The following is a 492971-nucleotide window of genomic DNA, read 5'->3' as shown; positions in this document are numbered from 1 at the left end:
TGACCCAGTTTGCGGTCCCCGTGGTTCCGGTGGACCCTCCGATGCGGGTAGAGACAATTGATGGACGAGAACTGGTGTCTGGCCCCATTAAATTTGCCACCCAGCCTTTGCGCCTGGCTATTGGGGACCATGAGGAGGCGATCCAGTTTTATGTCACGGCGGACCTTCATTTTCCCTTGGTCCTTGGGTTGGCCTGGCTTCGGACCCACGATCCTCAGGTGGCCTGGTCCCAGAACGCCATCTCTTTCCCGAGTCTGCAGTGCGTCGACCACATCCGCCACACCTGTGCCGGCCAGAACGTCCCCACTGCTGCCATCACCTTGCCTCCTGAGCTGATGGACTTCGCCGACGTGTTCAGCGAGAAGGAGGTGGACCGACTACCCCCGCATCGGCCCTACGATTGCCCATTGGACCTTTTGCCCAACACACCACTGCCTGTGGGACGCCTGTATTCCATGTCGGAGCCCGAGTTGGCCGCCCTCAGGGACTTCCTGGACAAAAATCTGGCCCGAGGGTTCATCCGGCCTTCAAAGTCCCCTCTCTCGGCCCCGGTCCTCTTCGTGAAGAAGAAGACAGGGGACTTGTGCCTATGCTGTGATTACTGCCGGCTAAACGCCATTACGGTGTGGAATCGCTACCCCCTGCCGCTCATCCCGGAGCTACTGGAGAGGTTGCGGGAGGCCACGATCTTCACCAAGCTCGATCTCCGGGGGGCCTACAACCTGGTGCGGATGCGAGAAGGAGACGAATGGAAGACGGCATTCGGCACCCGATACGGACACTACGAATACACTGTCATGCCATTTGGGTTGACCAACGCTCCCGCCATTTTCCAGCACTTCATGAACGACGTGTTCCGAGACATGTTGGATCGGTTCGTGGTTATCTACCTGAATGACATCCTGATTTACTCCCGGTCCAGGGAAAGCCACCTTCGACACGTTGGTCTGGTTCTGCAACGCTTGCGGGAGCAACAACTCAATGCGAAGCTGGAGAAATGCGTCTTCTTCCGGACTTCCATAGAATTCCTCGGGCATATCATCTCGCCCGAGGGCATAGCCATGGACCCATGTAAAGTAGAAGCTTTGTGTAGCTGGGAAGCCCCTCGTCGGGTGAAGGATGTTCAGCGCCTGCTGGGCTTCGCCAACTACTACCGGACCTTCATCCCGGGCTTCGCCACACTGACGGCTCCACTTACCCAGCTCCTCAGGAAGAAGGTTGCGTTCGGTGGGGTCCCCGCGGCAAGAAGCATGCACAGCCCTCAAGAAAGCCTTCGTCACGGAACCCGTCCTGAGGCATCCCGACCCGCTCCGGCCTTTTGTGGTGGAAACGGACGCGTCCAATGTGGCTCTGGGGCGGTGCTGCTACAGGCTCCGGCGAATGGCGGCACACTTTTCCCGCGCTTACTACTCCGGAAACTCAATCCTTCCGGCGCAACTACACTATCTGGGAAAAGAGTTGCTGGCTATCAAGGCTGCATTCGAGGCTTGGCGACACCATCTGGAGGGCCCGACATCAGGTGGAGGTCGAGCGGACCATCGGAATCTCGAGCACCTCACCACAGCTCGGAAGTTGAACCAGCGGCAGATCCGGTGGTCGTTGTTTTGCCGGTTCAACTTCCGCGTGACCTACATTCCCAGCGGTCACAACCGGGCGGATGCCCTGTCCCGCAAGCCAGAGTACCTCTGCGCCAAGGACCCCCTTCCTCCGCGGACAGTGCTGCCGGCAGAAGCCTTGGCCGCAGCACGGGAGCCAGTGGACTTGCGGGTCCAGGTGCGAGAGGTGCAGCGCCAGGACGCCTGGTCGCAGCAAAGGAGAACGGAGGTGGGCCCCGCATCTCCTTGGACCTTGGAGGAGGACTTACTCAAGTTTCGGGGGCGATTATATGTGCCCACAGGACCACTCTGAGCCCTCGTCATGACCCAGTGCCACGACAACCCTGCAGCAGGACATTTTGGGTTCTTCAAGACCCTCCACCTGGTGACACGGACCTTTTGGTGGCCCCCGAGTGCGGCATGATATACATGCCTACGTGACATCCTGCGTACCGTGCCGGCAAGCCAAGGCCGCCACGGGGGCCCCTCCCGGGCTCCTCCAGCCCTTGCCGATACCCGACAGACCCTGGGGGGCAATCTCTATGGACTTCCTGACGGACCTGCTGCCGTCCTCTGGGTTCACCACGGTGCTGGTGGTGGTGGACATGCTCACCAAGATGGCACACTTCATCCCATGCCGCGGACTGCCCACAGCCGCAAAAACGGTCCGTCTCTTTCTGCAGCACATCTTCCGCCTCCATGGTCTACCGGACAGGGTGGTTTCGGACCGCGGAGTTCAGTTCACAGCCGGTTAATGTTGCAGCTGTGGTCTGGCTTCTGGTCCTTGGTCGTGCTTCATGATCAGTGTGGGTTTGGGTCTGCTTTCTGGGTGGATCTGTGGTGGTGGACCTCATGAGTGTGGGTCTGGTGTCATTCCTCGTGTTAGGGACTAATTTGTCAATAAGGGCGGGTTTCCAAATGGCTGGTAGGCGGGAGGTATCATCTCATTTGTTCATGCTGTGTGGGCGTTTTTCTATCTGGATGGCTTCTCTGATTATTCTATTGTTAAAGTGTTCAGTTTTGGCGATAGTTCTGGTCTTTTTAAAGTCAATATCGTGTCCTGTGGCTTTAAGGTGTTGGACCAGGGAAGAAGTTGGTTCCTCTTTTTTGACTGAGTTCTTGTGTTCTTCAATGCGTGCACTTATTCTTCTGTTGGTTTGTCCAATGTATGTGGTGGGGCAGGCGGTGCATGGGATTTCATATACTCCTTGATTTTCTAACTCAATTTTGTCTTTGGGGTTTCTTAGGATGGTGGATATTTCTCGGTTTGTGCAGAATGCTGTCTTGATGTTGTGTTTGTGGAGGATCTTGCTGATTCTGTCTGTGGTGCCTTTTATATATGGGAGGAGGGCTGTGCCGTTTTCTTGTTCTCTGTCTTGGATTTTAGTGGGGGGTTCTTTTTGGATTAGTTTGGTAATCTTATTTCTCTGGAATCCATTGGATGTTAGTACGTTAGTGAGAGTGTGTAGTTCGGTTTTTAGGTGTTGTTCGTCAGCTAAGCATTTTGTTCTGGAGATGAGTGTCTTGGCTACGGAGTTGATCTGTGCTGGGTGGTGGTATGAGAGTGCGTGCAGATAGCGGTTTGTGTGTGTTTTCTTCTGGTAGATGGTGTGTCCTAGGGAGCCATTGGGTTTCCTGTAGACTAAGACATCCAGGAAGGGAAGTTGGTTGTTAACTTCTGTTTCCATGGTGAACTGTATTTTGGGGTGTAGGCTATTGAGGTGTGTGAGGAAGTTGTCAAGTTTTTCTTTCCCATGTGGCCAGATTATGAAGGTGTCATCTACGTATCTGAGCCAGAGTTTGGGTTTGTGATCAGATTTTTCTAGAGCTTGGGTTTCAAAGTGTTCCATGTAGCGGTTGGCAGTGACAGGTGAGAGGGGTGATCCCATGGGTGCTCCTTCTATTTGTTTGTATTTTTGTCCGTTATAGAAGAAGTATGTGTTAGATAGGCAGTGGTTGGTCAGATCTAGGATGTGCTTGGGGGGGTTATATTTGTTTTGGATAGCTGTCAAGGCTTCTTTGATTGGCACTTGGGTGAAAAGGGATATGACATCAAAGCTCACGAGTAGGTCGCTGGGCTGTAAGTTTTGTTTCTTTATGATCTCTATGCACTGGAATGAGTTTTTTATGTGTGAGGCGATGAATTCTGCATAGGACTGTAGTTGTTTGACCAGAAATTTGGCTAGGTTTTGTAGAGGTGAGCTTATGGAGCTGACTATGGGTCTGAGTGGGGTTCCTTCTTTGTGTATCTTGGGGAGACCATAGAGCTTAGGGCATCTGGATGATTTCTCTCTGGGAATGATTCTTTGTTGGATTTCTTCACTGATGGGGGAGGCTTTTATTTTGGATCTAGTGGTTTTTTCTAGGTAGGTGGTGGGGTCTGTTTTTAGGGGCTTGTATGCAGGGTCTTGGAGTATGTTGGTTAATTTGGTTTGGTAGTCAGATGTGTTCATAACCACCATGGTGTTGCCCTTGTCTGCTGGTAGGATTATTATGCTGGTGTCTTTTTTCAGGTTAAGTAGTGCTGTCTGTTCCTCTTTGGGTAAGTTGCTTTTGGGTGGCTTGCTGCTGCAGAGGATGTTGGTGATTTCGAGTCTGATTTTGTTAGCATCATTGGGGTTGATTTTGGTCAGGCTGGTTTCAACTCCGCATATAATGGTTTCAGTGGGGATGTATTTGGGAGTGACTGCAAAGTTGAATCCTTTGGAAAGGACATCGGTTTCAGCTTTGGTGAGGATCCTATCTGAGATGTTATGCACTGTTTGTTTCATGTGTGGCTGTGAGGGGGGAAGGGTTTGTTTCTGGCGTTCTTGTAGTCTTCGGAGTTTGTTGGTATGTGTGTCTGTCTTGAGGGTGGTCTGTATTTCGGCTCTTCAGATGGCGAGTTGTTTGGATTTGTCCCAAAGTGCAGGGTGGATCTTGTTGCTGAGTTTGAGGTGAAGTGTGAGGAGATCTTTGTTGATTTGATCTAGGAGGAATCTTTTTGTGTGAAGTTCATTTCTGATTAGGGCCAATTCTGTTCTTTTTAGGATGTGTTTGGCGGCTGCAGAGTTGGAGTGGAATTTCAATTGGAAGCATGTGGGGATTAAATTTTGATCTCGGCAGTTTCGTAGGAATGCAAGGTCACATAAAATGGAAGCTCTTTGGACTTCTAGTTTTTCATAGGTCCTGGTCAGATGGTGGATTTCCTCCCCGTAGAGGTGCAATATTTGTTTTCTGAGGTTTTCGCGGGTGTTTGTATGTAGGTCTTTGGTTATTCGGGTTTTCTCCCACATAAAATTAGAAGTGTCTTGGCGATGTTTCGACGAAGTCTCATTCGTCATCTTCAGGCTTCAGCTTCGTGCTCCTGGGAGCAATGTGTGATTGGTCCACACAGGATGTCCACACAGGATGTCACCACCACACGACGTCCACACAGGATGTCACCACCACACATCCACCCAGAAAACAGACCCAAACCCACACTGATCATGAAGCACGACCAAGGACCAGAAGCCAGACCGCAGCTGCAACATTAGCCATTTCAAACCCCTCCAATTCATACATCCAGCAGACTGACACCCACTATGAAGATGTAGCACGACCACGACCACGAAGCCAAACAACAGCAATGCAGCTCACCAGTTCAAATCCCCCTGCAACTCAGACTAATCTGAGCACAACCAAGCCCCCACCCAAACAGACACATCCTCAGCCAATCAGAGCACAAAAAAACCCCCATCCAATCAGAGCACAGCGAAGCTCCCACCCAATCAGTTCAACCCCCCACTAGCAGTTAAAAAGGAAGAAACAGCTGCAATCACACATTGCTCCCAGGCTGAAGCCTGAAGATGACGAATGAGACTTTGTCAAAACATCGCCAAGACACTTCCAATTTTACGTGGGAGAAAACCCGAATAACCAAAGACCTACATACACACCCGCGAAAACCTCAGAACATACATACATATCTATAGATAGATAGATAGATAGATAGATAGATAGATAGATAGATAGTAGATAATGTATCCTTTTGTGTGCCTATACACACGCTATACTATGTAATATGTATGTACACATATGGCATATATAGACACATATGGCATATATTGTATCTCATTGAGACCTTTGAGGCGAGGAGAGGCCAGGCACCCTAACCTTTGACGTGAGTGACATCAAGTTGTCCACACCCACCCAGTCACATGACCACCAAGCCACACACACCAAACAAGCCACACCCACCGAACAAGCCACGCCCACAGAACTGGTAGTAAAAAAATTTAGAACTCACCCCTGTACCAGATCGCATGATTCGGTCTGAACTGGAAGCATTTCACCCCTGATTATAAACCAACATGCAGTCCCTGCTGACAGCCTTTTTTTATAGGAAACTGTCAGCTGTTAACCGATAACTTTAAAATACATCTCACACTAGCACAGAAGAAAGAAAAGCCTCTGCTCACACCTGCGTGGACATAACAATCCTACCCTTGTCATCTTTATAAATTTATTTAGCTAAAATCTTCTCCTTGATATAAAACACTACCCCTCTTTTTTTATATTGCGAAAGCGATGCGAACATCTTTCCCAATTTGGGGTTTACCAGTAATTGTTCATTTTGTTTCTTTATATGGGCTTCTTCTTATCTAAGTTCATTTCATTAAGTTTGTTAATTTTGGAGGGGAGTTCAAACCATTAATATTCAAGGATAGGATCTTTATCTCTTCCTGCCTTTCTCTACTGTATCTGGATTTTGTCGCCCTTGTTGATCTAGTTTCTCTTGGTTCATTAAGTCTTCCCTCATAGTTTTCTATTTTTCCTCCTTTCCCTCTATCTCTCTCTTTAATCTACAGTTCTTTCTTTTCTATGGCCGTTGGTCTTAGCTCTCCTTCTTCTCTTATTTCTCTCTCTTCCAGTTCTTCCTTGCTACTAAAATTCCTATTGTAGATTTCCTCCGTTTTATCTATGGTGTCTATTCTAAATCTTTTTTCCTGCCATGAGATCATTATCCCCTCTGGCATCAGCCATCTAAAATTAATGTTATTTTTATTTATTTATTTATTTATTTTGTCAATCATATATAAGATAACAGGTAAAAGTATAAATATAATTTGGATACATGAAAAGAATAAGTAAAAAGGAATATTAGGACAGGGACGGTAGGCACGCAGGTGCACTTATGCACGCCCCTTACAGACCTCTTAGGAATGGGGTGAGGTCAACAGTAGACAGTTTAAGCTTAAAGTTTTGGGAGTTTGGGGAAGAAACTACAGAGTCAGGTAGTGCATTCCAGGCATTGACCACTCTGTTACTGAAGTCATGTTTTCTGCAATTGAGTTTGGAGAGGTTTACCTTGAGTTTGTATCTATTATTTGCTCATATATTATTGTGGTTGAAGCTGAAGTAGTCATTGACAGGTAGGACATTGTGGTAGATAATTTTATGTACTAGGCTTAGGTCAGACTGAAGTCAGTGTAGTTCTAAGTTTTCTAAGCCCAAAATCTGGAGTCTGGTGGCATAAGGTATTTTATTGCGGGTAGAGGAGTAGAGGACTCTTCTTGCAAAATATATGTGGACTCTCTCGATTGTATTTATGTCTGATATGCAGTACGAGTTCCAGACAGAGGAGCTGTATTCAAGAATTGGTCTAGCAAATGTTTTATATGCTCTAGTTAGTAGTACAATATTACCAGAGGAGAAGCTACACAAGATTGGTTAACAACTCTTAGTGCCTTTTTGGCAATGTTGTTACAGTGGGCTCTGGCACTTAGATCTTTAGAAATGAGTACTCTAAGTCCTTGATAGAGTGAGGATCATCTATAAGGTCATGTCCATCTAACTTATATTTTATGTTTTGATTTTTTTTTTGCCAGTGTGCAAGACAGAGCATTTGTTGGTTGAGATTTGAAGTTGCCACTTGTTAGACCAATCTGACACATAGTCAAGGTCTTTTTGAAGGGTAGTTGCATTGTCTGTAGTGTTGAATAGTTTAACATTGCGAAGAGAACACAGTTGTTTTTAATATGATCACAAAGGTCGTTTATGTAAAGTACGAAGAGTGTTGGATCTAAAACACTGCCTTGGGGAACACCACTATTAACATGTACAGGATTTGATAAAGTGCTTCCTATTTTGACTCTTGATTTGCTGGCAGAAACACTATTTCTATTCAAAATGTCAGCTTCCATTGCTTAATCAGCTCTTTTTGACTTCCAAAATTGTAACAGTCTACTTTTATGCCTTTTCCTTCTGGAATCCCACCCTGATTTCTCTTTGCTTTGCTTATACAGTCACATTCTCTGTTTGTGCAGCTCTCTCTTGTTCACCCACACTTCTCGCTGTTTTGTTTCCCAAAGGGAGAAAAACTTTCCACCCTCCTTCTGCCTGGGGCCCCTTCTCTCCTTTATTCACCATCAATGATCTTCTCAGCAGGGTTCTCCTCCCAAAATCTCTTACTTACAGTCATTGGAACTAATTGCCACCAAGATTTATTTCGCTAGTACACCACCAGTCTCATCTAGCTGTCCCACTAGTACACCACCAGTCTCATCTAGCTATCAGCTCTTCATGGCCACCATTGCAGGCTGTCTTCTTCCCCATCTAATCTCTCCGGGGCTTCTCCTGTCTCCCTGACTCAGACCACCATCCAAGATTTGACTGCCAGGACACCCCACTCTTCCGGTTCCCCTCCTAGGGATCTATGGCTCCGAGGAGCCTACCAGACAACTGGAAATGGCTGTGCTTCCATGGAGAGCTGTTTCCACACCCCCATTCAGCTCATTAATTGCCTCCCCCCCCCAGACATGTGTTTTATTATGGCCACCAGAATGGAGAGATATTTGGTGCTGGAAATAGCATGGCTATGGAAGTGGAAATTCTTTGTGAAATGGAAGAGGGGCTGCAAAAAATCTGGTGGTCTGAAGCTCAAATGAAAATGGGAAGGAACTTAGGGATCCCAAAGCTGAGGCAGGAGGCAGGGGCTGCAATGCAAGAGTGGAGCACGGCTGATCCCCGAATTCCACCAGAATACTGAGACTTGCGGGATGTGTTTTTAGCAAGAAGGAACTTTTTAGCAAGATGAACTCCCACCCCACCAGCCCATGGACTGCTCCATAGAGATCTTTATTTATTTATTTTTTATTTTGTCACAACATTATATACAAGCACATATAGTGAAAGAAAAACAATAAGACAGGAACGGTAGGCACTTTTGTGCACTTATGCACGCCCCTTATAGTCCTCTTAGGAATGGGGTGAGGTCAATGGTAGACAGTTTTTGGTTAAAAATTTTGGGAGTTTGAGAAAAGACCACAGAGTCAGGTAGTGTATTCCAAGCGTTGACAACTCTGTTACAAAAGTCATATTTTCTGCAATCAAGATTGAAGCGGTTAACATTAAGTTTGAATCTATTGTTTGCTCTTGTGTTATTGCGATTGAAGCTGAAGTACTCTTTAACAGGAAGGACTTTGCAATAGATGATTTTGTGTGTTAAACACAGGTCATGTCGGAGTCGGCGGAGTTCTAAGTTTTCTAATCCCAAGATTTCAAGTCTGGTGGTATATTTTGTTTATTTATTTATTTATTTATTTATTAATCGTATTTATATACCGCCCTATCTCCCGAAGGACTCAGGGCGGTTCACAGGCATTTAAAAACATATAAATATAAATACAGAATAAAAACAATTAAGAAACTTATTTGAAAGCCCGTTAATTAAAATATACAAATAAAACCCAATTAAAACCCATGAATTTAAAACCTAGCTCAGTCCTGCACAATTAAATAAATATGTTTTAAGCCCGCGGCGGAAGGTCCGAAGGTCCGGAAGCTGGCGGAGTCCGGGGGGAAGTTCGTTCCAAAGGGTGGGAGCCCCCACAGAGAAGGCCCTTGCCCTGGGCGACGCCAGACGACATTGCCTTGCTGACGGCACCCTGAGGAGACCCTCTCTGTGAGAGCGCACGGGTCGGTGAGAGGTATTTGGTAGCAGTAGGCGGTCCCGTAAGTAACCCGGCCAATGCCATGGAGCGCTTTAAAGGTGGTCACCAAGACCTTGAAGCGCACCGGAAGGCCACAGGTAGCCAGTGCAGTCTGCGCAGGATGGGTGTTATCACGGAGCCACGAGGGCTCCATCTATCACCAGCGCAGCGCGTTCTGGACTAACTGCAGCCTCCGGATGCCCTTCAAGGGAGCCCCATGTAGAGAGCATTGCAGTAATCCAGGCGAGGCGTCACGAGTGCGTGAGTGACCGTGCATAGGCATCCCGGTCCAGAAAGGCGCAACTGGCGCACCAGGCGAACCTGGTAGAACGCTCTCCTGGAGACGGCCGTCAAATGGTCTTCTAGAGACAGCCGTTCATCCAGGAGGGCGCCTAAGTTGCGGACCCTTTCCATCGGGGCCAATGGCTCGCCACCGATGGTCAGCCGCGGATTAAGCTGACTGTGCGGGATGCGGCATCCACAACCACTCTGTCTTGGCGGGATTGAGCTTGAGCCTGTTTCTCCCCATCCAGACCCGTCGGCCTCCAGACACGGGACAGCACTTGATAACCGTTGGGGTGGTCCGGTGTAGAAAAGTACAGCTGGGTGTCATCCGCATACAGCTGATACTTCACACCGAAACCACTGATGATCTCACCCAGCGGCTTCATGTAGATGTTAAACAGGAGGGGCGAGAGAATCGACCCCTGCGGCACCCCACAAGTGAGGCGCCTCGGAGTCGACCTCTGCCCCCCTGTCAACACCGACTGCGGCCGGTCGGAGAGATAGGAGGAGAACCACCGATAAACGGTGCCTCCCACTCCCAATCCCTCCAACCGGCGCAGCAGGATACCATGGTCGATGGTATCGAAAGCCGCTGAGAGGTCTAATAGGACCAGGGCAGAGGAGCAACCCCTATCCCTGGCCCTCCAGAGATCATCCACCAACGTTGTTTATAGAGGAGTGGAGTACTCTTCTTGTAAAGTATTTCTGGACTTGTTCAATTATATTAATGTCAGAGATGTGGTATGGGTTCCAGACAGGTGAGCTGTATTCAAGAATGGGTCTTGCAAATGTTTTGTATGCTTTGGTTAGTAGTGTAGTGTTTTTGGAAAAGAAGCTACGCAAAATTAGGTTTACAACTCTTAATGCCTTTTTTGCTATGTAGTTGCAATGGGCTTTGGCACTTAGATCATTTGCTATGAAAACTCCAAGGTCTTTTACAGAGGGGGGGTCATCAGTAAGGTAATGTCCATCAAGATTGTACTTAGTGTTTGGGTTCTTTTTTCCAATATGTAAGACTGAGCATTTGCTGGTTGAGATTTGAAGTTGCCAAGTTTTAGACCAATCAGATACAAAGTCAAGGTCTTTTTGAAGGATAGTAGTATTGTTGGTGGTGTTAAATAGTTTGACATCGTCAGCAAAGAGAACACAATAACTTGAGATATGGTCTCAGAGATCATTTATGTATGGTATGAAGAGTGTTGGTCCAAGAATACTGCCTTGAGGAACGCCACTATTGACAGGAACAGGATTTGATAGAGCATTGCCAATTTTGACCATTTATTGTCTGTTTGATAGGAAAGCAGTTATCCAATTGTGAAGAGGTTCTGAAATGCCTGAAATGAAATCTTGCAGCAGGCTAAACTACCCAATCCCAAATTGTAGTCAATGACCCTAGGGACCTGGAGGAATTACACTCTTTTATAGTCAAAAACCTAAAGCGGAGCTTCATCCAGCCTGCCTGACTGCCCTGATATTGTTCCAGGGGAAAAAGGATGTATAGACTATAGAGGGTTAAATGCTGTGTGTGTAAAAAACATCTATCCACTGGCCTTAATGAAAGACATGTTAGCCCAGGGATGTCAAACTTGATTTCACTGAGGGCCACATCAGTGTTGTGGTTGACCTTGGGGGGGAGGACCGGTGGTCATGGATGGGAGGTTGCAGCTGATTGGGTGTGGGGAGGGCTGGGGGATCCATTGTCTCCAGCAGAGGAAGGGTGTGCGCCAAACCCTTGTCCACTAGAGGACCCTCACCATCCCTTTCAGGCCACGCGGAAGACCCCTGGACAGTGGTGCAGGATGCCTGGAACCCTGGGTAGCAAAGGGCAAGTGTCCAGTCTCACCGGAACCCCACAGCCCAGCCCAGCCCAGCCCTCCTTCCCCGAAGGTATCCCAGCTATGCTTACCTCCTCCTTGAGGCTGCTGCTGCTGCTTCTGTGCTTGCTTTCCTTGGCCAGGTTGCCCATGGTGTGTGCAGGAGGGCAAAGTGTGTGGGTCAGAGGAAGGCCAACTCCCTCTCCTTGTGAGACATGGCTTTGTAACCAAAGCTTCCTCAGCTATAGGATGGGAGACCACCAGGAGAGGAGGGGACAAGGGGATAGCGAAAGGGCAGCAATGCTGCTGGTGGCCAAATTCTAAGGGACACCAGATTGCCAGGCCGGAGTCCAGGCACAGAGGCAATGACGGGAGCAGGGGTCAAAATAGGAAGCTTCTGCCCACTGCTGCCTGCCTGTTGCCAGCTCTGCTCGGAGTTTCTGACAGCTTAAAAAAAACCTGTGGAGCAGTGGCTTCCCCTCCATTGCCTCTGCGCCTGGACTGACTACACCTTATGCCAAAAGGGTAGTTCTGCTTCTATGCCTCCTCAACACCAGAAGCCATGCTCTCCCACTCGCCCCCACAATGCCAGAAGCCATGTGCCACCACCATTTGCCTACTGGGTCCCCCGTACAGCCCCAAAGCCCCTGCGATCTCCTATTGCATGCTGGCTAGCAGAAGCACTATGGCTTCTTCCTGATACCCTATTGGCCAAAATGACCCATTCTGTTCCCATGTGGGGGCAGGGATGATCCTGGAGAAGAAGTCTTGTGGGCTGGAAAGCCAAGCCGGTGAGTGCCTGGTGTGGGCACGGTGCTGATCTACAACTTGGTGCAGCCATCCGGGCCGGAATGCAGTCAGCCTTAGATCTGAATTGCATGGCTGCCCTGGACCCAGCATGCGCACAGTAGGCAGTGAGTGCTGTAAAAGGGAAACGCTCAGAATGAAGTCAGCCTGTGGAGCAAGATGGTTCCCAGGGACGCCAGGCTCTGCACTCACCGCCTCCTGTGAGCACACCCAGGGGACGGGGTGGCTCCTCGCTGGCTCCAGGGTGGCCCCACAGATCTAAGGCTGATCACGTTCCAGCCCAGATGACCCCAATCAGATTATAGATCAGTGCCCATCTGCCCTGGGCCGGGCTGAGGTGTAGCAGGCCAGTCCTTCACTATTTCCAGGGCAGTTCCACAGGCCAGATCTAACCACATCACGGGCCAGATTTGGCCTGTAGGCCTTGTGTTTGACATGTCTATGTTAGCCCATTTGGCCAAAGGGAAGATTTTTACTAAGTTGGACTTGTGCGAAGTTATCCCTGCTACTTGTGCAGCAAGTTATCCCTGCAGCCAATTTCTGGTGTTGAGATGTCCTGCAAATAAATGATGGCAATAAATTGGCAGAGGGGATTTGGCGGTGACAAGGACGTCCCCAGTTGGCTGCTTTGAGCTAGCAATGTCAAGTCATCCCATTCCACATGCAACCATAAACCTTAACTACACATGTTTGGAAATTGTCACATTTTGCTAAATAAGTTTCTTGGAGCTGGTGGCTAATAAATAATATTTCTGTCCATTTGTAAAATGTAGTGAGGAAATTAGGAATGAGTTCAATCCTACTCAGCACACTAACCCTAACCTTGAACTGTTCAGACTTGTAGCATAACCTTCATCCCATTCCTATGGTCTGTGATGGCAAACTTGTGGCATGCAGAGCCCTCTTTGCAAGCATGCCAGTCATTGCCCTAGCCCAGTTCCACCACACATACGCGCACATCTCCCATCAGCCAGCTGGTCTTTGGGTCTCTGTCGCGCATGTGCGTGGGGCAGGGCACATGCAGGGGAAGCGCGCATCATGCGTGGGGAGGTGGAGCGCATGCACTGGGGTGCAGGTTGGTGCAGGCGGCTTTCGAGGTCGCACCCTGTTTTGGGCCTGGAAAGCCTCCTGCACCAGCCTGGAAGTCAAAACAGGGTGCAGGGTGGCGCACTGCATTTTGTGGTTGAGGCATGTGTGCGTGCAGTCATTGCCCTCAGCACTAAAAAGGTTAACCATCATTGCTATAGGTGAGGCAGGCAGAAAACATCCTTAGCTGCAGCAGTATTATGGCAGACTTTTCTTTCTTATTTTAGCAGGGCAAGACATCATCATGGCATGTGAAGATCATTTAAGTCCCTCCCCACTCGGTTATTCTGTAGTTTGCAATGCAATGCTAGTAAATATCTTGAAAGCCCAAAAGCTTTCAGTTTTGCACCTTATATGGCACTGGATTCCACTCAGTTTAAAAATTAACAGATACAACTCCTGCTATTTTATAGATGAATTTATCTGTATGATATACAAAATAGAAAATTCAAATTCAGTTCTATCCAGTGTCCTTATCTGAAATGTTCAAAAACGTTTTAACAAAAAAAATATGTTAAATTTATCTGGAGAAATCCTTACATGTATGATAGTCAAAATGTAGAAAGGGCTGCAAACAAGGAAAAGGCCATTCTTTAATACCTGGCTAAGGCCATAAGTACTCTAGCTTTATCAGATTTTTTTCTCTATATTTCAAAAGATCTTTTCATATTCATAAATGGGGTGTGTGTTTGCCTGTTGCAAAGAAACTGCCACCTTCAGCTCCCTCCTCCTTTTCAAGGAGATTCTGTAATGGCTACCATTTTTCAGCTATTTTGTGAAGGCACACTCCAAATTCCAACCGTCCCAGGAGCTCAGAGGTTGTGAATCCCTATTCTGCCTTAATTCTATATATTTCTGTGCTTCAGGAGCTGCTGGAAAACGCTTAATTGTCCTATCTGAAGAATTTGCAGAGGCTCTCTTCTTGGACTGATGTCCTTTGGTGACTTCCTTCACTTCCAGGAATCTAATGACTTGACTCCTTTATCTGCTCAGTCGGGCCTAGACCTAGGTTAGGAGCAGCAAAAGTGCTGCTTCTTCTATTAAGTGGGGGAGGTTGTTTGAATTGATGTTGTTTCAAGGGAAGAAGACAGGAGCCCCTGTGGTTTCAGCCTCCTCACTGGGGTGTGTGGTGTATGAGACCAACAGCATCTCACCAAGTCGTAGTTTAATTAGGGCTTCACACTCAGCCCTAGCCCTGCTTTACGCGCCAGAGTAGCATCCTGCTTTGCCACATCTCCGCCTCCGCCCGCACCTTGGGAACCTCCCCGCTCGCTGAGCTCCCCTAAGCCGCAACCCAGTAGTTCAGCAGCCGCGGGGCAGAGCCTGGGTTGGCCCTCGTGCCCACTCCATGGGGCAGAGCCCCTGCCTCTTCGGCCGCACTGCCCCAGCGCCCCGGGACCGGCTGGAGCTGCCCGACCGGCTCCTCCCGGTTTCTGCGCAAGCGACGGTGGCATTGGCGTCTGAATCTCGCAGCGGCGCCCCCAGCTGAGCCCGATACCCCAACCTAGCCCGCACTGGGTTGGTAGGTGTAGTTTCGCCCGGCCCTACCCAACCCCGCTTTTCCCAGGCGCGTTCACCGCGGGGCAGGCGTGCACTAAGGAGTCGGCCGCGGACGAGCGGAGTGCGCGCGGCTGAGCTGCAGCTCAGTTGTTGCTGTGCGCGGAGAGGAGTCGTAGGAGCCAAGCGGTGCCGGGGTCATCGGTGGGTGAGTGTCAAGGTCGGCTTCGGCCCCGCTCCCGGAGTAGGAGCGCCGAAGCTCTGCGGCAGAAAGGGTCCGTCGGTGGGCGTGCTTGGAGCTGCGGCTGCTCGGGGGAGGGCTCCGCTGGGTTACCCGCGAGAAAGCGTTCGCTTTCTAGGAAACGTTCAAGGGATCCCGCGGGCGCTGGATTGAAGAGTCGCTCACCAGGGGAGAGCGCGGATTCTAGGCGAGCGTTTAATTCGGCGGGGCGTTTCTCCAGTGCAGCTGGAACGGGGAAAGCCGCGCGAGGAGATACAACTCCGACACCCTCCCGTCCCACCCTGGGGAAAGGCTGTTGGGGTTGTCCGGTCCAGTCGGAATGCGTGAGGCTTGGCTTTGAGAGAAGGACTTTTTAAACAAAAGATTTTTTAAACAAGAAGGTAGAAAGGACACGAGTTATGCGCACCTGCACCCCAACGATTTATGCACTATAAAATTATGTAGATTCAGGTGTGCATGAATTCCATGATTAGAAATACCTCATTTGCTTCTTTGTTCACCTTTCAAGCGCGAGTTGTATTTAACTTAGTTATACAATTAACCCTCTTTTGGGTCTGTGCATCGTATTGAGCCATAGAATTAGCAAAGGGGCTGGGTTTGCAAAAGCTACTCTCCCACATGAAAACTAGAGTTAGCACTAATTAGCTTACTGTGACTATGCAAGTGGGCCCCCAGTTTTGTCACTTGGATAGGCACAATGTATGAATGTAACAGATATTGAGATGTAAATGCTCCTGTTTTCACAACTGCAGACAAATTTGAGCTGTGGGTGGTTAGATGTGAAACTAGAAATGCCCCTCTTTCTCAATCCAGCTTACTTAACAGGGTTGTCAAAAAAACAAGTCTAGTGGTAGGGTCTGGAATGAATTTGATGCAGCAACTTTTTTATTTATTTATTTTTATTTATTTATTTGTCATAACAGCATACATAAGCATAAGCAAGAAGCAACTATATAACATATAAGCATATATATGAGTATAAGCATGTAATAACTATATAAATTGGATATAACGATGGGAAACAGTAGGACAGGAATGGTAGGCACGTTTGTGCTCTTATGCACGCCCCTTATAGACCTCTTAGAAATGGGGTGAGGTCAATAGTAGACAGTTTTTGATTAAAGATTTGGGGATTTTGAGTAGAGACCACAGAATCAGGTAGTGTGTTCCAAGTATTAATAACTCTGTTACTGAAGTCATATTTTCTGCAATCAAGATTGAAGATTAAACATTAAGTTTAAATCTATTGTTTGCTCTTGTATTGTTGTGATTGAAGCTGAAGTAATCTTCAACAGGAAGGACATTGCAATAGATGATTCTATGAGTTAAACATAGGTCCTGTCGAAAGCGGCGGAGTTCTAAGTTTTCTAAACCCAAGATTTCAAGTCTGGTGGCATAAGGTATTTTGTTGTATTCAGAGGAGTGGAGAACTCTTCTTGTAAAATATTTCTGGACACGTTCAATTGTATTGATGTCTGAAATGTGGTATGGGTTCCAGACAGGTGAGCTGTATTCAAGAATTGGTCTAGCAAATGTTTTGTAAGCTCTGGTTAGTAGTGTAGTGTTTCTGGAGAAGAAGCTACATAAGATTAGGTTTACAACTCTTAATGCCTTTTTTGCGATATAGTTGCAGTGGGTTTTGGCACTTAGGTCAATGGATATGAAGACTCCAAGGTCTTTGACAGGGTGGAGGTCATCTATAAGATAATGTCCGTCAAGTTTGTATTTAGTGTTTAGATTCTTTTCCAATGTGTAAGACAGAGCATTTGCTGGTTAAGATTTGGAGTTGCCAGGTTTAAGACCATTCTGACACAAAGTCAAGGTCTTTTTGAAGGGTAGCTGTATTGTTGGTAGTGTTAAATAGTTTCACATCGTCAGCTTGTGAAACTTGTGAAGAAGTGGACAGGGTTCTCTGTGCCCTTAGTTTGGCCACTGGTTTGTTGCACCTAGGATTGTTCTTGGATTGTTAGGTGGCCAGGGAGGAGATCCATAGTTGGGTCCATGCAGTGGATTGGACAATGTAATTGGCCGATGAATAATTCTCTTGATAATAATAATTTTATTAAATTTTTACTTTTATCTTCTTTTAGTTTGGAAGCTGGGGTTGGGAGGATAACAGTTGTCTAGCTTTGTCTTGACCAGTCCAAGAAGGCAAAGTTTTTCTGATTGGAAAAGAGCCCCCTCTTCATGGTTTCTTTGCTATACTACAAGTAAGAATGCCAAAGCTCAAATCAGAACCTTCAAGATCTAACAACCTTGAGTGTTTCAAAGTTATCTAATCTTTTAATCATACCAAACAACAACATCATACTATAATCTAAACCTAGACCTCTTCTTTCTTTATCATCCTGTAAAAGCTTATATTTAATTCTTGGTTTTTTGTTTTGCCAAATAAATTTAGTTATATCTTTCTGCCACTGTTTAAAAAAAGAATCTTTAATCAATATCGGTATAGTTTGAAATAAAAATAAATAAAAATAGTTATGTTAAAATATGGAAGGAGATAAAGTTGGATTTAAATAGATAGGAAAAACTAGATTTGTCATTGATGGGAAGAATTTCAGTAATTAAAATGAATGTAACAAAAGGCAAATAGCACTTGGAAAAACTGCAACGTCTGGCATAAATAATATCTGGAAGGGTAAAGACATCAGTGTCACAAACAAATGCAGATTAGTTAACTCAATATTGTTTCCAATTGCTACTTATGGCTGCGAAATGTGGACTCTGAAAAAGGTAGATAGGAGAAGGATAGATGAACTGTGGTACTAGAGTAACTATTATGCATCCCATGGATTGCAAAAATAACAAACTAAGAATCTCACCAAAAATATTACTTGAAGCCAAGAACACCAAACAGAGGCTATCATATTTTGGTTATGTCTTGAGAGCTGACTCACTCAAAAAGTCAATCCTAACCCTGATGATAATAACTATCTAAAATGTTATTTTTAAAGTTTCCTTCTTTGCAATTCACTGGCTGTGTTTCCATCATGCACTCAACCTCCAAATTACACAACCACACTTTGGCTTCAAAATGTCTGCAAACCATTCCACCAGGTGTTAACTTACAATGTACATTGCCATGGTTTATGGTGCTGTATTTGTATAACTAATTGAGTTAGTTGAATAAACCAACTAACTAATGGTGAAGTTGGTGACATGGTAGTAAGGGTGATTTACTCCAGGTGGTTAACTTCAGAAGGAGCTAAGCAATTCTGCTTTACTGTGTCCTTGGATGCTAATGCCAATTTCTTGAACACAAAGCAGAAAATTTAGCTAGCCCTGGCATTTATTATTTTTATCCTTTCCTAAAATATACTTCCTGATTCCAGAACAAGGTGATGCCACATCACTACAGCAACTGCCTCCAGAAACCCTTGATTGGAGTTGGTTGCCATGAAAATTACATAATCTTGAAGTTACACCTATCCTGCGTGGCCTGCACTGGCTGCCGGTAGCCTTCCGGGTGCAATTCAAGGTGTTAGTGACCACCTTCAAAGCGCTCCATGGCTTAGGACCGGGTTATCTATGAGACCGCCTTCTGCCACCAATAGCCTCCCAACGACCTGTGTGCTCCCACAGAGTGGGCCTGCTCAGGGTGCTGTCGTCCAAACAATGTCGGTTGGTGGCCCCCAGGGGGAAAGCCTTCTCTGTGGCAGCACCGGCCCTTTGGAATGAGTTGCCTCCGGGGTTACGCCAACTCCCCGACCTCCGAACCTTCAAGCGGGAATTGAAGACTTTACTATTTAATCGTGTGGGACTAGCCTAAGTGCTTTTTAATTAAAATTTTAAATTTTAAAGGGTTTTATGTCGGTCTATGACCGTTTTAGTAATTTTGGCCTATTAAATATTTCATTTTAAATTCGTTTTAAATTTGTTATTTATATTTTGTATATTCTCTGTTTTTAATATGGCTGTAAACCGCCCTGACTCCTTCGGGAGAAGGGCGGTATAGAAATTAAATTATAAATAAATAAATAAATAAATACCAAATTTGATTTGAAAGAGACTTTACCAGTTTGGAAATTCTGCTGAGAAATCCACAATCTATTGCACTGATTTTTCAGCTGCATTGTAGTTCACCATGGAGTCATAGGGGGAAAAATATACTTCTTGACTGCAGAGTTTCTATTGAGATATCTGTTTAATGGTGTTTAGGGATGACATGATAGCAGTGTTCCAGTATTTGAGGGGCTGCCACAAAGAAGAGGGGGTCAAATTTTTCTCCAAAGCACCAGAGGACAGAACAAGAAATAATCGTTGGAAACTAATCAAAGAGAGAAGCAACCTGGAATTAAAGAGAAGCTTCCTAACAGTGAGGACAATTAACCAGTGGAACAGTTTGCCTCCAGAAATTGTGGATGCTCCATCACTGGAGGTTTTTAAGAAGAGACTGGATAGAAACTTGCCTGAGATGGTATAGATTCTCCTGCTTGAGCTGGGAGCTGGACAAGGTCCCTTCCAGCTGTGTTCTATTCTAATGCTTTAAAATATATATGATTGAGTAATTGGCCGATGAATAATTCTCTTGATAATTCTGTCAATCTCTTTTTGTGTGTTTGTTTTTCTGAGTAGTCAGGCTTTCTCAGGGCATAAAATCATATTTTATTCTACAATTTAAATATTAAATTCAGGAGCTTAGTTCATCGCTGCTCCATTTCTTATTATACACCAGTGTTTCTCAACCTTTGAGGCTTGAAGTGTGTGACCTCAACTCTGAGAACTCACAGCTGTCAGAACTGGCTGGAGAATTCTTGAAGTCTACGCATCTTCAGGTTGCAAAGGTTGAGAAGCACTGTCTCCTATTGTTGGTTTGGGTGAGAATAGGACATTCTGGGTGGTTAAGAACTATTGAAATCCTTGGAGTTGAGCAGACAAGACTGAAAAGGCAGAGATGCAGTTATGGAATGTATGACCTTGGTGTTAATACCACATCTAGTTGTTACTCTGGACAGGACTTACCATATTTTATGGAGTATAAGAGACACTCCCCCCCCCAACAGACACTGAAAATTTGGGTGCGTCTTATACTCCTAATGTAGTTTTTTCCAAGCTCTTTTTTCAGCCCTAACGAGGTGCTAACAAGGGAAACAATCTTCCTAGCTTAGCCTACTTTTCTCATTGCTTCTCTCTCCGAAGATCAAGCTGTTTTTTATCCCCAACACTCAAAACCAGCAAACTAATGTGCTGAAGCTGACCAGACTAAGGACTCTAGTCAGATGAATACCTGATAGGCAAATTTCCCTCTCCCCTATTTTCTTCCCCAAAAACTAAGGTGCGTCTTATACGCTGAAAAATATGGGTAACTGAAGTAGGAAGATAGGATTTCCAAACCAAATGGCAAATGAAGAAATAGTTTATTTTATTTTTAAAGTTTGTGTGCCTCTCTAGTGTCTTAGAAACTGTGGATCATCCTTTGACATTTTCAGAGGATGCCTTAATGTCACTTAATAATTTTTTGTTTCTTCTTGCACAATGTTCAAGGGAAGCTTTTATGAATAATAACTGATTTTATTCCTGTAGGGAGTTAGCACCCACACCGCTCCTAGAAGAATGAAATATTTTAGGAAATATTAAAAAGGCAGCATATATTTCCCTGGATGAGAAATGGAGAAACATGTTTTAAAGACAAAGCAGCTCCCACCTTCCTGCCTCCCGCCCCACCTTTGTCAATGGGCCAGAGGCAGAAACCCAATCCCCCCCCCACCTTTATCAATGGACCATCATCTGCAACACAATAGGACTCATCTAGCAACAGACACTCACCGCATGGCATCTGGGAAGATTGCATCAGCCAGCAAGGCTAGCTAAGATCCCCATGCCCTGGGAATCTGATAGCCAATTGGGATATTCTTCCTGTGCCCCAGGAAGTTTAAAGCTCAGAGAGGGCATAAAACCAAGGTGTGCTCAGCATCTTGGCCCTTTTCTGCTCAGGAACTCAAACCATGTGATCTTGTCCACCATTAAACCATCTTTCCAAGCAGTCTCCCTGTTTCCAGTGTCTTTCTCCCCACTTGGAACTGAACCCAGATGGACATTTCTTCCAACATTCCTATTAGTAAAATTATAATCCTGATGTGTTGGTAACTGACTACAATGCAAACTAGTTTTCAATGCAAACTCTTCTGATTTAAGGGTCATCATTCCTCCCTTGTCTGTAAAGGTAGTCCTTGACCACAATTGAGACTAGAATTTTCATTGCTAAGCAAGACAGTTAGTTGTTAAGTGAGTAGCCCAGATTTTGCTCTTTTTTGCCATGATTATTATGTGAATAACTGCAGTTGTTAAGTGGATTATGTAGTTATTAAGTGAATCCAGCTTCCACCATTGATTTTGCATGTTTTATTCAAGCCAGCTGAGAAGATCTCAAATGGCAATTACATGATCCCAGGATGCTGCAAGCATCATAAATACATGCTAATTGTCAAGTGCCTGAATTTTGATCATGTGACTAGGGATGCTGTGATGTTTGTAAGTCATTTTTTTCAGTGCTGTTGTAATTTTAAATAGTTACTAAACAAATGAATGTAAGTTGAGGATTACTTTTAATTGGCTAATTTAAAAATCATCAGTTTTCAGTTTTATGACAATTATTTTTTGATGTCCTTATATGCATTCTTCTTAAGAGGGTTTTCAACAAAAAACTGATTGTTTAACTGGAAAACAGCGAAGTGATACAGCAAACCATTTAAAAACTATGTAAAATCAGTTTCATTAAAACAAATTAAAATAGTTTTAAAACGCTCTGGTATTAAAACTTCTACTTAAAACTGTTCAAACTCATAAATTAACAATTCTGTACTTCCACAATATGCTATGTTAAAATATGTAGTCTTATCACAATCATCTTCAATTAGGAATGTGCGAAATGTAGCAGGAGAAAACAACCAGTTTGGGACAAAATGGAAGCAACAGACTATAATGTTTTTGGTGACCTTCAGTTTTACTTGTTTTTCTTCTAAATACAGATAAAATGTTAGACCGTAATACAATGAAGTCAGTATCCATTTGTGTGCTGAAAAGCAGAAAGCACTTACAAACCTTTTGCTTCTTTTGGCAAGATCAAGTATATCTATGCTCTCCTTTCTTTGACAGGTTTAATTTGGATTAATCAGTCTGGAGCAAAAGGACATGACTTTTCAGAGGAAATGTTAGCAACTGGGCTGTTAGCAACTCCAAAAGTGAGGTCAGTAGATACTATTTGCTTACATTTTGAATTTGACAAACCATTGTTGAAATAATCTGGGAGCATTTTTCAGCATGTTCCATTTTAAGGTGTAGCCCAGTAACCATAGTGTGATGCAATAAAGTATGTGTTTGTGTATAAGATTCACCACTTTCTACCAGTGGTGAAATCTGAACCGGTTTACTACCGGTTCGGTGGCTGCGCATGTGCTCTGCGTGCCAAACGTGCCACTGCGCATGTGCATGCACAGTGCACACCATGCACCAAATGCGAGGGATGCATGCACACGCAGTGCACACCAAAAGGAGGGATGGGAAGGAAGATAAGTAGAACCGCGTGGGGGGGATGATCAGCTGTGGTGCGCGATCATTGGAGCCTTTTTAAAAAACTTTTTTAAAGCATTTTTTTACTCCCTATTTGAGCGAATAAGCAGTAAAAATGCTTTTAAAAGTAAAAAAAGGCTTTGACGATCACGTGGCTCAGCTGTGATTGTCAGAGCCTTTTTTTTTAACCTTTTAAAAGCATTTTTTACAACCTATTCCTACCATTCGGGTGGGAAAAGTGAGCGAGCCAGAAAGAAGCAGCAAGCGGGCAAGCAGGCAATTGGGTGGGCATGGTCGGGGGGGGGGGCAGGGATTTTTGCTACCAGTTCTCCAAACCACCTGCTCCCATCGCTACTGGATCAGTTGATCCAGTCCGAACTGGGAGCATTTCACCCCTGCTTTTTATGTATCAGCAGATGACAGTAGCCTGAAGCCCTTCTTTGGATGTGGTAGTTAGGCTCAACCTTGGCTAGTATTTGAATGGGAGACTGACAGAAAGTTGAAAAGCTATTCCAGAAGAAGGTGATGCCATATCACTGCACCAACTGCCTCCAGAAACCCTTGATTGGGGTTGGTTGCCATGAAAACTACATCATCTTGAAGTTACCAAGTTTGATTTGAAAGAGACTTTATCACAGTTTGGAAATTCTGCTGAGAAATCCACAATCCATTGCACTAATTTTTCAGCTGCATTGTAGTTTACCATGGAGACTTGGGTGGGGGGGGAGGCACAGATTTTTATTAATTTATTAAATTTTTATCCCACTTTTATTACTTTAATTGCCGTTTTCATGTTAAAATGGTAAGTGTTGCATCTGTAAATGTAGATCCAAGGTTGATGATTGGTTAATCCCAGATCCCATTTTTAATGATGAAAAAATGTTAACAGTGGAACAGTGGAACACTTATTCTAAATTTTAGTTTGGTACAAGAACCTAGTCGTGGTTCCTTCTTTCCCTTGTAATAAAATGACTTAAGTAATGGGCACAAATCTTTTCCAATATGCTTCCTGCAAAGATACCAAAATATTTAAAATTTCATAGGATATTATATCCATTATGGGATGGGGAGCTCCTGATTTCCAGGAATGAGATGTCACTTGTTAAACAGCTCTTTTCTCTTTTTATTAATCAGATTCATATGAAGAGCTCAGAGAAAAGCGTTTTGAAGTATATGCCCAGCAAAGCTCATCTCATCTCAAGGGTGTTATTCACCTCCCTTCTGCCTCTGTCTATGAGTTTGGTCAGCCATGGCTAGAGAAGTTTATTTATTGCTTCTTTTATTGTTCTGTGGGGGAACAATTTCTGAACGGCAGCCTTTGCCTCAAATGCCTTCCGAAACTCTAGATTTTGGGTATGTTCCCCACAAGATATACAACACCAACGCTTACTACGAGCCCGGAACAATAGGGATTTTGTTCCGCATGGTCCACGCTTTCCTCTGCATAGTTCAGCCCAATTACTTCCCTCAAGGTAGGTTTATATTAAATATTAATTTGGCTTTGAAAAATTCAAGGAGATCCTATCAGATGGCAGTTTTGTAAAGCAGTGTAGTTTGAGCTTATGTTTTGAGAGAAACTCACTGTGCCAAACCAACAGAAGAGTGGAATGATTTTCTTGTGAATAGTTTTGTGTGTGTGTGTGTGTGTGTGTGTGTGTGTGTGTGTGTGTGTTTTGCTAAATCACCAGAAAGAAGAGTAGTGGAAAAGGTTTTGGAAGAAGCAGCCATCTGGCACTTTCCCCCAGAACAAAAATTGTGTTTTGAGGCAAGATGGTTGTGCATCAAAAGTTAACTTGTTCCTCTTTGAGGGATCTGATTTCTGAATACTCTCTGATTATTTATTTGTTAAATTTATTTGCCACCTGTCTCACTGTGGGGCTACTTTAGGCAGTTCTCTTATTTTTGTCTTACCAGGTAGAATAATAATGAAGAATTTGGAAATGTCACGTAGAGGAAATGGGGGATGTAATTTCTCTCCATAGATATTTATAGAGGATATAGAAAATGGCCTTGAAGGATAGGAGAAAGAGCCATTACCAAGTTAGTGATCAGATAAGTGGGGCTTCTATAGCTGTCAATTTCTTAAAGTGGACATTCAATACTAAATATGCCATATTGTGTATTTATGAGTGTTCTCATCTGGTGATAAAAAAATTCCTGGCTATTGATTGATGCTAAAGTATATCTGTGAGTTGCTTAAGAACTGTACTAACAATATTATTAGTTACTTTTTAAAAGCAGTAGATGTACCGTTATACAGTTTTCAATAGGACACAACTTTTATTAAAAGAATTAATAAAAGAATCGGCTGGCAATGAGAAGCTAACAAGAGTATCTAGAAAGAGGTTGAGAGATGAAATATGCATTAGAACACAAACTGCACCTTTACATAATTTTAAGAGACATCAGGACATTGGTAACATCATATAAAGGTGGAATTTGTCCCATGGATCCCCCCGAAATCTATGAAAAAAATCAAGATGGTGGCCGTGAATGCATGATTAAAGATCCATCCCTCTTTTTGCAAGTATCACCATTCTGACCCACTGTTGATTGGTTGCAGGTGAGTGCACCAAAGTATGTATTGATTTTACACCAACTAAAAACATAGACAGTTGGAATTGTGGTTATCCAGGGGAAGATGTAAAGAAGGTTTTAATAGCCAATGCTACGAAGAATCCCTTCCTTTCCCATTCCCTCCCCAAAAAGCTTTCCTTTTTGATATCCATTTTGATATTTTTCAAAAGCCTTATAATAAATAAATAAAAAGCCATGGCATAGGTTTGTTTCTTTATATGAAGAGATGAAGTTCTTTCTGCATAAATCATAAATCTCTTATTACAATAATTCAGAGAATTTTTAGTTTACAACTTGGCTTATCAACTTGGTTTTTATTTTACTTTTGTTTATCTATCTATTTAAGTATAAAACAATACAAATAAAGTTTTAAATATTTTTCTTGAGCAGCAGATTTCTAAACCTTCCTATATCTCGCGCAACTTGTAGTGTTAGAAATAAGGACAGGAAATTAGAAATAGTATCAGGAGTTGTTGAACCATAAAACTGATTTACCTCAAAATAAACCTAGATATCTACTTGGTGCTAAAAGATCAGAACAGAAACCAGGCAGACTTTCTTGGAAAGACATTTTAAAGTCTGGTGCGGGGTCTCCAGAGCAGGTGGGTTTAGAATAGGGCAGATAGATGGTCTTAATGTCCATTAGGGCCTGGAGGTTTACTTATTGGAGATCTGGGAACTTTGAGTCAATGTTATTTTGGAAGAATTGAGATTTTTATAGGGGTCTTGTTTCATTGGATAGGTGGGCAGCCATACAACTTTGAGAAATAAATAAATGAATAAACTATTGTATCGGGAGTTTTAAAATTTAGATACCAGGATCTCAGAAAAAAATAAGGTCAACAAGATATTTTCTCACATGTAATCCCCCTAAATCATCTGTGTCTCATAGCTGCTAAATTGCTTCTCCCCATCTGCTTGTCTGCTTGATACATTTTGGGGGTCTCAAAGAAAACATCATTTGCACCCAAGCCTCACTTTCTCAATGCAGGATTAACTTGTCATCTTTAGTCCCATGAGTTGCTAAAGTACAATAAACGGATAGATATGAGTTTTTTTCAACTTTGGCTGTTGTCAGTCATCAAATTCATCCTTTGATTGCTGTCAATATGAAAATAACCTAAAAAATTCAGATCTGAGTCTGAAGCATGAAAGAACTCTTTCTTGGGCATTGAGCTGTTGTTAGATCAGGGAATTCAGTATGTATTGTGTGAAAAAGGTGATGAGTGAGTCTTGGAATTAATAAATATTCTGCAATGAATTTTCTTGGAATACATTTCCTTCCTTTTAGGCAGAGTAGGTTTCTATTTTCTACTCCTCAAACAAATAGATTATGGGGATTGGGTAATTTTTGATGAAGGAAACAGTACTAATTTTATCTGTTTACTACTACCATTTCCTTTTACCTGGTGGACAAAAGTGTATGCATAAGGAAGTTTGGCCACAGGCATGCATAGATTAAGTAATGTGCACAAAAGTACATATGATCATTTTTATAAAGACTTTTAAAATAATGATAAAAGGGATGGAATGAACATAAAATGAAAAGGTGTTAGAATCACTGTATAAATAGACTCATTGACTATTAACTTTGTTATATGTAGTAATTTAATTATGCATTCTTATTTTGTAAATTTTCTTGGTAGGAAATTACAGGGATATATAGTACTACTATAGTATGTAATGTCTCTTAAAATGATTTGGCTTTATCCAACTAAGACTAGCATTTTTAAACCTTTAATTGAACCATACAAAAAAAGAAGAAATAGGATATATGGAGAGGGGAAAAAGGAAAGGGCAAACAAATTAATAATACACTTTCTATATTGATAAATGTTTGATAAACTCAATTTTAAAAATCAATTTATTTATTATTATGTGGGAATAACCAACATCTTATAGGAGGTAACCTGAGCAGATGGTACCAGACAGTTTTGGGCTCTAAAGATAGTAATGACCTCTTCCAATGAGCAACTTGTATTGTTGCCTTAAAAATAGCATCAGGTCAGGTAGCTGTCCTTTTTATAGCAATCCTTAGTTGTTTACTGAGTCACTGTGTTGTATAAGATCAGCTTTGATGTGATCACACCTTAATAGACCTCACAAGGAAAGAAAAATATATTCTTAAACTCTATGGTGTTAACATTTTATCATTATGACATATACATATATCACACACATATTATAAGGCCAAAATTCAACAGTGATTGCCAAATTTCAGATCTGAGTGCAAAACATCTTATCTAGCTATGGGAATACAGTAGAAAATAAACAGACTGTCAACTAAGGTGGATGAAATGCTAGGAAGAAAAGAAAAGTGAAGACTGTTTTAATGTGTCTCCTATTGCAAAAAAAAAAAAATACAGCTGTGTTTTACAATGTTCTCTAAATTTACAGACAGTTAATTAGATTTTTCAGTAATTGCAATTGCCCTAGAGTAGGCAACCAAACTTGGTTGATCACCTCAATCAGATGAAGGATCTAGAGTTTCTGTTTTTTGGGCTCCTATAAAAAGGACAGATGACTGATCATGCTGAGGAAACAAACTCTAAGATATTAGAAAGTGGGTCAGGTCAGCCATGATAACACCTCGTTTGAACTCTTCTTAATCTGTTACAAATCCTCACCAGATGGTGATCTGGAAGACAAGCTCAAGTGAGCCATAATAAGGCAGGTTAATGAGGATGCAAACATCTAAGTAGAGTTAGTCATGTTTTGTGGAAAATGCAGAGAATTTTTCAGGAGTTTTATATTTGTTCCATCTGTTCTTTAAAATTAAGGGGAAGCTTTTATCTTGCTTATTTAGGTGCCTTTAGCAAAAAATGAGGAAATGCTAACGATAGTTTGGCTTCCCAGGAAAGTCAAATATTTATTTGAAGGCAGGGTTTTCCCTCTATCTAATCCTTATATCTGAAAGCCATCACTAGAAAATTAAGATATTTCAAGGACATTAATGGCCAGGGCAATCCCAATCAGCTTGGAGTAGCTATTATCTATTTGCTTGATGCAACAGACATATCTGCATTCTCCCACAAATGAAAATTGTTGAAAATCTTCAGGATGCAGAAAAACTATTTAAGTTTTCTCTTTATATATCAGTTTTCCATATTTGGGATATTCTTTGAATAAAACGTGGAAGAATCATGTGAATTACATGTGAGTTTCATGTGCTACCTGTCTCCATTCAAATATCTTTTAACAGCTTTTTTGGATCCAAGAATAGTCAAAGTGTGTATGTATATGCACACATGTTCATGTATGGTGCATTTGTAAATCAGGAAGGGGGAACTTTGTGGGCTAGTGAATTCTATTGGAAATTTTAAAACTGTTGTGTGCTTTATCCTTGTTTATTCATAAAATGGATGCCACAGTGGGCTGTGTAAGTCCCAAGACATACATTGAGTAAAAGGAAAATTGTGGGTTCTTGACGCTCTCTGTGCTTGGTTGTTTTCATTACCAGATTACCAGATACGGCTCAAAATCCCAAAAGCTTTAACCAAAAACTGTCTACTATTGACCTCACCCCATTCCTAAGAGGACTATAAGGGGCGTGCATAAGAGCACAAAAGTGCCTTTATTTATTTTTATTTTTATTTTTATTTTATTTTATTTTACTAAGCTGAAAAAGGCTCTGTGCATGCGCGAGGATGGCGGTTTGCTAGAGGAGCTCGAATCGGCGGTGGAGGCTTTTCCCGAAATGGTGGACTCTGGATGACTTACCAGGCTGCTCCTGTCCCTCGGCGCGCTGTGTCATCTGCTTGGCGGCCGCAGGAGAGGTCTTTTGATCCTCTCGGATATGCGGCAACCGAGAACGGGCCGAGGGAAGAGCGGCGGATCGGATGGAGGCGGCCATCTTTGGGACGCGAGGGAGGCGAGGGAGGCCTGCTGCTGCTTGCTGCAGGATCCGGCCTCGATTTCAGCCCGGCTCCAGCGGCGATTTCGGCCCGGCTCCAGCGGCGACGTGAATTTGGCCCGATTCCAGCTGTGGCATGAATTCCGGCCCGTTCGCCTATTTTTGGGCCCGCCTGTTCCATCGGCGCTTTGTTACGCCTGGCGAGGTCTTGTGGGCCGCGAGGCGCCTGTCCAGCGGCGTCCTGTGTTCTGCGGCTCCATCAGCAGTGGGCGTGGTGAGGCCGCGGTGGGAGATGAGGCCGGAGGCGAGGCTGTGGTTTGTCCCCCTCTTTTGGCACTTTACATCGTGTTTTGTTCATCTGCCCTTTGTGGTATGGCCTGCCTTCCTCCCCCCCCCCCCACCGGACTTTTGACCATCGAAGCTGGGTGGTCTTGCATTTGTATCCATGGGTTTCTGGACTGGACTGGACTATGGACTATGACAGACTGATAGCCATTTCTACCTTATTAAGAGCTGTTTGTAGAAATGTTTTCCATAGGTTTACCATGGAGGCTGTCGGGCTGTCTGTTCAGGCTTTATCATCTCTATCTGGTTCCAGCTTCATTTGTCCTCTTTGACAACTGGACATCCGTTGGAGGATCCACCGTTTGTTAACGTTTTACCATCTGGGATTTTACCATCTTAGCATCCTTCACCGATTCGTACTTTTCTATGCGTTACGCTACACATGAACTCTTGCGCCTGCGAGGTGCCCCCACCTCGCAGGAATGGCCCGCTTCGTTACCAAGGGCCGGCCTCAATGACGGGTCTTGGGACCCACAGAGGTGGCATGCGAAGAGAAAGAGCCTTTGGGGTTTTTTAGATAGGGCATTTTTAAGGGGTGGGACGGCTAGGGCGGGTGATGGGGGTAGCCCGTCGGGAGGGAAACCAGCTCCTGCGCGTGCTCGTGGCGACTATTTAATGGGTTCGGAGGTTATGGGGGGGGAATGTGTTCCTTTTTGTGAGGGTGGCTCCATTTGCACGGTAAGTGGGAGGGGCAGATATGGCGAAAGGGGGGGATCGTATCGGTTTAGGGGGTCACGCGTTCGATGTTTGCAGGCGATCGCGTGCCCCGATCCCTCTGACTTTTCCCGTTCCCCGGATGGTCAAGACCCTCAGAGCCTGGGCCTTCGTCTTATGTTATGCAACGCACGGTCCGTGGCCAATAAGGCCCCCCTAATACATGATCTTATCCAGGGGGGCGCCGCGGATCTTACAGGTGTTACGGAGACCTGGTTGGGCACTGAAGGGGGCGTGCCCCTGGTCGAAATGTGCCCACCGGGTTTCCGTGCATTCCATCAGCCGAGGGCCCAGGGTAGGGGTGGGGGGGTGGCGGTTGTTATTAAAGAGAGTCTAGAGCCGAGGGAGACCACTGTACCTCAGATTGCCGGGTGTGAATCCCTCTTTGTGAGATGGGGTCATAGGTGTCAGATGGGCTTGCTGGTCACATACCTGGCTCCTTGCTGCGTGACAGCTGCCCTGCCCGAGCTCCTGGAGGTGCTTGCCGGGGTGGCAGTGGAGACCCCCAGACTTTTAGTCATGGGGGACTTTAACTTGCCATCTGCCGGCTCGTCATCGACAGTGGCTCGGGAGTTCATGGCTTCCATGACGGCCTTGGACCTGACTCAAGTAGTGGATGGCCCCACTCACATCGGGGGAGGCACACTGGACCTTATTTTTATCTCTGGTCAGTGGTTGAAGGATCTGGATTTGAGAGATGTAGTCACAGAACCTTTGTCATGGTCAGATCACTCTCTCCTTCGCCTGGACTTTCTGACCGCTACTCAACACCGCAGGGAGACGGAACCACTACGTTGGTTCCGTCCCAGGCGCCTGATGGACCCGGAGAGGTTCCAGACGGAGCTTGGGCCACTTCCTGAGGGTCTGGCTCACGGCACGGCAGAGGAACTAACCGCAGCCTGGGAACGGGCTGCGGCTGGGGCTTTAGACCGTGTCGTGCCTCTGCGGCCTCTGACCCGGCGCAGATCCCAACCGGCTCCTTGGTTCTCCGAGGAGCTGAGGGGGATGAAACGCCGGAGAAGACGCCTAGAGAGCTCCTGGAGGTCTAGCCGTTCAGAGGCTGATCGGACACTAGTTAGGTCCTATACTAGGACCTACCTAGTGGCACTGAGGGAAGCGAGGCATTGCTACGCCTCCTCCCTCATTGCATCGGCAGATAACCGCCCAGCCGCCCTGTTTCGGGTGACCCGTTCCCTCCTTCACCAGGGGGAGCGGGATGACCCGTTGCAGGGACGTGCTGAGGAGTTTAACGGTTATCTATACGATAAAATCGTTCAGCTTCGGGACGGTCTGGACCAAAATTGCGGCGATTCAGATGGGGCGTCTGAGAGTGGTCTTGGTGATATTGTCTGGGATGAGTTTGACCCTGTGGCTCCCGAGGACATGGACAGGTTGTTGGGTAGGTTGAATGCCACCACGTGTTTACTGGACCCGTGCCCCTCCTGGTTGGTGCTGGCCACTCAGGAGGTGACACGAGGCTGGCTCCAGGCGATTACGAGTGCTTCCTTGTTGGAGGGAGTCTTCCCGGCCGCCTTGAAAGAGGCGGTGGTGAGGCCCCTCCTCAAGAAGCCCTCCCTGGACCCGGCTGTTTTAGGTAATTATCGTCCGGTCTCCAACCCGCCCGCGCGAAGGTTGTAGAGGGTATGGTGGCATATCAGTTTCCTGCACCTGGATGAAACTGTCTATCTAGACCTGCTCCAGTCCGGTTTCCGCCCGGTTACAGCACTGAGACGGCTTTGGTCGCATTGGTGGATGATCTCTGGGGGGCCAGGGATAGGGGTTGTTCCTCTGCCCTGGTCCTATTAGACCTCTCAGCGGCTTTTGATACCATCGACCCTGGTATCCTGCTGCGCCGGTTGGAGGATTGGGAGTGGAGGCACCGTTTATCGGTGGTTCTCCTCCTATCTCTCAGACCGGTCGCAGACGGTGTTGACGGGGGCAGAGGTCGGCCCCGCGGCGCCTCACTTGTGGGGTGCCGCAGGGGTCGATTCTCTCGCCCCTTCTGTTCAACATCTATATGAAGCCGCTGGGTGAGATCATCAGTGGCTTCGGTGTGAGGTACCAGCTGTACGCTGATGACACCCAGCTGTACTTTTCCACACCGGGCCACCCCAATGAAGCTATCGAAGTGCTGTCCCGGTGTTTGGAAGCCGTACGGGTCTGGATGGGGAGAAACAGGCTCAAGCTCAATCCCTCCAAGACAGAGTGGCTATGGATGCCGGCATCCCAGTACAGTCAGCTGAGTCCACGGCTGACTGTTGGGGGCGAGTCATTGGCCCCGATGGAGAGGGTGCGGAACTTGGGCGTCCTCCTGGATGCACGGCTGTCTTTTGAAGACCATATGACGGCCGTCTCCAGGAGAGCTTTCCACCAGGTTCGCCTGGTGCGCCAGTTGCGCCCCTTTCTAGACCGGGATGCCTTATGCACGGTCACTCACGCCCTTGTGACGTCTCGTCTGGATTACTGCAATGCTCTCTACATGGGGCTCCCCTTGAGGGGCATCCAGAGGCTTCAGTTAGTCCAGAACGCGGCTGCGCGGGTGATAGAGGGAGCCCCTCGTGGCTCCCGCGTGACACCTATCCTGCGCAGACTGCACTGGCTACCTGTGGCCTTCCGGGTGCGCTTCAAGGTTTTGGTGACAATCTTTAAAGCGCTCCATGGCATAGGGCCGGGCTATTTACGGGACCGCCTACTGCTACCGATTACCTCTCACCGACCCGTGCGCTCTGACAGAGAGGGACTCCTCAGGGTGCCGTCAGCTAGGCAGTGCCGTCTGGCGACACCCAGGGGAAGGGCCTTCTCTGTGGGGGCTCCCACCCTCTGGAACGAACTCCCCCCAGGACTTCGTCAACTTCCAGACCTCCGAACCTTCCGTCGCGAGCTTAAAACACACTTATCTGCGCGGGACTGGATTAGATTTTAAATTTACTGGTTTTAAATGGGTTTTTATTATTTATACTGTTTTTAACAATTCGGCTATGGAATAAGTTTTTTAACGTGTCATTTTAGTTTGTATTTATATGTATTTTTAATTGCCTGTGAACCGCCCTGAGTCCCTAGGGAGATAGGGCGGTATATAAATGTGAAAAATAAATAAAAATAAATAAATAAATAAATAAATTTGCATTTATATCCCGCCCTTCTCCGAAGACTCAGGGCGGCTTACACTATGTCAAGCAATAGTCTTCATCCATTTGTATATTATATACAAAGTCAACTTATTGCCCCCAACAATCTGGGTCCTCATTTTACCTACCTTATAAAGGATGGAAGGCCGAGTCAACCTTGGGCCTGGTGGGACTTGAACCTGCAGTAATTGCAAGCAGCTGCTGTTAATAACAGACTGCATTAGTCTGTTGAGCCACCAAAGGCCCTACCTACCGTTCCTTTCCTATTGTTTCCTTTCATTATATCAAATTAACATAGTTATTGCATACTTTTGCTCATATATATGCTTATATAATATGTAGTTACTTTATGTTGATGCTTGTGTATACTGTTGTGACAAAATAAATAAATACATTTTAAAAAAAGATTAGGCAGTATCATTATTGGTAATTAAACATCTGGAGTAAAACAAATTCAAAGAATACCAGTAGTTCAATCCTTTTTTTTTGGAATTTTTTTTATTTTTTAAACAAACAAACAAACAAACATAAAAACATCTTCAATACAAATACAGTGTGTCGATTGGTTGATTACAAATCTTTTGTGCAATTTCAGCAAATGTATAACATATTATTTATCTAGTTTTACATTTTATCAATCTGATATGTTCCAAACATATTGGTTTAATCATTGCTTAATTATAAGTATTTTTTGCCTCATTTCATGTAAAGTATTCTCAGTTTTATGTTAATGGTATTACATCATTCATTTCATCATCTTAAATCAATATGTATTTCAACCATTTTTCCATTGTAAAAACCTCTCTCAGACTTCATTAACATGTTTTCCTTTCTAACCAATGATAAAATAAGTCTCATATCTTATAATATTGTTCATCTTCCAGCTCTCTAATTTCAAATGTCAATTTACTCATTTCTGTACATTCCATTATTTTCTTGATAATTTCATCTTGTGTTAGTATTTTTTCATTTTTCCAATTTTTAGCAAACACAATCCTAGCCGCTGTTACAACATTCACAATCAAATATCTCAATTCTCTATTATAGATTTCGGGTATGATCCCCAATAAAAAAACTTCAGGTTTAAAATCTATGTGTTTTTTAATCATTTTTTTCCAACCATGTGTGGATTCTAATCCAATATCTTTTAGCTTCTACACATGTCCACCACATATGGTAATATGAACCAGGTATCTGATGACATTTTCAGCATTTTTCGGATTTATTCTTGAACATTCTGGCTATTCTTGTCGGGGGTAGGTGCCACCTGTAAAACATCTTATACAAATTTTCTTTATACGCAGTTGACATTGTCATTTTATAATTTTGTGACCACAATTTTTGCCATACCTCTAAGTCAATCCCATGTCCAAAGTTTTCCCCCCATGCAATCATTGTTTCTTTAACTTGTTCTTCTTCCAATTTAACCTCTAATAAATATCCATATAATTTCCTAATTAAATTTTCATCAGTACCTGTTAACATTTTATCTAAATTAGTCAGATTGTTATAAAAACCTTCTGTCTTGAAATCTTTATCATATCTAGAGTGTATTTGCAAGTAAGAAAACCAATTCATTTTTATACCTTGTGTTTCTAATTCTTGCATATTTTTAAGTTCTCCCTTTTCATTCAACAATTCACTATATCTAACAATTTGTTCCTTTCTAAATGTTATTTTGTATGAGAATGCCTCAATGGTTGATAACCAGACTGGAATTTTTAAATAATGATTTCTCTTAATCTTTTCCCAATTTAATAACAAGGCCTCTCTTATAAAATGTCTTCTGAAGTACCGTATATACTCGAGTATAAGCCGAGTTTTTCAGCACGTTTTTTGTGCTGAAAAACGTCCCCTCGGCTTATACTCGGGTCTATACGGCTTATACTCGAGTTTTTTTTTTTTTTAAAAGCCCCTCGGCTTATACTCGAGTATATACGGCTTATACTCGAGTTGTTTTTTTTTCTTTTTTTCACATTTTACCGGACGGAAGCCCTGCCGGTGCAGTGAGAGGCGGGCGGGGGCCGCCAGCCTTCTCAGCTGAGGGAGGGAGGGTTTCCCCAACCGGTAGGTGCCTCATTTCCCACCCTCGGCTTATACTCGAGTCCCCAGTTTACCCCAGTTTTTGGGGTAAAATTGGGGACCTCGGCTTATACTCGGATCGGCTTATATTCGAGTATATACGGTACCCCTGCGTTTTTGCTTCCTTATACCATAAAAAGGCATGCCATCCCAATAACAAATCGTGTCCCTCTAGAATCAATATTCTAGTATTTCTTAATCTTATCCATTCCTTGATCTACATCAAATTTGTTGCTTGATAGTATAATTCCCAATTAGGCAATCCAAACCCTCCTGGTATTCTAGCGTCTTGTAACAATTTTAATTTTATCCTCGCTTTTTTACCCTGCCAAATATATTTCAACACTATTTTATTCAATTCTTCAAAGTATCCTTTCCCTAGTCTAATTGGGATTGTCTGGAACAAATATAAGATTTTAGGCAATATCTTGATCGTTGATATTCTCCCTATCAATGATAATTGCAAATTCTCCCATTTTGCCAAGTCTCATGATCTGCCAAGTCTGTCATGATCTGTTGTTTGAGTTTACTACATCTTGCTGTCAGATTTATTCCCAAATATATAATCTTGTTTGTGACCTGCATCTCTGATCGTTCCACCAATTCTGTTTTTTTTGTTTTATTAACATGTTTTTTGTCAAAATCTTCATTTTATCTTTATTTATTTTCAGTCCTGCAGCTTTTCAGTATTCTCCTATCTTATCTATCAATATAGTTATTGATTCTAATGGATCTTCAAGTATAAAAACCAGGTCATCTGCAAATGCTTGTAATTTGTATTCTTCCTTTTGAATTTTCATGCCTTTTATTCCTTCTTCTCTAATATTTCTATTTAACACTTCGAGTGTTAATACAAACAACAGAGGTGACAGTGGGCAACCTTGTCTTGTTCCTTTTTTTATTTGAATTGGTTCTGTCAATTCTCCATTTATCATTACTTTTGCTGTTTGTAATATATAGCTTCTATAGCCTGGATAAACTTTCTACCAAAGCCCATCTGTTCCAATTGAAGTAAGATAAATCGCCAATTCATGTTATCAAAAGCTTTCTGTGCATCAAGAAATATCAAAGCCATTTGCATTTCGGGATGTGCCTCAGAGTATTCCAGGATATCCAGAATTATTTTCATATTATCTCTAATCTGTTTTTTTTTTGGCAGAAATCCATTTTGATCAGAATGTATAAAATTATTTAAGTATCTTTTGAGTCTTTCTGCCAATATTATAGCAAAGATTTTATAGTCTGAATTTAACAAAGATATGGGTCTATAGTTCTTAATTTGCTGTGAGTCAGTATCCTCGTTTTGGAATTAGTGTAATGTAAGCCTCTGACCATGACTAGGGTAGTTTCTTCTTTAACATAACATCATTCATAACTTCTAGTAGTGGGAGACTCAATGACTCCTGGAATGTCTTATAGTACTCCGCTGGTAAGCCATCAGGGCCTGGTGTCTGCCCATTTTTTTGTTTTTTCAGTGCTTCAGTTAATTCCATCATTGTTATACAACGTCTAGCATCATTTCAGTGTCTTTGGGAATCTGAGGTAAATTTGTTTTCTGTAAATAGCACTTAACACTTTCCTCCTCTAGATTCTCTTGATCATATAATTTTCTATAGTAGTCTTGTATATTTTTTTTCTTCTCTTCATTCACATATCTGGTCTGTCCTTGGTCATCCATTAACTGCGTTATTTTTCGTGATTCTTTTTCTTTTTTCAATTTATATGCTAACCATCTATCTGATTTATTGGCATTTTCAAAATAATTGTCAGCGTTCCAGAAAACCCCCTCCTGCAGATAAGACTCTGAGGCAAACATCTTTCAAAGTTCTTTTACTAGCATAGGCAAGCTAGCACAGCTGGATGAACTCCGAATCTGGAGATCCAGGTTTTTCCTCAGTAGTATAAAACCCCAGATCACCACCCCTTGACTCCTCTGCCGATCATGTGCTCCAATCACCAACCATCCCATCTCGAGAAAAAAGCCAGTTCCTTCTCCATTGTCTGTGCAAATTCTTTATCTTTTAATACTGTGGTATTTAAAGTCCATCTAGTTCTTCTCCTTTGTCCTTTCCATTTAACAGTCATAGAATTGTGATCTGCCCAGGTTTCTATATCAATTTCTTCTATATTAGAAGTCAATTCCATTGTCATCCATATCATATCTATTTTAGACCATGATAAATGTATATTTGAATGAAAAGTGTATTGTCTATTTTCAATGTTTGTTTCTCTCCATGCATCTTTTAAATTTATTTCCTCTTTCATTTTAAAAAAGGATTTTGGAAGAGTCTTTCTCCTTTGCTTCATTGCCTTTTGTGATCTGTAATCTAATTTCATCTGTATGATGATACAGATATTTTCATAATCCAAATCAATTATTTTCATATAAAAATCTTCTTGATTGTCGTTTGGAGCATATATTGCTATTAAAAGTGTTTTCATATTATTATCTATTTTTTCCACCATCAAAATTCTGTCATTTTCATCTGTATATATCTGCTTCGCCACAATTGTATCTCATATATATAAAACTATTCCTCTTTTTTTACATTGTGGCAATGAAGTAAATATTTTCCCCAGCTTTGGCTGTACCAGTAATTGTTCATGTTGCTTTTTAATATGTACTTCTTGTAGACAGATTATATCGAATTTTAATTTCTCTAATTTATGAAATATTTTCTTTCTTTTGGTAGCTGAATTAAGTCCATTTATGTTTTTTGTTATCAGTTTTTTATCTTCCATATTCATACTTTATAATTGGAATTTATAGCTCTGATCGATCTTGGCTCACGTAGTACTTTACCTTCCACCTTGCCACCCACAGTGCCTTTTTCTTTTTCAATCATCGCTAACAGTTTTGCCTCTTGTAGTTCAACCAGTGTGACTTCTCTGCTTGTCTCTATTTCTTTCTCTTTAAAGTATTCTTCAGAGAATCCTCTGGCTTTATCTATTGAGTCTATCCTATATTTTTGTTGTTGCCAGGTAAACATCAGGCCTTCTGGTGTAATTCACGCTTTTCTGCAGTAATATTTTAGTCAAAAAATGGTATTCTCTTCTCATCACTCTAACTCTTCTCGGGACTTGCTTCACAACCACAATTTCCTTGTCCTTGTATTTCAATGTTTTGTCTCTTGCAGCCTGTAAAATTTGCACTTTGATCGATTTTTTGGTAAATCGTATATGAACTTCTCTTGGAAGGTTATTCCTCATTGCAAGACTTGTGTAGACTCTAAATATCTCATCCATACTGTCCATCATCTTTTCTTTACTAATTTCTAAAATTTCTGCTAGAATTTCCACCATTTTCTCTGCCAAGTTTTCTCCCTTCTCTTCTTCTATGTTTTGAAATCTAAGATAAAATTCTGCTCTGACCATCTCCCATCCCAATATTCCATTCTTGTCTCTTTCAACCTCGTCTAATCTGCTATCAATATCTGATTTTTTTTCTCTCTTTGTTCTTCTTTTCCTCAATTTTTTGAAGTCTATCCTCATACTTTTTCATCATTTGGTGTATATTTTCCACCTTTTCATCTGTTTTTTCTGTTCTTTGCTTAATTTTTTCTGATCTCTGTTCAATATCTTCCACTTCTGTTTGTAATTTTTGAATTCCTTGCCAAATCATTTGTAGGGTAACTAACTTCTCTTTCCTGTCCTTCTCCTGTTGTAACATCATCTGTATTGATCGTTGACTTCCAGATGGTGATGAAGAAGGGGTTGATGTGGCCAAACCAAATGTTGTTGCTTTTTTGCTCATTTTGACATAATCTTCAGGTTTTTCTATACCTTAATCCACTTATATGATGGGGAAAAAAGAAAGAAAAAAAAAGATGAAAAAGAAAAAAGACTTCGCCCAGGTAGCCAGAAAAAAAAGAAAAGAAAAGGTTAAGCCAAAAGGAGCATCATCCAAAATAAAAATAATTAGAAAAAGGAATAAAAGAACAATTCTTCAGACTCTTGTACATCTTAATCCAATTACTCCAGTTACTCCAATCAAAAAGGGCTGGGGAAAAAGAAGAAAAAAGAAAGGAGGAAAAAAGGAGAAGAGGAAAAAAAGGGAGGGAAAGGAGAAAGTTCCTTCTCCAGCAGGGCGGGACCAGCAGCCAGGCATGGGAGTGACTCGGTCTGTATCCAATGGGATCGAGTCTGCTAGTTGAAAAGCACCTCCTCCTCCTGGTGCCTTCCAGCTTTCAGACTCGATCTGATTGGGAACAGACGCACTTCGGAGCTGCTTCCCTTTGAGTTCATCGGAAAGTAAGCATTTCTTTAGTAATTAGGAGGGCGATTCAGCCCTATTTATTCCTTCCCAGCTGCTGGTATCGGGGTTGAGGCTCCCATTGTAGGTGAGCTCTCCCCCTCCCCAGCGAGAAGGGCGATTCAGCCCGATACCGCTGGGGACAGCATAAGAAGCTGCTGGAAGAACGGGGAGGCTGATAGGACTCAATTATGCCTCCCCGTGGCTGGCAAATTCGGCGGCTGCCGAATTTAAAACACAGCCGCGTGGCGGCTTTAATCAAAGTTAAGTTTGGGCGCTCCCGGGTGCTTCCCGATCGCCCTGGCCTACCCATAAAAGGGTCTAGGCCAGCCAGCCTGCCCCTGCCTGAGCTCTGGGGCGTCTTTAATCAGGCCATTGATGGGCCTATTTTCCAGTCACCGGATCTTCGTGGGCGCTCCCGGGCTTCATTCCCGATCGCTCGGTGACTCAGCAGAACCTCTGTATCGATCTTCGACTGGCTCTCCGGCTGCCCACTGAGGCCTTCAGTCTGTGAGTATTACCTTCTTAGCCACCTCCGGCTTTACTAGCCACGTGGCAAAATACTCTATCACCTAGTAGGCCCTAGAGAATGGAAAATTTTCCCCACTGTATTGTTATTTAAATGGTAATTTAATTTATAATTTGTCCTAGGTCATTTTTGTAATAGGCCTTGGCTTGGGCCTCTAGAGGCTCATAGGCTTCACATCCAGGCCTTGTCCACGTGGGGTTTGAGGCCTAGCTATCGGTTAGGCCTTTCAAGATGGCCGCCGTTCCTCCAGTCCGGCCTAGTAAAAGGAAGCAACATCAGACCAGTCCAATCCCAGGGCCTAGTGCTTCGAGCTCTCATGCACCCACAAGGTCAGAGACACTTCAATCCTCCATTTCCAAGCCCCAAAAGGCTATTTCTAAGACTTCTGAAAAGAAGGCCCTACAACGCCAGAAGGCTATGGATCGGGCCATTACTAGGGCAGTGAGGGAATCTGCTGATACTATACAGGAACAGCAATCCACCTCCTTACCAGTTCAGCCTCCTGTGCAGTCTCCTGGGGCTCCATTAACTTTATCTCCTGATATATCTGTAGACTCATCCCAACCTCTGCCCACTTCTGATTTATTCTGTCCTATTTCTGTATCTGAAATGGAGGTTTTACCTGCAGCCCCGCCAGTACTTGAGTCAACAGAGGTTTCTTCTAGAGCCACTATTCCTATGGGGCCTGTGAGTCACCAGGCAGCTGCCCCAGCGGCTAATGACCCTGCAGTTATGGCAGAAATGATTGCAGGTATTACTGCTTCCAGGCAGGCAAGAACCCATTCATGGGTTTCAGAATATGTAGCATCCCAAACTAGTCACGATTTGGTGCAGGACTACTCCACACCTCAAGCTGAAGATTTCCAGGCTCATTCTCCATCTCGGGCCTCACTGGTGGATGAAGGGGACCTTAGGGATGAGAACCTCTCTGAGGATGAGGATTTGGTCCCAGACCAACCCTCCTTTGTGGGTCTCTTCAACCCACAACTATTTCGGTCTTTGTTACACAAGGCCAAGGTCACTACCCGGCTGGGAGTGGCCCGACCGGCCCCAATTCCCACCTTGGAGACCACTGATCCACCCATGGACTTGTTTTCAGTTCCGGTGGTCGAGTCAGAAGAGGTGCCTGCCCCCAAACTCTTTGTGGAAGTAGTCGATAGGCAATGGAACACTCCTATAACTGGTCCTAATCCTAATGCCTTGGACCGTCGCTTGTATAATTTGGAACCTAACTTCCTTAAATTACTGCAAATCCCCACAGTTGATGCCCCAATAGTTGCATTAGCAGGACCATCTGTGGTCACAGGACCTCCAGAGGAAACCCTTCGCCCGGAAGATAAACGTGCCGAACAAACCCTGATTAAAAGTCATCAGGCGGCAGCCTGGGCCGTTAGGGCCTCTTCCTCGGCCTCTTTCTTTAATCGGGCTGCCCTTTTATGGTTAAAACAGTTGCGTGACCGTTTACCAGTCACTGACTCCCGGTCACATCAGGACCTAAACAAGATTATAGCTGCCATCGAATACTCAGCCGATGCCACCCTAAATGCTTCTCGATTTGCTGCCAAATCGATTGGTTCCACAGTATCCTCACGCCGCCTTCTCTGGCTTAGGCGTTGGCAAGCCGACGCCAAAAACAAATGGAGGTTGGCCTCAGCCCTTTATTCGGGACCTCACTCTTGGAGCAGCCTTGGATCCTTTACTTATAGAGACCAAGGACAAGCGCAAGATCCTTCCAAGCATGTCCCGCCGTTCAGACTCCAGGCCAACCCCATATTTTCGTCCCTTCAGGGCGGCTGATTCTAACTTTGGAAACTCCAGACCCCAAAGACCCTTCTCCCCCAGACAGGGTAGACAGGATAGGCAGGATAGACAGGGAGGTCAAGGTCAGAGGGGTTCCTTCAAGCGGCCCTTTCGGGGGGGCAGAGGCCGTCCATTCAGACGCTCACGTTGACTGCTTGCCCGTCCCTCCCATTGGGGGCAGACTGGCGCTCTTCGCCAGCCAATGGGAGGAGTCCACCACGGACTCCTGGGTCAGGGAGACAATCAGGTTCGGTCTCTCCTGAATTCCTCTCCACCCTCCGGTCATTTCGTCAGGTGCCCGTTATCTTGCGACCCGACGAACGGCTGCTCGTGGCATCGGCCATAAAACATCTTCTCTCAATTCAGGCCATCCAAACGGTGCCACGAGACAACACGGTCAGGGTTTTACTCCCGACTGTTCATAGTTCCAAAGCCCTCGGGGATGGAGAGCAATCCTCGACCTGAAGGCTCTGAACCGCCACATAGTCTACAGGCGGTTCAAGATGCAGTCACTCCAGTCCATCTTGGAGAGCATCAGGAGGGGACTTCTCACGCCAGTAGACCTGACGGAGGCATACTTACACGTCCCCATCCTTCCGGCTCACAGACGATTCCTCCGCTTCTGCCACGGGGGTCTCCATTACCAATATTGTGCCCTTCCATTCGGGCTCTCCTCGGCCCCCAGGGTCTTCTCAAAGCTAATGGCCGCCCTCACAGCGCATCTCCGGGCTATTCCAATCAGAATCCAAGCTTATCTGGACGATCTCCTTATCCAATCTCGAACAGAGACCCTGGCGGCAGTGGATTTGTCCACAACCATTCAGGTTCTAGAAGCCCACGGCTTCTCGATCAACAAGGCCAAATGTCACTTACATCCTACGAATCGAATCCAACACTTAGGGGCCATCATAGACATGATCGAGGGCCGGGTCTATCTGTCACAGGAGCGTCTCACCAATTTACAGAACCTAGTCAGGGGGGTAACCAAGAGACGTCTTATTCCTTTAAAGACCCTTTCCCAACTCTTGGGGAAACTGGTCTCCTGCATCGGCATTGTACCTTGGGCTCGTCTCCACTGCAGGACACTGCAGTGGTTTCTACTCCCCTATCAAAAGGCACACACAGCTACGTCACCAATTCTTGTCCAACTTCCACAACAAGTCAGGCACTCCCTTCTATGGTGGATCTCCCCAGCCCTGTCAAAGGGCAGAGAGTTCAGGGAACCCCAACGCCTAATCTTGACAACAGATGCCAGTCTTCATGGCTGGGGCGCCCATCTGGGATCAAACATGGCTCAGTGTCAGTGGTCCCCAGGGGACCTGACCCACAACATAAACTGGTTAGAACTCAGGGCCATTCATCTGGCCTTACTATCGTTCCAGGACATTGTTCTCAATCAAAACATTCTAATTTTAACGGACAATGTGGCCGCAAAGGCTCATGTGAACCGCCTGGGGGGAACCCACTCTCAGCCTCTCTTGCAAGAGGCAGTGCAACTGGGTCTCTGGGCGGAGGCTCACCTGAGGTCCATACGGGCCTCTCATATATCAGGGGTGGCAAACACACAGGCCGACTGGCTCAGCCGAGTCTCAGTCGACCAGGGGGAGTGGCGGCTGAATCCGGATATGTTCCTCGAGATCACACTCCGCTTTGGGAACCCGCTGGTAGACCTCTTTGCCACTCGAGACAATCGTCAACTGGATTGGTTCTTCTCAAGGTACCCGGTCCAGGGGGCGGAGGGCATAGACGCCCTGCGCAGCCCTTGGCCCCCCGGCCTCCTTTATGCCTTCCCTCCCATTCCAACAATACCCAAGGTTATCAGGAAGATGCTGAGGGAACAGGCGGAACTCATCTTGCTGGCTCCACACTGGCCTCGGCGCCCGTGGTTTGCGGACCTGGTGGCTCTCTCAGTGGTTCCCCCGTGGAAACTTCCTCAGACCAAGATCTCGCTCAGCCAAGGGCAGCTGACTCATCCGGACCCTCAGTGGTTCAAGCTGACCGCCTGGCGCTTGAGCGGAGTCTCCTGAGGAAGAGACATGTACCTGCCAACGTCGCCAACACCATCCAGGCGTCTCGTCGTAGTTCCACCATTCGCATCTACGGCTCAACGTGGCGCACCTTCTACACCTGGTGTTCAAGCAAGAACATAGACCCTACCACCGCTTCTACGGTCATTATCCTGATCTTCCTTCAACACGGATTGGAACAAGGTCTGGCAGCGAACACGCTTCGACGACAGGTAGCTGCTCTCTCTTCTATTTTAACTTGCGGTGCTAAACGCTCCCTAGCCCACCGGCCCCTCATCCGTCCATTTCTGAGGGGAGCAACCAACCTTTGTCCTCCAGTAGTCCACAGGTACCCATCTTGGGACCTCACGAAGGTTCTAACATCCCTCACCAAGGGCCCCTTCGAACCTTTGAGGGAGTGTGGCCTGCAATATTTGACATATAAGGTGGCCTTTCTAGTAGCCATCACTTCAGCTCGCAGAATTTCTGAACTTGCTGCCCTTTCCACCAGGGCGGATCTCTGCGTGTTTCACTCAGATAGGGTGGTCCTCCGGCTAGATCCTATCTTCCTGCCTAAAGTTAACTCACTGTTCCATAGATCACAAGAGCTCATTCTTCCCGACTTTTCTCCAGATCCGGTACACCGGCTGGAAAGGTCCTGGCATACCCTAGATGTCCGGAGAGCCCTCCGTATTTATATCAAGCGTACCGCCTCTCTCAGGAGGACGGAGGCTCTCTTTGTGTCCTTTCAACCAACCACCATCGGCCTTGAGGTATCTTCCTCTACCATCGGTAGATGGCTTAAGGCATGCATTGCCAGAGCATATCAGATTCAGGGAATTCCTATTCCAAGTCGCATCACTGCGCATTCAACTAGAAGCGCGGCTACTTCAGCTGCATGGGCCACTCAGGCTCCATTAGAAGAAATCTGCAAAGCAGCCACATGGTCTTCTCCGAATCCATTCATACGCCATTACAAGATTGATTCCTATGCATCTGCTGATGCGGCGTTCGGCCGCAGGGTTCTCCAAAGGGTCCTAGAAGGGAGTTCTAACCCGGACCGGGCGGATCCCTCCTGATAGGACTTGCTTTGGTATGTCCCATGCCTGGCTGCTGGTCCCGCCCTGCTGGAGAATGGACATTGGTCCTACCTGAATGTCCTTTCTCTGTTGGCGGGACCAGCAGCCAGCCCCTCCCTAATGCCCGGTTCCTGTATTCTATGGAGGTCATACGGGCTCTCATGGTCATATGCCGGGGAGGAGGGCATAATAACATATTCTTGCAGTTCCTGTTTTACAGCTCAGTGCGTCGGTCTGCCGCATCATCCTCGTCCGAAAGCTGGAAGGCACCAGGAGGAGGAGGTGCTTTTCAACTAGCAGACTCGATCCCATTGGATACAGACCGAGTCACTCCCATGCCTGGCTGCTGGTCCCGCCAACAGAGAAAGGACATTCAGGTAGGACCAATGTCCATTTTATAAATTTTCCAGTATTATTTGCAGCTCTCTTTCTAGAGTCGCTGTAGTCTTCTCAAATAGTATTTTTCCATTTCAGACTCCTATTACTGATAGTTCCCAGAACAGCACCTGAATAAACAAACTTGCAAAAGTATCTTTGATGCTCTCCCCCACTATCTTATCTGGAATTAACATAGAGTCCTTGAAACACTCTTCCTTCACCAAATATATATATAAAGTTACACTCTTCCTTCACCAAATATATATATATATATATATTTCCAAGCCACTAGAGGTACAAAGTTACACTCTTCCTTCACAATATATATATATATAAATATATATATATATATATGTAGGTCTTTGGTTATTCGGGTTTTCTCCCGCGTAAAATTGGAAGTGTCTTGGCGACGTTTCGACGAAGTCTCATTCGTCATCTTCAGGCTTCAGCTTCGTGCTTCTGGGAGCAATATATATATCTCCAAGCCACTAGATGGCAGTGTTGCTTACATTTCCTCTCCTCTCCCTCCTCAATCTCCGATCCGCCATATCTAGATGTGTAGAAATAATTAAAAAAAGAGAAATTAATTTAATATAGAAACAAGCAAAAGAAAGAAGAAAGAAAAAAAATATTTTAAGGAAGCACTGGGAGTTTTGGAAATCGAAAAGAGTAAACCAAAGGTTTTCAATTCAGTCCAGTCCAGCTTTACAAATAAAATCAGCCATAGACATCCACAAAAGGGAAAAAAAATTAAAAGGCAAGGAAAACAGTCACTTTTAAAACAGTCTTAATTCCGCCGTTCAACCTCTTCTATCCTCAATTTTAGCCTTCTAAATTGTCTCAGGGTGATTCTCTCTAATAGTTTTTTTTTAAAAGAAAAATATCTCACCACACCGGCACACTTTCTTTCAATCCTTCCATTTTGGAGCTGTCCCACCTTCAGCAGCTTCAATGGCCGGATCTTCTTCACTGGAAAAAATGGTTTCTCCTGGACCAACCAGGGACTTTGCGGTGTCCCTGGGATCATCAGGCTGTGCCCTTCTCAATCACTGTCTCTATGGGACAGTGAGGTCCTCCAGGGACCATCCAGAGAAGAAAATATAAAGAGATCCTGGAGCTATCAGATCTCTGTAGTACCGTCACAACGTCAGCTCCACTTCCTCCGCCCGCTCCAGTAGTTCAATCTGAGCTACATATATTTTTTAGTGGAAAGAAAACTGACCTAACTGCTGTTTATCTCTATTATTTTCAAGTTGTTCTTTGCTACCCTTTGCCATTGGTTGTAAAGTTGTATGTCTTCTGTTTTACATTAGTGTATCATAGGTTGATGGAGACACACCCAAACAAAGAATGCGTTCTTTATAAACATGCTTGCCATCTTTATTATCCAAGAATGTTTTTGGTGACTGCCAAGGACCACAGTCATTCATTGAATTGGGGAAATGCTACAGTTTTGCTTTGCAACAAGCTTGTTCCCTCCTTGCCAAATAAATGACTAGGTTATAATAAATTCTATACTGTGCTATACATACATATATATAGCACAATATATTTTATACACACACATACACTTGTGTGTGTGTATGTCTGTGACTGTATTTTTACCAAGACGAGCTGACAGTGTAAAAAAGACATTTTGCCTTCAGGCTGAATGATTGTTGCATTGGTTAATTTTTAGTTTTTAAATTTAATTTTTAAATATATTGTGCGGCTTTGTTTAACTTAGGATACTTGCCGCAAACATCTGGAGCTTAGTGTGCTTTATTTTGGTGTGAATGTTTTGGTCTGATCTGCTTCTAAGCAGGGTGAATTTGATTTAAATCGACTTGATTAAGTTAAACAAAGCCGCACAATATCATGTGCGGCTTTGAATCAAGATTTCAATCACTAGTAAAAAGGCTTGATTTAAATCAGCTTGATTTAAATCATAATTTTTAAAGAGCAGCTATCATCTCTGTCCCACAGCAGCTCCTCCTCTGACCCACTGTTGACTCACTGACATCCCATTCACTTTAATGGGATGGCTGGTAATGCAGCAGTGACACAAAGTGAGGGATGTGGCAGGCAGTAGGTGAGTAGATGCCCACTAAAAGGCGCTGCCATGTTGAATCTGAAATGACAGGTGCTCTTTAAATGTAAGGACTCATTCTTGCTGGTAGTTAGAATCTTTAACATTTTTTAAAATAGTTTTTATTGAACATTTTCCAAGTTTAAAAACCACAAGTAAAAAAGGAAAAAGAAAAAATACAAATACAAACAAAAAATACAAGCAACACAACAGTGTAATATAATTTTTTAGAATCTTTAGTATTATTATTTGCAAACAAAATGGAAGTTTTCTATTTAGAATAATAAACTGTCAGGTTAGTAAACCAGCACTATCAGAACTGATTTAGATTAACAGGTTAATCACACATAGTTGGAGAACTACTCAAATTCTTTTATTTAATTAAAACAATAACATATTACATATTCTTGTATTTGCTTAAACATCAGTGTTTAATAACTGAAGTACATAAACAAAGTATGTTTGAAAAAACAAAAGAATTGAATATATTAGATGGCTCCACATTAAAAAAAAATTCAAACATGGTCTTCTGCAGCTCATTCATTTTCATCATCATTCTCTTGTTTGTTCATGATCTGGAAAAGAAAAACAAGCTTTCCTTTTATCAGGCCCCAGATGATTTCTCAATTTAGAGTGAACAAGTCCAAAGGAAGAGATTATTCTTTCAACACCAGCAGAAGAGACCACTGAGGTAAAAATTGAAATCATTACTTCAACATTTTCTAAATTCAAGTGCTTAAGTGACTTCCACCAGTTCACTGATGAAACTTTCTTTAAAACCTCATCAGCAAACATGTATTTCTTGAATGGTTCTCCCTTAGCTCATTATAGTTGGCATTAGAAATCGATGATTGCTGGATACCTATGTCATGGCTAACTCCTTCACCACTTAAAGTTTGACCCTGGTACCAGATATTGACAATGTTTGTGAGAAAATGAGCTAAAGATAGTGCTTGTCCCATTTGCTTTTATAAATCTTGTAATTTCTGCTTGTCACTGTGTAATTCTGTTTTTAAGTGAATTTTTAAGAAGAGAAGAAAAATATTTCATTATTTGAAACAATTTAGAAATGATGTAATTTGCTTACAAGAAACGCATATTAAACTATCAGATCAAAAGTACTTAATAAACTCAAAGTTAGGTAAACATTTTATTGCCTCTGCTTTGGACAAAAAACATGGCATAGTGGTTTATTTGAGAAAAGATATACCAGCCAAGTTAATAGAGGCAGATATTCACGGAAGATATATTGCTATTGAACTTACAATAGAAACAAAAAAGACCCTTTTGTTTGCTATATATGCACCCAATCAGCAACAAGAAAATTTTTATAGAATGTTGTATGATAAATTGATTCTATGGGATTATAAATCGTGTATTATATTGGGAGATTGGAATGGAGTAATAGATACACGAAAGGACAAGAGAACTTTTTCTAAGAAGATACCTGCACATGCAAAGCTGCCTAAATCCTTTTTTGACATGATAGAAGATTTTGAGTTGAGAGATGTATGGAGACTGCGGAATTTGGAGGAAAGAGACTATACTTTTTTCTCTGATAGGCATCAATCCTTCTCACGTATTGATTTTATTTTAATTTCTAATGATTTGCTTTTTAGGTGAAGAAAACTAAGATATTTCCAAGATGTTTGTCTGATCATAGTCCTGTTTGGATGGAATTGCAATATGGAAAAGAAGGTAGAAGAACTTGGAGATTAAATGAAAATTTGTTTAGATATCAGGATAATGTAAATCAATGTAAAAAGCAGATGAAAGAATTTTTTGATTATAATTTGAATAATGAAACATCGATAGAAATGGTTTGGGACGCCAGTAAAGCTTTTATGAGAGGTGTATTAATATATATTAATAATAGACAGAGAAATAAGCAACAAAGACAGCGTAGGTATCTAGAAGAGGAAATTTATAAGAAACAACAATTATTAATACATAACCTACATGATCAAAAACTTAAAGATGCAATAAAGTTATTACAGAATCAATTTAATATGATAATGGCTGATCAGGTGGCAACAAATATACAATATGCCAAACATAATACTTTTGTAATGCAAATAGACCTGGTAGGTGGTTAGCATATACCTTAAGGAAAAGACAAAAACAACGTACTATAGAAAAAATAGAATATAAAGGTAAAGAGAGATACCAACAGGATAAAATTAAAAAAGCTTTTTTAGAATATTATACAAATTTATATCTTAAAGATAATATATTGAACAGGGATATTGATAATTATTTGAAGGAATATAAGGTTAAAAATTTAACTTTAGAACAAACGGATGAACTGAATCGGCCTATAACTTCTGAAGAAATTATTTTGGTAATTAAACAATTAAAAATAGGGAAAACTCCTGGTACGGAGGGGCTTACAGTTAGTTATTATAGGAACTTACAGGATGAGATGTTAGGTCCACTTAAGGAATTATTTAAACAGATACAATTAGGAGGGGGAATTCCCCCCTCATGGAGAACCTCTTTTATTTCATTGATATCAAAAGAGGAACAGGGTTGTTCCAAACCTGGGAACTATAGGCCAATCTCGCTTTTAAATAATGATTATAAGATTTTTGTTAAAATAATAGCTAATAGATTAATGTTGATTTTGCAGCGAAGAATTCATAATGATCAATCTGGATTTATAAAAGGGAGACAGATGAGGAATAATGTTAGGCAGATTGTCAATTTACTGGAGTATTTAGAAAAGAAAAATTTTATTCCAGCAGCATTTATTTTTCTCGATGCAGAGAAAGCTTTTGATCGATTGCATTGGGATTTTTTATTTAAATTAATAGAAAAGATGCAATTTGGAGATGGTTTTACAAGAATAATTAGGGCAATTTATGGAGAGCAAACAGCACAGATTATAATTAATGGTAGTTTAACAGAACCTTTTAAGATTGCGAAAGGAACAAGACAGGGATGTCCTTTATCACCATTATTGTTTATTTTAACTCTAGAACCATTATTGGATAAAATACTAGAAGTAAAGGAGATAGAGGGAATTAGAGTTAGACAACATGAATATAAGCTGAGAGCTTTTGCAGATGACCTGGTGATTACCTTAACAAACCCTATAAACTCTAGTAAATCTTTGTTGGAAATAATTGATCAATATGGGAAGGTTTCAGGGTTTAAGGTAAATCAGAAAAAGACAAAAGTGATAATAAAAAATATGGCCAGACAACAGAAAGAAAAACTAGAGGAAATAACAGGATTTGAAATTGTAAAGAAGGTTAAATACTTAGGGGTCTATATTACATCTTCAAATGTGAAACTGTATAAGAATAACTATGAGGTTTTATGGCAAAAAGTTCAGAAGGAGTTGATTGTTTGGAAAAAATTGCAATTATCCTTGTTGGGGAGAATAGCTGCTATTAAAATGAATGTTTTACCTAGATTTTTATTCCTCTTTCAGATGATACCAATAATTAAGAAAGATAAGAATCTTGAGGAATGGCAGAAGGGAATTAATAAATTTATATGGGAAGGTAAAAAAGCTAGGGTTAAAATGAAAATAATTCAAGATTCCCGGGAAAGGGGAGGTTTAAAAATGCCCAATTTTAAATTATACTATGAAGCAGCTGCTCTCTCTGCAATAAGTGATTGGTTTAATTTAACAGAGGAAAGAATTTTGAATATAGAAGGTTATGACTTGCTATATGGATGACATGCATATTTAATTTATGACAAAAAAGTGGATAAGGCCTTTAAAAATCATGTGTTAAGAATTGCTCTTCTGCGTGTTGGCAAGTCCTAGACATTCAATAGAGAATATAAATATAGAACAGAATCAGGAAATGATTACGTATAAAGATCTTTTGTATACTGAAAGAGGTAATTTGCAATTAAAATCTCTGCACGTACTAAAAGAAGAAGGGAAAAATTATACTTGGTTTCAATATTAGCAACTACGTGCTAGATGGAAGGAAGATCAGAAAATTGGTATAGAGCAGAACGAGGGAAATTTGGTAAAGCAAATTAGAAATCAGTCTCAGGAGCATATAAAGAGATTGTATAATGTGTTACTTGAAATAGATTCTGAAAGGGACTTGTTGAAGGACTGTATGATAAAGTGGGCACAAAATTTTCAGGAGCCAATATTATTGGAAACTTGGGAAAAAATTTGGGTTAGAAATGTTAAATTCACGCAGGCACAGAATCTGAGGGAAAATTTTTATAAAATGTTTTATAGATGGCACTTAGATCCTAAGAAATTATCGTGTATGTACCCAGATATGCAAGCAAAATGTTGGAGATGTAATTGTGATGATGCTACATATTTTCATATTTGGTGGACTTGTAAGGATATAAAGGCCTTTTGGATAAAAATTTGGTGGATTTTACAAAATGCTTTGAAAAAGAAGATAAAGTTCCTGCCGCAATTTTTTTTGTTGGGAATTATTACAGACTGTACAGTAATCGAGACTAAATTGATTTTAAATTTAATAACAGTAGCAAGATTACTAATAGGACAATACTGGAAGAAAAAAGAAGTACCTACAATAGAAGAATGGATATTGAAAGTTGCCAATTTGGCTGAGATGGCGAAGATATCAGCCTTTTTGAAAGAAAATACGCAAGAAAGATACTTAAAGGAATGGAAAAAATGGATTGACTATATTCAAAGTAGATATCAGACTAAGAGTTATCAGACTGTTTTTGAATGATTATGATGTATTATTTTTTATTGTTTTCGGGGGAAGTTAGGAATTGATGATTGTTGGGGTATAATTAAGTTGGGACGAAATTTTTTTTTAGCATATGTTTGTTTCATTTTTAACTATACCTTGTGCTCGTTCCGGGAAGTCGGGGGAGGGGTTGTTAAGGAGGGGAAGGTGGGAAAAGGGGGGGAAAATTTTCTGTAAAACTTTTTGAATAAAAAAAAAATAGAAATCGATGATTGCTGGATACCTATGTCATGGCTAACTCCTTCACCGCTTAAAGTTTGACCCTGGTACCAGATATTGACAATGTTTGTGAGAAAATGAGCTAAAGATAGTGCTTGTCCCATTTGCTTTTATAAATCTTGTAATTTCTGCTTGTCACTGTGTAATTCTGTTTTTAAGTGCTCACTCAGTTCCTTCGACATTTCAACAGCATCAGCAATAAAACAATTATTTTTCTGGATTTTGTTTAAAGCTTCAAAAACGGGTTTCAGAATGTTCAGCATATGTTCATTGGAAGGGATACCCATTATCTGAAGCCACGTGGGTGAAGAGTTGGGATGTTCAGGCAGACACCTTAGTTAGGCAATTTCATGATAAATTCCCTGATAAGCCTAAGGGTCCTCCAGGGGGGAGGTGGTCAACATTTCTCTTAAGCCCAATGTTGAGAATTTTTGCTCGATTTTGCTCACAAACGGTCATCAGAATAGGCCAGTTTTTTATATATTGGTCAAAACTGTCCACTACAGTGTTCCATCTAACATCTTATGGGACCATTAGCTTGGTTCCACCCATTATTTTCAGAGCTGATGCTGCAAAATGAAAGTATTTAGCAATTTAAACATCATTACTCTGTCAGGGTTCCAAGGAACACCCCCAACGAAATAAAGCTCTGAGGCTTGAGGTTCCTCAAAGTTCCAGTTTATTAGAGATGTCATGTTGGCACAGCTGGGAAACCCTGAATCAGAAAGCTTCCAGGTTATTCACACCCAGCAGACAGTTCACAGCCCTGCCCCACACCCCCAAGTTCATCACATTGTCCAATCAACTCTTTACACTCAACTGGATACAATCTTCAGGCAGTCTCCATCGGATGCAAGCAAAAGTCCTTGAATACGGAATGTTGTTATGACTAACTTTCTACCGCTCCAACAACAACCCCTTCCCAATTTCCCCAGCTAAAATATGTGGCAGTTAAGAAGCAAAAAAGAAAACTGTCTTCCAAAACTGTCAGGCTTCCCCCGCTCAGGAAAGGAACGCATCCTGGAACAAGACTGAAGTCAGGGGTTAACACAATTATCATATTAACCACCTCCCCCCTGGAGGACCCTTAGGCTTATCAGGGAATTTATCATGAAATTGCCTAACTAAGGTGTCTGCCTGAACATCCCAACTCTTCACCCATGTGGCTTCAGATAATGGGTATCCCTTCCAATGAACCAAATATTGCAAACATCCCCTCTGCCATCTGGAGTCCAAAATCTTATTCACCTCATAACGAGTCTCACCCTGCACCACAATCGGCCTTGGGGGAGCAGCAGGTTAATGTCTCAGTTTAGATCCCACGGCAGGCTTTAACAGGCTGCAATTGAAAACAGGATGAATTTTTCCCAGTATGCAGGGAAGATTTAACTATACAGTCACTGGATTAATCACTTTCACTATGGGGAAGTTGGGACCGAAATATTTCGGTCCCAACTTCTTGCTCTTCAAACTCAAACGTATGTATTTGGTGGAAAGATACACGCGATCTCCTACCCAAAAGGGGGGTTAGAGAGGTCGGTGTTTGCTTGCTTTTTGTATGCTTCGGCCACTTCATTCAGGGCTTTTTTAGTATTCTCCCAGCCTTTCTTTAATGACTCCATCCATTCATTCAGAGTCATGGAAATCATGCTCTTCTCTTGGCAGTTCTGGCCTAGGGACAAATTCCATGCTGCTCGTAATCTGAAAAGGCATCAGTCCCGTACTACTATGCATTATTGTACGCCACTTCTGTGAAAGGAAGTAAGTCAGCCCAATTATCTTGCTGATAATCCACATAACATCTTATGTATTGTTCCACCATGGCATTAGCACATTCTATGGCTGCATTCGTACTTGGATGGAAAGCTGAGCTAAGCCCCTGAGATGACCCAATGGACCTCAGGAACTCCCTCCAAAACGTAGCGGTGAACTGAACTCCTCGATTGGAGATCACCCGTCGTGGAACTCCATGCAGCCAGTAGATCTGTTTGCCAAACATTTTAGCTAATCTCTTAGCCGAGGGAAGTCCAGAACAAGGAATAAAATGGGCCTGTTTGGAGAACAGGTCTATCACAGTCCATATTACCATATTTCCGCTACTTTCTGGGAGCTCTACGATAAAGTCCATAGCTATTTCTTCCCATGGGCAGCTGGGCTCAGCTACCCATTGAAGCAAACCAGGAGGCTTCCCCAGTCTTGTCTTATTGCTGGCACATGTGGCACAACTTTTTACATAGTCCTCCACATCAGCTTTCATCTTTGACTACCAAAACTGCCGCCTAATCAGATGAAGGGTCTTTAGAAATCCAAAGTGACCAGCCAATTGAGAATCACGGCTACGCTGCAGCACCAGGAGTCTCATGCTGTTGGAGACGTAAATTTTCGAACCTTTCCAAGCTAGTCCATCACGAGTTGTCAACATGTCTCGATTGTCGGCTAGCCATGGATCAGTAGATAGTGCTGCCTTCAAGTTGGCAGTTAGCTTCCCATTGATGGGGTCAGTCCGCCTGCTGGCCTGACTCCAGGTAGTGACTTGCGCTGCACGCTGCGTGTCTGGGATGATGGCATGGACAGCATACTCCCTCTGGCTGTCATACTGGGGTTTCCTTGACAGGGCGTCTGCAAGCAGGTTCTTCTCCCCTGGGATGTATTTCAGCTTGAAAGCAAGCCACTTGAAGTACTGCGCCCAGTGGACCTGTTTGGGGGAGAGCCTTTGTGGGATCTTTAAGGCTCCGAGGTTTCTATGGTCTGGATCCCTCTAGGAAGTGCCGCCATGATAGAAGAGCCCAACAAACAGCAAAGGCTTCCTTCCATGAAAATCCATGCAGAGTCTCATCCCCCCATCTTTCTTTTCCTTAAACAGCACCGGGGCGGCTACTCTGGATTTTGCAGGTTGGATGAACCCTCGGGCTAGGTTAGTATCGATGTACTTCCTCAGTTCAGCCATCTCTTTTGGGGTCATTGAGTACATCTTTGGTTTAGGGAGTTTGCCTCTGGGCTCGATCTTGATTGCACAGTCATTGTGGCGATGAGGGGGAAGGATGTTGCATTCCTTCTCACTGAATGCTTCAGCCAGTTCCCTGTATTCCTTGGGGACCTGGGGAGTCCCAGGAAGGGCTTCGATGGCCGCCGTGGGCACTTCTTGTTGGTGGGGCCCCTGTGGGCTCGTCTCTGTGGGTTTGACTTCAGAAGGGATGGGTGGCAAGGGGCCCACCTCTATCCTTACTTTTTGGTAGCCATCCTCCCATTTGATTGTAGGGGCCTATTTGTCTAGCCAAGTGAATCCCAGGATGATTGACTCTGCCATTTTTGGGGCTACTATGAATTCAACGAGTTCTGCGTGGATCCCCAGTTCCAATCTGACAAGTTCAGTGACCCGTGTAGCAGGGGTGCCACTTATTAAAGTCCTGTCTACTTGCTGAAAGTGTATGAGGTGGCTTAAGAGGTGTGTCTTTATGCCTAGCTGCTCAACAGTGGGGATGCTAATCAAGCAACGGGTGCAGCCAGTGTCTAATATTGCTGCTACCTCTCCTGCACCCCTGTCTCTGGCACTGTCAGCTTGACTTTGACCGCAAAGGGGTGGATGGTCCCACTTACCCTTGGGTCGTCTTCGCTGCTGCTATTGCTGGCTGGCGCAGGCGGCAGGTCTTTGGTCAAGGTCTCTTCACTCTCTCTAGGGGGAGGGGAAGTCTCAACTGCCTGCCGGGTAATTCTCCTGGCATCCGAGGGCTTTCATGGGTCCCTTCTGCCTCGGGCTGATGTGGCGGGGTGTGGTTGTGGAACCGTCGCAGATGCCAGCCACTCTGCAGCTTGATGACTCACTTGTCTACAACATGACCCACTTGTCTACATTTGATCACCCCTGTAGATTGAGTGGGAGGGGTTTCAGAAGGGATTGTTGGAGGATGTCTAGTGAAAGTTCTCTCTGGGGACCTCAGCTGAGGGGTTGTGGTGTGGGTGAACTTTTCTATCAAGAGGTATTGACATAGTATACCAGTTTTGCAGTCGCTCTGGCACCCCCTGGATTCCACAGGCAGTTCTGACTTCTTGATCAAAGGCTTCTTTAAAATAATGCAGAAGTATTCTGTCCAGCCAATGTCCAAGGTTCCCTGCGACCTGTCTAAAGTCCCATACAAAGTTCTTTATGGGTTGATTTCCTTGACTCATCACCTTTATCTTGGCTTCACTCTCATTGATTCAGTCTTGATCTTCGAATCTGGCCCATAGCAGCTCAACAAAACCTTTAGCATCATTTAATTCAGCAACCCCTTCATTATGCAGCTGGACTTCACAGTCAGCAGCATCTCCCTCATTCATCCCTTCTGAGATCGCAGATACTAAGTCGCAATCTGTTTCATATTGCTTTTCATACTGATCTATTTGAGCCCATACTTGGCTGAGGACATAGGCCAGTTTGGTAGGCTTACCGTCAAACGTCGCTCTAAACCGTGGTGGCGGGGCCCTTGCTGGCAGAATCACCATGGCGACTAGAGGTGAGGCAGGGACCTGTTCGGGTGCTGCAGTGGACGGCCGGGTGAATGCCGGCGGCTGAACTGGAACCTGTGACGGTGGTGGCATTGCTGGCAGCTGAATCAGACCCCACAGCAGTGCTGGGATCGTTGGGGCAAAATGGGCCCATGGCGATCCTGTAAATGGAGCAGATGGTGCTGGCGTCCACTGGCACTGGACCCACCCCTGGCCAGAATAGAATCCCCAGCCTGGGGGGGTGAAATTCCGCGGGAGGTAGCATGAAGGCAGGTTGACGAGGGCTGCATAAGGATGACATCCAGGCGATCACTCTTTCGGTCCCATCTCTGGAATTGGATCATGCTGGCAACTTTTCCTGGAATCCATTTCTCTGGACAGAGCGCCTAGGCTTTGCATCGTCTCTGCAGCTTCAAGGCTTCGTACCATGCCTTCAGAAGGAGAATACCGGGTCTTGATAAACCTTCCGGTATGTGCTCTCATAGCTCCCTCTGCAATCTCCTCTCTTCCCCCAACGATATAAAGCTCTGAGGCTTGAGGTTCCTCAAAGTTCCAATTTATTAGAGATGTCATGTTGCCACAGCTGGGAAAACCCAAATCTGAAATCTTCCAGGTTTTCCACACCCAGTTGACAGTTCACAGCCCTGCCCCACACCCACAAGTTCATCACATTGTTGAATCAACTCTTCACACTCAATTGGATGCAGTCTTTAGGCAGTCTCCATCAGACGCAGGGTGTCCTTGAATACAGAATGTTGTTATGACTAACTTTCTACTTCTCCAACAACAACCGCTTCCCAATTTCCCCAGCTAAGATATGTGGCAGTTAAGAAGCAAAAAAAAAAAAAAAAAAAAGCCTTCCAAAACTGACATATTCTTTATTTCTGTGACACAGAAATCTTTGGCTAGGAGGTGCATCAAATATGTGCTACAACCATGTTATTAGCTTAGTAGTTTCTTGATGTTGTTCTAAATTTCTTCTCATTTTGGACACATTTATAGCATTGTCTGTGACCAAACTCTGTACTTGACATTTGAAATTTTTTTTTGCATGTTTTTTGCATGTTTTGCTGCTACTTCTTCTAAATATGCTGCTGTGTGTTCATTTCCTGAAGTATCAATTTTTTCTGCAAGGAATACATTCTCTTCTTCTGTTGTTATACAAGCATATACAATAGAATCTTTATGGACATTACTCCACCTATCAAGATTTAGGTTACCAATTTTATCTTTTAGATTTGTTGCACATTGTATAATTTCTTCATCGTATACTTTATCCAGCAGTTTCCCTGCAACATCTAATCTATTTGGTGGACTGTATCCTAGTCTCAGTGACTGAATCATATTAACAAAGGTTTTCAAGCAGACGGAAAGAAGAATTTGTTATATAAACAAACTGAACATTTTTTTCATCAATTAACCCTTTTTCTAATCTGCTGGTTTTTATCACAAACTTATCTATGGTGGTGGTTCCAGATTTTTTCTTTCTTTTAGGTGATATATTGCAGATATGCGTAAATGATGTGACTGATGCACTATCCCAGAGAGATAACTTTGAAGCTGTAGAACAAGAGGATGGTGATTTAGAAAGTGGATAATTTCCACAATCTTTTATGTCAGTGATCACCAACCAGTGGTCTGTGGACCACTGGTAATCCGTGAGAAAATTTTGGTGGTCTGTGGAGAAATCTTTGTATTTTTGCTGGTGCACCCTGGTGGAAGAGTTGCTCTGGGATGACCAATGGGCCAGTCCTGTGAGTGAGATTACTACAGCTCTGGAATATGGGACTTGTCATGGCGGGGCTGGAAATCTCTGCCCTGGGGTGGCACGTGCAATACGCAAAAAGGAGCACAGCCCTCTCTGTCTGGAATGAAATAATGGTGCTGTTGCCATGGCGGGGGAGGGGGCGGCACAAGCAGGCCAAAGCAGCAATTGCGATGGCTGAAAGCTGTGGGAGCAAAGCACTAATTGCACTTGCACAGCATCAGCATTCCGCCTCAGTATATTTGCCCGGCTGGTGGCGCAAAGCAGTCCTCATCTCCTGCCACTTGGGATTCACAGCGGTAAATGGCGACTGATCCAGGGAGCAGCTGGATTTTGCTCTCCACTGCAGACATGAGATCAGCCCCCTGCAAGCTCTCGTCTCTTGAGGAACGCTCGCTGAAGCGGTGCAGGAAACTTTGGCCAGGCTGCTTGAGAGACGAAAGCTTGCAGGGGGCTGATCTGGCATCCGCAATGGAGAGCAAAATCCGGCTGCTCCCCAGACCAGATGCCATTTATCGCTCCGAGTCCCAAGCGGCAGGAGATGAGGGCTGCTTTGTGCCACCAGCTGGGAAAATATACCGAGGTGGAATGCTGATCCTTCACAAAATGAAATAGAGAAAAAGAGACAGAATGAAAGAGAAAGAAATGGAATGAGAGAGAGAGAGAGAGAGAGAGAAACAGAGAATGAAAGAGAGAGAATGAGAGAGAAAGAGAGAGAAAGAGTGGGAGAGAGAGAAGAGAAAGAGATGAGAGAATGAGTGGGAGAGGGGAGAGAGAGAGAGAATGAGAGGGAGAGAAAGCGAATGAGTGGGAGAGGGGGGAGAGAGAGAATGAGAGAGAGAAAGGAGAGAGGAGAGGGGAGAGAAAGAGAAAGGGAGACAGGAAGAATGAGAGAGAAAGTGGGAGTGAAAGAGAGGAGTGGTTGAGGGGAGAGAGAGGAGAAAGAAGGGAGAGAGAAAGAGAATGAGTGGGAGAGAGGGGAGAGAAAGAATGAGAGAGAAAGTGGGAGAAAAGATAAAATGAGTGGGAGAGAGAATGAGAAGAAAGTGGGAGAGAGGAGAGAGAGAAAGGGGAGAAAGAGAGAAAGAGTGGGAGAGAAAGAATGAGGGAGTGGGAAAGAGAAAGAGAGAAAGGGGGAGAGAGAGAGAAAGGGGGAAAGAGAGAATGAGGGAGAGAGAGAATGAGGGAGAGAGAGAGAAAGAGGGGGAGAGAATGAAAGAGTGAAAGAGAGGAAAGAGAGAGGGAGAGAGGAGAGAGGGAAAGAGAGAGAGATGAGAGAATGAGAGGGAGAAAGAGAGTGGGGGGGAGAGAGAGAATGTGAGAAAGTGGGAGAGGGGAGAGAGAGAGAAAGAGAAAGTGAGAGAAAGAGAGAGGAGGGAGAGTGCCTGAAGGACCCTGTTCTGTCCCCCTCCTCAGTCCGGGAGACATGAGCGATGACTTAATTAGCTGGCAACTATCAGCTCTGGCAGCAAACTAGTGAGCGTCTGCCAAGTGTCTCTGTTATCTCTCTTGATGCCGATGAGTCAACCACGAAACCAGGAACAAATAGGATTTCAGCTCTAGTTCTCTCCCTCTAAGCAGTTGATTTGCTCGCCACGAAGTGGTATAGCAGCCCTTGCTGCTTTTATATCCTGTGGGGTGTGGCTCCATGACTCAGCACTTCCTAGGCCTGCCCCACCCCTGCTTCTGTTGTTCCTGCCTCTCCTGCCTACGAAACTTAGGGTCCAGCCAGGCTTGATTGCCATCAGCTGGGTCTGGAGGCGTGGCCTGGGGGGGGAAGAGTCAGGGGATGGAGGCCTCATTATCTCCTCCACCTGGCCTGCCTCTGGCTCCTGGAGCTGAGCCAGGGAAGCTGGTGCTCCAGAGGTAAGTCCTGATGGCCCTTTCCCCTCACTTTCCGAGTCACTTTCTGGCAGGGGGCCCGGCTCGGGGGGCGCAGACACAACAGACCCCATCCCGTCACTAGGAATCCAGGCGCTTCAGCAAGCAGCACACTGGATTCGTATTAGTGGTCTGTGGGATTTAAAATTATGACCTTGGTGGTCCCTGAGGTCCAAAAGGTTGGGGACCACTGTTTTATTGTGATGGGATTTCATCTAAACAAAAAAGTTGATGCTGTTAAAATATTATTTAAACCATGTATCCTTATTGTGAATTTCTCATTGTATTAAGAGTCTCTTTCTGATTTTTCCCCTCTTTTTAAGGTTAGATTTTGAGTAAAAAAGGAATCTTCTCACCCAGTTCCATTCATTGTTCATTTACACCACTCTTGCACTTTCTGTGTTGCCTTGGCTGTCCCAGTTTCATGGCAGCCATTTTTGGCTGCCTCTTCTCCCCGTTGTGAAGGAGAGGGAAAAAGAATCCTGGATCAAGCAGGAGAGATTGCAATTCTCCGTGACCTGCAGTGTGCCCCTTTTTTCTTCACCACCCCGCCAGGGTGGCTTTAGCTCCTTTTGGAGCCCTCTAACATGGAGAACTCTGTCCGGGAGTGCAGAGACCCGCTGCTCGTATCCACTATCACTGCGACGTTAGCCAGAAGTCCGAACTGCGCAAAATTTTAACAATTGGTTCATCTGATGAAACAATTGAATCCCACCTCTGACAACCATTCTATGAAGTAGATTTGGAAGTGCTGATGGAAAGGGAGTGATTAGCTCAGTGGTGAATAACTATGACAACTTTATGACCTGTGGAGTTTACTGAGCTATGCTGGGCTCAGGAATTCTGGGAATTGAAGTCAACTGGTTGTAAAGTTGCCATAGTTGCCCAACTCTAGATTAGCCTAAAGCAGTATTTCTCAATCTTGGCAACTTGAAGATGCATGGACAACTTCCAGAATCTCCAAGCGTCACATTAGCTATCACATTTTACTTAATACAAAGTATAGTTAGTTGAGAAGTAAGAGTCCCTCTGTAAGGGAAATGAGTGGTTTAAAAATACTTAAACAAATATCTTGGAAAGACGTGGTCAGCTTCGCGATGAGACGACGTGAACCCTGGGAACTCCAGGAAGAGCATCAAAATTCTGGTCGTTTTTGGGGTCCTCAATGGACCATAGCTGTCCTGGAGGGCCAGCAAAGAAAGAAGGCACCAGCCAGCGTGAACAGGGAAGTTGTGAATTCCCTGAAGCACTGGCACCTAGCCTTCGACCCAACGACAAGGAAAGGCAGCTATTAGGAGCTGCCGAAGTTGGGATGGCCACACAATAAGATTGAGCAGGAGTGGAGATCAAAACAGAGTATTGTTCCTGGGTGAGCAATTGGCCAACTCGCAGGTAAGAAGAAAAAAAAAACTTTTAAAGCTCAAAAGATTTTCCGGCTTGAAGTTAGTGGCTAATTGGCACGCGGAAACTTAAAGTGAGATGAAACAAACAGCAAAGAGGATCTATAGACAAAAGCCCTAAAAGAAATAACATTCCATCTGGATTTAAAATTGGTTTTGGAAGAAAATATAAATATTAAAAGGAGAAGAAAACTGAGAGAAAGCATCTTTTGCTAACAAAAGGATTTAATAGAGGAAGACAAAGGAATTGTTTTTGTGGATTAACAAGTGACATTTTGTTGCTGGGAGTTGTGGTTGGAGAGAAACATCACTGAAGTGGGAAAAAATAACGTTGCATTGTTTAGGCTACCAAGAGAAAGAGAAACACCGAAGAAGTACTTGTTTAAACAGTTGTGGCATAGCTTCAAAAGAGACTTCAAGCCGGAAAATCTTTTGAGCTTTAAAAATATTGTTGGCCAACAATATTTTGGACTTGAATTTGGACTATATATAAGTTAAAATAAATAAATTTAAAAAGCCTTTTTCCTTATATTGAAAATATGGAAAGTTGGGAGGATGAATATGAGGAACTATGGGAGATGCTTCAAATAGGGCAAGAATCCTTTAAGAGAAATAAACAAGCAGAGCTGTGGCTTAAAAATAAAAAAAGCAATTATGAAGAAATTATGAGGAAACAAGAGGAACAAAAATATAATGTTGAAAAAGAAATGAGTGAGGATAAAAATACAGATGATCATATTGGGATTGATAGTGAAAGAATAGAAATGGAGAGGGGAAGGATAGAAAGGAAGGAAGGAAGAAAGGAAAGAAATTAAAATATTGGTAGAAGTTTTTAGGAATGATGGAAATTAGAAGAAATATATAGATTATTGTAAAAGGGTAGTAAAAAAGGTTGAAATGAAATGAATGAAAGGAGTAAAAAAGAAGGAATAGATTGTTTAATGTAAAATGGAGAAGTAAATGAAATGTGGAAGATATAATGGGATATATGTTTTCTTTTTTTCTTTTTGTCTGAGAATGCATGGAATGAGAGAGAATTATAGTTGATGGTAAGGAAATAAAATTTAAATATATAAAAGACTGGAAAAATTAATTGAAGTTAAGATATAAAATTGAAAAGAAGGTAAAAAAAGAAGTACATTGTTCTTTAAAAAATAATAACCAAACCGCCCACCTGCATTCTGTGTCCGCCAACTTTTTAGAAACGTAAGCGCAGGGCATTAGGTTGTTTTGGGCATTCCTTTGCATTAAGACAGCTGCTACCGCCACATCACTTGCATCTGCTTGGACCACAAATGTTTTACTTGGGTCTGGGTGCTGCAGAATTGGTTCCATTATGAATAGGCGTTTTAGCTGCTCAAAGGATTTCTGACAGTTCATTGTCCAAGCTAGGGGCTGGCTAGGTTTCGGCTTGCCAGGAGACAGACCAGTCTTTAGCAATTCCGTCAACGGGAGAGCAACCTCTGCGAAGGAAGGGATGAATTGTCGGTAAAAGTTTGCAAATCCCAGGAGACTTTGAAGCTGTTTACGCGTGCATGGGGGTTGCCAGTCCAATACTGCCTTTATTTTTCCTGGGTCCATTTCAATCCCCTGGTTCAACACCCGGTAGCCCAGGTAATCCAAGTATTCCTTATGGAATTCGCATTTTGACAGCTTCACGTATAGTTTGGTGGCTAGGAGTTTTTTCAGGACTTGTCTAACTAACTTGATATGGTTTTCCATATTCTCGCTGTATATAAGAATGTCGTTCAAGTAGACAAGAACCCCATTATATAAGTGGCTATGCAGGGTTTCATTGATCAGCTGCATGAAGACTGCTGGGCCCCCCGGAGCCCAAAAGGCATGACCCAGAACTGGAAACTGCCCAGGGGGCAGTTGAAAGCAGTTTTCCATTCATCCCCTTCACGAATGTGGACCGGGTAATCCTCTCTTAAATCCAATTTGGTGAAAACCTTGCCTTTTGCTAAGTGGTTTAATAAGTCCTTCATTAGTGGTAATGGGTAGGTGTTTTGTATGCAAAGGCAGTTAATGTTTCTAAAGTCAATGCATAATTTTAGAGATCTATCTATCTTCTCTTTAAACAGCATGGGTGTGGCCACTGGTGATTTTGCCGGCTCGATGAATCCTCTGGCTAGGTTGGTGTCGATGTACCTCCTTAATTCAGTAATTTCAGTGGGTGTCATTGAGTACATTCTGGGTTTTGGTAGTTTCGCCGCAGGTTGTAACTCAATGGCACAGTCAGTGAGCCGATGGGTGGGGGGAGGTTACATTCTGCCAAATCTACATATGCTTTAGGGATGCATGGTTCACCTGGAGGTGAATCTGATTCAGTGGCTGCTGGCTCCCCCTGGTGGTTTTCATGGATCGGTTGTTTCTCGGGAGGGGGGATAGGGGCTAAGGGTCCGACATTCAGTATGATTTTTCTGAACCCATCTTCCCACTTGATTGTGGGGGCCCATTTGTCCTGCCAGGCTAGGCCTAATATAATGGTTTCTGACATTTTTGGAATTATTATGAATCTTATAAGTTCATGATGTTTTCCAATTTCTAGGCCAATCAACTCTGTAATTTGGGTGGCTGGGACTCCACCAATTAATGTTCCATCGACTTGGTGGAATTTTATTGGGTGTTTTAAGGCTAGTGTTTTGATACCTAGTTGGTTCACAACTGACATCCCCATTAGACATCTGTTACAACTGGTATCTATAATGGCTTGCACCTCTTTCCTTTCCCCCCTTAGTGGAATTATTAAGTTCACTTTGGTAGCGAAGGGAATGGGTGCACTCACCATCGGGTTAACTTCTCCGGCAGGGTTGTCGGGAGGTTTTTCAGGTGACGGAGGTGCCTCGGTTTCTTCAGTGGGGAGGGAACGTCCACGGCTTGTCTTGCAAATCAACTGGTGTCTGGGTTTCTTCTTGGAGGTTTACTTCCTCGGGCAACAGTTGCTGGACGCTGTTGTGGGATGGGTGCTGGAACCAGGCAGGCTGAAGCACAGTGTCCTAATTTGTCACAGCGGTAGCATTTTATGACTGTCGGTGATTGATGGGTTGAGAGTGTTGCAGTTTTTGAGAGGGGAGGTCTGGCCAATGGTCTTCGGGGAGGTTTTTCGGCTGGGGGGGAGGTTTGATTTCTCTGTCCAGAGCTATGAACATGTTGTACCAATCCTGTAAGTGTTCAGGCACGCCCCGTATGCTACAGGCTTTTCTAACTTCTTGATTGATTGCCTCTTTGAAATAGTGGAAGAGAATGCGGTTTGGCCAATGGCCGAAGTTTCCTGCTACTCGTCTAAAGTCCCATACAAAGTCTTTTAAGGGTCTGTTGCCTTGTTTCATTGTTTTTATGGTGGTTTCACTGTCTGCGATACAATCCTTGTCTTCAAATCTGGTTCTGAGCAGTGCAACAAACCCTGCAATGTCATTCAATTCTGTAACATGTTCATTGTGGAGCTGGGCAATCCATTCAGAGGCCTCTCCTTCATTTATCCCATCAGAGATGGCTGTTATTAAGTCCCTTTCTGATTGGTATTGATCTCCAAATTGATCTACGTGAGCCCAGATTCTGCTGAGGAAGTAAGCTAGTTTGTGTGGTGTGCCATCAAAAGTTGCTCTGAAGCGAGGTGGGGTTGGTCATGGAGGTGGAGTGGGGGATGGCTGGGCTGCCGGCAGTTGGGGAGGAATTTGAGGGACAGCCACTGCAGATTGCTGGAAAGGCCCCTGTTGAGGGGGAAGGGCTGTTGATACAGGAGTTGGTTGCTGAGTTTATTTATTTAATTTATTTATTAATTAAACTTCTATACCGCACCATCTCCCGCAGGACTCAGGGCGGTTCACAGCCATATTAAAATACAACAATATAATAAATAACAATAATAAAAACAATTAAAACCAAATATTTGATGGCCAAATCACTAAAACGTTAAAAACCGATTTAAAACCATTTAAAATTTCACTAACATATTTCTTAGGCTAGTCCAGCTAGCTGGAATAATAAGGTCTTCAGTTCACGTTTGAAGGCCCGGAGGTCGGGGAGTTGTCGTAACTCCGGAGGAAGCTCATTCCACAGGGCCGGTGCTGCCATAGAGAAGGCCCTCCCCCTGGGGGTCGCCAACCTACATTGTTTGGTCGACGGCACCCTGAGGAGGCCCGCTCTGTGGGAGCGCACAGGTCGTTGGGAGGCAATCGGCAGCAGAAGGCGGTCTTGTAGATATCCCGGTCCTAAGCCATGGAGCGCTTTAAAGGTGGTAACCAAAACCTTGAATTGCACCCGGAAGGCCTCCGGCAGCCAGTGTAGGCCGCGCAGGATAGGTGCTATGTGGGAGGAACGCGGTGCTCCCTCTATCACCTGCGCGGCCGCATTCTGGATTAGCTGGAGCCTCCTAGTGCTCTTCAAGGGGAGCCCCATGTAGAGAGCATTGCAATAGTCCAGGCGGGAAGTGACGAGGGCGTGAGTGACCGTGCGTAAGGAGTCCCGGTCAAGGAAGGGGCGCAACTGGCGGATCAGGTGAACCTGATAAAATGCTCCCCTGGCGATGGCTGTCAAATGTTTCTCTAAGGACAGCCGATAGTCCAGGAGAACGCCTAAGTTGCGCACTCCTCCCCTGGGGGTCAGTACTTCCCCCCCAACAGTCAGCGATGGTGTCAGCTGACTGTACTGGGACGCCGGAACCCAAAGCCACTCTGTCTTGGAAGGGTTGAGCCGGAGCCTGTTCCTCCCCATCCAGACCCGCACGGCCTCAAGACACCGGCCCATCACCTCAACGGCTTCGTTGGGGTGGTTTGGAGTGGAAATGTACAGCTGAGTATCATCAGCGTACAGATGATAATCCACCCCGAAACCACGGATAACCTCAACCAGCGGCTTCATATAGATGTTGAACAGGAGAGGCGAGAGAACAGACCCCTGAGGCACCCCACAAGTGAGGCGCCTTGGGGTCAATCTCTGCCCTCCTGCCAACACCGTCTGCGAATGGTCAGAGAGATAGGAGGAGAACCACCGATAAACGGTGCCTCCCACTGCCAATCCCTCCAACCTCCGCAGCAGGATACCATGGTCGATGGTATCAAAAGCCGCCGAGAGATCTAACAGAACCAGGACAGAGGAACATCCCCTGTCCCGGGCCCTCCAGAGGTCATCCACCAACGCAACCAAAGCCATCTCAGTGCTGTATCCGGGTCTGAAACGGGACTGGAACGGGTCCAGATAGACAGTTTCCTCCAGGTATTGAGGAAGCTGATATGCCACCACACTCTCAACAACCTTCACCAAAAAGGGAAGGTTGGAGACTGGACGATAGTTCGCTAATACAGCTGGGTCCAAGGAGGGCTTCTTGAGGAGGGGCCTCACCACCGCCTCTTTCAAGGCGGCGGGGAAAATGCCCCCCAACAAAGAAGCGTTGGTAACTCCCGGGAGCCAGCCTCGTGTAACCTCCCGTGTGGCCAGTACCATCCAGGAGGGACACGGGTCCAATAAACATGTGGTGGGATTCAACCTACCCAACAATCTGTCGTCATCGGGAGTCACAGGATCAAACTCAGCCCAGATAACACTCTCAAGACTCGTCCCCGCCATCCCACCTGGATCTATCCAATCAGTGTCCAGTCTGTCCCGAATCTGAGCGATTTTATCAGACAGATACTGTACAAAATCCTCAGCACGCCCCTGTAAGAGGTCCTCCCGAGCCTCCTGCGTAAGCAGGGAGTGGGTCACCCTAAACAGGGTGGCTGGGTGATTATCTGCCGATGTGATGAGTGCGGAGAAATAATTATGTTTCGCTGCCCTGATCGCCACTAGGTAGGTCTGAATATATGACCTCACTAGTGTTTGGTCAGGTTCGGAGCGGTTGGACCTCCAAGTGCTCTCTAGGCGTCTTTTCCGGCGCTTCATCTCTCTCAGCTCCTCGTTATACCAAGGAGCTGGTCAAATTCGTTACCGGGTCAGAGGCCGCAAAGGCACGACGTGGTCTAAGGCACCAGCCGCCGCCACCTCCTCCCAGGCGACTACCAGTTCCTCGGCCGAGCCGTGGGCTAAGTCCCTCGGAAATGGCCCAAGCTCCGTCAGAAACCTCTCTGTGTCCATCCGGCACCTGGGACGGAACCATCGAACCGGTTCCGTCTCCCTGCGGTGAGGTGTAGCAGTTCGAAAGTCTAGCTTTAGGAGTAAATGATCTGACCATGACAGGGGTTGGGATATTAACTCCCCTAATTCCAGATCATTTAGCCACTCTCCCGAGACAAAAATCAAGTCCAGTGTGTTACCCCCGGTGTGGTTGGGACCATTAACTACCTGGGTCAGGTCCAAGGCCGTCATGGAAGCCATGAACTCCCGAGCTGCTGTTGATGATTTGCCTGCCGACGGCAAGTTGAAATCCCCCATAACCATAAGTCTGGGGGTCTCAACCGCTATCCTGGCTATCATCTCCAGCAGCTCGGGCAGGGCTGCCGTTACGTAGCAAGGAGCCAGGTACGCAATCAGCAAGCCCACCTGCACCCCATGGCCCCATCCCACCTCACTAGGAGTTGCAGAGGGGGGTGGAATTCCGCCCGGCTGCTGGATCAAAGCCCCTTGTGCTGTTTTGGCTGACGGGCCGTATGAGGGCCAGGGAGATCCATGGAAGATAGGAGCAGAAGAAGCTGGTTGCCACTGGCATTGGATCCATCCTTGTCCGGGGTAGAAGGCCCAGCCTGGGGGGATGGAAACAGGGGGGAGCGCAGGACCTGCAGGCGGAAGGTGTCCGTAAGGGTTGCACCCCCCCAAGCCATTTGCGTTGGGTGCATTCCAGTCATGTAAATTCCCTGCTGCACGTGGGAGGTGATAGGATGCCCTCTGGACTCATAAGAATGTGCTTGAGCCTCCCTAATTTTCCCTTCTTTGCGAGGGGGAAAGGTGAACCTAGGCTGGGCCAAGTTCCATTTTTCTTGAGGGAGGTGGGCTTACGTGGCTCCCAACTTCCAAGCATTCAAACCTTTCCGGGAGACCTGTAAGCGACTGGCATTTTATGTGGGTGGCCAGACTCCATTCCCTCCAGACTCTCCAGGTTTTCCAGGAGTCTCCAGACTCTCCAGGTTTTCCAGTTCTCCATTGTGACTGGAAAGTAGGGAGGCGGGGACTTCGCTCGCCCGGGAATGCCACGCTCCTCCGGAGATCTCACCTCTGGGCCCCTTTCAGGAGTCGGGTCAGACTGGCAACTTCTCCAGGAAACAGATCCCTTGGGCCGTGCTCCTAGCTCTCGAGCAGTTTCTGCAGCCTTGAGGCTCCGCACCACCTCTTCTGATGGGGAGAATCTGGTATTGATAAGTTCCTGAGCCTCTGGCCCCACTGCCCCCTCCAGGACTTCTTCTTTTCTTTCCATTTTCGCTGGGTCTTCGCACCACCTTGGGGTTTTGGCGGATGCTGGGGCCCAGCACCCCTAATGGCCCCCTGGGGGGCATGCCACAATGCTCAAAAGGAGTTTCAGTTTAATGTCAAGGTTCTAGAAAACCCCTCTTGCAGAAAAGACTCCGAAGCCAACATCTTTCAAAGCCCCTTTACTACCATAGGTAAATTGGCACAGTTGGATAAAAACAGAAACTGGGGATTCCAGTTCCTCCTTCAGTAATACAAACTCCAAGATCTCCACCCTCATGACCCCTCTGCCGGTCACATGCTCCAATCCTCAACTGTCCCATGTCGAAGCATCATTCCAACCACTCCTTCTCCAGATGCGAACCCAGCCTGACCTTGACCGGCAGGAAAAATGTTGTTATGTCTAATCATCCCTTGCACTACGACCCTCCTCCTCTCCTTTCCCACAGAGGAGAATGTGGCAGCATGTGGAAGCCTTTGGCCTAGTAAGGCTTCCAAAACTGACAGTATGGTTTATAAGTGAAAATGATTGAAATTAAGATGTAAAAGGAAATAAAATTGAAATGTTAGTAAATGATGTACACTATTGGAAGAGAATAATAATTATTGAATTGTGATCAAAAACTCTAAGAAAATAAGAGGTGGTTTATTAATTGATTGTAAGATACAAATGGAATAAGATGAAGACAATGTTAATAACTAAAATATATGAGGGGAGGTTTGAGAAATATACTCAATAAATGACAAAATCGGGGTTGCCTGGACACCAGAAATATTGAAATGAAAATAAATACAGCAATGGAGAGAGATAAGAAGATGGAGAGAGATGGAAAGGGAGAAGGAGGGAGAGAGAAAGAAGAAAGGGAAGAGGAGAGGAGGAAAGATAGGGGAAATAAGAGTAGGAGAGAAGGTTAGATAGGGAGGAAGGAGGGAGGAGGGGAGAAAGGAAGAGGAAGTAGAGAAGGAGTAGGAGAGGAGAGAAGAAAGTAGGTAGGATGAAAAAAGGGAGGAAGAGGAGTGAGAAGGAGAAGAAAGGATTGCTGTAAAGGAAAAGATGAAATGGAAGAAAGGCAACTCTGAATATATTTGAAATATATTAGGATAAAAATTGAAACAGTTAAAAAAAAAGAATGAAATAGAATGAATACTAATAAAAATGGAGAAACTAGAACTTGAGGGCGAAAGAAGATGTGACTTAGTGAAATGAGCAAGGAAATATTAGGATATGAATAAAAATTATGAAAAAATATTCTGGCAAAAATTGTAACTAAATAAAATATATTTGAATATATTGAATTGTATAAGATATGATATGGCCAATACTCTGTTCATAAACCATGTATGTGTGTAGGGGGGGGGAAATTAAAAAAAATCAATTAAAACTTGTTTTAAAAAAAGAAGTATCTTGGAATGAAGACTCTTGGAGCAGGAAGTTCAGATAAATGACCTCAAAGTCATTTGGGGGGCGTCTTGGTCTGAAGAAGCTTCTTTAGTGATATGTCTTCAGAAAAGTCTTATAGATAGCTTATCTACTTTACTTGCATCTATTTGCATAAAACTTTCCTGGGGAATGAATCCTGTCCCAATGTCATGCTGGTGTCATGCTGATACAAGAGGCTATGGCAAAAAACCATAATGAGATGAAAAATGAGACGGGAGAGAGGAAGGAAAAAATACAAAATATGGATGAAAAAATAGGGAACTTTCAGCAAATGATAGTAAAAAATGAACAAGGGATTAAGACAAGAGAAGAGAAACCAGAACAAGCAGAGAAAAAAGTGAATGAGATGAACCAAAGATTGCCACAGGCAAACAAATTAGAGGGAACTGTGGTAATGAACATCTCATTATGATTTTTTGCCATAGCCTCTTGTATCAATTGAAACATCGTCTGCATTTCTTTTTGAAATGTAGTCATTTTTTCTTGTTGCAACAATGGAAAAGGCTGATTATTTCCTGAGATTCCAGAACATTGAAGAAGAAAAAGAGAAAGATCTTACTGATATGATGGCAGAGTGTTGGCAGCTGCTTTACAGATAAACAAGCAAGAGATGCAGGCAGAGATGGATGAAGTATTTAGAATACATACGAGCTATGCAAAAAGATATAAACTTCCAAGAGAAGTACATGTGAGTTTTATTAAAAAGACAGTAAGAGTTGAAATACTTAAAAAAGCAAGACATGAACCTTTGAAATACAAAGGGGAAGAAATTGTGGTCCTGAAACAGGTACCTAGAAGAGTAAGAGACCTATGGAAACAATATCAATTTCTGACAGGACAGTTGATTAAATACAATGTAAACTTCAGATGGCTGACATCCGAGGGAATATTAGTCCCTCTTGGAACGATAAAAGATATAGATTGGATTCCCTAGATAAAGCATACGAATTTTATGATCACCACTTCAGTACAAATGATGAACAAGAAAGAAGAGAGAAAGTAGAAGATAAAAGATAAGAAGGAATTAAAAGAGAAAAATACACAAGAAGAAAGTGAAGTTGAGAAAAATAGAATGACCAGACCGAGAAGAAGCAAGAGCAAGAGAGAAATAAGATTAACTAGGACAAGAATATATAAAAGTCAATATAAAAGGGGTGAAAATTGATATTGCCATAGGTCTACTATAGGCCACCCAACCAAACAGAGGAAGTAGATGAACTTTTTGCTAGTCAGCTAACTAAGGTATGTAGGAAGCACATCACAGTAGTAATGGGGGATTTTAACTACCCTGACATCAACTGGGAAACAAACTCTGCACCAAGTGGAAGAACCAACAGGTTCCTAACAAACCTAGCAGACAACTTTGTTTCCCAAAAAATAGAGAAGGCAACAAGGGGATCAGCCATACTGGACTTAATTCTCACTAACAGAGATGAAATGATAGAAGGTGTTGAAGCTACAGGAACCTTGGGGGCAAGTGACCACGCAATATTGGAATTCGACATTAAGCAAATACAAGTAGTAGAACAAAGTCAAACTAGAGTCTTGGACTTTAAGAGAGCTAATTTCAATAAACTTAGAGAGAGCTTGAGAAGGATTCAATGGATGAGAATCCTCAGGGGGAAAACAACTCAAGAAGCTTGGGAAATTTTGAAAAGTGAGATTATAAAAGCGCAGTCTAGCACAATACCAATGAAGAAGAAAAATAATAGATCTCAAAAGAAACCAGCATGGCTGCATAAAGAACTATCTGACAAATTGAAAGACAAAAAGGACAAATATAAAAAGTGGAAAGAGGGGCAAATAACTAAGGCAGAATATCAGCAAATAGCCCGAGCCTGTAAAGATGAAGTGAGGAAAGCTAAGGCTCACAATGAACAAAGGCTAGCGACAAAAGTAAAAAATAACAAAAAAAGCTTCTTCCAACATGAAAAAACAAGAAAAAAGTCAAGGAAACAATTGGCCCATTGCTGGGAGAAAGTGGCAAGAAGATGACAAGCAACAGGGAGAAAGCAGATCTACTTAACTCATTTTTTGCATCTCTCTTTACACAAAAGGAAAAAACAATCCAAACTATCAAAAACAGCACTACAAAAAACAGATTAGAAACACAAGTTAAAATAGGGAAGAAAATGGTAAGTGAACACCTGTCTACCCTACACGAGTTCAAATCACCAGGACCGGATGGATTACACCCCAAGGTTCTGAAGGAACTGGCAGACGTGATCTCAGAACCACTGAACTATATCTTTCAAAGATCCTGGAGCACAGGGGAGCTGCCAGAGGACTGGAAAAGAGCTGATGTAGTTCCCATCTTCAAAAAAGGAAAAAAAAACAGATCCAGGAAACTACAGACCTATCAGCCTGACCTCAATACCGGGGAAGATTCTGGAAAAGATAATCAAGCAATGAATCACCGAACACCTAGAAGCAAACAAAATAATAACCAAAAGTCAACATGGGTTTGTCAAAAAACGATCATGCCAGACTAATCTTATTGCATTCTTTGACAAAATGACAAAATTAGTAGACCAGAGGAATGCTGTCAATAGAATTTACTTGGACTTCAGTAAAGCATTTGATAAAGTAGACCATAACCTACTACTAGATAAAGTAGAAAAATGTGGGTTAGACAGCACCACCACCAGATGGATTCGTAACTGGCTGACCAACCGCACTCAACGTGTAGTCCTCAACGGAACTACATCCACATGGAGGGAAGTATGCAGTGGAGTACCCCAAGGCTCTGTTTTAGGCCCAGTACTCTTCAACATCTTCATCAATTACTTGGACGAGGGGATAGATGGGGAACTCATCAAATTTGCAGATGACACCAAGCTGGCAGGAATAGCCAACACTCCAGAAGATAGGCTCAAGTTACAGAAAGATCTTGACAGACTTGAACATTGGGCGCTAACTACCAAAATGAAATTCAACAGCGAAAAAAGTAAGGTTCTACATTTAGGCCAAAAAACCAAAATGCACAGGTAACGTATATGTGGTACCTTGCTCAATAGTAGTACCTGTGAGAGGGATCTTGGAGTCCTAGTGGATAACCATTTAGATATGAGCTAGCAGTGTGCAGCAGCTGCTAAAAAAGCCAACACAGTTCTGGGCTGCATAAATAGAGGGATAGAATCAAGATCACGTGAAGTGTTAGTGCCACTTTATAATGCCTTGGTAAGGCCACACTTGGAATATTGTATCCAGTTTTGGTCGCCACGATGTAAAAAAGATGTTGAGACTCTAGAAAGTGCAGAGAAGAGCAACAAAGATGATTAGGGGACTGGAAGCTAAAACATATGAAGAACGGTTGCAGGAACTGGGTATGTCTAGTTTAATAAAAAGAAGGACTAGGGGAGACATGATAGCAGTGTTCCAATATCTCAGGGGTTGCCACAAAGAAGAGGGAGTCGGGCTGTTCTCCAAAGCACTTGAGGGTAGAACAAGAAGCAATGGGTGGAAACTGATCAAGGAAAGAAGCAACTTAGAACTAAGGAGAAATTTCCTGACAGTTAGAACAATTAATAAGTGGAACGACTTGCCTGCAGAAGTTGTGAATGCTCCAACACTGGAAATTTTTAAGAAAATGTTGGATAGCCATCTCACTGAGATGGTGTAGGGTTTCCTGCCTGGGCAGGGGGTTGGACTAGAAGGCCTCCAAGGTCCCTTCCAACTCTGTTGTTATATTATATTAAGTTATATTATATTAAGAAGACCCAGGTATAAGTAAAATGATGGAAGAAGTACTAAACTTATCAATTAACATAAACAGACTGAATTCTCCTATGAAAAGGAAAAAAACTTTTACAAATCTACAAAAATTAAAATTAGATTTACCGGAATCTGTCTACAACAGGGACACGCTTAGTGGATAAGACAATGAGCTTGTCGATCGAAAGGTCGGCAGTTCAGTGGTTCGAATCCCTAGTGCTGCGTAACAGAGTGAGCTTCCGTTACTTGTCCAAGCTTCTGCCAACCTAGCAGTTCGAAAGCACGTAAAAAATGCAAGTAGAAAAATAGGGACCACCTTTGGTGGGAAGGTAACAGCGTTCCATGCGCCTTTGGTATTGAGTCATGCCGGCCACATGACATGGAGACGTCCTCTGACAGCACTGGCTCTTTGGCTTTGAAATGGAGATGAGCACCGCCCCCTAGAACCAGGAACTACTAGTACGTATGTGCGAAGGGAACCTTTACCTTTTTAATCTGTCTACAAAAAGTTCGGATTAAAAAACAACATAGTAAATTACTGGAATACCCGAAAATTGGGAAATTATATTCTTCAAAAGGAAAGGAAAGGAAAGGAAAGGAAGGGAAAGGAAAGGAAGGGAAGGGAAGGGAAGGGAAGGGAAGGGAAGGGAAGGGAAGGGAAGGATGGTTCTATATATTAAAGAAACAATAAATGCCAGGCAAATTTACATAGATGAAGAAGTGAGAATATTGATGGTAGAGGTAACAGTAAATCATAAAACAGGTACTCTTGATAGCAATATATGCACCAAATAATAATAAGAATTTTACAAAAAACTTCATAAGAAAATTATTGAAATGGATTATGAAAATATCTGTGTGGTAGGAGATTTTAATGGAATTGTAGATGCAAAACTTGATTATAGAAGTAGTAAAGAAGGCAAAAAGGCAAGAAAAACTCTCCCAAGGATGTTTTTTAAAATGGCAGAAATGTCAAATGAGTGGTCTGGGGGTCCCAGCTCGATCGTCACGGATTTCGATGAAATTTTGTGTGAACATGCACACATGTCCCCAATGAACATTGGTAAAGTGTTACATGTGCCGATGCAATGCTTGCGGAGATACAGGCATTTGTGTGACCCCATACCACAGCCTTCTACAGTATGACTCTGAGGTACCAGCAACTTTGAGACATAATATCTCTGGCAATATTTTGTTGAGAGAAACAAAACCTGGCCATCTTCTACAACTTTTTGTGCTCTGTTAAACAAAATAATAAAAACATTCTCATGAGCGATTTCCATCTAGATAATTTGGAGCAAAGTTGGCTGAAAATAGTGTGGCTCGAAAAAAGGTTAAAATTTGGCTTTTTATATCTCTGGAGGGAAAGATATGATAAATTTGAAACTGTAATAGCTTAGCAACACAAGGTTTTTGAATATAAGGTGTCATTCTCCTATGCTTTCCAATAGTTTGCAAATTGAGTGTAAAGTTGACATTTTTTGTAAAAACACCATAAATAGGGTATTTTCAGCCCGCTTTAAAAAAAAACACCTCTGGAAACTGTTAAACCATTTTCATTAGAAAGAGGATGTTTCAACCCCCCCCCCTAAAAAAGTAGGGTTGGTTTTTCATTGCTGACGTATAAAGCCCTAACAATAGGGACAAAGATGAGGACGTTGTTATGGCAATGTCACATGCATTCTATTAGTTTTTTGTCTTGTTTGTTTTATATAGACATCATTACTACTATTATATTGCGTTGGTCCATGATGACATTTGAACCAGGCATTTGAACCAGCAACCCCATCGCCATAGGGGGCACACCCGATAGCCATGCAATACCAGCCACGGGTGGGTTTCTTGGTTCAGGATCCCAAGCTTGTAGTTTGGTTTCTTCCTCAAGGTTCCAAAGCCTTGTGTAGGTATCTGTCCGGTACCCAACCCAACAATTGGGCAGCTTATCCTAGGTTCCCAAGCCTAAAGTGGGTATCTTACAGGGTTCCCAAGCAAAAGTCTACTGTTTGTATCAACTGCCAAATTCCAACGATCACTTATTAATTATTGAATTTACGTACCATGTTCTTTAGCATCATTTCTGGGAATTGATACTGTCGACCTGAACGATGTAATTGAAGATGCTGGAATACGTATAATAACATAATTATATAAATATGATCTACATAACAAATAGCAATAGCATTTAGACTTATATACCACTTCATAGTGCTTTACAGCCCTCTCTAAGCAGTTTTACAGAGTCAGGATATTGCCCCCAACAATCTGTGTCCTCATTTTACCAACCTTGGAAGAATAGAAGGCTGAGTTTACCTTGAGTTCGGTGAGATTTGATCTGCCAAACTGCTGGCAGCCAGTGATCAGCAGAAGTAGCCTGCAGTACTGCACTCTAACCACTGCACCACCGTGGTTAATAAATAATATTAATACTATCATTACTACTTGTATTTAAATGAATAATACCCAGATGTCTTCCTGTTCGTGTGTGTATGTGTATGTGTGTGTGTCTGTGCGCGTGTGTATATTTTTCTATCTGTGTGTGTGTGTGTGTGTGTGTGTGCACAAGACAAGGATGTCCATTGTCCCCTTTACTATTTATATTGACACTGGAAGTGTTAAGTAGAAACATTAGACAAGATATAGAAATAAAAGGTATGGAAATAAAGAAAAATACAAATTTCAGGCCTTTACAGATGACCTAGTATTTATTTTAGAAAAACCACAAGAAACTGGACCCAAATTAATAAAAAAAATAGAAGAATATAGTGAAGTTGCAGGATTGAAAATTAAGAAAAAACTAAAATACTAGTTAAAAATCTTACAGATAAACAGAAAAAAGAATTGATGAAGAAAACAGATATTCAGATAGTTAAGAAAGTAAAATATCTAGGAATTAAACTAACAGCAAGATGTGCAGCCATCAAAGAAGATAATTATATTAAGCTGATGCAACAAATCAAATTAGATCTGGAGAAGTGGGAAAATTTGCAACTATCGCTGATAGTAAGAATAGCTACTGTAAAAATGAATATCTTGCTGAGATGATGATTCTTGTTCCAAACAATTTCGATAAATCTGGAAAAAAAACACTTTGAGAAGTTAGATAAAATAATGGCAAAATATATCTGGCATGGGGGAAAAGAAAGAATAAGTTTGAAAATATTACAAGATTCTAAAAACAAAGGGGGGTTTGGTTGCCAGACTGGGAGCTGTATTACCAGGCCTCTGCACTTACATGGGTGAAAGAATGGATAAATTTGAGGCATAGACCATTGATTTTGCAGGGACATGATCTTCAACTGGGGTGGCACGCTTTCTTGTGGTATGGGAAAAACAAAATACATAGATATTTTCAAAGACATTATGCTAGAAATGCTTTACTGTTAGTATTGGCAGAAATCAAAGAAAATACCAGTCTGGCTCTCCATGATGGAGGCACTGATACATCCGAAAGTGGTTACTATGAAAAAATTACAAGATACAAAGACATTTTTAATGAAAAAGGGGAACTTAAAACTAAGCAAAAATTGAAAAGTCAAGGGATTGATTTAGCAAGGTGGCCGCACATGCAAATACAATCAAGGTATGAGAAAGACGTTAAAATGTATGGTTTCTACAAAGAACCAACAGAACTAGATCAGATATTAATAGGGACAGGTGAAAAACTAATTTTAAAAATCTATAGCTGTCAGCCTCCACTCCAATCTTCGTATCTCTTTGTACTCCTTATATTTAGTTGTTAGATAGCATAGGATTGTATTTGTAATGTACATAGCTATTGGATTCAAGTTAAATAGAGAGAGACCATTAAGAGTGTCAGTCTGACATAATTAAGGTGGGAGGGGAGATTGCTAGTTTGAATTCAACAGGAATGTTTGGCGCGAACTCTAACGGACATTGCATTCCTGATAGATTGACAACCAGAGACCTGCGGAAGAAGATTACCACGGGACCCCGGGAAGGAGCTGGCATTGGACCAGACCTGATGACCTATTGGGAAAGGGGAGGGAGGAATAGGGTGATACAGATTGTTAGCCATATTTTGTCTCAGATTCAACTTTGCACCGCTAAGCGCAGCTGCTATCCAGATGTAACTAGTAAAAGTACTTTTCTTTATTTGCAAATGAAGTCAAGGTGTATTCTTTCCTAGATATGATCAGAGGCAGCCTGACATTAAGTTGAATCTTCCAACATGTCAACCAACCAGGATTTTAACCAAAATACTGAGGGGGTTGACAGAAAAAATTGGATGGAAAGCCAGCCAACTGCTGAACTGGGGGGGGGGGGGCGTCCGGAGGATTTTCTGCTGACACTTTTAACCCTGAGCTGGAAGATTGCAGAGCTCGGTGGATAGAGCAATTAAAGCTGGAAGAGAAAGGGTGGAAACCAAACACTGAAGAGCTTCCGTCTGGAGTGACTAAAAGGAGAAAAAAGGGGAAGGAAAGACTTTCGGATTGGAAAGAAGAGCAAGAGATAAGGAACAAGCTCCAGTTGGAGGAGGCGTTGCGTCTTTTTCGTGAAGTGAAAGTAAGGCAAGCTGCTCGCCAAAGGTATGAATCCCCTATTCAGTCCTCCCGGTGGGAGGGAGAAGAGGAGGAAATAAATACAAAGGGGCCAGCTGGAGGAGATTCCCAGGGCGGAGAGATTTCGGAAGACCCAGAGCTAGAAACCCCCTTCCCAGAGGCAGCTGAATTGGATGGAGAACGCATGCCACCTGCTGACCAAGCGAGGCTGCGCAGGGGAAGGAAAAAGCCAAAAATTCCCTCCATATCAGAGAAATTTGATGGAAATGCCAAGGAGCTGGAACTGTTCCTGGCGATAGTGAATGACCACATGATAGACTGGGGGGAAGATTATTGGTCACAGGCAGCACAAGTTAGAGCTGTGACCCACAACTTGACAGGAAGAACAGCTGCATGGTTTGTGTCGCTATATACCAACCACTCCCCCTTACTGCAAAACTAGGAGCATTTTATTACTGCACTGAGGAGGAGGTTCGAGGATCCCCTGGCAGAGCAGAAAGCCAAAGGCCGAATGAAAACCATCAGGCAAGGGAGGAGACCGGTGGCTGATTACAGCCAGGAGTTCAGTGATTTAGTTCCCTTGATGAGAGGGTGGTCAGAGGTGACCCTTGTGGACATTTACAAAGATGGTCTGAATGGAGATCTCTATGAACTGTGTCGGGCACGAGCCTCTCCAACCACGTTGTACGGCTGGTACACCCTGGCAGCGGAGATGGAAATCGAACTGGTGAAAGACCGTGGCAGAAGACAGCGCACTGGAGGACCGTACCCTGCCCATTCTCCTGGAGGCGCTTATAGGGACGTCCCTAGATCGGAGGGTGGGAGACAACGATCGACTGCGTGCTACAGATGTGGAAAAGAAGGTCACCGAGCGGCCGACTGTTGGGTGAAGCTGGTGCCGAGGACGACCTCTGGTGGTGAAAAGGAACCAGTGAAACCTGCGGCTAAGGCGCGAAAGCCGGCAAAAGTGGGAGAAGGCGTCGCTAAGAAGGCCACACCCCTCAGGGAGGAGTGCGAAGCATCGACCGAAACTGATGACAGCAAAACCATGTCAGAGTCCGACGAAGATCTTCTGGTGAGTTGGACACGGGGTCCTTTGGACATTCCAGTCAAACTGCATGTACCCTCTTCGGATAATAAGGGGGAAATGTTAGCATTACTAGACTCGGGATGCACTAGGTGCATGATCAGTCCCGAACTAGTAGAGAAAATGGAACTAAAACTGAGAACCCTAAGTAGGCCCATAGCCTTTGCCCAATTGGATGGCTCTGTGGCAGGGGGAGGACCCGCCCACTTTGTAACAGAACTCATAGAAATGATAATGGGAGACCATTGAGAGATCCTAAACTTTATAGTAGCTCCAGGGATGGACCAGCCCTTGTTGCTAGGGTTGTCATGGCTATGGAAGTGGAACCCCCATATCAACTGGAGGACAAGAGTTTTACGTTTCCGCTCTAGGACACTAAGAGGGGAGAAATGGGAAGCCAAGGAGGGATCTACCGTGGCCATGTTCCAAGATACGATGGGGGCAATGATCGAACGGATAGAAGGGGAGGAAAGGATACCTAAGGAATATTGGGATTTGCGAGAAGTCTTTAGTGAGAAAGCATCAGATGTTCTACCTCCCCATAGGTCTATTGACTGTGCAATCGACATCCTTCCAGGGGTAAAGCTTCCAAAACCAAAGGCTTACCCCATGACCCAAAAGGAATTGGGGGAGCTACGTAAATTCATAGACAAAAACTTAGAGCGGGGGTTTATCCAACCGGCTAGGCCTCGTGTGGCTGCACCAGTGATGTTCCGAGAAAAGAAAGATGGCTCTTATCACCTTATAGTTGACTATAGGAATCTTAACGCAGTGTGCACCGAAAACGTATACCCCATGCCGCTCAAGAAAGATATAACATCTAGCAAAAGGAAAATTTTTCACCAAATTAGACCTATGAGAGGCTTACTACAGAGTTCGTATAAAGGAGGGGGATGAATGGAAAACTGCTTTCAATTGCCCATTAGGGTGTTTTCAGTTTCGAGTTTTACCATTTGGACTGCAGGGAGCGCCTGCAGTTTTCATGCAACTGATAAATGAAATACTCCATCAACATTTGTTTAAAGGAGTTCTAGTCTACCTTGACGATATACTTATCTATACTGAAACAATGGAAGAACATATTAAACTAGTAAGAGCAGTTCTTAAAAAATTATTATCTGCAGAACTTTATTGCAAACTATCCAAATGTGATTTCCATCAAACTAAAATAGACTACTTAGGGTATCGCATATCGGCGGATGGACTAGAAATGGACCCAGAGAAAGTGAAAGCTGTCTTAGAATGGCCCCCCCCACGCACACGCAAACAGTTGCAAAGTTTCTTGGGATTTGCAAACTTTTATCGTCAATTCATCCCTTCCTTTGCTCAATTGCTTTGCCTATCACCAGCCTCTTAAAAACTAAAGGAGATACAAAACCCAAACCATCATTACCTCTTGAATGGACAATGGAATGTCAAGCAGCGTTTGAGAAATTAAAAAGATTGTTTGCCGCTGAACCTATCTTAAAACACCCAGACATGGATGTTCCTTTTGTGATACAAGCTGATGCAAGTGATGTAGCAGTCGGCGCCGGTTTACTCCAAAACAATTCCGATGGTAAACTACAACCCTGTGCTTTCACTTCTCGAAAATTAACTGAAACGGAAAGACGATGGGCTATTTGGGAAAAAGAAGCATTCGCTGTCCACTGGGCTCTTCGCACATGGAGACAATTCTTAGAAGGTTCTAATCATCCTTTTGAAGTTTGGACTGATCACAAAAATTTAGAAGCTCTAAAAACTCCTAGAAGACTTTCTCCCAAACAAGCCCGGTGGGCTCAATATTTTAATCAATTTAACTTCTCCTTACATTACATTCCTGGAGGGAAAAACTTTTTGGCAGATGCTCTTTCACGTTTGCCCCAATACAATGGTACTCGCTCCGAGGTGGTTCGGTCAATACTTCCCATTCAACAATTAGCAGCTCCAGCTATAACCTGAAGCCATACCAAGACCGAGTCATCCCTACCAGATGAACTAACTAAGTTGTTTAAGGAAGCTTTGAAAACTGATGACTGGTTCTTAACACATTCGCATGAATGCACACTCCGTGATGGACTAGCTTGGATAGGACCGAAACTGTATGTTCCTTTATCACTTAGAGAAACCATCCTACAACGATGCCATGACGCCAAAATGGCAGGACATTTTGGATTTGTAAAACCTTGCATCTTCTTAAAAGACAATTTTGGTGGCCAAGTCTGAAAAAGACATTCAATCATATATCTCAAGTTGTCCTACTTGCATCATCTAAAAGGCCTCCAGGAAAACCTCCTGGACTCCTTCAAAAAGTAGCCGACCAGGAGCTCCATGGAAAGAAATATCCATGGATTTCATAGTAGAACTACCGAAAGTGCTGGCAATACTGTGATTTGGGTAGTGACAGACCTTTTCTCCAAACAAGCCCGTGGGCTCAATATTTTAATCAATTTAACTTCTCCTTACATTACATTCCTGGAGGGAAAAACTTTTTGGCAGATGCTCTTTCACGTTTGCCCCAATACAATGGTACTCGCTCCGAGGTGGTTCGGTCAATACTTCCCATTCAACAATTAGCAGCTCCAGCTATAACCTGAAGCCATACCAAGACCGAGTCATCCCTACCAGATGAACTAACTAAGTTGTTTAAGGAAGCTTTGAAAACTGATGACTGGTTCTTAACACATTCGCATGAATGCACACTCCGTGATGGACTAGCTTGGATAGGACCGAAACTGTATGTTCCTTTATCACTTAGAGAAACCATCCTACAACGATGCCATGACGCCAAAATGGCAGGACATTTTGGATTTGTAAAACCTTGCATCTTCTTAAAAGACAATTTTGGTGGCCAAGTCTGAAAAAGACATTCAATCATATATCTCAAGTTGTCCTACTTGCATCATCTAAAAGGCCTCCAGGAAAACCTCCTGGACTCCTTCAAAAAGTAGCCGACCAGGAGCTCCATGGAAAGAAATATCCATGGATTTCATAGTAGAACTACCGAAAGTGCTGGCAATACTGTGATTTGGGTAGTGACAGACCTTTTCTCCAAACAAGCCCGGTGGGCTCAATATTTTAATCAATTTAACTTCTCCTTACATTACATTCCTGGAGGGAAAAACTTTTTGGCAGATGCTCTTTCACGTTTGCCCCAATACAATGGTACTCGCTCCGAGGTGGTTCGGTCAATACTTCCCATTCAACAATTAGCAGCTCCAGCTATAACCTGAAGCCATACCAAGACCGAGTCATCCCTACCAGATGAACTAACTAAGTTGTTTAAGGAAGCTTTGAAAACTGATGACTGGTTCTTAACACATTCGCATGAATGCACACTCCGTGATGGACTAGCTTGGATAGGACCGAAACTGTATGTTCCTTTATCACTTAGAGAAACCATCCTACAACGATGCCATGACGCCAAAATGGCAGGACATTTTGGATTTGTAAAAACCCTACATCTTCTTAAAAGACAATTTTGGTGGCCAAGTCTGAAAAAAGACATTCAATCATATATCTCAAGTTGTCCTACTTGCGCATCATCTAAAAGGCCTCCAGGAAAACCTCCTGGACTCCTTCAAAAAGTAGCCCGACCAGGAGCTCCATGGAAAGAAATATCCATGGATTTCATAGTAGAACTACCCGAAAGTGCTGGCAATACTGTGATTTGGGTAGTGACAGACCTTTTCTCCAAACAAGTTCATTTTATTCCATGTTCAAAGATACCCTCCTCAAAGACTCTGGTGAAATTGTTTGTGCAACACATTTATAGACTACACGGCGTCCCTGATCGCATCATCTCAGATCGCGGAGTTCAATTCACTTCTCAATTTTGGAAAGAATTTTTACGATTAATTGGCTCCACCCAAGGATTAAGCTCCTCCCATCATCCTCAGACTAATGGAAGTTGTGAACGCTCGAACTCGGTACTGGAACAATATTTACATTGTTACATTAACTACCAACAAGACAATTGGGCAGACCTACTACCTTTTGCTGAAGTCGCCTACAATAACTCAATTCATAGTAGCACAGGATTTACTCCTTTTAAAGTAGCTACAGGCCAAGATTTTGTCCCCATTTCAGAACTTCCCAAGGAGAAAACCACGGTTTCCTCCTTATCAGAATGGATAGATCAAATACAAAGCACATGGGAAATGACTCGCAAGGCGATCGATGACGCTCACCATGCACATAAAAAACAAGCAGATAAAAAAAGATCCCCTAAGAACAAATACCAAGTTGGTGATAAGGTTTATCTCCACCAAATATTTACAAACTACTCAAAAATCTAAAAAACTAGGACCTAAGTATGTGGGACCTTTCCCCATCGTGAAAATCATCTACCCCGTGACTGTACAACTAGAATTACCAAAAACTCTTAGAAGAATTCATCCTGTTTTCCATGTCAGTTTGTTGAAACCAGAACACACATCCACTTTCCGTGCTGATCATGTACCCCCTCCTATACCAATTCTCATTGAGGGCGAACAACATTTTGAAGTAAAAGAAATCTTGGATTCCAGAAAACATAGAAATAAGATTCAACATCTTATTGCTTGGAAGCACTTCCCTTTATCCCAGGCCGAATGGGTGAACAAGGAAGATGTTCGTGCTTCAGAAAAAATAGCTCAATTCTATAAAAAATATCCTGACAAACCCTAACTTTTCCTTTTTCTTTCTAGGACTGACATCCTTGTTGCAGGAGGGCCGAATGTCAGCCTCCACTCCAATCTTCGTATCTCTTTGTACTCCTTATATTTAGTTGTTAGATAGCATAGGATTGTATTTGTAATGTACATAGCTATTGGATTCAAGTTAAATAGAGAGGGACCTTTAAGAGTGTCAGTCTGACATAATTAAGGTGGGAGGGGAGATTGCTAGTTTGAATTCAACAGGAATGTTTGGCGCGAACTCTAACGGACATTGCATTCCTGATATGATTGACAACCAGAGACCTGCGGAAGAAGATTACCACGGGACCCCGGGAAGGAGCTGGCATTGGACCAGACCTGATGACCTATTGGGAAAGGGGAGGGAGGAATAGGGTGATACAGATTGTTAGCCATATTTTGTCTCAGATTCAACTTTGCACCGCTAAGCGCAGCTGCTATCCAGATGTAACTAGTAAAAGTACTTTTCTTTATTTGCAAATGAAGTCAAGGTGTATTCTTTCCTAGATATGATCAGAGGCAGCCTGACAATATCTATCTACTGAGCATTAAAATGGAAGAACAAGTAAAGGAAATAGTGATAATATGGGCCTCTGGTGGCTCAACAGACTAATGCAGTCTGTTATTAACACAGCTGCTTGCAATTACTGCAAGTTCCAGTCCCACCAGGCCCAAGGTTGACTCAGCCTTCCATCCTTTATAAGGTAGGTAAAATGAGGACCCAGATTGTTGGGGGGAATAAAAGTTGACTTTGTATATAATATACAAATGGATGAAGACTATTGCTTAACACAATGTAAGCCGCCCTGAGTCTTCGGAGAAGGGCGGGATATAAATTCAAATAAAAATAATAAAAAAATAAAAAATAAAAACTTTGGTTATACTATAGAGTTAGATAAATGTCAGAAACTGTGGGACAGGAACTATAAACTAACAATGTCAACTGCATATAAGGAAAATTTATATAAAATGTTTTATGGGTGGCACCTTCCACCAGTAAAACTGGCAAAGATGTTTAAGAGCATGTCTTAAATGTTGGAAATGTAATCAGATACCAGGTTCATATTATCACATGTGGTGGACATGCCCAAAGGCAAAAAAATACTGGACAAAAATACATAGAAAAAAATGGTAAAGCAACATATAGATTTAAAACCAGAATATTTTTATTGGGTATCTTATCAGAAAAGTAAAATAAAGGGAATACATATTTAATTTTGTATGTGTTAACAGCGGCTAGAATTGTGTTTGCACAATAATGGAAAAATAAAGAGATCCCTACAGATGAAAGTGTAATAAAAATATTAGAATGTGCAGAAATGGTTAGATTAACACTTAAAATGAAGGAGAAGGAAGAAACAGAATATTTTTTTAACATGGAATTCGGTTTACCAATGGCTAACTAACAGAAAAAAAGTTAGAAATTTAAAAGCTTAAGAGAATGATTAATTATATAAGGAAGGTTTACTAAAATGGATAAGCAAATACTATTATTATTATGATCATTATTGTTATGAATATTATTGTTATTATCACCATTACTATTTCTCAAAATTAACTGTACCCAGACAACACACTGTTTATATAGACATTGAATTTTTATGTTTATTTTAAAAAATCTATTTTAAAAAAAGGAATTCAGGCAAGAGGTTTGTGGCCTGCTAAAAGTTTTATTTTCTTATTCAGTCAACATAAAATAATAAAAAGGGGGAATAAAACGTAACAAATACAATCAGGATCGACAGAGAGAAATAAGTCTTAATTGTATATTAGCAACTATAAAATAAATCAAATAGGTTATACTCTGAACACCTCTATTAAAATAATAGCATGTTTACTTTCCCAACACTAATTTATATATACATATAAAAATATAATTTATATATACACACGCATACACACACACACACACACACACACACACACACACACACACACCATTGGTCACACTACCACCCATCACACTCATGAGTTCATCGAAGCCTGGCACTTCACAAGCAATTCCATCAACAGACAATTGACCTACAACCAGCCTATAAACTCCTCAGAATCCAAATCAACTGCCCAGAGACAGCACCAACTCTCAACCAACCCACGCAACTCCCCACCACCAACAGTTCACCACCCAATGACCCTGACCTGATGTAACTTCCCTGCCACAAGACACATCACAAGACTCTCACTTGACACATCCATACCTGAAGCCCTTATAAACAGAAGAACACTGACACCACCTAAACTCTGCTGAAGATGTTATCTAGCCTGGTAACAAAACATTCAGAAATCAACCCACAAGCTTGGAGAATGAACCTTTACCCTCATCCTATACCTGAGCTACAGATATTTGCCACTATTGCAAAGATCAATGTGGCAGACACCTGATATAGCCCTGTGAGAGGCAGGTATACAAAAACAGATGGCAATGGTATCATTAAAATAAGAGAGACTGAAAAGAACATTAATGCATTTAGGCCTGTAAATCAGCTTTGGAAGATAATCTTTTACCTCTGTGATAAGCATATGCTGGGTCAAAGTCTTGGATAAGTATTAGTCATGGCAAACAGCTTTTGCATCTTCGCCAGCAATAGAATACAAGAAATTTAGTTCCTGGCCACTTTATAATATATCTGATCACTCAAGGCAACATGATCCCCTTTTGATTTTGCTTACACAAATAGATTGTAAATGGATTTCTGAGAGATATCCTTTAACACAGCTTGTGTAATCATAACTATTCTAGAAATAGCTTAGGAGAAAAGAGGTTCAAACACCACTATGCATTTTTTTCTCCAGAAAACTTAAAAAAACAAACACTTGCACAAGCCATGTCACATTTCTGTTTTTACTACTACCTTCTGCTCCATGTGTCTTCCCCAACTGCCCATGGTTAAGGGAGGTGATCAAGTGCTTCGCTGAGTGCAGGCTATATCTTCTGCTTCCTTGAAGTGGGCAGTCACACTAATTCCATTGAAAAAGCCTTCCCCTGACTCAGCAGAATTTACTGATTACAGTGAATCATCAATCCCAATAGTCCATTCTGGGTAGTATGATTGAGAAGCTTCAGAGTTACCTGGCTGAAACTGAATACGTGGCTCCATTTCAGTCAGGGTTTTCTCCAAGAAATGGCACTTAGGCTACTATGGCTACTATGGATGTCTTGGTAGATGATCTAGCCAGAAACTAGAATGGAAGATACCAACTCTACTTTTACATCTCTAGGCATTTTTTGATACCATTAGCAACAGCATTGTTCTTGGCCATTTGGAAGAGTTGGGCACTGGGACTGTTTTGCAGAGGTCCTGGTCCTCTCTGTTATGATGTGCCAAGAAGGTACATCGTTTTAACAAACTGCATCATTGTTTGGTTTGGTGGCTGCAGTGCCTCAGAGAGGAAATCCATTCAGAGAGGTAAGGACAGCCCAGAAGATTATAGGAAGCTTGCTTCCTGTTATTCAGGATACTGCTTATAAGTGCTATGTGCTTAGAGCTCAAAGCATTGTTAGAGATCCCACACACCCATATCATAGTCTGTTTCTGTTGCTCCCCTCTGGGAAGAGGATTTGAAGTATTTCTAGCAGGACTACCAGATTCTGTAACAGCTTTGTTCCCTATGCCATCTGGGAAGATGGGGAGAAACAGGCTCAAGCTTAATCCCTCCAAGACGGAGTGGCTGTGGATGCCGGCATCCCGATTCAGTCAGCTGCAGCTGCGGCTGACTGTTGGAGGCGAGTTATTGGCCCCAAAGGATAGGGTGCGCAACTTAGGTGTCCTCCTGGATGAACGGCTGTCGTTTGAAGATCATTTGACGGCCGTCTCCAGGAGGGCCTTCCACCAGGTTCGCCTGGGTCGGCAGTTGCGCCCCTTCCTTGATCGGGATGCCTTGTGCACGGTCACTCATGTGCTCGTTACCTCTCGCTTGGATTATTGTAATGCTCTCTACATGGGGCTCCCCCTGAGGTGCACTCGGAGGCTTCAGTTAGTCCAGAATGCAGCTGCGCGGGTGATAGAGGGAGCTTCGCGTAGCTCCCGTGTAACACCGCTCCTGCGCAGACTGTACTGGCTACCTGTGGCCTTTCGGGTGCACTTTAAGGTTTTGGTTACGACCTTTAAAGCGCTCCATGGCTTAGGGCCTGGGTACTTACGGGACCGCCTGCTGTTACCACATGCCTCCCACCGACCCGTACGCTCTCACAGAGAGGGACTTCTCAGGGTGCCGTCCGCCAAGCAATGTCGGCTGGCGGCCCCAGGAAGGTCCTTCTGTGGGGCTCCACACTCTGGAACGAAGCTTCCCGGCTTACGCCAAATACCTGACCTTCGGACCTTTCGCGAACTGAAGACATATCTTTTCATTCGCTGGCTGGCTTAAATTTTATTGATTTTAAATTTTCTACCACTAATTTTTAAAATGGGGTTTTAGTTTTTATATATTTTTAAAGTTTCAGGCCAATTATAATAAGTTTTTTAAATTTGCATTTTAAACTGTATATTGTATTGTTTGTTTTTACTTTGCCAGTACACCGCCCTGAGTCCTTCGGGAGAAGGGCGGTATAAAAATCAAATAAATAAATAAAATAAATAAATAAATCTATCTGGTAAACTCGCAAGATTCATTTTTCTCGCCTTGTGCATGTATACATCTGAACTAGACTGTGTTGTTTCTCCATGTCATACAATATATGTGGGTATATGCATAATTTTGTATTTTATCTATTTGTTTATTTTGTCACATTTATGTAGTGTATATTGGAGGTGAAGATCCTTTGTGAGCTGTATGCAATGAAATGTGATTTTAATGTATGCTGATTAGTGTACATTCATAGTGAGAATAAAGTTATTCTAAGTCTAAGGTAGAACTGTGGGAGCCAAAGTTCCACAGCATTTTGACTTTTCAAAAGTCTTTTTTAATTATTTTTATCGTATAAAATACAAAAAAAGAAAAGAAAATAGGAAATTAAGGGAAGGAAAGGGAACAGGAAAAGGGGGTGTGAAATACAAGAGGGAAGAGAAAAAGAAAGAAAAGTGGGCATTGCCTTCCAACTCTTCCTAGCACAGTACAAGAGAAATACACTCCAACCTCAACTTTTTGCTTTTACATATTCTATCTATCTGTATTTAGAAAGATAGTAGAGAGACATCTTTATCCAGCTTTTTAACTGTTAATTATGTCAATAACAGATTTTATTTTTGTTTACATTTTAATTATATTCTGATATTTTTGTACCCTGTACCTTTTTTTGTCACTTAAGGGCTGGAATGAACAAAAAGTTGAGATATGACATTCAATAATAAGTAAATAAGTTGCAGTTTAATTATAGGGAATATAATTATTTTACTGCTTTCCTCTTAATTACTTGTAAAGGAAAGGTAGATGCATGATTGAATACACTCTAGTTAAATTCTAGGGATGTTTTCCTTCTGGGAGCTAAGTTATAGGACTGATACGAAACATTAATCATTATCAAAAACCATTTCCTTTACCAGAAGCATAGGAAACGTTTGAAATCAACTGTATTTATAGTCTATGATAGCACCATGTCACAAATGTTATAAATTGTGAATTTGGAAATGTAGCTTGAAGCTACTTTGGAGATCTCAAAGGCCTGGCCTTCTTTTGGTCTACATCAGCTTTTTAATTGGCAAATGTTTCATTCCTTGATAAATTAGTGGACCAGTGAAATGCAGTGGGATATAATACACTTGGATTTCAGAAAGGCATTTAACAAAGTAGACCATAACCTACTTCTTGGTAAGCTAAAAATATGTAGGATAGACAGCATCACTGTTGCTCCATCACTGGAGGCTTTTGAGAAAAAACTGGACAGCCACTTCTCTGGAATGCTATAGGGCAGGGATGTCAAACTCAATTTCATTGAGGGCCGGATCAACTTTGTGATTGTCCTCCAGGGGTCTGTGGGGGGGGGAAGGAGGGATGTGGCCGGGGTGGTTGCAGTCGATTGGGCATGACCCAAGGGCATGGCCATCTTGATGTCGCTTACGTGGGTGGTGCCTGTGGTGCCCAGGTGGCATTAGAGAGGGAATCCAGGGGTCATTGGTGAGTGGGGTGGTGGGTGGGAGGCTTGGTCCCACAGGATGAGGTGAGGCGAGGCAGAGGGTGGGACAGGTACAGCTGGAAATCGTCGGTTACCATGTGCTTATTGCCCTTTGTGTCTGGGGGGATGATTTTCCAGCTGTAGCCACAGTCTGACAGCCCCTCAGCTGGTGCACACTGCAGCTCTGGAGCCTGCTGCCACCACTGAGCTTGCCGTCCAACCAGGAGGTGGGGGGAGGAATGTGATGCAGACCTCTGGATGTGCTTACTATGTCCCACTGTCTGATTTAGCTTGCGGTTGGAGAGCAGGTCACCGTTGGTCATCTTCTCAGCCCCCTTGCAACTCTTGCCTTTCGCCTGCACATGCAGCGTGTTCTTCTTGCACACCCGATGCAACTCAGCCCTGCTGCGGGCTGCTGCAGTGGTCCACAGTGATGCCTTGGTGTGTCGGGTACAGCAGCCTTAGCAAGAAGCAGGAGAGGGCGTGGCACTTCCCCGCCCGCCATCAGACCAAACACATGGGGCCTGGCTGGGCTTCCTCGAAGTGTGGCAAGTAGTAGGGTGGGAAATGGCACCCATCCCAAGGCTGGAGGAAGAAGGCCTTTCTGCAGAAACTGGGCCTTTGAACCCTGCTGACTCAACTGCTACTCCTGAACTGCCTGCTGCTTACCAGGTGCCTCCATGGAGCCAAAGTGTCCTCTGTCAACTTGCAAAGCATTCCTGGCCTGCCTTAGGCCAGGGGGGATGGGAAACACAGCAGCCCAAGACAGATGCACATTCCATGCTTATCTCTCTCAAGGCTGTACCCTAGGGCTACATACAGCAGTGAGGGGAGTGATCTCTGCAACCCGCAAAATTGCTCCATTGGTGAATGTGATTAATGACACACCCTGGGGGGGGAGGGGGGAAGCAGGGTCATATTGGAGTGTAAATTATGTAGGGTCAGAGCTGGTTTCACTTGGGAACATGCCAACACGTAGCTCCTATTAAATAACTGGATTTCTTTTGAAGCTTGGCTCGAAACTCAGGATTTAATTAGGGCATCCATCAGAACCCTGAGACCAAGCCAGCTCTCTCAAAACTAATCAATATTACTGGGATTCCTGGGTCCCAGGCTCTCCAGTCGTTCCCTGACACCTGGGGTGCTTGGAGAGGACAGACTATCTGAAGTTTGTCCTTTCCAAGGCATGGCAGAGGACAGACTATCTGAAGAGAGCCTGCCCCAGATGACCCAGAGGGAGGCAGAGCTTGCCTCCAACCAGGGACTTCCAGGACCCAGCAGCCTAATTGCAACATAGGTCCAGCCCTCCCTGGACATCAAAGCTGAGACGCTCGCCCCAGTGACTGAACCCTTTGTAATGAGGAGCCATCATGCCACCCAAAAGAGAGGGAAGTTGCAGAAGAGCCCTTTGAAGTGAGGAGACGCAGATGAAAATGCAGCCCCCCTTCTCCACCCACCAGAAGGAGAAGGAGCCCAAAGTTGCAGCCAATGCCTTTTCCATGCAGCAGGCAAGCTGCCCAGGGTAGATAGCCCCTTCCCTCTCTGAACTGGAGCCAAGGAAGACGGCCAGCCACATCAAGCACAGACTTACAGGGGCTGATAGGGGAGGGAGGAGCAGTCTGAAAGAACCATCCTGCTTCAGGGGGAAATTTGATGGGGACTCAGACCAGCTAGCTCTATTCCTTGACTTGGCTGAGATCCACTTAGAGCATTATGGACATCTCTACCCATCCCCCAGAGCCATGGTGAATACCATTGCTGAGGGGCTAGAGGGAGAAGCAAGGGAATGGCTAGCAGCCCTCCAACAAGAGGAGAGCACCCCAACTGCAAGACATAGATAACTACTAGAGGCCAGATTTGAGGAGGAGGACCCATACGAGGAAGATGAGCTCAGAAATCTAAAGCAGAGGGGGCGACCCATCAAGAAACACATCCGTGAATTCAGGAGAGTCATTGGGAAGCTACCCCCTTTGCCAGAGTGGCTGTTAGTTCATTTTTTCAGAACAAGCCTGGACAAGCAAATTGCCCGGCTAACCGCCTATCAGGACATCCTGAACTGACTCTCTGAGTGGTTCCAAGTAGCCATAAAAGTCAATGGCGGATTGCATGCCAATGACACGAGAAAGCAACTGAACACTAAAGAGAGAGGTCAACCAGACCAGAGACCACCCAGCTGATGGGGAACCACAGCACCACAGCCGGCCCCAAAACCAACCCTCCCACGAAGTCCGCTGAAATGCTTCAGACATGGGGGGATAGGCCACATGGCATCAGCATGAGCAACCCCAACCCCGAAAACAAGGCCAGAGCCACCACCCGAGGCACGATCGGAATGAGGCCCTAGGCATGCCACTGACACATCCCAGAAGGCCCTCCAGGCTGCAGATGTCCCTCCCCACCTGGCCGAAGGGAGAGGGAACCCCAGGCAATGACGACCAGTCACCAGATTCCTACGACAGCGAGGACGAGGGCGAAAAAGACCCAATGTTGAGTGAACCGGTCCACCCTTTCGCTTTCCCAATATGCCTCACAGCCCCCAAAACAGGAATTCAGGGGACTTTTCAAGCCCTAATAGACTCAGGCTGCACTAGATGCTTGATCAACCTAACCACGGTCCTGGGGATCAGAGCAAAAAGACTGGCCCATCCAATCTGGTTCGAACAGGATGATGGGTCCCTATTATGGGGGAGCCTATGCTACCCACCTGACCGAAATTGCTCCATTGTTGAATGTGATTAATGACATACCCTGGGGGGAGGGAGGAAACAGGGTCATATTGGAGTGTAAATTACGTAGGGTCAGAGCTGGTTTCACTTGGGAACGTGCCAACATGTAGCTCCTAATAAATAACTGGATTTCATTTAAAACATGGCTCGAGACTCATGATTTAATTAGGGCATCTGTCAGAACCCTGACATCCCTGTCTGCACTTGGGCGTCTGTTGTGTCTGCGCCCCCTGAGCCGGGCCACCTGCCAGAAAGTGACTCAGAAAGTGAGGGGGAAGGGCCATCGGGACTTAACCTCTGGAGCACTGGCTTCCCTGGCTCAGCTCCAGGAGCCAGAGGCAGGCCAGGTGGAGGAGATAACGAGGCCTCCGTCCCCTGACTCTTCCCCCCTCCAGGCCACACCTCCAGACCCGGCTGATGGCAATCAGGCCTGGCTGGATCCTAGGTTTCGTAGGCAGGAGAGGCAGGAACAACAGAAGCAGGGGTGGGGCAGGCCTAGGAAGTGCTGAGTCATGGAGCCACACCCCACAGGATATAAAAGCAGCAAGGGCTGCTATACCACTTTGTGGCGAGCAAATCAATTGCTTAGAGGGAGAATTAGAGCTGAAGTCCTGTTTGTTCCTGGTTTCCTGGCTGACTCATCGGCATCAAGAGAGATAACAGAGACACTTGGCAGACGCTCGCTAGTTTGCTGCCAGAGCTGATAGTTGCCGGCTAATTAAGTCATTGCTCGTGTCTCCCGGACTGCGGAGAGGGACAGATCAGTGTCTGTTTATAGAGCAGTAAAGGCTCACCAGGTGGTGTCGCGTCCCACTCCTCCGCTGACAGCTGGGTCAGGGAAATCCGAATCAGGCTTGCCTCTGCAGCTCTGCCCAAAGTCCTAGCAAAGTCCTCAGAGCAGGCAGGAGACCAGTAAGTGACTTCAGCAAGATAAGTTCGACTTTTGCCTGACTCAGAGACTGCCAGAAAGTAGATCCTTTATATAGGCCATGGGGTGTGGCTCCATGACTTAGCACTCATTAAGGCCTGCCCCTCCCTTCCCTCTGTTGCCTCCGCCTCTCCAATCTTCTGATGCGAGGGTCACTCCAATCAGCTGTTCTTGGGAGTAAACCCTCCTCAGGCTCACCTGCTGTGGAGGAGGGGGAGGGGTCTAGCTGCTCCGTTTGCCTGGGCATGGAGTCAGGGCTGGGGCAGGGAGATGCTCCTTCTTCTGCAGTTTGTGGGGGCATGGAGCCAGGACTGGGACCGGGAGGCATACATTCCTCAGTGTTCGGGAGCAGGTAAGAAGGCCCCGGCTGCTCTGAGGGCGGGCAAGACACAACAGGTGGACTCTCTGCTGCTGCCCCCTGCGCCGCCTTCTCTGGGATTGTTGGGGAAGGTCTCCACGGAAGAGATGCAGCGGGATCTGTCGCTAGGGGTTGTCCTGCTTCATGGCGTTGTTGGGAGTGCTGGAGGGTGGGATTTATGCAGCTGCAGAGGGCAAGGGATGCAGGATCCCAGGCCTCCAGCAATGACGCTTGAAACAGCTGAGCTGCACCTTTTGGGAATGCCGGCCGAGCGGGGAATTTGCTTACAACCCTCAACTAGGAATGGAGATGTGGCGGGGGGCTGCAAGACAGAAGGCTGCCTTCAGCAGGGCCGTTTTGGTCCAGGGAAGGGTCCACAGTCTCAGGACCTCTATCTGAAGGAGCTGCATCAGCCAGGCAGTGCCCTGAAAGTGCTCTGGAGCTGCTGCCTCGCAGGGCAGGGCAGGGCAGGGCAGGGCTCGGTGCTCCCAGCCCTAGTCAAGGGTGCGCATCCATCAGGGTTCTCTACCCCCGACAGCTCCTGAGTGGCAGTTCTGTCATTGCTTTGCAGACCTGCCCAGCCTGAAGGAGGCAAAGTGGGCAGCTAGAAAGGCCGAGTAGTGGTGGTAGAGTGCCCCCAGGTCCAGCAGGCAAAAGACTGCCACCGTGAGTGGGGAAAGCCAAATCCCCATCAGTGCCATGGCCACCCAAGCCCAGCAGAGATGGTGGGGAGGCACGCAATCCTGGCTGGACTTGGGCGGCTTGCTGCTGATGGGGATCTGGCTTTTCCACTCGCAGTGGCCACTTTTTGCCTGGTGGGCCTCGGTGTACTTTACCATCTACTTGGCCTTTCTAGCTGGCTGCTTCGCCTCCTTCGGACTGGATGGGCCTGGCAAGGGCAGCAGCCTAATGGACCTGTATGAGCTGCTAACAGCCTCGTTAGTGGCAGTGGCCCACAGCGGTGCCAAGTTATGTTGGGTGCACAAGGAGAAAACACTCCATATGCGGGTCAAGTGCAGGACCTGCAAGGGGGCCAAGGAGAAGTCCAGCAGTGACCTGCTCTCCAACTACAAGCAGAAACAGACGGGATGGAGTAGGCAGGCAGATTGTGTGTGGCAGCCGCCGCCCCATACCCTGCCTAACCTTGTCTTGGCTCACGGCAGCAGTAGCTGGCGGCAAAGGTGCGGGGGAGAGGCACACAGCCTGGTCTGCTGGATGTGCTGGGCAGCCACCTGCCTGTTCCAGCCATGTGGGATGGAGCATGCATGTGGTCCACATCACGTGCTTCTCCCCTGACTGCCTGCTGCTGCCACACCTGTTTCTTTGAAGCCCAGGTGCGGAGTCCCTAATACCTCCAGGGATACGTCGACTCCCTGACCTCCGGACCTTTCGACGCGAGCTCAAGACATTTCTGTTTCATCGCGCAGGGCTGGCCTAATAGTTTTAATGGGGGCATTTATTAGAGTTTTATTAGTGTTTTAAACATTTCTAGCCAAATTGAATCAGTTTTTTTAATAATGTTTTAATTTTTGTATTTTTGTTTTTATTCGGCTGTAAACTGCCCTGAGTCCTTTGGGAGAAGGGCAGTATATAAATCAAAATAATAAAAATAAATAATAAATACTGGACACCACCCTCCCTGCATGTGCACACACACAACTGAAAGGTCAGAGATGCTTATTTTCAACCTGGTGGTATCCACGCTGGGATGGGGTGGGCTGGGCCCAAAAAATGCTGGCCCACCATCTCCTGTGCGCATTCATGCATACCGGCATGTGCACCTGCCTCCTGTGTGCACGGGCTCACGCTGAGATGGTGGCCAGGCCAAAACAATGTGGGCTGGACTCTTCCAGTTCCTAGGGCAGCCACTCGGGCCAGATCTGGCCACATCGGACGGCCCGTGAGCTTTGAGTTTGACAACCCTGGTATAGGGTCTCCTCTTGAACAGGGTTTTGGACTAGAAGACTTCCAAGGTCCCTTCCAACTCTGTTATTCTGTTAAATTTTGGATATAGATGAAAAGTGAGTTCTTTGCAGTATTTTGAAGGTGCTAAAAATCATTCCTTTTACCTTGTTCAACTCTTTGGTTTTAAGCAATATGTCTTTTCTGTTGTACACTTTTCTTCTTTGATTCAGGACCTGATACTAGTCTTGGGACCAATAACTTTGGGAAATTTTATAATAGAATGACTACGTGGAACTTCTAAAAACTAATTTTTTTAATCCTAAAAATCCTAAAGGATTTTTCAGCTTATGGGATAGCTGAAGCAATAAAGAGTGGCCTATCGTTTCTCCATTGAATACTGGTACCCTATGATTAATGGGTATAAATGGTGTTCAAAATATTTTTTTAAAATTCTTTTTATTATCCCTAAGAGCTGGAAATTTTCTTGCTTTTTTGCAGATCTTATCAAAAAGTTAGCACTGCAGACATTTGGAAATAAGCCTGGTGATTATCAAAAGGTAAATTTATTGTTTTATTGTGTTCAAATGTAATACATTTGAGATTTTCTTTGCAAGCTAAATATTGTTATGTTAACTCTGCCACATTTCCTGATTACTTTTCCAGATTCTAAAGGTAAAGATCTGCCTGCTGTTTCCTTTTGCTTCCATATAATTCAATATTTTCCTAAAAGATTTATGAAATTTTTGAAATCTATAAAAATGAAAACATATTATATCTTATTGCATAGATCAGTTTTGCTGATACGATATTGTTACAAAATGATTTTAAGATAAATTGAGTTTCTCATCACTTGGGCTTCTGAATGCAGTTTCTTTATACAGGCAATCCCTGAGTTACGAGTGTTCCCTTGGAAAACGTTCAAAGTTACACAATAAGCGCTCCCTCGTGTTTACGATTGAGTCCTGAAACGTAGAATGTTGCAGCACCATGGCAATTGTTCGTCCTTCTGAATGATCACAGAGGCGCTGCAACATTAGCCCTGCCTATTCCCCGCACCCGCACGCCAGGTCTTCAAAAGCACTAGGCCTGTGTGTACTGTACTCTAGATATCCTTCGCTTTCTTGATCTGTTTTGGCACTTCAGACCTTCGGTGAGTACACAGAGAACGGAGGCCTAAAGTACTGCAAAATCACACAAGATCAATAGCGTGGGATCTCATGCTATTGATCTCTTCTGTTCTCACAGTATTTTAGGCCTCTGTTCTCTACAAATGGAGGCCTGGACGAGATCTGCAGCAAAAGACTTTATAAATGGGGAGAAGGCCTGAAACATCAAAGCTTTCCCTTCATTTCCAAAGCCTTTTGCTATCTTTGCAAAAAGCCTTTGAAATCCAAAATTGAGCTCCACAGCTCTGTTTTGGTGTGCACAGGCGTCATCCAGCACTTCGCAGCCTGAAACAGAGCTCCAAAGGGGCAGACCGACCCAATAAAATACCTCATGTGTCAGCCTCCACTCCAATCCTCACATCCTTTTGTACACTTTATATTCAGTAGTCAGATTGCAGTGGGGTTTTATGTGTAATGTACATAGGTCATGGATTCAGGTTAAGTAGAGAGGGCCCTTTAAGAGTGTCGTCTGACATGAGATCAAGGGGAGGGGAGATTGATGGTTTGAATTCAGCAGGAATGTTGAAAATGCTTTCAACGGACATTGCATTTCCGAGATGATTTACAGCCAGAGACCTGCGGAAGAAGATTACCATGGGGGGCCGAGAAGGAGCTGGCATTGGACCAGACCTGGCTGACCTCTTGTGGGAGGAGGGACTAACGATGGGATATGGAATGTTAGCCATATTTTGTCTCAGATCCAACTTTATACTGCTGCAGTCCAGATATATTTAGTAAAAGTACTTTTCTTTATTTGCAAACGAAGTCAAGGTGTATTCTTTCTTAAATATAATCAGAGGCAGCCTGACATCATGTTTCCCACAATTGCTTTCTCCCCTACCCAATCTGCTGCGCCGGGTCACTTAACCATTGAAAGATCTAGCAAGCTATCACCTCTCTAGCCTCTCAGCTGTGTGTGCCACTCTGGATCTCCATTTTGGTGTGCACAGGCCTTGTCTGGCACTTTGCAGTCCATAACGGAGCTCAGGAGGGGTGTGCAGGGTTAAGAAGCTAGAGAGGAGACAGCTTGCTAGATCTTCACATGGTAAGTGATCTAGTACAGCAGATTGGGTAGTGGGGGAAGCAGTTGTGGGGAACATGAAATATTTCAGTGGGACAGGTGGTGGTCTTAAGCAGGTGGCCTGTTCCATCACTAGGCCCATCCTGAAATACCTCATGTACATTTAACAAACCGTGCATTCGATTAACGAATGCATGGGTGAAACGGAGAGATCTCATTCAAGATATGAAATTCACTCCCACGAATTCTCAGTTTACAAATGGAATGGGCAGTCTCCATTACATTCGTAACTTAAGGACTACCTGTACTTCTTTCTCTGTTGTATAATCAGCTTTGGGAGAATCTGTTTACTGGCAATACTTTCCATTTGAATGAAATTAACCCTTTGTGGCACAGTATGTAGAATCATGCTGTGTGTTCATGGATGTGCTAATGTTACAGAGATGAGCTCCACAGTACTGATAACAATCTCTTTTTGTTTAGAATGGTTTTTGCTGAGACCATTAGAGATGGCACTCTAATCACAGAAAGGAAAACTTGGAGGAAAAGTAGAATCCATTTAATCCAACTCGCTGCTCTGCTTGTTTATCATTTTCCATTGTGAAACACTGGTCACAGAGATGTTTTAGTAATGGACTAGGCTTCAGAGAAAGCTTATTGTTTTCAATATCTGCACAATGATTTCATTCCTGGTTCCATGTGGTAGTTGCAGACATCAGATTATGAAAGTTTTCTGAATGCTGTGGTGCTGCATTACTAAGTTCTCTTAAGTGTTGCCAGTATAGGTAAAGGATAGAGGAGAGGAGAGAATCTATCACATGTTTTGATGCCCATTTCTGATTTGGCCAAACTGACTAGAAACTTTAAGAATGGCTGGCCAGTTGAGGAGTGTAGAGCACTGATTCTCTGTTCCTGTGTTGCAGCAAAGCATCATGGTCCATTAATGGAATATTAATAGTCCTTGGAATATTCTCTTTTGCCTCTAGAATGAGCGAATCAAGAGAAGAAGTAGGACTATCAGATTGGGGCTACAAAAATCTAGAGAATCACAAGATGGTAGCAGAAAACTATTTTCAAAATTATTGCCAACATCAAGTAATTATCCAGGTTTTTGCAGTCCTAAACCGGTAGCTCCAAAATCTTTTTAGAATTCCAGTTAAAATCAATGTATGTTATCTATTGGTAAAGGTAGTCCTTGACTTCAGATCACATTCGGGACTACAATATCCATTGCTCAGCAAGCTGGTTCTTAAATGAATCATGCCCAGTTTTACAACCTTTTTTTGCCATCGTTTTTAAACAGATCCCTGCAGTTGTTAAGTGAATCACATAGCTCCAACTGGAAACTCTAGTTTCCCCCATTAGCTTTGCTTGTTGAATGCCGGCTAGAAGGGTAGCAAATGGCAATTACATGACCCAAGACACTGCAGCTGTTGAAAATACATGCCATTGCCAAGCACCCAAATTTGGATCACATGTCTATGTGCTATGTCAGAAATAAAATTTGAGGACTGGTTAAAAGTCACTTTTTTCAGTGGTATTTTAACTTAGAAATGTTACTAAACAAATGGTTGTAATAGTTGAGTGTAAGATGGTAGTTTTCAAGTATTTTCCAGAAAATAAATTCCTGTAAATCCAGTTTGATAGAAGAGGGGAGGCTAGTGGGCTTCTGGGAAGCTATTTGGAGTACTTTTCCCTATTCATGAATCCAGATAATTATCATCAATCTGTCTGTCTCAACAGTAAACAGGCTTCCTACTGAAAGGTTGATTGAATTCATTTAATACTCAGGTTAATTGCAGTGATCTCCCACCTCCTTTTTCTGGTTTGTAGTGGTCACTATTATCTCACACATTTTGCTCTTTTGAACAGATGGGGAATTTCTCATTCCAAAAATTATGGTAACTCCAGAGCCCTAAAAATTGCAGTCAACTACAATTATGAGGTTTCTGAGCCATGTAAATAAATGCACCATCTTGGACAATTACAAAAATAAGTTTTATTTGTCAAAATCCCAGTGATTTTCAGGCTTTTCATTTTTGACCTCTTTAAGATAACCATATGATCAGCATGAAACTGGAATATATGGGAAATTGATTTTTTTTCTCCCAATGTCTCTTGATAGGCTCTTAGCTTAAAATATATACCAATCACTTAAACATTTCTTTTATCTATTCTATGTTATTCTTACATTATTAAAACAGTGTGTGGCTTTAGTTTGTATAAAGTGTTTATTATTTTGTGCCAAATTCAGGCACGTATTTCTCTGTATTTAAAAGATCTATTTTGTGGGAGGAGAGGATGAAACAAAAGGGGGAGAGCTGCTTCTCAGTTGTCATTGCATCATGGGTAAGAATGAATCATGGGAACTGGGTGGGTCTTCCTGAATCTTCTGGATGTGGGAATTGAAAACTTTTTTTTCTCCTGCAACTTCCTGCTTCTTGATGAAGGTTTGTGAACTGGGAGGGAGTCTGATGGAGCTTGTGTGTGACCCTTTTTCTAAATTATTAGTTGTTTTCCCTGCAATAATGGAGATAACACAATTGCTTTAGAGGATTTTGAAGATGACTAAAAGACACTGCCCTTTGAATGCCATAAAAAGGACTTAGAGTTTATCAATCTACGGCACAAAGCCATAGTTTCATAGTGAGATGAAACTTCTGATGTTCAACATAAATGATAACCTTGTATCTCATGATTATACCTCATACACTTAAAAGGCGAGTCTAAATCCATTTATATGTTGAATTGTTTTATGACTGCAATTTTTATTTCTTCTTTCCCTATTTTTATGTTTTTACGTATTTTTGAACAATTTTTGAAAGTCAGGCAACTGATTAGGAAGGTCAACGTTTGAGACATCAGTAAGGGTCTCCTTAGTTTTCCATAATATCAGAGATGCTTCTTTGTAAAAGCTGGCATTGGTGAGGTGGACAACTGACTTATAAATAGGGATTTATTCTGATGAGTTCTTCTCCAGGCCAATTCTGTATACACCCAGGGATATAATTGAGTGGTGGATTGGTAAGAAGTTTCTTTGAAATTGGAACCCTTCAAAACATTCAGTGCCAAAATAGTAAAAACATTTTGACCTTCTTGGTAGTGTTTTGAGTTCAGAACAGCCTGATCTTTCAAAAGAATCCCTCTTTTGATCTTAAAAACTGCTGTTTTGTGCTTGAAACACTTACAGAATAGTTAAAATCACTGTTTCTAAGTCAAAACTTTGCACTCTCCAGTTGATCATTCTGCCTCCAATGTTGGTTTAGGCCCTCCTTGAAAAGTGTTCAGATATTTCCAACTTTGTTCTCTGAGGAAACCAGAGTGTATTACTTTGTCCAAATCAATATCAAATATTTGTGAAGGACTTTTAATCTTGGCCCCAACATACCAGGAAAAAGAATAAAGTGCATTATATGTCAGTAAAAAAGGAACGTTTTAAATAAAGGAAATTTGGAATGCCTGAATTAATACTTTGTATTGTATCTGAATAGAAAAATATTTACAGATCCCTCACATCTTGGACATAAACTGTTTCACCTCTTACCCTCAAAATGACACTATAGAGCACTGCATACCCGAACAACTAAACACAAGAACAGTTTTTTTCCGAATGCCATCACTCTGCTAAACCATTCCCTCAACACTGTCAAACTATTTACTAAGTCTGCACTACTATTAATCTTCTCATCGTTCCCATCACCCATCTCCTTCCACTTATGACTGTATGATTGTAATTTTGTTGCTTGTATCTTTACGATTTATATTGATATTGATTGTTTCCTGATTGCTTATTTGTACCCTATGATTATCATTAAGTGTTGTACCTTATGATTCTTGATGAACGTATCTTTTCTTTTATATACACTGAGAGCATATGCATCAAGACAAATTCTTTGTGTATCCAATCACACTTGGCCAATAAAAAAATCTATTCTATTCTATTCTATTGTATCTATTTAACTGATTATCTAAATAATGACAACTAACCGCTTTTTCTAGATTATTTTTGTTAAATAATTAGAAACTTTTTCAGGTAACCAATTTATAATTAATGGCAGAAAAGAGAAAAAGAGAAGAGAAACTAAAGGAGAAATTTTAGTCTCTGGAGTAAAGTTTAATCTATATCTGAACCTGCATAAATAACTTTTTCAAAGACATAAAAGCAGAGACTGAATTCATTACTTTTGACACAACTACTGTGCTGATATACCCCTGGGAATTTAACTCCCTGTAATAGTGTTTCTCACTATTGGCAACACTAAGATGTATGGACTCCAACTATCAGAATTCCCCAGCCAGCATACCATTGAAATTCATACATTTTAAAGGCTGGAGTTGAGAAAAGCTGCCCTACAGAAACTACATTTAGAAAAAACATTTAAACCAAGTAGTGTTTTTCTATCTATTTCTATAGGATGATAAAAAAGGAATGAAATGTGATGTACTTCTGCCCCCAAAGTTAAAAAAAACATATAATAGTTTATATGCTAATGATAATTTGTTCTGTCGAAGGATTCAATTTGTAATAAAATATTACTTTTTTAAAAAATGCAGCCTGTACCAAAAGGCAGCTAGTTCTCTTAGTGGGGCTAGGACAAATTAAATGTCAGTTAAGTTCACTTTGTCATTTACATTCACATTTGCTTTATAAATGCTTTATTCAATACTTGACACTGTTTTCACTTGAAATGGTGGCTGCATAAATTCTGTGAATGCTTGATTTATTGCTCAACTGCTTTCTTTTTATTCCTGCTGCTCTGTACATCATTTTCCTCTGATTTCTACAGCCCGAAAATGTTGTATTGACTCTTCAGGTAAATTTTTTTGTTATTATCTCATGCACCCTTTGCTTCTAACATACCATGAATTGATTCTTAACCTCATCCAACAGTGTTCTTTTCAACATCCTGTAAAGAAAGAAAAGATATTTTAGCAAATATAATGGTGTTTACATTGTTGATTTCATTTATAAATAAATATACAAGTAAATATACTTGTCTCATTTTAAGAAAATTGTATTTAAAATATTTTTATTTATATCTTACAAAATTCCAAATCATACCCAAAACTAAAATCAGGGTACTGATATTAACACTGCATATTGAACTTGTTTATGCTGGAAGTTGTTTTCATTGAAGAATTGGAATCTTTCATATGGGTTCAGTGGAGTGTAATGACATGAAAGTGGCTTGGAAGTTTGTGACGCTCGTTTCATGCTTTGGTTAGTCTAGGACAGGGGCCTCCAAACATGGCAGTTTTAAGACTTGTGGACTTTAACTCCAAGAAATGGTGTGTATAAATGTGTGTGTGTGTGTGTGCACGCCTCTATTCTCTTGTATTTTTTCCACTTGAATATGTGCTAAGTGAATGGCAGGTTTAGTCTTATTGCAGGCCACCATTGCATCTTGTATTGTGTGCATCTTGTTTCCAACCATGATCAGTCAAAAACTTCAGAGAATTCTTTCAATGTGTTTATTCCCCTGCTGCAGCTAAAAGCTGCCAACAAGTGCCATTCTCCGTGGTTTATCAATTCCCCTTTCGAAAGCTAGCAGTTGACCACACTTAGTATTGACATATTTTAAAAAAAATGCTAAGTGAGGTCAGATTTGCTTAATCCTTCAATTGGTGATGACAGTTCCAATTCATCCCAGACTAGTTCTGTGGGCTAGAGTGGGAATTAGGAAAAAAAGCATGGTAATAGAAGGTGAGATCAAGAAAGCCATTTATTCATTCATAGATTTCTGTAGCTACCCACTCACAAAAATGTGGCTCCAAACAGTGTATGCAATAAACACAAAAACACAATAGATCACAGAAGAATGAACCATAAATTACAAGATGACCGGTGGTTTGGAATATACCAATGTATATTACCCCTTATGGGACAAGCTCATCTCACACAGGCCCATGAATGATGTTGCTACAGGGAATCCAGTCTCCTATCTACAGAGCTGCTTCTCTGTTGAAGCTTGCAGGGCTTGAATTTAGTATTCTGAGAGCTTATGGAAGCACTTTTTGCTTTGCTTGAAATCTTTTTTCATGGTTCTGAACTGTACTATGTACACGATTTATTTTATGATGGTTTTCTTGAAGTCTCAAGAAGGTTCAAATATTTCATTCCCTTATCTTTTTGGAAAACAAGATCCAGAGTGACTTGATCAGGTCAGAGGTAGCATAAGAGTGATCTATTTGACTGGAATCCTTTCACCTATGTATTGATGCTGCTGAAGTTACCCTTTAGGAAAATGGTGAAATTATTAGGGATTTTAGCTGCCCCAATTTCAAATATGCTTTTGAGTTGAGCAGATGGTTGCTCTCCTGCCCTGATGTATCTGTGTGCTCTGTTGCAGAATTGCCAGAGGAGAGAGGGGCTAGTAGCACCTTCTGCCTCTCCTGTCTGGAGCGCAAGAGAGGGTTGCATTCAACAGATGGTAGTTCCTATCAAGCCCTTCCATGGGACAATCTTGTTGAGAATGCTCAACAGCTATTGCATTCTGAATCAGCATTACCAGCCTCACTTTCAAGTTGTAACACATGCTGCTTTTCTCTAAACTGCAGGCAGTTTACTATGAAATTGGCTTCATAATCTCAGCTGCCCTGGGAATCCTATTTGTCCTGTTGCTTCCACTGATTGGCCTCTGTTTCTGCCTGTGCCGATGTTGCGACAATTGTGGTGGGGAAATGCACCAGAGACAGAAAAAAAACACCAACTGTCGAAGGGGCTGCTTCACTGGCCTCCTCTTGGTAGCTACATTGCTAAGCAGGTAAGCTAAACACAGTAAATTTGGGGTGACTGGCAAAGAACTAAATCTGTTTATTATTTTTGGAGAATTGATTGAATCAGAAATTATACCCATGCATTTATAGACTTCTAATTTTTTTTCATGATATCAGAAACTTTGTCTTCATGATAGAGATGAAGCATTCCAAATTTTATTATTAAGTTGGATTTAGTCACCTCTGGAAAGGTGGAAATCTAAAATTGTAAGCTTTGACTTTTTGAGCTCTTCTGAAATTTATTTTGTGGTAAATGACATATATATTTATCTTCTATCCCAAGGCAATACAGAAAAGCCCCCTAAGACATCCTCAAAGAAATATCTTGATAACTTTGCTGGAGAAGACAGGCCTGCAGCAGTCTGAGCAAATGAAACTATGTACTGATTTCTTGTTAAGAACATAGAACAATACAATTGGAAGGGACCTTGGAAGTCTTCTATTCCAACCCCCCGCTTCCCCCAAGCAGGAGATCCTATACCATTGCAGACAAATAGTTGTACAGTCGCTTCTTTAAAACCTTCAGTGATAGAGAACCCACAACTTCTGGAGACAAATACTCACTAGTTAATTGTTCTCACTGTCAGGAAATATATCCTTAGTTCCAGGTTGCTTTTCTCCTTAATTAGTTTCCATCTGTTGCTTCTTGTCCTGCATTCAGGTGCTTTGGAAAATAGAAACAGAAAAACAGAGTTGGAAGGAACCTTGGAAGTCTTCTAGTCCAACCCACTGCTCAAACAGGAGACTGTATACCAGTGATGGTTAATCTTTTTGCCATCGCGTGCCAAACTTGGGGGGAGTGCGGGGATCACGCATGTTTGTGCCCACACCCATAATTCTACGTGCCCCACCCCCTGTGCATATGCACGTGACCCCCGTGCTCCCCCTGCTTTTGGCATGTGATGGCACAGTGAGCCCAGTAGGCCCGCTTTTTGCTCTTCCCCAGGCTCCAGAGCCTCTATAGGAGCCTGGGGAGGGTGAAAACGGCCTCCCCCCACAAGGCCCTCCAGAGGCCAGAAATGGCCCATTTGCTGACTTCTGGAAGTCGGCAAATGGGCCATATCTGGCCTCTGGAGGGCCTCTGGCGGGGAGAAGGCCTGTTTTTTGCTCTCCCCAGGCTCGAGCCTCTATAGGAGCCTGAGGAGGGTGAAAACGGCCTCCCCCCACAAGGCCCTCCAGAGGCCGGAAACGGCCCATTTGCCAACTTCCAGAAGTCAGCAAAAGGGGCATTTCTGGCCTCTGAGGGCCTTGTGGGGTGGGAAGGTTTTGCCTCCCAGGCTCCTATAGAGGCTCGAGCCTGGGAGAGCAAAACAGGCCTTCCTCGCCAGAGGCCTCCAGAGGCGGAACGCCCATTGCCAACTTCCAGAAGTCAGCAAATGGGCCATTTCTGGCCTCTAGAGGTCCTTGTGGGGGGAGGCCGTTTTCACCCTCCCCAGGCTCCTAGAGAGGCTCTGGAGCCTTGGGAGGGCAAAAAATGGGCCTTTCCTACCCCCCGGGCCCTTTGGAGGCAGGAAACAACCTGTTTCCCTACCTCTGGGTGGTCCAGAAGGCCTGAAAATCAGCTGGCCGGTGTGCCAGATCTGCGCTTGCGTGCCCACTGATATGGCTCCATATGCCACCTGTGGCACGCATGCTGTAGATTCTAGACTAAATTTGTTCCTTTGTATTTGAATCAAAAGACTAAAGAACTAATGGTTGGGATAGGACATGGCTCTCCTCAATTTAGATATGAGTGTTTTGTAATTCTTTCATTTTTGCAAGCTGGTAAAAGCAATTATACTAAAATCATAGAATCATAGGGCTACAAGAGACCTTGGAGGTCTTCTAGTCTAATCCCCTACCCAGAATTTACTGTATCCTGGACAAAGGACTGTCCAGTCTTTTATGAAGACCACCTCTGATGGAGCTCCCACAATTCCAGGACATAAGTTGTTCTATTGATAAATTGTTTTTACTGTCAAAAAATTTTTCTGTCGTTCCGCATTGGATTTCTCTTGACTGAGCTTCCATCCATTGTTTCTTGTCCTGTCCTCGGATGTTTTGGGGAATACATCGACCCCCTCTTCCCTAAAGTACAAATAAAGGAGAATGTTTGTAGCTCAGGATTGAAATGAGAGGTCCTTGGTCTCTGAGCTTGCTTGCTTTCTTGCAGACGTTTCATTACCCAAACTAGGTCACATCGTCAGTGCTAGTAAAGAGTGCGGTTTACTGTCAATTTATATTCTATTGGCTTTCCTGTCAGTGTTGGTGGGGTGGTCTTAGGGATTCTTTGGTTGGTCTGTTAGCTGTTGGGTTCATTGGCAGTTTCTTACCTGGAGTATTGTTTACTTGATTGCTGATCTGATGTTATCCGTGGAGTTAATCTATGCTGATCTGGGGGCTGATTGCTGGTGGAGATTTGCTTGGGTGTTTTTGTTCCTTTTTGGGCTGGATGCTAGTTCAGGGGTCTCAAACTTTTTAAAAAGAGGGCCAGTCCCTCAGACTGTTGGGGAGGGTGCGGACTATAGTTTGAAAAAACATGAACAAATTCCTATGCACACTGCACATATCTTATTTATAGTGCAAAAAAACATTTAAAATGAAGAACAATTTTAACCAACATAAACTTACTAGTATTTTAATGGGAAGTGTGGGCCTGCTTTTGGTTGATGAGATAGTCAATGTCTGGTTCCATAAAGGGGGGTGAGGGACTGGAGACGGGGGAGAAGGGAGGATTGCAACAATAATCAATCCTTCAAACAGCTGTCAGCAACCTCTCCCCAGGAGATTCCCCCAGCTGCCTTTACGCCCAGTGGTGGGCTGCAAATTTTTTAACAAAGAGTTCTCTCCTCTAATGACTGGCTGGGTGGGTGTGGCTGGGTGGGCATGGCTGGGTGGGCATGCCCAACTGGATGTCACACTTACGTCAAAGGGTGCTTGGCCTCACCCACCTTCTCATGACTGTGGGAATGCTACAACGGTCATAAGTGTGAAAAACGCTCATAAGTCACTTTTTTCAGTGCCCTTGTAACTTTGAATGATCACTAAGTGAACTGTTGTAAGTCAAGGATTACCTGTACAAAAATAAAAAAAGCTTCTTTGCTTGCAAAAAGCTGCCCTAAATACCAATCATTAGAAATGGGGGAATACAGACTGAAGATCAGTGAGTCACAGCTGTCATGGAAACCTAAACCATTCTGTCTGAATACCTTCCTTTTCCTCAGCAATACTTGCAACCTGGAGTTACAAATCAGGCAGGTTGCTGGAGCACATTGAGGAATTAAAATACTTACATATAAGGACAACTATCAGCAGCCAAGTTACTCTTGCTCATAAAGTGAAAGCCTTTAGCAGAGAGGTCATTTAAGCTCTCCAGAAAGTGGGTGGGCATATTTGGGCTACAGCTAAAGAGACAAATTAACAAATTAAGTGAGGGCTAATCCCATTCTACCTTTGTTTAGACCTTGCTGATGGGAATTTTTGCCTATGACTATAGCTATCTCTTTATCTCTTAAGTGCTGACATCTTCTGTGGGCTATTAAGGAAGGTGGGGGCTGCTTTCTCCCTCTAAGAAAACATGTTTCTCCATTTCTCATTCAAGGAAATATATTCTTCCTTTTTAATATTTCTCAAAATATTTCATTCTTCTATGAGAGGGGTGGGTGCTAACTTTCTACAATTGGTGCCAGGTTACTATGCCATATTATCATGAGAGAAAACTAAAACAAATTGGAAGGAGGATTCACTTATCAGTGAGCAATCATGTGCCTTGCCCACTCCAAAGCAATGCAAGAGGCTCCTATCTCAAAGGTGCTTTTTCAAGAGGCAACTGTACTTTGTGGAAACCAAGAAAGTCCAGTTGCCTCTTGAAAAAAGCACTTTTGGGACAACCATGACATGGAGGCCTGAAAAATCCCCATAAACAAGAGACTCCTGTGCTCAGTGAACTGACAAAGCATAGTTTCCCACCCAGGAGAAGCAATAATTAGATTTATTTGCACCACTTAAAGATGCCAGCTGGTCTCACTCATCTCACAAGATATCCTTAGGTAATCATCCAGATTTAAGGAAAGATCACATACCCCCAGAAAGGCAGTAAAAAAAATCAGTCAGAATGCCAAGCTTGCATCCTGCCTCTCAGCCATTTTTTCTATGGCTATGCCAACCATTCTGTAAATAGCTGTTCCAGCCGTGTTGGAAGTATACTCCAAAAAGCTTAAAACAGTCCTTTAACAATCTTTAATAACGTCAAGCCCCAGGAATAAAAGTACTACAAAAAACTGGGGGGAGGGGGGAATGGGACTCCAGAGAAGCTCAGTCTACAGACAGAAAGTCTGGGCGTAAGACTTACAGTCTAACAAGGTTAACCCAGAGGCAGTTTCTGAAGCTTGTTACACTTAAAGCAGCAGGGCAATTAAGATAAGGATTAGGCTAGAAATATAGGCATATAAGAATGTTTCCTTCCTGCCTCCCTTGCAGGATTAGCCCTGTAAAGTGGGAAAAGATTTCTTCCAACAACCGGTTCTCTGAACTGCCCAGAAAATTAATATTCAGTTCAGGAGAACTGGTGCGAACCAGTAGCAGCCCACCTCTGTTTACGCCCCTCCATTCTTTCTAGGATCTTTCGCAGTCTCACTGGCCAAAAAAAAGCATCTACAGTAGGAAACCTGGAGCAGTCCTGTCGGCTCAGCTTCTTGAGGTGCTTGAATTCCTTCTCCAGCATTTGGGACGGACTATGGACTTGGGGGAGGGAGAGACTTCCTTTGCTTTGCTTGAAAATTTCTTAGGGTCCTCACCCAGTATGGAGGGAGGGGGGAGTGAAGAAACATTGCGGACAAAGTGGGGTGGGGGGACACTCCACGGTCTTCATCAAGAAAGTGAGTCTCGGGGCTGTCAGCAGGCAGGGGTGGGTAGGGTGGGGCGAGAAGATGCGAGGCAATTGCTTTAATTGTTCCCATTGATTCCGAGCTGGTGTGTTAGTTTCTTCCCTTCGCTCAGCATGCCCTCTGGCTGGCTGAGCACATGGAGGGGGTGGAGAGCAGAGGGGGGGAATGAGCCTCTGAGTGGGAAGTGGCTGGGTGTGGGTGCTTGTGTGCACGCGGGGGGGGGGGCAGAAATCTGCGTGGAGTCGAGAGAAAGTTACCCAGAGGGAGGGAGGGAAGGTGAGCACCTGTGCGTGGCTGCGCAAAGTGGAAAAATAACTTCCCTTTCACTTCGCCACTGCTGCAGTTTGATCACAAGGGAGGAGAAAAGTGTGTGAGCCAGGGAGGAAAGGGGGAAGGAGCGAAGGTAGGGCTGTCTTAATGCATGGACCTGATGGTATAGGGGCCCCATGCTAATCTCTGTATGTTAACTCTTCAATGCACTTTATATCATGTAAATACAGCAACATATTTATTACATTTTACTGCATTTTTAAATTAATACTAACATGCAAATAAGGGACATGGTGGCTCAATGGCTAAGATTCTGAGCTTGTCAATCAAAATGTCAGCAGTTCGAATCCCTAGTGCTGTGTAAAGGGGTGAGGTCCCATTAGTTGTCCCAGCTTCTGCCAACCTAGCAGTTTGAAAGCATGTAAAAAATGCAAGTAGAAAAATGGGACCACCTTTGGTGGAAAGGTAACAGTGTTCCGTGCGCCTTTGGCTTTTAGTCATGCCGGCCATATGACCATGGAGATGTCTTCGAACACTGTTGGCTCTTTGGCTTTGAAACAGAGATGAGCACCGCCCCCTAGAGTTAGGAACTAGCACATATGTGCAAGGAGAACCTTTACCTTTTTAACATGAAAATATATATTTCATTTTATCGACCATTTACATTTTTATTGCTGTGAGTGTTTGTTGTAGGGGCCGCAGTACACTGCTTTGCCCAGAGCCCATAATGCTGTTAAGACGCCCCTGGGGGAAGGAGGAGGAGAAGGGGGAAAAAAAGTTTCTTGGGTGCCTCCTCCGTATGCTGCACTCAATTTCTGAGCTATCTGAAGAGCTCTAGGGACAGGATTCCCTGTCCCTTCCTCTCCTCTCCCCTCTTCTCTCACCGGTCAAGGGGTGTCTTTTCCCCACAAGCTGCCTCTTTAACCAGAAGTTGCTGAGGGATGGAAAGGAGCAGGCTGGAATGGGGAGAGGATGAGTGGGTGCAATGGCAGGGGGTGACAGGGAGTGGGTGAGCCCCAGAAGAGGTATCTCTTTTCCCTCCTCACCTTGTTGCCTGTTCAGAAGCCAGGCAGAGGCTCCTCTTTCAGTCAGTTTTTAAAGTGACAGTCGTGTCCTCTTGTGAGAGAGGTCACTGGCAGCCAATCGGGAGATCTGGCTCAGCTGGGAGGTTTTTTTTTTGTTAAGGTGGGGGAGAGCCCTCCTTTACCTTTTTTTACCCCGGAGAGAATGCTGAAAGGTGGCGGGGAGGGAGACATCCTATTGCCCCCTCATTCTGCTCCAATGATGTCTAGAAAGTGGAGCACTCTGCCTCACTCCAACTATGTTGATTTAAGGCAAGTTTTACACACGCTGACTGCGCTTTAATTAAGTTTTGAATGAGCAGCCTCAGTTAAGCGAGAAAGCAAGGAGGCTCTGAATGATGTGCGGGCCAGATAAAATTGTTAGGTGGGCCCTAGTTTGAGAACCCTTGGCATAGTCTATAGATGTTGTTAATGCAGGGGTGAAATGCTACCGGTTCAGAGCGGTTTGCCCGAACCAGTAGTTAAAATGCTACTGGTTCGCCTGAACTGGTAGTGAAAAAAATGCTTTAAAAAGTTAAAAAAAGAGTTGATCGTCTGAACTTTTCTTTTACTTTTTTTTAGCAATTTTTTATTACCAGTTTGGGCCAATAGGTAGTAAAAAAAATGCTTAAAAAGTAAAAAAAGAGGTTTTGACGATCAGCTGTGACAATCAGCTGTGCTGCATGATTGTCAGAACTTTTTTTTTTTACTTTTTAAAGCATTTTTGACTACCTATTGCCCAAACTGGTATTTTTGTGTAAAGTGTGTAAGTTTGTTTTTCAGCTCTCTGTGACTCTGTAGGGTTCCTGCTTGTTGCAGGGGGTATTTTGTGTGAAGTCCAAGTGCGTTTGCATTGTGTGTGAGTCATTTGTGTAGCTTTTGTGTTATTTTTGTGTAAAGTGTGATAGTTGGTTTTCCTGGTCACATGACCATGAAGTGTTGAGCCCATTGTCTCGCTCGACACTGCAGGGAAGGGAAGGAGAAATGGAGGTTGCTAAAATGGCTGGATGCAGAGTGGAGTGTCGTTTCAGGGGGTGCGGTGATGGTGGCACTGGGTGTAGGCGGTTGGGAAGCCGGAAGAAAGGAACGGAGCATATCGGAGAAAGGAATGGAGGGAATTGATGCCATCACAGGGCCAATGCAGAGGAATGGCGGTTCGTTTGAAAATGCTTCACAGCTGAGGAAAGCCCATCTGATCAGCGGAGCATGACGGGAGGGGCGTGCAGCTCTATAAAATGCACTGAGAGGCAGATGCTCTCAGCGGTGACTTTGAACTGTGTGAACTCCACGTTTCCTAGGATCTAATTTATAGCAGCAATAAAGCATTATTCCACCCTGGCTATCATTCGTCCCAGCGTGGTTTGTGTTTGCTGACAAGGTTTGTCCAGGAAGGCTAAGAGAAAGCACTCATCATCTCTACTTCAGTTTCGTTTAGTGTTTCAGAAGGCATGGCAGAAAGAATAGACTCAGAAGCCCTGGTACTGGCTGTAATGGAGGAGGAGCAGGAGCTCATAGACCCAATGGTCCAGGGTGACATCCCACAGCCAGTGGTGAGACCAAAGGAATGGAACCCACAGCAAGGAGGGGATGCAGCTGAAACCCCAGAGGCAACAAGTACTGGCCTGATACAATCTTCCTCAGGGAATTGGTGGCACAGCTCTGCTTTGGCAGGACCTGGGGGGGGGGCGTTGTGAAGGCACCAAAGCCACCCCCCTTCAGGAGATCATTTCCAGGGGTGGAGAGAGAGGAGGTGGGCTGAAGATGATGAGGGTGGAGAGAGGAGTTACTCAATGGGCCCAGGACCTACTACAATGGATGTCTTGAAGGAGAGGTTTGGGGAGCCAATTTGAGGGATGCGCCCTCGTAGCAACCATAGGTATCAGCATTAGACCCATCTGCTATCTGGCAGGGTACCTCTGGAATATCTGGGACGGATACCCGATTTTGTTTGTCCAGCACCAAATTATGGCTCGAGCAAACTTTTGGCAGGCCCAGGAAGTCGGAGCAACTACCCACAGGAGCCCAGATGATAAAGCCCCTGACCATAGTATATGCAGGGCTCATGCTAGGCTTTGCGGGATGGTGGGCAACCCATTCCAGGGCAGCAGTTTGATACCCAGGGAACCTGTGGTGGCCATGCAGCACCCCATGGCCCTGCAGGGCATGGGGCCTGGGATTGTGGGGGCCTCAAGTGATGGGGTCTGCCACTATTACAGGCGGTGTTTGATGCGATCCCGGACTAGGTGGCTCTCTTTTTGAGCCAGGTTATTAGTCACATGGACTTATACAGACAGTTCTACCCTTACCAATGAGCGATGGTGGTTGCTATCATGACTGTACTAATGGGGGAGGCTGCGGACTGGATGGCCGACCTCCATCACGACCATGCCCAAGAGTTAACGAATGTTGGCATGTTTTTGGAGGCTCTCAGGGCCCGATTTGAGGATGAGTCCAGAACACAACTGGCTGAGGGAGAGCGGGTGGCCCTGTGGCAGAGAGGCTGACCTGCTAAAGACTATGTTAAAGAGTTTCGAAAAATTGCAGGGAAACTCAACGTTTGCTGGTGCACCAATTCCATCTGGGTTTGGACCATGATTTGAGGCAAATGTGCATTTACAGAGGTCTGCCGCCACGTTTAACTGATTGGTTTCGAGCGGCCATAGACTTAAGATGTTGGATTGAGGGAATTTTGCTTAAGAGGAGTAACAGGATCAGCTCAACCTAGACGAGCCTCAAAAAGACTTCAGCCTAATTGGGCAACGGCATGGGCAGACCTACCACCTGGGACTTTTGAGTCGACCCGCAGACCACCATTCCAGTGTTTCTGATGTAATCAAATTTGATATAGAGCGTTGGATTGTCCCCTCCCTCCACCACAAGCCTTGGTGGCACAGACACCGGTGTCTGGCGGGAAAGCCCGAGACCGAGCACCTGCAACCCCGGAGTGGTCCAGGATAGTGTCGCAGACCCTTCCATCTGATGTTGGGACACCTTCCAAAGAGATCGGAAGTACATTGGCACCCAGAGACCTACCAGTAGTAGTGGGAGACAGTGATGAGATCGACCTGAATGACTTGATGGTAAGTGCTCCCATACGCCCATTTGTAATCCAGGTTATTCTTAAGAAGCCAAACCATGCCAAAGTGATCCAGCAGAGGGCATTGATTGATTCTGGGTGCACCCGTTGCCTGATAAGAAAATTCATAGCAGTCGAATTAGGGTTACATATGAGCTGACTAAAGAACCCCATTAAGTTTGAGCAGATGGATGGGTCAACGCTGAGAGGGAGGCTGGCTATGCACGTTACCGAACCAATCAGGTTAGAAATAGGCGAACTGGGGGCACCTTTGCTTTGTGGTGGTGGATGTAATGATCAAACCCATTATCTTAGGCTTGGCCTGGTTAGACAAATGGAAACCCACAATGTGGTTGGAGGGGGGATATAGAAAGCTCTGACTCGAGCTAGGTCCCGAACTGGCAATCAGTGAACCTACTGAATGAGCAGATGGCCGAAGGCACCTTTAAAGGATAGCAGGTGTCCAATGCCAGGGTCTGGGATATATACTCGAATTTGGTAGAAGTGTAAAGCGAAATAGAATGTGAAACCTTACCACCACATCGGTCAATGAATTGTGCCATAGAACTGGTACCTGGGGCTAAACTACCAAAGCCCCGTATGTATTCTATAACTCTGAAGGAACTGGAAGAATTATGTAGGTATATAGTTAAGAATCTGGCCAGAGGGTTTATTCAACCTAGTAGGGCTCATATGGCCGCTCCAGTCCTCTTTAGGGAAAAGAATGATGGGGGTCTCCGTCTCTGTGTTGTGGCTTAAACGCGGTAAGTGTAGTGCCTTTATACCCGCTACTGCTGCTAAAGGAATTATTGGCCACATTATCTACAGGCAAAATCTTTACAAAACTGGATTTAAGGGAGGCTTATTATCGAGTACATATTAAGCCAGGCGATGAATGGAAAACCACGCTTAATTGTCTGCTAGGTAGTTATAAATTACAGGTTATGCTGTTCGGTTTACAGGCGATGAATGGAAAACCATGTTTAATTGTCTGCTAGGTAGTTATAAATTCCAGGTTATTCTGTTTGGTTTACAGGGTGCCCCTGCAGTATTCATGCGGTTGATAAATGAAGTTCTGCATGAATGTTTGTACTGGGTGTGTTGGTGTATCTTTTTTTTTTTTTTTAAATTATTTCCATTTTCCAACATCATATTTATGTACAAACTATTATCCATCATTAATCATTAATTTTTATTTATTACTGATTCGGGCCTGCCCGACTGCCACTTCCTTTCTTTACAACCTCCCTCTACCCTCTACTACTTTCCCATCCTTCATCTCCTTCACTTTACTACTTCCTCTCCTCCTTCTCCACTCCTCCCTTCTTCCACCCTATCTAATCTTCTTATTCCCCTCCTCCTTCTCAACTCTTTCCTACCTACTTTCTTCCCTACTTCTACTCCTCTCTCCCTTTCTTTCTGAAATGGCAGTCGGGCAGCCCCAATATCATTTTAAATTTTAATTTCATATCTTCAAACATTACTGTACATTAATAACCAATCCATGTATCATTTCCCCCCCTTCCCCCCCCTCCCCCTTCCCCCCCAGGACTTCCCAGAGCAAATACCAGGTATTATGACCAACAATCACTAGCTAAAGTATACAAAATATACATAAACTCCCACCCTCAAAACTTTAAAACTTTAAATCCCCTCACAATAAAAATAAAGAGGTAAGAAAGAATAAGACAAAAGACAAAAGAAAAGAAACAGTACCAACTTCACATATTGCTTCTTCTTACAATCCATTTTTTAAATTAATTAATCTTCTCAAATTCAAATTTTTTCACTTGTATATTCCTTCAAATTTCATAAGTCCATTTCTTAAATTACAGTCTATCTTCTCGAGCTCAAATTTTCATCACTTATATATTTCTTCAATTGTCATAACATTTAATGTCCGTTCTTCTTACAGTCCATTTTAAAAATTAGTCCATCTTCTCAAATTCAAATTTTTTCCCCACTTGTATATTCCTTCAAATTTCATAAGTCCATTTCTTAAATTACAATCCAGCTTCTCGAACTCAATTTCTCATCACTTATATATTTCTTCAATTGTCATAACGTTTAATGTCCGATCTTCCAATACTACTCCATCAATAAAATATCATTACGAATAGTCTCTCAAATACAATATTTCCAACTTAACTTCATAACTTTTACTGTTTATAAACGTGTCAATTAAAACAAATAATCATGTAAGTTACATCCACAATATAACAGTAAACAGTTAAAATCATTACATCCACAACATTATCTAAATTCATAAATTTTACTTTCCATCCTTCACAATTAAATAATATATCCCGTAGGTTTATACCATACAAATAGCAAATAACAAAAATCCTATAATTTATATGCTAAACAAATCAATTCCAAAAATTAACCATAATCATCATATTCACATCTTAAACATTCCTCCCCTCTCTTATTCTATTTTCCATCATTTCCAAACCAGTTAACTTAGCATCTAACAAAGGATTTCCACTCTTTAAAACATTAATATAGAAGTGTCTTGCTTTCATAACTGAATTAAGAAAATACTTTCTGCCTCTAAAATTCACTGACAAATCCATTGGAACTTCCCATCTAAAATATATCTGATGTTTCTTAAACTCATCCACTAAAAAAGCAAATTCTCTTCTCTTTCTTAACATTTTAGGTTATTTCCTTCATCATTTTTTTTTATAAATAATTTTTATTTCCATTTTCCAACATCATATTTATGTATAAACTATTATCCATCATTAATCATTAATTTTTATTTATTACTGATTCAGGCCTGCCCGACTGCCACTTCCTTTCTTCACAACCTCCCTCTCTACCCCCTACTACTTTCCCATCCATCCTCATCTCCTTTACTTTACTACTTCCTCTCCTCCTTCTCCACTCCTCCCTTCTTCCACCCTATCTAACCTTCTTATTCCCCTCCTCCTTCTCTACTCATTCCTACCTACTTTCTTCTCTCCTTCTACTCCTCTCTCCTTTTCTTCCTGAAATGGCAGTCGAGCATCCCCAATATCATTTAAAATTTTTAATTTCATATCTTCAAAAATTACTGTATATTAATAATCAATCCACGTATCATTTCCCCCCCCTCCCCCCCTCCTCCCCCCCCCAGACTTCCCAGAGCAAATACCGGGTATTATGACCAACAATCACAAACTAACGTATACAAAATATACATAACCTCCCACCTTTAAAAATTTAAAACTTTAGATCCCCTCACAATAAAAATAAAAAGATAGAAAAGAATAATAAAAAAAAAAGAAAAGAAGAGAAGCAATACCAACTTCACATATTACTTCTTCTTACAGTCCATTTTTAAAATTAATCCATCTTCTCAAATTCAATTTTTTTTCCATTTGTATATTCCTTCAAATTTCATAAGTCCATTTCTCAAATTACTGTCCATCTTCTCAAACTCAAATTTTTATCACTTATATATTTCTTCAATTGCCATAAGATTTAATATCCAATCTTCCAATACTACTCCATCAATCAAATATCATTTCGAATAAAATCTCTCAAATATAGTATTTCCAGCTTAACTTCGTAACTTTTACTATCTATAAACGTATCATTTAAAACAAATAATCATTTAAACTACATCCACAATATAACAGTAAGCAGTTAAAATCATTACATCCACATTATCTAAATTCATACATTTCACTTTCCATCGTTCACAATTGAATAATATCATCCCATAAATTTATACTATACGAATAGCAAATAACAAAAATCCTATAATTTATATCCTAAACAAATCAATTCCAAAAATTAACCATAATCATCATATTCACATCTTAAACATTCCTCCCCTCTCCCATTCTATTTTCCATCATTTCCAAACCAATTAACTTAGCATCTAACAACAAAGGATTCCCACTCTTTAAAACATTAATATAAAAATGTCTCGCTTTCATAACTGAATTAAGAAAATACTTTCTGCCTCTAAAATTCACTGACAAACCCATTGGGACTTCCCATCTAAAATATATCTGATGTTTCTTAAACTCATCCACTAAAAAAGCAAATTCTCTTCTCTTTCTTAACATTTTAGGAGGAATTTCCTTCATCATTTTTATATCTTGCCCCAATATTTGGAATTTATTTGTATAAAAGGCTTGCAAAATTTCATACCTAACCTTTTTAGTTGTAAAATAAATAACCACATCCCTCAGTACTCTATTTTGTCTTGCCCACCAAGAATTAACACGATAAATTCTTTCAATATTAGTCTCAAAATCTTCCGGCTCCACACCCTTTATCTGAGCAAAGGCTTGCGTAAAAATCTCCTTTAAATTTTCCTTCCTATTTTGTTTCAACCCCCTCACCCTTATAGCATATTCCATTAATCTATATTGTAATATTACTCTTTCTTCATCTGCCCTATCTACCTTTGCCTGTATATCTTCCATCTTATTATCTAAGTTCCAATTGTTTTGATTTTTTTGAGTTTCTTCTATTTTCCTTTGCAACTCTAAATTAGCTTTATTAATTTCTGCAAGATCATCCTCCATCTGAATACAAGAGCTCAATATTTGCGCAATTGCATCCTTTACCATTTTCATTTCCCTCTTCTGCTCTTCCACCACTTCCTTAAAATCCAACATCTCTTTCTTTATTTCATCAAATTTTTGATCTATTTCTAAAAAATGACTCTCCAAAAACTCCTGTAAAGAATTTCTTAATTCCTTTTTAATTTCTTCTTTTAATTTTTGAATCTGAGCTGAAGAAATTTCAAAGTTTTTAATGACTTTTGGCACTATTTGCTTAAAAGCCAATTTTTTTTTAAAATATAGCTTGATAATGGACCAAGAAGAAGAAAAAAAAAATTAAAAAAGAAAAATTCAAAAAACTTTTCTTCTAAATCACTATAATCCCAAAGAAGAAGAAAAAATATAAATCATAAGATTCTCGTTTCTTCCATTTAATCATTCCTATATATCTTCTATTTCGACACTAGCTGTTAACTTTAACTTTTGTTTTCAATACACACATTCCACAAAACCGCCATTTGCTTTCTTCTCCCTATCTTCGCAGCAAATATATCCTCAGGGGCTTGCAGTCTTCTTACAAACAAGTGTTAAAACTCCAGTTTCTGCTCCGTCCACGTTACAGTCCATCATAAATCAACTCCAGCCGTGGAAATTGGACGCTTTGTTTGTCCGCCATAAAGGCAGAAGCCTCGCCCAGCCAGGAGCTTATCAGGCTATGGAAGGAGAACTCCCCGTAAGCCTTAGAAGCTTATTAGGGTATCTCAACTTCAAACCTGAATGCTCATCTTTCCTTCTTTGCCCGAAGGAGAGAATTCCAAGCTGTTGGACACAGATTTACGATGTCCTGACAGCTCTACTGACTAGGGATTTAGCAGCTAAATCATAGCTGCTCTCCATGAAGCAGAGCCATACCGGAAGTTTTCCTTCATCATTTTTATATCTTGTCCCAATATTTGAAATTTATTTTTATAAAAGGCTTGCAAGATTTCATACCTAATCTTTTTAGTTGTAAAATAAATAACCACATCCCTTGGTAATCTATTTTGTCTTGCCCATCAAGAATTAACACGATAAATTCTTTCAATATTAATCTCAAAGTCTTCTGGCTCCACACCCTTTATCTGAGCAAAGGCTTGCGAAAATATATCTTTTAAATTTTCCTTCCTACTTTCCCTCAACCCCCTCACCTTTATAGCATATTTTTTTTTTAAATTTACATTTATATCCCGCCCTTCTCCGAAGATTCAGGGCAGTTTACAGTGTATAAGGCAATAGTCTCATTCCATTAATCTATATTGTAATATTACTCTTTCTTCATCTGCACTATCTACCTTTGCCTGTATATCTTCCATCTTATTATCTAAGTTCCAATTGTTTTGATTCTTTTGAATTTCCTCTATTTTCCTTTGCAACTCTAAATTAGATTTATTAATTTCTTCAAGATTATCTTCCATCTGAATGCAAGAGCTTAATATTTGCGAAATTGTATCCTTTACCATTTTCATTTCCCTCTTCTGCTCTTCCACCACTTCCTTAAAATCCAACATCTCTTTCTCTATTTCATCAAATTTTTGATCTATTTCTGAAAAACGAATCTCCAAAAACTCCTGTAAAGAATTTCTTAATTCCTCTTTAACTTCTTCTTTTAATTTTCGAATCTGAACTGAAGAAATTTCAAAGTTTTTAGTGACTTTTGGTACTATTTGCTTAAAAGCCATTTTAAGCCAAAATATAACCTAATAACGGACAAAAAGAGGTTAAAAAAGAAAAATTCAAAAAACTTTTCTTCTAAATCACTATAATCCCAAAGAAGAAGAAAAAATATAAATCATAAAATTCTCATTTCTTCCATTTAGTCAGTGTCTTCTTGTATATCTTCTAGTTCCACACTAGCTGTTAATAAGCATTTCCTTAACTTTCGTTTCCAATACACACATTCCACAAAACACCATTTGCTTTCTTCTCTCCTATCTTCGCAACAAATATATCCTCAGGGGCTTGCAGTCTTCTTACAAACAAATGCTAGAACTCCAGTTTCTGCTCTGTCCGCGTTACAATCCATTATAAATCAATTTCTGCCGCGGAGACTGGACGCTAAATTTTTTCTGCCAGAAGGCAGATGCCCCTCTGAGTCTGAAGCTTTTCAGGCTATGGAAGGAGCACTCCCCTCAAGCCTCCAGAAACTTTTTCTGTGGCTTTTTTGGGTGTCTCAACTTCAGCCTGAATGCTCATCTCTCCCTCTTTGCCCGAGGGAGATTTACAAGCTGTTGGACAATTGATTTACGATGTCCTGACAGCTCTACAGACTAAGGAGTTAGCAGTCTAAACAAGACTGCTTTTCAACGCAGCGGAGTCAGACCGGAAGACCGGGTGTGTTGGTGTATCTTGATGATATACCTATCTATACTGACACTATAGAGGAGCATACAAAGTTAGTATGCCATGTATTGAAGAAACTGCTGGAGGCCAAGTTGTTTGTTAAGGTGTCGAAATATGAATTCCACCAGACCAAACTAGATTACTTAGGGTATAGAATATCGCAAGAGGGGTTGGGGATGGATCCTAAAAAGGTTACAGCAGTATTGGAGTGGCAAGCCCTGGGAACTAGGAAGCAGTTGCAGAGTTTCCTCGGTTTTGCTAACTTTTATAGGCAATTTATCCCATCATTTGCTCAAATAGCCTTACCTCTTTCTGATCTTCTACGCACAAGAGGAGTCACCATGAAAACAAACCCGGGCCAGCGAATAGTATGGACTCCCAAGTGTCAGAAGGCCTTTGAAGACTTGAAGGCACAGTTCGCATGCGAGCCCATACTGCAACACCCTAACCAGCAGAGGCCATTCATAGTTCAGGCAGACACCAGTGATGTGGCTGTCAGGCCGTGCTGTTGCAGACCAGTGAACACGGCCACTTACAGCCATGTGCATATACATCTAAGAAGTTTATGGCCACAGAGAGAGGGTGGATGATCTGAAAGAAGGAGGTATTCACTGTCCGCTGGGCGCTCCTTATCTGGCGGAATTTACTGGAAGGGGTGAAAAATCAGTTTGAAGTCTGGACGGATCATAGGAATTTAATGGAATTACAAACCCCTAGGAAACTATTGCTCAAACAAGTACAATGGGCAAAATATTTTCAAAGATTTAATTTTGTTTTGAAATACATACCTGCAGGCAGGAACTTCCTGGCAGATGTGTTATTTTGCATGCCACAGTTTAATAGTAAACGAGACGATATAGTACAGGCATTGATACCCAACGAGCAACCAGCTAGGAAAGCAGCCGCTACCAATACACCTCATGATTGGGAGGAGGAGATTCGGAATGCCTTAAGTGCAGATACCTGGTTAAGAGACAATAGAAACCTATTAATCCATAGGGATGGGTTAGCCTGGAAGGGTGACAGATTGTACATCCCAAAAGAACTGTGCGGCTGTATCCTACAAAGGTACCATGATGTCAAGTCTGCCAGTCACTTGGGTTTCGACGTGCCGCAAATGCGCGTCGACATAGAAAACTATGTGAAAGGTTGTCATATCTGTGCCAAGACCAAACCGAGACCAGGAAAACCTCTTGGACTGTAGCAATTCGTAGCCAATCCTAGTAGACTGTGGGATGAAATTGCCATGGACTTCATCGTGGATCTTCTGGAAAGCAACAGCAACATGGTAATATGGACTGTCATAGACCTGTTCTCAAAACAGGCACACTTTATACCATGTAGTGGGCTACCGTTAGCCAGACGGTTAGCAAAACTATTCATCCAACATATATACCACTTACACGGAGTACCCTGTCAGATTATCTCAGATAGATGGGTACAATTTACGGCCAGGTTCTGTAGGAATTTCATACAGTCGACACAAGGACTCAATTCAGCCTTCCACCCTAGCAGCAACGGTTCAGTTGAGAGAGCCAACACTATGGTGGAATGCTACTTGAGATGTTATATCTCATATCAACAATCAGACTGGTCGTCCTTGTTGCCATTTGCTGAGGTAGCTTATAATAACGTGGTACACCTCAGTACTGGGTTTACCCCTTTTCAAATAGTTATGGGTCGGGAATTCCTGGCTATACCGGAGCTGGAGATGCCCATCCGATACAGGAACCCTGCCTAGTGAATGGGCTGATCGGATACGAACACTGTGACTGCAAGTCAAGACAGCATTAAATAAAGCAGCAAAAGAATACAAGTGTCAAGCAGATAGGAAGAGAGCAGAAACCATTCCAGATAGGGGATCATGTATATCTTTCTACTAAATACATAAAATTAAGAATACCAAACCAAAAACTGGGATTGAAATATTTGGGTCCATTCACCGTAACCAAAGTCATTAACCCTGTGACCGTCACCCTAAACTTCCACCACTATTGGGTAAAATCCACCCTGTGTTCCATAGCAGTCTCTTAAAACCTGTGACAGCAATAAGGGACACTCCAGAACACCCTGGACCCATAATGGGTGAATATTATGAAATAGACAAGATCTTAAACTCCAAAATTTACTGGGGCAAAATCATATATCTCATATGGTGGAAGGGTTACCCTTATGAAGAGGCATCCTGGGTGGCAGTAGAGGATATTAATGCCAATCGGCTAGTAAGACAATTCCATAGGGAGAACCCACAGAAACCAAGAGCTGCTGTTAATATGCCCGCTTTATCTCTTACAGGGGGACTCCTGGTAAAGGGGAGCCGCCTAGCGAGCCCATCGTCTCGCTTGACACTGCAGGGAAGGGAAGGAGAAATGGAGGCTGCTGAAATGGCTGGATGCAGAGTGGGTGTCGTTTCATGGGGTACGGTGAAGGTGGCACTAGGTGTAGCTGGTTGGGAAGCCGGAAGAAAGGAACGGAGCGTATCAGAGAAAGGAATGGAGGGGATTGATGCCGTCACAGGGCCAATGCAGAGGAACGGTGGTTCGTTTGAAAATGCTTCACAGCTGAGGAAAGCCCATCTGATCGTCGGGGCGTGATGGGAGGGGTGGTGCGGCTCTATAAAACGCACTGAGAGGCGGATGTTCTCAGCACTGACTTTGAACTGTGTGAACTCCACGTTTCCTAGGATCTAATTTACAGCAGCAATAAAGCATTATTCCACCCTGGCTATCATTCGTCTCAGCGTTTGTGTTTGCTGACAAGGTTTGTCCACAAGCCATGAGATCAAGCCATGCCCACCCAGTCACATGACAACCAAGCCATGTCCACAGAACTGGCAGGGAAAATTTTTGAATTTCACCACTGTGTTAATGTCTATGTGTCTATTGAGAGCTGATTTGTCAAGAGCTGGGAAGTGGCTCACCAGGCCACTGATTTGTCAAGGGCTGGGAAGTGGCTCACCAGGCTAATGGAGCCTGTTATTAACACACAGCTGCCTGCAATTACAATTACTGCAGGCTCGAGTCCCATCAGGCCCAAGGTTGACTCATCCTTCCATCCTTTATAAGGTAGGTAAAATGAGGACCCAGATTGTTGGGGGAGCAATAAGTTGACTTTGTATATAAATATACAAAGATATACAGAGATTATTGCCTTACACAATGTAAGCCGCCTGAGTCTTCGGAGAAGGGCGGGATATAAATTCCCAAAAAAAAAAAAAGAGTGACAGTCTTCTAGAAATTCCCTGGCAGTTTTGGACTTGGCTTGGTCTAGAATGGTTACATTTTCCCAATTAAAACAATGGTTAAATCTATCTATATGTTGTGAAATTAAAGAATTTTCATCGTGTCTTCTGACTGCTAATTGATGTTCATGGATGCGTTCTGCCAGTCTTCTGCCTGTTTGTCCTTTTTGCGGAACAGCAAAAAAAAGAACAAAATGGAAATCCACGCAACTTTATCAAAAAGTCCCTGACCACTCAATCCAATACAGCACAATCACATGGAATCAGCATAGCACACAAGGCAACTAAAGCTCTTCAAAACATCTTAAGCAGGCCAAAAGACCCAACAACCTCAGAATCAAAAAACAGGAGTTAGCTATAACATACAACAACCACTATGTAGGACAAATAGGCAGAAGACTGGCAGAATGCATCCACAAACATCAATTAGCAGTCAGAAGCAAGCTCAGAGAGCACCAAGGACCCGTCAGTCCCTCAACTACCAGAAGACAGCTACCAATTCTTTGTTACTTCTTGTGATTTTGATGCTGTCCCTCTCTTATACATAAATTAATTAAAATGCAGTCCTGAAAATCAGAATCAGAAATAATGCTATTTTTCTAGCTATATCAAGTGCTGGAATACTATTTAGAAGCATTTCATGTAAGTGTCCCCACTGTCACATATCAAGGTATAATCATCCCATCATCTTATTTTACATAATTGTATGACAGGGAAACAAAACATTATGCTGCAGTTATGACTCGGCTCGGCCGAGGAGCTTGTTGCGGCCTGGGAACAGGCTGCGGTGGGCGCCTTGGACCGTGTCGTGCCTTTGCGGCGTCTGACCCGGCGTAGATCTCAACCAGCTCCTTGGTTTTCCGAGGAGCTGAGGGAGATGAAACGCCGGAGAAGACGCCTAGAGAGCGCGTGGAGGTCCGGCCGTTCTGAAGCTGACCGAACACTAGTTAGGTCTTTTACTCAGACCTATCTAGTGGCATTGAGGGAGGCCAAGCGGGCCTATGTCTCTACCCTCATTGCGTCAGCAGAGAACCGCCCAGCCGCCCTGTTTAGGGTGACTCGCTCCCTCCTTAACCAGGAGGGTTGCGATGACCCCTTACAGGGTTGTGCTGAGGATTTCAGCAGGTATCTGTTTGACAAAATCGCTCAGCTTCGGGACGGTCTGGACCAAAACTGGGTAGTTTCGGGCGAGGTGACGGAGGCTAGTCTTGTTGAGACCATCTGGGAGGAGTTTGACCCTGTGGCTCCCGAGGACATGGACAGGTTGCTGGGGCGGCTGAATGCCACCACATGTTTATTAGACCCGTGTCCCTCCTGGTTGGTGCTGGCCACCCGGGAGGTTACTCGAGGCTGGCTCCAGGGGATTGTTAACGCTTCTCTGAGGGAGGGTGTTGTTCCCACCGCCTTGAAAGAGGCGGTGGTGAGACCCCTCCTCAAGAAGCCTTCCCTGGACCCAGCTGTTTTGAGTAACTATCGTCCAGTCTCCAACCTTCGCTTTGTGGCGAAGGTTGTTGAGAGTGTGGTGGCACACCAGTTACCCCAGTACCTGGATGAATCTGTCTATCTAGACCCGTTCCAGTCCGGTTTCCGACCCAGGTACAGCACGGAGACAGCTTTGGTCGCATTGGTGGATGACCTCTGGAGGGCCCAGGATAGAGGTTATTCCTCTGCCCTGGTTCTCCTTGATCTCTCAGCGGCTTTTGATACCATCGACTATGGTATCCTGCTGCGACGGTTGGAGGGATTGGGTGTGGGAGGCACCGTATTTCGGTGGTTCTCATCCTATCTCTCCGACCGATCGCAGACGGTGTTGGCAGGGGGGCAGAGGTCGACCTCGAGGCGCCTCCTTTGTGGGGTGCCACAGGGGTCGATTCTCTCGCCTCTCCTGTTCAACATCTACATGAAGCCGCTGGGCGAGGTCATCAGTAGTTTTGGGGTGAGTTATCAACTGTACGCGGATGACACCCAGCTGTACATTTCCACCCCTGACCACCCCAATGAAGCTGTTGAAGTGTTGTCTCGGTGTGTGGAGGCCGTACGGGTCTGGATGGGGAGAAACAGGCTCAAGCTCAACCCCTCCAAGACTGAGTGGCTGTGGATGCTGGCATCCCGGTACAGTCAGCTGCAACCGCGGCTGACTGTTGGGGGCGAATCATTGGCCCCAATGGAGAGGGTGCGCAATTTGGGGGTTCTCCTGGATGGACGGTTGTCCTTTGAAGATCATTTGGCGACCGTCTCCAGGAGAGCTTTTTACCAGGTTCGCCTGGTCCGCCAGTTGCGCCCCTTTCTAGACCGGGATGCCTTATGCACGGTCACTCATGCCCTCGTCACTTCTCGCCTGGACTACTGTAATGCTCTCTACATGGGGCTCCCTTTGGGGTGCACCCGGAGACTTCAGTTAGTTCAGAATGCAGCCAGCGGGTGATAGAGGAGCCACTCGTGGCTCCCATATAACACCGATCCTGCGAGGCTGCACTGGCTACCTGTGGTTTTCGAGTGCACTTCAAGGTGTTGTTTACCACCTTTAAAGCGCTCCATGGCATAGGACCGGGATATCTTGGGACCGCCTTCTGTTACCACATGTCTCCCACCGACTGCACGCTCTCATAGAGGGCCTCCTCAGGGTGCCGTCAGCCAGACAGTGCAGGCTGGCGACCCCAGGGGAGAGCCTTCTCTGTGGGGCACCTACCCTCTGGAATGAGCTTCCCCCAGGACTTCGACAACTTCCAGACCTCCGGACCTTTCGCCGCGAGCTTAAAACATATCTATTCTTTCGAGCAGGACTGGCTTAATAGGGTTTTAAATATGGATTTTATTGGGGTTTATTTTATATTTCGTATTGTATTTTAAATTTAGGCTATTGGAATAAGTTTTTTAAATATTGTTTTTATTGAAATGTATTGTTTTTATTTTATCTGCCTGTTCACCGCCCTGAGTCCTCCGGGAGAAGGGCGGTATACAAATTAAATAATAATAATAATAATAATAATAATAATAATAATAATAATAATAATAATAATAATAATAATAATAATAATTATTATTATTATTATTATTATTACTTGTACCTTCCCTTTCAGTAAGTCATATTTAAAGTTATCAGGCTTCTGAACATGGAGACTCCATGTATCTGGTATGACAAGTCTAAGTCATCTAGGCTAAAGAGGAAATCTGGGAAAAGATGAGAATCCTTCCTAAGCAACACATTTTAGTTCCCAATGAGCTGCCTAGTTGATTAGGAATCATACAATCACAACTTTTCAAACTCCAAGAATCCTACCTGGTGATATTTCTTATGGTTGCCCAGAGTCTTTTGAAGTAGGTGGTCATAATAAATTTAATAAAATGGGTAAATTAAATAAAAAAAATTAGGCAACTAAACTATACTGGATCCCAGTGAAGATGTCCCTCTCTTATCCTTCCCCTGGGTGTTATTGCCTCTTGAGCAAAGGGCAAAATACAGTGGTGACACAATGGCTTAGAGGCCTTTTGATGGATCTTCTCCATTCTTCCTCATCCTGAGCAGTTTTAAAGACATTCTTCAATTCAGGCAGCTCCATCTGCATCTTTGAAGATCTTCAATCTGGGTGTTTCCTTATTAAGATGATTCCTTTACAATCTGTTCTTTTTATGTTTACCATTTGCATTCTGCTTTTATGTCCCTAAAATATCTATTTGCTAGGAACATCATAGGTATTATCTACCAATTTTCATTTTAAATCGCAACTGTAAAACTTGTGAAGTCTTTTCCTCCAGGAATACCTAAAAGGAGATTGTGGATGCTGATTTAACAATACGAAACAACTCAGATGTATTGAATATTGTTATTTTTTGTTGACTGAGTGGCTCAGGGGCTAGGACGTTGAGCTTGTCGATCGAAATGTCGGCAGCTTAGCGGTTCGAATCCCTAGTGCTGCTGTGTAATGGGGTGAGCTCCCGTTACTTGTTTCAGCTTCTTTATTTATTTTATTATTTAGATTTTTATACCGCCCTTCTCCCGAAGGACTCAGGGCGGTGTACAGCCAGATTTAAAACAATACAATATATAAATTAAAACAACAGTTAAAATAACATATTCTATAAGTGGCCGAAAATTTAAAACCGTCAAATTTGACCCATAAATAAAATACCCCAATTAAAATTATTAAAATTCAGAAAATTTAAAAAATTAAGCCAGTCCCGCTTGGATAAACAAGTGCGTTTTCAATTCACGGCAAAAGGTCTGAAGGTCAGGTAATTGATGCAAACCAGGGGGAAGTCTGTTCCAGAGGGTAGGTGCTCCAACAGAGAAGGCCCTTCCCCTGGGGGCCGCCAGCCGACATTGCTTGGTGGACGGCACCCTGAGAAGACCCTCTCTGTGTGAGCGTACGGGTCGGTGGGAGGCATAAGGTAACAGCAGGCGGTCCCGTAAGTACCCGGGCCCTAAGCCATGGAGCGCTTTAAAGGTGGTAACCAACACCTTGAAGTGCACCCGAAAGACCACAGGTAGCCAGTGCAGACTGCGCAGGAGCGGTGTTACATGGGAGCAATGTGTGGCTCCCTCAATCACCTGCGCAGCTGCATTCTGGACTAACTGAAGCCTCCAAGTGCACTTCAGGGGTAGCCCCATGTAGAGAGCATTGCAATAATCCAGATGGGAAGTGACAAGAGCGTGAGTGACCGTGCATAAGGCATCCCGGTCAAGAAAGGGGCACAACTGGTGAACCAGGCGGACCTGGTAAAAAGCTGTCCTGGAGACGGCCGCTAAATGGTCTTCAAACGACAGCCGTCCATCCAGGAGAACGCCCAAGTTGCGCATCCTTTCTGTTGGGGCCAATGACTCGCCCCCAACAGTCAGCTGCGGTTGCAGCTGACTGTACCGGGGTGCCGGCATCCATAGCCACTCCGTCTTGGATGGATTGAGCTTGAGTCTGTTTCTCCCCATCCAGACCCGTATGGCTTCCAGGCACCGGGACAGCACTTCGACAGCTTCGTTGGGGTGGCCCGGGGTGGAAAAGTACAGCTGAGTATCATCAGCGTACAGCTGGTAACTCACCCCAAAGCCACTGATGACCTCACCCAACGGCTTCATATACATGTTGAACAGGAGAGGCGAGAGAATCGACCCCTGAGGCACCCAACAAGTAATCGGCCTCGCGGTCGATCTCTGCTCCCCTGTCAACACCGTCTGCGACCGGTCAGAGAGATAGGAGGAGAACCACCGATAAACGGTGCCTCCCACTCCCAAACTCTCCAACCGGTGCAGCAGGATACCATGGTCGATGGTATCAAAAGCCGCTGAGAGATCTAACAGGACCAGGGCAGAGGAACAACCCCTATCCCTGGCCCTCCAGAGGTCATCCACCAACGCGACCAAAGCTGTCTCCATGCTATATCCGGACCGGAAGCCGGACTGGAATGGGTCTAGATAGACGGCTTCATCCAGGTACCGGGGAAGCTGCCATGCCACCACACACTCTACAACCTTCGCCACAAAGCGAAGGTTGGAGACTGGACGATAATTACCCAAAATAGCTGGGTCCAGGGAAGGCTTCTTGAGGAGGGGTCTCACCACCGCCTCTTTCAAGGCGGCTTCTGCCAACCTAGCAGTTTCGAAAGCACGTAAAAATGCAAGTAGAAAAAATAGGGACCACCTGTCGTATCCCACCCCCCACTCCGACGAACGAGTCAAGGAATTCTGTAACAAACTTGGCAACAAAGCCTCTGCAGCTTGCCAAGTTCCTTCGAGGTTTATCAGGGCAGGCAGGAGTCCAAGTGACTTCAGCAATAGGGTCCGGTATCAGCAAACTCAATAAGACTTTGCTTGACTCAAGTTTGGAATGCCAAAAGCAGGTTCTTTATATAGGCTGTGGGGTGTGGCTCCATGACTCAGCATTTATCCAGGCCTGCCCCTCCCTTCCTTCTGCTGGTGTCGCCTCACAGATCTCCAGAAGCGAGGATCCTCCCCACTTTGAATTGTCTTCAGCTGGATCTGCTGTCTGGGAAAGGGAGAGGTCAGAAGGAGTAGGCCCGAGCAATTCCAATACCTGGCTGGCTTCCTGCTCTGACAGCTGAGCCAAAGGAACACACGCTGTATGAGTGAGATTTATTGGCCTACTCCTTTCACTCCTGGAATGTCTCCGGGCATGGGGCCAGGGCCGGGGGCTGGAGGCATGACAGGCCGTTCATCTTCATTATCAGACTCGGAGTCTGATAACAGGCCCGGTTGGAGACAGGAGGGGCCCGGCTGAGGAGAGGAGGGAGGATGAGTCACAACATCACCTTTGGTGGGAAGGTAACAGCGTTCCGTGCGCCTTTGGCATTGAGTCATGCTGGCCACATGATCACGGAGACGTCTTTGGACAGCGCTGGCTCTTTGGCTTTGAAACGGAGATGAGCACCGCTTCCTAGAGTCGGTAATGACTAGCACATATGTGCGAGGGGAACCTTTACCTTTACCTTTTAAGTCTACCAACAGTAGCTTTCAGAATCTCCTAAAATTCTCACTTCCCTTATTCAGCTCAACAGATTAGTTGGACCCTGCCCAAAGACATGAACTTAAAACCATTCTTTAGTGTTATCATAAGATTAAATCATTACAAGTAGTTCTCAATTTACAACCATTCATTTTGTGACCATTTGAAGTTACAGCAGCACTGAAAAAGTATGACTGTTACTAAGTCATGACCTACAGTCGTTGCAGCATCCTCATGGTCATGTGATCAAAATTTGGATAATTAGAAACTAGTTCCTATTTATGACAGTTACGGTGTCCCAGGGTCATGTGATCACCTTTTGCGATTTTCTGACAAACAAAGTTAATGGGAAAGCCAGATTCACTTAACAACCCTGTTAGTAACTTAACAAGTGCAGCTATTCACTTAACTGGCAAAAAAGATTGCAAAATTCACTTAACAACTGTGTTAAGCAGCAGAAGTTTTGGGCTCAGTTGTAAACATGTTGAGGATTATCTAAAGAAAGTTGGTTCTCTAAAACAAATATTAATGGACAACATCATATATGGCCACTTCAATATCAGAAAATAGTTCCTTGATAATTTTACTGTGCTCTGGAGTCAGATATCTAACAATATTATTTAATTCTACAAAAGTAAGAATAATTCTTCTGTATTCTCTCTTGCTACCTAGTATTGGAGTGTTTTTTGCCTATGCGGCTAACCAGCATCTCACAAGCCAAGTCCGAGGATCCAGGGGACTCATGAACAATAATTTCAGAGACCTTCGGATGTTCCTGAATGGAACTCCTGGGGTAATGTACCATTTTCCTTTGGGTGGCTTCATGTGGTGTTAGGAAAGTAGGCATACAATGATTCCGTGACTGGATTCAATTTTAAATTTGCATTGTAGTACGAGATATTAAAAATATTATTAAAAGCATGCCACTTAAAACTGAACTCACACTTAATAATTGATTGTGTTGATTGTAGTGTGCACCATTAGTTGCAATATTGCACAGCATTTTTGTTTTTAACACTCTTCCAGTAAGTATGGGAATCTTGCCATAATAAAAATGGATATCTAAACTTTTGAGGGGCATATGGCTCGCAGTAGAAGATCTGTCTGATCATATATTTCCCTCAGATGCCCCTAGAAAACACAAGAGTGTAATCACAAACTTCCACTCAAGTTCACCAGCAGTTAATATTAAGAGTTTAGATAGTCATCATGATTAGGAGAAAATTTCCCAATTAGGCTGTGAAGTAGACTGGGCATTGAAGTGTCATCTACCTCATAAAGCTAAAATTCAAGAGCTTTTGTGATGTTGCAAGGTGACTTCCAGAAATGACAACAGTGTTTAAAGTTATGTGAATATTACTGCCTTGGTATATGTGGGTATGTTGTTAATTCTATGTTTATTGCTTTCTTTTTAGCAAATCGACTATTTGGTGAATCAGTATAACACTACCAAGAAGAAAGCACTTTCTGATCTTAATAGTAAGTATATATTTAGGAGACTTGCATCAGATGGAGTTTGTTCTCATAGTTTTTGCTCTTCACTTTGCTAAGGATTCCAACACTCTCATTATGTATGAAGTATGTTATCTAAATGCTTCCATGTTTCCCTGAAAATATGACACGGTCTTATTTTCTTTTGGGCCCCAAAATCAGCACTCGGGCTTATTTTCGGGGATGTCTTATTTTTTTTTATCACAAGGTCCAGCTTGGCCAGGCGCCCCACCTCTCCATGCATGCACAGGAGGCAGCGACCGCATGGAGGCTGACTGCAGCAGGAGGTAGAGAGAGGCATGGGGTAGCTCCACACAACCACTCATTTTGTCCTCCACCCCCCCACTGCCTCGCAACCATTGAAACCACACTGCCCACACTCCAACACCTGTCACACTGCTGGCTGACTTCTTCTGCAGCCACTTGCAGCCGGATGCCACAAGGCTCATCACGCCGGTGCTGCTGCTCACAACAGAAGACTGCATGGTGCGTTGTGCCATTGCGCCTATAAGCGGCGGCACCAGCACAACAAGCCATGTGGCATTCTGCCACAAACGGCGACACCAATGTGATGCACCGTGTGGTATCTAACTGCGAGTGGCCACAAGCGGCTGCAGTTTCATTGTATACATGATGTACAATGACAATAAAAGCTATACTGTAAGAAGTCAGGCAGCAGCGCAACAGGTGTCAGGGTGTGGGAGGCCTAGCTGTGGCTGTCCTTAGGTAAGTTGGTGCGGGGTGTGTGGGGAAGCCACGCCTCCACCCCCACCCCCACCCTAGCTTAATTTTTACACCTGCGCCTCACCCCACCTTGTGCAACCAGACAGTGGGCGGGGCATAACTAGGGTTCATTTTTTTGGGTAGGGCTTATTTTAGGCACAGGCGTGAAAATCGGGCTAGGGCTTGTTTTTGGGATAGGTTGTATTTTTGGGGAAACATTGTAAGTCTAAAATGCTAAATAACAGAAAACCAATGTGATAAATAACACATCTAAGTGTAACATCTAGAGTTAAGATCTAAAGGAACTTTTGTAGGACAATTGGAATATTATGAGGCTATGAATAATGCTAGTTAGTAAAGGAAATTATTTTCAAAGTAGTTTCTCTAAAGGATTTTTTTTGTGCCCAAGAAGAAGCATCACTCTGCTCTCACAAAGAATGACCATCCAGGAATGTTTTCTCCTGTTAAATGTATTTATTTAGCATGTGGTGCACCATACATGGACTAGCAATATACATATACATACATACATACACACACACACACACACACACACACACACACACACACACACACACACACACATATATATATATAAACATTCTCCTAGATTAGTAAACACAATAAAACAGCAGTCTCCAACCTTTCCATCTTGGCGGCCTGTGGGGGAGAGGAAAGGGTTCTCTGTGACAAGTAGGGGTGTGTGTGAGCACAGCTTCATTTGCACAAGTGGCAAGTGTGCACCACTCGCACAAATGGAGTTTGGAGTGCAAGTGCCAATGCCCGCCCCATGTGGAAGTGGATCTATGCACATGCAAGAGAACCCACCACTTGTGCAAGTGGAGCTGTACGTGTGTGCATGCTTGCCAGCCACTCATGCGGCCCGGTTCCTAACAGCTGCGGCCTGAGGGTTGCTTATATTAAAAAATATCAGATACTGGATCAGTGTATGCACTCCCTACAGCCAGTAATGATGTGATCTACAGTTTGATGTGAAACCTCATAGTCACACTGAGGGAATAGAATATAATTCTTTATTGGCCAAGTGTGATTGGACACACAAGGAATTTGTCTCGGTGCATACACTTTTGGTGTACATAAAAGAAAAGATCGGATAGGGGAGGATACTATGCCCCATTTATACAGAGAGTCCCACCAGACACAGTTTGCGAATCCTATTCATATTGTCCATTGCTGACATGGTAATTTAAAGGCTGGCACCTTTTTGGTGGGGTCATTATGACAAGATGCATCTACTATTGACCTTACCCCATTCCTAAGAGGACTGTAAGGGGCGTGCATAAGAGCACAAAAGTGCCTACCGTTCCTGTCCTATTGTTTCTTTTCATTATATCCAATAAATATAGTTATTACATACTTATACCCATATATATGCTTATATATTATATACTGTAGCAATTTCATTTCATGTTAATGCCTATATATACCGATATGACAAAAAATTAAAAAAAGATGGCACAGAAAAAGATGTCACTTTTTCTGTGTACATACTAGCACACGTTAAAAATGAAATTCAGATGCTTGCTCTCAAAAGAAAATATTCACCACTGCCGAATGGAGGCAACGGTGGTGGTAGGTGGCGGCAGTGAACGGCGGCAGTGATCCCCGCCACCCAGAACAGCTGATTAGTGGTATTCTGAGAGGCCAATATAACCACCAATCAGCTGCTCAGCAGCGAAGGCTCCAGGGTTCCCCGGAGGCGGCAGGAGCTCAGCTCAGTTGACAGTGGTGGACACAATGGAGCGGAGCCCTTATGAGCCACATGCTGGGGTTGCGATAACATGCTGAAGCTGACCAGGCTGTTGCTGGATGAATATCGGATGGATACTGGGAGGCAGAGACAGATATTTTTTTCTTGTTTTCCTCCTCTAAGGCTAATGTGCGTCTTTTGGTCCAGAGCATCTTATAGATTGAAAAATACAGTAAATAGTTTGTAAGTCACTGATGGTATGATAGAGTACATTTAGGGCCTCATCTCTGTTTGCACAAGGAATATACACAGCTGTAATAATAAAAGTAAATTTCCTATACAAATAAAAGGGTCAAAAGCTGTATATCAGAGAAGCACTGACTTGTTATCACCTTAGCGTTATTACACCATTTGCCATTGGAATCCCGTCGTTGGGATTTGCCACTAAGAGAAGAACTCCAGTCCTGCCAAAATGTTGAAAATCCAACCAAGCTAACTATCTGGAACAGAGTGCTTTAACCAAGTTTCTCTCACCTCCCAGTATGTTATTAAATATAACTTCATATAAGGTTCTGAAGAGTGAACATTAGCAAACAAAATAAATAGTAGTGACACTTAAATGGTTTAGCCTTTAACCAAGTTCTCAGTGCCTCATTTCCTCTTTTGGTCACACTGCCTCCTCTCCTGAAGAAGATGGTTAGTGCTGGTAGGAGACTTCCCTGCTGCAAAAGTGCCTTTGCAGCAAAGAAGTCTCTCATGAGTGCTGACCATCTTCAGAAGTGTTCCTAGATGGCGGCAACGGAGGAAGCATAGTTACATTGCAAGGATTTAATAGCAGGAAGAAAAGTTGGGATGGGGAGAAACAGGCTCAAAATCAATCCCTCCAAGACAGAGTGGCTGTAGATGCTGGCACCCCGGTACAATCAGCTGCAACTACGGCTGACTGTTGGGGGCAAGTCATTGGCCCCGATGGAGAGGGTGCGCAACTTAGGCGTTCTCCTGGATGGGCAGTTGTCTTTTGAAGATCACTTGACGACTGTCTCCAGGAGAGCTTTTTATCAGGTTCGCCTGATTCGCCAGTTGCGCCCCTTCCTTGACCAGGATGCCCTATGTACAGTCACTCATGCTTTTGTTACCTCTTGCTTGGATTACTGCAATGCTCTCTACATGGGGCTCCCCTTGAAGGGCATCCGGAGGCTCCAGTTGGTTCAGAATGCAGCTGCGCGGGTGACAGAGGGAGCCGCCCGTGGCTCCCATGTAACACCACTCCTGCACAAGCTGCACTGGCTACCTGTGGTCTTTCGAGTGCACTTCAAGGTGCTGGTTATAACCTTTAAAGCGCTCCATGGCTTAGGGCCGGGTTACTTACGTGACCGCCTACTGCTACCGACTGCCTCCCACCGACCCGTGCGCTCTCACAGAGAGGGACTCCTCAGGGTGCCGTCCGCCAAGCAATGTCGGCTGGCGGCCCCCAGGGGAAGGGCCTTCTCTGTGGGGGGTCCCACCCTCTGGAATGAACTTCCCGCAGGACTCTGTCAACTTCCTGACTTTTGGACCTTTCGCCGCGAGTTGAAGACATACTTATTTATTCGCGCAGGACTGGCATAGAATTTTTAATAGTTTTTATTATTAGGATTCTAATTTTATTTAATGGGTTTTATTGTTTTAAACGGATTTTAATTTGGCCCTATATTTAATAAGTTTTTAATTACTGTTTTATTGTGCACTTTTTATTGTTTTATTTGGCTGTGAACCACCCTGAGTCCTTCGGGAGAAGGGCGGTATAAAAATTTAATAAATAAATAAATAAATAAACTAAGATAAATGACAGGAGGAGAGGTGGAGAGGGAAAGATAAATCATAGAATAAATCATAGAGAAAGGAAAAAAAGTGGAGAAAGAAAAAGGAGAGGAAAGATTGGAGAAATAGGAGGAAAACGCCACCAAGGGCAGCGATCCATAGCAAACTTGGCCTGCTGAGAGAAGCCCAGCTGCACCCAAGAGGCCTACCCCAGAACCTGGAGGCCCAGTGAAGTGAGGTGAGCGAAGAGGCAGAATGAACTGGTGGAGAACAAGGAGGCGAGCCGGTGAGCGAGTGGAGCCAGCTGTGGAGAAGGGAGGAAACTCATCTGTGGGGCCAGAGAGGTGAGCTGACTAAAGGCAAAGCCATGACTGGCAGAGAACAAAATGGTGAGCTGGTGACAGAGAGGAGCAGGGAGGAGGAGGAAAACCAGCTGTAGAGAGAAGACGAGATGAGTTTACTATAGGCCATACAGGTGGTCCTGTTTGCTGGGAGAAACAGCGCAAATGGGAACCATGTCGTTAAGGAGCCAAGAGCAGCAGCAGCACAACAGAAAGTGCCAGCAGCAAGGAGCAGCACAGTGAAGCAGATCCTGAGAGCAATGCAGAGAGCAGCATGGAAAGTGACGATAGAGCATTGGTGGAACTGGAGGCTGTCAGTAGTGGTGGAGCATTGCAGTACAGCAGACCACTGAACTATTACTGCAGGTGGCAACAGAGTAGCCATTGTTACTGCAAATGGCAACAGAGTAGCATGGCAGACCAACAGACAAGGGGTGGAGAATGCCATGAACTGAGAAAAGCAGAGAGAGATGAATACCCAGCAGTGGCAGGAGAAAAGCAAGTAGGAAGAGAGACTAAAAAGACAATACAGGACGCAAGGCCAAAAAAAATCAAAGGTGAGTAGACAATAGCAAGTATGGAATATATAAAGGCAGAGAAGAAAGAAATAGCTCAAGCCCACAAGAAGGCAGGGAGGGAAAGGATCATAAGAAGGATGGGAGTAAAGGGATAATTATAGAACATTCCAGTACAGGCTAAAAACGAACCTCACAATGTTAAGCCCACTCAACATAATTTTTTTTAAAATAGGACAATTTAAATGATCTGCTAGAACTTTAAATTTTTAAACAAGACAATTTTGAACTATAGAACTTTAAATCCTTAAATAAGACATTTTAACAGTTAGAACTTTATATTTTTAACTAGACTTCCCCCCCCCCCCAAATTTTAAATTTTAAATAATCTGTTAGAATATCAAAATTCTAAACTGGACATTTTTCCCTTTTAAAAATCTATGGTAAAAGCTTCTACACTTTCATTTTGTTTTTTTAAATCCGCTCATGGAAAAAGAAACTGATACTATTGTGATCTGCAGAACATGTTCCATGTATACACTTATGCCTATAGAATACCCAAACAATATATGTATCAAATGTAAATTACTAGAAGAAAAAGTAAAGGGTCAAGAGGAAACACTAACCACTCTGAAACTCAACCTACAAAATGAGAAACCCCAAACCTTGCAAAAAGAATATGCCCAAATTGAACATAATGATCAAACAACTTCTAAAAGAATTGACCCTTAGGAAGAAGACATATGGAAACATGTCACTCATAGAAAAAATACAAACCTAGTTTAAAACCCTTGTCCAAACCAACCCACTCTGATGCAGCCCCACTGGTGCTAAGCAATCAATTTCATGGACTCTCCCTAGAAGAAAATATGCAGACACATAGAAAAGAAGCATCATCAAATGTCCCTTAAAAAGGAGCACCATCAAATGCTTCTGTGATAGAAAAGTACCCTCAACCTCCCTAGGAGAAAAAGGCAAGTGTTGCTGATGGGAGATAGGAGATTTAATTCTTAAGGGAACAGAACCAGCTGTCTGTACACCAGACAGTCAATCCAGAGGGGTATGTTGTCTCCCTGGAGTAAAAATCAAGCTGAGAACCTAACCAAAATAATAAAACCCACAGATTATTACCCTTTTCTACTACTACATGTAGGGGCGAATGACACAAAAAAGGATTTGAAAACAAGAATGAATGATTATGAGCAGCTAGGCAAGAAACTAAAGGAATTAGGTGCATAAGTAGTTTTTTCATCTGTACTTCCAACGAAAGGTCAACATCCGGTAAGAGAACAAAGAATTCTAAAAGTAAACCATTGGCTAAAGGGTTGGTGTCGCTAAAAAAACTTTGGATTCCTGGACCATGGTCTGTACTATCTCCATGATGGGCTTTTGGCAAGGGATGGGCTGCACCTCACAAGGATTGGGAAGAATGTTTTCAGAAAACAATTGGCTCAATTTATCAGGAGTGCTTTAAGCTAAAATTGAGGGGGGAGGGTGATCAATCTTTAGGATCTCCAGGACCTATTTCCAAGCAAAAACCCCTAGAAAACAAGTCAAATAATGAAGTAAGGAAGGATAGGAAGGAAGACAAACTCGAACACCAAATAGGAGACACAGGAAGCATATGCAGAGTCAGACAAAGTTCTCAAGTGCCTATATACAAATGCACAAAGTGCATTCACAGGGTGAACTTGAACTATTAATGCATGAAGGTAGATATGATACAGTTGAAATAACAGAAAGTTGGTGGGTTAAAACCCATGACTGGATAGAAGGATACAAACTGTTCAAAAAACAAACAAACCAGACCCCATAGAAGAGGAGGTGGAGTTGCATTGTATGTAAAGGACCACTATATTGCTACAGAAGTGCATGAAACCAAAGACGAAAACCACCTTTAATGCATATGGGTCAATAAAAGAAAAAAAGAATGACATGGCCATAGGTATATACTATAGGCCACCCAATCAAGCAGAAAAAATAGATGTCCCTTTTGCTAACCAACTAAGAAATATGTGTGGGAAACACACTACAATAGTAATAGGGGAGTTCATCTATTGACATCTGACATCTATCGGAAGACTAACTCTGCACCAAGTGAGAAATCAAGTAGGTCCTAACCAACGTAGCTGACAACTTTCTTTTTTTTTTTTTTTTATTGAAAGAGTTTTAAAAAAACAAAAACATTTTTCCCCCTTTTTTCCCCCTCCCTCCCAAAAAAAACCAAAACACCCCCCTCCCTCCCCCACCCCCCGGCTTCCCGGGTCAATCACAAGGTAAAGTTATACATAAACCAAACATAGAATAAAATTTTCCCTTCCAATCCAAATAACCACATCCAAAGCTTTTCGTCTCCCAACCCCTCCCATTACATAAAATAACTTTCTAATTATTCAAAGGCAATCTGATATTTCTTAATCTGATATCTGTTTTGTAGATAATCAATCCATTTTTCCATTCAATTAAATATCTTTCCTGCGTATTGTCTTTTAAAACGCTGAGATTTTAGCCATCTCAGCCAAATTAATAACTTTCAATATCCATTCTTCTATTGTAGGTATCTCTTCTTCTTCCAGTATTGTCCAATCAACAGTCTTGCTGCTGTTATTAAGTTCAAAATCAATTTAGTCTCAATCCCTGTACAATCCATTATAATTCCCAAAAGGAAAAATTGTGGCAGGAACTTTATCTTCTTCTTCAGTACATTTTGAATAATCCACCAAATTCTTATCCAAAAGACCTTAATTTTCTTGCAAGTCCACCAAATATGAAAATATGTAGCATCATCACAATCACACCTCCAACATTTCGCTTGGATATTAGGATACATACATGATAATTTTTTGGGATCTAAATGCCATCTATAAAACATCTTATAAAAATTTTCCTTAAATTCTGTGCTTGTGTAAACTTAACATTTCTAACCCAGATTTTCTCCCATGTTTCCAACATTATTGGTTCCTGAATATTCTGTGCCCATTTTATCATACAATCCTTTACCAAATCCTTTTCCGAATCTATTTCAAGCAACACATTATACAATCTCTTTATATGCTCCTGGGTCTGATTTCTAATTTGCTTTATTAAATTTTCCTCCTTTGCATTATACCAATTTTTGATCTTCTTTCCATCTAGCACTTATTTGCCCATATTGAAACCAAGTATAATTCCTCCCTTCTTCATTTAATACCTGTAATGATTTTAATTGCAATCTACCTCCTTCAGCATACAAAAGTTCTTTATATGTAATCATTTCCTGTTTCTGTTCTATATTTATATTCTCTATTGCATGTCTAGGGCTCGCCCATATAGGAATCTTGTAATCTAATTTATAGGAATATTTATTCCAGACCATAAAGAGCACTTCTCAACACATGATTCTTAAAAGCCCTATCCACTTTTTTCCATAAAATAAGTACGCATGCCATCCATATAACAAGTCATAACCTTCTATATTCAAAATTCTTTCCTCTGTTAAGTTAAACCAGTCACTTATTACTGAAAGGGTTACTGCTTCATAATATAGTTTAAAGTTAGGCATTCTTAAACCACCTCTTTCCCGTGAATCCTGTATTATTTTCATTTTAACCTCGCCTTTTACCCTGCCATATAAATTTATTAATCCCACTCTGCCAATCTTCCAAATTTTTATCCTTTTTAATTATAGGTATCATCTGGAACAGAAACAAAAATCTAGGTAACACATTCATTTTAATAGCCGCAATCCTTCCCAATAGGGATAACTGCAATTTCTTCCAGCCACTCATATCATTCTGAACTTTTTGCCATAGCAAGTCATAATTATTCTTATAAAGTTTCTTGTTCGATGAGCTAATATAGACCCCTAAATATTTAACCTTTTTTACTACCTCAAATCCTGTCATTTCCTCTAGTTTTTGTTTCTGTTGTATAGACATATTTTTAATTATCACTTTTGTTTTATTCTGATTTATTTTAAATCCTGATACCTTTCCATATTTATCAATTACTTCCAACAAAAATCTACTTGAATTTATAGGATTCGTTAACGTAACCACTACATCATCTGCAAAAGCTCTAACTTTGTACTCATATTGTCTAATCTTAATTCCTCTATTTTCATTAATTCTCGTATTTTATCTAATAATGGTTCCAGAGTCAAAACAAACAATAATGGTGATAAGGGACATCCCTGTCTTGTTCCTTTCGCAATCTTAATAACTTCTGTCAAACTACCATTTACTATAATCTGTGCTGTTTGCTCTCCATAAATCGCTTTAATTATTCTAATAAAACAGTCTCCAAATTGCATTTTCTCTATTAATTTAAATAAAAAATCCCAATGCAATCGATCAAAGGCTTTCTCTGCATCCAAAAAAATAAGTGCCGCTGAAGTATTCTTCTTTCCAAATATTCCAATATATTAATAATCTGTCTAACATTATTCCTCATCTGCCTCCCTTTTATAAAACCAGATTGATCAGTATGAATTCTTTGTTGTAAAACTAACATTAATCTATTTGCTATTATTTTTACAAAATCTTATAATCATTATTTAAAAGTGAAATCGGCCTATAGTTACCAGGTTTAGAGCAGTCTTGCTCCTCTTCGGTATCAGTGAAATAAAAGATGTTTTCCATGACGGGGTATTCCACCCTAATTGTATCTGATTAAATAATTCTTTAAGTGGGCCTAATATTTCATCCTGTGTTTTTTATAATAAGTTGCTGTAAGACCATCTGTACCAGGGTTTTCCCATTTTAATTGTTTAATTGCCTCCACTATTTCTCCAGTAGCTATCGGCCGATTCAGCTCCTCCTCTGTTCTAATGTTAGAATATTCACCTTATAATCTTTCAAATAATCATAAATGTCCCTATCCAATATTTTGTCTTTTGTATATAGTGCAGTATAAAATTCTGAGAATGCCTTTTAATTTTATCCTGTTGGTATATCTCTTTACCTTTATATTCTATTTTTTGTATGACACGTGCTTTCTGTTTCTTCCTTAAATTATATGCCAACCATCTCCCAGGTTTATTTGCATTACAAAAGGTATTATGTTTAGCATATTGTATATTCGTTGCCACCTGGTCTGCCATTAACATATTAAATTGACTCTGTAATATTTTTATAGCCTCTTTAAGTTTATGATCTTGTGGGTTTTGAATTAATAACTGTTGCTTCCTTGAATTTCTTCTTCCAAATATCTACGCTGCCTTTGTTTATTATTCCTTTGCCTGTTGTCCAAGTAAATCAATATCCTCTAATAAACGCTTTGCTCGCTTCCCACACAGTTCCTATAGGTGTCCCTTTGTACATATTAAAATCAAAAATTCTTTTAACTGTTTCTTACAATAAGTTACATTATCCTCATATCTAAACAGATTTTCATTCAACCTCCATGTTCTACCACCTTTTTTCCCTTGTAATAATTCCATCCATACTGGGCTATGGTCAGTTAAACACCTCGAAATATCTTCGTTTTCTTCACCCTAGAAAGCAAGTCATTAGAAATTAAAATAAAATCAATGCGTGAAAAGATTGATGCCTATCAGAAAAAAGTAAAATCTCTCTCATCTGGATTCCGTAACCTCCATATATCTCTAAACTCAAAGTCTTCCATCATTTCAAAAAGGATTTTGGTAATTTTGCATGTATAGGTATCTTCTTGGAGGAGGTTCTCTTATCCTTCTTGTATCAATTACTCCATTCCAGTCTCCTAATAAAATAAACGAACTATAATCCCAGAGGGTCAACCTCTCATGTAACATTTTGTAAAACTTTTCTTGTTGCTGATTAGGTGCATAAATACCTATCAACAAAGTCTTTTTGCATCTATCACCAGTTCAATAGCAATAAATCTTCCTTGAATATCTGCCTCAATTAGCTTAGCTGGTATATCCTTCCTGATATATACAACAATTCCATGCTTCTTTTCCAAAGCTGATGCAACAAAATGGTTACCCAATTTTGAATTAATTAAATATTTTTGGTCTGATAATTTTATATGTGTCTCTTGCAAACAAATCACATCATTTTTAAATTGTTTCAAGTAGTGAAATATTTTCCTTCTTTTCTGAGCTGAATTCAAGCCATTAACATTCCATGACAAGATTCTATTTGCCATTACTGGCCTCCTGAAGCTTTGAAGCAGACAACGGAAGCTCCTCCTCCGTATCTTCCGTCTAGCTCCTCCCACAGCTTCCATAATGGGATCCTGACTTTTACTTTGAGACTGTTGCTCTTCTTTACGCTTAAGGGCTCCTCTTGTCACCCTTTGCTCTTGTGGTTCCTCTAATACTGGCAGCAATAAAGGCTCTTGGGTCACCACGCCTTCTTGGGTCTCTTGAAGTTTTTCTATCACCTCTATTTCGACTTTCAAAACTGTAGAAAGAAAACTTTGCCTTTAAAACAGTGTCAATTCTATATCTCCTTCCTTGATAGAATAGTGTCAGTCCAACTGGCACCTCCCATCTGAATTGAATCTGATGTTTTTAAGTTCTTGTGTAAAAAGCAAATTCCTTCCTGTCTCTTAACATCTTTGAAGGAATCTCTTTCAACACCTTCAACTCCTGTTCTCCAATTTTTAAAGTTGTCTGATATGAAACTTGCAGAATTTGATTTCTCATAGTCCTTTTCACAAAATAAACCACAATGTCCCGAGGAAGCTTTCTCTGTCTTGCAATCCAAGAATTAACTCTATATATTTTATCAATTTGGTAAGCTACCTCTTGGGGTCCGCTTCAATAAATTCAGCCAATGCTTCTGATATAATTTTTCTTAAGTCTTCTCCACGCTCTTCTGCATACCACGAATTCTAAGAGCTCCTTCCATAAGTTTATATTGTAATATCACAACCTGATCTTCATTTTGATCCACTTTTTTCTGAACACCTTTCATTTCGTCTTCTAAATGCTTATTTGACTGAGAGATCTGTTGCATTTCCACTTCCAATCCTTCAATTTTTTTACTCAGTCCTTGAACTGCCATAAGAATATCTTCTTATTTTTGCATTAAAATTCTCCATCATCTCTTTTGCCTATCTTCAGAAAGTTTTAATTGTTCTTTCAATATTTCCTCAAGACTTGGTTCAGATCCCCTTCTTCCAGAAGGCTTTAAAGGTTTAGCTGCCATTCTGTCTTCAAAAGAATCAGGAATTCAAACTTAATAACTCTCCTTCCCTCCTTTCAGTATAAAAAAACTCCGTTTGTAACAATCCACAAGTAACGCTGCTTCATCGTACTAAAAAATTTTTACTTTCACTTTTAGACGCCATTTTAAAAGTCAATTAATCAAAGACAAAGAAAGGTTTCAAGTTTCAAAAAGGGAGTCGGTACTTGCCGTGCTGATTCTGCATCAAAGATCGAACGCTTGTGAAATTCCCGTCTGCTTGGAATATCAATCAATTTAATAAGTCCTCTAGAGCAGAAGCGACATTCCTCTCCTTTTCCCTGATAAAAACAGGGGCGTGCTGAAGTTGGAAGGAGTGGAATTCGGTGGGGTCATAAATCCAGGAAAATTCGCTCTTAAGAGCAAACCCCCTGTCAGACCTGCCACTCTTCCACAATTCTGATAACCTCTTTCACCCAGAGATTATGCTAAGCTCAGTGAACAGTGATTTATTTTCTGTTTCACTGACTTTTACAATCTTCTAACACGGAGTGCTCTGTTAGAGCACCCAGCAGGAGGGTGACGTCACTGGAGCCTCAGCTGACAACTTTCTTGTCCAAAAGGTAGAGGAAGGAACTAGAGGGACACCCATACTGGACTTAATTCTTACAAACAGAGAAGTGACAGAAGGAGTTGAAACTGCAGGAACTTTGGGTGAGAGTGACCATGTCATACTAGAATTCAACATAATGCAAACACAAGCAATAGAACATAATGATACCAGAGTCTTAGATTTTAAAAGAGTTGATTTTAACAAACTCAGAGAGAACTTGGGAAAGATCCTGTGGATGAAAATCCTAAAGGGGAAAACAACTCAAGAATCTTGGGAAACTCTGAAAAATATGATCATAAAGGCCCAGACCAGCACTATACAACTGAAAAAGAAAAACAAGAAATCTAAGATAAAACCAGCATGGCTGCATAAAGATCTCTCACAAATTGAAAGACAAAAAGGACAAGTACAAAAAATGGGAAGAGACACACACAACTAAAGCAGAATATCAACAGATAGCCAGAATCTGCAAAGACAAAGTCAGGAAAGCAAAGTCTCAGAATGAACAAAGACTTGCAACAAAAGTCAAATATAATATATAAAAAAAGTTTCTTCCAACAAGAAAGTGGGTTAGTGGGGTGGGGAAAGAATGGAGATTTTGCAATAACCTTTCCCAGGAGTGGGGAGGGAATGGGGATTTTGCAGTATGTTTCCCCTGTAGTGGGGAGGGAATGGGGATTTTGCAGTATGCTTCCCCTGTAGTGGGGAGGGAATGGGGATTTTGCAGTATCCTTCCCCCAGGAGTGGGGAGGGAATGGGGATTTTGCAGTATTCTTCCCCTTCCAGGGCCACCAAGCTACACCCACAGAATCAATCATAAAAATTTTTGAATCCCACCACTGCACTGTACCACATCTTTCAAAAATCCTGGAGCACCGGGAACTACCAGAGGATTGGAAAAGAGCTGATGTGGTTCCCATCTTCAAAAAAGGGAAAAAAAATGACCCAGGAAACTACAGACCAATCAGCCTAACATCAATACCCAGGAAGATACTGGAAAAGATAATAAAAAGACAGATCTATCAACTTCTAGAAATGAGTAAAGTAATAACTAGCAGTCAGCATGGGTTTGTTAAAAACAGATGATGCCAAACTAATCTTATTACATTCTTCAACATAGTGACTAAATTAGTAGACCAGCGAAATATTGTGGACATAATTTACTTAGACTTCAGCAAGGCATTTGACAAAGTAGACCACAACCTACTTCTTGGTAAGTTAGAAAAATGTGTGATAGATAGCATCACCACCAGGTGGATTCGTAACTGGCTGGCAATCAGTACTCAACGAGTAGTCCTTAATGGGTCTATATCTACATGCAATGTAGCAGGGCCCCTTCACCACCAGTGGTCACCAGTGGAGCCATGCTGCCTGTGCAGCCTCGCCACTGCCTTTCGGCTGCCTCGCACTGGTCTGCATGCCTACTTGGTGCTGCAGGCACCAGGGTTACAGCTATGTTGAGCCCAGCATTCTTCTGGCCATAGTGGGCACTGCAGCCCTCTTGCCAGCTCTGCGAGGCAGGTGTGGAACTGCCCCTGTTCACCTTCAGCATCTGCCTCGCTTGTGGTGGGTCTGCAGTCACCTTGTCCAGCCCACAACTTTAAGGCTTGTGGATTTTAACTCCCAGAACTCCCAACAGCCCCCCATCAGCTCCTTCCTCTTTCTGGGTAGGGGAAGCTCGCGCTCACCAGGTCCGTTGGAGTTGGAAGTTCCATCGCATCCTATGGGGGAACCTCCATCCCTGGCAGACGGTTGTCTGCGAAAGCTGAGATGGGGAAGAAGGGAAGGAGAAAACACGAACCTTTCTTGGCACAAAGCTTCAAAGAAAGCAGAATTAAACCGTGATGATGGGGGGATTTTCCTGTGAGTATGGTGTTAAAAGCTAACATTTCAAAAATGTTACCTAGGGAGGTCTCCTGGTGCAATGCTCTGCTGCAGCTTTGGAACAAACCTCCACCTTCCCTGTGCAGGATTGCAAGACTGGAGGTTTTGGAGGGAGCATTGTTGAGATGTGCATCTGTGCATGGCTCGCCAAAGAAAGGATGATATCTACAAGTGTTGCATATAGCGCCAGAATGACCTTTTTTGTGTGCCTTCAATTTAGTATTGATTCCTGGCAACTGCCTAGACTAATATCTGAAGTTTTATTGGCTAAGTTTTGGAAGAGATTTGCCTTTGTCTTCTTCCTAGGGCTGAGAGAGAGAGAGTGACTGGCCAAGGTCACCAAGCTAGTTTTGTGTTTAAACAGGACTATAATCCATGGCCTCTTTGTTTCTAGCCCGATGCCTTAACCACTATATCTAACTGGCTTTTAGATTAAACACATGTAATGAGAAGGTTCAATATTTGGGTGACACCAAAGAAAAGTTATTCATGTTGCAGGTTCAAAAAATAATCCTAAATAACTAGTGTTCTTAATAGTTAAGATTCCTGGACAAACTGCCTATTTATTATTTAACTCTTCTTAAAATCAACAACCAGAGTTTGGGTATGCGTTAATGAAACTAGAATTTAATTTTGGTTATAGTATAAGAAAATAATGGCATGGGTAAGGATTGATAATTTACATGCTGTTTGGATTGTAGCTAACATGGGGTGTTTAAATGCAAGATTGCACTCTCAGTTAATTGTTAGTTGATTTTCTTCCCATCATTTCTTTCTCCAACAGATGTTGAGACATTGCTTGGCAGTCGCGTCTGGGAACAGCTGGGAAAGGAGGTATACCCTGCTCTTGATGCTGCTCTTACCATGGCAGGAGGTAAAAGAATCACTGCATTTATCAATGTCAAATTATGGAGATAACGATCATTTTCAAAAGTTAGATACATGCAATCATCAGACTGCTGAAATGCTTCCTACAGTGTATCCCCAATACCCCAAATGCAATCAATCCCAGATGTTTTGTAAAAATAACTCCATAGTTTTCTCTGGAAAGCTCTGAAGTAATGCAGAGCTCCTCTGTTCTTCTCCATATGGTGTTGCCAACCTCTGTTGAAAGCTAGGAGCTTTGATATGATGGCAATATATTTGTATTGATTGGGGACTGAACTGTCATAATGCCATGAATAAGTACACAACCACAATTGGCATAGAATTTGCTAGACAATGGGGGTGCTTGAGGATTCCCCCTGCCATGTATCCACCAACATTTTTTTCTAGAGAGGGTCCATAGCTGCATGCCAAAATTTCGGCAGCTCTGGTCCAATTGTATATTTCCATGAATGCCTAAATGAACAAAATGAACAAAAGCTGGCCAAACTGCATGGGAAGGTGTCCATATTTTTTGTCTCGGTTTGTTCATTTTGTATTGAGACAGCTGCATGTAATCAGTAAGCATGCATTAATATTTTCAGAAAGATGTGCTTAGCCTTGCCCTATGCAGAGGTGGTGTCATCTTCTATGCGCTTATGAATTCATTGAAAGTTAAGAGTTCAATCAGATATGTCTAAACTTCAGCATCCAATTGATATGAATGTGACTGTCATGGAGAAAACTAGTAGAATGAAAGATAAATGGCAGGGGGAACTATGCAGGCAAGGGTTAAGCATTCCACTTCTATCTGCTGGTCTCCCCACACTTAGTCCCACCACCTCTCTGCTTTTCAGCTGTTGGGAGATTTAACTCCCTAGGCTTGGACTGCTTGTGTGCTTTCAGCTGTAGTTCCCATAAATCATACCAAGTGCCAAACATCACAGTTGTAGAGCATCATTAGAAGGACTACCCTTCTTAATAGTAGAAACTCTATGTTATCCATCAAACCTGTTTGCATTTTTCAATCTTTGTCCTGCATTCTTTCTTTTATTTTTCAATCTTGAAGTCAAAGTGGAAAGGGCCATTAAAGGTAAAATGATCTCATTTTACGCATTTTGTGAAGTGCCTCCTCTAGTTTCCATCCTCTGTGCAATTTGTCTTGTCATATTTCTCTCTTTTTCCCCCCAGCAATTCATTACTTTTCTCCTTGGGTTAGAATCCAACAGCATTGCTTTCCTGTTAGTTCTGGCTGCTTTTTGTATCTTATTTCTGCAAACCTTCTTAAATCCTGCAGGACTGCTCCGGAGCAAAAGCCTGTGGATTAATGCTTATGGTGCTTTTTTGTACATGTTCCCAGCCCCTCCAGCTAGCAGATATGCAGAAGTGATGGAAAATGTGCATTAGTAGCAAGCACCTACCATTTGTTTATACTAGAGGGTTTGTTGGCAAAAGGGAATATTGGACAAATAACATTTGTAATTTGATTACTACTATTATTTCATTTATTTTTGACCCAATGTAGGGTGCATTGCATTTCAAATTTGGGTCATAAAAGAGTACTTTGGAATGTATGGGAACATAGACATCTGCATCTATCAAAGTGTTACTTTTCCTGGGATTGTGTGGCTGTCCTTTGCATTGTCCTCTCTGAAGATACAGCTGCTGTAAAGAGTGTAGGTAGATGCTATGTTTGCAGTCCCATACACCCCAAATAATTCTTTTAGAATAAAACTTGAAGTATTGCACTGTTTTAGTTGATGTAGCACTTCAAACTTTAGTTAATGTTAAAGATAGACAAAACAGTTTGAAATAGAAATGTTCCAACCACAAAGGGTGCTGTTCCAATTGCAGCACAGCTGCTACAAGATTGGAGTGATCTTCCAGGAAATGTTGCAGTCTTAGATCAGGGGTATTTGACATATCAGACATTGTCTGATCTCAAAATGGAACATTCCAGTTGCAAAGTGGCACTCCATTTCAGGATTGGGCCACAAGGTTCTGTTTAGGCCCAGTACTCTTCAATATCTTCATAAATGACTTAGATGAGGGAATAGAAGGGGAGCTTACCAAATTTGCAGATTATACTAAACTGGCAGGAATAGCTAACACCCTAGAACAGAGGTCTGCAACCACAAACCACAAGTGGCTCTTTGGACTCTCTGCTACGGCTCCCTGTTCCATCACTGGTTGGCCCCACCCCTCACCCTCTTATTTCTTTTTTGGACTCCAGCCCGAAATGGCAGGAAGCGAAGGCTGCCTTACGCACAAATGTGGGTGAAGGCGGGTACAGGGCCACTTCGCTCCTGCACTCTCCTCCCCCCTCCTCCTCTCATGACTCACTGGCCAGCTGTGGCTGAGCCGGGAGTGTGCACATGCTCAAGGAGACCCTCCTTAAGGAAGCTGCTGCCAGCCCTGCTCACGCCTTTCCTGAGCTTTGATACTCGCTTGAGAAGCCCAGCCACAGCTGTCCCAGGCGTCCTGAGAGGAGGAAGGGGAAGAGGGTAACCAGAGAGTGCAGGAGCAAAGCTGCCCTGTACCTGCCTTGCGCCACATTTGCATGTAAGGCAGCCTTCACTTCCTGACACTTTGGGCTGGAGTTCACACGCTTTGCGCTTGGCCAAAGAGCTGCCAGGGGTGGGGGATGACACGGCAAGGCGATGGCCAGAGCATTAGGTTTTGTTTTTTTTTTGCATTTATATCCCGCCCTTCTCCGAAGACTCAGGGCAGCTTACACTATGTTAAGCAATAGTCTTCATCCATTTGCATATTATATACAAAGTCAACTTATTGCCCCCAACAATCTGGGTCCTCATTTTACCTACTTTATAAAGGATAGAAGGCTGAGTCAACCTTGGGCCTGGTGGGACTTGAACCTGCAGTAATTGCAAGCAGCTGTGTTAATAACAGACTGTTTTAGCAGTCTGAGCCACCAGAGGCCCCTAGTGCAGGAGAGAAGCTGCATCCTGTTAAGGCTCTCCTAAGAAGCAGCCGCCCACCCACGCTCACCTTTGCTACACTTTGGTGCTTGCTTGAGGAGGGTCTCCCCGCACATGCACAAGCTCCTGGCTCAGCCACAGCCGGCCAGGGGGTTACGAGAGGAGAGGGGAGGAAGAGGAGGATGGTCGCCTGCAGGGGAGACACACACACACACACACACACATGGGGAGAGAGAGAGAGAGAGAGAGAGAGAGAGACAGAGTGATACGTAAGGACGGGATGAGAGAGGGGAAGAGAGGGAGAGAGATATGGAGGGAGAGAGACACAGGGGGGAAAAGAGGGGAAGATAGGAAGAGAAGAGAATAGAATAGAATAGAATAGAATAGAATAGAATAGAATAGAATAGAATAGAATAGAATAGAATTTTTTATTGGCCAAGTGTGATTGGACACACAAGGAATTTGTCTTGGTGCATATGCTCTCAGTGTACATAAAAGAAAAGATACCTTCATCAAGGTACAATACTTACAACACTTAATGATAGTCATAGGTACAAATTTAACACTTAATGATACAACACTTAATGATAGTCATAGGCTACAAATAAGCAATCAGGAAACAATATCAATATAAATCGTAAGGATACAAGCAACAAAGTTACAGTCATGCAGTCATAAGTGGAAGGAGATGGGTGATGGGAATGATGAGAAGATTAATAGTAGTGCTGATTTAGTAATAGTTTGACAGTGTTGAGGGAATTATTTGTTTAGCAGTGAGATGGCATTCAGGAAGAAACTGTTCTGGTGTCTAGTTGTTCTGGTGTGCAGTGCTCTGTAGCGTCGTTTTGAGGGTAGGAGTTGAAACAGTTTATGTCCAGGATGTGAGGGGTCTGTAAATATTTCACAGCCCTCTTTTTGACTTGTGCAGTATACAGGTCCTCAATGGAAGGTAGGTTGGTAGCAATTGTTTTTTCTGCAGTTCTAATTATCCTCTGAAGTCTGTGTCTGTCTTGTTGGGTTGCAGAACCAAACCAGACAGCTATAGAGGTGCAGATGACAGACACAATAATTCCTCTGTAGAACTGAATCAGCAGCTCCTTGGGCAGTTTGAGCTTTCTGAGTTGGCGCAGAAAGAACATTCTTTGCTGTCCTTTTTTGATGATGTTTTTGATGTTGGCTGTCCATTTTAGATCTTGCAATATGGTAGAACCTAAAAATTTGAAGGTTTCTACTGTTGATACTGTGTTGTCTAGTATTGTGAGAAGTGGAAGTATGGAAGGATTTCTCCTAAAGTCTACCACCATTTCTACAGGTTTGAGTGTGTTCAGTTCCAGATTGTTCTGGTCACACTACGAGGCTAGTCGTTCAACCTCCCATCTGTATGTGGATTCATCATTGTCTCAAATGAAACTTATCACTGTTATGTCATCTGCGATCACTCTTATGTCATCTGCGAACTTCAGTAGTTTAACAGATGGATTGTTAGAGATACAGTCATTGGTATACAGAGAGAAGAGAAGTGGGAAGAGCACACAGCCTTGGGGGGGCCCTGTGTTAATTGTATAGGTATCTGATGTGATCTTGCTTAGCTTCAGCTGCTGCTTCCTATTTGTTAGGAAGCTTATGATCCACTTACAAGTCTATTCAGGTACCTGTAGCTGGTTTAGCTTAATTAGAAGAGTGTCTGGAATGATGGTATTGAATACTGAACTGAAGTCTACAAAGAAGACCCTTGTGTAGGTCTTTGGAGATTCAAGATGTTGTAGGATGTAGTGTAGAGCCATATTAACAGCATCATCTGTTGATCTATTTGTTCAATGTGCAAATTGCAAAGGGTCTAACAGTGGATCCGTGATGGTTTTCAAGTGGGGCAGCACTAGCCTTTCAAAGGTTTTCATGACTACAGATGTTAGAGCAACTGATCTGTAGTCATTCAGTTCCTTGATGGTGGGCTTCTTCAGCACTGGGATGATAGTAGAGCGTTTGAAGCAAGAAGGAACATAGCACATCTCTAGTGATTTATTGAAGATATGGGTGAAGATGGGGGCCAATTGGTCCTTTTTAAGCAAGAAGGAGTTAACTTGACTGGGCCTGGAGCTTTTCCTGGCTTTTGTCTGTGAAATAGGTCTTGCACTTCTTTTTCTATGATCACTAGGGGTTGTGAACCCAATGGGATGGGGTCAGTTGTAGGAGGCTTGGCTGTTGTTGGTGTGTCTGAGATGGGGATTGTGGAGATACAGTAGGTGGCTGTAGTTTCCTTTCAAACCTGCAGTAAAACATATTCAGGTCATCTGCCAGCTGCTGATTTCCTTCAGCCTGGAAGGTGCTTTGTTGTAGCCGGTGATATTTTTAAGAGTTTTCCATGTTTGCTGGTTCATTTGTTGAGAACTGATTCTGTAGTTTTTCAGAGTAGCTTCTTTTTGCTGCTCTGATCTCCCTTGTTAATACATTTCTAGCCCGATTGTACAGCATTTTATCATCTTTTCTCTAGGCTTCCTCTTTGGAACGACATAGCTGCTTAAGTTTGGTGTGAACCAAGGTTTGTTGTTACTGTATATTCGCAAGTTCCTGGTGGGTACACAAAGGTCTTCACAGAAGCTGACATATGATGTTACAGTCTCTGTGAGTTCATCTAAGTCTGCAGAGATACTCTCAAAAACATTCCAATCAGTGCAGTCAAGGCAGGCCTGTAGCTTTAACTTTGCCTCCTCCGTCCAGGTCTTCACTGATTTAATTGTTGGTTTTGTGGTTTTAAGTCTTTCCCTTAAGCAGGTACAAGGTGAATTGTGCAATGATCAGAGTGTCCCACAGCTGCTTGTGGTAAGGACCGATAAACATCTTTTAGTGTTGTGAAGCAATAGTCTAAAGTATTCTTGCCTCTAGTGGTACAATTGACATGCTGAAAGTATTTTTGTAGCTCTTTCCTTAAGTTTGCCTTGTTTGGATCTCCCAAAATAATTGCCAGTGAATCGGGGTATTTGGCTTCAGCCCCCATAATTTGGTCAGCTAGAGTTCGTAATGCCTTAATTACACAGGCTTGTGGTGGGACATAAACAGCAATTAGAAGAAATGAGGAAAATTCACGAGGTGAATAGTGTGGTTTGCAGTTGATAATTTTTTTATATAAAAATTTTTATTTCCATTTTCCAACATCATATTTATGTACAATCTGTTATCCATCATTAAACATTAATTTTTATTTATTGCTGATTCAGGCCTGCCCGACTGCCACTTCCTTTCTTCACAACCTCCCTCTACCCTCTACTACTTTCCCCTTCCTTCATCTCCTTCACTTTACTACTTCCTCTCCTCCTTCTCCACTCCTCCCTTCTTTCACCCTTTCTAACCTTCTTATTCCCCTCCTCCTTCTCAACTCTTTCCTACCTACTTTCTTCCCTCCTTCTACTCCTCTCTCCCTTTCTTTCTGAAATGGCAATCGGGTAGCCCCAATATCATTTCAAATTTTAATTTCATATCTTCAATCAATACTGTACATTAATAACCAATCCGTGTATCATTTCCCCCCCTCTCCCTCCCTCCCCTCCTCCCCCTTCCCCCCCGGACTTCCCAGAGCAAATACTTATTATGACCAATAATCACTAGCTAAAGTATACAAAATATACATAAACTTCCACCCCTCTCTAAAACTTTAAATCCCCTCACAATAAAAATAAAGAGATAAGAAAGAATAATAAAAAAGAAAAAAAGAAAAGGAACAATACCAATACAATCTTCCCTTCACATATTACTTCTTCTTACAGTCCATTTTTAAAATTAGTCCATCTTCTCAAATTCAAATTTTCTCCACTTGTAGTTTGCAGTTGATAATTAATATCTCTAGGTTTTCATCACAGAATTTGTATATTATAGTTATATCCTGAAACCAGCTGTTGTTCCTATATAAACATAAGCCTCCTCCCTTCTTTTTACCAGATGTTTCTGCAATTCTGTCTGATCATTGAATCCGAAACCTTCAATCTATCTTCAATTGATTCATTTAACCAGGTTTCAGAGAAGCATAGGACTGCTGAATTATAAAAGTCAGAATTGTATCTGTTTAAAAAGAGTATTTCATCCATCTTATTAGCAAGTGAATATACGTTGGTTAGGAAAATTTCTCCTATTCCTTAATCTGTTTAAAATCCCTGTCCTTTTACCTCTCTCTCCGCTTCCTCCATTTATTTTTTCTGGCAATTCATGGCTCTGGGGATATTGCTTCTTCTTGTGTTAGAATCTCCTCCATGTTTGTAAAGATGGGGGGGGGGTGAGATCACAGAAAGCTGCTCCTTAAACAGAGACAGACACACAGAGATACAGAGGAAAGGGGGAGAAGAGGGGGAGATAGGGAGAGAGACATAGAGAATGGTTTTGTGGCTGGGTAGGCATGGCTAGGGATCATGTAACTGGATGGGAGTGAGTGATATCGAGTTGGCCATGCCCACCCAGGTTTTGTGGCTCCCTGTGTGTGTTTTTTCTGTAGGAAACAGGTCCAAGTTGCTCTTTGAGTGTTTAATGTTGCTGTCCCCTGCCCTAGAAGAAAGGCTCAAGATCCAGATGGATCTTGACAGACTTGAACACTGGGGTCTATTTAACAAAATTAAATTCAATGTAGAGAAAAGTAAAGTCCTACACTTAGGCAAGAAAACCCAAAAGTACACATATAGACTGGGTGAAACCAGGCTTAATAGCAGTAACTGTGAGAGGGATCTTGGAATCTTAGTGGACAGCCAGCTAAATATGAGTCAACAGTGTGCAGCGGCAGCCAAAAAAGCCAATGCAGTCGTAAAGACGACAACCAAGATGATTAGGGGACTGGAGGCTAAAACATACAATTAATGGTTACAGGAACTGGGCGTGACTAGTCTAGTGAAGAGAAGGACCAGGGGAGACATGATAGCAGTGTTCCAATATTTGAGGGGCTGACACAGAGAGGAGGAGGTCAAGCTATTTTCCAAAGCACCTGAAGGCCAGACAAGGAATAATGGATAGAAACTGAACAAGAAGAGATTCAACCTGGAAATAAGGAGAAATTTTCTGGTGAGAACAATCAACCAATGGAACAGCTTGCCTTCAGAAGTTGTGGGAGCTTCATCACTAGAGGCTTTCAAGAAGAGACTGGACTGCCATGTGCCAAAAATGGTGTAGGGTCTACTTGGGCGGAGGGAGGGGGGCTTGAACTAGATGATCTTCAAGGTCCCTTCCAACTCTGTTAATCTGTTAATTTCCAGGATGGTGGGTCCAACAAAAGCAGGGACCCTTTATTAATATGAACTTTGTTCAGTTAATATATCCATATGCCCAGAGAAATCAGAGGAAAATATCTATGTGCCCTTGCAATAAAGGATATTCTAAAATGCTTTAGCCAAGCCAACTAAACTTTGATGTTATCAAACCTCTTCACATTTTATGTTTAGTTTATGGTTAATTCTTACTCCTTCAGAGATGATTTTTAACTGTGAACAAGAAAAATGCAGTTTAGACATTTTTAATACAACAATCATATGTGTGTTTGTGCCACTTAGTAAAACTAATATACATTATGCAGATTGTAATGAAATTGATCTTTTTATCATTGTAGCTATTAGAGAGACAAAAGAGGCACTGGAGAATGTGAGTGGGTGTCTGGAAATGCTACAAGAGGGCACTGAGAAGTTGCACACGAGCCTGATAGATGTGATGGAAGACTTGATAGATACTCTTAATGATTCAGCTTGCCTGGCTAACCAGGTTGCTTCAACTTGCAACCTTATCAGAAATTCTTTGAATCAGCTGACCATTAATGCTAATTACAGCAAGGTAAGCTATACTCTCCATCTTCTCTAAAAAGATTGACTTCTTCCTCTTCAGAAGAAAGATAGGGCTTACTTGGCTGAATGTTGAGAAGATAGAAAACTTGAACATTGGGCAAACATTGTAGATTTTCTTGCTGTGCCAAATATTTATGAGATATCTTAAACAAAGTGAACTGCCTTCATTCCCATACTCCTTTGCTTCCCTTCATGTTGCAGAAAAATAAGGACTTATAGCGCATCTCACCATGTAGAGATGGTCTATACTTGCAAAGGAAGGTTTACTTTCAGGAAAACATGTCTGTCCTTAAAAAACATTTTATTTGAAGGTAGTCAAGCTACCTTTAGGATTAATGGATAAACAGTTAGAAAAAAGCCATGGAAGATTATTTCAATATATGATTTCTGCTGCAAGATTATTATATGCAGAGAGATTGAGAGATTCAATACAACCCATTATGGCGGAATGGTTGGTGAAGTTAACAGATTCTGCTTAATGGATAAATTGACTTCTTTGATTATAAAAAAGATTATCTACATTTATTGGTGGTTAGGAGTCTCCTACGGATTTGTATAAAAATGAAAAAAATGAACATGATGTATGTTTTGGTTAGCATAGATTATAGAAATAAGAGTAGAATTTAAAACATACCATATTTTTCAGAATATAAGACACACCTTTCCCCCCCTAAAAGAGGCTGAAAATTTGGGTGCATCTTATACTCTGAATGTAGCTTTTTCGAAGCTTTTTTTCAGCCTTAACGAGTCCTTATTGAGTGAAGCAATCTTCCCCGCTGAGCCTGCTATTCTCATTGCTGCTCCCTGCGTCTTATACTCCAAAAAATGCAGTATTTTTTTTCTTTAAAATCTTTTTTTTTCTTTACCATTAATATGACATTAGCATGTTGCAAAATTTCTGTATTTGTTAAATCTTACAGTCAAATGGTTCACTTAGCAGTCTACGTGGCAGTGTAAATTTGGAATATCACATAGTTTCTATTGAATTGTATTATGTGCATTTTTAAAGATAAATCAACAAATGTTCCAATGTTCCAAAGTTGGTACAGTTGGATTAATTTCTCAGCAATTTCTCTAGAAACAACTATAACAATAGCTTAAGACATAAATCTGTTTGCAACCACTGTGCAAATACTTAAGTGTGTTTCATATGTATTCACAAAAAAGACAGATAAAATATTTTGTTTAAATAGAGTTAGGAAATCTTGAATCCGGTGCTCTATGGGCTTGCTGGTTTCTTGTAGATGTTTCATTACCAAACTAGATAACATCATCAGTGCTAGGAGTTAGGAAACTCTACTGACATATATCTGAATTGTAAATGTTGCTGACAAATTGGATCTAATCACTGTTTCTTGTGACCCTCATCTTACCTGGGGGCCCTCACTTTATGTACTTCAAGCAAAAGAGAAAAAACAAATACTTATATGGATGGAGGAGAACTACAAGGGGTTATTATACTGATCTTGGTAGTTATAATGAAGTTGAATCTAACTCAGTTCTAAGATTCTGATAAAAATGTAGAAGCTGCTGTAATAGATACGCTTTTCTTGTGTTATATTTTCCATTCTGTTGGAAAAAGGAGATACCTTTTCCATTTATCTAAAATAAACTATTTTTCTTTATTCTCTCTCTTTCCAAGTGATTTATTTTTAAACTGGCAGGGTCATCTTAAATGGTTGAGAATGCAATAATGAAGGCAGGTTTTGTTTTTATCGAATCTAATCAAATCAATTTAATCTTCCTTTGACAGGGAATTGGATTGAACTCATCTTCCTTTCATGTAAATGTGTCCACTTCGAAACAAAGAGAATTGATAGAATAGATATATTTTCAATGAACTTTTTGGTCCACTGAAGCTAGAGGATAAGCAGTACAGTGCTATAAGATGTGAGGGTTGTCCATTGATCTTTCTTCCTCCCAAATTGTCTAAAGCTCCCCAAATTAGATTGAAATACTTTTAATTTATTTTATTTTTTAAAAAATCTGCTGGGGGAAATGACACTAATCTGAGTTTTCAGCAAATGTACCAATAGATGATTGGCTACTACTATGTTGAAAATCTGGTCTGGGTCTTGGCAAAGACTCAAAATCTCAGAACATCATAAACCTATCTGTATTACATATGCAACTCACATGAAAATAAATTTTATTGATTAGCTGGAAGGCTAGAGAAATAATCTTTAAAATTTGCTTCTCCCTCAGCAAAACCTGTAACATAAAACAGAAAGTGCAAATGTTTCTAGTGAGATGATTGAAGAGTGTCTACATAGGCAAGAATATTGAAGGAAAGTTTAGGATGCTTTTTGTGCTATTAGGATAATGCAGTAGTATAATCACCAAAACTTAAAGTACTACTTCTATAATTGCAATATTAACCTGAAATTATTTTTCCCTTCTTTTAGTTACCAGGAGTGAACCCTCAGCTTGCCAGAGTCAATGAAGTCCTTAAAATAGACCTTTCCAATCTCATTCAAAAGGTATGATTGTGCCTGGTCAAGACACACATATTTGGCTACATGTTGCATCCCAAATGCCATTCTATTGTTTATCGTGTTGCTTTGGATATTCATAAATTATTTCAACAAGCAGATTCTCAAATATGGAGGGTGTGCCCAAAGGAAACTCGCAGCTTCTCTGTTAATATTTTTTAGCATTTGGAGCTGAAATACAAGAAGAAACACAGTTTAATCTTCTTCAGCACAAGGCAACTTACACATACATTTTTTAAAATCCTTAATATCCACCTTGCTTAGAAATGGAAATTCTGGTTCCCATTGTAGTCATAAGTTGAGGTCTATCTTCTAATTTAGAATGGAGTATTCTGTTCACAAAATATTAATAGTTATGATTTTTATTCTATTTCATTCTCCTGACTGCTAACAATTAGGAACTCTTAGCTTAAAACTGGAAATCTTTGTATCATTTAAGTTGCAAAGGGCAAATAGCGTGGGTGTTTTTTGTATTTGCATTTTTTTTTTGTTTACATTTATACCCCGCCCTTCTCCGAAGACTCAGGGCGGCTTACAATGTATAAGGCAATAGTCTCATTCTATTTGTATATTTTTTTTTTGCAAAGTCAACTTATTGCCCCCCCAACAATCTGGGTCCTCATTTTACCTACCTTATAAAGGGTGGAAGGCTGAGTCAACCTTGGGCCGGGCTCGAACCTGCAGTAATTGCAGGCTCTGTGTTTTTAATAACAGGCTTCTCTATTGCCTGAGCTATCCCTGCATATTATGCAGTTTGTGGACATGTGAGATACTTTTGCATCTGCTTGTGGCTTATGCTTATAATATTTGAAGCCATTGATTTCTTAACTTTGAAGAGTTGCTACACACATTTATGACTTTGCAGCTACAGCACATACGGTGCCATGCATTATTAGTTTATCTTGATTATGCAAATCACAAGGGCCCTGTATTCTAAAACACCGAGTTGGGTTGCTGTGGGCAGTAGGTGTGGGATTGAGTCATGGGAAATCAAAGAGGGTTCATTTGAACCAGTCAGCTAAAATAAATTGTAATAAATGAATAGTTTGTGAAAACAGGACCACATTATTTGCAGGCCTTTCACAGAGGCTATTCTGTATATGTTGATGCCTCTCACTTATTAGAGAAGAAGAGTGATTCTCCCCTTCATATCGTACCTCAAGAACATAAGGGAAGAGGGCTGAATTTAAATTGGTCCATGGTAAAATTTTTGCTTGATAAAAGCCAGTTGTCTTCTAATTATTATTTTTTGAGGTAATGAGAGCTAAGAACATAGATCCACCCATTCTTCTACCAGGCCTAAGGTGATGCTGATAAGTAGAATCTTCGGTAAGCTCACACAGTGGTCAGAATGTTTGAATTTAGGTGGATTCTGGAGTAAGAATATGCCATTATTCTGTTTGCAGTTTATTTCAGTTTCTAAAATTAAAATGGAGCAGTAATGTACAGAGTTACATTAGCAAGGATTAGGCTACCTCTTCCTAAATACAAAAATAAATGCTATCTTTTGTAATTGAGGTATTGATGAATGTGTTCATTCCAGGGTTATGCAGCATTTAATGATACTCCTGAACTGGTACGGGATCAAACAAAGAATATTTTGTCAGGTAAGGAAGATTAGGGGATTAATTTATTGACTGCAAAAATCTGTGATTGGAATACAGCACTAAATGGGAAACTTCCTATAAAATAATGAGAAAAAAATATAGGCCTATTATTAAATAGATGCTAGATATACTGTGGGGTCCTTGGTGCTCTCTGAGCTTGATTGTTTCTTGCAGACATTTCATCACCAAAACTAACATCTTCAGCACTGATGATATTGCTTAGTTTAATAATAAAATATATGCAGCAAAGCAACCAAGTTCAGAGAGCACCAAGGATCCCATAGTTCAACCCTGATTCTGAATTGTTCTGCATTTTACAACATAGGCATCTAGGATTGCTTCAACTTAATCTTGGCTATTTAGGATTGGAGTGTTTTTGTTCATTATGTGATACATAAAATCATAGCAAAGCTGTGGGAAAAAGCTATTGAGGGAAGCAGTAAATATTTATTTATTTTTATTTATTTATTTATTTATTTGATTTTTATACCGCCCTTCTCCCGAAGGACTCAGGGCGGTGTACAGGCAAGATAAAACATACAAATATGTTTACAAAAATATAAATAGAGAATAGGGGAGTTTGAAAGGGGAATAGTAACAATTTAGCTATGTAAACCTGATTCCTGTTTTAGGATGTGAGATTGCTTACACCATGGCCTGAAGATTTCCTTTTGAAAAGAACAGTTGTAGTGTCTGCTCAGGAATAAAGTGCTCTCATGAGCTCTTAGGATGGAAGTTGCTGAAGAGGCAACAACCAAATATGAACAGTGCTTGGAGCATGGTGATTGACAAGATTTCTTAGCTGATTCTTCTATTGATCTCCCTGCTTGATATGTGTGGTTTATTAGTGCCAGCCTATTTACAATTATTCCCCAAAACAAAGCCAAATCAGAACATTATCCATGAACTCTAATAATAATATTGTTAAAGAGTGGTATTGACTTCCATAAGTTGTTGTTGAGGTACATGAGAATCTAAAGGAGAAAGGCCAAGGAAAGAATGTGGTCTGACTTGAGGAGCAAGGCTAATGTAGGGAAAGGTTTGAATAAAGCATATGAAGGTACTGAGATGTCCTTCTCATCTCTTCATGCTTTGATGTAAAAGGTAAAAATAATGTACAAAGCTGTGGTATAGAATCTGTGTAGAAAGGTTGATCATGGATTCTCTTTATTATCAGTTCTCAGGTATTTCAATTCAAGAAAAGGTTGAATATTGCTTTGCACTTTCTATATGAATTAATTTCCTTTCCAGTAAATTTCCTTTTCATATAAACTTTTTATATTCATTCTCAAATTAACATTTGAAATCCTTCAAGAACTAGATAAATTTATTGATAAGTCTAGATTTGGCCTGTGAACCTCTGGTTGACCAGGCCAGACACAGTTTTAGTAGTTTATAACTTCTTTTCATGAGTTAAGTCCTTGCATGCTATAAAGAAAACCAAAGAAAGTGTTTATTAACAACATCTTCTATTTTCATTCTTGCATATGGATCCATTCTGCCATTATAAGCAGCTGTACCTCGTAAGTTTTGAAAGAGCATGGAAATAATGTATATGTAAACATATGCATGCTTTGTCAAAAAAAGTAAAATTATTCCCAGAATGTCTTTTTCAACCAGGGAGTTATTAAAAGCAGAGCAATTACTCAGTTATCTTTAATATGCATTAAGCAGAAGCCCCATTGCTTTTGTGGAAATTGCATGCCACTTTCTGCCTAATGAAAAAAATGTGTTTCTTCTCATAGCAAAGTTTTAAAATGGCAGTCATAGGTAGTGCTGATATGCAAATTAATTTAAATAAAGTAAACAATGTATATCTGCAACTTAATATTGATATGCAAATATCAATATTATTGATATTATTATAAATATGCAAATCAGGTATTGCTTGCAATGCAGATGAAGATGCAATGACCTCACCCCATTCCTAAGAGGTCTGTAAGGGACGTGCATAAGAGCACAAACGTGCCTACCGTTCCTGTCCTATTGTTTCCTTTCGTTATATCCAATTAATATAGTTATTACATACTCATATATATGCTTATATATTGTATAATTATTTCATGCTTATGCTTATATATACTGTGTGACAAATAAATAAATAAATAAATAAATTTCTACTTAAATACATCTAGTTTCATCCCTAAAACTCCCAGTTCATTTCTTTCTCATAATTCCAGGTAGATTTTCTTGAAGGCAAAAGATAAAAGATTTTGAGGGGCATTCAATATCACAGATTGAAAGCAACAGATACATTGCTTTTAGCATATCCTAGAAACTGATGGGATTTAAAATTTTACATTTTTAATACATATTGACAGTTGTGGTCTTTCCTATTATAAAGATTTAGTAGAGTTGCCATATTCTTTGCAGGTCCATATCTCCATAAGCAGGCTCTATATAGGTAACATACCGGAATGTTTCTTGCACAAATGTTTATGACATTTAAAAGCAAGTAAAATAACCACTGTTCCCTCTAGCCCTGCTTGTGCAGTTACTTTGGATCTGTTTTATTTTGTTTTTATTTTTTGCTATTGAAGATAAACATTTCAATTCAGAATTACAAGTCTTTCCATGTAAATATAAGACTGGAGAAAAAAACAAATGAACTGGTTTAGACATGCCTAAATATGTTAACTTGTGTGGAAATATTTGGATGATTGATCGAACAGAATGATTTTGAACTACAGTTCATTTCATACCATATTCTCAGCAAGGTCAAGACCATGAGAACTCTCTCAAAAAATACCCCATCTCCTCCTCAGACAGGCACTCATAGAGAACTTCTCTATTTTTTTCTTCCTGGTGCAAATGCTTAATTGGCATTAGACTTTTTTGCCTCATCCCATTGCTCTCAATAACTCAGATGCTTCATTTCCAGTTCCCAGTCTCTCTGCTTTCCAGGGTCATCTCACCCTTTTCTTGCTTCCAGGTCCTCCTTCTTGCATTATTTTCTTCCTCAAATTTCAAAAGAGCTCTTGATTATACTGGGCTCCAATTAGACTGAAAAATGTTAAGTAAAGATGAGCAGATAAGAGTTGAGCCCCGAGCATCAGGCGGACAAGTGTTGGAGGCCTGTTTCACTTGAAAATGCTGGCTTCTACTTGTTCTGAATAATATCAAGTAAAATAATAATACCAAGCAGTAAGAAAATACGTGAACAGAATGCCTCGATTTATTAGAAAAGGTAATGAATGAGCAGAATGAATCAGATTCAAATGTTTTAGCCAAATCACTAACTATTGGAGTCCCATGTTCTCTTTAAAGTAGAAGAATTGCATTTGGGTTGCAGGTGAGAATTTACATGATTTTATTAGGTAGGCTTTTGGTCACGGGAACAAACACAGACGTGTCTCCTTTGTGAGAATAAGGCTGTTGTTTCACTGGAATGAATATGCTGCAGTAGAAAGATTGCACAAACCTAAGCATTTGCATCTATATGTGAGTTTGCAACTTTAAAGGCTTGCTTTTAGAGGTGGAGTGCAATAAGTCTATTTTGTTTGTGGTAAGTCATTTTGTGGAAAGTGTAATTGAAATCCTTAACATGCATTCATCCTTTTCAGATATTAAAAGTATCTTGGAAAATGTTGGTTCAAACATCACAGCCTTTACTAACAAGCTTCCCATTCAGGAGATTCTAACAGATTCCGCAGTATATCTCACTCAGAGTGAAGCGTATGTTGAAGATTATTTTCCATTAGTGGAGCAATATGATTTCTACAGGTATGTGCATATTATTTTGATGCAGAGGCTATTCTATAAATATTACTGAAGATCAATACCAGTAAAACTGTTACTTCCAGTTGAAACAAGAGGATGCCTATTACATAGTGAAAGTGGTCAGCCCTATCTAGCTAAACTGGAGAAGCATAACTGTGAGCACAATGCAAATACACAATGATCTGTAGAAAAACATTCAAAGCCAAAACATTTTAGGTCTATTTTTACTTCAGGTACATTTAAATTAGTATAAATGGCATATAACTTCAGCTGCCTTGTTCTGCCCCAGAAACTGAAAGCACTGGAAATTAGACATCTTGGAGTCTAATTCTGAAATAGGCTTCTCATGCCTAGCGATAACAAAAATCAGGATCCAAGAAGTGCAGAATTATTACACCAGAGGTCTTGGTGAGCAGCAATGCTGGAGGTGCAAGAAAAACACATGTTCAGGTTCTCAAAAGGGAGACGTTTTTAATCCTGCTCCTGCCCCATGATAAGCTTTCACTTATCATGAAAACTGATATAAAAGTAAGGAGACCCCAGCCTAGTTGAAAATTACAGACCAATCTCTCTATGCTGTGTCACCTGCAAAGTAATGGAATCTATCATCAACCAATCCATTACCCTCCACCTAGAAACAAACAACCTACTCTCTAATAAACAATTTGGTTTCAGAAAAAAATTATCATGTAACTTACAACTCCTCCACTGCAAAAACATATGGACTACTAATCTTGATCAAGGCAAAGCAATGGATGCAATCTACATAGACTTCTGCAAAGCTTTTGATTCAGTAGTACATGATAAACTTCTCCTAAAACTAAAATCCTACGGCATTTCAGGACCTCTTCACAATTGGATAAATGCCTTCCTGTCAAACAGACAACAAGTGGTCAAAACTGCCAATGCTCTATCAAATCCTGTTCCTGTCAAAAGTGGTGTTCCCCAAGGCAGCGTTCTTGGACCAATGCTCTTCATACTATACATAAATGATCTCTGTGACCTTATCTCAAGTTATTGTATTCTCTTTGCTGACGATGTCAAACTATTTAACACCACCAACAATCCTTCTACCCTTCAAAAAGACCTTGACGTTATATCCGATTGGTCTAAAACTTGGCAACTCCAAATCTCAATCAGCAAATGCTCAGTCTTACATATTGGACAAAAGAACCCTAACACTAAGTACAAGCTTGATGGACATTACCTTACAGATGACCCCCACCCTGTTAAAGACCTTGGAGTTTTCATATCAAATGATCTAACTGCCAAAGCCCACTACAACTACATAGCAAAAAAAGGCTCTAAGAGTTGTAAACCTAATTTTATGCAGCTTCTTTTCCAAAAACACTACACTACTAACCAAAGCATATAAAACATTTGCTAGACCAATCCTTGAATACAGCTTGCCTGACTGGAACCCCTACCACATTTCAGACATCAATACAATTGAATGTGTCCAGAAATATCTTACAAGAAGAGCTCTCCACTCCTCTGAATATAACAAAATACTTTATGCCACCAGACTTGAAATCCTGGGTTTAGAAAATTTAGAACTCTGCCATCTTCGACATGACCTGAGTTTAACTCATAGAATCATCTATTACAATGCCCTTCCTGTTGAAGACTACTTCAGCTTCAATTGCAACAATACACGAGCACACAATAAATTTAAGCTTAATGTTAACCGCTCCAATCTTGATTGCAGAAAATATGACTTCAGTAACAGAGTTGTTAATACTTGGAATACACTACCTGACTCTGTGGTCTCTTCCCAAAATCCCCAAAGCTTCAACCAAAAACTGTCTACTATTGACCTCACCCCATTCATAAGAGGTCTGTAAGGGGCGTGCATAAGAGCATAAGCGTGCCTACTGTTCCTGTCCTATTCTTTCCTTTCATTATATCCAATTAATATAGTTATTACATACTTATGCTTATATATATGCTTATATATTGTATAGTTATTTCATGCTTATGCTTATATATACTGTGTGACTAAATAAATAAATAAATAAAATAAAAATAAGGAAAAATGAGTTGATATATCAAATAGACAGCTGTAGACACATATTTTTAAAAGCTTGTTTGTTTTATAAACAATTCAGTATTTCCTGTTTGGATAGTTCCAGCCTTGACAAAAATTTAAATAATTGTTTGGCTCTTAAATTTTCATTAAAACTTTGAAACCCACCAGGCCCAAGGTTGACTCAGCCTTCCATCCTTTATAAGGTAGGTAAAATGAGGACCCAGATTGTTGGGGGCAATAAGTTGACTTTGTATATAATATACAAATGGATGAAGACTATTGCTAACATAGTATAAGCCGCCCTGAGTCTTCGGAGAAGGTCGGGATATAAATGCAAATAAAAAACAAAACAAAACTCTATAATCTATTTTTAAATCTTCAGTTGCACAGCACCGCTAATAGTGTTTGTTGCCATTAATATGCGAAGAAGAGTTTATTGGCACCACAGAATATCCATACAACTGCTATTAATGTTTCATTAGCAGCAAATAATACAAATTTGGATTATGTAGAACCAGCTATAATCTTCCAAGGTGCACTTTTGCAACAGAAAGAGATCCTCAACACCCAACTTTCACAAGCTAAGCTAAACTTGTACTTTTATCTTTGTCCAGGCTCCTCAGATTGAATATATTCCTTTAACCATTTAATTTTATAGTGTATTCATTCATCTTCATTCCTTTTATTAAAAAGATTCTAAAATGCAAGAAAAGTCTAATTCTAATACCCTTGAACGAGAATAGGAAATTTAGAGAAATGTGGTTGGCTCTTGATTGATCTTGGAATCATCTTTTTTTACTCTGTTTAGGTGGCTGGGCTGCTTAATCCTATGCTGCATGGTGATCCTGATCCTGGTCTTTTTCTACCTGGGATTATTATGTGGTACATGTGGCTATGACAAAAATGCAACACCAACAACCAGAGGCTGTGTCTCAAATACTGGAGGAAATTTCTTGATGGCGTGAGTACTTGCCCTTTTAATCTTTTCCCCAGGTTAAGAGAATTGCATTGGAGAAATATACTTGGACGATAAAATGCAAAAAAAGAAGACGAGAATGAAGAGGAAAACTTTGCCTTAGGTTTTACAGAGATTTGCATTATAGAACTTTGGACTTACATTCACTTTCTATGTGTATATATCAACCACCTGGACTAGTCCTTGCACTTTTCTAGGCAAGGTCTTTTGGAAGTCATTTGCCATTGCCTTTTTCCTAGAGATGAGAGACAGGGACTTGCCCAACTCATCCAGCTGGTTTTGTGCCTATGGTAGGACTAGAACTGAAAGTCTGGCAGTTTTTAGTCAGTTTTAACCACTGACTCTCTAGTTTTTATGTTAACTGTATTTAACTAATTTTAATTAAACTAAACATATGTAAATTAAATCAGGTACAAGTCTGGTGCCTGCCCCTACCTACAGTCTAAAGCAATCATAAACTCACAAGAGATGTCATATTCCAGACTTAAAAAATTATTCTGGTTGCTTTAGTTGGTAACCATTCCAGTGACAAACCCATGAAGAGATCTTACTGATATGCAAAAGCAGAAACAGCATCTCATTAAATGGAGTTAAATGGAATATTTTAGTGGATTCTCTGAAAAGGAGGAATCCATCTTATTTTTATATGTAAGATGGATCCTTTGACAATCTTTTGATGAAACTACCTTTTCTAAATAGTAACTTCTTAAAAATCATCTTGGGAATTGTAAACAATTAAAAAATACTTCTTCAATTGTAAAAATTATACTACAGACTTACAATTCCTTAAAAAACAAACCTTTCAAAATCTACCTGAAGTTCTGATAGAATAAAGAGAGATGCTCTTTGAACGCTCTCTCAGAAGGTAGTAGTGCTTTAACAGAATCGTGGAAGAAATGCTAAATCTTCTCACATGAGACTCGAAATTCTTGTATTTTAGAAGTTTTGCATTCTGTCCTGCTCCTGTTTTACAGATTCTCAAGCAAAGCTATTTCAGCAGAGAAGATTCTACATTGTTCCTTCTCCTTACTTAAAGACTTATTTTTGATCTGGAAAATTACTGCATACTTCTGAATTAATAGATATTCTTAAATTGGTTTCCTTAGTCTAAATTGGCTGTTAAAATACTTAGAAGAGGATATATTCTTAAAATGCTTTTTCTTGTCTCAGTGGAGTTACTTTCAGCTTCCTCTTCTCCTGGGTTCTGATGCTGACAGTGGTGGTCACTTTCATTGCTGGTGGAAACATGGAGAAGCTGATATGTGAATCATTTGATGACAAGACTTTATTCAAAGTAGGGCACTCTATATAATCATGGATTTCCATATCTTTTCTGATCATTCTAATGTTTGTCATGTACTTGTAAAACATTCAAAATACTTCATAAAATATCCTGTCATATGTGCCAATATGACATCTCTAATAAAATGGAACTTTGAGAAAATGCCTGCTTCGGAATCTTACTTAGTTGGGGTGTTACTTGGAACCCTGACATGTTCTGCATGTTCATACAACATGTAAGGCCATAATTTAATTTTGTTGTAGATGAGCAGTGTTCAACCTCTGGTTTCTTCCATGAAATGCACAGCTAGAAAATGACAGGTCACTTCTGGGTCATTAACCACCTCATTTTGCTTCTTTCTTTGGCTTTTTTTTGTGAGTGGAACAAACCCAAGTTCTTGATTCAGAATTATAACCAAGCCACAGCTGGAAACTTCTGTGGATTGTTAGCTATGCCTGCCCACAAACCAGCAAGTAGGAAGTGACAGCATGCCTAAAACAGCAGCCCCCAACCATTTGGGTACCAGGGATCTGTTCTGTGGAGAGAGGGGTTTTTTGCAGGCCAGAGGGGGCATAGTTTCGTGTGCTGCCTGCATTCCGCAGATGGGTTTCACTTGTTTTCATGGCCCAGTTGCTGGCATGCTGCAAACCGGGACTGGTCCATGGACTGGGGTTGGGGAGCCCTGCCCTAACATATGATTTATTGTGGTACCAAGTTATAGCTTGAGGTAGATGTAAGACAGTCATTATTGTATCACCTTTAAAGCACTCCCGTAAAGTTGATGATGATATTATTAGCCCTATATTACAAATGAGGAAACAAACATATTTCTTCCTGGAAGAAATTAGATATGAACTGGATTCCCCATTTGGTTTTTCAGTCATTCCAAGTTATTATTTTTGCTTAAATAACTTCACTTGATATAAACTAAGTTCCTATTTTGTGCTTCAATAAAGGTTAATGAATAATATGGCCTCTGAAACACTGTAAATTTGCCACTCTGTGTAATATCACCATTATGTTTAGGAAATGGGTATTATATAATGTAGTGTTCAGTGTTCTTGTTACTTGTTACTTGCAAGTTATAGTAAAAAAAACCAAAATTTATGAGTACAGGTAGTCCTCGATTTACAACAGTTTGCTTAGTTCAAAGTTACAATGGCACTGAAGAATGTGACTTATGATGTTTTTCACAGTTAGGACTGTTGCAGAATTCCCATGATCATGTGATCAAAATTCAGATGCTTGGCAACTGTTTCATATTTATGACCATTGTTGTGTTCCAAGGTCATGTGATCACGTTTTGCGACCTTCTCACAAGCAGAGTCAATGGGGAAGCCAGATTCACTTAACTGGGTTACTAACTTATCAATTGTAGTAATTCACTTAACAACTGTGGCAAGAAAGGTCGTAAATGGGGCAAAAGTCACTTAATTATGTCTCACTTAAAACCAGAAAATTTTGGGCCAATTGTGGTTGTAAATCAAGGACTACCTGCATTGTTTGTAGAAGCCAAATTAGATTTATAAGTCAATCTTCTTTAAATCACATTTTAGATTTTGGACACACCCTACTTGCTTAATCGCCAGTGGAAACACTATCTATCTGGCTTCATTCTGAAAAACCCAGATATTGACTTGACATTTGAAAAAGTTTACAGGTAAATTTTCACTCTTTTCTGCTCCTATTGTATAATTAGGTTTCTCTGAGATTGTATGTATAGCTTCAATCATCTGAAAATGATTGAAATATCTCCCAATTTGCCTCCTGCACTCTCTTCATCATCCATTTCTTCCCTCAATAACTGGAACAGCCAGGAACCACCACCTCTTCTTGACTATGGTGGTGGAGGGGACTTTTCCTCCCTTTTGTCCATTTCCATGGCAACAAAGTGTCCAAATGGATGATTGACCTTACCCCTTTTATCCAACTGTCTGGCTGACTTCTCTTCTTCAGCTAGAAGTGGGAAAATCCTCAGTTTCAACTTGCTCTCACTTTTGCTCTTTTGGGTGATCAACTCTCTTCCAGTTTGGAACCCCCAGAAGTATGGTTTCTGGTGATGGTGGGCTTTCTTAAATTCAGTGCTCAAATAACATAATAGAGTGCAAGGATGTTCTCATGTCAGACCTCCTCTGGTATGAAAATTACAGACGTATGCTTCCTGAATTCTGGGTGTGATCAGGAATTTCCTGTTTTGAGGAATGATGCAGGGATCTCTTACAGATACAGCAGTTCTAAGAAGGAAAGAATTTCCAGTGCTAAAATCAATCAACTTAGATAATTAGTTGTTTTTGTGAATGTGAAAAAGTTGACCAGTGAACAGAAAGATAATACTGAAGCCATTTTCAAACAAGTTTTGAAAGATTCTGAAGAAACTTCTTGCTACAGTGTGATGACCCCAGTAAAACTCATTTCTTTAAGGTTTGCATTTCTTTAGTCAGAAAGTGTCTGATAATTTTCTCCATCTTCATAAACGTTCAGCCATTCATTGGGATTAAAATGACACTTTGTCTCTATACATATATAGTTACATAGACCAAATCAAGGTTAAATTGATTTGTAAACTATTGTGGAATTCAGTCTCCAAAACAACACAAAGCAACAAATTGTACCTGGCATAATCCTTCTGCCATTTTTGACATTCAGATTTACAGTTGAACCTTACAATTTCATTAATGACTTCCTTTTTAATGTAGACGTTACACTTTCAAATTTACGTTCATATTTTGCAGTGATATTTATTTAAGAATAGAATAGAATAGAATTTTTTATTGGTCAAATGTGATTGGACACACAAGGAATTTGTCTTGGTGCATATGTTCTCAGTGTACATAAAAGAAAAGTTATGTTGATCAAGAATCATAAGGTACAGCACTTAATGATAGTCATAGGGTACAAATAAGCAATCAGGAAACAATATCAATATAAATCTTAAGAATACAAGCAACAAAGTTACAGTCATACAGTCATAAGTGGAAGGAGATGGGTGGTGGGAACAATGAGAAGATTAATAGTAGTGCAGACTTAGTAAATAGTTTAATAGTGTTGAGGGAATTATTTGTTTAGCAGAGTGATGGCGTTCAGGAAAAAAATATTCTTATTTGTTTATTTATTTATTTATTTTATTCGATTTTTAGACCGCCCTTCTCCCGAAGGACTCAGGGCGGTGTACAGCCAAGTAAAAATCACAATATAAACATTAAAAGAAATTAAAACAAAACATATTATAAGGTGGCCAAATTTAAAACAATTTAAAACATTAAAATATAAATAACCCCAATAAAATTTTAGGCCAGTCCCGCTTGAGTAAATAGGTGCATTTTCAGCTCACGGCGAAAAGTCTGAAGATCAGGCACTTGACGTAAACCAGGGGGAAGCTCGTTCCAGAGCATAGGAGCTCCAACAGTCTAGTTGTTCTGGTGTGCAGTGCTCTACAGCATCGTTTTGAGGGTAGGAGTTGAAACAGTTTATGTCCAGGATGTGAGGGCGTTAGGGTTAGGGTTAAGTTGGATGTTGTTTCCGCAAGCACAACTTAAGTAGTTAAGTATTAAGTAGTTTCTAAATAAGAGAAACAAGGTCAATGTCAAGATTGAACTACTTTGCTCCTTTCAAACCTTAACACTTTTCAACTTGCCAATGAACTGGGGGAGGGAAGGGGGAAATAGAATGCTGAGATTATGTGTGTGGACTGTGAAAGCCTGGCAACCATCAAGGTCACCTCTGCAGATGTTTGAGAAAGAGATGGACTGATGCAGTGGCAGGAGCTCAGGCTCAAGTGGTCCCACAGGCAGTGGGGCTGCTGCCAGATTACGTTCTGGTTAGGGATGACCGAGAACTCACGCCTCTGAAAGCCATGTTTGATGGGCAGCTGGATAATCTAGCCTATTTCCTGAACCAGGAACTACTTGGAGCGATATGAAGCAATGTATCTGGTGATGTTGCCTGCAGGAACATAATTACTTCGAATCTAGAAGGAGAGGCAGCAGTCTGGGTGGTGTTCCTCCATGACGAAGGGCCCCTGGAGTTGGGAAGCATGAATGCCTTCCTGGATGAGCTTCGAGCTATATTTGGAGACCCTGCACAAGCCCGTCAAGCAGAATCCGGGATCTGCACTATAAGGCAACGGAGTAGGCCAGTAGCCAAATACATTCAGGAGTTCTGCAGCCTTGCTTGGAAGCTGAACGGATGGCTGGAATTCTTGCTGGTCTATCACTTCCAAGACAGACTAGATAAGGAACTGTACCAAAACTGCCAGCCCCAGGGAATTCCAGACAACCTAAGGGCATGGTATCAGCTGGCAAACACAGTGGAATTATACCTGTTGGAGTACCGGCAACACACAGCACATAAGGGTCATCCCCGATGATGCAAAGAGAGATGCTTGCTGGCATGCAAGGGGCCAACAGCCCCTCCCTTGACCCCAAAGGAGACTCCACGGCACCTTCCCAGAGCCTCCTTGTGCAAAAGAAGGCCATTGGGCTGCTAATTGCCTAGCCCCACAACCCATATCAGCACTGAGGGTTCCAAGTCAATGGAAGCCAAGAAGATGCTGAGGAAGATGAAGGAGAAAACATGGGTGGCACAAAGGGTCATGAGGTCTCTCCCCCCCTCCAGCGAGGTGGAGGCAACTGTGACCCCCAGCAAGCCCAACCTGGTCTTCTATGAGAATGACAGCAAGGGGAGGGTGATCTGATGGTAAGTGGAACCATCGTCCCTTTGACTGCCCAGGTGGAGAAGTTAGTGCCCCACTCAGGAGCAAGTGAGGAGCACTCACTGCCCTTGGTTAGCCTACGAACTGTGGAAAAGATGGGACTGAGACTTAAAAAATTGAGGCAGCTTATGAAGTTTGAACAATGGCTCCCTCACTGGGGAGTTGCCCACCACATGCCTAACTGAGCCAGTAACCCTGAAGGCAGGGAGCCACAAAGAGATCTTTTTTTATTATTATTTATATCCCGCCCTTCTCTGAAGACTCAGGGCGGCTTACACTGTGTTAAGCAATAGTCTTCATCCATTTGTATATTATATACAAAGTCAACTTATTGCCCCCAACAATCTGGGTCCTCATTTTACCTACCTTATAAAGGATGGAAGGCTGAGTCAACCTTGGGCCTGGTGGGACTAGAACCTGCAGTAATTGCAAGCAGCTGTGTTAATAACAGACAGACTTAGTCCGCTGAGCCACCGGAGGCCCATTTGCTTTATAGTAACCCCCAAAATGGCAGAGACTATGATATTGGGATTGGTGTAGCTGAAAAAGTGGGATCCAGTGGTGGACTGAAGGATTACAAGAGGCGCTTGAAGAGTAAAGCAGGCAGATTGCAATGCATGGAGATTATGCACAAAGGTGGCGAAACACTATTGGTGAGGAAGGAAAACATAGAATCCATGAATGCACTATCTGAAAGTGGCCAAGTGGGGCCAGGATCCCAAAGGAGTACCAGGACCTAGCTGAAGCATTTAGCGAACAGGAATTGGAGGTACTCCCTCCCAATCACCTCACTGACTGTGTCATTGAAATACTGCCTGGAGAGAAATTACTCAAACCAAAGATGTATTCAATGACTGCAAGGAAAGGAGAGGAGCTCAGAAGCTTCACGGATAAAAATCTAGCTAGGGACTTCATCCAACTGGCAAAATCTAGGATGGCAGCTCTGGTACTCTTCAAAGAAAAGAAATATGGGTCTTTGAGATCATACATGGATTTTCGAGGGATTAAGGAGGTCTGTGTGGAAAACATATAACCTCTCCCACTTACGCTGTGATATCTGGCCAAAGGAAGGGTGTTCACCAAGCTGGACTTGAGAGAAGCATACTACCGAGTGAGGATTAAAGAGGATGACAAGTGGAAAGCAGCTTTCAATTGTCCTTTAGGATGTTACCAATTCCAGGTGATCCATTTTGGGCTACAGGGCGCACCCATGGTATTCATGCAACTGATAAACAAAGTACTGCATGAGCAGCTGTATCAGGGGGTGCTAGTGTATCTGTACCACATCCTTGTTTATTCTGAAACGAAGGAAGATCACCTAAAGTTAATGCAGAAAGTGCTAGGGAAACTATTGAAAGCCAAGCTCTACACTAAAAACTATCCAAATGCAACTTCCACAAAACCGGTTTGAATTACTTGGGGTACCATATGTCCAGTGAGGGAGTGGAGATGGACCCTGGAAAGGTGAAAGCCATATTAGAATGGGAAGCCACCCAGACCAGAAGGCAACTACAGAGTTTCTGGGTCTTTGCCATCTTCTACTGTCAGTTTATCTCCTCATTTGCACAGATAGCCTTCCCTATCACTGAATTACTAAAAAACGGGCAGAGGATAGGTGAAACCTAAGCCTAGCCAGCCGCTTAACTGGATTATGGAATGCCAAGAGGCTTTTGAAAAGCTCAAACAGATTTTTGTAGGGAGCCAACACTTACACACCCAAATCCAGAGGAACCATTTGTAATACAAGCCGATGCTAGCGATGTGGCAGTGGAGCCCATTTTGCTCCAAGGAAATGCAAAGGGGACACTACAACCCTGCGTCTACACTTCCCAGAAACTGACTGACACCAAAAGACTTTGGGCAGTATGTGAAAAGAAGGCATATGCTATTTGATGGATGCTGCTGACTTGGAGGCAATTCCTGGAGTGCAGTAAGATCCCTTTCAAAGTGTGGACTGATCACAAGAATTTAAAAACCTCAAGGAAGCTGTCCCCTAAACAAGTACGATGGGATCAGTACTTTAATAGATTCAATTTCACCATTTGGTACGTGCCAGAGGGGAAGAATTTCTTTGCCTATGCGCTCTCTTGGATTCCCCAATACAAAAGTACCCAGGTGGAAACAGTTAACTCCATTATCCCGCCCCGCCCCCACAACTGGCAGCGCAGGAATCTGTGAGGTAGCAGCCACTAGCCACTCCTCAGCTGGCTGATAGTGCTCTGACCCAATGGCTAAAGGAAGCCCTGAAAGAAGATGCATGGTTCAAGGACCACAAAAACAAGCTGATGATGAGAGAGGACCTGGCGTGGAAGGGAAACAAACTGTATGTTCCAGCCAGCCATGTGCTTGAGAAAGAGATGCACTATTCCCATAACAAAAGGACGTCTCATAATTGGACAATGTGATCACCTAGAGGTCAGGAGAAAGGAAAGCTATTGTTTAACTTTAAGCAAGCATTTGCATGGGAAAACCAGAGCTGGTTTTGATTCTTCAGTACCAAAATGGTGTATTCAATTAAGTTTTACTTTTGGGAATTCAAAGCTTTTGAGAGAGTTTCCTTCTTTTGGGTTCACTAGTTGGACAGCTGACAGTCAGATTATTCTTGCTTTGAAGTAGAAACTAAGTAAAAACTCAAATATTTTTCATAAGCCAAAAATTGTCAAGAATTCCATCAGATGTTTGAGTCTTTGAGAGAGAAAGTCTAATTCTATACTTACATAGAAATATCTCATACTTAAGTATCTTGAAAAAAATAGTTGTGTTATTAATTTGATTCCAAAGATTTTTTTTTTATTCAAAAAGTTTTACAGAAAATTTTCCCCCCTTTCCCCCCACTTCCCCTCCCCCCTCCCTTCACAACCCCCCTCCCCCTCCCCCGACTTCCCGGATCGAGCACAAGGTATAGTTAAAAATGAAATAAACATATGCTAAAAAATTTTAGTCCCAACTTAATTATACCCCTACAATCATCAATTCCTAACTTCCCCCAAAAACAATAAAAAATAATACATCATAATCATTCAAAAACAGTCTGATAACTCTTAGTCTGATATCTACGTTGAATATAGTCAATCCATTTTTCCCATTCCTTTAAGTATCTTTCTTATGTATTTTCTTTCAAAAAGGCTGATATCTTCGCCATCTCAGCCAAATTGGCAACTTTCAATATCCATTCTTCTATTGTAGGTACTTCTTTTTTCTTCCAATATTGTCCTATTAGTAATCTTGCTGCAGTTATTAGATTTAAAATCAATTTAGTCTCAATTACTGTACAATCCGTAATAATTCCCAACAAAAAAAATTGCGGCAGGAACTTTATCTTCTTTTTCAAAACATTTTGTAAAATCCACCAAATTTTTATCCAAAAGGCCTTTATATCCTTACAAGTCCACCAAATATGAAAATATGTAGCATCATCACAATTACATCTCCAACATTTTGCTTGCATATCTGGGTACATGCACGATAATTTCTTAGGATCTAAGTGCCATCTATAAAACATTTTATAAAAATTTTCCTTCAGATTCTGTGCCTGCGTGAATTTAACATTTCTAACCCAAATTTTTTCCCAAGTTTCCAATAATATTGGCTCCTGAAAATTTTGTGCCCACTTTATCATACAGTCCTTTACCAAGTCCCTTTCAGAATCTATTTCAAGTAACACATTATACAATCTCTTTATATGCTCCTGAGACTGATTTCTAATTTGCTTTACCAAATTTCCCTCGTTCTGCTCTATACCAATTTTCTGATCTTCCTTCCATCTAGCACGTAGTTGCTCATATTGAAACCAAGTATAATTTTTCCTTCTTCTTTTAGTACGTGCAGAGATTTTAATTGCAAATTACCTCTTTCAGTATACAAAAGATCTTTATATGTAATCATTTCCTGATTCTGTTCTATATTTATATTCTCTATTGTATGTCTAGGACTTGCCCATATAGGAACCTTATAATTTAGTTTGTAAGAGTATTTTTCCAAACACAGAGGAGCAGTTCTTAACACATGATTTTTAAAGGCCTTATCCACTTTTTTGTCATAAATTAAATATGCATGCCATCCATATAGCAAATCATAACCTTCTATATTCAAAATTCTTTCCTCCGTTAAGTTAAACCAATCACTTATTACAGAGAGAGCAGCTGCTTCATAATATAATTTAAAATTAGGCATTTTTAAACCTCCCCTTTCCCGGGAATCTTGAATTATTTTCATTTTAACCCTAGCTTTTTTACCTTCCCATATAAATTTATTAATTCCCTTCTGCCATTCCTCAAGATTCTTATCTCTCTTAATTATTGGTATCATCTGAAAGAGGAATAAAAATCTAGGTAAAACATTCATTTTAATAGCAGCTATTCTCCCCAGCAAGGATAATTGCAATTTTTTCCAAACAATCAACTCCTTCTGAACTTTTTGCCATAAAACCTCATAGTTATTCTTATACAATTTCACATTTGTGATGTAATATAGACCCCTAAATATTTAACCTTCTTTACAATTTCAAATCCTGTTATTTCCTCTAATTTTTCTTTCTGTTGTCTGGCCATATTTTTTATTATCACTTTTGTCTTTTTCTGGTTTACCTTAAACCCTGAAACCTTCCCATATTGATCAATTATTTCCAACAAAGATATACTAGAATTTATAGGGTTTGTTAAAGTAATCACCAGGTCATCTGCAAAAGCTCTCAGCTTATATTCATGTTGTCTAACTTTAATTCTCTCTATCTCCTTTACTTCTCGTATTTTATCCAATAACGGTTCTAGAGTTAAAATAAACAATAATGGTGATAAAGGACATCCCTATCTTGTTCCTTTCGCAATCTTAAAAGTTTCTGTTAAGCTACCATTAATTATAATCTGTGCTGTTTGCTCTCCATAAATTGCCCTAATTATTCTTGTAAAACCATCTCCAAATTGCATCTTTTCTATTAATTTAAATAAAAAATCCCAATGCAATCGATCAAAAGCTTTCTCTGCATCAAGAAAAATAAATGCTGCTGGAATAAAATTTTTCTTTTCTAAATACTCCAGTAAATTAACAATCTGCCTAACATTATTCCTCATCTGTCTCCCTTTTATAAATCCAGATTGATCATTATGAATTCTTTGCTGCAAAATCAACATTAATCTATTAGCTATTATTTTAACAAAAATCTTATAATCATTATTTAAAAGTGAGATTGGCCTATAATTCCCAGGTTTAGAACAATCCTGTTCCTCTTTTGGTATCAATGAAATAAAAGAGGTTCTCCATGAGGGGGGAATTCCCCCTCCTATTTGTATCTGATTAAATAATTCCTTAAGTGGACCTAACATCTCATCCTGTAAATTCCTATAATAACTAACTGTAAGCACATCCGTACCAGGAGTTTTCCCCATTTTTAATTGTTTAATTACCAAAATAATTTCTTCAGAAGTTATAGGCCGATTCAGTTCATCCGATTGTTCTAAAGTTAAATTTTTAACCTTATATTCCTTCAAATAATTATCAATATCCCTGTTCAATATATTATCTTTAAGATATAAATTTGTATAATATTCTAAAAAAGCTTTTTTAATTTTATCCTGTTGGTATCTCTCTTTACCTTTATATTCTATTTTTTCTATAGTACGTTGTTTTTGTCTTTTCCTTAAAGTATATGCTAACCATCTACCAGGTCTATTTGCATTACAAAAAGTATTATGTTTGGCATATTGTATATTTGTTGCCACCTGATCAGCTATTATCATATTAAATTGATTCTGTAATAACTTTATTGCATCTTTAAGTTTTTGATCATGCGAGTTATATATTAATAATTGTTGTTTCTTATAAATTTCCTCTTCTAAATACCTACGCTGTCTTTGTTGCTTATTTCTCTGTCTATTATTAATATATATTAGTACACCTCTCATAAAAGCTTTACTAGCGTCCCAAACCATTTCTATCGATGTTTCGTTATTCAAATTATAATCAAAAAATTCTTTCATCTGCTTTTTACATTGATTTACATTATCCTGATATCTAACAAATTTTCATTTAATCTCCAAGTTCTTCTACCTTCTTTTCCATATTGCAATTCCATCCAAACAGGACTATGATCAGACAAAGATCTTGGAAATATCTTAGTTTTCTTCACCTTAAAAAGCAAATCATTAGAAATTAAAATAAAATCAATACGTGAAAAAGATTGATGCCTATCAGAGAAAAAAGTATAGTCTCTTTCCTCCAAATTCCGCAGTCTCCATAAATCTCTCAACTCAAAATCTTCTATCATATCAAAAAAGGATTTAGGCAGCTTTGCATATGCAGGTATCTTCTTAGAAAAAGTTCTCTTGTCCTTTCGTGTATCTATTACTCCATTCCAATCTCCCAATATAATACACGATTTATAATCCCATAGAATCAATTTATCATACAACATTCTATAAAATTTTTCTTGTTGCTGATTGGGTGCATATATACCAAACAAGAGGGTCTTTTTTGTTTCTATTGTAAGTTCAATAGCAATATATCTTCCGTGAATATCTGCCTCTATTAACTTGGCTGGTATATCTTTTCTCAAATAAACCACTATGCCATGTTTTTTGTCCAAAGCAGAAGCAACAAAATGTTTACCTAACTTTGAGTTTATTAAGTACTTTTGATCTGATAGTTTAATATGTGTTTCTTGTAAGCAAATTACATCATTTCTAAATTGTTTCAAATAATGAAATATTTTTCTTCTCTTCTGAGCTGAATTCAAACCATTGATATTCCAGGTCAAGATTTTATTTGCCATTACTGGCCTGCTGAAGCTTTTGAGCGATCAGCTGAAGATCGTCCTCCCATATCTTCGGCCGTGCTCCTCCCACCGCTTCTGTAGCAGAATCCTGAACTTTACTTTGAGTTTGTTGCTCCTTTTCCTTACGCTTAAGGGCTCCCCTCGTCAGTCTTTGTTCTTGTGGTTGTTCCTCAGATGGTAACATCACTGGAGTCACCTCAGCTTCCACACCCATTTGAGTCTCTTGAATTCTTTTTTCTATTATTTCTACTTCAAATTTCAGCACGGTGGAAAGAAAATCTTTGGCCTTAAGCACTGTATCAATGCGATATCTCCTTCCTTGATAATACACTGTCAAACCAACTGGAACCTCCCATCTAAATTGAACCTAGTATTTCTTAAGTTCTTGTGTAAAAAATGTAAAGTCCTTTCTATCCCTTAACATCTTGGGAGGAATCTCTTTCAAAACCTTCAGCTCCTGTTCTCTTATTTTCAAGTTTTTCTGAAATGCAACTTGCAAAATTCTTTTCAAAAAATAAACCACAATATCTCTAGGAAGTTTCTTCTGCCTAGCAATCCAGGAATTAACACTATAAATTTTGTCAATTTGATAAGCAACCTCTTGTGGATCAAGTTCAATAAATTCAGCCAGAGCTTCTGATAAAAACTTTTTTAAATCTTCCCCTTTCTCCTCATTCAAGCCCCTAATTCTCAGAGCTCCTTCCATCATTCTATACTGCATCACCACCACTTGATCTTCATTTTTGTCCAGTTTAATTTGCATTCCCCCCATTCTATTTTCTATTTGCTGAGTTGACTGAGCAATTTCTGGCACCTCCTCCTCCACCACCTCCAGTCTTTTTGTCAAGCCTTGGAAAGCCATCAAAATATCTTCTCTTATTTTTTTATTATTCTCTTTTATTTCCTCTCTTATTTTCTCATTATTATCCATTATTTCCTTAAACTTTTCTTCAAAGACTTTCCCTTGTTCTTTAATCAAATCTTCTAAAGCTGGTTCAGAACCCCTTCTACCCCCAGTCTTAGGTGGTTTAGTAGCCATTTCAGTTTTTAAGAGTCACAAAATATAAGTCTAGAAACTTCTCTTTTCCCCTTTAAGTATAGGAGAGCTCACTTCACTTCATTAAAATCCACACATAACATTTCTTAGCTTCTTAGTTACACAGGCTGTTTAGAATTCCATTCGTCACTTTCACTCCCTTTCAGGCGCCATCTTAAAGAGTCAGTTGAAACAAAGAAAAAAAAAGTTTCTCTTTTTAAAAGGGTAGAAGTCAGGAAATCAAAAATACTTGCAATCCAGTAATTGTTCGCTCGCACTCATTCCGTCTGCATTTAGGAATCCATAAAGATAAGACAATTAGCAGAGATGGACACTTTCTTCTTTTCCTGCTTTTGCAGGCACACACTGAAGTCGGAGCTTGGCAGGAATATTTATGGGACCCTCGACCCACAGGGCTCTGCTTAATTAAAAATAAAGCCCCTGGGGAGGTCTACCACACCCCCGCAGCTCTTATTTTTCTCTTTCATCCAGAGAAAGAGATTAAAGCCGGCGTTTTCCTGGCTTTTACGAAGTTCAGTACGGAGCTCCTTAATTAGGAGCTCAGCGAAGAAGGTGGCGCCAACGGAAGCCCTTGATTCCAAAGATTATTTGAAACTTCCAAATCTTTAGGTACTTTGGGTGAATTGTCTAATGTTTGCCTTTTGAATAGCAGAGTCATCACAAATTGTCCAAGTAATTCTCAACTTCAAATGTGGTTGTGAGGTAAGGTAGGAAGGGTTTGGTTAGCAAATTTGGGGATTTTATAAGCTGCCCAGTTGTTAGGGGGGCGGGCAGCCTTAATAAATATAATGAAATAAATAATCTTTCTATTTCTTTGAATTCAGACTGATACTGTATTCAGTTAAATAGATTTTTGATGGAAAATACTAGGATCCAAAATTGGAAACAAATTCTTGATTTATCCTTTTTCTATATATCTTTTTAGTGACTGCAAGGAAAATAAAGGCATTTATGCTACACTTCGCTTGGAAAACCTTTTCAATATCCATAAAATCCTAAACATCAGCATGGTGAGTTTAACAGTTTATCAGTATCTTAATACTTTACTATGTGACCTTTTGCATTTTGCTCTATTTTGGTTTTGCTAGAAAATATGATTTATAAGAAGTGAGCTGTTTGTGCATTGTAGTGATTGAATCCCTGGCCCAAATATGAATTTTTATCATTGTTGCAACGTGGCACTCTGGGATCCTTCATTTGTCCTTCAGCGCTTTTATTCATTCTGTTCCTGGCAGCTTGTCTGTGTTTGGGGTCCTCCTTCAGCTCAATTTTGCTTCAGGCTGTTTCCTTTCACAGGATGAACTGTGTGTTTTCATTTAATGTTACAGGATTTGAATTCCAATATTTACAAAGCACCTCTGATGTCAACTTTCTCCAGGCAGTGCTAAACATTAAAAATGATAGAATAAAAAATTATCTAAGATACTTCAAATGAAATAGAAGCAATTAGAAACCTGGTAACTACAGGCCGATTTCACTTTTAAATAATGATTATAAGATTTTTGTAAAAATAATAGCAAATAGATTAATGTTAGTTTTACAACAAAGAATTCATACTGATCAATCTGGTTTTATAAAAGGGAGGCAGATGAGGAATAATGTTAGACAGATTATTAATATATTGGAATATTTGGAAAAGAAGAATACTTCAGCAGCACTTATTTTTTTGGATGCAGAGAAAGCTTTTGATCGATTGCATTGGGATTTTTTATTTAAATTAATAGAGAAAATGCAATTTGGAGATTGTTTTCTTAGAATAATTAAAGCGATTTATGGAGAGCAAACAGCTCAGATTATAATAAATGGTAGTTTGACAGAAGTTATTAAGATTGCGAAAGGAACAAGACAGGGATGTCCTTTATCACCACTATTGTTTGTTTTGACTCTGGAACCATTATTAGATAAAATACGAGAATTAACGAAAATAGAGGGAATTAAGATTAGACAATATGAGTACAAAGTTAGAGCTTTTGCAGATGATGTAGTGATTACCTTAACAAATCCTATAAATTCAAGTAGATTTCTGTTGGAAGTAATTGATAAATATGGAAAGGTATCAGGATTTAAAATAAATCAGAATAAAACAAAAGTGATAATTAAAAATATGTCTATACAACAGAAACAAAAACTAGAGGAAATGACAGGATTTGAGGTAGTAAAAAAGGTTAAATATTTAGGGGTTTATATTAGCTCATCGAACAAGAAACTTTATAAGAATAATTATGACTTGCTATGGCAAAAAGTTCAGAATGATATGAGTGTCTGGAAAAAATTGCAGTTGTCGCTATTGGGAAGGATTGCGGCTATTAAAATGAATGTGTTACCTAGATTTTTGTTTCTGTTCCAGATGATACCAATAATTAAAAAGGATAAAAATTTGGAAGATTGGCAGATTGGGATTAATAAATTTATATGGCAGGGTAAAAAGGCGAGGGTTAAAATGAAAATAATACAGGACTCACGGGAAAGAGGTGGCTTAAAAATGCCTAATTTTAAGCTATATTATGAAGCAGTAGCCCTTTCAGTAATAAGTGACTGGTTTAATTTAATGGAGGAAAGAATTTTGAATATAGAAGGTTATGACTTGTTATATGGATGGCATGCGTATTTATTTTATGAAAAAAAAGTGGATAGGGCTTTTAAGAATCATGTGTTGAGAAGTGCTCTTTTGCGAGTCTGGAAAAAATATTCTTATAAATTAGATTACAAGATGCCTATATGGGCGAGCCCCAGACATGCAATAGAGAATATAAATATAGAACAGAAACAGGAAATAATTACTTATAAAGAACTTTTGTATGCTGAAGGAGGTAGATTGCAATTAAAATCATTACAGGTATTAAATGAAGAAGGGAGGAATTATACCTGGTTTCAATATGGGCAAATAAGTGCTAGATGGAAAGAAGATCAAAAAATTGGTATAATGCAAAGGGAGGAAAATTTAATAAAGCAAATTAGAAATCAGACCCAGGAGCATATAAAGAGATTGTATAATGTGTTGCTTGAAATAGATTCAGAAAAGGATTTGGTAAAGGACTGTATGATAAAATGGGCACAGAATATTCAGGAACCAATAATGTTGGAAACATGGGAGAAAATCTGGGTTAGAAATGTTAAGTTTACTCAAGCACAGAATTTAAGGGAAAATTTTTATAAGATGTTTTATAGATGGCACTTAGATCCCAAAAAATTATCACGTATGTATCCTAATATCCAAGCGAAATGTTGGAGGTGTGATTGTGATGACACTACATATTTTCATATTTGGTGGACTTGCAAGAAAATTAAGGCCTTTTGGATAAGAATTTGGTGGATTATTCAAAATGTACTGAAGAAGAAGATAAAGTTCCTGCCACAATTTTTCCTTTTGGGAATTATAACGGATTGTACAGGGATTGAGACTAAACTGATTCTGAATTTAATAACAGCAGCAAGACTGTTAATTGGACAATACTGGAAGAAAGAAGAGGTACCTACAATAGAAGAATGGATACTGAAAGTCATTAATTTGGCTGAGATGGCTAAAATCTCAGCTTTTTTAAAAGACAATACGCAGGAAAGATATTTAATTGAATGGAAAAAATGGATTGATTATCTACAAAACAGATATCAGATTAAGAAATATCAGATTGCCTTTGAATAATTAGAAAGTTATTTTATTTAATGGGGAGGGGGTTGGGAGATGAAAAGCTTTGGATGAGGTTAATTGGATTGGAAGGGAAAATTTTATTTTATGTTTGGTTTATGTATAACAATACCTTGTGATTGACCTGGGAAGCCGGGGGGGGAAGGGAGGGGGGAAGGGGGTTTTCTGGGAGGGAGGGGGAAAAAAAGGGGCGAAAATGTCTTTGTTTTTTTTTTAAACTTTTTCAATAAAAAAAAAAGAACAGAAATAGAAGCAATTAGTGTACATTCATAATCTTGCTGTTGCATCTTATGATGCCAGTGTGCCAGGCTGAATTAAAAATGCTTTTTCCATATGCCAGAATTAGTACATACCGAATGCTTAGGAGTAGAGAAGAGGGCAAGTTTTCAGAGAAGGGGCATCAGAACAGAAAAGACAGATTATCTAGTGCGCATGTCCAAGATGGCGCCGCGCCGCTGAACAGCTGTGGCGGCGACGGGCCTATCTTGGACCCGACCGGGTCGGGGGGGGTCTTTTGGACAGCTTTGACCCCCCGCCCGGGTAGAGGACAGTACGACGGATCGGAGGATGGGTGAAACGAAGCAGGGCGCCCCCGGGTTCCCTCGGGAGGAGTCCCGGAGTCCCGGAGCACTCCCCCTCCCCCCGGTGGCGATAAGACCGGCGGCGGCCTGGCATTTTCCAGCGGCGGCGGCGGTCGGCTTTTCAGCGGCTGCAGTGGCAGCCTAGCTTAGCTCTGCCCTAGGAAGGGCTTTAGAGCCTCTCCTCTTCGCCCCTTGGTCTGCGGTGTCAGAGGTGGGGGCCTTTTCCAACGGCGGCGGCGGCGGTCGAGTTTTCGGCGGCGGCCTGGCGTTGCTCCTGGAGGAGCCTTGGAGCTCTCTCCTCTGGTGGTGGCAGCGATGGCGGCCTGGCCGGACCGGCCTGGTGGGGGCCTAGCCTGTCGGTGGGCGGCTGGGTCCCGCGGTGGCATGACCCAGCAGGCCCGGCGGGTGAGTGGCCTACTTCAGCTGGCGGCCTGGCCTAGCGACCATGAAGAGGCCCGATGGTCACCTTCTTTGCCACTCTGAAGGTTATCCACGGGCCTAGGGGACGCCCTCCCTACCATCTTGGGGGCGTCTATGGCTGTCTGTGGGGGCTTTTTCGAGTCCTTTGCCCCCCCCCGGATTTTGGGAGAGAGGCGTCTCGTCGGTGGAGTGGCTGGCCATTAGGCACGTGCCCGTCCTCTTTGTCATCTTGAAGGACGATCACGGGCCATGTTGGCGCCTTTTTTTCATCATCTTAGAGGACGCCTAAGGGCCGGCTGCAAGGGGACTTTTTGAAGATCTTTGGCCCCAGTGGGGTGAATTGAGGCGGGTCCTGGACAATCCTAGCTGGACTACTGTAGGACTTTATCCTTTTCCCCCATTTCCTCGTCCATAGTCCACCCCTCGGGATAGGAGGGGTTGGTGCTCTGATTTACTCATGGCGGTTTTTCATCTACCGCCTAAGAACTATATTTCGTCTGTCTTTCACCCGGAACTACTGGTGTGTCAATTTCCATCGTGACAGGTCCAGGATGGGTCTACTTGCCGGACTTTTAGCATGCGGACATTTACTGCGGCTGACCTTCTTGCCCTGCGAGATTCCCCTCTCTCGCGGGTTTGGCCCTCCACGCTATCGAGGCCCATCTTGAGACGGGTTTTGGAACCCCGAGAGATGGCATGCCAAAATAGGAGACTCAGGGTTTTTAATTAACTGTTTTAATAGATTTTTAAGGGAATTTTAATGGGAATTTTAAGGGAGGGTGGGGGAGGACTCATGGTGGGGAGAGAACCCGTCGGGAGGGTGGGAGGTTAAGGCGGGCGTTGGGGTAGTCCGTCGGGAGGGGAGCCAGTCCTTGCGCGTGCTCGTGACGGTTTTTTAATAGGTTCGGAGGTTAGGGGGGAGATTGCGTTCCTGTTGGTGAGGGTGGCCTGATTTCCACGGTAAGTGGGAGGGGCAGATATGGCGGAAGGGGGGGATCATATCGTTCTGGGGGGGGCGCGCTCGATGTGTGCGAGCGGTCGCGCGCCCCGATCCCCCGTCCTTTTCCCGTTCCCCGGATGGTCAAGACCCCCAGAGCCTGGGCCTTCGGCTGATGTTATGCAACGCAAGGTCCGTAGTTAATAAGGCCCCCCTAATATACGACCTTATCCAGGGGGGCGCTGCGGACCTTATAGGCGTTACGGAAACCTGGCTGGGCACGGAAGGGGGTGTGCCCCTTGTTGAGATGTGCCCACCGGGTTTCCGTGCATTCCATCAGCCGAGGGCCCAGGGTAGGGGTGGGGTGGTGGTGGTTGTGATTAGAGAGAGCCTAGAGCCGAGGGAGACCACTGTACCTCAGATTGCCGGGTGCGAATCCCTCTTTGTGAGATGGGGTCATAGGTGTCAGATGGGTTTGCTGATCACGTACCTGGCTCCTTGCTGCGTGACAGCTGCCTTGCCCGAGCTCCTGGAGGTGCTGGCCGGGGTGGCAGTTGAGACCCCCAGACTTTTAGTCATGGGGGACTTTAACTTGCCATCGTCCGGCTCGTCATCGACGGCAGTTCGGGAGTTCATGGCTTCCATGACGGCCTTGGACCTGACCCAAGTAGTTGATGGCCCTACTCACACTGGGGGTGGCACTCTGGACCTGATTTTTGTCTCTGGTCAGTGGTTGAGAGATCTGGACTTAAAGGAAATAGTCACTGAACCTTTGTCATGGTCAGATCACTCTCTTCTTCGCCTGGACTTTCTGACCGCCATTCACCACCGCAGGGAGACGGAGCCGACACGTTGGTTCCGTCCCAGGCGCCTGATGGACCCGGAGGGCCATTTCCTGAGAGTCTGGCTCACGGCTCGGTTGAGGAACTTGTTGCGGCCTGGGAACGGGCCGCGGCGGGGGCCTTAGACCGGGTCGTGCCTTTGCGGCCTCTGACCCGGCGCAGGTCCCAACCGGCTCCTTGGTTCTCCGAGGAGCTGAGAGGGATGAAGCGCCGGAGAAGACGCCTAGAGAGTTCCTGGAGGTCTAGCCGTTCAGAAGCTGATCGGACACTAGTGAAGTCCTATACTAGGGCTTACCTAGTGGCATTGAGGGAAGCGAGGCGTAGCTACGCCTCCTCCCTCATTGCATCGGCAGATAACCGCCCAGCCGCCCTGTTTCGGGTGACCCGCCCCCTCCTACACCAGGGGGAGCGGGATGACCCGTTGCAGGGACGTGCTGAGGAGTTTAACGGTTATCTATACGATAAAATCGTTCAGCTTCGGGATGGTTTGGACCAAGATTGCGGTGTCTGGTGAGACGGCTGAGGTGGTCTTGGTGACATTTTATGGGATGAGTTTGACCCTGTCGCTCCCGAGGACATGGACAGGTTGTTGGGGAGGCTGAATGCCACCACATGTTTACTGGACCCGTGCCCCTCCTGGTTGGTGCTGGCCACGCAGGAGGTGACACGAGGCTGGCTCCAGGCGATTACGAGCGCTTCTTTGGTGGAGGGTGTCTTTCCGGCCGCCTTGAGGCGGTGGTGAGGCCCCTCCTCAAGAAGCCTTCCCTGGACCCAGCTGTTTTAGGTAATTATCGTCCGGTCTCCAACCTTCGCTTCGCGGCGAAGGTTGTTGAGAGTATGGTGGCATATCAGTTTCCCTTGCACCTGGATGAAACTGTCTATCTAGACCCGTTCCAGTCCGGTTTCCGGCCCGGTTACAGCACGGAGACGGCTTTGGTCGTGTTGATGGATGATCTCTGGAGGGCCAGGGATAGGGGTTGTTCCTCTGCCCTGGTCCTATTAGACCTCTCAGCGGCTTTCGATACCATCGACCATGGTATCCTGCTGCGCCGGTTGGAGGGATTGGGAGTGGGAGGCACCGTTTATCGGTGGTTCTCCTCCTATCTCTCCGACCGGTCGCAGTCGGTGTTGACAGGGGCAGAGGTCGGCCCGGGCGCCTCACTTGTGGGGTGCCGCGGGATCGATCCTCTGCCCTTCTGTTCAACATCTATATGAAGCCGCTGGGTGAGATCATCAGTGGGTTCGGTGTGAGGTACCAGCTGTACGCGGATGACACCCAGCTGTACTTTTCCACACGGACCACCCCAACGGCTATCAGTGCTGTCCCGGTGTCTGAAGGCCGACGGGTCTGGATGGGGAGAAACAGGCTCAAGCTCAATCCCTCCAAGACAGAGTGGCTGTGGATGCGGCATCCCGGTACAGTCAGCTAAATGGCTGACCATCGGTGGCGAGTCATTGGCCCCGATGGAGAGGGTGCGCAACTTAGGCGTCCTCCTGGATGAACGGCTGTCTCTAGAAGATCATTTGACGGCCGTCTCCAGGAGAGCGTTCTACCAGGTTCGCCTGGTGCGCCAGTTGCGCCCCTTTCTGGACCAGGAGGCCCTATGCACGGTCACTCACGCTCTTGTGACGTCTCGCCTGGATTACTGCAACGCTCTCTACATGGGGCTTCCCTTGAAGGGCATCCGGAGGCTGCAGTTAGTCCAGAATGCGGCTGCGCGGGTGATAGAGGGAGCCCCTCGTGGCTCCCGCATAACACCCATCCTGCGCAGGCTGCACTGGCTACCTGTGGCCTTCCGGGTGCGCTTCAAGGTTTTGGTGACCACCTTTAAAGCGCTCCATGGCATAGGGCCGGGTTATTTACGGGACCGCCTACTGCGACCAGATACCTCTCACCGACCCGTGCGCTCTCACAGAGAGGGACTCCTCAGGGTGCCGTCAGCGAGGCAGTGTCGTCTGGCGACACCCAGGGGAAGGGCCTTCTCTGTGGGGGCTCCCACCCTCTGGAACGAACTCCCCCCAGGACTCCGTCAACTTCCTGACCTTCGAACCTTCCGTCGCGAGCTCAAGACACATTTATTCATCTGTGCAGGACTGGCTTAGATTTTAAATTTAGAGGGGTTTTAAATTGATTTTAATATTTATATTTTATATTTATATTTCTATTTTTTAATAATTTGGGCGTTAGAATAAGTTTTTTAAGGATTATTTTAATTTGTACATTGATGTTTTATATGCCTGTGAACCGCCCTGAGTCCTTTGGGAGATAGGGCGGTATATAAATTCGAATAATAATAATAATAATAATAATAATAATAATAATAATAATAATAATAATAATAATAATAATAATAATAATAATAATAATAATAAAAATACAGTTTGGGTCCCAAGGATGTGGCCCAATCTAGAAGGATTTATTGCAGCCATTAGATGGGTTGACATGAAAAAGGGATTCTTGGGAGTATTCTGATCCAGTTATTCTCATGTGCGCTGCTTGGAGAGTCCAAGCTATGGGTATTCAAAGCGTCTGATTGGCCAGAGACTGAGTTGCAAAATCTTTGGCCCCACCTCTTCCTCCCAGCCAAGCCTCAGTTTTTTCAACTCAGTCAGCCTAGAGAAACACAATTAGAGATGCTCTTACTATTTTTCTTAGTTTGGAGATATATTTGTTTTTTTGGGAATTATTTCTGTGCAGAGGCTTGCAGGAAGGCCGGGGAAGGTGCACCTTGTTGCAGGTGGCGCGAATGGCCAGCAACCCCCAGATCGGAGTCAGGAAGCGACTCCAGGCCTTTGGCAGGCCAGTGGACAGCTGAGAGGTGGACCTCAAAGGAAAGCAGGTTGCGGGCTGCCGTGAGTGTGGGCAACCAGTGGGAGGAAAAGGAGTCATTTTGCCAGCTCCGTGCTACCTATGGAGGCTTTTGAAGCGTGTTCTGAATGTGTTGTCGGTCTTACACCTGATTTGGAGAGCAGACCTAGAGCAGAGGCGCAGAGAAGCTGTTTTTGCCGGTTTCGCACCATTTTTTGCTTCTCCTTTGCTGCGTCTCCATATTTGGGTTCTTTTTGTAACCGTGTTGTCAGTTTGCAGCCCTGTTGCCGCTATTCCTGCTTGGATTATCATTTATGGTGTTTTTTTTTGGGACACTGAAAGGACTGTATTAGCCTTATTGCAAGGCCTGGTGTGTGTTTTCTTGGCTGGTAGCAATTTTTTTTTTTCTGACCAACGCCCAACATGGCGGATCATGCTGACACATGCAGCAGCAACTTGACTAATTCTTGCCCCAGGCAGAGATCAAAGGCTTTTCATCCAAAGGGGGCTGAATCAATTGTAAGTAAACCCACAACCAGATCCAAGTCTAAAGCTGCTAAATCTGCTACATCTGTTGCAGCTGACAAAGATGCCATACGTAGGCAAAAAGCCTTGGAGGAGCAGTTTGCCAAAGCTCAAAAGCAGGCAGAGGCAGCCAGGTCCAATCCAGTGCCAGTTCCTGCCAAAGAAGCTAGCACTTCTAGAGCACAGGGAGATCAGTTAAATTGGTCTCCTGAAGCAGAAGTGGGGACACAGAGTTTTCATGCTATTTCTTTTCAGTAACATTATGTTCATCAGCCTGCTTCCAGGCATAGGCATTCTGGGCCTTCAGCCACGTTCACACCTACAGCAGCAGAGCTCCGCCCGGTAGAGAATCTGGGGTCAGGTTTGTCCCAGGAGCTTCGTTTGTTGATTACTCAGACTATTTCACAAGGCATTGATTCTGCTCTCCAACAGTGGGGCTTGGCTCCCTCGTTGCCTTTGAGGTCTCCCCTGCCATTATCCTCCCTTACAAGGTGAGGTGGGATTTTTGCCTGAACCTCATTCCCCATTGCATTCCTTACATAGTGAGGTTTCATTTGAGGGAGAGGTAGAACTGGGAGTTTTGCAACGTTGGATGAGGAAGGCACATCCCAGGGTAAGCCTACTCATGCTGGTCTATTTAAGCCTCACTTGTTCAGGACTTTGCTAACAAAGGTTAAGGGCACAGCTAATATGGGTGTGGCTAGAAAGGCAGAAGTGGACCCTTTGAGGCCTTGTGACCCTCTCACAGATTTGTTTACTGAGCCAGTTACTACTCAGGAAGTGATTCCTTTGCCACAGTTTTTTAAGGATGTCATACAATGGCAATGGGCCCAGCCGGGTTCAGTTCTTTCCCCCACTAGGATGGACAGGAAGTTGTACACTACTGAGCAGGAGCTTGAAGATCTTTTGCAGATTCCTTCTGTGGATGCTCCCTTGGCTTCCTTGGTATCAGCGGCTGTTCTTCCTTCAGACACAGCTGAGGGCCTTAAGACTGAGGACAGGAAAGCAGAGCTTTTGGCTATAAGACTCATCAGGCAGCTGCCTGGGCTATTTGATCTGCCACAGCTGCATCTTTTTTCACAAGAATATCCCTCTTGTGGCTACGTCAAAGGCAAGCCAGAGCAGCCGCGGAGGATACCAGGTTGCAACAGGATATTAGCAAACGTATGGCAACAGCTGAATTCATGGCAGATGCCATCTTAAATGCATCTAAATTTGCCTCACGAGCCCCTTGCTTCCAATATTACTCCTTGCTGTCTATTGTGGCTTCACCAGTGGCAAGCTGATAGTCTAAATGGTGGCTGGCTTCAGCCCTGTTTAAAGGGGGTAGCCTTTTTGGGGAGGTCCTTGATCCTATCCTGGTGGAAGGTAAGGATAAACAGAAGGTTCTCCCATATACCTACAGAAGGGCTGAGCTGACATCCACTCTCTTTTACAGGAGGCAGTCCTTTCAGCCTCAGGAGGCGAGCTTCAACTCCTCTTCCTACCAGAGATCCTGTTCTCAGGGCTTGGATAGATCCCAGGATAGGCCATCCTTTCGGGACAGAGCCAGGCACCCACAAGACAGGTGTCCCTTTCAGGGAGCCGGTAACCGGCCTTACCGTCGTTCCAAGTAATTCCTTTGGAAATTCCCATTGGTGGCCATTTAAACAGCTTTGTCGACCAATGGTCAGCTACCACTTTAGGTGCTTGGGCTTTGCAGACAGTGAGGCTTGTGCTCACTTTAGAGTTTTGTTCTAACCCACCAAGCTGGTTTGTCCAATGTCCGGTTTCCAGAGATTCAGTTAAAAGAGATCTTATGGAGGCCAAGATCCAGCACTTGCTGGATATCAAGGCTGTAGAACAGGTGCCAGTAGACCAGAGGGTTTGCAGTTATTATTCCATCCTTTTTCTGGTTCCCAAGATTTCAGAGGGACAAAGTCAGAGGTGGGTTTCAGCAGGTTCTGACCTGTTCTAGAGAACTGTTATTGGAAATTTTGAGTAGTTCGGAGAACTGGTAGTCAAAATTCTTTTATTAAAAAAGTTTTTTATTTTCCATAATAGTTCCCACAATTTGATCAGTGTACAGTACAATCACTTATCCAACAATCGATCCTATACTCAAATTATGATCAATCGGGCCTGCTCGGTCGCCACTCCCTTCCTTAATCCTTTCTACCCTTCTCATCCTTCTTCTACTTTCCCCACCATCCTCCTCCTCACTTTCTACTTCCCCTCCTCCTTCCCACTTCTCACTTCCATCCTTTCTAACCCTCTATCTTCCCCTCCTCCTCCTCCTCCTATCCTCCTCCTATCCTTTCTTCCCCCTCCCTTCTCTCCTACTTACCTGCCTACCTACTTTCTTCCTTCTTTGCTCCTCTTCCCTTACCCTTTCCCTTCCGGAGTGGTTACCGAGCAGCCCCGACTTTACACCATTCCAACTTATTTAATTCTACCATTATTCCTGTACAATGACAATCAATCAATTTATAATCTTCCCCCTTCCCCCCCACATTTCCCCTCCCTCCCCCCTCCCACCGAGAATTCCCAGAACAGAATACAGGGTATAGTAACTAACAAACATAATCTAAAATATAACATAAAACATAATCCATTTCACACCATCACACTATCAATTCCCTTCTTTCTTAAACTCTAATACATAGCAAATCCTAACTTCACTCAAAAACTAATTGGTATTTTTTAATCTGATACTTATTTTGAATATAATCGATCCACTTTCTCCATTCCAAAATATATTTTTCTTGTGTATAGAACATTTTTCAAAATGTTCTGCATAATCCACCATATTTTAATCCAAAAAGCTTTAACTTTTTTGCAAGGCTTCCGGTTGGCTCCGTTGGCAATGGAGGTGATCTTTTTGATCACCAACCTCTGGATCGTGTTGGATTGCTAGGACAGTGACAATCAGCTGCCCAGCGGTTCGAAATTCCCCCTCTTCGGGCGAAGAAGAGGAGGTGAGCGAAAGAGGCAGAGGTAGAGCTTCCCTAGAACTCCTGGAAGACACCAGGGGGTTTGAAGGTTAAGCCCCCTCAGAACTTCAAAGCGCTCCAGATCCGAGGCTTTTTTCCTGCTTCAGCAGACCTAATTGCCATGACCAACGCCGGGACCAATTTTAGCTTAAAGAAGAAAATACCGGACTGAAGAGAAATGGGAGAACTCTAACTACAAAAGCAAGTAATTAAATCAATTCCCTGTTGTTATTTTTTTTAAGTTTTGGAGCTGACTTCAAAGCGAAAATGGCGGCTGTTCTTTAATGAGCTAACCAGTTGAAAATGAAAGTGTAAGAATTCTCACTGTCTGCTGTGTATTGCTGAAGAATTGCTGGAGACTTTTTAAAACATTGTAACGAGAAGGGGGAAGAGACATTGAGACTGTTTCTTTAAAAGACTTAGAAGATTTATAAGTAACATTAAGTTAAAGAGAAACTTTAAGAGATGGCAGCAAAACAATTAAAGACAACTGTAACAAAACCCCCAGGAACATCTATACCAGTTTCTCCAGCACATACAGCAGATACAAAATCACTAAATTTGGAAGCACTTCAGGATAATTTGAAAGATTTTATGAGAGAATCCCTTAATGATGCTATGAATTTGCAAACTTCTCAGATAGAAAATAAGTTTAAATTAATTACAGAAGAAATGTCAGAGATGAAAAAACAGATGTTAGAAATTCAAATTGGAAATAAAGAAATCAAGGAAGGTTTGGTGTCAGCTGTACAGGGTTTGGCATGTGATTTTATTGGAGCAGGAAGTAGAAGAAATAAAGCAAGTTAATTTAAAATTGGAAAATAAGATTGAGGAAGCTCAAAGTGAAATGGATAAAGCAGATGATGAAATTTAACTTTAACTTGCCATCTGCCGGCTCGTCATCGACGGTAGCTCGGGAGTTCTTGGCCTCCATGACGGCCTTGGACCTGACTCAAGTAGTGGATGGCCCCACTCACATCGGGGGAGGCACACTGGACCTGATTTTTGTCTCTGGTCAGTGGTTGAGAGATCTGGACTTAAAGGAAATAGTCATTGAACCTTTGTCATGGTCAGATCACTCTCTCCTTCGCCTGGACTTTCTGACCGCTACCCAACACCGCAGGAAGACGGAACCATTACGTTGGTACCGTCCCAGGCGCCTGATGGACCCAGAGAGGTTTCGGACGGAGCTTGGGCCACTTCCTGAGGGTCTGGCTCACGGCACGGCAGAAGAACTAGCTGCAGCCTGGGAACGGGCTGCGGCTGGGGCTTTAGACCGTGTCGTGCCTTTGCGACCTCTGACCCGGCGCAGATCCCAACCGGCTTCTTGGTTCTCCGAGGAGCTGAGGGGGATGAAACGCCGGAGAAGACGCCTAGAGAGTTCCTGGAGGTCCAGCCGTTCAGAGGCTGACCGGACACTAGTTAGATCCTATACTAGGACCTACCTAGTGGCACTGAGGAAGCGGCGTTCTCGCCTCCTCCCTCATTGCGCCGGCAGATAACCGCCCAGCTGCCCTGTTTGGTGACCCGCTCCTCCTTCACCAGGGGAGCGGGATGACCCGCTGGGACGTGCTGAGGAGTTTAACGGTTATCTATCGATAAAATCGTTCAGCTTAGGGACGGTCTGGACCAAAATTGTGGCGATTCAGACGGGTATCTGAGGCGGTCTTGGTGATGTTGTTTGGGATGAGTTTGACCCTGTGACTCCGAGGACATGGACAGGTTGCTGGGTAGATTGAATGCCACCACGTGTTTATTGGACCCGTGCCTCCTGGCTGGTGCTGGCCACTCAGGAGGTGACACGAGGCTGGCTCCAGGGATTACGAGTGCTTCCTTGTTGGAGGAGTCTTTCCGGCCGCCTTGAAAGAGGCGGTGGTGAGGCCCTCCTCAAGAAGCCTTCCTGGACCCGGCTGTTTTAGGTAATTATCGTCCGGTCTCCAACCCGCCGCGAAGGTTGTAGAGAGTATGGTGGCATATCAGTTTCTGCACCTGGATGAAACTGTCTATCTAGACCTGCTCCAGTCCGGTTTCCGCCCGTTACAGCACGGAGACGGCTTTGGTCGCGTTGATGGATGAACTCTGGAGGGCCAGGGATAGGGGTTGTTCCTCTGCCCTGGACCTATTAGACCTCTCAGCGGCTTTCGATACCATCGACCATGGTATCCTGCTGCGCCGGTTGGAGGGATTGGGAGTGGAGGCACCGCATCGGTGGTTCTCCTCCTATCTCTCCGACCGGTCGCAGTCGGTGTTGACAGGGGGGCAGAGGTCGGCCCCGAGGCGCCTCACCTGTGGGGTGCCCCAGGGATCGATCCTCCCGCCCCTTCTGTTCAACATCTATATGAAGCCCCTGGGTGAGGTCATCAGTGGTTCGTGTGAGGTACCAGCTGTACGCGGATGACACCCAGCTGTACTTTTCCACACCGACCACCCCAACGAAGCTATCAAGTGCTGTCCCGGTGTCTGAAGGCCGACGGGTCTGGATGGGGAGAAACAGGCTCAAGCTCAATCCTCCAAGACAGAGTGGCTGTGGATGCCGGCATCCCGCACAGTCAGCTAACCGCGGCTGACCATCGGTGGCGAGTCATTGGCCCCGATGGAGAGGGTGCGAACTTAGCGTCCTCCTGGATGAACGGCTGTCTCTAGAAGATCATTTGACGGCCCTCTCCAGGAGAGCGTTCTACCAGGTTCGCCTGGTGCGCCAGTTGCGCCTTTCTGGACCGGGAGGCCCTATGCACGGTCACTCACGCTCTGTGACGTCTCGCCTGGATTACTGCAACGCTCTCTACATGGGGCTTCCTTGAAGGGCATCCGAGGCTGCAGTTAGTCCAGAATGCGGCTGCGGGTGATAGAGGAGCCCTCGTGGCTCCCAGTAACACCATCCTGCGCAGGCTGCACTGGCTACCTGTGGCCTTCGGGTGCGCTTCAAGGTTTTGGTGACCACCTTTAAAGCGCCCATGGCATAGGGCCGGGTTATTTACGGGACCGCCTACTGCGACCAGATACCTCTCACCGACCCGTGCGCCTCACAGAGAGGGACTCCTCAGGGTGCCGTCAGCGAGGCAGTGTCGCCTGGCGACACCCAGGGAAGGGCCTTCTCTGTGGGGCTCCACCTCTGGAACGAACTCCCCAGGACTCCGTCAACTTCCTGACCTTGAACCTTCCGTCATGAGCTCAAGACACATTTATTCATCTGCAGGACTGGCTTAGATTTTAAATTTAGAGGGTTTTAAATTGATTTTAATATTTATATTTATATTTATATTTCTATTTTTAATAATTTTTAGAATAAGTTTTTAAGGATTATTTTAATTTGTACATTGATGTTTTATATTGAACCGCCCTGAGTCCTTTGGGAGATAGGGCGGTATATAATAATAATAATAATAATAATAATAATAATAATAATAATAATAATAATAATAATAATAATAATAATAATAATAATAATAATAATAAATAATAAAATACAGTTTGGGTCCCAAGGATGTGGCCCAATCTAGAAGGATTTATTGCAGCCATTAGATTTGACATGAAAAGGGATTCTTGGGAGTATTCTGATCCAGTTATTCTCATATGCGCTGCTTGGAGAGTCCAAGCTATGGGTATTCAAAGCGTCTGATTGGCCAGAGACTGAGTTGCAAAATCTTTGGCTATTTCCTCCCAGCCAAGCCTCAGTTTTCAACTCAGTCAGCCTAGAAACACAATTAGAGATGCTCTTACTATTTTCTTAGTTTGGAGATATATTTGTTTTTGGGAATTATTTCTGTGCAGAGGCTTGCAGGAAGGCCAATGCACCTTGTTGCAGGTGGCGGAATGGCCAGCAACCCCAGATCGGAGTCAGGAAGACTCCAGGCCTTGGCAGGCCAGTGGACAGCTGAGAGGTGGACCTCAAGGAAAGCAGGTTGATCCTATGTGCAACCAGTGGGAGAAAATCATTTGCCAGCTCCGTGCTACCTATGGAGGCTTTTGAAGCGTGTTCTGAATGTGTTGTCGGTCTTACACCTGATTTGGAGAGCAGACCTAGAGCAGAGGCGCAGAGAAGCTGTTTTTGCCAGTTTCGCACCATTTTTTGCTTCTCCTTTGCTGCGTCTCCATATTTGGGTTCTTTTTGTAACCGTGTTGTCAGTTTGCAGCCCTGTTGCCGCTATTCCTGCTTGGATTATCATTTATGGTGTTTTTTTTTGGGACACTGAAAGGACTGTATTAGCCTTATTGCAAGGCCTGGTGTGTGTTTTCTTGGCTGGTAGCAATTTTTTTTTTTCTGACCAACGCCCAACATGGCGGATCATGCTGACACATGCAGCAGCAACTTGACTAATTCTTGCCCCAGGCAGAGATCAAAGGCTTTTCATCCAAAGGGGGCTGAATCAATTGTAAGTAAACCCACAACCAGATCCAAGTCTAAAGCTGCTAAATCTGCTACATCTGTTGCAGCTGACAAAGATGCCATACGTAGGCAAAAGCCTTGAGGAGCAGTTTGCCAAAGCTCAAAAGCAGGCAGAGGCAGCCAGGTCCAATCCAGTGCCAGTTCCTGCCAAAGAAGCTAGCACTTCTAGAGCACAGGGAGATCAGTTAAATTGGTCTCCTGAAGCAGAAGTGGGGACACAGAGTTTTCATGCTATTTCTTTTCAGTAACATTATGTTCATCAGCCTGCTTCCAGGCATAGGCATTCTGGGCCTTCAGCCACGTTCACACCTACAGCAGCAGAGCTCCTGATAAGAATCTTCATTTGTCCCAGGAGCTTGTTTGTTGATTACTCAGACTATTTCACAAGGCATTGATTCTGCTCTCCAACAGTGGGGCTTGGCTCCCTCGTTGCCTTTGAGGTCTCCCCTGCCATTATCCTCCCTTACAAGGTGAGGTGGGATTTTTGCCTGAACCTCATTCCCATTGCATTCCTTACATAGTGAGGTTTCATTTGAGGAGAAGAACTGGGAGTTTTGCAACGTTGGATGAGGAAGGCACATCCCAGGGTAAGCCTACTCATGCTGGTCTATTTAAGCCTCACTTGTTCAGGACTTTGCTAACAAAGGTTAAGGGCACAGCTAATATGGGTGTGGCTAGAAAGGCAGAAGTGGACCCTTTGAGGCCTTGTGACCCTCTCACAGATTTGTTTACTGAGCCAGTTACTACTCAGGAAGTGATTCCTTTGCCACAGTTTTTTAAGGATGTCATACAATGGCAATGGGCCCAGCCGGGTTCAGTTCTTTCCCCCACTAGGATGGACAGGAAGTTGTACACTACTGAGCAGGAGCTTGAAGATCTTTTGCGGTGGTGGAGACGACTTCCGGTGTCCGGTGGCAACGGACGTCTGGAAGGCTTCTCCTGCCTCCAGTGTCCGAATCCGGCCGCCGCCGAGGCCCTTAGGGGCCAGGTGTTCCGAAAAGGACACCTGCCGTGCAGACGGCTCGCTGGGGTCTCCCAGCCGATATACAGGACTGGGGGACCGATGCTGGCGCCCTAGGCTCGGCGGGTTCGAGGCCACAGGCCGCGCCATTACTTTGTGTCGCTCTGAACACCGGGCTTTGGATTTATAATTGCAGCAGCCTGGTGGTGAACAGGAACAGAAGAATTGAGGAATGAAGAAGGAAGGAATATCGCAACGTGAGTGGAGTACTCCGGAGTGCGGGGGGGTTTTTTTCTCCCCTGCGACTGGAAGGAGTACGAATCACTTTGGAGAGAGGAGAACTTAAAATAATAAGATTACCGGTTTTGTGGAGCTCTGGAGAGAAGAGGTGAGACGGCTTTGGTCGCGTTGGTGGATGATCTCTGGAGGGCCATGGATAGGGGTTATTCCTCTGTCCTGGTCCTATTAGACCTCTCAGCGGCTTTTGATACCATCGACCATGGTATCCTGCTGCGCCGGTTGGAGGGATTGGGAGTGGGAGGCACCGTTTATCGGTGGTTCTCCTCCTATCTCTCCGACCGGTCGCAGTGACGGGCAGAGGTCGGCCCAGCGCCTCACTTGTGGGGTGCCGCGATCTCGCCTTCTGTTCAACATCTATATGAAGCCGCTGGGTGAGATCATCAGTGGCTTCGTGTGAGGTACCAGCTGTCGCTGATGACACCCAGCTGTACTTTTCACACCGGGCCACCCCAATGAAGCTATCAAGTGCTGTCCCGGTGTTTGGAAGCCGTACAGGTCTGGATGGGGAGAAACAGGCTCAAGCTCAATCCCTCCAAGGCGGAGTGGCTGTGGATGCGGCATCCCGGTACAGTCAGCTGAGTCCGCGGCTGACTGTCGGGAGCAGTCATTGGCCCCGATGGAGATGCGCAATTTGGGTGTTCTCCTGGATGCACGGCTGTCTTTGAAGACCATATGACGGTCCAGGAGAGCTTTCCACCAGGTTCGCCTGGTGCCAGTTGCGCCTTTCTAGACCGAGATGCCTTGTGCACAGTCACTCACGCCCTTGTGACGTCTCGTCTGGACTACTGCAATGCTCTCTACATGGGGCTCCCTTGAAGGGCATCCGGAGGCTGCAGTTGGTCAGAATGCAGCTCTTGCTGGTGATAGAGGAGCCCTCGTGGCTCCCGGTGACACCTATCCTGCGCAGGCTGCACTGGCTACCTGTGGCCTTCGGGTGCGCTTCAAGGTGTTGGTGAACGTCTTTAAAGCGCTCCATGGCATAGGGCGGGTTACTTCAGGACCGCCTGCTGCTACCGAATACCTCTCACCGTCCGTGCGCTCTCACAGAGAGGGACTCCTCAGGGTGCCGTCAGCGACAGTGTCGTCTGGCGACACCCAGGAAGGGCCTTCTCTGTGGGGCTCCGCCTCTGGAGCGAACTCCCCAGGACTTGTCCTTGACCTCAGACCTTTACATGAGCTCAAAACTTACTTATTTATCTGCGCTGGACTGGGTTAGTTTTTTAAGTTATGGGTTTTTAATGGGTTTTATCTCCAAATTTTAATTGTGGCCAATTTAAATAAGTTTTTTACTAGTATTTTAATTGTATTTATAATGTATTGTGCATTTTTTACTTGGCTGTGAACCGCCCTGAGTCCTTCGGGAGAAGGGCGGTATACAAATTTAAATAATAAATAAATAAATAAATAAATAAATAAATTGTTTTGGTACAATATAGAGCCATGGCATTTGCTTTAAGAATATGGGTCCTAAAAGAAAATAGACGAGAATTTGAAGCAAATTTTTTCTGAGGCCTTTGCGGAAATTTTGGCAGTTTGTCCAATAGATGTGGCTGTTCATATTGACAAAATTTATCGTGTGAATTCCTGGATAGCAAGACAAAGAAATCTTCTGAGAGATATTGTCATTTATTTTACTACTAGAACAGTGAGAAATGAGATTTACAAGCTTCTTTTAAAGGAGACAAGATTCAAGTGGCTGGTCAAGATATTTTAATACTAAAGGAAATTCCCCCAAAAATGTTGAGAGGTAGAAAGGAATTTGCCTTTTTGGTGAACGAACTTAAAAAACGTCAGATTGAGTACAGATGGGACATCCCAACTGGTATAATAATTTACTATGAAGGGAAAGCACATCATCTTAATACAGTCAGTAAAGCACAAGAGTTTTATGCTTATGTGTTCAAAGCTGAAAGTCCACCATCTCCGGATGGTAGGAAAAAGGAAGGTTAAATTAAAGAAAAAGAAGTGATAGTAATGGAAGAAGAACTTTTACAAGTGTTGGATGTGTCTAAGACAGGATCAGAGATTCCAAAAGAGCCAAGGATGACAAGAGCAGCTGTCAAATGCAAGGAACAAGAAGAAAAGGCTCAACAGGCTCAGTCTGCTACTACCAAGACAGAAACAGTGGGAGGAGCAAGGCCCAAAGAAAGATACGATTTGTGGCTGGTGCTTCAAAAGTTTCCGATCGCCGATAATGGCAATTAGACTTTTATCATGGAATGTTAATGGATTAAATTCACCACAAAAGAGAAGAAAGATATTTCATTATTTGAAGCAATTTAAAAATGACATTGTATGTTTACAAGAAATTGTATGTTTACATATTAGAATATTAGACCAGAAATATTTGATAGATTCAAAATTGGGAACACATTTTGTTGCATCTGCTACAGAAAAGAAGAATGGACTAGTTGTTTATATAAAGAGTAACTTATCTGTAACATTAATTAAGGCGGATAATCAAGGAAGATATATCGCTATCGAACTTTTATTGGAGGAGAGAAAGATACTTTTAATAGGAGTTTATGTGCCAAATCAACAACAAGAAAAATTTTATAAGTTTTTACATAAAAGAATAACATCTTGGGACTATAAAACTTACATATTAATGGGTGATTGGAATGGAGTGATGGATATCCAGAAAGATAAAAGAAGTCTTAGAAATATTTCCAATCGTGTTAAATTGCCAAAGGCCTTCTTTGATTTGATGGAAGATTTAGAACTGAGAGATGCATGGCGAGAACGCAATGAAAAAGAGAGAGATTTGGAGACGACTTCCGGTGTCCAGCGGCAACGGACGTCTGGAAGGCTTCTCCTGCCTAGAATCGCCGAGGTCTCAGCCAGGTGTTCGAAAAGGACACCTGCCGCACGGACGGCTCGCCAGGGGTCTCCCAGCCGACATACAGGACTGTGGGGACCGATGCTGGCGTCTAGGCTTGGCGGGGTTTGAGGCCACAGGCGCGGCCATTATTTTAGTGATAGCCTGGGCCGCTGTGGTGACACCGGGCATTGATTTATAACTGCAGCAGCCTGGTGGTGAACAGGAACGGAGAAGAATTGAGGAGGAGAAGGAAGGAATATCTGGCGTGGTGGAGTGCTCCTGCGGGTTTCTCCCTGGTTGGAAGGAGCACGAGTTATTCTGGAGAGGAGAACTTAAAATAAGAAGATTACGGTTTTGTGGAGCTCTGGAGAGAAGAGGTGATGGAGAAATTTAGGAGGAAGGTTTGAGGCCCCCTCCTTCTGGGGAACAGTGGTGGCGTCAGCTTCCGCCTTCACTATGAGAATTTTGATGACATCACTTCCCTTGACTTCCTGGTTGACTAACTGTACTCTGGACTCGTTGCTCCTGTGAGTGCCCCTGGTGGATCCGGAGGAAATTACAAGGATACTGTGCCTGCCTGAGGATTTTGTATTTTTTTTTTAATGGCAAAGGTCAGAGACCAACTGCTGGAGATGGAGAATTTTGGAAAAGTTATCTAATATGGACAAGAAATTGGATGAAATAAGAGCAGAAATTGTGACTATCCAAAAGGATTTAAAGGATACTCAACAAGTTTCAGCAGAAAACAAGCAGAAAGTGGAAGGTTTGGAGGGTGAGATGCGGCAGTGCAGAAAAGAGAGGAGCGACAGGCAATGCTGTGCTTGGACTACAGATGGATAAAATGTCTTATTTCCTTAGGTTTCAAAATTTGGAAGAAGTGGACCAAGAAGACTTGAGAGATGTTGTGACTAAATTGTTGGGAGAATTTCTTGGGAGAGGTGTTGATTTCATGAATTGGGATGTGGATCGAGTTTATAGAGTTAATTCAATATGCACGCACGCATGCAGTTCCCAGAGAGGTTCATGTCAAATTTGTGAGAAGAGAGACGAGAGATGAAATTCTTAGAAAACATAGGAGTGGGGCACTGATTTACAGGGCAGGAGATAGCCATTCTGAGGCAGATTCCCAGACAGGTACGTGAAAAAGAAAGAAATATTATTTTTGTCAAGCAAATTGTACCAGAAGGGAGTGGGCTTCAGATGGCTGATGCCAGAGGATTGATGATTTTCCGGGAGGGCATTACGAAAAAAATCAGTACAATTGGAGGCTACGGCCTATGTGGAGGAACACAAAGCCCTCCTGGAATCAGATGACCCAGGAATTGAAGAAGGGAGGTTATAGATCATGGGCGGAGCGGCTGCGCTGTTGCGGCCCTGGAGTTGGGTCAGGCTGAACCCAGAGTTCTGAGATCCAAAACTAGGAAGTGATAAAGATATTTGGGATTGTGTTGGTTTTCCTTATTCTCTTTTGTACGATATTCTGTTTATTCTTGACCCTTCTTTATTACGTATTTAAAATTTCTAAACTTAGCTACTTCGTGTCACCTGCTTGCCATATGGCTGTTGTATGTGTTAAAAAATTTGAGTAAAATTCTTATTTTAGATAAGAAAAATGAAAATTTACCATACCTGATATGTATTTGTATAAACCTTTTTTTGACTAATAAAAACTTTTTGAATAAAAAAAAAAGAAAAAGAGAGAGATTTTACCTTTTTTTCTAATAGACATCAATCATTTTCTAGGATCGATTTTATTTTAATCACTAATGATTTGTTTTTCAGAGTGAAAAAGACTAAAATTTGTTCTAGAACTTTGTCTGATCACAGCCCGGTTTGGATTGAGCTAGATTGGGAAAAGGAGGCCAGGAGGTCATGGAGGATGAATGAGAATTTGTTTAAATATGAACAAAATGTAAATGAATGTAAAGTTCAAATGAAGGAATTTTTTTCTTTGAATAAGGGAACACCTATAGAGATAGTTTGGGACACCAGCAAGGCTTATATGAGGGGAATTTTATTGGATATGAATAATAAATATAGAAATAGATTGCAGAAAAAGCGAAAGAAATTAGAAGAGGAAATTAAAAGGAAGGAGCAGCTATTGGTATGTAACCCAGGAGATAGTAAAATAAAATACCAATGACTGCATCTCCAATGATCCATCTGTTAAGCTACTGAAGTTCGCAGATGACACAACAGTGATTGGTCTCATTCGAGACAATGACGAATCCGCATATAGACGAGAGGTCGAATGACTAGCCTTGTGGTGCAACCAAAACAATCTGGAACTGAACACACTCAAAACCGTAGAAATGGTGGTAGACTTTAGGAAAAACCCTTCCATACTTCCACCTCTCACAATACTTGACAACACAGTATCAACAGTAGAAACCTTCAAATTTCTGGGTTCTATCATATCGCAAGATCTCAAATGGACAGCTAACATCAAAAACATCAACAAAGGACAACAAAGAATGTTCTTTCTGCGCCAACTCAGTAAGCTCAAACTGCCCAAGGAGCTGCTGATCCAATTCTACAGAGGAATTATTGAGTCTGTCATTTGCACCTCTATAACTGTCTGGTTCGGTTCTGCAACCCAACAAGAAAAACACAGACTTCAGAGGATAATTAGAACTGCAGAAAAAATAATTGCTACCAACCTGCCTTCCATTGAGAACCTGTATACTGCACGAATCAAGAAGAGGGCCGTGAAAATATTTGCAGATCCCTCGCATCCTGGACATAAACTGTTTCAACTCCTACCCTCAAAACGACGCTATAGAGCACTGCACACCAGAACAACTAGACACAAGAACAGTTTTTTCCTGAAGGCCATCACTCTGCTAAACAAATAATTCCCTCAACACTGTCAGACTATTTACTGAATCTGCACTACTATTAATCGTTTCATAGTTCCCATCGCCAATCTCTTTCCACTTATGACTGTATGACTGTAACTTGTTGCTGGCAATCCTTATGATTTATATTGATATATTGATCAATCAATTGTGTTGTAAATGTTGTACCTTGATGAACGTATCTTTTCTTTTATGTACACTGAGAGCATATGCACCAAGACAAATTCCTTGTGTGTCCAATCACACTTGGCCAATAAAATTCTAATTCTAATTCTAAAAGAGTCAATAAATATATTAAGAGGTCAATTTAATATGTTAATGGCAGATCAGGTGGCAACTAATTTACAATATGCAAAGCATAATTTGTTTAATAATGCTAATAAACCTGGAAGGTGGTTAGCATATTTATTAAGAAAGAAACAGAAACGATGTATAATTGATAAAATAGAATATAGAGGTAAGGAAGTATATCAGCAAAACTTGATTAAAAAAGCCTTTTTAGAATATTATACTAAGTTATATGCTAGAGATGTGATTAATGATAAAGATATAGATAGATATTTACAGGACCACAATATTTTAGAAATTACAGCAGATCAAAGGGAAGAGTTGAACCAATTAATTACTTCAGAGGAAATAGTGTTTGCAGTTAAGCAGCTTAAAGCGAATAAAGCACCAAGTACAGATGGTTTGACTACTACTTATTATAAAAATTTACAAAATTTTATTTATTTATTTATTTATTTATTTATTTATTTTGTCACAACAATATATGTAAGTATCATACAAAAAGATTATATAGTATATAAACATATATATGAGTAAATATTGATTGAACCACTTAAGGAGTTATTTAACAGAATACAAAGGGGAGGAGAAGTTCCTCCTTCATGGAGGACAGCTTTTATTTCATTAATACCTAAAGAAGATCGAGATGGTGCTAAACCAGAGAATTATAGGCCAATACTGATTATAAGATATTTGCTAAGATATTAGAGAATAGATTGATGCCACTGATGACTCAAATAATACACGATCAAACAGGATTTATTAAGGGGAGGCAGATGAGATATAATATGAGACAAATTGTAAATTTACTTGAATATTTGGAAAGAAACAGCCAGGTCTCAGCAGCACTCTTCTTTTTGGATGCGGAAAAAGCTTTTGATAGTTGGATTGGCAGTTTTTGTTTAAAGTAATAGAAAAAATGCAATTTGGGGATTATTTTATTCAAGCAATTAAAGCTATATATGGAAAGCAAACAGCTCAAATAATAGTAAATGGTGGATTAACAGAATCCTTCAAGATTGAGAAAGGGACTAGTCAAGGATGTCCCTTGTCACCGTTATTATTCTTTTTAACTTTGGAAATATTATTGAGCAATATACGTGGTTTAGATTGAATAAAAGGAATTAGAATTAAAAATCAAGATTATAAATTAAGAGCGTTTGCAGATGACCTGGTTGTTACTTTATCTCAACCAATACATTCAGCCGTGTATCTAAAGGAGACAATTCATCAGTATAGTAAGGTATCTGGGTTTAAAGTGAATCAACAGAAGACAAAAATGATAATTAAAAATATGAATACACATCAGAAAGAAGAATTAGAAAGAATAACTGGATATGAAGTAGTTAAAAAGGTCAAATACCTAGGAGTATATATTACAGCATCGAATGTAAAGTTATATAAAAATAACTATGAGGTATTGTGGGGAAAAGTAATTAAAGAAATGGAGAATTGGAAGAAGTTACAATTATCATTGCTGGGAAGAGTGGCAGCTATAGAAATGAATATTTTGCCTAGATTTTTATTTTTGTTTCAAATGATTCCAATATTGAAGAAAGATGCAAATTTACAGGAATGGCAAAAAGGGATTAGTAATTTTGTATGGAAGGGTAAAAAACCAAGAATAAAGTTAAAAATAATGCAAGACGTTAGGGAACGAGGGGGTTTAAAAATGCCTAATTTGAAATTGTATTATGATGCAGTTGCTTTATCTTTAATTTCTGATTGGATTAATTTAACAGAGGAAATGGTTTTGAATATAGAAGGTTATGGTTTGTTATATGGTTAGCATGCATATGTATTATATGACAAGAAAATTGATAAGATATTTAAGAATAATATGGTCAGAAGTGCTTTGTTGAGGGTTTGGAAAAAATATCAATATAAGTTAGATGGTAAGATACCAATATGGGCTATCCCCAGACATATGCTAGAGAATATAAATATATTACAAAAAATGGAGGTTATTACATACAAAGAGCTTTTGATTATGGAAAAGGGGGAATTACAATTAAAATCTAGGGAGAAATTGAGGGATGAAGGGAGAAACTATACGTGGTTCCAGTATGGACAATTGCAATCTAGATGGAAAATAGATCAGAAAATTGATATTAGGCAAAGTGATGATAACTTGGTAAAACAAATAAAAGATCAAGGTCAACAGCATATAAAGAGATTATATTGTATTGGTAGAAATTGATTCAGAAATGGAGTTGGTTAAAGATTGTATGGTAAAATGGGCACAAAATTTTCTTTTTCTTTTTCTTTTTTTTAAAAAAAGTTTTATTTTAACATTCATATCCAATAACATATTTAGTGTACCATCATATACAATTAATCGGACCTGCCTGGTCACCACTCCCTTCCTTTAACTCTCTTCCCTTCTCTACCTTCTTCTACTTTCCACGACCATCCTCCCCTTCTCTTATCTACATCCTCTCCTCCTTTCTTCTCCCTCTTCTATCCCTCTTCCTTCCTTTCCTCTTCCTCCTCTTCTCTTTCCTACCTCCTTCTCTCTTCTACTTCCTTCCTTCCCATCATTCTGAAATGGTAGCCAGGCAGTTCCGATGTTACATTAATTATACATCTTCAATCATCTCTGTACATTAACCATCAATCCATTTTCTACCCTCATCCCCCCTCCCCCTCCCTTCCCCTCCCTCCCCCCACCCCCCGGGACTTCCCAGAACCGAATACCGGCTATAAAACTAACAGTCAAAAATTAAAATATAACACAAATCATAATCCATAGTCACTCCTTAAAACCTCAACTCCCCTTCCAGAAACAAAGAAAATACATTTCTTCCAGTCCATTATATATCAGACCATTCCACTCCTAGAGTTCTCAGACATTTCCGATTGAGTTGGTGTTTGTTCTTCAATAAAGTACATAGTGTTTAATATCCAACCTTCATCAATCAATACCAAAACAACATTCCATCTTCCAATATTCACCAAGGATTCTTCTGAAATGTCTTTCTTCCTTAAGCAGTCTCTCAAGAATAGTTCATATTTCCAACTTAATTTCTTAAATTTTACTGTCCAACCTCCAAAGGTAAACAATAATCCATCTTTTCATATCTTTGATATCATTTACATACATCAAATAATATTACAAATATTATTGTTAATCCTATAATATCTCCACAATGTATCAGTTGTAATAATTAAAATCTTCATTTTACCTTGCTTATATCAAATAACATTATTAAAATTACACCTATAACTTATCCAAAATTTATCAATTATAACAATTAAATTCTAGTTAACCATATAACAATATTACATCCATCTCTCAAATATAATGTTTAATCCAAATTCCTAAATTTTACTATCTAATCCTCCAAAATTAAACAATATTCCATCTTCCTATTCCTTTATACCTCAAATATATCAAATAGTACCCCTAAAATTACACATTTATATTCAAAATAAATAATTTACAAAAATTAACCATAATCATATATAATAGAATTAAACATTCTCCCTCCTCTTATCTTCTGTCTTACACATTTTCCACCATCTATTCACCATTCAACTTAACATCTATAGATAAAGGGTTCCCAATCTTTAATACATTAGTGTAGAAATCTCGTGCTTTGAAAACTGTATTCAGAAAATACTTTCTTCCTTTATAATTCACTGTTAAGCCAGCTGCAACCTCCCATCTAAAATATATCTGATGTTTCTTAAGTTCATCCACTAAAAAGGAAAATTCTTTTCTCTTTCTTAACATTTTAGGAGGAATTTCCTTCATCATTATTATATCTTGTCCTAATATTTGAAATTTATTTTTTATAAAATGCTTGCAAAATTCCATACCTAATCTTCTTATTTGTAAAATAAATAACCACATCTCTCGGTAAACACTTCTGCCTTTTTCAATTTTCAACAACCTATAATGTTAGAAACATGGGAAAAAATTTGGGTGAGGAATGTTAAATTTACGCAAGCACAAAATTTAAGAGAAAATTTTTATAAAATGTTTTATAGATGGCATTTCGATCCGAAAAAACTGTCGTGTATGTATCCAAATGTGAAAGCAAAACGTTGGAGATGTGATTGTGAGGATGCTACTTATTATCATGGTAGTCAAAATTCTGACTGGTAGTCTATTCTCTGACTCCCAAGTCTATTCTCTGACTCCCAAGTCCCAGCTGATGGGAAGGAAATGGGGATTTTGCAGTAACCATCCCTGGATTGGGATGGGAATGGAGATTTTACAGTATCCTTCCCCTGCCACGCCCACCAAGCCACGCCCACCTAGCCGTGCCACACCCACCTAGCCACCCACAGAACTGGTAGTAAAAAAAAATTGAAACCCATCACTGGACAGAGTGACATTTTAAACTTGAAGGATCTCAGTTTGCATGTCGGGTACAGAAAGTTTAAGATGCTATCCCTGCAATCTATCTTAGCTGGCATGAGGTGTGGAGATTTGTTAACCTCAACTGATCTTAAAGAAGCATACCTGCATGTGCCGATTATATTGTCCCACAGACGTTTCCTCCGCTTCCTTATGCAGAGGAATAAGGAATACAGGGTGGAATAAGGAATACACTGGCAATACAGGGCGCTTCCCTTCAGCCTTTCTTTGGCCCCATGGACCTTTACTAAACTCCTTGATGTTATAGCTGTCCATCTGTGGATGAAGCCTATCTGGCTTCAGTGCTACTTGGACAATATTTTAATTCAATCATCGTTCTTGCCGCAAACACAGATTGACCTGCTAATCATGGTCCAGACACTCCAGTCTCGTGGGTTTTCCATTCACTGGGATAAAAGCCAGGTAGCGCCAGTTACCAATGTCACTCATTTAGGGGTAGTCATCAATACGCTGACTTCTCAGGTTTTCCTTTCTCAGGAACGCAGAGACAGCATAAGGGCCTTGGTGTTCCAGGTCAGGTCCTTGAGAAGGGTGCCAGTGTTGCTTCTTTCCCAATTGTTGGGGAAGATAATTTCTTTTCTGTCTATTGTTCCGTGAGCCCAGAGCCCTTCATTGGCTTCTTTTGCCCAGCCAAAGATCAGACCGCTGCAACATGAGCGACAAGATCAGAGTTCCCACCAAGGTTCTTCGGTCCCTGGACTGGTGGATGTCAGGGGCCTTGGAGAAGGACTGTCTTTTCAGAGAATCAGTCAGGCGGGTCGTGACTACAGACACCAGTCTCTTCAGCTGGGGGGATCACCTGGAAGATCAAGTGGCTCAGGGATGGTGGTTGTCAGTGGAGCTGCTCAGCGATATGAATTGGTTGGAGTTGAGGGTGGCGCATTTGATGCTCCAACATTTTCAGCCCATGTTAACAGACCAGAATGTGTTTCTGCTGACAGACAACATCATCACCCAGGCGCAGGTCAATTGTCAGGAAGGAACTCCATCCAAGATTCTCATGTGCGAAGCGACGGAGTTGTGCATGTGGGCAGAGGAGCACCTTCTCTGCTGGAGAGCAGACCACATTTCCAGGGTCACCAATGCCCAGGCGGACTGGTTAAGCCGTATGACCATCAACCAGTCAGAATGGCGACTTCACCCAGATCTTTTCCACCACATGACAACTCTATCCGGAATGCCAGTTGTGGACTTGTTTGCCAGTCTGACAAACGCCCAGCTTCCGAGATTTTTCTCCCGCTTCTGGATGCGGGCGGCAGAAGGTATCAATGCCCTCCATTGCCCAGTCTGCTTTACGCATTTCCTCCAATGCCCCTCATTCCAAGGGTTATCAGGAGGATTTTGGAGGAGGGGGCAGAGGTGCTTCTAGTGGCACCTCACTGGCCACGATGTCTATGGTTGTGGATCTTGTGACACTGTCTGTTTCACGCCATTGGAGGATTCCTTCCCACAGGATCTCCCTCAGCCAGGGGGAAATGCAACATCCCGACCCCCATTTGAGGGCATTTGAGAGAAGGAGATTCTGACGAAGGGTCATTTTTCCAAGAAGGTGATTGAGACCATGCTGGCTTCTTGGCAGGTTTCTACGAACCGGATTTATGATGCCACCTCCTGCTGTCTCTGGTGCAGGAAGGAGAAACTGATTCCTACTTTGGCTTCCATCCATCATATGTTGGATTTCTTGCAGAGGGGACTCATTAAAGGTTTATTTGCTAACACTCTTCACAGGCAGGTGGCAGTCTTGGCCACCGTTTTGCCTGGCAAGGGGTCGATTTTGCTTGCAGGTGCAATGTTTTTTTTGAAAGGGGTGTCCAAGCTCTGCCCACCGCTGGTCCATCGATATCCATCTTGGGATCTTCCCGTGGTTTTGCAAGCCCTTACGTCTTCCCCTGCTTGAGACCTTGAGGTCTGCCAGCCTCAGACTTCTGACACTCAGGGTGGCATTTTTGGTGGCGATCATGTCGGTACGCAGAATTCCGGAACTGGTGGCTCTGTCAGTCTGTCCTGACCTGTGTATTTTTCACCCTGACTGGGTCATTCTTCGCTTGGATTCGACTTTTGTGCCAAGGCATCCAGAGGAACATCGCTGGCATATGTTGGACATCTGCAGGGCTCTTCGTAAGTACATTAAACATATGGCTGGGTTCCGGTGTACGGTATCCCTGTTCGTTTCTTTTCAGCCCAGGTTCATGGGCATGAAAGTCATGCCATCTTCAATTGGTCGCTGGCTGAAGGAAATGCATTGTGTTGGCATATGAACATCAGGCCAGACTGCTCCCGGAGTGAATTACGGCGCATTCGACCACAGCTGCCTGGGCCACACAAGCTTCGATCCTGGAGATCTGCAGGGCTGCTACCTGGGCTTCATCTTCGCCATTTGTAAAAAATTACAAGTTGGACATGTTTGCATCTGCCAAGGCGGCGTTCAGAAGGCGAGTGTTGCAATGTGTTATTCTGGCCAAGGGGACCCTGACTAACCTGTTTCCCTCCGTACTATGACTTAGCTTGGGTATATCCCATAGCTTGGACTCTTCAAGCAGCGCACATGAAAAGAGACGTTGGACTTACCTGAACGTTCTTTCTATGTGCGCTGCAGGAGAGTCCAATCCCACCTCGGCTGCAACGGTCCGGGGTCCAGGAGTGGCCTTTTCATCAAGTGGGCTCTGCCTTCTCCAGTTCCTCCTCTTCATTGAAAAAACTGAGGCTCGGCCCAGAGGAAGAGGCGGGATCAAAGATTTTGCAACTCAGTCTCTGGCCAATCAGACACTTTGAATACCCATAGCTTGACTCTCCTGCAGCACACATAGAAAGAACGTTCAGGTAAGACCAACGTCTCTGTCGTGTCCCACTCCTCCGCTGACAGCTGGGTCAGGGAAATCCGAATCAGGCTTGCCTCTGCAGCTCTGCCCAAAGTCCTAGCAAAGTCCTCAGAGCAGGCAGGAGACCAGTAAGTGACTTCAGCAAGATAAGTTCGACTTTTGCCTGACTCAGAGACTGCCAGAAAGTAGATCCTTTATATAGGCCATGGGGTGTGGCTCCATGACTCAGCACTCCTTAAGGCCTGCCCCTCCCTTCCTTCTGTTGCCTCCACCTCTCCAATCTTCTGATGCGAGGATTACTCCAATCAGCTGTTGTTGGGAGTAAACCCTCCTCAGGCTCACCTGCTGTGGAGGAGGGGGAGGGGTCTAGCTGCTCCGTTTGCCTGGGCATGGAATCAGGGCTGGGGCAGGGAGATGCTCCTTCTTCTGCAGTTTGTGTGGGCATGGAGCCAGGACTTGGGCCGGGAGGCATACATTCCTCAGTGTTCGGGAGCAGGTAAGAAGGCCCCGGCTGCTCTGAGGGCGGGCAAGACACAACAGTCTCTTTAGCCTTGCAGATTTAGAACATAGAACATAAAATGAAAAATTGGAAGAAACCTTAGTCTTTTAGTCCATCCCTCTGCTCGGGCAAGAGATTGTATACTATTTTGGACAAATGGATGTGCAATCTTTTTTTGAAAACCTCCAGTAATGGAGCATCCACAACTTCTAGAGGCAAGTCTTTCCACTGATTAATAGTTGTTGCTGACAGGAAATTTCTCCTTAGTTCTAGGTTGGATCTTTCTTTAATATTATCCTTGTCCTGCCCTGAGGTGCTTTGGGAATATGTCAATTCCCTCTTCTCTGTGACAGCTCCTCAAATATTGGAAGACTACTATCATATCACCCCTAGTCCTTGTCTTCATTAGACTAGACATACCCAGCTCCCCCAACCATTCATCATGTTTTAGCCTCCAGCCCCTAATCATCTTTATTGCTCATCTCTGAGTTCTTTCTAGTTTCAATATCTTTTTTATATCATGGTGACCAGAATTGGATACAATATTCCAAGTGTGGTTTAGTAAAGATGAAAATGCCTTTGAATTGAATTCAATTTCTGGTAGCTTCACAGATACGTTGGAAATGTTTTGGGAGGAGTGACCAGAAAGAAGTTTGCCATTTCTTTCAGCTGGAACAAGCGTACCCAACCCCTGGGCTGTGGCATGGTACTGGAGTGCGCACAGCTCCATTTTGCATGAGGCTGGGTGCTCACACACTGGAAAGTCCATTTGCGCTCACGTGGGAAACTCCATTTGCTCAAGCAGTGGGCACTCATGCTCGCACAAGGATCTCGAGCCTGGTGATTACATGGGAACCAGCCCCTCTCCCTCACCCACTGGTCTGCAAAGCTGGAAAGGTTGGAGACTCCAGACCTAGAACAATGTTTCTTAACTTTGCCAATTGGAAGAGAACCTGGATAGAGGATTCTGGAAGTTGAAGTCTACTCATCTTCCAGTTGACAGTTGAGAAACACTGTTTAGAATATTGTTTTGATTTCCTGATTGTTCCTTGTCCAAATTCTAATCAAGTGTCAACCATCTCACTCAGTCAACTAGCAAAGAAAGACTCCTGGCTATTAGTTTGTGCCAAGAGTATACTTTACTGAAGCTTAAGTGGTTGCAGAAGTAATGTAAGCTGAATCTGAGATTTTCCTGTGCAAACAATACAAAGTAAATTTTCTTCTGCCCCCCACCCCCACCCCGGATATCCTCCGGTTATCTGTAAATGTCTAATTAGGTGCTTGCGTGTTATTTAGGAAACAGGTTCTTGGTTCCCAGCTCTGTATGTCGATAGTTGACCTTGGCAGGCTGTTTCTCACAAGGTTCAGCTGGGCTTCCATCCCCCCACCTTCTTCTACATTCCAATCTCCCCCCCCCCGCCCCCAATTGCTAATTTCAGACTATCAGCTCATGAAGCTTGGATAAGCAGCCATGACATGTTACTCTTCCAGAAATAAGTCTAGTCCTACAAAACAAAATACAATAACAGTTAGTAGCACATCATATGCAGATGGGTCATTAGAGTACTTTGCATGAAATTGGCAGGTGAGGCAGGGGGAATGCATCTGGAATGCCTCAACCCACTCAGTATCAGAGCGGGGAAAGTTCTTCCATAAAATTAAGTATTGCAACTTTCCTTAATAGCAACAAGAATCAAGGATTTCCTTGACCTTGAAATGTTGTTCTCTTTCTATCAGGATGGGAGAGGGTGGTGACTTCCTAACAGGATGCAAGGGTAAATCAGTGACAGATTTCAAAAGGCTACAATGGAAAACTAGGTGGATGCATTTAAGATTTTTAGGCAATTTCAATTCAACTTTCACTGGGTTTATGGCCCCAGTAATTGGAAATGGCCCTACATATTTGGAGCCAAGTTTTTTGCAGGGTTGCTGTGATTGCATAAATTTTGTAGAAAGTTAAACTATCCCCTACTTTAAATTCCTTCAGTGGAGCTCTCCTCTTATTGGCATGCTTCTTGTACAAGTCCCACACTCATCCAGTGCCTTATCAACAGGCCAGGTGTTCTGCAGGGTTCAAATCCAATTGGTTAGAAATACCAGTTGAGGGGTGTGCTGAGGGAGTTACGGCATAGAGACAAAGTCCAGACCATTGGCTACTCGAAAGGGTGTGAATGTAATACTACTGTGCAGTGAGGTTTTTTTTTCCATAAAAAAGTTTTATTTTTACAATCATATCAAACAGCTCATCCAATGTACAGTTATATACAATTAGTCGGGCTTGCCCAGTCAGCACCCCCTCCTTTTAACTCTCTTCCCTCTTCTACCTTCTTCTACTTTCCAGACCTTCCTCTCCTTCTCTTATCTACATCCTCTCCTCCCTCCACCCTCCACCTTCCTTCTCCCTCTTCTACCCCTCTTCCTTCCTCTTCTCCTCTTTCCTACCTCCTACTCTCTCCTCTTTTCTCCCTCCCCACCGTTCTAAAATGGTAACTGGGCAGACCCGACCCTACATTAATTATATTTATACATCTTCAATAATCCCTGTACATTAACCATCACTCCATCCTCTACCCTCCAACCCCAATTTCCTCCCCTTACCCCCCACCCCCACCCCGACTTCCCAGAACAAAATGCAGGGTATCAAAACTAACAATCATAATCCAAAATAATTCCTAAATTATAATCTCTAGTCACTCCACACATAATCACACTCTCAATTCCCCTCTCCTTCAGAAATATATCTAATACAAAATATTTCCTAAATTTACTCATATGCTATTCGATATTTTTTTATCTGATACTTATTTTGAATATAATCAATCCACATTTTCCATTCTAAAATATATTTTTCTTGTGTATAGTCTTTCAAGTAAGCAGAAATTTTTGCCATTTCTGCCAGATTTGATACTTTGAGTGTCCATTCTTCAATTGTAGGTAATTCTTCTTTCTTCCAATATTGAGCAATCAAAAGTCTCGCAGCTGTTATTAAGTTCAAAATCAGTTTATAAATGGCATCTTCACAATCACATCTCCAACATTTAGCCTGTACATGACAACCTTTTGGGGTCTAACTGCCATCTATAAAACATCTTATAAAAATTTTCTCTCATATTTTGCGCTTGTGTAAATTTAACATTCCTCACCCAAATTCTTTCCCAAGTTTCCAACATTATTGGTTGCTGAAAATTTTGTGCCACTTAATCATACAATCCTTAACCAATTCAGTCTCTGAGTCTATTTCTACTAATATATTATACAACCTCTTAATATGCTGTTGGCCTTGATCTCTCATTTGTTTTAACAAATTATCCTCAGTTTGCTTAACACCTATTTTTTGATCTAATTTCCATCTAGCTTGTAATTGTCCATATTGAAACCATGTATAATTTTTCCCTTCTTCCCCCATCTTTTCTCTGGATTTTAATTGTAATTCCCCCTTTTCCATACAAAGGAGTTCTTTATAGGTAACTACCTCCATCTTTTGATATATATTTATATTTTCTATCATGTGTCTCGGGATTGCCCATATTGGAATCTTTCCATCTAATTTATATTGATATTTCCTCCAGACCCTCAATAATGCATTTCTAATTATATTATTTTTAAATATTTTATCTACTTTCTTATCATATAATAAATAGGCATGCCACCCATATAACAAACCATAACCTTCTATATTCAAAACTCTTTCCTCAGTTAAATTAATCCAATCAGTAATTAATGATAAGACAACTACTTCATAATACAATTTTAAATTAGGCATTTTAAAGCCCCCCCTTTCCCCTGTGTCCTGCATTATTTTTAATTTTATTCTTGGTTTTTTGCCCATCCATACAAAGTTATTAACCCTCTTTTGCCATTCCTGTAATTTGATATCATTCTTAAGTACCGGTATCATTTGAAACAAAAATAGAAACCTGGGCAAAACATTCATTTTTATAGCCGCTATTCTTCCCAGCAAGGATAGTTGTAACTTCTTCCAATTCTCCATGTCTTTCCATACCTTCTGCCACAATACCTCATAATTATTTTTGTATAATTTGACATTTGAAGCTGTAATATATATTCCTAAATATTTAACCTTTTTAATGATTTCAAAACCCGTAGTTCTTTCTAACTCTTCTTTTTGTTGTATATTCATATTCATCTTTGTCTTTTGCTGATTCACCTTAAATCCAGATACTTTACCTGTGCAGTGAGTTATTGTAGGCAAACTCAGCGAAGGATAAGAGTTCAGCCCAGTTGTCTTGCTGGTAGTTCAGGTAACAATGCAGGTATTGCTCCAACAAGTCAAGTAACACCCCCAGCAGAAGTAAAATGCCAAAGCAGGCATCCTCAAAGTTCCATTTTATTAGAGATATATTGGCACATCTGGGAAAATCCGAATCTGAAAGGCCTCCAGGTTTTCCCTACCCAAATCAAAATCAAAGTGCTTGACCCTGCACCCACATGTCCATCACGTGAATGTCATTTAGACTAGGACCCCTTTGTACAGAAGTTCATGCAGCACCTCGTTGATTAGCTGCATGAATACTGTGGGGGGCCCTTGGAGCCCAAAAGGCATGACCTTAAATTGGAAGATGCCCAGCGAGCAGCTGAATGCGGTCTTCCATTCATCCCCTACCTTAATCTGTACCCAGTAATAGGCTTCTCTTAGGTCAAGCTTGGTGAGCATCTTGCCCTTTGCTAAATGGCTTAGCATGTCTTTCATTAAGGGGAGGCAGTAAGTGTTCTCCATGCATATGACATTAATTCTGCAAAAATCCATGCAAAGCCTCATCCCCCTGACTTTTTTTTCTTTGAACAGCACCAGGGCTGCTACTTTGGATTTGGCAAGTTGAATGAAGCCCCTAGCTAAATTGGTGTCAATGTATTTTCTCAATTCAGCCATTCCTTAGGGGTCATGGAATACATCTTGGCCTATGGCAACTTGGCTCTCAATATGAACTCAATTGTGCATTCAGTAGGGCAGTGAGGGGAGAGGAAGTTGCAGTCGCACTCGCTAAAGGGACCCGTCAAATCCAATATTCCTTGGGCACCTGGGGACAGCTGGGGAGTCCATCTGAGGCAGCTGCAGTATCTTCTAGCCGGATAAGGCTGCCAGGGGTTGGTGCCTGTTGGCATTTATTCGGAGAAATTAGTGGCAGTGGGCCAATGTCTATTTTTAGCTTTCAGTAGCCATCTTCCCATGTGATGCTTGGGCCCCACTTGTCCAGCCAAGCAAGACTCAGTATGATCGATATAGTCATTTTGGCTACTATGAGACGTATGAGCTCCTGGTGACATCCTATCTCCAGTCTAATGAGCTCTGTGACCAGGGCTCTGCCTATTAGTGTCCCATCGACCTGCTCAAAGCTTATGGGGTACACCAGGGGTTTCGTGCTTATCCTTAGCTGTTGGGACAATTGGGAGGCTGATTAGACACCTGGTGCAGCTGGTGTCTATGACGGCCTCTACGTCTCCCTAAGCCCCAGTTCTTGGCACTACTATCCAGGACTTAATGGAGAAGGGACAGATGGCTTCACTTACTATCGGATCCTCTTCCCCACTGCTCTCGCTGGCGGAGCCCGGAGGGGGTTCTGAACCTGGAGTTTCCTCCCCTTCAGTAGAAAGGGGAGGAACCTCAACAGCTTGTCGGGTGATCCTTCCCTTCTCTGGCGGTTTCCTCAGGATGTTCCTACCCTGGGGCACCAATGGAGTCTGGAGTTGAGGGACTGGGGCTGGAACCAGGCACTTGGATGCTTGGTGACCATGCTGGGTGCATCAGAAGCACTTGATCATTCCTGGCAGTGCCAGCTGCACTGCTTCAGCCAGCTTTGCAGGGGCTTGGCGACCCAGGGCCCTCTTAGCTGGTTTCTCTGGGTTGGGCTTCTGGTGTGTGTGGATCTGTAGGTCCATGGCTATGGCTATCCGGTACCAGTCCTGTATGCAGTCCGGGACCCCGCTGTAGGCGCTAGCTTGCCTGAGGTCCTGGTCAAGTGCTTCTTTGAAGTGGCTAGTCTCTCAATTTTCCAGCCAGTCTTCGGAATTCTCTTATTTTGGGGGTTAGCCCGCTTGCTTCAGGCTTTTTTTTTTTAAATTGAAAAAGTTTTACAAAATTTTTTTCAACAATTATCCCCCCCACTTCCCTCTGCCGTCCACCCTCTCCCCTCCCCGTTCCCCTCGACCCTTCCCTCCACCCCCCACCCCCCCGAGACTTCCCAGGGTATTACATCTAACAATCATAAGCTAAAATACAACAATAAACCATCACCCACTACTTGTCCTTTCCCCTTTGCAACCTTAACTCCCCTTTCCCATTTAAACAAATACACTAATACATTACAATTCCTACACTCACTCATAAGCTATTTGATACTTTTTAGTCTGATATTTGTTTTGAATATAATCAATCCAACTTCTCCATTCCAATATATATCTTTCTTGTGAATAGTCTTTCAAATACGCTGAAATTTTTGCCATTTCTGCTAAGTTCGATACTTTAAGTGTCCATTCTTCAACTGTAGGCAAGCCTTTCTTCCAATATTGAGCAACCAATAATCTTGCTGCTGATACTAAATTTAAAATCAGTTTAGTCTCTATTACTGTACAGTCCGTAATTATACCCAATAAAAATAACTGTGGTGTAAACTTTATCTTCTTTTTCAAGATATTCTGCATAATCCACCAAATTTTTATCCAAAATGCTTTGGGTTTTTTACAAGTCCACCATATATGATAATAAGTAGCATCATCACAATCACACTCCAATATTTAGCTTGCATATTCGGACTTGCTTCAGGCTTTTGATTTCAGCTTCAGCTTCCTCTCTGTGGGCTGTATCTTCAGATCAAACCCAGAGCAGTTGCACGAACTCATCAGCATCTTCTAGTTCTAGGGCTCCTTCATCGTCTAATTAGTCTATCCACTCCATTGCCTCTCCCTCCATTATATTGTCAACAATTGCCAAAACCATATCCTGATTAGTCTGGTACTGGTCCCTATAGCAGTCGAGGTGGGACCAAATCCAGTTCAGGAAATAGGCCAGCTTTCCCAGGGTTCCATTGAATGTCACCCTGAACTGTGGGGAGGAGGGCTGGCAGTGCATCCATTGGTACAGCACCTACCCATGGCCACTGTAAAAGGCCCAGCCAGGGGGGATTTGGTCGGCTGGAAGCAGTTTGACAGTTGGCTGGCGAGGGGAGATGTTGGGTCTCAGCAGACCCCACAGTTCCCCCCACAATCCCAGGCTGCTGCGTGGCACCAATTCCTGCAGCAGTTGTCATCCTGGTGGACCAGGCCTGGCAAGGGAGGCTAAGGTGCAATCCCCTTTGTACCAAGTGAAATGAAGTTGAAACGCCACTCTAGGCTGTTGCAAGTCCTGGGTCCGAGAAGGTGAAAGTCGGTTGGTCCAGGACCCATATAACACTTCCCATGCTGAGTTGATCAAACTGTTTCGGAAGACCTGCTAGCGGCTGGCTCCACAATGGTGGCAGGAAACCCCATTCCCTAGAATCGTTGTGCTCAGGAGGTCTCATCGTTCTCCATTCGAAGACCCATGTATGCTCTGTTCTGCCCATTGCAATCCGGGGCTCCTGAAGCATTGCCCCGACTTGCCAACTCCTGAGATGGCGCAGCTCCCATGGCTTCGCCCCATTGGGAACTATCCAGCTGAGCGATCTGCCATGATGCCAGCTCTTTGGGCTGGGCGGCTTGCTGACGCTCAGCCTCCGCAGCCTCCACTGCTATCATTACACCCTTCGAAGGGGAGTAGATGGCCTTGAGGATGACCTCTGAGCTAGTGCCTGTAGCGCCTTCTGTGGTTGCTGTCTTCTCCTCCATCTTCCCTGAGTCTTTACACTGCCGGGCAATCAGGCCGGTGCCTGGGGCTCAGGACCCCGGATAACACCCTGTGGAGTGGAGAGCTGGCTAGATTTTTTAAAAGGAGATTCAGGTTAATGTCAGGATTCCAAGTAACACCCCCAGCAGAAGTAAAACACCAAGGCAGGCATTCTCCTCAAAGTTCCATTTTATTAGAGATGTCATATTGGCACATCTGGGAAAATCTGAATCTGAAAGGCCTCCAGGTTTTCCCTACCCAAATCAAAATCAAAGTTCCTTCTCCTGCACCCACATGTCCATAACATGGTCCAATCATGTCCCTGTCCCAACTGGAGTTGCTTCCCAGTCATGCCTCTCCAGGTACAGGCTGAACATCCTTTACTCCCAGGGAAAAGAATGTTATAGCTATACATCTCATCCTGTCTCCATCCACCATCTCCTCCTGTTTCCCACAGCATCCCCATCCACCAAGTGTGGCAGCCTTGAAGATCCAAAGTAAAAGATAGCCTCCATGGCTGTCATCATTATGTTCACAGCCTCCATTCGTCTGAGGGTAGTGGGTAGAGCTTAAGTGCTGGGAAGTGCCTAATAATTTCAGGAGATCTTGTCAAAAGCTTGAAGTAAATTAAATGCCATAATCCATGATTATGCGCTTAGGTGTTCCATGAAACTGATATACATGTTGCATGAATAACTTCTATAGAGTCTGTGTGGATGGGATCTTGGAGCAAGCCACAAAGTGGGCCTGTTTGGAGAAAAGATCCGTGATAACCCAAATCACTGTGTTTCCGAGTTGTCTGCAATTCCACAATCAAGTCTATTGATATTTCTCTCCATGGAGCTGTAAGACTGGTGACAGGTTACAACAACCCTGAGGTCTTATCAGGGTGTCTTTCGGCTGAGGCACAGACTGGCCACATAACTGTCAATGTCTCTTACCATGCACGGCCACCAGCACTGGCATTTCACAAGGTGGAGAGTTTTAACGAATCCAAAATGCCCCATGGTCTTAGTGTCATCGGTGTGTTGCAGCACCAAGGTTCACTGGCTCATAGGTACATACAGTCTACTCCACGTCATCCCTTAGTGAAAGGTCTTCCTTATGTAGTTGGAACCATTTTCCTTTGCAAGAGCCCCTTTCAACACATGGGCTATATCCCCAGCTACCTGTTGTTTTGGGATTTTTTGTTGCCTTATGAGGGGTGATGCAATTATTTGTTTAGAAGGGATGATGAAACTGACAACTTCCTCTTTGGCACTGTTGTACTGGGGCATTCAGGACAAGACATCCACCAGGATATTTTTCTCCCTGGGCAGGTAATGGAGGATGAAGTTGAACTGGTTAAAATATTGAGCTCACCTGGCTTGTTTTGGTTATAGTTTTCTAGGAGCTTTAAGTGCTTCCAAGTTCTTGTGTCAGTCCAGACCTCAAAAAGGACTCTGCTGCCCTCTAGGAATTGCTTCCAGGTGAGGAGGGCCCAATGGACTGTGTATGTTTCTTTCTCCCAGACAGCCCAATGTCTTTCTGCTTTGGAGAATTTGCACAAAGAGTAGGCACAAGGTTGTAGTTCCCCCTCCAAATTCTTTTGAAGGACTACTATCCCCATTGCCACATTGCTAGCATCTGCCGTAATTGGAAATGGCTTAATTGGATCAGGCTACAAAAAGGCATTTTAATTCCTTGAAAATGGTTTGGCATTCCATTGTGCATTTCAGCAGTTGGCTTGGCTTAGGTTTAGTATTTCCTTTGGCCTTTAACAAATTGGTGATTAGAACCGGTTGACGTCACAGTGAGATCAAACATGAGCGGGTCTCCGTGCTCCCATGCCGAATCCTCCTCATAGGTGGGCTCTGAGAGGAGCCAAAGCTTTCCTGTAGGGGAGACAAAGCAAAGAGGGGTAACCTGCATGGTTGCAGAGAGTCACAACTCTCCTGCCTGACCTAGGGTTTTTCTTTCCCTCTCAGCCACAATGAGGAAAAGAGGCAGCCTAAACATGGCTGCCATGAAGCTGAGGCAGCTAAGGAACACCTAAGACTGGTGCTGGAGTGGAGTTAGTGAACAGTGATTGGAGCTGAGTGAGAAGATCCCCCCCTTTTTTTCATTTAGTCCCTAAACTTATAGGAAAAAAGAAGAAAATCCAGAGAAGAAAAGAGACTCTTAGAATTACCTTTTATAAAGTAGCGAATAACCATAGAGAGAAAAATCCTAGTTCCAAATGAAAGGAACTGAGGGGAGAAAAGCTAAAGATCTTTTAATCAAAGAAAAATGGATTTTAAACTCGGTAGATGTTGTTATGAAAAGACATTCTAATATGCTGGAACTATGTACCTGAATTGATTCAAATATTTAATTCTGTCTCTATAAAGTGAATTAAATTTGGATTTTAATTTATCACATTTGAAACAATACTGAAACCTCTGTTGATGCTGCCATCTACTGGTGAATGGAATATACGACACCCCTACAAATCTAGGAAAATTTTGACAGAACTAATAAGCAACATCTTTTTGAAGGATTGTGGTGATACTAACTGTCCTATAATTAATTACTTTACTATTGTGATAAGGAAATAGTAAGTAAAATGTCTTTTGTTGTGTGGAAACTGTCTGGACTATTTAAATGGAATTGATTAATAACCCTGAGATGTAAAGAGCTATGATTTTGAACTCTTTGATGAGCAAAACTGGAACTGAATATATTGTTTGTGGCCCTGACTAAAAGTGGACTTATTAAACTAAAACAAGATCCCTTTTCAGGGGGAAATGAGTGAGATTTCAAGAGAAATGGCTTAGATCAAAGCATCAGGGATACCATGATAAAGAACCAAAAAGAAATAAAAGACTTAATCCAAGGCATAAGTGACAAAATAGAAAATCTAATATAACTGGCAATGAATGAAAATCAAAGAGTCCAGGGAAGAGGGGCGGTGGCAGAAAGAATGGAGGAAAAGATAGAACAGACAAACCACCAAATAAAAGCAGAGGATGAGAAAAACTTTTTTGAGAGATATAAAAATGGAATTAGAATTAGATAATCTGGAAGATGTTTTTGAAAGGGAGATAGAAGTGTGGATGGATACTCAGGAGATATGGCAGCCTAGGAGGATAGAAATAGGAGAAATATTTAGATGGAATAATGAAGATACAGATGTTGACAGAGACAAAGATCCAAAAGAGGAGCATGGGAGGAAAGCCAAAAAATGAATAAGAATTAAAGTATTAAAACGGGCAAGGGATGAAGGATAGAATAGAGCTATTTTTTTCCTTTTTTTCTTTCTTCTTTTTTCTAATATAATGATGGGCTGATTTAAAACTAGAAATAGAGGTAGAAATAAGAATATAACCCTTATATGAAGGACTATGTATTATCATAAATATGTGTTTTAACATTAGGATTAATAAGAGTGACCTGACTAGAAGCCAGAATACAGGTAGAAATAAGAATTAGGGGGAATATTAGTAGTTATAATTTCTATATAAACTGAAAATAAATAATAATTAGATGGAAAGTTGACAGGTTGAAAGATGGTATTACTATGATCAAGAAGAACATTGATATTAGAATGGAACATTGAAATATTGAATATCTAATAAGCAAGTACATTAATATTAGGATTATATAAGTTTGATTAATGTAATAATTGACTGTTATTTGTATTAATATGAACCATGCTCAGAGGCCACACTGTTCATGTATTGATGTTGATATATGTTTAAAAATAAAAACCCAATAAATGTTAAAAAAACAAATTGGTGATTGGCAGTGCTATTTGGGCAAAGGCTGGGATAAACTGCTGCTAAAAATTAACAAGGCCAAGGAAGCTCTGTAACTGCCTCCATGTACAAGGGGCTTCCCACTGTAGAATGGCACACAACTTCTCTGGATCCATTTCCACTCCCTCCTGGAAAATCTGGAACCCCAAATAGTCCAGTTTAGTCCTATGAAACTCACACTTGGAGAGTTTCACAGGAACTCTCACAGTTTCACAGGAACAGAGTATACAATTGGACCCCTCAAAGTTTCTCAAGTACTGTACCTCCCTGACTAGTTCCACATGCTCTGCCATTGTCTCAGTCTAGATTAAAATATCATTAAGTACACAACACCCCTTTGTATAAATAGTCATGTAGCACCTCATTCATCAACTGTATGAACACTGCAGGGGCTCCCTGTAGCTCAATTGGAAGTAACCAGAATTGCAAACAGCCCAGCAGGCAGGTGAATTCCATTCATCCCCTTTCTTAATCCGCATTTGGTAATAAACCTCCCTTAAGCCCAATTTGGTGAAAAATCTCTCCTTGGCTAAATGACCTATCATATCCTTCATCCATGGAAGGGGATACACATCAGGACCACCTCTGATTAACTGTTGGACCTCTGTCAAGATTGCTAGCTGCTACCTGTTTAAAAACAAAGGGTAGCTTTGCAATTTTGAGAAAAGATGTAGCTGCTTTTAAAGAGTTGCACAATGTTTGCGTGCATCTTTTTGGAGTGCACTCCAAAGCAATACCCTGCCCTGTTAAATATCAAGGATAGCCATGAGCTTCAGGCTCATTTGCATGGGTTGCTTTAGAAAGGAATGATATTGCCCCTTTGCCTTGCTGGGATGAATGATGATATGTAAATTGTTCAAATGCAAATGGTTTAATGTCAGTGAAGTGTAATGTCAAGCTTGTCCCAACCTGGGCACTTAGGAAAGAAAGACTCGACTCCATTGTTTGTTTGTTTTTTATTAAAAAGGTTTTACAAAAATTTTTACCACTTAATTCCCCCCCTCCCCCCACCCTCCTCCCTCTCCCTTTCCCCCTCCCCCTCCCCTTCCCTCCACCCCCCCAGGACTTCCCAGAGCAGAATACAGGTTATTGCATCTATCAATCATAAGCTAAATTACACCAATAAACCATAATCCATAATCTCTCCTCTCCCTTTAAAACCTTAACTCCCCTTTCCCTAATAAATGAATACATTAATACGATACAATTCTTACAATCACTCTTAAACTATTTAACACTTCAATCTAAAATTTGGCTTCAATGTTGTCAATCCAATTTTTCATTCCAGTGTATATCTTCCTTGTGGATTCTTTGAATACATTAAAATTTCTGTTTTCTTTCTTAAGTCCATTAAAATCCAATCTTCAAATCCATTAAGTCCATTAAAATTAGTCCAATTTTGAAATATAAGCAGTGCTACATCTTCCAATATATCAGTAACAAAAGTCCAACTACCAATATTGAATTTAAAGTCAGTTTAGTCCTTATTATTTTTCAAAATAATGTCTTTTATGATCCATCAAGTTTATAACTCTGTCATACTTGTTAACAAATAATATCATTTTTCAATCCTTAATACTCCATCTCTTATTCTATTTTTCTCATTACCTTATTTAATCAAGTTTTATCCTAAATAATTTTTATAAATTCAAACGATATCATTTAATTTTAATCCAGATTCTTCCCCATACTTCCATCACTTTATGTCAAACCTTAAAATTATTAATTCAAACAATACCATTTACATTTAATCCTAATTATTCCCCCTATTTCCATCACTATAAATTACCAGGTATTTTATAACCATTTTTCATACATTCCCTAATAAAATATTTCTTTCTATTTTTATCAAGACTCTCCCAAATCAAATTATACAATTATTAACAATTCAACCATATATAAACCAATAGCCTCACATTACTAGTTCAAACAAATACATATAAATTTTTAACAATTATCCAATAACTATCCTTACAAAAACCATATATAACTTAACCTTTCTTCTTATATTATATTCAATTTCAATTATAATTTATCCTTTCCCATAAGAGAAAACTCTTTTGACGTAGCGCCATTTTTTATTTCCTCTTTGTACCTTTTTAGTAGTTACCCACCCCATTTGTTTCTCTACTTCACCTATTTTTCCTACTATATCTTCTTCAGCAGCTGCAGGCCTCTCTTTACCTTGTATTTGTTCTACTTCCTTCTCCCACCCCTTTGCCTTCTCATCTCCTATTCTCATCTTAGCTTTAAACAATAAAGGATTTCCAGCCTCTAATACATTAGCATAAAAGTCTCTTGCTTTGAGAACTGTACTAAGACAAAACTTTCTTCCCTTATAATTCACTGTTAATCCAGCTGGAACATCCCATCTATACTGTATCTGATGTTTCCTAAGTTCTTCCACCAAAAAGGCAAACTCCTTTCTATTTCTTAACATTTTAGAAGGAATTTCTTTCATCACTAATACATCTTGTCCTAATATTTGAATTTTATTTTTATAAAATGCTTGTAAAATTCCATTCCTAATCTTCTTGTTCATGAAATAAATCACAATATCTCTTGGTAGCTGCCTTTGTCTAGCAATCCACGAGTTAACTCGATAAATTTTTTCGATATGAACTTCAAAATCTACTGAATGCTCTCCATTTATGCCTGTAAAAGCCTGTACAAAAATCTCTTTTAAGTTCTCCTGCTTATTTTCCTTCAATCCTCTAACTCTCAAGGCATACTCCATCAATTTATATTGCAATATAACAATTTCTTCGTCTGCCCTATCCATTTTACTCTGAACTTCCTCTATTTTATTTTCCAGATTCAAATTAAGTTGATAATTGTGGGTTTCCTCTATTTTCATTTCCGAATTCAAATTAACTTGAGTATTTTTTTCTATTCTTTCTTCCAACTGAATCATATTTTCTCTAATACATTGCAATGCTGCCAGCATACTTTCATTCATATTATTCCAAGGTTCCACCTTATTTTTAAGTTCCAAGATTGCTTTTTCAGTTCTCTCTATTTTATTTCCTAGATTCAAGTTAATTTGATTATTCTGAACCTCATCTATTTTCTTTTCCAAATTCAAATTGACTTGATCAGTTTCTCCCTTTCTTTCCTCCAAACAGATCATACTTTTGGAAAGGCATTGAGCTACTACCCCCACTCTTTCAGTCATATCTTTATTCTGAACTTCCAATGTATTTTTAAGTTTCAATATTTCTTTTTCAATTTTACTAAATTTTTGATCTATTAAACCCTTTAGATATTCTTTCATTTCTTCTTTTAATTTATGTATTTGAACTGGCAAAACTTCAACCTCCTTAAAAGCACTTAACTTTGTTTAAAAGCCATTTTTGTTAAACTTTAAGCTCTTCAAAAGGAGGAAAAAATCTTCAAATCTTCTCTTAATTACTGTGATTATATTAATCAAATTTTAAAATCATTCCTTTGGCTTAGCCTCTTCATGTAACTCCAGCACTGACAGCTTTAATGAGCACTTTCTTAACTTTCGTTTTCACACCTTGTTACACTGGAGATGCCATTTCCTTGCTTCTTAGATCATTCCAACCGGGGGAAAAAAGAAAAGAAAAAAATATAGTAAAATAACTGGGGAGTTAAAAATTGATACTTGCAACTACCAGTACTCCTGATTTTGCTCTGTCTGCTTATTAATCCATTCCAGGTTAAAAATTAGTAGCAGCTGTGGATGCGGCGTTTTGCTCTGCCTTCTGCAGAGGCGTCCCAGATCCGGAGCTTTCCCAAGCTTGGGAGGGAGCCCTCGCCCTCAAGCCTCCAGTACCATTCCTGAGGCTTTCCGGGGGCTCTACCTCAGCTCGGTTGCTCATCTCTCCCTCTCTGCCCGGGGGAGAGGTTTCCGAGCCGCCAGACAGCTGATTTGCGCTGTTTGAGTGGCTCTACAGATCGCGGGGCTGGTGGTCTAAAAAAGACCGCCATCAACGATGCGGCGCCACAGGAAGTCCTTGACTCCATTGTTGAAGTGAAAGGTTTGTTTTTACTAAGTTCAAATGGTTACAGCATAAGCAAAGCTGGCTCTGCACAAAGTCTGTGTTTTCCCCACTTCCCTAACCCCCTCCCTTTCACCAGTCCATCAGGGTCCAATCTTGTTCATTTTAGAAGTTTGGGGAATGGCTTTGAGGTTTGGCACTTCTTTGATGCAGTTTTGCATTCCACTTTCACAATCCATCCTTGATCAGCCAGTTCATTCCAGATTGATTCCTCTGGTTCCTGTCATTCCCTCCCTTCCTCTCCACTGTGTTTTATGGCAGGATGCCAGCGAAGATAGGTGTGCTGAAGATTGGCAGACCTGATATGTAGTCTGATTTATTGTATGTGATAGGTATGAGGCACTTCCAAGAAAGATTTGTATGACACTTGGTAATGAGAGGCATCAAAATTTGAGAATTGTTTCCTTTTGCTTCTTTTTCCCCACAGTATGCAGAGGATGTGTCACTTAAAATCAAGTATATCAATGTAAATTTAAGCAATATAATTTTACTGAGCAACACTGGAAAAGAGAACCTGTTGACTTTTGGTTCTTCTGGAATAAATGAAATAAGCTTTGCAGCATACCTGTCAGAGGTAAGGGGCTGACTAAACTGTTTTTCAGCTGACTGGGATGGGAAAAAGAGATGCAAAATGGTTGACCCTCTAATTATAGACACCTGAAGACACCTAGACAATTCTAGAGGGAGGTGTTTTTTCACTTTGCTTTACTCTGATAGCTATAAGCAACCGTTATATAACAGAATGACAGTTAGAAGGTACCTTTGAGATCTTCTAGTCTAACCTCTAATATCCTGCTCAAGCAGGAGACTCTATACCATTCCAGACAAGTGGCTGTCCAGTCTATTCTTCAAACATATACTGTATCATCAACACACAAAGTACTTTGCCTCATTTTGAAAACAAAGTAACTACAGGTAATCCCGGGTTACAAGCGTTCTCTTAGTGAATGTTCAAAGTTACGCGATAAGCATTCCCTAGCATTTACGAACAAGTCCCAAAATTACGAATGTTGCAGCACTGCAACAGTTGTTCACCCTTAATGAACGACCGCAATGGCTCTGCAACATTCGCCCTGCCTATTCACCACCACCACCACCCCAGGTCTTCACAGTCACTGTGCCTGTGGAGACTCACTTACCTTGTGAAGATCTCCTCTCTGTTGTGGTTTCTTTGCCTACTTTGTTGCTTTAAACTTTTGGTGCATTTGTAGAGAACAGAGGTCTTCAGGCCTTCCCTCCATTTGCCTAAAGGGAGAATGCTTTTAAAAGGTTCTGACCCTTTACAACCTCTTCGGCCAAAGAGGTTGTAGAAAAAATACTTTTAAAAGGCTCCTCTGGCGATCCCAACTGAGTTGCCTGATCTCCGGAACCATTTAAAAGCATTTTTTACAGCCTCTTCTGCCAAAGAGGCAAATCCTTGAGCAGGCTCCATTACATTCATAACTTGAGGACTACCTGTATTGCTTAGCATGATCTGGCTACCAGAGTCAGGATGGGAGCAAATACACATGCACTTTTTGAAAACCTGTTTTTGTCCTATAAAGCCTTGCCAACCTTTGTTGTACTACCAGACTGATTTTTGCTGCTACAAACTAACCCTGTTCTTCCTCTACAAAGTCTAATGCTGCATGATTTTTTCTTCTCCCCCTCTCTCTAGATTAACAAGAGCATCACCAAAATTGATCTATTGTTATATGCTAATGATTTGGAAGCAAGAGCAGATCAGCTGGTAAGTTGAACAAGCGACACTGTTGTAACTACTGAATGTTGAGGCTGTCTTAAAGCATGGAAAACAGAATATTCTCTAACAGTTTTTCTGGGGCTCAGGGTTTGGAGTTACAGCAAGGGTTCAAAAACATTTTTGATAGACCAAATGTATATAAGTAGCAAGGTATATATGATACTTACTCTTCATTTTAGTATGTATGGCATAGATAATACCAGGACAGTTACACTGTATCCAATGTTTTAATATGTGTTTAATAAAAAATTTTTAATAAAAAAAATAAAAAAATTAAATATCTTTTGAAAGTCATGGATAATGCTAGGCCCAAAATAACTAAGCCCAATCTGCAGAACATAATTGTTTAGGAGAAAAGAGACAGGTTCACATTAGAAAACTTGTTTTGCTTCTTTTAAGACCCTATAAAACCATCTAGAATACTTCTAGGAAGAATGTAGATTTTCATCTTGAACAGGAATATGACAATTTAGAAAAAAAATGTTCTTGTTGTTAATCAGATGGTGGCTTTAAATCTCATATTTCACATTTAAAATGAAACTTCTCAGTAGCAGGCATTTGCACTTTTTTATCTGTTGAAAAAATGGTTCAGTTTGCATCACATGAAAGTATGTATTTCCCTTGATAATAGATTATTCTAAGTGGAGACATGCAGGTAGGAAAAGAAGGAATATCATTTTTCTTTTCTCATATTACTGCTTTTCTGCTCTTTAATAACAGCAGAATAACTTACATGTTGGAAACTATATATTTAATTGTTTCCTTGCATTTCCAGCCCAAAGGAGCATTAGAAAACGCTTTGAAAGGACATGCAAATACGATTCGGCTGATACATAACCAGCAAGTTGTTCCGTTGGAACAAGGAATGGTAAAAAAAATACAGTGGCATTGGAATCTGTAATGTATCACATTGATAAACTGGAGCAAGTCCAGAGAAGGGCTACCAGGATTTATTTATTGGTTTGCTTATTTATTTATGTGTCAAATTTATATTAGTTGACCATCTCACAAAACAAATTACTCTGGGCAGCATACAAGAAGTTACAATTACTAAATACAAAACAATTATCATTAAAACTTCAACATCTATAAAAACAAAACTAAAACTAGAATATATTGGGTGAAAGAAATATTGATTGTTAATAATAACCCTCTCAATATTTCATCAGTCCTCAGGGTTGATGGCAGATGGTGAAAAGACCTGGGTATGTTTATCTTATAGATGAGAGGTTGGGGAGGGATGTGATGACAAGTCAGATTTATTCTGACTTGTTCAAGAAGTGAATGTTAAAACAAATGGGGCAAAACTTCAAGGATGTAGATATAAAGTAGACTTTAGGAAGAATTTATTGAGAGTGAGAGTGGGCAATCAGCAGAACAAGTTATTGCATGGAGTTATTTATCCTTTGCTGGAAATTTTCAAGCAGAGGCTGTATAGGGATGGTATATGCATGAATTTGATGATCTCATAAGTCCCTTCCAACTCTATGATTTTGTGATTCTGTTCTAATTAGGAGTCAGCGTACATACAAATTAGGTGGCTGGGTGAATGGATGGACAGATAAATGGATTGATAATAGATTTTGAAATTAAACAGCAAATTTTCCTCAAAAATTTAAACATGGACTTAATTCTCATAAAGTGATTTCTAGAATAAAATAGTGCTTTTGAACCTGCTAGACCAGGGGTGTCCAAAGTTTTTTGAGTGAGGGCCAAATACAGAAAAATAAGCAAAGGCCCGGGCCACGGGGGGGGGAGGGGGGGGGCTAATTTTTTTGTACCAGTTCTGTGGGCGTGGCTTATTTTGGGGTGTGGTTTGGTGGTCATGTGACTGGTGGGCGTGGCTAACTCCTCATGTGACTGAGTGGATGTGGCTATGGGCATAGAAACTACTCAGAGGGCTAAAAAAAGTAATTTTTGACCAGTCCTCACACTTATGACCATCCTCACATTTATGCCCATTGCAGCATTTTTAACAACCATATCACTCATTTCACAACTGCTTCTCTTCACCACGGTTACAAGATAGGGTGCAAAATGTAAAGATAGTTGTAGGTGTGAGGACCAGTCAAAAGTGTGAGGACAGGTCAAAAATAACTTTTTCAGCTCTCTGAGTAGTCCCTATGCACAAAATGCTGCAACAGGCATAAATGATGACCGGTCATAAGTGTGAGGACTGGTCAAAAGTGCGATATAGTTTTTGTCTGGAGACATTCTGCACACTTCCCCCCACCAACGCTGTTCGGCCCCTCGCCGCCCTCACCTGTTTCTCGATGCCGGTCTTCTTCTTTTCCGCCAGGGGAATCCCAGCTGCTTTCTATCAGTCTGCAGGGTGCAAAACTGTCACGCTGGGAGATCCTGCAGCATGCAAAGAAGCCCCCAAGGGTCCCTCGGTTTGGGCACAGGTTTGGGAGCAGAGCCCCCAAAGGGCTTTGAAGCTGCTCCGAGGGGCAGCTGGGGCCCATGTACAGAGTGCACACAATAGCCTCAAGCCACAAGAGTTTTGCAGCCAGCCAGTCCTTCTCAGAGGCAGACAAAATGAAACAGAAACAAGCCAAGTGGGTAAGAGACACCTTCAAAGGCAAACAAACAAAAAAACTTCCCTTTTGGGAAGAGGCAGCGCTGTGCTAGGAAGGCCGGCTGTTCTCCCCCTCTGAGGGCCTTGTGGGTCAGCCAGGAGGCTTTGGCCCCTTGGAGGAACGACCCTGGCAATGCCCCATGGGGCACAGGGGCCACCAGCCGGCCAAGCTGCCTTGGGCCCAAAAGACTCTTTGCAAGGAAGGGCTTCATCCCCCTTGGGCATCCCGGCATCCCAGGATGTTGCCATCTTCCCCAGCTGTGGCAACACTGCGGGGTGGGTGGGTGGGTGGGTCTCTTGGCTCTCTCCCAGAGCCCCCTTGGTCACTCAGCTTCCCGGACAAGGCCCCAACTCAGCTGCGCCCCCCCTCACCAGGCGTCGAGGGATTCCCACCAACTGAGCTGCATCGCCGGGGGAGGGGGGGAGGCGGTGGCTGGAGAGGGACAACCCGCCTTCGCCGCCCCCCACCCAGAGGTTCTCCGGGGAGCAGAAGCGTCCCGTTCCCGCCGGGACCCTCGGCAGCCCCGGCAGCGGGGCCCACTCAGCAGCTCAACCCTCCCATCCTCCTCCGCTCCGCTCCCCCGCCCGTCCAGCCCTGCTCTGCCGACCCGCCCGGAGAGCCTACCTGCGCGGCGCCGCGGGCCGAGGGCACCCGAGCAGCGCCGGAAGCTCTGCCGCCCGCCCGCCTCCTCCTCTGTCTGGTGGGCGGGCTGGAGCCGTGGCGCCCCGGCGCCTACAGCCCAGTGGCGGAATGGCCGGCCCGCAGCCCCGGGTGGGCGAGGGTAGCCTCAGCGGAGCCTCCCCGCATCTGCAACCGGGCGAGCGGCGGCTTCCTTGGGGGCCAGGATGGGGGCCGCACCCCACTGTCCACCGAGAATTTGCTGCGGACCAATAAAAACTGACCCGCGGGCCGCAGTTGGCCCGCGGGCCGTAGTTTGGACACCCCTGTGCTAGACCATTTATAGACCTCTTAAACTAGAGGATGCCTTCCTATGTGTACATAGTCTTGGACTATTATGTTTCCATTTTTTTCTTCGCACTTAACTGAGAAAGATATTTTTAGTTTGCTTCCACTATTAAATTAAACTTTCTTGTTATATCAGTGTAGAAGTTCTCTAATATAGAGGTTGTTAGCTGAATAGTCATGAAGATTGCTGTGGCTTTTTGTATCTTGCTTGATTTCAGGAGTTCTGATTTTTCCCCCCCATCTGCGTGTGCTAATTTTCTATTAATGTTGCAGTAATTTGTCTTGACTGTCTTCCACTCTGAAAAGCCTATTCAACTTTATTGTTTTTTTCATTATTTTTCCTGCTGAGTAATTTTAATCATTCTCAATCTTTTATTTCAAAAACTGGCTGTCAAGAAATATGTTAGAGCTAGGGTAAGTGTTTTTTCTTATACTGAAATTGAATAATTAGCTTAAGCTTGCTTCAGACCATTGGCTGTTCGTCTTTATTAAACATGTAATTAAGCTTGACTTCAGTTGAAGCAAAGACTAAAAAGCATCAGACATCACAATAAATTGCCTTTGCTAATGTTGAATGTTAGTTCAATAGCTAAAAGTATTTTTAAAAGCATCATACCAGGTTAAAAATCATGAACACTAGCTACATAGATTTGTAAAGAAAATAATTTTGAGATACTTTTATAATCTTGTAGCCGAAACATGCAAAGACCTGTTTTAATGCTGGCCCTTTATAGATAAATGTCTAGTAGCTGATTAGTTAAACTGTGTAATACACAAACCTAGTGCAGTAAGAAACAGGAAAATACTAGAATTATGTGATGCTATAATTGCTGAGCTGCTTCTATAGCCTTCAGCCAGTGGTGGAATTCAAATTTTTCCACTACCAGTTCTGTGGGTGTGGCTTGGTGGGGCAGCACCTTGCTGTGACATTGAATTGGCCATGCCCACTCAATCACATGACCCCACCAAGCTACGCCCACCAAGCCATATTCACAGAACCCAGTAAGAAAAAAAATTGAACTTACAGCTATTGCAGCCTTTCTACCTATTTTCTGCCCAGGGTCTGAAGTGGCTAAACTCAGAATCTGTCAAAGGCCTCCTGCTGCATTCTGCCTGCTCTCCCTTCACCATGCATCCCCGCATTTCCCCTTCTTCAGACGCTTACTCAATTTCCCCACTTCCTCCTCCACGATCGTCTCTTTCTACATCCCATGACGGTTTTGGCTTTCTTTTAATTAGATCTATTTCTCAAACTACATGGTGTTATGGGGTACAAGGGTTTTCAATTATTTCTCTCTTATTTGTAGCCACACTACAGAACAGCAAGTTGGGAAATCTTGCAGCCCACAATATGGCCTCATTGTTTGTATAACATGTAATTCTGCACTTTAATATAAATATTTTGATTTAAATTAGCATGTGACTGTATAAAGAATAATCAGTGAGTTTAAAGCAGTGTTTCTAGCTGCCAGTCTTTCTAAAGCATGCTGACTGGGGAATTCTGCAATTTGAAATCCACACATTGTAAAGTTGCTAAGATTGAGAATGAAAGTAATGCAAACAAGTGCAATTTTAGGACCATACACCAAATAGGCATAATAAATGTATGCATTAATTATATTTTGAGTATACTAAACCAAACTAGTTGTAGTACTATTGCTGCATATTTTTATTTTCACAATTGTAACAACTCCACACATACACATTTATTGTATAGTAAGCATTAAAACCAATAGCATAAGAAGTGTATGTCTCAAGCTATTAGAGATAAAATCTTCTTTTTTTTTTTAAACCAGAGTACTTTAAACCAGAGTATTCGGTTACTACAGAAAACTTCATTAGAACTTCCAGTAAGTTTTTCTTTCTTATTTTCTAGAATAAATGAACATTTATTTCTCAGTGTTTTGCTTATAATAGGCCAATAAAGGCCACCTTTATTAAAAACTAGCTATTGTTTTTTGAAAAGTTTTAATTAAGTATTAAAGAATAAGCAGAACATTTTAGTGAACATTATCTCCATTTAATAGGAAATTAAGTGAAAGATAAGTGATCGATCTAGTTTGCTTTTTAAATATCCTGCTATGCATTTTAATCCTTTTTCTTTAAATAACTATGGAGATCTAGATTTTTTTTTAAAAAAAAAATCCAGTGTCTGAGTAGGAATTGTTTCAAGATCTTAATTCATCACAATTGGAGGATGGGATTCACTTAAGGTCTTTTCTCTGGCTTTTCCAGGAAAAGGTGAGAAGTGTAATCAGTGCCATTGAAGCCACTCAACTTCTTATAAACAACAATGCTTCATTTATAATCGTCCAGGTAAATATTTTTGTCACAGTAACCCTTAAAACTAATCCTTACACTGAACATAGCTTTGTATTCTATATGCCTCTTAACAATGATTTCTTTCTTTCAAGGAAGCTAAGAAATACATGGATACTATCTTAGGTTACTTTGAGCAGTATTCAATGTGGGTGAAGGATTCGGTAAGACCTTTTGGTTTATTGGCTTGTTTTCTCATCTGTTATGAAAATCTAGATCAAATATGGCAGAGGCTGCCAAGAATCAAAATTGAATACATTTGACTTCATTTCTGTCTTAAGACAGGGGTGGAGAAGCATGTTCACGGCACATTAAAACACCAAATCTGTATCTCATCTCTTGCAGATTACTACACAAGTAGCAACCTGTAAACCAATTGCAAATACGATTGATACAGCTATCGATATTTTTCTGTGCAGCTATGTAATGGATTCTTTGGTAAGCTGGAAGTAGGGGAGGATGTGTGTGTTGGAGCAGACTTTGTTTAAGCCACCTCTCTGCCAGAAACTATCTACTCTTTAGAGTGGAGAAGCCAATAAGATTGAAAATGCTTTTCTGTTATTGCTTCCCCTGTGGATTTATGTCACTTTCTGTTGGGTTCCTCATAAAACAAATTTCTTTGAAAACGGACTCAGATAACCAGCCTTATTCAAAATCAGAGCTTCACAGCAGAATGATTTTATGTTCTCATAAAACTGAAAAGTGTTATGTAAAAATGGCAGTTTCTGGGAATTGCACATGATTCTTGGAAGCTTGATGGATGTTTGGAGGCTGGGCCCCTTTTTGCATGGTTTTGTCCCTGACATCTTCTGTTTATGGTTTTACAATCTGGTCTCTGGTTTGGACTACTCCCTTCACAGAGGGGTCTCTAATAGGGCTCTGCAGGGGTTCAGATTCCACAAGGAAAACTTCATCCTGACTCACCTGGAGGAGCAAAACAAGAAGGAAGTTGAATTCAAGGCTAAAGTAAACTTTCCATTGGAGAAAACACTGAATGGCCTATGATCTCATGAGCAGTAAATGCCTTTGCTAAGTTGGAGGGCTTAGCAACTATACTTGAACAACTGCATCCCTTGAAACACACATTTTCATCCTTCTTAAAACTGAGCTTTTGCTTGTTTATTGCTAGAATACTCAAGTGACTCTAGTTTGGTGTTTTCACCTAAGTGAAAAAAGATGAATAGCTTTGCGATGAAGCTTACAGAAGGAATGAGGAAGAAGCATTCCAAGCAGCTTGGATTAGATATGCATCCAATTGTTCTTTTTTCTTTCTGTTAGAATGCCTTCTGGTTCGGACTAGGAGGCTGCTGCATTATGCTGATCCCTGCCATTATTTGTGCAGTGAAACTAGCCAAATTCTACCGCAGGATGGATACTGAGGACGTGTACGATGAGTAAGTAAAAGTAGAATGAGTCAGAGTAGCAGTTGGCAGGATGGTATGGCTATGGCAATTGAATAGATATATAAATTATCAGAAAAAGCCGAAACATTTTTAGCTCACAGCGAGCCTTTGTGTGATGGTGTAAAAACTCATTGGGATGTTTTTGCTTGGAATTATTTAAACTTTCCTCCAAACTTGGATGAAAGAATGGGATAAGGCAAGCTATTATATTTGGATGCATGTAAGAAGGCTCCTAAGAGCTACAGGATGCACAGGCTTTAAAACATGCCTGATGTTTTGGGGTTTAAGGGATGTTTAAGGGGGGGATAACCCCATGTGTATCACTACATCTCTACAGAAATGCAGAAAACCAAGGATGAAAGACTTTTTGAATGCATAAGGGGTTAAAATAAAAGGAAAAAAGAATGACAATGGAATAGGTGTATACCACAGGCAACCCAACCAAGTAGAAGAAATAGATTAACTTTTTTCTAATTAGTTAACTAATGGATGAAGGAAATGCAGCACAGTAGTAATGGGGTATTTTAACTACCCTGACATCAACTGGGAAATAAATTCTGCATCAAGTGGGAGATGGAACATGTTCCTTATAAGCCTAGCTGACAACTTTGTCATCCAAAAGGTAGCTGTCAACCATCCCATTTGGCACATTCAACAAAAGAAACTCCCATCTCTTTAGATTAACCTAGAGTGTAACTTGATTGAAAAATCAATCTAAGCATGGCAGAAGTAAAGTCAGTTCTGGGGTTTTTCCTGCGAAAATCCACAGCTCCCTTTTTCCTCTCTAGGCCACCCACAGTTCATAATTCACCAACTGAGTTCAGTTTTTGCTTTGGGAAAAACTGCCTGCTTCAGTCAAAACATTCTTCATCACTTGGCCTTGTAGAAAATGTCTCCCTGGCAACAGATGGTTCACTTGCATCCACAGCCTCCCTCCACCCTTAGGAATTCCCCCATCACTGTTTGCCAAAGCTGAGAGAAAAAGCAGATTACAGGCAACTATAGAGTCCAGTCAGGTTTGATATGCCACCACTCCAGAAGAATGACAGCCCTGGAAAATAAAAAACAATACTGCACACAACATTAGACATTACTGTCCACTTCCAAGACCACCCTCACTTAGGCTGGCCTGGATGCTCAGCATGAAATCTGTGCACTAATCTAGCTGCCTTCAAATCTGTTGCTGCCACCCATTCTGCATTGACTAGATACTAAATAGTGCAGTTTCCCTCTGTGGTACCAGGAGTTAAGAATCTCCTTAATTTCATAGTGTTCCTCTCCTTTGAACAGAATAGGAGGAGGAGGTGCTTACACAGTGGGTCTTAATCCCGAGCTGCATAAAGTTTTCAGCAAGCTGCAGTGAAATACAGGGTGGACTTACCCAAGACTTTTTGGCAGCTGCAATTTTACAGTAACTGGATTTATGATCTGGATAATTGGGAAAGGCCCTACATACTTTGGACCCAGCTTTTTACAAGGCTTCCTCAGGTTGAGAAATTTTATAGACAGGTACACTTTATCTCCCACCTTGAATTCCCCCTGTGGTGCCCTTTTTTTGTCTTCTTGCTTCTTTTGTGTTTCCCTAGCTTTCTGTAATGCTCTGCACACTACCACTCCACATTTCCTTTAAAGTTTCCATCCATTCAGCCAATAACACCAAGGATGGTTGTCCTGAGGGATTTCTGGCATCAGCACAAACTCCACCCTACTAGCAATCCTGAAAGGGGTAAATCCTGTGCTATTATGCACGGAGTTATTATATGCCACTTCTGCAAAAGGCAAGAGTTCGGCCCAATTGGTCTGTTGGTAATTGACATAACATCTCATGTACACTGAATTGGTCCATTCACAGGCTCTATTGGTACAGAGATGATAGGCGGAGCTAAGGCCCTGTGAGGAGCCAATCAGCTTAAAGAATTCTCCCCAAAATTTTGCGGTGAACTGTACCCCACAGTCTGAGTTGATCTGCTTTAGGACTCCATGCAGTTAGTAAATATGTTGTATGAACAGCTTTGCCAGGGTTCGGGCAGAGAGAATCTTTGAACATGCCACAAAATGTGCCTGCTTGGAAAATAAGTCTGTAATGGTCCAGATTCCAATGTTCCCCACACTTTCTGGCAAATCCATAATAAAGTCCATGGAGATTTCCTCCCAGGGGTTTATCGGGTTGGCTACTGACTGCAGTAACTGAGGGGGGCTTCTCGGGCATTTGTTCCATTAAAGCGCACACAGGGCAGCTGGCCACATAAGCTTCTATGTCATTTTTCATCTTTCGCCACCAGAATTGTCTCTTCACTAGATGCAGGATTTTTATGAATCCAAAATGTCCTGCTGCCTTTACATTATGACTCCTCTGTAAAATCCAGGTCTGCTGGCTGGCTTGGACATATATTTTGGTGCCCTTCTATGCGAACCTTTCCCTCACAGATAGGTCATCTTTCTGGTGCTGGAACCATTCATCTCTTATTTAGAGCATCTTTTAAAGGTTGTGCTAAGTCTTGGTTTGGCTCCAGCTGAGGCATCACTTGTTGGGTAAGAACTGATGCTGCGCGCTATTTGGATAGGATGATGGATGTCACCATCACCTCTCAGACCCTATAGTACTGTGGCCCTGGCAGATATTGGAGTGTGAAGTTGAACCAGTTAAAGTATTGCCCCCACCAGATCTGGTTAGGGGATAGCTTCCAGGGGGACTTCAACACTTCAAGGTTTTTATGATCCATCCAGACCTTGAAAGGGATCTTGCTACCCTCCAGGAACTGTCTCCATGTCAGGAGAGCTCATTGGACTGCATAAACCTCCTTTTCCCAGATAGCCCACCACCATTCAGTGTCATAACTTGTGAGACATATAGGTGTACAGTTGCAATTCCCCTTTGGCATTCTTTTGGGGTAGGACCATCCCCACTGCTACATTGCTGGCATCCGCTTGCATTAAAAATGACTCCTCTGGGTGGGGTGTTTCAAGACTGGTGTGCAGCAAACAGGAGCTTCAACTTTTCAAAGTGGCTTGGCAGTCAAGGGACCAGGGACTGGCTGGGTTTTGGTTTCATTCTTCCCTGTCTTTAGCAAATTTGTGATAAGTAGGGCTATCTGGGTGAAGGTGGGGATGAATTGGAGGTAAAAGTTCGCAAAGCCCAGGAAACTCTGTAGTTGCCTCCTGGTCTGAGGGGGTTCCCACTGTAGTATTGCCTTCACCTTACTGGGATTCACCGCCACTCTCTCATTGGAGAGCTGGTATCCCAAGTAGTCTAAGTGGGTCTTGTAGAATTTGCATTTAGACAGCTTCGCATAGAGTTGGGCTTCCTGCAGCTTCCCGAGTATGGCTCTGATCAGCTTCACATGTTCTTCAGGGGTCTTGGTGTATATATTAATATATCATTCCAGTACATCAAGATTCCCTCATACAGATGCTCATTCAGTTGCATCTCACCTCATTTATTAGTTGCATGGATATGATGGAGCCCCTTGCAGCCCAAATGGCATTATTTGGAACTGATAGCAGCCTGGGGGCAATTAAACACTGTTTTCCACTCTTCCCCTTCCTTAATCCTCACTTAGTAATGCGCCTTCCTCAAGTTCAGCTTCATGAAGATTTTTTGCTGTGCCAGTCTAGCTGTCAGGCGTGCCTCCTTTCAAAACTCAAGAAAGAAAAACCCCACTCCATTGTTTGTAGAGAAAGGTACTTTTACTGAGAATGAACTGAATGCATCGTAAGTAAAGCAAGCTCTGGGCAATAGGTGTGGTTTACGCAGAAGTTCTCATATTAATCCTCCTTCCCCCAAAGTTCAAGCAGTCTTGTCCAGTCCACCTTCTTCTCAGGTGCCATGTGAGGATCATCTCCAGATGGTTCCATCCCTCTGGTATGCACGGACCGTTAGCTGTGAGTGTTATCAGCCCGCCTTCTAGCCTTCGCATACACAGTGTTTCCCCAATACCTTAAGTTTTGTTTCTACAGATAAGTTTCGTTTCAGCCCAAACTGGCCAAACTCCCCCCTCCCTCCTTTTTATTACAGCCGAAGCAGCTAGACCCCAATCAGGAATACATTACCCACTACTATGTGCCTATCACTAAAATACAGCAATAAAACAATAAAACAATTAACTGGAAGTAGTAAAACAATAAATGTAGCATGCGGAGGCTGACACTAGCAGAGTGATGGCTAACCTTTTACGTCACTGCGTGCTGGCCTGTGTGCTGGAAATGGCATGCGAAACCATCCCACGATGAATGCATACCCGAAGAACAGCTGGCCATTGCACATGCACGTGACGTAAACTCGGAAGTTCAGGTGCCGGCCTGTGTACGTGCAACGGAGCACCATTCTTCAGGGTTTCGCTGCTCCCACGTGTGCGTGACGGCCAGCTGATTGCCACGTGTGTGTGCACCGAAACATGGAAGAGGAGCCAGTGATGCCACACATTCCTTGCGGGATGGTTCTGCGTGCTTCTGGCACACATTCCATAGGTTCACCAACAAGAGCCTACATGTCCCTCATAAGGAGGAGAGGATACATGGTACCCACACATATGCAGTTCAGCCCCCTATAGTCAAAGCACAGTCTAAGGGACCTGTCATTCTTTTCTTTGAAAAGCGCCGGGGGTGCCATTCTCGATTTCGCTGGCTCAATGAACCCCCTTGCTAGTTTCTTCTCTATAAATGCTCAGAGTTTGTCCATCTTTCGGTGGGTCACAGTGTACATTTTTAGTTTAGGCAATTTGACCCCTGGCATAATCTCTTGTATAGTCAGTGGGTCAGTGAGGTGGGAGCACATCTGATTCCTTTTTGCTAAAAACCTCAGCTAGGTTGCAATATTCTGCGGGAATTAGCAGCTGTAACTCACTGTCTCCTCTTAGTGAATTCATGGTTTCTGCTTTCACTTTTGTAGCCGCAGGTGCATGGGCAGCTCTATGTGCTTTCTTTTGCTCTTGCCAATTAGCGGCTCTCCTTTGCATCTACCACTTTTCTCTATCCCAACTCACAGGGGTTCCACTTTTTCCACCCCACTAGTCCTAGGACCATGGGCTCAGTCATCCTAGGGACTACAATAAACCTAACAGTCTCTACTTGAGTCCCCACTTTGAGCTGAACTGAATCGATTAGGCAGGTGGCTGGCTCATCTCCTGTTATTGACCCGTCTAGTTGGGAGAACTTCAGTTTTTTTAACCTCAGTCTCAGCCTCTCCACCACCTGGTTGTTGACCATGCACTGGGTGCAACTCAAGTCCAGCAACGTCATGCTGGCTCCCCTTACCCCCAAGGAAGCTACCACAATCTCCACCTGAGCATCGTAGGGATGATGTTGCCACTTTTTATTGGGTTGTCTTCCTCCTTGCTGTTGCTCTCATAGAAGACTGGATCCTTGGCTGGAATTCTCTCTTCCTCCCTGAACTGAGGAGAGAACTCAACAGATTGCTGCACCACACGTGTCTTTTCCTTTGACTTCGCTAGGGTTCTCTTGGCTGATGGGCGGAGGAGCAATTTCTCGTTGTGATGCAAGACACTTGGCTGCTCAATTACCATCCTTTCCACAGTGGCAGCAGGGCCCTGAGGCTTGGCAAGGCTTACTTCCTCTGGCCAAGGCACATACCTCTTTCCCCACCCCGTGGTCTGAGTGTCTCTCAGGCGCTCTCTGGGGCCAGCTTTCCTGCGTGTTGTGCTCTTGGAACTTCATCAGGTCGATCTCCACTTTGCTGGCCATTTGGAAAACACTTGCAAGTTCTGCAGTACCCTTCGGGGTATGCAGTTCTGGTATAGCTCTTGATATAGCCCCCCTCAGAAGTAGGAGACCAGCATGCATTTGGGGCAATCACAGCTATTGGCCGCTTTCCCTGCTTAAAGGTGTGGATGCAGGATTCAGTGTACCAGGCCACCATGGGGTCCTCAAACTGCCCTCACAGGATCTGTATGAACGCATCCAGGTCACCCAGTTCCTGTGCCACAATCTCGTGCACAGATGCCAGCCATCTGGCTGTGCCGACCTTCAGGTTGGACGCCACTGTGTGAACCCAGGCTGCATTATCTGGGTACATTCCAGGGGTGAAATGTAAAATTTGTTACTATCGGTTCTGTGGGCATGGCTTGAAGGGGTAATGCATGGCCAACTTTTTTTTTAAAGCATTTTTTCTACAACCTCTCCTGCCAAAGAGGTTGTAGAAAAAATGCTTTTAAAAGGCTCCTCTGACGATCTGAGGCTTTTCTTTTAAAAGCATTTTTTTGCCTTTTAAAGTTAAAAAAAAAAACCTCTTATGATCACGCAGCTCAGCTGGGCAGGGGTGGCAGAGATTTTTGCTATCGGTTCTCCGAACCACCCGCTGCAATCGCTATCAGATTGGGCGATCTGGTCCGAACCTGGAGCATTTCACCCCATAGCGCTTCATGTGGTGCCATGTCTGGGCTAAAAAGGGAGCCAGTTTGCCCGAGTCCCCATCAAATCGAACAGTGAGGGGAGGCGGTGGTCGCTTTTCCCTCATCACAATATACCCAGGTGGTAGGAGTGCCGCTGCCACTGGAAGAGAAGGTGGAGAGGCCTCAACCCCCACTTGAGCCCTTGGGGCCACAAGGGGAAAGACGGCGATATCCGCTGCTCCCTGCAAGGACCTGGCAGGTGCTGGCACAACTGGCTGCATGAGAGGAGGTGACAGGGTAGTTAGTGACTTCGCTGCCCCTGTCCCAGCCATGGTTGCCTTGGCTTCTTTTGACTCTGCTCCCTTGATCACCAGGCCTCCAAACATCTCTCTCAGATGCTCCATTGATGGGCTGCAGTGGAGCTTTCATGCCACCGGCTTATCCCACTCAACCAACTGCTCCACCTTCCATTTGCTCCCTCAGATCCTGCGGGATTGGGGGGTCCTCGGCTTCTGTTGCCTTTCCACATTTGCTGCCTAGCGAGGCTTCTGTCCCTGGTACATGGCATTCCACAATCATTCCCTTAAGCTCATCTACTGCAGCTCTGACTTTTCAGCCCTGAGTTGGGGACATGAGCCTGCCAGCTGCACCCCTGCCCCAGTCTGCAGCACTACTTGGGCTTTTTCAGCCAGGTGCTTCTTTGGCTTCTTCCTCTCCTCTGATTCTTTGCCTGTTGCCGACATTTGAGGTCTTTGGTCTCCTGCTGGGATCCAGGTAGGCACTACTGTGAGAACTGACTTAATGTCAGCTGTCGCATTTGACACATTCAACAAGAGTATAGTTTTATTGAAAAATCCCCTTAGGCATGGCAGAAGCAAAGCCAGTTCTGGGATTTTTTCCCCTGAAAACCCACATAAGTAACCCCCTTTTTCCCCTCTAGGCCACCCCCAGTTCATAGTTCACCAATTGAGTTCCATTCTTTTGCTTTGGGAAAAGCTGTCTGCTTCCTTTCAGTCAAAACATTACTCATCACTTGGCCTTTAGATAACATCTCCCTGGTGACAAACAGTTCACTTGTATTCCATAGCTTCCTTCCACCCTTAGGAATTCACCACCCCCTCCCGTCACTGTTTTGCCAAAGCTGTGAGAAAAAACAGGTACAGGCAACTATGGAGTTGAGTCAGGTTTGATAGTTGAGAGAACTAGAGAGTCAACTATACTGGACTTAATTCTTACTAACAAAAATGAAATGATACAGGGGGTTGAAGTTGCAGGAACTTTGGAGGAGAGTGACCATGTCATATTGGAATTCAATATAATGTAGGTACAACCAATAGAACAAAATCAAACTAGTCTCTTAGATTTTAAAACAGCTGATTTCAACAAACTTAGAGCTTGGAAAGGATTCCATAAATGAAAATCTTAAAGGGGAAAACAATTTAAGAAGCTTGGGAAACAGTGAAAATGTGATTTAAAAAGCCTAGTCCACCACCACAACAATTTATTATTACAGTCTTAGACCAGAGACCAGAACAAATAAAAGCACTCAGTATTTAAAAATAAAAATTCTTAAATAAAAAACTTAAAAATTCTAGTATCCACAATACCACTGAAAAAGAAAAATAAGAAATCTATAAGAAATCAGCATGGATGCATAAAGAACTCTCTGATAAACTGAAAGACAAAAAGATGAGTGTAAAAATGGAAAAGGGGACACATAACTTAAGGCATAATAGCAACATATAGACTGAATCTGCAAAGATGAAATCAGGAAAGCTCAGGCTCAAAATGAATTTAAGACTTGTAATAAATATCAATAATAATAATAAAAAAGTTTCAACATGTACAAAACAGGAAAAAAGTCAAGGAAACAATTGGTCCACTAATGAGAAAAGATGGCAAGGAAGTAACAGGCAATAGAGAAAAAGCATTGATGCTTGTTTCATTAGTTACATCTGCCTTCACACAAAAGAAAAAAATAGCCCAATCTTCAAAAAAAGGAACAGAAAAGATTAGGAATACAAATTAAAATACACTAAGTGCACAGTTATTAGGCAAATTGTATTTTGGAGGATTAATTTTATTATTGAACAACTACAATGCTCTTGGTCAATCCAAAATGTTAATAAACCACAAACATGAATACCGTATTTCTCAGTGTATAAGATGCACTTTAGTTTTTGGGGAGGAAAATAGGGGGGAAAAAATCTGCCTACCATCTGGCTAGCATCCTTAGCCTGGTTAGCTTCAGCGCATTAGTTAGCTCACTGGTTTTGAGGTTGGGGCTGGTTGGGGCTAAAAAACAGCTTCTAAAGCACAGCTGATTGTTGGAGGGAGCAGCAATTAGAAAAGCAGGCAAAGCATGGAAGATCACTTTGCTTGTGTTGGGGCTGAAAAACAACTTCAAAAGCACAGCTGATAGTCGAAGGGAGCAGCAATGAGAAAAGCAAGCAAAGTGTGGAAGATGGCTTTACTTGCAAGTGCCACATTGGAGCTGAAAAAGAGCTTCAAAAACATAACTGATCATCGGAGGGAGCTCCAGTGACTAAAGCAGGTAAAGTGCGGAAGGGGTAAGAGAAGGCAGCAGCTGTTCTGGGTAGCCATTTTGGACACCACACGTCATGTTTTCAGCCTCCAAACATGTTGCATTTTTGGGCAGCGGTCAGCAGTGATGTGCTTTGGTGATGCCCGCAGCCTTGTAGGGCTCTCAAACAGAGCATTTGGAGGCTGAAAACGTGATGTGCAGACCCCAAAAACAAGCCCTTATCGGTGGCAATCTCTGCAGCCAGGAAGAAGATGTGGGGAGGCCAAAGGGTGGGGGCCGGCGGGTGGGCGGGGTTACATTCAGAGTATAAGACATACCCAAATTTTCAGCCTCTTTTCGGACAGAAAGACATGCATCTTATATTCTGAAAAATACGGTATTTAAGAAAGTAAAACTGAGGTTTTGACTTTCTTAGGAGAATATCTATATATGCACAATTATTGGGCAACTATCAGTGTGCAAAAATATTTTTGCAGTGTGCAAAATGAAAAATGAAAATTTGCCCATCTTTTTTATTTGCATCTGTTAAAGTGAAAATAATAAACAGCTCAAAATTTACAAATAAACATTTCTGACATTTCAAAAAAAATAAATAAATCAGTGACCAATATAGCCACCCTTTTTTTCAACAACAATCATAAGCCTTCCATTCATGGAGTCTGTTCATTTCTTGATATGTTGATGATCAACTTTTTATGTAGCAGCAACCACAGCCTTCCAGACACTATTCACAGAGGTGTACTGTTTTCCTTCATCATAAATCTCCCATTTAAGAAAGGCCCACAAGTTCTCAATAGAATTTAAAGTGAGGTGAGGAGGGAGGCCATGTCATTATTCTTTCATTTTTAAGGCCTTTACTTGGCTAGCCACGCAGTGGAGTGCATTTATTTATTTATTTATTTATTTATTTATTTATTTATTTATTTATTTATTTAATTAATTAATTAATTAATTAATTAATTAATTAATTAATTAATTAATTAATTAATTTATATACCGACCTTCTCCCGAAGGACTCAGGGCGGTTTACAGCCAAATAAAACAGGGTTACAAAAATTAAAAACATTTTTAAAATCTAAATTCAAATTAGGCCGAAACGAATAAAACAGTGATAAAACCAAAGTAAAACCCACATTTAAAATATGTTAGGCCAGCCCTGCACGATAAAACAAGAAGGTCTTAAGCTCGCGTCGAAAGGTCCGGAGGTCGGGGAGTTGACATATCCCCAGAGGCAGCTCATTCCAGAGGGCAGGAGCCCCCATGGAGAAGGCCCTCCCCCTGAGCATCGCCAATCGACATTGTTTGATTGACGGTACCCTGAGGAGACCCTCCCTATGGGAGCGCACAGGTCACTGGGAGGCTATTGGTGGCAGCAGGCGGTCCTGTAAATAACCCGGTCCTATGCCATGGAGCGCTTTAAAGATGGTAACCAACACCTTGAATTGCACCTGGAAGATCACCGGAAGCCAGTGCAGCTTGTGCAGGAGAGGTGTTACATGGGAGCTTCGAGTCACTCCCTCTATTACCCGCGCAGCCGCATTCTGGACCAGTTGGAGCCTCCGGGTGCTCTTCAAGGGGAGCCCCATGTAGAGAGCATTACAGAGTCCAGGCGGGAAGTGACGAGGGTGTGAGTGACCGTGCATGGGAATCCCGGTCTAGGAAGGGATGCAACTGGCGTATCAGGCGAACCTGATGAAAAGCTCCCCTGGCGACGGCCGTTATATGATTTTCTAAAGACAGCCATACATCCAAGAGGACGCCTAAGTTGCGAACCCTCTCCATAGGGGCCAATGACTCGCCCCCAACAGTCATCGATGGTATCAGCTGGCTGTACCGGGATGCCAGCATCCACAGCCACTCAGTCTTGGAAGGGTTGAATCGAAGCCTGTTCTTCCCCATCCAGACCCGCACTGCCTCCAGACACCAGGACATCACTTCAACGGCATCGTTGGGGTGGGTCGGGGTGGAAATGTACAGCTGAGTATCATCAGCGTACAGATGACATTGCACCCCAAAACCACTGATGATCTCAGCTAGCGGCTTCATGTAGATGTTGAACAGGAGAGGCGAGAGAACCGACCCCTGTGGCACCCCACACATGAGGCGCCTCGCGGTCGAACTCTGCCCCCCTGTCAACATTGTCTGCGACCGGTCAGAGAGGTAGGAGGAGAACCACCGAAAGATGGTGCCCCCCACTCCCAGCCCCTCCAGCTGATGCAGCAAGATACCATGGTCGATGGTATTGAAAGCCGCTGAAAGATCTAATAGGACCAGGGCAGAGGAACAACCCCTGTCCTGAGCCCTCCAGAGATCATCTACCAACACGACCAATGCCGTCTCCGTGCTGTACTCAGGCCGGAAACCAGATTGGAACGGGTCAAGATAGACAGTTTCATCCAGGTACTGGGGGAGCTGATGCGCCACCACACTCTCAACAACCTTCGCCACAAAATGAAGGTTGGAGACAGGACGATAATTTGCTAAAACAGCTGGATCCAGGGAGGCCTTCTTGAGGAGGGGCCTCACCACCGCCTCTTTCAAGGCGGTAGGGAAGACACCCTCCGTCAAAGAAGCGTTGACAATTCCCTGAAGCCAGCCTCGTGTAACCTCCTGTGTGGCCAGTACCAGCCAGGAGGAACACGGGTCCAATAAACATGTGGTTGCATTCAGCTTCCTCAGTATCCTGTCCATGTCCTCGGGAGCCACAGTGTCGAACTCTTCCCAGATGACATCTCCAAGATCTATCTCAGTCCCCCGCCCGAATCTACCCAATCAGAGTCCAGCCCATCCTGGATCTGAGCAACTTTATCGTGCAGATATTGTCCGAAATCCTCAGCACGCCCTTGCAAGGGGTCCTCCCGAGCTCCCTGATGAAGGAGGGAGCAGATCACCCTAAACAGGGTGGCTGGGCGGTTATCTGCCGATGCAATAAGAGCCGAAAAATACTCACGTTTTGCCGCTCTTATTGCCACTAGGTAGGTCTGAATATAAGACCTTACCAATGTTTGGTCAGATTCAGAACGGCTGGCCCTCCAACCACTCTCTAGGTGTCTTTTTCGGCACTTCATCTCTCTCAGCACCTTAGAGTACCAAGGAACCAGTCGAGATTGGCGCCGGGTCAGAGGCCGCAAAGGCACGATGTGGTCCAAAGTCCCCACCGCCACCCTTTCCCAGGCGGCGACTAGTTCTTCAGCCGAGCCGTGAGCTAGATCCTCAGGAAATGGCCCAAGCTCTGTCAGAAACCTCTCCAGGTCCATCAGGCACCTGGGACGGAACCAGTGAATCGGCTCCGTCTCCCTGCGGTGTGGGTTGGCGGTTCAGAAGTCAAGTCGAAGGAGCGAATGATCTGACCATGACAGGGGTTTAATAACTAAATCCTCTAACTCTAGATCATTCAACCACTGTCCAGAGACAAAAATCAGATCCAGAGTGTTTCCCCCGATGTGAGTGGGACCATTAACTAACTGAGTCAGGTCCAAGGCCGTCATGGAAGCCATGAACTCCTGAGCCGCCACAGATGCTTCACCGACCGATGGCAGGTTGAAATCCCCCATAACCATAAGTCTGGGGGTATCAACCGCCATCCCAGCTATCACATCCAGCAGTTCGGGGAGGGCTGCTGTCTTGCAGCAAGGAGCCAGGTACGTAATCAGCAAACCCACCTGTATCCCCTGACCCCACTTCACAAAGAGAGATTCACATCTGGATATCTGTGGTACAGTGACCTCCCTCGGTTCCAGACCTTTGTTAATAATAACCGCCATCCCCCACCCCTACTGTGGGCCCTCAGCTGATGAAATGCACGGAAGCCTGGTGGGCACATTTCAATAAGGAGCACCCCCCCTTCCGTGCCCAACCAGGTCTCCAAGATGGCCATCAGGTCCGTACCCCCCTCTTGTATAAGATCGAAAATAAGGGGGGCTTTATTCACAACAGACCTGGCATTACATAACATCAGCCGAAGGTCCAGGTTCTGTCGTGTCCCACTCCTCCGCTGACGGCCGGGTCAGGGAAATCCGAATCAGGCTTGCCTCTGCAGCTCTGCCCAAAGTCCTAGCAAAGTCCTCAGAGCAGGCAGGAGACCAGTAAGTGACTTCAGCAAGATAAGTTCGACTTTTGCCTGACTCAGAGACTGCCAGAAAGCAGATCCTTTATATAGGCCATGGGGTGTGGCTCCATGACTCAGCACTCATTAAGGCCTGCCCCTCCCTTCCTTCTGTTGCCTCCGCCTATCCAGCCTTCTGATGCGAGGGTCACACCAATCAGCAGCTGTTGGGAATAAACCCTCCTCAGGCTCACATGCTGTGGAGGAGGGGGAGGGGTCTAGCTGCTCCGTTTGCCTGGGCATGGAGTCAGGGCTGGGGCCGGGAGATGCTCCTTCTTCTGCAGTTTGTGTGGGCATGGAGCCAGGACTTGGGCCGGGAGGCATACATTCCTCAGTGTTCGGGAGCAGGTAAGAAGGCCCCGGCTGCTCTGAGGGCGGGCAAGACACAACAGGTTCTGAGGATTCCAGCTACCCGGGGAACGAGAAAAGCCAGAGGAACCGGAGTGCGCGATCGCTCACAAACAGCGAGCGCGCACTCCCCAAACATTGTACAGTCCCCCGCTTCCGCCATATCTGCCCCTCCCAATTACCATGCCGATGGAATAGCCCTCATAGAATCGAGCTCGAGCCTCTTCCTTCGCCTCCGAACTTATGGTGTCTACATTGCGAGCCCTCGCAGGGTCCAGCCATGTCCCTGAAGTGTTTCCCCCAGAGCCCATCCTAACCCTCCCTCCTCTTAAAAACCCTTTAAAAAACGATTTTAAAAAACCCCTAAGTCCCTTCTTTGCCACATGCCACCTCTCAGGATTCCAAATTCCGTCATCGAGGTAGGCCCTCGATAGAGTGGAGGACCAAATCTGCAAGAGGGGGGAGTCTTGCAGACCAAGAAGTTCCGCTGATGAATACATGCGTGTTACGAAGAATGGCGGGTGGTCCCATCCCAGCCAGATCAGATGATAACCAACAAATCTCCAACTAGGAACAAATAGATGGAAATAAGTCTGAGGTGGAAAATGATGTTACAGGATCAGCAATGGTCGTTGACGCCTAAGCAGTCCCTCAACATCGTCGCCCGTATCGGTTGCCGGGCCACAACCGCTTGGCCTCCGAGAGGGCCCCAAGGAAGGGAAAAAACATCGCTGCCACCGCCGCCGCTGCAAAAACACTGCCGTCGCCAAGAGATGCCACTGCTGCCATCGCAGCAGCCATCACCCAGTCCAGCCACTCAGGCCTCCTGGAGGCTCCAGGGAGGGAAAAACCACCACAGGCTCCAAGGGGAGAGAGGTCGCAGCCGCCAAAAAATGCCACCGACCGCCGCTGCAGTGGCAACAGCCACAGCGGCCAACCAACGCGGCGGTCACAACCGCCCAAACCTCCATGGGGCTCCGTGGGGCTCCGTGGGGGGCTCCATGGGGTTCCGTGGGAGGGAAACATCACCGTCGCCGTCACCGCCGCCTCCACCACAGAAAGCACCACCGCAGCCAGAAACGCCGTGGAGCTCTATGAGGTTCTATGGGGGCTCCGTAAGGCTCTGTGGGGTCTGTAGGACTCCGTGGGCTCCACGGGGGAGACATGGTCCTGGGGCTCTGTGGGGCTCCGCAGGGGAGACATCGCTGCTGCCGCTGAAAACCACAGCCACAGGAACACCGCCACCATCGGAGAAACCGCCTCGCCGCCCCCATTCACCCGACCAGGCTGACGGAACCACCGCTCACCCCCGGCCTCGCCCATAACCAGCCACGCTCTCCCCGGCTGAAGAAATGTTCCCCTAGCCGGACCAGGGACCGAAGAGGTCGAAATCAGTCTCCCTGGTCAAGGCCAGCCGGGGAAAGGCCGCCATTCCACGCTCCGTTTTTGAAACCACGGCACCATCTTCAGCATGCGTAGAAGGGACATCTATTGTTGGACATTGATTCATGCAATGTATCATTGCAATGCAATGGAGCATTGTCCTGCATAAAAATCATGTTCTTCTTGAAAGATGCAGATCTTTTCCTGTACCATTGCTTGAAGAAAGTGTCTTCTAAAAACTGGCGGTAGATTTGGGAGTTGATTTTGAGTCCATCTTCAACCCAAAAAGGTCCAACTAGCTCAGTGATGGTGAACCTTTTTGGCACATGCTTGTCTGTGTCGCAACCTGGAAGAGGAGCTGCCCAGGGCGCATGCGCACACCTGAAAATGAATTTCTGCTTTCCGGTGCACATGTGTGCCGGCCAGCTAATCTTCCAGGTTTCTGGTATGCATGACGATTAGCTGCATGATCACGCAGAAAAATGGCAGACCAGCTCTTCCAGTTTCCTGCACTCCTGCACACACGAAGGCCAATTGATCATTGCACATGCATGCGCGGCATAAACCCAGAACAGGACCAAGTGACTCCATGCGTGCCAGGCGACATGGCTCCATGTGCCACTTCGGGAATGCCTGCCATAGCTTTGTCATCACAGAACTAGTTCATCTTTAATAATACCAGCCCATACCAGTACCCCACCTCCACCTTGCTGGTGTCTGAATCAAAGTGGAGCTCTGTGCCAGTTACTGATACATTGGCCCATCCATCTGGTCCATCAAGAGTCACTCTCATCTCATCAGTCCATAAAACCTTTGAAAAAATCTGTCTTCAGTTATTTCTTGGCCCAGTCTTGCCATTTCAGCTGATGTGTTGAAACCTTACCTTACCTTGGCCATGTCTCTGACCACTGAACACCTTGTACTTCTGGGCACTCCAGGTAGATTGCAGTTCTGGAATATGACAACCTTGGAGGATAAAGGGTTCCTAGTAGCTTCACGTTTGATTCTTCACGTTTGCGTCATTCTTCATGTTAGGGACTTGTTTGTCAATAAGAGCGGGTTTTCAAATGGCTGGTAGGCGGGAGGTAGGCAAAGCCCTCCTCCCATATATAAAAGGTACCACAGACAGAATCAGCAAGATCCTCCAAAAACACAACATCAAGACAGCATTCTGCACAAACCAAAAAATATCCACCATCCTAAGAAACCCCAAAGACAAAATTGAGTTAGAAAATCAAGGAGTATATGAAATCCCATGCACTGCCTGCAGCACCACGTACATCGGACAAACCAACAGAAGAATAAGTGCACGCATTGAAGAACATAAGAACTCAGTCAAAAGAGAGGAACCAACTTCTTCCCTGGTCCAACACCTTAAAGCCACAGGACATAAAATTGATTTTAAAAATACCAGAACTATCGCCAAAACTGAATACTTTAACAACAGAATAATCAGAATGCTGTCGAGATAGAAAAACGCCCACACAGCATGAATAAACTAGATGATACCTCCCGCCTACCAGCCTTTTGGAAACCTGCCCTTATCGACAAATGAGTCTCTAACATGAAGAATGACGCAAGACCCACACTCACGAGTGCCACAGAGCATGTCACCACCACACATCCATGCGGAAAGCAAACTCAAACCCACACCGATGATGATGCACGACCAAGGACCAGAAGCCAGACCGCAGCTGCATCATTAGTCATTTCAAACCCCTCCAATCTGTACATGCAGCAGACTGACATCCACCATGAAGATGTAGCACGACCACTAACGCGAAGCCAAACAACAGCAATGCAGCCCACCAACTCAAATCCCCCTGCATCTCAGACCAACCTGAGCACAAGCAATCCCCCCCAAACAGAACCACACCCCATCCAATCAGAGCACAGCCAACCCCACCATCCAATCAGAGCACAGCCAAACCCCCAACCAATCAGAACACACCTCCACCCAATCAGAACACAGCCAAGCTCCCAACCAATCAGTTCAACCCCCCCACTAGCAGTTAAAAGGAAGAAACAGCTGCCATCACACATTTCTCCTAGAAGCACTAAGCTGTAAACACCTAGCCTGATGATGACGAATGGGATTTCGTCGAAACGTCACCAAGACACTTCCAATTTTACGCAGGAGAAAACCCGAGTAACCAAAGACCTACATATACATACATACATACATACATACATACATATATATTTTCTGAAGTTTTCGCGGGTGTTTGTATGTAGGTCTTTGGTTATTCGGGTTTTCTCCCGCGTAAAATTGGAAGTGTCTTGGCGGCGTTCAGCAGTCTCATTTCATCTTCAGGCTTCAGCTTTGCTCCCAGAAGCACGAAGCTGAAGCCTGAAGATGACGAATGAGACTTCGTCGAAACGTCGCCAAGACACTTCCAATTTTACACGGGAGAAAACCCGAATAACCAAAGACCTACATGGGGTTTTCTCCCGTGTAAAAAACCCGAACAACTGCAAAGGGAGGAAAATTTAATAAAGCAAATTAGAAATCAGACCCAGGAGCATATAAAGAGATTGTATAATGTGTTGCTTGAAATAGATTCGGAAAAGGATTTGGTAAAGGATTGTATGATAAAATGGGCACAGAATATTCAGGAACCAATAATGTTGGAAACATGGGAGAAAATCTGGGTTAGAAATGTTAAGTTTACACAAGCACAGAATTTAAGGGAAAATTTTTATAAGATGTTTTATAGATGGCACTTCGATCCCAAAAAATTATCATGTATGTATCCTAATATCCAAGCGAAATGTTGGAGGTGTGATTGTGATGATGCTACATATTTTCATATTTGGTGGACTTGCAAGAAAATTAAGGTCTTTTGGATAAGAATTTGGTGGATTATTCAAAATGTACTGAAGAAGAAGATAAAGTTCCTGCCACAATTTTTCCTTTTGGGAATTATAACGGATTGTACAGGGATTGAGACTAAATTGATTCTGAATTTAATAACAGCAGCAAGACTGTTGATTGGACAATACTGGAAGAAAGAAGAGATACCTACAATAGAAGAATGGATATTGAAAGTTATTAATTTGGCTGAGATGGCTAAAATCTCAGCTTTTTAAAAGACAATACGCAGGAAAGATATTTAATTGAATGGAAAAATGGATTGATTATCTACAAAATAGATATCAGATTAAGAAATATCAGATTGCCTTTGAATAATTAGAAAGTTATTTTATGTAATGGGAGGGGTTGGGAAATGAAAAGCTTTGGATGTGGTTATTTGGATTGGAAGGGAAAATTTTATTCTATGTTTGGTTTATGTATAACAATACCTTGTGATTGACCGGGAAGCCGGGGAGGAGGGGAAGGGTTTTGGGAGGAGGGGGAAAAAGGGGAAAAATGTTTTGTTTTTAAAACTCTTTCAATAAAAAAAAAAAAAAACCCGAACAACCAAAGACCTATATACAAACACCATGAAAACCTCAGAAAACATATATATATATATATATATATATATATATATATATATATATATATATATATATATATATATATATATATATATATATATACACACACACACACACACACACACACACACACACACACAAACATACATACTCTTTTTTTGTGTGTGCTGATGAGTATAGTTTTCCAATTTTGGGGCATTCTAAGAGTTTATAGTATAGTTTCTTTATATGTGTTTCTTGCAGACAAATTATTTCTGTGTCCAATTTTTGTAGTTGTGTAAAAAATTTATTTCGTTTAGCAGGGGAATTTAGTCCATTTATGTTCATCGAGAGGATCCCATTTCCTTTTTCCATCTTGTTTAATTATATTTAGGGCTTGGTTTCCTAGTGGTTCTTTTCAGTTTTTCTTTCATTAGTCCCTCTTCTTGATCTATATTTTTTTTTCTCCTTATCATCTTCTTCCTTTTGCAGCACTGTTTCTTCCCGTTTTCTTTTAATTTCCTTATCTTCTTGTGCACCTTGTGTTTTCCCTTCAAAAATGCTTGCGTGTCTCTCATAGAACTCATCTGCCTTGAAGGTGGAGTCCAATCTGTATCTTCAAGAATTCCAGTTAATTAGGATCCCCTCTGGAACTGGTCACCTGAAACTTATTCCTTTTTCATTTAGCTTTGTAGTCAAAAATTGATATTGTTTTCTTAGATCTCTTATCTTTCAAGGGATCTGTTTCAACACCGTCATTTCTTTTCTTTTTATATTGTAGTGGTTCTTCTCTCTCTTCAATATTTCATCTCTTCTTGTTCTCCTGACAAATCTGATGTGGACCTCCCTAGGCAGTTTGTATCTTCTTGCATAGCTTGAATTTAATCTCTACATTTGATCGATTTCCTCTTCTATTATTGGTTTTTCAATCTGCAATGATTCTGCTAGCAGATTTGCAATCAGTCCCATTAAGTCAGGGGTTTCAAACTCAAGGCCCGCGGGCCAGATTTAGCCTGCGAAGTGATCCGGCCTGTGGGGCTGCCCTGGAAATAGCAAAGGACTGGCCTGCGGCAGCCTGGCCTAACCCAGGCTGACCGGGTACCAATCTGCAATGTGGCAGTAGCCAGCTGGGCCAGTATGCAGACAGCTCTAGATCCATGCAGCTGCTCTGGAGCTGGCAGAGGACTGCCCCAGCCCTGCCCTCTTGCTCATGCCCAGGAGGTGGTGAGCATGTTATGGTGAGACTTGAACATTGGGCGCTATCTAACAAAATGAAATTCAACAGTGAAAAAAGTAAGGTTCTACATTTAGGCCAAAAAAACAAAATGCACCAGTACCGTATATGTGGTACCTTGCTCAATAGTAGTACCTGTGAGAGGGATCTTGGAGTCCTAGTGGATAACCATTTAGATATGAGCCAGCAGTGTGCAGCAGCTGTTAAAAAAGCCAACACAGTTCTGGGCTGCATAAACAGAGGGATAGAATCAAGATCACGTGAAGTGTTAGTACCACTTTATAATGCCTTGGTAAGGCCACACTTGGAATATTGCATCCAGTTTTGGTCGCCACGATGTAAAAAAGATGTTGAGACTCTAGAAAGAGTGCAGAGAAGAGCAACAAAGATGATTAGGGGACTGGAGGCTAAAACATATGAAGAACGGTTGCAGGAACTGGGTATGTCTAGTTTAACAAAAAGAAGGACTAGGGGAGACATGATAGCTGTGTTCCAATATCTCAGGGGCTGCCACAAAGAAGAGGGAGTCGGGCTGTTCTCCAAAGCACCTGAGGGTAGAACAAGAAGCAATGGGTGGAAACTGATCAAAGAAAGAAGCAACTTAGAACTAAGGAGAAATTTCCTGACAGTTAGAACAATTAATAAGTGGAACGACTTGCCTTCAGAAGTTGTGAATGCTCCAACACTGGAAATTTTTAAGAAAATGTTGGATAACCATCTGACTGAGATGGTGTAGGGTTTCCTGCCTGGGCAGGGGGTTGGACTAGAAGGCCTCCAAGGTCCCTTCCAACTCTGATGTTATGTTATGTTATGTATGGGGCCTAGCATCCTCAGGGACAGTCTTGCCCTGCAGACTAAGTTCAGAGTGCTTCTCTTTCACCCGGATGCCAGTGCTCATGCACTTGCCTCCAGGGTTCACACCTAGGGGGCGGGGGGAAGGTGGCAGGGCAGTCTCTCACTGGCTCTAGGGCAGCCATTAGAGTTGGATCTAAGGCCCAGATGCAGGAACCAATGCCATCCATGGCCTAGGTGGGCTGCTCGCTCGCGTCTGCCAATCTTACCAATTGAGGGCAGGAATAAAGTCTTCAACTGAGTGAAGCCCTCACACCCATGTCCAGCCCACCAGAGTTCACCACACTAGGGGAGGAATGAGACCCATTGTCCTGAGAAGCCCACTGCAGTGGCCACAAACTACTAGCAAAAGTGGAATTTGATCACAAGGTGAGGAGACATCAAGAAATGTTTCCCCTTTTGCATTTGAGCATCCAAGAAGGGACAGGAAAGGAGAAAGGGAAAGAGGAAAGTTAAAGAAAAAAAGGAAAGGGGGGAAGAGAACAAGAAAGGAAAAAAGGAAAGAGGGGAAAGAAGAAGAAAGAAGACGGAAGGAAAAAGAAAAAGGGAAAGGAAGGAAGGAAGGAAGGAAGGAAGGAAGGAAGGAAGGAAGGAAGGAAGGAAGATTGGTTTCCCCAGCCCCACCCAGGCCACCACAGGTGTCCCCCGACATGAGTGATGAACTGGTCACTCCCACCATGGCCATGCCCACTATGGCCCTGCCCCACCTGTCCCCCCAAGGTCCACCACAACCCTGATGTGGCCCTCAATGAAATTGAGTTTGACACCCTGCATTAAGTCTTCCTCCTTATCTTTGGATATATTCTGAAATCTTAATATTTATGGGCCTTTTTCCATTTCTAATGTTGCTACTGCATCTTCCAGATTTTTATTTGCCTGTGCCAATCTTTGGTTTTCTTCTTTTATCTCTTCCATCATGTTTTCCATTTCTTCTATTTTATTTTCAGTTTTCTGAATTCTTTGTTCATTCTCTGTAACCTTTTGTTGAAAATTTTCTAGTGGGGCATTTATGTTAAGGACCTGTTCATTTACCTTGTCTATTTTTTCTTCCACTTTATGTTGATTACTCTTTATGTCATTTTTTATCTCTTCTTATTCTTTCTTATATCTTCTTTTTGTGAGACAATTGCTTCCTGGAGTATCTGTAATGTTGTCTGTATCTCTTTTTCTAAATTGTTAGATTTTTCTTGTTGGAGCATTAGTTCTATCGATCTTTGGTTTTTAGAACTGGGAACCCCCAAGGAAGGTACTGAAGAAGAGGGTTTTTTGCCAATTTTGGTGAGATTTGGGGCATTCATTCTTAATCCCCACCCCCCAGAGAGTATATCAGTACTTCAACTGATATCTAGTAAATACCATATTTTTGGGAGTATAAGATGCACTTCCCGCCCCCCTAAAAGAGGCTGAAAATTTGGGTGCGTCTTATACTCTGAATGTAGCTTTTTTGAAGCTTTTTTTCAGCCCTAATGTGCTAGTGAGTGAAGCAATCTTCTGAGCTTTGCCTGCTCCCTCCAACTGTCAGCTGAGCTTTAGAAGCTTTTTTTCAGCCCTAACGAGGCGCTAGCGAGTGAAGCAATCTCTGTGCTTTGCCTGCTTTTCTCATTGCTGCTCCCTCTCAGCTATGCTTTAGGAGCTGTTTTTCAGCCCTAACAAGGTGCTAGCAAATGAAGTGAACTTCCAAGTTTTGCCTGCTTTTCTCATTGCTTCTCTTTCCAAAGATCAGCTGTGCCTTAGAAGCTGTTTTTTAATCCTCAAAAGCATGTGCGTGCACTCAAAACCAGCAAACTAATGTGCTGAAGCTGACCAGAGGTAGGCAGATTTTTTCCCCCTATTTTCGTCCTCAAAAACTAAGCTTCATCTTATACTCCGGTGCATCTTATACTCTGAAAAATATGGTATTTGCTTTATCTAATATGGCCAAACTTGTTCAACTTATCAAAAAGTGTAAATTACATCTTAAACCTTACAGCATTTAATTATGCAATATATACTCTTTCCTTATAATCTAACAGGTTCCAATAGTTCAGTAACTAAATTCACCTGAACAAAATATGGTTTTAAATCTAACTCTCTCTATCAAAGTTACAGTCCAACCGATGTTTGTAATTGAAAATCCAAGTCCTGTGTAATCAGCTTGTTTTACCCAATCAATAAATCCAAGTCAATCAATGTTTGTAATCCACAATGGCTTTAACTAATTCACAGAAAAAATCCCACCAAGAATAGACAGGGAAATGCTTTGTTTTCTCTATTTGTCAGCTGTGTTCACTGATAAATTCCCCTTTTCAAGGCCACTATCAAATGTCTATGTCTGTGCTTCAAATCCCCTCTTCTGTTTACATATAAGACATTTCAACAAATTTCTCCTATTGTTACAAGGTCTCACTCTCCCTTAATTAATCCCTCAAGGATCTGTGACACAGATAATATTCTTTAATATTCTTCAGTTCGTTTATTTCGAGCTTTCCATGCTCTCAGAAGTTTTAAAACACCTTTATAAGTCTTCAATGTTTGCCATATGCAGTTTTTTCTTTTATGTTTGTTCTGGTTTTCTATTTTGGTTTCTATATTTGGGCCCTCTTTTATTTGGTTGCCGCTTTGTTCTTCCTCTGGTGAAGGGAGTATATTCCCCCCTTTCCTCCAGCTGCTCCTAGGGAGTTTTTCTTTTCGGATTTATTCATTCCAGGAAGTATATTTCAAAGAGAGAGAGAAAAAGTAGTTTTACCCAGCTTCAGAGCACGATGTTGATAAACTTTTTAAAGGTACTTCAACAGCACCAAGAGCTTTTCTCTTTCCAGTGTCGATGGCTTCAGATTTGCTGCATGAATGCAACTAGTCCTTTCTCCTGGCAGTTCGGAAGCTTTCCCTGGATCAAAAACGATAATTAAAAACCTTACAAAAAAACAAAAGGAGAAACTGATGGAAAAAGTGGACTTTCAATTAGTTAAGAAAGTCAAGTACTTGTGAGTAAATTTAACAGCAAGGTGCACAATGATAAAGGAACATAACTATATATAATTATTTAAGCAAATAAAATTAGATTTGGAAAAATGGAAAAACCTACACTTATCAATGTTGGGAAGGATCGCCATGGTAAAAATGAATATCTTACCGAAACTGCTTTTCCTATTTCAAACAATACCTATAAAAATTGGGGAAAAAATCTTTGAGGATTTGAATAAATTAACATTGAAATTTATTTGGCAAGAAAAAAAGCGAGAATAAAACTGAAAATGTTATAAGAGTAAACGGAGGATTTGGATTGCCAGATTGGTTTTTATATTGCCAAGCATGTGTGATAACATGGCTAAAAGAATGGATAACCCTTAGACACAAGAGATTGTTATATTTAGAAGGACATGATGTACAATTGGGATGGCATGCCTTCCTATGGTATGAGAAAAATAAAATTCACAGATACTTTCAAAATATTATATAAGAAACTCTAATATCTGTATGAGAAAAAGTAAAACCCAAAATATATTCAAAAATTCCAGAATGGCTCTCAATAATGGAAGCCTTTACCAAATCTGGTGAAGTTTGAAAAAATTGCGATATATAAAGACATTTTGAACTCTGAAGGGAAATTAAAATTGAAGTAAGAGCTTGAAGACCAGGACATGAAATTATCATGATGCCCTCAACTGCAAATACAATCTAGATATAATTTAGATATGAAAAAGTATGGCTTTTATAAAGGGCAAACACCCTTTGATCAAATACTGTTGAATTCTGATGAAAAATTAATCAAGAAGATTTATAACTTTTTTTACTAAATTTGAAAATGGAAAATGTACAAGTAAAAGATACAATGGTACAGTGGGGGAAAAAATTGGTCATAATATAGAATTGGAGGAATAGCAAAATTTATGGGAAAGGAGTTATAAACTAACAATGGCAACTTCATATAAAGAAAACTTACATAAAATGTTTTATAGATGGCACCAACCACCAGCTAAGTTAGCCAAAATGTTTAAAAATATGTCTAGCAAATGTTGAAAATGTAATAAAAAAGGCACATACTATCATGTGGTAGACTTGTGGTAAAGCAAAATATTTGGGGAAAAAATACATAAATGGCTAGAAAAGATGATTGGAAAGCATGTAGATTTTAAACCTGAACTATTTTTATTAGGTATATCAGGTAAACTTGCTAAGAAAAGTATGTATTTAATATTGCACGTTTTGACAGCAGCGAGGATTGTATTTGCACAATACTGGAAAAATGAAGAAACACCAGGAGATGAAGAAATAATTAAGAAGATACTAGAGTGTGCAGAAATGGACAGACTGACATTAAAAATGAAACAGAAAGAATATTATCAAAATGGAATCTATTTTATCAGTGGTTGGAAAAAAGGAGTGGAGATTAAGATGTAATATGTATTGCTAAGCAAATTAAATACCTAGACAACACGATGTTTATTAAGCACTAAGAAATGTAATTAATTAAAAATTAATTTTAAAAAACATTTAGACCAATGGAAGTACATCTACATGAAGGGAAGTAAAAACAGTGGAGTATTGCAAGGTTCTACCATAGGCCTAGTACTTTTTAATATCTTCATAAACAATTTAGATTAGGGAATAGAAAGGGAACTCATCAAATTTACAGACAACATCAAGCTGGAAGAAATAAGCAACACTCCAGAAGATAGTCTCAAGATCCAGAAGAATGTTGACAGACTTGAATCCTGGTCCCTATTTAACAAAATGAAATTTAATGGTAAGAAAAGTAAAATTTTATACTTAGGCAAGAAAAATCAAATGTAAGGTATGGAATAGGTGGAACCTGGCTCAATAACAGTAACTGTGAGAGGGATCTTGGAGTCCTAGTAGACAATTACTTAAATATGAGCCAACAGTGTGCTGCAGCCACCAGAAAAAGCCAATGGAATATTAGGTTGCATTAACAGCTAGAATCAACTTCATGTGAAGTGTTAGTACCACTTTATAACAACTTGGTAAGACTACCCTTGGAATACTGCATCTAGTTTTGGTCACTACAATATAAACCAGATGTTGAGACTCTGGAAAGAGTGCAGAGAAGAGCAAAGGAGATGTTTAAGGGGCTGGAGTCTAAAACATACAAAGAACGGTTGCAGGAATTGGGTATTTCTAGACTAGTGAAAAAAAGGACTAGAGGTGACATGATAGCAATGTTCCAATATTTGAGGGACTGCCACAAAGAAAAGGAGGTCAACCTCTTTTCCAAAGCACCAAAGGTAGGACAAGAAACAATGAATGGAAACTAATTAGGGAGAAAAGCAACCTAAAGCTAAGAAGAAATTTCCTGACAGAACAGTTAACCAGTGGAATGGATTGTCTTCAGAAGTTGTGGGTGCTCCATCACTGGATGTTTTTAAGAAGAAATTGGACTGCCATTTGTTCAGAATAGTATAGGGCCGTGATGGCGAATCTATGGCATGCATGCCCAAAGTAGCACGCAAAGTCAGGTGCGCATGCATGCCAGAATTTTTATAACTGATTTATTTTGGGTATAAGGTGTTACTATTTGATATATGTGAGGTATAAAGGAATGGGAAGATGGAATATTGTTTAACCTTTGGAGGAGAGAAAAATTTATGGATGTAATGTTGGTATTTGGTTAAATAGAATTTAATTGTTATAATTGATATATTTTGGATATAAGTTATAATTTTAATAATGTTATTTGACAGATGTAAGGTAAATTGAAGAAATATTAATATTAGCAATGTTATTTGATTTATGTAAGTGATATTAAAGATATGAGAAGATAGAATATTGTTTATTTTTGGAGATTGGATAAAAATTTAAGAATTTAAGCTGGAAATATGAATTATATTTGGGACACTGTTTAAGGAAGAAAGGTATATTATAGAATAATTTCTGATGAATACTGGAAGATGGAATATCGTTTTGGTCTTGATCGATGAAGATTGGTTATTAAAAACTATAAGATTTTGAAGACTTCAGGAGTGGAATGGATTGATATATATTTGGTGTTAATTGATGAAGATTGGATATTAAAAACTATGTATTTTATTGATGAACTGGAAATACTAATTTAATTGGAAGATTCTGAAAATTTTAGGAGTGGAATGGACTGATATATGATGGACTGGAAGAAGAATGTACTTTTTTGTTTCTGGAAGGGGAGTTAAGGTCTTAGAGAGAGGAGTGATTTATACCCTGTACTTTGTTCTGGGAAGTCTCGGGGTGGAGGGGAGGAGGGAAGGGGAGAGGGGGAGATGAAGGATCAATGTAAAGGAATGATTGAAGATATGTAATTAAGAAATAGAAATAATTTGAAATGAAAGCGGGGCTGCTCAGCTGCCATTTCAGAAGGGAATGGAAAGGGAGAGGAGTGAGTGAAGGAAGAAAGTAGGTAGGAAAGAGAGAGGTAGAAAAGGGGGAAAGGACAGGAAGAAGAAAGGGGAAAGAGAGAGGGTTAGAAAGGGTGGAAGAGAAGAATAGGGAAGGAGGAGAGGATGTAGAAAAGCGAAGGAGAGGAAGGATGAAGAAAGTAGAAGAAAGTACAGAAGGGAGGAGGAAAGGTTTGTTAAGGAAGGAAGTGGTAGCTGGGCAGGTCCGAATAAGTAACAAATGAAAGTTAATGACTAATGTTGAATAAGAGACTGTATATTGAATAGGTTGTTGGAAAATGAAAATAAAACTTTTTACCAAAAAAAAAAAAAAAAAGAAGTTGTGGGTGCTCCATCACTGGATGTTTTTAAGAAGAAATTGGACTGCCATTTGTTCAGAATAGTATAGGGCCGTGATGGCGAATCTATGGCATGCATGCCCAAAGTGGCACGCAAAGTCAGGTGCGCATGCATGCCAGAACTCGGAAGTTTAGCTTTTCCAGAGTGCAATCCCTTTGCGCATGTGGCAGTGCCAAAAACCATGTGCGCATGCATGCTGACCAGCTGATTGTCAGGTGTGCGTGCATGCTAGAACCCAGAAGTTTGGCTTTTCCAGAGCGCGATCCCTTTGCTCATGTGGCAGTGCTGAAAACTGGTGTGTGCATGCGCAGTGGCCAGCTCACTGTCGGGTGCGCATGCACGCCAGAAGCCATAAGTTCAGCTTTCCAGAGTGCAATCCCTTTGCGCGTGTGGCAGTGCTGAAAACCGGTGTGTGCATGCATGGTGGCCAGCTGACTGTCAGTTGCGCATGTGCACTAGAACCTGGAAGTTAGGCTTTTCCAGAATGTGGCCCTGATGAGCGCATGCGTGCACACGTGACATTTCCATGCAACCTTGTTGTCAAAAAGGTTCGCCATCACTGGTATAGGGCCTCCTGCTTGAGTAGGGGGTTGGATTACAAGACTTCCAATGTTCTTTTCAGTTCTGATCTGTTCTGTTCTATTCTGAGTGAATTTTTTTTTAAAGTTTTATTGGATTTTGATTTTAAATATACATCAATTTCAATACTTGAACAGTGTGGTCTCTGGGTATAATTCATTTTGATACAAACAGCAATGATAATAATAATAATAGTTGTTATATTAATCAAATTTATATAATCCTAATATTGATATACATGATTGTTTTAGAGTAGTTATTCAATATTTCAATGTTCCATTTATTCTCCAGAATAAATTTAATAAATAATTTTAAAAACTACCAGCTCTTTAATAGGCCCGTTATGCATGCCATGTTGATTTTTTTAAGCTACATCTTAAAATTATTCCTGATACTTATTTCCGTATTTTCCTTGCCATAGCTCTTAATTTATGCCCTGCTCTGCATAATAGGATTTCTCTTTTTTCGTCTTGCAGTTCATCTGTCTCAGGGATTTTCACTTGTCTCTACTTTTCCTTTTATAACCATTTTTGGTAGGTTTATCCAGTGCCTTTTCCAATCTCCCCTCACCCCCTTTTATTCTCATTTGTTTCTTTGGGATGAAGATTGTGTTTACATCACACTTTTGCTATAAGAACAAAAAAAATACTGCTATGCCAAACATTCTCTTCGACAAATAATGTGATAATTTTTTTTTCTTATTATTTTTGTAGTGTTGAAACTATGCCCATGAAAAAGTAAGAAACCTTTATTAATCATATGGCATGTAAAGTGGGATGGTTGTGATTTTTTTTTTAATGGACTTTTGGCATTTTCAAATATAACATGTTTGGATTGTTGATTTTTTCTCTCTATGTCACTGCCTTTTTTATCGACATACATAGCTACAGAATTTTACGTTCAAAATATCTTGACATGGAACATTTGTAGAATTCCCTTCCATTTCATAAAGTTCACAGCTCATCATTTCAAATAATGTCCTTTTTTTAATTACCATCTTTGTAACCGCAATTTGAATTAAATTACATTTTATTATTAACCCGCTCCTTTTCTCATGTATTTATTTTATTACAGTTTGGAAAATGGTAATATTGGTTATCATAAAGAGCAATTATATGGTATACACAATCCAGTTATGACAAGGTAAACCAAGTTTAAAACTGCCCACCTTTTAAGTGTTCTTAGTATTTTTTGTATTATTCATATACATTTCTGCACATTTTAAAGTCCATATCTTTTCTTTTTGCATGATTTTTCCTTGACTATGTTTTTTCATATTATAGCCTATAAAAATATAATTTTAATAGTGAAATTGGTTTCATTACTTAGCAACTGCTCTTATTTTAAAGCAATTTTTTCCAAAACGTTTAAGTTTGAAAAGCATTACAAATATTTCTTTACAAAAAAAAACATAGTACTTCGAATTATATATAAATTAAATAGCAGTGTACATATACCTTTATTTTATTTTAAAAAATCTATATCATTTAAAAAATAAAGCTATACATACAGACAGACACATATATACATACATACGCATATACATAAACCAAAGAACAAAAATGTAGGACATATTAAGAGAAATATTAAAAACAAAAACTATTGTAAACTAAACAAGGAAATAAAACATACATTAGTTTCTAAATTATATTTATCATATAAAAGCTCATGTATAAATAAGTAGATACTAGACTATAAAAGTTATATTTATTCCCTTATTTCCATATTATGATGCAATTTTTAAACAAGGAATTAAACTGGACAGGATCATATTATCCTACCCATCTGATTCCAAGGCTGACAGTCAACAAATTTCATGGTAGCGAACATTTAATCTAAGATACCATTATTCTTTGATGAGCATCTAATCAGGCTTCTTGCCACAGTCCAATGGCCAATCCTGAAGCTTATAGTTTAGGTGATCCAGTGGCATTATATCCTAAGTGCTTTATAGAGTGAAAAATTCCAAGCTTATGGAGTATATTTTAAGAAAACATTAAATTTTTTTTAACCTTAAGTTCCTTCTAGTTTCCCCTAGCAACCATGACTAACCAATTGCAGTATCTCTAACATGTTCCTCAAAGTTCCTCCAGCACGGATGTGCTGAGAACCAGCTTTTTAAAGTAAAGCAAAATTCCACAAGAATATTTGCTAAGGAACTAGGGGAAAGGTTGAAAAACAGAAGAAGACCACCCTACTGCACAATTGTATTGGACAATTTTGCAGTTAGGTGCCAATTTCTAAAACTGAGAAGGTCTCTCCAGAATTCTTCAAACTCCAAATCTACTTCCCTCACAAATCATCAGTATTTCTAATTTTAAAAATTAATAGACATTGAAAACCGATAAGTGAAAACTTGTCCTCTGTAGGGATATTGACATGGAAATCTGTTGAAAGCATGTTAGAAAAATCAATTAGCATTCTTTCAAGCATCCATTTCCTTCCATCTTTCCATAGTCAAAATTTGTACCATGGACATCTGTGCTGAAGGAACTTTGGGGCACATTGGGGAGATATTGAAAAGACAGCTCTTGAACTCCTTTTCACCAATTCTTCATAACCTTCGCTCTCTTTCCCTAGTTACTCCTTATCTTCTTTTCCAATCTGCATGTTCTCAATTCTTAGTGGATTATAAAAAGCTTTATATTTTTGTTCATGGAAAAAAGTCGAGGCCTCAATGTCCTTTTGTGATCAGAAATGCATGACCTCATTGTGGCTGCATTCCCAACCTAGGAACTGGAATAAAACTGGGTAATAAAGCTCCTTTTCCCTCTTCAGTTTCTATATTGTATTGTTCCTGACTTACCATATTTATGTAGTTATCTCCACACAGATTTATATTTTTGTGGATTTCCCTCCTCTTAGCTCTGTGGAACAGTGGTAACTCAGACTGGAACTATTAACCGTAAGTTGCATGGTTTATTTATCTGTTTAAATTTTGATGGTCTTAAAATGTGGACATATGGGTTCATGTAAATGCTAACAAAAATGAAAATGTTGAGGGGCAAGGCTTTCCAAACGGTTTTCAACTCTTAATAGTGGTGACCATTTTCACTTGTGTGTGTATTTTCATTTCATGTGAGTGTATGTGCACTTGGAAGCACAGGGCCATCTGCATAAGTTTCAGATGGAGGAAGAAGAGAGTGTCTTAGAATTTACCATCCTACTGGAGAAGCATTGAGGGATGACAATGACAATGAGGATGATCTTCTCCACTGCCCATCTTTAGACCTACTTTTTTTGCATTGGCTTTTTCTGCCATGTCAACTTTGGCCCTAAACAGTTCAGTTTTCAGAGAGAGAGAGATCATGCTGATGAATGGACAGACAGATGGATAAGCCTAGGCCTCTTGATTTATATTTTTTCAATCTTCTTTTATATTAGAAAGATTAAAAGCCCCCCTCATAGGCACCAGTTGTCATGAAGGCCTCCGCCCAGGGGTGAAATGCTACCGGTTTGGGCCAGTTCACCCGAACCAGTAGTAAAAATTGCTACTGGTTCGCTGAACCGGTAGTAAAAAATGTAAAAAAAAAGTTCCAACAATCGTGCATCGCTCAGCTGATCGTCAGAACTTTTTTTTTTTTACTTTTTAGGCATTTTTTTACTACCGGTTCAGGCGAATATGTAGTAAAAAATGCTTTAAAAAAGTAAAAAAAAAAGGCTCTGATGATCACAGCTGTGCTGCGTGATCGTTGGAGCCTTTTTTTTAACTTTTTTAAAGCATTTTTTTACTACCTATTTGCCTGAACTGGTAGTAAAAAAAATGCTTTAAAAAGGTTTAAGAAAAGGTTCTGATGATCATGCAGCACAGCTGTGATCATCGTAGCCTTTTTTTACCTTTTAAAAGCATTTTTTTACTACCTATTTGCCTGAACTGGTAGTAAAAAAAATGCTTTAAAAAGGTTTAAGAAAAGGTTCTGATGATCATGCAGCACAGCTGTGATCATCGTAGCCTTTTTTTACCTTTTAAAAGCATTTTTTTACTACTGACTCTGGCGAATAGGTAGTAAAAAATGCTTTTAAAAGGTTCCCAAATGCGCCACAGCTAATCACCCTCCCATGCTGTTCTACTTACCATCCCAAGCTTCCTTTTGGTGCACGCATGCGCATGCACAGCACACATTTGGCGTGCAGTGCGCATGCATGGCCAGCAAACCAGTAGTAAACTGGTTCAGATTTCACTACTGCCTCTGCCATTTTCCCTTTTCCTGACTCTAAATATGGTTGTACCCCAGTCCAGTTATGCTCATGTTTCCACCATCACTGGAAAGTGATTTCACTTCTGTTCTCGTGTAATGGGATAATCTTGAAAGCTCTGAATTTTGTCTTGTGATTTTCTTTCCAGCGTCTGGAAACAACAGTTTCTCCTCAAGGGAAGCACAGCTGAACCATCATGTTTGAAGAAAGCAAAGCAAATTAATCTTGCATAAAAAAGAATTACTGAATCTTTGGTCATAAAGTTAAGGCAGGTTAATGGCAATTGGGCCACCTGGCCTCAGTTTTTGCTGCCAAGAAACCACTGAAACCATTAATCTGTTATGGGTTTTGTTCTTGTTTCATAAAATAATTTTCATTTTTTTCTTGTACCATATAAATGAAATAAAACAGGCCTAAGTGTTCTCATTTTATCTTATTTTTGCTTCACCTGAATAGTTTGTTCAAAATGAATTAGATTCTTCTTAAAATGTCCAATAATGTTTGTACGCTATATAAAAATATGTTTACATGAAAAATGCATTTGAATACAGAGACTTTTGTACCTGAGTTTTTTACAGCTGTCTCACAACAAAAGATTTGTTATCTTTCATAAGATAACAAAAAGATTTGTTATCTTTCATAAGTAACCTGTTCAGTGATCAACATTTCTCTGGTGCTGTTAAAAATGAAAGTGGGGGGGGAAGCAACCATGGAACTATAGATCCTGTCTTGTGCTGATTTCAGAAATATGATTATAAATGAAGGTTAATATTACTTTTTCTGAATTCTTATTTAAGACAGTATTCTTATTTAAGCTGAAACATATATCTATGTGAGGAGAGCAATATATGGCTGATTTGTCTGTCTCTGAACACACAGATAGACAAAAAAGCAGTGGGGATCTTTTGTAATATGAGAAGAGATATTCCCAAAAAATCTAACTGAAGCTTCAGTAAAGTGATTAGATGCACCAGAAGACAACCACTGACTCATTCTGGTGTAACATCTAAATATTATAAATCTCCATTATGTTCCCACTGTGAATAAATCTGATTCTCTTATGCATCATTTCTCAATCACGGAAGCTGTGTTGAGCTTGAATTTGTGATACCATGTTTTCCCCAAAATAAGCCCTATCCCCAAAGAAGCCCTACCATGTTTTTGAGCATGCGCCCAATATAGGCCCTACCCCCAAAATAAACCCTACTTAAGCACCTTTGCAGCCAGCCTGCTGCCCATTCCATTTGACTGGATGTGCAACGGCTGCAAGGCAAGCCAGGGGGGGAGCTGCCCCACACATCCTGCACCAGCTTACCTCAGAGCCTTCACAGCCAGGCCATCTATGCCCTGACACCTGCCTTACCTCATAGTGCTGGCTCCACCAGCCATGTCCAGCAGAGCCTTGTGTGTCCACCAGCCCACTTCTTAGCTTGCTTGTGCGGCCACAACAGAGCAGGGTGCTGAGTGATGTGTTGGTGCTGTGGCCATGAGGCAAGGCAGGTGTCAGGGTGTTGATGGTCTGGTAAACTGGTGTGGGGCACATGAAGAAGCCCCACCCCCATCTCACCTTGCAGCCATGTCATCACCACATCACTCGGCCTCCTGCTCTATTGCGGCCATGTAAGCAAGCAGAAAAAGTGTGCCGGCAGCCACACAAGGTCCTGGACGGTGCTGCTGGAGCCGCCACCGCAAGGCAAGGCTGATTTGGGGGCGTGGGTATCCTGGCTGCAGGACCCCTAAGGTAAGCTGGTGCGAGATGTGTGGGGCAGCTGCATCCCCTGCCTCGCAGCCGCGGCACTGACATGCCACACAGCCTCCTGTCCTACCGTGAGCAAGCAGAAGAAGTGGGCCTCCCATGTACTCTTAAAGTACATGGGGAAAAAAATAAAACATCCCCCAAAAATAAGCCCTAGTGCTTATTTTGGAGCTGAAAAGAAAATAAGGCTGGATCTTATTTTCAGAGAAACACGGTAATTAAGGAAAAGGTTCAGAAAATCTCAGAGCTGCTTTGCAATGGCTGACATTGCCAAAAGTGTGACTCTGATTTTCCAGTGTGTAAGTAATAAACTGTGATACAACATTGTTTTTGAACAATGGAATGGAGTATAAATGATTTGTACAATTATGAAGCGGGGACAGTACTACTAAATAACAATTGCAGAAAGAATGTGAAGAAATATTGTGGTATATGCTAATAATACTGAGAATGTGTTCTTACATATACAATCATTCATTTTGGGAGATCCAGATTTTCCAAGCTGGATTTAAATTCTAATAAGAATAATTCTAAGTTATTTAAAGATTGGACAATTAATATACACGTATCATTTAATTATGTAATCTGTGCAATCAGAGTAAACCATGTGATTCAATACTTCTGCCTAACACCAGGGTTTAAAAATAGTTTATATTCCATTGATTGTAGGAAGTTTTTCAGGACAATTTTTTTAAAGCTATCCAGTATTTAGAATATTTAAGAGGGTTGGGTGTATCTGTTAGGGGTGTGTGTGTGTGTATTCAATATTATAGATTTAATGCATTCTTTTTAATCTGACAGTGTCTTTCAATCATTTAAATAAAGTCTTGATTGATATTTGTTTCAAATGGAAGAAGTTGGTAAACAAGATTAAAACTTTGTTGTGTATCAGAGATAAATGGATTCTGTTTAAGCAACTTTTTCCAGTTGTGCTGGTGGGCATTGGCATCCATAATAAACCATGATGGCATGTGTGAACGAATGGGGTGCTTTTCTAGTTTCATTATTGCTTTCTCTTCCCACTTTAGAAAGTCTGTTGAAAGAAAGGGTCTTCAGCAGCACCCAGGGAGCCCGAGATGAAGAAATGACCAATTACTCAGAATAATCTAAAGTACTTAGAGGCAGATTCTGGCCCAAGATTCTGATATAGAGTATTTCTAAGGACAAATAACAGCACAGCTGCCCTTACTACTGAGTTGAACAGCAACGTGGAATATGGTTTCATATGAAATCTCCAATAATATCTTGAGTTGGTAGTTAGATTTAATGGAATATGCATATATAACATGTAACCTAATCCCCAATACTTGATTGGGATAAGATCAGTATTCATAATACTTTACATTGTCCCAACCTGGATATGTAAGAAGAATAGTTCATTTTGTGGAGATGAATTTTCCAAACTTTAAGTGAGGGAATTGCCATTTCTGCATTGCCTTCCAGAAGCTCCTCTGGAGGTAACTTTGTTGCTTTTGTCCTTGATGCCCTACTGAAATTCCACATGGCCATTACAAGCTCTATGAAAGAAGAATAGATATTTGTAACATACAGAGAAAAGACTGGCTCAGGTTGGAGTAGTAAAGAAACAGAGAGCTTTACGTCCAATGCAAATCTGAATTTAAAATTTGAAGTCAAATGCAACAGCAGAAGAAATTTCATAATGAAGGCACTAAATACCCAAATGATATAAATGATATAAGCAACAACAGGAACTGAAATGGGCAAGAGGCTTCCAAGAAAGGGTTTTAGAAAATAAAATTGTGTAAAATAAAAGTAAATCATAACCACTGCTATCACCTAGTGTGGATCTTTTATCCCAAATTCTTCATTTCTATTTTTAAAAGGTGCTAACAAAAAAACAATGGTAAAGTAGGTCAACAAGAGTGTTGATTGGTGAACTCTTAAAGTCCTTCCCCTTAGCTCCCTTCTTGAAAGCTAAGGCAGTCCATTCTTAAAGCTGGCATCTTTGTTTTTTTCATATTGGAAATAAAAGGTCCCTTGCTTCTGAGGCAGGTGGTGAACTCCCAAGAATTTGTTTGTTGTGGCCAGTAGATGGTGCTTCAACCACAGGAAAAACAACCAACTTCAATGCAAGCTACTTCTCCCAACAGATGAGCAACTGAGGTGACTTGAAAACAACCAGTCACTCCATGTCTTGTTCTGTGTGCAATTGCAGAGTACAATCACTGCTTACTTCCTCAGCAACTAATCATTACAACAAATTATTCTCCAAAGCACCAGAGGACAAGACATACTGGTTGGAAACTAATCAAAGAAAGAAGCAACCTGGAATTAAGGAGAAACTTCCTAACAGTGAGGACAATTAACCAGTGGAACAGCTTGCCTCCAGAAATCATGGGTGCTCCATCACTAGAAGTTTTAAAGAAGACACTGGATAGTCACTTGTCTGAGATGGTATAGGTTCTCGTGCTTGAGCATGGGTTGGACTAGAAGGTCCCTTCCAGCTCCTATTCCTATTCTATTCTATTCTATTCTAATTGTATCAAAGTGGTTCATTCAGTGGCTTACTTAAATTCTTTCACATCACTTTCTATATTCACTTTAAGAATTTTCTGTATTAAAATATGAATCCTACTCCAATATTTGCTTTATCACACGTCCACCATAAATGATAAAAAGTCCCTTCTTTACATTTACATTTCCAACACTCATTTGAAATACCTTTATACATTCTTGACAACTTATCTGGAGTTAAATACCAACGATACATCATCTTATAGAAATTTTATTTTAAGTTATAGTTTAATGTAAATGTTAAACCTTTATTCCACATATTCTCCCATTGTTCAAGCATTACATTATATTCAAAGTTCCTTGCCCACTGAATCATACAATGCTTGTTTATTTTCCAGATTTAAATTCAATAACATTTCATAAACTTTAGCAATAATATGTTCATCACTACCACACAATTGGATTTCCAATTAATTTTGAATTGACTCTGATTAGAGTCTCTGTCTAATTTAAATCTTTCAGTTTTAAATATGTAAACCAATGGCAGATATGACCTTCTGATTCTCCTTAGGTCCTTAGATTTGAGGGTAAGGTCACCCAAGTTAAAAGATATTGTTTTACCATAAGTCCACCAGTTCAGCCTTGTCACCATTTCTTTTCTTAAAAAAGCTTTCTGTGAAGAAACCCAAAGAGGCACCTTCATGAAAAACCTTGTTTTAAATTTATTCCAAACTCAAAATAGCCCACTGACAAAATGGTTATTGAAATCAACACTTACTTTAACTTTATCATACCATAGGTAACCTAGTTAGGTCTGTAATAGGTCTTAGCTGTCTGTAATAAGAGGTCTTAGCTTGCTCCTTTCAGATAGATAGATAAACAGAAGGGACCTTATAGGTCATCTAGTCCAACCACCCGCCCAAGCAGGAGACCCTACACCATTTCTGACAAATGGCAGTCCAATCTCTTCTTGAAAGTCTCAAGTGATGAAGCTGTCACAACTTCCGAAGGCAAGCTGTTCCATTGGTTAATTGTTCTCACTGTCAGGAAGTTCCTCCTCATTTTTAGGTTGAATCTCTTCTTGGTCAGTTTTCATCCATTATTCTTTGTCTGGCCTTTGGAAAATAGCTTGACCCCATCCTTTCTGTGGCAGCCCCTCAAATATTGGAACACTGCTATGTCTCCCCTGGTCCTTCTCTTCATTAGAGTAGCCATGCCCAGTTCCTGTAACCATTCTTCATATGTTTTGGTTTCCAGTCCCCTAATCATCCTGGTTACTCTTTTCTGCACTTTTTCTACAGTCTCAACATCTTTTTTATAGTGTGGTGACCAAAACTGGATGCAGCACTCTAGGTGTGGTCTTACTAGGGCTTTATAGAGAGATATTAGTACCTCACTTGATCTAGACTGTATCCCTCTGTTAATGCAATTTAGGATTGCATTGGCTTTTTTGGTGGCTGCTGCACACTGCTGGCTCATATTTAGCTGGTTGTCCACTAAGACTCCAAGATCCCTCTCACAGCCACTGCTATTAAGCCTGGTTTCACCCAGTTTATATATGTACTTTTGGTTTTTCTTACCTAAGTGTAGGACTTTTCTTTTCTCTACATTGAATTTCATTTTGTTAGATAGGGCCCAGTGTTCAAGTCTGTCAAGATCCAGATGGATCTTGAGCCTATCTTCTAGGGTGTTAGCTATTCCTGCCAGTTTAGTACTATCTGCAAATTTGGTAAGTTTCCCTTCTATTCCCTCATCTAAATTGTTTATGAAGATATTGAAGAGTACTGGGCCTAAGACGGAACCTTGTGGCACCCCACTGCTTACTTCTCTCCATGTAGACTTAGACGCATTAAGGACTACTTGTTGAGTATGGTTTGTCAGCGAATCCATCTGGTGGTGAAGCTATATATCTCACTTTTTTCTAGCTTACCAAAAAGTAGGTTGTGGTCTACTTTGTCGAATGCCTTGCTGAAGTCTAAGTATATTATGTCCACAGAATTTCGCTGGTCTACTAATTTAGTTTTTATGTTGAAGAATGAAATAAGATTGGTTTGGCATGATCTGTTTTTAACAAACCGATGCTGGCTGCTAGTTATCACTTTACTAGTTTCTAGGCATTGGCAGATTTGTTTTTTATTATGTTTTCCAGTATCTTCCCGGGTATTGATGTTAGGCTGATTGGTCTATAATTTCCTGGGTCTGGTTTTTTTTTTCTTTTTTGAAGATGGGAACCACATCAGCTCTGGTACTTCCCCTGTGTTCCAGGATTTTTAAAAGATGTGGTGTGGTGGTTCTGAAATGACATCTGCAAGCTCCTTTAAAACTCTGGGATGTAATCCATCAGGTCCTGGTGATTTGTATTCATCAAGATCAGACAGGTGTTCTCTTTTTTTGCTTATTTTAACTTTTATTTTAAGAGCAATGAGAGCAAGGCAAGATCTGATTCAAAATGTGTGAAAGTTACAGATTGAAATTATCCCCAAATCCCTCCCCAGGGTCTAGCACTGAGGGTCCAATCAACGTCCAGTATGATATTGTGTGAAACTTATTTTAAGGTATTTCATCCATCTAGAGTTCTAGGATGGTTGGCCTTGACAGGGTGTAAACAATTCCACTCAGCAGTGCAATAATTCTTGAGAATAAACCTCCCTTCCTATTCACATGGGAATTCACCTCACCAGCTCACTTCCCCAACCCAAATACCATGTCCCCCTTCCCCATTACTATGGCATCCAATAATAAGCATGCAGTAAATTGAACCCCATGCTGGAAATCTGGCAGACATTTGGTCCTCCTACAAAAGAGGCGTTAGCCCTAAAAGGGAGAAAAAAAAACAAAGTACAAAGAATACGGAGAGTAACATACAGTACAAGTTAGTAGAGGAACATTACGGTTTATCAGGATATTTTTGGTGAAACAATTGAAGGAATTTGGGAGCCCAAATGTTCTGAGAGTCCACCCATTCAGATTGTAAAGGAGTGAAATGTTTCCAGGCTACCAAATATTGTACTTTCCCCCTATGTTTCCTGGAATCTAGGATTTCTTTGACTTCAAAGTGTTGTTCCCCTTCTATGAAGGGGAACTGGGGGCTTGAGCAAGCTAACATGAAATACTGGGTGGATCCACCTAAGGATTTTGGGCAGCTTTAACTGTACACTGACCAGGTTAGCCCTTTCCTTGTCAGCCTGATTCTTATGGGCCTGATGTGCCTCGTCCAGTACCTTACCTGTGACCGGTCAAGAGCATTGTAGCTGTTCAATCCTCTCCACTAAGGAGGGGATCTGAGGCTTCCCCTGAGGCAGTTCTGGTATGGGGACAAAATCCTGAGTAGAAGTAACTTTAAATGAGGTGAAGCCAGTACTACTATGGATTGAGTTATTGTAAGTGACCTCTGTGAATGGCAACCAGGTCAGCCCAATCTTAGACAAAGCATCTGCCATTAAGTTCTTTTCCCCCAGGAATATAGCGCAGGGTAAAGTTAAACTGGTTAAAGTATTGCACCAACTAACTTGCTTGGGTGACAGTTTTCAGGAAGTTTTCATGGCTTCCAGGTTTTTATGGCTAGTCCACACCTCAAAAGGGTGTTTTGCCCCTTCAAGGAACTCTCTGAGTTAATAGTTCCCATCAGACCGCAAACACTTCCTTCTTCCAGATTGCCCATCTCCTATCAGTTTCTGATAATTTCCTGGAGTTGTAAGCACAGGGTTGTAGGGTCCCTTTTGCCTTAGCCTGCAATAGCACAGCGCCCACAACCATGTTGCTGGCATTGGACTGGACCACAAATGGGGCATCCATGTCGGGATGTTTAAGTATGGGTTTGACCACAAACAGCTGCTTGAGTTTCTCCAAGGCTGATTGGCATTCCATCATCCACTCAAGGGGATGACTAGGCTTGGTCTTGGCCTCTCCCTTTATCTTCAGAAAGTTGATAATGCAATCTTACCAAATGAGGGGATGAATAGCCTGTAAAAATTTGCAAAACCCAGGAAACTTTGCAACTGCTTTCTGGTGCAAGGGGGCGCCCATTCCAAGTCTGCCCACACTTTCTCAGGGTCCATCTCTATCCCCCTCATGTGATATATGATAACCCAAATAATCAATTTTATCCTGGTGAAATTCTCACTTAGACAATTTAGCATACAGTTCAGTGGCTCTAGGTTTGTTCAGGACTTCACATACTAACTTCACATGTTCTTCCATAGTTTTGGTGTATATAAGAATATAATCTAAGTAAACCAGGCTCCATTTGTACAAATGCTCACACAGCACTTCATTGATCAATTGAATGAACACAACAGGTGCCTCTTGTAATCCAAATGGGAACATCCTGAACTGGAAGCAGCCCAAAGGGCAATTGAAAGCAGTTTTCTATTCGTCTCCCTCCTTAATGTGAATTTTGTAGGAAGCTTCCTTCAAGTCCAGCTTAGTAAAGATTTTTCCTTTGACCAAATGTGCCATCATGTCCTTCATTAGGAGCAGTTGAGTAAACATTCTCCACACACATCACGTTGAGCCCTTTATAATCCATGTACAGATGAAGAGACCCATCCTTTTTCTCTGGGGCGACCACCCACAAGCTGCAGTCTGTGAAGCGATGGGGAGGGAGTACATCAGAGCCCCACTCAGTGAATGACTCCCTGAGGTCCCAGTATTCCTTTGGGATTTTCTCCTCTCCATCTGGGTGCTCGCTCACTACATCACCTAGCTCCCTCACAACCTTGGCTCTGGGTTGGATTTTGCCTGCCTCTTTTCCTGCCTGTGTGGATTGGATCATTAAAAGCCCCTTCCTCTAATTCATGTGAGGGTTCCATTTTCGGAGCCAGGTTAATCCAAGCAGGAGGGGTCTCTCCATTTCAGGGGCTACAATGAAACTCAATGTCTCTCTGTGATCCCCAATCTGTCAGCTTTGGAAGCCATACTAGGCCAAAAGCTTCCGTGCTGCCACTTTCTCCTGTGTGGGAAAGTAGGAGGGGTGGGGTTAGTAGAAAGGGGTCATTAGACATAATAATATTCTTCCTGACGGTCAGGACAGGACTGCATCTGGAGAAGGAGTGGTTGGAATGATGTCTTGAGATGAGACGGTTGGTGATAGGAGCATGTGATCAGCAGAGGGGTCAGGGGTGGTGGTTTTGAAGTGTGTTTCATTGAGGGAGGGCCTGGATCTCCCAGTTTCGGATTTCCCCAGTTGTGCCAGTTTACCTATCCTAGTAAAAGAACTTTGAAAGATGCTCACTTCTGAGTCTTTACTTGAAGAGGGGTTTTTTGGAATGCTGACACCATCCATATTTCTGCAGTTTCAGTTACAAAGTGAATTGACCCTCCCCAGCCACCAACCCATCCAGTTGGCAAAATGCTATGTGTTCTCAGTCTCAGTCCTAGTGTATCTACCACCTCAGGGCTAATCACGCATCTGGCACACCCTGAGTCCAAAAGGTTGAGTCCATCTTCCTCTGGGTGCCTGACGAAGGCCCTCATAGGTCCAGTGGGATGATCATGGGGACCGCATGTTGACTTACAGGATGGGTGTCAGCAACCTGTGGCTCTGGAGCTGCATGTGGCTCTTTGGGCCCCTTGCTGTGGCTCCCTGATTAACCAGATCCCACACTGGCTGGCCTTGCCCCTTGCCTCCCCTCCCAGTCACTCCTTGCCTGAGAAGGTAAGGCAACTACGGTGGATGGAGACTTGCTCCATATTCCAGAGCAGGAGCGAAGAGGCCCTGTACTTGCCTCTTCTTGTTTCCCTTGTTGGTGTTACACGCACCTCGGTCACTCGGGGAGACACACAACTTTCTTTTCATCCCGAGACACTGGCCCGGCCCAGCTGTAGTTGATGCTCCACATTGTAATGGGCTCCAGGAGGAGCAGGGAACGCCATCTCCCCCATTGTGAAGCATACTAAATTTAAGTGTGCTGCACAAGGCACTGCAACAGCAGCAAGCAGGCCATGTAGATGGTGAGAGCACATGGCCTGCATGTAGATGGTGAGAGCACCAGCGTCAGCTGCAGCTGGGCCAAGCCAGTGTCTCAGGACAGAGAGAAAGCTGTGCATCTTCCCGAGTGACTGAGGTGCACGCAGCACCAACAAGATCCAGAAGAATCCATCTGTTAAGCTACTGAAGTTCGCAGATGACACAACAGTGATTGGTCTCATTCGAGACAATGACGAATCTGCATATAGACGAGAGGTCGAACGACTAGCCTTGTGGTGCAACCAAAACAATCTGGAACTGAACACACTCAAAACCGTAGAAATGGTGGTAGACTTTAGGAGAAACCCTTCCATACTTCCACTTCTCACAATACTACACAACACAGTATCAACAGTAGAAACCTTTAAATTTCTAGGTTCTATCATATCGCAAGATCTAAAATGGACAGCCAACATCAAAAACATCATTAAAAAAGGACAACAAAGAATGTTCTTTCTGCGCCAACTCAGTAAGCTCAAACTGCCCAAGAAGCTGCTGATTCAGTTCTACAGAGGAATTATTGAGTCTGTCATTTGCACCTCTATAACTCTCTGGTTCGGTTCTGCAACCCAACAAGAAAAACACAGACTTCAGAGGATAATTAGAACTGCAGAAAAAATAATTGCTACCAACCTGCCTTCCGTTGAGGACCTGTATACTGCACGAATCAAGAAGAGGGCCATGAAAATATTTACAGACCCCTCGCATCCTGGATATAAACTGTTTCAACTCCTACCCTCAAAATGACGCTATAGAGCACTGCACACTAGAACAACTAGACACAAGAACAGTTTTTTCCCAAAGACCATCACTCTGCTAAACAAATAATTCCATCAACACTGTCAAACTATTTACTGAATCTGCACTACTATTAATTTTCTCATAGTTCCCGTCACCAATCTCTTTCCACTTATGACTGTATGACTGTAACTTGTTGCTGGCAATCCTTATGATTTATATTGATATACTGGCCATCAATTGTGTTGTAAATGTTGTACCTTGATGAACGTATCTTTTCTTTTATGTACACTGAGAGCATATGCACCAAGACAAATTCCTTGTGTGTCCAATCACACTTGGCCAATAAAATTCTATTCTATTCTATTCTATTCTAAGAAGAGGCAAGGGGCCATTTTGCTCCCACTCTGGAATATGGAGTGAGTCTCCATCCATCGACCTTACCTTCTCAGGTGAGGAGTGACTGGGAGGGGATGGTGAGGGGCAGGGCTAGCCAGTGGTGGGTTCAGCTGGCAGGAAGTCACAACAGGAGGATGAAAGAGCTTCATTTATCTGGGAACCTGAAATGACTCTTGATTTAAATCATATGGTAAAAACCCCAAGAAGAAGAAAGAACAACATCAGCAAAACAAAAAACAAAAAAACACCACCCCTCACCTGTTTTTGGAAATGGTTCAAGAAGGAACACACGAACACACACACACACACATGAGAGAGAGAGAGAGAGAGATTAGAGAGAGAGGGAGAGAGAGGAGAGAGACAGAGAGATGAGAGAGAAAGCAGGAGAAAGATGAGAGGGAGAGGGAGGGAAAGAGAGAGGGAGAGGAGACAGAAATGAGAGGGAGATGAGAGAATGAAAGAGATGAGAGAAAAAGGGAGAGAGAAAAAAGAGAGATGAGGGAGAAAATGATGAGAGAGAGATGAGAGAGAGAAAGAGAGATGAGGGAGAGGGAGAAAGGGAGGGGAAGAGAGAGATACTTGTTTCCCACAGAAAAGAAAACACCGGGAGCCACAAATCTTAGGTAGGTGTGGCGGGGGTGTGTGTGTCATGTGACAGGGTGGAAGTGAGTGACGTTGGCCAGGGCCACCCAGATTTTGTGGCTCCCGGTGTTTTCTGTGGGAAACAGGTCCAAATGGCTCTTTGAGTGTTTAAGGTTGCAGACCCCTGTACCAGGGGGTCATCATTGAAGTCGGATTCACTCTCCCCTGGTGGAGCAAGAGTTCCCAGCTCCTGGGCAGGAAGGGCAAGCTCAATGACCTCCACCTCCTTCAGAGCTGTTTCGCGGTGCTTCTCTGGATGCTTCTAGGCTTCCTGCCCCCAGTAGTTTCGGGTTTGGAGCTTGGTTTTGCAAGGCAATCAATTGCTCAGTGCCCCTCCTTCCCACACTTGAAGCATGCCATGGACCTTGGTTTGGATGCTGGCCTGCCTTTGGCAGCTCTCAGGGCTTCTTTAGGAATGGGAGAAGGCTAACTTCAGCTATGGTTTCCATGGTGCCAGGTCAATTTCCTCTAGCCAGGTCAATTTCCATCTTGTCTGACAACACGTACCAATGGTGGAATTCTCAAGCCCCCCCCCCCCAGGAGACACAGCATCGATAGATTTCATCGTTAAGCCCATCTTTGTATGATTCCATCAGGATTTCCAGGGGCCAGCCAGTCATTTGGCAAGCCAGCTCACAAAACTCCTGGGTGTATTCTCCAACTGACCTCTGCCCCTCTGTGATGGTCTTCATCCTGATCCTGGTCTTGCATTTAGCTAGTGGGTCCTAGAACTGACAGTGGAGGACCATCATAAACTGGTCATAATCTCTTAGCTGGGGGGCATTACTGCTATGAAGAGTGACCATCCAGTCTGCTGAAGCCATTTCCAGGGCCACAATGACACATGTCACTTTGGCTGCCTCCGATCCGAAGTCCTCTCCATATTCCTGTATGTGATTCCAGACTTGAGCTAGGAAGAATCCCAGGGCTTTGGGATCCCCTCAGTATTTTACTCTCAGCAAAGGAACCTTAGGAATTCAGCACCTCTGGGGAATGCCCCCCTGCTGGGGGCCTGGGCTGCAGCAGCCATTGTTGCTGGGGCAGCTGCTGCCAAAGCTGCCCCATGTGGAGCAATGGGCAACCACTAGGGTTGCGAAGATGTTGGCTCCCCCTGCTGCCTTGCCAACCTCTCTGTGTGCTGGCTGGGCATGCTTCTGTGTGAGGGCCTCCCAAGCTCTCTGACTCTTTGATCGCTTCATGCAGTAATTGCAAGGCATGGGTCAGCAGGAGGTACTCTTTGTCAGATTCTGGCAGAGCGTAGTCTCCACGCCAGCCTCTGGTGAGAGTCATCTCTGGAGGGTGCTCCTCAGGGTCTCTGGGGAGTGCTCCTCAGGGTCTTCCATGTGCCCTACACCCAGCGACCATCTGGCTTGGACTTGAATCTCCACAAGATTATAAAGATACAAACAATGCTATAAATGTAATGAATAGAGGAAGGCTAATGAATTCAAGAAATGCTGATTATGTACCAATTATGCCCACCACACCTGCCTGAAAATAAACAAATCGATAGCCAATTTCCTACAATCAGATCCTACATTTATCCATATATTTCCATCTTTTTTTTTATTGAAAGTTTTACAATTTTTTCCCCCATACATCCCCTCTCCCCCCAACCCTAACCCTTTCCCTCCCTCCTTCCCCCATCCCTTCTCCCCCCAGCTTCCCAGAGCAAATACAGGGTATCGTATCTAACAATCATAAGCTAAAATATGCTAATTAACATAAACTCCCATCCATCTTCTTGAACCTCAACTCCCCTTTTCCATAAAAAAGAAGAAAAAGGAAAACGTTAATACTAATACAATTACATTCTATTCATTTAAAAGCTATTTAGTATTTTGTTATTTCAGTCCAATATTTTTAAAAAAATCAAACCGTCTCCATTATATATAACTTTCGAAAGTAATCTTTCAAATACGCTGATAATTCTACCTTCTCATCTAAATCCATTAAGTTTAAAGTCCAATCTTCTGTAATAAACAATATCCCATCTTCCAATGTTGTAATATCAAAAATTAGTCCTCAGTATACCTTATAATCCATCAAATTTGTATATCCATCATACATAATAATAAACATCATCTTTTTAGCTTATATAAATTTAATGTTTAGCTCATATTCTTCCCCATTTTCCCCATACTATAAATTTCTAAACATTTTACACCCCATTTATCATACAATCCATAACTAATTACATTTCTTATCCCCACACAGTATTACACTATCAATATATTTTATAGTCCCTCAAGTTTATATATCCATCATACCCTAAAAACTTTTATACTATCTAGTTTAACTATCCTTGCTAAAAGTAAATATGATTTACTCTTTCTACTTTTTATATTCAAAAATATCCTTTATAATTTACCCTATCCCATGAAAGGAAAGTGTTTTCATTTGAAAATATTACTTCTTTACTCCTTGCTCTTTACGTTTAATAGTTATAATCATACTTTGATCCTCCCCTGTGGCTTTCTATTATTTCTTCTCCGAAAATTACAGCCCCAGTTTTAAGTTGTATTTGCTTTACTTCCTTTTCCCCTTTTTTAACCATTCCCACCTCTCCTTCTATCTTAACTTCTAACAATGGTAAACTTCCAACCTTCAATACTTTAGTATAAAAATCTCTTGCTTTAAAAACTGTATTAAGACAATATTTCCCTCCCTTATAGTTTACTGTTAATCCAGCTGGTACATTCCATCTATACTGTATCTGGAGATTTCTAAGCTGATCCACCAAAAAAAGCATATTCTTTTCTATTTCTTAACATTTTAGAAGGAATTTTTTTCAATACCAATACCTCTTGTCCCAATATTTGAATTTTGTTTTTATAAGAAACTTGTGACATTTCATTCCTAATCTTCCTAGATGTAAAATAAATTACTACGTCTCTGCTTTGCAACCCATGAGTTAACACGGTAAATTTTCTCAATTTGGATTTCAAAGTCCACTGGTTTCTGTCCAATCAGCTGTGCAAAAGCCTCTGCAAAGATCTTTTTTAAATCATCTCGTTTATTTTCTTTCAAACCTCTTACTCTCAGTGCAGATTCCATAACTCTGTATTGCAACAAAACCCACTTCTTCTGCTCTCTCCACCTTGATCTGGAGCACCTCTATTTTATTTTTTAAGTCCAAATTAACTTGATTAATTTCTTCAACTCTATCATCCAACTGCTTTATATTCTTCGCCTTGATCTGAAACTCTATTTTGCTTTGTAAATTCAAATTAACTTGATCTATCTCTTCCACTTTTTCATCCAATTGTTTTATACATTCAGCCAGAGTCTTAATTGCTGCCACCACACCTTCTCTGATCTCTTCATTCTCAGCTGCAACAGAATCTTTACTTTTCAATATTTTCTCCTCAATTTCCTTAATATTTTTATCCCAAGCAAAAATTTGAGCCTTCAGAAATTCCTTCAGCTCCTCTTGTAATTTATATAGTTGAACTAGTGGGGTTCCAACTTCCTTGAAGACAGCAGGCTGTATTTGTACAGAAGCCATCTTACTTTGATTTTATAATTTGGAACAAAGTCAGATCTTTTCATAAACACAGTATTTAAGTTGAATAAATCAGTTGTATAATCTTTCCAGCTTTCACTTTATAGTTTCTTCATATAAACGTAAAATCCAGCAAGTTTAAGCAAAGTTATAAACTTTGACTTTCACTTTCACACCCATTATACTCAGACACCATTTCCTTTCTTCTCAAATGGAATCCACACATGGGATTGAGGTCTGGTACTTACTTCTACCTTGCCTCCTGACATTGCTCTGTCTGGTTAAGCAAAAAATCCATTTAAACTCATTATTGATCACAGATGTGGTTGCGGCGTTTTGCTCTGCCAAGAAAGACAGAGGCATCCAGGATCCGGAGCTCTTCAGGTTACCAAGGGAGCTCTTCCCTTCAAGCCTCCAGAATCATTCCTGGTGCTTTTGGGGGAGCTTTATTTCCACCCAATCGCTCGCCTTTCCCTCTTCACCTGGGGGAAAGGTTTCCAAGCCACTAGACAGCTGATTTTCGCTGTTTTAGCGGCTCTACGCGATCCAGGGCTGGTGGTCTAAAAAGACCATCCTCAATGACCAGTGGAGCCACTGGAAGTCCGCCATATATGTCCATCTTGTTTCCCAAAATTCGACCACGTAATTTCCATGTCTGATAGGGTCCACACCTTGGAAACAACTATAAAGTCACAACAAACTATCATTGACTCCATTGAAGCAAGCTTTGAAAAAAGAATACTAGCATGTTTTGAACCACATTTCACAAATCTTGAAAAAAAAATTACAACACAAAAAAATCAAAACCTTTTCCCAATCCAACTAACACTACCTAATCCACAACCTAAACCACAAATATATGCCAACCAACCAACCAAAGTAGCCATACTCGTAAAAGATACCGAGAGAGAACAAAAACGTCAAAATGCTATATTATTTGGATTAGATAACACCAGTGAACCAGATATCACTAAGGTTCGTAACATCATTAAAAATTATAAATCACCCACCATCTCCCCTGGCAAAATAATCGAAGTCTCCAGAAACAGACAAGAATACAAAAACAGTGATGGGTCAGTGGTGCCTAGATTCTGTAGAGTCATCTGCATAAATGAGACCAGCAAACAAAAGTTAATTTATGCTTATAAACTCAATTGTCAGAACTAACCCCATCCACAGCAAACTTAGATCATGGCCCGATCCACGCACACCCCTTATTTCCTCTATACCAACCATTACAGAACTTAAATGCAAACTGATAAATGCAAGAAGCATTGTAAACAAAATGCCTGAATTTCTCCTCCTGTTAAATACTGGTACATTTGACATTATATTTGTATGCGAAACATGGCTGAACTCATCCCTCCCAGACTCCATCATTTCAGACAGAGAATATCATGCTTTCCGGTGCGATCATGAAACCCACAGAGGAGGTAGAGTGGCTATCTTTTACAAAAAGTCACTGAATCTAAAAAATATTCAAGTTGCACATAAACTCACTCTTCCAGAAACTATTGTCTGTGAACTGTCCCTTAACATCACACTTCGCTTCTTGCTATGCTACAGAGCCCCTGACTACGACATTACACATGCGAACATGTTAACCACACTACTAACATGGGTTGCCTCTTGCCCATATCCTCTCATCTTCCTGGGTGACCTCAATCTACCTCTTATTAATTGGATAACAAGCGAATGTACAACTGAACCCATCCATACTACCCTGTACAACGCAGTTACAAATCTAGGTCTTGAACAACTAGTAACTAACAATACAAGACTCAACAACTATCTTGACCTCATCTTCTGCAACAACACAAACTCAATTTATGGGCTACAAATAAAAGAACCCTTTTCCAATAGCGACCACAGCATGATAGACTTTTGTCTCAATATACGCCCTTACAATAATCTCCATAATAATGGTATGCTAAACTACAATTTCAAAAAAGCCAACTATGACTTTATGGGCACCGACCTCTCATCTCTTGACTGGCAAATTCTATTCTCTAACTGTATCATTGCTGAAGACCACTATAGTGTTTTCCTACTTGAAGTCAATAGAGTCATTAAACTATATGTACCACAAACCACCACCAAAAACAGGAAAAAACAAACTACCCATTTCAATAAAAAAGCTCCAATCCCAAAAAAAATTCCCTCTGGTGAAAAAACAAAACTAGCTATGTAGCCAACTTTAAAAATCACTACAAAAATATATGCCACCAAATAAAGACTGAATGCACCAATTACCACAAGGAGACCTTCTGTGCACAAAATCCAATCACGCTTTCTATAATTTTGTAAACAACAAACTTAAAGACTCGAGATCCATCCCACCCCTAAAAGGATCTAATGGTAAAGAATGTAATGATGAAACAGTTAAAGCAAACCTCTTTAACACATTTTTCGGCTCAGTCTTTGTTAACAATAATGGCTCATACCCAAAATTCCCCAATCATACCAACAATGAGTACAATGACCTAACACATATAGATTTCACAGAAGATAATGTTGAAAAAGATCTTCGCAAACTGAAACCATCCCTATCTATTAGATCTGATGGTCTATGTGCATACTTCTTAAAAAGGCTTTCCACTGTTATAGCAAAACCCCTAAGCATAATCTTTGAAAAATCTTTCAGGACCAGCTCCCTTCCCAAACTATGGTCACTAGCCACGGTCATCCCTGTCTTCAAAAAAGGACACCCCAGCCTAGTTGAAAATTACGGACTAATGTCTTTATGCTGCATCACCTGCAAAGTAATGGAATCAATCATCAACCAATCCATCACCCTGCACCTTGAAACAAACAACCTACTCTCTAATAAACAATTTGGTTTCAGAAATTTTTTTTCCTGTAATTTACAACTTCTTCACTGCAAAAACATATGGACTACAAATCTTGACCAGGGCAAAGCAATAGATGAAATTTACATAGACTTCTGTAAAGCTTTTGACTCAGTGGTACATGACAAACTTCTTCTAAAACTAAAATCCTACGGCATCTCCGGACCCCTCCATAATTGGATAACAGCGTTCCTGTCAAACAGACAACAAGTGGTCAAAATAGGCAGTGCCCTATCAAATCCCGCTCCTATCAAGAGCGTTGTCCCCCAATGCAGCGTTCTAGGACAAACACTTTTCATATTATACATTAACGACCTTTGTGAAAATATTATAAGTAATTGTGTTCTCTTCGCCGATGATGTTAAACTATTTAATACTACCAACAATGCGGCTACCCTTCAAAAAGACCTTGACTTTGTGTCGGAATGGTCAAAAATTTGGCAACTCCAAATCTCAACCAGCAAATGCTCTGTCTTACACATTGGAAAAAAAAATCAGAACACTAAATACAAGCTTGATGAACATTACCTTGTAGATGACCCTCACCCTGTCAAAGACCTTGGAGTTTTCATATCAAACGATCTAAGTGCCAAAGCCCACTGCAACTACATCACCAAAAAGGCTTTAAGAGTTGTAAACTTAATCTTGCGTAGCTTCTTCTTCAGAAAGATTACACTACTAACCAGAGCATACAAAACATTTGCTAGACCAATTCTCAAATATAGCTCACCTATCTGGAACCCACACCTCATTAATACAATTGAGCGTGTCCAGAAATATTTTACAAGAAGAGTTCTCCACTCCTCTGATCACAACAAAATATCTTATGCCACCAGACTTGAAATACTGGGTTTAGAAAATTTAGAACTCTGCCGCCTTTGGCATGACCTGAGTATAACTCAAAATCATCTGCTACAATGTCCTTCCTGTCGAAGACTACTTCAGCTTCAATCGCAACAATACTCGAGCACACAATAGATTTAAACTTAATGTGAACTGCTCCAATCTTGATTGTAGAAAATATGATTTCAGTAACAGAGTTGTTAATGCCTGGAATCCACTACCTGACTCTGTGGTCTCTTCCCAAAATCCCCAAAGCTTTAACCAAAGACTATCTACTATTGACCTCACCCCATTCCTAAGAGGTCTATAAGAGACATGCATAAGCGCACCAGCATGCCTACCGTTCTTGTCCTAATGTTCCCTTTGATTGTATCCAATTTGTATGGTTATTTCATGCTTATACTTATATATACTGTTGTATTTGACAAATAAATAAATAAATAAATATAAAAAAAGTTGCATCTCCTTCAGCCTTTCTGTCTTTTTATGGCGCTGGTCTGGCTAGGAGGAAGTTGACCCCAGTCACAGGCTTCAGACTCTTCCTGGTCGCTCTCATGTGTTGACATTGTGTGCTCAGCCCCCTCGGTAGACTGGGGTCTTTGGGCTGGCTGTAAAGCAGATCTTGCCTAATGTCAGGCCTGCCTCCATTCAAAACCCAAGAAAGAAAACCCCCAACTCCATTGAGATAGAGAAGAGGTACTTTTACTGAGTTTCCAATGATAGCAGTGAGAACAAGGCAAGATCTGATTCAAAACACATGAAAGTTAGAGATTGAAAGTATCCCCAAATCCCTCTCCCCAGGGTCCAGCACTGAGGGTCCAATCAACATCCAATATGGTGTTGTGTGAAGCTCATCTTTAGGTATTTCCCCCATCTGAAGTCCTAAGAGAGTTGGCCTTGGCAGGATGTAAAAAACTCCACTCAGCAGCACAGTAATTCTTGAGAGCAAACATCCCTTCCTATTCACATGGGATTTCACCTCACCAGCTCACTTCCCCAACTGAAATACCATGCCCCCCTTCCCATTACTATGGCAGCCAGTAGTAAGCATGCAGCAAAACCAAACCCCATGCTGGAGATACAGCTGTTATAATATATCTCCATCCTATGAGGTTATATACTTAATCAGCATTGATGTTTTCTGCTTGTTTATTTTAAAACCTGCTAAAGAGCCAAACTCATTTAATTTCTTCATCAAATATTCTATATTACTTTTTGGGTCTTGCAGAAATATCACCAAATCATCAGCAAAGGCCCTCAGTTTATACACTTCCTTCTTAATATTTATACCTCTTATTTTCCCATCTTGTCTGATATCTCTATTCAAAACTTCCAAAACCAGGATAAACAGCAAAGGACATCCTTTTGGATTTTGCTGAGTTAGTTAAATCATCAACAATTTTTGCTTGCTGTAATGTATAGACAGCTTTAACCCCTTGAATAAAGTTCCCACCAAAATCCATTTCTTCCAGGTCTTTAATCATAAAGACCTAATTTAAGTTATCAAAGGGAATGTCAGGGTTCTAAGCAGGGGTGAAATCTAAAAATTTTCCCTACCGGTTCTGTGGGCGTGGTATAATTGGTGGGCATGGCTTGGTGGTCAGATGACTGGGTGGGCGTGGCCAATAACAATAAATAATAAAAATAATAAACAAAGTATAAAAAAACAATAAGAGGTACCAAAAACCAACTTTCACACTTTACACACACACAACACAACACAACACAACACAACTGACTCACACACAATGTAAAAGCAGCTGCACTTCACACTTCACACAGCCACAAAAAGCTCAAAAACCAACTTTCACACTTTAAACACACACAACACAACACAACAGACTCACACACAATGTAAAAGCAGCTGCACTTCACACTTCACACAGCCACAAAAAGCTCAAAAACCAACTTTCACACTTTACACACACACAAATCTCTCTCTCTCTCACACACACACACACTCACACACACACACACGCGCACACACACACACACACACACACACAAAATACCACATACAGCTTTCTGAGATTTTGTATATTTGTGTAGTTAGAGTGAAACACTACAGAAACACACCAAATCTCAGAAAGCTGCACAAATATTTTATTTTATTTTATTATTTTATTTTATTATTTTATTTTATTTTATTTTATTGTGGACTTCAATTCCCAGAGTTCCTCAGCCAGACAGCATTAATCACTCAGTGGTGAAATAGATTAGCTAAGTTTAGATTAGTTCTGTCTCATGCTAAAAGCGAAACTGGGGCTTTCCGGCTGTGAGAAAAGCTATGAGGTCGATCAGTAATCAGGTAAGTGTCTTAGACTCTTTTAAAAGGAGTTTTTCTACATGTTTTCTATAGAAAACATGTTTTTAAAGGTTCTGCTGATGAGGAACTCAAGTGAGATCCCCAGAGTAGCCTTTAATTTTAATTTTAATTTTAAAGTTTAAAGGCTGCTGATGTCAGCTGAGGGGCGGGATCCTCAAAGGCTTTTTTTTACTTTTAAAGGCAGGTGTTGGCTGAAGCAAAACCGGCTTTTAAAAGTAAAAAAAAACAAACCTCTGCTGATGGTGCGGCTCAGCAGAAGCGGGGGGGGGGGAGGCAGAGCCAGGGATTTTTGCTACTGGTTCTCCGAACTAGCAGCCGCCATCGTTACTGGATAGCGTGATCCCGTCCGATCCGGGAGCATTTCACCCCTGGTTCTAAGTAACATCCCCAATGAAAGAAGACTCCGAGGCTGAAAGTTCCTCAAAGTTCCATTTTATTAGATGTCACATTGGCACATCTGGAAAAACCCAAAACTGAAAGCTTCCAGGTTTTCCCCACCCAAAGGACAGTTCAAGTCCCTGCCCAGCACCCACAAATCCATCACATGGCCCAATCAAAGCACCGTCCCAACTGGAGATGCTTCCCAGTTCCAGCCATCCAGGTGCAGGGCAAGATGTCCTTGACTCTCTGAGAAAAGAACTTTATTATGACTATACCCATGCTCCATACAATTTATTTATTTATTTATTTATTTATTTATTTATTTATTTATTTATTTATTTATTTATTTATTTATTTTGTCACAACAGTATATATAAGCATAAGCATGAAAATAACTATATAATATATAAGCATATATATAAGCATAAGTATGTAATAACTATATTAATTGGATATAATGAAAGGAAACAATAGGACAGGAACGGTAGGCACGTTTGTGCTCTTATGCACGCCCCTTACAGACCTCTTAGGAATGGGGTGAGGTCAATAGTAGACAGTTTTTGGTTAAAGCTTTGGGGATTTTGGGAAGAGACCACAGAGTCAGGTAGTGTGTTCCAAGTATTAATAACTCTGTTACAGAAGTCATATTTTTTGCAATCAAGATTGAAGCGGTTAAGTTTAAATCTATTGTTTGCTCTTGTATTGTTGTGATTGAAGCTGAAGTAGTCTTCAACAGGAAGGACATTGCAATAGATGATTCTATGAGTTAAACACAGGTCCTGTTGAAGGCAGCGGAGTTCTAAGCTCAATCCCCCCTCCCAGTTTCCCACAGCAGTAAATGTGGAAGTTCTAGAGATCCAATGCAAAAGATGGCTTCCAAACCTGACAGGCTGCCCTTCCCTCATCAGAAGATCATGTCCTGCAACGAGAGTAACACAGGGGGTTAATTCTAAAGTCTAACCACCTCTCCCCCCACCCCGGGGACCCTTTGCCTTATCAGGGTATTTATCATGGAATTGTTTTACTAGCCTGTTTGCTTTCACAACCCAACTTTTAACCCAAGTAGCTTCAGACAAAGGGTACCCCTTCCAATATACTAGATATTGCAATCGACCTCTATATAATCTAGAATCTAAAATCTTTTTTATTTCATAATGGGTTTCCCCTTGCACCAACATAGGCTTCAGGAGTGGTTGAGCCCGTGGTCTTAATATGGACCCTCTGGCTGGCTTCAGCAGACTTCAGTGGAAAATGAGATGCACTTTCCCTAAAATGCGGGGAGGTTAAGTTGAACTGTCACAGGGTTAATTACTTTCACTATCGGGAACAGACCTAAAAACATAGGTCCTAGCTTCTTACTAGGCGGCTTAAGTCTTATAGTATTTGGTTGACAGATAAACCCGATCTTGCACATGGAAATCAGGTTGAAAAGATCAGTGTTTGTCCACATGTTTTTTTATATGCCTCAGCAGCCTCCGCTGGGACTTTTTTTAGTGTTCTCCCAGCCCTTCCTCAGTGGTTGCATCCACTCAGTCAGGATCGTGGAGGAGGGCCGTTCTCTGGGCAGTTCAGACATAAGTACAAAGTCCATGCCACTGGTGACCTGGAAGGGGGTTAATCTGGTGCTGCTGTGCACGGCATTGTTGTAAGCCACTTCAGCAAATGGAGCAGGTCTGCCTAGTTCTCTTGTTGGTAATCCACATAGCATTTTATATATTGTTCCACCATTGCATTTGCTCATTCTGCAGTTCAGTTCGTACTTGGATGGAAAGCCGAGCTAAGTCCTTGTGTGGATTCGACAAATCTCAGGAACTCTCTCCAAAACTTAGCCGTAAAGGACCCCTCAATCTGAGATGACCCAGTGGGGTATTCTGTTTAGCCAGTAAATCTCTTTGATGAACATCACCAAATGTTCACTGATGGCAATCCGGAAAAGGCTGTGAAGTGGGCTTCCTTTGAAAATAAGTTGATTACTGTCCAAATGACTATATACCTCCCCTCGGAGTTCGACTATAAAGTCCATTGCAATCTCCTCCCAGGGTCAGCTTGGGCTGGCTACTTGCTGGAGGAGCCCAGTAGGTTTCCCTGGTCTCATTTTCATTGCAGCACAGGTGGCACAGATTTTCATGAAGTCCTCTACATCAGCTTTCATTTTTGGCCACCAAAATTGCCTCCTGGCCAAATGCAGGATTTTAAAGAATCCAAAATGGCTGGCCAGTCTGGAATTGTGGCTGCGTTGTAGTACTTCCAGTCTCAAGCTGGCGAGGACATATTGTGTGGCCTTTGTGACCATATCTCTAGTAACTGTGTTCTCTTTGCTAATGATGTCAAACTGTTTAACACCACCGAAAATACATCTACCATTCAAAAAGACCTTGACCATCTAACCGCTTGGTCTAAAATTTGGCAACTACGGGTCTCAACCAGCAAATGCTCGGTCTTGCATATTGGTAAAAAGAACCCAATCACTAAGTACATGCTTGATGGTCACTACCTTACTGACGACCCCCACCCTGTCAAAGACCTTGGAGTTCTCATATCTAATGATCTAAGTGCCAAAGCCCACTGCAACTACATAGCAAAAAAGGCTCTAAGAGTTGTTAACCTAATCCTGCGTAGTTTCTTTTCCAAGAACACCACACTGCTGACCAGAGCATATAAAATATTTGCTAGGCCAATTCTTGATTACAGCTTGCCTGTCTGGAATCCATACCATATTTCTGACATCAATACAGTTGAGCGTGTCCAGAGGTATTTTACGGGAAGAGTTCTCCACTCCTCCGCAACCAACAAAATACCTTATTCCACCAGACTTGAAATACTGGGTTTAGAAAACTTGGAACTCCGTCGCGTTCGACAGGACCTGGTTTTAGTTCATAGAATCATCCGTTGTAACATCCTTCCTGCCAACGACTACTTCAGTTTCAACTACAATAACACAAGAGCTACCAATAGATTTAAACTTAATGTCAACCGCTCCAGTTTGGATTGCAGAAAATATGATTTCTGTAACAGAATTATCTGTGCTTGGAATGTATTACCTGACTCTGTGGTCTCTTCCACCATCAGCTTGTCCTGGCTGGGATTGTGTTGTCATTTGGTTTGACCCCTAGTGGTGACTTGTGTGGCTGATTGCAAGGGGGGGATGACTTCTTCCCTGCAGCTATCAAATTGGGGTTTTCTTGATAGGGCATCAGCTAGTAGATTCATTCCTGCTGGGGTGTACTTAAGCTCAAATTTAACCGCCTGAAGTACTGTGCCCAGTGGATTTGTTTGGGAGATAGTTTTCTGGGTATTTTTAGAGCTTTGGGATTTTTATGATCAGTCCAGACATCGAAGGGCATCTTACTCCCTTCTAGAAAATGCCTCCAAGAGAGGAGAGTCCAGTGACTGTGTAGGCTTCTTTCTCCCAAATGGCCCACCTCCTTTCGGTCTTGGTGAGCTTCTTGGACATGTAGGCACAGGGTAGGAGCTACCCTTGTGGGTCCTTCTGTAGGAGCATGGCTGCCACAGCTATGTTGCTGGTGTCTACTTGGATGATGAACTGTCATTCTGGATCTGGGTGTTGGAGGATTGGCTCCTCAGCAAAGAGCCCTTTTAATTTTTTTTTTATAAAAAAGTTTTATTTCCATTTTTCATCAACATATTCAATGTACAGTCTCTTATTCAACATCAATCATTAACTTTCATTTGTTACTTATTCAGGCCTGCTCAGCTACCACTTCCTTCCTTAACACAACCTTTCCTCTTCCCTTCTCTACCTTCTACTTTCTCCATCCTTCCTCTCCTTCATTTTTCTGCTTCCTCTCCTCCTTCCCCACTCCTCTCTTCTTCCACCCTTTCTAACCTTCTCTCTTTCCCCTTTCTTCTTCCTCTCCTTTCCCCCTCTTCTACCTCTCTTTCCTACCTACTTTCTTCCTTCGCTCTCTCTACTCCTCTCTCCCTCTCCCTTCCCTTCTGAAATGGCAGCTGAGCAGCCCTGATTTCATTTCAAATTATCTCTATTTTTTGATTACATATCTTCAATCATTCCTGTACATTAATAATCCTTCATCTTCCACCACTCCCCGTCCCTTCCCCTCCCTCCCCCCTCCCCCCTCCCCCCAAGACTTCCCAGAACAAAGTACAGGGTATAAAATTAACAATCATAAATTAAAATACAACATAAGTCATAATCCATAGTCACTCCTCACCCTTTGTACCCTCAACTCCTCTCCCGATTAAACATATAAACTAGTATAATTACAATTCCTAAATTCACTCATAAGCTATTTGGTACTTTTTAGTCTGATACTTATTTTGAATATAATCAATCCACATTCTCCATTCCGATACATATTTCTATTGTGTATAGTCTTTCAAAAATCAGAGATTTTAGCCATCTCTGCCAAATTTGATATTTTAAGTGTCCATTCTTCAATTGCAAATCTTTTTTCTTCCAATATTGTGCAATCGAAAGTCTTGCGGCTGTTATTAAATTTAAAATCAGTTTAGTCTCTATCACTGTACAACCTGTGATTATTCCCAGTAGAAACAACTGTGGAGTAAACTGAATCTTCTTTTTCAAAATATTCTGCATAATCCACCATACTTTAATCCAAAATGCTTTAACTTTTTTTACAAGTCCACCATATATAATAATAAGTTGCCTCATCACAGTCACATCTCCAACATTTAGCTTGTATATTTGAATACATATATGCCAACTTTTTTGGATCCAAATGCCATCTATAAAACATCTTATAAAAATTTTCTCTCAAGCTTTGTGCTTGTGTAAATTTAACATTCCTCACCCAAATTTTTCCCATGTTTCCATCATTATAGGTTGCTGTATATTTTGTGCCCATTTTATCATACAATCCTTAACTAATTCCGTTTCTGAGTCTATTTCTACCAATACATTATACAACCTCTTAATATGCTGTTGTCCTTGATCTCTGATTTGTTTTACCAAATTATCCTCATTTTGCCTAATACCCATTTTCTGGTCTATTTTCCATCTAGCTTGCAACTGCCCATACTGAAACCATGTATAGTTTATCCCTTCTTTCCCCATTTTATCTCTAGATTTTAATTGTAATTCCCCCTTTTCCATAAAGAGAAGTTCTTTATAAGTAATCACCTCCATTTTTTGATATATATTTATATTCTCTATCATATATCTAGGGATTGTCCATATTGGTATCTTACCTTCTAACTTATATTGATATTTCTTCCACACCCTCAACAATGCATTTCTAACTATATTACTTTTAAATGTCTTATCAGCTTTCTTATCATATAATAAATAAGCATGCCATCCATATAACAACTCATATCCTTCTATATTCAAAATTCTTTCTTCTATTAGGTTAAACCAGTCACTAATTAATGAAAGAACAACTGTTTCATAATACAATTTCAAATTAGGCATTTTTAGAACCCCTCTTTCACATATATCTTGCATTATTTTTAACTTTATTCTCGGTTTTTTACCCATCCAAATAAAATTACTAATCCTTTTTTGCCATTCTTGCAAATTTGCATCCTTTTTAAGTATTGGTATCATCTGAAACAAATATAAAAACCTAGGCAAAACATTCATCTTTATGGCTGCTATTCTTCCCAACAAAGACAATTGTATCTTTTTCCAGTTCTCCATTTCTTTCCGTACTTTCTGCCACATTACCTCATAATTATTTTTATATAATTTCATATTTAAAGATGTAATATATACTCCTAAATATTTAACTTTCTTAACTATTTCATATCCAGTTACTCTTTCTAAATCTACTTTTTGATGTACATTAATATTTTTAGTTATCATCTGTGTCTTTTGTTGATTCACTTTAAAACCAGATACTTTACCATACTGATCAATTAACTCCTTTAAATACACAGCTGAACATATTGGTTGAGATAAGGTAACAACCAAGTCATCTGCAAACACTCTATATTCTTGATGATTAATTTTTATTCCCTTTATTTGATTTGAGCCACGTATTTTATTTAATAAAACTTCTAAAGTCAAAATAAACAATAATGGCAACAAAGGACATCCTTGTCTCGTCCCTTTCTCAATTCTAAAAGATTCTGTTAAACTACCATTAACTATTATTTGTGCTGTTTGCCTCTGATATATTGCTTTAATAGCTTGTATAAAATAACTTCCAAATTGCATTCTTTCTATTAGTTTAAATAAAAACTGCCAATTCAATCTATCAAAGGCCTTTTCAGCATCCAGAAAAAAGAGCACTGCTGGAACCTGGCTTTTTCTTTCTAAATATTCCAATAAGTTTACAATTTGTTTCATATTATTTCTCATTTGTCTCCCCCTAATAAATCCTGATTGATCATTATGAATTATTTGACTCATAACTGGCATTAATCTATTTGCTAATATCTTAGCAAAAATCTCATAATCAGTATTTAAAAGCGATATTGGCCTATAATTTTTTGGTTTATTACAGTCTTGATCTTCCTTCAGTATTAGCGAAATAAAAGCTGTCCTCCACGAAGGAGGTACTTCTCCTCCAAATTGAATTCTATTAAACAATTCCTTAAGCGGTTCCACCATCTCATTTTGTAAAATTTTATAATAAACAGCCGTTAAACCATCTGTTCCTAGTGCTTTACCCATTTTAAACTGTTTAATTGCTAAAATTATTTCTTCTGAAGTTATAAGTTGATTCAATTCCTCCCATTGCTCTGCTGTAATTTCTTCAATACCTTGCTCCTGTAAGTATCTTTCTATATCTATATCTTTGATACAATCTCTAACATATAACTTTGTATAAAATTCTAAAAAGGCTTTTTTAATCAAATTTTGTTGATATACATCTTTGCCTCTATATTCTATCTTACCAATAGTACGTAGTTTCTGTTTCTTTCTTATTAAATAGGCTAACCACCTTCCAGGCTTATTAGCATTATTAAAGGTATTATGCTTAACATATTGTAAGTTGGTTGCGACTTGGTCTGCCATCATCATATTAAATTGCCCTCGTAATATATTTATAGATTCTTTAATTTTTTTTAATATCCTGGATTATTTGCCAGTAACTGTTCTTTCTTTTTAATTTCCTCCTCTAGCTCCATTCTCTTCTTCTGCAATTTATTTCTATATTTAATGTTTATATGTATTAAAACTCCCCTAATATAGGCCTTACTAGCATCCCAAACCATCTCTATAGATGTACCTTTCTGCATATTCATAACAAAAAATTCTTTCATTTGCTTTTTACATTCTTTTACATTTTGCTCATATTTAAACAAATTTTCATTCAACCTCCATGATCTTCTAACTCCTTTTTCCTGATCCAATTCTATCCAAACTGGATGGCTGCCACAGCTATGTTGCTGGTGTCTACTTGGATGATGAACTGTCATTCTGGGTCTGGGTGTTGGAGGATGGGCTCCTCAGCAAAGAGCCCTTTTAATTTTTCAAAGGCTCTTTGACAGTCCATTGACCAGGTGAGCAGTTGGTTCAGCCGTGGTGCCATGAGAGGAGGCCCTATTTTTAACAGTTCTGTTAGGGGCAGGGTGACTTCTGCGAAGTGGGGTTAATTATCTGTAAAAGTTTACAAACCCCAGGAAGCATTGAAGCTGTTTGCGGGTACGTGGGCCCTGCCAGTCTAGCAGTGCTTTCACTTCTCCTGGATCCATCTCCACCCCTCTGCTGGATATTTGGTAGCCTAGATAATCTAGAGAGGTTTGATGGGATTCACATTTTGACAGTTTGGCATAGAGTTTTCAGCAAGGAGTTTTTTTCAGCACTTGCCACACTAGCTTTACGTGCTCCTCAAGAGTTTTGCTGAATATGAGAATGTCTTACAGATAAACTAAACTTTGTATATGTGCTCATGCAGCACTTCATTAATTAATTGCATGAAGACTGCTGGGGCTTCTTGTAGGCCAAACAGCATGACTTTGAATTAGAAGCTTCCAAATGGACAGTTAAAGGCTGTCTTCCATTTGTCTCCTTCTTTGATTCTTATGTGATAATAGGCTTCTCTCAAGTCCAGTTTGGTGAACACCTTGCCCTTGGCTAAGTGGCTTAGCACGTCCTTCATGAGGGGGAGGGAGTAGGTGTTCTCTGCACACACAGCATTAATTCCACAAAAATCAACGCAAAGCTTCATCCCATCTTTTTTTCTTTAAATAGTACTGGGGCTGCCACTTTGGATTTTTCAGGTTGGATGAAGCCCAGTGCTAGGTTGGCATCAATGTATTTTCTCAGCTCTTCCATTTCTTTGGGAGTCATGGAGTATGTACGTGGCTTGGGCAGCTTGGCTCCCGGCACGAATTTGATCATGCAATCTATTGCACAATGAGAAGGGGGAGGAAGTTGCAATCTTCCTCGCTAAAGACTCCCGATAGGTCTCAGTCCTGTCTTGGCACCTGTGGGCTGCCAGGAAGTCCATCTGTGATGGGGGCTGTGGTTTCAGGTTTGCTGGTGTCATTGGGATTTGTGGCATTTTGGCACTGGTTTGGTTTTATGGGTGGTAGTGGTCCAATGCCTATGTATAGCTTTCTATAGCCATCGTCCCATGTGATGGTTGGGCCCCACTTGTCTAGCTACATGAGCCCTAATATGATTGATTCAGTCATTTTTGGAGCTATGACGAATCAGATGAGTTCTTGGTGACAGCCCATTTCTAGTCTGACAAGTTCTGTGACAAATGGCTGGGGCCTCACTGATTAGTGTCCCATTGACCTGTTCAAAATGGATGGGGCTTGCTAGGGGTCTAGTACATATGCCTAGCTGTTTGACTATGGGGAGGCTGATTAGGCATCTAATGCAGCCAGTGTCTATGACGGCTTTCACTTCCCCTTGGGTCCCCATTTCCGGCATTACAATCCTGGTTTTGATAGTGAAGGGGTGGGTGGCTTCACTTACCATTGAGTCATTGTTGCCACTGCTCCCTTTGGTGGAGCTTGGAGGGGCTTCTCTGGCTGGAGTTCCCTCGACTTCTTTGGAAAGGAGTGGAACCTCCACAGCCTGCTTGGTGATTCTCCCCTTATCTTCCTTGCCCGAGGTGTGCCTGGAACCAGGGCTTGGAGGACTGGGGATGGATCCAAGCATTCAGAAGCCTGGTGCCTGTGCTGACTACACCAGTAGCATTTGATAGTCTCAGATCGTGTGGGCTGCGGTCCTTTGGGTGGCTTAGCCTGGGATTGGCGACCCAGGGGTCCTCTTGTTGGTTTCTCTGTAGTTGGCTTTCTATGGGGTGGATTTCCAGATCCATGGCAGCTGCTGTGATGTACCATGCCTGTATGTGTTCTAGTACCCCTCTGATGCCACAAGCTTGTCTAAGGTCTGGGTCGAGGGCCTCCTTGAAGTGGTGGATGAGTAGGCATTTTGGCCAGTCCCTTAGTCTCCTGGCCAGTCTTCAAAACTCCCAAATTACTTCCTTTGGAGGTTGGCCTGCTTGCTTCAGTGCCTTAATCTGGGCCTCAGCTTCTACTCTGTGGGCCATGTCATTGAACCGGCCTTGGAGCAGTTGGACAAATTCATCAGCATCTTCCAGTTTGGGGGCTTCCTCGTCATGTAGTTCCACTATCCACACTGTTGCTTCTCCCTCATTCATGCCATCAGTGATAGTTGAAATCAATTCCTGATCCGATGGGTATTGATTTCCATAATGGTCAATGTAAGGACTCGATTGAGGAAGTAGGCTAGTCTTCTTGGGTCCCATCAAATGTTGCTCTAAACTGCAGAGGGGAGTGGCTGGTGGGGCCAGTTGCTGAACTGGCACAGGCTGTTGGACTGGCACTGGCTGCTGGGCCGGGATCTGCTATGGGGCCATGACCAGTGGCTGGAGTTGCAGTAGTGGCTGTGCCGATACCAGCTGCAGGGCCATAACCGGTGAGTGGAAGTGCACTGGTTGTTGGATGAGCACAGGGCAGGCGTCCATTGGTATTGCACCCAATCCTGGCCAGTGTAGAATGCCCATTTGGGAGGGATCTGGTCATCTGGAGGGAGCTTGAAGACCAGTTGCTGGGGTGGCACCGGGCCGGATTGACTCAGTAAGCCTTGTTGCTATAGCATTCCCGTTTCTGTGGTGGTTGTCACCCCAGTAGACTGGGCCCGATGCATGAGGTTATGGAACGAACTGCTCCATGCCAAGTGAAAGGAGGTAGATACCCCATTCAGTGGTGCTGTGACTTCCTGGCTCAGGAATGTGAACGTAGGCTGAGTCAAGGAGGGCCCATCTGGGCTGCTTAGCCCCAAGAGGTTGAGCAGTGCTGCCTATGCTGAGTTGGCCGAACTGCTTCGTGAGGCTGGCTAGCAACTAGCTATGTGACAGCAACAGGAACCCCCATTCTCAAGAGTGCTTTCAGGACACTTGTCCCGGTACCCTCCACTCGAGGGTTGGGATCTGTTCTGCTATGCTTCCACCCATCTGCGGTTCCGACAGCATCGCTCCGGTCATCATCTCCTTGAGTGGTGCAGCTCCCACAGCTTCATCCCACAGGATTAAATCTGGTTGCACAGCTTGCTCAAGCACTGGCTCTTTTGGCTGGGCATTCAGCTGGCATTCCCTTTCTGTGGTCTCCTCCGCTTCTACCATGGCTTGGGAAGGGGAATAGATGGTCTTAACATAAATCACTGAACCGGCCCCTGTGGCCACTTTGTCTTCCTCCATCTTTCCTGAGTCTTCACGGTACCCAGTTTCAGGTCGACATTTGGGGCTTGGGACCCCAGACAGCACCCCAGACTTCCGGAAGCTGGCTGAATTTTTAAAGGAGATTCAGATTAATGTCAGGGTTCCAAGTAATACCCCCACTCTCTCAAGCTTATCCCAATGGTAGAAAATTTTTCTCTTCTTCAAAATATCTGTGTAAGGTCCTGCCTCTACTCCCCATTCAAGAAAGTATGAACTCGTGAGACAGCAGCATTTTAAAAGGAACATTTTATTGAAAGGGAATGATTGCAAGACAAAAGCAAAGCAGGCTCTAAGGTCCCCTTAGGCAATTCTGTTAGGATAAAGGAGTTAGAAACCCCGCCCCTCAGTCCAATGTTGAATGACCAAGTCCACAGGTGTGAAGATGTTGTGACTGTTCCCAAGCACTTCTCTCCAGAGGTTTCAGAACTGAGACAAAACAGATGGCCCTTCCCCATTACACAGTCCCCAAGGGGAAATCAAAGCACAAGGCAGATAGATGTTAGAACTAGGATTATAAACTAAGGGGTTACTGGATATGTAGGAAACAGGAAGAGGGTAATAAGTGAATAAATGATCCAGGGGCCCCCTCCTCACAGAAATGGCAGTATCACGATAGGGATCTGACATGCTGCCCCCCTAGAAAAATGAGGGGTCCACCTGTAAAGAAAGCACAAGAGAAACAACATAGTGAGTTATTTGGGTTTGTTAGGGTACCTTGAGTGGAACTTTGTCAGTAATGTGGGCTACTGAACCCTAACATGTTTTTTAGCTATCCACTCATTCTGGGAGATGGGTAAATGCTTGCAGGCTACTAAATATTGCATGGAGCCATGGTGAGTGCATGAGTCTAGGATTTCCTTAATCCCAACGTGTTGCCCCCCCTCAATCATGATAGGTTTGAGGAATGTCTGCAGGTGGCCTTAGGAGGTGAGATAATTTCTCGCTTCAGCAGGCTGTAGTGAAACACTGGATAGACCTGCCTAAGTTTTTTGGGGAGGAGTAATTCCACTGTCACTGGGTTAATGATCCTAGTTATAGGGAAAGGTCCTGTGAACTTAGGTCCCAACTTTTTAGAGGGTTGCAAGGACCATAGGAACTTGGTGGATAAGTAGACTTTATCATCTAGTTTGAAAGGGTTTGGCTCCATTCTTTTTTTTTTGTCAGCCTTAGCTTTAAAAGCAGCCCTAGCCTCACTCAGAGCCAATCTTACTGCAGGATAGGTGTTTTGCAGTTGTTGTATCCACTCTTTAAGGGAGGGTATGGTTAGCTTCTCTACTGGGAGCTCTGGCATTGGTGTGAAATCCTGGTCTGTTGCAATTCAGAACTGGGTGAATCCAGTGCTAGAATGCACAGATTTATTGTATGCAACCTCTGCAAAGGACAGGAGGTCAGTCCAATTATCTTGTTGATAGTTAATAAAACATCTCAAATATTGCTCTAGAATGCTGTTGGTTCTCTCCAATCCACCATTAGTGGCCAGATAATGACTTGAACTTAGGCCTTGTCCAGTACCTAGAAAGCCCAAAAAAGCTTTCCAGAACTTTGAAGTGAACTGAATCCCCCGATCAGATATTATCCTTTGTGGGGGCCCATGCAGGCAATAAATGTGTTGCAGGAACATTTTTGCAAGTGCCCTGGCAGTGGGGATGTTTTGGCAGGGGATAAAATGGACATGATTGGAAAACAGGTCTGTTACGACCCAAATGACAGTGTTCTCCCCACTTTCGGGCAGCTCTATGTTTAAATCCATAGAGATCTCTCTCTCCAGAGTGCTGCAGGCTCAACTATGGTTTGTAAGACTCCCGGGGTTTTTCCTTGCCTCCTTTTTGCTGCTGTGCAGATAAGGCAACTGGCAATGTAGCTTTCTATGTCCTTCTTGAGAGATGGCCACCAGAACTGTCCTTTAATAAGGTGCAGGGTTTTCATGAAGCTGAAGTGGCTACCCAGTTTGGAATCGTGGCATACTTTCATGAAAGGCAGCCTCTGGCTAGCTGGAACGTATAATTTTCCCCCCCAACCAAGCCAAGTCATCTCTAAGTAAACAAATATTTTTATGGGCTTGGAACCATTCGTCATTTAGTAGGGCTTGTTTGGGGGGGCGGGCATGGCCAGCGTTGTGGTGGAATAGCATGAAATTCCAGGGCTTTGGAGAAGCATCAATATCCCAGCCATTTTGGGGATCCCCAGGGATCATAGCTGTCTTGTAGGGACAGTGAAAAATGGAGGCACAGACTGGCACAGACAGGGAAATTGCAAATTCCCTGCTGGCGATCAGCCTCTGACTCAGTGGTGAGGGAAGCAGCCATTAGGAGCTGTCAAAAGCCGGGGCAGCCACACACAAGAAGGAAAGGAAAAAAGAATGAGGTGATAATCTGGGTGAGAAATTGAGGTCTTGGAAACAAGATTCCTTTTATATACTATACTCCTGAACTTTTCAAAAAGTTTTACTTGAGAGAAATGGCTAACAGGAGATGGGAGGGAGTGGAAATAAAGCACGAGCAGCAAACCAGTGGTGATCTGAGGAGGATTTCATCACTGGAGCAGGGGTTTGATCACCTTGGGCTTTTCACTATTATACTGTGTTTTTTTTGGACAGCACATCTGCTAGAAAATTTTCCCCCTGGAAAATATTTGAGGCTAAAGTTGAAACATTTAAAATATTGAGCCCAGTGCAATTGTTTTGAGGAGAGTTTCTGTGGGGTCTTAAGAGCCTCCAGATTCTTATGATCAGTCCACATTTCAAAAGGGATTTTGTTCCCCTCTAGGAAATGTCTCCAGGTAAGGAGAGTCCATCGCATTGCATATGCTTCTTTCTCCCACATAGCCCATCTCTGTTCAATGCTTGTTAGTTTTTTAGAGATATACATGCAGGGTTGTAGGTGGTCCTGTTTGTTTTCTTGGAATAGGACTGCCTCGACAGCCACATCACTGGCATGTGCCTGTATGACAAAAGGTTTTTTTTTTTTTTTTATAAAAAAAGTTTTATTTTTACAATCTTATCAAATAATTCATCCAATGTACAGTTATATACAATTAGTCGGGCCTGCCCAGTCACCACCCCCCTTTTTAACCTTCTTCCCTCTTCTACCTTCTTTTACTTTCCAAACCTTCCTCTCCTTCTCTTATCTACCTCCTCTCCTCCCTCCACCCTACACTCTTCTCCCTCTTCTACCCCTCTTCCTTCCTCTTCTCCTCTTTCCTACCTCCTACTCTCTCTTTTTTCCCTCCCCACCGTTCTAAAATGGCAACTGGTCAGACCCGACCCTACATTCAATATATATTGAAGATGTATAATTATATACATCTTCAATAATCCCTGTACATTAACCATCACTCCATCACTAACCTCAACCCCCCAATTCCCTTCCCCTTTACCCCCCACCCCCCACCCCGACTTCCCAGAACAAAATGCAGGGTATCAAAACTAACAATCATAATCTAAAATCCTAAATTATAATCTCTAGTCTCTCCACGCTTATTCACACTCTCAATTCCCCTCTCCTTCAAAAATATATCTAATACAAATTATTTCCTAAATTTACTCATATGCTATTTGATATTTTTTTATCTGATACTTATTTTGAATATAATCAATCCACATTTTCCATTCTAAAATATATTTTTCTTGTGTATAGTCTTTCAAGTAAGCAGAGATTTTGCCATTTCTGCCAGATTTGATACTTTAAGAGTCCATTCTTCAATTGTAGGTAATTCTTCTTTCTTCCAATATTGAGCAATCAAAAGTCTTATGGCTGTTATTAAGTTCAGAATCAATTTAGTCTCTATAGCTGTACAATCCATAATTATTCCTAGTAAAAAGAACTGCGGGTAAACTTAATCTTCTTTTCAAAATATTCTGCATGATCCACCATACTTTAATCCAAAATGCTTTAACTTTTTGCAAGTCCACCATATATGATAATAAGTAGCATCTTCACAATCACATCTCCAGCATTTAGCCTGTACATTAGGATACATACATGACAATTTTTGGGGTCTAAATGCCATCTATAAAACATCTTATAAAATTTTCTCTCATATTTTGCGCTTGTGTAAATTTAACATTCCTCACCCAAATTCTTTCCCAAGTTTCCAACATTATTGGTTGCTGAAAATTTTGTGCCCACTTAATCATACAATCCTTAACCAAATCAGTCTCTGAATCTATTTCTACTAATACATTATACAACCTCTTAATATGCTGTTGACCTTGATCTCTCATTTGTTTTAACAAATTATCCTCAATATGCTTAACACCTATTTTTGATCTAATTTCCATCTAGCTTGTAGTTGTCCATATTGGAACCATGTATAATTTTTCCCTTCTTCCCCCATCTTTTCTCTAGATTTTAATTGTAACTCCCCCTTTTCCATACAAAGAAGTTCTTTATAAGTAACTACCTCCATCTTTTGATATATATTTATATTTTCTATCATGTGTCTCGGTTTGCCCATATTGGAATCTTTCCATCTAATTTGTATTGATATTTCCTCCAAACGCTCAATAATGGATTTCTAATTATATTATTTTTAAATATTTTATCAACTTTCTTATCATATAATAAATAGGCATGCCACCCATATAACAAACCATAACCTTCTATATTCAGAACTCTTTCCTCAGTTAAATTAATCCAATCAGTAATTAATGATAAAACAACTGCTTCATAATACAATTTTAAATTAGGCATTTTAAGACCCCCTTTCCTTATATCCTGCATTATTTTTAATTTTATTCTTGGTTTTTGCCCATCCATACAAATTTACTAATCCCTTTTGCCATTCCTGTAATTTAATATCATTCTTAAACACCGGTATCATTTGAAACAAAACAAAACCTGGGCAAAACATTCATTTTTATAGCCGCTATTCTTCCCAGCAAAGATAGTTGTAACTTCTTCCAACTCTCCATTTCTTTCCATACCTTCTGCCACAATACCTCATAATTATTTTTGTATAATTTAACATTTGAAGCTGTAATATATATTCCTAAATATTTAACCTTTTTAACGATTTCAAAACCTGAAGTTCTTTCTAACTCTTCTTTTTGTTGTATATTCATATTTTTAGTTATCATCTTTGTCTTTTGCTGATTCACCTTAAATCCAGATACTTTACCATACTGACCAATTATATCTTTTAAACCAGTTACTGAGTATATTGGTTGAGATACAGTCACATTATTTGCCAAACTTTGTACTGCAATTACAAATCCTTCCTTAACTTCTTTATTTCCCACTTGAATTTCTGATATCTGCTCTTTCATTTCCAACATCTCCTCAGTTATTACTTTAAATTTTTCTTGCATAAAGTCTTTTAAATTCTCTTGTACCGCCTCTAAGTTCAATGTTCTAGTCTCCACTGTATGAGCTGGAGAGGCACCAGCTGAGGAGATTCCAGAGCCCTTTGTTACAGTAGACTTTAATTGTTTGGCTGCCATCTTCTATAAAATTATTTATTTATTTCCAACTTAATATTCAGTTTAAATCTTCTTAACCTCTGGGAAACACAGTCCTTTAAAGCTTTTTTAAAGCAATATTTAAAAAGAAAATCTCTCCTAGATTCTAGGCAGCAAAGAGTTAAAGAGTTAAAGCAGCAAGTAACATGCAAATTACCAACTGCAGACAAACGGTGAAAGTATCACTTTCGCTTTCCACTCGTTAACTTGTTAACAATTCGCCTCCATTTTCTTGCTGTTTTCAAACTTGTTACAAAGTATCGGGGAATCGGCTTGGCTACTTGCATAAAGTTCTCCCACTTTCGTTCTGTCCGGTATAATCCTTTATTGTCCAAAATAAATCTCGGCGTTTGGTCGTGGTGATTGGTTCCGCCCAAGCAGAAGAATCCTCGGATCTGGAGCTCTTCGGGTTGCTGGAGGGAACTTAACCCTTCAAACCCCTTTTTTCTCAGGGGCTTTAGGGAAATTCAACCTCTGCCCTCAGCTCACCCCCTCCTCTTCTCCCGAAGAGAGGGTTTTTCGAACCGCTGGACTGCAGATTTAAGCTGTCCTAGCGATTCCACAAAATCCAGAGGTTGGTGATCGTAAAGATCACCGCCATCACCTACGGTGCCAAACCGGAAGCCCCGACAAAAGGTTTTTATGGATCTAGGTGCTTTAAGATTGGCTCAGCTGAGAATAATTGTTTCAATTTCTTGAATGCTGCCTGGCATTCCAGAGTCCAGTTTAAAGGTTGTCTCAGCTTTGGTTTGTCTCCCTCTTTTGTTTTCAAAAGATTAGTGATAGGAAGGGCAATTTGTGTGAAAGCCAGGATAAATTGTCGGTAGAAGTTTGCAAACCCCAGGAAACTTTGCAGTTGCTTGTGCATGCAGGGAGGGGCCCAGTCAATCACTGTTTGTAATTTCCCTGGGCCCATGTCCAGACCCTCGTGAGATATCTGGTATCCCAGGTAGTCTATTTTATCCTTATCCATTTAGACAGTTTTACATAAAGCTTAGCAGCCCGGAGCTTATTTAGGACTGCCCGAAAAAGTTTTATGTGCTCAGTTTTCATTTTGGTTTCTATTAAAATGTCATCTAAATACACAAAAACCCCTTTGTATAGTTGCTCATGGAGCACCTCATTTATGAGTTGCATGAACACAGTGGGATATGTAGGAAACAGGAAGGGGGTAATAAGTGAATAAATGATCCAGGAGCCCCCTCCCCACAGAAATGGCAGTATCACGATAGGGATCTTGGAGTCCAAACGGAAGTACTTTGAACTGGTAACACTCCAAGGGGGTGGTAAAAGCTGTTTTCCATTTGTCCCCTTCCATAATCCTGATTCAGTAGTAAGTCTCTCTCAGATCCAGTTTTGAAAAGATTTCCCCCTTGGATAGGTGGGCTAACATGTCTTTTATGAGGGGAAGGGGGTATACGTTCTCTACGCTTATAGTGTTCAAATTTCTAAAATCCACGCATAAGTGTAAAGACCCATCTTTCTTTTCTTGGAATATCACTGAGGATTTCTGGTCATTTTGTTTCAATGAGTCCCCTAGCCAGGTTCTTATCTATAAAGATCCTCAATTCATCTAGTTCTCTGTGGGACATGCTATACATCTTGGGCTTTGGTAGTCTGGCGCCTGGGAGGATCTTGATGGATCTTGTGGGATGGTGGAGGGGGAACTTATCAGCAGGGTAAGTGTCTCAATTGGTTCACTTACTAGCTGGTCATCTTCAGAGTTGCTCAATTTCTCCCCAGGTGATCCCGGAGTTCCTTCTCCCAATTTTGTGAGGGGGCAGAACTCCATGGCCTCTCTACTTCTCAGTGCGGTGTCTTTTCCTCGGGGGTTTGTTTTTGCAGGCTCTCCTCTGGACAGGCATTCTGGCTTTCGAGCAGGAGTTTTTGAATGATGCTGCACAGTGCCCCTCCTTCCTGCAATTGAAGCAGGCAGATGACCTTGGTGCCAGGGGGGTTTGTGGCTTGAATGGCTCTTGCTTCCCCTGGGGTGGGGATCTCTTCCAGGCTCTTCCCCTTCGGTACTGGTTTCTGGCCATGTCAATCTCCACTTCTTTGGCCAGGATGTACCAGTCATGAAGGTGGTCTGGGGCCCCTCAAGCCAGGCAGGCATGGTAGAGGTCATCATTCAGGCTGTCTTTGAACCAGCACACTAGAATGTCTTCCAGCCAGTCCACTCTGCAGGTGAGGTCTCGGAACACTTCAGTATATTCAGCTACTGGCTGGCACCCCTGTTTTATGGTTCTGATGCAATCATAAGCTTTGCGATCTGCCAAGGGGTCTTCAAATCAGCGGTGGAGAGCCATCATGAATCGGTCAAAGTTCTGCAGTTCAGGGTCATCTGTGTTGTGGAGGGTCACCATTCAATGGGCAGCTGCCCCCTCCAGGGCCAAGTTGATGACTCAGACCTGAGCACCCTGGGCCTGGAAATCACTCCCGTACTCCTGCATGTATGTGAAGATGTGTACCAGGAAAAAAAACCAGTTGCTGTGGGTCACCATGTTACTTCACTCTCGGGGGGTGTGTGTCTTCCTCTCCAGTTGTGGTGCTCTGGGCTGTCCAGGAAAATTGTAAGGGCTAGTGCTGTGCAGGGTGGGTTCACCTGGATGACTGTTGCTCCCCCATCACATCTGCTTGGCCTGCTGTTGCTGGATCCAGAGTGGCATTGGATGCTGCTGCTGCTGCCTTGCCCCCCTTGGGTGTTGATCTAATTCCCCCCGGTTCTGAGGTTTTCAAAAGCCTCTATCATGAACCACATAACATTTCTCTTGAGGTGATCATTTCGACCTGGTTCTTCAATTGGCTGTTCCTGGTCAGACTGGGCTTCCAGCCCAGTTATTAACTGCCCTAGGTGAGGATGACTCCTGAGGTTCTTCTGTCCCAGTTATCTTTGTTCCCCACTCTGATTGACCATCTGGGCTTCGTGGGGGTCTCCAAGTCAACTTCAATGTCTTCGATGGGGCAGAAGGAACTGGCTTCTGTCTTGGTGGTGGTGGATGTTTCACCCCAGCATTCTCCCTCTCCTTGCTCTTTGCTTTGCTTGGACATTGTGTGTAAGGTCCTCTCAGTAGAGTGAGTTTGCTTCTCTGGGTTAACCACTTTTGCAGAGCCTGCTTTATCTAAGGTCCTGCCTCTACTCCCCATTCAAGAAAGTATGGTCTCTTGAGACAGCAGCATTTAAAAAGAAACATTTTATTGAAAGGGAGTGATTGCAAGATGAAAGCAAAGCAGGCTCTAAGGTCCCCTTAGGCAATTCTGTTAGGATAAAGGAGTTAGAAACCCCTCCCCTCAGTCCAATGTTGAATGAGCCAATCCACAGGTGTGAAGATGTTGTGAAAACAGTCATCCTGGGAAGGAGGTAAGGGACTGTTCCCAGACAGTCTCTTTGGAGGCTTCAGAACTGAGACAAAACAGATGGCCCTCCTCCCTTACACACTCCCAAAGGTAAATCAAAGCACAGGGCAGATAGGTGTCAGAACTAAGGTTATAAACTAAGGGGTTACAGGATATGTAGGAAACAGGAAGAGGTAATAATAAATGATCCAGGCCCCCCTCCCCTCCTGAAATGGCAGTATCATGATAAGGATCTAACAATTGGTAAAGAATGAGTAGGCTATTCTTTTTCTCAGAATTCTTACAGGAATTTCCTTCAAAACAATTATGTCTACATTTTCCATTCTTACTTAGTTTAAAGTGGCATTCCAAAATATGGTCTCTTGTTATTTTTCTTGCAAAATGAACTAAGACATCCCTTGGTAATTTTCTCATAGTGGCAAATCTTGAGTTTACTCTATGTACTTTGTCGACTTTGAGATCAAGGAACTTTTCTTTACAATTAATTAGCTGGGCCAAAGCTTTAATAATCCTTAATTGGTAACCTCTCCAGATCATTCAGGGATTGTTGGGAATCTTAATTGAAACTCTTTAGATTGGGCTTTCTTGTCCAAATCAGTTTCAAACCAAGTGTCTTGCTTTTCCATTTGATGCTCCATAAGATCCACTCTATTCTTCACCTGTTTAATACCTCCTGTGTCAATGTGTCAAGGTTTAATTCAAGCTTAGTTCCCATCACCTGGCTGTATATTCATCCAAAATGGATCTTAAAGATTCTGCATCTCCCAATATCTTTTGATACCTTCTTGGTATTCTTTTATGGGGAGCCATACCTTCAAAATATGACTAAAATTTAAATTTTAAAATTGAAAATTTTAACTTAGTTAATATACTGTATAACATTAAATCCCATAGCTTGAATAGTGCCACTGAAGAGTTAAAGGGGGAATCAGAATTCTGCAGTCTTTGGCTTGCTTGTGTGATCAAAGAGCACCACTGTGGTAAAAGAAATCTAATCTATGTCTTTTGCCTGCTGCTAGTGAAGTGAAAAAGAAACCAAAACTATTTGTCCCCCTCCTTCCAGCCAAAACAAAGCACTGTTCAGGCAAACTTTGTTTTAAAGATGAAAAGGTTCAGCAGAGTCTGTTGAGAATATAAAGTCCTCTAAGAATTTTAAATCCAAAAGTTTCAAAAATATTTTCCTCAGTGCTTTCCAGATTCTTTAATTTGGCTTGGATATACCAACTCCGCCCTCCTTGCCATCTTAAAGTCCAGGAGCTTCAGAAATGAGGATAATTCCACAAAAAGGGAAGGGCATGCAGAGGAAGCCTTATTTAAAGAAGAAAAATAAATATGTGAAAGCTAGTGTCTCAGAAGAGGTGGCAGCTTTATTGACCATTTAAAACAGTTGGTTCCTCCACAGTGAACTTGTTTCTTGGTTGCTCAGCCCCCAGCTAGAGACTCAACAGATCACTCTTCTTCTTCCAGAAGCTTTCTTAGAGCATCAAGCTATCCAGAGGAGCAAAATGGTTGATTTCCAGAATTTCCCCTTTCCCCAGGGAAGTTAAAGCATATAACTATGGGGAGTCTGCAAAAATTTGAAAAAATTGTTACATACAAGTCTGGTGACTTCCTCTGGAAATGGTTACACATCTCTTAGCAATCAAGTAGGACTGATCAGAAAAAAAGTAATGTACCATGTTTTCTATGTGTTTGGGGGAGACGGTGAGCAAGCTCCTCTTTGCTCTGACTGGATTAAAATCAAGCAGGTGATTGAGGATAAGGCAGGAAGCAGCCTTTCTTGATTTTTTTCATGTCCCATTAGCTTCCTGGATGTCCATGTGCAAACAAGGCATTCCAGAGACCAACTGCTCCCATTTGCAAATTTGAAAACCATTTTCAAAAGTGTGAAGTGAATTTAACATGGGACCATGATTTATGTCAGGCCTGCCTCTGTTCAAAACTCAAGAAAGAAAACGCCCAACTCCATTGAATTAGAGAAGGGGTACTTTTACTAAGTTTGAAATGATAGCAGCAAAAGCAAGGCCTAAATAAAAACACTCAAAGGTTGGGGGACTTCCGGGGTGACGTCATAGTGTTGCAATCTAAGAAATGGAACTCCATCTTCTTAGATTGATTTTCTGCACTTGGAAGCTGGTAACAGTGAGAACTGATCCTGGAGAGGTCAGATCTGTAGAGGGGAAATTATCAGGGTAACAGGGAGGTGCACAATCCTCCGTTATGGAAAGTAGAACCCCTTGAATTTCAGTGCAGAAGAGACCGGCTGTAATGGTCGGATCTGGAGGTGTGATGGTCCATTTGTAGAGAAGGAAGCAAGAAGTGGAAAAAAAGCTAAAACATTGGTGATCAGAGATGGGACAGAGTGAACTATTTGGCTACTTCCCCAATTTGGTGGAATTTCAAAGGTGTGACAAGGGAGTCTCTAAAAGGAGGAAAAGCGGCATGCTGGGCGGTGGAGCGGAACAACGTGAAAGAAGCTGAAGTGAGAAAAGAGGGCGATTGGAGGAGTTGAAAGGAAGAGAAAGGAAGAAATCTGAACTTTGGTAAAGATTGAGACTAATTGGATTGAGATTTGAATGTGAAAAAAAGTGAAGTGTGGATAAACAACTTAAACAAAGAGGCTTGGAGTGTGGATTAGAGTGACAGTAACAATGACAGTTGTTAAACGGACAAAAGGAACCATTCTCTTAATATTAATATTAATATTAATCCTTAATATTAATTAATTAATATTAATTAATTAATTATTAATTTAATATTAATTAATTTAATATTTAATATTAATATCTTAATATTAATCCTCCCATTTTCCCACTGACGTTCCGACTGCTTCCTGTTGCCTCCATCCTGAGGGGAGATTGCTTCCTGCAGCCTTGCCCCGTGAGAAAGTGGCGCTTGAGAGGAGAGAGAAGAGAGAGAGGAGAGAGAAGAGAGAGAGGAGAGAGAAGAGAAAGAGGAGAGAGAAAGAAGAGAGAGAGGAGAGAGACAGAGAGGAGAGAGAGGGAAGAGAGAGAGGAAAGAGAGAGGTGCTTGAGAGGGGAGAGAGAAGGACGATCACTCCCCGCAGCCTCCCACTGCCGCTCCCACTTGAGGGAAAAGAGTGGGGTGATACTGATATTAAACCTTGCAATTCACTATTGATATTGAACCTTGCCATTCACTATTGATATTAGACAAATTAGTTGTAAAATACAAACCGAACATTGACCATGCCAGACAAAAATTCCAACAGACCTGCCAAATGCCCTCAAACAAAAGTTGCCATTACAAATAATGTCCAAAATGAATCAATAATATGTAATGAATCAATAAAAGAAAGTGAAGAATCCAAGAAATGTTGACTATGCATAAACTATGCCCACTACTCCTGCAAGAAAATAAAAAATCAATAGACAACCTCCTACAATCTGATCCTGCATTTATCCATCTATGTTTATCTTGTCTTTCTAAATTAGACTAACTAATTTGCATGTCTGAAAGAGTACAAACCATGGAAACAGCTATAAAATCACAACAAAATATCATTGACTCCATTCAAACAAACTTAGAAAAAAAGAATACTAGCATGTTTAGAACCACGCTTCACAAATCTTGAAAAAATTTTTTACAGAACAAAGAAATTGAAACTCAACAGATCAAAATCTTTTCCCAATCCAACAAACATTGCCTATTACACAACCTAAACCACAAACAGCTACCAATAAACCAAACAACGTAGCTATACTAGAAAAAGATACCATTGAGAGAGAACAAAAACGTCAAAATGCTATATTATTTGGACTAGATAATACATAATACAAATGAATCAGATATCAATAAAGTTCATAACATCATTAAAAATTCCAATTCACCCACCTTCCACCCTAGTGAAATAACCGAAGTCTCCAGAGGTGGACCTGAATAGAAAAACAGTGATGGCTCAGTGGCACCTTAATTCTGTAGAGTCATCTGCATAAATGAGATCAGCAAACGAAAGTTCATTCATGCTATAAACGCAATTGCCAGAACCAACCCCAGCCTCAACAAACTTAGAGCAAGACTTGATCTATCATTTCTGCAATGGATTTGCTCCCGTGAACTTCGCACAGAACTCAAACGACGGCAAGACGAAGGCGAAACCAACCTTTACATTGACTACCGTGCTGACTGCATAAAAAGAAAAACCTACAGTCAATTGGCCAACACCCAACCCCCGCATCAATCAAAACATCCAACCATCCGTCGCACTAAACTTCCAATCATCCGTCGTTCAAAACCCTCAACCAACCATCGTTCAACCAATTAACCTCCAAGCACCCATCGTACAGAACCTTCAGCCATCCATTGTTCAACCAAACAACCTCCAATCATTCGTTGTTCAGAACCTCCAACCGTCATCCAAAACTAGGTACGCACGCCCCTTATTTCCTCTACACCAAACACTGCAGATCTTAAATGCAAATTGATAAATGCAAGAAGCATTGTAAACAAACTGCCTGAATTTATCCTCTTGTTAAACAATGGTACATTTGATATTATATTTGTATGTGAAACATGGCTGAACTCATCCCTCCCTGACTCCATTATTTCAGACAAAGAGTATCATGTTTTCGGTCAGACAGTGAAACCCACAGAGGAGGTGGAGTGGCTATCTTTTACAAAAAGTCACTGAATCTAAAAAATATTCAAGTTGCACATAAACTTGCTCTTCCTGAAACTATTGTATGCGACCTATCCTTAACATTACACTTCGATTCTTACTATGCTACAGAGCCCCTGACTAAGATATCAAACATGTGAACCACACTATGTTCCGTCTCCTTCCCCACTTCAGATCCATGAGCTGGTCTTCATTCACGGCTCTTATCAGTCCTGGCAGAGAAATCACAGCTGCCTGCCAAAGTTCAAACAAATGACTCACGTAGCAAGACTTTCAGCTCTTTTTGAAATGGTTCAGCTAAACTTTTGCTTCCCGTGGAGTGAGAGCAGTCCCAAAGCTCCTTATATATCCACACCTCCTTTTGATGACGCCGCCTCTCTAATCTTCTGAAGCGCGGGTCAATCCAAGCTTGATTATTATTATCAGCTGTGTCTGAAGGCGTAGCCTGGGGAAGGGAGGAATCAGGGGATGATGGCCTCATTATGTCCTCCGACTGGTCTGGTTCTGGCTCCTGGAGCCGAGCCAAAGGAATCGGTGCTCTGAGGTAAGCCTTACCGGTCCTTCCCCCTCACTCTCGGAGTCACTGTTGGGCATGGGGCCAGGTTCGGGGGCTGGCGTCACAACACACTACTAATAGGGACTACTTCTTGCCCATATCCTCTCATCTTCCTGGGTGATCTCAATCTACCTCTTATTAACTGGATAACAAACAAATGTACAACTGAACCTATCCATACTACCCTATACAACGCTGTTACAAATCTAGGTCTTGAACAACTGGTAACTAACAATACAAGACTCAACAACTGCCTTGACCTCATCTTCTGTAACAACACAAACTCAATTTATGGGCTACAAATAAAAGAACCCTTTTCCAACAGCGACCACAGCATGATAGACTTTTGTCTCAATATACACCCTTACAAAAATCGTCATAATAATGATATTCCAAACTACAATTTCAAAAAATCCAACTATGACCTTATAAACCTCTCATCTCTCGACTGGCAAAATCTATTCTCAACCTGTATCACTGCTGAAGACCACTAAAGAGTTTTCCTACTTGAAGTCAATAGAGTCATTAAACTTTACATACCACAAACCACCACCAAAATCAGAAAAAACAAATTACCCATATCAATAAAAAAGCTTCAATCAAAAAAAAATCCCTCTGGGGAAGAAACAAAAAGAGCTATGTAGCAAATTTCAAAAAACACTACAGAAATATATGCATCAGATAAAACTGAATGCACCAATTACCACACCAAGCAAGAAGAAGACCTTCTGTGCACAAATTCCAATCTTGCTTTTTATAATTTTGTGAACAACAAACTTAAAGACTCGAGATCCATCCCACCACTAAAAGAATCTAATGGCAAAGAATACAATGATGAAACAGTTAAAGCAAACCTCTTTAACACATTCTTTGGCTCAGTCTTTGTTAACAGTAACGGCTCATACCCGACATTCCCCAATCGTACCAACGAGTACAACGACCTAACACATATAGATTTCACAGAAGATAATGTTGAAAAAGATCTTCACAAACTGAAACCATCCCTATCTATTGGATCTGATGGTCTATGTGCATACTTCTTAAAAAAGCTTTCCACTGTTATAGCAAAAACCCTAAGCATAATCTTTGAAAAATCTTTCACGACCAGTTCCCTTCCCAAACTTTGGTCACTAGCCATGGTCATCCCTGTCTTCAAAAACGGTGACCCCAGCCTAGTTGAAAATTACAGACCAATCTCTCTATGCTGCATCACCTGCAAAGTAATGGAATTTATCATCAACCAATCCATTACCCTCCACCTAGAAACAAACAACTTACTCTCTAATAAACAATTTGGTTTCAGAAAAAAATTATCATGTAATTTAAAACTTCTTCACTGCAAAAACATATGGACTACAAATCTTGATTAAGGCAAAGCAATAGATGCAATTTACATAGACTTCTGAGCTTTTGACTCAGTGGTACATGACAAACTTCTCCTAAAACTAAAATCCTATGGCATCTCAGGACCCCTCCACAATTGGATAACAGCTTTCCTGTCAAAAAGACAACAAGTGGTCAAAATTGGCAATCCTGTTCCTGTCAATAGTGGCGTTCCCCAAGGCAGTGTTCTTGGACCAACACTCTTCATATTAATTAACATTAATGATCTCTGTGACCATATTATAAATAATTGTGTACCCTTTGCTGACAATGTCAAAATATTTAACACCAACAACAATACAGCTACCCTTTTATTTATTGATTTATTGATTTATTGATTTATTGTTTAGATTTATATACTGCCCTTCTCCCGAAGAACTCAGGGCAGTTTACAGCCAAATAAAACAAGCATATAAAAGCATATAAAAGTTAAGAACATTATTAAAAAAATTATTCAAATTGGCTAACAACTAAAATCCAATAGAAAACTAAAAACTTAAGTTAAAACTCCATTTAAAAACCCCATTAAAACTATCAGGCCAGCCCTGCGCGATGGAACAAGAATGTTTTTATCTTGCGTCTAAAGGTCCGGAGATCAGGGAGCAGACGTATCCCTGTAGGTAGCTCGTTCAAGAGGCAGGAGCCCCCACAGAGAAGGCCCTCCCCCTGGGGGTCGCCAGTCTATATTGTCTGTCCGATGGCACCCTGAGGAGGCCCTCCCTATGGGAGCGCACTGGTCGATGGGAGGCATTTGGAAGCAGCAGGCGGTCTCGTAAGTAACTCGGTCCTATGCCATGGAGTGCTTTAAAGATGGTAACCAACACCTTGAATTGCACCCGGAAGGCCACTGGCTACCAGTGCAGCCTGCGCAGGAGAGGTGTTACGTGGGAGCCTCGAGTTGCTCCCTCTACTACCCACGCAGCCGCATTTTGGACCAGTTGGAGCCTCCAAGTGCTCTTCAAGGGGAGCCCCATGTAGAGAGCGTTGCAGTAGTCTAGGCGAGAAGTGACGAGGGTGTGAGTGACCGTGCATAAGGAATCCCGATCTAGGAAAGGACGCAACTGGCGAATCAGGCCAACCTGATAAAAAGCTCCCCTGGCGACGGCCATCATACCTGTGGCCTTTCGAGTGCACTTTAAGGTGTTGGTTACGACCTTTAAAGCGCTCCATGGCTTAGGGCCTGGGTACTTACGGGACCGCCTGCTGTTACCACATGCCTCCCACCGACCCGTACGCTCTCACAGAGAGGGACTTCTCAGGGTGCCGTCCGCCAAACAATGCCGGCTGGCGGCCCCCAGGGGAAGGGCCTTCTCTGTGGGGGCTCCCACACTCTGGAACGAGCTTCCCCCGAGCTTACGCCAAATACCTGACCTTCAGACATTCCGTCGCGAACTGAAGACACACCTTTTTATTCGCGCGGGGCTGGCTTGAATTGAATTTTAATTTTTAAATTTTGTAAATTTTATTAAGTTTAAATGGGGTTTTTAGTTCATGGCATATTTTAATTATTTTCAGGCTAATTTTAAAATAAGTTTTTTAAATTGTATTTTAATTTGTATATTGTATGTTTTATCTTGCCTGTACACCGCCCTGAGTCCTTCGGGAGAAGGGCGGTATAAAAATCAAATAAATAATAAAAAATAATAATAATAATGATCTTCTAAAGACAGCCGTACATCCAGGAAGACGCCTAGATTGCGGACCCTTTCCACGGGGGCCAATGCCTCGCTCCCTACAGTCAGCGAGGGAGTCAGCTGACTGTATCGGGAAGCTGGCATCCACAGCCACTCGGTCTTGGAGGGGTTGAGTCGAAGCCTGTTTTTCCCCATCCAGACCCGTATGGCTTCCAGACACCGAGACATCATTTCAATGGCTTCATTGGGGTAGTTAGGGGTGGAAATGTACAGCTGTGTATCATCAGCATACAGATGACATTGCACCCCAAAACCATGGATGATCTGAGCTAGCGGCTTCATGTAGATGTTGAACAGGAGAGGCAAGAGAACCGACCCCTGTGGCACCCCACACATGAGGCACCTCGCGGTCGAACTGTGCCCCCCGTCAACACCGTCTGTGACTGGTCAGAGAGGTAGGAGGAGAACCACCGAAAGACGGTGCCCCCCACTCCCAGCCCCTCCAGCTGTCGCAGCAAGATACCATGGTCGATGGTAACAAAAGCCGCTGAAAGATCTAATAGGACCAGGACAGAGGAACAACCCCTGTCCCGAGCCCTCCAGAGATCATCAACCAACGCGACCAATGCCATCTCTGTGCTGTACCCAGGCCGAAAGCCGGACTGGAACAGGTCCAGATAGACAGTTTCATCCAGGTACTGGGGGAGCTGTTGAGCCACCACACTCTCAACAACCTTCGCCACAAAACGAAGGTTGGAGACAGGACGATAATTCTCTAAAGCAGCTGGATCCAGGGAGGGCTTCTTGAGAAGGGGCCTCACCACGCCTCTTTCAAGGTGGCGGGGAAGACACCCTCCCTCAAAGAAGCGTTGACAATTCCCTGGAGCCAGCCTTGCGTAACCTCCCGGGTGGCCAGTACCAGCCAGGAGGGACGTGGGTCCAATAAACATGTGGTCACTTTCAGCCTCCCCAATATCCTGTCCATGTCCTCGAGAACTACAGGGTCAAACTCATCCCAAATAATGTCACCAAGATCTACCTCCGTCATCCCGCCCGCATCTGCCCAATCCGCGTCCAGACTGTCCCGGATCTGAGCAATTTTATCGTGCAGATATTGTCCAAAGTCCTCAGCCCGCACCTGCAAGAAGGAGGGAGCAGGAGGAGGAGCAGGTCACCCTAAACAGGGCGGCTGGGCGATTATCTGCCGATGCGATAAGAGGGAAAAATACTCCCGTTTTGCCGTTCTTATCGCCACTAGATAGGTCTGAATATGAGACCTTACTAGTGTTCAATCAGATTCAGATCAACTGGCCCTCCAACCACTCTCTAGGTGTCTTTTACGGTGCTTCATCTCTCTCAGCTCCTCAGAATACCAAGAAGCCGGTCGAGACTGACGCCGGGTCAGAGGCCGCAAAGGCACAATGTGATCCAAACCCCAGCCACCGCCCTTTCCCAGGCGGCCACTAGTTCTTCAGGCGAGCCATGAGCTAGATCCTCGGGAAATGGCCCAAGCTCCATCAGAAACCTCTTCGGGTCCATCAGGTGCCTGGGACGGAACCAACGAGTTGGCCCCATCGCCCTGTGGTGGGAGTTGGCGGTTCGAAAGTCCAGACGAAGGAGCGAATGATCCGACCATGACAGGGGTTTGATGATTAAATCCCCTAATTCTAGATCATTCAACCACTGCCCAGAGACAAAAACCAAATCCAGTGTGTTTCCCCCGATGTGAGTGGGACCCTCCACTAACTGGGTCAGGTCCAGGGCTGTCATGGAAGCCATGAACTCCTGAGCCGCTGTTGATGATTCACCAACCGATGGCAGATTGAAATCCCCCATAAACATAAATCTGGGGGTATCAACCGCCATCCCGGTTATCGCCTCCAGCAGCTCGGGCAGGGCGGCTGTCATGTAGCAAGGAGCCAGGTACGTAATCAGCACGCCCACCTGCATCCCCAGGCCCCACTTCACAAAGAGGGACTCACATCCAGCTATCTGTAGTACAGTGATCTCCCTCGGCTCCAGACCCTCTCTAACAATAACCGCCACTCCCCCACCCCTCCCCTGAGCCCTCGGCTGATGAAATGCACAGAAGCCCGGTGGGCACATTTCAACAAGGGCCACTCCCCCTTCTGTGCCCAACCAGGTCTCCAAAATGCCCAACAGGTCCGCATCCCCCTCTTGTATAAGATCAAAAATGAGGGGGGCTTTATTTACCACGGACCTGGCATTACATAGCATCAGCCGAAGGCCTGGGCCTCGAGGATCCAGACTACTCGGCGAACGAGAGAAGTCAGGGGGACCAGAGCGCATGATCTCTCACAAATAACGAGCACGCACTCCCCGAACATGATACGGGCCCCCGCTTCCGCCATATCTGCCCCTCCCATTTACCGTGCCGATGGAACAGCCCTCACAGAAATGAGCCCCCGCCTCCTCCCTCACCTCTGAGCCTAAAATCTCCTTAACGTGAGCCCTTGCAGGGTCCGGCCCTGGCCCCAATGAGTTTCCCCCAAAACCCATCTGAGCCTTCCCACCCCTTAAAAACCCCTTACTTGAATCGTGTACACGAGTATTAAAAAATGATTCTAAAAAACCCCTGAGTTCCTTTTTTGAAGCATGCCACCTCTCGGGATTCCAAAATCCGTCATCAAGGTAGGCCCTTGATATAGTGGAGGATCACTTTTGCGAGAGGGGGGAATCTTGCAGACCAAGAAGTTCCACTGGAGAGTATCTCATAGTTCCAGGCGAGTGGCGACTAAGTTTATCCTGGTTGGTCCAGATGATAATAAAGCAGGTTTCGGGCTGGAACAAAATTAGATGACATAAAGTCCAGGTGGAAAATGGAAAAAGGCAGGATGGCAAATCATATGGAGGTGGACCACCTCTCAGGCAAAGTTGGCATAGTTGACAGCAATAAACCCACCAGTCACCCCAAGCAGCGGTCGTCCATCGGTGCCCAAGCCGCTCCCCCCACCATCACCATTGTTTACTGTCGACCACACCGTCATCACTCCACGTTCCACTCTACTCCACACCTAACACAAGGGGGGGAGGGTCCGGGTCCGGGTGGCCCGGCAGCAACAAAATCCCTACCTGGGCCCCACCAAGTTGCCAACAACGACCTTGGGCGTAGAAGCCACAGCCGCCCAAGGCCCCCGCCACAGCTCCGGAGAAGGGAAGCGCCATCACCACCCATAGACACCACTGCCATAGACCAGGAGCCACCGTCCAGCCTCAGAAGGGCTCCATAAGAGGGAAGATGTCATCCTCATCGCCGGCACCGCCGCCATAAGGACACCGGCGCCACCGAGAGTGCCCCCGTCACCGCTGCCATCCACACCGGACATTCCCACCACTCAAGGCCTCCGGTGGCCCCCCAAGGGGAAGCAAGAGAGAGCTGCCACCGCTGCCACCGCTGGCCCTGAAAAGAACGCTGCCGCCATCAACAGAAAGGGTGGTGCTGCTGCCATTCGCCGCCGCGGCCAGCACAGACGCATCGGTTCCGTCTCCCTGCGGTGTGGATTGGCGGTTCGAAAGTCTAGCCGAAGGAGCAAATGATCTGACCAGGACAAGGGTAGAGTCAATAGTAGAGGACAATAATCTAGAATCTTACTTCTAGATTATTCAGCCACTGTCCAGAGACAAAAATTAAGTCCAGAGTGTTACCCCTAATGTGAGTGGGACCGTCAACTAATTGGGTCAGGTCCAAGGCCATCATGGAAGCCATGAACTCCCGAGCTGCAGCAGATGCTTCACCGAGCGATGGCAGGTTGAAATCCCCCATAACCATAAGTCTGGGGGTATCAACCGCCAGGTCGGCTATCACCTCCAGCAGTTTGGGCAGGGCTGCTGTCACGCCGCAAGGAGCCAGGTATGCAATCAGCAGACCCACCTGTATCCCCTGATCCCCACTTCACAAAGAGGGATTCACATCCGGCTATCTGAGGTACAGTGACCTCCCTCGGTCGCAGACCCTCGTTAATAATAACCGCCACCCCTCCACCCCTACCCTGGGCCCTCGGCTGATGAAATGCACGGAAACCTGGTGGGCACATTTCAACTAGGGGCACCCCCCTGTTGTGACCCAGGTTCCTGGAGTCAGACTCCTGGATTTGGATGATTCAAAAAGTGAGGGAGAAGACCTGGCAAGGCCTGCTTCTCCTGGGCCCTCTCCCTCCCTGGCACCCACCCAAAGGGAGGAGGAGGGGCTGGCAAGGCCTGATTCTCCCGGGCCTTCTTCTGATTTGGCAACGCCCTAAGAACAGTTTTGGCTTGATGCAAGACTGCGCAGACGTGACCGGTGTGCGCAGCAGAGGAGGCGTTGGGACAAAGCCAATGAATGATGAGTCATGCAGTGACATCTACAGACACTATAAAAGCAGTAGGCGGAACTTCCTGGCTTTTTGTCTTGGACAAAGCAGTGAATTTGCGCGGGCAAACTGTATCAATGGAGGGAAGAATATATTCATGAGTAACTCTGGCCTTATCTATGATTTCCTAGTTATCTCCAGAGACTTGGCAGGCCCGTGGGTAGACGTGGCCAGAACATTTATCTATGTAAATAAATTAGAAAAGAAGGCCTTTGACTGACTCTTTGTTGGGAATATTGGGGGAGGGAAACAGAACATCCCCTTTCCGTGCCCCTACACTTTGGAAAAAAGAATCTAAACACTAAATACAAGCTCGATGGACATTACCTTACAGATGACCCCCATCCTGTTAAAGACCTTGGAGTTTTCATATCCAATGATCTAAGTGCCAAAGCCCACTGCAACTACATCACAAAAAGGGCTTTAAGAGTTGTAAACTTAATCTTGCGTAGCTTCTTCTCCAGAAACACTATACTACTAACCAGAGCATATAAAACATTTGCTAGACCAATTCTTGAATACAGCTCGCCTGTCTGGAACCCATACCACATTTCAGACATCAATACAATTGAACGTGTCCAGAAATATTTTACAAGAAGAGTTCTCGACTCCTCTGAATACAACAAAATACCTTATGCCACCAGACTTGAAATCCTAGGTTTAGAAAACAGAACTCCGACGCCTTCGACATGACCTGAGTTTAACTCATAGAATCATCTATTACAATGTCCTTCCTGTTGAAGATTACTTTAGCTTCAATTGCAACAATACACGAACACACAATAGATTTAAACTTAATGTTAACCGCTCCAATCTTGATTGCAAAAAATATGACTTCAGTAACAGAATTTGGGTTAGAAATGTTAAATTTACACAAGCGCAGAATTTAAGGGAAAATTTTTATAAGATGTTTTATAGATGGCATTTAGATCCTAAGAAATTATCATGTATGGTGGACTTGTAAGAAAATTAAGTCTTTCTGGATAAGAATTTGGTGGATTATGCAGAATGTTCTGAAGAAGAAGATAAAGTTCCTACCGCAATTTATTCTTTTGGGAATAACAACGGACTGTACAGTGATTGAGATTAAATTGATTTTGAATTTAATAACAGCAGCAAGACTGTTGATTGGACAATATTGGAAGAAAAAAGAATTACCCACAATAGAAGAATGGATATTGAAAGTTTCCAATTTGGCTGAGATGGCTAAAATCTCAGCCTTCTTGAAAGACAGTACTCAAGAAAAATATCTAAACGAATGGAAGAATTGGATTGATTATATTCAAAATAGATATCAGATTAAGAAATTTCAGATTGCCTTTGAATGAAGGACATTGTTTTTGATTTTAATGGAAGAAGTCAGGTTATGTGAGAGAGAAGGATTATAATTCTGTTAGATTTTAAAAATTTAATGTATGACTGTTTGTTTATTGAACATACCTTATGTTTGCTCTGGGAAGTCGGGGGGGGGGGTTGGAGGGAGGGGGGAAGGAGGGGGAGGGGGAGAGGAGGGGAAAAATTTAATTGTTGTTGTAAAACTTTTTCAATAAAAAAAAAGAAAGAAAAAGAGTTGTTAATACTTGGAACACACTTCCTGACTCTGTGGTCTCTTCCCAAAATCCCCAAAGCTTTAACCAAAAACTGTCTACTATTGACTTCACCCCATTCCTAAGAGGTCTGTAAGGGACGTGCATAAGAGTACAAGCGTGCCTACTGTTCCTGTCCTATTGTTTCCTTTCATTAAATCCAATTAATATAGTTATTACATACTTATGCTTATATATATGTTTATATATTGCATAGTTATTTCATGCTTATGCTTATATATACTGTTGTGACAAAATAAAAAAAAATAAACAGACGTTTTAGACAAAGGAACGGGAAAGTAGTGAACGGAAGAGGATCTGAAGGTGCAAGAAAGTAGGAGAGTGGAGAACTTGTTAAGAACCACCAAGAAACTTTAGGCTGAGGAGATCAGAAGCCAGAGGTGTATATTGTGTATAGTGTCTATTTAGAAGTAAATAATATGGTATATGTCTAGATTTTCTTTATTTTTATTATTTGTTTAATTGACTCTTGAAAATGGTGATATATTATAAATTAGTGTATATAAATAGATAAATTTAATTGAAAATAGGGGTAAATAATTTAGATTTGGACTAATTATTGTTATTTTTTTGAAAATATTTTTTTTTATTTTTTAGAAACATATAAACATAAAAACATCTTCCATTCAAATTTCAAATACAATGTAGAGGTGGCTTAAAAATGCCTAATTTTAAACTATATTATGAAGCAGTAGCCCTTTCAGTAATAAGTGACTGGTTTAATTTAACGGAGGAAAGAATTTTGAATATAGAAGGTTATGACTTGTTATATGGATGGCATGCGTATTTATTTATGAAAAAAAAGTGGATAGGGCTTTTAAGAATCATGTGTTGAGAAGTGCTCTTTATGGTCTGGAAAAATATTCTTATAAATTAGATTACAAGATTCCTATATGGGCGAGCCCCAGACATGCAATAGAGAATATAAATATAGAACAGAAACAGGAAATGATTACTTATAAAGAACTTTTGTATGCTGAAGGAGGTAGATTGCAATTAAAATCATTACAGGTATTAAATGAAGAAGGGAGGAATTATACTTGGTTTCAATATGGGCAAATAAGTGCTAGATGGAAAGAAGATCAAAAAATTGGTATAATGCAAAGGGAGGAAAATTTAATAAAGCAAATTAGAAATCAGACCCAGGAGCATATAAAGAGATTGTATAATGTGTTGCTTGAAATAGATTCGGAAAAGGATTTGGTAAAGGACTGTATGATAAAATGGGCACAGAATATTCAGGAACCAATAATGTTGGAAACATGGGAGAAAATCTGGGTTAGAAATGTTAAGTTTACACAAGCACAGAATTTAAGGGAAAATTTTTATAAGATGTTTTATAGATGGCACTTAGATCCCAAAAAATTATCATGTATGTATCCTGTTGGAGGTGTGATTGTGATGACGCTACATATTTTCATATTTAGTGGACTTGCAAGAAAATTAAGGCCTTTTGGATAAGAATTTGGTGGATTATTCAAAATGTACTGAAGAAGAAGATAAAGTTCCTGCCACAATTTTTCCTTTTGGGAATTATAACGGATTGTACAGGGATTGAGACTAAACTGATTCTGAATTTAATAACAGCAGCAAGACTGTTGATTGGACAATACTGGAAGAAAGAAGAGGTACCTACAATAGAAGAATGGATACTGAAAGTCATTAATTTGGCTGAGATGGCTAAAATCTCAGCTTTTTTAAAAGACAATACGCAGGAAAGATATTTAATTGAATGGAAAAAATGGATTGATTATCTACAAAACAGATATCAGATTAAGAAATATCAGATTGCCTTTGAATAATTAGGAAGTTATTTTATGTAATGGGGAGGGGGTTGGGAGATGAAAAGCTTTGGATGAGGTTAATTGGATTAGAAGGAAAATTTTATTCTATGTTTGGTTTATGTATAACAATACCTTGTGATTGACCGGGAAGCCGGGGTGGGGGGAAGGAGGGGAAGGGGGTTTTCTGGGAGGGAGGGGGGAAAAAGGGGGGAAAAATGTTTTTGTTTTTTTAAAACTTTTTCAATTAAAAAAAAAAAAGGATCTATGTGATCAACTTAAAAGCAGTTTGCCCATGACATAAAATTATTCAATTCTACAGATAATTCTGTTGTTTTGGAAAGTGATCTCGACTATGTGTCTGAATGGTCATCTATTTGGCAACTTCATATTTCAATTAATAAATGCTCTTGTCTTACAAAAAAAAAAAATTCAAATACAATGTGTAGGTGTGTGGGTTATATTTTTTTGTGCAAATAACAATTACCTATCATTAGTTTATTTAATCATCCATTTTATCATCTGATTGTAGTCAAATATTTTAATCACTTGATCCCTAATAGTCATTCTGGAACAATATTTTATCTTATTAGCCTGTTTTATTTCATCATTTAAAAAAAATTATATTATTCAATAATTTTTACCTTATTAAAAACGCTAATCTTCTTTATTGTTCAAAAAGTTTTTATTTTCATTTTCTATCATCATATTTAATTTACAGTCATTTATCCATCACCTTTAAACTTTCATTTGTTATCTATTCATTTGTTATCTATTCGTTTACCACTTCCTTCCTTAGCTTAATCTTCCCTTCTCCTCTACCCTTCTCTACCTTCTTCTACTTACCCATCCTCCCTCTCCTTCCCTTTTCTATTTCCTCTCCTCCTTCCCCACTCCTCTCTTCCTTTAAAAACTTTAACTCCCCTTATCCATAAAAATGAAGAAAGAAAATATAATTCCATCAATACAAATAAAGTCTTCCCTTCGTAGGTTTCTTCTTTCAGTCCATTTTTAAATTACAGTCCATTTTCTCCCCTTATATATTACTTCAGATTTCGTAGTTTTTACTGTCCAATCTTCACCAATCAACACCACAATTAATGTTCCATCTTTCGATATTGCTCCATCAGCCAAGTATCATTACTACAATTACATATCTAACATTTAAATTACTAAACATTTAAGAAACTATCCTTAATCAATTAACATACCTAAAACTAATATTCCTAACATCATTTTTCTTCTTCATTCTTTATACATTTACACTCCATTTAACATACAATTTACTTCTTTCTCTACTTTCAAAAATTACAATCTTGCTTTAATCCCCACAACATTTGAATCATATAAATCCCACATTTTCAAAATTACTTATATTCCCACCACTATATATTACAAAACTATCACTATATTTCATCAAATACCATTACGATTACATACCCAAAATTTAAGGTATTAAACATTTAACTTATATTCAATTAATATACCTAGAACTAATATTTCTAAAATCCTTTCTCTTCTTCATTCCCTAAACATTTTATGCTCCTTTTAACATACAATTTACTTCTTTCTCTCTATTCTTAATAGTTACAATCTTACTTTGATCCTCCCCCACAACCTTCTGTAATTCTGCTGCCAGCATTAAGGTCTCAGTTTCAAATTGTGTTCGCTTTACTTCCTCCCCTTCTTTAACCATTCCCACCTCTCCTTCTTTCTTACTTCCTAACAATGGTAAACATCCAGCCTTCAATACTTTACTATAGAAATTTCTTGCTTTAAAAACTGTATTAAGATAATGTTTCACTCCCTTATAATTTACTGTTATTCCAGCTGGTACATTCCATCTATACTGTATCTGGAGATTTCTAAGCTGATCCACCAAAAAAAGCATATTCTTTTCTATTTCTTAACATTTTAAAAGGAATTTCCTTCAATACCAATACCTTTTGTCCTAATATTTGAATTCCATTTTTATAAGAAACTCATTCCTAATCTTCCTAGATGTAAAATAAATTACCGTATATACTCGAGTATAAGCCGAGTTTTTCAGCACGTTTTTTGTGCTGAAAAGCGCCCCCTCGGCTTATACTCGAGTCTACGTCTTGATGTACTTCGGGAACCCCGCACAGGAGACGCCAAAGAGGCGGCGAGATCGTCCGGCGGGATTTGCCCAAGGCTGAGCAGTTCGCCGCGCGGACCTGAGCCAAGCCGGTCCCAGTCCAGCCGAACGGTGAAAGCGACATGCCGAGCGCCGCTCTGCTTTCACCGTTCGGCTGGACTGGGACCGCTTGGCTCGGGTCCGCAGTAACTCCCGCCAGGCTGTGCCGCGAAGAAACCATTTAAAAGCCCCGCCAGGCTTTCTTCTCCTCCGTGCTTCAGAAGTTGGGCTTTTAAATGGTTTCTTCGCACAGCCTGGCGGAGTTATTGCGGACCCGAGCCAAGCCGGTCGCAGTCCAGCCGAGCGGTGAAAGCGGAGTGGCGCTCGGCATGTCGCTTTCACCGTTCGCTGGACTGGGACCGCTTGGCTCGGGTCCGCAGTAACTCCCGCCAGGCTGTGCCAAGAAACCATTTAAAAGCCCCGCCAGGGCTTTCTTCTCCTCCGTGCTTCAGAAGTTGGGCTTTTAAATGGTTTCTTCGCGGCACAGCCTGGCGGAGTTACTGCGGACCCGAGCCAAGCCGGTCGCAGTCCAGCCGAACGGTGAAAGCGGAGTGGCGCTCGGCATGTCGCTTTCACCGCTCGCTGGACTGGGACCGCTTGGCTCGGGTCCCGCGCGGGCGGGAGCCGACTTTGGCCCTTTAGCAAGGAGGAAGGTGGGAGGAAGCGGAGCTGCCGGCTGTGGCGCTCCGCTGAGCCGCCGCCGCCGCCTGGAAGAGGAGGAGGTGACCTTCACGCTGGAGAGGGTGGGGATGGGGGTTGAGGGGCGTGCAAGAGGAACGAGCGTGGAGGAAGAGGAGGAGGCGACGGCCCCGCTGAGACAGCGCGGCTTCTAAGATCAGCCCACGCTCCGAAGAGGGAAAGGGAGCGAGTGGGTGGGTGGCTGGGACGAGACCCCCACCACAAACACACACACAGCCGGTCGGACGGCGGGGGTCCTTTCTCTGCTCTCTCTCGCCTCGTCAAGGCGCTGGAAGGGGGCGGAGAGCGCGAAACAGCAGCAGGAGCAGCCGGCGCTCGCCTTCGCTTCCTCCTCCTCCTCCTCCTCCTCCTCCTCCTCCTCCTCCTCCTCCTCCTTTCGTGGCGGGCTGCTTCCAAGTCTGGAAATCTGTTTTGGGAAGTGGTCGTGCAGCGCGGCAGTTCAGCCCTGTCGGCCGGGGGAAGGAGGCGGTGGATCGGATTCTCGCGCCACACCGAAGTCGGCTGGAAAGCTTGCTGCTTCTTCTTCTTTTGCTTCTCCCCCACCCCTCTTTTCGGCTCTCTTGCAACGCTGCTGCAGCTCCTCGGCTCCTTTTCCCGGCGCCCAGAAGGCTCGAGCCTCTGCTGCCGATTGAATACTAAAATAAAATAAAAGAGCGGAGAAGAACGGGCGCGCTTTTGGTGTCCGTCCCTGTCGCCGCCCGGCAGGACGCGTTTAAAAAAGGCGGGGGAGTTGAAAAGAGGCTGCCTCTTCGGGTTACCTCAACATCCATTCCAGAGCCGCTAAAAGAGCGGCTGCTTGGCCCGCCCTGGTTGGGGAACGGGCACAAAAAAAGGGTCCCTGGTGACCCAGAATTCATCCTAGCCCCATTGACTGGCCCCTTTGACTCGATAGGATTTAGCTGACGGGATTGTTAAACAGCGCTCGCACCTTTCTTCTGGGGAGAGAAGTCACTCTAATAAATATTGGGAGGTGTTTTCAAGGAAACATAGGGGTCCACCTTCTGCCCACAAGAAATGTAGGGAAATGCCACCATTCCCAGCCTTCTGAGCACATCAGCTTATCCTGGCAGAGGATGAGGAAAGTCGCATTTCAAAGCCTTTGGAAATCACCAGCTTGGAAAAAGCTAAATTATGTAGGGCTATTCAGCTACAACTTCGTGTTTAGGTTTTGTCTTTTGAAGCGAGATAATGAGGGCCGGTTTAGCTCTGCCTGGTAAGGCCTGTTATTAAGAACACAAAGCCTGCAATTACTGCAGGTTCGAGCCCGGCCCAAGGTTGACTCAGCCTTCCATCCTTTATAAGGTAGGTAAAATGAGGACCCAGATTGTTGGGGGGGCAATAAGTTGACTTTGTAAATATATACAAATAGAATGAGACTATTGCCCTATACATTGTAAGCCGCCCTGAGTCTTCGGAGAAGGGCGGGGTATAAATGTAAACAAAAAAAAAAAAAAAATGATAGCTAGCTAGCTAGCTAATTAGATAGATAGATAGATAGATAGATAGATAGATAGATAGATAGATAGATAGATAGATAGATAGATAGATTAGAAAGAAAACAGAACAAAAAAACAGAATAATAGAGTTGGAAGGGACCTTGGAGGTCTTCTAGTCTAACCCCTGCTTACGCAGGAAACCTTATACCACTTCAAATGCTTATCCAATATCTTCTTAAAAACTTCCAGTGTTAGAGCATTCACAACTTCTGGAGGCAAGTTGTTCCACTGGTTAATTGTTCTAACTGTCAGGAAATTTCTCCTTAGTTCTAGGTTGCTTCTCTCCTTGATTAGTTTCCACCCATGCTTCTTGTCCTGCCCTCAGGTGCTTTGGAGAATAGTTTGATTCCCCTTCTTGTGGCAGCCCCTGAGATATTGGAATGTTCCTATCATGTCACCCCTAAACTAGACATACCCAGTTCACATGCCCCGTGAGACGTCTTGCTTGCATGTCACACACACGCACCGCTCGCTGGGAAAAAAAAAAAGGATGGAAGGAAGGAAGGAAGGATGGATGGATTGATGGATGGAGGCGACCGCTTTGAAGCGCAACCCTTCTCCCGCAACTAAGGGGGGGGGGGTCAATGTTTTCCCCAATCCTAGGGTGTGGGGAAACAGTCATTCTTTCTTCCCCCCTAGTCTCTCCCGAGATCGCACTGCAGCGCCCATCATCCCCAGCCGGCAATCTGAGCTCGTGCCATCGATGTGGTCCTTGAACTTCCCCCTCCTTGTTTCTAACCCAGCCTAGGATGGCCGGCGTGGAGGGTATGGTGGTGGTAAAACGACCAGGAGAAAGCTTTCGCTCTTTTCGAGAGGTCCTCTTGGAAGGCTGGGTTGGAAAGGGAAAGTGGGGAGGGGGCAGAGATTTCTTCCTCGGGTCCTTCTAGAGTCCTTGAGAAACTGATATCATACAAGGTTAATAAATTATACTCCTCCTCCTCATTGATGAGTTTTTCATCCTGAAATTGATTGAAACATTGTACCATCATATGCTGCCATAGTATAGTGTTAACAACATCTGTAAAGATGATATATGAGCATGACACTAAGTTTTTTCTATATTTCCCCCTTTATTGAAAAACTTCCATCATGCTTCTTTCTGAAAACAAAGGTCATTATAATATACCTCATTATATATTTGATTTGATGATATTTCAGTTAATAAATACCATTTAAGGTGTTAAGCTTCCTTTCTTTTTCAGCAGCAAAGTGAATTACAACTTTAAAGAACTTTATTACTTTATATTCATTTATTTTAAGTATAGATTTTAGATTTTTAAACAAATATGTTTAGAGCTTTTATATCTTTCAAGTTATTCAAATTATCCCCTCAGCAGGTATATAATGGCATCCAATTCCAATATCATGTTGGGGCTTTTGAGCAAGGGAGGAGGAACGCGAGCACCGCCTTTCGCGCTGGCATTCCGGGATTTCCCTTTGTTTAGAGCTGGGAATCCTCCTTCCCCCTTTTGCACTTTTATTGTTTTTCGTTCAAATAAATATTCATGTTATTTTACTTGGCTCTATCTTTATTTTTTACATTGACCAGTAGCTGCCTCATTTCCCACCCTCGGCTTATACTCGAGTCAATAGTTTTTCCCAGTTTTTTGTGGTAAAATTAGGTGCCTCGGCTTATATTCGGGTCGGCTTATACTCGAGTATATACGGTACTATATCTCTTGGTAAATGCCTCTGCTTTGCTACCCATGAATTAACACGATAAATTTTTTCAATTTGAATTTCAATATCCACTGGGTTCTGTATCATCAGCTGTGCAAAGGCCTCTGCAAAAATCTTCTTTAGAGCCTCTTGTTTATGTTCTTTCAAACTTCTTACTCTTAATGCATATTTCATAACTCTGTTTTGCAATAAAACCCATTCATCCTCTGCTTTTTCCGCCTTGATCTGGAGCTCTTCTATTTTGTTTTTAAAATCCAAATTTACTTGATTAATTTCTTCAAATCTATCATCCAACTGCTTTATATCCTTCCCCTTGATTTGAAATTCCTCTATTTTACTTTTTAAGTTCAAATTAGCTTGATCAATCCCTTTCACTTTCCCCCCCAATTTTGTTGTGTATTCAGCCACAGCTTTAATTGGTGTCACCAGATCTTCTCTTATATCTTCATTCTCAGCTTCAACAATGTTTTTAATTTGCATTATTTTTTCCTCAATTTCTTTACTTTTTTTATCCCGAGCCAACATTTGAGCCTTGAGAAATTCCTTCAGTTCATCTTGTACTTTATAAAGTTGGACTAACGAAGCTCCAGCTTCCTTAAAAATGTTCACAGAAGCCATTTTACTTTTATTTTATATATATATATTTATTTTTTATTATTTTTTTATTTGCATTTATATCCCGCCCTTCTTCGAAGACTCAGGACGGCTTACACTATGTTACCAATAGTCTTCATTCTATTTGTATATTTATATACAAAGTCAACTTATTGCCCCCAACAATCTGGGTCCTCATTTTACCTACCTTATAAAGGATGGAAGGCTGAGTCAACCTTGGGCCTGGTGGGACTAGAACCTGCAGTAATTGCAGGCAGCTGCTGTTAATAACAGACTGCTAATGCCACATTCAGAGCCATATTTAACCAAAGTCAAGTCTTTTATTAAATCAGTTATAAATCTTCCCAGTTTCCACTTTATTTCTCCATATACGAATCAAATCCAGCCAGTAGCAAATTTCTAGGCAAAGCAATATTAAAAAAAACAACTTTTTCTCTTCAATTAACATCAACACCGACAACTAACAGGCATTTCCTTAACTTTCGCTTTCAATCCACAAACGCCATTTTCTTTTTTTCATCTCTATTTTTTCAAGCTAAATCCTCTTATTAGGGAGTTTAAATTGATACATACATGCCTGTACTCCTGTTTTCGCTCCGCCTGCCTTAAAATCCAATCATTGATCCATATCGATGGCAGGAGTGGACACTGCTTTTAGCTCTGCTCGTTAGAACATAGGCGCCTCCGGATCCGGAGCTTTTTTCAGGCTTTAGAAGGAGCTTCACCCTCAAGCCTCCAGAATCATTTCTGGGGCTTTCTGTGGGGATCAACTTCAGCCTAAATGCTCTGCTTCCCCTCTTCACCCGAGGGGAAGAGTTCAAGCCACCAGACAGCTGATCTCCGCAGTCTGGACGGCTCTATGAGATCGCTGAGCTAGCGGTCTAAAAAAAGACCGCCATCAGAGTGGCAGAGCCACTGGAAGTCCAACGCTAATCTTCTTTATCATAATTTTCCTTCTAACCACTGGTAAAATAAGTCCCATATCTTATAAAATTGCTTAACTTCCTGTTCTCTAATTTCAAATGTCAGTTTACTCATTTCTGCACAATCCATTATTTTCGTGATAATTTCATCTTGCAATGGCAATTTCTCATTTTTCCAATTCTTTGCAAATACAATTCTAACTGCTGTTATTACATTCACAATCAAATATCTCAATTCTCTACTATAGGTTTCAGGTATAATTCCCAGTAGAAAAACTTCTGGTTTAAAGTCTATATGCTTTTTTATCATTTTCTCCAACCATTATGTATTTTAGTCCAGTATCTTCTAGCTTCTATGCAAGTCCACCACATATGGTAATAGGAACCAGGTATCTGTTGACATTTCCAACATTTTTCGGATTTATTCTTGAACATTCTAGCTATTCTTGTCGGGGGTAAATGCCACCTGTAAAATATCTTATACATATTCTCTTTATATGCAGTAGACATTGTCACCTTATAATTTTGCGTCCACAATTTCTGCCATATTTCTAGATCAATCCCGTGCCCAAAGTTTTTCCCTCAAGCAATCATAGTCTCTTTAACTTCTTCTTCTTCTAATTTAATCTTTAAAAAGTAACCATATAACTTTCTAATTAAATTATCATCTGTACTTGTTAAAATTTTATCTAGATTAGTCAAGTTATTATAAAAACCTATTTTAAAATCTTTATCATATCTGGAACACATTTGCAAATATGAAAACCAACTCATTTTTATACCTTGTATTTCTAGTTCTTGAGTTGTTTTTAGTTCACCCTTTTCATTCAACAATTCATTATATCTAACATTATATCTGTTCCTTTTTAAAAATTAGAGAATATGAGAATGCCTCAATCGTTGATACCCAGAGTGGAGTTTTTAAATAATGTTCTTTCTTAATTCCTTCCCAATTTAATAACAAAGCCTCTCTTATAAGGTGTCTTGTAAAGTACCCTTGTATTTTAGCTTGTCCATACTATAGAAATGCATGACATCCCAATAATAAATCATGACCTTCCAGTATAAGTATTCTAGTATTTCCTAGAGTTATCCATTCTTTTATCCAAGTTAAACTTGCAGCTTGGTAATACAATTCCCAATTTGGGAGGCCAAAACTGCCTCGTAACCTTACGTCTTGCAGTAATTTTAATTTTATCCTTTTTTTATTATTTATTTTGTAACAACAGTATACACAAACATAATATGTAAGCAAAAGTATGCAACAACTATATTAATTTGATATAATGAAAGGGAACAATAGGACAGGAACGGTAGGCACTTTTGTGCTCTTATGCACGCCCCTTATAGTCCTCTTAGGAATGGGGTGAGGTCAATAGTAGACAGTTTTTGGTTGAAGTTTTTGGGATTTTGAGAAGAGACCACAGAGTCAGGTAGTGCGTTCCAAGTGTTAACAACTCTGTTACAGAAGTCATAATTTCTGCAATCAAGATTGAAGCGGTTAACATTAAGTTTGAATCTATTATTTGCTCTTGTATTATTGCGATTGAAGCTGAAGTAGTCTTTAACAGGAAGGACATTGCAATAGATGATTCTATGAGTTAAACTCAGATCTTGTTGGAGTCGGCGGAGTTCTAAGTTTTCTAATCTCAGAATTTCAAGTCTGGTGGTATAAGGTATTTTGTTGTTTTCAGAGGAGCAGAGAACTCTTCTTGTAAAATATTTCTGGACGCGTTCAATTGTATTAATGTCAGAGATGTGGTATGGGTTCCAGACAGGTGAGCTGTATTCAAGAATAAGTCTAGCAAATGTTTTATATGCTCTGGTTAGTAGTGTAGAGTTTTTGGAAAAGAAGCTGCATAAAATTAGGTTTACAACTCTTAGAGCCTTTTTTTGCTATGTAGTTGCAGTGGGCTTTGGCACTTAGATCATTTGATATGAAAACTCCAAGGTCTTTAACAGGGTGGAGGTCATCTGTAAGGTAATGTCCATCAAGCTTGTACTTAGTGTTAGGGTTCTTTTTTCCAATATGTAAGACTGAGCATTTGCTGATTGAGATTTGGAGTTGCCAAGTTTTAGACCAATCGGATATAACGTCAAGGTCTTTTTGAAGGGTAGAAGGATTGTTGGTGGTGTTAAATAGTTTGACATCATCAGCAAAGAGAATACAATAACTTGAGATAAGGTCACAGAGATCATTTATGTATAGTATGAAGAGCATTGGTCCAAGAACGCTGCCTTGGGGAACGCCACTTTTGACAGGAACAGGATTTGATAGAGCATTGCCAATTTTGACCACTTGTTGTCTGTTTGACAGGAAGGCATTTATCCAATTGTAAAGAGGTCCTGAAATGCCGTAGGATTTTAGTTTTAGGAGAAGTTTATCATGTACTACTGAGTCAAAAGCTTTGCAGAAATCTATGTAGATTGCATCTATTGCTTTGCCTTGATCAAGATTAGTAGTCCATATGTTTTTGCAGTGGAGGAGTTGTAAGTTACATGATAATTTTTTTCTGAAACCAAATTGTTTATTAGAGAGTAGGTTGTTTGTTTCTAGGTGGAGGGTAATGGATTGGTTGATGATAGATTCCATTACTTTGCAGGTGACGCAGCATAGAGAGATTGGTCTGTAATTTTCAGCTAGGCTGGGGTCACCTTTTTTGAAGATAGGGATGACTGTGGCTAGAGACCAAAGTTTGGGAAGGGGATTCAAAGTTTGGGAATCCTTGCTTTCCTACCCTGCCAAATATATTTCAATATTATCTTATTCAATTCTTTGAAATAACCTTTCCCCAATTTAATAGGAATAGTCTGAAACAGGTATAAAATTCTAGGTATTATGTTCATCTTAATCGTTGAGATTCTTCCAATCAATGATAATTGTAGATTCTCCCACCTTGCCAGATCAGATTTAATTTGTTGTTTTAGTTTATTATAATTATTCTCTTTAAGTGTACTGCATCTTGCTGTCAGATATATTCCAAGATATTTAACCTTATTTGTAATCTGCATTTCTGAGCGTTCTGCCAATTCAGTTTTTTGTTTTATTAACATATCTTTTGTTAAAATCTTCGTTTTTTCCTTGTTTATTTTCAGTCCTGCCACTTTGCCATATTCTCTTATCTTGTTTATTAATTTAATTATAGATTCTAATGGATCCTCGATAATAAAGACTTAGTTGTCCGCAAAAGCTTGTAATTTATATTCTTCTTTTTGAATTTTCATGCCTTTTATTTCTTCATCTTTTCTTATGTTTCTATTTAAAACTTCCAATGTTAAAACGAACAATAAAGGAGACAGCGGGCAACCTTGTCTTGTACCTTTTTTTTTTTTAATCAATTCTCTCAGTTCCCCATTAATCATTATTTTAGCTTCTTTGTTTCTGATATATGGCTTCTATAGCCTCATGAACTAATTATTATTATTTACTTTCTTAGTTTGTATCTTTGCCTATATACCCCTTTTTTAACTGAAGTAATATACTCAGGTTGACTTAGGAATTGTTGATTTAATTTATAGTGGAAATAGATATTGATAAAATTATTTCTTTATTATTAACAATATTATTACATTATTCTATAATTATTCTATATTAATTAATTATACTATATTATACTATACTATTAACTAATTGTACTATCTAAATATTTAAGTATCTGATTATTCTAGTTAATAAAATTTAAAAATTGTAATTGAGGGAATATTCAACATTTAAGAATTGATAGTAAAGGAGGAGAAACAAAATAGAACTTTGTATGGTCTTGTGGAGGAAGAAACTAGATATGTCAAATACAACAACAGTGACCAAACTTGCAAAAAAAGTTATACAAATTACTACCTCACCAGCAGGATAAAAACTGATAGGGGACATGTTGAGAGGTGAGAAAGCAGGGACTTCAACAAACTTACAAAGCATGCAGACAACTCTGAATACAATTCAGGAGGTACTTATAAAAATGCAAGAGTTGATTGGGAAAAACCATGAAGAATTAAAAAATGACATGGATGAGATGAAATGTGACATAAGAAAATTAGATGAGAGAATGGAAGAAATACAGGAGTCAATGGTTAAGAATGAACAGAGGATAAAAGCAGTGGAAGAAAGAAAAGAGCAGACAGGAAAAAAATAGGAAGAGACAGAAAAGAAACTTGTGACAAAAAATTGAGAACTTGAAGAGGTAATAACATTTCTGGAAATGGACAATTCCGTTTTATTTGTGATTTCAGAATATCCAAGAAAATAAGGAAGAAGACCTCCTGAATCTTATAGCAGAGTTGCTGGCGGTAGTTTGAAGATGAGTAAGAGTGATTTGCAACATGGGATTGATGAACTGTACAGGGTGCATACAAACTATGCACGATGGAAGAAATTGCCAAGGGAGGTACATATATGGTTTACTAAGAGGACAATTAGAGATAAAATCTATAGGAGAACCCGAGACACAACAATGACATACAAAGGAAAAGAGACTCTGACTCTTAAACAAATACCCAGAAGGGTAAAGGAGCAAAGACGGAGTTACCACTTTCTCTCCTCCCAGCTTATTAGATATAAAATTATGTTTAGGTGGCTGATTCCAGAGGGCTTGTTAGTGACTTGGCAAGATAAAAAAACCCAGATTAGATACAATAGACAAGGCACGGGAGTTTTATGATCAGTGCTTAGCAACAAATGAAGAGTGGGAGAGTGGGGAGGAGACAGAGGGTAAGAGCCAGGAAGAAAGAAAAGAGTCGAAAACAGAAGTACAGGAGAAGGAGGAAAAAGAGGAGCAGGAAAGAATAGGGACAAGGTCAAGGACACAACAGAGCCAAATTTGACTTTGTAAAAATATACAAATAGAATGAGACTATTGCCTTATACACTGTAAGCCGCCCTGAGTCTTCGGAGAAGGGCGGGGTATAAATGTAAACAAAAACAAAAAAAATTTAAGGAAAAGAAACTAGGGCCATTAGTAATAATAATAATAATAATAATAATAATAATAATAATAATAATAATAATAATAATAATAATAATAATAATATTTTAATTTGTATACCGCCCTTCTCCCAAAGGACTCAGGGCGGTGCCCAGCCAAAATAAAATACAAAAAGAACAGCACATACAGTACTAAGAACAACCCTTAAAAAACTTATTCAATTGGCCGAATTTAAAATACAATAACACCCTATAAAATTTACAAAAATTTAAAACCCGTAAAAGCAAATTAAAATTTTAAAAATCAAGCCAGTCCAGCAAGACGGAATAAATAGGTTTTAAGTTCACGGCGAAAAGTCCGAAGGTCGGATAGTTGACAAAGTCCAGGGGGAAGTTCGTTCCATAGGGTAGGAGCCCCAACAGAGAAGGCCCTCCCCCTGGGGGCCGCCAGTCGACATTGCTTGGCTGACGGCACCCTAAGGAGTCCCTCTCTGTGAGAACGCACCGGTCGCTGAGAGATAGAAGATGGCAGTAGACGGTCCCGTAAATATCCTGGTCCTAAGCCATGGAGCACTTTGAAGGTAGTCACCAATACCTTGAAGCGCACCCGGAAGACAACAGGCAGCCAGTGCAGTCTGCGCAGGATGGGTGATACATGGGAGCTCTGAACCGCTCCCTCTATCACCCGTGCAGCTGCATTCTGGACTAACTGGAGTCTCCGGTGCTCTTCAAGGGGAGCCCCATGTAGAGAGCATTGCAATAGTCCAAGCGAGAGGTAACGAGAGCATGAGTGACCGTGCATAGGGCATCCCAGTCGAGGAAGGGGCGCAACTGGCGAATCAGGTGAACCTGATAAAAAGCTCTCCTGGAGACGGTCGTCAGATGGTCTTCGAAATACAACCGCCCATCCAGGAGAACGCCCAAGTTGCGCACCCTTTCCATTGGGGCCAATGACTCGCCCCCAACAGTCAGCCGCAACTGCAGCTGACTGTACCGAGGTGCCGGCATCCACAGCCACTCCGTCTTGGAGGGATTAAGCTTGAGCCTGTTACTCCCCATCCAGACCCGTACGGCTTCCAGACACCGGGACAGTACTTCGATAGCTTCATTGGGTTGGCCTGGGGTGGAAAAGTACAGCTGCGTATCATCAGCGTACAGTTGGTATCTCACCCCAAAACCACTGATGATCTCGCCCAGCGGCTTCATATAGATGTTGAACAGGAGAGGCGAGAGAATCGATCCCTGCGGCACCCCACACATGAGGCGCCTCGGGGTCGATCTCTGCCCCCCTGTCAACACCATCTGCGTCTGGTCAGAGAGATAGGAGGAGAACCACCAATAAATGGTGCCTCCCACTCCCAAACCCTCCAACCGGTGCAGCAGGATACCATGGTCGATGGTATCAAAAGCCGCTGAGAGGTCTAATAGGACCAGGGCAGAGGAATAACCCTTATCCTTGGCCCTCCAGAGATCATCCACCAACGTGACCAAAGCCGTCTCCGTACTGTATCCGGGCCGGAAGCTGGACTGGAACGGGTCTAGATAGACGGTTTCATCCAGGTACTGGGGTAATTGACGTGCCACCGCACTCTCTACAACCTTCACCGTAAAACGAAGGTTGGAGACTGGACGGTAATTACCCAAAATAGCTGGGTCCAGGGAAGGCTTCTTGAGGAGGGGTCTCACCACCGCCTCTTTCAAGGCAGCGGGAAAGACCCCCTCCCGCAAAGAAGCATTTGTAATCCCCCGGAGCCAGCCCAGAGCCAGCCTTGTGTCACTTCCTGCGTGGCCAACACCAACCAGGAGGGGCACGGGTCCAGTAAACGTGGTGGCATTCAACCTTCCCAGCAACCTGTCCATGTCCTCGGGAGTCACAGGGTCAAAACTATCCCAAATGGTCTCAACAAGACGAGTCTCGAACCTCTCACCTGGATCTACCCAATTTTGATCCAATCCATCACGAAGCTGAACGATTTTATCGTATAGATAACTGTTAAGCTCCTCGGCACGCCCTTGTAATGGGTCCTCCCACCCTTCCTGTTGAAGGAGAGAGCGGGTAACCCGAAACAGGGCGGCCGGGCAGTTATCTGCCGACGCAATGAGGGAGGAAACGTAAGAACACTTCGCTTCCCTCAATGCCACTAGGTAGGTCCTACTATAGGACCTAACTAGTGTCCGGTCAGCCTCAGAATGGCTGGATCTACAGGCACTCTCTAGGCACCTTCTCCGGCGTTTCATCTCCCTCAGCTCCTTGGAGAATCAAGGAGCTGGTTGCGCCGGGTCAGAGGCCGCAAAGGCACGACACGGTCCAAAGCTCCAGCCGTGGCCTGTTCCCAGGCCGTGACTAGTTCTTCAGTCGTGCCGCGGGCCAGGTTCTCGGGAAACGGCCCAAGCTCTGTCAGGAACCTCTCTGGGTCCATCAGGCGCCTGGGACGGAACCAACGCATTGGTTCCATCTCCCTGCGGTGGTGAGTAGTGGTCCGAAAGTCCAGACGAAGAAGAGAATGATCTGACCATGACAAAGGCTCGATAACTAAATCGTTTAAAATCAGAACATTCGCCCACTGGCCAGAGACAAAAATCAGATCTAGAGTGCCTCCCCCGATGTGGGTAGGGCCGTCCACTAATTGAGTCAGGTCCATGGCCGTCATGGAAGCCATGAACTCCCGAGCCGTCGAGGATGCCACGCCAGTTGATGGCAGGTTGAAATCCCCCATGACCAACAGTCTAGGGCAGACCTGGGCAAATTAAGGCCCGCGGGCCACATCCGGCCCTTTGTACGTCCCTGTCCGGCCCGCGTGAGGCCAATCATAAACACCATAAATTAAACTTTTTTTAAAACTTTTATTTTGAAATTTTATTTTGAAAAGCGTTACGTCGCTACGTATGCACGTCGTAGACGTAGCACCTTCACTCGCGTATACACGTGTGTGAGTGAAGGTGATGCTGTTCGCCAGGTTATCCCCAAGATGTCGGCACACCCCAAGAAAAGAAAAGTTGATAACGAATGCCGTATTTTCAACAAAACATGGACTTCCAAATATTTCTTTACAGAAATTAAAGGCAAAGCAGTGTGCTTAGTCTGTGGTACACAGGTTGCTGTGTTTAAAGAATATAATTTGAATCGCCACTACACCACCAAGCATGAAGATAAATACAGAAATCTGTCTGGTGAAGAGCGTGCAAGGAGTCTGATGCATTGCTTGCAAAACTACAAACCCAACAAGGATTTTTCACTAAACTTCACACTCCCAGAGATGCAGCCGTCAGGACAAGTTATGTCATTTCTCACAAAATCGCCAGAAAAAGTAAGGCGTTTTCCGACGGAGAGTTTATTAAGGAGTGTTTATTGGACTCTGCTGCGCTGATGTGCCCAGAGAAAAAAGGCGCATTTGAGAACGTTTCACTCTCCCGACGCACTGTAACGAGGCGGATTGAGGACATCGCGGGGAACTTAGAACTTCAGCTGAAGAACAGAGCGGCCGACTTTGACTTTTTTTCTCTGGCTTTGGATGAGAGCTGCGATGTACGTGACACTGCCCAGCTGCTCATCTTCTTACGTGGGATAACCGCAGACTTTCAAATCACGGAGGAGTTGGCAGCCATGCAGTCAATTAAAGGGACAACCACCGGTAATGACTTGTTCAGAGAGGTAAATGCATGTATGGACATTTTAGGACTGAAATGGGACAAGCTTGCAGGTGTGACAACAGATGGTTGTCCAAATCTGACAGGGAAAAATGTTGGACTTTTAAAGAGAATGCAGGATAAAGTGACAGAAATTAACCCTGATCAGAAATTGACATTTTTGCATTGTATCATACATCAGGAAGTGTTGTGTAAGACAGTGTTAAAAATGAAACATGTCGTTGATGCTGTCACTAAAATAGTTAATTTCATCAGAGCAAGAGCTTTAAATCACAGACAGTTTGTTGCTTTGTTGGAGGAAACTGAGGCTGAACATGGTGACATAAGCTATCACTGCACTGTTAGGTGGCTCAGCCTTGGCAAGGTTCTGAAAAGTGTCTGGGACCTGAGAGACCAGATTCAGGAGTTCTGTATTCAGAAAGGTCATGACATCCCAGAACTTTCAGATAACAACTGGTTGGCAGACCTCGGATTCGCTGTGGATGTGACTGCACTAATGAACGAACTAAATGTCAAAATGCAGAGCAAGGGCCTTTTTGTGCATGAGATGTACAGTGCAGTGAAGGCTTTCATGAGAAAACTACAGCTTCTCTCAAGCCAAGTGAAGGACAACATTCTGACCCACTTGCCAACACTTAAGGAAGCCAAAAGATCAGGTGATCACCTCCAAAAGTACTCAACCATGTTAGAAGCATTGCATGCAGAGTTTTCAAGCGATTTCAAGATTTCAAAACTCTTGAGAGTGAAATGCACATGGTTTCTTCTCCCTTCAACTGCAGTGTGGATGATGCACCAAGTGAAGTTCAGATGGAACTCATTGATCTGCAGTCTGACACACATCTGGCAGATCACTTCAAGTCAGTCTCACTGCTGGACTTTTACTCCGCCCTCAAAGAGGAGAACTTTCCACACCTGAGGAGGCATGCTCAGAGGATCCTAGTCCTCTTTGGATCTACCTATCAATGTGAACAGACATTCTCAGTTATGAAGTTCAACAAATCCAAACACAGATCCTCTATGACTGATGACCACCTCTCAGCTGTCCTTCGCATAGCCACTTCAGACATTCCGCCAGATTTCAATGCCCTTGTTCAAGCCCAGAACAGACTGGATTATTCTCGCTGAAGAGGTAACATGAGGTGGAAAGCATTACAAGTTATTGTTTGTGGAGATTAACAAATTAAAAAATAAATTGCACTGGTTCAATAATTGTTTTTCTTATTTAACCAATAGACCACAGTTTCACATAACCTAATATACATATTTACAGAGTGCTTTATTCTTCTGATTATCAGTACCAGCTATTCAAAATATTTAATTTAAGTATTTTACAATGAAAGAAAGTTGGTGGCCCTCTGACACAATTCAGGCTTCTCATGCGGCCCCTGATAAAAATTAATTGCCCACCCCTGGTCTAGGGGTTTCAACTGCCAACCCGGCCAGCAGCTCCAACAGCTCGGGCAGGGCTATTGTCACGCAGCAAGGAGCCAGGTATGTGATCAACAAGCCCACCTGAGTCCTACGACCCCACTTCACATAGAGGGATTCACAACCAGCTATCTGAGGTACAGTGGTCTCCCTCAGTGATGTCGTGTCCCACTCCTCCGCTGACGGCCGGGTCAGGGAAATCTGAATCAGCCGTGCCTCTGCAGCTCTGCCAAAGTCCTAGCAAAGTCCTCAGGGCAGGCAGGAGACCAGAAAGTGACTTCAGCAAGATATGTTTAGACTTTGCCTGATTCAGAGAATACCAGAAAGCAGGTCCTTTATATAGGCCATGGGGTGTGGCTCCATGACTCAGCACTTATCCAGGCCTGCCCCTCCCTTCCTTCTGTTGCCTCCGTCTATCAAGTCTTCTGATGCGAGGGTCACTCCAGTCTGCAGCTGTTGGCAATTGACTTCCCTCGGGCTCACATGCTGTGGAGGAGGGGGAGGGGTCTAGTTGCTCCGTTTGCCTGGGCATGGAGCCAGAGCTGGGGGCTGGAGATACTTCCTCCTCTTCAGCCTGTCTGGGCATGGAGCCAGGGCTGGGGCCGGGAAGCATACTAGGACATTCCTCCGTGTTCGGAAGCAGATAAGAAGGCCCCGGCTGTGGTGAGATTGGACGAGACACAACAGATTCCAGGCTTTCATTAATAATAACCGCAACCCCGCCACCCCTACTTTGGGCCCTCGGCTGATGGAATGCTCGGAAACCTGGTGGGCACATCTCCACTAGGGGAACCCCCCCTTCCATGCCCAACCAGGTCTCCATAATGCCCATAACGTCCGTGGTCCCCTCCTGAATTAGATCTGAGATCAGGGGGGCTTTGTTAACCACGGACCTTGCATTGCATAACATCAGCCGGAGGCCCAAGTCCCGAGTACTCTGGCCACCCGGGGAACGGGAAGAAGCAGGGGGGCTGGAGCACACGATCGCTCTTAAATAGCGAGGGCATACTCCCAAAACTTGATGTGGCCCCCCCTTCCGCCATATCTGCCTCTCCCACTTACCGTGTCAATAGCACAACCCTGATAAGCTGGAACGAAACCCTCCCCCACCACCCTCGGACCTAACTTAACGCCACGAACGCACATTGGACTTGGCTCCCTCCCCGACGGGTTTCCCTCCCCACCCATTCTTCCCCTCCCCCTCCCCAACCCAAACCCATCAGTTTCCACCCTCCCCTTAAAATTCCCATTAAAACTCCCCTTAAAAAATCAGTTAAAACAATTAATTAAAAATCTCCTAAGTCTCCTATTTTTGGCATGCCACCTCTCGGGGTTCCAAAATCCGTCCTCAAGGTGGGCCCTCGATAACGTAGAGAGAGAGAGGGGAATCTCGTAGGGCAAGAAGGTCAGTCACTGAAAATGTCCGCATGATGAAAAAACACGGCGAGCAGACCCATCCTGGACGGTCAGGATATCTCCGGGTGGGAAAATCGATGGAAATCCGTCTCAGTCTCAGTCTCAGGCGGCAGATGGATTAGTCACTGCCTTATCCAGTCACTCAGCACCACAGCAGATCACCCCCATCCCCATCGAGCCTCGAAAATTGCAGCCACTAATTTGGCCACCGATGGCAACAGACTGAGGCTCAATGATGTTCTATGGGCAATCCAAGGGTGGTCTGTGGGGGGGGAGGAAAGGGCGAGTCCTCCAATTTCATGGACTCTATGGGCTCTACCTAGGCTCCACCTGGGGGGAACTCCGTGGCACGGATCTTCATCATTGGCGTCGCCGGAGCGGGGGAGGGCAGCAACCAGAACCCTGCCGCTGCTGGTTGGTAGCATCAGCACCCCAGCACCGTCACCAGTCGCCATCATCTCTCCCACCGGCTCACTGCAGATGTTGATTCCATGCCCCAGCCAGCTTACAAAAAAGGGGGGGCACCCCCATCGGCACCATCGGCACCCCCATCTGAGCAGAGTAGCCCTGGGGGCCATTGGGGGCTGCCGCAGCATCCAAGCACAAAAAACCCATACTGCCAACGTCTGGGCGTCAACCTCCGCCATGCCGGAGACGCCAACGCCGGCGCCACCCACCAAGCCAGGGCACCGCTGGAGAAGAAACACTCTAGTTGGCCCCAGACGAGGCCGTCCGGAGCCCTCCTTGCCCCCCCGGCTGGGGAGGGGCCCTCTCACCCAAGGGGGTGGACCCAAGATATCCAAAGGGTCCCCCGAGCCGGCCTAAAGAGGCCTGCCGCCGGCGCCGGCCATAACGCTGCCGGCGCTGGCATCGCTCCCCCGACTGCCGGACCAGGCCGGACCAGGCTGCATCAGGCCGCACCAGGCCCAACCAGGCTGCCGCTGGCGCCACCGGAAGCAGAAGGCCCAGACGGGGGACCCAAAATCTCCAAAGGGTGCCCCCGAGCCAGCCTAAAGAGGCCCATTGCTGCCGACAGCCACAACGCCGCCGGCGCCAGCATCGCTCCCCCGACTGCTGGACCAGGCCGGATCAGGCCGCATCAGGCCGCACCAGGCCGGACCAGGCTGCCACCGGCGGAAGCAAAACGCCGCCGCCGCCATGGGAAATCACTCCGGGCTCCTCCTGAAGCCACCCGGAGCCGCCCAAAACCCACCTCAGCATCCCCGGGCTGAGGAGACGCTCATCCACCCGAGTGGGGGGACCCAAGATCTCAAAAGGGTTCCCCTAATCCAAAACGTCCAGGAAGGCTCGCTGTCGCATTTCTCGATCAGCGGCGTGACACCATCTTGGACATGCGCACAATCTTGAAGTAGAAAGTAAATGGATGAAGAAATTAAATTAATCTCAATCAACATCAATGGCTTAAACTCTCCAGCCAAAAGAAGACAAATTCTAGCTAATTACAGAAATATAATACAGATATCGCATGCCTACAAGAAACCCACATCCAAAGAGAACAAGGGCATCTATTAGAAGCTCCTAAATTAGGAAAACTTTATTCAGCTCTTGCACCACAAAAAAAGAGAAGAGTAGTTATATGCATCAAGGATTGGCTACAACCGAAGCAAATTTACGCAGATGAGGAGGGAAGAATTCTAGTAACTGAGATAACGATAAGACAAAAAAAGATAATATTGGTGGCTGTTTATGCACCAAATATTAGACGGGGAATTTTATTACAAATTATATAAAAAAATTAGTGGAATTGGAAAGTGAAAATATCTGTTTATTGGGAGATTTTAATTCGGTCATAGATCCAAAGCAAGATTATAGATCGGGGAAGAAAAATAAAAAACAGAGGAAGATATTACCATCGACTTTTTTTTTATATGGTGCAAGAGTTGAATCTAAAAGATATCTGGAGGGAACAGAATCCACATTAAAAAAACCATACTTTTTACTCGAACCCACATGATTCATGCTCCAGAATAGATATGATTTGGATGGATTTGGACTTAAATAAAAATATAGAGGAAGTAGAAATAACAACTAATATATGGGCTGACCATAACCCGCTGACACTAAAATGCAGAGGAAGATCTAAACCAAGAGGAAGATGGACCATGAATCAAAAAGTGATAAAAGAAAAAAGGTATATTGAAAGGATGGGAAAAGAACTGGATTTCTTCCTGAAGGAAAATTTAAATGAGGACATGACTCTACAGAACCTTTGGGATACAACCAAGGCTTATGTCAGAGGCCTGACGATTGCATATGGGACAAGGAGAAATAGAGAAAAAAAGAAGACAACAATTGGATTTACAAAAGAAATTGGAAGAATTAGAATGTAAAATGCAGACGTCCCCAGATAACAGAATTAGAGAAGAAAGAGATCTGACTAAACATAAAATAAATTTCCTCTCCCAGGAGGAAATGGCCCAAAAGCTTACGGCAACGAAACAGATACATTTTGAACATGCCAATAAGCTGGGAAGACGGCTGGCATACAAACTGAAAAAGGATAAGGAAAAAAGAGCAATAGTACAACTGCAGGACAAGGAGGGGAATATCCACCATCAGTTAGATGAAATAAAGACAATAGCCCACAATTATTTTGAAACACTATATACCCAGGAGAAGGTAGAGGAGGATGATATAAAGAAATACTTGAAAGAAAGAAATTTTCCGACAGTATTAGAGGAAATGTTGAACAATAGAATTACTATGTCGGAATTGAAGGCGGCTATTCAGAAACAAAAAAACAACAAAGCACCAAGGACCCGATGGCATCCCCTCCGAGTTCTATAAGGAATTACAGGGGCCACTGGAAGTACTATTGCTAAATTTATATAATGAAGCACTAGGGCAATCCAAACTACCACAAACATGGAGGGAGGTACTAACATCACTCATCCCAAAGGAAGGTACAAGTACACAGCAAATCAAAAACTACCGAACGAAGTTGAAGAATTTGGTAGCGGGGCTTAAAATAAATAAGGAAAAAACCAAAATGTTAACAAAGAATTGTACAAAAAAACAACAGGATAAATTGGAAAGGAAATTGGGGATTCAAACTGTTAAAAGGGTGAAATATCTAGGAATATGGTTTACGGCAAAATGTTCCACAATAAAAGAAGAAGAAAAAAAAGAAAAAATAATAATTATGACAACACAACAAACACAAAAAGATTTAGATATCTAGGCTAAATCACAGCTATCTCTAATAGGTAGAACAGCTGTAATAAAGATGAATATATTACCTAAATTGTTATATCTATTTCAATCGATACCAATTAGGCTAGGGAAACAGTTTTTTGAATATTTAAAAAGAATGATAGGTAAATTTATTTGGTGGGGGAAAAAAGCCCAAATAAAACGTAAATTTCTGCAGGACTCCAGAACCAAAGGAGGCTTCGGCTTACCAGATTGGGAATTATATTATCAGGCAGCCACAATAACTTGTTTAAAAGATTGGATTCAATTGAGAAATAAGAGAATTTTAATATTGGAAGGCCATGACCTCCAATTGGGATGGTGTGTGTTCCTCTGGGAGAGGAAAAGTAAGATGCATACATACTTCCAGAGACATCTAGTGTGAACATCCCAAATCCCTCCCCACAGCATCCAGCACTGAGAATCCAATCAATGTCCAGTATGATGTTATGGGAAAACTCCTCTGCAGATATTCCTCACATCTGGAGTCTCAGGACAGTTGGCCTTGATGGAGTATAAACAACTCCAGCCAGCAGCACCATAATTCATGAGTACAAACCTTCCTTCCAGTTCACATGGGACTACTACACATCAGCTCGCTTCCCCATCCCAAATGCCCATGCCCCCCCCCATTTCTATGGCAGCTGATAGCAAGCATGCTGCAGAAACCCATGCTGGAGATTCGGCTGGCATTCAGCCCTCCTGCAGCCCTATAAAGAAGAAAAGAAGAAAAAGCATAATACAAACTAACAATAAATAGTACAAAAGGATTCAAGATAATTAATGAACATTAAGGTTTATCAGGATATTTCCGATGAAACATCTGAAGGAGTTTGGGAGCCTGAACGTTTCAAGCAATCACTCATTCAGTTTGTGAAGGAGGCAAGTGTTTCCAAGCTAACAAATACAGCAGGGATGTCAAAGTGGATTTCTTGGAGGGCTGGATAGGCATTGTAGTTCTCCTCCATGGGCCGGCCACTGGTGGGTGAGACAGGATGGATACCTTCTGCATCACCCTGCTGGCCAGCAGAAACGGTGTATGGGAGGGGGCATGCATGCCCCACCATGCCCTGTTTTTGGCCTGGATGGCCTCCTGCAGCACCCTGCTGCCCAAAATGGGATGCAGAGGGGCACGCGCAGCCCCCCCCCCACATGCCCTATTTTGGCTGCCAGAGGCCCCATGGGCCAGTCCTTTGTTATTTCCAGGCCGGCACCACAGGCCATATTTAAGCACCCTGCAGGCCACATCTGGCCTGCGGGCCTTGAGTTTGACACTGAAATATAGCAATTTCCCTTTCCATTTTCTAGAATCAAGGATAACTTCAAAGTGTTGCTTTCCTTCTATAAGGAGGGGTACCATAGGGGCAGGCTGGGCAGGGCGAAAAGGAGACATTTCTCAAGCTTGAGTAGGTTAACATGAAATACAAAGTGGATCTGTCTAAGATTTTTTATTAGGTCCAATTGTACAGTAACTGGATTAATGATTCTGACTATTGGGAAGGGGCCCAATACTTAAGTCCCAATTTGTTCAATTTTTGGATAGTTTGTAAATACTTAGTGGACAGATACACTTTATTCCCTACTTGGAACTCTTTCAGTTTAGCTCTGTTTTTTTCAGCCTGCCTATTATGGGCCTAATGTACTCACCCAGTGCCTTAGGTGTGACTGGCCAAGCGCATTGCAATTGTTCAAACCACTAAGGAAGGGATCAGAGGTTTCTCTTGAGGGAGTTCTGGTATGGGGACGAAATCCTGACCGGAAGCAACTTTGAATGAGGTGAAGCCAGTACTACTATGTACTAAGTTATTATAAGTGACCTCTGCAAATGGCAGCAGGTTGGACCAATTGTCCTGCTGGTAATTTACATAACATCTAAGGCAGAGGTCATCAACTGGTGGTCCATGGACCTTTGGTGGTCTGTGAGAAAATTTTGGTGATCCGCAGTGCACCTGGATGGAGGAACTGCTCTGGGATGACCAATGGGCCAGTCCTGTGATGAGAGCTCTGGAATATGGGACTGGCCAGGCAGCTCATGGTGGGGCTGGAAATCTCTGCCATAGAAGGAGGTACATGCAACTTGCAACTTTGCAGGTGGTGAATGTGCAAGGAATAGCACAGCCCTCGCCAGCCGGAATGAAGTAATGGTGCTCTTGCGGCAAGGAGGTGTGGCAGTGCAGGCGGGCCAAAGCAGTGGGTGTTGGCAAGCCATGGCTCTTTTGTCTCCCTGCTGTGGCTTCCTGTCAGATGATCCCACCACTGGCTGGCCCTGCCCCTCACCCTCCCAGTCACTCCTCTCCTGGCCTGAGAAGGAAAGGGTAGGGGGAATGGAGATTCACTCCATATTCCAGAGCGGGAGCAAAGCTCGATCTCTTGCTGGGTCTCAAGGGTGTTTCTTCTGGCCCTTGCTGGTGCTGCATGCACCTTGATCATGCTGGAGAATCAGAATGAGAGAGAGAAGGGAGAGAGAGAGAGAGGAGAAGAAAAACAGAGAGGGGAAAGAGAGGAAAGAGGGGAGAGAGAGAAAGAGAGGGATGAGAGAGGGGGGAGAGGAGAGAGGAGAGAGAAGAGGGGGGGAGAGGGGGAGAGAGATACATGAGAGAGAGAGACAGAGAGACAGAGAAAGAGAGGGGAGAGAGAGAGAGAGAGAGAGAGAGAAGAGAGGGGAGAGAGACAGCCAGAGAGAGAGAGAGAGAGAGAGAGAGATGCAGACTGTTGCATCTTTTGCAAAACTCTGAAGCTGGCATGGCCTAGCTTTCTGTGTAAAAGATGAAAACATGAATCATGTGGTGACTCATTTCCAAATGTTTCGGCTCATTGAACTTTTTATCCCTGCAACACATAAAGATTATCCTCTTTTATGCCCTGTGTACCTACATTCCTATTTTACTTTATGAGACACCTCCCATTTACAAATGTGGTCTCAAATCCTTGCTTGTCTAAACTAGAGACACTCAATAAATTATGCTCCATTTCAGGCACACATAATACATCATTTCCAGATATGGAATTTGCACACTGCCTCTTCCAATAACTTTAGCCTTCTGGCCATTTGCCAAGGCTACTGCATTTCCAGCAGCTGGATCTATTCTGTAAAGCAATTTAGAATTATTAACAATTGTTTGACTTGCCTCACTGTCTATTAACCATTTTTCTCTGCTATTGTAATAGCTGACTTTTGCCACAGCAACTTGTCCATCAGCTAATTTTCTTCCTTGCAAATAGGTTCTGTTTTGCAAATAATTTCTTCCTTGCAAATAGTTTTTCCTTTGCAAACAGTCCTTCTTTAAATGTCTTTTTTCACCACAAAGGAAACACCTCCATTGTTGCTGTTCTTTCTGCTTAGAAAGTCTTTGCTGGGCTGTAATCTGATCTCTTCTCCTGCTACATTTCTCTTTGTAGACAGCCAGTCTGTGGAACTTTCTGTTGTTGTTCTCTCTCTGTTCCTTGGGCCCCCACCTCAGGATTTTCTCCTCATGGCTTTTTCTAAAATGGCAGTTGTTCTCCTCAGCAATCAAACAAACCTTTAAAGCCTCCAAATGCAATTCCTGCTCTGGTTTGCACTCAAATACTGCATAAACTATGTCCCATATTTCATCGAGGCTGTTTAAACCAACAGCACCTTTTGAGATTTAGGAAACGGCAATCCACACTGTTCCAACTCAACAAATAAAGTTCACATTTATAAAAAAAATCCTGTTTCACAGATTCTTCTGGTTGCAAACAGGCTCTGTATAACTTTTTTGTTAATTGTACAATATTGCATGCTGACACACATACACATTTCTCAACTTCAGCCAGACCTCCTTTACAATCTTTAAATCAGCTTCATTGAGAAATTGTTCATTTTCTAAACTCAAGATGATGTAGGCCATTGCTTCATCATGCTGCCTCTGATCTGCAGCTGCTAATGGTGCCGGGGTGGATTAACAACAATATCCCAGAGCTCCTTAGCCTTCAGGAAACATTCCATCTTTGCAGTCCAAATTATATAGTTCTTCTGTCCCAATTGAGGCGGAGAGTTCTCCTTGAATTCAACAACAGCCATCCTGCAAGCCTTCTCTGCCTGGTTTCTCCTTTCCACTTAATTACAGTTCTGTCTTTCTGTGTGCTCTGGGCCCATAACCTGTCAGAGTTTATTGCAAAAATCAAATCCAGAAAGCACACCCAGGTAAACTGATTTAGCAGGATTCATTAACTTCTTTATATATATAACTCATGAAGTAAATTTACAATAACAACAGCAGATTCTTCCAACATGGTAGAAAGGAGAGATTGATTTCTGGCAGCATACTCAGAGCTTAATACAGACAAAGAGAACCTCCTCTATTCAGGGCAGTTAAGCTAAGCCTAAACCACGCCCAGGCTCTAAACTGTTTCAGCTCCCAAACAGCCCTCATTAGCTTGACTTCATTGCTATGCTATACATTGGCTGACCTTGTTACCATGTCCTATTCCAGCCAGTTCCCAAGAGCTGACCTGTTGCCATGTCTATCCCAGTTCATGAATATTCTGACAATAATTACTGGATCTTTCATAATAACAACAACAGAAATGGAGCAACAATTGAAAATTTTAGTAGGATTGTACATGGAAGAGAAATATAATATTTTTGGAAGAAAGATTGAATGTAATAGGATGAAAGCCCACAAAATATACATCATAGTGAACACAGTGAGACCTCCTGAATAGAATAACCCATCAACAATTAAAGGAAGGCATTCCAAATTTCACATTCCCTCCCAAGGCTTCCTTTTTGATCTCAGAAACTCAAAATTGTTGTTGTGGCTCCAGACCCCCCCCGGGCCTGGCCACCTGCCAGAAAGTGATTCAGAGAGTGAGGGGGAAGGGCCGTCAGGGCTCCCCTCTGCAGGGCTGACCTCTCTGGCTCATCTCCAGGAGCCAGAGGCAGGCCAGGTGGAGGACGTGACAAGGCCTCTGTCTCCTGTATCTCCCCCCGCCCAGGCAATGCTTCCAGACCCAGCTGTGGACAATCAGTCCTGGTTAGATCCCCGGTTTCATAGACAAGAGAGGCAGAAGAAGGGGTGGAGCAGGACTAGAAAGTGCTGAGTCACGGAGCCACACCCCACAGGGTATAAAAGCAGGAGGGGCTGCTCTACTACTTTGTGACGGACAAACAAACTGACTGGAGAAAACTTGAGCTGAACTATTTGACTGAGCATTTGGCTTGGATTGCTGTTTGTTCCTGACTTCCTTGTTGCTCCGGTAACGAGCTTCTGACACTCAGGCATCAAGAAAGATAAAGAAAACTTTTGCAGACGCTCACTGGTTTGCTGCCAGAGCTTATAGCTGCCGTGGACTAAATTGTCAGCTAATTGAGTCAGTTCACGTGCCTCCCAGACTGAGGTGGGACAACAGAACAGTTGTAAAAATCACACACCCTTAGATTTTCCTAGCTGGGTTGGCCAATATCTAAAAGTGTCAGAAGAAAGTGTGAACTACAATTATGTTGGATCCAATTTTCCTCTTCTTCATCATGGGGAAGACTTGACACTAGCCGTGAACTCTTCTTTCACACAAGGGCATAGCTGGCTGAGGGGATGGTTGGTCTCTCTACTGCCTACTAGCACGTTTCCATGAAAATAAAACCCAGTCTTATTTTCTTTTTGGCCCCAAAATAAGCACTCAGGCTTATTTTTGGGGGGGTCTTATTTTTTTTTGACGTGCAGGAGGCGGTGAGCACAGGGGCTGATGGGAGTGGGAACACAGTTACTGCTGGCCCTTCCCTTTCCATCCCACTGTCTGCTTGCTTGTGGCTGCAATGGGACAAACTCTCGGCATGCCTTGGCCTCCACCTGTCGGCTGCTGGGACACTTCTTGGCTGTGTGCTTCTGGCTGTTTTTTTAAAAAAAGTTTTTCATTTTTTAGAAGCAGACAAACATAAAAGTATCTTCCATTCAAATTTCAAATACAATGTGTCAGTGTATGGGTTACATTTTTGTGCAAACAACAATTACCTATCATTAATTTGTTTAATCATCCATTTTATAATCCAATTATAATCAAGTATTTTAATTAATTAATCTCTAATAATCATTCTAGAACAATATTTTGTCTTATTACCCTATTTTATCCATCATTTTGAAACAATTATATCATTCATGATTTAACTTATTAAAAACTCCACACTTCTTTATCATAATTTCCCTTCTAACCATTGGTAAAATAAGTCCCATAATTTATAAAATTGCTTATCTTCCTATTCTCTAATTTCAAATGTCAATTTACTCATTTCTGCACAATCCATTATTTTCTTGATAATTTCATCCTGCAATGGCAATTTCTCATTTTTCCAATTCCTTGCAAATACAATTCTAGCTGCTGTTATTATATTCACAATCTAATATCTCAATTCTCTACTATAGGTTTCGGGTATAATTCCCAATAAAAAAACTTCTGGTTTAAAGTCTATATGTTTCTTTATCATTTTCTCCAACCATGTATGTATTTTAGTACAGTATCTTTTAGCTTCTACGCAAGTCCACCACATATGATAGTAGGATCCAGGTGTCTGTTGACTTTTCCAACATTTTTCTGATTTATTCTTGAACATTCTGGCTACTCTTGTCGGGGCTAGGTGCCACCTGTAAAACATCTTATACAAATTTTCTTTATATGCAGTAAACATTGTCATCATACAGTTTTAAGTCCACAATTTCTGCCATATTTCTAGATCAATACCATGCCCAAAAATTTTCCCCCAAGCAATCATAGTCTCTTTTACTTGTTCTTCTTCTAATTTAATCTCTAATAAATAACTATAAAGCTTTCTAATTAAATTGTCATCCGTACCTGTTACAATTTTATCTAGGTTGTTCAAATTATTATAGAAACCTTCTATTTTAAAATCGTTATCATATCTAGAACGTATTTGCAAATATGAAAACCAATTCAATTTTATACCTTGTGTTTCTAGGTCCTGAATTGTTTTTAATTCACCCTTTTCATTCAACGATTCATTATATCTAATAATTTGTTCCTTTCTAAATATTAATGAACATAAGAATGCCTCAATTGTTGATACCCAAAGTGGGATTTTTAAATAGTGATCTTTCTTAATTCTTTCTCAATTTAGTAATAAAGCCTCTCTTATAAAGTGTCTTTTAAAGTACCCTTGTATTTTCGCTTCTCCGTACCATACAAATGCATGCCAACCCAATAATAAATCATGACCTTCCAATGTAAGAATTCTAGTATTTCCTAAATTTATCCATTCTTTTTTTCACATTAAACTTGCAGTTTGATAGTGCAACTCCCAATCTGGCAGATGAAAACCACCTCTTAACCTTACATCTTGCAGCAATTTTAATTTTATCCTTGCTTTCCTGCCCTGCCAAATGTATTTCAATATTATCTTATTCAGTTCTTCAAAATAACCTTTCCCCAATTTAATAGGAATAGTCTGAAACAGGTATAAAATTCTAGGCAATATGTTCATCTTAATTGTTGAAATTCTTGCAATCAATGATGATTGCAAATTCTCCCATCTTGCCAGATCAGATTTAATTTGTTGTTTTAATTTATTATAGTTGTTCTCTTTAAGTGTACTGCATCTTGCTGTCAAATATATTCCAAGGTATTTCACCTTATTTGTAATCTGCATCCCCGAGCGTTCTGCCAATTCAGTTTTTTTGTTTTATTAACATATCTTTTGTTAAAATCTTCTTTTTTTCTTTATTTATTTTCAGTCCTGCCACTTTGCCATATTCTCCTATCTTATCTATCAATCTAATTATAGATTCTAATGGATCCTCCATAATAAACACTAAGTCATCTGCAAAGGCTTGTAGTTTATATTCTTCTTTTTGAATTTTCATGCCTTTTATTTCTTCATCCTCTCTTATATTTCTATTTAAAACTTCCAGTGTTAAAACAAACAATAGAGGTGACAGCGGGCAGCCTTGTCTTGTGCCTTTTTTGATTTGGATTGAGTCTGTCAATTCCCCATTAATCATTATTTTAGCTGATTGTTTCTGGTATATGGCTTCTAGAGCCTTAGTAAACTTTCCACCAAAGCCCATCTGTTCCAATTGCAAAAGCATAAAATGCCAGTTCACATTATCAAACGCTTTCTGTGCATCAAGAAAGATCAAAGCCATCTGTTTTTCCGGATGAGCCTCATAGTGTCCTAATGTGTTTAAAACTATCCTCATATTGTCTTTAATGTGTCTCTTGGGCAGAAAGCCATTTTGATCAGAATGTATAAAGTTATTTAAGTATCTTTTAAGTCTTTCTGCCAATATTAAAGCGAAGATTTTGTAGTCTGAGTTTAACAAAGATATAGGTCTATAATTCTTAATTTGCTGCAAATCTGTCTCCTCTTTTGGAATAAGTGTTATATAAGCCTCAGTCCATGTCTCTGGTAACTTCTTCTTTAACATTACTTCATTCATAACTTCTAATAATGGGAGCCCCAATGACTCCTGAAATGTCTTATAATACTCTGCTGGCAATCCATCAGGACCCAGTGCTTTCCCCTTTTTTGATTTTTTTAAGTGCTTCAATCAACTCCATCATTGTTATATTCCCTTCCAACTTTTTGGAAGGGTTTTCCTGATTTTTTTCATTGTCTTCTGTGCTCTATAATCAACATTTCCATCAACTGCCCCATTAAGATCTCCCAACATTCAGATATTTTCATAGTCAAATTCTATAATTTTCATGTGTAGTTTTCTATAGAAGTCTTCTTGGTTATCATTTGGAGCATATACTGCTACTATAAGTATTTTCATATTATTTTCTATTATTTCCACCATCAAAATTCTACCATTTTCGTCAGTGTATATTTTCTTCTCCCCAATCATATCTTTTATATATAAGGCTATTCCCCTTTTCTTGCATTGTGGCAGTGAGGTAAATACTTTCCCCAATTTTGAATGTATCAATAAATGTTTGTGCTGTCTTTTGATGTGTACTTCTTGTAAACAAATTATATCTGCCTTTAGTTTCTCTAATTTGTGAAATATTTTACTTCTTTTAGCTGTCGAATTAAGTCCATTTATATTTACTGTTATCTATTTTCTCTCTTCCATATTACACTTCGTAGTTAGAGTTTATAGCTCTAGTTGATCTTGGTTCACATTGTGGTCTAGCTTCCGTCTTACCACCCACTGCACCTTGTTCTTTTCCAAGCAACACCAGCAGTTCTGTCTCTGTAACTCAATCAGTGAGACTTCTCCACTTGTATCCATTTCTGTCTCCTCTTTGGAATAAGTGTTATATAAGCCTCAGTCCATGTCTCTGGTAACTTCTTCTTTAACATTACTTCATTCATAACTTCTAATAATGGGAGCCCCAATGACTCCTGAAATGTCTTATAATACTCTGCTGGCAATCCATCAGGACCCAGTGCTTTCCCTTTTTGATTTTTTAAGTGCTTCAATCAACTCCATCATTGTTATATTCCTTCCAACTTTTGGAAGGGTTTTCCTGATTTTTCATTGTCTTCTGTGCTCTATAATCAACATTTCCATCAACTGCCCCATTAAGATCTCCCAACATGCAGATATTTTCATAGTCCAATTCTATAATTTTCATGTGTAGTTTTCTATAGAAGTCTTCTTGGTTATCATTTGGAGCATATACAGCTACTATAAGTATTTTCATATCGTTTTCTATTATTTCCACCATCAAAATTCTACCATTTTCGTCAGTGTATATTTTCTTCTCCCCAATCATATCTTTTATATATAAGGCTATTCCCCTTTTCTTGCATTGTGGCAGTGAGGTAAATACTTTCCCCAATTTTGAATGTATCAATAAATGTTTGTGCTGTCTTTTGATGTGTACTTCTTGTAAACAAATTATATCTGCCTTTAGTTTCTCTAATTTGTGAAATATTTTACTTCTTTTAGCTGTCGAATTAAGTCCATTTATATTTACTGTTATCTATTTTCTCTCTTCCATATTACACTTCGTAGTTAGAGTTTATAGCTCTAGTTGATCTTGGTTCACATTGTGGTCTAGCTTCCGTCTTACCACCCACTGCACCTTGTTCTTTTCCAAGCAACACCAGCAGTTCTGTCTCTGTAACTCAATCAGTGAGACTTCTCCACTTGTATCCATTTCTGTCTCCTTAAGATGTTCTGCATGAAATTCTCTGGCTTTGTCTAGTGAATCAATTCTATATTTTTGCTGTTGCCATGTAAACATCAGTCCTTCTGGAGCCAGCCATCTATAATTCACACCTTTCTGTAATAAGATTTTGGTCAGAAAAAAGTGTTCTCTTCGCATCTCTCTCACTCTCCTTGGAACTTATTTCAGAACAACAATTTCCTTGCCTTTGTATTTCAATGGCTTGTCTTTCACCACCTGTAATATTTGCGCTTTAATAGACTTTTTGATGAATCTGATATGAACCTCTCTTGGAAGATTATGTCTTGTCTCATATCTTGTGTGGACTCTAAAAATCTCGTCAGTATTGTCCATCATCCTTTCTTTGTCAATTTCCAAGGCCTCAGATGAGATTTCTATCATTTTCTCTGCCAGATTTTCTCCCTTCTCTTCTTCTATATTTTGAAATCTAAGATAAAATTCCGCTCTAATCATTTCCCATCCTAAGGCTCCACTTTTGTCTTTTTCAACCTCTTCCAACCTACTTTCAATATCTCTATTCTATAAAATAAAATAAAAAAGATATAATATCTCTATTCTATAAAAATATCTCTATTTTTTTTATCTCTTTGTTCCTCTCTTTCTTCAATCCCTTGAAGTCTATCTTCATATTTTTTCATCATTTGATGTATGTTCTCAATCTTTTCATCTGTTTTCTCCATTCTCTGCTCAATTTTTTGTGTTCTTTGCTCATTTTTTTCTATTTTTTGTTCAATTTTTTCTGATTTCAATTCAATGCTGCCCACATCTGTTTGCAACTTTTGAATTCCCTGCCAGATCATTTGAAGTGAAATTTCCTTTTCCTTCTCCTGTTGAGGCATTGTTTTTATTGAGCATTGACAGCCTGATGGTGAAGAAGCAGATGTTGTAGCTGATCCATATGTCGTAGCTTTTCTGCTCATTATGATATAGAAAATATCCAAAAAAGGGCCAAAAAAGGAAAAAAACAGAGATGGGCCCAAAGAGAGAGAGAGAGAGAGAGAGAGAGAGAGAGAGAGAGAGAGAGAGAGAGAGAGAGAGAGAGAGAGAAGTACAAAAATTTCACTAAAGGTTCTTCAGACTCATGTGTGTCTTAATCTGATAGTCTGCCTCAATTGCAAAACGGGAAGAAAAAAACTAGATAACAAGTCAATAGAAAAAACATTAAAAAAAATAGAAAGTGCTCTCTATCTCTCTTTTCTTCCTTCTTCCAAAAAGGAAAGAAAGAGAAAAATAAAAAGTAAAAAAATAAAAAAAAGCGAAAAGGGAGGGGAAGAAAAAAAAATCTCTCTTTTAACAATTCACCAATATTTATCTAACAGCTCTCTTCCTGAGTCACTGTATTCTTTAGAAATAAGTCCTTTTTTCAGGCTCTTACCACTGATAGTACTGGGGAGCACCTGTGTAAACAATGTTTCTGAATTTCTTTGAAGCTCTCACCTACTATCCAAATATAACAAAGTATCAAGCCCTTCAAGGTTAGTATTCAAAATTACAAAATAACAAAGAGAGATAATAATAATAAAAAATAATTTTTCAAACCAGTAGATGGCAGTGTTGATTCATTATTCATTCTTCCCCTCCCTTTAAAAAATTCTTACTTGCATAATAAGGCAAGAAAAAGAGTAGAAAAAATAGAAATAAAATATAACAATTGTTCCAAAGAGAGCCTTAACTTATGGTTCTAACAGACTCCAATCCAGTTTCAATATTTTCTCAAATATGGGCATTGTCTCCAAAATAAAACTTTTTAAAAAGGCAGGATAATAAATTTTTCCCTTCAAAGTCTGAATTTCACCACTCACTTTCTTTTTCCTCTATTTTATCTTCTTTTTAAATCTCAGGGTGTTTAAAAAAAATTAGTAAAAAAATCTCTCACCGCACTGGCACATCTTTCTGTCAGGGAGCTGTCCCAACTTCAGCAGCTTCTTAAGCCAGATCTTCTTCCCCGGAAAAGAGGGCTTTCTTGGGTCCACCGGGGATTTTGTGGTATCCCTGGGGTCCACAGGAGGTGCCCTGAACTATCACTGTCCCGACTGGACAGTGAGGTCCAAAATGGGACGTCTAGATGAAGAGAATTTGCTGGTTATCCCGGAGCAACCAGAAACCGGACGTGTCACAGCGACGTCAGCTCTGCCTCTCTGCTTCTGGCTGTTAAGTGGCTGCTCATGCTGCTGCTGGCCTCGCGGGGGCTCTTTGCCCTCCTGGTGGGTGGAGACTGGGGTGTGCTGAGAGCTGGGCTCCAATTGAGGCTTCCTAGGGTGGAGCCCACAGCCCGGTGTTTGAGAGGGTCTTGGGGGGAAGCCCCTTTATGCAACCCAGCCTCTCTTTCAGGTGAGCAGGAAGCCCCCTCCCACCATGCAGCCAGCTGGCTGGGAATTGAGTGGTCCTGGGGACCACTCCCTGGCTGGACATGGAACTCTGGCTGGAAGGGGTCTCCTTTGGGCTACTGAGTGCCAGCCTGCACACTTACTGGTGCTGCAGATACTGGGCTACAGCCCTGGCTCTGCTGGCTGCTGCAGCTCTCATGCCAGCTATGCATAGGGTAGCTCCAGTGAGAGGTAGTGGAGGCTGCTGGGTAGCAACCGGGGTTTGGTGGTGGGCTGAGCTGGGCAGAAAGTGAGGTGGCTGAAAAGCCACCACAGGTGACAAGGGCAGCCCCACACTTGCCTCACAGAGCTGGCTTGAGAGCTGCAGTGGCCACCAGGACCAGGGTCCAAAAAGTGCCGGGATCAGCATAGCTGTAACCTGGCACCTGCAGCACCAAGTTGGTGTGCAGGTCAGTGCTCAGCAGCTGAAACACTTGACAATGCAGGTTGGTGCCTATTGGGCACCCAAAATTTTTTTGCCTGCTTTATCTCCCTCTGGGTGAAAAGTGCACGGCAGTTCATGTGATCAAATCTCTCTCTCCGTGTGACAGAGTGACAGAGAGAAAGACAGAAAGAGAAACAGTGGAGGGGAATGGGTAAGGAGACTGAGCCTCCTCCACCCAGAAGCAATGTGAAGCCTTTCACTGTTATGAGAATTGCAAGCAGTAAGGCTTCTGGGTGGCGCCACCTTTCTCGCTGGGTGCTAATTTATGGCACTCCACATTGAATATGGTAAAAGCCGGACATAACAACTGATCCGGCTTAATTTCTCTCTCTGGTTGAAAGAGAGAGAAAGAGAGAGAAAGAGCAAGGGGGGGGGGAACTGTGGTAGATTCCCCTAGGGGCTTTGTTTTTGTAATGCAAAGTCCTGAAAGGTCGAATCCCCTTAAACCCCTCCCCCAACCTCCAGTATTCACTGCGCTCCTGAAAAAGCAGGAAAAGAGGAAGGTGTCCACTTCTGCTAGCAATTGATTTCTTTTTGTGGTTACTAAAAGTAGGCGGAACAAGCGTGAGTGAACAATTATTGGTTTGCAAGTATTTTTGATTTTCTGACTTCTACCTTTTTTTTAAAAAAAAGAGAAATTTCTGCCCCCCCTTCAGTTTCGTTTTAGAGAAACTGAAAGCAGAGCGATACATCAAAGGGAGCTTTGCTGTTGAATCGAAACTGAATGGAGATTTTATCTTATTGTGTTTGACTGTGGACTGTTGGATTATATTACGTTGTTTAAGTACTTTACAAGGGGATTCTCAGCAGGAACTTTGTCATGGAGGTTCTTTCAGAAGAATGGATTTGTGACTTTATACAGGACTACACAGAAAGTATGTATTTAATTATACAAAAATACGAATTGATAAAAAATGGGGACGTTTTGGATGAGAACTTGGAGCAAATTAACCAGTGCAACCACTCGGAAAATGGAATGCAGGAGATACAAATAAGTGGATAAATATGAAGATTTGATCGTGAAGAAACAAGGTGATGTAAAGAAGTTTTCTTTAAATAGTTTGGATGAACTGCCTGAATTTGTGCTACAGGAGATTGTCCCTCAAATGGAAAAGACTCACAAGCTTAATGTTTCCCAAGAGTTCTCTTTTTGGACTGATGGAATATACGGCAGTAATTTTTGGATTCTTGGACATAAGGAATTACTAGGAAATATTGTGATTGACTTTTTAAAAGGAGTAACGAAGGAAAGACAGAGATTAATGCACCAAAAAAAATGGCAAGAGACAAAAGTATTATTCTTGAAACAAGGTTTTTTTAAAATATTAATAGACAAAAATATTAGTGTTCCGGAAAGACAATTTGTGAGGAATCTGGAAGAAATGGGTTGATTATATGTTTTATATCTATCATAAAAGACTAGAAGATATTTGGATCTATACTGGATTTTGATGAGGAAGGACTAAAGTTGAATAGATATTGTAATTTTCTGTATTGAAATTTTATAAGGTGTTGCACTAAATTTTAAATAGAATATTTTCAAAAGATCTTATGTAAGAAAGACATGGGGGAAAAATTATATGGTTATAGAAGTTATAAGGGACATATTTTTTGAATTGGATTGGATTTTTATGCTTTAGTTGGTTTTAAATACTTTAGGATTAATTTGTTCTATTGATTTATATATTTTACTATTGTTAATTCTTAATTTTTTTTTTTTTTGAAGGATTTTGGTTATGTTAGGAGGAAGTCAGAGCTAGAGAAGGAAAATTGGTATAATAGTTTTGGGAGAAAATTTTCTTAGCATATGTTTGTCTTATTTTTAACTATACCTTGTGCTTGTTCCGGGAAGCCAGGGGGGAGGGGGGAGGGTATTAGTGAAGGGAGGGGGGTTGGGGGGAAAGGGGGAAAATTTTTTTTTCTGTAAAACTTTTTGAATAAAAAAAAAAAAGAGAATTGCAAGCAGTAAGAGGCTGCATGTTGCAAAGAAGAATAAGTGAGGCACGGGAGGGTGGGGTGGAGGAGGAAGCAAGGAAGGGGGTGTGGAGCTGCCCTCAACACCCCACACTGGCTTACCTGAAGGCCCTTCAGGCAAGGCCACCCATGCCAAACCCTCACCCTCACCCTCACCTCCCAGGGCAGCTCTATCCCTTCACTAAGCTGCTTTCCAGCTCCAGTCTCCGCCGTTGCATGCAGGACAACTATTATTATTATTATTATTATTATTATTATTATTATTATTATTATTATTATTATTATTATTATTATTATTATTTATTAGATTTTTATACCGCCCTTCTCCCGAAAGACTCAGGGCGGTTTCCAGCAATATAAAACAATAAAAATTTACAACTAAAACAGAGATTAAAAACTTATTATATAATTGGCACAATTTAAAACATTTAGACCTAAAAATCCCTAAAATTTATATTAAATATAAATTAAAATTCAATCCCTATTAAAATATTAAAATTTAAAATTTAAGCCAGTCCCGCGTGAATAAACAAATACGTCTTCAGCTCGCGGCAAAAGGTCCGGAGGTCAGGCAATTGACGCAAGCTAGGGGGAAGTTCGTTCCAGAGGGTAGGAGCCCCCACAGAGAAGAACCTTCCCCTAGGGGCCGCCAGTCGACATTGCTTGGCGGATGGCACCCTGAGAAGTCCCTCTCTGTGTGAGCGTATGGGTCGGTGGGAGGCGTGGGGTAACAGTAGGCGGTCCCGTAAGTACCCTGGCCCTAAGCCATGGAGCGCTTTAAAGGTAGTAACCAAAACCTTAAAGTGCACCTGAAAGACCACAGGCAGCCAGTGCAGCCTACGCAGGAGTGGTGTTACATGGGAGCCGCGTGTGGCTCCCTCTATCACCCGCGCAGCTGAATTCTGAACTAACTGGAGCCTCCGGGTGCACTTCAAGGGGAGCCCCATGTAGAGAGCATTGCAATAATCCAAGCGAGAGGTAACAAGAGCATGGGTGACCGTGCATAAGGCATCCCGGTCAAGGAAGGAGCGCAACTGGTGGACCAGGTGGACCTGGTAAAAAGCTCTCCTGGAGATGGCCGTCAAGTGATCTTCAAACGACAGCCGTCCATCCAGGAGAACACCCAAGTTGCGCACACTTTCCATTGGGGCCAGTGACTGGCCCCCAACAGTCAGCTGTGGCTGCAGCTGACTGTACCGGGGTGCCGGCCACTCCGTCTTGGAGGGATTGAGCTTGAGCCTGTTTCTCCCCATCCAGACCCGTATGGCTTCCAGGCACCGGGACAGTACTTCGACAGCTTCATTGGGGTGGCCCGGGGTGGAAAAGTACAGCTGCGTATCATCAGCGTACAGTTGGTACCTCACCCCAAAGCCACGGATGATCTCGCCCAGCGGCTTCATGTAGATGTTGAACAGGAGAGGCGAGAGAATCGACCCCTGCGGCACCCCACAAGTAAGGTGCCTTGGGGTCGATCTCTGCCCCCCTGTCAACACCGTCTGCGACCGGTCAGAGAGATAGGAGGAGAACCACCGATAAACGGTGCCTCCCACTCCCAAACTCCCCAACCGGTGCAGCAAGATACCATGGTGATGGTATCAAAAGCTGCTGAGAGATCTAATAGGACCAGGGCAGAGGAACAACCCCTGTCTCTGGCCCTCCAGAGATCATCCACCAATGCGACCAAAGCTGTCTCCGTACTATATCCGGGCCGGAAGCTGGACTGGAATGGGTCTAGATAGACAGCTTCATCCAGGTATTGGGGTAGCTGACATGCCACCACACTCTCTACAACCTTCGCCACAAAGCAAAGGTTGGAGACCGGACGATAATTTCCCAAAATAGCTGGATCCAGGGAACGCTTCTTGAGGAGGGGTCTCACCACCGTCTCTTTCAAGGCGGCAGGGAAGACCCCTTCCAACAAGGAGGCATTAATGATCCCCCAGAGCCAGCCTCGTGTCACCTCCTGTGTGGCCAGCACCAACCAGGAGGGGTACGGGTCCAGTAAACGTGTGGTGGCGTGCAACCTCCCCAACAACCTGTCCATGTCCTCGAGAGCCACAGGGTCAAACTCATCCCAAACAATCTCGACAAGACGAGTCTCCGCCCTCTCACCTGGATCATCCCAATTTTGGTCCAAACCATCCCGGAGCTGAACGATTTTATCGTATAGATAACCACTAAACTCCTCGGCGGGTCCCTGGAAGGGGACATCCCGCACCTCCTGATGAAGGAGAGAGCGGGTCACCTGAAACAGGGCAGCCGGGCGGTTATCTGCCGACGCAATGAGGGAGGAAACGTAAGAACGCTTCGCCTCCCTCAATGCCACTAGGTAGGTCTTAGAGTAAGACCTAACTAGTGTCCGGTCAGCTTCGGAACGGCTGGACCTTCAGGTACTCTCTAGGCGTCTTCTCCGGTGTTTCATCTCCCTCAGCCCCTCGGAAAACCAAGGGGCCGGTTGAGATCTACGCCGGGTCATAGGCCGCAAAGGCACGACACGGTCTAAAGCCCCAGCTTTAAAGCTTTAAAGCCCCTGTTCCCAGGCCACAACTAGTTCTTCAACCGTGCCGTGGGCCAGATCCTCAGGGAACGGCCCAAGCTCTGTCAGGAACCTCTCAGGGTCCATCAGGCGCCTGGGACGGAACCAGCGTATTGGTCCCGTCTCCCTGCGGTGGTGGGTAGCGGTCCGAAAGTCCAAGCGAAGGAGGAAATGATCTGACCATGACACAGGCTCTGTTACTAAATCTCCTAACTCCAGATCATTTAACCACTGTCCAGAGATATAAATCAGGTCCAGTGTGCCACCCCCAATGTGCATAGGGCCATCAATTACTTGAATCAGGTCCAAGGCCGTCATGGAGGCCTGGAACTCCCGAGCCGCCGTCGATGACAAGTAGTCTGTGGGACTTCGGTAAAAAAAAATACGGTAGTCCAGATCTTCAAACTTCGCAAGATCTTTTTTTTTCATGAGAAGTTGGAAGATTCCTAAGAGGACTATAATGGAGCACAAAAAGGCATAATAGCACAAAAGTACCTACCGTTCCTGTCCTATTGTTCTCTTCATTATAGTATTATATGCATACTTTTACTTATACTTTTACTTATATATACTTTTTCTCACATGATGGGTTATTTCTATGTTGATGATTGTATATACTGTTGTGACAAAAAAAAAAAAAAAGATCTTAACTATTTTTTTTAACCGTAGTCCCACAGACTATTTTTCTTGCCCTGAACGTGGTGGTGGCGAACAGAGCTTGAAAGCAGGTTAGTTAAGGGATGTGGCTGCCTTGGGGGGATTGGGGTGGGTGGGACCTCTGTTTGTGTGTGTGTGTGTGTGTGTGTGTGTGAGAGAGAGAGAGAGAGAGAGAGAGAGCATTGCTGCCGGCCCTGTGTAACTCTCCGAGGTTGCATTCGATTGCTTGCTCTCCCTCCCTCCCTCCCTCCCTCCTTCTCTCTCTCTCTCTCTCTCTCTCACACACACACACAGACACAGACACAGACACAGACACACACACTTTATTTTCCTTGGGAGCTCTGCACAGACACACATCCCCAAATTGCAAGGCTGAAGACTTTGGATGGAGCATTTTGGGGATATGCATCTGTGCTGCAATCCCAAGGAAAGAATAATCAGCAGGAAAATGGAGGAAGGGGATTTTCCTACCAAATCCTGTACCAGGAAGGAGGAGGTTTGTGCTGAAGCTACAGTAGAATGTTGCGCTGGGAGGCCTCCATGGTTAATACTAGTATTGAATTGTGCATCTTGCTCCAGTGAGAGGGGTGCAGGCAGGGGGCTTGGTGGCCAGTGAAAATAGGGTTTTGGGGTGCAAAAGAGGATGGGAAGATCTCCCCCTCCCTTCTCCATCCCACTGCAGGGCTGCCATGAAGCTTGTGCAGGGCAGCGCGATTGCTGGCGAAGGGAGTCCTGGCAGGCCAGCGGCTGGGGAGGTGCTCCAGAGATCTGGGCCAAGTTGCCTGGCCCTCACTGGCTCATCCATGGGCTGCTATTAAGAGGCTGAGCCTCCATGAGGTGACTGGGGAAGGGCTGCCTCCTGTGCTGGCTATGCCCACCCCCTTCACTAAGGCTTATTTTTGGGGTAGGCATTATATTAGGCCCACCCCCAAAAATCAGGCTAGGCCTTACTTTCAGGGTAGGTCATATTTTTGGGGAAACACAGTACTGCCAATAGAGCATGATTGTCCTGCACAGTAAATGAATCAGGGAGTTTTTTCAAAATATTTCTTTCACAGGTCTTCTAATCAATCCCACTACATTATGACTGCACCTGTATGGTAATCAAGCTGAGGCCATCAAGAGTTTCCCTGATGTAAATGAAGATCTGTGTGGTCTGTTTTCCCTGAACTAAACTTGTTCATTTTCACCCTTTCTCACTGAACTAATCTAGATTACCTCAATCTTTTCTCTAAGAAATACTGTGTGTGTGTGTTGTTGTAAGGCTTTTTTCCAGCATAAAAAATTGGTTAATTACAGGGATTTTAAATACCTGTATGCATGCCTGGAGGAGCAACAGCCCAAGCTGTTCCTCAACCAGATTAAGGCCCCCCAAGTTCATGCAAGAAAAAAAAAACACTGACATAACTGTGAAATCATATTTGCTGTACAAAGTGAGCAAATACTATTTTATTCTATTAAATGGGGCAATGAGTCATACTAGCAAGAGAGGACAGCAAAATATTTTTGTCTTATAGTGTGTCCTAGAGATGAGATTAAGCTTCTGGTTTCTGTCCATCTTGCATTTTAAATGCAATTAGTTTGCTGTTAGCCAACCTTGCCTGGCCTTCAGCAGTGTCAGGCTGTCATTGACAAGTCCCCAGTCTGCTTCATTCAGTTAGCTCCTGGGATGACTATGGCCTATGGGCTTTGCTACCACCTTTCTTGCTCATCTTCCAGATTCTGCTACCCTCAAGCTTATTCTCTTCCACTCTTTCTAAATTCATTTTGTGGAGAGAAAATTAATGACTTACTTGCCTGGTCTTGTTTATGGAACAGTATTCATACCATATCAGGTTTCCACAGCAGAAATGCTATGCTGTTCACAGATAGGCATACTGATTGTATGAGGAGCCAAAAGTTTCAACCCAGCACACTGGATTTTTTTTTTTACATTTCCTCCAACCCCACTTTTTTCTTCTTGAATAAAAATTTATTTATTTATTTATTTATTTATTTATTTATTTATTTATTTATTTATTTATTTATTTATTTATTTGATTTTTATACCGCCCTTCTCCCGAAGGACTCAGGACGGTTTACAGCCAACATAAAAACAATTTTATAAATAGAATTAAAAACATTTTAAAAATCTTATTCAATTTGGCTAACCCCATTTAAAACTATAATAAAGAAATGATAAAAAGCCCCAATTAAAAAACGTAGTGTATTAGGCCAGCCCTGCACAATAAAACAGAAAGGTCTTGAGTTCACGGCGGAAGGTCTGGAGGTCAGGGAGTAATCGTAACCCCAGAGGAAGCTCATTCCAGAGGGTAGGTGCTCGCACAGAGAAGGCTCTCCCCCTGAGGGCCACCAGCCGACATTGTTTGGCTGATGGCACCCTGAGGAGACCCTCCCTGTGTGAGCGCACAGGTCGGTGGGAGGCTATCGGTGGCAGCAGGCAGTCCCGTAAATAGCCCGGTCCTATGCCATGGAGCACTTTAAAGGTGGTAACCAACACCTTGAATTGCACCCGGAAGACCACCGGCAACCAGTGCAGCTTGCGCAGAAGAGGTGTTATATGGGAGCCACGAGTAGCTCCCTCTATTACCCGCGCAGCCGCATTCTGGACAGTTGGAGCCTCCGGGTGCTCTTCAAGGGGAGCCCCATGTAGAGAGCGTTACAGTAGTCCAGGCAGGAAGTGATGAGGGCATGAGTGACCGTGCATAGGGAATCCTGGTCTATGAAGGGGCGCAACTGGTGTATCAGGCGCACCTGATAAAAAGCTCCCCTGGCGACGGCCGTCATATGTTCTTCTAACGACAGCCGAGCATCCTAGAGAATGCCCAAGTTGCGAACCCTCTCCATAGGGGCCAATGACTCAGCTCCAACAGCCAGCGATGGAACTAGCTGGCTGTACCGGGATGCCGGCATCCACAGCCACTCAGTCTTGGAGGGATTGAGTCAAAGCCTTTTTTTTGTTTTCATTAAATAATTAAATTGGCAAAGTTGTCAGCAGCTGTACACAAATTATCCTAATTTGTTTAAAATTCAGCATTTATTAATTTTTATCTTACCTGAATCAAGCTCCATTGATGGAAAGGCAGAGTGCTGCAGGAGGCTGTGGAGGCTAAAATGGGCCACCCAGGGGCAGCTTGGGGCCTCTGCACAGCCCATTTTCAGGCGGGAGAGTGCTGCAGGAGGTCATGGAGGCCAAAAACAGGCTGTAGGTTGTGTGTGTGTGTGTGTGTGCGCGCCCGGAGCCTCCAAACAGCCAGTTTCTGGCCAGCAGAATGCTGCAGGAGGACTGGCTTGGACTGGATTAAAATTAAAATTAAAATTATCAAGTAAGTGCCTGATCTGGATAGAAAACAAACAACATCCTATGTTAATACTACAGTTTAATGCCAGATTTTACATACTGTAGGTCCATTTAGTCTACAATCAACAATCAATTTTTTATTCCATATTCTGTATTCTATTATGTATCTATAATAGACAGCCATTTCTATTTACTGTGCTGGAAATTTATCTCTGCTGTTAGATCTTGTATTATCATGTTATTTACGCTGTTGTATTTTTATATTATTAGTTTTTTTTTAATTGAAAAAGTTTTTACAAAAAAAAAGCTTTTTTGCCCCCCCTTTCCCGCCCTCTCTGCCCCCCTCCCTCACCCTTCAAAACCCCTCCCCCCCGCCCGACTTCCCAGAACAAACACGGTATAGTTAAAAATAAAACAAGCATATGCTAAAAAATTTTCCTCCTAACTCAGTTATACTCCTGCAATTCTCATCAACTCCTAACCTCCCCCATAACAATCAGAAATAATACATCCTAATCATTCAAAGGCAGTCTGATATCTCTTCATCTGATATCTATTTTGAATATAGTCAATCCATTTTTTCCATTTATTTAAGTATCTTTCTTGTGTATTGTCTTTCAAAAAAGGCTGAGATTTTTGCCATCTCAGCCAAATTAGCAACTTTCAATATCCATTCTTCTATTGTAGGTAGTTCTTTTTTCTTCCAATACTCTCCTATCAGTAGTCTTGCCGCTGTTACTAAATTTAGAATCAGTTTAGTCTCAATTACTGTACAGTCCGTAATAATTCCCAGTGGAAAAAATTGCAGTAGGAACTTTATCTTCTTTTTCAGAACATTTTGTATAATCCACCAAATTCTTATCCAAAAAGCCTTAATGTTCTTGCAAATCCACCAAATATGAAAATATGTAGCATCATCATAATTACATCTCCAACATTTTACTTGCATATCTGGATACATACACGATAGTTTCTTAGGATCTAAATGCCATCTATAAAACATTTTGTAAAAATTTTCCCTTAAATTCTGTGCCTGCATAAATTTAACATTTCTAACCCAAATTTTTTCCCAGGTTTCCAACAATATTGGCTCCTGAAAATTTTGTGCCCACTTTATCATACAGTCCTTTACCAAATCCCTTTCAGAGTCTATTTCAAGTAACACATTATACAATCTCTTTATATGCTCCTGAGACTGGTTTCTAATTTGCTTTACCAAATTTTCCTCATTCTGCACTATACCAATTTTCTGATCTTCTTTCCATCTAGCACGTAATTGCCCATATTAAAACCAAGTATAATTTTTCCCTTCTTCTTTTAATACATGCAGAGATTTTAATTGCAAACTACCTCTTTCAGTATACAAAAGATCTTTATATGTAATCGTTTCCTATTATTATTATTAGTAGTAGTAATATTAGTAGTAATATTAGTAGTATAAATCTTTTCTGCCTGGAAAAGCAATTTACTATTAAACAATGGGATATAAATTTAGAAATAAAAAATGTAGGAATATGAAGAACAAGTAATAAACGTTTGCCAGTAATATCTGGTAGAAGATATAGGAAAATGGTTATAGTAAAGAACTGTGGAAAGAAAGAAGAGAAGGGGAAAAATGCATCTTGAGCCTGTGTCAAACACGCACCATGGTGACACCCACCTGGCCATGCCCACCATGGCCATGCCCACTGTTACCACATCCAACTTCAGCCATGTGTATAAATATAAGTTGTTTGCTCCTATTATTGTCCTTCCTTCTGTTAACTGTGCTTCTGTGATAATGCTTCTGATTCTGAGAATTGCTCCTGATATTGTATATATGTCTCATGTGTTATTATATATATAAAGAAGTTTCTTATTTAATGAATTCTGCTGCATCAGTTATCTGTGTGTGCTTTCTGGATATGATTGCTGCAACAAACTCTGACATACAATTTGCTATATATTCATTTTCTAAATTTAACAACAATTTATAAGTCTTAGCAATAATATGTATATCACAGCTACATAACGCAGTTTCATACTTAAAATCATGGCTTTTCTAAATCCCTATCTTCTCAAGCAATTAATCCTTAGGACAAAACATTTCTCAAGACAGCAATGAAGCTTTCCAAAGAAAGAGATATCCGAAAGTTAAGCTTGCAATATGTCTATATTCTCTAGAGAGCTGCTTGCACTGCATCTCTTCTTGTTTTAGCAGGTCTCAATCCAGAACAATCCATCTTCTATAAGGTTTATTTTTTCTTGCCTTTCCTCTAAACAATGATGGTCTTTCCCACAATAGCAATCTTATCAAGTAGATAGGGCTGCGAGAATGGGCATGATTTTCCATGACTAAGAATGGACTTGAACTGGGCAAGGAGCCAACCTGCATTCATAATTAGCTAAAAACATATAACAGAGAGTCTTGGCCACCAGCAAATATTGAGAAAACAAGATGGTGAGAAGATATTCTAGAAGACTCCCTCCAAGTCTTTGTCTTGAGATTATTTCCTCAATAAGAATTGTAAGGTTTTGGGATGTGATCTGATTTTGTTCTGGTACTTTTATACTTCATATTTCTGAATAGTTTATTAAGTTATGATATCTTCACTCATACATCAGGGCAGGTTTTCTAGACACTGTAAGACATAGACTGAATGGAAAGTCTGTCATTACATGTACAGTATGATGGTTTTTGCCTAGCTAGCTGTTCCCTTCACTACAGGAAGAATGACACAAAAAGGGCTGTGAAAGGGAATACCAAGAAGGAAAATATGTGGATATAGGAGTATTACAAATTGTTGCTAAATATAAAAATATTCTTACATGAACCTTAGCATGACACAATAGCTTATTTGTAGTGGGTGTGAGAAAGACCTTAGAAGACTGGACCAAGAGATACTGCCAAGGGAATGGTCAGATAAGAGGCAGCATAGTCCACAACTAGATAATGGGTGGGGCAATAGGCTAAGAAGACACCTTCCCTAGTTTCTCAGGTTGTAAAAGATGTGGAGCGGACTTTGGATATGGATTTTATGTTTGGAAGATTCTGTCAGTGTAGGTTTGCAATAAAGTAGAATTAGTTCATATGGTTGTTATTTTTAATCTAGTTTATTCCACGAGGCCAACATCAATTTTGCAAGTATGAAAATCCAGTCATCTCCTCCATCTCCTTTACAGACTGAGAAGCTAAGGAGGATCCATCTTGCCCCATCTGCTATCTAGCTGAGGCTATGCTCTCTATTATCTTATCACTTGGCAGATCTCTTTGCCCAGTGTCCCAAGGCCTTTTCCACATACCATTACATCCCTGGGGGAGATGAAAAATCAAATTTCTACATAATAAGAACAAGAGATACGGAAATGGCTGCAGGAATCAATTCTGCTTCTGAAAACACTGCTTCCAGCCCAAGACCTTAAATACAAACACGTATGTTGTGGAATTAGCTGGCATCTCAAAGATTTTGGCCAGTGGAGAACTTGGAGCAGAAGCCATAGTTGCCATAGGAAAGCTGCTTATTGTTTGCAAAATGGTTGCCAAGATGGCTTAGTCAGACAAGACCAGGAGGTACAGCCTGGGGAGAAAGTTATCTCTATCACCAGTGTGCCCATAGACATGACACAGGAAATCTCAGACAAAATATTTTGTTCGTTGTGGTCTACTAAAGTTCATGGTAAGCCAGTTGATATATTCACCTTAGCCTTTAAGCTTTTTCTTTTGAGCCACTGCCTAGCTTTTTTGTGGCAATTTGCCCAGATTAAAGACCTTATCACTGAAGGCAACGTCTATTTCTGTGTTCAATCAGTGTTGTTACAAGGTGATTGGCAGGAGAAAGCAAACTCCACTGCAATGAATGGGACTTCTGTTCATTATACTTAGAAAAGGTGATGACAAGGACTTAGCTGCACTTCGTGGCACCTCATGCCATCACTTTATCCTTCTATCCATTGGTAAACCCTTCCCTGCTCTTACCTTGCCATTATTCATTGGAAGTTTCTACTCTCAGCCCTCAGGGCATGGGAGAGCTTATTATGCACCTTCCCTTTCTCAAATCTACACCTTTCACTGCATTGTACTCACCTGTTTTTTCTACAGTTGCAAATTTGATTTGGCCTGTTCCAGAAGGTGTGTCTTGGTAAGTGAGTAAACCACACAAATTTGCTTCCATGAAGCTATAGGATTCTGGAGTGATGTAGGTGTGTCTCTTGAGTATATAAATAAGCAGAAATGTGCCATACTTCAAGGTGTGCCAGCGTGATTTTTACAAGACAGCAAAAGGTATGTATTCTTGCACTTTTTAATCAGCAGTGAAAAACTGCTCAGAACTGCAAGACTAGATTTCCTGCTTGCCTTCTGAAGACCAAACTACATATTACATGTAGTTGTTTGTCTCTGAGCTATTCTTGACAGTTATCCCCAACCAGAAGTTGTCTCATCCATTCCTCACCATCTCTCTTTTTGTAAAATTTACCAAGTTAATTTTCCCCTGCCCCCCAGAACAGAAAGGTATAGTATCTTTTCCCTAACAAGTAGGAAACTGTAGGAATTTCTGTGGGTGGGTGGATAGTTAGTAGGAAAGTATTAAAAGTATTGAGTCTCCATCATGTCAGCTCCTGATTGCAGCTTCCAAGATTTCTTATCAGTAATTAATGGTAACCAACACAAGTATATCAAGATGAACTTTGGCTCTTTGTAATAAATCTGTGGGACTGTACCATAGCATAAAATACCTGAATTCCAAAGCCTTTGTGCATTGCATGTCCCTTGAGAATTCATTGTGCTATTTAATCCCAGGTAGGTTCTGTGTAAGATTGCAGTCTCAATATAACTGTGCAGATTCAACTCTTTGAAGTCTGTGATTATGATATTAGATTTCCATCTTCAGCAAGGCAGGAAAGTTGAATTGCAGAAAGTCAATTTGCTTTCTCCCTTACCAGGAAAGTCAGACTTTGGATGACCAATCCTCTGATGAAATAGAGAGTCTTCTCACTAAGTAACTTCACTTTTTGTTATGTGAATGAATTGGTTTACTGTACTCAGTAAAATGTAGTCTGAAATTGATTAAGTTCACTTATGTGAATAGTTCTAATGAAAGAAATATGGGACAGATTTGTAAAGAAAATAGAATTGCATTTCACGTTTATCAAAAAAAAAAAAAGTTGCAGGTTGACTGCAGGAGATTTTGTTCCATGATTTGAATTGTCAGAACCAGAAAGGAGTAAAGAAGATGTGACTCATGGCTGAGATGATTACTTTAAAATAAGAAGAGTGAAGAGTTTTAGGGTTCTTTTTAAATATAATTTTCCAATGCTATGGCAACATAACTCTGTTTAAATATATATTTGCTGTTTTATCAGTCTTTCCTCTCTGGAACTCACAATAACCCTGCCACATGAGGTTTATTTCACAATGAGAGTTTCACATTAGCTGACAATCTAATTGAATCCCTGCTTAGATGCTGTAGAATCCCTCAGATTTTACAGCAAAATAGGTTTCCTTAGTTGTTGATTATCTTCTTGGTCATATTATTCTCTTTACATTTTTAACATTTCTTCATTTCTCTAGGGTACAATATTCCTACTTTTGGCAATTCTTTAGCTGATAAAGAATTGATATGGTTAGAAATAATACTTTTCATTCAAATAATGTTTCTTCAGTTCATTTCAGTAGAAAGCAGCTGTAATCTGGGCTAATAATTTCATCTAACCCCATTCACTTGTTGCTGATTATCTGCTTGAGTAAAGGTTAGGAAAAAACATCTAGTTTACACCATGCCTAAATGTCATCCAACTTCAGCACCAGATTAGTAATGGAGGTCACCAAATTCATATGAATTAACCATTCAGATTGCCTCATATATCTCCACTTAGGAACATTGTGATCATGCTATGGCTTCCTTGCAAGGAGGAAAAGAAATAGTTTCATCATTTATCTTAAGCAGTTTTAAGAGTTCATGCTCAAAAATATCATTAGGAGTAGCACTGATGTTGTCCTATTTTACAATCTTTGCTGATAATAGATAATTGATTATATTAGGGCATGTCTAGCATACATAAGAGTAGATACATATTTTTTACAAGGGACTTTTGTTTCTAAAACAGGTTTCAGAAAGCACTAGGAAACATGAAGACCAAACATTTTGCTTTGCTGTGTATCCTCATGATGTTCTGTCAACTGCTGCAAGCTGACAGTGAAACAGTGAAAGAGAGAAAAAGAGAGAGACTGCATAATGGCAGAGGGGGAAGAGCCCAGGCTGCACATAATAAGAATGCCAAGGGCCAGAGAAACAGAGGACAAAGAGGCTCTCCCACAAAAGGGAAGTTTATAACTAAAGAGAAGGCTGAATGTTCCTGGACTTTAAATGAGAAAGAGACCACTTTGCTAAAGGTAGACTGCAAAAAAGGAGAAGATGCCTTTTCCTGTGCTTTTTCTGGCAGCCCACCTACCTGCCCATGGTATGCAGAAAACCAGAAGGTCTTCTGGAAGGAAATCACTCGATCTCTAAAGAAACAAAAGAATCTCTGTAAGGACCCCAAGACTCTTTTAAAATCTAAAGTCTGTAAGAGCGGGCCACCTACTGCCCATCTTAGATTGATTATGGAGGCCAAGCCAGAGACCCCAATATCCAAACAGCCAGAGAAAGAATCCAGTGATTGTGTGGAAGATATTGATTATGTGGATCAGAAAAAGGTGGCTGAAGAGTACTGCTCTGAGATGTGGCAAAACCTTTGCTACTTCATCATTTCAATGATACAAGACAAAAAATGCAATTAGAAATGGACCGAGGGCCTCGAGTTATGGGCACAACTGTCTTGCAAACAGTATCCAGAGCAAACAATCTGAATTAGTGTCTGGTGCATCCAGTCAAACTCCAATTGTAAAAGTAAATGCAATGTGTTTTGTTCTTTTACTAAAAAAAATATGTTACTGTAACTATTAATCCTCTCCACCAGTCACCCAACCCTTCCTTCCTCTGTGTAACTTGGGAGAAAAGTGTCAAATGAAAGGGATAAATCTAATGGAAGGGTTGCCAGCAATTGCTTTCTATGTCATAATATGCAATATGAATACAAAGGCACATTTTTATAAGGCCAATTTGATGCTTTCACATCAGTGCCCAAGATGTCTAAGAACACTTTATCAAGCAAGATGGGAAGAAAAGGAAGTCTAGGTGGTGGGGGTGATATATTGTATTTAGGAAAGGAAGAGTAAAAATGAGCCTTTTCATCAAAGATACAATAAAACTATTTTTCAATGGATCTCAGGGGTGTCTGGTGGTGGAAAAATATTAAAAAAGTCAATATGGAGGCCACAGCCGTGTAATCAAAGTTTCATTCCCATTGTGGCACAGGTAAAAGAGGGCCAGGCTTGGATAAAATGGATTTGTATAGTGAGCTATGCAAAAGTTACAAAGATGTGAAAAGTTCCATGTATTGCTTCATTCTTTCCTGTATATTTCTAGTCAAAATGATTATTTCAGCGCTATGCACTTTTTTTTTACTTTTGAATGTACATTGCTAAAAATAAAGCCTTTTAAAATTGTTCTGTGTGGTTCTGTCTTCTGCTTGTCCCAATTTTCTTTCCTACATGTACATAATTTGCATGCAGTCCAAAATGCACTAACTTGGAACTAACTAACTAGATGGCAACCATCTACTAACTAGCATTTCGGTCTAGCAAATGGAATTGAACAGCATAGAGAATTTGGGGGAAGAGAAATCCATGGGACAGAATTGGCAATAGTAATGTAGAAATAACTGCTCTGTCTACAAAATTTGTCCTCCACCCTAATGAGACAAGGGATATCAGTTTGTTAAATGGGACCACTATTTTAATGGGGAGGGCAGAATGGAGGTTCTGAGAGGCCCCATAGTCTTGGATATATTCAAGACTGGGGGTGGAGGGAACAGAACAGAATAACAGAGCTGAAAGGACCTTGGAGGCCTTCTAGTCCAACTCACTCCTCAAGCAGGAAACTGTATACCAAGCCTTCAGAAAAAAGAAAAAATACATACATACATACATACATACATACATACATACATACATGTATATATGTGTTTTCATAGATTTTCACGGGTATAGGTATATAGGTCTTGGCATATTTGGGTCTTGTCCCGTGTAAGGTTGAGAGTATCTTGGTGATGTTTCGACGAGGTCTCACTCATCATCTTCAGGCTGGTGCTTACGGCTTCGTGCTTGTGCGAGCAAAGCATGGTTGGAGCTGCCGTCTCTCTATAAATATTGGTGGGGAGGTGGGGAGTGCTGGCTTTTTTGCTGTAAGTGGGTTGGTTGGCTGTGTTGTTACATCTTGATGTTGCCAAGATACTCTCAACCTTACACGGGACAAGACCCAAATACATATATATAACATATTTGACGGCAAAAGCATAATTATAAATAGCAGGCTTTGTTTTTAAGCAAGAGGATTTGCCTTTGTTCTGAGTACTCCAAATTCACCTCATTTAATCATTTGTTTTTTTAATATCATTTTAATATCAACATTTAGCACCCACAGGCAGTCAGAAGTATAAGCTCTTTTGAAGATTTGAAACATCTTTAGTCATTCCTCTATTCTAACAACCAAGAGCCATGTGGGCTTGATACAACAGCATGCAGTCCCAAATAAATTTTGCTAGTGCAATAAAACTAATTTTAGAACACCTTCAGCTACCAATTTAGATTTCTAGTTTCTGCAAGGTGGAGTTATTCTATCAGCCTGTTTCCCCAAACTCAAAGACCCATGGCTTTCAATGTATGAACATCATTTCTTTGACTCTGTTACAGGTAGAGAAGTAAGACGAAAAAACTCCATAAATATTTCTGGGGGAGGTTGTAATCCTGGTCCTATAACAATTTAAACAATAAATAAATAAAATTTGTCATGGGTTGTCATTTCTTGGGACACAGAGCATTTTCAGAAAATGACTGGCCTCACCTTTCTTCCCTTGTCTTCCACTTTTGCATTCAAGACATATGCAGGGAATTTCAAAAATAATCACACAGCAACTTCCACCTGTGGTCAAAGCTGCCCTTTAGACATTTTTCATCCTCTCTGGCTGAGCAGCAGGTAGAAGATCCATCCAATGCTTTCTATCCAATAGCTGAGCAGCTGACTACTCAGGCTGACACAAAATGCTGATTGCATATATGGAACATATTAAGGGATAAATTAGATATAACTCAGACATCATGTTTTGGATTTCTTCTAATTATAGACACAACAGCAGATATTGCAGATGTAGTATACACTGCAATGCTATCCTTTGCACTGATAGCATCAAAAAAATGGAGTAAGTGATGTGTAACTGAAGGAGATGATGTAGTTTGGTTTTTGGTTTCAATGATAATAAATAAAATTCTTACAAGCAATGTCGATATCCTCTCAGGATCATCACACTTGCATGCCATGCAGATTCTTTCTCCTTCTGTCTCCGGCACTTATTCCCTGGTGAGAGCATTAGTCTCTGCTTTCTTATCTCCCAAGTTCAATTGCAGACCTCCCTCCTTTGTTTTCACCCAATATTCCCCATTAAGACTCAACATTCCTCTCCTCCAGATAATCTCCATGAAGCTTCAGGTCCTAACACAGACCTTGTTTTTTTTCCCTTTTGATCACCCCAAGCAGCAGGTTCTTTGCCCCCTCCTGCAGGGTTGTGTGTGTGCATGTGTGGGTGGATGGATAGGAATGCATGCCTTTGACTCCTTGTTGACTCATGGCTGTGCAAGTCATTGCAGTTTTCTTGGCAAGATTTTGAAAATGATTTGCCTTTCTCTTCTTCCTAGGACTGAAACAGAGTGACTGGCCCAAGGTTACCCAGTTGACTTCCTGCCCAAGGTCAGACTAGAAATCATAGTCTTCCAGTTTCTAGCCTGCTGTCTTAATCACTGCCTCCCTCCATTTCTTTCTTTCTTTCTTTCTTTCTTTCTTTCTTTCTTTCTTTCTTTCTTTCTTTTTCTTTCTTTCTCTCTCTCTCTCTTTCTTTCTTTCTTTCTTTCTTTCTTTCTTTCTTTCTTTTTCTTTCTTTCTCTCTCTCTCTCTTTCTTTCTTTCTTTCTCTTTCTCCCTCCCTCCCTCCCTCCCTCCTTCCTTCCTTCCTTGGAACATCTCAAAGAATGAACTGCTGTCTACCCACATTGTCCACATGAAATCAGAAACATGCAGAGGAATAAGAAGAAGAAATTTCACCATTAGAAGAAAAAGCTTCATCCTGAAGTAGCCTAGCTGTCTAACATCTAATTCCAACTGCATTAGAATGACTTTTTTTAGTTCTAGGGAGCAGAAAGTTATGTCTGTGGGCACCATAATGCAATTTCTTCTAATATTTGCTTCCTCAAAACTGTTATTTTGTCCCATTTTCTACATATCTACATGATTTTGGGAGAGGCCATTCTGGGGTCAAATCACATTAAAATTCTAACAATAGAAAGGTTTCAATCTCTGTTTCAATCTTGTGAAAGAACCTAATTTAAATTTATTTGGGATATTCTGGATTCAGGGGTTGTTTTCAGTTGATAGCAGTGGTCACAAATGCTTTTGACCAGTGCACTGTCTTTGGGGTGAAAAACATCTGACTGCTGATTCAAGACTTCATCACCTCTCATTGAGAAGTACCGATGACCTTGTGTTTTGAAACAGTTTCTGCCAAATGTAGAAACTACTTTTGTAAGGCACATTAAATTTGCTTGGATTAACTTCCCTGCCCTCACTTCCCACTGAAATTCAATATTTTGTAGAAATCGCAGGACACCTAAGAAGCTATGTGCTCTTCAAGCATTCTAATGTTTCACTGGATATGTCAGGAATGTCTACAGGATGTGATTTAAAAAAAAGTCAAGATGATGACTGCAATAGTTTGAGGGAAGCTCAACACATACCAAACAAGTGTACTTTTGATTGCATTGCCATGACCATCATCTTCACTTTTTTTTTATCATAACTCAAGGACACTCTTGAATATGCAAAGGATCTGCCCCATAAGTCTCTGAGAAAAGCTATGTTTATTTGCAGTAGTGCCTTCCTCTTTCCATGGTAGGAAAGACTCTTCTGCACTACTGGACTGTTCACTCTATGGCTATGTTTAATGTTAACATTTTAGGATTTGACTCTTCAATTTTACTGGCTTTAGATTACTCCATAGCAGCCAGTAAGTAAAAACTGACATTAGGGAGTTGGATAGATTGCTGTTGTTTTCTTCAACAAAGCCCCACACTTATTCAATGCACTTGGCTGGGTTTCCCAAAAAGGTGCCTTAGTCATGATGATTTGTAATATGTAGCAGTTTGCATAATGCCAGATGAGATATTACCTACACTCTATGCTCCCAGTTTCCAGGATGAGGTTGCTGCTGCCTTGATTCTCTGTGAGTGTTTATGATAGCCTAACTGCAAGCCTTGTGTTCCTTGGCAAACTGTGACCAAATCCACCTACAACTTTCCCTCCTCTTCTTCTCTTATGGAAACTCAGTATGTACATTTCCATTGCTTTCCTGCTAAACTTTACTAACTCACCTGCTTGGCCCCAGTTCAAACTCCACACCTATCTGAATTGCATAAGAGCTCCTGGGGATACAGGGTGAGCCAACTCCTCTTTCTCAGGCAGGGCCAATGAACAGCAACCACCTGATATCTCCTCACTGTCTTTAGCCAACCAGAGGGCCCATGAATGATGAGCTGCTGCATATGTTTTATGCATTCTGTTCATTCATAGGGATGGTGAATGTGTTCAGATCACAAACTCCACACCCTCAATTGGGTTCAGGGTTGACTGTTGCTGCCAAAGGCATAATAGCTATGTATTTGCTGTTCTCTTTCAGTTTGGCTTCATGGAGATAACAGAGTTGTTGGCTTCCTCCAGGCTTCCTCCAAGAGTGGCTCTTGATTTTGTGGTAATAAGGAAGTCTTGGATGACTCTGCACTGGGGAAGCTTTTAAAATGACAGGAAATCCATTCATTTCTCCAGACGTGTTAATAATGCACGATTTAACTATGTTTTAATCATGACTTCTGCACTGTACAGGAGAATGGGAAGGCCTCCATGACCCAACAGCATTTCCAAGTGTCTTTCCTTGATTGATGATGGCCAAATCTGGCTCTAGGTTCTGTCTCAGCTTTACCTTTTCCAATAAATAACTGAATCAGAAGATAATTTAAAAGTAGTTTATTACTCTGATAAAATTGGGGTCTCCCTATGAAAAGGGAGAATCAAGATAAATGGCTTACATTTACTTTTACAATTAGGACAAGAAAGAACTACAAATTTTTTTTGATTGATTTAGAAATAGTTATCTGTCCAGTTATATCACACAAATAGAATAGAATAGAATAGAATAGAATAGAATAGAATAGAATAGAATAGAATAGAATAGAATAGAATAGAATAGAATAGATTTTTTTATTGGCCAAGTGTGATTGGACACACAAGGAATTTGTCTTGGTGCATATGCTCTCAGTATACATAAAAGAAAAGATATGTTCATCAAGAATTCTAAGGTACAACACTTAATAATAGTCACAGGGTACAAATAAGCAATCAGGAAACACTATCAATATAAATTGTAAGGATATAAGCAACAAAGTTACAGTCATATAGTCATAAGTGGAAGGAGATGGGTGATGAGAATGATGAGAAGATTAATAGTAGTGCAGATTTAGTAAAAGTTTGACAGTGTTGAGGGAATTATTTGTTTAGCAGAGAGATGGCGTTCAGGAAGAAACTGTTCTTGTGTCTAGTTGTTCTGGTGTGCAGTGCTCTGTAGCGTCGTTTTGAGGGTAGGAGTTGAAACAGTTTATGTCCAGGATGTGAGGGGTCAGTAAATATTTTCACAGCCCTCTTTTGACTCGTGCAGTATACAGGTCCTCAATTGAAGGCAGGTTGGTAGCAATTGTTTTTTTCTGCAGTTCTAATTATCCTCTGAAGCCTGTGTCTGTCTTGTTGGGGAATGGGCCCACATATTTTGGTCCAAATTTTTTAGATTTTTGAGTTGTTTGTAAATATTTAGTAGATAAGAAAACTTTATCTCCTACTTGGAACTTTTTCTCAGGAGCTCTCCTTTTATCTGCTTGTTTTTTGTGTGAGTGATGAGCATCATCAATTGCTTTTCGTGTAATCTTCCATGTACTTTGCAATTGTTCTATCCATTCAGCCAGGGACAGAATCAATGGTTTTTGTTCAGGGAGTTCGGGAATGGGGACAAATTCTTGACCAGAGGCAATTTTAAATGGGGTGAATCCAGTGCTGCTATGAACAGGATTATTTTAATAAATAATTTTTTATTTCCATTTTTCAACATCATATTTATGTACAAACTATTATCCATCATTAATCATTAATTTTTATTTATTACTAATTCAGGCCTGCCCGACTGCCACTTCCTTTCTACACAACTTCCCTCTCTACCCTCTACTACTTTCCCTTTCCTTCATCCCCTTCACTTTACTACTTCCTCTCCTCCTTCTCCACTCCTCCCTTCTTCCACCCTATCTAACCCTCTTATTCCCCTTCTCCTTCTCTACACTTTCCTATCTACTTTCTTCCCTCCTTCTACTCCTCTCTCCTTTTCTTCCCGAAATGGCAGTCGAGCATCCCCAATATCATTTTAAATTTTTTAATTTCATGTCTTCAAAAATTACTGTACATTAATAATCAGTCCATGTATCACTTGTTGATTCATTCCCCCCCCTTCCCCCCCCCAGACTTCCCAGAGCAAATACCGGGTATTATAACCAACAATCACAAGCTAAAGTATACAAAATATACATAACCTCCCACCTTAAAAAAATTTAAAACTATAGATCCCCTCACAATAAAAATAAAAAAGATAGGAAAGAATAATAAAAAAAAAGAAAAGAAACAATACCAACTTCACATATTGCTTCTTCTTACAGTCCATTTTTTAAAATTAATCCATCTTCTCAAATTCAATTTTTTTCTTTTCCCACTTGTATATTCCTTCAAATTTCATAAGTCCATTTCTCAAATTACAGTCCATCTTCTCGAACTCAAATTTTTATCACTTATATATTTCTTCAATTGCCATAACATTTAATGTCCATTCTTCTTATAGTCTTATAATCCATTTTAAAAATTAGTCCATCTTGGAGGCAGGAGAAGCCTTCCAGACGTCCGTTGCCGCTGGTGTTCCGAAAAGGACACCTGCCGCACGGACGGCTCGCCAGGGGTCTCCCAGCCGACATACAGGACTGTGGGGACCGATGCTGGCGCGTCCTAGGCTTGGCGGGGTTTGGAGGCCACAGGCCGCGGCCATTATTTTGGTCGTCGCCTGGGCCGCTGTGCCCGGTGACACCGGGGCATTGGATTTATAACTGCAGCAGCCTGGTGGTGAACAGGGAACGGAGAAGAATTGAGGAGGAGAAGGGAAGGGAATATCGGTGAACGTGAGTGGAGTGCTCCGGAGTGCGGGGGGGTTTTTTCTCCCCTGCGGTTGGAAGGAGCACGAGTTATTCTGGAGAGAGGAGAACTTAAAATAAGAAGATTACCGGTTTTGTGGAGCTCTGGAGAGAAGAGGTGATGGAGAAATTTAGGAGGGAAGGTTTGAGGCCCCCCCTCCTTCTGGGGAACAGTGGTGGCGTCCAGCTTCCGCCTTCACTATGAGAATTTTGATGACATCACTTCCCTTCGGCTTCCTGGTTGACTAACTGTACTCTGGACTCGTTGCTCCTGTGAGTGCCCCCTGGTGGAAATTACAAGGATACTGTGCCTGCCTGAGGATTTTGTATTTTTTTTTTTCCTTAATGGCAAAAGGTCAGAGACCAACTGCTGGAGAGATGGAGAGAATTTTGGAAAAGTTATCTAATATGGACAAGAAATTGGATGAAATAAGAGCAGAAATTGTGACTATCCAAAAGGATTTAAAGGATACTCAACAAGTTTCAGCAGAAAACAAGCAGAAAGTGGAAGGTTTGGAGGGTGAGATGCGGGCAGTGCAGAAAAGAGAGGAGACGACAGGCAATGCTGTGCTTGGACTACAGATGGATAAAATGTCTTATTTCCTTAGGTTTCAAAATTTGGAAGAAGTGGACCAAGAAGACTTGAGAGATGTTGTGACTAAATTGTTGGGAGAATTTCTTGGGAGAGGTGTTGATTTCATGAATTGGGATGTGGATCGAGTTTATAGAGTTAATTCGCAATATGCACGCACGCATGCAGTTCCCAGAGAGGTTCATGTTAAATTTGTGAGAAGAGAGACGAGAGATGAAATTCTTAGAAAACATAGGAGTGGGGCACTGATTTACAGGGGCAGGGAGATAGCCATTCTGAGGCAGATTCCCAGACAGGTACGTGAAAAAAGAAAGAAATATTATTTTTTGTCAAGCAAATTGTACCAGAAGGGAGTGGGCTTCAGATGGCTGATGCCAGAGGGATTGATGATTTTCCGGGAGGGCATTACGAAAAAAATCAGTACAATTGTGGAGGCTACGGCCTATGTGGAGGAACACAAAGCCCTCCTGGAATTAGATGACCCAGGAATTGAAGAAGGGGAGGTTATAGATCATGGGGCGGAAGCGGCTGCCGCTGTTGCGGCCCTGGAGTTGGGTCAGGCTGAACCCAGAGTTCTGAGATCCAAAACTAGGAAGTGATAAAGATATTTGGGATTGTGTTGGTTTTCCTTATTCTCTTTTGTATGATATTCTGTTTATTCTTGACCCTTCTTTATTACGTATTTAAAATTTGTAAACTTAGCTACTTCGTGTTACCTGCTTGCCATATGGCTGTTGTATGTGTTAAAAAATTTGAGTAAAATTCTTATTTTAGATAAGAAAAATGAAAATTTACCATACCTGATATGTATTTGTATAAACCTTTTTTTTGACTAATAAAAACTTTTTGAATAAAAATTAGTCCATCTTCTAAAGTTCAAATTTTTTTTTTCCGCCCACTTGTATATTCCTTCAGATTTCATAAGTCCATTTCTTAAATTACAATCCAGCTTCTCAAATTCCGGTTTTCATCACTTATATATTTCTTCAATTGTCATAAGATTTAATATTCAATCTTCCAATACTACTCCATCAATCAAATATCAAGCAAATAATCATTTAGACTACATCCACAATATAACAGTAAACAATTAAAATCATTACATCCACATTATCTGAATTCATAAATTTCACTTTCCAACCTTCACAATTGAATAATATCATCCTATAGATTTATACCATACAAATAGCAAATAACACAAATCCTATAATTTATATCCTAAACAGATCAATTCCAAAAATTAACCATAATCATCCTATTCACATCTTAAACATTCCTCCCCTCTCCCATTCTATTTTCCATCATTTCCAAACCAGTTAACTTAGCATCTAACAACAAAGGATTCCCACTCTTTAAAACATTAATATAAAAATGTCTCGCTTTCATAACAGAATTAAGAAAATACTTTCTACCTCTAAAATTCACTGACAAACCCATTGGGACTTCCCATCTAAAATGTATCTGATATTTCTTAAGCTCATCCACCAAAAAAGCAAATTCTCTTCTGTTTCTTAACATTTTAGGAGGAATTTCCTTCATCATTTTTATATCTTGTCCCAATATCTGAAATTTATTTTTATAAAAGGCTTGCAAAATTTCATACCTAACCTTTTTAGTTGTAAAATAAATAACCACATCCCTAGGTACTCTATTTTGTCTTGCCCACCAAGAATTAACACGATAAATTCTTTCAATATTAGTCTCAAAATCTTCTGGCTCCACACCCTTTATCTGTGCAAAGGTTTGCTTAAAAATCTCCTTTAAATTTTCCCTCCTATTTTGTTTCAACCCCCTCACCCTTATAGCATATTCCATTAATCTATATTGTAATATTACTCTTTCTTCATCTGCCCTATCTACCTTTGCCTTTATATCTTCCATCTTATTATCTAAGTTCCAATTATTTTGATCTTTTTGAATTTCTTCTATTTTCCTTTGCAGCTCTAAATTAACTTTATTAAATTCTGCAAGATCATCCTGCATCTGAATACAAGAACTTAATATTTGCGCAATTGCATCCTTTACCATTTTCATTTCCCTCTTCTGCTCTTCCACCACTTCCTTGAAATCCAAAATCTCTTTCTCTATTTCGTCAAATTTTTGATCTATTTCTAAAAAGTGACTCTCCAAAAACTCCTGTAAAAAATTTCTTACTTCCTTTTTAATTTCTTCTTTTAATTTTTGAATCTGAGCTGAAGAAATTTCAAAGTTTTTAATAACTTTTTGCACTATTTGCTTAAAAGCCATTTTTAAAAAAAGGATAACTTAATAATAAACCAAGAAAAAGAAAGAAAAAAAAATATAAAAGAAAGTTTCAAAAAACTTATCTTCTAAATTTATTTATTTATTTATTTAATCAAATTTATATACCGCCCTATCTCCCGAAGGACTCAGGGCGGTGTACAGGCATTTTAAAAACACATAAATACAATATAAAAAACAATTAAAAAACTTATTCTAAAAAGCCCATTAATTTAGAATTAAAAATATAGAATAAAACCCAATTTAAAACCGATAATTTAAAATCTAGCTCAGTCCTGCACAGTTAAATAAATATGTTTTAAGCCCGCGGCGGAAGGTCCGGAGGTCCGAAAGCTGACGAAGTCCGGGGGGTAGTTCATTCCAGAGGGTGGGGGCCCCCACAGAGAAGGCCCTTCCCCTGGGTGTCGCCAGACGACATTGCCGCGCTGACGGCACCCTGAGGAGACCCTCTCTGTGAGAGCGCACGGGTCGGTGAGAGATATTCGGTAGCAGTAGGCGGTCCCGTAAGTAACCCGGCCCAATGCCTCACTATAATCCCAAGGAAGAAGAAAAAAATATAAATCATAAGATTCTCATTTCTTCCAATTAGTCAGTATCTTCCTATATATCTTCTTTTTCAACACACTTTTAGCACTATTTGCTTAAAAGCCTTTTTTTAAAAAAATATAACTTAATAACAAGTCAAGAGAAAAGAAAAAATATTTAGAAAAGAAAAAATTTCAAAAAACCTTTCTTCTAAATCAGTATAATCCCAAAGCAAAAGAAAAAATATAAATCATAAAATTCTCATATCTTCCGTTTAGTCAGTATGTTTCTGTGTATCTTCTTTCTTCTATTTCAACACTAGCCGTTAGTAAGCATTTCTACTTTCGTTTTCAGAACACACATTCCACAAAACTGCCATTTGCTTTCTTCTCTCCTATCTTCGCAGCAAATAAATCCTCAGGGGCACACAGTCTTCTTACAAACAGGTGCTGGAACGCCAGTTTCTGCTCTGTCCATGTTCCAATCCATCATTAAAGCAATTCCTGTCATGGAAATTGGACGCTTCGTTTGTTTGCCATAAAGGCAAATGCGTCTCCTAGCCAGGAGCTTATCAGGTTATAGAAGGAGAACTTCCCACAAGCTTTAAAAGCTTATTAGGGCATCTCTACCTCAAACCTAATTGCTCAACTTTCCTCCTTTGCCCGAAGGAAAGAATCCAAGCTGTCGGACTCAGATTTACGATGTCCTGACAGCTTACAGACTAGGGAGTTAGCAGCTAAATCATAGCTGCTTCTTCACGAAGCGGAGTCAAAACCGGAAGTCCTATGAACAGAATTATTGTAAGCCACTTCCGCAAATGGTAATAAGTCTGCCCAATTATCTTGTTGATAGTTAATGTAACATCGTAAGTATTGTTCCAATACTGAGTTCGAGCGTTCACAGCCGCCATTAGTTTGAGGATGATGGGAGGAGCTTAAATCTTGGGTGGAGCCTATCAACCGCAAAAATTCTCTCCAAAACTTAGAAGTGAATTGCACCCCTCTGTCTGAGATTATTCGTTTAGGAACCCCATGGAGTCTGTAGATGTGTTGGACAAACAGTTTTGCCAACGTTTTTGAAGAAGGAATTTTGGAACATGGGATAAAGTGTACTTGTTTGGAGAACAGGTCAGTAACCACCCAGATTACTGTATTTCCTCCACTTTCAGGTAATTCCACTATGAAATCCATGGATATTACTTTCCATGGGGCTTCTGGACGGGCTACTGTTTGCAGCAACCCAGGAGGCTTCCCTGGTGGTCTTTTAGCTGATGCACAAACAGGACAGCTTGCTATATAGGATTCAATGTCTTTTTTAAGACCTGGCCACCAAAACTGTCTTTTCAGGAGGTGTAAGGTTTTGACGAATCCAAAATGGCCAGCCATTTTAGCATCATGACAACATAAAAGTATGACCTCTCTCAGAGATGCAGGCACGTATAACTTTGCTCCTACCCAAGCTAGTCCATCCCGAAGAGTGCACTCGTGCGAATGGGCTAAGAACCAGTCATCCTTGTTTAAGGCTTCCTTGAGCGAATTGGTGAGGTCGTCTGGTAACATCGGATCGGTATGAGCTTGGGTACGAGTAATCGCTGGGGCTGCTAACTGTTGCACTGGGAGTATAGGTCGTGCTACTTCCTTGCGAGTACTGTTGTACTGAGGTAAATGGGAAAGGGCATCCGCGAGGAAGTTCTTTCCCCCAGGAATGTAGTGCAAGGCAAAATTAAAGCGGTTAAAGTATTGGGTCCATCGAGCTTGTTTTGGTGATAGCTTTCTGGGAGTTTTCAGGGCTTCTAAGTTTTTATGATCAGTCCATACTTCAAAAGGGTGTTTGGCCCCCTCTAAGAATTGTCTCCATGTTTGGAGAGCCCAGTGCACTGCAAAAGCCTCCTTTTCCCAGATGGCCCATCTCTGTTCTGTTTCAGTGAGTTTACGAGATGTGTAAGCATATGGTTGTAGCTCACCTTTAGCATTGGTTTGGAGTAAAACTGCTCCGACTGCTACGTCGCTAGCATCAGCTTGAACCACGAATGGGGATTCCATGTCAGGGTGCTTGAGGACAGGCTCGGCAGCGAACAATCGCTTCAACTTCTCAAAAGCGGCCTGACACTCCATTGACCACTTCAGTGGTAAGGATGGTTTGGGTTTAGTATTTCCTCTTGTTTTGAGGAGATTGGTGATTGGCAGGGCAATGTCAGCAAAAGAGGGAATGAATTGACGATAAAAATTAGCAAATCCCAGAAAGCTCTGTAATTGTTTGCGGGTGCGAGGAGGTGCCCACTCTACTACTGCTTGGACTTTGGCAGGGTCCATCTCCAAGCCATCAGAGGAAATACGGTATCCCAGATAGTTGATTTTTGATTGGTGGAATTCACATTTCGACAATTTTGCATAAAGTTCAGCAGCCAGCAATTTTTTAAGTACTGCTCTTACTAGCTTCACATGCTCCTCCATGGTTTCAGTGTAGATAAGTATGTCATTAAGATAAACAAGAACCCCTTTAAACAAGTGTTCATGGAGAACCTCATTTATCAGTTGCATGAAAACTGCTGGGGCCCCTTGCAACCCAAATGGTAAGACTCGGAATTGAAAGCAACCAAGGGAACAATTGAACGCTGTTTTCCATTCATCCCCTTCCTTTATGCGCACTCTGTAATACGCTTCTCGTAAGTCCAGTTTAGTAAAGAACTTTCCGTTGGCCAAGTGGGCGAGCATGTCTTTCATAAGAGGCATGGGGTATACATTTTCCACGCCACACAGTTCAGATTTCTATAGTCAACTATCAAGCGAAAGGTGCCATCTTTCTTTTCCCGGAACATGACTGGGGCTGCAAACCGAGGCCTAGCCGGTTGAATGAATCCTCGTTGTAAATTTTTATCTATGAAGTTCCGTAATTCCCCTAATTCTTTTTGGGTCATGGGGTAAGATTTCGGTTTCGGGAGTTTCACTCCTGGTAGAATGTCTATTGCACAGTCTGTGGGCCTATGGGGAGGCAGTACGTCAGAGGCCTTTTCACTAAAAACCTCTCGTAGGTCCTAGTACTCTTTAGGAATTTTTTCCTCCCCCTCTAGGCGCTCAACCATCGCCCCTAGTTTCTCAGGGCAATCAGGATCAGGGGTTTTTAAAATTATGTTCTTCTTCTTTAGTGCCTTTGTGCGGAGTCGCACCACCCCTGTTCTCCAGTTTATTTTAGGGTTCCATTTTCAGAGCCACGAGAGACCCAGCACGAGAGGTTGGTCCATCCCTGGAGCAACTATGAAGTTTATGATTTCTTTATGGTCATCTATGGTCATCTCTATGGGCTCTGTCACAAAGTGGGCTGGGCCTCCCCCCGCTATCGATCCATCTAGTTGGCAGAAGGCTATGGGCCTGCTTAATGTTTTTAGTCTTAGTTCCATTCTCTCCACCACCTCGGGGCTTAAGATACATCGGGTACACCCAGAGTCTAAGAGGGCTAGCATTTCCCCTTGCATTCCTGAGGATGGGATATGCAGTTGTACAGGAACGGTAAGGGCCCCCCCTTTCCAACTCACCAAGAGGTCCTCATCCGATTCCGAAGATGGCTCGGTGTCATCTGACCTGGTCGGAGTCCCAACTTCCTTCTCGATGGGAGGAGCGTACTTTGCGTCATCTGTTCCCCTCTTTGCGACCTCTCGCGATTTTGGTTCCACCTGCACCGTTGGTTTTTTGCCACTAGGGGTCGCCTTTGGCGGCAGCTTTGCTCGACAATCAGCGGCTCGGTGGCCTTCTTTTCCACATCTGAAACAGCCTGTGGGTTTCTTCTTCCCACTCTCCACTGCAACAGAATCCTTGGTTGGTTCCCTCTGGAATTGAGGTTGGGTTTGCCTCCAACTATGATCGCTTCGCAGGCGGTCCTTGGCTAGGTCTATCTCCATTTCTGCTGCCAGGGTGTACCAGCCATGCAGGGTAGTCGGGGATGCTCGGGCTCTACATAATTTATATAATTCTCCATTTAGGCCGTCTTTGTATAAGTCCAAAAGAGCCACTTCCGACCACCCTCTCATGAGAGGTACCAGATCGCTGAACTCTTGGTTGTAGTCGGTCACTGGTCTCCTCCCTTGTCTGATGGACCTCATGCGAATCTTGGCCTTTTGTTCTGCCAAGGGGTCCTCAAATCTCATTCTCAGGGCGGCCATAAAATGATGGTAGTTCCTTAGGAGAGGGGAATCCTCTTGGTATAAAGTCACGTACCAGGAATCCGCCCTACCACTTAAGACTTGAGTCACGCTTCTTACTCTAGAGGTTTCTGACAGATAATCTTCCCCCCATTCTTGCATGTGGCTATCCACCATAGCCTGGAATAAGCCTAATTCTTTGGGGTCTCCATCAAACTTTCTAGGAATTGGTGGAATTTTAGGTTTTTTTCTTCTGCAAGGCAACATTTGTGGAGTGGGGACCCCCTGACCCATGGCCATATCTGCAGCTCCTGGAGAACGCAGCTCAGGCTCTCGGTCCTCCTGAAGCTCTTTGGTGTATGCTGCATCACCGGTGGCCATTGAAATTTCTGTTTCCACCTCTTACCTCTTCCCCAGGGCGTTTGGGTGGGGTTTTCATACCTTTCACGATATCTCTGTCGCTCTTTCGACTCACAGATACAGTCTGACAGCTTCTGCAATTTGTAATTGATCTTTAATTTGCTGCTCCTGTTGCCAAGCAGAGAGTTTTCTTTGTTGTTTACGTCTAGTAACTCCGGATTGTGGTTCCCCTGGGTCTGGAAAGCTTTTAAAATCCAGTTTGGCCTTCTCCTGTTTTTCCTCTATTTCTCCAGCCACTCTGCAGAAATTCCTGAGTATTTGGGAGGGCCCGATGAGGCTGCCAAAGCTGCTTCTGACTCCTCCAGCTCATCTTCTGAGATTGGCTCTTTTCCCAGAAAATATTTCTTATCAGCTTCTCTGCGATGGTCCCGGGATGAGATGTCTGCCAGCTGTTCCTCATCAGGTTCACATTCGTGCTCTGACATCGTTATGGGGAAAAAAATTTTTCAGTCCCCTCGGTTGTGATCCGGGATGACTGATTTTGGGTGAGTTCCAGCTTAATGTCAGTGTTGTGTCTTGTCCGCTCTCACTGCAGCCGGGGTCTGCTTATCTGCTCCCGAACACGGAGGAATGTATGCCTCCCGGCCCCAGTTCTGGCTCCATGCCCAGACAAGCTGCAGAGGAGGGGGCACCTCCCGGTCCCAGCCCTCCATGCCCAAGCAGGCTGCAGAGGAGGGAGCATCCCCCGGCCCCAGCCCTGGCTCCATGCCCAGGCAAACGGAGCAGCTAGACCCCTCCCCCTCCTCCACAGCATGTGAGCCTGAGGAAAGTTTACTTCCAACAACAGCTGATTGGAGTGACCCTCGCATCAGAAGATTGGATAGGCGGAGGCAACAGAAGGAAGGGAGGGGCAGGCCTTAATGAGTGCTGAGTCATGGAGCCACACCCCATGGCCTATATAAAGGATCTGCTTTCTGGCAGTCTCTGAGTCAGGCAAAGTCGAACTTATCTTGCTGAAGTCACTTACTGGCCTCCTGCCTGCTCTGAGGACTTTGCTAGGACTTTGGGCAGAGCTGCAGAGGCAAGCCTGATTCGGATTTCCCTGACCCGGCCGTCAGCGGAGGAGTGGGACACGACAGTCAGCCTGCCCCAGATCAGTGTTTGAGAAAATAAAAACCCAACTTCATCATGTTGAAGAATTTGGTAATCTTTATCAAACAAGTCTGGATGCGGTGAAAGCAAAGCTGGAACTGGAAGTAAATTTTGACTGCACTGATTGGAATATTTTTAAAGATACCTCTGCAGACCTGGATGAACTCACAGATACTGTAACATCATATGTCAGCTTCTGTGAAGACCTATGTGTACCTACAAGGAACTTGCGAATACACAGTAATAACAAACCTTGGTTTACACCTAAACTTAAGCAGCTACGACATTCCAAAGAGGAAGCCTATAGAAAAGGTGATAAAATGCTGTACAATCAGGCCAGAAATGCACTAACAAGGGAGATAAGAGCAGCAAAAAGAAGCTACTCTGAAAAGCTAAAGAATCAATTTTCAGCAAATGAACCAGCAAACATGTGGAAAACTCTTAAAAATATCACCGCCTATGGCAAACCTCCTTCCCAGGCTGAAGGTAATCAACAACTGGCAGATGACCTGAATGAGTTTTACTGCAGGTTTGAAAGGAAACTACAGCCACCTATCTCCACAACCCCCATCTCAGACACACCAACAACAGCCAAGCCTCCTACAACTGACCCCATTTCATTGGGTTCACAACCCCTAGTGATCACAGAAAAGGAAGTGCAGGACCTATTTCACAGACAAAAGCCAGGAAAAGCTCCAGGCCCAGACAAGATAACTCCTTCTTGCTTAAAAGTCTGTGCTGACCAATTGGCCCCCATCTTCACCCATATTTTCAATAAATCACTAGAGATGTGCTATGTTCCTTCTTGCTTCAAACGCCCTACCATCATCCCAGTGCCAAAGAAGCCCACCATCAAGGAACTGAATGACTACAGACCAGTTGCTCTAACATCTGTAGTCATGAAAACCTTTGAAAGGCTAGTGCTTTCCTACCTGAAAACCATCACGAATCCGCTTTTAGACCCCTTGCAATTTGCATACCGAGCAAATAGATCAACAGATGATGCTGTTAATATGGCTCTGCACTACATCCTACAACATCTTGAGTCTCCAAAGACCTATGCAAGGGTCCTCTTTGTAGACTTTAGTTCAGCATTCAATACCATCATTCCAGACATTCTTCTAACTAAGCTAAACCAGCTACAGGTACCGGAACAGACTTGTAAGTGGATCACAAGCTTCCTAACAAACAGGAAGCAGCAGGTGAAGCTAAGCAAGATCACATCAAATACCTGTACAATTAGCACAGGGGCCCCCCAAGGCTGTGTGCTCTCCCCACTTCTCTTCTCTCTGTATACCAATGACTGCATCTCCAATGATCCATTTGTTAAGCTACTGAAGTTCGCAGATGACACAACAGTGATTGGTCTCATTCGAGACAATGACGAATCCGCATATAGACGAGAGGTCGAACGACTAGCCTTGTGGTGCAACCAAAACAATCTGGAACTGAACACACTCAAAACCGTAGAAATGGTGGTAGATTTTAGGAAAAACCCTTCCATACTTCCACCTCTCACAATACTTGACAACACAGTATCAACAGTAGAAACCTTCAAATTTCTGGGTTCTATCATATCTCAAGATCTCAAATGGACAGCTAACATCAAAAACATCATTAAAAAAGGACAACAAAGAATGTTCTTTCTGCGCCAACTCAGTAAGCTCAAACTGCCCAAGGAGCTGCTGATCCAATTCTACAGAGGAATTATTGAGTCTGTCATTTGCACGTCTATAACTGTCTGGTTCGGTTCTGCAACCCAACAAGAAAAACACAGACTTCAGAGGATAATTAGAACTGCAGAAAAAATAATTGCTACCAACTTGCCTTCCATTGAGGACCTGTATACTGCACGAATCAAGAAGAGGGCCGTGAAAATATTTGCAGATCCCTCGCATCCTGGACATAAACTGTTTCAACTCCTACCCTCAAAACGACGCTATAGAGCACTGCACACCAGAACAACTAGACACAAGAACAGTTTTTTCCCGAAGGCCATCACTCTGCTAAACAAATAATTCCCTCAACACTGTCAGACTATTTACTGAATCTGCAGTAATTAATTTAATTTAATTAATTTAATTAATCGTTTCATAGTTCCCATCACCAATCTCTTTCCACTTATGACTGTATGACTATAACTTGTTGCTGGCAATCCTTATGATTTATATTGATATATTATCATCAATTGTGTTGTAAATGTTGTACCTTGATGAACGTATCTTTTCTTTTATGTACACTGAGAGCATATGCACCAAGACAAATTCCTTGTGTGTCCAATCACACTTGGCCAATAAAATTCTATTCTATTCTATTCTATTCTATTCTATTCTAAATCAAAACCCCAGAGTCATATTCTATCCTGAACCCTCCCCCTACTAGAGGTCATACAGTAATAGTCCAATGTCTTCTTTCTCCTCAGCCACGTGTAGTTTCACTTCCGATATTCTCCCACTGTCAATCTTCTGAATGGAATGTGGAATCAGCAGCTGCCGTTACATTCACGCGCCAACACAATTCAAACCTCTGGTTTTGAAAATGGCATTTCCCCTCTCCCCCCACATACAATGTCAGCCAATGCTGGGAACAGTGAAAACCTCCCCCCCTTCTCCATAAAGCATGTAAGACAATCAGTAGAGCAAACTTTTAACAAGGTAATAAAATTGTCAGCCTCCACTCCAATCTTCATATAGTTTTGAATGATTATATCAGTAGATAGAATGTAAAATGTTTATTTCTGTATTATAAACTGTTAAGGAAATGAGTTGTATCATGCCTCCGTCCAGGGTGAGGGAAAGGAGCCTATTATGTGTGTCGGCTGACATAACAGGGGGGAGGGATGATTAACTATTGAGTGTTATCAGCGCGCGCTTTTCTAACCGACACTTCATTCCTAAGTTGACTGACATCCAGAGACCTGTGGAAGAAGATTACCACGAGGGGCCGTGAAGGAGTTGGCATTGGACCAGACCAGCCTGACCTCCTGGAGGAGGAGGGACAATTGGGGGGGATATGATATGTTAGCCATATTTTGTCTCAGTTCCAGCTTTGCTTGGCTGCCACCAAGACTGTAAAAGTAAAAGTACTTGTTTTCATTCCAAATGGAGTCAAGGTGATTTCTTTCCTATTTACCGTCGGAGGTAGTCTGACATTAAGCTGGAACTCACATCATGTCTACCAACCAGGATTGCAATCGCAATACCGAGGGGGGAGAAAACCCAAATGTGATGGAAGGCCTGCTGCCGGCTTAGCTGGGGGAGGCGTCCGGAGGAATTTCTGCTGACACTTTCGACCCTGAGCTGGAAGATTGCAGAGCTCGGTGGGCAGAGCAACTAAAACTGGAAGAGGAAGGGTGGAAACCAAGCACCGAAAAGCTTCCCTCTGGAGTAACTAAAGGAAAAGAAAAAGGAAAAGAAAAACTTTCGGAAACAGAACAAGAGATAAGGGACAAGCTCCAGTTGGAGGAAGCCTTACGTCTGTTCCGTGAAGTGAAAGTGAGGCAAGCAGCTCGCCAAAGGTATGAATCCCCTATTCGGTCCTCCAGGTGGGAGGGAGAAGAGGAGGAAGAGAATACAAAGGGGCCAGCTAAGGGTGATTTCCAGGGTGGTGAGATTTCGGAAGAGCCAGGGCTGGAAACTCCTTCCCCAGAGGAGGCTGAATTGGATGAGGGCCGGGCGCCACCTGCTGACCAAGCAAGGCCACGCAGGGGAAGGAAAAACCCAAAAATTCCCCCCATATCAGAAAAATTTGATGGAAATGCGAAGGAGTTGGGACTGTTCCTGGCGAAAGTGAATGACCACATGATAGACTGGGGGGAAGATTATTGGTCACAGGCAGCACAAGTGAGAGCTGTGACTCATAATTTGACCGGAAGAGCAGCTGCGTGGTATGTGTCGTTACATACAAACCACTCCCCCTTACTGCAAAACTACGAGCATTTTATGACTGCACTGAGGAGGAGGTTTGAGGACCCCCTGGCAGAGCAAAAGGCCAAAGGTCGGATGAAAACCATCAGGCAAGGGAGGAGGCCGGTGGCTGATTATAACCAGGAGTTCAGTGATTTAGTTCCCTTGATGAGAGGGTGGTCGGAGGTGACCCTTGTAGACATTTTCAAAGATGGTCTGAATGGAGATCTCTATGAACTGTGTCGAGCACGAGCCTCTCCAACTACGCTGTATGGCTGGTACACCCTGGCAGCAGAGATGGAAATCGAGTTAGTGAAGGACCGCGGCAGAAGACAGCGCATTGGAGGGCCATCCCTTAGCCGTTTTCCAGAAGGAACTTATAGGGACGTCCCTAGATTGGAGGGAGGAAGACCACGTTCGTCTGCGTGCTACAGATGTGGAAAAGAAGGCCACCGAGCAGCCGACTGTAGGGTTAAGTTGATGCCAAGCGCGACCTCTGGTGGTGAAATGGAACCAGTGAAGCCAGCGGCTAAGGCGCGTAAACCAGCAAAAGTGGGGGAGGCCGTTGCCAAGAAGGGCACGCCCATCAAGGAGGAGGGTGAAGTGTCGACCGATACTGATGACAGCAAAACCACGTCAGAGTCCGATGAAGACCTTCTGGTGAGTTGGGCTCGGGGCCCTTTGGACATTCCAGTTAATCTACACGTACCCTCTTCGGGTAATAAGGGGGAACTGCTAGCACTACTCGATTCTGGATGCACTAGATGTATGGTCAGTCCCGAACTAGTAGAAAAAATGGAACTAAGGTTGAGAACCTTAAGTAGGCCCATAGCGTTTGCACAGTTAGATGGCTCTGTGGCAGGGGGAGGGCCCGCCCATTTCGTAACGGAACCCATAGAAATGATAATAGGAGACCACCGCGAAATTCTGAACTTCATAGTAGCCCCAGGAATGGACCAACCCCTGTTGTTAGGCTTGTCATGGTTGCGAAATGGAACCCCATATTAACTGGAGAACGGGAGTCCCACGTTTCCGTTCAAAACCTTAAAAGGGAAAAGGAAACCCAAGAAGGGACCTACCGTGACCTTGCACCAGGATAAGTTAGGGGCAATGATTGAACGGATAGACGGGGAAGAGAGAATACCCAAGGAATACTGGGACTTGCGAGAAGTCTTTAGTGAGAAAGCATCAGACGTACTTCCTCCCCATAGGCCTATTGACTGTGCCATAGACATCCTTCCGGGGGTAAAGCTTCCAAAGCCAAAAGCTTATCCCATGACCCAAAAGGAATTGGGAGAACTACGTAAATTCATAGACAAAAACCTAGAGCGGGGCTTTATCCAACCGGCTAGGCCTTGTGTGGCGGCGCCAGTGATGTTCCGGGAAAAGAAAGATGGCTCCTTTCGTCTTATAGTTGACTATAGGAACCTAAACGCAGTGTGCGCGCGAAAACATATATCCCATGCCACTCATGAAAGATATGTTAGCACATTTAGCGAAGGGAAAATTCTTCACCAAACTGGACCTGCGAGAAGCCTACTACAGAGTTCGTATAAAAGAGGGGGATGAATGGAAAACCGCTTTCAACTGTCCACTAGGATGTTTCCAGTTTCGAGTACTGCCATTTGGACTGCAGGGGGAGCCCGCAGTTTTTATGCAACTAATAAATGAAATACTCCATCAGCATTTATTCAAAGGGGTTCTTGTCTACCTTGACGACATACTTATCTATACAGAAACAATGGAAGAACATATTAAACTAGTAAGAGCTGTACTCAAAAAGTTATTATCTGCAGAACTATATTGCAAGCTATCCAAATGTGATTTCCATCAAACCAAAATAGACTACTTAGGTATCGCATTTCGCTGATGGGTTAGAAATGGATCCAGAAAAGTGAAAGCTGTCTTGAATGGGCCCCCACGCACACGCAAACAACTCCAAAGTTTTTGGGATTCAAATTTCTATCGTCAATTCATCCTCCTTTGCTCAAATTGCTTTACCAATAACTAACCTCTTAAAACTAAAGGAGACACGAAACCCAAACCATCATTACCCCTCGAATGGACAATGGAATGTCAGGCAGCATTTGAAAAATTGAAACGACTTTTTGCCACTGAACCTATTTTAAAGCACCCTGACATGGATGTTCCTTTTGTAATACAAGCTGATGCAAGTGATGTAGCGGTCGGAGCCGTCCTGCTCCAAAACAATGCTGATGGTAATTTACAACCCTGTGCTTTCACTTCTCGAAAATTGACTGAAACTGAAAGACGATGGGCTATTTGGGAAAAGGAAGCATTTGCAGTTCATTGGGCTCTACGCACATGGAGACAATTCTTAGAAGGTTCAAATCATCCTTTTGAAGTTTGGACTGATCACAAAAATCTAGAAGCTCTAAAGACTCCTAGAAAACTTTCACCTAAACAAGCCCGCTGGGCTCAATATTTTAACCGCTTTAATTTTACTTTACATTATATTCCTGGGGGAAAAAACTTCTTAGCAGATGCTCTCTCACGTTTACCCCAATACAATTGCACTCGCTCCGAGGTGGTTCAACCAATACTTCCCGTACAACAGTTGGCGGCCCCAGCAATAACTAGAAGCCACTCCCAAAGCTGACCCCTCACTCCCAGATGAACTAACCAAGTCGTTTAAAGAAGCTTTAAACACCGATGACTGGTACTTAACCCATTCCATGAATGCACACTCCGTGATGGACTAGCTTGGATTGGAACAAAACTATATGTTCCTCTATCACTCAGAGAAACCATCCTACAACGATGCCATGATGCCAAAATGGCAGGGCATTTTGGATTTGTGAAAACTTTGCATCTTCTTAAAAGACAGTTTTGGTGGCCAAGTCTTAAAAAAGACATTCAAGCATATGTAGCAAGTTGCCCTATTTGTGCATCATCCAAAAGGCCTCCAGGAAAACCTCCTGGACTACTTCAAACTGTAGCCAGGCCAGGAACCCCATGGAAAGAAATATCCATGGATTTCATAGTGGAATTACCTGAAAGTTCAGGCAATACTGTTATATGGGTTGTGACTGACCTTTTCTCCAAACAAGTCCATTTTATTCCATGTTCAAAAATACCCTCCTCAAAGACTCTAGCAAAGTTGTTTGTACAACACATTTATAGACTTCACGGAGTTCCTGATCGCATCATTTCAGATCGAGGAGTTCAATTCACTTCTCAATTTTGGAAAGAATTTTACGACTCATTGGCTCCGCCAAGGATTAAGCTCCTCCCATCATCCTCAAACTAATGGAAGCTGTGAACGTCAACTCTGTACTAGAACAATATCTGCGATGTTATGTTAACTACCAGCAAGACAATTGATCTGATCTCTTACCTTTTGCTGAAGTTGCCTACAACAACTCAATTCATAGTAGCACAGGATTTACTCCTTTAAAATAGCTTCAGGTCAAGATTTTGTTCCTATCTCGAACTCCCAAAGGAAGAAACTACTGTTTCCTCTTTGTCAGAATGGATAGATCAAATACAAAGCACATGGAAAATGACTAAAAGCGATCGACGACGCTCACCGTGCGCATAAAAACAAGCAGATAAAAAGGTCCCCTGAGAATAAATATCAAGTGGGCGATAAGGTTTATCTTTCCACCAAATATCTTCAAACCACTCAGAAATCTAAGAAACTTGGACCCAAATATGTGGGACCTTTCCCCATAGTAAAAATCATCAACCCCGTGACGGTACAACTAGATTTACCAAAACACTTAGAAGAATCCACCCGTTTTCCATGTCAGTTTGCTGAAACCTGAACACACGTCTACTTTCCGTCCTAACGTACACCCCTCCTATACCAATTCTCATAGAGGGAGAACAACACTTTGAAATAAAAGAAATTTTAGATTCAAGAAAACATAGAAATAAAATTCAATATCTTATTTCCTGGAAACATTTCCCGTTATCCCAAGCTGAATGGGTGAACAAAGAAGATGTTCGTGCATCGGAAAAGATAGCACAATTCTATAAAAAATATCCTGACAAACCCTAACTTCTCTTTTTTCTTTCTAGGACTGACGTCCTTGTTGCAGGAGGGCCGAATGTCAGCCTCCACTCCAATCTTCATATAGTTTTGAATGATTATATCAGTAGATAGAATGTAAAATGTTTATTTCTGTATTATAAACTGTTAAGGAAATGAGTTGTATCATGCCTCCGTCCAGGGTGAGGGAAAGGAGCCTATTATGTGTGTCGGCTGACATAACAGGGGGGAGGGATGATTAACTATTGAGTGTTATCAGCGCGCGCTTTTCTAACCGACACTTCATTCCTAAATTGACTGACATCCAGAGACCTGTGGAAGAAGATTACCACGAGGGGCCGTGAAGGAGTTGGCATTGGACCAGACCAGCCTGACCTCCTGGAGGAGGAGGGACAATTGGGGGGATATGATATGTTAGCCATATTTTGTCTCAGTTCCAGCTTTGCTTGGCTGCCACCAAGACTGTAAAAGTAAAAGTACTTGTTTTCATTCCAAATGGAGTCAAGGTGATTTCTTTCCTATTTACCGTCGGAGGTAGTCTGACAAAAATAGTCAGATAATCTAGTAGGAGAAATACACTAAATTAAAGTGGAGGCTGAAATATTGTTTATTTTGTCTTTGGAACCTTTATTGGATAAGATAAGAGAGTTAAGGGAGATAGAGGGTATTAGAATTAGAAGATATGAATACAAAGTTAGAGCATTTGCAGATGATTTGTTTGTTATGTTGACTCAGCCTATAAATTCGAGTGTATATTTGTTGGAAGTAATTAATCAATATGGAAGGATCTCAGGGTTTAAAGTGAATCAAAATAAAACAAAAGTGTTAACCAAAAATATGATTAAGAACCAGAAAGAAAAACTAGAGGAAATAACAGGATTTGAAATGGTAAAAAATGTTAAATATTTAGGAGTCTTTCTTACTTCATCAAATGTAAAATTGTATAAGAATAATTATGATGTGTTATGGAAAAAAATTCAGAAGGAAATGAATACTTGGAAAAAATTACAATTATCTTTGTTGGGGAGAATAGCAGCTATAAAAATGAATGTTTTGCCTAAATTCTTGTTCTTGTTTCAGATGATACCAATAATTAAGAAAGACAAAAATTTGGAAGAATGGCAGATTGGAATTAATAAATTTATATGGGAAGGGAAAAAAGCGAGAGTCAAAATGAAAATAATGCAAGATACACTGGAAAGAGGAGGATTAAAAATGCCTAATTTAAAACTGTATTATGAAGCAGTTGTTCTTTCGGTAATAAGTGATTGGTTTAATTTGACGGAGGAAAGGATTTTGAATATAGAAGGTTATGTTTTATTATATGGTTGGCATGCATATTTATTGTATGATAAGAAAGTAGATAAAGCTTTTAAGAATCATGTGTTGAGAATTTCTCTTCTGCGTGTCTGGAAAAAATATTATTATAAGTTAAATTATAAAATTCCCATATGGGCAAGTCCTCGGCACGCAGTAGAGAATATAAATATAGAACAGGAACAAGAAATGATTACTTATAAAGATCTTTTATACAATGAGAGGGGAAATCTACAATTAAAATCTTTGGATACATTAAAAGAAGAAGGGAGGAATTATACTTGGTTTCAATATGGACAGTTAAAGGCTAGATGGAAAGAAGATCAGAAAATTGGTATTATTCAAAATGAAGAAAATTTGGTTAAACAAATTAGAAATCAAACCCAGGGGCATATAAAGAGATTGTATACTGTGTTGATAGAAATAGATTCTGAAAGAGATTTAATAAAGGATTGTATGATAAAATGGGCACAGAATATTCAAGAACCAATAATGTTGGAAACATGGGAAAAAATTTGGGTTAGAAATGTTAAATTTACGCAAGCGCAGAATTTAAGGGAAAAATTTTATAAGATGTTTTATAGATGGCATTTAGATCCTAAGAAATTATCATGTATGTATCCAGATATGCAAGCGAAATGTTGGAGATGTAATTGTGATGATGCTACATATTTTCATGTATGGTGGACTTGTAAGAAAATTACGTCTTTCTGGATAAGAATCTGGTGGATTATGCAGAATGTTCTGAAGAAGAAGATAAAGTTCCTACCGCAATTTTTTCTTTTGGGAATAACAACGGACTGTACAGTGATTGAGACTAAGTTGATTTTGAACTTAATAACAGCAGCAAGACTGTTGATTGGACAATATTGGAAGAAAAAAGAATTACCCACAATAGAAGAATGGATATTGAAAGTTTCCAATTTGGCTGAGATGGCTAAAATTTCAGCCTTCTTGAAAGACAGTACTCAAGAAAAATATTTAAATGAATGGAAGAACTGGATTGATTATATTCAAAATAGATATCAGATTAAGAAATTTCGGATTGCCTTTGAATGAAGGATGTTGTTTTTGATTTTAATGGAAGAAGTCAGGTTATGTGGGAGAGAAGGATTATAATTGTGTTAGATTTTAAAAATTTAATGTATGACTGTTTGTTTAATGAACTATACCTTGTGTTTGCTCCAGGAAGTCGGGGGGGAGGGGGTTTTGGAGGGAGGGGGGAAGGTGGGGGAGGGGGAAAAATTAATTGTTGTTCTAAAACTTTTCAATAAAAAAAAAATCCTTGACCTAGAAGCATAATAGAGTCTGTCCGTTACTGTCACAAGCTGTAAGAGTCATCAAATGGGTCAGCTGGGGTTGTCATTAAGTGAACACCTGGTTGTTAAGGAAACCCATTGTTCACTATGATGTGGTTTTGCTGAAAACCAGAAATGTCAGTTGTTAGCAAAACTGTCATAAAATGCAGTCAAATGACTGTAGGACTCTGCAAATGACCATAAATATGGCTATGTTTTGGTCTGGACCAAAATTGGTCTGGACCAAAATTGTGGCGATTCAGACGGGGCGTCCGAGGGCGGTCTTGGTGATATTGTCTGGGATGAGTTTGACCATGTGGCTCCCGAGGACATGGACAGGTTGCTGGGTAGATTGAATGCCACCACGTGTTTACTGGACCCGTGCCCCTCCTGGCTGGTGCTGGCCACTCAGGAGGTGACACGAGGCTGGCTCCAGGCGATTACGAGTGCTTCCTTGTTGGAGGGGGTCTTTCCGGCCGCCTTGAAAGAGGCGGTGGTGAGGCCCCTCCTCAAGAAGCCTTCCCTGGACCCGGCTGTTTTAGGTAACTATCGTCCGGTCTCCAACCTTCGCTTCGCGGCAAAGGTTGTAGAGAGTATGGTGGCATATCAGTTTCCCCTGCACCTGGAGGAAACTGTCTATCTAGACCCGTTCCAGTCTGGCTTCCGGCCCGGTTACAGCACTGAGACGGCTTTGGTCGCGTTGATGGATGATCTCTGGAGGGCCAGGGATAGGGGTTGTTCCTCTGCCTTGGTCCTATTAGACCTCTCAGCGGCTTTTGATACCATCGACCATGGTATCCTGCTGCGCCGGTTGGAGGGATTGGGAGTGAGAGGCACCGTTTATCGGTGGTTCTCCTCCTATCTCTCCGACCGGTCGCAGACGGTGTTGACGGGGGGGCAGAGGTCGACCCCGCGGCGCCTCACTTGTGGGGTGCCGCAGGGGTCGATTCTCTCGCCCCTTCTGTTCAACATCTATATGAAGCTGCTGGGTGAGATCATCAGTGGCTTCGGTGTGAGGTACCAGATTTTATCATATAGATAGATAAGCAATTGATAGTTATGTAAGAAAATGGTATAATTAGAATATTGTACTTGTGAAAAAATTGTAATAGATTAAATTGAAATGAAGAAAGATGAAGAAATGAAGAAAGAAGAAACAACAAAAAGATGGAGCCATAAAGAAAACACTGAGATGTTGCATGGAAGTAATGAATGCTGTATTAAATATTTGTTTGTTTATAAAATTTAAAAAAATTATATAAAAAAGACAAGTGACCAGCATGGGAGGATGGTGGGCAGGAGCCATTGTGGGGACCCAAGGGAAGGGAGAATGGGGTATCTCAGAGGGCTGGGGGAGGCCTTGAGTGGCCTGAAGCAGGTGGCCTGTTCCATCAATAGGCTCCCCATGTCCTTCTCCACCCTGAGATACCTCTCACTTAATGAGCTGCATATTCAATTAGAGAATGTGTGGGCGAAAGGAGAGAGTGATCACATTCAAGTTACATAATTCACTCTTTTGAATACTCGGGTTATGAATGGAATGGGCAGGCTCTGTTACATTCATAACTTGAGGACTACCTATTCTGCTTTGTTCTCAGCTTGACAAAGAATGGAGAAGATGGTGGATTAGAATGCAAGGGTGGGGGGAATGGCCTCCAAGCATCATTGGTTTCCAGCTGACTGTTGGGGGCGAGTTAGTGGCCCCAAAGGAGGTGGTTCGCAACTTGGGCGTCCTCCTGGATGGACGGCTGTCCTTTGATGAACATCTGGCGGCCGTCTCCAGGAGGGCCTTTTACCAAGTTCGCTTGGTCCGCCAGTTGCGTCCCTTCCTTGACCGGGATGCCCTATGCACAGTCACTCATGCTCTGGTTACGTCTCGGCTGGATTACTGCAATGCTCTCTACATGGGGCTGCCCTTGAGGTGCACCCGGAGGCTGCAGTTAGTCCAGAATGCAGCTGCGCGAGTAGTAATGGGAGCCGCTCGAGGCTCCCACGTAACACCACTGCTCCGTAGTCTGCACTGGCTTCCTGTGGTCTTTCGGGTGCGCTTCAAGATTCTGGTTACCACCTTTAAAGCGCTCCATGGCTTAGGACCCGGGTACTTACGAGACCGCCTGCTGTTACCGTATGCCTCCCACCGACCCGTACGCTCTCACAGAGAGGGTCTCCTCAGGGTGCCGTCCACCAAACAATGTCAGCTGGCGGCCCCCAGGAGTAGGGCCTTCTCTGTGGGAGCATCGACGCTCTGGAATGAACTCCCCCCTGGCCTACGTCAAGTGCCTGATCTTCGGACCTTCCGTCGTGAGCTAAAAACATATTTATTTACTCAAGCGGGACTGGCATAATAGTTTGATTTTATATTGGGGTTTTATTAATATTTTAAATTTTAAATTCATTTTTAACTATCAGCCGTTTAGTAATTGCTATATTTTAATTTCTTTTAATTGTATATATCTTGTATTTTATTTCTGGCTGTACACCGCCCTGAGTCCTTCGGGAGAAGGGCAGTATAAAAATTTAATAAAATAAATAAATAAATAAATAAATAAATAAATAAATAAATAAATAAATGAGACATTGCTGCCCCCCTCAAGAACATCCAGAGCAAATGCCACAGAGTGATTGGCTGGTTTCCAAAGCAAAATGAACAGAAGTGATTGGTGGACATAATGGACTGTGGGTGGCCTGTGGAGAAAGGGGAAATGAACTAAGTGTGCATTTGTATGGGAAGCCCAGAGGTGGCTTCACTTATTTTATGACAATGCTGATTTATTCAGTAAAGTTTATACTCTTGGTCAAATAATGTCTCAGGAGTTTCTTTTTCTGGATTTTCCAGCTGGACAGCTGTCATTAAACCAGCTCTCCCAGTAGCAGCCTACCTGGACCCCACCAGGAGGTTGGCAGTTTTGAAATGTCAGAAACTTACAAAGGAATGGAAGGGGAGGGTTTGGTGAATAAAATGGACTCCCCCTTGGACAGTGACAGCACTTTTTTGGAACAGAAGTAACAGGCAGGGAGACATCTGCTGGTCAAGGAGGGGAATATTTGTTAAAGTGGAAATTTGATAAAGAAGGATTTATATTGGTGTTTTGAACTGCATCTGTGGAAAATTGAACATCTTAAAGCAAAAGAACATTTAATTAAAGCAGAGAGACATTTTGCAACATCTTAGAGCTGAACTGGAGGGCATTGAAAGTGTGAGAATTTGGAACTATTGATATTTTTGTCAATGATCTTATTAATATATTATGTCCATTAAATATTAAGAATCAAAAGTATTATTATTACTACGATTAGTAGCAACATTGTCAGTGATATAGAACAATTATAAATTGCTTCAAGCTTTGTTATTGCTCCCAATATTGACCTAGAACATTGTTTAACATTGTTTAACATTGTTATACTTTATATAAAAGCTAAGTATATATATATAATAACGAACTATAATATTAATAATTTACTATTGTTGGAGAGGTGGAGGTTTATATTGGTGGGAAGAGACAGTGGGAGAACTTGATAAAAAGTGATTTTGTGAAGAAGCTGTTAAACATGATGAGTATTACAAATTTAACAAAGATTGGGACAGGGAGGAAACAAGGCACTAAGGCAGCAGCAGGGGCATTATCGAGTATGATTGATTGAGGAGATGGTGCAAAGGGAGAGATTAAATTCATTTAAAGATCTACAAGCCATGTTGGAAAACATGCAAGAAGCAATGATGAGAAATCACGGTGAACTGAAGAAAGAGATAGGGGAAGTAAGGAATGATACAGGAGAATTAAAGGAAAAGATGCAGATGATGGACAGAAAATTTGAAGCTTTCAGCAACAGATCACGAAAAATGAACAAAAATTAAAGAAATGGAAGTAAGAAAGGAGAAAGAGGAAAAAAGAGTGGACAAAATTAGCGGAAAATTAATCCAGGCAAATAGGGAATTGGAAAATACAGTCATTTTTAGAGTCTGAAAAATCAGCCCGTTATTTACACTTCCAGAATGTAAGAGAAGAAAAAGGAGATCTCCTGGAAATTATGGCGGAAATACTAGTGAAAGCACTTGGAATAGGAAAAGAAGAGATGTCAATGGAAATAGACAAAACATACAGAGTTCAGACAAATTAAGTGAGAAGACATAATTTACCAAAAGAAATATATGTCATAATGGTGAAGAAATCTACTTAATTTTAGATGGCTGATACCAGAAGGTATTATAGTCTCGTGGCAAGAAAAAACGACACAGGTTAGGTACCTTGGACAAAGCAGAAGACTTCTATAATCAATATGCTAATAATGAAGAAGACGTAGAAGAAAGGGAGAAAATGGAAGAAAGAGATTTAAGATCAGGAGACATGGAAAAAGAACCACTACAAAATAAAGAAAGGGGAGAGGGAAAGGAAGAAAAAATAGAGAATGATAAGAGAAGGCTCAAATAACTAAAAGAAGTTAGAGCGACAAGAAACACAAGGACAAGGTATAGGTAGAGAAATGCACGGAGAGCTAAAAATCTTATCTCTCAATATTAATGAATTAAACTCACCCATGAAAAAAGGAAAACATTCAATAGACTAAAGAAATTAAATTTGGCTATAATAGCAATACAGGAAGTTCATATAAAAGACAAAAACAGTTGTTGGAACACTCCAAACTAGGGAACATATATGCCTCATTAGCACACACACACAAAAAGAGGAGTAGTGTTGTATATGAAAGAGGTGATTTTGGCTAAGCTAAAAATGAATAAGGTAGGATTTTGATTGTAGAGATAGAAACAAATCAAAAAAAGTTTTACTAGTAGAAATCTATGCCCCAAATGGAGGACAAGAGAAATTTTATAGGAAATTACATGACATCATCTATGATATAACATATGATAATATCTGTATTTTAGGAGATTACAACACAATAACTAACAAAAAATTAGATTATAAAATAATAAGATGAGGAAAGGAATAAGAAGAATCTTACCCAAAACTTTCTTTAAAATGGTGGAGGAATTGAAGATAAAAGATATTTGGAGAGAGAGACATCAGGACATAAACCAATATACATACTATTCGAATAGACGCAGATCATGGTCCAGAATTGATATGGTTTGGATGTCAATAAAATTACAATCGGATGTGAAAGAAGTTGAAATTGACATGAATCTTTGGGCAGACCATAATCCTATGAAAATTAGCCTGATAGGAGAAAAGAGAGAAATAAGATGGACACTAAAAAGATCAAGAATTTCTTTAAAGAATTTTAAAGGATGAAGAATTTAAATTAATGATGGCCAAACAATTAAGTTTCTTCTTTAAAGAAAATAAAAAAGAAGATACATCTATACCAGTGGTAGTCACCCTGGTCCTTACCACCCACTAGTGGGCGTTCCAGCTTTCATGGTGGGCAGTAGGGGTTTTGTCTGATACTGAAACATTTTCCTTTTTTTTAATTTAATTGACTTTTCAAAAAAATTTCATAGCATTATTTAAAAACATTTTCATTAGATTTTCATAAAATTCCCCGTGACAATTTAAATTTCTGAAAATATACTATTTGTATCACCCGCGCATAAGTTTAGTTCACGTTATGTAAGTGAAACTAAATGGCACTATAGTGCGACCATAAACAAACGAGCCTCATCCCAGAATAGCTCACTCATCTCCCCCCACACCACCCAGCTGTAACAGACAAGCAGAGCTGGTAGCCGGCACCCCCCCAAACCCAATCCATGATGCACGAGAGGCATGCGCAGACGATGATACACTTTATAACTCCATTACTGTGGAGCCGGTGGGCGGTTAGAAAATTTTACTACTAACAGAGGTACAAAAGTGGGCAGTAGGTATAAAAAGGTTGACTACCCCTAATCTATACAAAATTTATGGGACACAGCTAAGGCATACATGAGGGGAGTTGCCATATCTTATATGGCAAAATAAAATAAAATGAAAAAGTAAAGATGGAACTGCCTGGAAGAAGAATATAAAAGATTGGGGGAGATATTATGAGATGAGCCTCAAAAGAAAAATATTAAACAACAAATGAACTTAATTAAACATAAATTGAATCTACTTGAGAAAAAAGATCTGGCATAACAGATAAAAAGGACAAACCAAATTTTTTTTTGAAAATGCCAACAAACCAGATAGATGGTTAGCATATAAACTTAAAAAACAGACCAAGAAGAGATGGATCAATAAATTACAAGATGAAGAGGGGAACATAGCTACCAAAATGAGGAGAAAAAAAACATAGGTGAGGAGTTTTATGAGAAATTGTACAAAAAGACTGACTGCTACATAGAAGAGAGAATATTACAATGTCTTGAGAAAGTGGAACTACCAAAAATCCCGGTGATAAGGGACCCCGATATCTATGCAACCCTAAAACACCAATAAGTTCTGTGTGTACCTTTACTGCTCATATAATTTTGTAATGCTGATGGAAAATTACTTCTATGTAAAAGCAGAAGTTATCGTGCTTGGCAGAGGCGTGTGTTGCAAACTTAGAGGAATATTTCTACATATTGTAACTGTTTACTTCTGAACTTTTTAACCCCTGGAACGTACTGAACAAGAATAGGATACTGGAGGTGACTAATTACACGTGTCGGAGGATGTCTCGTGTCATGAAAGGTGACATAAGGTGTAAGATAATACCATATATAGACAAGTTAACTGTAAATCAATTATGTATCATTTCCTATTTTCCTGTTTTCTACTTTCTGTATCAGAAGCTATAAAAGTATAGGCTTGGGCGGTGCCAGGGGTTCAGACTTTGTTTTTCCACACAAGTCGATGTCTGTGCCTATTTGCGCAAATAATTAAATAAATACTTCCTGTTTCTCCAATCCTTTGTGGTCTTTTCTCCTTCAATGGAAATGTGGGCATAGCCCCATATCACCGGAAGAAATTAAAAATATGTTAAATGAAGAAAGAAAGATGTCAGAATTAATGGAGGTGGTCCAAAAACAAAAAATAATAAGACATCAGGTCCTGATGGTCTACAATAGAATTATATAAATTATATAAAGAAATGCAAGATAGCTTAGGACAGGTCTTACTTGAAGTAAGACCCTGAGTCTTCGGAGAAGGGCGGGATGTAAATGTAAATTAAAAAAAAAAGTATAGAATGCAGTGATAGGAGAGGTGCTGATACCAATTCAGATAGGATGCTAATTAAAAATTATAGGCCCATATCGCTTTTAAATACAGACTACAAGATATTCACATCAATAATAGCCAATTGTCTAAAAAAGTTTCTAAATGAGTTTAAACACATGAACCAAAACAGCTTTCTACCAAAAAGACAAATGAAAAATAATATAAGAATAATACTAGATATTTTAGAATATTATGATAAACATAGTGGTACACAGGTGGCACTGTTATTTTTAAACACCCAGAAAGCATTCAATAACATTAATTGGGAATTTAGTGCACAACAATTAAAATATATGGAATTTGGCGAGAAATTTTTAAACATGTTTTCAGCGATATATTCTAAGCAAGAAGCCAAAGTAATAGTGAAGGGAGAGGTGACAAAATATTTTAAAATTCAGAAGGGTACTAGACAAAGATGCCCGTTATCCACATTACTGTTCATATTAACTTTGGAAGTATTAACGAGGATAGTATGGAAAGAAACACAAATGAAAGGTCTGGAAATCAGGAAAGAAATGTATAAACTGCAAGCCTTCGCAGACGATCTGGTCTTTATTCTTAAGGAATGACTACAATTGGGCATCAAGCTAATGGAAGTATTAGCAAATTATGGAGATGTATAATCTGATTTGGTTATCTACATTAGAAGCGCCAGTCCATCCAAATTTAATCAACCAGGGAAAATGTGTCACTTGTAAGGATATTATAAACAAAGAAGGGGGATTGAAATTGAGGCAAGAATTAAAAAGAACAAGGGGTAGAATTGGAGTGGTGGTACTATTTACAAATACAAACACATTATTTGAAAGACATGAAAGAGTGGGGCATTAATAGGAAATTAATGACAATAGATAAGATTTTTCTGGGGACAAATGATAAATTGGTAAAGAAAATTTATAAATTCTTACTGGATTACAAAATAGAGAAAGAGCAGGTCAAGGCAACAATGGTGGCATGGGTACTAAATTTTGGGTATAATATACAATTGGAAAACTGGCAAGAATTATGGGGAAAAAACAGGAAAATAACATTGGCAATTCCATACAAAGAAAATTTATATAAGCTGTTCTACAGATAGCATCTTCCACCAGCAAGATTAGCAAAAATGTTTAGAAATTTATTACCAAAAAGTTGAAAATGCAACCATGAATTAGGCACGTACTATCATATGTGGTGGTTATGTAAAAAAGCAAAGGAGTATTGGTGGAAGATTTATTTATGGTTGGTGGAAATAACTGGAGAAGAAATAAAATATAAACCAGAACTATTCCTACTGGGAATCATAAATGTGAAATAGCGTAAAGGGGTAACTTACTTAATAATACCTATTATAGCAGCAGCAAGAATGAGTTTTGCCCAAAATTGGAAAAATAAAGAAACACCTCTAGAAGATGAAGTGATTAAAAATGTTGACATGTGCGGAAATGGATAGATTAACCTTGGAATTGAAAAGTAAAGGTAAGTCAGAATACCATGAGATATGAAATAAATTTTATCAATGGTTGAAACAGAAAATATGGCCAAAAAACAAGAATGACTAGAATTAATAAACGATATTGCCATAGGTCTATACTATAGGCCATCCAACCAAACAGAGGAAGTAGATGAACTTTTTGCTAGTCAGCTAACTAAGGTATGTAGGAAGCACATCACAGTAGTAATGGGGGATTTTAACTACCCTGACATCAACTGGGAAACAAACTCTGCACCAAGTGGAAGATCCAACAGGTTCCTAACAAACCTAGCGGACAACTTTGTTTCCCAAAAAATAGAGAAGGCAACAAGGGGATCAGCCATACTGGACTTAATTCTCACTAACAGAGATGAAATGATAGAAGGTGTTGAAGCTACAGGAACCTTGGGGGCAAGTGACCACGCAATATTGGAATTCGACATTAAGCAAATACAAGTAGTAGAACAAAGTCAAACTAGAGTCTTGGACTTTAAAAGAGCTAATTTCAATAAACTTAGAGAGAGCTTGAGAAGGATTCAATGGATAAGAATCCTCAGGGGGAAAACGACTCAAGAAGCTTGGGAAATTTTGAAAAGTGAGATTATAAAAGCGCAGTCTAGCACAATACCAATGAAGAAGAAAAATAATAGATCTCAAAAGAAACCAGCATGGATGCATAAAGAACTATCTGACAAATTGAAAGACAAAAAGGACAAATATAAAAAGTGGAAAGAGGGGCAAATAACTAAGGCAGAATATCAGCAAATAGCCTGAGCCTGTAAAGATGAAGTGAGGAAAGCTAAGGCTCACGATGAACAAAGGCTAGCGACAAAAGGAAAAAATAACAAAAAAAGCTTCTTCCAACATGTTAAAAACAAGAAAAAAGTCAAGGAAACAATTGGCCCATTGCTGGGAGAAAGTGGCAAGAAGATGACAAGCAACAGGGAGAAAGCAGATCTACTTAACTCATATTTTGCATCTGTCTTTACACAAAAGGAAAAAACAATCCAACCTATCAAAAACAGCACTACAAAAAACAGATTAGAAACACAAGTTAAAATAGGGAAGAAAATGGTAAGTGAACACCTGTCTACCCTAGACGAGTTCAAATCACCAGGACCGGATGGATTACACCCCAAGGTTCTGAAGGAACTGGCAGACGTGATTTCAGAACCACTGAACTATATCTTTCAAAGATCCTGGAGCACAGGGGAGCTGCCAGAGGACTGGAAAAGAGCTGATGTAGTTCCCATCTTCAAAAAAGGAAAAAAAACAGATCCAGGAAACTACAGACCTATCAGCCTGACCTCAATACCGGGGAAGATTCTGGAAAAGATAATCAAGCAACGAATCACCGAACACCTAGAAGCAAACAAAGTAATAACCAAAAGCCAACATGGGTTTGTCAAAAACAGATCATGCCAGACTAATCTTATCGCATTCTTTGACAAAATGACAAAATTAATAGACCAGAGGAATGCTGTCGATAGAATTTACTTGGACTTCAGTAAAGCATTTGATAAAGTAGACCATAACCTACTACTAGATAAAGTAGAAAAATGTGGGTTAGGCAGCACCACCACCAGATGGATTCGTAACTGGCTGACCAACCGCACTCAACGTGTAGTCCTCAACAGAACTACATCCACATGGAGGGAAGTATGCAGTGGAGTACCCCAAGGCTCTGTTTTAGGCCCAGTACTTTTCAACATCTTCATCAATGACTTGGACGAGGGGATAGATGGGGAACTCATCAAATTAGCAGATGACACCAAGCTGGCAGGAATAGCCAACACTCCAGAAGATAGGCTCAAGTTACAGAAAGATCTTGACAGACTTGAACATTGGGCGCTATCTAACAAAATGAAATTCAACAGTGAAAAAAGTAAGGTTCTATATTTAGGCCAAAAAAACAAAATGCACAGGTACCGTATATGTGGTACCTTGCTCAATAGTAGTACCTGTGAGAGGGATCTTGGAGTCCTAGTGGATAACCATTTAGATATGAGCCAGCAGTGTGCAGCAGCTGCGAAAAAAGCCAAAACAGAGCTGGGCTGCATAAACAGAGGGATAGAATCAAGATCACGTGAAGTGTTAGTACCACTTTATAATGCCTTGGTAAGGCCACACTTGGAATATTGCATCCAGTTTTGGTCGCCACGATGTAAAAAAGATGTTGAGACTCTAGAAAGAGTGCAGAGAAGAGCAACAAAGATGATTAGGGGACTGGAGGCTAAAACATATGAAAAACGGTTGCAGGAACTGGGTATGTCTAGTTTAATAAAAAGAAGGACTAGGGGAGACATGATAGCTGTGTTCCAATATCTCAGGGGTTGCCACAAAGAAGAGGGAGTCGGGCTGTTCTCCAAAGCATCTGAGGGTAGAACAAGAAGCAATGGGTGGAAACTGATCAAGGAAAGAAGCAACTTAGAACTAAGGAGAAATTTCCTGACAGTTAGAACAATTAATAAGTGGAACGACTTGCCTGCAGAAGTTGTGAATGCTCCAACACTGGAAATTTTTAAGAAAATGTTGGATAACCATCTGTCTGAGATGATGTAGGGTTTCCTGCCTGGGCAGGGGGTTGGACTAGAAGGCCTCCAAGGTCCCTTCCAACTCTGTTGTTGTTATTATTATTATTATTATTATAAAAAGAAGAGACTTCATTACAAAACTTATGGGACACAGCCAAACCATACATCAGTGGATTAGCTATAATTTACATAGCGAGAAAAAATTGGGGAAAAAGACAACAGCAAAAGACATTAGAAGAACATAAAAAACTTGAATTAGAACTACAAAAACAGCCGCAAAACAGAAATTAAAAAAAACAAATGGAAATAATAAAACATAAGCTAAATTTAATGGAAAAAGGAAAATTGGCACAAGAAATCAAAAGAGCAAAACAAAACTTTTTTGAAAATGCCAACAAGTAGCCGAGTCATTGTGACCGTGGGAGGAAATATCAATGGATTTTATAGTGCAATTCCCAGAGAGTGGACAAAACCTCGTAATCTGGACCATGATTGATCTTTTCTCCAAGCAAGTTCATTTGGTAGCCTGCCTCAGCCTCCCGTCAGCCCACAAACTGGCAAACTGGCTATTCCTGAAACATTTTTACTGATTTCATGGACTCCCCAAGAAGATTATATATAATCAGGGGGTCTAATTTATGGCCAACTTCTGGAGGGAGTTTGTAAAGCTAATTGAGTCATCCCAGGGGCTTAATTCGGCTTTTCATTGAAGTACCAATGGGACATCAGAATGTACAAATGCAATGATAGATCAGTACTTGAGGTGCTATTTTAATTACCAACAAGCTAACTGGCCTGAGCTACTGCCTTTTGCTGAAGTGGCATACACTAATGCCATGCATAGCAGCATGGGCTTCAAGGTGGCCACAGGGGTGGAATTTTTTCCCATTCCTGAGTACCCTCAGGAACCCCCTTCATCAGTGACCTTAATTGAATGGGTAGACTCCATACAGGACACATGGGGAGATGTAAAACGGGCACTAGCGAAAGCCACAGAAATGCAAAAGGAGCACGCAGATAAAAAACGATCCCCCAGAGGCTGTTTCAAATAGGAGACAAGGTTTACCTCTCCATCAAATACTTAAAACTGAGATTGCCCTGTAAAAAGCTATGTCCCAAATTAATAGGACCTTTCCTCATCATAAAGATCATTAACCCAGTCACTGTAGAGCTGAAGCTCCCATGCCTGTTGAGAAAATACATCTGGTTTCCACAGGAGTTTGTTGAAACCAGTAAGAGGTTCAGGACTAAGACCAGTAGCTTGGATAGCCCCAGATCCCAATGTAGTACAAAGGGAAACCAATTACAAAGTAAAGAGGATCCTGACTCTAGACTGTGCAAAGGAAGGTTACAGTATTTAGTACAGTGGAAGGGCTACCCTCTTTCTGAAGCCACTTGGATGAAGAATCAAAACAAAAGAGCAGATAGACTGGTTAGAAAATGTCATGACAAAAATCCCCAAAAGCCAAAAGAACAGCCAAGTGATGGGAGGGGTGGCTAGTAGGAAATTAATCTATCTGTCCTTGGTGTTTGCCAGATACTTCTCATTCACTAGGGGGAGAGCCAACTGTCAACTTCGAACCGAACCTGGAAGAAATCATTTTACTATTCCTCAGTTGCCACACAGAAGGGGAAGGGGGGAAAGGAGGTTGGAATACCTTGTTAGATACAACATTCTCTGGGAACCAAGGTCATCTCCATGGGGAATGGATAAGGTTGGGGAAGGAGTGCCCAGAGAGCCTGCCAATTGACCCAATTGGCCAACATGACCTGTTGTCAAGGTTCCAGAAAAACCTCTTCTGCATAAAGAAAACTCAGAAGCCATTGTCTTTAAGAGTTCTTTACTAGCATGAGGAAACTGGCACATGATGAGTGAAATTCCAAAACTGAACTTCCGGATTCTTTTCCCAGTTATACAACCCCCAAGAGTCCCACCCCCCTGACCCCTTTGATGGTCACATGGTTCCACGTTCTCCCAGTTCATTTGAATATCCTCTCGCCACTCTTCCTGCAGATGTGAACACCATCCGACCTTGACCATCTGAAGAATGTTACCATACCCCTCAGCCCCCCTTCTTCCCCTCAGGGGAAAAATGTGGCAGCGTCTGGAAACCTAAAGTCTAGTATGGTTTCCAGGCCTGACACCTGTGACACTTGGGGATGGGTTTATTTCTTCTTTTAATTATACTGAAACTGTGGAAATTATTTAGAGTTGGTTTTCCTTTAATCCGTGCTGATATGATGTACTCAATAAAGAAATCCTTTGAGGTAGATTTAAGTCTCAAAGTTCTGATTTGTTTGAGTTCATTAGTCGGAACCTTGACACATAGGCTGTCTCAGCCTCCTCAGCCTCCTCAGCCTCATCTCTAGCTTTTCTAACATCGGGGGTTAACAAAGCACTTCATACATCCCAAGTCCAGTAGGGTCATGAGGACCTGCCTTACTCTCAAGGAAGACACCAATATCTCCACCCTGGCTGTCATAAGGATGATGGTGTCACTTACCATTGGATTGTCTTCCCCCTGACTGTCACTTTCATAGTAGACCAGGCCTGGTTTGATGTGGGTCAGAGAGAACTCCATGACCTGCTGTCCCACATGTGTCTTCTTTGATTATGTGGAGTTTTTCTTCTTCTTCAGCTTAGAGGTAGGGGAGCAGTAGCTGTACATGGGGCATGGCACTCAGCTGTTCAATGACCCTCCTTCCCACAGCAGAAGCAAGTTCTTGGGCTTTGGTGAGGCTTCCATACTTTGGTCAGAGTAGGGAAGTAGGCCCCCTCCTGGGGGCCAGTCACTTCTCAGGCACTTGGCGAGGCTGGCTTTCCTGCACAATGTGTTCACAGTATTCTATTAGGTCAATCTCTACTACAGTGGCCTGTCAGAGTTCCAAATAACATCCCCAATTAAATCAAAACTCCTCAAAGTTTGAATTTATTAGAGATGTTATATTGGCACATCTGGGAAAACCTGAATCTGAAGTCCCCGGGTTTTCACTCCCAAAGTAAAGTCAAGGTTCCTTCCCCTGCATCCACATGGGTGTTACATGGTCCAATCAGGTTACGGTCCCAACTGTAGTTGACTCCCAATCACACCTCCCCAGGTGCAGGCTGAATGCCTTTGACTCCCAAGGGAAAAAATATTGTTATGGCTACACACCCAACACTGTCTCTACCACCCCCTCTTGTTCCACAGCTTGCCCTCCACCACTGTGGCAGCCCTGAAGATTCCAAGTTAAAGATGGCTTCAGGGCTGACAAGATGCTGCCCCCTCAACTGATGAGTAGTTCCTGAAATGAGATGAGGGAGGGGGGTTAGTACATCTGTTCCTAACCACCTCCCTTCCCCCAGATAGACTTTTTGGCTTGCTAGGGAATTTATCATGGAACTTTCACTAATCTATCTTCCTTCACATCCCAGCTCTTGACCCAGGTAGCCTCAGACAAAGGGTACCCCTTCCAATGAACTAAATATTGTAATTGACCCCTATGCTCTCTAGAGTCCAATATTCTTTCAACCTCATAATGGTTGAATATTCTTTCAACCTGCACTATCATTGGCTTTGGCGCTGGACAGTCCTGCAGTCTGAGCTTTGAACTGACTGCAGGTTTCAGTAAGCTGCTATGGAAAACCCAATGCATTTTCCCTAATAGGCATGGGAGGTTAAGCTGTATTGTTACTGGGTTAATTACTTTCACTATTGAAAATGGCCCTAGGAACCTAGGTTCTAGTTTCTTGCTAGGCAATCTCAGCTTAAGCATTTGGTTGACAGATCTCCCACCTGAAAGGGGGGTTGGAGAGATTGTTGTTTATCTGCCTGTTTCTTGTATGCCTCTGCTGCCTCTGCTAGTGCTTTCTTCATATTCTCCCAGCCCCGCTTCAGCAATTCCATCCATTCAGCTAGGGTCATGGACGATGGTGGTTTTCACGGCAATTTGGAACTATTGATTTAACAGGGGGTTAACCCAGTGCTACTGTGCACTGCATTATTGTAAGGCACCTCCATGAAAGGCAGCAAATCTGCCCAGTTCTCTTGTTGATTGTCCACATAGCATCTCAGGTACTGCTCCACCATGATGTTTTTACGTTCCGTAGCTCCGTTAGTATTCGGATGAAAAGCTGAGCTAAGTCCCTGGGTTGATCCAATGGACTTTAAAAACTCCCTCCAGAATTTAGCGGTGAACTGGACTCCTCTGTCAGAGAGGACCCTGGGGGGCAGTCCATGTAGCCGGTAGATTTGTTTGATAAACATCAATTGTCTATCTGAGGGCAATCCTGAGCAGGTGGTGAAATGGTCTTTTTTTTGAAAATAAATCAATCACAGTCCAGATTACAGTACTTCCTCTACTTTCTGGGAGTTCGACTATAAAGTCCATAGTATTTCCTCCCAGGAAATACCAGAGGCCAGCAGGGATCAGCCACTTGTTAGAAAAGTCCAGGGGGTTTCCCAGGCCTCATTTTCATAGTTGCACAGGTAGCACAGCTTCTAATGTAATCTTCCACATCTGCTTTCATCTTGGGTGACCAGAATTGCCTCCTGGCTAGGTGGAGGGTTTTTAGGAATCCGAAATGGCCAGCTAATCAGGAGTCATGGATGCGCTGTAGGACCTGAAGCCTCAAACTGGCAGGAACATACAACTTGGATCCTTTCCAAGCTAGCCCATCTCGTAGGATCAGGTCTTTCCAGTTTTCTTCAAACCACTGGTCAGCTGGGAGTGCAGACTTCAGGACTACTTTCATTTGATCCCCTTTAGGGTTGTTCTGACATCTGTTCTGACCTCTTGTGGTGACTTGAGCTGCCGATTGGAAGGGGGGGAATGATCGTTTGGATGGCCTCCTCCCTTCGACTAGTAAATTGTGGGTTTCTTAATAAGGCATCTGTTAGCAAGTTCTTTTCCCCCTGGGATGTATTTTAGCTCAAAATTAAACCATTTGAAGTACTGGACCCAGCAGACTTGCTTGGGGGAAAGCTTTTGAGGGGTTTATAAGGCTTTGAGGTTATTGTGGTCAGTCCAGACTTCAAAAGGCACTTTACTCCCCTCTAAGAAATGCCACCAGAAAAGGAGAGCCCAGCAGATGGCATAGGCTTCATTTTCTCATATTGCCCACCGTCTTTCTGCATTGGTGAGCTTCTTGGACACATAGGCACAGGGTAGGAGCTGACACCGGGGTGTTTTTTTTCTGTAACAGCATCACTGCTACAGCCATGTTGCTGGCATTGACTTGGATGATGAACTGCTGTTCAGGGTTGGGGTGTTGAAGAATTGATTCTTTAGCAAAGATAATCTCTCGAACACCCTTTGGCAGTCCAGTGACCAGGCCAGCAGTTTTGTAGTGAAGCCCCCTGTTTTCAGAAGCTCCGTCAGGGGTAGGGCTACTTCTGTGAATGCCAGGATGAACTGTCTGTAGAAGTTTGCAAACCCCGGGAAGCTTTGGAGTTGCTTGCAGGGGCTTGGGGCTTGCCAGTCCAGCACTGCTTTCACTTTTCTGGGGCCCATCTCAGTTCCCTCATTTGACAGTCAGTAGCCCAGGTAGTCTAGGGAATTCTTATGGAACTCGCATATGGATAGCTTCACATAGAGCTTCGTGGCTAGGAGTTTTTTCAGAACCTATTGCACTAATTTAATTCTTCTAGTGTTTTGCTGAATATAAGAATGTCAATCAGGTAAACTAGGTCACCCTTGTACAAGTGCTCATGCAACACTACATTGAATATCTGCATGAACATGACCGGCTTCCTGCAGTCCAAATGGCCTTAAACTGGAAGCTGCCTAATGGGCAGTTAAATGTGGTCTTCCATTCATCTCCCTCTTTGATCCATACCTGGTAATAAGGTCTAGCTTGGTGAACACTTTGCCCTTTGCTAGTTGATTTAGCATGTTCTTCATTAGGGGGAAGGTGTAGGTGTTTTCCATGCACATAGCATTAATTCTGTGGAAATCAATGTAAAGCCTCATCCTCCCATCTTTCTTTTCTTTGAACAGCACTGGAGCTGCCACTTTGGATTTGGTGGACTGGATGAATCTTCTTGCCAGATTGGTGTTGATGTACTTCCTTAACTCATCCATTTCTTTAGGGGTCATGGAATACCTTGGCTTGGCTTGGCTCCCAACATGAATTCTATTGTCCAGTTGGTAGGCGGGAAGGAAGTTACATTCATGCTCACTGAAAGCGTCTGCCAGGTTTCTATACTCTCTGGGCACCTGGGAGCATCCAAGTAGGCTGGCTGCAGTGGCTACAGTGCCCTCCCCCCGGCCAGGGTTGTTAGGGGCAAAACCTGTTGAGTTTTGTCCTGAGGGGGCAGTGGCAGTGGACTGATGCCAGTGGAAGATCTCCATAGCAGTCAAGATGGGACCAAATCTGGTTCAGGAAATAAGTCAGCTTTTCTGGGGTTCCTTCAAAAGTTGCTCTAACCAGTGGGGGAAAGACAGCTGATGGTGCTGGTTGCAGAGCCAGGGCAGGTGGCAGGACCTGGGTTGGCATCCACTGGTACTGCATCCATCCCTGGCTGGGATAAAAGGCCCACCCAGGGGGGCTTTGGTCTGCTGGGGGCAGTCTGGGGGGTGGCTGGTGAGGTGGAGTATTCAGTCTCACCAGCGGTAACATCTCCCTCCACAATCCCAGGCTGGATTGACCAAAAGGCTCCTGTTGCTGGCTGGTACCAGTTCCTGTTGGAGCTGTCATTCCAGTAAACTGAGCCTGGTGGGGGAGATTTAGGTGTGATCCACATTGCACCAAGTGGAATGAGGCAGACACTCCACTCTGGATGGTCATGCCGCCTTGGCCTGGGAAGGTGAACACGGGCTGAGTCAGAACCCAATCAGGCTGGCTGCTTGGAGGCAGTTGGGTGATGCTGCCCATGCTGAGCTGAACAAATCTCCCTAGAAAGCAAACTAGCAACTGGCTTTGAGATGGTGATTGAAGACCTCATTCTCTGGACCCACTAAGTTTGGACAGCAAACCCATGGTGCAGGAAGCTGCTTGGTAGTTTTAAAAAAAAGATTCAGGTTAATGTCAGGGTTCCAAGTAACACCCCCAATAAAATCAAAACTCCAAGGCAGGCATTTTCCTCAAAGCTTGAATTTATTAGAGATGTCATATTGGCACACCTGGAAAAACCAGAATCCGAAGCCCTTGGTTTTCCCCACCCAAGGTAAAGTCAAAGTTCCTTCCCCTGCATCCACATGGGTATCACATGGTCCAATCAGGTCATGTCCCAACTGTAGTTAATTCCCAGTCATGCCTCCCCAGGTGCAGGCTGAATGTCCTTGACTCCCAAGGCAAAAAATGTTGTTATGGCTACACACCCCACACTGTCTTCATCCCCTCCCATTCCCACAGCTTGCCCATCCACCACTGTGGCAGCCCTGAAAATTCCAAGTTAAAGATAGCTCCAGGGCTGACATGGCCAGGTTGTGTAGCAACCCCATCCCCTGTGGTAGGCAGTTGTGGTAATAGCTTCTTGTTTAGTCATTCCTGAAATTAGTAAACCAGCATGTGTTTGGTCCAGTCTCTCTTTGGCTGGCCAAACTGCGGAAGTCCTCTGGATGTACTCTCACTGGCTGCTTGTCCTGCTTTAGGGTGCAGATGCAGGCCTCCATGCATCGAGCTGTCTTCAAACCATTCTTGCAGTGCTTGCATGAAGGTGTCCAGGTCAGTCAGCTCCAGAGCTCTCTCATCATGCAGACACCAACCACCCTGAAGCACTCCCTTCCAGATTGGATGCGTGAACCCAAGCTGCATTATCTGGGTACATCACTCCATGGCACTCCATATAGTGGCAAACATGAGCCAAGAAATGGGCCAGGTTGTCTGGGCATGCATCAAAGTGGTCCACCAAGGGGGGGTTGGTCACTCCTCCTGCACCAGGATGTCCCCCACTGCTCTGGTGCCTGTGCAGGGGCTCCAGATGCCACTGGAACCATAGGACCGTTTGCAGCAATGCCAGACTTGGGGTGGTGGGGCCAGCTAATGCCATTGCCTGAGCCAAGGCTCTAGCCATCCCCATTGGTGTTGGCACAGTCAGCTTCAGGGGAGGGGGAGATGGGGTAGCTACCATTGTTGGTGGTTCATTCATCCTGTCCACTGTCACAGTTCCTAGTGTACCTGGCTGGATTTCCAAAATACCAAACTTCTCTGTCAATTGTTCCATTGATGGTCTGTGGTTAGTGACTGGAAGCTTCCACTCAGTTGTTTTGTCCCACTTGGCCAGTCACCTCATCTTCCACCTGTTCCCTTAGACCTCGTTGACTCCTGAGGGACCCAGTCTCACATCATCTGAGGTGGAAACCCAATTGCTCTCAGTCCAATATGGAAGCATCATAAGCGGGGTGGGGGGGCATCTGGCATCTTAAAACAGGCATCTTAAAACAAAATACATCTATGCAGTTTATTAGAAAAAGTGCTGGGCAGTTTGGATTAGTAGCTTCAACAGCACATTCAACACTGTAATGTAATCTAGGATTTAATCTTATATAAACCATCAAAAGAGTCAAGAAACTATTTGATTGTCTGGCATTTCAACAATACTGCATGTGATATGACTGGAAGAAAACACCTATTACATTTTAAAATGTTTACATAATCTGTTTTGTTGTACGTTGGCACAACTGCCTTGTTCCTAGGTTAAAAGACATAGCAAAATAATTATTCATTTTTAAAAGATCAAATATTTTTGCCTGCTTATATCTGCAGGTTGTAGCCTCAGGGGAATTGTTCTTAAACTTCTTAGAAATAATAATTCTTTTTATATATATAAAAAAGTTTTATTTTTACATTCATATCCAACAACTCATCCAATGTACAGTCATATACAATTAGTCGGGCTTGCCCAGTCACCATCCCTCCTTTTAACTCTCTTCCCTCTTCTACCTTCTTCTACTTTCCAGACCTTCCTCCCCTTCTCTTATCTACATCCTCTCCTCCCTCCACCCTATACCTTCATTCTCCCTCTTCTACCCCTCTTCCTTCCTCTTCTCCCTCTTCTACTCCTCTTCTCCTCTTTCCTACCTCCTACTCTCTCCTCTTTTCTTCCTCCCCACCATTCTAAAATGGTAGCTGGGCAGACCCGACCCTACATTAATTATATTTGTACATCTTCAATAATCCCTGTACATTAACCATCACTCCATCCTCTAATCTCAACCCCCCCAATTCCCCTCCCCCTTACCCCCCATCCCCACCCCGACTTCCCAGAACAAAATGCAGGGTATCAAAACTAACAATCATAATTCAAAATAAATCTTAAATTATAATCTCTAATCACTCCACACATAATCACACTCTCAATTCCCCTCTCCTTCAAAAATATATCTAATACAAAATATTTCCTAAATTTACTCATATGCTATTCGATATTTTTTTATCTGATACTTATTTTGAATATAATCAATCCACATTTTCCATTCTAAAATATATTTTTCTTGTGTATAGTCTTTCAAATAAGAAGAATTTTTTGCCATTTCTGCCAGATTTGATACTTTGAGTGTCCATTCTTCAATTGTAGGTAATTCTTCTTTCTTCCAATATTGAGCAATCAAAAGTCTTGCGGCTGTTATTAAGTTCAAAATCAATTTAGTCTCTATAGCTGTACAATCCATAATTATTCCTAGTAGAAAGAACTGTGGAGTAAACTTAATCTTCTTTTTCAGAATGTTCTGCATGATCCACCATACTTTAATCCAAAATGCTTTAACTTTTTTACAAGTATATGGTAATAGGTTTATATGGTAATAAGTGGCATCTTCACAATCACATCTCCAACATTTAGCCTGTACATTAGGATACATACATAACAACTTTTTGGGTCTAAATGCCATCTATAAAACATCTTATAAAAATTTTCTCTCATATTTTGCGCTTGTGTAAATTTAACATTCCTCACCCAAATTCTTTCCCGAGTTTCCAACATTATTGGTTGCTGAAAATTTTGTGCCCACTTAATCATACAATCCTTAACCAATTCAGTCTCTGAGTCTATTTCTACTAATACATTATACAACCTCTTAATATGCTGTTGACCTTGATCTCTCATTTGTTTTAACAAGTTATCCTCAGTTTGCTTAATACTTATTTTTTTATCTAATTTCCATCTAGCTTGTAATTGTCCATATTGAAACCATTTCCCTTCTTCCCCCATCTTTTCTCTGGATTTTAATTGTAATTCCCCCTTTTCCATACAAAGGAGTTCTTTATAGGTAACAACCTCCATCTTTTGATATATATTTATATTTTCTATCATGTGTCTCGGGATTGCCCATATTAGAATCTTTCCATCTAATTTATACTGATATTTCCTCCAGACCAGGGGTGAAATCTAAAAATTTTCCCTACCGGTTCTGTGGGCATGGCCTAATTGGAGGGTGTGGCTTGGTGACCAGATGGGCGTGGCTTGGTGACAAGATGGCTGGTGGGCATGGCCAAATTGACATCACTTCTTTGCCCTTTTTGGAGCTACAAAAAAAAGATATACCAATTATTTCATGCAGTCAATACTTAAATAATAAACCAGGTACACAAAACAGTGAGAGGTACACAAATACTTAAAGAGCAATAAAAGTGCTGTCTTCAACAACGCTTCTTGCACCACAGATAACGACCTGCAAGGAGATAAATCATGATAGACAAATTTAGCCATTTAATTCGTAAATAAGAACAGGGGTACACAAAACAGTAAGAGACACACAAATACTTACAGAAGAGCAATAAAAGTGCTGTCTTCAACAACGCTTCCTGCACCACAGATAACGACCTGCAAGGAGATAAACTGTCAAGGTTCCAGAAAACCCTCCTCTGCATAAAAAAAACTCAGAAGCCATTGTCTTTCAGAGTTCTTTACTAGCACACGATGAGTGAAATTCCAAAACTGAACTTCCGGATTCTTTTCCCAGTTATACACACCCCAAGAGTCCCACCCCCCCTAACCCCTTTGCTGGTCACATGGTCCCACGTTCTCCCAGTTTATTCGAAACCTCTTCTTGCCACTCCTTCTGCAGATGTGAACATAATCCGACCTTGACCGCTTGAAGAATGTTACCATATCCCTCAACCCCCCTTCTTCCCCTCAGGGGAAAAATGTGGCAGCATCTGGAAGCCTAAGGCCTAGTATGGTTTCCAGGCCTGACAATAAACCATGATAGACAAATTTAGCCATTTAATTCAGGGTACACAAAACAGTAAGAGGCACACAAATACTTACAGAAGAGCAAAAAAAGTGCTGTCTTCAACAATGCTTCTTGCACCACAGATAACGACCTGCAAGGAGATAAACCATGATAGACAAATTTAGCCATTTAATTCATAAATAAGAACAGGGGTACACAAAACAGTAAAAGGCACACAAATACTTACAGAAGAGCAATAAAAGTGCTGTCTTCAACAATGCTTCTTGCACCACAGATAACCTGCAAGTAGATAAACCATGATAGACAAATTTAGCCATTTAATTTGTAAATAAGAATAACAGAGGTACACAAAATAGTATAAAAATAAAAGAGATACTTAAATACTTACATAGAACTGTTAGTCGTTTTTAGCTTTGAGATGTTTCTACATAGCTATTTCAGTGGCACTCTCCTCACTTCCACTTTTCTTGCACTTGATGCACGGATCATTGGCTGAGCGATGGTGTTCTCTGAACCATTTTTTTACTGCGGGAATAGGGTCCCATTTTGGAAGAGGTAGTCCAGTAACGCTGATGGTCATGAGGTTGTTTAGGTTGGAAACAGCAAAGCGACTTCTGCTCTCTGAGCATATCAGGTTCATTTTGGAAAAACCCCTTTCCGCTTCTGCAGAACTCACTGCAATTGTTCTGACGATATCTTTTGCTTTTTTGATACTGTCAGGAATTGCATGCCTCTTCGAATCTTTCAAGACGTTCTCCACAAAATCGCTGTAGTCATTGATGTCAATTTGGTAGTTGAAAATGTCATTAAATGTGTGCACTTGTTCTTCACCTGCTGCCCATGGAACGACTATTTCCTCAACATCCCAGTAATCTGGCACCAAAAACTGTAGAAACTGTAGCTTATTTGTGGTGTCTTGCAGTTGGTTCCCAGTTTTTAAATGCTCACAGTCCATCAGTCGTTTATGCAATTTTTTTTTTATAAAAAAGTTTTATTTTTACAATCATGTCCAAGAGCTCATCCAATGTACAGTTATATACAATTAGTCGGGCTTGCCCAGTCACCACTCCCCTTTTAACTCTCTTCCCTCTTCTACCTTCTTCTACTTTCCAGACCTTCCTCTCCTTCTCTTTTTTTTTTATTGAAAAAGTTTTTAAAAAAACAAAAACATTTTCCCCCCTTTTTCCCCCCCTCCCTCCCAGAAACCCCCCCCCCTCTCTTCCCCCACCCCCCCGGCTTCCCGGGTCAATCACAAGGTATTGTTATACATAAACCAAACATAGAATAAAATTTTCCCTTCCAATCCAATTAACCTCATCCAAAGCTTTTCATCTCCCAACCCCCTCCCCATTACATAAAATAACTTCCTAATTATTCAAAGGCAATCTGATATTTCTTAATCTGATATCTGTTTTGTAGATAATCAATCCATTTTTTCCATTCAATTAAATATCTTTCCTGCGTATTGTCTTTTTAAAAAGATGAGATTTTAGCCATCTCAGCCAAATTAATGACTTTCAATATCCATTCTTCTATTGTAGGTACCTCTTCTTTCTTCCAGTATTGTCCAATCAACAGTCTTGCTGCTGTTATTAAATTCAGAATCAGTTTAGTCTCAATCCCTGTACAATCCGTTATAATTCCCAAAAGGAAAAATTGTGGCAGGAACTTTATCTTCTTCTTCAGTACATTTTGAATAATCCACCAAATTCTTATCCAAAAGGCCTTAATTTTCTTGCAAGTCCACCAAATATGAAAATATGTAGCGTCATCACAATCACACCTCCAACATTTCGCTTGGATATTAGGATACATACATGATAATTTTTTAGGATCTAAGTGCCATCTATAAAACATCTTATAAAAATTTTCCCTTAAATTCTGTGCTTGTGTAAACTTAACATTTCTAACCCAGATTTTCTCCCATGTTTCCAACATTATTGGTTCCTGAATATTCTGTGCCCATTTTATCATACAGTCCTTTACCAAATCCTTTTCCGAATCTATTTCAAGCAACACATTATACAATCTCTTTATATGCTCCTGGGTCTGATTTCTAATTTGCTTTATTAAATTTTCCTCCCTTTGCATTATACCAATTTTTTGATCTTCTTTCCATCTAACACTTATTTGCCCATATTGAAACCAAGTATAATTCCTCCCTTCTTCATTTAATACCTGTAATGATTTTAATTGCAATCTACCTCCTTCAGCATACAAAAGTTCTTTATAAGTAATCATTTCCTGTTTCTGTTCTATATTTATATTCTCTATTGCATGTCTGGGGCTCGCCCATATAGGAATCTTGTAATCTAATTTATAAGAATATTTTTTCCAGACCCGCAAAAGAGCACTTCTCAACACATGATTCTTAAAAGCCCTATCCACTTTTTTTTCATAAAATAAATACGCATGCCATCCATATAACAAGTCATAACCTTCTATGTTCAAAATTCTTTCCTCCGTTAAATTAAACCAGTCACTGCTTCATAATATAGTTTAAAATTAGGCATTTTTAAGCCACCTCTTTCCCGTGAGTCCTGTATTATTTTCATTTTAACCCTCGCCTTTTTACCCTGCCATATAAATTTATTGATCCCAATCTGCCAATCCTCCAAATTTTTATCTTTTTTAATTATTGGTATCATCTGAAACAGAAACAAAAATCTAGGTAACACATTCATTTTAATAGCCGCAATCCTTCCCAATAGCGACAACTGCAATTTTTTCCAGACACTCATATCATTCTGAACTTTTTGCCATAGCAAGTCATAATTATTCTTATAAAGTTTCTTGTTCAATGAGCTAATATAAACCCCTAAGTATTTAACCTTTTTTACCACCTCAAATCCTGTCATTTCCTCTAGTTTTTGTTTCTGTTGTATAGACATATTTTTGATTATCACTTTTGTTTTATTCTGATTTATTTTAAATCCTGATACCTTTCCATATTTATCAATTACTTCCAACAAAAATCTACTTGAATTTATAGGATTTGTTAAAGTAACCACTACATCATCTGCAAAAGCTCTAACTTTGTACTCATATTGTCTAATCTTAATTCCCTCTATTTTCATTAATACTCGTATTTTATCTAATAATGGTTCCAGAGTCAAAACAAACAATAGTGGTGATAAGGGACATCCCTGTCTCGTTCCTTTCGCAACCTTAATAACTTCTGTCAAACTACCATTTATTATAATCTGAGCTGTTTGCTCTCCATAAATCGCTTTAATTATTCTAACAAAACAATCTCCAAATTGCATTTTCTCTATTAATTTAAATAAAAAATCCCAATGCAATCGATCAAAGGCTTTCTCTGCATCCAAAAAAATAAGTGCTGCTGAAGTATTCTTCTTTTCCAAATATTCCAATATATTAATAATCTGTCTAACATTATTCCTCATCTGCCTCCCTTTTATAAAACCAGATTGATCAGTATGAATTATTTGTTGTAAAACTAACATTAATCTATTTGCTATTATTTTAACAAAAATCTTATAATCATTATTTAAAAGTGAAATCGGCCTGTAGTTACCGGGTTTAGAGCAATCTTGCTCCTCTTTTGGTATCAGTGAAATAAAAGATGTTTTCCATGACGGGGGTATTCCCACTCCTAGTTGTATCTGATTAAATAATTCTTTAAGTGGGTTTCCTCTCCTTCTCTTATCTACATCCTCTCCTCCCTCTCCCCTACACCTTCCTTCTCCCTCTTCTACCCCTCTTCCTTCCTCTTCTCCCTCTTCTACCCCTTTTTTGATGATACTTTGTAAAAGTCTTTCTCATTGTTGACCAACAAATCGATCATTTTCTATGAACTTTATATTCTTGAAGCTTTCTGAGGTAATTAGTTCTTCAACTTTCCTTTCGTATGGACCCTTTATCTTTTTTAGCAGTTCAAATGCCTTAATTGCTCTTCTCACCAGTTTATCAGCTTTTATTATGTCCATATTGCAGTGCACTGCAACTTGCAGTGCAGTTGACAGAAGTGAAATTTCTCCCAAAATGTCTATCATCAACACCAAATCATTTAAGAAATGTTTATTTTCCAGATGGGCAGCCATACCCGAGTATTTAGCATTCACATGAAAATATTGATGTAGCACAGGATAGGCGCGCCACACAGCTATGGTTGCCCTTAAACTACAGGCAGCCCATCTTGGCCCAAAAACCCGACCAATCCGTATGATGTTAATCTCAAGTTCTTCTGCTATTTCATCGAGTTCTATCCGGCTTTTATTCGATTGCTGGAAAATGGAGCATATCTTATCAATGAAAATTTGAAAATGATTAACTTGCTTTATTTCCTTTATGGCATCATCTAAAACAAGTTGGAGGCGATGGTTCAAGCAGTGCCATATGATGATGTTTGGAAACTCTTTGGCTAGTCTGGTGCTCACTCCAGATTTTCTCCCAAGCATAACGCTGGCACCATCAGAGCAGAACGCTATTAGATTTTTTTGTAGGTATTCCCGGGTAAAGTTTATGTAAACTTTCAAAAACTGCAGAACATATTGTCTCTGCATCTTGTTTCTTCAATTCAACCAGCTCCCCAAAAATTGTTGGTGGGTCCTCTGAGTCCTCAACTTTCAGGAAAATGCTCAAAACTGGCTTGCAAGATACTGTTGAGGCTTCATCGATGATCAGACATACCTTCAGATTCTGTGCAATGATGCTGGAAAACATTTGAGTTTGATTTCATTTGCGATGCACTCAACTATTTTGACAACTGTTGGTCTTGAATGCAGACCTACTCTCAGATCTACTCCATTTTCTGTTTGTAGCTCTATCAATTCCTCGATGCTTGAAATTGGTCTGCATGCTTTTGCCAGGCTGTAAACAGTTTTGAACATTCTAGAAGTGGTGGCAAATTGAGTTTCAAAAATCTTGTCCATTGCTTTTGTTATGGCTTCCTGCTCAGCTTGTTTGACGTTGTCTCTACAAATGATGTGTGATTTCGATACAAAATGTTCTCTCATTTTCTTCCGTAGAGACGCCTGGTGCACTTCCTTACTTTTCCCAGCTGGCTCTATCTTGAAAAGCTTCCACTCTTTGCTTACATGAATACTGCTCTCCATTGCGAAGCCATGTTTCGCGCAATATTTACAACCTAGCTTCTTGTCTGAAACTTCCAAGCCGTCATATTTCTCTTGGAAGTAGTTGTACTGTTGCAAGGTCCAGCAGTCAGGAAGAATGATTCCGATTTCAGGTGCAGCGGGTGACTCTATACTTGCTTTGCTGTTTAGTCCGGTTTCAGGTAGTGGTGCTTGTGGCGCTGGGGATGGTTCTTGTTCCACTTCTGCTGGTTGTTGTTCAAGTTTTGGTTTCTTGGCCAAGAAACCCATCAAAGTCTGTTGCCTTTTCATCCTTCCTGTTAAAGGCAGAAGCTACTGCAAAAAAGAAAAAAAGGAGCTTTGTTATTTGATGACACACAATGTAAAAACACAACACAACACCACACCACAGACTCACCCACAACTAGGAAACAGCTGTGCCTGACCTAAAATGGCCCCTGCAGCAAGCAGGAGCAGCTCACAGCCCCAAAAAGCCAAAAAAAGAGGGAAAAAGCACTTTCACACTTAACACACAACACAACACCACACCACACCACAGACTCACCCACAACTAGGAAACAGCTGAGCCTGACCTAAACTGGCCCCTGCAGCAAGCAGGAGCAGCTCACAGCATAAAAAGCCAAAAAAAAGAAAAAAACACTTTTACACTTTGCACACAACACAACACTGACACACACACACACACACACACACAAAATGCCACATACAGCTTTGTGAGATAGTGTGTGTTTGTGAAACACTACAGAAACACACCAAATCTCAGAAAGCTCTCACAAATATTTATTTTATTTTATTTTTAGATAAAAGCAGCTAAATTTAAAACTTCCTAAACTACAAATAAAAAAAAACCCCTCAGTTAAATATTTTTTTAAAGCTCCCACCAAAAAAGAAAAAAAACTTACCCAGTTGAAGGGACAGAACAGGCAGAATCAGTAGCTCACAGCCTCACTGATGAAGAAATCCTGCTAGCTGATGCAATCGATCACAGGGATTGCAGGAAGCAAAGGAGGCAGACGCTGTAAGCAGCGGCTGGGGATTTCCTCTCTTCAGAGAAGGTAAGCAAGCTGGAGGCTGGGGGGAGGAAAGATGGGTGGTTAGCCAGGCCAGGCAGGCAGGCAAGGGGACCAGGGGACCGTGGGAGGGTAGCACATGGCCCGCAAATCATCCCCAGTGGCTGTGTGAACTACGCAAACCTGGGGATGTTGGGGGGGGGCGGCACGCTAGGCCTCAACCGGTGATCCTTACCTTTTTCAGAAAGTAGAAGTCAGCGAGGCGTCCAGGCAAGGCGAGGAGTCCAGGCAAGGCAAGCCAGAGGCTGGGGGGGGGAAAGGTGGGTGGTTAGCCAGGCCAGGCAGGCAGGCAAGGGGACCAGGGGACCGTGGGGGGATAGCACATGGCCGCAAATCATCCCCGGCGGCTGTGCAAACTACATGGAGGGGGGGGCGGCACGCTAGGCCTCAACCAGCGATCCTTACCTTTTTCGGCAAGGTGTCTAGGTGAGGCGTCCAGGTGAGGTCTGAGGCAAGGCGGCGAGGTCTGAGTGGCCAGCAAACTTCTGGGTGAAGTAGCTAGGCCGCGTAGAAAGGGGACCTTATATAGGCCGGGGGTATAGTGGGTGGGCCGGAAGCGCCGAGTGGTGGGAAAAAAGCGCCGAGTGATTGGGAAGAAAAGCGGCAAACAGGCAAGCAGGTGACTGGCGATTGGAGCGGAGTGGAGGGGGGATGAGCGGAGGGGGGATGTGCGGGGGGGGGGATGAGCGGAGGGCAGGGCCACAGATTTTGGCTAACAGATCGGCGAACCAAAATCAATTTCTGCTACCTACTCGTGCGATCCGGTCCGATCCGGTAGCATTTCACCCCTGCTCCAGACCCTCAATAATGCATTTCTAATTATATTATTTTTAAATATTTTATCAACTTTCTTATCATATAATAAATAGGCATGCCACCCATATAACAAACCATAACCTTCTATATTCAAAACTCTTTCCTCAGTTAAATTAATCCAATCAGTAATTAATGATAAGACAACTGCTTCATAATACAATTTTAAATTAAGCATTTTAAGACACCCCCCTTGTGTCCTGCATTATTTTTAATTTTATTCCTGGTTTTTTGCCCATCCATACAAAATTATTAACTCCCTTTTGCCATTCCTCTAATTTGATATCGTTCTTAAGTACCGGTATCATTTGAAACAAAAATAGAAACCTGGGCAAAACATTCATTTTTATAGCTGCTATTCTTCCCAGCAAGGATAGTTGTAACTTCTTCCAATTCTCCATTTCTTTCCATACCTTCTGCCACAATACCTCATAATTATTTTTGTATAATTTGACATTTGAAGCTCTAATATATATTCCTAAATATTTAACCTTTTTAATGATTTCAAAACCCGTAGTTCTTTCTAACTCTTCTTTCTGTTGTATATTCATATTTTTAGTTATCATCTTTGTCTTTTGCTGATTCATCTTAAATCCAGATACTTTACCATACTGAGAAATAATAATTCTTCAAGCACTGATTAATTAATTATGAACTATACCTAACACTATCTTTATAGCAAGAAACCCATAATATACTAAAAGAAGAATAACTGTTATACTCTACAGTGATGTGACTGACACTTCTCAGTATATTTAGCTTAAGACCAACAATCAGATTCTGTGGATTTCAGCAGAGTGTGCTCTCAGTAACCATTTTCTAAGACTTGTTTTACGAGCCCAAGGCAGGATTAAGGCCAATTGATGCCCGAAGCTCAACCCAATAATGGTGTCCCTCAACAGAAGCAAAATTCTCATGCCATAAAGCAGAAACAAATTTGAAATCTATTAATTTACTTCAAATTAAATTTTTTACACTTTAGTCCAGGGCTGTCAAACTTGCAGCCCATAAGCCTGATTTAGCGAAGTGGAAAAAAGTCCTGATATGTCATGAGGATGGTGTGACAGTGCGAATTTGACACCCCAGCTTTAGTCAATCACCATTTTTTTTTAAAAAAAAAACAAATTTTAATAATCAGAATAAAGTCAGACATGACTGATAAGGACCATTATTAAAAAATCAATAAAGTCAAATGTGATAGTGTAGTCAAGTGACAGCTGGGAGATGGGGTACCCCTTCCCTCGGTGCCCTAATCCCAGGCTTATTTTGTTTCACGGTTAATCTTAAATTGCACCAGCTGTCATAGTAAGTTGAACCACCAATATACCCCATCAGGAGTGAAACAGAATGTCAGGGTTCCAAGTAACACCCCCAACAAAATCATACTCTGAGACTTGCGATTCCTCAAAGCTAACTTTTATTAGAGTTTAGATATTGGCATATCTGGGAAAACCCAAATCTGAGAGCTTCCAGGTTTTCCGCACCCAAAAAAAGTTCAAGACCTTGCCCACTTCTCCCACATGCCCACCACTGCTCCAATCAGTTCCTTCACGTACAGAAAACAACCTCCACTTTCTTCTCTGCACAGCTGTCAGACACCATGACCTTGAACTTCTCTGCAAAGTTTTGTTATGGCTAATTCTACTTCACTCATGCAATCCCCCCTCCCAACTTCCCATTGCACCAGGCCTGGATCCTGAAGGCACCAACGTAATATGGATTCCAGGCCTGACAAGAAAGTAGTTAAGTCTATACTGTGACTGTCAGATCCATGTATCTGCCATTCTTTGTGGAAGAAGGGGGGGATTTGGAGGTAACATTTAGTTCTTTTCCTATGTATTTTAAGTATCCAATTTCTTGCCTGATCCTCTTTGTATAAACTTTACCTTGATTTATAACCATTGCCTGGTGCCAGGAATCCCTGGAGAAATCTCACACCTCGAAAAAGGGGGGGAACGAGTGGATTGTAAAATGAACCTGAGAAACTCTTTGTACCTGTTTCTCAGAAAGGCTGATGCAATTTGTGTTCACACTGGTGGATTGGTTGGAATCCACATTGGAAGGTGGGCAGGGGTTCCTAATTTCCTTTATCCTGAACTGCATGCCCTGAGGGACCCCAGAGCCTGCTTTGAGTTTTGACTTGCTTTAATCCCTTTCAATAAAAGGCTCCTTTTGAAATACAAAGTTCTCAAGAGTTTGTACTTTCTTGGAAGAGGGGGAGAAGATGGTCCTTACAGTGACAGCCATTTAAAGCTATCTGACTATGGCAAAGAATACCCATTAAGATTGATTGATTTAAAGTGCAAAAGTTTGAAGAACCACTAAATGTCAGGAAAAAGTGAGCATATTCTATATCTCTTTGGCACTATCTTGAGTTGATCCTCATTTTTGTGGCCCAGATACAATCACCCAATATTAAGAGATTTTCACATTTATTTCCTTATTTTTGTCCTTTTCCCAAATAGCAACGTTTTAAAAAATAGAGATATGATTAAGACTTTTAAAAGATTCAAGAGAAATGTGTGTCTTACCCAATTCTCATCCATTTCTTTTGTATGATTAAGTAGAATTAGCTTGACTAATCTGTTTAGGACTAAATCTAATCCATCTGAAGTTCCACTGATACAGGCCCTTTTGTCCCAGCTAATTGGAAAGGGTGCATATGTACTAAATAGATTAGTTAAGAATTTTCACAAATTTATCCAAATTGTTGGTGAAATAATGACTTCTGTTTGAAAAATAGTTGTAAGCTTGTTGGCTGCCTCCCTCAAAATACTAGATATTGAGCAACCCATAAAGAACTAGGGTGCGGCCTGTTCCTGAGTGGGTCAAAACTTATCTAACAACCCTTCTTAGTAAAAAGTCAAGTGAAGGCAGTTGCATTTTATCTGGCAATGTATGAAGACCCGGAACATTCAGCCCTAGAAGTTCAAGGAACAAATCTTCATTGTGCCTCTTAGGCTTGGAGGTGTTTCCCAGCTGCACCTTCCTTGTCCAAACTCCTCTGAAAAAGCAAATTTTCTCATATACTCTCATAAACTGCAACCTCACATGCTCCCTTTGCAACAGAATTATAGCAATGAAGGTGGCTCCTTCTTAGTCTATCAACTTGGCCTGCAAGCTGGAAAGAGGAGATCAATATTTCATTACCCAGTTATATTATTTTGCCTTTAATTTACAACAGGAGTCTAATATCTCAGGATAATATGGCAGAGTTATGTCTTCCGAACCACAGATTTATAATGTATTTCTTCCTCAGAGAATGGAAAGTTAATTTCTATGTTGTATTCCACACACAGTGGAAAAGGAATGACTAAAAACAACATTAAGAAATGATGTCTGGAAGGTTCTCTCCTAACAGATCATGTCTTAGAATTAATAAAGTTGAAAATCAATAATCTGGAACAATGGACTTTTAAATAGATATTGGACTGAATATGTTTTGATTACCTTGTTGAATCACTTGTGCTGAATGTGAACCTTTCAAAACAAAAAAAACAAAAAAACCCCACTATAATACCCTTTTGGACTAGGAAGTTCTTGTTATGTTATGATTCCATTCCTTTCTATCATGCTCTGTCAAGTACCTGGCCTTTCATAGTTTCCATCTTGTCCCAGGCACTATTCAATATGTAGATGACATCACTGGTAGAAAACATCCAAATCCAAATAAGTTATCAGTAACTTCCAGTTCCATCTTATTTCAAGAAAGCAATAAATTGCATGAGGGTGAAGAAGCTGAATTTAAATGACATTAAATGATTAAATTTGTTGATTAATAGAAAAGAGGTTCTGGGACAACCAGGAATTGCACCTCTAGAAAAGCAGGCCTATATTTTAGGACTGCTTCTGGATCCACAACTGTTTCTGGATCCCAGAAGATTCCCAGAGTGGAATCTCCCAGTGAAACATCTATGGAGATTCTCAATCAGGCAGGTCATGGTTGTCCCAAAGATGCTTTTTCCAAAGGCTACTGGACTTTCTTGAGGGTTTTTTCCCTTTGAAAATGTTTCACTTGTCCAAGAAACTTCAAGCAAATATAGAAGCCAAGCTGCTAATTGGTAGACAATTCTGGAAATACAGTACATTGCAATCTGGGCTTTAAAAAAAACATGCTGGTTAACAATGACTTCTTATAAGTAATACTGGCTTTAAACTTCAACACCCTAAACAGCTTAAGAGCTGCCTCTCTAAAAATCCACCTGTACCAGTGTAAACTTGTGTGAACACTGAAAGCTGCACAAAAGAACCTCTTTAACATGCTTTCACTTTCCAAGTCTTCATGTTAGGTACAGAGAATAACCTTTCCATGTTGTTTGTAAGCATTGGAAGGTACTCCTTGGAAACTAAAAATGGTGTCAGCCTCCACTTCAATCTTCACTCTATTTGTGTTCTAGGTGTGCAATTTGTATTCAATAGTTGGATTGCAATGTAGTTATGTTAATGTAGAATAGCTCATGGACTTAAAGTGTATTACTATCCTATTCAGGTTAAAAGGAAGAGGGCCCTTTAAGAATGTCGTCTGACATAAAGTGAAGAAGGGGGGAGGGAGGAAAGGTTGAAATCAACTTGAAGCCAGATGTGCGGGCTTTTCAATGGAACCTGCATTCCTGACATGATAAGCAGCCGGAGAACTTCGGAAGAAGATTACCACGGGGGACGAGAAGGAGCTGGCACTGGCCCAGCCCTGCCTGACCTTTTGGGGGGAGGAGGGACTAACAAGGGGATATGGGATGTTAGCCATATTTTGTCTCAGATTCAACTTTACACGGCTGTAGTCCAGATGTATTTAGTAAAAGTACTTTTCTTTATTTTCAAATGAAGTCAAGGTGTTTTTTTTTCCTAAATATAATCAGCCTGACATTAAGTTGAATCTCACCATGTCAACCAACCAGGATTTAAACCTAAATACCGAGGGGGTTGAAAAGAAAACTTCGATGGGAAGCCAGCCAGCTTCTCAATTTGAGGAGCCACCAGAATGCATTTCTACTACTAGGTTTAATGCTGAACTGAAGGAATGCAGAACTCGGTGAATGGAACAATTGCAGCTAGAAGAAAAAATGAGGCTGCCAGACCCCGAAGAGCCTCCCTCTGGAGTGACTGCAAGGAGAAAGAAAAAAGGCAGGCTTTCAGATTGGAAACAGGAGCAGGAAATCAGAGACAGACTCCAGTTGGATGAGGCATTGCGTCTTTACCGTGAGGTGAAAGTAAGGCAAGCAGCTCGCCAAAGGTATGAATCCCCTATTCGGTCCTCCAGGGGGGAGGGAGAAGAGGATGAAGGAACTGCCAGGGTGTCGTGTCCCACTCCTCCGCTGACGGCCGGGTCAGGGAAATCCGAATCAGGCTTGCCTCTGCAGCTCTGCCCAAAGTCCTAGCAAAGTCCTCAGAGCAGGCAGGAGACCAGTAACTGACTTCAGCAAGATAAGTTCGACTTTGCCTGACTCAGAGACTGCCAGAAAGCAGATCCTTTATATAGGCCATGGGGTGTGGCTCCATGACTCAGCACTCATTAAGGCCTGCCCCTCCCTTCCTTCTGTTGTCTCCGCCTATCCAATCTTCTGATGCGAGGGTCACTCCAATCAGCTGTTGGAAGTAAACTTTCCTCAGGCTCACATGCTGTGGAGGAGGGGGAGGGGTCTAGCTGCTCCGTTTGCCTGGGCATGGAGCCAGGGCTGGGGCCGGGGGATGCTCCCTCCTCTGCAGCTTGTCTGGGCATGGAGCCAGGACTGGGGCCGGGAGGCATACATTCCTCCGTGTTCGGGAGCAGATAAGCAGACCCCGGCTGCGGTGAGAGCGGACAAGACACAACACTATCCCTCACCGCAGGGCCCTTCCCCCGGGGCTGACGATCGGGATGCAGTCGGGCCGGGTTCTGCTCGTGGAAGGCCCGCACCAGGTCCGGGGCATGGACATCGGAGGCGTTGACCCAGATGAACTCGGTCCCGTACCCTTGCCACGCAACCAGGTATTGGAAGCGCCCCTTCAGCCAGCGGGAGTCACGTATGCTGTGCACCTCGTACTCCTCCACCCCGTCCTCGTCGACAGCGCCGGGCGGCGCCGGGCGCTGGAGGGGAAACGGCGGGGCCTCAGAGACCAGCAAGGACCGGTGGAAGATGGGATGGATCCGCATGGAACGCTGCAGGGTCAGCCGGTAGGCCACCGGATTGATGACCACCTCGACGAGGAACGGACCGATGAACCGGTGGTCCAGTTTCTTCGCTGGCCGGTCGGATGGGAGATGCTTTGTGGAGAGCCACATGCGGTCTCCGACCACCAGCGGTGTTGCCCGTCGGGAACAATCGGCGACCGCTTGTAGCCCCCCTTCCCCCGATCCAGCTGCCGACGCACCATCTGCTGGACTGCGTGCAACTCGGAGAGAAAGGACTGTGTCTCGGGAACCGGGGAGTCCGGGGGCGCCAGAGGGAAGAGCCGCGGATGGTACCCCAAGTTGGCCTGGAACGGGGTGGTCTGGGTAGAGGTGTGTTGGGAGTTGTTGAATGCGAACTCTGCCAGGGACAGGTAATCAGCCCAGTTGTCCTGCTGTTGGTTCACGAAGCACCGGAGGTACTGCTCCAGGACGCCGATGACCTTCTCCGTCCCGCCGTCGGTCTCCGGATGGTGCGCCGACGACAGGCACACCTGCACCTCCAATGCGGCCATCAGGCTCTTCCAAAAGCGAGCCATGAACTGTACCCCACGGTCCGACACCACCCTGTCCGGCAGACCGTGGAGGCGGAAGACGTGCTGCAAGAAGAGACGGGCCGTCTTGGTGGCGGTGGGCAGCCCGCGGCACGGGATGAAGTGTGCCATCTTGGTGAGCATGTCCACCACCACCAGCACCATGGTGAACCCTGAGGACGGCGGCAGGTCCGTCAGGAAGTCCATGGAAATCGCCCCCCAGGGTCTGTCAGGAGTCGGCAAGGGCTGGAGGAGACCGGGAGGGGCCCCCGTGGCGGCCTTGGCTTGCCGGCACGGCACGCAGGACGTCACATAAGCATGGACATCATGCCGCACCTGGGCCACCAGAAGGTCCGCTTCCCCGGGCTGACGATCGGGATGCAGTCGGGCCGGGTTCTGCTCGTGGAAGGCCCGCACCAGGTCCGGGGCATGGACATCGGAGGCGTTGACCCAGATGAACTCGGTCCCGTACCCTTGCCACGCAACCAGGTATTGGAAGCGCCCCTTCAGCCAGCGGGAGTCACGTATGCTGTGCACCTCGTACTCCTCCACCCCGTCCTCGTCGACAGCGCCGGGCGGCGCCGGGCGCTGGAGGGGAAACGGCGGGGCCTCAGAGACCAGCAAGGACCGGTGGAAGATGGGATGGATCCGCATGGAACGCTGCAGGGTCAGCCGGTAGGCCACCGGATTGATGACCACCTCGACGAGGAACGGACCGATGAACCGGTGGTCCAGTTTCTTCGCTGGCCGGTCGGATGGGAGATGCTTTGTGGAGAGCCACATGCGGTCTCCGACCACCAGCGGGGGTGTTGCCCGTCGGGAACAATCGGCGACCCGCTTGTAGTCCTCCTTCCCCCGATTCAGCTGCCGACGCACCATCTGCTGGACTGCGTGCAACTCGGAGAGAAAGGACTGTGTCTCGGGAACCGGGGAGTCCGGGGGCGCCAGAGGGAAGAGCCGCGGATGGTACCCCAAGTTGGCCTGGAACGGGGTGGTCTGGGTAGAGGTGTGTTGGGAGTTGTTGAATGCGAACTCTGCCAGGGACAGGTAATCAGCCCAGTTGTCCTGCTGTTGGTTCACGAAGCACCGGAGGTACTGCTCCAGGACGCCGATGACCTTCTCCGTCCCGCCGTCGGTCTCCGGATGGTGCGCCGACGACAGGCACACCTGCACCTCCAATGCGGCCATCAGGCTCTTCCAAAAGCGAGCCATGAACTGTACCCCACGGTCCGACACCACCCTGTCCGGCAGACCGTGGAGGCGGAAGACGTGCTGCAAGAAGAGACGGGCCGTCTTGGTGGCGGTGGGCAGCCCGCGGCACGGGATGAAGTGTGCCATCTTGGTGAGCATGTCCACCACCACCAGCACCATGGTGAACCCTGAGGACGGCGGCAGGTCCGTCAGGAAGTCCATGGAAATCGCCCCCCAGGGTCTGTCAGGAGTCGGCAAGGGCTGGAGGAGACCGGGAGGGGCCCCCGTGGCGGCCTTGGCTTGCCGGCACGGCACGCAGGACGTCACATAAGCATGGACATCATGCCGCACCCGGGGCCACCAGAAGGTCCGCGTCACCAGGTTGAGAGTCTTGAAAAACCCGAAATGGCCCGCGGCAGGGTTGTCGTGGCACTGGGCCAGGACAAGGGACCGGAGTGGTCCCGTGGGCACATACAACCGCCCCCAGAACTTGAGTACGTCGTCTTCCAATGTCCACGGAGACATGGGGCCCGCCTCCGCTCGCCGCTGCTGAGACCAGGCGTCTTGGCGCTGCGCCTCTCTCACCCGGGCCCGTAAGTCCACCGGTTCCCGTGCGGCGGCCAAAGTTTCCGCTGGCAGTACGGTCCGTGGAGGAAGAGGGTCTTGGGCGCTCAGGTACTCCGGCTTACGGGACAGGGCGTCCGCCCTCCGGTTGTGGCCGCTGGAGATATAGGTGACACGGAAGTTGAACCGGGCAAAGAACAGCGACCACCAGATCTGCCACTGGTTCAACTTCCGAGCCATGGTGAGATGTTCGAGGTTCCGATGGTCCATTCGGACCTCCACCTGATGCCGGGCCCCCTCCAGGTGGTGCCGCCATGCTTCGAACGCCGCCTTGATAGCCAGCAACTCCTTTTCCCAGATGGTATAGTTGCGCTCGGAAGGGTTGAGCTTCCACGAGTAGTACGCGCAGGGAAAAAGAGTGCCGCCATCCGCCGGGGCCTGTAGCAGCACCGCTCCGAGGGCGACGTTGGAGGCGTCCATCTCCACCATGAAAGGCCGGTGCGGGTCGGGATGTCGCAGGATGGGCTCCGTGACGAAAGCCTTCTTGAGAGCCGTGAAGTCTTCCTCCTGCGGGGGACCCCACCGGAATGGGACCTTCTTCTGGAGGAGCTGGGTGAGCGGAGCCGTCAGCGTGGCGAAGCCCGGGATGAAGGTCTGATAGTAATTGGCGAAGCCCAGCAGCCGCTGGACATCCTTCACCCGACGCGGGGCTTCCCAGCTGCTCAGGGCCTCCACCTTGCGTGGGTCCATGGCGATCCCCTCGGGTGAGAGGATGTGCCCGAGGAACTCGATGGACGACCGGAGGAAAAAGCACTTCTCCAGCTTGGCGTAGAGCTGGTGCTCCCGCAGGCGCTGCAGGACCAGGCGGAGGTGCTGGAGGTGACTTTCCCTGGACCAGGAGTAGACCAGGATGTCGTTCAGGTAGATCCCCACGAACCGATCCAACATGTCCCGGAACACATCGTTCATAAAATGTTGGAAGACGGTGGGGGCGTTGGTCAGCCCGAACGGCATGACCGTGTACTCGTAGTGTCCGTACCGGGTGCCGAACGCCGTCTTCCACTCGTCCCCTTCACGCATCCGCACCAGGTTGTAGGCCCCCTGGAGGTCGAGCTTGGTAAAGATGGAGGCCTCCCGCAGCCGGTCCATCAGCTCCGGGATGAGCGGCAGGGGGTAGCGATTCCGCACCGTGATGGCATTCAGCCGGCGGTAGTTGCAACACAGGCGCAAATCCCCCGTCTTCTTCTTCATGAAGAGGACCAGGGCCGATAGAGGGGACTTGGAAGGCCGGATGAACCCTCGGGCCAGATTTTTGTCCAGAACGTCCCTGAGGGTGGCCAACTCGGGCTCGGACATGGAATACAGGCGTCCCGTTGGCAGCGGGGTGCCAGGTTGCAGGTCCATGGGGCAGTCGTAGGGCCGGTGCGGGGGTAAGCAGTCTGCCTCCTTTTCGCTGAAGACGTCAGCGAAGTCCTGCAGCTCAGGGGGCACGGCGACGGCCAGGGTGAAGACGTCCTGGCCGGCACAGGTGTGGCGGATGTGGTCGACACACTGCAGGCTGGGAAACAAGATGGCGTTCCGCAACCAGGCCACCTGAGGGTCATGAGTCCGCAGCCAGGCCAGTCCGAGGATCACCGGGAAGTGGAGGTCCGCCGTCATGTAGAAGCGAATCGCCTCCTCGTGGTCCCCGATGGCGAGGCGCAAGGGCTGCGTGGCGAAGTTAATGGGTCCGGCCACCAGCTCCCTCCCGTCGATGGTCTCGACGCTCATCGGAGGGTCTACCGGAACCAAGGGGACACCAAAATGGTCCACGAAGGCCCGGTCCATAAAGTTCGTGGTGGCCCGCGAATCCACCAGCGTGTGCGCCGGGATCCCTTCTGGCCGGTCACCCACCCACACCCGGGTGTCCAAAATCAGGTGCCGAGGGGGCCCGGGGTCCACGTCGGCCATGTTTGGCGGGGGCTTGGTCCGGGCCCGACCTAGGGTTTCCCCTGGGCCGGGCCTGCCCCGTTTCCCGACTGGCCAGGCCGGGATTCGGGGACGGGTGTACGTGCTCCGCCGTGCTTCCTGGGGCATGCGGCGGCGAAATGGCCGGGCTCCCCACAGTACAAGCACAGCCCCCCTTGGCACCTCCGGCTCCGCTCCTGGGCCGTCAGGCGAGGCCTGGCCGCTCCTAACTCCATGGGCTCCTCGGCGGTGGCCACGAAGCGCGGGGCGGGACGGGACAGGGTCGGCACGGGTCGAGGGAGGGCGACGGTCTTTGACAGTTGCTGGCGGCGACAGGACGGGCGTTGCTGGAGACGGGTGTCGAGGCGCAGGCAGAGGGGCACCAGGTCAACGAGGGTCCGCGGCGCCTCCACCCGAGCCAGCTCGTCCTGGAGCTCTTCCGAAAGGCCCCTCTTGAATGCGTCCGCTAGTGCCGTGTCGTTCCAGTCCGAATCATGGCACAGCAACCGGAATTCCACGATGTACTCCCAGAGGGGGCGGGGCCCTTGTTGGATCTCTCCGAGGCGCCAGGCAGCCGTCTGGGCCCGCACGGGGTCTTCATACATCAGGCGCAGTTTCCCCCAGAACCCCTGGTAGTCCGCCAGCAAGGGGCTGTCCCTGAGCACCAAAGGCGTGGCCCACTGCGCAGCCTGGCCAGACAACAGGTTTATCATGAAGGCCACCCTGGCCCGGTCATCTGGAAAGTCCCCTGGCCGCATTGCCATGTAGGTCTGGCAGTGGGCCATGAAGGCCGGGAACATCTCCATCTGTCCTGAGAACTTCTCTGGCACCAGTACCGGGCTGTGGCGCTGAGTAGGAGGAGGTTGGACTGCTGGGGCATTCCCAGCAGCCAGTTGAGCAGTCAGCTGGGCGACTTGCTGTTGCAGTTGCTGGTTATCTGCTTGTAGCTGCTGCACAATCTGCGCCAGCTGTTGCTGATCCATCTTGCAGATGTGTGAGGAGTCAGGCAAGATGTCGTGTCCCACTCCTCCGCTGACGACCGGGTCAGGGAAATCTGAATCAGGCTTGCCTCTGCAGCTCTGCCCAAAGTCCTAGCAAAGTCCTCAGAGCAGGCAGGAGACCAGTACGTGACTTCAGCAAGATAAGTTCGACTTTGCCTGACTCAGAGACTGCCAGAAAGCAGATCCTTTATATAGGCCATGGGGTGTGGCTCCATGACTCAGCACTCATTAAGGCCTGCCCCTCCCTTCCTTCTGTTGCCTCCGCCTATCCAATCTTCTGATGCGAGGGTCACTCCAATCAGCTGTTGGAAGTAAACTTTCCTCAGGCTCACATGCTGTGGAGGAGGGGGAGGGGTCTAGCTGCTCCGTTTGCCTGGGCATGGAGCCAGGGCTGGGGCCGGGGGATGCTCCCTCCTCTGCAGCCTGCTTGGGCATGGAGCCAGGGCTGGGACCGGGAGATGCCCCCTCCTTTGCAGCTTGTCTGGGCATGGAGCCAGGACTGGGGCCGGGAGGCATACATTCCTCCGATAAGCAGACCCCGGCTGCGGTGAGAGCGGACAAGACACAACACAGGGGAGCAGCTGGGGGAGTTTCCCAATGCGTAGAGGTTTTGGAAGAACCAGAGCCAGAAATCCACTTCCCAGAGGTAGCTGAGTCGGATGGAGGGCGTTCGCCACCTGCTGACTGAGTGAGGCTGCACAGAGGAAGAAAAAAGCCAAAAATCCCCCCCCCCCATCTGGGAAATTCGATGGAGATGCCAAGGAGCTAGGGCTGTTCCTGGTGTTAATGAATAACCATATGATGGATGGGGGGAAGAATATTGGTCGCAAGCAGCGCAAGTTAGAGCTGTGACCCAAAACCTAACTGGAAGAGCAGCTGCTTGGTTTGTGTCATTATACTACAGGCACTTCCCCTTACTGCAAAACTATGAGCATTTCATGATGCACTGAGGAGGAGGTTTGAGGACCCCCTGGCAGAGCAGAAGGCCAAAGGTCGGATGAAAACCATCAGACAAGGGAGGAGACCAGTGACTGACTACAACCAGGAGTTTAGTGATCTGGTTCCCATGATGAGAGGATGGTCGTAGGTGACCCTTGTGGACATTTACAAAGATGGCCTGAATGGAGATCTGTATGCGCTGTGCCGGGCACAGGCCTCTCCAGCCACACTGTACAGCTGGTATACCCTTGCAGCGGAGATGGAAATCGAGCTGGCGAAGGATTGTAGTCGAGCAGAGCGCGCTGGAAGGCAAAACCCCACCCTTTTCCCTAGAGGCCCTCCAAAGGACGTCCTTACTTCGGAGAGTGGGAGGCAATGTTCCACTGCTTGCTTCAGATGTGGAAAAGAAGACCACCGAGTGGCTGACTGCCGGGTGAAGCTGGTGCCAAAGACAACCCCTAGTGGTGGAAAGAGACCGGTAAAACCAACTACTAAGGCGCGAGAGCCGGCAAAAGTGGGAGTAGGCATCGCCAAGAAGGCCACTCCCATCGAGGAGGAGTGTGGGACACCGACTGAGTCCGATGACAGCAAAACAACTTCCGACTCCGATGAAGACCTTCTGGTGAGTTGAAAACGGGGCCCTTTGACAATCCCGGTCAGACTGCATGTCCCTTCCTCGGGAAATAAAGGGGAAATGCTAGTGCTCCTAGACTCCGGATGTACCAGGTGCATCATCAGCCCCGATGTAGTTGAGAAAATGGAACTAAAACTAAAAACCTTGAGTAGGCCTATAGCTTTTTGCCAGTTGGATGGCTCTGTAGCAGGGGGAGGTCCCGCCCACTTTGTAACGGAACCCATAGAAATGACGATGGGAGACCATCGGGAGGTCCTAAATTTTATAGTAGCCCCGGGAATGGACCAGCCTCTGCTGCTAGGCCTCTCATGGCTCTGAAAATGGAACCCACGTATTAACTGGAAGATGGGGGTTTTACGCTTTCACTCTAAAGCGCCAAAAGTGGAAGAAAGAGACACTAGGGACGAACCTGCCGTGCCTCACGACGTGATGGGGGCAATGACGGAACGGATAGAAGGGGAGGAGAGGATCCCCAAAGAATTCTGGGACTTACGAGAAGTCTTCAATGAAAGGGCGTCAGATGTTCTACCTCCCCATAGGCCTACTGACTGTGCAATAGACATACTTCCAGGGGTAAAGCTTCCAAAACCAAAAGCTTACCCCATGTCCCAGAAAGAATTGGGGGAATTACGCAAATTTATAGACAAAAATCTAGAGTGGGGGTTCATTCAACCGGCTAGGCCTTGAGTAGCTGCACCAGTGACGTTCCAAGAAAAGAAAGATGGCTCCTTTTGTCTCATAGTGGATTACAGGAATTTAAATGTGATATGTGCCGAAAACGTATACCCCATGCCGCTCATGAAAGACATGTTGGCCCATCTAGCGAAAGGGAAGTTTTTTACCAAATTAGATCTATGAGAGGCTTATTACAGAGTTCGTCTAAAGGAAGGGGATGAGTGGAAAAGAGCTTTCAACTGCCCCTTGGGATGCTTTCAGTTTTGAGTACTTCCATTTGGCCTGCAGGGGGCTCCCGCAGTTTTCATGCAACTGATAAATGAAATACTCCATCAACACTTGTTTAAAGGGGTCCTCATCTACCTTGATGATATACTTATTTACACAGAGAAAATGGATAAATACATAAAACTAGTAAGAGCGGTACTCAAAAAATTACTAGCAGCAGAACTCTATGCCAAACTATCCAAATGTGAATTTCATCAAACAAAAATAGACTACCTGGGATACCGCATTTCGGCAGATGGATTAGAAATGGACCCGGAGAAGGTAAAAGCGGTCTTGGAATGGGCACCCCACGCACGCGCAAACAGCTGCAAAGTTTCTTGGGATTTGCGAATTTTTATCCTCAATTCATCCCTTCCTTTGCTCAAATTGCTATGCCTATCACCAATCTCCTAAAAGCTAAAGGAAATACAAAACCCAAACCTTCATTACCCCTTGAATGGTCAATGGAATGTCAAGCAGCATTTGAAAAGTTGAAACGGTTGTTTGCTGCAGAGCCTATCTTAAAACACCCTGACATGGATGTGCCTTTTGTAGTACAAGCAGATGCTAGTGATGTAGCAGTCAGAGCCGTTTTGCTCCAAAACAATGCTGATGGTAAACTACAACCTTGTGCTTTCACTTCCCGAAAATTGACTGAAACTGAAAGGAGGTGGCCTATTTGGGAAAAAGAAGCTTTTGCGGTTCACTGGTCTCTTCGCACGTGGAGACAATTCTTAGAGGGATCTAACCATCCTTTTGAAGTTTGGACTGATCACAAAAACTTGGAAGCTCTAAAAACTCCCAGAAGACTTTCGCCTAAACAAGCCCGCTGGGCTCAACATTTTAACTGTTTTAACTTTACGTTACATTCCCGGAGGAAAGAACTTTCTGGCAGATGCTCTTTCATGACTGCCCCAATACAATGGTACGCATTCCAAGGTGACACGTCCAATACTCTCCATTCAACAATTAGCAGCTCCTGCTATAACCCGAAGCCATACCAAAACTGAAACATCTCTACCAGATGATTTAACTAAGCTGTTAAAAGAAGCCTTGAACACAGACGACTGGTTCTTGACTCATTTGCACGAATGCACGCTCCGTGATGGACTAGCTTGGATTGGAGCAAAGTTATATATTCCTGCATCATTCAGAGAAACCATACTACAACGATGCCATGATGCTAAAATGGCAGGACATTTTGGCTTTGTGAAAACATTACACCTCCTTAAAAGACAGTTTTGGTGGCCAGGACTTAAAAAGGACATTGAATCTTATATAGCTAGTTGCCCTGTTTGTGCATCTGCTAAAAGACCACCAGGAAAGCCACCTGGATTGCTTCAAACGGTAGCCCAGCCAGGAGCCCCATGGAAAGAAATATCCATGGATTTCATAGTGGAATTACCCGAAAGTGTGGGAAATACAGTAATCTGGGTAGTTACAGACCTGCTCTCCAAACAAGTCCACATCATCCCATGCTCCAAAATACCTTCTTCAAAAACCTTAGCAAAGTTGTTTGTGCAACACATTTAAATCAAATCGAGGGGTTCAATTCACTTCTCAGTTTTGGAAAGAGTTTTTGCGACTCATAGGCTCCGCCCAAGGATTAAACTCCTCCCACCATCCTCAGACTAATGGAAGTTGTGAACGCTGGAACTCGGTACTAGAACAATATATACGTTGTTATATTAACTATCAACAAGATAATTGGGCGGACCTACTACCTTTTGCGGAAGTAGCCTACAATAACTCAATTCATAGTAGCATAGGATTCACTCCTTTTCAAATAGCCTCTGGACAAGACTTTGTTCCCATCTCAGAGCTCCCACAGGAAAAAACCACGATTTCATCGTTATCAGAATGGATAGATGAAATACAAAGCACTTGGGAAATGACTCGCAAAGCTATTGATGATGCCCACCGTGCACACAAAAAACAAGTTGATAAAAAAAGGTCTCCTGAGAACAAGTACCAAGTTGGAGATAAGGTTTATCTCTCCACCAAATACTTACAAACCACTCAAAAATCTAAAAAACTAGGACCTAAATATGTGAGACCTTTCCCTATAGTAAAAATCATCAACCCAGTGACTGTACAATAGAATTGCCAAAAACCCTGAGGAGAATTCACCCCGTCTTCCATGTTAGCCTACTAAAATCAGAATACACGTCTCCATTGTGTGCTAATCATATGCTCCCTCCTATACCAATTCTCATAGAAGGCGGACAACATTTTGAAGTAAAAGAAATCTTAGATTCCAGAAAACATAGAAATAAAATCCAATATCTTATAGCTTGGAAACACTTCCCTTTGTCCCAGGCTGAATGGGTGAACAAGGAAGATGTTCGTGCTCCAGACAAGATAGCACAATTCTATAAAAAATATCCTGACAAACCCTAACTTTTCTCTTTTCTTTTTTAGGACTAACGTCCTTGTTGCAGGAGGGCTGACTGTCAGCCTCCACTCCAATCTTCACTCTATTTGTGTTCTAGGTGTGCAATTTGTATTCAATAGTTGGATTGCAATGTAGTTATGTTAATGTAGAATAGCTCATGGACTTAAAGTGTATTACTATCCTATTCAGGTTAAAAGGAAGAGGGCCCTTTAAGAGTGTTGTCTGACATAAAGTGAAGAAGGGGGGAGGGAGGAAAGGTTGAAATCAACTTGAAGCCAGATGTGCGGGCTTTTCAATGGAACCCTTCTTTCTCAGAAAGTAGCCACATCAACTGAACTTTGCTATGCAACTGTGTGCTTACTGTGTGCTTTACAAGAAGAAAGCAACAAAGTATTCTGACCAACAAGTATTAACTGAATTTGTGATCAAAGGTTGTTGGAAGAAAACTGCCATGGCAAGCATTCCTGCTCTGTCTCAGGCAAAAGTGTTTCAAGATTTAACTTATTTAAAAGCCTAACTAACCTGTAAGTAGACAAGACTTCTGCATAAGCTGCAACATGTCTTGTAAATACAGACTGACCACAGAGTGGTACTTTGGCGATATAAGGCAATATCTCAGAATAATATCAGATATAATATCTGCAACATTATCACATTGTAGTGAACTTCTTACCTTGCTATAAGCTATTCCTATGTAGAGTAAGAGTGATGAGCAACACTGCAGGTTTGTTGGATTCTGTCCTCTCAACAAGCTCCGTAGTGCAGAAATGAGGGGTATGATTGATGCTGGGGCAAGCCTGACTCTGAGGTCATAAATACTTCCTAACTAAACATGCTTTTTCTTTGTCAATGTGGCAGCAATAAAATTTGTTTTGAAATTGTCATTAGCTGAGCTGCTCTTAAAAGGAATTATGTTAGAGTGTGCAGCAATCCAACCAGCACACAAGTAAATAATTCAACAGGATTCATTTATATACAACTTGTATATAAATACCATACAGCAAAAGCCAGAACCAGAACTCAGAATCCAGAAGTACGAATCACACAGATCAGTGAATCTAAGCCATGCCCAGGCTCTGAGCCATCTGGGTCACCAAACAGTCCCCATTGGCTGACATGTTACCATTTCTATTCCAATTCATGAACCCTTATATACTGACACTCCTCCCTTTATGACTGGAATAGATATAAAACCAAATAAGTAAATATTTTTCCCATGGTGCACTCCACCCAATGGCTTGGTCATTATATCTGCCAGATCGAAGAACAGTGAAGCAAGCTAATTAATTTACATTTGATGGCTTCTCTTACATTACACTATTTAATATCCACATGCTTGCTTCTGTTCTTTACTCTCTCACCTGTTGCCATTTTAATGCAAGCAGCATTATCCTCAAACACCATTACAATTTCAGTTACTTTTATGTTTAAATCCTTTAATGGCTGTATGTACCAAGTCACCTCTGAGCAAAGCTCAGACAGAGCAATAAATTCTGCCTCTGCCATAGAAATGGCTACAGTTGTTTGTTTTCTGGACTTCCAACCAATTAAAGTCCCTCCAAACAATAGAATTAGACTCCCAGAATTAGACTTTCTGGTTTTTACATTATTGGCATAATCACTGTCAACATAACATTTTAATTTCAATTCTTCAGAGACCTGTATTTAAAGACCCAAGTTCACAGTTCCCTTCAAATACCTGAGAATCCTTTTTATATTCATCCAATGCAATTGCATTGGTGCAGCAGTAAAGCAACTTAAGATGCTTACAGCACAAGCTATGCCTAGGTTGGACCACTGTGACAGATATAACAAGATATAACAATATTGCAGACTGATATAACTTTTGATCACAGGCTTCACTTTTGTCCTCACCCAAATTGTGAAAATCTGTGCTCATAGGTGTTGGAGTAGAATTACAATCCTTCGTGTTGTATCTCTCCAACAGCTGTTCATTTTCCTTCTTTGACTGAGAACATTTATTTATTTATTTATTTATTTATTTATTTATTTATTTATTTATTTATTTTATTTTATTTTGTCACAACAATATATATAGGTATCATACAAAAGATTATATAGTATATAAACACATATATGAGTAAATATAAGGAGGTATAAGCATATATATAGGAAGAAGAAAAGAAAAAAAAACAATAGGACAGGAACGGTAGGCACGTTTGTGCGCTTATGCACGCCCCTTATGGTCCTCTTAGGAATGGGGTGAGGTCAATAGTAGAAAGTTTTTGGATAAAACTTTTAGGATTATGGAAAGAGACCACAGAGTCAGGTAAAGTATTCCAAGCACTGATGATTCTGTTACAGAAGTCATATTTTCTGCAATCTAGATTAAAGCGGTTGACATTAAGTTTAAATCTATTAGTTGCTCTAGTATTATTGCAATTAAAGCTGAAGTAGTCTTTAACAGGAAGGACATTACAATAGATGATTCTGTGAGTTAAGCTTAGGTCATGTCGAAGGCGACAGAGTTCCAAGTTTTCTAAGCCTAGGATTTCAAGTCTGGTGGGATGGGGTATTTTATTGTTTTCAGAGGAATGGAGAACTCTTCTTGTAAAATATTTCTGGACACGTTCAATTGTATTGATGTCAGAGATGTGGTGAGGGTTCCAAACAGGTGAGCTGTATTCTAGAATTGGTCTAGCAAATGTTTTATATGCTCTGGTTAGTAGTGTGGTGTTTTTGGAAAAGAAGCTAGGCAAAATTAGGTTTACAACTCTTAGAGCTTTTTTTGCTATGTAGTTGCAGTGGGCTTTGGCACTTAGATCATTTGACATGAAAACTCCAAGGTCTTTAACGGGATGGGGGTCGTCTGTAAGGTAATGTCCATCTAGTATGTATTTAGTTTTTGGGTTCTTTTTTCCTATATGTAAGACTGAGCATTTGCTGGTTGAAATTTGGAGCTGCCAATTTTTAGACCAAGCGGATAGATGATCAAGGTCGTTTTGAATGATAGAAGTATTGTCTGTGGTGTTAAATAGTTTGATATCATCAGCAAAGAGAACACAATTACTTGAGATGTGGTCACAGAGATCATTAATGTATAGTATAAAGAGTGTTGGTCCAAGGACGCTGCCTTGAGGAACGCCACTCTTGACAGGAACAGGATTCGATAAAGCATCGAGATTTGAAGTCCATATGTTTTTGCAGTGGAGAAGTTGTAAGTTACATGATATTTTTTTCCTGAAACCAAATTGTTTGTTGGAGAGTAGGTTGTTAGTTTCTAAGTGTGAGGTAATGGATTGGTTGATGATAGATTCCATGACTTTGCAGGTGACGCAGCAAAGGGAGATCGGTCTGTAGTTTTTGACTAAGCTGGGGTCTCCTTTTTTGAAGATAGGGATGACTGTGGCTAGTGACCACTTTTCTCAGTTTTTTGTATCTCTACACCAAGATAGTTTTTTATTTCTCCCAAATCTTTTAATTTATTTTTCCCTAATTGATTAGCAAATCCCCTTTTGCAATGAAACAGAGATCATCTACAAATGCTAAAACTATCAATCCCCACCTCGTATCTTTTCAGTATATATGCAACCATCAGCCTTGTAACTCTTGAACCCAAGACCCTTCAGTGCAGTATCTAAACAGATATTACAATTCCTGGCTGACTGCTTCAGCCCATAAATGGCCTTGTTCAATTTATATACAGTGTTCGGCTTTTTGCTTTCATACCCTGGTGCTTGAACTATGTACATTTCTTCCTCTAAGTTTGCATTGAGGAATGCTGTGGTTATATCAAAATGCAAATTTTATGGCCACATGCCGCTGCCAATGCTAGGGCCAACCTTATGCTTTCACTCTTTACAGTTAATGCAAATATCTCATCATAGTGCACATTTTTCCTTTGTGAAAAACCTTGTGCCACTAACCTTGTTTTATACTGTACCTCCTTGTTGGGCAGTACTTTCTTTTTGTACACCCATTTACACCCTACTGCTTTGCAACCTTGTGGCAAAGTCATAGATGTGAACACTTTATGTTCACCCATGGATTTCATTTCTTTGTCCATTGCTTCTTTCCATTTTAGTTGTTCAATTTTGGGTAATGACAATATTTCCTGATAGTTTCTTGGCTCATTCCCACATTACACACCTTAACCTCACCAAAAGAACTCCTTGGCACGCCCTTGTAATGGGTCCTCCTGCCCCTCCTGTTGAAGGAGGGAGCGGGTCACCCAAAACAGGGCGGCCGGGCGGTTATCTGCCGACGCAATGAGGGAGGAAACATAAAAATGTTTCGCTTCCCTCAATGCCACTAGGTAGGTCCTACTATATGACCTAACTAGTGTCCGGTCAGCTTCCAAACAGCTGGATCTCCAAACACTCTCTAGGCGTCTTCTCCAGCGTTTCATCTCCCTCAGCTCCTCGGAGAACCAAGGAGCTGGTTGAGACCTACGCCAGGTCAGAGGCCACAAAGACACGACACGGTCCAAAGCCCCAGCCGTGGCCTGTTCCCAGGCCGCGACTAGTTCTTCAGCCGTGCCGCAGGCCAGATTCTCGGGAAACGGCCCAAGCTCCATCAGGAACCTCTCTGGGTCCATCAGGCACCTGGGATGGAACCAACGCATTGGTTCCGTCTCCCTGCGGTGGTGCGTAGCGGTCCGAAAGTCAAGACAAAGAAGAGAATGATCTGTCCATGACAAAGGCTTGACAACTAAATCATTTAAAATCAGATCATTCAACCACTGGCCAGAGATAAAAATCAAGTCTAGAGTGCCTCCCCTGATGTGGGTAGGGCTGTCCACTAATTGAGTCAGGTCCATGGCCATCATGGAAGCCATGAACTCCCGGGCCGTCGAGGATGCCACGCCAGTTGATGGCAAATTGAAATCCCCCATGACCAACAGTCTAGGGGTTTCAACTGCCAACCCGGCCAGCAACTCCAACAGCTCGGGCAGGGCTGTTGTCACACAGCAGGGAGCCAAGTACGTGATCAACAAGCCCACCTGAGTCCTATGACCCCACTTCACATAGAGGGATTCACAACCAGCTATCTGAGGCACAGTGGTCTCCCTCGGTTCCAGGCTTTCCTTGATAATGACCGCCACCCCCCCACCCCTACCTTGGGCCCTCGGCTGATGGAATGCTCGGAAACCTGGTGGGCACATCTCCACTGGGGAACCCCCCCTTCTGTGCCCAACCAGGTCTCCATAATTCCCATAACGTCCGTGGTCCCCTCCTGAATTAGATCTGAAATCAGGGGGGCTTTGTTAACCACGGACCTTGCATTGCATAACATCAGCCAGAGGCCCAAGTCCTGAGTACTCTGGCCACTCGGGAACGGGAAAAATCTGGGGGGCCAGAGGACGCGATCGCTCTTAAATAGCGAGGGCGTACCCCTGAAACCTGATATGGCCCCCCCTTCCGCCATATCTGCCTCTCCCACTTACCGTGTCGATGGCACAGCCCTGATAAACTGGAACAGAACCCTCCCCCACCACCTTCGGATCTGTTACCTTAACGCCGCGAACGCACATTGGACTTGGCACCCTCCCCGAGGGGTTCCCCACCCACCCATCCTTCCCCTCCCCTCCCCCCCAACCCAAACCCATCAATTCCCACCCTCCCCTTAAAATTCCCATTAAAACTCCCCTTAAAAAATCGGTTAAAACAGTTAATTAAAAATCTGCTAAGCCTCCTATTTTTGGCATGCCACCTCTCGGGGTTCCAAAACCCATCCTCAAGGTGGGCCCTCGATAATGTGGGGGGCCAAACCCACGAGAGGGGGGAATCTCGCAGGGCAAGAAGGTCAGCCGCTGTAAATGTCCGCATAAAAGAAGTCCGGCAAGCAGACCCATCCTGGACCAGTCAAGATGGTAAAATGACAACACCAACAATTCCGGATGAGAACAGTCGAAGAATAGTTCTTAGGCGGTAGATGGAGAAAAACCGCTACGTTCAGTCAATTCACCAACCCCTCATATACAATCCAAGGGTGGTCTGTGGAAGAGGGGGGAGGGGAAAAAATGGAGTCCTACAATGACACTGCCAGGATTGTCCAGGACCATCCTCAACTCCCCCAACTAGGGGGAAGCATCTCATCCCTCGAACGCTCGAGCGGCTCTGAACACCCCAACGCCGGCGCCGGCCGCCCGGCCTACCCGGCCACCAAAACCAGGCCGGGCAACCGGCACCTCCGGAGAGAGCCACCTCTCTCCCAAGGTCCGGGGGGGGGGACTGAAGGTCTTAAGAGGGTCCCCCGCAGCCGGCCCATAGACGTCCTCCAAGGTGGTAAAAGTTTCTATGTCAGCCCTGCACAAATAAATAGGTAAGTCTGTTGAAAACCTGTTGACATGAATTCTAAATCTCTGTCAGTTTGCAGCTGGCATACCTGTTGTTTATATCTTCTTTCCACAAAGCTTACTCATTGCTTAAATTTCTGCAGCACCTCTATTTTACTCTTTAGCAAATAGCAGAACCCAAATCTGCTGTAGTCATCTACAGTGACCAGCGCATACTTTGTTCCTCCAAAACTGGCTTTCATTAGCCCCTCTAGAGCATGTACCAGCTCTTGTTGTTTGCCTTGTGCTACTTTTGCTTACTGGAAATGCCTTGAACTTTAATGACTTACATACTACACAGTCCAAGTATGGCTTACACCCTTTTAAATTTAACCCTTCTTCAAACTGTTGCATCTTTTGTAAAACTCTGAAGCTAGTATAACCAAGCTTTCTATGCAAGAGATGAACACATGAAACATGTTGTGCCACATTTCCAAATGTTTGGGCACATTGAACCTTTTGTTCCTGCAACACATAAAGATTATTTTGCTTTATGCCCTGTGCACATACATTCCCATTTCTCTTTATGAGACATTTCCCATTTACAAAAGTGATCTCAACCCCTTTTTGGTCTAGACTAGAGACACTCAATAAATTATGCTCCATTTCAGGCACACATAATATGTTTCTAAACTTTTCCTTCAGACATGGAATCACCACACTGCCTTTTCCAGGGACTTTAGCCTTCTGGCCATTTGTTAAGGCTACTGCATCTCCTACAGCTGGATCCATTCTGAAAAACAATTTAGAATTATTAACAATTGTTTGACTAGCCCCACTCTCTATTAACCATTTGTCTCTGCTATTACAATAGCTAACTTTTGCAACAGCAGCTTGTCCATCTGTTGTTTCTTTTCTTTGAAAACAGTCTTTCTTCAAATGAGTCTTATCACCACAGATGAAACACTGCCTTTGCTGTTGCTGCTCTGTCTTCATAGAAAATCTTTGCTGGGTCTCTTCTGATACTCTGGTCTTTGCAGACATCTTGTCTGTCATTTTTCTCTCTCTGATCCTTAGGCATCCACCTCAGGAATTTCTCCTTGTGGCTTTTTCTAAAATGGCCTTTATTTTCTTCTGAAATCAAACAGGCTTTAAGAGCTTCCATTCTTAAGTCCTGTTCTGGTTTGGACTCAAAAACAACTGAAACAATGTCCCACATCTCATCAAGACTATTTGACACCAACAGTACCTTCTGAGATTCAGGGATCTGCATGCCACACTGTTCCAACTCAATGAATAAAGTTTGCATATGCAGCAAATGCCTTTCCACATTCTCTTGTGGTTACAACTAGACTCTGTATAATTGTTTCAATAATTGCACAATATTGCATGCACATTCATAATTTCAGCCAAACCTCTTTTGCAGTTTTTAAATTAGCTACATTCAGGAATTGTTCATCTTCTAAACTTAAGATGATGTAGGCCAGTGCCTTATCATGCTGCCTTTGATCTGCTGCTGCTAATGGTGTCTGGGGTGGATTAGGTATGACTGTTGCTAATGTCCATATGTCAGGCAAGGAGCCCATTCTAAAAGATATTTCATAGATGGTGCTTAGAGGCTCAGCAATGGTGGAGGAAAGCTTTTTAAGAAAGAAGGCACATATTCCATCAGGACCCATAGATAGAGATGGCTTTAGTTTGTGTAGTGCCCTTATGACGGTATCTTCAGTAAAATCAATGTGGATTAGATCATTGCAATTGGATGAGGTACGACTAGGAAATGAGGGGGAGATGACATTGCTATTGACAAAGACTGAACTGAAAAAAATATTGAAGAGCTTAGCTTTAATGGTAGCATTGTTACAATCTTCACCATTTGGCCCTTTTATAGGTGGGATGGTTTTAGAGTCTTTAAGTTTGGCATTTATGAAATTATAGAAAGCGCAATTGGATTTTGTGTGTAACAACTCTTCCTCCTGTTTGCAGTGGTAATTGATACATTCTGTTTTTATTTGGCAGCATATGGATTTGTATTTGTTTTTGAAGTTAGCTACGTAGCCAGTTTTATTTTTCTGCCAAAGGGATTTTTTTATTGGAGTTTTCTTATTGATATGAGTAATTTGTTCTTTTTAGCTTTGGATGTTACTAATGGTATATACAGTATAGATTAATGACTCTTTGCACTTCAAGTAGGAAAGTGTTATAATAGTCTACAGCAGTGTTGCAGTCATTGAATAGGATTTGCCAATCTAGAGATGAAAAGTTGGCAGCTATGAGATCATAATTTGCTTTTTTAAAGTTGTATTTAGGAGTTCTATTATGAGATTCCTTGTAAGGATGTAAATTTAGACAAAAGTCAATCATGCAGTGGTCACTGTTGGAAAAAGGTTCTTTGATGTGAAGGTTATAAATTGTGTTTAAACTGTTGCAGAAGATTAAATCAAGGCAGTTGTTGAATCTAGTGTTGTTAAATACCAACTGATCAAGTCCTAAAGTAATGGGGGGCATGGCCAGCATCATGGCAGTACGGCATGAAATTCTGGGGCTCTGGAGAAGCACTGATATCCCAGCCATTTCAGGGATCCCCAGGGATCATAACTGTCCTGTAGGGACAGTGAAGAATAGAGACACAGGATGGTATGGACAGGGAAATTGCAAATTCCCTGAAGTGCTGGCGATTAGCCTCTGACTCAGTGATGAGAGAAGGCAGCCATTAGAAGCTGTCAAAAGCTGGGGTGGCCACACACAAGAAGAAAAGGAAGAAAAAATGAGGTGATCATCTGGGTGAGAAATTGAGGTCTTGGAAACAAAATTACTTTTATATACTTTACTCCTGAACTTTTCAAAAAGTTTTACTTGAGAACAATGACTAAAAGGAGAGGAGAGGGAATGGAAATAAAGCTACTTCCCCACTTCTGGAATAACGGCAAAGAAGCGGAAACCATTAATACTGACTAATTTATGAAAGCTGAAAAATCAGTTTAATGAATTGAAAGCAGATTGGGCAGAGAGGCTTTTTTGACTAATGAATTGTATTTTGAAAACCTGAGTTTTGTAGCTGGGGGAGTCCAAAGCTGAAAGAAGAAAAGTGAATTGATATTTTAAAGACTATTTTAAGTGAACTGTAGTGCCATCTAGTGGTGATAGAGAAAATTAAATAGATATATTGAACAAAGGAGATGAGAGTGGAATGAACTTGGACAATGTTTTGGAAACTGGCAAGAACACTTTGATAAGAAGGGGAAAAATATGAAAGCCTTTGCAAGTTACTAAGACTGAGCTGCCTGGTTTTTTGTTTGTTTGTTTGTTTTTTACATCTGGTGGATTTATAAATTTTGGAATATTTTGGAATAGTGGTATTTTGGAACATTATTTTTTCTTTTCTGCTTTTTCTGTTTTCTTTCTTTTTTTATTGAGGTTTCTTCTTCCTGGATTTAATTTTTTTGTGATTGGCATTGTTTTTGGTTTCCCCCCTCTTTTAAAACTCTTTTTGGGAGATTATACTTTTTTCATCTTTTTATTGCCTGGTTGGATATTTCAAGTGAAAAATTTTGAAATTTTTATCAGTGAATTATTATTTTTGTCCTGATCTTGTTTTTTTCTTTTTCCATTTTTTTTCCTTCTTTGGTTTTTTCTTTTTTGACATAAAGCGGGTGGCAGACGGCGGTTGGCAGCGGCCATTTTGGCTGGGCGCAGAGCGGCACCCGCTGGAAAGGGCCGGGCCGGATCGTGGCCGGATCGCGGTTTCGCTGCTAGGCGGCCGCTCAGGACATCGGCGGCCGGGTGTTCAACGCGTTGGCCAGCGGAGGTATCATACAGCGGCACTGATACCATCAGCGGCTTTGATACCATTAGTGGCATTGATACCATCGGTGGCAGCGGCAGATGGCGGCGGCCATTTTGGAGGGGCGCGGAGCGGCGCTCGTTAGAAATGGCCGGGCTGGATCGTGGTTTGCTGCTGTCGGCCGCATATGTCATCGGCGGCTGGATGTTTGCCGCTTTGTCCTCCAGCGGCATTGCTCAGCGGCATTGATACCTACGATTCCATTTGATGGCAGAGGACGGCGTCCATTCTGGTGGGGCGCGGAGTGGTATGGAGTGACGCCCACTGGAAAGGGCTGTGCCAGATCACGGTTTGCTGCTTGTAGGCCGCATGCGACATCTGCGGCTGGGTGTTTGCCGTTTCGTCCATCATCGGCACTGTTTAGCAGCATTTTACATCAGCGATACCTTCAATGTACCATCGGTAACACCTGGGACTGTTTGACCGTGTTATGGCCGCATTTGTCATCAGCGGCTGGCGGCTGGACTGTTTGCCGTATTATTTTCAGTGGCATTGATACCAGTGGCGTTGGACACAGGTAGCTCAGGCAGGCGGAATTTCGATTTTAGCTGACTTTGTATATAACATCGTGCGACATCTGTGGCTGAAAACTTTTTTCTGCTTCCGGTACTTGTGGCATCAATTTTGGATGGCCTCGGACTTGGTCATGGGCGGCATTAGTGGGCAAAAACTTTTATTGCATTTATTATGGGTGGCATTAATGGGCAGAATCCATCAGCCAAACTTCCATCTTGACTATTGCCCCTACCGGCCATTCTGGCCTTGGTTTTGTGACTGTCCTGTCTTTGTCCATAGGCCGCGATATCATCGAGCGGCTAGGGAACCCCTTTTCTCCTACTGTTATTTATAATCTCTTGCATGAAATATTCGTCTGCTGACCTTCTCCAACTGCGAGGTTCCCCCGCCTCGCAGGAATGGCCCTCTGGGCTATCGAGGGCCTGCCTTAATGAGGGGTCTTGGGACCCGGAGAGGTGGCATGCGAGGAAGAAGAATTTTTGGGGTTTTGTAAATAGGTTTTTTAATAAGGGTTTTTTAAAGGGGGGGAGGGAAGTGATGGGGGGGAACCCGTCGGGGAGGGTAGGTCCAGTCCCGGGGTTTGTTCATGGCATTTTATCTGGTCCGAGGGAGGGGGGTGAGGGGTTCGTTCCAGGCGTAGAGGTTGGTTCCATCTGTACGGTAAGTGGGAGGGGCAGATATGGTGGAAGCAAGGGACCGTATCATTTTCTGGGAGCATGGGCTCGCTGTTTAAAAGCGATAACGTGCTCCGATCCCTCAGTTCTTACCCGTTCCCCAGAAGGTCAGGATCCTCAGGGCCCGGGCCTCCGGTTGATGTTGTGCAATGCCCGGTCGGTGGTCAATAAGGCCCCCCTGATCTGTGATCTTATTCAGGGAGAGTCCGCAGACTTTATGGGCATTACGGAGACCTGGTTGGGCACAGAAGGGGGTGTCCCCCTGGTTGAACTGTGCCCTCCGGGTTTCCGAGCATTCCATCAACCAAAGGCCCAGGGTAGGGTGGAGGGGTGGCACTTGTGATGAGAGAAAGTCTGGAGCTGAGGGAGTCCACTGTGCCTCAGATAGCTGGTTGTGAATCCCTTCTTGTGAAGTGGGGCCATAAGAATCAGATGGGTCTGTACCTGGCTCCTTGCTATGTGACTACAGCCCTGCCTGAGCTGCTTGAGGTGCTTGCTGGAGTGGCGATTGAGATCCCCAGACTTTTGGTCATGGGGGACTTCAATCTGCCATCGGCCGGCTTGTTGTCGATGGTGGTGCAGGAGTTCCAGGCTTCCATGACGGCCTTGGACCTGATTCAAGTAACTGATGGCCCTACACACACGGGGGGGTGGGGTCCACACTGGACTTGATTTATATCTCTGGACAGTGGTTTAATGATCTGATATTAGGGGATTTAGTGATGATACAGGTATCATGGACAGATCATTTTCTTCTCCGCCTAGACATTCAGACCGCCGCTCACCACCGCAGGGAGACGGAACCAATGCGTTGGTCCCGTCCCAGGTGCCTGATGGACCCCGAGAGGTTCCTGACGGAGCTTGGGCTGTTTCCTGAGGATCTTGCCCACGGCACGACCCAAGAACTAGTTGCGGCCTGGGAACAGGCCACAGCTGGGGCTTTGGACCATGTCGTGCCTTTGCGGCCTCTGACCCGGCATAGATCTCAATTGGCTTCTTGGTTTTCTGAGGAGCTGAGAGAGATGAAACGCCGGAGAAGACACCTAGAGAGTACCTGGAGGTCCAGCTGTTCCGAGGCTGATCGGACACTAGTTAGGTCTTTTTCGAAAGCCTACCTAGTGGCACTGAGGGTGGCGAAACGTTCCTACGTTTCCACCCTCATTGCATCGGCAGATAACCACCCGGCTGCCCTGTTTCGGGTGAATCGCTCCCTCCTACACCAGGAGGGACGGGATGACCTCTTGCAGGGACGTGCCGAGGAGTTTAGTGGTTATCTATACGATAAAATCGCTCAGCTTCGGGATAGTTTGGACCAAGATTGTGATGATCCGGATGAGATGACTGAGACACGTCTTGTTGATGTTGTTTGGGATGAGTTTGATTCTGTGGCTCCCGAGGACATGGACAGGTTGCTGGGGAGGTTACATGCCACTACATGTTTACTGGACCCGTGTCCCTCCTGGCTGGTGCTGGCCACTCAGGAGGTGACACGAGGCTGGCTCTGGGGAATTATAAATGCTTCTTTGTTGGAAGGGGTCTTTCCCGCCGCCTTGAAAGAGGCGGTGGTGAGACCCCTCCTCAAGAAGCCTTCCCTGGACCCAGCTATTTTGGGTAATTACCGTCCAGTCTCCAACCTTCGCTTTGTGGCGAAGGTCGTAGAGAGTGTGGTGGCATGGCAGCTTCCCCAGTACCTGGATGAAGCTGTCTATCTAGACCCGTTCCAGTCCGGCTTCCGGTCCGGGTATAGCATGGAGACAGCTTTGGTCGCGTTGGTGGATGACCTCTGGAGGGCCAGGGATAGGGGTTGTTCCTCTGCCCTGGTCCTGTTAGATCTTTCATCGGCTTTTGATACCATCGACCATGGTATCCTGCTGCGCTGGTTGGGGAGTTTGGGAGTGGGAGGCACCGTTTATCAGTGGTTCTCCTCCTATCTCTCTGACCAGTCGCAGACAGTGTTGACAGGAGGGCAGAGATCGACCGCGAGGCGCCTTACTTGTGGGATGCCTCAGGGGTCGATTCTCTTGCCTCTCCTGTTCAACATCTATATGAAGCCGTTGTGCGAGGTCATCAGTGGCTTCGGGGTGAGTTATCAGTTGTACGCTGATGACACTCAGCTGTACTTTTCCACCCCGGGCCACCCCAATGAAGCTGTTGAAGTGTTGTCCCGTTGCCTGGAGGCCGTACGGGTCTGGATGGGGAGAAACAGACTGAGACTCAATCCATCCAAGACGGAGTGGCTGTGGATGCAGGCACCCCGATACAGTCAGCTGCAACCGCTGTCTGTTGGGGGCGAGTCACTGGCCCCAACAGAGAGGGTACGCAACTTGGGCGTTCTCCTGGATGGACGGCTGTCATTTGAAGATCACCTGGCGGCCGTCTCCAGGAGAGCATTTTACCAGGTTCACCTGGTTCGCCAGTTGCGCCCCTTCCTGGACCGGGATGCCTTATGCACGGTCACTCATGCTCTCGTCACTTCTCGTTTGGATTATTGCAATGCTCTCTACATGGGGCTACCCTTGAAGTGCACTCGAAGACTCCAGTTAGTCCAGAATGCAGCTGCACGGGTGATTGAGGGAGCTCCACGTTGCTCCCGGGTAACACCACTCCTGCGCAGTCTGCACTGGCTACCTGTGGTCTTTCGGGTGCGCTTCAAGGTTTTGGTTATCACCTTTAAAGCGCTCCATGGCTTAGGGCCCGGGTACTTACGGGACCACCTGCTGTTACCTTATGCCTCCCACCGACTCGTACGCTCTCACAGAGAGGGTCTTCTCAGGGTGTCGTCCCCCAAGCAATGTCGGCTGGTGGCCCCCAGGGGAAGGGCCTTCTCTGTTGGAGCACCTACCCTCTGGAATGAACTTCCCCCCAGTTTGCGCCAATTATCTGATCTTTCGGACCTTTCGCCGTGAATTAAAAACTTATTTATTTATCCAAGCGGGAAAATTTTTTAAATTTTCAAATTTTTAATTTTTTAGTAATTTTATATGGGGTATTTTAGTCTGGGTCAATTTGACGGTTTTAATTTGGCCATTATTGAATATGTATTTTAATTGATATTTTAATCTTGTATATTTAATTGTTTTAACCTTGGCTGTACACCACCCTGAGTCCTTTGGGAGAAGGGCGGTATAAAAATTTAAATAAATAAATAAATAAATAATCTTACTACCCTTTTTATAGGGATTAAACCTATGTGGATTAGGGTATCAAGAACCTAAAGAGTCTGATTTAGGAGCAGATCCGAAATTTGAATTTGGAATTTAAATAATGGGGCAGCTTGAACTTTAAGAGTTTGATTATTTGGATTATAAATTGGGCAGTGAGGTCTGAAGAAACAAGATGAAGAAAACAACATTTATCATCACCATCACCATCACCATCAACAGTGTCTGGCTCTACAGGGAAAAAGACAACAGAAACTACATCACAGCAAGAGAAAATTAACACAGAATTTAAAAATATGCTACAGACTATATATGAAAATCTTAAGACAAGACTAGACAAAGTAGATGGGAGAATGGAAAAAATGGAAGGAGAATTGAAAGAAGTTAAAGAGATTAATAACAGCAGCAAGGCTATTGATTGGACAGTATTGGAAGAAAAAAGAGTTACCTACAATAGAAGAATGAATATTGAAAGTTACTAACTTGGCTGAGATGGCTAAAATCTCAGCTTTTTTGAAAGACAACACGCAGGAAAGATATTTAATTGAATGGAAAAAATGGATTGATTATTTACAAAACAGATATCAGATTAAGAAATATCAGATTGCCTTTGAATAATTAGGAAGTATTATTTTATGTAATGGGGGGTTGGGAAATGAAAAGATTTGGATGAGGTTAATTGGATTAGAAGGGAAAATTTACTCTATGTTTGGTTTATGTATAACAATACCTTGTGATTGACCCGGAAAGCCGGGGTGGTGGTGAAGGGAGGGGGGAGGGGGTTTTGTGGGGGGGAGGGGGGGAAAAAGGGGAAAAACGTTTTTGCTTGTTAAAACTTTTTCAATAAAAAAGAAAGAAAGTAGTTAAAGAGATGATAGAGAAAAATGAACGATGACTGCAGCAACTGGAAGAAAAAACAGAAGCAACGGAGAAAAAAGTTGAAGAGATGGAATATAGACTTACAATTACTGATAAAAACCAGGAAAAGGCAGTTATAACTCTGGAAATGGATAAAGCTGTTTATTATTTAAGATTCCAAAATATTGAAGAAGAAAAGGGAGAATATTTAGCAGAGAAAATTGTAGAGATATTAGCAGAAGCAATGGAAGAAAGTAAAGAAAAGATACTAAATGGGATCGACGAGATATACAGAGTGCATACAAAATTTGCAATAAGAAATAATCTGCCTAGGTTATTTCTTGTCATTCTATATCCATGTCAGATTTGCCAAGAAAACATTGAGAGCAGAGATATTGCAGTTGATGAGAAATGTGATGATAAAGCACAAAGGGAGGGAAGTAGTGGGACTGAAACAAATCCCAAGAAGAGTGAGAGATCTGAGAAAAGAATATCAGTTTCTCACAAAATGTTTGATAAAAAGAGGAATAAATTTTAGAAGGTTGATACCAGAAGGAATAATGAATTGGCAAGAACAAAGATACAGATTGGATACAATAGAGAAAGCAGAGTTATTTTATGAACAACACATAAGTTTTCAACAGGAAGAAAGATTGAGAGATGGAAGAGGGGATAGGAGGAAAAAAAAGAACCAAAGAGACAACTAAAGAACAAGGAGAGAGCGACAAGAGAAGGAGCATGTATGAAAGAAATTAAAGAACAAAAGGAGATAAAAATGACTAGATTGATAAAACAAGTAAATAAATAAGAAATGGAAGAAGAAATTAAAATAATATCTTTGAATATAAGTGAACTAAATTCGGCAATAAAAAGAAGAAGAATATTTAATAAATTAGAGAAGTTAAAATTAGAAGTTATATGTTTACAAGAATTTCATATTAGAAAGCAACATAAAAAACTTTTGGCGCAAAGAAAATTGAGGATATTGTATGCAACACTGGTTTGTCAAAGCAAAAAAGGAGTAGTATTTTACATCACAGACAATTCATTCCTATAAATATTTGAGGATGAGGAAGGAAGAGTATTAATGGTAGAAATTGTAATGAATCATTAAAAGATATTACTTGTGGGTATATAAGCTCCAAATGAAAATCACGAAGAATTTTAAGCAAAATTACACAGGAAAATATTGGAATATGAATATGAAGACATTTGTATAACAGGAGACTTTAATGCAATTGTTGATAATGAGTTAATCAAAATGAATATGTGACCAAGAATCTTGTTTTTCTTTCAAACAATTCCAATAAAGCTGGAGAAAAAATATTTTGAGAGTCTGAATAAAATGATGTGGAAATATATATGACAAGGGGAAAAAGCAAGAATTAATCTTAAACTGCTTCAAGATTCTAGAACTAGATGAGGATTTGGTCTACCAAATTGGGAACTTTATCACCAAGGGGCGATGTTAATTTGAGTTAAAGAATGTATTTTATTGAGAAATACAAGACTATTGACCTTGGAAGGACATGATTTGCAACTAGGTTGGCATGCTTTCTTATGGGACGGGAAAAATAGGATACATGGATACTTCCAGGGACATAGTGTAAGGAATGGCTTGCTAACAGTATGGGAGAGAGTGAAAGAAAAACATATGGAAATATCAATGTAGCTTTCAACAATAGAAGCATTGACACATCCAAATATGATTAACATGGACAACATTGTAAGATACAAGTACATTTTAAGAAGGGAGACTTAAAACAGAAACAAGATCTAGAAAAACAAGGGATTGAGATTGATTGGTATACACAACTGCAAATAAAATCAAGATATGATAAAGACGTGAACCAATATGGTTTTAATTTGGGGGAATCAGAGTTGGATGAGATAATGACTGGAAAGGATGAAAAAATGATTAAAAGATTGTATAATTACTTATTACAAATTAAATTAGAAGATGAAGAAATAAAAGAGACAATGATAACATGGGCGTAAAACTTTGGTTATTCAATAGAATTAGAGCAATGGCAACAAATATGGGAAAGGAATTATAAATTGACAATGGCAACTACATATAAAGAAAATTTACATAAAATGTTTTATAGATGGCATATGCCACCAGAAAGCAAGCAAAAATGTTTAAGGATAAATTAGCAAAATGTTGGAAATGTTTGCACTTGCCAGGATAATATTATCATATGTGGTGGCTATGTACAGAAGCAAAAAACTATTGGTCTAAAATACAGAAATGGTTAGAGGAAATGTTACAGAAACCTATAGAATTAAAACTAGAGATTTTTTATTGGGTATATTGCCAGAAAGATATAGCAAAGAAGAGGTGTATTTAATTTTATACATAATAACAGCAGCGAGAATTGTATTTGCACAAAACGGGAAGACAGAGAAAATCCCGTCAGAAGATGAAGTAATAAAAAAGATTTTAGATTGTGCGGAAATGAATAGATTAAGAATAAAAGATAAAATGGAATTGGTGTATTTCAAGACATGGGGAAGATTCTATGTATGGTTAGAAAAGAATTATGAATAAAAGATGATAGATAAATAAATTAGATAATAGAAAGATAAATGAGGGAGAAGAAAAAAAAGAAATAGAAACCCAGATGACACCAGAGTAAATAGAAGAGGGGGATTGTGGGGGGAGGAAAGAAAGAATATTATAAATATAAATGTACAATTATGATGATAGAAGGGACAGATTGGGTAAAACTGAAAAGAAAGTCTATATTAATAGAAAATTGGAGTTGCCCGGATACCAACTAGGGGAAATATTGAACAACAAAGGAGAAAGAAAGGAGAGAGGAGTAGTGGGTAAAATAGTAGAGGAGAGGGAGAGAGAGGAATGGAAGAAAGGGGAAAGGAGAGGATAGGGGACAATGTACGAGAGAAGGTAGGAAAGGGGAAAAAGAGGGGAGGAGTGGTGGAAAGTAAGGGGAAGTAGGGAAGAGGAAGGAGAGGAGGAAGGAAGAAAGGAGGAGAGGAGAGGAGAGGAGATAGGGAAGGGAAAGAAAGAAGAAGAAGGTTTGTTGTAAAATGAGGGGAAAGAAAGGGTAGAATAGCAACTCTGAAGGTAATTAAAATGCCTTATTTTCATGCTTTCTTCAGAAAAAATATGTATATGCATGATCAATTAGGGGTAAGAGAATGTACATTTACAATATGTGTATAAGAAATAAAAATTTTAAAAAATTCAAAAAAAAAGTCCTTGTCAAGGTTCCAGAAAAACCTCTTCTACATAAAAAAAGCTCAGAAGCCATTGTCTTTCAGAGTTCTTTACCAGCATGAGGAAACTGGCACATGATGAGTGAAATTCCAAAACTGAACTTCCGGATTCTTTTCCCAGTTATACAAACCCCAAGAGTCCCACCCCCCTGACCCCTTTGCTGGTCACATGGTCCCACGTTCTCCCAGTTCATTCGAATATCTTCTCGCCACTCTTCCTGCAGATGTGAACACCATCCGACCTTGACCGCTTGAAGAATGTTACCATACTCCTCAACCCCCCTTCTTCCCCTCAGGGGAAAAATGTGGCAGCGTCTGGAACCCTAAAGTCTAGTATGGTTTCCAGGCCTGACAGGCGTCCCCCCTTGGAAAAGAAGCTATATCCTAGGAAAGAAAACAAAGAGTTAATAAAGAAGAGTGTCAGTGGTCCACACTTCCCTTCCTCCCTCTCCCTCTCCCCCCTCCAAGAGGTTTTTTAGGTTTGTCAGGGAAAGTGTCGTGAAATTGTTTAATCAAATTGTCCGCATTTACTTTCCAACTTTTGACCCAAGTAGATTCAGATAATGGATATCCCTTCCAGTGGACTAAATATTGTAATTGACCTCTGTATAGTCTAGAGTCAAGGATTTTCTTGATTTCATAGTGGGTTTCACCTTGGATTATCAAGGGTGGTGGGGGAGCGGCAGGTTGAGATCTCAGACCAGTCTGTCTAGCAGGTTTTAATAAGCTGGTATGGAATACTGGGTGTATTTTCCCCAACATTCGAGGGAGCTTGAGTTGGATGGTAACGGGATTAATAATTTTTACAATGGGGAAAGGACCCAAAAATTTTGGACCGAATTTTCTGCTGGGTATTCTCAACCTCAGATACTTAGTAGATAAAAAGACTTTATCTCCAATGCGAAAAGGGGGTTGAAGGGAACGGTGTTTGTCAGCTTGGGCTTTGTAATTCCGAGCTGTCACAGCTAAGGCCTTTTTTGTATTTTCCCAACCTTTTTTCAACGAATTCATCCAGTCCGTTAGGGAAACGGAAGTGGGGGGTTGCACGGGGAGTTCAGGCATTGGAACGAAGTCCATGCCGGTGGTTACTTGAAAAGGGGTTAACCCCGTGCTGCTGTGTACAGCATTATTATATGCGACCTCTGCAAATGGTAACAAATCTGACCAGTTTTCTTGTTGGTAATTTACATAACACCGTATGTATTGTTCCACCATCGAGTTTAATTTTTCAGCCGCCCCATTGGTCTCCGGATGGAACCCAGAACTAAGTCCTTGAGACGACCCAATGGACCGTAGGAACTCCCTCCAGAACTTGGCTGTGAATTGAACACCCCTGTCGGATATTATCCTTTTAGGAACTCCATGCTGTATGTAGATGTGTTTGACGAAGAGCTTTGCTAATTTTCTCGCCGATGGCAATCCGCTGCACACAGTGAAGTGGGCCTGTTTAGAGAACAAGTCCACTACAGTCCATATCACCGTATTTCCCCCACTAGGTGGGAGTTCAACAATAAAATCCATGGCAATCTCTTCCCAGGGTCTGGTGGGGTCGGCTACGGGTTGTAGGAGTCCAGGGGGTTTCCCTGGTCTGGACTTCATGGTGGCGCAGGTAGCACAGCTCCGGACATAGTCTTCGACATCTGATTTCATTTTTGGCCACCAGAATTGTCTTCTAGCCAAGTGGAGAGTCTTTAAAAATCCAAAGTGACCTCCTAGGCGAGAGTCGTGGCTTCTCTGTAGTATAGGCAGCCGCATAGCAACGGGTACATAAATCTTGGTTCCCTTCCAGGGTATCCCATCCCTTAAGGTGAGGTCTGGCAAGTTTTCTTTAAACCAAGCATCATCAGTGAGTGCTGATTTTAATTCCGTTAGTAGTTTATTTGGTGAGATGTTAGTACTACGGCGTGATTCCCTTGCACCTGGATGAAACTGTCTATCTAGACCCGTTCCAGTCTGGCTTCCGGCCCGGTTACAGCACTGAGACGGCTTTGGTCGCGTTGGTGGATGATCTCTGGAGGGCCAGGGATAGAGGATGCTCCTCTGCCCTGGTCCTATTAGACCTCTCAGCGGCTTTTGATACCATCGACCATGGTATCCTGCTGCGCCGGTTGGAGGGATTGGGAGTGGGAGGCACCGTTTATCGGTGGTTCTCCTCCTATCTCTCCGATCGGCCGCAGACGGTGTTGACAGGGGGGCAGAGGTCGGCTCCGAGACACCTCACTTGTGGGGTGCCGCAGGGGTCGATCCTCTCGCCCCTTCTGTTCAACATCTATATGAAGCCGCTGGGTGAGATCATCAGTGGCTTCGGTGTGAGGTACCAGCTGTACGCTGATGACACCCAGCTGTACTTTTCACACCGGGCCACCCCAACGGTTATCAAGTGTTGTCCCGGTGCTTGGAAGCCGACGGGTCTGGATGGGGAGAAACAGGCTCAGGCTCAATCCCTCCAAGACAGAGTGGCTGTGGATGCCGGCATCTCGGTACAGTCAGCCGGGGCCTCGGCCGACTGTCGGGGGCGGGTCATTGGCCCCGATGGAACGGGTGCGCAACCTGGGCGTCCTCCTGGATGAACGGCTGTCTTTTGAAGATCACTTGACGGCCGTCTCCAGGAGAGCTTTTTACCAGGTTCGCCTGGTGCGCCAGTTGCGCCCCTTTCTAGACCGGGATGCCCTGTGCACGGTCACTCACGCCCTCGTGACCTCTCGCCTGGATTACTGCAATGCTCTCTACATGGGGCTCCCCTTGAAGGGCATCCGGAGGCTTCAGTTAGTCCAGAATGCAGCTGCGCGGGTGATAGAGGGAGCCCCTCGGGGCTCCCGTGTGACACCTATCCTGCGCAGACTGCACTGGCTGCCTGTGGCCTTCCGGGTGCGCTTCAAGGTTTTGGTGAACATCTTCAAAGCGCTCCATGGCATAGGGCCGGGGAAGGGCCTTCTCTGTGGGGGCTCCCACCCTCTGGAACGAACTCCCCCCAGGACTTCGTCAACTTCCGGACCTCCGAACCTTCCGTCGCGAGCTTAAAACACATTTATTCATCTGCGCAGGACTGGATTAGTTTTTAAATTCGTGGGTTTTAAGGGTTTTAATGGGTTTTAATGGGTTTTAATGGGTTTTAATGGGTTTTATTATTTGCTAAATTTTAATTATGCCAAATTGAATAAGTTTTTTAGTGGTATTTTAATAGTATTTATTTTGTAATAGTACTGTTTATTTTATCTGCCTGTAAACCGCCCTGAGTCCTTCGGGAGAAGGGCGGTATAAAAATTTAAATAATAAATAAATAAATAATAAATAAATAAATCGCGGTCGAATAAGTGCTTGGCTGGCCGGTTCGCTATCGGGAATCATCGTGTGTATTACCTCTTCGTGTTGGCTGTCAAATTGTGGTTTCCTAGATAGGGCGTCAGCCAGTAGATTTTGGTCACCGGGGATGTATTTGAGGGTGAAATGGAACCGTTTGAAAAACTGAGCCCATCGAACTTGTTTGGGAGAAAGCTTTCAAGGGGTTTTTAAGTATTCGAGGTTTTTGTGGTCCGTCCACACCTCGAATGGTTCCTTTCCCCCTTCAAGGAAGTGTCTCCAGGAGAGGAGTGCCCAGCGCACTGCAAAGGCTTCGTTTTTTCAAACTGCCCATCTGCGTTCAGTGTCCGTCAGTTTTTTAGACACGTACGCGCAGGACATAAGATTGTTGTTGGTATTCCGTTGTAATAAGACAGTGGCTACTGCTACATCACTTGCATCAGCTTGGACCACAAAAGGTTTATTTGGATCCGGGTGTTGAAGAATTGGTTCCATCGAGAATAGGCATTTCAGGTGTTCAAAGGAATGTTGGCAGTCCATTGTCCAAGGTAGGGGTTGGTTAGGTTTGGGTTTGGTGGGTAATGGCCCAGTTTTTAGCAATTCTGTTAATGGTAGAGCTACTTCTGCGAAAGAAGGAATGAATTTGCGGTAAAAATTTGTGAATCCCAAGAAACTTTGAAGTTGCTTACGTGTGCGCAGCGGTTGCCAATCCAACACCGCTTTTACTTTTCCTGGGTCCATTTAGATACCTTTGTTTGATATCCGGTAACCTAGGTAGTCTAGGGATTCCTTATGGAATTCGCATTTGGAAAGTTTGACATGTAACTTGGCCGCTAGGAGCTTTTTAAGGACTTGTCTGACCAATTTGATGTGTTCTTCGATATTGTTTGTGTAGATAAGAATATCATCTAAGTAGACAAGAACCCCATTGTAGAGATGGGGGTGCAGGGTTTCATTAATTAGTTGCATAAAAACAGCTGGAGCTCCTTGGAGGCCAAAAGGCATGACACGGTATTGGAAACTGCCCAAGGGGCAGTTGAAAGCTGTTTTCCATTCATCACCTTCCTTGATGTGAACCCGGTAATAGGCTTCCCTTAAATCCAATCTGGTGAAAATTTTGCCTTTTGATAAGTGGTTCAACAAATCATGCATAAGTGATAAAAGGTATGTGTTTTGTATGCAAATTGTATTGATATTTTTGAAGTCAATACACAATTTATTTATTTATTTTTTTTATTACTTTTTTTGCAACAAACAAACAAAAAGAAAATACATTATTACACCCTTGTGCTATACATAAAAGGAAGATTTGGGTCTTCGGATATATCCTCATGATTGCCAAAATCCACGTTCTCGAGGTACAGGTACTGAAGCGTCCAATGTTCCAAGCGCAAAGTCCACAAATGGTTTCCAAGTCTTCCAGAAAATATCTTCTTTATACACACCACTTCTAATTTTAATATCACATGTCATTTTATCATTTAAAGCTAATTTCCACATTTCAGAATTCCACTCTTCTATTCTAAAAATCACATCTAGTTTCCAATATCTAGCTATTATAATTCTACCTATTATAATCATAATTCTAATCAATTCTTTTTCATATTTTGTTAATTCTATTTCCTTAATTACCAACAATAATATAGTTTCCACTCTCAATGTTATTACTTTCCCATCATTTCAAATATCATTTTCTCCAATTGTTGCCAAAACTTTTAACCTTATCACAATTATACCACATATGTTCATAAGTCCCCAATTCCATCTCACATCTCCAACATTTTTACTAATTTTTTATCCATTTGTGACAATCTTACTGGAGTCAAATACCATTTCCAAACAACTTTATAATTGTGCTCTTTAATCCTTATAGATAAAGTTCTCATAATTCTACTCTTCCAATTCACATTCCAATCTGACTCTGGTATTTCAATATTAAGATCTTTTTCCCAATTTGTCCTCATCACTCTTTGTAATTTTTCATCAGAATTTATAATCTTATAAACCCTACTAACGAGTCCCTTTAGCCCAATTTCATCTTTCATAATCCGAGATACTAAATATTCAAATTCAGTTTCACATCTATTTATCGAATAATTTTCGTTTAGTTTTTTGTCCATTTTCTATCTGTATTTTTCAAACCAACTTAACCCTAATTTTTCAATAATTTCTTTATTCCTCCTTTCATTTCCATAACTTTTATCCAATCTCTAATAATTTCTATATTTTCCTCTTTAATCACTTCATTACGTTTTATATTATTTTAATCGCCAAATTCCAATTGTCTCCCCAAAAGATTATATCCGAATTAAAATTTTAACAAATTTATTCCACATTTTACTTAATCCTTTAACCAATAACTTCCACTTACACATTTTAAATTTGCTTTATCTAAAACCACTTTGATCCAAATTTCTATATCCCTTAACTCTAAATCTCTCCAATAATTATCTTCACCTTTAAATATTTTTACCACTATCCGGATACCATACGCACAGTAATAATTAAATAATTTGGGGATTCCTAATCCACCTTCCTTTTGATTTTGATACCACATTTTCTTCACTAATCTAGGTCTTTTACCACCGTTACAAAATTTATCCAGTTTTTTCTGATATCCTTCAATATCTTTCTCTGTCAAATTTAGTGGTAGCATCTCGAATAAAAAGTTGAACTTGGGCAGCAACATCATCTTACACATTGCAATTCTACCAAACCAAGACAACTTTAAAATTTTATATTTATCTATCTTCTTCTCAATTTCGTTAATCACCACATCATAATTAAATTTTTTCAATTCTTTAACCTTAAGTGAAAGCACTATACCCAAATATTTCAATGTGTTTTTAATCCTTATCCCAAATTGCTCTTGCATATTCTCAGACTCATTACCATTACTATCCATCAATAATTCTGACTTTGACCAATTTACTTTCAATCCTGTCATTTCCTCAAATTCTATCAAATGCTTATATATCTTTTTCAGATCTTTCTCTACATTTTTCAAAATAATTAAAGTATCATCTGCATACAAATTTATCTTAGACCCCTTATATCCTTCTTCTTCTTCATGTTCTCCTATCATTTTTGTTAACATATCCGTTGGCAATAAAAATAATGTTCGGGACCGCGCACATCCTTGTCTCGTACCAGCTTCTAATTTTATCTCTTCAGTTAATATTCCATTCACCTTCACTCTTGCACTGCTCTTTTGGTACAATTTTGAAATAACATGTATAAACTTATTACCAAAGCCTAAAGCCTCCACAATTACTTTAATAGTTTCCCATTGTACAGAATCAAAAGCTTTAAAAATATCCAATGATACTATACCAATTTTATCACCATTATATTCAGCTACATCTATAATATTTAATACTCTTCTAACAATATCACTCATGTATCTACCCTTCACAAAACCTACTTGATTATAACTTATATATCTATCTATAAATCTATTTAATCTATTACTTATAATGGCAGTAAATATCTTTGCATCCTGATTAATTAAAGAGATGGGCCGATAGGACTCAATCCTTTCTAAATCTTTATCTGGTTTAGGAATTAAGGATATCACCGTTCTGTTCCATGACGAAGGTACTTCCCCACCATGTAATATTCCATTGAATAATTTTTGCAATCTTGGTATTATCAATTCTTTAAATTCTTTATAAAACTCAACAGGTAATCCATCCTCACCTGGAGCTTTCCCTAATTTTAATTTTTGTATTATTCCATTAATCTCATCTTGTGTTATATCTTCTTCCATCAATTCCTTATATGTTTGATCAATTTTCACCACATACTTTTCTAAATAGCTTTGCAATTTTCCCCGATTAATTGGTTTCTTTGAATATAGATTCTGAAAAAAATTTCTAACCACTTCACATTTCTCTAATTTTTTATAACATCTTATACCTCTATCATCTATCAAAACTCCAATTTCTCTCTTCTCTCTTTTATCTTTTGCCATCTTTGCCAATAATTTAGAATTTCTATTACTAAATTCAAAAAAATTCCTATTTAAAAATCTCAAATTTCTTTTTACTAACTCTGTATCTTCTTCTATCATTTTATTTCTTAACATATTAAGAATTTTTTTTTCTTTAGTAAGCAAAAATTGATTTTCCAATTCTTTAATCTGATTTTTATCTCTTTCCATTTTAATTTTATAATTTTTATATTTCCTACTTGATAATTTGATACTCTCCCCTCTCAACACCACTTTCATCGCATCCCAAACAATTTCAAATTTAACCTCCCCGTTATCATTTAATCTCCAACTTTCCTCCAATTTTTTAAGTATCCATTTTTTATCCTTTTCATTTTTATACAATTTCTCGTCATATCTCCAATAGCTTCTTTTTTTCTCAAAATTAAAATCTAAATCCACCATAACTTCTGCATGATCAGAATCTTTAAAAATTCCCACATCTACCTTATCCACATTATTCAACAAATCTTTAGAAAGAAAAATATAATCAATTCTAGAATATGTATTATATATCTTAGAGAAAAAAGTGTATACTCTCTCAATTCCTTTAACCTCTCTCCACACATCGACCATGCCGTTTCGAAGCATCCACATATTTAAAATCCCCATTTTATTTGCTCCTCCACAGCGGGTGGGATTAGTACTGTCTATTTTATCTCTGATTAAATTAAAATCCCCAGCCACAATTACTTTCCTACACTTTCATTCTCCAAATTTTTGTTATTTTTCAAGAAATTCTCTTTGTTTTCATTCGGTAAATATAAATTAACAAGTGTCACTTTTTCCTCATTAAGATTTCCAACAATTATTACATATCTTCCATCTTCATCCAAAATTACCTTATGTTTTCAAAGTACACCCTATCTGATATCAGTGTTGCAACTCCTCTAGCTTTTGAAGTTCCAAATGCTTTTCATATATTTGCATACCTTTTATATACATTCTATTTGAATCTTCAGATTTCTGATGGGTTTCTTGTAAAAATAAAATGTCTGGTAAATCCTTTTAATCTTAAACTCCAATCTTCTTCTTTTAATCTGATTCCCTGTACCCTTCACATTCCATGACATTATTTTTATAACTCCCATTTAAAATATAAATTTTTTAATCCTATCCCCGCATCTTCCTTTCTGTGCCCACCACCCGACATTAAACTACCATATAACCTATATTTAACATATAAACAACAATAAGAAAACAGAAAAAAAACAAAAAACAAAACAAACAATAAAGCACAAACAATCTTCTTCCCCCACATCCTCATCGGTTTCGCCTCTATAAAGAGAATGGGGGAGAGGGGACGTGCCAATGCCCGGGCCACTTCTTTCGGGCTGTCTATTTAAATTCATCACTCAAAAAAAAAGGATAGCGATGACCCGCATTCAGCTTCGTATTTTCCAAGACTCTTATCTGCTTCTTCTCCTGGTGTATCCTCACGACTCTTCTTCTGTTCAACCAACACAGGTGATATTTCTTTCCTCTTTAACCCTTTAGAGTCTTGCCCTCCAATAGCCCCTTTTTCTTCTTCTGGGATTGATGTTTCCGCGTATGTTCCACCCGTCTGAAGCATTTGATCTTTTATCTCCATTAAATCCTCCATCTCAATCAGTCCAAGCTCCCGTAAATATAATAATGCATCTATATCTGGGGTGATTGTACGCATCCTTCCTTTATAAAAAAATTTCAATTGTTGTGGTGGCCTCCAATTGTATTTAATTCCATTATCTCTCAAAACTTTTGTGATTGGTTTTAAAAAAAATCTCCATGCCCTTTCTTCTCTTGATATATCCGGGAAGACTTCAATAGTCTTCCCTTCAAACTTCAAAGCATCTCCCAACTCTCTCACCTTGGCCATAACTTCCAACTTATCACCAAGATTTGCGAACCTGACAAGCACATTCCTGTTAGAACCATTTTGCCTTCTATATCCAATTCTAAAAACACTTGCCAGGTCTGCTATTGTGAACGTAAGTTGTGTATCCAAATCATTAATCCATTTCAGAACCCGCTGTTTCAATTTATCCTCCTTTTCTTCCGAGATTCCTCTGATAATCAAATTATATTTCCTCATCTCTTCTTCCAAAAGACAAATTCTCTTATCTTGCTGCTCATTTTTATAAAATATTTTGCCAATTTGCCGATCTACTTTTACCTCATGCACATGCATCTGCTCCATTTCATCTTTAATCATTATCATTTCCTCTTTTTGTTTTGCAAAGTTTTCATTCATCTCTTGCTTCAAATTATGCATTTCGGATGTCAGTTTCAATGTCAAATTATCTATACGCTCTGATAGTCCTGCTATTTTTTCCCCAATTTTATTTAAAGCTGCAGCAAGTTGCTGCGTTTCTGAAAGTTGTTGAGTCATTTTGAAAAAAACCAAAAAATTTCCCAAACTAAGATTCCAAACCAATTTTACAGAGGGTCTTAGTGAAGATCAAAGGACGACAGTCTTTTAATTGAAGCGAAGCGGCTTATTTGCACTGTTATCTCTCAAGTTCAAGGATATTCCACAAAGAAACACAGAACTTCACAGCTAACATTAATCAGCGCCATTTTTCCTCCACGTCAGCAGAGCAGAAAAGAAGACAAACCAACTTAAACGAAGCAGAATCCTTTTTTTTCTGTAATATAAACAAGCTATTAATTTGCTCTCAAGAGAAAAAAAAAATAAAGAAAAAATTATCCGCTCGGTAAAATCCTCTTGCTGCCAAACAATCCAACAAAAAGTTAGTTTCTCTTCTCTTTAATTAAATTCTTCTCATTATCAGATTCAGTCCTTAATATTCACTCCTTAGCCTCAGCAATAGAAAAAAAAATTTTTTTAACACAGAACACGATAGTTAATTTTGGAAAAACAAAACACAGCAATTTATTCCAACTTATCATATCTGCCTGCTCGGTCATCCCACGCTGTAGAAACTCCTTAATTCAAGCCGTTCCAGATGACCTACCAGTTTTAAATTCAATCTGCTGGGCTGTTAACACTTTCACTTCATGATTTATTAACTTTCATCCATAACAGTGCATTCCAAACGGCATAAATTCTCATAAATCTTCATTAATAATCCCTGTGAAGTGAAGGAAAGGTCCTTACCCCACCACGGTCATGGCCACGCCCCATCAATACACAATTTAAGCGAACCATCTTTCTTTTGTTTAAATAGCACGGGCGCAGCTACAGGTGATTTTGCTGGTTCAATGAACCCTCTGGCTAGGTTAGTGTCAATGTATTTTCTTAGTTCAGACATTTCGGCTGGCGTCATTGACTACATTTTGGGTTTTGGTAATTTTGCCCCCGGGTGCAATTCAATTGCGCAATCAGTTTGTCGGGGGGGTGGGTGGGTAAGAGGTTACATTCATCCTCGCTAAAAACGTCTGATAAATCCATGTATGCTTTAGGGATGCGTGGTTCATTAGGAGATGGATTAGATATGGTGGTTGTTGGTTCCCTCTGGTGGTCATTTTGGATAAGGTTTTTTTCCTTCATGAATCTGTGAACATCATTTAGTTCTGGTGCACGTTCATTGTGTAGTTGAGCTATCCATTCTGAGGCTAGCCCCACGTTCATACCATCCGAGATGGCGTTGATTAGGCTTCTTTCTGATGGGTATTGATGGGTACTGATGGGTATTGATGGGTATTGTTCAACGTAAGCCTCAATTCTGCTGAGAAGCCAGGTGGTGTGGATTCCCATCAAAGGTTGGTTTGAAAGGGGGAGGGGCTGGGGGAGGGGGTGCAGGTGTGTTTAGCTGGCCTGCTTGAGGTTGAAGAGGGATTTGTGGGAGGGCCGTTGCTATTGTGGCTGGTTGCTGATTGTAAAGGGGGGTGGAATTCCTCCTGGCTGCTGAGAAGGAAGTCCTTGAAATGCTTCAGTTGACAAGGCAAAAATCGGCCTGGGGCCCCCAGGAAAGAAAGGTGCTGAACTTGCTGGTTGCCATTGGTATTGGATCCATCCTTGTCCAGGATAAAATGCCCAACCAGGAGGAATAGAAGCAGCAGGAGGCAGCGTAGGCCTCTGTTGGCGGGAAAAGTCAATTGGAGGGGGGAGTTGCGATTCCCCCCAAGTCCCTGGTGCTGCCTGAACTCCCTGCCATCTGAAGGGAGATACTCTATACTCTATCTAATCATTAAGCATTGATTAATTAATTAATAAAATAATCAATTAGGAAATCAATAAATTTTATTATAGTATTATAATAATACTATAATAATTATAGTATTACAAATGAATCAGTGTGGATAGTTGCTTTAACCTCATTGAGAATTGATGGGAGTGGTAATCACAATGATAGACCTGAAGGAGTTCCTAACAGAGGATAACATTACACAAGGCTAACAGTGCAACATAGATATGGTGGTCTTCCGATGTGCCTCCTCAGATCTCTCTCCACACCTTTACTGATCTTTACTGATCTCCTAGACTTGCTGAAGGATTTGAGCTGCAGAGATTCTCCTGGTCTTTGCCAAAGTATCGGGCTGCAGAGGGTGCTAACTACTTGCTCTTCAGGATGGCGATAGTGGATCTCCTCTGGTTTCACTCCTCACCTTCTTCAATCACCTGGGCTAAGCTGATGGATCTAAGTTGCAGAGGGCAGCTGCTTAACTCAATTATAGCCACTCAATTCAAGGGCAATGCAGTTGGAGTTTCACACAGTAATTTGACCACAGGGCCGTGGTGGCTCAGGCTGTAAGATAGCCTGTTATTAAAACACAGCAGCCTGCAATTACTGCAGGCTCAAATCCCACCAGGCCCAAGGTTGACTCAGCCTTCCATCCTTTATAAGGTAGGTAAAATGAGGACCCAGATTGTTGGGGGGGGGCAATAAGTTGACTTTGTAAATATACAAATAGAATGAGACTATTGCCTTACACACTGTAAGCCGCCCTGAGTCTTCGGAAAAGGGTGGGATATAAATGTAAACAAAACAAAAAAAACTTGGATCTTTTAGGATCTGGGTCTGGATTACCAAGAGCAGCAGTTACAAGATGTGTAATCGGTGGCAGTGCAGCGGTGCTCTGGGTGGACAGGCAGGCTGCAGACATCCTGGGACTGCTGCACATGCGCACATGCATGTGCCACACCACCATTGTTCGCTTTCTTCCTTCTTCCACCATGAAACGAAAGTGTATGGTGGTAGAGTTGCTTCTGAGGTTGCTTCAGGCAGGTAGACGTCTGCAGCCAGGTAGGGAGGGAGGGTGGTGAGAGTGGCAGCAGCGGCCCCTTCCACACACAGTGCACCGAGGCAGTGGACAAGGGAGCCCAAGATGAAGGGCTACCTGCACTGGCATGCCTGGGTAAGCACTGCCACCCAGGCTGAAGGGAAAGCACTGCAGGTGCCGCAGTGGCACGGCCAGGCTTAGCCCTCTCCTCACACAGGGGGCTGCCACCCCACCAGCCGGTGGCAGCTTCTGCCCCTCTTACTCTGCTTTTTCACTGGTGGGAAGTGGCGCCATGGCTGAGCCTCCTTCCCCTGGAGTGTCGGACTCTGTGGGCCGAGTTCCTGGAGTGGCGCCGGTGTCAAAGAGAGCAGGCAGGTGGCTGGGTGGGAATCCAGTGGGCTGCTTCAGAGCCCCAAGACCCATGGAACCAGCGTGGGAGGTATGTGTGCCCGGGTGGAAGGCAGTCTTCTCTGCAGCATCCCCCTCCCCTTTTTGGATTGCCCTGCAGGGGGTGGGGCTCTGCCTTTGCAGAAATGGGGTGGGGTGAGTGAGCGGTGACCGGGGGACCAGTTTGGGGGTATGGCAGCCAGTGGTCGCTACTGGTTTGGTGACTCAGGCCACATGTCCTCTACCGGTTCGCCCGAACCAGTCCAAACTGGTAGCCTTTCACCCATGCCCATAATCCTTCTCTTGGATAGGTGAGACATAGCTAGTTCCCCTAACTGTTCATCATAAGCCTCTATTTATCATCTTTGTTGCTGTTTTTGGCACACTTCCTAGATTCTTAGCATCTTTTTTGTATCATGGTGATCAGAACCTTAAAAACCTTGTGCTGTGGCTCCCGCCCCCGAACCTGGCCCCATGCCCGAAAGTGCCTTGGAGCCGGGCCTGCTGCCAGAAAGTGACTCGGAGCTGGGCCTGCTGCCAGAAAGTGACTTGGACAGTGAGGGGGAAGGGCCATCAGGACTTACCTCGGGAGCACCGGCCTCCCTGGCTCAGCTCCAGGAGCCAGAAGCAGGCCAGGTGAAAGAGATAATGAGGCCTCCTTCCCTTGACTCTTTCCCCCCCCCCCAGGCCACGCCTGCAGACCCAGCTGACAGCAATCAGGCTTGGCTGAATCCTAAGTTTCGTAGGCAGGAGAGAAGAGAACAACAGGAGCAAGGGAGGGGCAGGCCTAGGAAGTGCTGAGTCATGGAGCCACACCCCACAGGATATAAAAGGCAGCAAGAGCTGGTTTGTCTCTTTGTATCAGGCAAATCCACGGATTGACTAGAGCTGAAGGTTGTGACTCACCAATGTCTTGGCAGCTATCGAGGGCTCTTGGCAGACACTGATTCTTTTGCTGCCAGAGCTGATAAGAGCCGGCTAATTAAGCCATCGTTTGGACGGAGGCAAGGAGGACACAACACCTTGCTTTGATATCAGAGTAGCTAAGTTGGACTTTGAGCTGCATTGGAGGTGGCTTAGGGTTCAAGACAAAGTCTTGAAAACATGTCAGAAAAAAAGAGATTGCCAATTGAGTGTTTAAGCCACAGATAGAATCAAGCAATGGAAGGTGCCATGGCCCCTTGTGGATAACAGGTCCCTTTTGAAGAGCCAATGCCATGGGTTCTCCAAGTCTAACAACCACAATACTCAGAAGGAATGATTGCAGGGTGGCCCTTGTCTTCCCCATCAATACAATATTTGTGGCCTAAAGCTGCTGTGTTCCTAAGTGCCAAACTTGGAAGGATGAAATACTACATCCTTCTATCATGGTTATGAAATATATGGAGGTAGAAGCTACTGATTTGCATAGGTGAGATTAAACTTTTGTTTCTTCATTATATTAATTTTTGTTTCACTGCTACTGATGAAAGAGGCATAAAAATGATTGATCAGGGTGTTTTAGCACTGGTTCACATGCAAACATTTCTTTCAATTTTTCAAAAGCCCTCTGACATTTTGAGGTCCATTCCAACACCTGCCCTCATCTTGGCTTCTTCCCAGTTTGTTTAGTCCGTAACAGGTCAGTCAAAGGCAAAACTATCTGGGCAAAGGAAGGAATAAATTGCCGATAGAAATTGGCAAAACCAAGGAAACTTTGCAATTGTTTCCTCATGATTGGAGCCTGCCATTCTAGTACTGCTTTTACCTTCTTGGGATCCATTCCAATTCCCTCTCCTGAAATATGATATCCCAAATAATCTATCCCTGTACAATGAAATTCACACTTAGATTGTTTTATGAATAATTTGGCAGCTAATAATTTCTTGAAGACCTGTCGGACTAATTGAGTGTGTTCCTCCACTGTTTTGGTATATATTAATATATCATCTAAGTATACCAAAAACCCAGTACAGATGGTCATGCAAAACGTCATTAATGACCTGCTTAAAGACAGCAGGAGTGCCCTGGAGGCCGAAGAGCATTACTTGAAATTGGTAACTGCCTAAAGGGCAATTGAAGGTTGTTTTACACTCATCCCCTGGTCGTATACGTACCTTGTAGTACGCTTCCCTCAAATCCAATTTTGTGAATATTTTTCCTGTTGATAGGGTGGATAGTAAATCTTTCATTAATGGTAAAGGGTATAGGTTTTCAATGCAAACTGCATTCAGGCCCTGGAAGTCAACACATAGATGTAAACCTCCATCTTTTTTTCCCCTAAACAAAAAAGGTGCTGTCATGTGAGACCGGCTAAGCCGAATAAATCCTCTCGCTAGATTTTTATCAATGTATTTCCTTAGTTCTTCGAGTTCTTTAGGGATCATTGAATACATACGAGGCTTTGGCAACTTAGCTCCAGGTATCAATTTGATAGCGCAATCTGTTGTACGGTGTGGAAGTAAGACCTCACACTCCTCTTCACTGAATACTTGTGCCAAATCCTTGTATATATTCGGGAATTCCTCATTTTTTTCACTTTTGGGCTCTTCTTGTATACTAGTGTTAATCTTAGTTTACAATACCCGCCTCCCCACCATATGGTCAGTCGCCATTTATCCAACCATGTTAACCCTAAAATAATAGGCTCAACCATTTTTTCTACTACTAGAAAATATATATGTTCCCAATGATCCCCAATCTCTAACCGGATCAGGTCCATGACACGGGTAGTCAGTGTTCCTCCAAGGATAGATCCATCCATTTGTTCAAATCTAATGGGCGTTTTCAGGCATTTGATACTTACTGGTAATCCTGATGCTACTGACCTACTGATTAAGCACTGCATGCACCCTGAATCAGTCAGAGCTCTGTGTTCCAACCCCCACGCAGTGTCTATATTTCGGATAGTTACTGGGATCACAAATGGACGAACGGGACCATTTACCATGGGGTCATTGGACTCATCTTCATCACTATCCATGGCGACCACCGGTAGAACTCCACTACCCCCATCCACAGGTGATCTCCTTTTCCAGGAGCACTTGAAGTTTCTGGCGGGGTCTGTGTTGCCATTCTCATCCGGTCAGGAATGGGCCACGGCTGTTCCCTCTGGTTTTCTCCAGGTTTTTGGTGTCAAAATCCCTGACATCCGAGGGGGTGGCCAAGGGCATTCTGCTACACGATGGCCCAACTTATTGCAATGGAAACACCGGAAAATCAGTCGATGAGATGCAGCTACAGTGACCGGCAATGAAGGTGGTGCGGTGGTTTCTCTACCACGTGGTGGAGTTCTGGCTGTGGTCCTTTGAGTCAGTTGATTAGCACTAACGTATCCCCCCCTTAAATTCCCACAGGCCAGTGTCCAGTTCTATGGTTGCCTTAAACCAATCAGCCAGGTGTGCAGGCAATCCTCGGTAAACACAAGCCTGGCGTATGTCCCTATCCAGTCCCCTATGAAAGTGATGGACCAGCAGTCTTTCCAGCCACATTCTCAATTGGCCTGCCAGGCTCCGAAATTCTTAAATGTATTGTTTTGCCGGCCTACCCTTCTGCCTGAGGGAAAGTATCTCATCTTCAGCTATTTTGGTGCTTGATTCATCCTTAAACATTCCCCTCAGTGCCTCCAAAAACATCCCTATATCAGTCAATTCCCTAGCATGGGCACGGTGAAGACTAGCTACCCAATCCAGGGCCTCCCCCTGCAATACCGTGGTGACTGCTACTATCATCGCCCATTGCAAGGGATAAAGCTGCCCATATAGATCAAAGTGGCTTATGACTTGGTTCAGAAATAAGCTTACTCAATCTGAAGCTGAAGCTGAAGTGAGGGCCCCAAACAGGCTGTGGGTGTGGCCACTGCCCCATCGGCCCCCAGGGTGCTTGGCCATAACCCCAATCAATCAAAATATTTGATTGTGAATATCATTACAGCAGCCAGGATTGTGTTTACCAAAAATTGGAAAAATGAGAAATTACCTTTGCAAGATGAAATAATTAGGAAGATGATGGAATGTGCAGAGATGAGTAAATTGACATTCGAAATTAGAAATCAAGAAGATAAGCAATATTATAAAATATGGGATTTATTTTACCACTCTTTAGAAGTGTCTTCAGCCATTGTACTCACTCTGACTGGAACAGACAGCTACTTTGGAAAGATATCTTAGAAAAGATAATATAAGATATATGTATAATAATAACAATAACAACAGCAACAACAACAACAATAATAATAATATTTTAATTTTTATACCACCTTTCTCCCGAAGGACTCAGGGCAGTTAACAGCCAGATAAAATACAATACAATAAAACCAATTAAAAAACTTATTCAATATGGCCAATAATTTAATTATAAAATACATAATATAAAACCCCATTTAAAATCCAATTTAAAAACCCGTTTTATGCCAGTCCTGCTTGGAAGAATAAATACATCTTCAGCTCGCGGCAAAAGGTCCGGAGGTTAGGAAGTTGACGGAGTCCAGGAGGAAGCTCGTTCCAGAGGGTAGGTGCCCCCACAGAGAAGGCTTTCCCCCTGGGGGTCGCCAGCCGACATTGTTTGGCTGATGGCACCCTGAGGAGACCCTCTCTATGGGAGTGCACTGGTCGGTGGGAGGCAAATGGTAACAGAAGGCGGTCCCGTAAATATCCCGGTCCTAAGCCATGGAGCGCTTTAAAGGTGGTAACCAGCACCTTGAAGTGCACCCGGAAGACCACAGGCAGCCAGAGCAGCTTGCGCAGGAGCGGTGTTATATGACAGCCATGAGTGGCTCCCTCTATCATCCGCGCAGCTGCATTCTGGACCAACTGGAGCCTCCGGGTGCTCTTCAAGGGAAGCCCCATGTAGAGAGCATTGCAGTAGTCCAGGCGAGAAGTGACAAGGGCATGAATGACTGTGCATAGGGAATCCCGGACTAGAAAGGGGCGAAACTGGCGGACCAGGCATACCTGGTAAAAAGCTCTCCTGGAGACGGTCGTCAAATGGTCTTCAAAAGACAACCGTCCATCCAGGAGAACGCCTAGATTGCGCACCCTCTCCATTGGGGCCAATGAAAGAGATGTTTACTTTGAGATTGCACAAGAAGATATGTAAACACCCCTTCAGCACATTGTAAATGTTTGATGAGAGTGTTTTCTTTTTTAGTTTGTTGTGAAAAAATAAAAACTTTTTTAAAAAAAGCTGAATTATGCCACCAATGGCCAGAGGAAGATTGTGTGAGTTGTGACTCCCCCCAACTTCTCTGGTTTCCACTTTCTTCTCTTCTATAACCATTTTTTTCTCCTTTGGATGTACCACTCTGGCTTCACTGTCCTCCACCACCACTGTCTTGACCTCCTCCTCCTCTCCTACGCACACCTCGGGTTCAGCCTCAGGTTTAGAAGTGCCTTCAACCATGGTACTCACTCTGACTGGAACAGACAGCTTCTTTGGAAAGAGGGGAGCACTGACTTGCTCTCGGCTTGCTCAACCACAGTTGTGTCAGACGTCATAAGAATAAACCAGCCAACTTGGGTTTCTTACAGATAATGACTTCTTTTATTTGGTCTGCTACACATTGGGTCTCAGGAAAAGTTGAGTTTTTTTTGTATAAAGTCAGCGCTGAGAGCTTCTGCCTCTCAGCCCCTTTTAAACATCCCGCGCTGCTCAGGCCCCGCCCCATGGCTGAACTGGTCCATTGATTGGACACCCAGCCGTTCTCTCCCTCCTCATCTGACAGCCTCAGCTGCCACATCATCTGCTAAACCCGGAACTAAAGTAGCTCTTTCTAACGCTCAGCCCTCATCTCCTTCTATCCCGCTGCCAGTGTGCTGACTCATTTCTCATGCTTGCCAAATGCAGATCCCTGCAGCATCATGTGTCGAGCTGGAGCTGTGTTCAACAAGATCAGCTGGCCAGCTGATAGTTATGTGCACATGTGCACCAGTAACCAGAAGACAAACTGGCCAGTGTGCATGAGTGCACTGGAAACCAGAAGTTTATTTCCCGGCACGCATGCCTACTGGGCAGCTCCTCTTAGTGTGTGTGCAAGGCTGAACTGTTACATTTTTGCCCATTTCAGTGAATTGGCTGATCAAACTACTGGCTGGCTCCCACCCCACCCCTCCTTATCCTGACTCATCTGCATTGGCTGCTCTCCAGAGTCACACCCGCCTCCCAACTTTTCTTTGGCTGCTCTCTTATTCCTCACCCATGCCTACTCCTCACTTGCTTGCCATCGCTGCTTACCTGGACCATACAGCCCAGGCCCAGCTGCTCCTGCTCCTGCTCCTTGCCTGCTTGCTTGCCATTAATACCCTCATGCAGCCCTGGGACATCCACCCCCTTGACAACCAGGAGCAAAACGGCCATTTTGTCTGGGAGTAATTCACTTTTTCATGATTTCCCAAACAGGGATAAAATTATGAAACACATCTCTGAAGTGTCACTTAGCAGAAATACTGTTAAAGAGCAAGTCCAGCATATGTTGGGCAGCAGCTCACCACTGAATTACAAAAGACAGGCTGTTACTCCATGTGCTTGGATAAAAGCATAGATGTAAATGATCATGCAAGGCTAGCAGTAATTTTGTGTTATGCTGTTGGTGACATCATGAGAGAAGAGCTGATGAAACTGGTGTCTTTGCCTGAAAGAACACAAGAGATAGATATCTACAATGCTGTGATGATTTTTTGTCACAAGACATAAGACCAGAAAAAGTGGTTCCAATTACTAGTGATGGGGCACCTTCTATGGTTGAGGCAACATCTGATTTCATTCAGTTGTTTGCTAAAGAAATAAAGCATAAATTCATTCAGTTCCATTGTATTATACATCAAGAAACACTTTGTGCCAGGGAAATCAGCAAAAAATTTGAAGATGTCCTCAAAGATGTCACAAAAATTATGAATTACATGATGGCTTGTGCTCTGAATTATCAACAGTTTCAAGCACTTCTTGAGGAGGTTCGGGCACAGTAAAATTGTTTACTCATGTACAATAATGTCCAGTGGCTGAGCAGAGGATGAATCTTGGAGAGATTTGTAGCCTGCCTGGATGAAATTAGGCTGTTTATGAATGAAAAAGAGCAGGAATATCCACAGCTCACTGATATCACCTGCATTACCAACCTCATGTTTTTTACAGATTTTACAGCACACTTCAATGTACTGAACAAACAACTACAAAGTTTTGGGAAAACTGCGAAAGAATGTTTTGGACTTGAGGACGCCAATGAATCCAATGACATCACAAAGGTTCACAACATCATCTCTCCTGATGAAGTCATTGATGTTTCCTGTGATGGTCCTGAGTTCAAGAATAGCGATGGCCCAACCTGTCCAAACTGCAACATGCCCACGCCTGCAAGCTCTGCTCACAGCTCAAAAGATGCCAGGACCAAGGAGACACCAACCTATACATCGACTACCGCACTGACTGTATCAAACACAAGACCAGCATCCTGCGTCCCAACAACCATCTACCCAACAACCAAAACTAGGCATGCATGCCTCCAACTACTTCCAGGTCCACTACTACAGACCTTAAATGCAAGCTACTTAATGCAAGAAGCCTCACAAACAAAATGTCTGAATTCCTACTAAATAGGGCCCTATTCAACCTTATTTTTGTCTGCAAGTTGTGGTTGAATGTATCCTTTCCAGACTCCATTACCACAGTAAGTGACTATCATATTTACTGGTCTGATCATGAAAACTGTAGAGGGGGAGGTGCTGCTATCTTCTATAAAAAGTCCCTAGATCTAGAAAAGATTACACAGGAGCTTGCTCTTCCTGAGACCATTGCCTGCAAACTGTCCCTAAATACCACATTTTGCTTCTTATTATGTTATAGAGCCCCCGATTATGACCTTGGTCATGCGAAAAAGCTAACCGCATTACTAATGTGGGCAGCCTCCTGCCCGCACCCCCTTATTTTTCTTGGTGAACTCAATTGACCTCTTATTAATTGGACTCTAAACGAATGTACAACCGAACCTATACATTGTACAATATATACAGTTGTACAAGGCTGTTACATCTCTGAGGCTACATCAATTGGTAACAGACAACACTAGGCTCAAAATTGCCTTGATCTCATCTTCTGCAATAGTTTAAACTCAATTTATGGTCTACAAATTAAAGAACAGTGATCACAGCATGATTGATTTTTGCCTCAATTTATGTCTTTGCAAAGAGGGTCATAATGATGGGGCACCAAATTATAACTTTAAAAAATCTATCTATGATCTCATAGCTGCCAACCTCACATCTCTTGATTGGCACCTTCTGTTCACTGGCTGTAATACTGCAGACCATTATAACACTTTTTGCTTGAAGTTAATAAAGTCATTAAACTATATGTACCATTAATAACCTCCAAAGCAAAAACAGCAGCAACAAAACAAATTATTCATAACAATAAGAAAGCTTCAATCAAAAAAAAAATCTCTTTGGCGAGAAAACAAAACTGGCTATGTAGCTAACTTTAAAAACCACTACAAAGCTTTATGCCGCCAGATAACGGCAGAATGCACCAATTACCATTGCAAACAGGAGGAAGAGCTGTTACACTCGAAATCCACCCGAGCCTTCTATAATTTCATAAACACCAAACTTAAAGACTTGAAAACTATCCCACCCTTAAAAAGACCTAACAGGGAAGACTATAATGATGAAGCCATTAAGGAAAACCTGTCTTTGTCAACAGCAATGGCTTCTGCCCCACATTTCCTAGTCATACCACAATTAATTTCAATGATTTATTTATTTATTTATTTATTTATTGAATTTTTATACCGCCCTTCTCCCGAAGGACTTAGGGGGGTGTACAGCCGGAGATAAAATACAAAATATGTACAATTAAAACAGATTGATTTTACAGTAGATAACGTTGAAACAGCACTACACAATCTAAAGCCATCTCGATCTATCAGCCCTGATGGATTATGTGCCTATTTCTTGAAAAAGCTTTCCACTGCCATAATCAAACCTCTAAGCACAATCTATGAGGTATCTTTAAGAACCAGCTCCTTGCTTGACCTATGGTCATTAGCCACGGTCATTCCTATCTTCAAAAAGGGAGACCCAGTCTAGCAGAAAATTACAGACCAATCTCATTGTGTTGCATCACCTGTAAAGTCATGGAATCAATTATAAACTAATCCATCACCCTTCACTTAGAGACAAATAACCTGTTTGGTTTGGTTTCAGGAAAAATTTGTCCTGTAATCTGCAACTCCTACACTGCAAAAACATTTGGACTGCACAACTCGACCAGGGTAAAGCAATAGATGCAATATACATAGACTTATGCAAAGCCTTTGATTCAGTGGTACATGACAAACTACTGTTAAAACTAAGCTCTTACAACATTTCTGGATCCCTGCACAAGTGGATAGCCACGTTCCTGTCAAACAGGCAACAAGTAGTCAAAATAGGGAGTGCCCTATCAAACCCTATGCTATTAAAGAATGTTAGAGAAGATCAGGAAATAAGAGGTCTAACAATAAAAAATGAGGAATACAAGGTTCAAGCCTTTGCCAATGACACGGTATTCATAACAGAAGACCTGCTAGAATCAGGACCAAAATTAATTAAAAAATTAGAAGCATTTGGAGAAGTCGCAGGACTTAAGATTAATAAAAATAAATCAAAATTAATAATTAAAAATCTTACAAAGAAACAGGAAAGAGAATTGGAAATTAATACACAAATTCAAATAACTGAGAATATTTATTTATTTATTTAGGAATTTGGCTAATGGCCAAATAAAAGAAGATAAAAGATATAAAAGAAGATAATTATGACAAATTAGTAAAATAGATTACAAAAGATTTGGATAATTGGAAAAATTTACAAATATCACTAGTGGTTAGGATAGCCACCATTAAAATGAATATATTACCAAAACTGCTATTCTTTTTTCAGGTCATACCAATAAAATTTAAAAAAAAATTCTTCGAAACTTTAAACAAAATAACAGCCAAATTCATAGGGCAGGGAAAACGTCCAAGAATAAGACTTAAATTTCTACAGGATACAAAGGATAGAGGAGGAGTAGCACTCCCAGAATGGGAACTATATTATCAAGCAGCAGGCATAACCTGGTTAAAAGAATGGATAGAACTAAGGGGTAAAAGAATATTAACAATAGAAGGACATGATTTGCAGGTGGGATGGCATGCATTTTTGGGGGATGGAAAATATAAAACACAGTTATTTCAAAAGACATATAATAAGAAATGCATTATTACAAATTTGGTTGAAAATTAAAATCCCAATTTGGCTTTCACCAACAGAAGCACTAAAACATCCAAATTTAACAGAATTAAATAAGATAATAAGATATAGAGACCTAATAGTCCGGGAAACTAAAAACAAAACAAGAACTGGAGTTAGATTTAAATAGAGATATAGACTGGTGGACGTATACTCAAATACAATCAAAATACAAAGAAGACACAAAAAAATATGAAATAATAATAGAAAAACATGAATTAGATAAAATTAGATAAATTAAAATATTAAAATAATTAAATTAAATTAAATTAAAATTAAAATAAGATAAATTAAAATTAGATAAAATTGGGACAGAAGAGAAGTTAATTAGCAAGATTTATAAATTTTTGTTGCGCTACAAAATGGAAGAGGAGATAGTGAAAGATACAATGATTAAATGGGCACAGAATTTTAATTATACAATAGATTTGAAGACATAGGAAGCAATGTGGCAAGTAAATTCAAAATTAACATTATCCGCAGCATACAAGGAAAACCAGTTGAAGATATTTTACAGATGGCACCTTCCACTTACAAGACTTGCAAAGATGTTCCCAAACAACAACTCAACATGTTGGAAA

General features: G+C 42.3%; 4 protein-coding genes across 8 annotated transcripts; 3 read left to right on the top strand and 1 right to left on the bottom strand.

Annotated features, from left to right (window-relative positions):
• Window positions 1-14888: 14888 nt before the first annotated feature.
• On the top strand, window positions 14889-273150 carry PROM1 (prominin 1). Of its 5 annotated transcripts, XM_058193307.1 has the most exons (30): window positions 14889-15247; window positions 22379-22469; window positions 23927-24264; window positions 97285-97343; window positions 103761-103787; window positions 105532-105737; window positions 132275-132395; window positions 133018-133081; window positions 148556-148645; window positions 157153-157370; window positions 159787-159861; window positions 161417-161480; window positions 165044-165203; window positions 168038-168190; window positions 169376-169499; window positions 171044-171147; window positions 182950-183034; window positions 230124-230270; window positions 231354-231425; window positions 232213-232305; window positions 235379-235396; window positions 236779-236832; window positions 237218-237298; window positions 237397-237465; window positions 237647-237739; window positions 238580-238695; window positions 266938-266961; window positions 267299-267367; window positions 269090-269129; window positions 270570-273150. In XM_058193307.1, exons 3-29 carry the CDS (start codon window positions 24042-24044, stop codon window positions 269106-269108), a joined length of 2628 nt encoding a protein of 875 aa, XP_058049290.1. In that variant the 5' UTR covers window positions 14889-15247; window positions 22379-22469; window positions 23927-24041; the 3' UTR covers window positions 269109-269129; window positions 270570-273150. The 5 variants fall into 5 exon arrangements, with proteins under 5 accessions (XP_058049290.1, XP_058049291.1, XP_058049294.1 ...); XM_058193308.1 differs by lacking the exon at window positions 103761-103787; XM_058193311.1 differs by lacking the exons at window positions 23927-24264; window positions 103761-103787.
• LOC131203279 (uncharacterized) lies at window positions 43000-45531 on the top strand. The gene is made up of 2 exons (XM_058193314.1): window positions 43000-44311; window positions 45364-45531. The coding sequence occupies exon 1, from the start codon at window positions 43362-43364 to the stop codon at window positions 44097-44099; it is 738 nt and encodes a 245-aa protein (XP_058049297.1). The 5' UTR covers window positions 43000-43361; the 3' UTR covers window positions 44100-44311; window positions 45364-45531.
• Window positions 273151-375427: 102277 nt separating the features above from the next.
• LOC131203281 (fibroblast growth factor-binding protein 1-like) lies at window positions 375428-378847 on the top strand. Its single transcript, XM_058193317.1, has 2 exons — window positions 375428-375581; window positions 377405-378847. The coding sequence occupies exon 2, from the start codon at window positions 377427-377429 to the stop codon at window positions 378075-378077; it is 651 nt and encodes a 216-aa protein (XP_058049300.1). The 5' UTR covers window positions 375428-375581; window positions 377405-377426; the 3' UTR covers window positions 378078-378847.
• Window positions 378848-431871: 53024 nt separating this feature from the next.
• LOC131203280 (E3 SUMO-protein ligase KIAA1586-like) lies at window positions 431872-433596 on the bottom strand. Its single transcript, XM_058193315.1, has one exon. The coding sequence runs from the start codon at window positions 432886-432888 to the stop codon at window positions 432178-432180; it is 711 nt and encodes a 236-aa protein (XP_058049298.1). The 5' UTR covers window positions 432889-433596; the 3' UTR covers window positions 431872-432177.
• Between the last annotated feature and the right edge of the window lie 59375 nt (window positions 433597-492971).

Source organism: Ahaetulla prasina, chromosome 8 (genome assembly GCF_028640845.1).
Source record: "Ahaetulla prasina isolate Xishuangbanna chromosome 8, ASM2864084v1, whole genome shotgun sequence".
Lineage (NCBI taxonomy): Eukaryota > Metazoa > Chordata > Lepidosauria > Squamata > Colubridae > Ahaetulla > Ahaetulla prasina.
Note: the sequence above shows the minus strand (reverse complement) of the source record. Positions and strands in the feature narration are given on the sequence as shown.

What these genes read in the sequence shown, in the direction of transcription:
- LOC131203281 (XM_058193317.1), top strand. Translation starts at nt 377,427, where the DNA reads ATGAAGACCAAACATTTTGCTTTGCTGTGTATCCTCATGATGTTCTGT.
- LOC131203280 (XM_058193315.1), bottom strand. Translation starts at nt 432,888, where the DNA reads ATGAAAAGGCAACAGACTTTGATGGGTTTCTTGGCCAAGAAACCAAAA.
- LOC131203279 (XM_058193314.1), top strand. Translation starts at nt 43,362, where the DNA reads ATGGCTCAGTGTCAGTGGTCCCCAGGGGACCTGACCCACAACATAAAC.
- PROM1 (XM_058193307.1), top strand. Translation starts at nt 24,042, where the DNA reads ATGGCTAGAGAAGTTTATTTATTGCTTCTTTTATTGTTCTGTGGGGGA. An exon ending in AGCACTTTCTGATCTTAATA is followed by an intron (nt 133,082 to 148,555) that starts GTAAGTATATAT and finishes TTTCTCCAACAG; the next exon opens with ATGTTGAGACATTGCTTGGC. An exon ending in GAAACTATGCCCATGAAAAA is followed by an intron (nt 266,962 to 267,298) that starts GTAAGAAACCTT and finishes ATTTTATTACAG; the next exon opens with TTTGGAAAATGGTAATATTG.